At 44.5% G+C, this 457964-nt stretch overlaps 1 protein-coding gene across 1 annotated transcript; it reads right to left on the minus strand.

Moving 5' to 3' along the window:
* Nucleotides 1–87151: 87151 nt before the first annotated feature.
* Nucleotides 87152–356661, minus strand: NXPH1 (neurexophilin 1). The gene is made up of 3 exons (XM_084860459.1): nt 356031–356661; nt 355161–355322; nt 87152–89156 (listed from the first exon to the last, which is right to left on the minus strand). The coding sequence occupies exons 2-3, from the start codon at nt 355212–355214 to the stop codon at nt 88395–88397; spliced, it is 816 nt and encodes a 271-aa protein (XP_084716585.1). The 5' UTR covers nt 355215–355322; nt 356031–356661; the 3' UTR covers nt 87152–88394.
* Nucleotides 356662–457964: the final 101303 nt, after the last annotated feature.

Here is a 457964-nt window from a genome sequence, read left to right on the forward strand (position 1 = left end):
TGGCTCTCAGACACAAAGTGAATCGTACATGCTGCGGAACTCAAATCGAGCCAAAAAAGAAATGGATTTCCCAGCAATGGACATCCCTATTCTATGGAGATGAGATATTGCCCTGCTGGCATCAAATGGGGGGCTAACACTAGCTTTACACTGAACAAAACAAACCTGTGGGTTTTTCATCATTTGAAAAGGCCCCCAAGGGGCAGCAGTAGCAGCAGCTGTAAAACAGTATGATTGATAGCCAAAATAGAGTTGATTGGACAGTCAGGGAAATCACTGCCATGTAAGTATATTTAGCTGGCAAAGTCAATTGCTCGCCTAAGGAAGACAAAAACGATGCTAATATTCCAGAGTTCTCTTGTACACTTAAGTGAATGATCCTATTTGAAATGTAATGCATGGCATTTTCTAACAAATGATTTAATGAATGCCATGTCTGCTGCTGTCATATTGCATCAAAAACACTTCACTCCTTGTCAGTCAAATCAAAGCAGCTGTCAAAAGCTGACTGCACTAAAAAAGAAATAAAATCATCTATTCTTTTAGAATTTCTATATATTTCTATTAAAGTTGAACTAATAATTACAGAGATAACAGATATTTGGGTTAGAGAAAGCAAGACTTCCTAATCTCCCACCCCATGAAGCTTTTATTGTTAAGTATTGTAAGCTATAATTACAGAAGGAACACGTCAGAAAAAAATTACTAATATAACTAATGATACCATTTCCCTACTTTTAAGTGGGAGATAAATTCATATTCATATTTGTGTGGTTTTCTCATTGATGAATAATTCTAAACAACTGACTAGTCAGCTAAAACACCCTTGATACTCTTATTTGTGTGGGTGCTTTGAGGAGCTGCTGGTTTGGGAACAGTGAGACTTTGAGCAAGTATCTTTCTTTCCATTGGAAAGTCCAGGCTGGACACTTCTTTGGTCATGGAGCAGTTCTGAACTATCAGATTTTCATCATATTCAAGGGCTGGTTGCCATTATTTTCAATGCAGTGGGTTGGATCCAGGATCTGCCATGCATAGACAGAAGGACTCTGCTCAAAGAAGTTGCTTCAACTTGATTTTCAGAGCTCCCCACCCCTGCACCACAACTCCCCTTATTCAGTAGAGTCCCCTGACCCTCTGTGTGGCATTTCCAGGGGGCTGGATGGGCTGCCATGGGGAGGAAGGGATGGAGAACCCTTCTTCTGCCAGCCCAGTTGCACATGCCTAAATCTGGATCCAACCTGATTAACCTGATCCAGCAAAGAGGGAAGAGCATGTGCAGAAGTTGATGGATCAGGCACCTCATGAGTGTGAAACAGACGCTTATGTTCACAGGAAGCTGACTTTCACCACTGGCCCATCTAGCTCAGTATTGTGCACATTGGGCCAGTTCACATGATCACCACAACCCACCATGTCTTATTTAATCCATGGGGGTTGCCAGTGGCCACCTTGAATATTCAACTCCCCAGCAGGGGGTGACCATGATTTGTCATGCCATCCAAACCTGGGAGGCAGGGGTTGTTTGAGGGAGAAACCACCCTCAAATAACAGGCCATGGGTTATTTGAGGGTTGATTCCGCTCAAACAACCCCTGCCAGCCAGGTTCAGATGACATGACAAACCATGGCAACCCCCAACCAGGTGCTGAATATTCAAAATGGTTGCTGGCATGCAGCACAACCCACCGTGGCTTAAATAAACCATGGCGGGCTGAGGTGATTATGTGAACCCAGTCACCGACTGGCAGCAACTTCCCAGGGTTTCAGATAGGGATGTACAAAAGTCACTTAACTTTTCAAAGGGTGACATTCGCAGTGGGGGGGGGGCGCTCCGTCCCTCCCCTCAAAATTCTCTCAGGCCGGCTCCACTCTGCAGCGATTCCCTGGAGCTGCCAGCCAGGGCCTCTCGCAGCCGGACATCCGGCCGCTGGGCAGCCTACACAGGGACGCAAATGGCGGCTGCTGTAGCTGCCGCCATTTGCATCCCTGTATTTTGCCATGATAGGCTACATAAATATTTATGTAGTCTCCCATGGCAAAAAACAAAACAAAACAGCGAACGCAAATGGCGGCAGCTACGGGGGCCGACATTTGCATTCCCCTTTTTTGGGAGGCTGTGATAGGCTACATAAATATTTACATAGCCTACCAATGCAAAAGAGATGGGCACAAATGGTGGTCACTACGCCATTTGCGCCCCTCTCTTTTGCCGTAATAGGCTACGTAAATATTTACATAGGCTATCACAGCAAAAAAAAAAAAGGGGGAACGCAAATGGCGGCTGCCGTAGCCTCTTTTTTTGGCCATGATAGCCGTAGCCGCTGCCATTTGCGTTCCCTTTTTTTTTTTGGCCATGGCAAAAAAAGTGCATTCGGCCTCACCGAGATCTGTGGTGGAATTCTCTAACATGGTAACATCCCTAGTTTCAGACAGTCGTCTTTCCTGGCCCTACCTGAAGATACCAGGGACTGAACCTTGGACCTTCTGCATGATCCACCACTCAGCTACAGCTAGGGATGTACAAAAGTCACTTACCTTTCTATCACGGCAAAAAAATTAAACAGCAGCAGCCATTTGCATTCCCTTTTTTTTTTTTTTTTGCCATTTTAGCCTACATAAATATTTACGTAGGCTATGACAGCAAAAAAAAAGGGGGGGGAACGCAAATGGCGTAGTGGCCGCCATTTGCATTCCCTTTTTTTTTTTTTGCCATAATAGCCTATGTAAATATTTACGTAGGCTATGACACCAAAAAAAATAGGGGGGAACGCAAATGGCATAGCTGCTGCCATTTGCATTCCCTTAGTTAAGCCATGATAGGCTACATAAATACTTACGTAGCCTATCACGGCTTCCACAGGGATGCAAATGGCGTCCCTGCGTTAGCCGTGATAAGCTACGTAAGTATTTACCTAGCCTATGACGGCTACATGGAGGAAGCGAATGGCGGCCGCAGTTGCGGCTGCCATTCGCAAGTCAGCACAGACGGCAGCAGGTAGGTGCTCCATTCTGGGTCCATTTCGTGGGGGGGCAGGGGGGCTTTGTTCCGCCATGGATTTCAGAGGGATTTCATGAACCAAGATTCATGGCGGAATTCTCTGACATCCCTAGCTAGAGCCTTCCCTAATTTTTTGCAGAGATTAATCTATGAGGAACTAGAGATGAGCGGATTCCCTACCTGTCATTCCACAGGGAAATCTGCCCATGGGGGAAGGCGATCCGTCCCTCCCCCTGTAATCCATCTAGGCTGGCATCGATCCTGTGGAGCTGGCCAGCAGCTCCACTTTGCTGGCGAATTTCATTGATACAGGCGGGCAGCAGCCATTGCCAAGCCGTATCTCTGTATAAGTAAGTCTCTGGACACAAATGGCATATTGGACGCCATTTACATCCCCGTTCACATGATAGGCTATGCAAATATTTGTGTAGTCTATCACATAAAAAAACAGGGACGCAAATGGCGTAGTAGATGCCATTTGTGGCCGTAAAGCTGGTAGATTAACCTAAATGCAGCCGTAAATGGCTGCATTTAGGCTAATCAACCAGCTTTATGGATGCAAATGGCTCCCACTACGTCATTTGCATCCAGAGACTTATTTATACAGAGATACGGCACGGCAACAGTTGCTGGCTGTATCGACTTTCGCCAGTGATGCGGAGCAAGTGGCCGGCTCCACAGGATCTCCGTTGAGGGGAATCTGGCCCGGATGGATTCTGCGGGAGGCGGAGGTGAGTGGTCTGTTCCGCCATGGACTCTGCGGGGCTGGATTCTTTAGAATCCGGCCTCATTGGAGTCTGTGGTGGAATTCTCCACCATCCCCATGAGGAGCTAATCTCAGAGGGTTAGGAAATCAAGGACTTTAAGCAACAGCAACATGTTTTCTCAAAGTGTTCATATTTCTGGTGTTTTAAGTGTGCTATTTTTCTTGTGCAATGCATTTCTTTTCATGAAGTCTCTGGACTGAGCACCCAATCCCTCCTCAACTTTTACACACTTACAGTAAGTGCAGCATTCTTGTGTTTATTTTGTAACAATGCACTTTAACTGGAAACGTGATTTTAAACCTAATTACTTTTGTGGACTGTTTTTTCTATTCTGTGTTTTTGAAGGAAATTGGGACCTTGTGTTGAAGCATGTGCTGATATCAGATTCACTTCTTTGCTTGGTGCAAGCAAGCACCTATTCTTCCTTTTCTAACAAATGAATCTTTCATATATTTAAGTGATAACATGGGCCAGCCAGTTCCTTATTCTGGAGAGTTTACTAGTACTTAAATTTTCCCTTTAATGTACAGTGATCATATTTCAAAAGAGGAAAAAGGCATTCCACAGGTAAAGATGGATGAATCCATCAGTAGGGATGTACAGATTGTATAAAATCCATTCCATCTGTGCTTTGCTGATTCTCAGGTACCTTTCATTCTGTCATCCACCCACTGCCAGAATCAGATTTTTTTTTGTTCCTGAATTTGCATGAATACAAACTTGCACAAATGTGCAATTGTGCAAATTTGCATGTGCGAAAATGCGCAAATCCCCCCATGCACATTTTCATGTTTTAGTCATGTTTTAGTCTGTGAGAGGAAATGCACATTTTTGCCCCCCCCTTTGCATATTTTTCTATGGCAAAATTTGCACAAAATTCAGGGAAGTTTGAAAACCGGCCTGCAAGTCCACGGAATCTGACTGAAAGCTGGTCTGCTGCAGAGTCCATGGGTCAGCGTCATGAAAATCTGAACTAATTTGGTTCCATTGTGGATTTCTCCAACCTCTCTGTCAGTTTCTCTTTCTCACACATTCAAATCCCATTTTTTTTTTAAAAAAAAAATATTGCAAGTTCTTTCTTTCCCAAATATGAAGAACTTTGAAAATTTTGGTAAATCCTTATCAAAACTGAACTGAAACAAAATTCTCACCCATCTGAACCAGCCAAATTCAATAGGTGCAGCAATTCCCAGCACAGAGAGGACCATCATGTACCTGCCTGCCATATAACAAAGATTAAGTGCCTATCAGAAAACAGAGGTAGCCACCCTAAGTAAGCACTAACAGGGTTAAATACACCAGGATCCAGACCCAGACTTTAAGAGCTAAGCATTCAAAGCACTTGGCCTGGATGGGTAATTCTGTCAATTTCTGTTTCTGCAAATTCAGTTGTTTTTTATCTCAACTTTTTGTCCAGAATAATATAGAGAACTTCATGAATTTTGGTAAATTCTTACCAAAGCTGAACTGAAATAAAATTCTCACCCATCTGTATACACAAGTGCAATGCCTTGTCCTTACAGGGAATATTCTTAATTTCATATTTACTATGCCAAACATGTGTCCTTCACTGATTGAAAGTACAGCATACTTTCAAAATGTTATCACACGCATAGAGGGGCTTGTTTTGTTCATATCACCACACACTGGCAGTCCTATACTTCCCACACCTTAAGACTCTTGCTGGATTATAAACTGGAAAAATCGACATCCTATCTCTGTTAACCTTTGGCAAAGCTTGAGGAACTATTCCTTCCTCATGAAAAAGCCATCTAATTGCTAATCTATAATCCTTTTAATATGCTTCACGTTTTTGGATTGATCTATTGCCAGCTGACCTAGCAGTGCTGGTAGCTATATTAATCCTATTATTCACGTGTTCCAATGGAACTCAGTTTAATGAAGGCTGAAAGGCTTGCATGCACTCTGCAAGTATTAAAGATGGTTACACTTCAATTCTGCCACACCTAATTACATAGCATTCTTTTGTTTGTCTAATGGTGGAAATGTAGTTGTTCTGCCACAACCTGATTTATCTTGCTTAAAAACAACAACACCAAACATTCTTATCCAGTGCATTGTTATTTTTAAGGAACTACCTTTAGCTTATTCTTTCTGGGTTGAGCTTTCAAACCCTGCTAATAAAGATGCACCTAAGCTAAAATATATTCTATGAAGACAAAAAAGATGCGTTCCAGTATATGCTGTCCTTCATTTCTGTTTTTACCCATGGAACCCAAAATACAAACTTTAATACAGGAGGTGGATAACTTGTGTAGGAATGTACGAAAGTCACTTACCATTCCGTGGTTTCTGTTCATGGTGGGGGGGGAGGCGATCCGGTCCTCCCCCCCAGAATCCTCGACAGCTGGCTGTGCTCTGCGGTGACTCTGCAGAGCAGCCGGCCAGGCCAGGGCCGTCCGCAGCCGGATTTCCGGCCGCGGTGGCTGCTGAGTAAAAAAAAAAAAAAATGGTGTACACAAATGGTGGCAGCTATGGCCGCCACCATTTGAGTTCCTTATTTTTCGCCGTCTTAGTCTACATAAATATTTACGTAGACTATTACGGCGAAAATAAAGGGGAACACAAATAGCGTAGTGGGCACTATTTGTGTCCCTTTTTGTTTCACCATTTTAGCCTACGTAAATATTTACGTAGGCTAAAACGGCGAATCAAAAAGGGATGCAAATAGCACCTACTACGCTATTTGCATTTCCCTTTATTTTCGCCATAATAGTCTATGTAAATATTTACGTAGACTAAGATGGCGAAAAATAAGGAACGCAAATGGCGGCAGCCGTAGCTGCCGCCATTTGCGTACACTTTTTTTTTTTAACCGGGATGTGATAGGCTACATAAGTCTTTACGTAGCCTATCACGACTCTGTAAAAAGAAAACCAACCAAACGCCAGACTGCAAATGATGGCGGCGGAGGCAGCCAGTCGGAAGACCAGCCGCTGAAGCCGCCGCTGCTGGAGCCGCCACCGCCTGGAACATCCGCCCCAGGTAAGTCTCGCGGGGGGATTCACAGGGGGGCAGGGGGGGCAGGCCATTCTGCCACAGATTTTGGGGGGCCGAATGCCAGTGCATTCAGCCTCACCAAGATCCGTGGCGGAATTCTCTGACATCCCTAAAGTTGTGGCCCTTCAGATGTTGGACTGCAACTCCCAAGAGCCCTACCCAGTATAGACAAAAGATGAGGGATGATGGGAGTTGTAGGCCAAAAATCTGGATGACCACAAGTTGTCCACTCCAGAAACATATTTAATTAGAAATTAGGAAATTACAAAAAATGAGCTTAGATACATCTCATTCTCTTACCCATGGGCCACAAATGGACAAGTGAGGTACATATTCCATTAAAGGGCCTCAAGTACTATTACACTGAGAAGTAGTTCTGCTTTTCAGTAATGTGCTAATTTAGTGGGGAAATCTTTCCAGGCACGTCTGCAACAGCCATATGCAGAGTGATACCCATAGAGCTCAGTAGAACCCTATTTCTCCCCGTTGCCTTTGCTTGCACAAAATCCAGCCCCAATTCTCCACAAGTTACTCATGGTAGGGACATGAATAGCTGCAGGTAGCTGGTCTAATACTTGCTCGTGTCAGAAAGGCACTGTCCGGTTCCTACATCAAGGGAACCAGGGCTATTCCTCTATGTCAGAGGTATCAGACTTCTTTCAGCCTGTGTGGGCTGAATTCAATTTTGGAGAAGCTCTGAACATCAGGAAAAACTTCCTGACTGTCAGAGAAATATGACAATGGAACCAATAACCTAGGGTGGTGGTGGGCTCTCCCACACTGGAGGCATTCAAGATGAAGCTGGACAGCCATCTGTCAGGGATGCTTTGACTTGAATTCCTGCATTGAGCGGGGAATGGAATTGGACTCAATGGTCTTATAGGCCCCTTCCAACCCTACTATTCTATGATTCTCAGGGGCCGCATTCCAATAGTGGATGGGGCTGAAGGCGGAAGGGACAACACAAGTGTATTATGGCTTAAAGCTCTTATTACCAGTAACTAAGCCTTAGGAGAGGCATTTCAGACTTTTAGCACAGAATGCATAAGCTGGGAAAGGGCCATGGCTCTGTGGGGAACCCTAGAGGGCCAAATTGGGACCCCAGGTGGGCCAGATTTGGCCCATGGGCCTGAGGTTCAACACCTCTGATCTATGTAGCACCTGTGTGGAAAGGACATTGTGGGAGGAGGGCTCTCCCAGGTGAAAGATTTCACATCCCCTAAACACAGCCTAAAGCTATATCACCACCCCAACCCTCTCCGTTTTCAGACAGTACCTATCCCAGATGTTACAGCAAAGCAATTTCTCAGAGAAGGTGGGCAACCAGAGAGACAGATTTAAACATGTGTGGACATGATTAAGAATCTAAGAAGAGCCTGGCTGGATCAGCTGAAAGGCCTTTCTCAGCATTCTGTTCTGACAGTGGCCAGCCAGATGCCTATGGAAAGCCCACAATAGGACATGAGTGCAAAAGCACCCTCCCACTCAAGTTCCCCAGAAACTGGTATTGAAAGGCATACTGCCTGGCTCTATCACCATTTAGCTTCACTGGATGTCTTCAGGCTCTAGCATTATGAATTTTTCTCCCTAACCACTTCCCCCACACCATACATAATGTTATATCTCCAACATATCTGCCCTTTTCTAAGCTACCCCCACCCCAAGATTGTAACCTTTCCTCATAGGGGAATTGCTCCAGCCATATTGATCATTTTGGGTGTCTTTTTCTGTACCTTCTCCAGATCTACAATATTCTTTTTGACCAGAACTGTACACAATATATCAAGCTTGTTTGTTTTACACACATTTGGACCTTGTAGGAATCTATTTGCAACCACTCTAGTCCTTTTCATTCTACTGTTTAAGTGCCCTATCCATCCACATGCTCCCAGTTTACAAACAGGAGGAGTGCTTTATAATCCATTGTACAGGCACACACCAGATTTAGTTATTCTTAGAGCAGAATGACTAAAAACACTGAAATCATCAGTAGGACTTAAGTTAGTAATGATTAACTTGACCCATTGATTACAATGAATACATTGATTACAATACTCTAAGCTTGGTTAAGTCTGGATCTAACCTATGGTTTGGAAATATTTGGATTTGAATAAAATGGTTGCAATTTTCTAATAGCTAACCAAGGCTGCAATTGTTTACGCACTTACCTTGATGTACGTTCCATTGAACTCAGTGAGGCTTACTTCAGAGGAAATATTTATAGGCTTGCACTGTAAGTTGCCTTCAAGCACCACATCATTAAGTCCAACTCCAAACTTCAGACCAACTTAATCATTTTCAGATCATCATTTATTTTCTTATTAATGTGGGTAAATCCAGTTCAAACAGAGAAGTGGCTCATCTGAGGAATTAACAGTCATGTTCTCTACATAATCTGAAGGCATGAATAATACCAGCCTATCAAAATAGAAATGCATATATACAGCTTATGCTAGCACCAGTTCCAGATCCAAATTAATGGAGTTAGACTTAGGAAAGGAATGAGGCTCATATCACAATGGCGCTAACTCACAGGCACAAAGATTAACAAAGGACTCATTCATACATGAGAAGAAAATACAGTTTTGAATATAGTGTTTTATACTGGGTGGGATGATGGATTGTATTGCCAATCATATTTTAGCCCATAAAAATCAAGGTTATACATATATAACTGAGGACATCTATGGAAAGCAAATAGGCCATTGTAATTTATCTGTGGAAAATATGCTGATACAGCCATCTTAGAATTCCAGTTGTGTTAGCAACATGATTAGCAGGATTGGCTAAAACTTGTGCCTAAGCAGAAGAGAAGCGAAAGTGAATAAATTAATCTGCTTTGTCTCTGTCATTTGCTTCCTAAAAACAGTGCTCTACCATCTTTGGGACCACCTTTTATCCTAATGAGCAGCATGAGACCCAGTTTTAAATCTGTTATCTCTCTCTCCTTCCTTTCTTCCATTTTTCTCTCATGGAGAATCCCTGGCAGCTGTAGTTTGGGAGATGAGCTTTTGTTGGTTCCCTCCGCATGACTTCATTCCATTTTCCACTAATTGGCCTAACTCAGTCTGCAGCGAGTTGGGCCAGTTATCAGATTTTCTGTATTTTTCAAGTTGTGCCCATTACCTAATTTGTACAAATGTTGGCTGCAATTTGCACAAATTATGCAAATTTGCATGCATTTCGGCCACAAATCTCTATTTGTGCAAACTGTGGCATGACTACCACCACCACCCCAAAAAGTCTTCAGAGTCTGGGGGAAAATGCAAGCCAAATCAGGCAGGCAACAGAAATTTCCAAACGATGGACATCCCTAATTTATTTACAACGTGTATATATCAGCCCACATCTAAACAGATTCTGGAGCAGTGAACAATGAAAAATACAAAGATACAAAAAATAAGTTACGAAGAATAAGATGTTAAAAGTTTTGTTCTGGTTGTTCAAAACAGAATACCAACAAAAACCATGGCTGGTCAATCAAAGAAGGCTTTTTGAAATAAAGTTGAGCGGGTGCTGAAAACAGCATGATGTTGGTGCCTGCCTAACCTCCAGAGGCAGGGAATTCCATAGAGAGGGAGCCACTGCTGAAGGCTCTTCTCTGGGAAGACTCCAATCAGGGCATAGGTCCATGTGAAACCACCAGGAGCATTATAGTCATTATTTCTAAATTTGCATGTATGTATAACAATTGCCATAAGTACGCTAGGCAAATGTGTGTTTTCTTTTGTCCTCTTTTATTGTGATGTTTCGGGTGATGTACTATTGCACATCACCCAAAGAGATACTGTTGTACTTCTTGTGTTCACCACTCCAGAATCTGTGTGGATGGGGAGTGATATACAAATGTTCTAAATAAATAAATAAAGTATAAATGGCCATCCTAGGCCATCCAGATGTTGTTGAACTACAACTCCAGCATCCCTCACCATTGGCCATGCTGGCTAGGGCTGATGTCAGTTGCAGTCCAACAACAACTGGAGAGCCACTCGTTCCCCACCACTGGCCTAATGTAACTTCTAAAGGCTGTCTACATTCCCAGCTTCAAAGGTGTGTGTGTGTGTGTGTGTGTGTGTGTGTGTAGGGGGGGAATGAGGTTGAGATCGATCACGTAAGACTAGCTCAGGCAATTCAGTTTCTAATTGACTTCCAAAAGTGCATTCCCTAAAGGCAATAATAATAATAATAATAATAATAATAATACTGTAAAAACTGAGCAAAACCTGAATGCCCTGAATACCAAGAGTGATATCTGGTAAGGTACCTGGTCAAAGACCTGCCTTGTGCTCCTATTGTTGTAATCCATCCTTCTTGATACATGTCATTAAGACAGTCCTTAGCACTGAAGGTCATATTTTGTTAACTGGATAGGGATAGCGGTTGTCCCATAGCATGTAGCACTATTTCCAGTGACCTTAGTGTCTGCATCATCACAGTTGTGATGTCACAGCCTTTCCCTTAACTGTATAAAACCCCTCTGTTTGGGGTAGTTCAGGGTCTCTCCTCCAAGGGGCATAGGGCCATGCTGCTGAAATCACTCAGAGTCTTCTCCATACTGAAATCACTGAGGGACTAGCCTCCTTCCCCCTGAAATCATTGGGTACCTTGCCTCCCATAGGCAAGGCTTCCTGCTGCTGAAATCACTAGGGTGGCCATTTGGTTGCCATTGTTCTGTGGAGAACTGGTGTCCAACCACAGCTGATAGGAACCCTTGGGAACCCTCACTATAGGACTTTACCTAGTTTGGAGGAGCCTGCCTGCTCCCTACCCTGATGAGCTGTGGGGCCATTCTCTTGGGGGACCAGCAAACTCAGCATCCCTCCACTCTCGGACAAGCCCAGCTCATGAGCCCAAGCCAGGTAGTGGATGCTGCAGCTCTGCCTTGCTCTGCCCCAACCCCGTTTAGGCCACCTTGCTAGCTAGTCACCTGGCTGGAGAGGTCTTTTTTGCTTTGCTGCTCTCATGTAAACACAAGCTTAATTTTAAAGGGAACAGTTTGTCTTTCCTCTTTACCTGAAACCAGGAGTTGCAACGCTCACTAGTAGTACCCATCTGCAGGAAAGGGATTCAACTCAGGGAAAGGTACATTGTTCTTGGAGGTTCTTAGTACAAATTGTAGCCTCCCCCTTCTCCTCCCCCACCCACTCTCTTTTTGTATGCCTTCAAGCCTCTGGGAGACTCCTTCCTGTGATCTCAAAAGCTACAGTGAGCGGATGCCAGAATAGCCAGAGCATGATCCCTTTTCACATTAGATAGATTCCCTTCCACCCCACTCCAGATATCCCTCTCTCCAGCCCTATGCTCCCTTCCCCTCTGGCTCCCATGAATGCTTGGTACGCCTATTTACCCCAATCCCTCTTTGATCTATTACCCCAACATACTCCTCCCCTAGTAACACAAGCAGCTTATGCATGTCAGCAGCCTCTGTTTTAGTCCCGAAGCCCAGCTTCACTGAGAATACAGCTGATTTCCCCATCAAGGCCTAACTCTTGATGAAGGCTGGAGCATCCCCAATTGGAGAGATGGTTAACAAACCCATTTGCTCAGCTGATTCCCCCAAAATGAGCTTGTGCATTTGAATCTCTGTAAACCTCAATAGATGTGCCATTGTGGCATTATCCTCTTCAACAGTGTCTGAGTGTTCTCTCTTTGAGCGGCAATTTCCTTCTTAGCCATATACATTCTATCTGCCAATTTCTAAAGATTCCTTATAAGCGTGAGTGCAGGTCTCATTGGAACATGTTACATGTGTGAGTTTGTACACGGGTGTAATGAGAGCACATCATGTAACAACAGACTATCACATTTTAACTTTTATTTGTATCATGTTACATGAGCATCACTGGGAATCCCCCAACACTCTTCTTTAATGACAGCAAAATCCACATTTGTTCTGGCTGATATTTAACCCAATATTAATTTTGCAGTATAGTTTAACTTCTCTTTATTCTGTGGAGGTATAATAAACCTTGGATTCTTCAATGTGATCCCATTATAAAAGTTGAAGTGGGATTTGTAAAATTGGGCTCCCTTTTAAGTTCACCAAAGGAGATGCAGATATGTTTGCAAACTGCATTAATGAAAATTCTCAGAATTATGGATTTCAAGACTAGGACACTCTGGGGCATGACAGAAAATAAGTTAATGAAACTTACTGAGTTTCATTATCTGCATGCCTCCATAAGGTAAATATTTTGTACAAAATGTAGGATTTGGTTGTAGTAGCACTTCCTCTTCTGTTATTTTCTAGATTCCACCCCAAAATAATGTGACACTAAATGGATTCAATACCATACTTCTGACACTTAATAAATATTAAATACCTATAGTGTAAGCAAGGTATGAGTTATCACCATTCCCCAAGGAATTTTAATTATTCCAGTGTATGTTCTCATCCATATGGCTGTCCATATTCTATAGACCCAGAAGTACCAGAGCCCAGCTGAGGCTGGGACATTGACATTCACTTCTCCATCTCATTAACTACACATTGCCTCAGATACTTTAGACATTGTCCTTGGCATGCATAGGTGATGATGATAGATGATAGATAGATGACAGACAGACAGACCCCTAAGGTGTGTTATTTGCTCACAGCAGGGCTGGCCCAAGACATTTTACTGCCTGAGGTGAAGGACCAGATGGCACCAGTAACCACTATTCCATGTACTGAAGTTGACCAGAGTGGCATCTGAATCTTACTTCAAGACTAGTGATAGGACAGTGTCCTCTCTTGCTAGGGTGGCCATGTGTCCTCTCTTTTTTTTAACAGACGATAGTCTTCTGTTTGAAGGTGTCCTCTATCTGAGAGGCTGTGCAGTCCAAGTCAGGTTTAAAGAAAAACAACCATCAGAAGGAAGAGCTGGGCCTTGAAGTTATCCATCAACAGCACCTGGACAGCAGACTGACCAGGCACGCAGGTCACCAGGTCATATAGTTTTCCACACTATGGTGAGATATACTGTATTTCTATTTAATTAGAATAAATATCTTTAAATTTGCATCTATACATATAAATTAGCATATACAAATGTTATGCAAAACAGTGTCCTCTTTTGTCCTCTTTTTTGTTGATTCACAAGTGACTGCCCTGTTAGCAAAAAGTAGATATTACTGCCACCATGCTACTGGCTCAGGAGAATGAGAACAGCCAGAAGGGACTTAGGGGAGAATGGCTGAGGCTGGGGGCGGTCAGAGAGAACTGCGAGTGGGACAGCTGCTGCCCTCCCTCCCACAGCATCTGCCATGTGAAGCAGCCACCTGCATTTGCCACTCTAGCCCCGCCTCTCAGTGGCATCAACACATAGTCACACCTGACTGGCAACATAGCAACATCACCTCATTCATGGCTTAATCCCTGATGGAGTAGGATGATTTGTCACTAAGTCAGGAAGCATTGCTCTCACGCTCAGCTTGCCCTCAGTGACTTAGGGTGCAATCCTATGCATGTTTAGACAGAGAAAAGTCCTACAACTCCCAGCATGCCAGCATGGCTGCCTGGAAAATGCTGGGAGGTGTTGGACTTTTTTCTGCCTAAACATGCATAGGATTGTGCCCTTAATCACCAAATTTGGCAGTGTAGCACTGGGGTTCCATCCCATTTTACAGCACCTGTCACACCAGCATCACACATACAGTGAAAAAGTGGAAGGGGGGGACACTGGGAAGCAAAAAAAGAGGGAGGAAGAGGAACAGCATCAAAATGAGGCAAGCCCTGATACACAAACAAAAAAATTAAAAATACTATATATGTAATATCGGACATATCATGCATTGTTTCCTCCTCAGGGGCAATAGTATATTCTAGTATCATCATTATCATCAGCTTATTTATACACTGCTTTACCAAGGAAAAATTCAGCTCAAAGTGGCTTACTGCAACACTTCTTTTTTTTTACATAGTAAAGTACAACAAAATTTTCACAAAAATAACTAACAATTACAAATATACAACAAGGTTAAACCATCATAATAAGGCCTTAAATGAGAAATACAAAAAGTAATGTAAATATCAGCAAAAATAACACATCTTATCAAAGCTGAATCTAACTCCAGCCACAAACACTAACCAAGACCCCATTCTGATGATATTTAGGCAGCTTCAGGAGCAGCAGGGACCTTTGTAGCTGGACTCAGTCAGGGCCCTGCCCTCCCAGGCCAAGTGGAAATGTGTCAGGTAGAGCAACAGGGCCCAGCCTTGCAGGACTCACAGCTAGACAGTCTGTTCACAATAGAAGGTTCCTCCATCCTCAAAGCAAGCCCTGGAATTCACTCAGTGAACTCTACAGGAGGTATCCAAGGTGCTGAACTGTATCCCCAAAATAGGTTCAGCATCTTGGATAGCTTCTTTAGAGTTCTGGCTGGTTCTGACTGAAACTCAGAATGGATTCATAGCCCCACTGAAATCAGAGCCACCAGCCTCCACTGAATTTGCTAGATTGGCTGCATGATTTAGACTGGCTGTGTACAAATTCGACATGAACAAGTGTTGTACCTGCAGTCTGTGAACCTGTAAAAACAGCCCAGGACCATGCATATACGTATCGGGGCCATTCAGTCTAGTGAATATGTGCACATCAGGGAGTGGATCTTGCCTTTGTGACCCTGTGTCCAGTGTACATCCCATGACCATGTGAATGGTGGCTATGTGATTCCTGATTGGTTGGGTTCACCTAAGTGACTAATCCAGAAATGAGAAAGGAGCAGCTCCCAGTGGAAATAATGGCACCAAATATGAGTCAAAAACAGAAACCCAAGAATATTAGACATGTAATGTAATGACAATATGAACCAGCTGCTAATGCAGGCCTAGAATTTGCCCCAAATTGCCTTCATGCCTCACTGCAGCCTCCTGCAAATTCCTTAAATTGATGCATTCCCACATTGCAGAATGCAGAGAGTGATGAAAAGTGAAATGCATATAACCATCAATTTCTAATAGTTATAGTATGTGGAGTTCTGGAAAAGAGTGACATATTTCTTTTAACATCGGACCTACTAGCTGTCACACAAACATCTCTTAATATGCTATCATGCTACATCTCATTCTCAAAGGAAATCATATTAAGGCAACAAAATCCCCAATTACTGAGCAATATTGTGAAAGTAACATTATTTCCAGATTTACGCACCTTCTAGAGTGATGCATCAACTCATGTTTCCTAAAAGGCCCACCGCTTAGTAACATTTTATAACTGTTTTGGAGGAGTGGATCGATTGAATGTACTTAAGCAGCATTATGTTTAATAAAATAGTTACAACCTTGAGGCAAAGCATCAGACAGAAATAGCAACATTAATCAAAGAAAGAGTCACCAAAATAAACGAGCATTTAATAAGGATGAATGTACTCAAGCAAAACATCAAGTTAACCCTAAATGTATTGCTGAATAAGCAACTCCGTTCTTTTAAGTCTGCCTTAAAAAAAAAGAAAAAACCAGTTGTTTCAAAGAAAGAAAAAAAATGTAAGGTTGGATCCAAAAGCTGCAGGAACAAAAGGCCCGCAAAAGCTCCACCCTTGCAAGCTTCCCCCAGTTGTGGGCAATTCTCCAGAGCCAGCATCAAGGCTAGGCATGGTCAGGCACCTGCCAAGAGTCCATGCCTTAGCAGGGGCCCACTGACAAGTTCTCCCTGTACTTGCTCCTCCACTTCACCAATGGAACCTGCTTATTCACCTGCCTCTCAGTTTGGCCCTGTATTGGCCCCAGGAGTGTAACCAAGTCACCTGTAGTGCTAGAGGGGCCTAGAGATCCATAATGCTTGCTTAAGTTCATTATTAGTGCAATTCCCTTGCCAGTGAGCCTCTGAGCATGTGAGATGAGTCAAAAGGCCGATAGCGGCCTCGGCACATTCCATGCTAATGAGTGAGAGTGTTATCAAGATGTGCCTGGTGAAGCTATGTTTATGCTAAGCACTGCTAGTCTGTGCTGGGAATGAAGGCTAGGGGGCGCTTGCTGCTGTCATGCTGCCTCACTGCTGACATGTATGGTATAAGACCCATGTACCCCATGGCTCTGGGTTCAGAGAAGCTGTCTGATCCAACCATTGGGTACGCCTGTGTGCTGATTTTACACAATAAAGTATCTCCTTGTAAGTAAACCTGGATCTGATTTATCACTATCTTGGCACCTCTAAATTAAGAGTTCGAAGCCTACAGCTGGGGCAGGCCCAGACAACAGTGGGGGTGGGAGCAGGAGATGCCACTGCCTATGGGCCCACTGGCTCTCTGCCTGTCAAGCAAGCAAGTGCTAGCAATGATGAGACAAAGAGAAAGTGAAGAGTGATAGCAGCTGCTGGCAACGGCAGTGAGAAGGCTGATTCACTAAGGGAGGGGGCCTATCGAGGGTGTCTTGCCCAAGGGCCCTCCAGAAACTGGAGTCAGCATGGCGATTCCCTCATACATTGTGTTCCCCCACGATACAGCCCACCCCCTTTCAGGAGAGTGTCCTGATACACGGGCCCAGAGGAGAGATCTTTATGCAAGTAGAAGGCCACTCTGTGCAACCTTTGGATCCAATCCATAATCTCCTCAATAAATCATGCTCTTTTATTCTCCCTTGATAGCCAAATAATACATCAAAGTTGTTCTCTTACTAGCTTTTTCCATTCCATCATCTTTAATATGAGCATCATGCTGTAAAGAACAGGTGGGCAACTTGAGGCCATCCAGATGTTTTGGCCTAAAACTCCTATCATCCCTAGCTAGCACAGCCAATGACAAAGTATGATGGGAGTTGTGGGGCGAAACCTCTGGAGGGCCGCGAGTTGCCCACCCACCCACTCTGTAAAGATTTAAGATTGGACTGTAAAGGCTTAGACTTTGGTGAAACATTAGAGATCCAAATAAAAGGGTTTGGCTTGTGCTCACAGAGATTCTTGTTCGAACAAAGATAGATGAACTATACGAAAGGGCCCTGCTGAAGTGGGTGTTCTTGGATCCAGCACTGATCCTAGAGGGTCAGGTGGAAGTGGTGGCTAGGAGTGCCTTTGCCTAGCTTTGGTGGATAGCTTCACTTCCTAAGGAAGGAAGATCTGGCCACAGTAGTCCATGCTTTAATCACATCTTGTTTAAATTAGTGTAATGTGCTCTATGTGGGGCTGCCAGGGATGTGCAAATCAGCAAAACTTGAGCTCACTGAAATTCTTTCTATGAAATTCTTTCTCTGAATTCCATCTCGAAGCTCATTCCGACTCGAGCCTGTATCAGATTGCAAGCCTTGTTTTTGTCTTTTTGCATGAAAATGTGTGTGTATTTTTGTGGGGGGGGGGGGTTGTTGCAAATTTACACATCAACTGTGCACATCTTTGAAATGTATGCATTCTTCTTCCATTGATTAAAGTGTATTTGTGCACATTTCTCAAAGAAGTACATATTTTTCATGTATATCTTTCAAATGTAACACTTTTGGGGAGGAGGGGTCCCTGAATCACACTGCAAGCTTGGAAATGTATGGACTTTGACTGCAGATTACATCTGAGTCTGTTTGATCCAGAAGGTGCAAACTTGGTAAATCCTGATCAGAAATGGATGGAAAGGAATTTCTCATATATCCCTAGGGCTGCCCTTGAAAATTGTTCAGAAACTACAGCAAACAGACCATTGTCTGGTGTACATTTTATAGAGCATATAATTAGGGATGGCATGGGTGTCTGACTGGGTCTGGGAGTTTGTCAGACTCCCCCCTCCTGCCGAGCCACTCAAGTGGCCAGGACTTACTGCACCCATCCACTCACACCCGGCAGCCACCCGTCCTCCTTTCAAGCCACCACCTGTTATGCAAGATGGGACTCTGTACTTTTATATATTGCATACAACGGCAACCATGAAGGGCCATTTCCACAACATTAGAGGCCTCTAATGTTGCAGAAATGGTCCTTTATGGCCACCGTTGTGCGCAACCATAAATATACGAAAATATAGAGCTCCATCATGTGAAAAAGATGGCGGCTCACATGGAGGAACAGGCAGCTACTGCACACTCCCAGACAGCTCTCCAAGCTCTCCAGGGGCTCATGCAGTCTGGCTTGCGCAGGCAAGCAGCAGCATTGGCTGTTTGAGTGCCCGCTGAGCATGGACTCCAGCGAGTCCATCCATCCCTACATCGAATACCAGTCTTGAAACAGCTTCACTGAATACCCATTTCTTTTGAGTACAATTTACGTCACTGCTTCTTACCTGTGAAGCCCTACATGGCTCGGAGGCAGGGTCTCTGAGATAATGCATCCTCCCGCATCCTTCTATTTTATTTATTTATTTATTTATTTATTTTATTTCATTTCTATACCGCCCAATAGCCGAAGCTCTCTGAGCGGTTCACAAAAACTAAAACCAAACAACACACAATAAAACAATTTAAAATATATAGAACATTAAAACCACAATATAACAATACAACCACAATAAAACCTAGCAGCAGTACAGGAGTTTAAAATACAGATTTAAAACAGCAAAGATAAAAATTTAGAAAGCTAAAATGCCTGGGAAAATAAAAAGGTCTTCACCTGACGCCGAAAGGAGTACAATGTAGGCACCAGGCGAACCTCACTAGGGAGCTCATTCCAGAGCCGGGGTGCCACAACAGAAAAAGCCCTCCTCCTAGTAGCCACCCGCCTCACTTCCTTTGGCAGGGGCTCACGGAGAAGGGCCTCTGATGATGACCTTAAGGTCCGGGCAGGCACATATGGGAGGAAGCGATCCTTCAAGTAACCTGGCCCCAAGCCGTTAAGGGCTTTGAATGTTAACACCAGCACTTTGAATCGGGCCCGGAAATGGACTGGCAGCCAGTGCAGCTGGAAAAGTACTGGCGTAATATGAGCTCGCAGGCCAGTCCCTGTTAACAATCTTGCTGCCCTATTTTGGACCAGCTGAAGTTTCCGGACGGTTTTCAAAGGCAGCCCCACGTATAACGCATTGCAGTAATCCAGACGAGAAGTTATCAGAGCATGAATAACTGTAGCTAGGCTATCTCTGTCCAGATAAGGGCGTAGTTGGTATACCAGCCTAAGCTGATAAAAGGTGCTCCGTGCCACTGAGTTCACCTGTGCCTCAAGTGACAGTTCTGGATCCAAGAGCACCCCCAAACTACAAACCTGATCCTTTAGGGGGAGTGCAACCCCCTCCAGAACAGGTTGAATATCACCTAGCCGGGCAGACGAACCACCCACTAACAGTACCTCCGTCTTGTCTGGATTGAGTTTCAGTTTATTAGCCCTCATCCAGTCCATTACCGTGCCCAGGCAGTGGTTCAGAACAGCCACTGCCTCACCTGGTTTTGATGAAAAAGAGAGGCAGAGCTGGGTGTCATCCGCATATTGATGGCACCTCAGCCCACACCTCCAGATAACCTCCCCCAGCGGTTTCATGTAGATGTTAAACAGAATGGGGGATAAAATAGAGCCCTGTGGAACCCCATGGCACAATTGCCATGGCACAGAGCAATAATCGCCCAGCACCACCTTCTGGAATTGGCCATCCAAGTAGGAGCGGAACCACTGTAGTGCAGTGCCTCCAACTCCCAACCCAGACAACCTATCCAGAAGGATAACATGGTCGATGGTATCGAAAGCCGCTGAGAGGTCCAGGAGAATCAACAGGGTCGCACTCCCCCTGTCCCTCTCCCGGCAGAGGTCATCCCACAGGGCGACCAAGGCAGTTTCTGTTCCAAAACCAGGCCTGAAGCCCGATTGAAATGGATCTAGATAATCCGTTTCATTCAACAGTGCCTGGAGCTGTCCTACCACCACCCACTCAAGCACCTTGCCCAGGAAGGGGATGTTGGTCACTGGCCTATAATTGTTAACATCCTCTGGGTCCAGGTTAGGCTTTTTCAGGAGTGGTCTAATTACTGCCTCTTTTAAAGCAGCAGGCACCACTCCCTCTCTCAAGGAGGAATTTACAACCTCCTGGACCCAGCCGGACAACCCCTCCTTGTTTGATTTAATAAGCCATGAAGGGCAAGGGTCAAGCACACAAGTGGTCAATCGAACTTGGCCAAGCACCTTGTCCGCATCCTCAGGCCTCAGTAACTGAAACTCATCCAATAAAACTGGACCAGACGGTGCTCTGAACGCCTCTACCAATGGAACTGCATTAATGGTGGTGTCCAATTCATGACGAATCTGAGCGACTTTATCCTCAAAGTGCCGCGCAAACTTGTCACAGCATGCTACCGAGGGTTCCACCGTCTCTCTCCCTGGCCCAGAATGTAACAGGCTGCGAACCACTCAGAAAAGCTCCGCTGGACGACACTGAGAAGATGCAATGCTGGTGGAAAAGAACTGCCTCTTTGCCACCCTCACCGCCACAGAGTAGGCTCGATAGTGGGCTCTTACCTGTGTTTGGTCAGACTCAGCACGAGTTTTCCTCCACCTGTGTTCTAGCCATCTCCCCTCTTGCTTCATTGCCCTCAGCTCAGGTGTATACCAAGGAGCTGACCGGGCTCTGCTCAGAGGGAGAGGGCGCTTGGGCACGATCATGTCAACCGCCCGAGTCATCTCTGCATTCCGCAAAGCGACCTGGGCTTCGACAGGAGCACCAGCCATACCAGCAGGAAAATCCCCCAGAGCCCTCTGGAATCCATCGGAATCCATTAATCTCCGGGAGCGGACCATTTTAATAGGTCCCCCACCCTTGCAGAGGGGAAAGGCTGCCAGAAGTCTCAACCTCAGCAGGAAGTGATCTGACCATGACAAAGGGACAGATGTTAATTCCTCCACTTTCAGACCACCTGCCCAGTAGAGAAAACCAGATCAAGCGTGTGTCCTTTTATATGCGTTGGGCCGATGACATGTTGGGACAGCCCCATGGTTGTCATGGTGGCCATGAAGTCCTGAGCCGCCCCGGATACAGCGGCCTCGGCATGGAAGTTGAGATCCCCCAGGACCATCATCCTGGGGGTCCTCAACACCAAGTCCGAGACCACCTCCATCAGCTCAGGCAGGGAGTCTGATGGGCAGCGGGGTGGGCGGTACACCAACAGAATCCCTAATCTGTCCCGGGTACCCAACACAAGGTACAAACACTCAAGATCTGCACTCGAATGAGCAGGAAGCCTGGAGAGGGAGATTGAATTCCTATAGACCACGGCAACCCCCCCTCCCCAACCCTCAAGTCGGTGTTGGTGCTGCACCGAGTACCCAGGAGGGCACAGCTGGGAGAGAGTGACCCCTCCCAGTTCCCCCACCCAGGTCTCAGTAATACATGCCAGGTCATCCCCCTCATCCACAATCAAATCATGGATGAGGGAGGTCTTATTTTGGGCCGACCTGGCATTCAGCAGCAGCACCACCAGACCCAAGGGCAGACTGGTAAGGCTGCCAGGAACCATCAGGTTGGGGGAAGAACCAGAAGAGGGGACAGCTGTAAGGTGTCTAGCCCCTCTTCTCCTCAGCTGGCCTGTTAATCCCCCAACGCCATACCTCCCCCTGCCCGTGACCACAGTTATGGTGGCACCTCCCCCACCCCCTGAGTTGCCCAATAGTCCTCCCAGGCACATATTAAAATATTATGTGCCTGGGAAATAAAGATATAAAATACACAACAGTTTAAAAGAATATAAAAGAGATAAAAGAGAACAGCAGCTAAGAAGGAGAAGATAGTCCACGTTTGCCCCTTCCCCTTGTCTTTAAAGCTGCTGCCCTCTGCTGCTGCTGCTATTTGCTGCTGGTATTGTGGCTGCTGGTGTCTCTGGAGAGGCAGGTGGGTAGATCTTCAGGTCCTACGCGACTCCAAGTGCGACGCTAAGTGCCTCTGGCAGCCCTGCCTTAAGTACCTGTGGGCGGGGGCAGAAGCAGGCTCAGGCTCAGGATCACCCGGTGCAGCTGCTGGCTGGTCCTCCTTCCCCAGGCTCCTTCCCGAGCAGCCTCTGGCAGCCCCGCCTTAAGTACCTGTGGGCGGGGGCAGAAGCAGGCTCAGGATCAGGATCACCTGGTGCAGCTGCTGGCTGGTCCTCCTTCCCCAGGCTCCTTCTAGAGCCCACATTCTTCATCTGAAGCCCTGTTACATATCCCACCTCCTGGAGAGGTGAGAACAGGTTGGTGGGGACCCAAGACAGGGCCTTCTGCATAGCAGCAGCCCAGTTACTGTGGCCACTTATGCATCATTAAAAAAAAGAGGAAATGGATCACCTGAAAAAGAAGGCACCAATGTGGATAAAAAATACAGGCACAAAGTTATATGTATAAGATGCAATTTTAGAAATCATAACTATAATTTAAATAGAAATACAGTACATCTCACCTAGGGATGAATGGACCTACCCCCGTCTGGTTTCAGCAGGTGCCTGCTGAAGCATTGCCCCAGCTAGAGCCCTCCCCCAGACCTGCACTCAAGCCCCCACAAGCTCGCCAAGCTGCCTGCACTCACCCTGGATCCTGTCCACAAGCACCCACCATTTTCCTGAGCTTATTTTTATGAAAAGGAGGTCTTTCAAATGTGCACATTTAAATATGCGCAAATTAGGGCTGGGAAAGGTTGATGTACGCAACATTAGAGACATAAATTGAACATTTATGCCTCTAATATTGCATAGGTCAGCCTTTCCCTGTCCTAATCTGCGCATATTTAAATACATGCATTTTAAAGACCTCCTCTTTTTTTGTAAAACAAGCTCGGGAAAATGGTGGGGGCTCATGAACGGGTCCGGGTGAATGCAGGGAATGTGTGGGAGAGCACGAGAGGGGCAAGCAAGACCAGAGGCTCGGTGGGCATGGTCCAGGAATGCAGGCAAGGGCAAGCCCGATGGACTCCCAAACCCAGTCAGGTGCCCACACCATCCCTAATCTCACCATAATGGAGAAGATTGTGACCAGGTGACCTGTGTACCTGCCTGCTCACTCTGCTATCCAGGTGCCAACAACTGCTGAAGGGCACTTTCAAGGCACCTGCTCTCTCTTCTTAGGGTTCTTTGACTTTAAACCAGACTTGGACTGGGCGGCTCATCAAGCAGAGGACACTTTCAAATAGAGGACTGTCCTCTGTAGAATAGGTCACCTGGCCACCTTAACCCTGTTTATGGAACTCTCTTTTCATGCAGGTTAGGTTGATCCTTCCTTATTGGCCTTTAGACCAATTCAGAAATATATATTTTAGATAGATAATAAAAAGGTAGCATTGCTTCATACTAAATGGTCTTTTGAAGTTGAAGTTTTGAAGTTGGAAATGCATTTTCTTGCCATCCCCTGTAATATGAGGCTTGGCTTGAGCCATCTTGATTTTTTTTTTAATTGCCTACAAATAACTCTTGCATAGTGTTCCTTGGTCATGCCCGCTCTTTGCTTCTGGCATAACTTGAAATGCATGCGTTAGTGGGTTGTTCTTGTTGCTTTTTCCTGGTGGGTCTTGTTGGCAGTTTTCTAGTATTCTATAGCCCTCAGGATTTTATTAGGAAAAAACAGGTCCTGCATTCAGTATTTTTATATATGAAAGAATTGAATATAATAAAAGCTGCTGATATATGATGAACATAACAACGAACCTAACAAGACAAGCAAAAACACTTTTTTGTTTCTAAAGACTTCTAATTTTCCTTTTTGTACATTTCTATCTTATAATTCAGAAATCAATTTGCAGCAAAAGAGAATAAAACATCAACACCAGTAATGGATTTTAATATGAAATGGATTTTTTAATAAATAAAAAAAGAAGTATGATGTAAAATATGTTAATGGGAAGAGTTTGTATAATATCTTAATATGTTTTTAATGTGCTTAGGCAAACTGGAAACAACTAACATTAACAGAAGATAATAAATGCCATTACGTAGACGTCCAGATATAATTTACATGTTGTGATCATTGTTGCTTCTTGTCATGCATATATAATGGAAAATGGCTTTGAGACAAATTAATCCATTTCTTTGCAGTTGGTACCCTGGTCTAATTTATCAACACTCCCAGATAAAATCAGACCACATGCATAGAAAACAATGGGAAAGAATATAAATTTGAATGTACTAATAATGCCAAGCAAGTCTTTTAAATGGATGGAGAAGGAACTGTCAATATACGTGGGGGGGGGGGTGCATTAAACATGTCAATAACCAAGTCTATCAGTTTAATGAAACAGATGTTCAGGGTTCCAAGCAGATTGTCTGACATTGACAACTTCATTCACAAGTAACAGTCAATATCGAAATATGATTTTCTTAATGGAATACTGCACACTATGGATAACTGAATATACTTTTCGTAATGAAGCTATCACACAGCAAGAAGTACTATGAATCATTCATAGTTACATGCTCAATGCAAAGAATGAGAATCCCACCACTGTCATTTGAGAGTGGACTAGAAGGAACTCTGTTAGGTGGCAAGGAAAGCCCCTCGAGGCCTTTGGTGTTAGATTCAAATCCAGTTGGGTTCTAAGAAGCAGTTTAAAATGCTAATAAAAATAGAGAACTTAGAGGGCTGTTTGTTTCATGAACCAGCCAAATCAAGTGGGATTGCCTGACTCCAAGCAGCTTCTTATGTTCTTCCTAGTCCTAGTATGTTTTGCCGTGTCCACCATGGTCCAAAATTGTGATGAAAGAACCAAGAAAGCAATTAGCCAATAGCCAAATTCAACCAATAAACACATCACAAAGCAGGAGAAGGAACACCACTGGAAAGATGAAAAAAAATATTCCAACCTAGTGACTAATCAGGGCTAACACAGAATGTTCCTTCCCAGACCCATAAAGTGTAGCCAGCCAGAGCCCAGTATGCTCCTATGTGGGACAGTGGGATGTGCTACTTGGGGCATATCAAAGGTATGGATGGGCAAACCTGGCAGTTTCAGTTTCAGTTTCTCAATATATATTATATATCAGGAGAAACTGAAACTTTTTCCCCAAAAAATATGGAGAACTCTGTGAATTTCAGTAAATTCTTTTCAAAACTGAACTGAAACAAGATTTTAATTAAATGATCCATTCCTCATTCTTGCCTGAACTTTTGAGTTTGGGCCAAGCCTCCAATTTCATGAGACTGTGTGGGCAACACATGCTCAAAGCTTCACCATGGTGAGGCAAAGAGTCCACCTCCCTCCCACAGGGTTAGCTATGGGGGATGAGAGGCCCAGCCAGTGTGCCACACTCCTGTACATATTGGGTAGACTAACCTGGAGGGATGAGTGGATGGTTCTGATTGGAGGCCAAGATTGAACTAGATCACCTTCCACATTTTTCAGCTTCAACAACGTTTTGATTCTATTTTCATTTATATCACTAAAAGGGCAATCCTATGGGACGTCCATAGGATGGAGGACTCTAATCTCAGAGCCCTCCATCCATCATAAGCCCTGGCAGAGATCTGGGTTCTAGTCCCCACTCGGCCATGGAAGCTCACTGGGTGACTTTGGGCCAGTCATAGACTCTCAGCCCAACCTACCTCACAGGGTTGTTGTTGTGAGGATAAAATGGAGGAGAAGGAGGACTATGTATGCCGCCTTGGGTTCCTTAAGGAGGAAAAAAGGCGGGATATAAATGCAATAAATAAATAAATAAACAGCAGTGAGTTTTTAAGTCTCTCCATCCTCCGAAAATACATTTTAAGTTAGATCGGCCTCTGAGCCTATCTAACTCACTCACTTTGCTGAGAGCAAAGATAGGAGCTGACAGGACTTTGGATCCAATAGATCCATGCCTTCTCCCCTCCCCACCCACAGGTCTGCTCTGCCCCAAAATACATGTGATGCCAACCATGGAACTGTGGAACTTTCCATGGCAGGTGGGGAGGGGCTGAGAGGGGGTGAAGGAAGATCCACAGTCGGATCCCCTCCTCCAAGAGCTTTGTCTCTGGCCTCATAGGAGGAGATCTGCAGAATCCTATGCCCCCTCAGATGCTGTCTAGGTGTAATTAATTTTCCCAGGACCCAAATGAAGTGAGGACTACCCAAATGTAGGAAATGCCAAGCGTGAGTTGTGCCTTTGCTCATGTATCAGTGACGCCACCCAGGAAGTCAAAGCATTGTCATTGTTTCTGAGAGACAGGACTGTGTTGCTGTCAACAATGGGCAATCCATTTGATAAACAAATACTTAAATAAAATAAATATACTGACACACAACCCAGTAATAAAGTAGCAGCCTATGGAATGCTTCTTGTTCTGTTATTGCATGCACATTGGTCATTTTATCTTTCTTTTTAATTATCCTAAAGTTGGTCCATCTGAATAATGAAATCAATTTTATAGCAGATTCTTTAAAAAGAAAAGAAAGAAATGTGAAGAGAAACATAATAACAAAAGGGCACCAGTTATTACTTGAAGCTAAGAAATTATGTAAATGTAATTTTCACAATTTTTCCCCAACCATTTTCCCACAGTAATTTTTCAGTAAATAATATTTCACCCCAGGTAATTCTTCGAAATGTTCTATCCTACCCATATGACCTTCCTGATCAATTGGGATTTCCCTAATATAATATGCAAGCCTCGTATTATTTGTTCAGTTCAAGAATAATAATTTTAAATCCACTGAAGTGTCATGGTTGGGAAGGATAAAAAATAAATATGGGGAAGGTAGGGATCAATTTCTTGAATGCATATTATGAACTGAAACTACTTCATACCGACTTAAAACTCTGAAAACAGAAATTCAACAGAATTAAAAAGATCTTACCATGCATGTAAAAGTAATATGACCAACATTTGTATAAGCTCCTAGTTCAGTGTATGAATTTGTCCAGCTTTTGAATTTGTCAAGCACCATTTCGCAAGAAGACCTTTTCTGGCTTGAATGTTAAATGAGATTCTGAACATGTGTGATCACTAATCAGCAGACAATGCATTCAAAGCCAATTGCCTTAGACAGGGATGGGCAACTTGTGGCTTTCCTGATGGTTTTTGGCCTACAGTAACCCCCGTTATCCCACACCCTTGGCTATGCTGGCTTGGGCTGATGGGCTTTGTAGCCCCATAGGGAAATCCACCCACACTGGTTTCTTGTTACATGCAAACCAGGCCGTTGTCTGCTGTGAACAATGTGAACAGATTGCCTAACCAAGCTGCCTTTTGTTTGGTAAGCATATTCTCTATTTGGATCAATCCATTCTCTTGAACATTTCTTGCAAATATTGTATGTTACACCCCCCCCGCACGCCCCCCCCCCTTCAAGACCTAAAATCCTTTCTTTTTTTCTTGGATGTTCTTTGGTCAATTTCCAGGCAACTCTCTACTATGGTTGGGCACAGGACAGGTGAAACAAAACTGCAGTTCTCATGGGCATTGTGCATGGTACAATCAGCGCACATGCACCAATATAATTGGCTGGGAGAGAACTCTTAGAAAACAGAGAAGGGTATGTGTGTTTTCCAAATGCTTGCTGGGAAAACTATTAAGGGCCCTTTCAAAAATTATCTTCAGTTGTGTAAGAGTCATTGCAGCTTTGGAGGTGTCATGGACCAGCAATGCCCAGTTTTGTCAGTGGAAGGGAAAACAGGTAAAGTAGTATTCCTATAACAGGAATGTTAGAGGAATCTGGGTGGGAGGTATTGCTTGGAGAGTTTTCACCAGCTTGGCCCCCTGGACTCCAGCCAGTGGATCCCCAGTCTTGCCCGACTCAATGCATGCTGAGTCAGGCAAGTTCACGGGTTTCTACTTTTAAAAAAATTGAGCAAATTGTGATTTGTGCAAAATTGCAAGTATAAATATTTACAGAAATCATGATTTCCACAAAATGGCAGCTATAAATAGTGTAATTTGTGCAAAATTGCAGGTATCAATGGTCATTTATGCCTGCAATTTTGCCCAAATTGCGCTATTTATGTCTGCCATTTTAATCAAATTGTGATTTCCATAAATACTCATGATTTTGCACAGATTGCACCTTGTGGATTTTTTAAAAAGACAGAAAAGTTCTGAGATTCAGGAACTGACCTGCCGCTCAGCCCACAAATGTTTGCCGAGTCGGGGACACTGCAGGGATCCATCAAGTGAAAAGTGAAAAGAATTTCTCTGTGATGGCCATCCCTAGCTCATGATCCTTTTTGCTCTCCCCTTGCCCAGGCCAGCTATTGGCTCCTTCTGACCTGGAAGGAGCATAAAGGCTTCTAGGTCAGGCTGGGACTTTGGGCAACAACAGCATCTACCACGTCTAATTCCCAGCTTATGATGCCTGTCTTCCAATTCCCAGCTCGTGATGCCTGGTTTCTGATTCCCAGCTTGTGATGCCTGGGTTCTGGCTCCTGATTCCCAGATCCTGGCCCATACTAAGTAGTTGCTTAAGGCCCAGCACTGACAGAGTCTGACATTTCAGATACACTCTTCATAATACTAATACTCTAAAACAACCTCCCATATGCATGAATAATTTCCACAGGCTGGTACGATTTGTCTGGGACATCAATCCACATAGTAGAGAAATGACAGGACACAATAGTAATGCATGAGATACATCTGGACTACAGCATAACTGTACAGCAAGAGTGTCCCATAGCAGCAATATATTTTAACAGGGCTCATTTAAAAAATGTAGCCTCTCCTCCTACCTAATCACTGAGAACACTCATGCATGTAACACTACAAAGCTAAGCCAGTGTTTTCTGGGGAAACAGAGAAACAAAACAAATAGAACTATGATATTTCTGAAGGTTGAACAGATTCTATTGCCTAAAGAAATGAAAGTTCAGAAGGAACTAGTAAAAATGGCCATAAAGTCTCCCTGCATTCAAGTGTCTTTTAAGAGAGCAAAGAATTTGTCATTTGCAGACAATTATTCCTTTCGCCACATAGCAGCAGCAGCCCATGTTGTCCTCAAGGTAATGGCAAAGCAAATGCAGCTCTTCTCACTGCAGAGGGCATTCTCCAAAGGTGGAATTTATTTCTGCTTCTGCTCAATTACAGAGCATCTCCAGGAAATGGCCCTAAGAGGACAGCCAGGTAGCACTTCTGATGATGGGAGAATGCCAAGGACAGAGATTTTGACTTCAAAAAGCAAACTGTTTTTTTTAAGTACCTTTTGAAAATCTGGAGAAATTCCAAGAACAAATCCTTTCCTGGTGGCCAAATGAACATGGTGTGAACTCCCTACATCGTGAACACAACAGCAGTAATTTAAAGAAGAGGTGTTCATTTAAAAGGTGGCCATAAACATGGGTTGTCTCACCCACAGGGATTATGCAACATGTCCCTGATCAGCTGGGCAAGAAGTAAATAGGGCTGAACCAAAGGGGGATGGGTATCTGTGGGTGTCAGCAGCTCCCACACTCAGTCATCATGGTCCTAGAAAAAAAGGCTGGGCAGAGCAAAAGGGGCAGTGGCAGACTAGGGCTAAGGCTAAGCAGGTGGGTCATTAGGATGTGGTGGACCTCCACACACATTGTTAAGGCTGCATTCCTACACACAGCTACCTGGGAGTACTTCTAAGCACACATGCACAGGATTGCAATGTCTATGTACCACTGAACTGAGGCTGTTGTTTAGACACTTTTTCATTAATTCTCAGTGTCCAGGCAGGTGTCAAGGGTAGGCATGGTCAGGCACCGGCCAAGGGCCCACACACCAGCAGGGGCCCACTGACAAAAGCCCCTCGGAGTTGCTTCTTCTTGTTACCATTGCAACCTGCTTGTTCACTTGTCTCTTGCTCTAGCCCAGACAACGATGGTGGTGAGAAGGAGGAGCAGGAGATGCCACTGCCTCCTTGCTCACTGGCTCTCTGGCTGTCAAGCAAGCAAGTGGCAGCAATGAAGAGCAACAGCAGCTGCTGACAATGCTGGTGAGGAGGCAGACTCACTGAAGGAGGGGGCCCATTGACAGTGTCTTGCTCACGGGCCCTAAAAAAACTGCAGCTAGCATTGCTCAGTATGCTATAAAATGTATACACCTTGGGGCGGGCAAGGAAAACATTGAGTTCCCCGCTCTGTTTTTTCTCTTTTTTGACACTTCCTTAAGTCTTTGGAAATGATAGGTCTCTTCACACACTTATATTTTGTTCTTTAGTTTCCATATCCAGTTGTTTGATTCCTCATAGAATATGCACTGTACACTTTTTATGCTCTTTGCAGTTCTCCCTTCTGAGCCAGAGTAGACATAATACAGGAGACCTATTGGCAGGGTCTCTCTCTCATATAGATATAGATATAGATATGTAAATAGCAGGTGTGGGGGGACATGGATTGAGATCAGAGCCATTGTGCCTTATTGTTCCTATGCCCTGACGAGAGAGCAGATAACAGCTGTGTTTGGCCATCATGACAAACCACAATTTATTGTGACAAGAACAAACCTAACCTTCCTGTAATTTCCCATGCTCCTGACTCCCCTCTCCTCTTCCAGCATAGCCGCAAGGAAGTGTTTGGAAACTTTTACTTCCAGTGTCAATCAACCACATTTTAGCATTACAACTAGGGATGGCAGAGGAATCTGTCCAGGAGGTCAAGTCTGATGAGCTTATGGCAGCTCAGTCCCCCAAACTCTGGCTCGCGTATCCATGACCTGGCCTGACTCATCCTGTGTGAGTTGGGCATGCTGGCAGACTTCTGCTGCCAGTACTACCATGCTCAAACCCCTCACACTCTTTGCCAGTGCTGACATCAACAAGGAGAGTGCAAGGGGTTGGCACGCATGGAGTTGGTGCCGGCAGTGGTTGGCAACAGCAGGAGTCCCCACCTCCGTTATCCGCTGGTGACCACCACGGGCACCACCAGCACCATGCACAAACTCTCCTTGCTGGTGTCAGCAGGGAGAAGGCCAAGGGTTTGCGCACGGTGGAGGGTGGTGGCTAGGGATGGATGGGTGCCCCCCTGGTCCAGGTTCTCTGGGTGCCCACCCAGCCCCTGCCCCCACTTCCTGCCCCCCCAGGCTGCACTCGAGCCCTCCTCCCATGCTCAGTAAGCAGCCCGCAACTTACCCGGGCCCATCCACCTCTGTCCCAATCACCATGTTTTTGAAAATATGGCCATCAGCAGTCCGTGCCCATAGACTTCTACACAAAATATCACCATGAATCTAGAGTATATGGGTGATTCACAGCACTTTTTGAGAATAAGTCTATGTGCCCACAAGTTATCGCAGCATAACTTGTGGAACACAATAGATGTGCACAGCTTGTCATAGGAGCATCAACTGCGTAGTCTTTTGTTGATTGTTTATACAGTTGAGCCTACTCAATCTTTTGGCATCTTTAGGTATCATTGCTCACAAAGTCTTCATGTACAGACTGTGATATGTGAAATGACTCTTGTTGTTTGTTGTTTGCTGCATCAGAATGATGGGATTCCTTTCCCATCAAGATTCCCCACAGTCCAATCAGGTCAGCCACCTTCTGGGTATGATACTACTGGTTTTAGCACACAGAATTAAGGAGTGTGGAATGGAAATTTTTGAAATATTTAGGATGCAATCCTATTGGGATAGGTGGCCACCTCCAAACTCAGAGGCGACCACCTATCCAATGCAGGGCAGGAGAAGCACAGAGGGGATCGTCCCGCCTGCCCTTCAGCTGCCCTGCATTTGCAGCTAGAGAGCTGATTTTGGCTGTCCAGCCGTGGGACCTTGGAGCATGGGAAGCGGCAGCTGGATGACATGTTGGATGTGTTGTACCCGCGTTTCTGACTTCCCCGCCCCCGCACACCCCCAGGAACGCCCCGTTTGCACTGCTCTGCCCTCTTCTCCTTAGCGCAGAGTGTGGGGCTCTTATGCGCCACCTATGAGGCAGGCAGGAGGGGGTGGAGGTCAGTTCTCTGTTCTCAGGGAACCGACCCTGGAGCACGGGCTCTGAGGTCAGTTGCTGGGAACCAGTCTATCCTATAGCCATCTGGGTACTGACTAGCGGCCGTAGGATTGCTCCCTTAGTTTCTGATTTTAAAAAAAAATTAACAGAGGGGGAAAAAATGAGAAATCAAGCTGAAAAAAACCCAGTAGTTTTTGTGGGCCAAAATAAATTATTTCGTGGGGGAAAGGGGGTGTCCCACAAAGGGTGCTTAATGGCTTAAGTTGCATGCACACACACCTGTGTGTGTGTGCATGCGCGTGCATGTGCTTTCTATAACAAATCGGTCCACTGCTGCTGGCAGGAATGAAATTCCAAATCAGCTTCCCTGCTGGCTTCCATTATCTCCTAACAATGCCTCAGAACTGACATTCCATCCTAGGGCTGTATGGATGGTGTAAAATCCATTCTGTCTGAGTTTCACAGATTCTCAGTTGCTTCTTGTCCCATCATCCGCTCAATGACGGAATTTGATTTTTTTTTTAGTTTCTAAATTTGTGCAAATTTACATTTACATACAATTTGCACTTGCGAAAATGTATGAATCCTTTCCAAACCCATCCCTACACTCAGAGTTATCCATTCCTACACATTCCTACATGTGGAAGATGCTTGAAGTGGAAATATCTTAGCAAATTTTAAACTAACCTAAAACCATTCACTGATGTCAAATGTCACTCAAGCTAAACATGGAATGACGATGTAAACCTTCTGTGTGAAAGACCACAGAGCTGTACCTCTCTGATTGACTTAAATGTTGATGGTCTTATGTTGAAAAGACTTTGATTGAGGAGTAAGTCATTGGTGTGTGTTTTAAAAGTCAGTTGCTGTCTGAACTATTGCACTGCTTATCCCCTTATTAAATATGCTCAAGTCGCACTGGGGATTAATTTGATCCAATTACCTTTTGAAACATTACTTGTTATCTCCAACCCATCTTTAGTCAATGCAGTATTACAAAAGCTTCCTACAATTTGATGCTGTAATCTCATTCTTAGTATAAATCTATCTAATCAATATAAACTGCAAATTAATCATGTTATCTGCATACAAAACCCCATCACTCTTCCCACATCAGAAATAATTAAGTCATAGCTCCTAACACCTACTTAATGGCAAGTTGTTGTTTTTCCTCCTAATCCAGAAGGAGGTGTGTGTGTGTGTGTGTGTGTGTGTGTGTTTGCTTTGTAACCATTACACAAAAGCAATAGGAATGGAGGCTTTATCAAAACTGTGTGCATTCAGCAGGAGTAGGGAATGTACAACTTCTGTCATCCTTCACCATTAGCTATGCTGGTGAGGGAGGGCTGATGGGAGATGCAGTTCCCCAACCCAGGCATACAGCATACATACATACAGCAGAGACAAGTTTTCATCAGACAGTAATCTACTGCAAATATAGAATGCTCTCACACCTAGCCTTGCCACAAGCAGAAAAACCTGTGCCTGTGACTCTTGAGTACATCCACACCATCTGAGTGTTCACAAGACCCCCATCTGTACATATTGCCAATGTGTGGAGGAGGCAGTAGAATCACACTTCCTGACTTTTTCCCCTGACATCCATTTGTTGTGTGGAAACCATTTTTTGACACTTGGTTGGATCCAGATTGATGATGGATCACATGTGCTGATGGAAGCAGACTTCCCCACCCCTGTCTTCCCATGGCAACACCTTTATTGGGTTGAAGAGATACACATCATGAAGAATAAAACAGTTATTATTGGAGAAATAAAATTTGTGTGCACTTGTATACCGTAAAAACAGGCAAATGAACTGATGTGATTCCATGATGTTATTATGTTATTTAGTATACCTAAGCGTGTGTGTGTGTGCGCGCGCGCATGTGTGTGTGGCACAGAGAGAGTCAGGACACCATGCTGAATGTCGTGAGCTTGGTGTGTGTGGGGGGGAACCCCAAAATCAGATGGAGGGGCCTTTCTGTGAGTTCAGCCCATCCTTTCAAAGGAGGCCCCTTCCTCTCATGGAAGGCAGATCCTGGATCCAAGCCGCTATCTGCGTGTTAGTACTGGTTTTGAAAATGCCTTTCAGAATGGAATTAAGTGCATGAAAGAGGAAACCAAACATAACTGCATAGTTTTTCCCCCACGCACTGCTAACATTTCTCTCAATGCATGGACAGGAGGTGTGGAAATGAGAGTACTCTACCCTTAATGGTGTCTGAAAATAATTTAAATAATTTGATTTAATGCATTCACCACTGCCAACCATCACTCCCACTCAGTTCCCTCCTTCCTACCCAAGCAAAATTATCCTTGCGAAAGTGGAAGGGACCTGCTGGGAGGGCTATGGAGAAATAGGAGCCTTGTAGGTACCATCCTAAAATGGCTCACATGCTCCTGGGCATTGTTAGTAGTGTCATTACCTGCCAGGTTTCATAGGACATTATTTTCTCTACCTCCCAGTTCACTGAATTGAATCAGGAGGCATAGGAAACCATAACTCCCATGCACCCTGGCAGGAAATGAGCAAGAGTTCAGGGGCTTGCAGGGAGATGGGGGCAATTACAAGGACGGGTCGAGGAGGCACTCAGGCCCTGTTTTATTCCCAATTATGTCACTGGGAATTCAGTGGGTTCTAAATTTCAGGGACTTGGACAAAATGTAGCAATTTTGCAGTGGTAGGAGAAGAGCCATCCAAACAAAGCTAAATTGAGTTCACCTTTCAATAAAAGTGTATTCCTCTTAGGGATGTCAGAGAATTCCGCCATGGATCTCGGTGAGGCCAAATGCCAGTGCATTCGGCCCCCCGAAATCCGTGGAGGAACAAAGCCCCCCCACCCCCCACCCCACGAAAGGCGCATGAAACGGGACACTTACCCGGTGCTGTTTGCGCTGCTCTTCATAACTATAGCCATGATAGGCTACATAAATCCTTACGCAGCCTATCACAGCTAACGCAGGGATGCCATTTGCATCCCTGCAGAAGCCGTGATAGGCTGCGTAAGTATTTAAGTAGCCTATCACGGCAAAAAAAAAAAAGGAACGCAAATGGCGGCGGCTACGGTGGCCGCCATTTGCATTCCCTTTTTTTTTTGCCATGAAAGCCTACGTAAATATTTACGTAGGCTATTACGGCAAAAAAAAAAAAAAAGGAACGCAAATGGCATAGTGGACGCCATTTGTGTTCCCTTTTTTTTTTGTGGCCATCATAGGCTACATAAATATTTACATAACCTATCATGGCAAAAAAAAAAGGGGGACACAAATGGCGGCCGCCGTAGCCGCCGCCATTTGTGTTCGCTGTTTTGTTTTGTTTTTTTGCCGTGGTAGGCTATGTAAATATTAATTTACGTAGCCTATCACAGCAAAATACAGGGATGCAAATGGCGGCAGCTATGGCAGCCACCATCTGCATCCCTGCAGGCTACCCAGTGGCCGGATGTCCGGTTGCAGGCGGCCCCAGCTGGCAGGTCTGCGGAATCTCCGTGGAGCAGAGCTGGCTGGAGAGAATTTCAGGGGGAGGGATGGAGCGCCTCCCCCCACCGCAAATGTCACCCTTCGAAAAGGTAAGTGACTTTCGTACATCCCTAATTCCTCTGTATGTCTGCTCAGAAGTACTCAGAAGTAAGCCCCATGGAGTTCAATGGGACTTTTGTCTGGGTAAGTGTGTATAGGAATGTAGCCTAAGATAAACAAATGAAAGGTGATTTTAGCCAATAACTGTAGGCTTTGTTTTTGTTTGTTTTTTAAAAAATAATTTTAAATTCCTTCCCTTTTGAAGAATACCATTTCTGTGGTCTTTTTAATATAAATTTATATTTTTATATAAATTTGCCTCTGCGTTAGTCAAATTAGCCATTTTAAAATTTAAAACAGGTTGAAAAGTTTTTGTATTGATTTCACAGACACCTCAAACAGAACTTTAAAAATGGAATGCTATTAGGAAACTTAGTCATTTGTAATAAAATTATGCTACTTGATGAGATTACTTTAGAACTAAGGCTTTGAAGCCTGTCACAGGTCTTAAAAATAAAATTGCTTGAGTAGTTGAGGAGAACTGTATTAAAATGCAAATTTCCAGCTGTTAATATTTCTTCAAAAACCAATAATCCCTCAAGGCCACCAATATGTCAAAATACTTAATGGAAAAATATCCCTTAGGCAGAATGGCCTTTCTAAGTTGACTTTTGATTAAACTTAAAATACTATATAGCAAAAAAACTTAAATTCAGATGGGGGTATAAATATAGTGCTAGACTAAAATGTCATCCAGAATGCAATTGATGGTGCACTTTTAAGGCCACTAATTTTTAAGTAATTTTCCACCCTCTTTGAGGATTAGCCAAGGATATAATTACTAATGGGTGGTATGGGCATCCTATAACCCATGTGTATAAATGGAGCTTGGAAAAACCAACTTCTTTGGTACTCAAAATGCTTTTAAAATGTAAGAGATATATCAGTGTAATAATGCTAAGATTTGACTGGAGGTTAATAGACAAGATGTGTAAATTCCCCTACATAGTACATATCATGCAATCTATAAGGTAGGCAAAGGAAATCAGATGACCTATTCATAAACAGCATTTATAGCTTAGATAAACTTTTCTTGAGATTCAAATGTTGTGCTCAAGCATAACATAAACATAAAAAATATAATGATTCAGCTTAGGGTATTTGTGTGACAACTCAGATTCAAATGTTCAAGTCAGTAATGACAACTCTGTCATTACATTTTAATAACACATTAAAATGTATTGAAAAAGAGTAAATTAAGCAATATTCTATGGCAAAAGTTAGGTCAGAGAATATTATGAGGTGGATCCAGATCATGTTAGTTGTGTTTAGTTTCCATTAAAATAAATGAGACTTCACTTAGTCACAACGAACTTTTCACTCCCATGGCAGAAGGCATGCATGCGGCAGCTAATCTCAGGCAGAAACAACTAACAGAAGCATAGTGCCCAGGTCATAGGGAAATAATAGTTCCACTCTATTCTACATTAGGCAGGCCACATTTGGAGTATTATGTCCAGTTCTGGGTGCCCCATTTTAAGAAGGACATTGAGAGGCTGAACCCCATCCAAAGCAGGGCAGCCAAGAGGGTGAAGGGTCTGGAAACCAAGTCTTATAAGAAACGGTTGAAAGAGCTGGGTGTGTTTAGCCTGGAAGGAGAAGATTAAGGGGAAACATGACAGCAGTCTTCAAATATCTGAAAGGCTGCCATACAGAAGATGGACAGACTTGTTCTGTGTGGCTCCCAAGGGCAGGACTAGAACCAACAAGTGGAAATTGCATAGAAGCAGATTTCAGCTAAACATTAGGAGAAATGTCCTGACAGTGAGAGCTGTTCAGCAGTGGAACAGATTGCCTCTAGAGGTGGTGGATTCTCCTTTGCTGGAGATATTTATCAAGAGGCCCTCTGTCAAGGATGCTGCAGTTGCACCCTGCAGTGCAGAGCCTGCATTGAGCAGGAGGTTGGACTAGATGATCTCCAAGATCCACAGTTCTATGTAGACTCTCCTCAACAGTACAGTAACATCTAGCATGTCTTGTAGTGTGAAGCCTCCTTATCAAATGGATGGTTTCCAAGCCAGCACTAAACCAGTACCAAGCCAGCCATTCCATGTTGGAATGGAAAATCTCCATGAAGGTCCATGTGGTGAACCATGCTAGACTTCCTTCCACATGGTTATGATATCATTCATTGAAAATGTGTCATGTGTCTTACCTTCAGTGGCCCTCAGACTGCCCAGCTTACACCCACAGCATTCCATCCTCATGAAAGAGCACACAAGAAAATAGACTGAGGTTTTAGATAGTACATAACAAATATGGTTAGTTTATTCAGAGGTCTCCATCTCTGAGAATGAAGATGAGATAAAGCCAGTGTTGTGATGGACCCAGGGCTCACAGGGTCAAAGTCCCAGTACTTTTTGATTAGCAGGGACAGTTACATCATCTGTGGTGTAGTGCCACAGAGCCAGTGTGGTGTAGTGGCTAGAGTGTTGGACTGGAAGTTGGGAGATCCAGTTTCTAGTCCCCACTCAGTCATCGAAGCTCACTGGGTGACTTTGGGCTGGTCACAGACTCTCAGCCCAACCTACCTCACAGGGTTGTTGTTGTGAGGATAACATGGAGAGAAGGAGGATTATGTGTGCTGCCTTGGGTAACTTAAAGAGGAAAAAAGCCAGGATATAAATGTAATCAATCAATCAATCTGCTACCCCCCTCAGGTTTCCCTGTTCCCTCTGGGCTTAGCTGCAATCCTCACAGTAGCTGGGGGCAAATGGAATGTCCAAACAATATTATATTGGTGTGAGCTCTCCCTAATGCAAAGTATTTTGGTGTGTGGCTTGGAGCTGAATGGGTACTTAGGACTTATTAGCTATACAAAAACTGTACAAAAGACATATATAATATACACAAGCACATGCACCTTGGTGGCATGGCTATAGGGACTGTGATAATGCGCACTTAAAAATGCACTGTTATACTGGGTAAAACTTAGCCATTTCTTACAGGTGACTATGTCTACAATATAATAAAGTTGTCACAGACCAACTTTCCAAGTTACAGAATCTTTTGTTCCATAGGTCATAAAACGTGAAACACCTGTCTTTTAAATCCATAGGTAATAGAATGTGTTAAAACACTTGTTCACCTGAAGCAGCATTGCAACTTTCCCTGACCCAGTGGGTTGGATCCAGATTTATGCTGATGGAAGTAGACTATCCCCTCCTTCCCACAGAAGCTTTTCCAGTTCCCTGAAAGATACCCCTCTGAGTGGGATGCTCTGTGTTTTGATGGGGAGGGAGATCCCCAAAATTGGAGGGAGGGATCTTCTGTGAGTGGAACCTTTCCTCTCACAGAAGGCAGATGCTAGATCCAACAGAGTGACACCAACCAAATTCCTAGATTCTGGATTCCTAGATACCTATGAAGTAGAATTAAAACAAAATAAAACCTGACCTCAAGTCAGTGGTAGCTTATGTCAGTCTAAGGTCATGTCAGCAGTAAATCAACTTACACTATTAAATATAAAGTGACAGGCTGATATTAAACACAGATCTATATACAACAATGTATCGGCTCACCCTTACTCATCTTACATATCTAAATCAATACCATTGATTTTAGCGAAGAAAGTGACCCAGATTCTTTCTCATATGGCTATCAAAAGGAATTCACATTCCAATTACACCCTCATTATGCGAGTGTTCACGCATGCATGAATCCCCCATGTAAAAAGTAATCCCATTTAATTTACTGAGGCATCACCCCATGCAGAAACTTTGTGAGGAGCAGGACCAAATTAGCTAAAGAAGTTCCAAGAAATTAAAAGGTTTAATAGAAAAATCAAAACACTTCCATGGAATATTTTTAGAAGTATGGCATCCCATTAACGTAACTAATCCTTCATTTAATTAACTAAATGGAAGATAAGCAATCTTCTCAGCTAATAGCTAATGATAGGCAACATGCATGCTTCAGTTCTATTTATAGCCTATATTTTGTATTTATAATGATCCTTCATTTAGCACAATGAGACTACAATCTAGTCTTATAAAGTGTTTTACTATGTCATTGAACTGGCCCAATCTCTAGAAGTATTTTAGTAAGCCCAAATTTCTTCCTTGATATAATGGGATCATCTTGGTCATAGCGCCCAACCACATTACTTCAGATTTTTACAACTAAAGCTTCCCTCCATGTGTGATTAACATACATTGGGATAACACACAGCTGTGTACTGGATATATATGGCACCTATTTTTGAATGTGAGATCAATATAAAAGCAAGTTATGTGGGGTGGAGAGCCATGGGTTGGATGGTAGGGATTATTTGCTTATCTTTACTTGGTCCTTACTAGTAAAAAATGAGAATCCTCAAATACTATGTCTCTTCACTTGGGAAATGTCTGGAGTTACCATTTGTTGCTAGGGCAAACATTCAGAGTACCCACATAAAAGAGTGGAATATGAATCACACCTTCTAATACTGAGCACAGGTGGTGTGTGCCAAAACACGGCCACTAAGAAACAATAGGGAGCCATCAGCATGCTCAGTGGACCCCTAATGTTTGCAGTAGGGTGAAAAATATTTTTTAAAAGACCTAATGGGGCACCCCCTCCCCCCCAAAAAAAATATAGACCAAGGAGAATTGACCATGCTCAGGACCATTGAATGCTGAGTGTCAATTGGTAAAGAAAAAATGGAAAATTGGAGGATGGGCAGAGGAATGCTCTACTTCAATTTTTAACAGCTTGTATTATCCTGGAGGAAGTCATGGCTAGCTAGCAGGAATCCTGAACAGGAGCATACCTACTAAAAGGTGAGGGTAGACTGCAACAATTTGTTGAAAGCCCCACTTGTTATTATTTATTTTTAATTGTATTTACTTAGTAGAGGACAGGCCTCTGACAACCATTCAAATAGAGGATTGTCCTGTGGCCATGTCCTCTTCCCCTGGCTATGCCCCTTTTCTCCAGTGCTGATTGTTTGGTGGTTTCCTGGCTTTTGCATATTTTTCCCCCATTAAAATATGTTGACATGCCTCTCTTAAGACCTAGTTCCTGGCAGTAAGAGCTTTAAGCTAGCAATGTATGTGAAGTTTGTCTTTGCTTGAAAAACATGCGAGTATGCCCTGTTCGAAGGTCCAAATGCAAGTGTGAGCAGAAGCACGTGTCTACCAAAAATATTTGCAAATTGCTGGACACGTGCTTGTGTTTGTCTCGTCCCGATTCCCAGTTTGATTTGTGGAAATTTTCTAATTTGTGCAAATTTCTTGAGTAGATTGAATCAGCCCTGCTTTAGTCTATGGAGGAAATTTGAACAAATTAGGAAATTTGTGCAAATCTGGAGAGATTTGTGCAAATCTCCAATTCAGTCACGGCTCATTGTGTGCAAGTTTCCCATCTGTGCAGACGGAGCAGTGATCCCAAATGCGAATGGGAATTAGGCACGAGACGAGCACTGAGATGATGTCTGGAGAATCCTGGCAATCTCAAATGCTGCTCGTTTGCCCATCCCTACTTTAAGCTAAAACATGCTGGTATTTTGACCCCACGACTTAGCCTTTGGCCCCACCCCCTTTTATTTTAGCCCTGCCCAGCACTGCATTGTAACCCCTGAGGAGGGATGTACGGATTGTGTAAAATCCGTTCCATCTGTGTTTCACAGGTTGTCAGGCCTGTCATCTGCCCATAGACAGAATTGGATGTTTAAATTATATTCATTATATAAATTGGCATGCACAAAATGTGCAAATCCCCCCAAATGCACTTTCTCATGCTTTAGCCTAAGGGTGAAATGCACATTTTCAGCCACTTTTTTTATTTTTCCATATTTTTCTATGATGAAATTTGCACAAAGTTCCTGAAGGTTAGAAAAACAGTCCACAAGTATGCAAAATCCACCTGACAGGGGGAAAGTTGGTCCGCTGTGGAATACGTGGGTTGGATTAATAAAAATCCAAACTTATTTGGTTCTATTGTGGATTTCTCTGACATCCCTACTGCAGCGAGTTTCTCGGAAATTGAATTCAGCCCTTGGGCTGAAAAAGGATCAAGACCCTGCAGCACCCAAGACATTTTGCTGCCTGAGACAGAGCAGCATATGGTGCCCTCCCCCAAGTCAAGGTGCATAGTACCCCAAATTAGCTGAATTATTTTGGTATGTGGCAGAAAATGCCATAAGCACCTCTCCCCCTCCATGGCAGTAGAAATACAGTAACAACGAGGTAAATAATTAATAATTTGCTGCCCTTTTATGACACCCAAAATTTGCTGCCTGAGGTGACTGCCTCACTCTGCCTGATGGTAGGGCTGGCCCTGCCCTGCAGTAAACATTTAAACGATAGCCTAACTGTAAGATCCCCACTAAGCATAATTATGAACAATTCTATACATAACAAACATATTACTGAGAGGGATAAGATATATTCTGATCATGGGAGGGTAGCATAACATTGATGGCTTTGCCCAGCATCTACTCCCTCACAACGGAGTGAGAAAGTCTTTCGTGCATATTTCTGTGAAGAACTTACATTCAGAAAAACTTCCCTTTCAGTGTTATGTTTGTTTGCAGTGAGACAGCAGAGTCCATTCTGACATAAAGGTTGGGAGAATTGGGTGGAGGGGGAGAGATGGGGCCACTGATGCGCTAAGGTGCCTCAAATATTGTCAGCCATTCAAAGTCTTGCTCAACCGCAGTTCTCACTTAGTTGAGCACAGCAGCCATTAGGGGTAGCGAAGATCTTGCCAACGGTTTGAAGTGGCCTCCTGCTGTCAAGCTGTCAATTTAAAAAATAAGGAGCCAGCGATGGCCGACAATTTAAACACAATGGATGGCCCCCTGACTGGCATCTAAACAACAATGGGTTGGTGATAGGACAGCAGCATCAGCCCCGAGAGGTCATAAATGCTCTTAATGGGCTAGAAATTGTTTAATTGGTAGCTTTCATTGGAAAATGCAAAAGTACCCGGGAGGTTCATGAGAAGCAGCTTCCTTTCATAGTGCACACACAGGCATATCGTTGGAGACAAAAAGGCAAACAGAGTGAGCATCCCTCATGGTATTTATAGGCCATTTTGCATACAGTAAACCAATACGCATCAGGTTTTCCGATATTGCAGGTATAGACTACTGTAAGACATTATACATGGGGCTGCCTCATAAGAGAGTTTGGAAGTGTCAGGGAGTACAGAATAGGGAAGTATAAGAAATTCCTTTCAGTTCGTTTTTGACCAGGATATACCCAGTTTGCACTTTCTGGATCAAACAGGGACTCAGATGCAGTCTGCAGGTGAAGTCCGTATATTTCCAAGCTTGCAGTCTCATTCACAGACCAAAAAACGTGTGTATATTTGAAAAATACACATGAAAAAATGCATACTTTTGAAAACTGTGCACAAACACAATGGGAGAAGAATGTGTAGATTTCAAAGATGTGCACAGTTGATGCATACATATGGAAACATATGCATGAAAATAAGCACAGAATTCCACGTGAAAAGAAAAAAAACAAAACTCAGAATCTGATAAGGACTTGAATTGGAATGAACTTCAAGGAATTCAGAGATCTTCTATGAGCTTGAGTTTTGCTGATTCACACATCTCCAGTTCAGAATTAGGGATGTACAAAAAGTACCTTTCCGCGGATTATGTTTATTGGGGGGGAGGCGCTCCGTTCCTCCCCCCCGGAATCCTCGATGTCCAGCTGTGCTCTGTGGCAGCTCCACGGAGCAGCCGGCCAGGCCCAGGCCAGAGCCATCCGCAGCTGGATTTCCGGCCGCGGAGGGCTCTGGGTTAAAAAAAAAAAATCGCGTACACAAATGGCGGCGGCTACGGCCGCCACCATTTGTGTTCCTTATTTTTGGCCATCTTAGTCTACGTAAATATTTACGTAGCCTATGATGGTGAAAATAAAGGGGAACGCAAATAGCGTAGTGGGCGCTATTTGTGCCCTTCTTGATTTGCTGTTTTAGCCTACGTAAATATGTATGTAGGCTAAAACGGTGAATCAAAAAGGGACGCAAATAGCACCCGCTACGCTATTTGCATTCCCCTTATTTTCACCATCTTAGTCTACGTAAATATTTACGTTGACTAAGACACCAAAAATAAGGAATGCAAATGGCGGCAGCCATAGCCACCACCATTTGCCTACGCGGTTTTGTTTTGTTTTTTACCCAGCCATGATAGGCTACTTAAATCTTTACATAGCCTATCACTTGAAAAAAAAAAAAAACACATGTCTGCAAATGGCGGCGGCAGCAGCCGGTCGGAAGACCAGCCGCCACAGCCGCTGCCGCCGGAACCGCCGCCAGAGCCGCCACCTCCCGGAAGATCCACCCCAGGTAAGCCTCGTCCCGGGGGGATCCGGGGGGGAGGGGGGTGGCAGGCCGTTCTGCCACAGATTTCGGGGGGCCGAATGCACTGGCATTCTGCCTCACTGAGATCCGTGGCGGAATTCTCTGCCATCCCTATTCAGAATACAACTGCTTAGTCTGCGATCATGCATTATGAGCATATTACATGGGTGCTTTGCTAACTACACCAGTTCCCAGTCTGCTTCTAGGCCCTGTTCAGAAGTTCTGTTCTTGATGTTTACAGCCCTTGGTGGCTTGCAGCCAGGATACCTGGAAAGATTGTCTGCCAATACATTGAGATCCTCCTCATCAGAAGCCCTTGTCAGGGTTCCTCCACCCAGGCCTGTAGCCAGCCTAAAAGTTCAGGGGGGGGGGAATTAGTGGGGATAGTTTATCTGGTCTGCAGACTTTTATATTTAACCCTTATTTTTGCAATTTATGTACATTCAACAATGAACAACTTCAACATTTGTTATGGTTCTTGCCACCAATTAACAAAAAAAAAGTTTAAAAAAATCAAGAATAACCCATTCGTAGAAAATCAAGAATAACCCATTCGTAGAAAATCAAGAATAACCCATTAGTAGAAAATCAAGAATAAGCTACAACAAGAATATTCTTATCATAGAATCATTGTGTTGGAAGGAGCCATTTAGGCCATCAAATTCAACCCCCTGCCTGGTCCAGGAATCCAGTTTAAAGTATCCCTGGCAGATGGCTGTCCAGTCTTCACCTCCAGCAAGGTGAGCCCACCACCTCCCTAGGCAGTTGGTTCCATTGTCTGACTGCACTGTACCTTTAAGAAGGAAAACAAAGCATCTGTACCTTTAAGAAGGAAAACAAAGGCTTTCTTGTTGGTTTTCTAAAATGTCCATAATACATATAATTATTTGTTTGTAAAAAGATTTAGGAGGGCAGATAAAATTTAGGGGCCAGGCCCCCCAAGACTCCCTGCCTGCAGGCCCACCCCACTATAGCCCAAAGGAGAAGGTTTCCAAATGCAGTCCATACAAAAGATAAAGAAAGGATCCAAATAGATATAAAGTGGGTGTGATTATAATTAAACAATATAAATATAGTGCAGGTAACTGTAATTGGCCCCCTCCCCCACCATCTGAGGCGTGGCAGGCGGCTCCCAGGGAGAGAGCCTTTTCAGTGGTAGTGTTCCAACTTCGTAATGCTCACCCCAAGAGGCTTGCTGGCACCCACTCTGGGGTTTGGGGGTACTGGGTGAAGACCATTCTCCCCAGCTTTGACATTTTTCTGATCTTTTTTTTTTTTTTTTTTGGATGCTAATTATGTAGAGTTGCTGTTGTTAGGTTATTTTAATGTATTTGTTGCTTTCTGGTGCTTTAGTTTTGTTTTTGTTTTTGTAAGGTCACCTGATAGCCTGTACCTGCAGGGTGGTTATAACTAAATAATAATACATAAATAGGCTAGGAATGGGTGAGCAATTCTATGCTCAACTCACAGGTTTTGTGAGCATACCTTGGGAATACTTGACAGAGCCAAGGCCAGACTTCTCATGATGATATTGATGGCCACCTGCCCAGCGCTACCCCCCCCCATACACACACACACACAAACCCACAAACCCACAAAAAAACAATGACAATAATGATCATTATTATGATAAGAATAAAACAATGATAAAATCAAAAGTAACACTTAAAACCAAGTAGTAATAAAACTAACAAGTAGTAGAATGTCTTAGGAACATAAGAAGCTGCCTTATACCAGTTCAGACTATTTGTCCATCTAGCTCAGTACTGTCTACTCTGGCTGGCAGTGACTTTCTGCGTTCCCAGCCAGATGCCTTTTACAACACCTGCTGTACGATCCTTTTAACTTGAGTTATTTTGTTAACTTTACTTTGAAATAAATAAAATTTCATGATGAAAACAACCTTGAGGCATAAGGGATTGAACCCAGACTACCTGCATGCAAAGCTCTTTTAGGGTGGTCATGTGTCAGGTGTCCTTTTTTACATAGGAAGTCCTATCTTTGAATGGCTGTCAGAGGACTGCCATCTGCTTCAAGGCATCCTCCATTTGAAGGGCTGTCCAGTCCAAGTCCAATATAAAGATAAGGAACCATTAGAAGGAAGAGCTGGGCCTCAACAACCCCTGGAAAGGACACTGAGCAAGACACACAGCAGGTCACCTGGTCACTATGGTGAGATGTACTGTATTCTGATTTACAGTATAATTATTTCTAAATTTGCATCTATACATATAAATTAGCATATGCAAATTTTATGCAAATAGGTGTCCTCTTTTTTGTGGTGATTTACAAGTGGCTCTTGTAGTGCTCTATCACTGAGTTAAGCCCCACCCCCTTACATCAGCCTTCACGGCTTACTAAATATATTGTCATTAAAAAAGAACGCCTATATATTGCCACCCATTAAAAAAAAAGAAAAAAGATGAGTTGTTTTAGCCCCTCAGAACCATAGCAGTCTTTTTGTTCTCCAAGAGAACTTGAAACTGACAGAATAAGAACCTAATCCTTGAATAGCCTTATGGGAGCCATTACAATTTATCATATCAGTGCTGGTAAGAGAATTTTTGGTTCACAGATCACTAACCTGGTAGTAAATGCATCTTAAACTCCTATCTACTTTTCCTTAATGGTTTTCTAATTAAAACAAATGGCTAAACAGATTTCTTCCAAATTAAAATTTAGCGCTGAAATAGTCCCTGGTGCAGAGTTGCCAACCCTAAATTGTTCAAGAATGATCAAGTCAGACAACTCTAATCATGAGATTGGCTTACAGATGATGTGATTTTAAAAATAATTAATGCTTTCATCTTTAAATTCGCTTTCTTGTTTCCAAGCTTCCAGTGTATGTAGAAATCATGCTTCATGGGTTCTCCCCCTAGTCAAAAAACTGAAATTCTTAAGCACTTACCAGAAATCTATTAGATAGCATTGTCTTGCCACTAGCCAAAACAGCTAATAGGGTTATGTGGCAGGCAGAAGACACAAATGGTCTGCAAAATAGATGGAGTGTACAATCTGATGAGCTAGTGTGACAATAAAATGGGCAACCGGGTTTACCATTCCATTGGATTTAGAGAGCAATCCTATCGTTCCTGGACAAGCATCCCAGAGATCACAAGATTGTTGGGATTACCTCCTCTGGGGTCAGAGACAATGTTCTGACCTCAGAAGGGGGAGTTGGAGATCCAACTCTCCTGCCCCCCCCCCCTCACAGTCAGCACAGAAAGAACCGCACCAGCTGCCCTCTGAGGCCAGAAAAGCAACCTCAGAGGAGGAGGAAATGGGGTGTTCCAGTGGGTGGGGAGGGGAGGAGACAAGAGAGGCCAAGATAGAATTAACATGAGCCTCTTCCAGACTCCTTCCTTCCCCCTCCGAAGTGCCCTCACTAGACAGGCTAAAATATCTGCAGGGTGGGAGGATGGGGAGTCAAAGATTTCCTCTGCTGCATCTCCCACCCAGCATTGGATGATTGGACACTTCCAAGTTTGGGTGGTTCCAATCACTGAGCATTCAGTCACTAAGATTGCACCCTTAGAGGGTTTATCTGTGCAAATGCATACAAATGACATCCCTGAGTTCTAACTAGAATCAATGGATGGAAATTGCAGGACAGTAGATTATGGCTAAACATTAGGAGAGACATCCTAATGGTAAGAGCTGTTCGACAGTGGAACAGTCTGCCTCAGGAGGTGGTGGGCTCTTCTTTTCTGGAGGTATTTACACAGAGGCTACACAGCCATCTTTAGGGATGCTGCAGTTGCATCCTGCATTGCAGATCCTGCAATGAGCAGGGTTTTACTAGATGACCACCATGGAGCCTTCCAACTCTATGTTTCTTGGCACGCTGTAATGTAGAGACTTGTCCCAAAGGGGGCACAGATCATGGTCATAATGATGGTGCAACTGGAACACCCATAAATGTCTAAGACATGTCAACACAAACTTTCATGTACCCATTATCATTTTTCCATTATCATGCTTCATGCATGATGGGGGACCTGGGGGACAGGTTGTTGTGGTTGTTGTTGTTATTTTGCCCACCCCTGACTTAGATACTCTGGTGTTAAAGAGTGCCTGGGGCATTTTGGGCTGAAGAACTACATGATAAGGGAGATGTGGAAGATCTTAACATTTAAAATCTGAAGTCCATGCACAACTTTTGTTAACTAGAATCACAAAAGCATTTCCTAAATGCCACAGGCAATCAAATAATATATTGGAGGTTCAAATCAATTGAATGGGTTTTCTTTTGATTCTTTTAATGGAAATAGACAGACACACTTGTTGCTTATGACATGTGATATATTTTAAGCATATAGTAATCTGTAGATAGATTTAAGGCTTTAGAGTGTGTCGTTTTTTAAAAAAAAAATCTATGCAGTAAGGAAATGTCCCCAATCTTGTTTTATTTCTATTATATATACTTCCTTGTCTTGAATTGTATGTAAGGCAGAATGTTGCAGTGTAGCTGCATAAATTATGCAAAGCTATTCCAAGTTTCTAGTGATCAAGAGGTTGAAGACTTGAGGTGTGATTGAAGAGTAATGATGTACTTTTGTCAGGGAGTTAGCTTGGAACTGAAAAACAGCCTAGCTGATTGAAGGACTTGACCTAATGATCTCATTCTTTTATATCCACTCTGGCTTTATTTCCAGTCCACTCTACACCTCAGTTCTCCATTTTCAGTGTCTTTCATGCAAATTTATTTCCCTTCGCCGGAAGATTTTGGTGACTGTGGATTATATGATGGAACCAACAGTGTCAACAGCTAATTCCACAGAGTAGTACATTTGTTTTTGGACTGAGGATAGGACATATGAACACAAGATGCTACCTTACACTGTCAGACCACCTAGCCCAGTATTGTCAAGACTGGCAGTAGCATTCTAGAGTTTCAGGCAGGAATTTTTCCTACCTGGAGGTGCTGGAGATTGAACCTGGGACCTTATTCATGCAAAGCAGGTACTGTTCATCATCATTCTGGGGAAAAACCTGCTTTGAATTTAAGCTTATTTTTGGTGTGTTGGACAGATGAATTCATAATTCCAAAAATTAATCAGCATTTTGAGAAACACTGAGGACATATCTGTCACTCATTTGCAAAATATAGCTCTCTGAAATGCATATAAGAGAAAAGAAGCCATTGCATTTTTAAAAAATTATACCTCTTTCTTTAGGAGCTCTGTTGGTATAAAAGCACACACAGCAACACTTTGAAGGTGCGACTAGATGTATGCAATTTTCAGAATTAAGACCACAGAGGTCTAGTTTACAACTCAGACATGAAGGTTATATGTGTGATGGGGGATGGGCAGGACTTAGGGTGGCACGTGTCCTCTTTTACAGAGGACAGTCCCCTATTTTGAAGGTAGGGCTTAGGATGGCCATGTGTTCACTTTTACAGAGGACAGTCCTCTATTTTGAAGGCTTCCTCTATTTGAAGGGCTGTTTAGGCCAAGTCCAATGTATAGATAAAGAACCATGAGAAGTTGCCCATCTATACATATAAATAAGCAAATCTGATGCAACTTGGTCTCCTCATTTTGTCCTTTGTTTTGGTGATTTGCAAGTGGCCACCCTAGGCAGGATTGAACCATGGGCTTGCAAAAGCCACCACTACTACACAAGAAACCTTGAACATAGACTGGAGCTAACATGGACATCAAAGAAAGCCACATTCACACCATCTGCCCATGACCAAAAAGCCAGGGAGGGAGATGAATCATATGAAAGGTGTCTCCTTGCCCATTATGGAGTCACAGTTTTCATTCAAGGTATGATGTGGTGGGAGAGCAGGTGTGCAAATCCAAGGCATGCTCCCAAAACCTGCTGGGTGTTCAATAGGGATGTCAGAGAATTCCGCCACGGATCTCGGTGAGGCCAAATGCCAGTACGTTCGGCCCCCTGAAATCCGTGACAGAACGAAGCCCCCCCGCCCCGCCCCCCACGAAAGGCATGCAAAATGGGACACCTACCTGCTGCCATTCACGCTGCTTTGCGAATGGTGGCCGCGTCCGCGGCTGCCATTCGCTTCTTCATTATAGCCGCGATAAGCTACATAAATACTTACGTAGCCTATCATGGCTAACGCAGGGATGCCATTTGTGTCCCTGTGGAAGCCATGATAGGCTGTGTAAGTATTTATGTAGCCTATCACGGCAAAAAAAAGGGAACGCAAATGGCAGCGGCTATGGCGGCCGCCATTTGTGTTCCCTTTTTTTTGGCCGTGATAGCTACGTAAATATTTATGTAGCCTATTACGGCAAAAGAGAGGGGCACAAATGGCATAGTGGCTGCCATTTGCGCCCACCTCTTTTGCTGTAATAGGCTACGTAAATATTTACATAGTCTATCACGGCCAAAGAAAAAGGGAACGCAAATGGCGGCCGCCGTAGCCACCGCCATTTGCGCTCACTGTTTTTTCTTTTTTTTGCTGTGAGAGGCTACGTAAATATTTACATAGCCTATTGTGGCAAAATGCAGGGACGCAAATGGTGGCAGCTACGGCAGCCGCCATTTGCGTCCTTGTGCAGGCTGCCCAGCGGCCGGATGTCTGGCTGTGGGCAGCCCTGGCTGGCGGCTCCACGGAATATCCATGGAGTGGAGCCAGCTGGAGAGAATTTCGGGGGGAGGGACGGAGCGCCTCCCCCACCACCGCGAATGTCACCCTTCGAAAAGGTAAGTGACTTTCGTACATCCCTAGTGTACTGTTCAACCTATACATCATGTGTGAACCAGCCCCACCAAGTGGCAGAAATTGGGAGGACAGATGAAAGCAGAAATTAAGGGGGTGGATCCAGATTTTGTCACATGTAACAGAGCTGGTGGAAGCAGACTGACAAACCACAACAGCCTTTCTAGCCCCCTGAAAATAGTGGTGCTGCTAGGGCTGAACCTCAGGGCCAAAGTCCAGGTGCTGCAGCCCAGGGTGGGCCCAAATGACTACAAAGAGAATAGCAGCTGATAGGGACAGGGCAAACAGGCCTGGTGTTAGCACTTGGCCACCATAGGGATGACAGTGCTTACCAGAGCTGACACTGGTCACTACAACATCCTTCAGTTGTTTTGTTATTCTTAAAAACAAAAAACAAAACATTTTATAGTCAGGGGTGGCCAACCGGCCATGTACATGGTTACAGATGCCCATGTTATTATTTTTACTTTAATTATACATTAATTTAAAAAGTGAATCTGCACATGCTCGGAGTATTTGTTTTTTTAATCAGAGTTGGCAAACAGTTTGTGTTTGTTTGCTTGTTTGTTTTGCTCCAACAGGTCAGGAATGTAGAAGCAGTTATAAAAAATGGAATGGCAAGCAGGTGGAGAGAAGAAAAGAGAAATGTTAGTTGTGTGCTTCACAACTGAAGTAATACCCATGGCCATCTAAAGTGGGGCTCCATAAATTGATGAAATCCAGGGTCTAAAATTACCTAGCTGCACCACTGCCTGAAAATGCTACACAGATGGTCAGGGGACCCTGCTGAATGAGGTGAGCTGCAGCATGGAGGGAGGGGGATCTCAACTCTAGATGAACTATCCAAGGTGCTGAACCCTATCCCCAAAATAGGTTCAGCACCTTAGATAGCTCCTTCAAATTTCTGTCTGGTTCGGAGTGAACCCCAGTGATTCACAGCCCTGCCAAAATCGGAGCCACCAACCTCCACTGGCACAGGCAACTTCAGTGAGAAGAGCCCTTCCATCACTGGAAGGCAGATCTTGGATCCAACTCAATGTCTGAATGACGGAGCACCACTTTTTAAATTGTTGGCCTTAACATGGTGATGTGCTATTTGGCGCTTCACTTCAGGCAGCGAAATTCCTTGGGCCAGCACTGGAACCAGCCATAAGACCAGTCTTTCCTGCCAGCTTTCAGCTTTTATCATTATAACTCATAACTTCAGACTGTTACCTCCGTTCAACCAACTTGCACGATGGGGAAAATGCTCAGCTCTTGAGAGATCCATCTCCATCATTTTGCCCTACAAGAGGCCCAGATCTTGCAGGGAGGCTGGGATGGTCATATGTACATCCCCCAAAATGGGAGGACATGTATTTGCATATGCCGATTGATCGAGATATAGATATAGACATATATTCTGTGCTGAAAGCTGACGTGTCCTTTCACACCCTCATTGTTTCCCTGCAAAATAGGCAGTCATTTCTCTGCCTTCTTCACAGGGATATTGAGAATTTCAGATAAATTTTTCAGGGTACAGGGGTGTAGATAGATAGATAGATAGATAGATAGATAGATAGATAGATAGATAGATAGATAGATGATAGACAGACAGACAGACAGACAGACAGACAGACAGACATGCTGTGCCAAAACTACACCTGTCCTTTCACAGCCTCTTTGTTTCCCTGCAAAACAGGCAGTCATTTATTTGCCTCCTTCACAGGGCTGTTGAGAATTTCAGAGAAATTTCTGAGGGTGCAGGGCATCAGTGCTTACCTTCGTGTAAGGGGGTGGCTGAGGGGTTTGTGTGTGTGCTCTTCATTTTACCCATTTTATCCCACCCTGTCCACGCAGTCTCTCCGGGTGCTTGTGCTTTCTGAGAAGCCCCCTGGAAGACTTAACCAGGGCTAGATCTATACTGGTGCTTTTTATCAGTACTGAAGTGCATTGATAACGGTTGGGTCACACAAAACCTTCTGGATACCACTGTTCTAGCATTCTTTCCTGCTTTTTATTCAGTACTATCCAAAATACCACAACCACAACAGATGTCTTTGGGTGTGTTATGAGTAGGGATGTACAGACTGTGTAAAATCCGCTCCATTTGTGTTTTGCAGAGTGTCAGGCACCTTTTGTTCTGTCTTCCACCTGCCGATGGATGCTCACTCCCCTCCCCCATGGAAAAATACACAAATAATTCCGGAAGAGGTTTCGTAAGAATTTCCATAATTTGCCTCCATATGTAACATTTAGCGTATTGTCCCCCATTCCATTCAACTTTTCCTCAGCAAAAATTTGCATATTTTCCTGTGAATAAATATGTGTAAATTTGGGGAAAGCAAAAAAAAAAAAACATGCGGAAGTCCACAGACTCCACGCGGCCTGACGGAGTCGCTCTGCTGAGGATTCCTCAGGTCAGATTCTTAGAAATCTGAGCTCATTTTAGTCCATCTTGAATTTCTCCAGCATCCCTAGTTACGAGGTATAAATGTACAAGAGGGATATAGCGTCATCATGAGGGAATCGTATTGATATGACATGAGGTGTAGATCTGGCCCTGGACTTCCTTCTTTGGGGCTTTGCAGTGCTGCTGCCTGTTAAGTGCCTGGAAGCTGAGTGAGGAGTTATTGTTGTCATCTTCTTCTTCTTCTTCAGAATTTTAATAACAACAAAACAAAACAAAAAATGCCTCGCTCAGCATTCAGGCACTTGGCAGGCAGCTGCACTGCGAAGCCCCAAGGGAGAAAGTCCTGGTTAAGGGCCCTAGGGTGCTCTTCACAAAGCTCAAGAAGCCAGAGAGGCTGCAAGGGTACAATGGGTTAAAAATGGTAAATAGTGCACACACCACCACCACCACCACCCTCAACCACCTCCTTAGAGTAAGGTAAGCACTGATGCCCTGCACACTGAGAAATTTCTCCAAAATTCTCACCCTTTCCCACAATGTTGGGGTGCAATTTTTTTTACCCCTCCCCCCAATGAATGCTCAAAAATAAATAGTTCAGGAAAATTGGCATAATGCTAAAATAGATGACTGATAGATAGATAGATAGATAGATAGATAGATAGATAGATAGATTTGGAAATAATGACTCTAATTGAACTAGATATACAATAGGTCTCACCATAATGGAGAAGATTGTGACCAGGTGACCTGTGTACCTGCCTGCTCAGTCTGCTATCCAGGTGCTAACAACTGTTGAAGGGCACTTTCAAGGTACCTGCTCTTCTTTTTTAGGATTCTTTATATTCAAACCAGGCTTGAACCAGACAGCCCTTCAAATGAACAACACCTTTAAAATAGCAGGTTGTCCTCCAACAGCCCTTCAAATATAGGACTGTCCTCTGCAATGTAGGACATGTGGCCACTCTAAAGAGATCCAGGACTCCTTCAGCACATGACCCCCACCTAGTTGCAATAGAGGCAACATCTTTTGGTGTATCTATTTCAAAGGTCAATAAACAACCCATATTTTAAAATAAGAATTCATATACTTGAGCACTGCTGTAATTTGTTTAATGACACCCCCACCACACCCACTAGCAGCACCACCATTTAATATAGTAACTGTGTGATAAGATCCCATAAAAATAACACTAGGAATATAAGCAAATGTCAGGTTTTTTGAAAAAAAAATCATAGATGATTTACTGCTTCAAAAGCTTTAATCAAACGTGCCCCACAGCAACTTAATTTTAAAAACCAAATCCCTTCTTACTAGTTATTCTATAATAGAATTAATCAGTAGAGGAGGATTTTTTAATTTATTCCAACATTTACATCTGGCTTTTCTGTGCTAAGTAAGTTTGAAGATATGTATAAGCTTACTTTAGGACAAACAACAGATAAGTTCAAGTGCTCTTTCCCAATCCTAAAATGGTCTTTACAGAGCAAAAATGGGACATCACCATAATTTCAGTACAGGTAAATCAAGGATGTTAGGTCCTACGGCCTAAAGGAGAAATCCTGCACTCTTATTTCGGAGTAAGACCCATGAAACTCATTGGGCTGGACCTCAAGGCAGGACTTTCTCCTTTTTATAGCTTTTTCATAGGAAGGACTAGGAATGTACGCATTGTGTACCTTCCGTGCTGCTTGACTTCCGCAGTTTGCGGCCAGTGCTCCATACCGTCATTCGCAAGCCCCCGGAATTCTCCTCTCTTTTTTCCGCTCTGAAAATTAAGAAGATAAATCCATACCGACAGCCGTAATTCTGCATAACTTCAGTAAGAAAGGCTATTTTTCGTAGATATTTATGTATTTTCTCCCCTGCCCTGAGACATGCAGTAATTACTTTCAGCCAAAACACTTCCTCCTCCTCGGGGCTTCCCAAAACAAGGCTGCCCTATGTGTGCCTGAGCAATGCACTCTTTGTTTAAAGCAACGCTGTCTGAAAGAAAGAAAGAAAGAAAGAAAGAAAGAAAGAAAGAAAGAAAGAAAGAAAGAGAACGAACCTTTTAAAATGACCATGCCGGTCTGGAGCCCTGCATGAGTATTATTCCCCCTGCTAGGCTTTCTATTTCCACATCCAGCCTTGTTGATGACATGATGAGGCTAAAATCGAGAGGAGAACCAACTCTGTGCATGTCTACTCAGAACTTCTCAGAAGTAAGTCTTACTGAATTCAATACAACTTACTACTACACATGTCAGCACCACACTTGCCCCCAGCTCAGCTTTGTATTTCCACATCCAGCTCATTAGCAAACCCCCTGTTAGTTATCTCACTGAGTTCTCCTCTCTGCTCAGCTTTGTATTTCCACATCCAGCTCATTATCAGACTTCCTGTTAGTTATCTCAGAAGACCCTTGGGTGAAGGGGGGGGGGGTTCCAGGGAACAGCTGGATTGAGGGAGATTCCCCCCACACACACACACATAATGGAAGAATATAGTTCTTCATATTCCCTGGTTGTTATTGTTTATTACATTTCTATACTGCCCCATAGCTGAAGCTCTCTGGGGGGGGGGGGGTTACAAAAGCTAAAATATTAAATACAACATACAAAGTTTAAAAACCATTTACATAAAAGCATAGGACCGTACAAACAACACATAACTAAAAACAACTTTGAACTAAAAACAATTTTTAAAAAGCCAACAATAAAACAACAGTTTAAAAACAGTATACAAAAGTCAGCAAAAAGACCAAGACCTCTAAAAAGGCAAGGCCTACTGGGATAATAGAGTCTTTAATGCCTGCTTAAAGACCTTCAAAGAGGTCAGCAGGCGCATTTCAACTAGCACGTCATTCCATAGCTGATGGGCAGCAAAGGAAAAGGTCCTCTCACATGTGGTTGCCAATCTCACATTAGGCAGCCACAGCAGATGGCCCTCAGAAAGGGATGTTAGAGAATTCCGCCACAGACTCCAATGAGGCTGGATCCGTGGCAGAACGGACTACCCCCCCCCGCCACCCTGCGGAATCCCCCCGGGGCAGACCCTACCTGGTCGTCAGCAGGTCCGGTCCGCCCAGCTGCCCTCCGCCGTCTGCTGCTGCTTCTCTTCGGATGCAAATGGCGTCCAGCGTAGCAGACGCCATTTGCATCCCTGCCTTTTGCCGTGATAGGCTACGTAAATCTTTATGTAGCCTATCATGGCAAAAGGCAGGGACGCAAATGGCATCTGCTACACTATTTGCGTCCCTGCCTTTTGCCATGATAGGCTATGTAAATCTTTACGTAAATCTTTTTGCCGCTATGCCGGACGCCATTTGCGTCCGAAGACTGGCCACGGCCAGAAGTCAGGCAGCAACCAGCTCTGGATGGAAGCTCCACGGACTCACCGCGGAGAGGAGCTGGCCGGGGAGGATTCCAGGGGGAGGGACGGATCACCTCCCCCCCACCGTGGATGCCCCCACCCGGAACAAGGTAAGGAATTCATACATCCCTACCCTCAGAGGACCTTAGGTGGCAGACTGGGATGCAGGGGAGAAGGCGCTCCCTAAAGTTTCCCTTGTCGGCACCTTCTCCAGCTCTACCATATCCTTTCTGAGGTGTGGAGAAGCAATCTGTACACAGTATTCCAAATGTGGTCACAATATAGAACTGTTTAAAGCAGGGGCGCAGAACTTGAGACCACAGGGCTGAATCTGTCTCTCTTGAGGCCCCAGTCTGGCCATCTGGAGTTCCCCAGCTGTCCATGCCCCTTTCCCCTGGCCTCACTCACTTTTCCCCAACCACTGATTATTAGGTTTCCTGGCTCTTGTGCACTTCCCCCACCCCACTCATTCTACAAGGTTGAAATGCCTCTCCTAAGGCTCAGTGGCTAGAAGTAAGAGCTTTAAGCTGAAATATGCTGAAGTTTTCAGGAGGGGGTTGGTATTTTGGCCACACCCCTTTTGGCTTTGGCCCCACCCACCACTGGAATGTGGCCCCCAAGAGCTTCTCTGAAATGGACTTTGGCCCTCAGGCTGAAAGAGGTTCCCCACTTCTGTTTTAAAGACATTAGATCATTGGCAGTTTCCCCACCTGCTTGTCTTGTACTTTGTCTACCCAGAATACTTTGGGTTAAAAAAAATGCACCATAAAAAATCCTGGGTCTCTGCTTAACATTCAGTTTGATCCTTAGCCACCTATTTGCCCTCATGCAAGGTTTCAGATACTTTGCCACCCACAAAGCAGCTTCAGAGTCAGATCGGGGGGTCCCTTCTTCTTTTCAGTTCTCAGGCTGAAGTTTCTGTTCTGACAGTTAATTGCATTTTTTTCCCCAGAAATAGTGTTGAAGAAAACTTGGGGTAGGGGTAGAGGGAGGGACTCCTCTGATTGACATTTCCAAACAAACCAACAATTTTAGCTTCTTTTGACTTAAATGGCTGTTCATTCCACCCTTTCAATAATAAAATAAAAGTGAAATGACATCTGGCATTGATATGACAACTCAAAATGACAATTTCCATGTCGTTGCATCTCAAAATAGTCCATAAATCCCTAGAATGAACAATGGGAAAGTGCTAAATTAGCACAAAGAAGATGAGTAGTGCCATTTAAAAGCAAAAACGATGATGAACTTCATAGTCAGATGTGGTGATAATGGCAATGGCAAGAGACAAATTACGGTAGAATCACATTAATCGAAATGATAATTGGACACACAATATTTTGATTATCAGTGGTTTGTATTAATGAAAATTTGCCTCCATTGCTGTGTGATGTAAGTTTAAATAATGTGATTTAATGCATGAGATTTTAATATACTCTGTAGAAAAGGAAACCAGAATAACATGTGGCAGAATCCCAAATGATACTTTTAAGTAGGGATGTACGAAAGTTCTGCCACGGATCTCGGGGAGGCCGAATGCCAGCGCATTCGGCCCCCTGAAATTGGTGGCGGAACGGCCCGCCACCCCCCACCACCCCCACCGGGATGAGACTTACCTTGGGCAGATCTTCCTGGTGGCAGCAGTTCGGCAGTTGCGGCTGTGGCAGCCAATCTTCCGACTGGCTGCCGCCGCCACCATTTCCAGGTTGGAAAACAAAAAAAACAAAAAAAACGTGAAAAATCTTTACATAGCCTATCACGGCTAGATTTTTTTAAAAAAAACACCGTGATAGGCTACATAAATGTTTACGTAGCCTATCACGGCTGACTTAAAAAAAAAAATGCACGTATGCAAATGGCGGCGGCCATGGCCGCCGCCATTTGCGTTCCTTATTTTGGCACATCTTAGTCTACGTAAATATTTACGTAGACTAAGACGGCGAAAATAAGGGGAACGCAAAGTAGACACTACGCTATTTGCATTCCCCTTATTTTCGCCATCTTAGTCTATGTAAATGTTTACGTAGACTAAGACAAGCCAAAATAAGGAACGCAAATGGCGGCGGCCATGGCCACCGCCATTTGCATACGTGCGTGTTTTGCTTTGTTTTTAAATCAGCCGTGATAGGCTACGTAAACATTTACGTAGCCTATCACAGCTGACTGCAGGGACGCAAATGGCGGCAGCTACGGCCGCCGCCATTTGCGTCCCTGCTAGCCAGCGGCCGGATGTCCGGCTGCTGGCGGAGCCGGCTGGTGGCTCCACAGAATCGCTGCGGAGCACAGCCGGCCGGCCAGGATTCCGGGGGGGAGGAACAGAGCGCCTCCCCCCCCAGCCAGGATTCCGGGGGGAGGGATGGAATGCCTCCCCCCACCATCAACATAATCCGCAGAAAGGTAAGTCACTTTCGTACATCCCTACTTTTAAGTAGAGCTGTGCACTGCTTTGGCCCGAGGACCAAACCCCGAGTCGAAGAGGGCTGCTTCGGGTCACTTTGTGCCCCTTCCAAAGTGAAGCGGAGGGGGTGCGAAGTGACCTGGAGCAGGTCGGGGGCTCTCCGAAGCACTCGGTGTGCTTCGGAGCTTCGCCCCCCTGTCCCGGCCCCCCCAGCTAGCTGCTGCCGCCGCCATTGCTGTCCTTGCTGCCTCCATGTCTGCTGCTGCCCTCACTGTGCTGCCATCCTCACCGCCACCAACTGCTGAGGCCTGGACATGCGTGGCAACTCTTACTGCAGGGAGTCACCATTTTTAAAATGGCAGCCTCCAGGAAGTTCCAGGAGGTAAGGAAGGCGACTCCCTGCAGTAAGAGTTGCCATGTGTGTCCAGGCCTCAGTTGGTGGTGGTGGCAAGGTCGGCGAGGGCAGCGGAGGAGGAGGCGAGGTGGAGGAGGAGGCAGTGGTGGTGGTGGAAAGGTAAGGGGGTTTGCACGGGGTTGTCAGGGGGCCCTGAAGCAGGGTTTGACATCCAAACCCTGCTTCAGGTTCAGGGCCAAGGCTCATTGGGGAGGCCCCGAATCTGCCTGAGCCGGATCAGGCCCTCCTCAGAAGCCACCCGCAAAGCAGCTTCAGAGTCGGATTGGGGGGTCCCTGCACAGCCCTACTTTTAAGCACTGTTTTCATCATTTCCATAAGATATAAGCTGATGCAGTGAGTGCAGGGGTATGACACTTAACGCAGTATGTGCAAGGAGAAGAGCTATGCACACCAAATGGCAGACTGTTATGGGTGCACATCATAGCCTATGGCAGGGGTAGGCTAGCTGTGACTTCCAGACGTTTTGGACTACAACACCCATAAGCTCCAACCAGTGTGGCTGATAGTGAGAGGTTTGGGGAGTTGTAGTCCAAAACAACTGAAAGACATCAGGTTGCCTGCCCCATGAACTATGGCATTAGTTCTGAAAGGCATTTGGCCTAGAAGTCAGAGCAATATCAGTGACATCACCAGAACTGTCTTTATACTTGAACGATGTGGAAATGTTAGTCCACGCAGTGATTCATGAACTCCTTACAGGCTAAGGGTGAAGCCTCTTACTTCGAGGGATGCCTTCCAGCCAGGAAGCCCTGCCACAAACTGAGTGGTGTGTTAGAGCAATTAGCTGGTTTCTCAAAAGTCTCAAACCTGGACACTCAGATGGAAAATCTGAGCCCACTCAAGTTTCTATACAAAAAGGAGCACTGTGTCAAAGACTGCTCAAAAATGCATTTAATCACCCAGAGGTTAATTTTTTTGCATGCTGAAATCTCTCCCTTTTTATTAGCATCGTTGCTGAATTTCATAGTTCACTGGCTTGGAATACAAATTTGTCCAGCTCAAAATGCTACTGACAGGCCAGTCGAGGGGTGGGGAGAAACCTACATTTCCCAGCACTCCTTTGTCTGGCATGAAACCATAGCAACATGCCAGACAACAGAGAGGAAGAGAAGACAGATACCCCTCCATTTCCTTTCTGCCACCAGAGCAGCTAAAACAGCCTTCCCTAAACTTGTGTCCTCCAGATGTGTTGGACTACAACTTCCATCATTCCCAGCAAGGATGGCCAAGATGGAAATGATGAAAGTTGAAGTCCAACACATATGGAGGGCACCAGGTTAGGGAAGGCTGAGCTAGACAAATAATGAGGATAGAAGGGAGTTGAAGGTGGGTAGATGGGTAAGGGGCAGGGCTGAAGTTCCTCTCTGGCTCAGATTAAAATCCAAGCTGGAGAAGAAGCTAAGATCATCTCTCATTGAGCTGAGATTATGAACCACCTGGATTTGATTTCCAAGCTGTGTTTGGATAAAGTTCAGTTGTATAACTCCCCCCACCCCTAAAAGAACAGAAGTCGCACAATCAAAGAAATGCCATAACATCAGGACCTGTAGCTTTTCTGAGCCCTCTCCAAACGGGGTCCCAACTGGTGGGCATACAAGTAACCACACCTGGATTTACCCATATGTATTAGGAACACAAGTGATAACTGTTGATGGTCAATGGTTCTTTGTTTTTAAATTGGACTTGGACTGGACAGCCCTATCTAATAGATAATGCCTTCAAAATAGAGGACAGTCCTCTGGCAACACTTCATTTATTTATTTATTTATTTATTAAATTTATTAATCGCCCATCTGACTGGTCACCCAGCCACTCTGGGCGATGTACAACCCACCATAAACAATTTAAAACAATAAAATTTTACCATAAATTTTTTTTAAAAAAAATACCCTAACCCACCCCAAATGCTTGCCTGAACAACCACGTTTTTAATGCACGACGGAAGCTCATTAAAGAGGGGGCATGACGGAGTTCCCTAGGGAGGGAGTTCCACAGAGTGGGGGCCACCACAGAGAAGGCCCTCTCCCTCGTCCCCACCAGTCTAGCTGTCCTGGCTGATGGGACAGAGAGAAGGCCATCCGAGGCTGATCTTGTTAAGCGGCCTGTCTGGTGTTGCTGGAGGCGCTCCTTAAGATAGGCTGGGCCAGAACCATATAGGGTTTTAAAGGTCAAAACCAACACCTTGAATTTGGCCCGGAAAACAACTGGTAACCAGTGCAACTCCTTCAGCACTGGAGTGATGTGATCTCGCCGGCGGCTGCCTTTAATCAGGCGAGCCGCCGCGTTCTGTACCAGCTGCAGTTTCCGAACCGTCTTCAAGGGTAACCCCACGTAGAGCGCATTACAGTAGTCTAAACGAGAGGAGACCAGGGCATGTACTACCGATGGGAGCAGATGGTCGGGAAGGTAGGGGCGCAGCCGCCGTATCAGATGGAGTTGATACAGCGCTGTCCGGCTCACAGCTGACACCTGAGCCTCCATGGACAGCTGGGAGTCCAAAATGACCCCCAGGCTGCGGACCTGGTCTTTCAAGGGTAGCTGTACCCCATTCAACACCAGGTCAACATCCCCCAGCTTCCTCTTGTCTCCCACCAAAAGTACCTCGGTCTTGTCAGGGTTGAGCTTCAGCTTATTCCTCCCCATCCAGCCACTCACCGTCTCCAGACATTTGGACAGGGATTCTACGGCCAACCTTGGTGAAGATTTGAATGAGAGGTAGAGCTGAGTGTCATCCGCATATTGATGACACTGCACCCCAAACCTCCTGATGATAGCCCCCAGTGGCTTCACATAGATGTTAAATAGCATCGGGGAGAGGATGGAACCCTGTGGCACCCCACAAGTAAGTGGCCACGGGTCCGAAACCTCCTCTCCCAGTGCTACCCTCTGGTACCTGCCAGAGAGGAAGGACTGGAACCACCGCAATACAGTGTTTCCAATGCCCAACCCCTCCAGGCGGTCCAGGAGGATACCGTGGTCAACGGTATCAAAAGCCGCTGAGAGGTCGAGGAGAACAAGGAAGGAGCATTCACCCCTATCCAGAGCATTCACTTCAAACAGAGGACTGTCTTTGGTAAAAGAAGACACCTGGCCACCCTATGAGGTTGCCCTCCTCTGGCCTGGAGCAATGATGAGCTCTCTATTCCCGGAGGTCTTCAAGCTGGGCAGCCATCTGTTGGAGATGCTTTTGGCTCTGGATTTCCTTCCCTGAGCAAGAGGTTGGACTAGAAAGCCTACAATCCCCCTCCATCTTCATGATTTTATGATTACTTTCTGACCCTGCTCTCAGCACCCATTCTTTGGCTGTTTTGCCACAGAGCATAAGGATTGGGCTGGTAGGTAATCTTCTCTTAAACCAGCATAGATTGCTTGGAGATGTATTGTTTCAGTTTGGCATTCAATAATAACAGACAGTCTATTTTCTCCAGGTGAGCCAACTTATAATACTTGGGTCTGAGATAGGCACAAATGTCATTTTGTTTTACTGCTTCATTTTACATTATTCCTTTGATTTGGAATGTACTGCCATGCCACCTGCATTTGTTCTATCCTTCCATAGCAGATCAATTAAAGATAGCTGGACAAATCCTTGATTATATTCAGAGTCAATTTTAATATTAACTTACATGAGGGGCTTCTAATCTTATCAAAACATGTAATCTCTTCCATTTTGCTTGCACTTGCTGTGAGGTTTAAATATTGTAATTCAACTCAAGGTAATAAAGACTATGAGCAGGGTCCAATTTATCAGCATTCCATCATATAAGCTAAATAAATAACAATGTCATAAGGGGGGGGGAAATCATAAATACAAAAAAAATTCTATTAAGCAGTGAAATGATATTTTTCTAGCATTCTCTCTGAAGTAATGAATCCTGAGTCCAATGCAGAAAATGAGATTCAAATTCCATAATAATACCATTTTTAGATAGAATGAAAAAGTATCCTTTCATGGATTAAGCACAGCCTTTGCATTGTCTTTTATATTCACTTGATGACATAATACCCTCACAACTACTGATCATCTAATTCTGTGTAGAACACTAACTGAACTGAAGGTGACCCCACAGTGGGGGCCTTCACTGCACCAACTGCTTAAAGCATATATTATCACTATGCCTGTATGGGGAAGGAGGCTCTTCCTGAACATGACAAACTCAACTTTTAAGCCTCACATAGAAGAGGATTGAATTCCATCACCAACTGGGGCTAGGTCCACTCATCTGCACACACAGCTAAGAAGCCCTCATCTCATCCCTGTCCTCCTGGCCTAGGGGTAAGAGCTTTCTGCAGTACAGCTAACCCAGAATCTTCTCCATTCTTCCTTCAGCCATCAAGACTGCCCCTTTTCTTGGACATGCTGTACAGACATGGTGCCACTCTTTAAGGTTTTTAAGGTAGCACCAGTTCACCTTTAAGAGGAGACACCAAGGATAAGCAACCTTGTTCCCTCCAGAGGTTTTGGACTACAATTTACATAATCCCTGACCATTGACCATGCTGGCTTAGGTTTATGGAGGTTGTTGTCCAAACCATCTGGAGGGCACCAGGTTGCCTGCTGCTCTAAACAATCTGGGACTTGGTTATCTCAAGACCACTTTTCACCCATATATTAACCCAAAGGTTAAGATCATTGCTTCTCAGCACAATCCTGCATGTCTACTTTAATCCAGATTTGTTTGGGAAGTTCCCAAGACAGGACAGTAAGATTATGGGAATATCTCCCTGGGAAAATCTATCAAGCTCTTGTGCCCTCTCATTCTCCCTGCTTGTAAATGCATCTTGAAAGTGTTTTGGTTTTTAGAAAAAATCTAGAAGGCTTTTTATGATTAATGTTCTATTTGTGACAACTTATTTATTTTTGTTTTATGCTGTGCCATTTTTTACCATCTGGATTTTATTGATTGTATTTTCTTGTTTTCATTGTTAGCCATCTTGTGATTTTTTTCAATATTATTTGTAAAAGTTGGGATGGATGGATGGATGGATGGATAGATAGATGATAGATAGATGATAGATAGATAGATAGATAGATAGATAGATAGATGATAGATAGATGATAGATAGATAGATAGATAGATAGATAGATAGATAGATAGATACTGATGTAAATGAATAAACACGCACACCAGAAACACACAACTTTTCTCCTCAGCATTTCCCCTGAGATTCAGGGAGTAGGTGCATCTGGATCACTAGAATCTACCCCACACTTCGCTTTCGTTTGGCTTCATGTCAATCTTGACCTAAGGCCACCTGCTTTCCCATCTGGTTCTGCAACTAATACTTACTCCCCAGGTCACAATTTCCTCTTGGCTGCCTCACATATTGTATTATCATTTAAGATACTATCTAGCACCAACCATCTTAGATTTGTTACAAAATGCAGCTAAGAGCAGTTTCAGATTTTATAACAAATGGCGCGAGTGTGTGGAAATGGAAAAGTGAGTTAATTTTGTTTCTGTTATTACATCTGAAGAGGGATCTCATGTAACTCTAAAACTGGGAAATTTCAGAAGAGTGAAGTTCTTCGGGGTTCTTCAGGGTGGTTCTTCAGGATTTTTCAGGGTTCTTCAGACTGTTCTTTCAGGGTTCCAGACAGAAGGTCTTTCCCATCACCTGTTAGTACTGCCTGACCCTTTCTAAAAATTGGAGATCAGGCAGCAGGTGATGGGAAAGCCCTCTGTCTGAAACCCTGGAGAACTGCAGACAGTACTGGGCTAGCCTGTCAAACAGGCTGACCTAGTATAAGGCAACTTCTAATTTTCCTGTGAGGTTCAAGACTGAACTTGGCACCTATGCTATCACTGAAGTGGTCCATAAGACATAAAACGAACCATGCTGGAACAAACCAAGGGCCTATCTATTTTATTTTTATTTATCTATTTATTAAATTTCTTAATTGCCCATCTGGCCGGTCACCCGGCCACTCTAGGCGATGTACAACAGTACAGTTTAAAACAAGAAAATTCCACATTAAAACATCGTATTTCTAAAAATACCCTAACCCACCCCAAATGCCTGACTGAACAACCACATTTTCAATGTGTGACGGAAGCTCATTAAAGAACTGTCTAGTCCAGCTTTTCATTCCCACAGTGTCCAACCAGCTATCTATGGGAAGCCCACAGCAGGACATGAGCACAATAGCATCTTCCTATTCATTTACCCTAGCAACTGCTATTGAGTGGCATACTGCCTCTGATTCTGGAGGTCATATACAGCCATCATGACTTGTAGGTAGAGCTGTGTGCAAATGGTCTCTTGAAATTCTCCTTCCTATCTGAGAACAGAGAAATCCAGGGGGAGGAGAAATTCTCAACAGTTTCTCACAGGTAGGTCTCACCATAAGCAGGGGTTGTAACACAGATTTTTTTTTCTTTTTTCCCTAAGAGCTTTTGGGGGCTGGGTGGAGGGGTTGTGCTGACACTGCAAGTGTTGGCAGGCTGGCCCCCATTTTGCATCCAGCACAAGGCAGGTGTGTGGGGGGGGGGGGCAGTGTTTAGCTCTAGGGAAAAAGTGGAGCTGGTGCTGTGCCAAAATCAGTCCTCCAATTTCCTGAAAATTTTCTTCCCCCATGAAAGAGACTTCCATTGTTCTGCCTCATTTTTAGGGTGTCTTATACATTATTTTTATGGTGTTTTTGAGCTTACTAATCACTGCGAGGCAGCTGAGGTGTTGTGTGTGTTCTTTCTATTACACACCTCTCTGTTGCTCTGCAGCCTCCCAGGCTGGCTGCACTTCCTGATCTGAAAAAGCCCTATGGGAGGAATGACCTCATGATGTCTTCCCAGGGCTTTAATGTGTGGGAAGCTGAAGAGCCTATAGACTGTTAGAGAGATGAGTGTACAGCGAAAGACAGGGCACTCATGCACACTCCTCAGCCACTTCTTAAGTAAGGTAAGCACAAGAAGAAACCCAAATCCAACCCATGAGAATGAATTTCTCTGAAATTGCTTCACCATTGAATTGCTTTTCAAAAGCAATGTTTTTTTCTATCATATTGAATGAAAATAATAAAAAAAAGTCTGGGAGAATATTGGACACTGCGCTAGTTTTAACTGAGGTAGCCACCACAAGATTATAGAAATGCAAGTCTTCATCTCACAAAATGTGTGTAAAGCAAACAAACCAGACAAGATAAAAGAAAAGAAAAGAAAAGAAAAACACCCCTTCTCCACCAAAGCAAGTATTGTTTTGGAGGGGAAGGGAGGGGACAATGTCTGTTAGACACTAAATCAGTCTTGGGAGACTGTATGATTCTTCAGGAGCCCAGAAAAATGCAGAGAAGAGATCTCCCCCTGGGCTTTAACTGAAGTGTGGGAAGCTGAGGAGGCTACAGGCTGTTGGAGAGATAATTGCACAGTGAAAGACAGGGCACTCATGCACATTCCTCAGCCACCTCTTAAGTAAGGTAAGGACAAGAAACCTGAACCCAACCCATGAGAATTTCTCCGAACATTTCTTCTCCTTTGAATTTCTTTTTGGAAGCAATTTCTTTTCTCTCAGATTGAATGGCAATGGTGGGGGGGGGGGAGGTTGTCACTGCACTACTTGCAGCCATTGATAGCCTTATTTTCCATAACTTTTTCTAAACCTCTTTGAAAGCCATCCAAACTGATGGCCGTCATTCCACCTTGTGGTAGTGCATTCCATAACTGAGCTATGCACTATGTGAAAGAGCATTCTCCCTGCCCCTTGTCTCACAGTGCATGGCTGCTCTGATGTCACAGTGGCTTTGCTGATAAAGGCATCACAACTTTTCTGGTTGCTGAAGGTTTTATTTAGCAGCTCAGGTATCACAGGGACATGGGTGATCTTACATGCAGAATCATAAAATCAATGAGTCAAATTAAGCCTTCTACAGAAATATTTTGATTCAGGAAACTTTCAAACATGCCACCCCTATCTGCATTCTGAGGTGGACTAGTCTTGGATCATTATACTATAGGCTTCTGAATGTTCAAACTGGTTCTAAGTCTTGTCTTTGCTTTGCTTTGGAAACATTTATACAGTTAGTTGAAATGTGCAGCTGCTGTTCCCATTTATTTTATATTTTGAGTGTTCAGCTCCTTAAAAAAAACTTGCCATGAAAGAAATGTGTTTCAACCAACAGGCATCATTAGCCACATGTTCATTCCAGGATCAAACGGATCTCATAATTCCTTGTTAAATTCATCATTTTCCATTAGAGAAGCAATTGTGGCTGGTAGAAGGTAATAGTTACAGTGTGTTACACAATTAACACAGTGTGAAATGAACTGCAATGTGTTTTCTAAAGATGATTTTCAATGCAAAGAGGAAAGCTGGGAATCGAAAAAAGGACTGCCGTCATAAGTAATCTACTGGAAAAGCAGTAACACTTTCATCAGTGGGCAATATATTTATAGACTTATAGACTCATAGGGTTAGAAGGGGCCTACAAGACCATCAGGTCCAACCCCCTGCTCAATGCAGGAAACCAGGCGGTTTCCCATCCAAGTGAGATCAGATGAGATCAGGCACATCCAGCCTTTTGCAGACAGTCTGCTCAGATCCTATTAAAAACAGAGATGTTGTCAAAGCCATGATGGGAAACTTTCAGTCTTGAACAGGCTCACTTCTAGTTGTCTAGACAAACCCAGGCAATGGGAGAACTTTGTAGCTTTTATGATGATTTCATCTCCATGTACATCTAGAACAGCCTTCCCCAACCTGATGCCCTCCAGATGCTTTGGACTACAATTCCCTGCATTCCTGACCATTGGCCATGCTGACTGGGGCTGATGGGAGTTGAAGTCCAAAACACCTGGAGGGCACCAGGTCAGGGAAGGCTGATTTAGAAATACAGGGGTGATGGTGGTGGAGGGGAGGGAGAATGGAATACATGAGATGATTTACATCAGCCAAGTGATGGCAGAAAGTGAAAATGACAGTGTTCTGCAAAAGTCTCAGAAAAACTCATGACTGAGCAGTTTGCTGTGTTTTCTACATGGTATGTGCCAAATTGCCCAAGTATAACTCAAATACTCAGTGAACCAGAACCAGCCAGCAGTTCATAGACAGAGGAGTTGCTTATCCATTCATGCAGCTTCTGCCTGTCATCATAAATAAAGATAGCAGGTATGTGATCTTTAGAAGAAATGAGCTCAGTCTTTTCATGTAATACAGCATATTTTAGAACTTGTGGGCTAGATGGAAGATGCTAGTGTGAAGAAGGGGAGAGCATACACCTTCTCTGTCTCTGGGCATAGAAGGTGTGTTTGATGTCACCAGGTGGCGCTATTCAAGACAGAGCCAGCTATTCTGTTGCACTCAGTGACTAAAGAAGCTGTTGAAATGAATGTGTATTGTGAGCAGCAGGGCTGCTGTTATTAATTGCTAAGCACATCACCAATAAAATCTGTTCTGTCTTAATCTTCTACAAGAAATATTCAGCCTGTATTAACAGCTCCATTCATACAGAAGGTCCAGAGCTGAGGTCAAATCCTAAGAATGGTTTTGAAATCAGATGTGTATGAATTTGTTGTTGTTGTTGTTCAGTCGTTCAGTCGTTCAGTCGTGTCCGACTCTTCGTGACCCATGGACCATAGCACGCCAGGCCTTCCTGTCCTGCGCTCTCTCCCGGAGCACGCTCAAGTTCATATTCATTGCATCGGTGATGCTATCTAGCCATCTCATCCTCTGCCGTCCCCTTTTCCTTTTGCCTTCAGTCTTTCCCAGCATCAGGGTCTTTTCCAGAGAGTTTTCTCTTCGCATTAGGTGGCCAAAATATTTCAGCTTCAGCTTCAGGATCTGTCCTTCCAATGAGCACTCAGGGTTGATTTCCTTTAGGATGGACTGATTGGACCTCCTTGCAGTCCAGGGGACTCGTAAGAGTCTTCTCCAGCACCACAGTTCGAAAGCATCAATTCTTCGGTGCTCAGCCTTCCTTATAGTCCAGCTCTCACAGCCATACATTACTACTGGGAAAACCATAGCTTTGATTAGATGGGCCATTGTTGGCAAGGTGATGTCTCTGCTTCTTACTATGCTGTCTAGGTGTGCCATAGCTTTCCTCCCAAGGAGCAAGTGTCTTTTAATTTCATGGCTACAGTCATCGTCTGCGGTGATCTTGGAGCCCAAGAAAATAAAATCCGTCACAGCTTCCATTTCTTCCCCTTCTATATGCCAGGAAGTGATGGGGCCAGATGCCATGATCTTCATTTTTTTAAGGTTGAGATTCAAACCAGCTTTTGCACTCTCCACTTTCACCCTCAACAAGAGGCTCTTTAGATCCTCTTCGCTTTCTGCCATTAGGGTGGTATCGTCTGCATTTCGGAGGTTGTTGATAATTCTCCCGGCAATCTTAATTCCGACCTGTGATTCATCCAACCCGGCGTTTCTCATGATGTACTCTGCATATAAGTTAAATAAGCAGGGCGACAATATGCAGCCTTGTCGTACTCCTTTCCCAAGTTTGAACCAATCGGTTGTTCCATGTCCAGTTCTTACTGTTGCTTCTTGACCCTCGTACAAGTTTCTCAGGAGACAGGTAAGGTGGTCTGGTACTCCCATCACTTTAAGAATTTGCCACAGTTTGTTGTGATCCACACAATCAAAGGCTTTAGAATAGTCAGTGAAGCAGAAATAGACATTTTTCTGGAATTCTCTTGCTTTCTCCATGATGCAGCGAATGTTGGCGATTTGATCTCTAGTTCCTCTGCCTCTTCGAAACCCAGCTTGTACTTCCAGTAGTTCTTGGTTCGCATACTGCTGAAGCCTAGCTTGTAGGATTTTGAGCATCACCTTGCTGGCATGTGAAATGAGTGCAATTGTGTGGTAGTTTGAACACTCTTTGGCATTGCCCTTCTTTGGAATTGGAATGTAAACTGACCTTTTCCAGTCTTGTGGCCACTGTTGAGTGTTCCAAATGTGTTGGCATATTGAGTGCAGCACTTTAATAGCATCATCTTTTAGGATTTTAAATAGCTCACCTGGAATACTGTCCCCTCCGCTAGCTTTGTTGTTAGTAATGCTTCTTAAGGCCCACTTGACTTCACTCTCGAGGATGTCCGGCTCAAGGTCAGTGACCGCACTATCATGGCTATCAGGGACATTCAGATCTTTCCTGTATAGTTCTTCTGTGTATTCTTTCCATCTCTTCTTAATCTCATCTGCTTCTGTTAAGTCCCTGCCTTCTTCGTCCTTTATCATGCCCGTCTTTGCACAAAACGTTCCCTTGAGATCTCCCATTTTCTTGAAGAGATCTCTAGTCTTTCCCATTCTGTTGTTTTCCTCTATTTCTTTGCCTTGTTCATTTAAGAAGGCCTTCTTTTCTCTCCTTGCTATTCTCTGGAACTCTGCATTCAGTTGGATATATCTTCCCCTTTCTCCCTTGCTTTTCGCTTCCCTTCTTTCCTCAGCTACTTGTAAAGCCTCATCAGACAGCCACTTTGCTTTCTTGCATTTCTTTTTCTTTGGGATGGATTTCGTTGCTGCCTCCTGAACAATGTTACGGAACTCCATCCATAGTTCCTCAGGCACTCTGTCTATCAGGTCTAATCCCTTAAATCTATTCCTCACCTCCACTGTATATTCATAAGGAAATATGATTTAGGTCATACCTGAATGGTTTAGTGGTTTTCCCTACATTCTTCAATTTAAGCCGAAATTTTGCAACAAGAAGCTCATGATCTGAGCCACAGTCAGTTCCAGGTCTTGTTTTGACTGACTGTATAGAGCTTCTCCATCTTTGGCTGCAAAGGACATAATGAATCTGATTTCAATATTGACCATCTGGTGATGTCCATGTGTAGAGTCGTCTCTTGTGCTGTTGGAAAAGAGTGTTTGCTATGATCAGCGTGTTCTCTTGGCAAAACTCTATTAGCTTTTGTCCTGCTTCATTTTGTACACCAAGGCCATGCCTGCCTGTTATCCCGGTGACTTCTTGACTTCCTACTTTAGCATTCCAATCCCCTATGATGAAGAGGACATCTTTTTTTGGTGTTAGTTCTAGAAGGTGTTGTAGGTCTTCATAGAACCGATCCACCTCAGCTTCTTCGGCCTCAGTGGTTGGGGCATAGACTTGAATTACTGTGATGTTGAATGGTTTGCCTCGGATTTGTACTGAGATCATTCTATCATTTTTGAGATTGTACCCCAGTACTGCTTTTCCCACTCTTTTGTTGACTATGAGTGCTACTCCATTTCTTCTAAGGGATTCTTGCCCACAGTAGGAGATATGATGGTCACCTGAATTAAATTCGCCCATGCCTGTCCATTTTAGTTCGCTGATTCCCAAGATGTCGATGTTCAGTCTTGCCATCTCATGTTTGACCACCTCCAGCTTACCTTGATTCATTGATCTTACACTCCAGGTTCCTAAACAATATTGTTCTTTACAGCATCGGATTTTCTTTTCACCACCAGACACATCCACAGCTGAGTGTCCTTTCGGCTTTGGCCCAGCCGCTTCACTCTTTCTGGCGCTACTTGGAAATACCCTCTGCTCTTCCCAGTAGTATATTGGACACCTTCCGACCTGAGGGGCTCATCTTCTGGCGTCATATCTTTTAGCCTTGTGATACGTTCCATGGGGTTTTCTTGGCAACAATACTGGAGTGGGTTGCCATTTCCTTCTCCAGTGGACCACATTTTGTCAGAACTCTCTGCCATGACCTGTCTGTCTTGGGTGGCACTGCACGGCATAGCTTATGGCTTCACTGAGTTACACAAGCCCCTTCGCCACAACAAGGCAGTGATCCATGAAGGGGCGTGTATGAATAACTACAAGTAAATCTTTAGTTCACTTAAAAAGGACAAAAATATCACCTAACTTAGCCTGTTATGCAAAAACTGGACCACCATCCATCCACCAGCTCAATAAATCAGGCTGTGCAATTCATACCAGAGTGTGGCATCACCTGAGAGCAAATACCTGGTTCACATGATCACTGCAGCCCATTGTGACTTACTTAAAACACAGTGGGTTGGGGAACCTGTGGACTCTAAGTTGCTGATCCATACCCACTTCCACGGCTTCTCATGTCACCCAAACCTGGGGAGGGTGGCTTGTCGGGGTGGTTAACAAACCACCCCACAACCCTACAACAGGCCATGGTTTCTGGGTGGATTGTTAACCACAGGAAATGGATAACAATCCACTGGGTGGATTGTTAACCACAGTAAGCTCAATGTCACACAGGAAATCCCTTCCCGAGCCCACATGGTGTTGATGCTGCTTGTCTTCATGGACTTGGATCTCTTTCTTTGTATAGTAAAAATACTTAGACTGTTTGAAAACTTTTTCCCAAGGCTCACTTCCTGAGTTGACCATTGGCCCAAAGCTACTGACACCTCATGAGCCCTTTGCTGAGCTGACTCGTGAATTTAGCCAAAACACATTACCACACTGGTTTGCTCCAGTCTAGCTTCTGATGCACTAATTTGTCCCTTTTGATCATTCAGGCCCACATCACATCTTACACCATAAAGAAAGACCCTCTGTCATTTGTCCTGGTCTTATTCCAGACCAAAGTGATGATTCTTCACATCTTATGCGAAGGCATTCAGTAGCAACTGGAGCAAACAGGGTAATATTTATTGCAATCCACCTCAAGAGGACCATTTTTATAAGCCGCTATAGGCAGTTGTTTAGGAGCACTGTAGAAGAAGAGCTGCAGTGGAAGATGGGAGAGACTTTCCCTTATCAGTTTCTATCTTGGCATATGAATTTCCACTGTTCAGGAAGAATAAAGTGATAGGGGGAAGACAGAAAAAGTGATGTTATGGAGGCAGTACCATACTACCTTGTCCTCTTTGCCCATTTATGGGCATTTGCATCACTCTGCAGGGTGGAACAGGAGATTCTGGGACTCCTCTAGTCTTAATGCTCAGTGGTGAAAATGACATGCTATAGAAGCAGGGGGGGGATTATCAAATATTTAACTCACACTGTGGCTGAAATATAGCAAAATTTTGACAGTTCTAAAGTTGCTTTGATTGATTCTGACACCAATGAGGTATAAAGGTGTTTACATTTGCATAGATTCAATGGAACTAGAGGTAAGACTCATATCTTCTGCCTTTGGAATACAAATCTCAGTGGCCCCTGATGATCACCTCAAACACAAAGCAAGCATTGAGACCCAAACATTTTTCTCAAGCTTAGATATCAAGCCAAGCTGGAGAAGAGGACAAGTATTCCTGACCCACTTCCTTCCTTGCTGCTCACACCTAGAGCAGCATCTCAGGCACCAAAGTGGAGAAGGGGAGGAGGAGGGAGTGGGGGAGAGAGAGTTCCTTCCAACTGTCCTGTCCTGGCTCAGTTCAAGGTTCCCAGGGGAGGGCATGTCAAAGCAGTGGCACTTACTAGAAGGGCAGGGGCACATCCAATGGACAAAAGTCAAGCCATGCTATCACATCCTTGGACAGATCTGTGCTGGGTTGAACATCATCTGAGCAACAAGCCAGGTAAGAAAAGAAGGTGGGAGAGGACGAGGGGATGGAGAAAAGCAGGAGACATGTAAGGAGGTTGGAGTGAGGGAGATGGCTCACTAAGAGGTGGGGATGGACTCCATCATATTCCCAATGATATCATGGGCACAACGGGATTGGATTTTGCTTGGGATAAAGATCTTATTTAAAGTTTGGAGGGAAATAGTTTGGTTTTCCAAGCAAGATTCTGAGCCTGACCAAGGGAGTTTGCCCCATCACTGGATGTAATTAGACTCCTCCAAGTATGTTGCATCAAGATTATTAACTCTTTAGATCACCATAGTCTTCTCCATTAAGCAAAGCCTCCATTCATTGTTCTACTCCATATTTTCTTACTCTTTTTTGCCAGCTGTCCATCAGAGTTCTGTTCCCTAGACCAGGTGTAGGCAACCTGGTGCCTTCTAGATGCTTTGGGCTACAACTCCGACAATCCCTAACCATGGGCCATGTTGTCTGGGGTGTATGGTAGTTGTAGTCCAAAACATCTTGAGGGCACTAGGTTGCCTAACTTTGCCCTAGGCTTTCAAAAATAATGCTTTAGCTCACCAGCTGATTTCCTAGAAAAGTCAGAATTAATGTCCCTCGCAAGAAAATTTACTCCAACATATACAGGTTTAAGCCACCCCTTGTCTCAGAAAACAGAGATTGACTCAGCAGGGAGATATCCATTCAACTTCCAACTTGAAAGGGGACATTCTGCTGCTGAGCACCCATTTTGTCCAGCTATTAACTAAATGCTGCAGAAGCTGATTTGTATTATATGCCTTGGATGCCATCTGGACAAATGTTTCTAGGAGCTGTTTTCCCCTGAAATCTTTTCCTGAAGTGATAGTTTGAACTCCCCTCTTGCAGTGATGTCTGTGGTTGCTGTGTTTGTTATTATGGGCTTGTTATTCATATAGGTAAAATGCTTTGGAATGATATAATTGCAACAGCAGTAACCAGCATTTGGTGCTCTTTTCTTGTCTCACTGGGTATTTATCTTGCCTGTGCATGTCACACTGTATATGTTGAGGATTGGGAAGAGCATGGTATAGCGATGACAATTACAATTCACAGTGCTTCCAAGCAGATGGAGCATATGGATAATATGATTCTGATTTGCTATGGACATTTTATGATGCATAATATATCCTTAGAGACTCACTCAGCTGCTTCAAAGTTGTCCGGGCTGGACTGAGGGCAGCAGTCTGCAGTGAGCTGGGAGCCAGGAGCCAGGAGTGTGGGTTGCTGGGTAGTCAAGATTGGAGGACGGACCAGGCACCAGGACTTAAGAGTTAGCCAAGAATTAGGACTGAAGAGTGACTGGAAACACAGAGGCATGTGAGAGATCATGTAGGCCTTGTTGCTCAAGCAAGGAACCAATGAGGCAGAAAGTCTCTTATACTCCTTCCTCCTGAGAAGGAGTCAATGGCCAGACCAGAGCCAGAATACTCTTTTCAGAGAGGTTGTAGTTGCACAGCCCTCTACACCATGCAGAGGTCAGCTGTTCTTGAGAGGCTGCAGTTATACAGCCTACCACAGGGGGCAGAAGTCAGCAGATCTTGACAACAGAACACCACCAAGTGGTATGTGGTATCTTTCTGTATTAATTTCTGTGATTTTCCCAGATTTGTCCTGGTCCACTCCATACAGGTTTTTGTCCTAAACTTGCCAGTAAGGTAAGCTCTATGATTTTAAAAGTCTGAGTCATGTGGCTAGTTAGATTGGACTGTAGGACAATATCCTGATTAATTTTTATTACACTTAGTTTCTTCTTTAAAAAGAAGAAGAAGCAACCCCATGCATCTGAATGTACATTCATATTTGATTTAACCTATCTGCTTAATTCCTGTTTAACTTGTCTATTGTACACAGAGCACTGCCATATATCATAACAGTGAAGTGCATATTATTATTTCATGAATGCGGTGTTAAATTACATGACAGAAAACACAGATTTAAAGACAAAGAGTAGTTTGGCAAAGTTGCTATACACACACACACAAACACACACATGGGGTCTTCATATTAACCTCTCCACACATTCAATGAATATGCAAAGGGATATGCATGGGACTCCATGGGCTAGGCCTACCCACTGCCAGAACCATATTCCACCTCCCCCTTCTCCTGATGAATGTCCATCGGACATTTGTGAGAAGAAGTCCCATACCTCAGCCAGATGTGGCAATTTACAGAAAGCAACAATCTACTCCATCAACTCACTTAGGGCCAAACTGTACTTTATACAGAAGATCCATGTCACAGATTTTCAATTTTTTAAAATCAAAAACTCAAAACCATAATAAAAACAAATAATTAAAATACAATTAAAACAAAGTATTAACATAATAAAAACAGCATCAAACCCAAGAGACTCCCTTACATACTAAAGGCCTGCTTGAACAAAGAGGTCTTTACCTGCTGGTAGAAGGGTAGAAGAGAGGGAGTGAACCTAGCCTCCCTCAGGAAGGACTTCTACAGCCTGGGAGAGGCCACTGAGAAGGCCCTCTCTTGTGTCGTGTCACCATTGAACATGCCTCTGAAGGGAGTGTATTGAAAGAAGGGCCTCTCCCAAAGATCTTAATACCTGGCTGGGCAGGCTCATATGGCACAAGGCAGCTTTTCAGGTTGCCTCGTCCCAAGCTGTGTAGGGTTTTATAGGTAATAATCAGCACTTTGGAATGTTCCCAGAAACAGATCAGTAGCCAGTGAAGCTGCTTTAACTAGGGAGAGTCACATGCTCCCTGTAACCAGCCCCCGTCAACAGTCTGGCTGCACCATTCTGGACCAGATGATGCTTATGAACAGTTTTCAAAGGCAGCCCCACACAGAGTGTGTTACAATAGCTGGGTTCTGTAATGGGAGCAGGGAATTGGGGAAAATCAGATAGAGGCAACTTGCCTGAGCAGGACCTCCAATGGTAACACTTGGGCAAGGCTCTTGAATTTATATTCCATTTGGATGAGCAGTGTTCACTTTTCCTTTTGGATCTTTGAAAAATACTTTTTTAATGATCATCACACAGAGAGATGGATTTCAGCAATACATTTTATGTTGGTATTTCTAGCTCTGATCTCTATATTTCATAAATATGAACAAAAGATGCTCTTTGGGATGTCAAGACAAGTATGTTTATAATAAACAGCCATAGATTTGAAGAAAGTTATTGGGAGAAAAGAGTTTCATAGCAGAGGAAAAAAATATATGTATACATCTTCCATTCTTAGAACTAGCTGTAAAACGAGCATATTAGTTAAAGCCTTAAGGGAGCAACCTATGGCCGCTAGACAGCACCTAGACAGCCATAAGAGTATTTGACTTCTGGTAACCAAGCTTGGTTCCCAGAAATCAGCCTCCCCACCCACTCTTCCACTGCCTTGTAGGAGGTGTGGTTCATCCCTGGCTCCATGCTTGGAAGAGCAGTGCAGAGTGGCCAAAAAGGGGGGCGTTCCTCAGGGAGGGGACCGCAGAAGTGCCATTACGATGCTTCCTATGTGCCATCTGGCCACCCCACCTGCTCCGAGGTGCCCCAATTAGACAGCCAAAATCAGCTGTCTAGCTGCAAATGCAGGGCAGCCAGAGTGCAGAGGAGGAGATCCCCTCCACGCTCCACCCACCCTGCATTGGATAGTTGGTCACCTCTGAGTTCGGAGGTGGCCCAGTATCTCCATAGGATTGCACCCTAAATCACCACGATCTCCAGATTCCCACCATCCCATACATGGATTTCCTGTACCAGTTATATTAAAAGTACATTGCATGGGGGAGAACAAAGTGAACAAATAATATTCAGAAATTATAAAATAAGAAGGGCTTGTTTGAAAACTGTTGAAATGATTTCAGTCCTAATGTTTGAATATATTTGTTGTAGTTCTTGAATACTTAGGTGTACTGAAGTACTGATCTACTTTACAGAGCATGCTCCTGGGCTACAAACAATAATTTTTGTCGATGTTCAATACCTGAAAAACAGACTCCCTTGGCCATATTTCTGCATGTTTCTTAAATTCTGTTGAAGTCATTCTGATTCAAAGGTGTCTGATGCAATTGTGAAAACATTATTGGAAACAGTAACGATATTAAAATATTAAAATAGAATGCTATGAAATAATGAAGAAGGAGAAGGAGAAGCAGCAGCAGCAGCAGCAGCAACATCTGTTTTAGGAACAGAGGAAGCTGCCTTATACTGAGTCAGACCATTGGTCCATCTAGCCCAGTGTTGTTGACACTGACTTGCAGCGGCTCTCCGGGGTTCCAGGCAGGATTCTTTCCAGCCCTACCTGGGGATGCTGGAGATTGAACCTGGGACCTTCCACATATTGAGTCAGACCACTGACCCTTCTAGCCCAGTTTGGTGGCTCACTCTGACTGGCAGGCAGCTGTTCAGCATCTTAGGGTACAGTCCAATGCAGGTAGTGGAAGCTGGTGGCTCCAGTGTCAGTGGGTCGGTGAATCTGCTCCGGGTTTCAGTCAGAACCAGCCAGAACTCTAAAGAAGCTACCCAAGGTGCTGAGATCTAGCCCCAAAATAGGTTCAGCACCTTGGATAGCTCCATTAGGTAGCTTTGAAATTACACCACCAATAATTCTGAGTTTGAAAAGGTGGTTCAGGGCCTGTTTATGTCCATGGTCAACATCTCATAGCTTTAGAGAAAGAACCAGAATCTGAAGATGAAGAGGGTGATGAAGAACAATGCAATATGTCCTGCAGCTGTGACATTCACTAAATAGAAATGCAATATATCTCACCATGGTGGGGAAGACAGTGACCAGGCGACCTGTATGCCTGTTCAGTTTGCTGTCCAAGTGTTAGTTATTGATGGGTGATTTCAGGGCCCCTGCTGTTCTCCCCTCTTATGATTCCTTATCTTTAAACTGGACTTTATTTATTTATTTTCACTTATACCATGCCTTTCTACTGAAAAATGGTACTCAAGGTGGCTTAGACTGGACAATCTTTCAAACAGAGGCTGCCTTCAAATAGGGGATGGTCCTCTAGAAGGCCTTAAATGGCAGACTGTCCTATGTAAAGTAGGCTGCCTTTGTAAAGCTTTTCTGTTTCCTCCTCTCCCCTTCCCTCCACCCTTTCCCTGCCATAAGGATCACCATCTTGTTTTACTCCATAAAGCAGCCTCTTCCAATCTGGCACCTTCCAGGTATGTTGGACTACAACTACCATCATTCCCAGCCAGCACAGTCACCTAGCCCACTCCAAATGAACACATTCACCTTTGGAATGACTTCCCAACACCAGGCCTGGTGGTCTCACGTGGCATCCTTGGGCACTTGCCAGGGCTCAGAGAGGCCCAACACCGATGCCTTCCTTCTGCTCAACTACCTTTAAAAAATGTCTGCATCTGCGACCTGCCATTTCAATTTCTCACAATGCCCCTGAGTGATGTTATAGGAAATTGAAATGGTTGCTCCTCGACCCAGTTGTCTGACACTGCTGTCACATAAGCCAGAGGAAACCCACTGACATAAAAGGGCCCACCAGACAGCACTTTGCCCATGCCCTTCAGACCTGGAGTCTTCTCTGCCTGACATATTATCTTGTGTTTGGCTACTTTCCTTCCTTTCTGTTGTCCTTATATTTTTTTTTCCTACCTCATTTTTTTCCCCACAGCAACACACTTGCATGAATTTATAACCAGGCACAGCTTAATAGCAAAAGGGTGCCCATGGAGCAGCTGATCTCATCACACAACTCATCTGAAATCCAGAGAGGAAAACAGTGAAAAGTAGGTGAAATGACCCCAGTGTCCTTAGCAGCCAATCTAGGAATCAAGAAAGAAAATAAATTGGAGCCAATTTATCCCTGAATATCTGGTGTTGGAAGAAAACAGGGGAAACACCACGACCTTCTTCAGGGATAGTTTCATCACCCAGCACCCTTAGGGAGCTGCCAGAGGGCCTTGTGTCCTGGTAGGGCTCACCACAGAGAAGTCATAAGAACATAGAAGAGCCCTGCTGGATCAGACCAAGGGTCCATCTAGTCTAGCGTTCTGTTCACACAGTGGCCAACCAGCTGTCAACCAGGAAACCTTAAGCAGGACACAAGTGCAGCAGCACCCTCCTGCCCATTTTCCCCAGCAACTAGTGTACATAGGCAGATGCCCGATGTAGCACATAGCCCTCAAGCCTAGTAGCCGTTGTTAGTCTTCTCCTCCAGGAATTTTTCTAAAAAGGTAAAGGTGTCCCCAACCAGTTGTGTCCGACTCTAGGGTGTGGTGCTCATCTCCATTTCTAAGCCGAAGAGCCAGCGCTGTCCGAAGACGCTTCCGTGGTCATGTGGCTGGCATGACTGAACACCGAGGTGCACGGAACGCTGTTACCTTTCCCGCCGAGGCGGTACCTATTTATCTACTTGCAATTTCTTGCTTTCAACTGCTAGGTTGGCAGAAGCTGGGACTGAAGACGGGAGCTCACTCCGTCACACAGCACTCGGGTCTCGAACTGCTGTCCCGCCGACCTTCCGGTCTGCAGTTCAGTGTCTTAACCACTAAGCCACCATGGCCCCTAACCCCCTTTTAAAGCCATCCAAGTTGGTAGCCATCATGTGGTAGTGAATTCCATAGCTTAACTATGCTCTGTGTGGAGAAGTACTTCCTTTTATCTGTCCTGAATCTTCCACCAGTCAGTTTCATGGGATGACCTCAGGTTCTAGTATTATGTAAGAGGGAGAAAAAAGTCTCCCCATCCACATTCTCCACACCATGCATAATATTGTACACCCCTATCATGTCTGCTCTTACCCTCCTTTTTTTCCAAACAAAACAAACCCAACTGTTGTAACCTTCCCTCATAGGGTAGATGCTCCAGGCCCTCCCTTGGAGGCTTGAGGGACCACCATTTTATTTTCCTACAATGCTGCAGAGTGACATTATGTCAGAGGTACTTTGGGACATTGTAGGAAAATGAAATAGACAGCCAGTGCTGACCACCACTGCAGCGGCGGGGTGGGTGGGGGGGGAATGGCAGAGTTCACAAAGGCCCACCAACATAGGATGAGGGCATTGTGTCAAAAGCCACCTCAGCCCTGAAGCTAGCTCTGCCATTCTTGCCCAAAGGCATCTGGCTGGTTGCTGTTAATGGAATGCTGGTGGGATATATGGACCTTGGTCTATGCAGCAAGGCCATTCTGATGTTCCTAAAACCTACATGGCCTCAATGAAGATGCACAGCTCACTTCCTTCTACTGCCACTGTATTAAAGGTGTGAGTGCACATAGGTTGCTAGTGCTACAGATTTCATTGAACAAACGGCATGAGGGGATTGTATAATCTCTCACTCTCTCCACTTGCATGAGCTACCTATGAATACTGTTGCTTTTTTCACCCCCTCTGCATTAAGCAGGGGCAAAACCCCTCCAGCCCTAACCAGGGAAGGAGGCATTTTAAGTAGGGAGATCTATTTTTCACAGTAATACTCCTTGCTTCTTGGTGGTCATGTTTGATGGCTACTACTTTCATGCAACATTTTAGTTACACAACATGGTGATTAATATGGCAAACAACTGAAGCAAGAAATCTGCAATAGTCTCTGAGGGAACCAGCAGTTAAACAGGTATACTAGTACCTCTGCACAGTTAGTTCTATTGTCGAACAATGTGGCTTGAGAAGAATGACTTAATTAATGTTCAAATGAGGTTGAATGCCAGGACATGAAATGTGATGTTATGTGAGTGCAGCAAATTCAATAACTCCATTGATAAATGTGTCATGAGAGCTAGATACTTTAGGTAAATGCATCTAAATAAAAATGGAACAGAAGTAGCGAGCCTTCTGTAAAACATAATTGCTTTATTTATTCTGGAAAGACAAGCAATGTTCAGAAATCAATTGCCTTCACACTATACAATGAATGAAGAGTGTGAGTTGAGGAGATTTATGTCTATGGTCTGCTCCGATATTGGTTTTCCCTTCAAAGTTTCTTCAAACTCCTGTCTCTTCGGCACTGTAATTCTGCTGGTAGACAGACTATCTGGATAAAGCTCACAGTACTTTTTGTTAACTATAATGAGTATTAGGCTACAGAGGGCCTCTGGTTATAACACAAGTCTAAATGTCCACAACAGATGCAGAGGTCCATATCATAAATCAGATATTCAAGAATTTAACACATAACACATGGCAATATTGTGAACCCAATGGACAACTTTAATTTTGTCACTGGGAGAGATAATACAAATAACATTATGGGAAAGAAAGAACATACCCAAGAGATGAAGATGACAATACGTTGCATCAGTCCTCTACTTCTATCTATTTGCTTTTAATAAACACAACATTTTGCACAAGCGTGTCTATCCCAAACCATGGATTCCTAATCATGGCTGTAAAGTAGTACAAAATCATAAACTTTTTAAAGGCTATGCTGAAAGACAAGCATGCTAGATTCACCTACATGAAATACGCAGTATAGGTTCCTGCTAATGATCAGTGATCTACAGTCTGAAAGAGACTGAAGTTGCAATCTCAAGAATATTTACTAGGAAGTAAGTTCAACTGAACTCAATAGGACTTACTTTTGAGGAAACATGATTAGGAGCAGGCTGTAAGAATTTTTAAAACTAGCAAACCAAGCAAAGGTTAGAGCCTTGATGATCAATTCAATACAGGCACCCATTCTATCCTCCTCTTGCAGATACATGAAAAGTTGGAAGAAAATGAAAGAAATCTGACAGATGTGAACAGATATTCATGTCACAAGTTAGAAAAGAGTAAGGATACATGATTTTGACAGTACCAGAGCTTGGCAGATCAAGATTGTCTTTTGGTCCTTCTAACTCTTATGATCTTACGATTCCACAAATGATATAATTATACAGAGCCTTTATTTCTGTATAATGAATTCAAAAAGCATCCAGACTCAGTGTTCACAAGACTGAGTAGTTTTATATGGAAACAAGAATGCATACTCTATCTCAATCACTTTTTACACAGCTCTCGAAAAATATCTTGCCCAGCTCAGTCTTGCTGGGGATAATAGGCTAATGGTTCTAATGAACGAAGAAAATAGCAGTGGGTTGTATCCAAAGGTGGTCTAACTACTTAAATCCCATTCATTTCCATGGGAATTGTCTAAGTAGGACTAACACTGGATACACGTCTATACAAATAAAGTCCAAGTGAAGATAATTATTAAAACAAATCAAACCGCTGCACATGAACAGTATTTTTTAAACCTCAAAATAAGAAAACTGATTATTATACCACTTTTGCTATTCAACTCCCAACACAAGACAATTGCTACAAAAATAACAGCAGCACATAGACCATTATTCCCTCACAAACGTTTGTTGATTATGTGAATGCATTTGGAAGGTTAAACAATGAGCTCATTTGATACACGGAGAACAAATTCCCTGTCTGAATCATTGCCCTCTAAGATCCTATCCTTAGACAACTCATTTTTTCCTAATTCTTCAAACCATGTCTGGAAATGACTTGGGTATGGGTAGAGTCTATAATGCTTGCTGTGGAATCCACCAATCTCAGAAAAAAAAAATGAGGATAAAATGGTGGGACAGGGGGAAATACCCTATTAAAAATGGTACTAAAATCAGTCTCCATGATGCCTAGAATGACCTTAGTTACAAAAATCATTTTATTGACCTCACTTTATAATGAATAACACATCAGTATTATGGAAGTGTTTCAAGCTAAATGAAGAAATGTTGAAAACAAGATATCCAACAAATGTCTAAATAGCTAGAATTTGCATTTATTAGAGCACTGTTTTCCAACCTTTCAATATATTCTGGGAACAATTTTGTTTCTGGATTAAAATGAGGGGCACACATCCCACTTACTCTCTCTCTCTTTCTCTCTCTCCCACACATACACACACACAGAGAGAGAGAGAGAAAGAGAGAGAGAGAGAGAGAGAGAGAATTTTCTCAAAGAGCTGTTAGAACAAACAATGGGCAGAGTTCCTGTTTGCAACTGCAAGATAGCCTAGTTAGTCATATTTCCTGGGGTCTTGCCCTTTACTCTGCCCAGTTAATCAAGGCCAGGGATGGGGCTGCCTTTCAGAACAATGGAGATGTTCTGGTATTCCTAGGGATAGATGAGAATTTTGTTTCAGTTGGGTTTTTATAAGAATTTACCAAAATTCACAAAGCTCTCCATATTGGGGAGAAAAATAACTTGAGGTTAAAACAATCAGATTTTGGAGAAACTGAAACTGATAGGTTCGTCCAACCAGGCCCAGGGCTTTGAGTGCCTTGTTCTTAAAAGTCTGTGTTTGAATCCCTGTGTATTCAACCATGTTCACGCTGAAGCAAGGTTGCCACCTCTTTTTTTCTGGCAGGCTCATCTTTTTTTTCAGGCACCTCATCTTTTTTCTAACAGCTATGTGGCAGCATTACTACCTCTTTTTTCTGGCAGGCTCACCATTTTTTCTCATGCTGAATCAGGGTTTCCACCCCAATTTTTTCTGGCATGCTCATCTTTAACAGCTATGTGGCAGGTACATACATCATGGCCCTCTCCATGTTGTGAATAGCTCTACCTATTGAATTTGGCTGGTGGAGATGGGTGAGAATTGTTTTTCAACTCATTTTTTTTATAGGAAATCACCAAAAATTTGCAAAGTTCTTCATATTTGGGAGACAAAATACTTGAGACTTCAAAAATTTGAATGCAAGAAAAGGTGAAACAGAAAGATTCTCTCATAAGAAACATCAACTGGTGGATTCATCAGGAAAGCCCAGTTGTCCATATGAAGTCCCCCATCCACTGACATCAGCAGGGGAGAGCCGAACATAATTGAATGAGAGCATCAATTATGTTGGACTTTTTTCTACTGTAGCTTCATGCTGTAGCTACAGTAGCTTTGTCTTTAAGGCATTTCTTCCCAGAAAAAAAAGCAGGGTTGCAGAACCTTTTTCAGCCCAAGAACTGAATTTAATTTCAGAGAAGCTATTAGGGGCCATATTCCAGTGGTGGATGGAGCCAAGAGCAAAGGGGCAGGGCCAAAGGCAATTAGGGTGGGTCCAAAAATACAAAACAAACAAGCATATTGTAGCTTGAAGTTCTTACTGCCAATAACTAACCCTTAGGAGAAGCATGCATGTCACCCTTTTAGAATGGGGAAAAACTTCACAAAAGCCAGGAAACCACCAAACAAGTGGTGGTTGGGGGAAAGAGGATGATGCCAGGGGAAGGGGGCATGGCCAACTGGGGAACCCCAGAAGACCAGATTGGGACCTCAGGAGGGCTGGATTTGGCCCTCAGGCTTAAGGTTCCCCACCCCTGACATAAAACTACAAGTTTGGGGGATGAGTAATGATACTGTTATTGCTGTTGTTTACTTAAACAGGGGCCTTATTGGCTGTTTTCATGGAATGTAAATCAGGATGTAAATTTGAAAATGAATGAATGAATGAATACACATAATATGTGTGATGTTTTCACACTCAGTTTCATGCTACCAGCCACAGGCCATGCTATGCACAATAAAGCCCTCCTTCTGGTTGCTTTTAGTCACTCTGCATGCAGAAGGACCCAGATTCAGGCCCTAGCATCATCTCAAGTTCAATGGAGCTCAAGGAGAAGGGCTGGGGAAAAAACGTGGCCATTGAAACCTACCATTCAGAGAGTACTGCCAGACGGACCAGTCCTCTGCTCAGTAGGAAGGCAGTTAACATAGGTGGATAAATGTCTTTATCTTGAGAAAGAGAGACAGTGGATACTCAAAGAACATGGAGCCAGTGTGATGTAATGGCTACAATTATCAGCTTGGACTGCAGTTGCCTGGATTCAGTTCCTGTGATGCTCACTGGGAGACTTTGGGTAATTTACCATCATAAGAACATAGGAAGAGCCCTGCTGGATCAGACCAAGGGTCCATCTAGTCCAGCATTCTGTTCACACAGCCAACCAGCTGTCGACCAGGAATCCACAAGCAGGGCATGAGTGCAACAGCATCCCCCACACACACACCCATGTTCCCCAGCAACTGGTGTACACAGGCTCACTGCCTCTGGTACTGGAGGTAGCACATAGCCATCAAGACTAGTGGCCACTGATAGCCTTTTCCCCCAGGAATTTGTCCAGCCCCCTTTTAAAGCCATCCAAATTGGTGGCCATCACTACATCCTGTGGTAGTGAATTCCATAGTTCAACTATGCACTGTGTGAAGAACTACTTCCTTTCATCTGTCCTGAGATTGCTGTCCATCATCTTGCCCTAGTCTACCTCACAGGGTTATTGTGAGGGCAAAAGGGGAAAACATGTTCTTTGGAAATAGCATAGCATACAAATCTGACAAATAGGCAGGACTTAATGCATGTGTGACTGAAACTATTCACCACCAGTGCTCTCGTTTTGCAGTGTGGTGTGGTTGAATGCCCAGAGACACCAGAGTGTGCAGAGAGCCACTAGCGTTAACCACTTACAACATGGAGTAGCCTCTATGTGTTAGCATTATTGCATGGCTACCGTGCCACTGACTGTGTGGTAAGGTTAGGTTAGATCTTTCAGCAGCATGGGCCCTGTGTCACAAATTATAGGTTGTGCTGGGAGTCAATTCAAAAAATGGCATGGGAAGGTGGGACAGCATGCTAATCCCTTCCCTGCTGACTTTGTAAACCTGGAATTTAGTCTCCCCAGACATTTTTTCTCCTAGCAGGACTTACCTCCAATCTTGGAGGCTCATCAAGAGAAAGAAAACCAACCAGGTAGATGCAGTTGCAGACGGCAGCGGGCAGTGGGCTGAGACACACATGCGCACATACATATGTGTGCATGCACATACACACGCACATGCACGCGCACACACACACACACACCTGCTCAGGCTGCATTTTAAATTCCCCACCTTTTCTGTTTTCTATGAAAATGGTAGCAATCTTACTCTTACACACAGGTCTGCTGCTATGACATTGCCCCTTGAGCTGCCATCCAACTTACCCATGGGGTTGTTGTGAAGACAAGCAAGCATTGTAAATGTCATTGTGCACTGAAAAGGGCTATAAAGTCACATATAACGATAAAGAACCTGGTCTATATGGCATATAGGGGGGGAGTGGATCTCAAAGGCTTCAGCATACATATTGAGATGGAAGATGCCATCACCATTGTAGAATCAATCTTCCATTAGTGCTATTTAAACCATCATCTACAGAGTGCATATTGAAACTCGAATTTAAGTATTTTATTTTTATGTACATTTCAATCTTTGTCACCTGGAAAGAAAAGATCTAAATACAGACAGACTGTAAATGTTGTAAGTGTATAGCTTTCAACGATACTTTAGCTGAATAAATGCTTTGTACAGAATTCAGTCTTCTTAAATGGAATTCACAGCTACATTGATAAAATGGATTCCTTTCCTTGTTTTGTTTTTAACCAATAACAAGCAGAGAGACAATTACAAGTTAATATTAATAAGCAGCTCAAATAACACGGGTTAAACTATGTACAATACAAACCATTCATACAAATGAAGACTAGGATATTGAATTTGTTACAATATTGTGTAATAAAGATAAGACAGACACTTACAACTTACAGGTCGCCTATCAGAATTGTTCTTCCTACATAGTGATTGAAGAGTATCTCAGTTGGCCTCAGTTGATTCTACCTGTTTGAAGTGACGGCTAGCAAAATACAAACTCATATGGTCTATTGACATGTAAATTCCAAATGTGTGCTCATCTTTATTAGTTCAACAGGCTCCCTCTGCAGAAAAAGGAACACCTGACACTACCTTGAATGTGCCCACTCTGTGCTGGAGAAAAGTCACTATACTTTGTTGTGTTCATAGAATGAGAAATACTGAACTCTAGACACACACACATCCCCCCCACCCCATTTTAACAAGCATTTATTCCTACACAGTATTATTTACCAGTACAGCTACTCCAGGTGATAGAATGCATGAGTGGGGATTATTGATTATCATGTATTCAAGACTTAAAAGGAGATTTCCATAACAGTCTGTGTAAGAAACCATTCTCTGTCTAGTTAATCCTTTTTGCTTGATGATGGGTTATCCTGAAACATTATATATCAGACAATGAAAGCCCTCTTAACAGGAATCTCAATAGATGCACGTTGCAAAGAGGGAGAAGGAGAGAGAGAGAGAGAGAGAGAGAGAGAGAGAGAAATTGTGTGCAGCATTATTTAAAATCCATAGTGATTTACAACTGGACTGATATACATGGAGCTGACTGGGCAGAAAATGACATTAGATTGGTTTCCACTAACATAGTTGCAGCCAGTTGACATCAGCAGCAGAGTGTAGACACATTCCAGGCAATAGCTGTGGCCTTCTCCTTTGAGGTAACAGCCCTGTCCTATGACCTCTTTTATTTTATTTTTTATTATTTTATTATTTGTTTGTTTACTCCTCAGGGTCCAGTCTCAGACACGTGGTCTGCTTCAACCTGAAGGGAAATAAGGCGTGTCGCTGTGATAGTTGTAATCAGGACACACCTTCTGTACTAGTTTATAATCTGTACTATAAAAGGAAATGTAAATACAGATCACTTTAAAGGGCTTGGAGCAGAGCCATGAGACGTGACTTTGGGTCTGTTCCTGATAACATGTTTTTGAAGGGTCGTAGTTGCAGAGCGTGTTCTTGGTGGCCTTGTCCACCTTCTCATATTCAATGCGGCAGTTGAAGGACTTGGAATCTTTGGCATCAATCACCGTTTGCTGTGCCAAGTCAAACTCCACTATTTTGGTAGGGGGTACCAAGCTCACAGATACATTCCCTTGGCCAGTTGAATTATGCCTGAAGTAAACACTGAACGTCCCATTGCCATGATCAACTATTTTCCCGGTTATCAACAGGTTTAACTTCACTGTCTTGATGTTGGAATGAAAATCGCCCCAGCCAAACATTTTCTTAAACTTCCCTGTCTTGACAATGGGCCGTCTCTTTGCTCTGGGTCGAGGCTCTTGAAGGTCCGTGGAGTTCCTCAGCCAGTCCCAGAGATCTTGCTCAGAATATGTTTCTGGGGCATCATACCGCAGGCTCAAATCCGTATCATTCTCCTTGCCACGAAAAGTCTGTGATAGCAGCCGGCTGATGGATAAGTCTTTGCTGCTTTCTGTCCATATGTGCTTTAACGTGGATTTGGAACCGCCTGTTTTTAGAAGTTCTGATTTTCCACCACTCGTTAAATTTGCACATGTGACCTGAAAGAAATATGAAGGAAAAGCTGTGTTTAGATATAGGTACACCTACTCCATTTTTTGCAAAACAAAGATTGGGTTGCAGGCCTAAATGTAACTCAGATGCATTTCTAAAACATACCATCAATATTCAAAACACCATGCTGTATATAATTGATATGTAAGTAGAAAAAAGTAAGCAATATAGATCTTTTTTGAAAGGGTTTTTATCCATTTGTCTTCTTTCACATAGGACATATTCCCAGTATGCATGCCGTTAGTCTTTGAAGGCATCTCCAAGTTGAACTTTATACTGATTTGGGCAATACCTGAGAAAAAGCTTGCTCCTGTCTCTTCGTCAGACCTGGCCCTCTTTCTCCTCCTTTAGGTGTTTAACCAGCCCTTATTTCTTTATTTCTTTCCAGGAAAACCTTAGCTTCAGCTTACCTGATTCTCCACCACCATCTGACTTTCTCCAACTCATTGGTCCAGTTCAGACAATCATCTAAACCAGTTTGCCCCGATTTGGCACCATCCAGATGTGTTGGACTGCAACTCCCATCATTCCCAGCCAGCATGGACAGTGGTTTTGGGAAGACTTCTCTAAACCACAGTTTAGATGATCAGGAATGCATTCCCTCCTCTCTCATCCTTTGCATATGAAAGGAGAATGAAAATATTTGCTTTCATTTTAGAACCAACTGCAGTTCCTCCTTTTTTACCAACTTGGGGCACTGTGGTTTGTTATAAGGAAAATTTATGATACATCTATATTTATATCTATATCTGTCTATCTATTCATCATCAGTCCACAGCATGGGTCTCTCTCTGAATCATGTACAAGTTTTAAAAGACATAGCATACAAATAATACAATAAAATCTGCTAACAGCCACAACCAAAATTCACCTAGTTATATGGAGAACTAAAACCATCTCATAAGGGCTAAAAATATAAGAGCCAATTATTAATATTGGTCTCATGTGATGCTAATTTAGAAGGAGAAACTGTTTAATGAATGTTAGAAGACCCGTCTGAACAGAAAAGTCTTTGCCTGGCATGGAAAATACATCAACATAGGCACCAAATGAGCCTCGTTAGGGAGAACATGTCATAAGAAGGTGGGGGCCACCAATGAGAGTCCTCTCCCTCCTAGCCACTCCCCACACTTCAGATTGAGGTGGTACTCAGATAAGAGCCTCCGTTGATGATCTAAAGACAAATGTAGGTATGGGCAGATTTCAACTCCTGATTTGTTAACTAACTTCAGCTAGAATACAAACCACAGTTCTGTGAGCTTGTATGTAATGCAGAACTATAGCTTGTTCTAAAGTGAAGCAGAAGCATTCACTCTCCACCTCTTGCATGTGAAGGAGGAGAGGAGAAGAGGAACGTGTGAGCCCAAGGCTCATTCACAATAATCTAAACCATAGTTTAGAAACTTTACAGAGCAATACTATGGCCACTAGACACTGTCTAGAGGGCCATAGGATATGCTCATTTCCAGGAACCGACCTTGGACCCACACTCCAAGGTCGTTTCCCAGAAAACCAACCTCCCCCCTTGTCCATGCTGCCTCTGAGGCAGCATGGAGAAGCCCCATTCTCTGTGCTCATAAGAGGAGCCAGGAGTGGAGAGCAACTGAAAAGGGGCTGGACTTGTTCCGGGGCAGGGAGAGCGGAGCTGCGCGTACAACACATCCAATGAGTCGTATGGCAACTTCCTCTCCCGGGCAGCCCCCCCGCTGCTAGACAGCCAAAAACGGCTGTCTAGCAAAAAATAACAAGGCAGGAGAGGTGCAGAGGGAATGATCCTCCCCTGCCTCTTCTGCCTTGCTTTGGATAGGTGGTCGCCTCCAAGTTCGGAGGCAGCCACTTATCTAGTTAGGATTGTGCCCTAAGATGATCATCTGAACTGGGTCATTGTCAGTCCCTGACACACCTTGTCTATGTAATGTAGATTGAAAGCCTTTTGGGTGGAGAAAGCAATGTTCTATGTTCTGTATAGAGTCTGGCACAACATTCATGGATTCGTGCCATCCAATCTATTCTAGCAGTATTTATAAAATCGTTGCCTGTGTCTGTTTGTAAAGGTATTTTCCCCTTCTTGCTTAAAACTAGAATAAAATATGAAACTAGAATAAAATAACCTGGCCATTGTAATATCTGAAAGGACAGCAAACTGGCACCTCAACACACAAGAGGAATAATAGGATTTTACTCAACTTATGAGAGGTGCAGATCAGTACAATCTTCATACCAAAGTTACCCACAGCACCCAGACTCAGCGCTTACTTCCCAATTTTCACAATGGCTCAGTGTAAGATTAATAATTGCCTTTCAAGCTGCAATCCTATAGCCTCTTACCTGGATATGAGCCCGCTTAACTTAATAGGACTTACATCTGGGTAGACATGTATTGGCTTGCACTGTTAGAATAAAAAAAATGGATGGTGTGGGTTTTGAGCCCTTATTTCCAAGAATCTGGGGAATCAAGATCATCACTGGATTTGCCATTCCCTGCCTCACCATTTATTTCTCTTGCTGTCGGGGCCACCTCCTCTTTTCAACAACAATAATTTCAAGGCTGCCTGCCTTATGGAAAAGCCAAGGCATTTGTGTAGCACACGGGGAGATCTTTTCTTTTACTGGCAAACACTTAGCTTATTTGCTGGCTGCTTCACTGAGAACTAATGGTGTGCTGAAAATTTATCCCACCCTTTTTTCCAACCCCATTCTCATTCAATCTGATAGAAAAGAAATTGCTTTCAAATAGAAATTCAAAGGTGAAGAAATCTGGGGGGAGAATTTGGGTTTCTTGTGCTTACCTTACTTAGGTTGCTGAGGAGTGTGCACAAGTGACCTATCTTTCATTGTACAACCATCTCTCCAGTAGCCTCCTTGGCTTCCCACACTTCAGTTAAAGCCCAAGGGAAAACATCATCATGAGGTAAGTCCTCTCATAGGGCTTTATCAGGAAGTATGAGTAGCCAGGGAGGCTGCCGAGCAATGGAAAGAGATCTAATAGAAAGAAAAAACACAGAATACCCTTGGCTGTCTTGCAGTGACTAGGCAAGCTCAAAAATACCACCAAAATAAATGTAAAAGAAATTATGAAACATCCTGAAAATGAGGCAGAACAATGGAAGCCTCTTTCAGGAAATTGGAGGAGAGACTTTGGCACAGCACTGGCTCTATCTTTTCCCTGGAGACAGACACTACACAAACCCCCACACACCTGCACTGTGGTGGATGCAAAATGGGGCCAGCCTGCCAACACAGTTGATGCTGTCGTCGCCACTTGCAGTGGCAGCAGAAAATTCACTGAAATTTGTCTTCCCAGAAATAGGGTGAAAAATTATGTGAGGCCATTTGCGCAAAGCTTCAGATTAGGCATATATGAGAACTCCATTTCTGTTTGTTTTTTACCTGAATTTACCCAATTTACACCTCTCAGACACGAATATGGATTCAAACTCAATCTCTGTTCACAGTCCGTTCATTTCCAAGCTTACGATGTGATTTGAGGACCCCCCAAAATAGATAAATGCACAATCGAAGCATGCAATTAAAAATGTGCACCAAAATCCATACAAATTTTTGTGCAAACAGAAAAAAATAAAGTTCATAATCTGATACAGAAACAAGTCAGGCTTCAAGGTGGAATTCGGATTTTCTGTCCATAACCTCAACCAGCTTACATTTTGCTGATTCCCTCATTCCTACTTCAGATCTGATCCCTCTTTCCCAAAGGAATGCTATAAGGACAGGACTTATCTCAAAATCTGGAATCTTTTCAAGGTGATTTCAAAACAGCAACTACCTAACAACTGTTCCTAAATAAATATCTTTCCAGCTGCTGGAGGGCGCAAGAAAATGAAGGAAGACAAATATGGGTATGTTTGCTCCTGGGAAGATTTAGCCAATTTTCCCTTCTTTTGAACTGCAAGGAAGATAAATACTGCATAGCATTTGATAGCAGGGTTATATCTGTGTCTGAGATCAGCACAGTGAGTGAGGAGAGAGGCTGTAATGAAATGCACTGATGGTGCACCAGTTAATGAAGCAGCAATGAAGATGTCACGGGGAGAGGGGGAAAGACTTGGAACATAATTCTTAAGCAGCATATAGGGAGCAAGAGCAAATTAGGAGGAGGAAGGTAGCTTAAAAAGTAGAATGGGCTGGTCTAGCATGAATCTGTCAGCAGAATATGGACCTAGGTAGTTAACTAGCCAGTCTCTTCACCCCTGCAACCACAAGCAGAATAGGGATGCTCGGGAGCCCAGCCCAGTGCATTCTGCTGCCCTCAAAAACACACCTCTGTCTCTGTCTTCTATCTCATTTCTAAACCATCTGTTTGAATGTTTTGTGCACCACAGGATCAAGGAACAGATTCTCTCAGTTATAGGATGGCCCACCAGAAAGCTAATTTTAAATTGAAACACTGGCTCATTTTAGGATTTATGAAAGTAAACTGCCTGTTACAGAATGAAGAGTTTTGAAAAGATTCTGGCTGGAACCTTCTCTTATAATGCTGAACAATGTCAATTGTGCACTACATTGGCATTGCATTGCAAGTTTCTCTGCCCCCCCCCCTCCATTTCAACACTGGCTGCTTCTTGACAGGCAGGAAAACTCACAATTTGTATTGATTTCATGCTATGCGTTTTGCTAAAAATACCCTCCAGCAGTTCACAGATATAAGGACTAACTTGGGACACCTTTTTCCCCATAACAAGGACTATTGCCCCAGCCCACCTCCATGCCCCCCACTGCCCATATTGCCAAAGTCTCCACTGCATCTTGAATTCATTTACTTTGCAATAGCTGCTCTTGCAGTGTTTTAAAAGCCAAGAATGTGGTTGATCTTTAGGTTAAAGTCTAAACTAGCAAACTAGCAAAATGCAATTAATTGGCCTGCAAAGCGTTATCAACAGGCACAAGTAAACAGTGCCTGCTTCAGGTTTCGGAGGGCCCTTGGGCAAGACCCCTGCCATAGGCCCCCTCCCTCTACTGCTCACCAGCATTGCCATCTACTGCTACTGGTGCTCCTCTCCCTCATTCATAGAACCATAGAATCATAGAATAGTAGGGTTGGAAGGGGCCTACAAGGCCATCGAGTCCAACCCCCTGCTCAATGCAGGAATCCAAGTCAGAGCATCCCCGACAGATGGCTGTCCAGCCTCATCTTGAACGCCTTCCAGTGTGGGAGAGCCCACCACCTCCCTAGGTAGTTGGTTCCATTGTTACACTGCTCTAACAGTCAGGACGTTTCTCTTGATGTTCAGCCTGAATTCCTGTAACTTCCTGTAACTTGAGCCCATTATTCCGTGTCCTGCATTCAGGGATAATGGAGAAGAGATCCTGGCCTTCCTCTCTGTGGCAACCTTTGAAGTCCTTGAAGAGCGCTATCATATTCTTGCCACCACCTGCTTACTTACCAGGCAGAGAGGCAATGAGCAAGTAGGCAGTGGCATCTACTGCTCCAGCTTCACATCACCACCGTTGTCTCGGAAAGCGCAAGAGGCATCTGAATGAGCAGGCTGCAGGGGCTGCCAGTGGGTCCCCTTCTGGAGTGTGGGCCCTCAGCAGGTGCTGGACTATACCAACCCTTGACACCGACCTGACAAATAAACTTCACCGACTGGGTCCTGTAAAATGGCAGTCTGTCCATTACACTGGCCCTTATTGTTCATGCATGCACACTTGCATGCACTAGAATCACAGATAAGATGCGTCTGTCTCTCCCTCCCTGCTACAGATGCACTGAAGAAAACTAGCTCAAGCAATTTGCACTCACAACTGGTCAATGAAGGAAAAAAGACCTGCCTAAAAGTAACATTTCCTAATGTCGAAGGTGCTCCCCCCTCCAATTCCATTTATTTATTTATTTATTTATTTATTTATGATGTTTATTTATTTAATTAATTAATTAATTAATTAATTAATTTCTATACCGCCCAATAGCCAAAGCTCTCTGGGCAGTTCACAAAAATTACAATGTTGAGATGGGCAGGTTGCCATTACAAAGAAGAACTCTCAAATGCTGTGACATGAAAAATGGAGTCATTCTTGCTCTCCTTAATCAACAAAAAATAAAAGCATTACTTTTAGCATTATACCCATCTTGTGAGCAGGCCTGGAATGTCACAGTGTCCAGAACACATTCTTTTCTGTTGAGATTTACCAGGCATGCAAGCATGAGACTTCACAATGGCATACCTACTGTTTCGGGGCATAGATGGGGTATGCTGGGATGGAAGGGCAGCAGGATGAGGGATACGACTCACTAAGCACCCTAGAGGCTGTGTAGATACCACACCATTAGTTTAAAAGAAAACCCTAAATATTTTATAGCAACTTATCACAATATGCATTGTAACTTGCTCACAATACAGAGGGCTGAAGATGCCTCCCCCCCCCCCCCGCCCAGAACCTGCCATTAATTGAACATAGATTCAGGATCAGGGTGCCAGATGGTTCTGAAAATGTTGCCAAAGATCATTACAGAAAGCAAGGTGATCTGGTAACTCTTTCACTTGGTGACCCGCATTCCGTCAATAATGAAAAATCACTGTTCGATAGTTGGTTATTTGGAGCAGCATTTTGACTGAGTATAATTTGTCCAAGGGCATATTAAGAAGATAGAGTATGTTTTCATGATTAGGGAATTGATCTGTCCATCTAGTTTCCTACAGCTTGAAGAGAACACCCCCATCTTGATGTTGCATCCATTTAAAGGCTAGAGACATTTTCACAGTGACGCTTGACTTCATTAAATGTGTATTTCATGAGTATTAGTCTCTCCTGGAAATTCCTGAAGGAAGAGTCAGTATTTACCTCAAAGCCAATGGGGCGGGGGGGGGGGAGTAAAGACATCCTTTATGTATATGCACCACAAAAACTAAAAATGCTGAAGATCAGATCAGCTTGGAGGAAATCCAGAATGGTATGGAATGCCTCTTGATTTCCTCACATTTTTCCATGTTACTATAAACAGCTTCCTCAACTAGGTGCCCTCCAGATTTTTGGACTTCAACTCCCATCAGCTCCAGCCACCATGGCCAATTGTAAGGAAACTTCGGAGTTTTCATCCAAAATTAGGGGAGACATGCTAAGATGCGGACCCCTCCAAAAATCCCAGCTGGGTAGCCACAGAATAATGAGTGTCTGTTGGGGGAAGAAATAGGGGACTGTGGGGAAAATGGGCATCCTAGAAGAGGAATAACTGGCTGGCTGAACAGGAGCATTCTGCACACCAGCATTTATTGCAGGTCCCACATATCAGTATCTATTAGCCATAACATGTTAAATGGAAACTCCACATTCAGATGTTGCATATATACAATATTTCTCTATCAACTGCTGCATTGTGTGAAGACTATCACCTTTATGTCTTGTTTCTGAGTTTCCAGAGACATCTGCCTGACCACTGTTAGAAACAGATTCCCAAAGTAGATTGGCTTTGATCTGATCCATCCAGTGAGGCAATTCTTGTATCCTTGTGAACCTAGGGCTTTTATCCCTTTTGTAAACTGGATTGTGGTTCTGGGTAGGGATGTATAAGAATGTTTCCTATTTGCAAGTCATATGAATATAACCCGTTTGCAACTCCAGACACAAACAGGAATGCAATTCTCAGGATATTTTTGTGATTTCCCAACCTTGCATTTGTGTTTGGAAGTGTGCAAATGTGCATTTCCATTTCCTATAGAGGAAAATCTGAATTTTTGGTTGGGAAAAATTCTATTATGTTAAATGCATATTTTTTCAACTGGAAAAATTGTGCACTTCTTAAAATGCACATTTTTTTGATCAGGGGAAAATACTCACGTTTGGGAATGCAAATGAGGTGAAATGAGATTTGAGGAAGAATGAGGAGCACCTCAATTAACTCAGACATTGCATGTTCACCCTCCCTAGTTCTGGGAAATGCTAGTTTTCATTTCTTCTTCTCTGCTAGTCTGTTTGTAATAGGGCTGTGCACAGACTCCCCGCTTCACTTTGGGTGCTGCTTTGGAACGTCTGAAGCAGTCCCACTTCACTTTGGACCAATTCAGACCCCATCTCCTTCACTTTGGATCCGAAGCGAGATTCAGATATCCAAATCATTCTGATATGACATTTTCCCATTGACTTGCATTGGAAAATAGGAACAGCCATAACTTTTCCATTTTCATCATATATACATGAAATTTGGGGATCTGTCAGCCCCCATGACTCCACCTGCCAAATTGCAGACAGTTTGGCCCAGAAGTTTTTGTGCTAGGTGGAGTTAAAATTTGATTTTTTTTCCCCAAGAAAAACTCTCAAAGCAAAGAGCTTTGCCTTTTTACTGTTTCCACAGAAGTGCATGAAATTTGAAGACCTCTCAGCCCCCATAGAGGGGATCCCACCTGCCAAATTTCAGACATTTTGGCCCAGTAGTTTTTGTGCTTGGCACAGATAAAACACTGTAGGTTTCTTTGAAGTGCAAATAACCCCTTTCTCCTAGTACTTTCCTATTCAGAATTACAGTCAATGACTTCAGGCTCTCAGTTTTCTTGTCTGACAGAGGCAGGAAGCAAACACAGCAACCCTGCCAGGCAGGCACATTGACTTGAACTAAGAACAATGACAGTTGTCTGATCTGACAGAGGCAGGAAGACACAGCAGTCCTGCCAGCCTGGCACATTGACTTGAACTGAGAGCAACGACAGGCTCCCCTCTTCCACTACAGAAAGAGTGCTGCTCCTTTTGTAAGACTGCTGCTGCCTGCACCAGCCTCCTCAAACAGTGTCCTTAGGGCACTGCGACTGGCCTCCGCAATCTGTTCCCCTACACCAGGATGCACTATCCAGACCAGGGGCGACCCAGCTTGGCTACCATTGCTGCTGGTCCCACCAGCACTTCACTCACCACCGCCCCTGCCAAGGCCCTGAAGATGCCTCGTATTGGGCTTGCTTTGCCACACAGTGTAGTATAAAATGTAAATAATATATGTTGTGTGGTGCTTTGCCCACTGTTTTTTTGAAATGTGGACTGCGTAGTGCTTCGCCACACACTGTTTGCTTGTCCACAACACAAGCATGCACACACATGCACACACACACACGAGCAAAAGAAAATCAAACACTGAACTACCTACAGGCAAAGAAGGGGGAGGCCTATCTATAATCCTAACAGAAGAGAAATGGGTATTTATTTATTTGGGGAATGAGATCAACAATGGGAAGGGAAGGAATACAGGAACTGAGAAGGGCGTGGTGGTGGTGGTGGTGGTGGTGGTGGTGGTGGTGAAGGGGAACAGAAAGTAAGGGGAAACTAATGGTTGAGAATTGAGAAGGGTGGGGGGAAGCTAAAGAACAAGGCAAGGAAAGGAAAACTAAAGTGTTTTTTAAAAAATGTTTTTTTAGAAATAAACAGTCAAGAAAAGAATGAAAGGTAAAATGCATTCACTAAAGTAGCACACTGTTTTAACTGTTTTATTGTTTTAGATTTTAACTGGTATTAGCTTGTTCAATGGTTTGATATGTTTTTAGCTGTTTAAATTATTTATTGTTTTATACCGTTTAAACTGATTTTATCTGTATGCCGCCCTGAGATCTTAATGATATAGAGTGGAATACACATACATACATACATACATACTATTAGAGAAGAGAGGGGGAGAGAGACAAAGAACCAACCAAGGAAAGGAGGAAACTCAAACTAAGTGCTTTTTAAATGTTTGGTATTTAAAATAAAGAATCTACAAAAGAAACAGAATAGTTGAACTGGGAAGGAAGAAGACAAAGCTGCAGTGTACACACACACACACACACCAGATCTAGCCAACTCGCTCTAACAAGTAAACCACCATCTCCGACTCTAGCCAGCATGCTCTCTCTCACAATGAAATGAAAGCAGGCAGATCTCTCCAATATATCCAGTATCACAACCACCACCACCACTGTCACTGATTGGAGACTGCTAGGTTAAGTTCAGCCCTAATTTGGCAACTAGAGTTGCCATTCGCCAAGGCTCACCATTTCCCTCTCCCCCTTTCCCCCCTTCATTCTCCTCCTTGACCCCTCCCTGCTCTTTCACAAGTCGATATATTGAGAGACATGGGAAGGTGCCTTACACTGAGTCAGACCATTGACCCGTCTAGCCCAGTATTGTCGACACTGACTGGCAGCAATGGCTCTCCAGGGTTTTTTAGGCAGGGTTCTTTCCTTGCCCTACCTGGAGAAGCCAGGGATCGAACCTGGGGCCTTCTGCATGCAAAGTGGGTGCTCTGTCACACTGAGCTATGGCCCCTCCCCTGGACAGGCTGTCTAGGAATGGCTTCAGCAGCTCTGAAGCTCTGAGGCAGACCAATTTGCCTCTGCAATGAGCCGCTTCACCTTGGGGCAGTTCTGATCTGCTTCGGATCACTCTGAGGAACCTCCGAAGCAACCCTCTTCGCTTCATTATTCGGGATTTGGACAAAAGCGGTGCACAGCCCTAGCTTGTAATACCTTGACAGTGAATATATGTATCTTGTCTGATAAGTCAAACATCTCACTTTCCTTTCAAATTTAGAACACATTATACAGTTAGGTGCCACATACGATGTGATCCAAATACTAAGTCAGCTGCATGACTTGAAGCAGATTCCCTGGTAGTGTTTCTTCCAACATTTAGGTTTAGAACTCTGGGAAGTGCTAAGTCGGAATGGGACTAATGGGAGAGATGCAAGTGAATTTATAAAGATTTGGAGGAGGATTGGAACGTTAACTGTATGAAATATCCTATTACCTCCTGCCGTCTGTTTTACATTTTTAGAATGAGTTTAAACTAAACTCCAGAAGCGCAGAGCCAATGTCATCATTACAGATTTTCCCTCCTCCTCCTCTTTGATAGATTATCATGACTTTTGAAAAATTCACAGCAGTTCCACTCTTCAGGGGATTAAAGTTTCCTTGAATAAATTAGGGTGGGTTAAAAATGTCTAACAGAGTTTTAAGGCCTCTGCATAATACAGGCGTCACAGAGTTTGAAATGAAACTCTAGCTAGGTAAATAACTTTTGTCAAGGAGCTGGTGCTCTGATTCTACACTCCTATAAGCCCTCTTTTATTAATATTGCCTTTGCCATTTCCCGTGTATGTGCAGAAAAGAATATCAAATAATGTGAGAATTTGCCTGAAAGGCCACTGAGCAACATTTTAATCAAAATCTGCATTGTGCTCCACTTTACATATGCCACTTGTTGAAGAAAATGCCCCTTTTCATCTAAGAGTCAAACTAAACACTAGGCAGAAACCTATGAAATAATATTGTCCCAGCCAAAAATAGCAATTCTGCTTTAAATAAATAGTAAATCTGCTTCCGTGCTTTTAAAATACAGCCTTATTAGTGATTACAGGATTGAGATGGATCTTATGTTAAGCTGCATTGAGGCAACAGCACGTATCATGTAGTCCAAGTATGCCCAGATGAGGCATAATGAAATGAGCTATCCTTCTGCTATGATGCTGGAGCCAAATGTCCCTTCTTTCCAAGATATGTATACTGCTTTTCTTCATAAAATAAACTCAAAAGTGGTTTACAAAAAAGTTCATTTAATACTTTGGGTTGGAATCGGACTTACATTGGAACATCTGTGCCAGTGGAAATGGACTTCCCTGGACCCTCCTTCCCACAGCAGCCCCCCTTCCAGCCCCCTGAAATGCTACACAAAGAGTCAGGAAACCCTGCTGAATGGGGTGGTGTTGGAGGGGAGGGGAGATGCTCAAAAATCAGGCAGAGGGACCTTCTGTGAGTAGAGCTCTTTGTCTCATGGAAGGTTCCTTCCTCTCGCAAAGGCAGATCCTGGATCCAACCCATCCCATCACCAATGTAGGGGAGCTGTTGCATTTCCTCCCCCACCCCCAGAAAGAAAGAAAGAAAGAAAGAAAGAAAGAAAGAAAGAAAGAAAGAAAGAAAGAAAGAGCAAAATGCTCACTATTTGGCTGCAAGCAAGACTTCTTGCCTATATAAGATGGCCAATCTATTCAGCACAACTCCATCTACGGAATGAAAACAAGACTCAGGGAAAGTCTAAGTCTTATTATCATTCCAGATACTATGCCTTGCAAACATAGGGTGGCCGCTTATGTGTCACCAAAAAAAGAGGAAATGCATCACCAAAAAAAAGCAGACAAAACAGGGCACCAGTTTGCATAATATTTGCATATGCTAATTTATATGTATAGATGCACATTTAGAAATGATGACTATAATTTAAATAGAAATGCAATATATCATCATTCTCACCATAGTGGGGAAAACCATGACCAGGTGAGCTGTGTGCCTGCTCAGTCTGCTGTCCAGGTGTGAACTGTTGATGGACAACTTCAAGGCCCCTGCTGCTCTTCCTTCTTAAGGTTCTTCATCTTTAAACTGGACTTGGACTGGATAGCCCTTCAAATGGAGGGCACCTTCGAATGGAGGCCTGTTCTCTGACAGCTCTTCAAATAGAGGACTACCCTCTGTAAAGTAGGACACCCGGCTACCCTACTTCTACAAATAATCACATATTAATTTGCTTTGTGGGCTGCCTGTGCACACCGTTCCATGAAACGGAGCTGCTGGACCCAAACCCAAATACCTGTACATAGCCCTCATAGAAGAGGCACTTCAGTATCCAAGGTACATTTGCCTACTGGGCATCAAGGCTGCAGCAGGGACCTCATAGTCCAGAAGGGAGAGAAGTACAATGACGAAACACTCCTTTGAAAGAGATAAGAGTTGCTGCAGGGACAGTAGTAGCTTTGTTCTTGCATAAGAACTTTGATCTTCATTCCTCCCCCTCTCATATGATAGCCAGGAGGATCCCATGGACCAGGGAAACCAAAGAGATGAAGAGGCGTATCTGGCATCAAACAGTGAGACACATTATGCAATCACACGGCAGGCCTTGGTGAGATAAGATGTACCTGTTTACAGTACGTTATCCTTGAATGTTTGGAAAAGCACCTTTAGGCAAGGAACAGCTTCCTCTCCCTTCCCCGTGTCCCCCTGGCAAACTGAAACCTAAGGATGTGCTTTGGGACTCTTAATGGCATAATGGAAGTCTGGCAATCCTGGTGTATATCATTCAGACAGAAAGAGAGAGCGCACTACATAATGAGCAGAGGCTTCTCTAGTCATTAGTCATTCCCTAGTCCCTAGTCAGGGACAGCTTTCTCCTGTGTAAACACAAGTCATTGAGACTGAAATGAATAGAGGCCCCCGGCTCACAGGAAGCTCTATGCACACAATGGACCTCTCATAAAGTTTTCAAATGGGATTTGCGGGCGTGTCCAAATTGTACATACTCTGCATTTTCATTTTCATTTTTGTAACATCCAAATTCTGAGGAAAGGCAAACTCAATTTGATACTTGGAATAAATCAGTAAATTTGCATATACTCATTTGCTGGTATAATCTTTGTTGCTTACAAGATTTATTATGTATTCATTTGTTACATTTGTGTGCTGCCCTTCTGTCAAAGCGCTCAAGGCAGTTTACAGGTTAAAGCAATAGTTTACAATCTAAGAGACAAGATACAGGAGGAAAAGGAATGGGGAGGGAAGAGGAAAATAAGCACATTCAGATATCTACTCTTTGATACTGTTATAATATGACAAGGTAGAATTTTCATTGCAGGACACCATTCTGCAAGGGGAGGAGCCAAATGGATATTGGTCCTAGCCGGGGCGATATCATGCCTCTTCCTCTGAAATAATTTAAGTTTTCAAAAGGAGGAAAAAGAAAGGAGCCTCGGCAGCAGGCTGTACTAAGGGACATGAGTGGGAAGCACCAGCCCTGCTGAAAGACTTCATTTTTTCCTCTTCCCTCCCCACTTCTTTTTCCTTATACATTGTGTCTTTTTAGATTGTAAGTCTTTAGGCCGCAGCTGTCTTCTTTTGCTGGGTATATTAAAGCAACTCTGGGAGGATTTTTGGCTGAAGAGCAGGGTAAAAAAAAATTAAATAAATAAATGAAGATAGGAAGGAATCAAATAGAGGACAATAATCACACTCAAATTTACTATCTCTTTGATTTACTCTTAGGGCGCAATCCTATCTAGATAGGGGGCCGCCTCTGAACTCGGAGGTGACTGCCTATCCAAAGCAAGGCAGGAGAAGCACGGGCGGCAGGGGGGGGAATCATTCTCTCTGGGCCTCTCCTGCCCTGCTTTTCCTGCTAGACAGCCGTTTTCAGCTGTCTAGCCGCAGGGGGGCCGAGCGGGAGAGGAGGCTGCTGTACGACACATAGGATGTGTTCTACACGCAGATCTGCTCTCCCTGCCCTGGAACACTCCCAGCCCTACCTCTTTTCAGCCGCTCTGCGCTCCTCTTCCAAGCGTGGAGGACGGGGCTTCTCCAGGCTGCCTTGGAGGCAGCACAGACATGGGGGGGTGGTTTTCCAGAAACTGACCTCTGAGCATGGGCTCTGAGCTTGGTTCCCAGAAAACAGCATATCCTATGGTCATCTAGCTGCTGTCTAGCGGCCACAGGATTGCTCCCTAAGTTTTGGAAATGCCCCATGTGTTTGGGTTTGGGTCCAGCAGTTCTTGGTAGTCACAGCAAATACCCCACCCCGCCCCGAAGTCAAGGTACATAGCATCCAAGGCTGGCTAAGTTACTTTGCCACCCAAGGCAGAAAATCTCCCTGGGAGTAAAAATGCAAATGAATAAACAAACAACCATTTGCTTCCCTCTCATGGCACACTGAGGCAGCTGCCTCATCCTACCAATGTTAGGGCCAGCCCGGTAGCCAGGGTTGAGTAACAAGGAAAAGTTCAAGATACTATTCTTAATGATAATATTGATCAGGTCCTACCTCCTAATGACCGAAATTCCTGAGAAGTCCTCCTTACTATACACCATGAGGTGCACACCCTTTTCAACTCTGAGGGCCACAGGAGGTATATGCTGGGGTAGTGGGGCCTCTCTGCAAAGAGCCCTGAAGTGCTGCAAGTGTACAGGACATTAATAATAATAATAATAATAATAATAATAATAATAATAATAATAATAGAAAGAAGACCTCTCAGCCACGTCCTACATTTAAAAAGATAAACAGAACCCTTGCCCCTCTCCCCAAGGAGAAAAGTATTTGAAATGCTCACCTCCCCAGCCCCTTTCACCATGGTTTTCATTTCACTACCACCCCCAATAATTGCCAAAAATGGAAGAATCAAAATATTAGCACAGCACCACCACTCACATAAGACACATCACAATGAAGACACCTCACTGCAAAAAGTCGAGGTCAGGGGAGATTACAAGTTGGGTCCAGCTACCTAAGCCAACTAAAATTTGTGGGCTCATGCTAGTAACAGCCCAAAAATGACATCTAATCCCCCGCTCCCATCTCAATAAATTATAACAATGTCTGAGAGATTTGAATGGCTTGTCTATATATCCAGAATAGTCATGTGGTACAGCACTGTTGGGAATACAGCACTTTCGGCTGCAGATGGGGATCTATGCATTCACATGCTTCCTCATGTTGAAAACACACAACACACACACAACTAGGATTTCCTGCATATAGAAAACTAGCCCATCAGGAGAGGACTAGACTAGAACTTTCTCACTAGTGTTCTATGTTTTGTTTTTAAGTGAAGGCAGTGGGGGGGTATACACAGTGCATGCTTTTCGATGTCGTGAAAGAAAGAAAGAAAGAAAGAAAGAAAGAAAGAAAGAAAGAAAGAAAGAGAGAGAGAGAGAGAGAGAGAGAGATTTCAGGATGCTGAATTCTGCATCAAGGTATTATCCTTCATGCTTGTGCACTAAACAGCAAGACATTCAGAGTGCACACAATCCTGCTTATATTCAGCGGAAGGGTGACATCACAGCTATGCACCAGTTGCTTTTACACAACATGCAATATTCCTTTTCCAGCAGTACCTTACCTAATTAACAGTGAGAATTAATAGTCATCAGAATTAATCAAATTCAGTATGAGAGTGCTTGGCTCAGGAGTGCTCTGGTTCAATTGCTACTGCCATCAGTGAGATCATTAATTTAAACTAGATGAATAGAAGGGCCTTGGGGCATTGACACAGGAATGGAGGGAGGCTATTAAAATATTCAGATCCATTTTGGGCTACACGTAGAGTTCTCAAGTTTTATCTACAAGAGTCCGTGGATGCAGATTGTAATGTTTATGTCTGGGAATCCCCACCTCCTTTGGAAAAGAAAAAATAAGCACCACAGATGCAAGCTCAGAAGTTCATGCTTGGGTGATTCCACCTGTCACCGCAGTACCAAAGGTAAAAACATCCTCCTACCTGTTTCCCACAGTTTTTCCTATACAGTCCAGAACATAACGGTGCAACAACAAGAAGAGAACCGTGCAGCACAGGAATAATGTTTCGTTCAGACTAGAACTCCCATCAGCCCCAGCCAGCATGCCCTTTGGGATGATGGGGGTTGTAGTCCAATAAATCTAGAGGGCAAAAGCTTGGAGAAGGCTGCTTTAGCACTCTGTTAAGCTTATTTAAGAAAGTGCTTGCAGAGCAAACGGCTCCCGAGGTAATCCATGGGAGCATGGGGGCACTAGCCAATCCGAGTCCAAATATGATGACTGGTCTGGTCCTGAGGGACAAACTACACAGTACATGCACATGTATGTAAGAAAGATCTGATTATGTTGTTTCTTTTTCAGTGAAAAGTAGCCTTGGGAGGCTGCAATGTTGCGTGCAGGAGCATCAGGGCAGGCACTGTGTTTTCCTGTTGGCCATTTCTTTTCATATCAAAATTGCATCCCCCGTTTTTCCTCCTGGAAGGGGCCAGAATGATGCAAGGTTGTAAGGCCCAGTGTGAACACATCCCCTTGAGTTATCCCCAAAGAAATTTTCTGCCTGGTAATCTGTTGAATTAACATCATGCCTCTACAACAGAAGCACCCCAAGACATGAGAAATGCTGCATCAAAACTTGACCTGTCTGGTTTGGTAAGAACTCAACGAATGTTCTCCGTTGAGAAGATGTGAGTGTAAGTACAAGTCCACCATTGCTGAGAGGGGGAAGAGGACACAAAGGCCTTATTGGAGGATGTCATATAGCAATGGACCCATGAGGGCTGGTAGGTTATGTCAGTCATGAGAGGGCAGGCTTAGGTTGATGGGATCTACTTTGTTTTTCTTTAGAACCCTGAGGTCCACCAATCACTAGAACCCTGAGGTTGAGGTACAAAATAGTGGCTCAACAAGGCAGACATAGAACTGCAAAACAAGGTACCTCTGAAAGTGTGGGCACATGCTCAGAAAGTGTGTGAAAGTATGGGCACATGCTCTGTTTTCAGTACCAGGATTGGAGCTCACACACAAATCTTTTCACACTCAAATTCATTCCTATTCCCCTACCCCACCCACATTCTGGATTCCAGCATTTTTTTATTGCTGTCATTAAACCTTCAGGAGTTAGAAGCCCTTGCTGATCTACTGCAAATCACCCAGGAACCTACTTCAAATCACGTGAAGACCTACCAGTAGATCCTAACCTATCTTCTGTCTGTCCTCAGTGTGAGTTCTTGCTCGCTGTCCAGCACAGGTACAGGCAGTCATGTAAACAGCCCATACTGATCACTGCTAGTTAGTCTGCAGCCACACGCCAGCCCTCTGCTGACGTAGCAGTTCCCCTTCCCCATGGTCTCCAGCACCCATTGGCAGCAACCACCTACTTTCCAGTGTATTTTCACATTGGACAACCATAAGCTCAGCCACACACAAAATATTTAGTTTCCTAGACAAGAACTGGCAAGATCTAAAGCCAGGATGGGGAGACTTGAAAGGTTCCCCACCCTGGCCTAGGAGCTTCTTCAGCTGGCCCCACTCCCTCAACCTCAACAGCTTCCTGGGCTGGCCCCTATGCCCTGCAGATGAACGCTCTGTCTCTGATCAGCAGCTGAGCTTTTTCCAGTGCTTAGCAGGGGGAAGCACTTGTTTCCAATCAGCTGCTGATCAGAGACAGAGCGTTCATCTGCAGGGCATAGGGGCCAGCCCAGGAAGCTGTCCAGTCGAGTGATTCAGTCCCGGTTCCTTTTTGGTCCTGTCCTGAGCAGATATGAAGAGGCTTGCCCTGCTTACTTGTGAGTTGACAGAATGCTCATGCTTCCTTCTAAGTAGGCATGCATGGGCTTGGTATCTGGGATGGTATTTGTAATTGCTGCTGAGTGGCTCAGTCCTACTTACTTCTGCATGGACAATCAGAGGCTTGTCCTGATTATTTGTGAGTAGACATGCTGCTCATGATTGCTTCTGAGTAGATATGCTACCTACTATAAATTGGTAATAATGCAATGGGGGGATTAGTCTTGCCCCTTTTGCCTTTGACCCTGCTCACCACTGGAATGTGATCCCTGAGAATGTCTCTGAAATGGAAGTTTGTCACCTAAAGAAAAGAAAACCTGTGCTTGAAGATGTCTGTATAAGTAAGAAAAAGCTGTCTTACTGCCATGTAATTTTAGTAAACTTACTTGCATAGACAAGTAATTTTAGAAAGCTGATGCTTTTTAAAAAAGTGATTACAAAGATCTGTACTTCTCTCAATCCACTCCTACCACCTGCATTTAAGCTACCACTCCTAAATGACTTGCAAATGATTCCATCTACAATGGAATCAAATTGTAATGCAGGCAGCAAGAAAAACCAAGATAAGGGTTCCTGCATCAATAACGTACATCCACATGCCTCAAACACCTGTGTTTTTTCTGTTTTGTTTTGTTTTTTCATTGCCTCAAAAGGTGAAAAATTCCCAAGGTCAAACAGCAATATGGTCTGAGGAAAGGCAAATCCCTATCTTATCCTCCATATGGCATTCAACAACCTTATGAACAATTGAGCAATATATACAGCCATCTTCCTAATGTTATTTATTCAGACACATTTTGTGTTATAAGTCCATATATCTGCAATGTTCCAAGATAGATTCTGGTTCAGTGGCTTCATGAAGCTAGCCCTCTTTTTCAGTGTGTGTGTGTGTGTGTGTGTATGTGTGTGTGTGTGTGTGTGTGTATATATATATATATATATATATATATATATATATATATAAAAATCCCATGAGCAAGGTAGGCTTTGCTCTGTAGTCATGCAACAACAACAATAATAAAAACAATTAAACCTTAGCCAAGAAGCTTAATTTGTTTGGCCTACTACATACTGATACAAAAGAAAGTATGAAAGGAAGTAATAAAAGCACATTATAATGCAATGGAGAATAGCGCTTCACAATAATGTTCCTGCTAAATAACATGCAATATGTTCATACATTTAACAACATTAAACTGTAAATGTTAAACAGTTTGCAGGAGGATAGCTGTTTTTCATAGCTCTTGGAAATACATTGTGCTTGTCTTGTTCAATTTTCATCAACCAAGGAAATGCACACACTCTCTGTGCGTGCACGTGTACACACACACACACACACCCCTTGGTTTTCATTTTTCTTATGAAGAAAGTAAGAAAAATGCAATTAACTATCAAACTTTACTATCCCCTTTGTAGTCTTTTTGGGCTTCAGTTACACTCAAAATAACCCAATTAACCTTTCATATTGCAAGTATAATATAATAGATAATTGCTGGAATTCAGAGCATAGTTTCACAGATCCAAGCTCCACTGAAATCAATGAGGCTTAAGTAGGGATAGGTGAGAAATTCACTCCAAGTTTTTTGTTTTTGTTTTTGTTTTGGGATTTACCTGATCCACATTTCCCAGAACTGAATGCGGAAACAGATGCAATTTGCAGTCAGAAATCCATACATTTCTAGGCTTGTGAAGCAGTCCGTGAAAGAATGAAAATACATTCAACAACATGGACACATCTGGAAAATGCAGAAAAAAATGACTGCATACATTTATAAAATGCATGCACGTCATTCAACGGGGGAATATATCAATTACTGCATCCATTAATGTGTCCATTTGAAAATGTGTTCAAAAATATGTATGATTTTTTTTTTTACTCACCGAGGGGGGAGGAAACTAAGATGGAGCAGGCTTAGAACAGACTTGGTGGTGGGAAGGGAGAAAGTCTGTGGAAATGGACTTGACAGACGTGCCCATCTCTAGGCTTAAGCTCATGCATGTGTGTTGGACGGAACATTTTCCAACCACCCCCAAAGCACAGGTCTCTACAAAACCTTCAGCAGTGAATAATTAGCCCATACTCCGAGTCGCCAACTGCATCCCTGTGCTTTCTCCCATAGAGCGGATCATTACCATTTAGTCGCATGGGAAAAATTAAGTGTAGCAACTGTAGATGCTGGTCCAGGGAAGGCAAAACATGCCCCTCCAACACTAGCGTTCAGTGTTCCCTGACCCAAATTCCACAGGGGGGTGCCATGTGTCTCTGTATATAGGGGTAGAGTGGGCCTTGGAGGACCTGTAATAAACAGGGCCTCTCAACACACAGCCTGTCTATGATGGCTCAACTAGATACATGGCCTGGGACTAGGGCACCTAAAAGACCACCTTTCCTTACATGAACCTGCCTGCCTGCCAGCTGAGACCATCATGTGAAACCCTTCTCCAGGTACCTTGCCTTCAGGAGTCAGGCATGGAACTACCAGAGACAGGGGGTTGGGGTTTTGTTTTTCTGTGATGGCACTCTCATTGTGAAACTCCCTACTGAGGCATATTTGTGCAACATCAACATTATTGTCCTTTTGCCTTCAGGCTAAGAATATCCAGGTCTTCTAAGCTTTCAAGGGTAAATAACATAGACCTGTTCATTTTTTAAAAAAACACTGCTGTTAATACTGCTATTCTGTAGTGGTTTTCAGATTTTATAGTTTTCAACTGATTTTTATGTGTGTTTTTGAATTGTTTAGCCTTCAAGGCTAATATTGGTGTAAAGTTGGGGCCATTTTTAAAAACTCTGCATGTGTTTGTGGTTGACTAGAAAGCACCCAGATAGATCACAACTGCCTTTTACATATGAATTTGCTGTCTGAGATTACATTTCTGCAATGTGCCAGACAAAAACTTTAGAGTGCAAATACTGCTCCAATTACAGCATTGGTCACCCGACCCGAGGGATGGCATTGCTATTTAAAGCACTGCTTCATTAGAAAAGATTTATAAATGTAGTTTGCTTGATTTCTGGGGAGTTACTTTAGCTATAGAATCCTAAAGCAAGACACAGAAATTCATGGGATCTCCTATCCAATACCCCGATAGTGAATATATTATTACCTCCCTAATTCCTACTAGCACTAGAATGGGTCATTCCATGATTCTTAACCCATGATAGGACATTAAAAAAAACCTATCTGAGAACAGTATTTCATTACTGTTGAAAAGGAAATACAAACACCCAACAGTCTGATCCTATGAGCTACAATACTAAGGCAGAGGTTTATAGGATCTGATATAAGTAATATAAGCACTTTTCCACTGTACAACTTGGAGAAGAGAAATTATGGTCCATGCTGGGATGCTGGAAAAATCCACTACAGACTCCAATGAGGCCAGATTCCCAAGAATCCAACCTGTGGAGTCCACAGAAGACCCACTCCACTCACCTCTGCATCCTATGGATTTCCTGCGGGGTGGGTCCCTGGCATTATAAAAGGTGCAGTAGGCTAATGGTGGCTGCCATTAGTCTACTGTAGTAAAATTATAGCAGTTGGTGTGTTTTATGTAGAAGACCAATTTATGTAGAAGTAAGTGCTTTTCGGACACAAATGGAGTAACATACGCCAATTATGGCCATAATTTCCCCACGATAGCCTAATGGCTGCTGCCACTAGCCTATTGCATCTTTTATAATGCCTGAGAGCCACCCCACAAAATCCAGTGGATGCGCCAGGACTCCAGGGAAAACTGCGGGGGCCCAAGAGGCCCAGATTTCTCTGCCATGGACCCCCCTGGACCAGACTATCCTTAGTCCATGGTAGGGTGGGTAGGAATTTGGCATTAGTTCCATTTTGATATGAATTTATTTCACAATGTTCTCCATATTCAAGAGGGAAAAAAGCCTTGGGATTAAAAACAGTCGACTCCGGGAGAAACTGAAACTACGAGATTCATCCACCCAGCCCAGGGCTTTGAATGCTTAGCTCTTAAGAGTCTGGGTTTGAATCCTTGTATATGCAACCATATTTTGTGGTGCTGAATTAGGGTTTCCACCTCTTTTTTTCTGACCACCTCCTCATCTAACACCTGTATGGCAGGCAGATGCAACATGATCTCTCCATGCTCAGAATACCTGTGCCTACTGAATCTGGCTGGTGCAAAATGGGTGAGAATTTCATTCCAGCTCAGTTTTTTTTATAAGAATTTACCAAAATTTGCAAAGTTCTTGATATCTGGGAGAGAAAGAACTTGAGATTAAAAAAAAAAAATTACTGTAGGAGGAAGTGAAACTGCTGGATTTGCCCCTCCCTAATCCACACTAAGATAAGGCAACACAAATCAAAGAGACACCAAGTATTGTGGCAGAGATACAAAAATGGGGTTTATCTAGTGGTGTAAATCCAAAAGTGCAAAGCTTCTACGGCTTGCAGAAATCCCATGTTCATCCTTGCACAAGTGTCCTTTGATTCTGCTTGTGCGAGTGATTGCGCAAGGTGTTGCACAACCTGCCGCACAAGGCACTGCTCAACTCATTCGGCTCCATGTTGCTTTCACCTAGTTGTTCTGCTAGCAGTTATGTAACTGCTAGCAGAATAATGCCAATCCTTGTAATTTACTGGTAACCAGTAACCAGCTGCACTGGTTACTGGTGCGTTTCTGAGCCCAATTCAAAGTGCTGGTTTTGACTTTTTTTTAAAGCCTTAAACGGTTTGGGACAAAGTTACTTGAAGGACTGCCTTCACCCATATCAGCCTGCCCACAGTTTAAGATCAGAAAGAGAGGCCCTTCTCATTTGCCCACCTGTGAGAGCACTCAGGTGGGTGATCACACATGAGAAGGCCTTCTCTGCAGTAGCCCCACACCTTTGGAACAAGCTGCCATTGGAGGTCCGCCACGCTCTGTCATTGCAAACTTTTAAGAAGGCCTTGAAAACATATTTTACTTTGGCCTTCTCTTGATATGACAACAGCTATTGTTGCTGTTACTGCTATTAACATTGTTGCTGGTTTTATTGTTGGCTTTTATTGTTTTTATGTTTTTATCACTTTTAGTATTTTAACTGTTTTTATGTATTTTATTGCTGTAAGCCACTTTGGGAGGGCTTCTGCCCTGAAAGGTGGCCAAGAAATATTATGAATGAATGAATGAATGAATGGTGGTACTTTGGTATTTTTGGTCCTGTGCCCTTGCCCCAACAGCTTCTTTGAAATTGAATTCAAAGAGGTTTCCTGCTGCTGCTTTTTTTTTAAAAAAAAAGGGGGGAAGAGGAAGGCGTGGTGTGACGTCTGCCCATTCTCCGTCCATACTGGCTTCCCAAGCGAAAGCAAACCAACAACCTTTCAGAAGGGAGAGGGCAGCCAACCAGCGATGGAGAGGGCAGCCAACCAGTGATGGAGAGGGCTTTCTAGAGAAAGACCAGTCCAGCCTTCCCCAACCTGGTGTGACCTCCCAATGTTTTGGGCTACAACTCCTATCTACCTGTACATACCACTGGTACATCATGATGCCCAGAGCTGCTGGGAGTTGTAGTCCAACACATCTGGAGGACACCAGGTTGGAGCAGGCTGAACTCAGCTTTGCTAACCTCACCTTAACTGGAAATGCCATGCCTGAGTATGCACAGAGGCATTGCTTTCTGCCGCATTGCATGGTGCCCACCGCTGACACAGAGCATCACAAAAATGCTCTGTGTACATGCAGCCCATATATCCCCATGAGGCACAGCAAGAGGAAAGTAGTAAGATGTTAGGGAAGCAAAGGTCTCCAAGAATGAAACAAACCACCCAAGTGCCAGTTTTTGTGTGGCTATCTCTAGAACTCCCCATCATAAGTACATTTGGTATTTTGACATTTGTATTCCTGTAGTTCATGATGGAGCTGATAATTAAAATAGTAAAAAAATTCCACTTTGATCAGTCATGCAGGGAACTGGTCCAGTATTAAAAATAGAAAGTATGAATAACAAAAGTTGAGCATTAAAATGGAGTGAACTGCAGATTCAAAAGCCAGCAAAGTCATTCATTCTCTCTCCTCACCCCCCTCCATAAATTAGGTGTGCTGAATTAGGTTTAATGAAAATGAAACACGACAGAAAAAGACTGTAAAGCTTCTCAGCACAAGTCTAACATTGGCAAAGTCATGTAGAAAAAGAAAGGTTTATAGTTTTTGTAGACCTGCATGACACCTTCTGGAAAATGTAGCTTTTTATTCAGTAAAGGAACAGATGTTTTGGCAGATAGCATAGAGAGAATCCCGTCAGAGATGATAAACTAAGCTTGAAGCGGGGGGGAGGGGGAGAACGTGGAGAAAAATGTGAAGTATAAAACAAAAGCACTAAAATGGTACAGATAAGGCTGAACTGGAGGAAAAGACAAGTGCATTGTTTTTGAAACTACAACAGAGAAGGAGGGAGAGAGGGAGGGAGGGAGGAAATTGTACATAAAAGGAGAAATATTTTCAGATTTACCTCATCACAGTTCATTGCCATATAGGGCTGGATGTTTTTTAGGTATGTACAAATTTGTCAACTTCAGTTTCCTTTCGTTTCTTAACTTTGGTTTGACCCAAACTATGATAGTTTTCCAATCTTCAGTTCATCCCAAAACATTGAGAATTTTTTTAAAGTTTGCATGAAATTAGTACACATTTTTATGTGCATTTCTCCTACTACATGCGTTTTCTATGCAATTTTGCCTAATATACACATTTTTACAAGTAATTTTTCTCATATAATATTTTGAACATTATTTTCCCTAATATACACATTTTTCTATGCAAACTGAAATGAAATGCAATTAAAATGCAAATTGAATGTATTTCTCCCCCTATCTCTACTACAGATACAGTCAAAAACTAGAAGAGAAAATACAATTTTAAGCATCATTTGGGAAGAATCATTACTATGTAGCCAATATTAAAGAACAATCATGCTTTCTTAGTCAACATTTTAGAACATTTGTTCTTTAAAAACAAAACAAAAACTGAAAAATATATAAATGGAAAGGGTATGCAGTTTCCAGCTGTACCTGCACCTGTACAACTGCCTCAGTTTCTTTGTTTTCCTCAATCACAAAGGATTTATTTCTTCCTGTCTTCCAATATTTACCAAGTCAAACAACTGGTGAGCAAAAATCACTGAAATCCTATTGAACTCATCACAATGGATGCAATAATGATGATGAATATACTTAAAGAGGGTATAGAGGCTTATTGCTGTCACATGCTGGTGGGTTCTTTTTATTTGTATTTTTCTCAAGATGGCTGGTTTATTGTGCTGAAGGCCTCTCCAACGAAAAATGTACACATCCCTTTGGGAATCTATTCCAGACATGAGATCTTGACTTTTTCCATCAAGACCAAGGACTGGATTGGATGATACGCCTCCTGCCCATATGGGTACAGGGAAGCTGATGCACACATATACCCCATGACTGATGTCTCTGGATGCCCATGGAGGGCATAATGTTTGAAGGCAGCTGACAGACACCAGTCAGTTCATGCAGATGATAGTGCAATCCTTTATTGATCATTCCTCCACAAACTATGGTAATCAACCATGCAATCTGGATCTACACACATTAGATTTTACACATGTTAGCTTTAAATGTTATACTCTCGCATGACCACCCAAGTGGATGGGTCAGGCAGGCATGTTTTTGCTCCCCTCCATATATATATATATATATATATATATATATATATATATGCTAAATCAAGGAGAGGTATTGTCCAATCCAGTCCAAAGTGGGATGGGTCTGCAATGTTGATCAGTGCCAATGGTCCAATACTATAGCAAAATTGGTTCATCCCTTCACCATATAAAAATTTTAACCAGATTCACACAAATAAGTTGATTGAATTTTGAAAGAAATAAAAGTTTCTATCCCAAAGTTCTTGTGAGGTCTTCAGCTTTGTTTGGTCTACACCACCAAGGTCTCTTGCTAACAGTCCCCTTTGGGTATGATTAACACATATATCAGAGATTGGATAGGGAGAAGGGAGAACTTGGACCCCAAGGCCCTAACCTTTCATAACCATCAGATTATATATGTTTTTAAAGAATATATCACTAAAGTAGGATAAAATTTCTTGAAAGAACATATCTTCGAAGACTTGCACACGTATACCCAAAATCAAATAAAGCCTTTCCCAATTTATTGTGGATTAAAATCAGATATTCTTGTTTCATGTTGTAGATTTGAAGTTTTGTTCCATATGAAATGACCAACAGGCAGGCATTTGGGGTGGGTTAGGGTTTTTTAGAGCAGCGTTTTTTATTTAGTTGATTATGTAAATTTGTTGTATTTTGTGTTATTTGTATTGTATGCCACCTAGGGTGGCTGGGTAGCTGGCCAGATGGGCGGCTAATAAATCTAATAAATACCCTGGCCTTGATAACTGGCAAAATAAACTTTGTCATCATACTTCTTGGGAAAAAATCAAGACTTGTTTCTGGAATATGCAAGGCACAGCTCCAGACTCATACCTCATAAGGCTTGATAGAAATAAAATATCTACTAGCTATATTCTGACATACATTATGTTCGCGGGAATGTTTGAAAATGCTGCCTTAGCTGTATATACATGCAGGAAGCAAAATGGTTGCAGAACACCAGTCACATTCAATACACACACTGAAGACCTGAATAACCTCCATACAGGAAAGTCCTAAGATGCCTGGATTTTCTTGGTGCTGAGCTGTAGTAGCATGGCTGATTGCCATCACATAGGAGCCCAATTTACATGTCAGCCACATGAATGGCTAACATGTGAAAAGGGGACAATTGGGCCACACCACTACCACCACCACCACCCCGGTTGTGCCTACCTGGCTCTGTGCTTCTAACATCATCATTCAGTGAAGGGGGAGCTGGCTTTACTCACATAGGCTCCTCCATGCTATTAGCCTATTAGAGCCCTGTGCAATTGGGAACCTGGAAGGGGGCAGAGTCGGGGGCAGAGCCACGCAGACACAGAGATGGAGGGACAGAGGGCATAACAATGTTAGGGGTGGGGCCAGGAGGCATAGTACCCCCACCCCTCCATGTGGTAAGCCTCCATGTGGAGAGCTAATTACTGAGAGTCTCATGTCAAGACCCTACAGTTGCAAGAGAAGGAATTCAACATACATTAGCCATTACAATTGGTAATTACCCCAGAGCTCTGCTGTAACGTAATCCCTTTAATCCAGATCATTTAGGGGGAAATACAATATTATCCTTTAACATTCATTAGGCACCCTTCTGTGCTCACAACCAGGGTGACTAAAGAGTGATAAAAGTATGGCATGTGGCCCCAATACAAATGCACAACAGTGGACTACTGTTTGAAACATACTACTGAGCCTATGCTAATAATGAGCCACTGTCTGGTACTACATTAGCATTTGATATTTGCCAACCGGTAAAGTTTGAACCTGCCCTAACATTTTGGAAAATTTACATAACAATCCAACATATATTGTTCTACAGACATTCTTGGGTGGAAGAAATATACATCAGCACAACTTCCCTCCACCCCACAGTCACATTCATTCTCAAACATGTAAACAATTCAGGACTCTTATCCCTATATAATAGATCATGTAAATTAGCAATTTGGGGTTGATTATGTAAGCTACATTTCTAGACAATGCTTCCTTTCTGCTTTTTCTCCTTGATTTATCATTTAAACACCAGCTGAAAGTAGTATTGAATGTAATAAAATAAGGACTTGTGAAAAATCTAATTAAGTGATCACCTAATAATATGTATGCTGTTATGAACTGCGGCCCTCAATTAGATCTCTCTCATTGGGTTCACAATACACTGTAAATCTATATGAAATTAAGAAGTAGAATAGAAAACTGTCAGAAACAGCTTCTTGCTATCGGTAGATAAATGCTCGAGTTTCTTTGCCAATATCACATCATTTAGAAAGGGTCATTTTTCACTTGGATGCAGTAACAGGAAAGCTGAAAAACACATTTAAAAAGAAGACTTAAGAGAAAGAATTACATTTAGAAGAGGGTAGAGGGAAACACATCCCTCCAAATAAACAGAGGAATACCAGTACACTTGATAAGGAAAGAACAAGGATGTTCTGGTAAGTAAATTGACTGTACAAGTAGTAAGTATTCTGGCATTCCACATTTCTCATCAATGCCTTTATGTGAGCTTTTCTCAGTTCACTAATCAAAACAAGATCTTCCCACCTGCTAGGCTGTGCAAATTGAGATCTGCAAAAATTAAATGGTATTCTTTCTTTCTGTACATCAGCCAACACTTACAATATTATTTCTGGCATAAAAGCATTACTGGTTAGGCTGATGATGGAACAACAGGCAAAGCAGAATGTATCTTGTCACACTACATACATTATTAACTCCTCAGTGTTGAATGGTGAATATTTTTTTGGTCAACAAATTAAGGAGTCTCAAGACCGATGACATGCAAGTTCTAGATGAAAAATTTCAAATGTGGAACTGCTTTTGAGCCCTTCCAGATGGCCAATCCTGGTGGTGTAACTTTTTTGTCTCTATTATTATGATGACAAGTAGTAAGGGGGATTTTACATGTGGATGTGCAGGAAAATGTGCAGTATAAAATGTATGATAATTGGGTCCTTTCGATGGCCTCTCTGACAGCACTCAATCTGACACAAAAATATCCAAAAGGATATACTTAAAGGTATACAGAAGCGTATGTATTTATTTATGACATTTTTAAATGGCCCAATAACCAAGTTCTCTAGGTGGTGTACAAATTAAAAATATAAAATGCAAAGTAATAATAAAACAATAGCAATAACACGAATCAGATAAAAACAGGATGAAACCACCAGCAGCACATAAATCCATAAGTAAATGCAGCAGCAGGTAGAGAACAGTGCAAAGATCTAAAAGCACTAAAACAACTTCTAAAATCCCAGGAAAATAAGCGGGTCTTCATCTTGTACTGAAAATACTTTAAAGTAGGGACCAAGCAAGCCACTCTGGAGAGGACTTTCTACCACTGAAAAGATCCTCTCTCTTCTCTTGTAGCCACTTGCCTCACTAGGGAGGGACAAATCTGTCAGTTTTGTCTTCTCATTTTTCAAATCTTAAGCTCACTTCACCCCAAACTTTGAGGAGAAAAGTTGGCATGAAAAAAAATATGTACACATTTTTTGTGTGGATTTCTCTGAATGCATGCAATTTTTGTATACAATTTTTGCCAAAATGTACACATTTTTGGCAAGCAGTTTTCCTAATATAATGCATTTTAACATTGTTTTCTCTAATAGACACATTTTTATACACATGTTTTGATTGGAGAACTCCGCTGCAAAATTCAGAGACATTGAAGTGTGAATATTGAAGGATGACAGAATTTCAGCTTGTGTGTTGTTTAGAAATTGAGAAATTAGGTGAGTTTGCATTAAAATGAGAACTTTTGGTTTTGCCCCCATACCTAGCCTCACTTCATTTCATGGTGACTCATGGAGAAGGTTCCAGACAGGTGACTATGGGAAGAGATGCACTTTCATAACTACAATAAGCACTAATTTCCCTCTACTCAGCATTGGTTAGGCCTCATCTTGAGTACTGTGTCCAGTTCTGGGCACCACACTTTAAGAAGGAGGCAAACAAACTGGAGAGGGTTCAGAGGAGGGCAGTGAAGATGATCAGGGGACTGGAAACAAAGCCCTACGAGGAGAGACTGAAAGAACTGGGCATGTTTAGCCTTGAGAAGAGAAGACTGAGGGGAGATCTGATAGTGCTCTTCAAGGACTTGAAAGGTTGTCACAGAGAGGAAGGCCAGGATCTCTTCTCCATCATCCCAGAATGCAGGACACAGAATAATGGCCTCAAGTTACAGGAAATGGGCTCAAGTTACAGATTCTGGCTGAACATCAGGAAAAGCTTCCTGACTATTAGAGCAATATGACAATGGAACCAATTACCTAGGGAGGTAGTGTGCTCTCCCACACTGACTAGAGGTATTCAAGATGAGGCTGGACAGCCATCTGTCAGGGATGCTCTGACTTGGATTCCTGCATTCAGCAGTGGGTTGGACTCGATGGTCTTACAGGCCCCTTCCAACCCTACTGTTCTATGATTCTATGACTTACCACCTGCTAAAGTGGATTAGCGTGGTGAAATTTGAAAGAACTTCAAATTATAAAAAGAAGAGAAGTGTTATTCATTAAGGCAGCTTTTCTCCAACCTGGTGCCCTCCAGATGTTTTGGTGCAGTACTCCCAGCATTCCTGACCATTGGCTATGCTGGCAATGCCTGATGGGAGTTGAAGTCCAAAACATCTGGAGGGCATCAGGCTGTGAAGAAAGCTGCATTGAGGAGTCAACTACACATTATACATGAACAAATGTAACATATTCTTGACACTCAATATGTTAAAAAAAAAAAAAGTAAGCCCTGTTTGGGAGATAGGCAGAATTTGGGATGGGGAAGCATCTGGGGTGGGGAGGGAAGTTTAGCCCTTTTGTTACCTGTTGTTTCTCTGCTCCAAATCCCTTGGTTTCCAAAGACATGTTCATCCTTGGAAATATGCATTTGGAACCCATGGAGGGAAAGTAGCTGGAAGGAAGGGATTTGGGAAAGGGAAGTGGCAGGTGGGGAAGGATTTAACAATCCATCACTGCTTCTCCATGCTAAATCACTCCCTCTCAGTACAGCTCTTCTTTAAGAACCCAGTGCTAGGACTCCATTACATGTGTTTCTGTGTAACATATATTTAGCTAGTAAGTGATAGCAGCTTAATGATGGACTTCCCTCCATACTTCCCTTCCCACTTGTCTCTATTGGACAATTGCCACTGGACCATTCAAATACTCATCTGACACAAATATATCACTCCCGTGGATCTTTCTTTCTTTCCTTCCTCCCTTCCTTCCATTCAAATAGAGAAATGAACTCTCACTAGCTAGGGTAGATATTGAGACTTGTAATGCCATGGGTTCAATATAATAAACTTCAATGTAATTAATGGGTTCAGCTCTCCACTCAGCCATGAAACTGACAGCTTCGACCTGTCCCTTTCAGTCACACCTACCTTACAGTGTTGTTGTTGTTTTCTAAGCTACTGCAAATAGTGCCAGACGCCGTAACCTTTCCTCATAAGGTAGGTGCTCCAGCCCTTCATAAGGTTGTTGCTCCAGCTTATTTTAGTTGCCCTTTTCTGCCCTGTTTCCAACTCTTCAATATCCCTTTTTAGTTGTGGTGATCAGAACTGTATATCACACAATAGATTTGTACAAGGGCATAAAATTGACAGTTATGCCTAACATGGAATGAGCTTTTTTCACAGCAGCTGCCCATTGGGTCAACATTTTCATTAAGCTGTCCACCACAACCCCAGGAGCTCTTTCTTGGTCAGTCACAGCTAGCTCAGATCCCATTAACATATATGTGAGTAGGGATGTTTTGCCCCAGTTCATTGAACTGCATTTGCCATTTTGATGCCCATTCTCCCAGTCTGGAGAAATCCTTTTGGAGTTCTTTGCAATCCCTTTTTGTTGCAACCTCCCTAAATAATTTGGTGTCATCAGCAAACTTGTCCTGCTCACTCCTAATTCCAGATCATTTATGAACAAGTTTAAAAGCATTGGTCCCAATATAAATCCATGTGGGACCCCACTGTTTACATCCCTCCATTGGAAGGTTACCATTTATTTCTACTTTCATCCTGTTCTTTAACCAGTTACCAATCCATAAGAGGACCTCCCCTCTTATTCCATAACTGCTAGGTTTGCTTAGGAGTCTTTGCTGAGGGACTTTGTCAAAAGCCCTTTGGAAGTCCAGGTAAACAATTTCTACCCTATCACCCCTGTCCATGTGTTAATTCTTACTCTCAATAGACATTAAGCCAACTGGGTTGTAACTTAAAGAAGATCCACTGAAATCATGGGACTTAAATTAGTCTTGACTTATTTATTCCACTGATTTCAATGGGTCTACTTGAAGCATCACCAAGTCCAGGTTCAATCCATTATTTTTGGTGTTTCCAGACAGTCCCACCAAATCTCAGTGCATACTATTGTTGTTTAATGACAACATGTGAGAATCTTCATGTTACATCTGGGTATCAGTTTTATGCCTCCAGTATATAGTATTTTGCTTTATAGAATTATTGGGCTATTGTACATTTTAAACGGTTGCTCTTCTCCATAATAAAATTTAATCAAATATAAATTTAAAAGTGACACAAACAATGCCTAGCTTTCCAGGTTGGATTTATTGGCTGTTCATATAACCCTTGAATAATGTCCTCTGGCTGGTATTCAATATTTGTGTTTAAGTCTTCCCCAAATTGTGTTTTCCCTTTGTTGCTCTTCAGCATTATGAAAAGAGATGAGCCTTATCCCAAGCTCTAGTTTCTTCTCAAAATCCTAATTAGTGTTTGGACGCAGCTGGTCATTGAGGCGTTATCCAGATTTAATAAAATAATTTTAAAAAACACTTTTATTTCAATCCTCCTATGTTTGTTGCAAATTTACCTGAATAAGCAATTTGCAGTTCTGAGTTTCTGAAGTTGTAGAAAGCACATTGCTCTCGCTCTCAATCCCCACTGTTTGATTTATTACCATTTGTCTGCAGCTTGGAATATGTGTTCCTTCTTCCCATTTTACCAGAGCAAATGCACTAATGCAGACAATCACTATGCTGATCCTTGCACAATTGCCAGAGTCTGTTTTCTGGGTGTAGAACCATATGATGACACAGAACAGTCTCTTGCAAAGATTCTTCTTTTTTTGCAAGTTACTTGCTCCATCCTCTGCCTAAAACTGCATCCACCTTCTTAAGAAGTGCTATAATCAGGTGGGGGGATCCCCCCCCGCATTTTCCTGCTCACAGAAATCCCCTTTCCATGGTTTTCTAATATGGAATAGCTGCAGACTTAGGAGGAGAAGTAGGAAGCCACATTTTGTTCTGTTAGAAATTGTTATTAACAGCCAGTAATGTGCATCTTTAAGACTGCTTCTGTTCATGGAAAGCCTTCTAGCCTCATGGAAAGAGGCTAGAAAGTGTCCATCAAGAAGATTTGCTTGAAGTATCACATTTCTTGAGACTCAGAACTAAAGCACAAATTACATTTTTAAACACAGGGCCTCCAATTTGGATAGGGACCCTAGCATGGGGGGTAGGGGGAGGATTTAGTCTACACACGCACATACACACACACACACACACTGTGGTCCTGATCCACATCAGGGGGCCCACACCCTCACTATATATAGTAAAATGGTGATCTGTTTGCTTTAATTCTTCAGAAGGCTGCACACTGGCAAACATGTGATCTAAAACCGTAAGAACATAAGACGAGCCCTGCTGGATCAGACCAAGGGTCCATCTAGTTCAGCATCCTGTTCACACAGTGGCCAAACATGTGTCGACCAGGAACCCACAAGCAGGGCTTGAGCACAACAGCACCCTCCCACCCATGTTCCCCAGCAACTGGTATACATAGGCTCACTGCCTCTGGTTCTGGAGGTAGCATGCAGCCATCAGAACTAGTTGCCATTAATAGCCTTTTCCTCCAGGAATTTGTCTAACCCCTTTTTAAACCCATCTACATATTTCTCTAGTGCAGATATGTTTCTATTCACAGTATTTGATTTTATTTCAAAATGCATGTAGATTCTGCATGAAAATGTGGCCCTTGTTGCACTAAGACCTCTTGCACCCGTGTCCTTAAATTTCTTGAAAGAATATTCTCTGAAGCCCTCTGCAGAAATGCACCCTCCATCCATTCACTGAACTGAAGGCTTAGAGGGGTACCCGGCTCCATACCTTCAGTCCAATGTCAGTGTGCCCCTGGCTCCACCCACAATCTCAGCATCAGGGATGGCGCTGTGGAGATACTGACAATGGAGCAGGGTCAGTGCGCATGGCCCCATCCTCCCCCCCTCCCCGCATTCACTGAACACATGGAGGATAATGTCTGAAGAGGGCTAGTGTTGTTTTAGCTGCTATACACAAAGACCTCTGTCCCTGAGGAAGATCATCGCCAACATTGCAATCTAATTCAAGCTTCCTCAACCTGGGGCCCACTGGACATTTTGGACTCCAACTCCCAACATGCCTGACCATTGACCATGTTGGTGGAAGGTGATGGCAGTTGAAATCCAAAACATCTGGAAGGAACCAGGTGGGGGAAGGCGAATTTAGGGCACAATCCTATGGATTCCACCCTCGCTGCACAGCAGCCTCCAAACTTGGAGGCTTCCAAGATTACTATGCCCTGCCAGCCTGAAGCCAGCAGAGCAGGAGGGATGGCAGAGGTGATCTTCACCTTCCTGCCCTCTGTTCTTTGCTTTATCATTAGGCAGGCTTTCAGCCCATCTAAAGAGGGTATTTTGGAGGGGGAGGGAAAGAAGCTGGAGGAAGCTCAAATCATATCCTGGTCTCTCTGGTCTCCTCCCCTACCTGACCATCAGAATGCCCCCTTTTCCCCCTCTCTGAGATCGAGATTTCAACCTCGGAGAGGCAGCTGACGTGGTTCTTCCACACTGGCTGTGAGGGGGTGGGGGAGAGGGGTGGATCTCCTCCTTCTGAGGTTGGAACCCAAACTATCCTATGGTCCCTAACCCAGAAACCATAGGATTGCTCTCTTAATTATTTATAAAAGTGCCCAAGGCTGCAGTTCCACGCACTTTAGTATAAGCCCCGTGAAACATATTGGGACATTTCCCAGTAAGCATGCATGGTATTGCATATTATACAATGCGCACAGTACAAATTTTAAATGAATAGGCCCCTCTTCACTAGTTCACACACTAGAACATAAGAAAAGGAGAGGGTACTAGGAGAAACATGGGGAAAACTTTGCACTAGCTAGGACAGAATAAAAGTGAAAGAAGTTAAAGTAAAAGATATGTGATAATCAAGAGATGATTAGAAAATGAATACGTCAAACAGATCATCAGCGCTGACATGCAAGAGAGAAAATACGAGTTTTTCATCATTTCTTAAAGTGAGACAAAGAGGAGAACAGCTGACTACTTAAAGGCAAAGAGTGCCAAATCATTTTCAAAATGTTGGGAAATCTTCACATGATAATAAGTAATAAATCAATTCCTTCAAGTTTGAAACTTTGCTTCACCCTGTATTTTTTTTCAATATTCTCATGAATCCATCATTTTAAGCCATGCAAGGAGGGCCTTTTTTTGTGAATCACGGCTGCCTATTACTGTATTGTATTGGATGAATCACAGGTCAGAATTAAGATTGCCGGGAGAATTATCAACAACCTCAGATACGCAGACGATACCACCCTAATGGCAGAAAGCGAAGAGGATCTAAAGAGCCTCTTGTTGAGGGTGAAAGTGGAGAGTGCAAAAGCTGGTTTGAAACTCAACATTAACAAAACGAAGATCATGGCATCTGGCCCCATCACTTCCTGGCATATAGAAAGGGAAGAAATGGAAGCAGTGACAGATTTTACTTTCTTGGACTCCAAGATCACCACAGACGATGACTGTAGCCATGAAATTAAAAGACGCTTGCTCCTTGGGAGGAAAGCTATGGCACACCTAGAAAGCATAGTAAGAAGCAGAGACATCGCCTTGCCGACAAAGGTTTGTATAATCAAAGCTATGGTTTTCCCAGTAGTAATGTATGGCTGTGAGAGCTGGACTATAAGGAAGGCTGAGCACCGAAGAATTGATGCTTTCGAACTGTGGTGCTGGAGAAGACTCTTACGAGTCCCCTGGACTGCAAGGAGGTCAAATCAGTCAATCCTGAAGGAAATCAACCCTGAGTGCTCATTGGAAGGACAGATACTGAAGCTGAAGCTGAAATATTTTGGCCACCTAATGCGAAGAGAAAAGTCACTGGAAAAGACCCTGATGCTGGGAAAGATTGAAGGCAAAAGGAGAAGGGGATGGCAGAGGATGAGATGGCTAGATAGCATCACTGATGCAATGAATATGAACTTGAGCACACTCGGGGAGAGAGCGGAGGACAGGAAGGCCTGGCGTGCTATGGTCCATGGGGTCACGAAGAGTCGGACACGACTGAACGACTGAACAACAACAACAAAGCCTGGGTTTGTCTCACTGTGTGTTCCTGAATTTTCTTCTACAGAGTGGTACCTCTTAAAAACAGATTCTAAATAAAGTGTGTGTGTGGCGGGGGCAGGGGGAGGATCCACATTTTCTATGTCGAAAGATTTACCCTTTATAGACAGTATTTTCACAGTCTATGTTAATTACGTTTGTGTCTTCCACATGATCAGCTTTTAATTTGCTTTCTTCAACCCATTATAATATTAAAGGAATCTTCTGTTCATGAATCTGTACTGACCTTAATTAAATTATGGCTTTTTGCAAGAGCCTGATTAGCACTTACTGTCCCCTACTTATTGCAGAAATGAGGCATAGAAACCTAATTCCCAGGCCTTCTCTTATTTCCTTAAATACTTCATATACATTTTTAAAATATCACCTCACATTGCTATCCCACCACTATTTCCTCATGCCAGTTTGGATGGTTCTGCACATCTCCCATCTCTTTTCCTCCTTCAGAATTCCGGGATGGATTCCATCTAGCCCTGGAGCTCTCTTAATCTTCAGACAATCTAATATCCTGATCATCTGTTCTGGCATGATCCTGATTTCCCTCAGTATTTCTTCTTCCTCTCAAGGGAAATTTCTGTCTGTTTCTAGCATCTGTCCCGCATCTTCTTTTGTGAACAATGAGGTAAATCATTAAATTAATGTCTGGAGTGCCTGTCAATAAATTACTGTAGTCTCCTCCTTTATGGACTACTCGTCGCTATGGTGCTTAGAATTTTTTTCTTGGCATGGCTTTATTTCAGCCTGATCCAAAATTCTGTGAAACTGTAACACTTGAGTTTAAGCCCATTAGGTCCCTTCCACATCAATTGATCTAAATGGAATGAAATGCCAGTATTTTGATGTGAATGGATTGTGAATCAGACTTCCTGACCTCTAAGAAAATGCCATAGTTTATATCCTATATATCAGAGGTGGGCAACTTGTGGACCTCCAGATGTTTTGGCCTACAACTCCCATGGGCCCTAGCCATCATAGCCAATGGTGAGGGCTGAAGGGAGTTGTAGGCCAAAACATCTGGAGGGTCACAGGTTGCCCAACCCTGTTATACACTGATAGCAAATTCATTCTCTGAGTGTGGATCTTTATGTAACCAGAACACTTCCGTCCACACACAAGCAGGAGGTATCAGCAGGCCAGGGTGTGTGTGAGATGATGGAGGGGGAGTTTGCAGAAATACAAAAAAAGCTTTAGAAAAAAGCCCTAAGGGGGTTACACCAAAGCAGCTCAGTGACCATAGAATACTGGTTAACTGGGGGGGGGGGGCAGAAAATCAGGGAAGATGAGGGGGAATGGAATGGAGCATTCCAGAAGAAAGCATAGCTGGTTGGCTGGCTGAACCCTGAATAGGAGTATGCCACACAGAAACATTTTGTTGCAAGTCCCAGTCATTATTTATGTATTGCTATGGCATAGTATATGACTACACACTATTAGTAATAAACTATATAGTAAAAGGGTATGTAGTAATACACATGCTATTATACCATATTATGGTGTTATACATGCTATTATATAGTATACTGTATGATTATAGTATATACCAGAGAAAAATATGTTCTGAAGGCTAATAGCCACATACCATTCAATAGTTCTCACTGCTATACCTTTTCCTCCTTCTCCAGCCAGCCACCTACCCAGCTCAGGCCTTTTTCAAAAGCAATAATCCTCCCTAGAGGCTGCCTCTCACAACAACAAGCGCATCCTCAAAGTCTACTTCTGTTCTTGGTTTCTGCCACACAAGGCCAACCCAAGACATTTTGCTGCATGAGGCAGAACAGCACACGAAAATCTGCTGCCTGAAGCAACTGCCTTACTCTCCTTCGTGGTAGGGCCAGCCCTGCTGCCAGATCAGTGTCACTGGTTTTGTCATTTCTGCAACTTTTTCTGCTATTTCTGAGGTATGCTCGGGTGGGACACCAGCCTGCGGGCTGGGTTCTACTCATCAGGCCTCTCCATCCAGCCCACCCAGGCTCCAGTTGAAACACTTCCCCCTCCCTGAAGCTCTGCCTCACAGAGAAGAGCAAGGAAAGCTGGCTCAGTTGGAAGCACGCCACCTCAAGGTACCTAGAGCACCTTGAAGTAGTGGATCCTGAAACTGCAGCATCCTCTCCACCACTGTTTAGCTGAGCAGTGACAATGACAGAGCTTTTCACAGTCCACAGAGAGGAAATGGAGTAAACAGATGATGCAGCAAGAGAGCAATCATTTCCTGGATCACCAACTCATTTGGATTCCTCTCCTTGCCACCTCCACTGCCTGTGTGTGTGTGTGTGTGTGTGTGTGTGTGTCTGTCTGTCTGTGAGGTAAGAGAGGGGTGTGAATGGAGAGAGAGAGCGGTGTGACTGGTTAATGTGTGTCAGGGGGGAGTTAGCCCTGCCCACTTTTGCATCTGGTCCTGCCCACTGCTATCATAACAACATAAGAAGAGCCATGCTGGATCAGGCCAAGGTCCATCTAGTCTAGTATTCAGTTCACACAGTGGCCAACCAGCTACCCACGGAAAATCCACAGGCAGGACATGAGTGCAACAGCACCCTCCCACCCATGTTCCCCAGCAACTGGTGTAGCACCGGACAGGTTTCCCTGGGGGCAATGCAGCACTTGGGCCAAAATAGCTTTCCCACCCTTGACTTAGAGAGTTCCGCAATTTGGAACTGACTAGGAAGAAGACTTGTTTTTTTCTCAAAATCTGTGCATTGCTCAGGATCTAACAAATGTTCACAAATGCACAATGTGGGCAGAATCACGAGATGCATTGTATCAAACTGCATGTTGTTCAGTCGTTAAGTCGTGTCCGATTCTTCGTGACCCCATGGACCATAGCACGCCAGGCCTTCCTGTCCTCCACTCTCTCCCCAAGTGTGCTCAAGTTCATATTCACTGCATTGGTGATGCTATCTAGCCATCTCATCCTCTGCCATCCCCTTCTCCTTTTGCATTCAGTCTTTCCCAGCATCAGGGTCTTTTCCAGTGACTTTTCTCTTCGCATTAGGTGGCCAAAATATTTCAGCTTCAGCTTCAGTATCTGTCCTTCCAATGAGCACTCAGGGTTGATTTCCTTCAGGATTGACTGATTTGACCTCCTTGCAGTCCAGGGGACTCGTAAGAGTCTTCTCCAGCACCACAGTTCGAAAGCATCAATTCTTCGGTGCTCAGCCTTCCTTATAGTCCAGCTCTCACAGCCATACGTTACTACTGGCGTGAAACCATAGCTTTGATTATATGGACCTTTATCAAACTGCATAAGTTACTACTACTAAATAGATTCTTGAGAATTACGTTTTTTGCAATTGCTTATGCACCTATGTTAGATAGGTCTGATGTCATTTTTGTAAATTCTTTTTTTAAGTATGAAGGACACTGTCACTTCTATTTTGAAGGAAAAAAAGCCAGGTGGGGCACCACTCACCTGAGACTCTCCTAATCAGGAGTAGGACCCCACTCTGGTTTCCTGTCAAATATCTTCCTTAGCTGCAATTGCCTCTGCAAGTGTTGTTTAGTGCAAACACCACCTTTGGGAGCAAATAGCAGCATTTCAGAGGGCATCTTGTTCAAGAAACCAGTTCAGGGCCTTGATCCAGATGATGAGTGGAGGCCAAGAAACTACTCCCCCCCACCACCACACACACACACACAAAATAAATGTGACAGTATTAAGCATGCTCTTAAAAAAGTGTGATTATCATAATGTGTGGTTTGGCTTTTACACCACTGACTTCAAAACTTTTTAAAAAATGTATATCTGAACTCCATTTTAAGCCCCCACAGCCTTTCTGTTCATTAGGTAGTTTTTCTTTCTAACATTCTGCCACTTTCCTTTTTAAAGATGTCAACCGGAATGGACAGATTAGTCGATTTCAGGTTCATATTTTTGCATGTGTTCATAAATCCATTCTGTTTCTGCATCAATCTGTATTTTAAAAAATACTGCACAAAAAATCACATTCTTTTAAATATATTTTTTCACAAAACCCATGTTTGTATGCATTTGTATGCACATTACCCTAAAATATGCATTTTTGTTCACATTCTAATCTTTAAAAATGCACATTTATACACGTTATGTTATGTCTTTTGACCTGAGCACTGTATTGTAACATTCAGAGAAGTGCAAAAACTGGAATATAAACTGAACTGCATTCCAATCCATGTATTGGTCCTGGAAGCATGAATCAGGGCAGTTTGCTTAAAAAATGCAGTCCAAAATCCCCAGGCATCCCTAAGATCAACAGTTCTACACCACACAACCTCATATGATGTTAGGAAGAAAGTATCATATTTGCAAGAGATAATCTGAATCTTACAGGGTACTGCCCCCCCCCCTTTCATTTTTCTTTTTTGTGGTATTTTCTTATTTTCTTTAATCACTTTTCTACTATCAATTTCAATGTGTTTCATATCAGTATCAATTTCAATCTCTCCCCTGACACAGTCTTGCTCTCTCAGCTGTAGCAGTGTTCCAACTTAGCAGGAAATGACCTCCCAAACCAGCATGAGGGATAATTTACACCAGCATGGAAAATTGAGGCCACAACAACTGATATTAAGATATTATGAAGATGAATTCTAATATGTATTCATGTGTTTTGAGTGGGGGGGGAGGAAAAATACAAAGGAAGCTGTATTGAGGCATCTGAATAAATGGAGTTAAGTAGCTGATCCATATTCTCAGGACCAAACTTCACGTTCTGCTCCATTTACATGGGACTTTTGAATTCCTTGCTCATGAAGCGGGGGTAGGGGAGTTCAGAATGTGCTGTCCTATAAAGCCCAATGTTTCATGGTTCATTTCAGCCATGTTTCTATATGCTCAAGTGACCGTATCTCTGCGATGCAGCCAAGGGTGCACAATCACAAAACAAGGTGGAGTGTGACAGAAAGGGACACGACCTGTTCCAGTACACAACATACATGCATCAGTGGCCTTCATTTTAGGAGAGGGAGACGTAAAAGAGAAGCTGTAAAATGTCAAGCTGCTCGAAGATAGCTTTAACTCCCAATAAAAGCCCATAAGCTGTATGAGTTTTATTCAGAGTTTTATCGTGACTTTTAAAATGTAAGCAAGAAGAAAATTCAGCCAACTATACTAATGGCCATAAGACACAATACCAGTGCAAATTTAAATATCCAATAAATAACAGGGAGTGCTTCTTAATAAAGACACCAGTCCCACTCCTCCCTACTAATCTGAGTTTAATTTTGACTCTACTTTTTATATTAAGGGAACTACAATATACTAAATGAACTCTGGAACAAGTTTAAAGGAATCCCATACTTTCTTAAAAAATAGGATCTACTATACTACCTATTTTCCTATGTATCTGGGTATCCCTTTACTATGGTATCATTTTCCTTTTTGCTACGCTGTCTTTGGTGTAGACATTACTGATACAGAAAATACTTATTGTTCTGTTTACTGATGGTGTAGAGAGGCAAAGAGTTTGTCATCACATAGTCACAGGTTTTACATAGCGCCATCTTAATTCAGTGATTTCTTACAAGTGTGAGAGCTTCGATGTGCACATGGAAATGGTTGAAACCGTGGAGCTTTTCCTCCATAGTAGTGAATGGGTACACTTGCTTGGAGCTCCGGTTGAGAACCAGACCGCTCATGGAGCTCTGGATTAGGGATGTTGTATGCAGGTATTTCCAAAGAGTATGTGCCCTCTGTTGGCGATATACTATATCCCTACGTAGTTAACTAACAATCTCCATCAAGCTTTTGGGTGACTGATATTATACAGGAATAGGAATTGCAGTACTTAAAATTTTACTTCAATTACTTAATATATTTGGAGAATTTCTTTCATTTGCCATGAGAGGAAAAAAAAAACTTATTTATATGCCACCCTATAACAAAAGGTTCTCATGGCAGCTCACACAATAACTAGGGAAAGTCATAGTTTTTATAAGAACATAGGAAGAGCTCTTCTGAATCAGAACAAAGGCCTACCTACTCCAGCAACCTGCTTCCCACAGTGGCCAACCAGATGCCCATGAGAATCCCACAAGGAGGATATGACAGCAATAGCCATCTCCCACAGTTGTTTCCCAGCAACTCATACTGAGAGGCATACTGCCTCTCATTCTGAAGGTAGCATATAGCCATCATGACCAGTAGCCACAGATAGCCTAATTCTCCATAAATGTGTCTAATCCCCTGTTAGAGCCATCTAAGTTGGTAGCCACCATCTCAATTAATGGCAGCAAATTCTATATTTTAACTATGCACCATGTGAAGTAGTACTTCCTTTTGTCTGTCCTAAATCTCCCACCATTCAGCTTCAAGAAATGACCCCAGGTTCCACTATTATGAGAGAGGGAGAAAGATCTGTGTCTGTCTCTGTCTGTCTCTCTCAGACATGGTTACTTCTTCTATGTCAAAAAGAGAATCATAGAATAGTAGGGTTGGAAAGGGCCTATAAGACCATCGGGTCCAACCCCCTGCTGAATGCAGGAATCCAAGTCAGAGCATCCCTGACAGATGGCTGTCCAGCCTCATCTTGAATGCCTCTAGTCAGTGTGGGAGAGCCCACTACCTTCCTAGGAAATTGGTTCCATTGTCATACTGCTCTAACAGTCAGGAAGTTTTTCCTGATGTTCAGACAGAATCTGGCTTCCTGTAACTTGAGCCCATTATTCCATGTCCTGCATTCTGGGATGATGGAGAAGAGATCCTGGCCTTCCTCTCTGTGACAACCTTTCATGTCCTTGAAGAGCGCTATCATATTTCCCCTCAGTCTTCTCTTCTCAAGGCTAAACATGCCCAGTTCTTTCAGTCTCTCCTCGTAGGGCTTTGTTTCTCTCTCCTTGTGAAAGAATATATGACTCCTGGTGATGCAATGATGACATGAATTGCATGACCAAGTCCAGGGGTAGAGAACCTTTTAGGCCCATGGGCACATTTGGAAATTTGAGAAACTGTCATGGGCACAACCATAAAATGGTTGCCATGGGTGGACATGGCTTGTCACAAAGGAGAAGTTAACCTGCCCAGAGGCCTTGATGGGAAATTAAGATGGCAGCAGTTAGAGGCTCCCACTTTGCTTTGAAGCAATCCTAGCTACCAGTAAGAAAATATAAAAATATTTTTAAAATAAAAATTGGGAGGAGTAGGGTGTCTTCTTGGAAAGAAAAGTTTCAATCAAGGAAAGTTTCTTGGGGCACACTGGTCCCATGGGCAGCACATTGTCTTCCCTTAGCCTAGTCCATTGGAGATAGCAGATGGGTAAGCCTTGCTTCTGGAGAAGGAAATGGCAACCCACTTCAGTATTCTTGCCAAGAAAATCCCATGGAACGTATCACAAGGCTAAAAGATATGACACCGGAGATGAGCCCCTCAGGTTGGAAGGTGTCCAATATACTACTGGGGAAGAGCAGAGGGTATTTCCAAGTAGCGCCAGAAAGAGTGAAGTGGCTGGGCCAAAGCCAAAAGGACACTCAGCTGTGGATGTGTCTGGTGGTGAAAAGAAAATCCGATGCTGTAAAGAACAATATTGTTTAGGAACCTGGAATGTAAGATCAATGAATCAAGGTAAGCTGGAGGTGGTCAAACATGAGATAGCAAGATTGAACATCGACATCTTGGGAATCAGCAAACTAAAATGGACAAGCATGGGTGAATTTAATTCAGGTGACCATTATATCTACTACTGTGGGCAAGAATCCCTTAGAAGAAATGGAGTAGCACTCATAGAATAGTAGGGTCGGAAGGGGCCTACAAGGCCATCGAGTCCAACCCCCTGCTCAATGCAGGAATCCAAGTCAGAGCATCCCTTACAAATGGCTGTCCAGCCTCGTCTTGAAGGCCTCCAGTGTGGGAGAGCCCACTGCCTCCCCAGGCAATTGGTTCCATTGTCGTATTGCTCTTACAGTCAGGAGGTTTTTCCTGATGTTCAGCCGGAATCTGGCTTCCTGTAACTTGAGCCCATTATTCCGTGTCCTGCACTCTGGGATAATCAAGAAGAGATCCTGGCCTTCTTCTCTGTGACAACCTTTCAAGTACTTGAAGAGTGTTATCATATCTCCCCTCAGTCTTCTCTTCTCAAGCCTAAACATGCCCAGTTCTTTCAGTCTCTCTTCATAGGGCTTTGTTTCCAGTCCCCTGATCATCTTTGTTGCCCTCCTCTGAACCCTCTGCAGTTTGTCTGCATCCTTCTTAAAGTGTGGTGCCCAGAACTGGACACAGTACTCCAGATGAGGCCTAACCAGTGCTGAGTAGAGGGGAACTAGTACTTCCCGGGATTTGGAAGCGATGCTTCTATGAATGCAGCCCAAAAGAGCATTTGCCTTTTTTGCAGCCACATGACATTGTTGGCTCATATTCAGCTTGTGATCGACAACAATTCCAGGATCCTTCTTGCTTGTAGTGTGGTTGAGCCATGTATCCCCCATCTTGTAACTGTGCATTTGGTTTCTTTTTCCTAGGTGCAGAACTTGGCATTTATCCCTATTAAATGTCATTCTGTTGTTTTCTGCCCAGTGCTCCAGTCTATCCAGATCACTTTGAATTTTGTTTCTGTCTTCCAAGGTATTAGCTATCCCGCCCAATTTTGTGTCATCTGCAAATTTGATCAGCATTCCCTGCACCTCCTCCTCCAAGTCATTAATAAAAATGTTGAAGAGCACTGGGCCCAGGACTGAGCCCTGCGGTACCCCACTCGTTACCTCTCCCCAGTTTAAGAAGGTCCCATTGATAAGCACCCTTTGAGTCTGATTCTGTAGCCAACTGTGGATCCACTGGATCGTTGTTTCATCTAGTCCACTTTGAGCTAGTTTGCTCATCAGGAGATCATGGGGCACTTTGTCGAAAGCTTTGCTGAAGTCGAGGTATATGATGTCTACAGCATTCTCCCGGTCTACAAGGGAGGTTACTTGATCAAAAAAAGAGAACAGATTTGTCTGGCAGGACTTGTTTTTGACAAATCTATGTTGGCTTCGAGTAATCACGGCATTGTTGTCAAGGTGCTTCCAGATGGATTCCTTTATCATCTGCTCCAGAATTTTCCCAGGGATTGATGTCAGACTGACTGGTCTGTAGTTCCCAGGTTCCTCCTTTTTACCCTTTTTGAAGATAGCGACAACGTTAGCCCTCCTCCAGTCATCTGGCACTTCCCCCATCCTCCATGATTTCTCAAAGAGAATAGACAGCAGTTCTGAGAGTTCTTCTGCCAGTTCCTTTATTACTCTAGGATGCAGTTCATCTGGCCCTGGAGATTTGAACTCATTCAAAGTCATTAGGTGTTCCTTGACCATATGCCTATCGATCTCAAGCTGCAATCCTGCCCCTTCAGCCTGTACTTCGCCTTTGCCAGGGGGGTCATAGACCCTCTTTTGGGAGAAGACTGAGCCAAAGTAGGAATTGAGCACCTCTGCCTTTTCTTTGTCATCTGTTATCGTTTTGCCATCCTTATTTAATAGCTGAACAACCATTTCTTTCCTCTGCCTTTTACTATGCATGTAGCTGAAGAAAGCCTTTTTGTTGTTTTTAGCATCCCTTGCTAACTTCAGCTCATTCTCAGCTTTAGCCTTCTTGATGCCATCCCTGCAATTCTGTGCTATCTGCCTGTACTCTCCTTTGTTACTTGGCCTTCTTTCCACTTCCTATATGTGTCCTTTTTTGTTTTCAGGTCATCCCTAAGCTTTTTGTGAAGCCACATTGGCTTCTTCTGTTGTCTTCCACCTTTTCTTCTTGTTGGAATTGTTTGTGATTGTGCCTTGAGAATTTCCTTTTTTAAAAACCATTCAACATCACAATAATTCAAGTCTATGCCCCAACCACTGAGGCTGAAGAAGCTGAGGTGGATCGGTTCTATGAAGACCTACAAAACCTTCTAGAACTAACACCAAAAAAAATGTCCTTTTCATCATAGGGGATTGGAATGCCAAAGTAGGAAGTCAAGAAATCACTGGGATAACAGGCAAGCATGGCCTTGGTGTACAAAATGAAGCAGGACAAAGGCTAATAGAGTTTTGCCAAGAGAACACACTGATCATAGCTAGGGATGTACGAAAGTCACTTACCTTTTCGCAGCTTGGCTTCGCGGTGGGGGGGAGGCGCTTCGGTTCTCCCCCCGAAGTTCAGGTGAGGGGGGGGAGGTGTCCCGCCTCGCCTGGCCGAAATTCAGGCCGGGGGGGGAGGCGCCCCGCCCCGCCTCGCCCGGCCGAAATTCGGGCCTGGGAGAAGCGCCCCGTCTCCCCGGCCGCGAAGCAAACAAACAAAAAAACCCATGATAGGCTACGTAATGATTAACCTAGCCTATCATGGCTAGATTTCCAAAGTCAGCCATGATAGGCTACGTTAATCGTCATGTAGCCTATCACGGGTGACTTTGGGGGGAAGCGCATACGCAAATGGCGGCGGCCCATGGGCGCCGCCATTTGCGTTCCTTATTTTGGCACGTCTAGTCTACGTAAAGATTTACGTAGACTACGGCAAAAATAAGGGCAATGCAAATAGCGTTGCCCTTATTTTCGCCGTAGTCTACGTAAATCTTTATGTAGACTAGACGTGCCAAAATAAGGAATGCAAATGGCAGCGCCCATGGACCGCCGCCATTTGCGTACGCGCTTTTTTTCCCCAAAAGTCACATGTGATAGGCTACGTGATGATTAACGTAGCCTATCACGGCTGACTTTGGAGATCTAGCTGTGATAGGTTACGTTAATCGTTACATAGCCTATCACGGGTTTGTTTGATTTTTTACTTTATTTTGTAATGGTGGCGGCGGCAGCCGGTCGGAAGACCGGCCGCTGCCCCCGCCCCCGCCGAACCGCCACCAAACCGCCGCCGGGACCCACCGCCGAGAGGGACATTCGCAGGAGGTAAGCCCCATCCCGGGGGGGGCGGGGGGGCGGAGAATTTCACCGCCAACTTCGGGGGGCCGAATGCATTGGCATTCAGCCTCACCGAGATTCGTGGAGAAATTCTCAGAAATTCTCCACCATCCCTAAAACACTCTTTTCCAACAGCACAAGAGGCAACTCTACACGTGGACATCACCAGATGGTCAATATTGAAATCAGACTGATTATGTACTTCGCAGCCAAAGATGGAGAAGCTCTATACAGTCAGTAAAAACAAGACCTGGAGCTGGCTGTGGCTCAGATCATGAGCTTCTTGTTGCAAAATTTCAGCTTAAATTGAAGAATGTAGGGAAAACCACTAAACCATTCAGGTATGACCTAAATCATATCCCTGATGAATATACAGTGGAGGTGAGGAATAGATTTCAGGGATTAGACCTGACAGACAGAGTGCCTGAGGAACTATAGACAGAGGTCTGTAACATTGTTCAGGAGGCAGCATCTCAATCCATCCCGAAGAAAAAGAAATGCAAGAAAGCCAAGTGGCTGTCTGATGAGGCTTTACAAGTAGCTGAGGAAAGAAGGGAAGCGAAAAGCAAGGGAGAAAGGGGAAGATATATCCAACTGAATGCAGAGTTCCAGAGAATAGCAAGGAGAGACAAGAAGGCCTTCTTAAATGAACAAGGCAAAGAAATCAAGGAAAACAATAGAATGGGAAAGACTATAGAACTTTTCAAGAAAATCGGAGATCTCAAGGGAACGTTTTGTGCGAAGACGGCCATGATAAAGGACAAAGAAGGCAGGGACCTAACAGAAGCAGATGAGATTAAGAAGAGGTGGAAAGAATACACAGAAGAACTATACAGGAAAGATCTTAATGTCCCTGATAGCCATGATAGTGCGGTCACTGAACTCGAGCCGGACATCCTAGAGTGAAGTCAAGTGGGCCTTAGGAAGCTAGGGATGTACGAAAGTGACTTACCTTTAAGGAAATTTGATTGGAGGTGGGGGGGAGGCGCTTCATCCCTCCCCCTGAAATTCTGGCCGGGGGGGAGTCGCTCCGTCCCTCCCCCCCCGAAATTCTGGCGGGCCGTAGCCGCCGCCGTTTGCGTCCCTGCAGTCAGCCGTGATAGGCTACGTAAACGTTTACGTAGCCTATCACGGCTGATTTAAAAGAAAAAAATTTGCGTTCCTTATTTTGGCACGTCTTAGTCTACGTAAACATTTACGTAGACTACAGCGAAAATAAGGGGAACGCAAATAGTGTAGCGTCTACGCTATTTGCGTTCCCCTTATTTTCACCATCTTAGTCTATGTAAATGTTTACGTAGACTAAGATGTGCCAAAATAAGGAACGCAAATGGCGGCGCCCATGGGCACCGCCATTTGCGTATGTGCATTGTTTTTTTTTCCTTTAAATCAGCCGTGATAGGCTACGCAAACATTTACGTAGCCTATCACGGTATTTTTTAAAAATCTAGCCATGATAGGCTACGTAAATCTTTACGTAGCCTATCACATTTTTGTTTTTGTTTTTTTTACTGGAAATGGCGGCGGTGGCAGCCGGTCAGATGACCGCCTGCCGCAGCCGCCGCCGAACCACTGCCAAACTGCCGCCGGAGCCACCGCCGCCAGGAGGATTTACCCAAGGTAAGTCCTGTCCTGGGGGGGGGATGGGGGTGGCAGACCGTTTCACCACCAATTTCGCGGGGCCGAATGCGCTGGCATTCAGCCTCCCCGAGATTTGTGGTGAAATTCTCTGACATCCCTATAGGAAGCATTACTAACAACAAGGCTAGCAGAGAGGACAGTATTCCAGCTGAGCTATTTAAAATCCTAAAATATGATGCTGTTAAAGTGCTGCACTCAATATGCCAACAAATTTGGAACACTCAGCAGTGGCCACAAGACTGGAAAAGGTCAGTTTACATTCCAATTCCAAAGGCGGGCAATGCCAAAGAGTGTTCAAACTACCGTACAATTGCGCTCATTTCACATGCCAGCAAGGTGATGCTCAAAATCCTACAAGCTAGGCTTAAGCAGTATGCGAACCGAGAACTACCGGAAGTACAAGCTGGGTTCCGAAGAGGCAGAGGAACTAGAGATCAAATCGCCAACATTCACTGGATCATGGAGAAAGCAAGAGAATTCCAGAAAAACGTCTATTTCTGCTTCATTGACTACGCTAAAGCCTTTGATTGTGTGGATCACAACAAACTGTGGCAAATTCTGAAAGAGATGGGAGTACCAGACCACCTTACCTGTCTCCTTAGAAACCTGTATGAGGGTCAAGAAGCAACAGTAAGAACCAGACATGGAACAACCGAGTGGCTCAAAATTGGGAAAGGAGTACGACAAGGCTGCATATTGTCACCCTGCTTATTTAACTTATATGCAGAGTACATCATGAGAAACGCCAGGTTGGATCAATCACAGCCTGGAATTAAGATTGCCGGGAGAATTATCAACAACCTCAGATATGCAGTTGATACCACCCTAATGGCAGAAAGCGAAGAGGATCTCAAGAGCCTCTTGTTGAGGGTGAAAGAGGAGAGTGCAAAAGCTGGTTTGAAACTCAACATTAAAAAAACTAAGATCATGGCATCTGGCCCCATCACGTCCTGGTATATAGAAGGGGAAGAAATGGAAGCAGTGACAGATTTTACTTTCTTGGGCTCCAAGATCACCGCAGACGATGACTGTAGCCATGAAATTAAAAGACGCTTGCTCCTTGGGAGGAAAGTTATGGCAAACCTAGACAGCATAGTAAGAAGCAGTAGAGACATCACCTTGCTGACAAAGGTCCGTATAATCAAACCAGATTACCTGGCGTGCTATGGTCCATTGGGTCACGAAGAGTTGGACACGACTTAATGACTGAACAACAAGCCTTGCTTCATTGAAGCAGCAGCCTTTGGTTCCTTCCACTCAGTATGATTCCACAAATGTCTATTCAGAGTATGCAGTCCAACAGGAAGAGGGCAAGGCTTTGACCAAATTCCTGAATAATAAATGCAGTGCCTTAGGCAAGTTGTCCTCATCTGTCCTAAACTGAGGATATGAATAATGTACCTAACAGGGCAGTTGTGGAAAATACTGATTTATGGATAATAAAGCATTTTGAGTAACAAATACTTCCAAAAGAGTAAACTATTACTAAAATCAGTGGCAGTGCCATAGACAGATGCTTCTATGCGGCACTTAATTAGACTTTTTATATTTATCATGATATTCTTTCTTTTCTTACGCTTGTGTATGTTACTTCCCCAGGGCATACCTTCTTTGAAGTACTTCTCTGAATTATTGTCTGACTTGATTTCCTATTGTACTTTATTACAATAGCTGTATTACTATCACTGATGGGAGAGTTGAATATTCATGTGCGTGGTGTTAATTGTCATTTGTCTGTATGCATTTTTATTTAATTAAAGTTACCTATTTGGATCAGTGTTAAATCTTTCCTTCAGCTTTCAATGGGCATTTCATGTCCTTCTCTTTATCTAATAATTATAACCCAAGGCAGTTGTTAGATCAAATTAGACCAACCCCTTTTGTTATTCCCAGTTTTAGTTTAGTGAATCATATCATTATTTTAGAATTGGCAGATGAAGCAGCTGATGCTAATAGTATACATTTGTATGTCTTCTTAGACATCTTCTCATTCCCTTTGCTGTACATGCAGTTTTTAACATGAAACAAAGCTGCAAATTACTGTCCTGAATCCAGTGCACACACAAACATACACATACACACAAAATTAATTCTATGTTCCGTTCTGGATAAATCCGTTCATGGAAGATGCTGACAAAGATGCAGTAGGGAGTGGTGAGATCATATGTATCATAAGACCTTGAGTCACACAGAGAACTTGCCATTGGAACAGTTCAGATTATGTCTTTATCCAGATCTGCACATGACTGAATGTACACCTTCCCCTGCCATCCAATTGGTGCGTCTTCCCTTCCCACCTCTGATGCCACCAGATGCCTGAGCATGGAGAATAACATCCTCAGAAGCATGCAGTTATTTGTCCATGCATAGGCCCAGATTGTGCAGTTAGTTCTGAAACATTGTCTGCAGAGGCCTCACTGTGTAGCCCCATTTGAACATTCTGCCTGGGCGTGGATGTCTGGTGCACCAGGTGGACACGGAGGAAGCCATGCTCCCATTGCCTGTCACACATAAGGGCTGGATGTGGGTAAAGTTATCCTGGAGAACAGGCAGAAAGAGCCACTTAAGCCATACAGCACAAATTTTTAGAACAGGAGTCCTCAACTAGTAAGCCACAGGCTGCACCCAGATCATGACATGTTTTCATCTGACCTTCATGAACATACCTGCAATGTTTGCTCTCCACATAAGCATAATGGTTTCTAGGCCCAGGTAATTGTAGAGGGGAAGACAACATAAGCATGAGACCAGCTCCTGGCCTCTTTCACTGAGATGTCTTGTCTTGCCTTGTGCTCAGAGAACACTCCTCTACTTCAGATATGGCAATATCACAGCTAGGGATGTGACCCCCTGCCAAACGCTTAGGAAGCTGAGTCCATTCCTGACTTAAAAGGAATGAAAAGGATATCATCATCCAATCATTATTCCTGACTTAAAAGGATATATCATCTGAGTGATTAATTGATTGATTGTCGATAAAAAGGTAAATGCAAATTATAGGTAAAGCAAAATGTTATGAAATAGATTTAGGCCAAACAGAAGCATTCTAATGCCCTACCTCTAACTTTTAACTCTAGGCAAATTTTCTTGTAATAAAAGAATTCAGATCTATAGACCTCTTGTAGATCAAAAGGAAGTTGAGGATATTTCCAGTATTATTATTATCATCATCACTATCATCATCACCATCACCATCACTATCATTATCATAATCAAAACTGCAGATATTTAGATTGCAGGGTGTAAAACCAGTTATAAAATGAAAGTATTCATAGTTTAATTTTCAAAGTCCAGAAAATGATGATTATGAAAGGTTCTTAACTACACCACATTTTTGTGAACCCTGTGTGGTGAAACTACCAGGCTTTATTTGGTTAAAGAGTGCTGGTAAGGTCTTAAATGGATAAAAGGGATAAAAGGCACTCTTAACACTGGCTGCCATTTAGAAAGTCAATATCTACCAACAGTTACCACACAATGGTATCAGAGAACACAGCTGTTTCTTATTTATTCCAAGAAGAAAAATCTTCTGTATCTTGGAAACTGCTGTGTGACAAGCACCAATGCAAATCATTATCACAATCACCAGACGTAACTATCCCACAATCGTATACAATCTTTTCCCAGCCTCTTCTGGCCCCACACACACAACAGTTTTTAAAATAATTTATATTATCAGCAGTATAACTCCAATGCTATTAAACTCCTGTCATGAATACTTACATGATGATGTCACTCAGTGTGCATAATGACAGTATTTACATGACCAAAGATGCTCAAATGCCTCCAACAAGAAAACACACTCTCGGGCAGTGGAGGCTGGTGGCTCCAATGTCAATGGGGTGTGAATCCACTCCAGGTTTTAGTCAGAACACTAAAAGAGCTATCCAAGGTGGGAAGCACATTGGATAGCTCCTTTAGAGTTCTAACTGGTTCTGACTGAAACCTGGACTGGATTCACCACCCCACTGCTCTTGGGCTAGATCTACACTAGCGCTTTTTATCAGCATTGAAGACGTGCAACAGTATTGATAACTGTTGGGGGCACATTACACATTCTGTACACTGCTTTTGTAGCATTATTTCCTGCTTTTCATTCCATATTATCGAAAATAGCACAACAGATGTCATTGTGTGCACTATGAGGTATAAATGCACAAGAGGAATATAGTGTCACCATGACGGGATCATATTGATATGGCACGAGGTATAGATCTGGCCTAGGTGTTTTTACCAATATAAGTACCAGCAGTGTTATATGCTTAGTGCTTTTTATTCCAGAAAATCTGGGCTTGTGGCATGTAATCCCAAACTCAAATAAATAAACACAATGCAGTATTACTTGGTCTTAAACATGTATTTGTCTCTTGTTTTCATAAGAACACTGTGTATGTGGACATTTCAGAATGGGAGAGGCAGTCTATATGGCTCATGCACACTTCCATCCTACTGTTTTGTGCCAGAAAGGAGATTTCAATACTGCAAGCTATAATTCAGAGTTAAGAATGTATCATGTTTAGTTTTAGAAATTATAGGAATAACCGAATTTCTAAGGGGCAGGATTTCATGGTGCAACCTTTGGTTTTACCTGACACTGAATGTCCATTGGCTAGGATATACTGGAATTATTTCTATATCAGATTGTGTCTTCGTGTCAGTTCCACAGTCAGTTTTCCAAGAAATATGTAGACAAGTATTTTGTTACAGGTCTTCAGTCTAGAATTAGCAAAAGCTATGCTCCCTTGATTCTATACTGCATCTTTTGCCAGGGAGCAGAGAGGATGTTTGAATTCTGACTCAAAAACTGCCTTTCCCCATGGACCTTCTGTAGTCACATAAGATACAAGTGACCTATTATATCAACTAGGGCAAACCTATGAAGCTCATTTTGCTCTTTTTTATTTTCTGGCTATGAATCTACAGTCTTTATGTTTGTTAATACACCTAATGTCTTGATTATGTAAATCTGGGGTTGGGGGGTTCTACCAATTTAATCCCATTCCCACATGAATGCCTTGGTCTTCTCAGCCAGGTTATTGAGAAAGTGTACTGTACTCCTGAAGGGGAGTTGAGCTGTTACAGATTGGAAGCAGCTAGAGTTCCATTAAGTACCCAGGTTAGAGCTCTAAGCTAAAATAACAACCCATAACATATAACAGGGGTACAGAACCTCTTTCAGCCCAAGGGCCAAATCCCATTTCAAAGATGCTCTCAGGGGCCTCATTCCAGTGGTGAGTGGAACCAAAGCTAAAAAGGGGTGGGGCCAAAAATACCAGCATATTGTCACTTAAAGCACTTGCTGCCTGTATCCACACTGTAGGAGGAGGCATCTCAAAATTTTAGAATGGGGCTGGGGAACTGCACAAAAACTGGAAAGCCACCAAATGACTGGTGGTCGGTGGAAAGGGGGTGTGGCCCAATAGGGAACCCCAGAGAGCTGGGTTTGGTCTCTAGGCCTGAGGTTCCCCAGCCCTGACATCTAAGATCTCAGGTGCTCTTTAACAGATCTAGCACAAGCTCTCTCACTGCCTGAGACAGGAGAGAAGAAGTGCTGCTGTCACTGTGCCCCTCCCCATCTCTTACCTTTCCCACATTGTGCTTCCCTTCCTTTACAGGGTTGCGTGTCCCCCACCCCTTGCCTTTACCACCACCATGTCGGCTCTCCACAGAAGAAGCAGCTGGCGTGGCTCTCACAAGAGCCCGGCTCTTGCACATCTGCTGTCCGCCTATCACTGACAGAATTCTTGGCATGAACTGGATGGTGGCTGGCTGGCTGAGGGAAGCTGCCTGTCCTCTGTTTCACTTGGAGGATCCCCTCAAACCAAAACAGAGGGTGGGCGGTTACTTCAGGGTGCCCTGCTGGCTGATCTTTCACTGGCGGCATTTACCAGAGCTGGAGAGTGGGACTGGTGGGGCTCTCCAGAGTGCCCGCTAGAATCGCTGAGGGAGTGGCTGCTCTGGAGAGCCCCGCTGGCACTGCTGTCCTGCTGCGGCTAATGCCATGGTGGAAGAGCAGCTGGAGAGGCTCTCCAGCTGGAGGTGGAGGCAGTGAGCTCTCCTGGCAGGGGCGAGGGGCAGCAGGGCAATTTGCTGCTCCTCCTACTCCACCAACTTCACCACCCTCGTACTCCTCCAGTGGGCTTCACCCTGCCTTATGGGAGGGCCAGCTCTGCTGTTTAACCCAGTAGGTGGTAGCAGCTACTACTGTTTTCTGTATGTTTAGCATGGATTTAGTCTCAGCAGTAGAGTTGGAGTAACTAGTAGACACCAATAAAACCTGGTTTACCAAATTCCCCACCCCATTCCCAGGTAAGAAGGGGTAAGGACCCTATGAAGGGATGTCACACCAGTCAACTGGGTACTTCTATTTCCGCAGGATACTTGGCATTAGGTCTGGAAACTGTTGCTTGTTTCCATAATTTTCAGGTACCCTTGTACTGCCCATTTGCTTTCCCCAATCTCTGTGGATAAGAAAATTGCCTCAGATATTCATTCTTTGCCAGCTTCTGAATTTATTTTTCCAGGTAAGATGCATTTTCTCAATTCCCAGATGCTGCACCACTGTAAATCAATTGTATATAGGCTCCTGTCACTTTTCTGGGTGGAGGACAGCCACATCTGCTGTGTGTAGCTCCTGAAGTAAACACAGGGTCAGTCTCTTAATGCTGAGGAGTCACACAGTGTTTACAAAAACACCAACGATCTGGGCATGCCTCTGCGAAAGCACCTCGACTGAGAGCCCAATAAACTTGCTCTCCAGATGAATGAGAGATCAAACCTGAGAACAGCACACGTTTGTGGTTAAAGGTGAACCAGAGCTGAAATGACAAGCCTGGGAATATATACAAAATGCTTTCAAAAGGCGAGCCATAAAATGCATGCAGCACAGAATTGTCTTTCACAGGGAGTGGTGGTGGGGACATTAGCAATTCCTACTTTTCCAGTAGACATAATGCTTCTCTGAGTGACATACTTGACCCTACCGGGCCGTTCGCTTAATTCCCTGGTCCTGTTAGTTGTTTTAGTCTGCCTTTTCAAAAAATACATATGTTAGAAATATCATGGATTAGATCCAGGTTCTGCCTTCCATCAACATGGAAGGTGTTTCTGTCTGATTGGGGGGGAGGACTCCCCCCCACACAGTTTACCCCTACACAGGAGGATCCCCTGAAACTCTGTGTGGCACTTTCAAGGGGGCTGGAGGGGGCAAGGAAGTCTGCTTCCAAGCCCTTATGTTTTATGTGTGTGGCCATCTGAGGAACATCAGAGGGCCAGATTGTGATCCCAGGATGGCCAGAGTTGGTTCCCAGGCCTGAGGTCCCCCACCCCTGGTCTACACTCTCCAGGGATTTGACAAAAGTTTTACTTTTGTCCATTTCCTACCTGGAAATGTTTGGACCTGGCGTTTCCTGAATGCAAAGCATTTGCTCCGCAGCTGAGCTACGGACCTTTTTTCTGCTGGGTGTGGGTTAATATAAGAAACAAAATTATAATGTCTTACAATGAAGAAGTAAGCTATTTTGGAAAAAGCCTGGCCAGCTCATACAGCTAATAATGGCAACAACAACAAAAAACCTTTTCACATCTTGTCAACATCAGAAACAAAACACACATTGTTTTTTTTAATATTCATGGGGAAGCAGCTTCAATCAGGAAGTATCACACTGTGCTGTACAACAAAACAGCTGTGCTTTCTTCTCGTTAACTTGACTTCTGTTCTTGCCTATCTGTTGATAGTAGCATTGAAGGACTAGCTGACCAACGGGAAAGAAGACATATATGCGCCCCTGCCAATCACCAGCAGTGTTGCAAAGGATGTCACATGTCACCGTACACATAGCTCAGGAATAAGGAAAATAGCAGGGCTAAATTTATTTCATTAATTTCAATAGGGCTATCCATGCTTTTAACTACTCCAGCCAATACCTTTCAAACTCCAGGGAATCTCTTTATATATCCATGCTCTGGCTTGCTTATGGAGCTAGGATCTTTACTGCCATTTCCTGGTTCTAGTAATTCTTCCTCCTGATGCATGACTGTGCACACACAAACTGCAAATAACTTTTTAAAACTGGGGAAAGAGGATTTTTAACAGGATTTTTGTTGGGGATTGGATCCAGAATTACGTGGAATCACCTGCACTGTCAGAAGCGGGTGTCCCTGCCCCCTCCTTCTCACCGCAGTCCCTCCAGCCCCCCCCCCCAAGCTACAAAGAGAGTCAGATGACCCTGCTGAAGAGGATGAGTTGTGTGGGAGGGGGATGCTCAAAAATCAGGCAGAGGGACCTTCCACAGGTTATGGAACTCCTTGTGGAACTCCTTCTAGGGAAGGAGTTCCACAACCTGTCCCCTGGGTGCTGCAATAGAAGAAGCCCTATCTCGTTTTCCAACCAGTCATAGAATCATCATGTTGGAAGGGATCTCAACGGACAACTAGTCCAACCCCTGCTGATGCAGGAAGTCCACTGCTGCTAAGATATCCCTCACAGATACCCATACAGCCTCTGCTTAAAAACCTCTAATGAAGGAGAGTTCACCACCTTTCAAGACAGTCTGTTCCATGGTTGGACAAGCTCATACTATCAAGAACCTCTTCTTAATGTTTAGTCAAAATTCCCTTTCTTGTAATTGATTCAGGTCATACCCTTCAGAGCAATAGAAAACAATTTTGCTCTGTCATCTATGTGACACCCCTTCAAATATTTGAAGATGGCTCTTCCTTAGCCCAATCATACCCAACTCCTTTAACTTTTCCTCAGAGGACTTGGTCTCCAGTTAGGGATGGCGGAGAATTTCTCCCCGAAACTTCGGGGGGCCGAGCGCCAACGTGTTCGGCCCCCCGAACAAGTTTCGGGGAGAAATCCTCCGAACCCCACCCCACCCCCCGCACCCACCCCCGGGACGGGACTTACCTTCACCAAATGTCCCTCCCGGTGGCTGGTCCGGCCGGCGGTTCAGCGGGTGTTCGAGCGGGGCGGGAGCGGCAGCCGGTCTTTCAACCGGCTGCCGCCGCCGCCATTGCAATCAAAGAAAAAAAAACGCCCCCTGATAGGCTACGTGACGATTCACGTAGCCTATCACGGCTAGATCTGCAAAGTCAGCCGTGATAGGCTACGTCAATCGTCACGTAGCCTATCACGGGTGACTTTAAAAAAAAAAAAAGTGCGTACAGATAATGGCGGCCCCCATAGGGAGCCGCCATTCGCGTTCCTTATTTAGTCGCTGTAGTCTACGTAAACATTTACGTAGACTACAGCGACTAAATAAGGAACGCGAATGGCGGCTCCCTATGGGGGCCGCCATTATCTGTACGCACTTTTTTTTTTTTTAAAGTCACCCGTGATAGGCTACGTGACGATTGACGTAGCCTATCACGGCTGACTTTGCAGATCTAGCCGTGATAGGCTACGTGAATCGTCACGTAGCCTATCAGGGGGCGTTTAAAAAAAAAAAAAAAACTTTCGCGTTCATGGCCGGGGCGAGGCGGGAAGCCTCCCCCCCCCGGCCTGAACTTCGCAGGGGGACCAGCAAAGCGCCTCCCCCCCACCGCGAACGTCCTTCGACGACAGGTAAGGGACTTTCGTCCACCCCTATCTCCAGTCCAGGCTTTTCACTATCTTGATCACCCTCTTCTGGGCAGTTTCCAGTTTGTCAACATCCTTCTTAACTGAGGTGCCCAGGACTGGACACACTATTTCAGGTGATTTCTGGCTAGCACAGAACATAGGGGTACCATTCTGGATCCTGAAAATTTGGGTGAAGGGGTCTTCCGCAAGCAGAGCCCTTTCTCTCATGAAAGGTCCTTTCCTCTTCTGGAGGGCAGATTCTGGATCCAACCCAGGATCTGTGGATTGCTCACCATCTGACCATTTTCAGTATGTGTGCATCCCTATTCTTACACCCAGCATCACTGCCTGAGAGCCCACTACACTCACACCCATACCCATTGCACATTAGTGAAGGTTCATCTTTGCCAGTTGATTGCTGCATTCAACTGACCAATTATAAGAAAGAGATAAACATCAATGGGGTTTCCAGCAGAGTCCCAAGCTAGCTATAGAGGGGTACCATCAGAATGTACGAAAGTCACTTACCTTTTCACAGATGTGATTCACGGTGGGGGGGGAGGTGCTCCGTCCCTCCCCCTGGAATCCTCGATGGGGAGGAGGCGTTCTGGTCCTCCCCCCCCCCCGGAATTCTGCCCGGCAGGCTCCGCTCCACGGCAGCTCCGTGGCGCAGCCAGCCAGGGCTGTCTGCAGCCGGAGTTCCGGCCGCGGACTGGCTGCTGCAGACGCAAATGGTTCATCACCAATTTCTCCATTCATTTCCAGACCTTTCTCTGCACAGGTGAGATTTACTAGTCATAAAGCTTTATTTTTAAAAAAGCATTCTTCTTTCCTTGTAAATTCTTCTAAATAAAAGTTATGATTATATACAGTTACATAGTCTTTGCAAATGCATATTCCATTTGTGATTTCCAATGAGGCTGCAGAGAAGAAGAAAATGTGATTGGTGCTCATGAATCAGAATACTAAAAAAAAATACAGTGTGAGACGCTCTCCTCATAACGTTCGCTTCTGGTGCCAAATGCTTTAGTTCTTCCACAGAAGATTAGCATGCGTTCAAAGAACTGAAGCAAATGTACATCCCCGCCAGGATCAGATGTCACAATGCTGGTGTTTAAAGGAAAAAAGGCCAAGGAAAGCCATCATTATTAGGAATAGTTGAGGACAAGGGAGGAATTATACTACATTTTACAGAGGGAAGAGACAGAGAGGTTGGGATCTTAGCAGCCAAGCAATACTAAGGAGACCTATTTGGTGAAATATCTAGGCATCATGCCAGCTATGGAAGATTAGGTGTTGCCAGTCTTTGTGTGGAGTATTGTAAGTTCAACAGTTTGGAGGGAAGGAGGTTCTAAAGGCTTAATTATTCGTGATCATTTTATTTCATGACTAGCAAATGGAACCAGCTTCGCACAGGATGAAATAGCCCTTAGTTTTATACAATGAAGCCTCCAAGCTAACTTGCACAGCCATCAGAGTCAGACACATTGTGCCCACCCTGTCAAAGTGAAGCCCTGGTCAATGGCACCCCTATGCATGGCCCTTCCCATGGTTACCCCTTTAGTCGCCTGAGGGAGAGTCTGTCCACTCCATTGCCCTGAGGGGGCTGCCCCACAGCAGGAGGGAGGAGGGGTTGTGTGATTCTGTCCCTCAGACTACTGGCTTTAAATTCTATCAACTGCAAAGTTATGCCCTGATTAGGGAAGTCTGCCACCTAGAGACCAAAGATGGTACTACAGGCTTCAAACACACAGACACATTTAAATTAATTAGAATTAATTAATGCACTGTAACAACAAAAGAACCCTAAGGTGTACATCCCAAGGTTCCCCTAGTACATATGGCAAGTTTCAGGTGTCTGGGTTTCACCATCTTGGTGCTATGGTGCTGACAAACAGACAGACAGACATCCTCTTTTATTGTTATAGAGGAAAAAACTGGAGAGCCATCAATTTCCTTTGCTTTTAACAGAGTTTCTAGTCCTCACTGTTCTTGAATAAAATTACAAATACAATTCTATTATATACCCAAGATGTTCAAAACCTGAAGTGCATCCTTCATCCTAAATAGTTGAAGATAACTGATGGGACAAGATGTTTTGGAATTATACCAGAAAGTTGTCACCTAAAGAGTATGCTCTTATATCTCAGTCTCTCTCTCTCTCTCTCTCTTACACACACACACACACACACACACCCGCGCGCACAGTATAGAATCAAAGGATAGAGTGAGCTTTGAAAAATGGCTTCTGGTTTTGTCTCTGACCTCACCTAGGGCATACCACTTTTCTTTTCTTTTCTGTGCCTCATTTTTTCCCACTAAATGTTCTCATTTATTATTTAGTTAAAGTAACTAAACAACAGAGGCTCACAAAGGAAAAAAAACTGGTATTATATTAAGCTGATACAGCACCTAGCACATCTGGAACCCACAATTCAAGCTTGATGGCAGAAACATGGGATAGATAATAGCCATCATAATAGCCTAGATATTATTATGATATTGACTAAGATATATCTGCCGGAGCTGAGTGACTACTTTTATTTTGTGTTATAAACCTTACCCACAAAACTGCTGACAATAGTAGAGATTTGTAAGCAATTTCCTTAATTCTCTGCCTGCAATATTCTGAGTTTTATGCAGATGTTTTGTTACCTCTTGGGATCTGCTTTGGAGGTTTTATAGCAGAATGCATTAACAGATAATGTTTGAATTCCTTAGAGAGTAACAGAGAATGGGTGTTTCAAAGTGATTTTGTGTATAGAATGGCTTTTATTTATGTTTTGTTACATTGGTACATTTTATTTCCTCTGGAGATGGTGAGATGCCAGAGCATCACACAGGTGGTTTCTGACCCAGATATTGGCTTGACTTAGGTTTTAGGCTGTAGCTCTCAAACCATCGGCTTGCCAGCTTGGTGCTGGGGGGGAGGGTAATACAGCCCCCAGATCAAAAGTAGTTGCCATGCCCTGATTTAAATTATAATCATTATTTCAAAATTTGCATCTACAGATATAAGTTAGCAATTTTGGGTACCCCAGGACAGATTAGGGATTCTGCTGGTGTACCACCCACCCCACTACCCTTCAGACTCCCTGCCTGAGCTGACAGAGGTGGTCTCAGATTTGGTGTTGGATCCCTAGAATGATGGCTCTGGGGGATCTCAATTTCCATGCCAAGGCTGCTGTATCTGGGGCAGCTCAGGATTTCATGGCCACCATGACAACCATGGAGCTGTCTCAACATGTCATCAGCCCAACACATGTAAGAGGACACACACTTGATTTGGTTTTCTTGATTGGGCAGGAGGAAGGTGATCTGAAAGTGGGGGAATTAACACCTACCCCATTGTCATGGTCAGGTCGCTTCCTATAGAGGTTTAGACCAATGGTCCAGTCACACCTGTAATCTTGTGTAAATGGCCACCTTTTACATAAAACAATGAGCTGCCATTTTTTCACAAAACGGTGGCTCACTGAGAGGCAGACGGCCACACACTGCTTACTAGGTGCCCGCAGCCCATACAGCATCTCATTCAGGGAGACCAACAGGCGTGGGTAGGGTAAGTGATGGCAGTCTAGTAAGCAGCATAGGCATGGGGTGGCTCATCCATCCCTATATGTAACGTGTTCTCTTATGGCACCTGGCCCTTCTAAGGCCTGGTCTACACATGAAGCAGAATGAAGTGGTGGAATCCTGAGATGGCAGAGTGGACCATACCACTTCAGACTGCAGGTTGGGAGTACCATTTTCAATCACTCCCCTATGTACCAACTGTCAAGCTTTTTTTTTAAAGCCCATCAGGGAGAAAGGTTCATTCCCAGCCCACTCCCCAGCTGTGTTAATTTTCTGACTACTGTGTGTGTGCTTATGTAATTTAGCATTAAAATTTTGATTCTTCCAGCCCTCAGTTTGAACTGGTACAGCCCATTCCACCACTTCACCATCACTCAGTTCCGCTGCATATGTAGACCAGGTGTAATTCACCCTGCAGCATCATGGCAGGATCCAGATTCTGCATTGGCAGAAGTAGACTTCTCTGCCACCTCCTTTCCACAGCAGCCCCTCTAGTAGGGATATCAGAGAATTTCTCCACGAATCTCGGGGAGGCCGAATGCCAGCGCATTCGGCCCCCCGAAATTGGTGGAGAAACGGTCTGCCACACCCCCCCGCCGGGATGGGACTTACCTTTGGCGAATGTCCCTCATGGCGGCGGCTCATGGCAGTGGTTCGGTGGCAGTTTAGCGGCGGCCGGTCTTCCGACCGGCTGCTGCCGCTGCCATTTCCAAGTGTAAAAAAAAAAAAACCCCACAAACGTGATAGGCTACGTAAAGATTTACGTAGCCTATCACGGCTAGATTTTCAAAAAACACCTTGCAGTCAGCCATGATAGGCTACGTAAATCCTTATGTAGCCTATCACGGCTGACTTCAAAAAAAAAAAAGCATGTACGTAGGGTAGTCTACGTAAATATTTACGTAGACTACGGCGAAAATAAGGGCAACGCTATTTGCATTGCCCTTATTTTCGCCGTAGTCTACGTAAATATTTATGTAGACTACCTGTGCCAAAATAAGGAACGCAAATGGCGGCGCCCATGGGCGCCGCCATTTGCATACGCACTTTTTTTTCCCAAGTCAGCCGTGATAGGCTACATAAGGATTTACGTAGCCTATCACGGCTGACTGCAAGCCAGGGACTCAAACGGCGGTTGTCCCATTTGGGTCCCAGCAGGACAACAATTTGGGTCCCAGCAGGACAACAGGATTCGCAGCTGGAGAGACGGGACGCTCCCCCCCAGCCAGAATTTCAGCGGGGGGGGGGGATGGGGCACCTCCTCCCCAGCCAGAATTTCGGCGGGGAGGGACGGGGCGCCTCCCATCCACCATGAAGTAAGCTTCGGGATCAGTAAGTGACTTTTGTCCATCCCTACCCTCTAGTCCCCTGAAGATGCTACACAGAGAGCCAGGAGACCCTGCGGAATGGGGTGAGCTGTGGTGTGGGAGGGAGAGGGATCCCCAAATTTTGGGTGGAGGGACCTTTCATGAGTGGAGCCCTTTCTCTCCAGGAAGGCAGACCCTGGTTCCAACCCTCAGAATCTCCATCCCTTCATTACACTCTGATGTTCTGAAGCAGCTGCCTGCAACAAAGGGGCGGCAAGAAGGGTACTCCATAGGTTTTACTGGTATTGCATATCACAATCCAGGGCTCTTCATCCTTTTTGAATGGATGGGCACATTTGGGAATTTGAGAAACTGCTGTGGGCACTACCACAAAATGGTTCCTGTGGAGGACGTGGCTAGTTTCATAATGGCTGCCATGGGTCCCTGGCTAGCCAAAAATGAGTTAAAGAGGTGGCAGGGGGAGAGAAATAGTGAGGCTAGAGGCTCGGAGGAAGGGGGAGATAGCAAGGCAAAGGGATAGAGGGGAAAGAAAGAGCAAAACTAGAGGCTGGGAGCGGGGAGACATAGCAAGGTAAAGAGGTGGGCAGAAAAAGAGCCAATACTGTATTTTAAATCTTTGTATTGCTGCTATTTTGGCTGTTACTTCTATTTTATACTGTAGTTTTAAACTGTTATAGTGCATCTTATGTTGCATTTTATGGCTTGATTGTGAACTGCCCAGGGAGCTTCAGCTATTGGGTGGTATAGAAATGAAATGAATGAATGAGTGAATGAATGAATGAATGAATGAATGATTAAATAAATGAGGCTGGGGAAGAGCAAGGCAAAGGGGTAGAGGGGAGAGAAAGAGCAAGGGTAGAGACTAAGAGCAGGAGAAACAGCAAGGCAAAGGAACGGGGAGAGAAACAGCAAAGCTTGAGACTAGGTAGGAGGTGAAAACAGTAGGCCAAGGGGTAGAGAAAGAGCAAGGCTGGAGGCTAAGAAGGGGAGCTAAATAGTTTGGGGGAAAATAGTGAAGCTAGAAGGGAGGGAGAAATAGCAAAGCAAAGGGGTAGAGGGGAGAGAAAGAGCAAGGGTATAGACTAGGAGGGGAGAAACAGCAAAGCCTGAAGCTGCGTGGGAGGGGAAAACAGCAAGGCAAAGGGGGAGAGAAAGAGCAGGTCTAGATTCTAAGAGAGGGAGAAGCTAAATAGTTTGGGGGGAAATGGCAAAACTAGAAGGGAGGGAGAAATAGCAAGGCAAAGAGGTAGAGGGGAGAGAAAAAAGCAATGCAAGAGGCTAGAAAGAGAGAGAAAAAGATTTCCTGAACATTTTCAAGGTTTCTATTTTAAAAAAAAATATGAAAGGAGAAGGAAGCAGAGAGGTTCATAGGTGTCGTTGGTGGTCCCTGCAATGCCATGGCACCCACACAAGTTGTGTTTAGAGACATAATCAATTACTTTGATTCTGGGCATAGAACTCAATCCTATAAATCAGTTATCACGAAGCCTGCAATTTTATCTGCATAATGCATTGAATATGTTTGACAGTATTAGTTTGGGATGTGTGTTACACACTAATTGTATAATTCAGCCCCACGTATTCCTAAAGAACCTGACCCAGGGCCTGCTGACAGCACTGGGAAGCTGCCCACTAAGCTTTACGTAGGGATGTACGAATCCCTTACCTTGTTCTGTTGTGGGGCTTCCGCGGTGGGGGGGAGGCACTCCATCCCTCCCTCCGTCCACAGCCAGACTTCCAGCCACTGGGCAGCCTTCCAGAAAGAAAAAAAAAACCGTGTACGCAAATGGCGGCGGCTACGGCCGCCGCCATTTGCGTTCCCTTTTTTTCGCTGTTTTAGCCTACGTAAATATTTACATAAGCTATTATGGCGAAAAAAGGGGAACGCAAATAGCATAGTGGGCGCCATTTGCATTCCTTTTTTTTTTTCACCGTTTTAGCCTATGTAAATATTTATGTAAGCTATTACGGCGGGGGGGGGGGGGGAAAGGAACGCAAATAGTGCCCACTATGCTATTTGCATTCCCCTTTTTCCGCTGTAATAGTTTATGTAAATATTTACATAGGCCAAAACAGGGGGAAAAAGGGAACGCAAATGGCAGCCACCATAGCTGCCGCCATTTGCGTACGTGGTTTTTTTTTCTGCTTGCTGTGATAGGCTACGTAAGTATTTACATAGCCTATCACGGCAAAAGCAGCTATGCAAATGGTGTGGTGGCCGCCATTTGAGTCCGCAGCAGCTGGCCGAGAGATCTGCTGCCGCTGCTGCCGCCACCACCGGAGCCGCCACCGGAGCCGCCACCGCCGGAACATCCACCCCAGGTAAGCTTTCGTCCCAGGGGGGAGTCTGCGTGGGAGGCCGTTCCGCCATGGGTTTCGGGGGGCTGAATGCATTCGGCCAGTGCATTCGGCCTCACTAAAATCTGTGGTGGAATTCTCCGCCATCCCTAGCTTTAGGGTGTTTTTTGGCCCATTTCCAGATTAACTAAAAACTGAAACCCCAGCGTCACTCTCAAAAGGACAAAGAAGGCTAATAAGAAGAAAATCTTTATAATTTAAAGAGTGCTAGCACATGGAAAATGCAGTAAGGTTGAACTATCAGTGCAATGGTAATTTTGAAATTAAGATCCAGAGTTGCTCCTTATAGCTTAAAACAAAACAAAACACAAATCCACACTGCTTATTCTGACACCAAAGAAACTGCTCTAAATAAACAGCTCCTATGCCAATTTGTTTCAAGGAGTTTTGAGTTTCTGCTCCCTCTGTATGCAGCAGCGTGGAGTTGATGAGAATTTTGACATTAAGCTGTTTGTACACCTGCTGTAGCTGAAATGAAAACATTAATTGACTTTCATAATTAAAAACTGCTTCCAGGGTTGTTGGCCAAATACTAACATGAAGCAGAGAAAGCTACTTAAGAAGGAAAGGAAGAAGAAGAAAAAAAGTGGTCTGTAACTATATCTGTTGGCAGTTCTATGTAATGTGATGAATGTGAGCAATGCTTTACTGATTATTTTTTTTTATTACATCCTATCCCACCCTGTCCTACAGGCTCAGGGTGGCTTACAACAATTTCATCAATATCCACCTCAAACGATTAGCAAATCTAAGGATTAAGTCTGGGTGGCTTGAGGAAACAAAGAAGGGCAAACTAAAAATAATCATTGCTTCACCTCACTGATAACTCCACAGAGGATGCACGAAGAGCCACAGAAGTAGAAAGAAAATATGGAGAACTTTCATTCTAACTACTGAGAGTGTAGGGTGGCCAGTTATGCATCATCAAAAAGGGTGAAATACATCACCAAAAAATGAGGACAAAAAGGGACACCAGTTAAGTTTGCAGAAAATTTTAATGTGCTAATTTATATGTATAGATGCATATTTTAAAATGATTATTATACTTTAAATAGAAATAAAACCCACCTCAGGGAAGACTGTGACCAGGTGACCTGTGTACCTGCTCTGTCTGCTGTCCAGGTGTGAACTACTGATGGGCAAATTCAAGGCCCCTGATCTCCCTTCACATGGTTCTTTATCTTTAAACAGGACTTGGACTGGAGAGCCCTTCAAACAGAGGACTGTCCTCTCTAAATTATGACACATGGCCTCTCAGAGGTTATTCCCATGGCTGCAGTAACATAGACTCCATCATTTCACAGATGAAAGCAGGGGCATGCTTGTAAGACCCCAATTGTCATTGTCAGGATCCCTGCTCTAGCTGCCTCTCCAAATATTGGACATTACTCAAGGCTCCGTTCTGCTAGCTCTGTGCTGTATTCCTTTCCATGCTACAACAGGTTCTCCTCTGCCTATTTCAGAGCAAAGATGATATGTCGTTCTCTTGGTTAAAGATATATATCTGAAACACACAACTTTTGGATGAATATGTTATCAACAGTTCAAGATATACCACAGTTACTGCATGCATCAAATGGCAGGCTGGGCCCTGCTTGTTCAGTTAGTGGCCATGCGCATGCATTGAGATGCACGTACTAAAGACAAGATGCATCCATGTCCCCAACCACCAGCAGTCAGAGATTTACTTTCTAGAGACCTTGGGTAGAGGGTACGACCCTGAAGAATGGCAACTGTAGGAACTCACATTGCCAAAGTTTAACAAGGCAAAACAAGGGACAAAATGGGGGCAGTGATTAACCAGTGAGAGGAATCTGAAAACAGAATGGTAAACAGGTACAGTTGGAGTATATGAACTGAGGCTTCATGAGTGTCCAACCTTATAAGCCAGCACCAGAGTTCAGCCTTAGAACATGTGAAGGAATATAGCAACTTTCCCCGATCTGGTGCTTTCCAGATGTGCTGGACTGGAATTTCCCAGCTATCGTGCATCATGCTGGCTGGCGATTATGGGAGTTGCAGTCTAACACCTCTGGAGGGCACCAGGTCAGGGAAGGCTGGAATATAGGGTGCCTGTGTGTGTGAAGAGTGTTTTTCCCCCTTCATCTTAGTTAATATGGACAAATGTATCTGAGATCAAGGGGAAACATCTGCAATTACAGAGTATGTGATTTTTCAAGCAGCATTAAAACCTCCACCGTATCTCTTTTTCAAATATTATTAAGTACTGGGAACGTGCTTAATGCTCCAGGAAAAGTGCCATGGTTGGTCAGAATGTGCCACCTAACCTCGAATTCTTAAAAAGAAATGTTTTGTTTTTATATACAGTTGATTTCAGACTTAGCCATACTTGAGTAGACCCACTGATATCACTGGGACTTAAGGTAGTCATGGCTAACTTAATTCTTGACTAATGTATGTCCCATTGATTTTCATGGGCTACTCTAAGTATGACTAAGTTTGAAACCAGTGTGATTTCCCCTACCACTTTAGACTTAAATATCATGAATATTGTTGGATTTGCAAATGAAGTTTCTCTCTGTATCAACTGACTGAACAGATGGATTTAATGAACCATCTTCAACAAGTCACCTCAGTCTGTCTGAAGCCATTGCGAAATACATGATCAGAAGGATGATTTAACGTAATATTTCTTGCACAGACTTTTATCAGTGCTATGTTTTGAGCTGTGTTTCTTCCTATATTTTGAGCTCTTGTTAGCCCAGCAAAGAAAAGAGAGAATTTGAAATATGTCACAGTAGAAGCTGGCTTAATATTAAGATGGCTTAATATTATGTCTCTGATTACATAAATGAAATATTCTAGCTCTTTTGTGGAGATTGTGAATCTAGTATAGAATTGTTGGAGTGAACATGGGAGTTTTAAAGGTGTGAGTGTGTGTGTGTGTGTGTGTGAGAGAGAGAGAGAGAGAGAGAGAGAGGGAGAGAATATATCGAAGGATATAGGCATAAATCTCTAAAAATGTCTCATTGTATTGCCCTTCTGTCACATACAGAATTAAAAACTTGTGAGTATCTAATTTTAATAATAGTAAATTACATAATGAATATGTGAAAGGGTAAAAGGATTGTTTTGTTGTGTATATTTTTCTTTTAAATTGAGCTATGTTGGGTCATCCCTAACTCCCCAGGCAATCAATGGGAACTATTTTTATCCATTAGATGCAAGAGAGTGATATGAATATTCAAATATGATCTAATTAATTTTCTGGAAAGCTAATGTCTTTCTGCCAGCCTGTGCATTACCACAAATTTATCCTTCAGAAATAGGGAACATAACAGAAATCATGCTGTACAGTTCAGAAACAAAGGCTAAATAAATAAACATGATATCAAATAGTTCACAGTCTTTTTCAACAATAAAGTAAAATATATTTAATCTTATAAATTACTGATACACTTTCATAAACTGGTTTTAAAAATTCATATAGCTATTTAGAGAGCCCTATAGTCTATTCTTTAAAGGTATTTACTGTAGGTTCACAAAAAGGTTCTTTTCTCCTTTTTATTCCATTTTTTCTTTACAAGTATGTGCATTTTGGTTGCTGAACATCTGCAAATATATTCATCCATGGAAAATTATATACAGACCTATAAACTATCAGACAAATATTCTGTCTCTGTTGCAGCAGATTCCATTTTTGTTATGTTTGATTTATATTTAGATTATGTTAACCATATAATAGCCAATTAAACATGTAGCACACAGGGCCAATTCACACAATCACAGCTTAAGCCACAGTGGGTTGTGGCACAGGCAGGTGGCCATTTTGAATATTCAACCCACCCACCCCCCGTGGGGGAGTTGCCATGGTTTATTGTGTAGTCCAAAGCCAGGCGGCAGGGGTTGTTTGAGGATTAAACAAATAACCTCAAATAACTCTACAACAGACCATGGGTTACTTGATGGTTGTTTAACCCTCAAACAACCCCTACCATCTGGGTTTGGACAACACGACAAGCCATGGCCAGGGCTTAATCAGGTAACCTAGTGCCCATGGGTGCAATGGCTTGTTGTGGCTTAAATAAACCATGGTGGGCTGCGGTGATCATGCAAACCAGGTCAATCGCTTTATTTACAAGAAGAGGCAATCTATAGATTCTTGCCACATGGTAAGCCAAATAGACCATATTCATGCAACTACTTAGCAAACCAAAATGGGTTGTAGCCATGTGGTAAAGCCAACAGTAGAAGTGATGACCCTGTGGAGATACCATGTGGCAAGCATTTAAGCAGCTACTGCATAGTTAAGAACATAAGCCCCATGCTGGATCAGACCAAAAGCATACTCAGTTCAGCATTTTGTATCCACAATGGCCAACCACCATTGGCCAGCCACCATAAGCACCCTCTTACTCATGTTGTAAAGCTGTCCACATCAGTACATCTTGTGGTAGCAAATTCCATAGTTTCACTATGTGCTCTGTGAAGATGTACTTCCTTTTATCTGTCCTGAATCTCCTACCATTTCACTTCATGGAATGACCCTAGTATGATGAGGGAGAATAACATCTCCCTATCCACTTTCTTCTCATCCATCCATAATTTTATACACCTCTATCATGCAATGCCTTATTCTCCTTTTTTTCCAAGATGAAGAGTCATAAACACTAAGGAGTCAGACCTGAATTCTGGTTGGAGTGCAATTTGAGAGCATCCCTATACATATAAAGGACCCTTGGCTTTTACTATAGACAGCTGAACAACACCCTCAGACATCTCTCCATCATATAGTAAGGCTGCAATCCTATCCCCACTTACTAGGGAGTGAGCCCCATTGATTTTCAGTGGGGCTTACTTCTGAGTAGACATGTGCAGGATTGCAACTAAAAGTTGAGGGAAAGAAGAGGAAAACCACTGAAGAGTGAACTCCAGGAAAGAGGGCTTTCAGGTTGAATGAATTAAATACTAGGGGTGACAAAGTTTCTAAAGTCATCGGTGACAAAAATTGTTTGGTGATGACTTCGAGGGCCACTTTGGTGCTGCTGCAACCATGCCAAATTTCTGCCCAAGATGTATCATCCAGATTGTGTTTACTTTTGGAGGTTATTGTTGGTAAAATGTTGCAACAATGCACTCTCATCTCTGCAAAGGCAATTTGGAAAGAGGACAATCATTCAATATACTGTCCTCATCCAAGGAAGCGATCTTAAGCAAAGGAGTTAGAGGTGAATTTGATTGAAGAATGAACACAGCCAGGTGTGAAGGAGGTTCTTATGATATTTATAACCTCAAGAACTATTATTCCTATATACTCCAGAAAAATCTGGTGGGTTGTAAATAAGCAGCAAGCAAGTAACCAGCTCAACATACAGGCAAAAGTAACAAAAGAGAATGTAAACACAACACTTAAAAACACCAATGAGGCAGGAGAGTACACTTCAGCACTCAACCACTTAAACATTTAAAATGTATTAATCAGGGTTGTTATCACTGATTTAAAAGGAAAAATTGATAGCACAGTTTTCATAATTCTATCAGTCGCATGAAAGATACACAGCTTATTTAAACTAGATTAAAATGAATACCTATTCTATTGAAGATTGCTTGATTACACTATTAAATTAACCTTGTTTTATTATTGATGTATGTATTGGTTTCATGCTTAATTTCTTCCTATTGAATTTCAGTGTTTAGGCATAATGTCTACATCAATAAAAATAAACCACGTTAAAACAAAATTGTATTATGGTACTACTGAATTCATTACGGGCTACATTCAACATCACATGAGTGGACTTTCACTCAAATAGCAGGACTTCCCTTTCCTCTGTTCTCCCTTGTACCCCCACTGCATGCCCCCAAATCTGCTTTGGATTTGGAGAGGTGGGGGATGCAGCAGGGAGGAGGAATCCATTCCACCAGCAGTGTATGTTCCATTGGTGGATGGACATCCTTATTTCTGAACTACAGCGTAGCTGGTTTGCTTTCAGTCATTGTAGGAGACACTTCACCCATTTCAACCTACAGGCTACAGCCAGGTCTTCATGAGCACAAGCAGTGTGCAGCATTTAATCCTCAGTGAATACTTCAAGATTTCAGTAGTATGTATTGCTAATCTCTTTGCACTTAAAAATCAACTCTGTTTTTGAAGTCAGAGAAATAAAGTGAAACCCATCAAATATGACCATTACCAATATTACTGTACCCATAAGTGATATAAAGCTAAACAACAATTCTGTCTGGACTTCACACACAAAAAATCCATATAATTAAAAGTGGTTTTCAAAATGTTAGTGATCTTTCAGTGGCTGCCTTGTTGTGGTGAAGGGGCTTGTGTAACTCAGTGAAGCCATAAGTTATGCCATGCAGGGCCACCCAAGATGGACAGGTCATGGCAGAGAGTTCTGACAAAATGTGGTCCACTGGAGAAGGAAATGGCAACCCGCTCCAGTATTCTTGCCAAGAAAACCCCATGGAACATATCACAACGCTAAAAGATATGACGCCAGAAGATGAGCCCCTCAGGTCAGAAGGCGTCCAATATACTACTGGGGAAGAGCAGAGGGAATTTCTAAGTTGCGCCAGAAAGAGTGAAGCGGCTGGGCCAAAGCCGAAAGGACACTCAGCTGTGGATGTATCTGGTGGTGAAAAGAAAGTCTGATGCTGTAAAGAACAATATTGTTTAGGAACCTGGAATGTAAGATCAATGAACCAAGGTATGCTGGAGGTGGTCAAACATGAGATGGCAAGTTTGAACATTGACATCTTGGGAATCAGTGAAATAAAATGGACAAGCATGGGTGAATTTAATTCAGGTGACCATCATATCTCCTACTGTGGGCAAGAATCCCTTAGAAGAAATAGAATAGCACTCATAGTCAACAAAAGGGTGGGAAAAGCAGTACTGGGGTACAATCTCAAAAAGGATAGAATGATCTCAATACAAATCCAAGGCAAACCATTCAACATCACAGTAATTCAAGTCTATGCCCCAACCACTGAGGCCAAAGAAGCTGAAGTTGATAGGTTCTATGAAGACCTACAACACCTTCTAGAAGTAACACCAAAAAAAGATGTCCTTTTCATCATAGGGGATTGGAATGCTAATATAGGAAGTCAAGAAATCACCGGGATAACAGGCAAGCATGGCCTTGGTGTACAAAATGAAGCAGGACAAAGGCTAATAGAGTTTTTCCAAGAGAACACGCTGATCAGAGAAAACACTCTTTTCCAACAGCACAAGAGGCGACTCTACACATGGACATCACCAGATGGTCAATATCGAAATCAGATGGATTATGTCCTTTGCAGCCAAAGATGGAGAAGTTCTATACAGTCAGTAAAAACAAGACCTGGAGCTGACTGTGGCTCAGATCATGGGCTTCTTATCACAAATTTTCAGCTTAAATTGAAGAACGTAGGGAAAACCACTAAGGTATGACCTAAACCATATTCCTTATGAATATACAGTGGAGGTGATGAATAGATTTAAGGGATTAGATGTGATAGACAGAGTGCCTGAGGAACTATGGACGGAGGTCCGTAACATTGTCCAGGAGGCAGCAACTCAATCCATCCCAAAGAAAAAGAAATGCAAGAAAGCAAAGTGGCTGTCTGATGAGGCTTTACAAGTAGCTGAGGAAAGAAGGGAAATGAAAATCAAAGGAGAAAGGGGAAGATATACCCAACTGAATGCAGAGTTCCAGAGAATAGCAAGAAGAGACAAGAAGGCCTTCTTCAATGAAGAAGAAATCGAGGAAAACAATAGAATGGGAAAGACTAGAGATCTTTTCAAGAAAATCGGAGATATCAAGGGAACATTTTGTGCAAAGATGGGCATGACAAAGGACAAAGAAGGCAGGGACCTAACAGAAGCAGATGAGATTAAGAGGTGGAAAGAATACACAGAAGAACTATACAGGAAAGATCTGAATGTCCCTGATAGCCATGATAGTGCAGTCACTGAACTTGAGCTGGACATCCTCGAGAGTGAAGTCAAGTGGGCCTTAGGAAGCATTAGTAACAACAAAGCTAGCCGAGATGACAGTATTCCAGCTGAGCTATCCTAAAAGATGATGCTGTTAAAGTGCTGCACTCAATATGCCAACACATTTGGAACACTCAACAGTGGCCACAAGACTGGAAAAGGTCAGTTTACATTCCAATTCCAAAGAAGGGCAATGCCAAAGAGTGTTCAAACTACCGTACAATTGCACTCATTTCACATGCCAGCAAGGTGATGCTCAAAATCCTACAAGCTAGGCTTCAGCAGTATGTGAACCGAGAACTACCAAAAGTACAAGCTGGGTTTCGAGGAGGCAGAGGAACAAGAGATCAAATGGCCAACTTTTGCTGGATCATGGAGAAAGCAAGAGAATTCCAGAAGAAGTCTATTTCTCCTTCATCGACTACGCTAAAGCCTTTGATTGTGTGGATCACAAAAAAATGTGGCAAATTCTGAAAGAGATGGGAGTACCAGACCACCTTACCTGTCTCCTGAGAAACCTGTACGAGGGTCAAGAAGCAATAGTAAGAACCGGACATGGAACAACCGATTGGTTCAAAATTGGGAAAGGAGTACGACAAGGCTGTATATTGTCGCTCTGCTTATTTAACTTATATGCAGAGTACATCATGAGAAACGCCGGGTTGGATGAATCACAGGTCGGAATTAAGATTGCTGAGAGAATTATCAACAACCTCAGATACACAGACAATACCACCCTAATGGCAGAAAGCAAAGAGGATCTAAAGAGCCTCTTGTTGAGGGTGAAAGTAGAGAGTGCAAAAGCTGGTTTGAAACTCAACATTAAAAAAACTAAGATCATGGCATCTGGCCCCATCACGTCCTGGCATATAGAAGGGGAAGAAATGGAAGCAGTGACAGATTTTGTTTTCTTGGGCTACAAGATCACCACAGACGGTGACTGTAGCCATGAAATTAAAAGATGCTTGCTCCTTGGGAGGAAAGCTATGGCAAACCTAGACAGCATAGTAAGAAGCAGAGACATCATCTTGCTGACAAAGGTCTGTATAATCAAAGCTATGATTTTCCCAGTAGCAACGCATGGCTGTGAGAGCTGGACTATAAGGAAGGCTGAGCGCCGAAGAATTGATGCTTTCAAACTGTGGTGCTGGAGAAGACTCTTATGAGTCCCCTGGACTGCAAGGAGGTCCAATCAGTCAGTCCTAAAGGAAATCAACCCTGACTGCTCATTGGAAGGACAGATACTGAAGCTGAAGCTGAAATATTTTGGCCACCTAATGCGAAGAGAAAAGTCACTGGAAAAGACCCTGATGCTGGGAAAGATTGAAGGCAAAAGGAGAAGGGGATGGCAGAGGATGAGATGGCTAGATAGCATCACCGATGCAATGAGCATGAACTTGAGCCCACTCTGGCAGAAAGTGGAGGACAGGAAGGCCTGGCGTGCTATGGTCCATGGGGCATGAAGAGTCGGACATGACTTAACGACTGAACAACAACATATATATATATATATATATGGTGATAGCAAGACATAGCTCTGTTCTTATTCTGTATTACCCCAAAGTCTAAATATATTACTAATTTGGTACTGAACTAAGAATATATCAACATAAAGTCAAACAGAAAGAATCAAAATATATGGGATACTTTTTACTTCACACTCTCCATGAAAGAACTTCCATGTTCCTTATGCCTAGATAAAGTCCCTTATTTAGATAGATAGATAGATAGATAGATAGATAGATAGATAGATAGATAGACAGACACACACACACACACAATCTCTTACATAATCTGTAAGAGATTATAGATTGGTGGTTGGCATATACCAGGTTACTATGTGCTATCTCTAGAGTTTGTGTCATCCTGTGAAGGGTACAGTTGACAGTGGCTACTAAGGAATCTTATTCTTACTCTCACAAAAGCCATGCATAGGAATTGTTCTTAAAATATATTTTATACTATCAGCAAAAGCAGAATGCAATTCCATATGAACAGCTAGCAGATACTTAAGGATCCAGTTTTAACAGTAACAGTTCAATGTAATGCATGTTTAGTCAGAAGTAAGTAACACTGTGTCCAATAAGGGCTTACTTCCAGGTAAGTGTGCACAGGATTGCATCCTCAAGATCTTTCATCCCAAAAAAATGTTTTCAGTCTATCTTTGAATACAAGAGAGTAATACAGGAGAGTGCAGTTTACTGATCGCAGCCCAATCATCCGTTTGATGGACTGTCCATCATGAGAAAATATCAAGAACCCTCTGAAACAACCGACATCCCATGTGCTGCCTGATAATCTTCAGTACAATGGTGGTGATAAACTTAGAAACAACCCCCTCCCCCAAGTGGAGACAAAAACACATACACAAATGGCACGCACTTCACCACAGCTGCACATGGAAGAGATTAAAGCGGCAATCAGGCTAAATGCTGCAAAAGGCACCTGCAATTATTGCTCTATACAAGATTAAGCCTACATTTATTTTAGGCCCAACTCTACATACAGGCATTTAGATTTCAATTCAAATTAGTAACACATTGGAGTGGTATGTGTGTGTGTGTGCGCGCGCGTGCGCACACATGCGCGCGCACACACGTTTATAAAGAACAAAGTTAAAATAAGTAAGAGATTTCTCCAAAATTCAAAATAATAACAGGCAGTGCCACCAAATCAGAAAACACTTCATGCTATGTTCACTTAGCAGCAACCTGACGGGAATTAGCACCTTCTTTTGCAGGCCTGACGTTAGGCTCTGAAAGAAGGTGGTGTTTGGGCCTGAATATTCATGGGTAGACTTAAATAGGGTGTATGCATTTTATTTAGATGTACTGCTGTAAGGCCCCAGGTCTGTAAGCAAGCTAATAGTTTAGAGAGGCTTAGGGATCCATAATGCTCTCTGCTTTGGTTCATTATTAGTTGCATTTCCTCTTGCCGGTGGGCCCCTCGGCTTGTAAGAGATGAATCAGCCGTCGATATGGCCGCCTCAGCACATTCCATGCTAACGAGCCCAGTACCATCTATCTTATCACAGCTAGGATGTGCCTGGGAAGTGAAGCTCTGTTTATCTTAAACAGAACCAGGTATATGTGCTGGGAAAGTTAGGACAGTCTTGCTTCTGCTAAGTACGATATTAAGTGTTACCAAGCACTGCTAAGCTATGCTGGGAAAGTTGGAGATGAACCCTAATTAACTCTTGCTCCTGTCATACTGCCTCACTGCTATGCCTGGATATCATGTATGATATAAAACCCATCATGCATTACAGCTCTTTGTTCAGAGAAGCTGTCTGATCCAACCATTGGGTACGCCTTTGCGTTGTAAATACTCAACAAAGTCTCCTTGTAAATAAACCTGGATCTGGCTTATCACTTTCTCAGCACCTAAATCTTGGCAGCCCATAGCTGAGGCATACAACTGCCTCACTGAAGGCAGAGGAGCAAATACCACAACAGCGCTCAGATCTCCCATCCATGAGTTGGATCCAGATAGGGATGGCGGAGAATTTCTTCACGAATCTCTGGGAGGCCAAATGCCAACGCATTCAGCCCCCCCGAAAATGGTGGTGAAATTCTCCGACCCCCCCCGCCCCCCCCCCGGAATATGACTTACCTCCTTTGAATGTCCCTCTCGGCGGTGGGTCCCAGAGGCGTTTCAGCGGCATTTCGGCAGGGGCAGGGGCGGCGGCTGGTCTTCCGACCGGCTGCCGCCGCCACCATTTCCCCGTAAAGTAAAAAAAAAAAGACATGTGATAGGCTACGTAACGATTTACGTAGCCTATCACGGCTAGATTTTCAAAGTCAGCCGTGATAGGCTACGTAAAGATTTACGTAGCCTATCACGTCTGACTTTGAAAATCTAGTCATGATAGGCTACGTAAATCATTACATAGCCTATCACGTGTTTTTGTTTTTTTAAAAAAATTACTTCTTTATTTCGTGGCCGGGGAGATGGGGCGCTCCCCCCCCCCGGCCTGAATTTCGGCGGCGAGGGATGGGGCGCCCCCCTGGCCTGAATTTCGGCCGGGAGGCGTGGGGTGCCTCCCCCCGGCCTGAATTTTGGGGGGAGAAATGGAGCGCCTCCCCCCCCCACCAAACACAGCTGCGGGACCAGGTAAGGGACTTTCGTCCATCCTTAGATCCAGATTCAGGTGTGTGCAACTGAGCCAATGGAAGCAGACTTGCCTGCCCCCTCCTCCCCATGGCAGACCTTCCAGCCCCCTAAAATTCTACACAGAGGGTCAGGGGACCTGCTGAATGGGGTAAGATAAGGTTCAGCAGAGAAGATGGGGCTCCTACAGCAGACTATAGTTCATGGAAGCATTTGCCAAAATAATTGTGTCAGTCTTTAAGGTGCCACAAGAGTCTTTGTTGCTTTGGCTGCAATAGACTCACAAGGCTCCCCTCTGGAAACCTTCCATGAATGGAGCCTTCATGTCAATGGAGGGCAGATCTTGGATCCAACCCCATATACCTCCAGCAACATTACAACTCCAGCCCTATTCACACTTTCAAAGTAACCCACACAGCGCTACTGTCTTCATGAAAGCCAAATCTCATTTTTATTGCAACAGATTCCACAGACACTCTCCGCATCTGCTTTTTCATGTCAGGGAAGGTTTGACACAATCAAAACTTCCCCGGATGTGGTCAATACATCCTCTCACCAGGTGCATTCCAATTATACATTTTCCTTTAGTTGTAGCAGGGGCAGTATAGTAAGTCACATCAAGCCCCACTTTATGCTATCTATCTGTCTGTCTGTCTATCTATCATCTATCTATCTGTCTGTCTGTCTGTCTGTCTATCTATCTATTACATTTCTATACCACCGAAGCTCTCTGTCCTCTACAACTGTCCTTCCTGTTTCTTTGTTTGTTTATGATTGTATTTATATCCTGCCTGCCTTCGAAGCAGCTTCCAAGGTGACACACATGATTCTCTCTCCCCTACCATCACATAGTTTACATACAACAACCCTGTGTGGTAGGTTAGGCTGACAGATAGTGACTGGCCTAAGGTCACTGAGTGAGCTTCATGGCTGAGTGAGGAGTTGAACCCGAGTCTCCGCAGCGCTAGGCCAACACCCTATGTTCAGCAACCTGGGAAGGTTGCTTTAACCACTATACCATACTGGCTCTCATCCTCTACTTACAGTAAAAAAAAATAAAAAAATACCTGAAGTGGCCAATGTACTTTCTTCTAAGGCCAGGGGGAGAGATTAATAAGACTTCTCAGGAAAAAAAAACCCAAGAGCCATGGTCATCCTCATGACAATAATTCTAGGAGATAGGAAAGGCCAAGAGATAGTGACTGTCGGGAGGTCGCCGCTGCTGCCTTCTGAAATCCTCAAGTAGCCAGAATCAACATGCAGACAATAGGGTTCTTTTCCAAGGCTTTATTCCCATTCAACCTAATGATGCTTACAGATGCTAATTGCTTGATCCTACGAGTGAGACTTAAGACAGCTGCCTACTCGGGGGTTCTAACCTTAGGAATCAGTTGGTCTCCATTTGGAGGGGAAGGCAGGAAACCTCTGTACTTATAGGCTAGGAGGAGAGAGTCCACCCTTTTCCCATGGGGCATCGGGCACCGCTGTTGCCTTCACGCCAAGCGGGCTGAGTGCCTCCTCTCAGCACCCGCCATCTCCCGCTTGATGCTGTGCCAGCATCTAGCATCCAGAAACTGCTGTTGCGCCTCCCTCTCCCTGCCAGGGTCACTATCACTCTCAGGAATGTGTACCGGGAGGGGTTCTGCCCCTGGCTGAACCTCTGAACAGCATGCGGGTTCCTCTCCCACTGTTTTTATCTCTTCCTCAGAATCAGAACTACTTTGGGGCTCTCTGGGCTCCGATCCAACCCTGACATCAACTGACCCATGGTCATCCTTTGGTAAGCTTTGTGGCTGAGCAGGGGTTTGAGCCCAGGCCTCAGCAGTTTAAGTCTAGTGCCCTCCCCACAATACTACACCAACTCTACATATGACATAAAAGGGATGTGCTGCATTAATAAAGTAAGTTATTTTACTGTGCACATAGAAATGTGAAATACAAATAGTAAAGTGTTATCTATAGGCCTAAAATGCTAAAGCCATTGGCGGTGCAGTCTCTCTCTCTCTCTCTCTCTCTCTCTCTCTCTGTGTGTGTGTGTGTATGTGTGTTTGTCTCAGCTGCTCATGTCAAATTCATGAAAGAAATCCTAGATGTGCATTCATCCTTTTTCTGGCAAAAGATAACGGCACTGACTTACGTCATCTTCAACAAACAGGCTAATGAAGGAAAGAAAAGCTACACAGGCACCATGTTTCTGAACACTGCAGGTGACTGTAAGTCCAAGGAATCTTGGCAAGATAAATGGTGCATCTGGGTAATCACTAGGAGCCTATGGAATATGTTATTCATTCACTGAGCAGTCTTGCCTTCTGTAAAGCCAAATTAAAAGGGACACAGCAAGGTACAGCACAGAGCTCAAGTGGCTACAATACACATGTGCAGTGCTGTTTCATAGCTATGCCCTGCTGGGCTGATTTCTTTGAAATATAAAGCTTTGGATGCTTAGAAACAAAATAACTGAACTGTTGGATCTTTAGTTTACTACTCACACACTCATGATTATGCTCATGTTTCTAGTAATGTCAGTCATGGCAAGAAAAGTTGAGAAGTTACTTTTTGGTGATACAACATTTCATTTGCTCTTTTACAGTGCAATCCTATACATGTCTAGTCAGAAATAAGCCCCACTGAGTTTTATGGGACCATGTACGTGTGTATGGGATTGCAGCCTTAATCAGGGATATTGTTTTTAATTGTCAATGAGATGGTGGATTTTTTAAAAATAAATGTTATTTATTTTTAATTCATATTAAACACACACACACACACACACACACCTGTAGATGGAAAGCACCATCTTCAAAGAGGGATTCTTTCGCAAGTGCCGTCTTCAAAGAGGGATTCTTTCGCAAGTGCCGTCTTCAAAGAGGGATTCTTTCGCAAGTGCCGTCTTCAAAGAGGGATTCTTTCGCAAGTGCCGTCTTCAAAGAGGGATTCTTTCGCAAGTGCCGTCTTCAAAGAGGGATTCTTTCGCAAGTGCCGTCTTCAAAGAGGGATTCTTTCGCAAGTGCCGTCTTCAAAGAGGGATTCTTTCGCAAGTGCCGTCTTCAAAAAGGGATTCTTTCGCAAGTGCCGTCTTCAAAGAGGGATTCTTTCGTAAGTGCCGTCTTCAAAGAGGCATCCTGTCCTGAGCAAGCAAGAACAGGGAAGTTCCTCTTTTAAGATTATGCCTCCTACTACACACATGTGCATAATCTATAAACAAAGTATGTGTTTTGCTTCAGAGGAGCGAGACCAGGCTGGTGAAGGGTCTGGAAACCAAGTCCGATGACTTCAAAGAGCTGGGTATGCTTAGTCTGGAAAAGAGAAGATTAAGAGGCGGCAGGATGCAGGCTTCAAATATCTGAAGGGCTGGACCTGGAGCAGACTTGTTCTCTGTTGCTGCAAGGGCAGAACTAGAACATTGCAAGGAAGCAGATTTTGGCTCAACATTAGGCAAAAACTCCTGACAGTACAAGCTGTACAGCAGTGGAACAGACTGCCTTGGGAGGTGGTGCACGCTCCTTTGCTTGAGGTGTTTAAGCAATGGCTGGACAGCCAATCTGCTTGGGATAATGTCCTTTCATTCTAATTTGCAACTCCTGCATAGAACAGAGAGCCTGGACTAGATGGCCTCCAAAGTTCCCTCCAACTTTATGATTCCATGATACTATTCAAATTTATATTAACATGGATACAAATCAACTAATTGATTAAAACTCATATCGTCAACTGAGATTCCTTTATTCAATAGGCCTCAAAGGGTTTAATCCTTTCTGCTCCTGGTAGTACAAATAAATTACAAACTCGCTGCGTTTTTTCCAGACCCAAGACTTGCCCATAGGTTTGCTAGCTTTGTTTTACATTCTAGAAGCACTCTTGCAACTTTAATAGCTGCATGGCAGATGGACTTTCAGTAGGTGAACCACGTGCTTGCAATGATAGGGAAAACTTCATCTGCTCTTCTTTTTTTTTTACCTGTTGATCTGATGTTAACCACTCAGGCACTCTGCCGGAGAAAATCTGGAAACCCTACTAACATTCTGGCAGTGTCTTAAGAATGGTCCATGCTGAATATTTGTCCCAGGTACTAGCCCTGCAGAGGACTCTGAACCACAAGTTGTTTGTAGGAAGGGAGGTGCTTACTGGTTCTTTCAGAAACACTACTATTTTGAAGAGCATCAGAGAAGAAAGATTACATGTGGCTATGGCTGCAACCTACTGAACTCACTGGGATATACTTCTGAGTAGACATGTACAGGATTGCACTATGTGCAATCCATGCCATTTCCAGGTCAACCACCATTTGGTGTTCAGCAGCAGTAATCCAGTGGACAGAGGTATGTTCAAAACACATGGGGTTATATCCAATGTCATGTTAGTGGAAAAATTAAACCGCTGGTGTTGTTTTGTTAGTGGTTGCACAACCAACTAGCAGAACAACTAGTGCAAAAACCTAGCCAAATGAAATTGTAATGAATGTGAAATACCTTGCAATACCTATGACGAGACAGAGGTACTTTTGGTGGGAGTCAAGAGGAGGTTGAAGGATGTTGACCTGGTGCTGAATGGGGTACAGCTACCCTTGAAAGACCAGGTTCACAGCCTGGGGGTCAGTTTGGACTCCCAGCTGTCCATGGAGGATCAGGTGTCAGCTGTGAGCCGGACAGTGCTGTATCAACTCCATCTGATACGGCGGCTGCACCCCTACCTTCCTGACCATCTGCTCCCATCGGTAGTACATGCTGTAATGTGCTCTATGTGGGGTTACCCTTGAAGACAGTTTGGAAGCTGCAGCTGGTACAGAATGTGGCAGCTCGCCTGATTAAAGGCAGCCATCGGCGAGATCACATCATTCCAGTGCTGAAGGAGTTGCACTGGTTACTAGTTGTTTTCCGAGCCAAATTCAAGGTGTTGGTTTTGACCTTTAAAACCCTATATAGTTCCGGCCCAGCCTATCTTAAGGAGCGCCTCCAGCAACACCAGACAGGCCACTTAACAAGATCAGCCTCGGATGGCCTTCTCTATGTCCCATCAGCCAGGACAGCTAGACTGGTGGGGACGAGGGAGAGAGCCTTCTCTGTGGTGGCCCCCACTCTGTGGAACTCCCTCCCTAGGGAACTCCGCCATGCCCCCTCTTTAATGAGCTTCCTCCACGCATTAAAAATGTGGTTGTACAGGCAGGCATTTGGGATGGGTTAGGGTATTTTAGAAACTGTTTTTACTGTATAATCTTATTGTTTTAAACTGTTTTATTATATACTTTGTACATCGCCCAGAGTGGCTGGGTGACCATCCAGATGGGAGATTAATAAATTTAATTAATTAATTAATTAATACAATAGTTTATGGAACAGCTTGTGTAGTGGCATGCACAAGATGAATCAAAGTATTGGATTTGACACTTGCACAAGGTAGACACTTCCAGAAGTGGTAGAAGCTTTGCACTACCAGAATAGCACCACTGGATGCAATCTATAGTATTTATAGCTTTCAATTCATCTAAATAAAATGTCCTATGATGGAGAATAGGGCAGCAGCTTAATGGCTCAATTCCCAGGCACATTTATTGTCATTTCTGGAAAGTGTTCATCTCACTTTTCTCCTCTTCTGACACTGGAGGCTGCTCACTGTCAAAAGTGATTTAAATGGTCTTGATGGACAAAAGTAGCCATTTTAATGTCCATAATCACCTCAACTTTATACTCTGCTAATCCTCTAATGCCTTAATTCCATCCCATCAATTCACACAGGAACTCTATACACCTGTAGGGCTCTCTAAAACAAAATCTGAATTGGATTCTTAGATATCCATGAATGTATGTTATATACATTATATGCTCATTATTTTGAAAGCAAAGCACACACGTCTAAATGTGGCCTTTAAACTTTTGAATAAATCCAAATTTGGGATAAGACATTTCCTAAATACAGCATGACAAAGCTGACTATGTTGGTCATAACTGGTCTCAGCTTTGGAGAACTGGACATCACTGGCTTCCATTTTAAAGTGACAACATTTCACTTTGGGAGAAAGCCAACAAAGCAGACGGTGTTAATTGTCATCTGCATTTATGTTGCCTAGGCAACAAAATCTGGCCCTCCCCCCCCCTTTCCATCCATTGCCCAATCATCTTTAAGTACCTAAATGTTCTAAGGGAATTTCCAGATTCCTGGCCAATCTAGTCTAGGGAAATGAAAATTAGATGTCCTTCCCAAAATCATTAATTTGAATTAGCATGTACAATGGGAAAGCTCTCCTAAATTAGTCTTCCCTAATTTGCTATTCAAAAGCCCTGTCTCTTCCAGTCTCTTACAGTAAGATATTGATTGGTCTGTAGTTTAAAAGGTATTGATTGTCCTTTGGCCATGCTGGCTGGGGGTGATGGGAGTTATAGGATATGGATTAGAAATCAACATATATTAAACACATTTTAAAATATACAACTTTTCTTATGTTCAAAGCAGTTTATAGCCAGCAATACCAAATACAGATAAAACTTAACAACAGCAACCAAATACAGCAGTCAAAACTAAATGCCACAGAACTTCAACCAAAAGTTAACAATAATAATAATAACAACAAAAATTAATAAATTGATTTGTAAATTTACTTTATACTGTAGCTTCAGCTATTGGGCAGTATAGAAATGTAACAAATAATCTTACAGTCCTTATGAAAATACAGTAAAATGGCAGCTGTCCTAAACTCTGCTGGTGGCAGGTACTGCAAGTTTTGAATGACCTCTAAAACCCCTTCCAGTGGAGATTTATTTCTTTTTTTAATCCCCATTGCAGTGGGGCAAATTTGGGCAGGGGAAGGTTTAAACCTCCCCTGCCTGTGCACAATGGTCCCAATCTGGATTGGGCCCCCAAGCACATACACGAAGGTAAACAAAATGGTCAGGATCAACTGAATACTCCATATTTAACAGTGTGTAGTTTACCCTTAAGGCTGCAATCCAAAGTCCACTTACATGGGATTTACTTTTGAGGGGATATGCATAGGATTGTCCTTTTGAGGAGATATGCATAGGACTGAATCTGAGAACTTGTGCATGCAAAGCATGTGCTCTACCACTGAGCTATGGCCCTCCCGACAATAGGCCCAAGAAGGAACGTGCATACGCCACCAACATCAGAAGTGACATCCAACTAATCCAATAGGACATATGTGATGTTCATGGGAATGCCCATTCAGATGGACACACGAATCAACATCACCTAAGGGCCAGACTACACTTTATTTTTTGAAAGACATTAAAGCCACATCTTTCTTTTTTAACAGTTGCTCTGAATTTTATTGGGATCCCTCCCTGCACACAGATGTGTTATCCTTCCCTGATTTTAACAATAATCATCTACCCTCTGCAGAATTTTAGGTTTTAGGAAAAAGATTTTCATTGGACCCAATGTGGATTTTCTTTCTGAGCCTCATATCCATGGGGCAGGGAGATTATTAGTAAAATTAGGTCTGGGAAGGAAGAATGAAAACTCCCCTCCCTGTGCAGAGAGAGATTCCAATAAAATTCAGACCCTGAACAATGAAAGAAAGAAAGAAAGAAAGAAAGAAAGAAAGAAAGAGTAATGTGTGTAGTTTGACCATATATGTTTGGAATCCTGTTCCCTCATAAGGATATCTTTTGTTGTTTTTGCACCTGGCCATGCAATCCTATGCATGTCTACTCAGAAGTAAGCCCCAGTGAGTTCAGCAGGACTTAGGGTGTGATCTGATGCTTGTTTAGACAGAAAAAAGTCCTACAGCCATAGTTGACTGAGGAATGCTGGGCCTTGCAGGACTTTTTTCTGTCTAAATATGTGTAGGATTGCACACTTACTCAAGTTATGTGTCTACAGCATTGCAGCCTAGGACTAGGGGCTTGAAAAACTCACCTCTCATTTGAGGTGGGCTTTTTTGAGCCCCCAGACTTGAACACAGTGGGATGTTTTTCTGAATGCACACACATAGGATCACACTGGAAACCTTTAAAAAGGAACCTACTTCAGTTCTTTATAATGTATGAAGCAACCCTTAATCCTTGCTGAATGTTCTCCCTCATTTTTCAAATATAAGGAACAATCCAGCCATGCCCCTATGTGTTCAGTATTTATCACCAGGCTGTTTTGGTCCTTAATGATTTGAAACCTCATACATATTTAAGTTTATGTATTTATTTTCAAAGCATGTCAGTTTGCCTCTAATTGACTCCACAGGCCATTTTTAAATGAAAAATTTCTCAGTTATTACTTTATTTGCTACATGCACACACAAACAAACTCACACACACACAAATGGTTTTACATATAAAATTTCCCCAGTACAACTATTAACATGATACCTCTTTCATACAGGCGACATGGCAGGGCCATGCTGAATAAAACCAACTGAAGTTTGAGAGATGCTGCTTAACCATAAATGTTAACTAGCTGTACCTGTTGCAAAAAATGTCGCAACCACGTGCGTGTAATGTATGATTTAGTAACGTCATTAATCAGCTGTTTTATCTGATCTTGAGATTTCACAACTTTGTATTAAATTTGTATTAAAAGTGTTCGAGATAGACTAGAACAGTAAGTGAGAAAGTTATTCAGTTTTGAAAGCTTTTTCAAAATTAAACAAAAAAAATGGAAATCGCTGTGACCCAGTTTTGGAGTTATACATAATAGAAAAACATATTTTCCCAATTATTTTGATGAAATTAGCCCCAAAAGTGATTTTTGGTATTTTTCACCAAGTCTATGTGGTAAATGCTTTAGGGAACAATCCTATGGGGATAGGTGGCCACATCCGAACTCAGAGGCGACCGCCTATCCAATGCAGGGCAGGAGAAGCATGGAGGGGATCGTTCTCTCCGTGCTTCTCCTGACCCAGATTTGCGGCTAGACAGTTGATTTCAGCCATCTAGCCATGGGAAGGCGGAGCAAGGGAGGAGGCTGCCAGACGACACATAGGATGTGTCGTACCGGCACTTCCGCCTTCCCCGCCCTGGAACTCCCCCCACAATGCCCCATTTTGGCTGCTCTGTGCTCCTCTTCCAAGTGTGGAGCATGGGGCTGTTCCACTCCACCTGCAAGGCAGCGCGGAAGCGGGGAAGGTTGGTTCCTGGAGAACCACATCTCCTATGGCCATCTAACCGCTGACTAGTGACCATATGATTCCCTCCATTATGCACACACATACGCACACACACATGTAAATCGGCCAAGTGGAGCTCAAGGTATTGATTGCTAAAAATTGCTTCACATTTCAATATATATCACATGGTGAAGGATTTCATAACGGAAGTGCATGTAAAGAATTCAAAGTGCTAATTCTAGGGATGGTGGAGAATTCCACCACAGATTTCAGTGAGGCCAAATGCACTGGCATTCGGCCCCCCGAAACCCATGGTGGAATGGCCTCCCACCCCCCCGCTCCCCTGCGGAATCCCCCCCCCCAGGACGAAGCTTACCTGGGGCGGATGTTCCGGCAGCGGCGGCTCCGGCAGCGGCTCCAGTGGCGGCGGCAGCAGCTGGTCTCTCGGCCGGCTGCTGCGGACTCAAATGGCGGCTGCCATAGCGGCCGCAATTTGCATCTGGCCAGGCTACCATGATCTGGCCAGGCCACCGCCATTTGCGTACGGTGTTTTTTTTTTTAGCTTGCTGTGATAGGCTACGTAAGTATTTACGTAGCCTATCACGGCAAAGGCAGCTACGCAAATGGCACGGTGGCCGCCATTTGCGTGGCTGCCTTTGCCGTGATAGGCTACGTAAATACTTACGTAGCCTATCACGGCAAGCTAAAAAAAAAAAAAAACACCGTACACAAATGGCGGTGGCTACGGTGGCCGCCATTTGCGTTCTCTTTTTTTCTGTTTTAGCCTATGTAAATATTTATGTAAGCTATTACGGCGAAAAAAGGGGGAACGCAAATAGCGTAGTGGGCGCTATTTGCGTTCCCCCTTTTTTTCGCCGTAATAGCTTATGTAAATATTTACGTAGGCTAAAACGGTGGGGGGGGGAAAGGAACGCAAATGGCGGCCACCGTAGCCACCGCCATTTGTGTATGCTGTGTTTTTTTCCCCGGAAGGCTGCCCAGCGGCCGGATGTCCGGCTGCGGGAGGCCCTGGCCAGCAGCTCTGTGGAATCTCCGCAGAGTGGAGCCAGCCGGATTAGGATTTTGGGGGGAGGTGTGGAGCGCCTCCCCCCCACTGCGAATCACCCCATTGAAAAGGTAAATGACTTTCGTACATCCCTAGCTAATTCAAGTACTAAATGTCGATTTTACCATAATTTATTTAACTGTAAACACCTTTGCCATTCCACATCTTCAGTTAATTAATTACGTGCTTCAGTTCCTTCTTCAAAAGTATCACACAGAACTTAATATATTCTTATAGCTTCATATAACTGGTGGCACCAACAACATGTAGTAATAGTAATCTAAGAAAATGTCATTCTGTATCTAAAGGAGACACACCATACATTCTCCCTAGACAGGAACAGCCCAAGGCACTGGGGACTGCATACATCCGGGATGCAGAATCTCAGACCCGAGGGCCTAATCCTGCCCACCTGGGGTCCCAAACCAGCCCTTCAGGGTTCAGCAGATGGCCACATACCCTTTCCCCTGACCACCAATTGTTTGCTGGTTTCCCAGCTTTTGTGCAATTTTCTCCCCACTCTAAAAGGTCAAAATGCTTCTCCTAAAGTGGCTGGAAGTTAAGAGCTTTAAGCTACAATAGGCTGGTATGTTTGGTCTTTTGGGCCCTCCCCTTTGCCTTTGGCTCTGCCCACTGCTGGAATGCGGCCTCTGAGAGATTTTCCAAAACGGAATTTGGCCCTTGGGCTGAAAGAGGTTCAAGACCCCTGGCATACATCCTATAGCATGCAGTAAAGTTAAGGATGCAGAACCTCTGGTCTGTGGGCCAAATGCAGATCACCAGGCCTCCTAATCCAGACTTTCAGGCTCTTCCAAGGCCATGCCCCTTCAGTGGCCCCTCTTGAGGTTACCAATATCATTTACTCCAACTACAATTAATTATTCCTTCCAACTACAAAGGAGGGCTCATGCATGTTGGGGAAGGGAACACCTGAATGCAAATGTCTTCTTTTGTCTCTGCTGTACATTGTACAAAATTAAGAGTCACTTCGGTAGCTCCACCCATTTTTGCTCTGGCCCCACCCACTTTTGGCTTTGGCCACACCCAGTGCTGGAATGGGGGGGGCAGACAGTTTTGATTGAGATAAGGTGGACCTCAACAGGAAAAAGGTCTCCAACCCCACCCATACAGTAAGGGCTCCGTGATACAAATTATTATAAACTTTCACAATTAATTGTGAAGCTGTCAGTTTATTGCAGGGGGTGATTATTTTTCGGCAAATCTAGACACTGGAAGCTTTAATTTGAGACTGTTCTGAATTCAATCGGATAATATTTAGGGGTTGAAACTGAGTGAACAAAAATTCATGCTCTGCATTAATATATGCTTAGTCTCAAATTACATACCATTTTATGTAAGTGAACCAAGCATTTGAAATAGCATGGCTTGTGATTAGATGGATGATAGATCAATTGATAGACAGATAGATAGATAGATAGATAGATAGATAGATAGATATTTTAAATTCTGGCCTGGGCATCATTTTGTTCCTCTGTTCCTCATTGTGCCCTGTCCTGCACTCACAGCAACACCACCAGGTCCAGTGACTTTGCCAGTGGAGGACACATGCCTTCCAACAACAGATATCATTGTTTAATTTGACTTTTATTGACCCTGTACCTAGTGCACCATGAAAACATAATCTCCAGCTTTGTTAATCTAAGGACTACCACATTTTCCATTACTTCTGCTCAATGCCTGGGGCAGGGGGGGGCCTCATATTCTGATTCCTGCTAGAAACCAATCAAAATATCAGGTGACTTTTCCATTTTCAGTGGCAGAGCAGCTGCTTCTCTGTTCCGTTGGCCTTCGGTGCATTTTTTTCTTCTTTTTGCATCGAGCATGGTCCAACCCAGGGGTATGCAACATGGTGCCTGCAGGCACCAGTGCACCCCCAGGCACTATTTTTGGTGCCCGTCAAGGTTCCATACTCCTCCCACTTTTAAAAAAATCAATATATTTTCTTACCAGCAGCTGGGATCACCTGAAAGCAAAGTGAGAGCTTCCAGCAGCTGCTGTCATTGTTTCCCATGAATGCCTCTGGGGTACAAATGGCTTTCCTTTGTGACTACCCACACTTCCCATGGTGGCCATTTTGTGGTGGGGCCCAGGACAGTTTCTCAAATTGCCAAATGTGCCCAAAGGCACAAAAAGGTTGCCTACCCTTGGTGTAAACTATTTCATAGAGATGAGCAATTGTCCCAATTAACTCAGAAATTATATGAGTGCTTCCCCCGTCCCCCCAACATCAGAATTATTTTCTAAACCAATCCAAGGCTCAGGAAAGGTCCCACTCCCACCCCAACAGCCCTTCCCTTCCCCCAAACAATCCTCTGTCAGCCCCTACCCCCAAATATACTCCCCCTTCCCTTTATGTAGTGGTCCACCAGCAGTGGGAGTAGCACAGCAAAGGAAGAGGGGGGAGCAGGGAAGTTTGTCCTTTTCCCCTTTCCTTTCTATTTCCCTGGCGTTCTACGGAACATGATGCCAGGTGCCCCTCTGGGCTTGCCCTCTTTCCCATGGTCCCCAGGGCAGCAAAAAGGGAGAAGAGATGGGACAGACATCCTTCCTCCCCTCTCCCAGTGTACCATTCCTACTGCCACCAGTGGGAAGGTAAGTAAAGCTAAGATCATCTTCAGGGGTTCTTTTCTGGGAGCCCCTGCCAAAGGAAGTGAGGTGGGTGGCTACCAGGAAGAGGGCCTTTTCTGCTGTGGCACCCCAGCTGTGGAATGAGCTTCCCAGAGAGGCTCACTTGGCGCCTATGTTACGCTCTTTCCAAGACCTTTTTATTTTCCCAGGCATTTTAGCATTCTAGCCTTTTAGCTCTGCTGTTTTAAATCTGTTATTGCATTTTAAATCTTTGCAGTGCTGCTAGGTTTTATTTTGTTTTTTACTTTTATACTGTAGTTTAAACTTTTAAATTTTATATTGTATTTTATGCTGTATTTTGTGGTTTTAATTACTGTGAACCACCCAGAAAGCTTCAGCTATTGGGTAGTATAGAAACGTAATAAATAAATAAATGGGGAGGGGCGTTTTTAGTACCTGGCTGGGCAGCAATGAGAGAAGATGGCAATTCTTCTCTGATTCAGATTCTGTTCTGACCCAGGAAAGAATCTGGGAACCCCCCAGAGCTGTCAGCCAAGACAACGTTTGGAGATGTTCTCTGGCACCTCCACTAATTATGTCTTCATAAATGCTCCCACTCTGTCTATAGGTCAGACTGTGACAAGTTGTCACATGTGAGGTTTTCCATCATGCCTAGCTTTTTCTCTATCACTTTCTTGCTTTTTATTTGTTCTGATTAATTCTATATCTTGCCCACTACAGTGTGAGATGTTACTGAAGGTAAACAAAGGTACCTTCAATAGACAAAGAATCATAGGGTTGGAAAGGGTCTACAAGACCATCGAGTCCAACCCCCTGCTCAATGCAGGAAGCCTGATTCCCACACAGTCTCCCATCCAAGTACTAACCAGGGCTGACCCTGCTTAGCTTCGGAGATCAGACGAGATCAGGCACATCCAGCCCTTTGTTAAGCTAGACATTTTAAGAACTTCTGAAAACTCACAGGCCTTTTTATGGCTGCATGTCATTGACTATTTCAAGGTTTCCTGTTTTATTCTTATCTATGTTTTCTAAAACGGTGTCATGCATTCAAAACGATAATGCAGCATTATGCCCATGAATGTACATGCCCCAAAGGCAGGACATTAAAAGTTATAGCTGCAGCTGTACTCCAAATAGTCTGCCTGCTTATAGACATAAAAGTAATCAACAAAAGCATAGGAGATTCACTGCATGTGAAAGAAGAAAGTGAATTTGCATGTAAAATCTCCTGACACTCTTTTGGAATTCCTTCTGTATTTAATATTGTGTTTTCATTACGTTTGGATCAAGGCAGTGTCATTTCAGCAAATATCTAATCCCATATTCATTCTTATGGAAAATGACTATCACAAGAGCAGAAACTACACTAGTATTCATTCATCCATTGCCATGATAAAGAGAGCAATAGAGGAAAGAAATGATAGCAACACTCTCAGTTTTCATTGCAACTTAGCACTAGCAATCTCGTGGGTCCCTTTAGTTGTCATTGTCATGCTCAAATTTGGATCAATTTACTAAGGGTGGAAAAACAAGTCTGATTTTAAAATGCAATACTGCCAGAACCTGGCATATTAGAAAATCTCTAAAGATTGTCAAGCCTGGCATTTTGTCTGCATTGCCTAGAGCTCTGGAGGAGTGATGTACACTAAAAATAGTTGGAAATGTGTTTAGAATTTATTGTCTTCTGTGTGTGTGTGTGTGTGTGTGTGTGTGTTTCTGAAAATACTACTTGCCTGTCAAACAAGAAAGGCTTCATCCTATAAGGTTATAATAATTCCTTGAAAGGTGCAAAGTCTACATATACGTAATTGGGGGCTGACGATTCAGATTCTGAAAATGTAATGGGCTAAATCCAGACCTACTCATGCTTAGAGTAGACCCACTGAGATCAATGAGATTTAAATTAATTGTGACTAACTTAAGCCCATTCATTCAAATGGGTTTATTCTAAGTATGACTAAGTCTGGATTCAACACAATATATCCCTTTGAAAGACATCAACTATAAGAGGCAGCATTAGGATATAGTGAAACACGAAGCCACATTTTTCTCCTTACGGAGAAACAAAGAAAAGCCCCAGACCCACAAGTATTCCAAAATATCATACCTGTCCATTGGGGATAATTATTAAAAATGCTGGCCAATATGCTTAGATGTTAATATGCCTCAACACATCAGGAATGGAGGCAGCAGGCAAACGCTTTATTAGCCACAACACACAAAAGGGATCCTGGGGAGAAAAGACAGCTCCATTCCTAAAAGAGTATCAGCAAGAGTTACTGTTTTACTGTGCAACTTGAAATGTGAGAAACTTACAGGAAGGATTCTATATGTAATCAGTTTTGCTGGTCAAAGATAACATCAGTTTGTCTTTTCAGATTTTTGCCAATTTCATTTGCACTGCTATACCTTTATTATTGCCATTGCTCGCTTTAGTTACAAGCCTCAATGGGTTTTCCCAGGTGTGTATTTATCTTATGTTGCTCATGGACACACTGCATCACAGTTTGGGTAGTTTTAAAGCAGCACAAAATAGGTGGCAGTTCTGAAGCCCAGTTGGGTTCCAGACATTCTGTGATTCAATAGACTTTTGCTCTTCTGACTCTGAATGGAACAGAAATCAATTGCAGACTAAAGTTTGAGAATTGTTAAACTACTTTGGGGAGCAGTCCTAGAGCCCCTAGACAATGTCTGAGGGGCCATGGGATATTTTGGATTCCCCAATCCGAGAATGGAAAGAGTGCTCCAACGTTGGAGGGGGGAATCAGAGCTCTCTCTCTCTCTCTCTCTCTCTCTCACACACACACACACACACACACACCTCCCCCTTGCAGCTGACATGGAAAGAACCTTGCCAGCTGATCCCTGAGGTTGGGAACTCGATCTTGGAGGATGAGGACAGGGAGCATTTTGATGGGCAGGGAAAGGAGGAGACTGGAGAGGCCAGGATATGAGTTATCTTGAGGTCTCTCCAGCCTGCCTCCCTCCCCCTCTGAAACACTCCAGCTAGATGAGCAAAAAAAGCCCATCTAGCGACAAATGCAGGGCGGGAGGATGGAGTACAGAAGGTCATGCCTGCCACTACTCCTGCCATGCACAGGATGATCATAACCCTCCAGTTTCAGGGGCTTACAATCATCAAGGGCGCAACCCATAGAACTGCATCCTTTGGCATAAAAATGTAATATCACAGGATCATTCAAGAATAGGAATGCCCCTTCCCATTCATTACACTGCAGCTGGGCAAGAGGGGGGGAGCATTTTTGTGGCCAAAAAGGGCAAGGCAGAACCAACTTCTAACAGCCAGTTACAAGGTTTCCCCTTAGGTTAAGCCCATCTGGCAGGAACCCAAGAGGAGATCCTTCCCAATTCACACTTCCCTTTCCCTATGAATGCCCAAACTACAAGCACCCCATACTGTCTTTTGACTGGATATGTGTCCCTTCACTTGTCAATCACCATCTCTCCCAGAATACACCATAAAATGGGGTACCCCATAAATGGTTTTTGTCTCCATTTGCCCTAAAGATCGTTGCTTGCTTCCTTGCTTCAGCCTCCAGAGGAGTCCCATGTAACTATGCTCATCAGGGATGCTGTTCTTTATGGAAGTGCTGAAGTTGAACTCACTTAGAAATTGTAGCCATGTAAGGTTATGTCAGAAATTACTGTTTTCTTGTTATGTGATCTCTGATTTCTCCTACTCCTTTAACTTGGATCCTTTAATAATAAATAAATAAATGGAATCAAGAACCTGGAATTGAGATTTGCTTGAAAATGGTCTTACCAACAAGTCCTTCAGCCTAAAGCTACCTGCTTACTTGAGTCCCCTCAAAAATATCTCCATCTGAATTCTACAAGATTTAGAATCATTCATGTGGTGGTGCAAGCTGTCAATTAGCAAAGAGGGAAACATCTCTCCTACTGCTCTACCCCACAAGAAAGGTGGGCATGGGTGCTCCTTCATTGCAAAGCCCAAGCACTGGTGGTGAATCTTAACTATGATGTGTTAAACGAACTCCAAACCATAGTTTATGAAGTTAGCTTGTGTCAATAAACAGTTGTTGAGATCAGCTGAAATGTAGGGCTTGGATGGAATGCTACACCATGGTTCATTGAAATCAGAAGCAAGCACTTCTGATCTCCAGCTCGTGACTAGGGATGGGTGAGAATTTCATTTCAGTTTGGCTTGGTTTTGATAAGAATTTGCCAAAATTTGCAAAGTTCTCAATAGACAGTTCAAAAAGAATGTGAGATAAAGGCCCTGTTCAGATGCACTTGGGGAGAAGGTGGTAACATTTCAAACTGGCTTCAGAGCAGGATATGGAGTTGAGACTGCCATGGTCACCTTGGTGGATGATCTTTGCCTGGGAATCGATAGGGAGAGTGCATCCCTATTGGTTCTTTTGGACCTCTCAGCAGCATTTGATACCATCGACCATGGTATCTTTCTGAATTGCCTGAGGGAGTGGAGGGTTGGGGGCACTGCTCTGTTGTGGTTCTCTCCTTTCTCTCAGGGCAGTTCCAGATAGTTTTGCTTGGGGATAGTTGCTCCTTGAAAAGGAGCTGTTATGTGGAGTCTCTCGGGGCTCCATCCTATCCTTGATGCTGTTTAATATCTACATGAAACCACTGGGAGAGATCATCAGGAGGTTTGGGGCTGGGTATTATCAGTATGCTGATGACACCCAAATCTATTTCTCCTTAACGTCTTTATCCAAGGAAGGTATGACTCCTCTGAATGACTGCCTGAAGTCAGTAATGGGCTGGATGAGGGAGAACAAGCTGAATCTAGATAGGACAGAGGTGTTCATTGTGAAGGGTCCTAATTCAGGTATTGAGGTATGTCAACCAGTTCAGGATGGGGTTGAACTCCCCTTGAAGGAGCAAGTTCATAGCTTGGGGGTGCTTCTCAACCTGACCATGATCCTGGCACCCCAGGTGGAGGCAACAGTGAGAAGTGCCTGTTATCAGCTTCAGCTGATACGCCAGCTATGCCCACCCCTGGAATATGTGGACCTGGTAATGGTGGTGCACATGGTGGTAACCTCTAGGCTTGATTTCTGTAATGTGCTGTACTTGGGGCTGCCAATATATCTAGTTCAGAAACGTCAGTTGGTACAAATGTTTGGTCTTCGGGACATCCCGTGGAGACCACCAGTTTTAAAATCTTTACACTGGCGGCCAATTTGATTCTGAGCAAAATAGAAAGTGCTGGTTCTTACCCTTAAGGGTTTAAATGGTGTATGTCCAAGGTACCTTAGGAAGCACCTCCTCCCCTCTGCCCCCTGCATTCCAGTCCACCACCTAAGGTCCTCTGAGGGCCATCTGCTGTGCCTGCTTAATGTGAGATTAGCAGCCGCACACAAGAGGACCTTTTCCTTTGCTGCCCCTCAGTTGTGGAATGACCTGCCAGGCCAGCTGAAATGCATCTGCTGACCTCTTTGAAGGTTTTAAAACAGGAATTAAAGACTCTATTATTCCGGCAGGGCTGGCCTTTTTAGAGCGCTCATTCCTCTTTGTTGACTTTTATATACTGTTTCTATACTGTGTTGTTTTTATTATTGGATTTTTTGTTAATTGTTTTTAACTTTGTATGCCACCTAGAGTATTTCTATATAGGCAGGTTATAAATTGAATTAATAACAACAACAACAACAATTATGGAGGGGAAGTTAATGAAACCACGATGCGTGGGCCTGCCTGACAATCACAGAACCACACAGCAGTGCATGGTTCTGCTAACCAGTCCCCTCTGTAGTTACCTGGTGATCATCCTGGCATGATTAGTGCACAGCCCATTGTCCTCAGTGATGCAAATGGGCCCCTGGTGGCAGCCGAAATGGCCACATGACCATAGAGATGGTCTGTGACAGCTAGAGCATTGCCAGCAGTGGCAGACACTTTCACTGGCAGACTCTATAGTCACAGCCTGGAAGACCTCCAGAGTCTGTTTTAAACACTGGGGGAGACTGCCAGATGACACAATAAGACACCCCAGTCACCTTACCCCTGCTGCAGGGGGGTGGTTAGCCAGGGCGGCTTACTAACCATGAGGAACATGGTTTTCTTCCCACAAACAATGCTTAACCATCATGGCTAACCATGACGTAGAATCATAGAATAGTAGAGTTGGAAGGGGCCTACAAGGCCATCAAGTCCAACCCTCTGCTCAATGCAGGAACGTCTGAATAGGGCCAATGAAAATCAAATGTGGGAGAAAACCAAAACTGACAGATTTGTCCATCCACGCCCAGGGCTTTGAGTGCTTTGCTGTGGTTTTGAAGTCCTGCGGATTCAGCTATGTTACTGCTGAAGTAGGGTTGTTGTTGTTTTTTCTGACAGTCTCCTCATCTTTAACAGCCATATGGCAGGTAGGCATAACATGGTCCTCTCCATGCTGTACTTGGCCAGCACAAGCAGGTGATAATTTCATTTCAGTTTCGTTTTGATCAGAATTTGCCAAAGTTCTTGGTATTTGGGAGACAAAGAACTTGAGGTTTAAAATGTTTGAATGCAGGAGCAAGTGAAACAGACAGATCCAACCATCCCTACTTGTGACCACATCAGAGGAGGATAGGACCGTGCAAGCCAGGGATGGGGGAGGCTAGGCTCTTTCCCATCACGTGATGCCTGAACACAGCCTTTGTGTGCACTCACAGGCCTCTCTCAACCTCTAACTGTGTTTTTAGATATTTTTTAAGCTGCTTTTGTCAACTTTGGTTCATTTAGATCAGATTGGCTGCCTTGGTCTAACTGGATTTGGGATACAAACTGTCCATCACAGTATTTACCATTGCACTTGTCAACACATGTAATTATATCTTTCCTATGCTCTGGATTCAGCTAGTGGTGGCTCTCACTTCTCGCCTCAAGGGCTGCTCCATAATATGGCCAGGAAGCTGGTGCTCCTCATTATTTTGGAGGTTGTAGGCTGTTCTCGCTCTCTCACTCTCGCTCTCTCACTCTCTCGCTCTCACACACACACACACACACACACTCTTTCCTTCCTGGCAGTTCTAATTGTGTAAGACTATTATTGGGCAATTTCTCCTGGGACTGGTAGGGTGTGTGATCATCACAGCTTGGCTTCCAGAAGCTTAGCAATTTTGGAGAACCATATATGAAAAATATTTGTAACTACTGGAAGAGAGGTTGCAAGTGTAGAAATGTTACACAATTCCTTGACTCAGAAATCTGTGAGCTGCAAATTGCTTATTTTTCAACTGCATGGCTAGGAAGATAAGTTGAGTCATTTCAGTCTCTGAGGTGAGGTTCTCCTTTTATGAGGCCATACCACTCCTTTGTGGAGAGCTGGTTGTTTAAAAAACACACCCCTACCTCAGACTGAGTTTTCAAGCTTTCCCTCTGAGATAAAAAGCCGTGAGCTAGGGTACCCTTTCATAAGGGTTTTCTTTTTCAAGTAAGTACAGGTGCAGCTAGGTAATTTTAGACCCTAGAGTGAATGACCTTACCGGGAGGTGCTGGGATGGCTTTAGATGGCCATGTATATTTATTTATTTATTTATTGCATTTATACCCCGCCTTTCTCCCTCTCGCAAGGAACTCAAGGCGGCTTACATTATCCTCCTCCTCACCGTTGTATCCTCACAACAACAACCCTGTGAGGTAGGTTGGGCTGAGAGTCTGTGACTGGCCCAAAGTCACCCAGTGAGCTTCCATGGCCAAGTGGGGACTAGAACCCGGATCTCCCGGCTCCCAGTCCGTCACTCTCACCACTACACTACACTGGCTCTCCAGTGTAGTGTATATTACTTCAGTGTAGTGTATATTACTTCAGTTGTGAAGCACACCGTTAACACTTCTCTTCTCTCCCCCACCCCTTGCACCATTCCATGCTTTACAATTCCTTCTACATTCCTGATATGTGGGAAGAACAACAAAAAACCTGTTTGTTGGTCCTGATTTACAAAATATTTTTTTAAAAACACTGTGAGGTTGTGCAGTTTCACCTTTTAAACTCACTTAAATCATAGCACCATCATAGCTACAGGAATAAAATAGAGTTTGCTTCTGCTGCCTTGGTTGGGAATAGGCACCATTTTGTTGTAGAAAAGGATCACATACATACATATAACTATACAGGAGGAGGAGGAGGAGGAGGAGGAGGAGGAGGAGGAGGAGGAGGAGGAGGAGGAGGAGGAGGAGGAGAAGAAGAAGAAGAAGAAGAAGAAGAAGAAGAAGAAGAAGAAGAAGAAGAAGAAGAAGAAGAAGACAGAAAGGATGCTGTGGTGACCAGGGACCCCAACATGCCCATGCTATCCCAGGTGCTGATGCAGGGCCTATTAGCCATGGCCGCATTCACTTGCCATTCTCTGGGTGGTCATTTTGGGAGGGAGAGCTTGCCTGTAGGACTCTGAACCTTGGCACCAAGGTCCAGCTCTAGCTGCACCACTGAATAAGCATTTCCTAACATGAAACATCTAGTGCAGTGGCTTCCAGTGCAGTGTGCTCCCTCTCCTCTAGAAGGTGTGTGCATCTCTTCATGAACAGTAGACAGTTGTGGCCCAGAGTCACCTCCAGGTTTGAGGGCACAAAGTACCCTCTGATGAGCCCCCTGGAGGGTTTACCTGGATGCAGCAGCAACAGCACTCTTATTAGCACCAGCTGGCAGGGTTTGGGAGCCATTAGCACTTTAAGTTCCTACAACGTCTCTGACATTGTGTTGTTGCAGGGCTTTGGGGGAAATTTAACTGGCAGTAATACCCAGAACTTCAATAAAATAAAAGAACCTGATTTTTTAATGTATTTTTTCTCCCTAGGAACTGAGCAGTCAAATGATGGGTTTCATCAGTCCTCTTCTGCCACATTCTTTGTCATTTCATTCTTTGCTCAGAGTCTTTGCAACTCTGTTGTGGGTAAATGCAAGACTCAATGTTTGCTCTTCATCCCCCCACAAAAACCTATCTTGCATTCTCACACAGTTTCCCCAGCCAGCCTGCCTTTCCATTTTCTTTGCCTTGGCCCTTTGTTCTATGCTAGCTTCCTTGCAATACTCACTATTCTTCCCTTCTGGATCTTTGTTGTTGTTTACCTGGTTTTGCTTCCTAACTACAGATGCTTTTGCTGCTTTTAGTGTGGAGACAAACAAGGTTTGACAAAAGGTTTGACAAACAATGACAATTGCTAAAGTACTCTTTCCATTCAAGTATATAGGAGTTTCTGCTCATCTTCTTTAAAGAGAGTATGGGGGCGGGGGGGGACCATGCACATATTCTATTGTGATTTGCCCTATAAAGTTAAATATGGCAGGAACTCAGTGATCACTTCACTGTAATTACTGAAGCCCAGTTTGGGATGATCTTTCAAAGTTTAGCATATTTTCCTTTTAAGTGTGAGACCCCCAAACTCAACCTCAGGCTGAAACATCCTTTTGAGTCCATTTAGTAAATAATGAGAATGGACTAAACTGGATTCAATTTCCCCAAAAGTAGTCTCCAGGGGTGGACAGCAATACCACTTTCTTCTGAGCCACTGAGGAAATTCTGACAACCCTGCTCTCCTCACAAATTCAATTAAAGTATCACCAACAAATTCCCCTGCTACTAGGGATGTTGGAGAAATCTGCAACACATTCAAATGAGTTTGGATTTCTATGAATCCAACCTGTAGATTCCATAATGGACCATTTTTGCTTTTTTTCCTAAGCCACGTGGACTTACAGACCAGTCTTTTTACTTTGGGGGGAGTTTTGTACAAATTTGCACTTGTGCTAATGCACATTCGTGCTGATGCACATTTGTGCAAGTGGAATGAAGAAAATCTCGTATATTCTGATAAAAAAATCTGATTCCGTCAATGACAACAGAACAAACAACACTTGACCATCCAAGTAACACCGACGGAACGGTTTTAATGAAATCTGTACATCCTTATCCACTACACTGCCAAATGGAGGAGATATACATACATACATGAGGCCTAGTCTCACTCCCAATGTGTGGATGGCAGGCACAGCAACAGCAGGGGTGCAGACAGCAGACACATGGTGGCAGGAGACAGGGCTGATGGCCACCACTCTGCCCTGCCTCTCAATGCAGGGTGGGGTTCGTTTGTGCACTCTTAAAGATACCACCACTCATCAGCCTTATCCACCATTGCTTTATGCACATTCAAACACATTTTCTTTTTCTTAATATCCCTAATATCTTCCTCTTTACAACAGCTCTCTCGTGTACTTTCCCCTCTATCAGAGCTGGGCTGTAGGCAGCCAATGATGAGCACCACAGTCATAATCCAGGGATCAGAGTCAGAGGCCAAACCAGTGAATACAGCTGTTTCACCCAGCTGTTTGCCTGTTTCACCCACCCATTCTAGCTGTAAAGGAAACCTGTATGGTGCTCCTGAGTCAGCAGTAGCCAATGGCCGGCCTGGGTGGGTGGAGTCACTCCAGAGACCAGGAACGCTTGGCTGCCGAAGAAACACTCTGACTCGCAGCCCTGGTGGCTCATCACAGAGGGCAGCGGCAGACAGAGAGGTGAGTTCCTGTTTCTAGCCCAACAGCTCCTCCTGACAGCCTCATGCCATCTCAGATCAGAGAAACAAGCACAGGCAGTCAGCCCGAGGCATCCTGCCGCCTCAAGCAAAGCGGCCGTGCCATCCCTGCAGCTGGCAGTGCCATCCTGCATCTTCCGGGGGGGGGGGCAGTGGCTCTGCCTCCTCTCCCTCCCTGCTCACCAGCCGTGGGGCGTCTTGAGGGAGTTGGCTGAAAGATCGACAGGCATCCCAGCCATGGGAGCGCCCAGACCTCTTGTGGTATTTCAGCTGACTCTGCCAGGAGGCCTCCGCTGCTGGGGAAGAAGGTGAAGGCGGCTGGCCAGGAGGCCAACAGGCTGGCAGGCAAGTGGATAAGTGGGCGATGGAGGAGGAGGCTCCTCCTCTTCTCCCTACCTGCTTGCCAGCTGCAGGGGCCTCCTGGAAGAGTCGGCTGAAATACTGTGAGGGGTCCCAGCCATGGGAGCAGTTAGTGAGCAGGGAGGCAGGCGCAGGAAGAGGTGCTGGTGTCAAGAAGATTCCTTTTGCCCCCACTGAACATCAAACGCCAAATCAAACACAGACAAGAGGCTTCAATCTACGGCTTTTAATCCATTTCTTCAAAGGGTCATACAGATGCAAAATCTCAGTGACTCCCAGTCTACAAGGAAATGCCTTTAGGGGGTTCAAAAGATAGCTACGAAAGTTGCCCGCCGTTTGAAAGGAATACAGTCTCACTAGCCTAACTTAAGGGGTGGGGGGAGGTCTCTCTTTCTCTCTCATGAGGTCTCTAGGCGCAGCTGTTCACGCAAGGCCAGTTGGGTAGACCGCCTAAGTTCTGCCCCGGCCTTCTCCCTCTTTGCTCTGCGTCTGCATCTGGCATCTATTAATTCAGACTCCCCAAACCCCGCCTCTCCCTGTTCGCTGACTCTCACAGGGAGCGGTGAAGCGGGACCCTCCTCTTGCAGCTGGACCTTTGAAACCTGAGGAGCCTGCCTAGCCATGTCTGGACTAGCCTGGGAACATACCTCCCCCATCTCTGGTGGTTCTTCTTCAGAATCTGAACTACTGTCCCACTCCCTGCACTCAGAAATACTTCTGAAAGGCGGTGGCAGTGGCACAGCACAGCAGGAGGGAGAAAGAGTGGCTGGCCGGCTAGGCTGATGGCAGCAGGCCCTTTGGAGAGCAGCGCAGTTCACTGCTCTTCCCATTCCATGTGGCCTGATGCTCCCACATCAGGCCGCATCATTGTAGGGCCAGTCCTGTGCACAGGGATGCCATAATAGCAACCTCTGAGTGGCGAATCCTAGGAATTATGAAACCCTCGCTCACTAAAGCTGCTGCTTCTTTTGTGAATATCTTTCACCAATATCACAATGCCTAGCTGAGCAGATCACTCATGTAAGCAGTCACTGCTGATTCATTCTCCAAGAGGTGAGAAGATCAAGTGGCTCAGTGCTTACCCAGGGTTGGTTTCACTTGGAAGGTGATCACCAGAGGTTCATTGCCATTTCGTAATACTTGCATTTATTTACATACTAGCAAACAGACCCGGCTTTGCACAGGTTGGAATAGTCCTTCATCTGATACAGCGAAGACTTCAAGCACCGTTACTCAGCTATCAGAGTTGGACACATAGTGCCTGCCCTGTCACACCAGGGCAGCCACACCAACTGGTACCGCTAGGCACAGCCGCTGCCATGGTGCACGCCTATAGCCCCCTGAGGGACAGGTCTGCCCACTCCATTCCCCTTAAGAGAGGTCTGCCCCACAGTAGAGGGGCGTGGGCAGCCATAGAACTCGGTCTCATGGACTACTCCCCCTGGCTTCAAACTGTATCAGCTGCAAAGCTATGTGCTTGTTAGGGAAATCTGTCACCCAGTGACTGAAGATGGTACTGCAGGCTTCAAACACATGGAGACATTTAAATTAATTTCAATTAATTCATGTGTTTTAAATAAAAAAAACAAATAATCACAGGCCTAGGATCCCCTTAGTATGCATTCTAAGTTTCAGGTATCTATGTTTTACTGTCCAGGCCCTATGGTGCTAACAGACAGACATCCGCTTTTATTATTATAGATATCCCAGTTGAACATATGTGGAGGCACAGCTTAAACTCTCCAACAGTTAGCCAAAGTCCAATGCTTCCTCATCAGATCTCCAGGCAGCATCCTAAGTTGCTTGCACAGCCCAAACTCAGCTTTCCAGATGTGTTTTTCAGTTTCTGTCAAACCACAATCTCCCTTCACACAGACACACATTGATCCTTAACAAGGAGGCTTTTCACCCTTCTAGATATGTGCTAGCCATTCATGCGACATGAAACTGCAGACCTATACCCAGGGAAGTTGATCCTATGGAAATCAATAAACCTACTTTGCAGCATTGAACTTCTAAACACATGATTCTGAGGACTGTTACATAATCAAAATGTCTAAAAGAACACTGCACTAACAAAGTGTATTTCAGAACCAAGGCACATGTGAAACAATGTCTTAGACAGCATTAAATGTTATCTTTTAAGAGCGCAGCTTTCTTGTGACTACACTTTAGTCACTTTAGGCTTTTGTAAACAATGCAGAGGGTGGATGCCTTGTTTAACTGTTCCCTCATTGTTGATCATCTGTTATGAACAGGATGCAAATATGCTTCAAGCTGGCCCATACCTCTGAAGTGGATTAAACAGTAGTACCGTAACAAAGGACCTATAGAATTGTTTGGCTTAGTAGGGATTCATCAGAACAATGATGTCCCTTTATACAGCATTAACCTTAGCAAAGAAGAGCAAATGGCTGTACTGACAGTTTGCATGCCTTACGTTATGTATTAGATAATGCATGAAGTGACCAATCCAGCATGAAATTTCCATGGCTTTCTGGACCAAGCAAGCCTTGGGATGCTGGTTCCACAGCAGGCTGGCTGGTGATTTCATAGGAAAGGTCACACTGCTTCAGAAAACAAATGGCAAAAATACCTCAAGCGAGACTCTTTTCGTTTGGCTCTCTGCCTCCATTTCCTGCTCCCTCTGGTTTTGAGACACTCATCCCATCCCTGCCCCCATCCCCACATTAGCTCCATGTGAATTATAACTGGCCTAAGGCATCCTATTATCTCTGTCCTTCCAATCACTGCCTCTTTTCTTCTTTTCCTCTTTCCACTGGATTTTGTTCTACTCGTTGACAACTCTACCCTTCCCACTATCTTTTATCTGTATGAACCCAGTTGAAATCCTATTATTCAGAAATTTGGGGAGGCCATGACACTTATTTGCCATAAAACAGCTATGAGAGCACAAAGCCTGTCTAAATTAAGAAAGCATCTGTCCATGTGAAGATACAATCCCATTCTCACTCCCCTGAGAGTGAGCCCTATTGATTTCAAAGTAGGACTGACTTCCAAGTAACCATGAATAGCATCTGGTTGCACATGCATTTAGGTTTTTTAAATCAGAAATTCCTGGATCCAATTTGTTATCACATTATACCAAGCCACTAGTAAACTGCTTATTTTCAAAGTTCAGGAACCAGAAACTGACAAAACAAACGAAGCCATGTGCAAACTGTAGGAACTTTTGGAATATTGTGGCCATATAATACCATGAAAATGGAAAGCAAGATGGGTTTAGATAACCATGGTATGTCATTATCTTTCTGTGGTTAGTTATCTGAGGTTCAAAACAGATATATCTGGGGTGGGCAGCTGAACCATGCCCCATGCACATCACTGGCTATGCCCCCCAATATCTGTGTGTTCAGTGCGACATTTGAAACAGGAACCTATGTGCATGCAGCTGTATGCACTTAGGCTGTCTGTGAGATCAGGAGCTCTGAGCAACAGCAATTTCCATGATGGCATTCCTGAGGGCCCTTGGGCAAGTCACCCTCAGTGGGCCCCCTCTCCTCAGGGTTTACTTTCTCACCACCATTGTCATAAATTGCCTATTGCTCCTCATTCTCTTTCTCATCGTTGTTACCCCTTGTTTGCTTGACAGGCAGAGATCCGGTAAGAATGTAGGCAGTGGCATCTAGTGCTCATCCTTCTCACCACCCTCATTGTTTGGGCCAGAGTGAGAGGCAAGTAAACAAAGCAGGTTGCAATGGTGCAGAAGAGGAGCAAGCCCAGAGGTTCTTGTCAGTGGGTTCCTGCAGGTGCCCAACCATGCCTACCTTTGATGTTGACCCTGACAAATGGCATGCAGAACCTACCTCTAGGGTGAGAAGAAAGTAGAGCGGGGTTTGCTGGTCAATCTCTGGATGATTTGCAGTATATCTACAAGGATTTCTAATACCAAATGTTTAACAATGCTGACAACCAATCCTGTCAGGATTCCTTTAGGATTCCAACCTAAAGGAATCCTGACAGCCCCCACTTTATTTCCCCGAAAACAAACACAGACAAGAGGCTTCAGTCTACAGCTTTTAATCCATTACTTCACAGGGTCATACAGATGCAAATTCTCAGTGACTCTCAGTCTACAAAGGAATGCCTTCAGGGGATTCAAAAGGAAGTTACGAGAGTTGCCCACTGTATGAAGAGGAAGGCGGTCTCACTAACCTAACTTAAGGGGGGGGAGATCTTGTGAGGCCTCTAAGCGCAGCTTTTCATGCAAGGCCAATCAGGTAGACCATCTAAGTTCCACCACTGCCTTCTCTCTCTGTGCCCTGTGCCTGCATCTGGTGTCTATTAGGTCAGACTCCCCAAACCCTGCCTTCTCCTGTTCGCTGCCTCTCACGGGGGTGGGGGGGGGAGAGACCCTCATCCTCAGCGAGCTGGTCATTTGTAACCTCAGAAACCAGCCTAGTCATGTCTGGACTAGCCTGGGAAAACACTTCCCACATGTCTGGTGGTTCTACTTAACAATCTGAACTGCTATCCCACTCCCTGTGCTCAGAAACACCCCTGACACTCCTCTCCCTCCCACCTCCTTCTCGGTGAAAGGTAAATAAAGATAAGCATGGTGATAAGTAAAAGATAATGAGTTCCATGTTGTTCTGGAGCTGGTTCTTGCAACGGAATCATGAGTTGGCAGCACAGTATTAACTGTGATATAATTATTCTTTCAATCATAATATTTAAAGATCTGACAACAGGTACATGTCGCAAGTGCACACATCATTAAGGATTGTGCATAGTTATAGTAGAACTATTAATCGAGTAATTAATTGTAGTATATTCAGCTTTCAGCAATATATTAGCTATATTTAGATACATTTGCATATTGCCAAATCCTCAATATAGTTGTCTTTACAAGACACTGAAGGAAGTGAGAGATAATTAGGGATGTCAGAGAATTCCGCCACGGATCTCGGTGAGACCGAATGCCAGTGCATTCGGCCCCCCGAAATCCGTGGTTGAACGAAGCCCCTGCCCCCCCAACCCACGAAAGGCACGCAAAACGAAGCACTTACCTGCTGCTGTCTGCGCTGATTTGTGAATGGCGGCCGCCCTGCGGCCGCCATTCGCTTCTTCATCATAGCCGTGATAGGCTAGGTAAATACTTACGTAGCCTATCACGGCTAACACAGGGACGCCTTTTGCGTCCCTGCGGAGGCCGTGATAGGCTACATAAGTATTTACGTAGCCTATCACAGCAAGCCAAAAAAAAAAAAAAGCGTAGGCAAATGGCGGCGGCTACGGCAGCTGCCATTTGCGTTCCCTATTTTGAGCTGTTTTAGCCTATGTAAATATTTACATAGGCTATTATGGCGAAAAAAAGGGGAACACAAATAGCGTAGTGGGCACTATATGCGTTCCTTTTTTTTTTCGCCATAATAGCCTACATAAATATTTACGTAGGCTAAAACGGCTAAACATAGGGAATGCAAATGGCCGCTGTAGCCGCTGCCATTTGCGTACACTGTTGTTGGGTTTTTTGGCTTGCCGTGATAGGCTACATAAATACTTACATAGCCTATCATGGCAGCTTCGCAGGACGCAAATGGCAGCCGCTATGGCGGCCGCCATTTGCGTCCGCAGCAGCCCGTCCATGGCCGGAACTCCAGCTGCGGACAGCCCTGGTCCGTGCTCCACAGAGCCGCCGCAGAGTGGAGCCACCCCAGGGTGGATTCCGGGGTGAGGGATGGAATGCCTCCCCCCCACCGCGAATCCAAGCTGCGAAAAGGCAAGTGACTTTCGTACATCCCTAGAGATAATTTACTCTCTAAAAAACTGGCAGTGGGGAATTCATGTTGTTGGATTCAAACTCCCATCAGCCCCAGACAACATGGCCACTGGTCAGGGGTGATGGGTGTTGTGCTCCAACAACATCTGGAGGGCCACATGTTTCCCACCCCTGTAATGAACAAAAGCTGCTACTCACTGGCTCAGTTCAAGCATGTTGGTTAAGGATGCTTAACCATGGCTCTGCATGATGCCCAAAATGGACAAAACATGGTTTGTGATCCACTGGCACAACAGAGATCAAGGTATGTGCTTCACACCCTCCTTTAGTGGGACCTTCCTTCTGGCTTACACAAGCTGGTTGGCAAAAGAAAAAGAAAAAAACTCAGGAGGAGGGGGAAATGATTATCAGGGACCTATTTTTCTGTTCCTCCTTGTATCCTGGTGCAATGTAGTGGCTTAGGAACTGAGCGACGAGTCAGTAAGTCCCCAATTCAAATCATATCCTCTGCCATGCCTTAAGAAAGCCACTCTCAGTCTCTCTCTCTCTCTGCAATCTGGGGATAATAATCCTGACTTACATTACAAGGTGGCTGTATAGCTGCTTCCGGCTGAAAGAGTGCTTCCGGGCCTGGTGCCTGTAGCTTCATGCTCTCTCCCCCCCGCCCCTTCATCAGCTGCCAGAAAACCACAGCAACCTTCACATCCATAGCTGGACTGCTTTTCCCCAACTCAGTCCTCTAGCTTTGACCCAGTTCCTGTGCCTCCTACACTTGGTGCAGTAAGGAGTACTTCCTGACCCTTCACACACACACCCAGGGCTGCAAACCATGATTTGTGCAAACTATGATTTGGCATGATTTCTGAAGTAACAAACCATGGACAGAATGTTTCCCTACCTCTGGAGTCCCTGCATCTAGAGACAGGAGTGCTGTGCAGACAGGAAATGGAAGCAGGAAAATATCTATAAACTATGGTTTCCCCATATGTCTGGGTGCCCATGGCATGATTTGTGTTCTAAACTATGGTTAGTGCAAACCATGGTTTATATGGTGATATCTGAATTGAGCCATAGTTAGAAGGGATGGGTTTTTTCCCATTCCCAAGTATGGTTACACATAAAAATGAAAATAGCTTCATAAAATTAAACCAATGTCCCTTTAACTTCCAGCCCCACTAATTAAAATTTGCCCCTATCAGTTAAAATTACTCCAGTCTGATTAGTTAACTAATGCTTTAGTTGACCAGTGTAACAATTCACTGGTTAAGGATTGCAGGCCTCATACATAGTCACTAATGAAGATGTAGGTTTTAAAGTTTAACAGTTATTTTGGTAAGTATATATCAGACATGAGGAACCTTTCTACTGTCGGGGGCTACTGTTTCCTAGGAGGGAATCTGTCACCGGCTGTGTGCCAGCAGTAGGCAGGGCTGAAGCCCATGGTGAGCAGGTCCAGAGCCAAAACTGATGGGGCCATGTCCTCTTCTCTCCTTCTACCACCCCTATTCTTTCTCTCTTTCTGACACCTCTCTCTCTCTCTCTCTCTCTCTCTCTCTCTTTCTGACACTCTTTTTCTCTCCTTCTTCCTCCCTGCCCACTGGGCTACCAAAGGAGGGACAGATCACTCTTTCCAGACTAACTACAGAGGACTTTTGAAATTAGACCAAAATAAGTTGAGGGCCACAAGTTCCCCACTCCCTGGTCCATATGTTTTCAATCCAGACAACAATTATCTCCCTCTATAAAAATCCAGATGGACCACTTCTGTCATATTTGGGTGCAATGACAAATCTTGATAAAATAGTGAAGAGCAGAGACATCACACTGACAACAAAGGTCCGCATAGTGAAACCAATGCTATTCCCCATAGTAACCTATGGCTGCGAGAGCTGGACCATAAGGAAGGCTGAGCGAAGGAAGATGGATGCTTTTGAACTGTGGTGCTGGAGGAAAATTCTGAGAGTGCCTTGGACTGCAAGAAGATCAAACCAGTCCATACTCCAGGAAATAAAGCCAGACTGCTCACTTGAGGGAATGATATTAAAGGTAAAACTGAAGTACTTTGGCCACATCATGAGAAGATAGGATACCCTGGAGAAGATGCTGATGCTAGGGAAAGTGGAAGGCAAAAGGAGGAGGGGCCGACCAAGGGCAAGATGGATGGATGATATTCTGGAGGTGACGGACTTGACCTTGGGGGAGCTGGGGGTGGCGACGGCCAAAAGGAAGCTCTGGCGTGGGCTGGTCCATGAAGTCACGAAGAGTCAGAAGCGACTGAACGAATAAACAACAACAACTCACACTTACAGGACCAAGCAAGTGACAGGGATGAGAGAGGCAAAGTGTCAAAGGCACATTGTATCTCCTCACTTTCACCAGAACCCAGAATTGGGTTGAGACCCTGAGGCCTTTCGCCCTCCTTCCCAGTCTCCTATCATTGCCGTCCACTGATGGGGAAGAAGAACATTCAAGATATATCCAGAACCCTTTACTATGGGCTGTTCCCAATACTACTGCCATTGACTCTTCTCTCCTTCTCCCAGACTTCCTCAGTTCCACTGGGCTATGGAGTGGAGGAGGAAGAAAAAAATCTTTATCAGCTCTCTAGCACTGATATAAAGGGTAAAGTAATTTAGGGAGTTACCGTCAAATCACATGATCATACATTGGCGGGACACTTCGAGTCACATCTGTGATATATGCTTCCACACTTTCCTTCAGTGCTGTTTGCAACAAGAACACATTCATTTTATGTGAAGGTTCTCTTCCAAAACAAGGTATCTGATCTAATTTATGCTTTTATACATGTGTGGTTTGTTTGATAACTTACAGCATAATTACAGCCCATCTGTCCTCTAAATATAGTCTTCAGTTTTACATCATGGTGGTAAAATATATGTTTTGCAGAGTCTAAGGCCATACAAAAATTAACCACAAGCATTTGGATGAAACAACAATGCAAAAAGGGAACCCTCCTATTGAAACTCCTCCAGTTATGTCTTTCCTTACAGTGGCATAACTCATTCATATTTCAGCATACCCACATCTTCAAAGCAGACCAGCTTTGGGCATTCAATGTAGACTTGCCAATAATATGCACAGGAAGTGGACATTCATCAGGTGGTACACACAGCATGTGCATGCTTCTCTTCCCAGTCCCATGAGTGTGGGTCCCCTTTCTGACATTAGGCTGCAAACTAAGAATGGACAAATCTGTCATTTTCCGTTTCTGTCAGTTTCTCATTTTCCCAGTCTTAAATTCAGTTTATCCCAAACTTCGAGAATGTTTTCTTTCAAGAATTAGTATGCATTTTTGTGCACATTTCTCCTAAAGCATTCTTTTTTGTACTCAATGTTGCCTAATATTCACATTTTTTGCAAGCAATTTCCTGCATATAATGGAAAGGACCCCAATATAATTTTCAAAACAACTTAAACTCTGCTAGCCAATTAATCACAGGCCACCTTTAAGCTAATTACAATTAAAAAAAAAAAAACAGTCCAACCGATTAGTCAATTAAGAGTTGGTGCCCTAGGGGGTAGAATTCAATGCTGCCTATCCATTCTCAGAATGGCTTCTGATCCATCACTAGCAGAAGAGGAAGGGAGGCAATTTTCTCCAATTCCCCCTTACTCCTGCAGCCCCCTGTGCCACATGCAATGCTGTTCTCAAGGGTTCCCCAACCTTCTGGAATAGGAATTGCCAGGGTCCAGAGCGAAGGGTGAATTGGACACAGTTGACCCTTTTATTCTTCCATTAGTGGTCGTGTCTGCTGTATTAAAAGTCATTCCCTGGGTGTGGAAAGGCAGGATTAGATTCCATCCCAGTCAGCTGATGACGATGATCATGAGGCCAGGAATAGAAAAAAATCAAAGAAGCAAATAAAGAGCCGGAGGGAATAATGGAATTCAACGCATGGGTTGTAAATGAGAGCAGTCAGAAAGCTGGATTATTGGGGTGAATAATCAGTTACAGGATGCGGAACTCAAAGGGAAACAGTGTCTTTGGAGATATATTCACACATTACCATCATAATGAGGGAACGCATATTTCTGAGGACCAAACTAGACATGACATTATCCTTGTCTGTAGCTCTAGCATATAAGATTTAAAAAAGAAATAGCCAGTGGGCTGACCACTGTATGGAGAAGAGGAGATTTAACCCTTTGCCCCCACCATGGTCCCAATCTGAAGGGGGGCGGGACTGCATTGGCTATTTGCAATAGGAGGAAAACACCCATTGGTGCTAATATAAAGGTGCCAATGGGACCTTTTCTTCCATCGCAAATAGTTGGTGTGGTGGGCCCAAGGGAGCCTGGGACCATGGTGGGAGCAGCAGGTTAAAGCCCCTTCTCCCATGGTGCTTGCCCCCTCCCTTTATTTTTTTAAAATCAGGCATGTCAGGGCTAAAATGTAAACATCATCTCTCTCTTGGCCCTCTCTTCTGCTTCTTTTAGAAATCTGAAGATAAAAACACTTCCTTCCAACATCAGCCAAATATGTGTATGTATGTACATATGAATCACAAATCCAAAGTTTACCAAAGTGCCTGTCTGGCTGTGACTCTTTGGACAGTTTCCAAATATTGACTGTAGCTGAAAGAACTACCGGGCAGGGAAGAGATATCAAAAGAACTGATAAAAGCTATTTTTCACCCTTGTCTTAAGTAAAACATTGGGGGAGAAATGCTTTCAACCTGACTTTGTGGAATTCAATATTTCTTGATTTCCATTGATGTCTCTATCAATTATGTTCAATATAAAAGTCAAAATATATTCTCTCTCTCCACCTTCAATACTTGTAGTTTAAGGTCCAAAAACAAAGCTGTGTCCCCACTCATCCTTCCCACTCCTGACAGGCATGCGTGCGTGTGTTCTGTCTAAGATTGCATAGGATTGTGCCCTTAAGCATTCCTTCTATTGTATTGGTTCTTTCTTAGCCCTATCTGGACATTGCATGACAAGGAGAGAACATAAGAACGTAAGAAGAGCCATGCTGGATCCAACCAAGGGTCCATCTAGTCCAGCATTCTGTTCACACAGTGGCAGACCAGCTGCCCATGGGAAACCCACAAGCAGGACATGAGTGCAACAGCACCCTCCTACCCATGTTCTGCAGCAACTAGGTTTAAACCACCCTATATCTATAAAGTTTCTTGAGTGGTGAACTAAGTTTAGTTCATCCTCAACTTTGAGAATTTTTTTTGTTTAAGTTTGCATGAAAAATTGAATGCATTGCTGTGTGCATTTCTCCTAATACATGCATTTGTGTATGCAACATTTCCTAAGAAACACATTTTTGTAAGTATTTTTTCTAATGAATGTTATTTTCATGAATATATGCATTTTTGTGTGCATTTTCCCCTAATATATGAATTTGCATGCATTTTTAATTGAATAACTCTATTGCAAAATTCAGAGAAGTTTGACTTTCGAAGGGTCCATGCAATGGTTCAAAAGTGCAAAATTAAGTAAGTTTGCATTAAAATGTGCATCAAATTAATTTCTCCCCCATCTCTATGTGGGAGCTACATTCCCATGCTAAGATCCCATACTACTCCAGTAATAATTAGTATCTCCAAATTGTGTCAGATGGAGCAAGTCTCGTAGGAACTCCCCTAAGCAAATACTCATCCCTCTACTTGGCTACTGACACTGGAAAGCCTGACAATATTTGATATATTGTAAGGCAACTGTTTTGCTGTGCAAGAAAGAAATAATGATTGATCAATTGATCGATCAATCGATCGAACTGTAGTGCCCAATGAATTGCCCACACACACTTTATTTGGACATTCTAATGTTACTGGAGAAAGGGGGATCTCTCCATGAGGAAACAGCTCTCATGCCACAAAGGTAAAATTCGAGTAACCAGCCATTACCTTTCTAGACATAACTTTGAAGGAAGATGGGCAGAGGAGAGGGGAGGTGCTCCAAAAGCTCCTGTTGCAATGAACAATCCAAGTCTCTTCACAACCTTCTGGTTACATTTTAGTCTTTTCACCGTAACATCTCTCGTCTAACAAATCTCAGTGGTTCATGTTCAAATGATATCTCTTGTCATCTCAATACAGACTCTTTACCCTACAAGTCTATTGAATGTATATTCTCTAAAATGTCAGGTTAAAAACAATATGACAGCAACCTTCAAAGAGTTTTCTGTAGTGGATGAAAACAAAATCATTCCAATCTACTGAGTATCTTTCCCCTCATTGACAGCAAAAGCAGCTGTCTCCTTTATCTTTAATTCTAATATTTATTGTTTTCACCTGGTTGGCTGTATAATTCTTCACTATTTATCTACAGAATAAGATAACTTCGGCACGGTGGTATGCTGCACTGCCTTTTCATAACCAACATAGAGAGAAAAGCTTCAGTCCTGAGCTGAGTTTTTCCATCATCAAGAGACCTATAAATAAAGTACTTCCCCATTGTCCTCCAACAATATGACTTTTTTTTTTCCTGTTATTTGAACAAAGCAAATTGTGCCTTCCAACTTATTCTGAGTGCAGGAAGTAGAAGAAAGCAACTGGATGCGTATCTCCAAGCAATCTATAATTCTCCAGGAACCCTATAGACCTTTTTAAGTGTATAACAACTGCTTCTCACAACATCCTCACCTCTCTGTTTGCAATTCTCTCTTTGTGCTTTTAGACATTTTCATTTGAATGTTTTATTGATTTCTTCCTTACTTCTGTTTTTCTTTTTTTAAACACATTTCAAACCATGAAAGCATACAGGGGAAGAGACTATAGCAGGAAGTGATCAAAAATTTAAGCATAGAACAAAGGATGGCGCTAAATCTGCAGAATCAGATAACTTCAGTACATTGGTGTGCCATCTTGTTGGAAAGAATTGGGGATGAGCACCAATTCCCTCTGTAGTATTTTGAATTAGTGTTCAGTTCATATACTGGCTATAAACACACCCCTGTGCCATTGAGGAGAGGTTCCTTTCAGGGGGTCTTGAATGTGGAGAGAGAGAGAGAGAGAGAGAGAATCAGTCAAATAGGACTACTTTTACTTGGGACATGAATTAAAATAGGGATGCTTAAGGAATTTAGTCTTCGCAAATTCCTATATGAAATTACCTGATTGGCACCTCTCAGTCTAATGTGCAAATCAGATCTTAGCTATCCACCAGATTTTATACAAACATTAATATCCTGCCCTTCTGGTGTTCATGCACCACTCAGAGTGGATAACAGCAATTAAAACCAACCATGGTGTTATTGTTCAGGGGTTGGTCTAAAGGACCTTTCAGGGACCCCTTACAGCCCAGCACCTCTGACTGCAACAAAAAAAAAAGTCAGGATCCCCCTCCAACTCATAATTCTTGACTCTACAATCTCTGCAAGTAGCTATCAGTGTGGGTGCCCTGAGGCAATGTCTCTTAAGACGTGACATAAAACAGCTGATAGCTGGTAACATTCTGGTGATGTGCTTCAAAGGGAGCTAGGTTGGCCCAGGAAGGCATGAGTGATGGAGAGTGATTCCTCATCTTTTTCTTCCCTGACCCCAGACAAAGGGATGAGGCAAGTGAAGTCAATGTGTGTGGCAGGAAGTTGGTCTGTGCTGGAACTGAGTCTGAAAAGGAGGCAGAGAGCTGATGTTGCTCTCGGCAAGAAATCTTATGACACTACGAGTTCCCCTGGACATTTGATGGGGAATAGGACCCTGTTGGAGTGCTAATGCTGTGAACCCTTATCTTATGCTCATCCTGTATCATATACAGATACAAACAGACAGACAGACAGATATTCAAAGTCAGGAGTTAGTTGGTCATCCCTTTTTGACTGCCTTTCTGTTGACCGATCCTCATGAAACACACTTCATTGGAAAGCTCTTGACACACAGATTCCACAAATAACAATGGTTTTCACTATAATTCAAAGTCGGGAGTTTATTTATGTCCATAAAGCTTTTTTATTTTAAGAATTAGGCTATCTTCTATAACAATGCACTATAAAAAATATTTTTAATATCAAAAAGTCAAGTATAATTAAAAAAACATAATTAATTGTAAATTGGAGCAAAATGAAATATGAACACAAAGAAGTGGACACCTTTATAAACACAGGTGCAGGCCAAAATACACTGATATGCCAGTAACATATGGCCTGTAAACAAATCATGAAGGGATTAAGAGACACCTACAGTTAAAAGTAACCCAAAGTTTAGTTATTGCTCAGAAAGGAAGTCTCTAGTTGTTAAATTTAACATAATAATATTTAAAAGTCTTATAGAGACTTTTAGAAACAAAGGTGCAGGCCAAAGTACAATAATATGCAAGTAACATACAGCCTATAAACAAATACAGTGGCCGCCCTGGAGTTTACACCAAGAACATTGTATTTAAGGAAGTTTTGTAAAAATAAAAGATGTAACACTGTGAATGTTTCAATAAACACAGTTAGTTAAGTTAAACCTTTTGTTAGATTTGATTTTTCTCCATGAAGTCTGTTTGTGGGTAACCAACTGGTGTATGTGTAAATAGAGCATCACAGACATGCTCTAAGTCTCCAGCCATCTCCTTCTAAAGGGAAGGGGATAAGCGCGGGAACCCCTGGAACCTCTCACTGCTTGGAAGTGGGGTGCACACATGCAACAATAAAATACAACATCCCAAACAGAAAAGGCAGATAAAATGGAGACATCCAATAAAAATGTGTTTATCTGAAAAAAACAGAAGCCTGTGTGAACACACTTTCACATTATTGCACATGTTGCAATAGAGTTCTCAGTTTAAACGTACCAAAATACTCATTTAAAAACTGCTTTGAGAGAAAATTCATTCAAAATAAACATTTTGAGAGGATTTAAAATATATAATAACATTGCTGAAACAGGATGGAATGGAATTATGAGTGAAAATGTGTGAAACTGACACCGACCGGAAACTGACAGATTCATCCATCCCTATATTAAAGTAATGTATGGACAGTATAAAGATGTGAGAGAGAACATACCCTTTTCTGAAATTGAAATGTCCCCAAAGAGGCCCTGTAGTGCAGGGGGAAAAACGTTTCCAGAAAAACGTCTATTTCTGCTTCATTGACTATGCTAAAGCCTTTGATTGTGTGGATCACAACAAACTGTGGCAAATTCTTAAAGTGATGGGAGTACCAGACCACCTTACCTGTCTCCTGAGAAACCTGTACAAGGGTCGAGAAGCAACAGTAAGAACCAGACATGGAACAACCGAGTGGTTCAAAATTGGGAAAGGAGTACGACAGGGCTGCATATTGTCACCCTGCTTATTTAACTTATATGCAGAGTACATCATGAGAAATGCCGGGTTGGATGAATCAGAGGTCGGAATTAAGATTGCTGGGAGAATTATCAACAACCTCTGATATGCAGACGATACCACCCTAATGGCAGAAAGCGAAGAGGATCTAAAGAGCCTCTTGTTGAGCGTGAAAGAGGAGAGTGCAAAAGCTGGTTTGAAACTCAACATTAACAAAACGAAGATCATGGCATCTGGCCCTATCACTTCCTGGCATATAGAAGGGGAAGAAATGGAAGCTGTGACAGATTTTACTTTCTTGGGCTCCAAGATCACTGCAGACGGTGACTGTAGCCATGAAATTAAAAGACGCTTGCTCCTTGGGAGGAAAGCTATGGCCAACCTAGACAGCATAGTAAGAAGCAGAGACATCACCTTGCCGACAAAGGTCCGTCTAATCAAAGCTATGGTTTTCCCAGTAGTAATGTATGGCTGTGAGAGCTGGCCTATAAGGAAGGCTGAGCGCCGAAGAATTGATGCTTTCGAACTGTGGTGCTGGAGAAGACTCTTACGAGTCCCCTGGACTGCAAGGAGGTCAAATCAGTCCATCCTAAAGGAAATCAACCCTGACTGCTCATTGGAAGGACAGATACTGAAGCTGAAGCTCAAATATTTTGGCCACCTAATGCGAAAAGAAAACTCTCTGGAAAAGACCCTGATGCTGGGAAAGACTGAAGGCAAAAGGAGAAGGGGACGGCAGAGGATGAGATGGCTAGATAGCATCACCGATGCAATAAATATGAACTTGAGCACGCTGCGGGAGAGAGCGCAGGACAGGAAGGCCTGGCGTGCTATGGTCCATGGGGTCACGAAGAGTCGGACACGACTGAACGACTGAACAACAAGTGCAGGGGGGGGGGATGGACTGGAGCAATGTTCTATTGGCACCATTGGAAGTTTTTTCCTCTTTTTTTAGGCCCCGCGAGTGGGGGGACATGGCTGGGTGAGAAGGTTTAAACCTCCCCTACCCATGCATTGTGGTCCTGATCAAGGTAAACAAAATGGCAACGATCACTGCATGCTTTGTATTTTATGTAGCATGTGGCTTATCCCTGAGATGTAAGGTGGGAATGTACCAGCACTAATCAGTGAGAAGGAGAGCACCAGATTGCCTACACTATTCCACCCAACCTTAGCATAGTATGAGCCTTGCTGGACTTCAGGGAATGAGTAAGATTCTGTTTTCCCTTCATAGCCTTGATTGGGCATGCATGCCTTTTGGAGTTGGGCAGATTGCTTGCTTCATGCTACCCTTGTGGGTCAGGGTCCTGTTCAGGCTGCATCATTTCCGTTAAAATAGTGATAGCTGGCAGGTGCAAAAGGGATGTGAAAGAGGGATGTGAAAGAGGAAGGAAGGTTAGCTCCCTGAGGTATCACCAGTAGGTGAAGAGGGCCTTCCTAACCCACTAATAGCCATGCCTCTCATCTAGTTGCAAATCTCATAAGGGTTATTTAGTTAATAATATTTTGACCACATTAATCACTGAAAATCAGGTGTCCTGTCTCTTTATTCAAAGGTCTGGGCACAAAGGCAATGTCTGAAGTGGCCCTGGGATCACTTCCTGCATTCATCCAATTCATGCTAGGGATGTACAAAAGTCACTTACCTTGAACGAAATTTGATTCGCGGTGGGGGGGAGGCGCTCCGTCCCTCCCCCAAAATTCTGGTGGCAGGCAGGCGCTCTGTCCCTCCCCCCCCAAATCCTGGCCAGCCGGGCCACAAATGGCAGTGGCCATAGCCGCCGCTGCTTGCATCCCTGCAGTCAGCCGTGATAGGCTACGTAAATGTTTACGTAGCCTATAACGGCTGAGTAAAAAAAAAAAAAGCGCGTACGCAAATGGCGGCGCCCATGGGCGCCGCCATTTGCGTTCCTTATTTTGGCACGTCTAGTCTACGTAAACATTTACGTATACTATGGCGAAAATAAGGGGAATGCAAATAGCATAGACGCTACGCTATTTGCGTTCCCCTTATTTTCGCCGTAGTCTACGTAAATGTTTACGTAGACTAGATGTGCCAAAATAAGGAATGCAAATGGCGGCGCCCATGGGCACCACCATTTGTGTACGCGCGGTTTTGTTTTTTTTACTCAGCCGTGATAGGCTACGTAAACATTTACGTAGCCTATCACGGTATGTTTTAAAAATCTAGCCGTGATAGGCTACGTAAATCTTTACGTAGTCTATCATGTTTTTTTGTTGTTGTTGTTGTTGTTTACTGGAAATGGCAGCAGCAGCAGCCGGTCGGAAGACCAGCTACTGCAGCCGCCGCAGCCGCCGCAGCCGCCGCAGCCGAACCACCGCCGCAGCCGCCGCCACCAGGAGGATTCACCCAAGGTAAGTCCCATCCAGGGGGGGCAGGGGGGCAGACCATTTCACCACCAATTTCAGGGGGCCGAATGCGCTGGCATTCGGCCTCCCCGAGATTCGTGGCGAAATTCTCTGACATCCCTAATTCATGCTCTATTTCATCTGAAGCAATCCTGGTTACTCATTCTCAATAGGGCTGCTTGGGAATGCATCAGTATATGCCACTGCTAAGCACAGTCTTCATTCAAAAACCACTTTGAATAGGGATGTATGAGAATTTTGTTTCAGTTTACAAATCACTCAAAAATGCCCCATTCGTAATCCCGAATGCAAACACGAATCGGAGTGCATTTTCTCCGAAAATGTTCGCAAATTCCCAAGCATGCCTTGTGTACTTGAAAACTGAACAGCGAGCACAAATGCAAGAGCAAATCAAGCAGCGAGCTGATATTCAGAGAATCTGGGCAAGCTCAAACATCACTTATTCACCCAGCCCTAACTTTGAAAGGAATCCATCTAATTTTTCTCTGGTTCATTGGCATTGACGCACCCACATGTGAATTAAACACTAATCCAAACACTACAGATCAAGTCTGGCATCAGCAGATGACACCCTCAGGCCACTACAGAGGGCCCATGACTGCTAACGCCACTGTTTTGGACCTCGTTTTCCAGTACTCCAATGAATGCCACCACCTTAATCCTCCTTTGGCAGTAATTCCATCCACCTCTGTGTCCAGGTGAAAATAAACAAGAGAGAGGGGAGGGGCTGCCTGCCAACTAGGGATGGGGGAGAATTTCTCCCCGAAACTTCGGGGGGCCGAGTGCCAACGTGTTCGGCCCCCCCCAAGTAGTTTCGGGGAGAAATTCTCCGCACCCCCCCTGCCCCCCCACCCACCCCCCGGGATGGGACTTACCTTTCCCGAATGTCCCTCCCGGCGGCGGGTCCCGGCGGCGGTTCGGCAGGTCTTGGACAGGGACAGAGGCGGCAGCCGGTCTTTTGACCGGCTGCCGCCGCCGCCATTCCAATAAAAGTAAAAAAAAAAAAACACCCCCGTGATAGGCTACGTGACGATTAACGTAGCCTATCACGGCTAGATTTGCAAAGTCAGCCATGATAGGCTATGTAAATCGTCACGTAGCCTATCACGGGTGACTTTAAAAAAAAAAAAGCGCGTACGGCTAATGGCGGCCCCCATAGGGAGCCGCCATTCACGTTCCTTATTTGGTTGCTGTAGTCTACGTAAAGATTACGTAGACTATGGCGAAAATAAGGGCAACGCTATTTTTTTTTTTTTAAGTCACCCGTGATAGGCTACGTGACGATTAAAGTAGCCTATCACGGCTGACTTTGCAGATCTAGCCGTGATAGGCTACGTTAATTGTCGCGTAACCTATTACGGGGGCGTTTTTTTTTTAACTTTTTATTTCGCGGCCGGGCGAGGCGCCTCCTCCCCGGCCTGAATTTCGGCCGGGCGAGGCAGGAAGCCTCCCCCCCGGCCTGAATTTCGGCCAGGCGAGGAGGGAAGCCTCCCCCCCCAGCCTGAACTTCGGGGGGAGCAGCGAAGCGCCTCCCCCCCCACCGCCAATCAAGCTGCGAGACCAGGTAAGTGGCTTTCATGCACCCCTACTGCCAACAGAGGGCACTAGACAGCCCCATGTCAAGGACCTCCTCCTCATACCTAAAGCCAGCCCTGCTACAGATGGATTTTTTGAATTCATCCATCATTATTTCCAGGGCCAACACTTTAGACTGGATTCAGACTTAGTTAGTAGTAGAGTAGATTCATTCTAATCAATGGGACTTAAGTTAATCATGACTAATTTAACACTTATTTCAATGGATCTACTTTAAGTATGACTAAACGTGAATCCATGTCTATGTATAGATACCTAATTCCATATTTTTGTTTGTTTAGGTATATACGTATATTTTAGGATTTATTTTCAAGGTGTTCCTTTTTTCCCCTTTCAGTTTAACTGCACATGTGCTTGTCAGTAAGAGTAACAGCTGCTTCTACCGATATACTGGATCCAGTGGAATCATTTTAAAAATATACCTGTAACAAAGCTGTGACAACCATCTCAAAAATGGACAACAGACATGGAGAGCACATTGTTGTACTGGGACCAATACTATAATATGGCACAGCAGTTTTTCCTGCTCCATCAAATTTAAATTTATTCTGTTAATGCACTGTTCAAATAAACTGAGGAACGCTGGACATAAAATCCAGCTCTGCTAAGTCTGCGGCTTCTTGTATGTATTTAATGGACAGATCTGTCTCAAGCAGAGATGGCACTGAGTGCCAGCCATTATTAAATGGCAGCAGCTGTCTACCCTTGTGTGGAACCAGTGGTGCCATCAGGGCAAGATTTGGGCATAGAAGTCTGGAGCCCCACTTAGAAGAATGAGCAGGAGAGCCCCCAAATGTAGCAGGGCTGACTTGCTGCATTTTGAAGTAAGTGAAGTAGTACACATCACTGTCTCAAGCAGGGTTGAGCAACTTGTAGATCAAAACATCCGGAGAGCTACAACTGCCATTGGCTATGCTAACTAGGACTGATGGGAGTTTTAGGCCAAAACATTTGGAGGGCCTCAAGTTGCTCATCCCTAAGGACGTACAAAACACTTCCCTGGTTTCGTCCAGGGACATCCACGGTGGGGGGAGAGGTGCTCCGTCCCTCCCTCCGAAATCCTCGACGGGGGGGAGGCGATCCGTTCCTCCCCCCCGGAATCCTGCCCGGCCAGCTCTGCTCCGCAGCCAGGCTGTGGAGCCGCCAGCCAGGCCAGCCCGCAGTGGGGCCTCCAGCCTATGGAGGTCATTTGCATCCCTATGGTAGCCCGTGATAGGCTACGTAAATATTTATGTAGCCTATCACGGCTAAAGCGGGGACACAAATGGCATCCCCTATGCCATTTGCATTCCCGCTTTAGCTGTCATTGGCTACGTAAATATTTACGTAGCCTATCATGGAGAAAACGGGAATGCAAATGGCATAGGGGATGCCATTTGCGTCCCCGCTTTAGCAGTGATAGGCAACGTAAATATTTACATAGCCTATGACGAGCTACCATAGGGACGCAAATGGCGTCCCCTACTCAGGATGCCATTTGCGTCCGCAGCAGCCCGGCAGTGGCTGGAGCCGCCGCCGCCGCTGGAGCCACCTCCAGAGCCAAAGCCAGAGCCGCCAAGTAGGCTCCATTCCGGAGGGCTTTCACAGGGTGGTGGGGCAGGTTGCTCCGTTCCGCCATGGATTCCGGGGGGCCGAATTCACTGGAATTCGCCCCCCCTGGGATCCATGGCGGAATTCTCTAACATCCCTACCCATCCCTGATCTAAAGACATAGGCTGATGTAAAACTACCAAGACCAGCACCCCAGTTGTGGAACGAGCTTCCCAAAGAGGCTTTTCTAGTGCCTACATTGTGCTTTTCTCAGCACCAGGTAAAGACCTTATTTTCCTAGGCATTTGAGTCTTTTGGTTTCTGTTGTTTTAAAATCCATATTTTAAATATTTGCATCGTTGCTAGGTTTTATTTTGGTTTTTACTTTTATTTTAAACATTTATATTGTTTGTATTAAAACTTCTCATTTTAAACTTTTATATTGTATCATGTTGTATTTTATGGTTTTGTTATGAACCTCCCAGAGAGCTTCAGCTATTGGGTGGTATAGAAATGCAATTAATTAATTAATTAAATGTAAAGTAAGTCCAGAGTCTAAAACTAATTTTACCACTGTGTGGAACAGGACCAAACAGGGACTCACAGGAATCGCATAAGAGCCAGCCACAATGATATTGGTTATGTCACACATACCCATAAACCACATGTGCAGAGAAGGCATGATGTTTGGCTGGCAGCTTGCACACTGAGAAGAACCACTCATATAGAATGGTTTAAAAATTTAACTTTAAATGGTTATGGGTGGGTGGCCAATGGCCAGGAGTTACCTGACTTCAAGGCTATACTTAGAATTGCTGGCATATCTGCTTTAATTGTTTAAGACTGCAATTCTATAAATACTTAGCTAGGAGGACTTAACAGGACTTCCTTTTGAATACACCTGCATTAGAGATTACACTGCATACATGAGATACTTGTTCTTATGATTTTAAAGCTTCGGCTATTGGGCAGTATAGAAATGAAATAAAGAAAATGACTAAATAAATAAATAAACACATGGAAATATTGACGGTTATGCCAAGACTCCGAAAAGGGAGACAAATAAAAGACAGCCTGAACAAGTTTATTTCTAATCAACTGAAGTTAATATCATAAAGTGTTTTTAATATTATTTTAGGAGATCTATCATTTTTTGTATTATAATTTTCCTGCTTTTAGGACTGGAAAGGTATATGCCATTGACCATCCCAATTACGGTATAAGGTAACTAAAGGGGATATTTCACATACCCCAGGTTGTGCTCTATCCATTTCAACCATTATAAATTTATCCATTTATTTGGGGCCATCAATTGTGCATAAACACTTTACAAAGTAAGAGATGATAGGTCCCTGCCCTGAGACCCTTACAATCTAAAATTCAACACAAAGGAAAGAATAAAGGACAATGATAAAAAAAATAGAGTCAGCAGTGAAAAATACGCATTTGTTACACTTACATGTTCTCAGATTTGGTCGATATCCAATATATCAATAGCAAACTCCTTCTCTGATTGCAGATCCTTATGTAGCCAAAATGACACCATCCATGCACAAAAAGGATGGTATCAGCAGGCTTGGGGGAACCCCAATGTCTGCAAAAGTACAAAAACCCTTTAGAGAAAAGGAGGGGAAACCAAACTCAGCCCAATGAGGACTGAGCATATTCAGCAGGCATGGAATGTTGATTGATGAGAGGGAGGTAGATGGAAAACTGGCAGGGGGGGAATGGAATAGCATATCCTTGAAAAGGGCACAGCTTGAACCTTGAACAGGAGCATGCCACACTGCAACATTTTGTTGCAGGTCCCATTTGTGTAAGAGAAGTTTGAACCAAGATGTGGTCAGCACCAGAAAGCTACACGTTCCCCAGGGCTCACAGAGTCGAAGCACCAGGACTTTTGGATTAGCAGGGACAATGACATCATCTGTTACTCCCCTCAGGCTTCCCTGTTCCCTCTAAGCTTAGCTGCAGTCCTCACAGCAGCTGGGGGGAACTGAAATTTCCCAGCAGCAACATATTGTTGTGAGTTATCCCTGTTGTAATGCAAAGTATTTTGGAAAGGCTGGCACAAGACCACCTACCACCTGAGATGGGAGGTTGTGCTGCTGCTTTCTCTTCTCTCTCTCTCCCCCACCCCCTGACATGACAATTAAGGCAACAGAATTTTCCATTTCCCCTCATCACTGTATATAATATACACTCTTAGATCAACACAGCTGCCTGCATTTTTTGGTTCACTTTGGGGGTGTGGCAATGAGGATGGTCAAGATGATTGCCTGCCCCTCAGAATGTACCATAACACCACTGCTTATTCGTGTTCAGAGGGCACACCAAAATACGCCGGGTCCAGCACAATTTCTAAACTGTCCTCTCTCTTCCACTCTCCTTTTACTTTAGCAGAAGGGAGGGGAATCAGCTGCATAGTTCAGTGATGAAAATGAGCAATGCCTTTTCACTCAAAGGGGCAGATCTTTTGCATGCAGGGGTGAGGTGGAGGTCACCGTGACTCTGTTGCCCAGGGTCCTACCAAAACCTCAAGCCAGCCTGATCCTAGAATTCACAATTATTGTTTTCCACCACGTACAGAGTCTCCTCTCCTGGTCTAATCCACTTCCAAGTGAAACAAAAATTGGGAATCACAAGCTCATTTCAGCTTCTGCAACCAGCCTTAATGAAAAGGAAACTTGTTCTCTCTTTCACAGAACTAAACTGATGACATCTAAAAACACACCACTCTGTACCAGAAGGACACAGCAGCACACTGTTTTGGTGAGATCAGCCATCTTATTCAGATCTCTGTGGCTTCTTTCTATGCTAGGCATCTTTCTTCCACTCACACATCTGTGGAAGCTCCTCATTTCTCCCTGACTGCCCTACACACAAGCAGGCTCTTTGCTACTGCTGAGAGTTGGATCACTGCCTTTATTTGGTTCCTTTTTTCCTTCCTACGCATTGAAAATGACTGCATGGGGTTGTCTTTGCCACACTGTGATTGCTGCCTTTTTATAATTGCAAGACCCTTGTTCTTCTGCCCTAATTCTAAATGCACGTCATAGCCTTAGATTTCCTCTTCTTCCTATATTGGGTTTCTTTACTTCAAAATGTTAGATATTTAAAACAAATCTTGAGATCAAAGCCATACAAGATTGGTCAATGTATCATTATGGGATTACTATAGCCAAGTGAGGTGATGCAACTGAAATATTAATTGACAAGTTGATCCAATTCTGCATCCTGCAAGCAGCTACGAAGTTTTCTGAAGAAAACATTTTGGGGGGCAGGGGTTAATGATGAGTTAAGAGTATCATTGACTGACACAGCTATGCAAAAGTTAGCTGTGTTCAATGGGATCTGCTCGGATGTATAAGTCATTTTCCAAAGGAAATTGTTTGAAAAAAATGTAGTTTATAAGCAAAATGCTAATTTTCTACTTCTGTTTGATATTATGCAAATTTTCAGACCCAGATCTCAAGGTGTTTATCTTTTACCTCAATATCTGATTGTCCTGCTAATGCCATTGGAATCCAGATGGGAGAAAATTATATTCTGACCAAGGTTTTGACTGATCCCTTTTACTTGGTAATAGTTCTGCTTAGAAACCACTATGTGTGAACTATATTGGACCTCTATAATTTGTTACCAGCTATTGGCTATTGCTGAGATAAATGCATAGGAACACTACTTATGAAATTGTGAGCAGTGTTCCATTTGGACTTGGGATTAAGCCCTCCTGTAGAGCTCTGCAGATCATTATTCCTTGTCCAGTTTGGCAAGTTTCCATTCTTCTGCAAATCATTGGATTTAAGCAAAATGGTTGAAGTATTCTGAGGTAATGGCTCTTCCAATTTAAATTATTATATTTTTAAGAGAGGAAAGAGGATAAATCTTGACACTTCATCCACTTTGTGAACAACATTTAAACTACTATTTGGGGAGCATAAAAATGTTGATTTAGTCAATCTACATTTCTATTATCCGATAATGTGTTTAGTTCTTCCTGCACATTATTGGAAGCTTGACTGTCTTTTGCCATTCAATCCCCAATAAGAAATAATTTTGCAATAAAGCAGCTTTTTAAAAAAATATTTTCATACAGTGAAATTGTTTATTTCATAATTATTTCAATTCAAACATCACACCAAACCATGGCTTGTGCTACTGCTAACCATAGTTTAGGACCTGCATCATGGTTTGAGCTTGCATAGAGCAAGCTTGTTTGCTTTCATTTTCCAGCTTCTCAGCAGTCAGCTTCATCTGATGTTGTTGATCACAAGCTGAATATGAGCCAACAATGTGATGTGGCTGCAAAAAAGGCCAATGCTCTTTTGGGCTGCATTAATAGAAGCTTAGCTTCCAAATCCCGGGAAGTACTAGTTCCCCTCTACTCAGCACTGGTTAGGCCTCATCTGGAGTATTGTGTCCAGTTCTGGGCACCACACTTTAAGAAGGATGCAGACAAACTGCAGAGGGTTCAGAGGAGGGCAACAAAGATGATCAGGGGACTGGAAACAAAGCCCTATGAAGAGAGACTGAAAGAACTGGGCATGTTTAGGCTTGAGAAGAGAAGACTGAGGGGAGATATGATAGCACTCTTCAAGTACTTGAAAGGTTGTCATAGAGAAGAAGGCCAGGATCTCTTCTTGATCATCCCAGAGTGCAGGACACGGAATAATGGGCTCAAGTTACAGGAAGCCAGATTCCGGCTGAACATCAGGAAAAACTTCCTGACTGTAAGAGCAATACGACAATGGAACCAATTCCCTAGGGAGGTGGTAGACTCTACCACACTGGAGGCCTTCAAGATGAGGCTGGACAGCCATTTGTCAGGGATGCTCTGACTTGGATTCCTGCACTGAGCAGGGGGTTGGACTCAATGGCCTTGTAGGCCCCTTCCAACCCTACTATTCTATGATTCTATGATCTATAATACAAGAGAATGCCTGCCTGTCTGTCTGTCTGCACCATAACAAAAAGACTGAAAGCTAGACACCTGAAACGTAGCATGCACACTAAAGGGACCCTAGGGGTGTGCACCTCTGGATTATTTGGCTTTTAAAAAACATTAATTTTAATTGGCTTAAATGTGTCTGTACGTTTCAAGATGTCAGAAGTACCATCTTCAGTCACTAGGTGGCGGACTTCCCTAACCAGTGCATAGCTTTGAAGCCAGGGGGAGCAGTCCAAGGGACAGAGTTATATGGCTGCCCCTCATCCCAGCTGTGTGTCCCTCCCACTGTTGAAGTCCAAAACATCAGGAGGACACCAGGTTGGGACAGGCTGACATAGGGCCATAAATAAGACAATCAAATGTTAAAAGGTCAACGGGAGCATTCTGATTAAATCACTTTTTGTACTATGGCACAAGTATGCATGAACACCATGCCTTGGATTTGTATGGGAAGTGGAGCCTGTGATTATAGGACTATTAACCTAGTCTCCGTGCAACCAGATTGGGTTCAGCACAGCTAAATATACACACGTGTATGAAACACAGCTATTTGCAGACATCCTCCAAGAGCCAGTTCAGATGTTATTTTGATTGGCTGATGCATAAATTCAGCTGCTGACATGAGCAATTTACTCACCTTTGAGCACTTGACTAACATGAGCAATTTACTCCAAACTTCAGAGAATGAGAGTTGTGGGACTCAGAAGATCGTATCTCATGATCAGCGGTTTATTTATTCAAACCTCCCATGGAACCTAACCCACTGAAATCCTTAGAGTCCCAGCCTCTGAAGCCACTTGGGGGGAAACACATTAGCCACAAAAAATAATGTCCGATCCAATTCAGTATTCCATACACACTTTGTACATGTAAAGATACAAACTCCTGGTCAATCTCTCTCAGCTGCAGTGTAAATTTACCCCTGTAGATGTGGGATGTTCAAATAATTATATTTCATTTCCTCTAACTTAGTTCAACACATTTTAAATGGTATAAAGAGTGCCACTTGAACTTAATGAGACCACATTTTGATAAGAGACTCTAGTGGGATAAGGAATCATAACAGTAATGCAATCCAGGGTTTTGATTCTTGGTTCATTAGGCAACACGGATAGCTCTTCAGAAGGCTTGTTCCCAAAACAGTACAGATGCCAAGACTTTTATGTTCCCCTGGGGAGTTTTATCTGTGAACTGTAGCTGCTCAAGAAATCTGCCTTTGAAGCAATGGGATAATTCTGAGTCTGCTTCCTTTGCTGTTGGATACTTTCCCCTCCCTATCTGCCCCTTAGAGGCACAGTATCCCTTGACACTCAGATCCATCACCCACTTGGCAGCCAATAGGTTGATACAAAGCCAAAAGGTCCTGCTGCGTATCTTCTGTTCAGCACATGTTCTTCCTACAAATGGTAGGAAAAGAACAAAAAAGCAATTGTTCCCTGTTCCACCCACCAGATCATATCCCACCAAACATCCTGTTGAGACAACTTTCACACCAAGTATCATTGGAAGCAACCTTATACTGAGTTAGACCACTGGTCCAGCTAGTTCAGTACTGTCTACACTGAATTACACTGGCTTTCCACAGTTTCACACACAAGTCTTTCCTAGCACTACCTGGAGATGTCAGAGACTGAACCCAGGACCTTTTGCATGCAAAGAATGTGCTCTACCACTGAGTTGCTTCTCTGTTCTATCCCCGAAGTGTGGTAGTAAGTTATTACAGAAATCAAAAGTTGGACAGATGCCTTCAAGTTCTGGCTCCCTCATTTTGCCCATCCTTTCAAAGGTGAGGGAAGGCAGATCCATTTGGAGAAATTCGGCAGCACTGTCCAATATTTATTTATTTATTGGTGGCAATTTTACAAGTGAGAAGGTTTTCTCAGCCGCAGAAAAAAATGTATAGCTGCTGACATTTCCCAGTCTCATATTTCAAGATGGGCACATTCTGATACTAGACAAATGCCAGCAATTTAAGAACAGAAACATGTTGCTGAAATAAAGACAAACCTTTGCTGTTTCTCTATTTAATCTCTGCAGCAAAGGAAAGCCAAACTTTAATTCCCAAGACAGGAAATTGAAGTTAGGATTGGTAATCACATAATTCACATTTTTAGCACCAATACAGCAAAGCAGAACCTTCCACTTTGATTTCCCTCATTTTCTTTTTTTTATAACTATATATTTTATTTAAATTTGTGTATAATCAATAAATAAAGACAAACTAAAAATGCCCTTCTGGCTGAATATACACCAGAAATAAAACACCATAAACAGTGTATATAACATGGTATCATGGATATACATGTTTTCATCGACAAGATTTACAAAAATCTTAAACCAAAACGGTCAACATTTAGTGGGACACTGAACTCTGGGAGCCTTGTTCAACTTATTTCATGAATATGAACCGCATTTGAGAAAATAACTCTGGCTTTGCTAATAAGATGATTTAATGCAATGAATCAATTCCTCCATGTTCATTTCAACCCAGACCTAAGAATATCACGTCCTAAGCGCTGGATTTTTCCAGTGCTTAACTAAGTCCATACAGCTACTTTTGGAGTTGAAGTTGAACCCAGATTTATCCTGGATCAATTGAACTGAGGGAAATAGTCTTTCCTGCCCCCTCCTTCCCACAGCAGCTTCTCCAGCCCCCTGGAAATGCTACACAGAGTCAGGAGACCCTGTTAAATGAGCTATGGTGGGAGGACTGGAAACCCGCCCCCCAAATAGGATGGTCTTCCTCGAGTGCAATCCTTCCCCCTTCCTCTTATGGAAGGCAGAACCAGGATGCAACCACTGGTTACTAAAAGAAGTCGTAATCAAGTATGTATGTTTGTGTGATTTCCTTCATTTTCTAATGATATTTTAAAAGAAAAATGGATAACACTATAAGCTGGTTAATAATTGCCTCTGTACAAGGGGTGGGCAATTTCTGGAGGTCCGGGGGCCATTTTGCACCCCAGGCCCCTGGTATAGGCTGTGGGGTACCATGGGGGACTCAGAAAAAAGCCAAAAACACCACTTTGCCACCAAAATTCAGAGGCAAACAGCTACAGAGTGCTACAGTGGTAATATTTAAGTTGTTTCCAAGCTAACTTGAACCCTTTAGGCACTGCATGGGGGCTAAATGTGCGAATTTGGATGTTCTGTAGCTGCTCCAGATGCCTTAAAAAAAAAACAATTTCAAATAAATTTCCGGGGGCTATGGGGGGTGGCGAGGGCTGCATGCAGGCTGCAAGCTCCATGTTGCCCACCCCTGTTCTATACAGTGAAGCCTCAGGTATTCTCAATGCCCAAAATCACATGAAGGACATTCACAGACATTGCAGCAGCTTTTCAGCTATCACCAGGAAGCTGCAGCTGTATAGAAAGACACAGAAGTTACGCATTACATGCTGGATCCCAAGATGTCTTTCTTCTAGTAGAAGCCATCTTTTGTTGACGGAAGAGTGATTGGAAGAACCAGCAAGTGCACATTTGTGATTCCATTATACAGAGAGATGTAGATGTACCCATAATACTTGATCAAAGTATCGGGCAGTGAGGCACACATTGTTAACATTATTGTAATTAAGTTGCATCAAAGATTTCTGACCTTTCTTCGCTATCTATTGGGGCAAACTCAGGCTGCGTGTGTAAAGCAAAGCTTTTATCCATGGGAAGCATTTATCATGCACGAAAAAAGGTAACTTTTTCTCCATCAACATAATTAGTCCTGGCGTATTGACTCTTCACGTCAACTCCCTTGGCTGGAAGCTAACTTGTGTGAGAAGTTGACATAATCATGTTAAGTGCTGCCAGTTTGCTTTGCTGCCTGGGATTAAGCAAGAGAAAAAATGGTACCTAAAAGGCAGCTGTATGTTTTCTGCTGCATATGAAAGAAGACATTGGATCTGAAGTTGTTGACTGGTTGTGTTTGAATTATGAAAATAATATAGAACTCTATATTTTGTAAAACACACCCTTAATTAACCTACCGATCAGGATAGAAAGCGAGAGAAAGATATTCCATTTTATCACCCATTCACTTGTACAATGACTCATCCATAAATTCTCTGTGACGCCCCCCCCACACACACACACACACCACCACCACCACCTATGTCATTTACTTAAGTTCCTGAACAAGTTACTTTTCTTTTAGTCTCACCAAATTGCCTTACGGGAAAGGCATGCTTTGTGACTGGCCAGACCTACCATGGCAGCCATTTTATGAATGGGCAAGCCTCCTCCATTATGGCAGCCATTTTGTGAGAGTACCCATGGCACTCTCAAAATTCCAGAAATTCCAGTGCCCAAAAAGGTTGGGGACTCCTGCCATACACCATATATTGCTCCATCATGATGATAGTTTTAACTAAGATTTCCAATCCACTGTCAGCTAATGATGTAAATCTATTTTGACAATATCCCTGGCATGCAGTACATTTTTTTTTCTTTTTCCAGTTGGAAACAGCTACACAGTTTTTTAGAAAGAAGAGTTGGAGTCTCCCTTGCTTGCAGTTCTACTCCTGAGCCAGAAATTCTGGGTTTTGCCTAGGGGGCTCTTTTGAAATTAGGAATGATGGAAAGGGGAGGAATCGGTCAATTAAATGTAAAGGAAGAAGGAGCTGGATGTATTTCTGGTGCCATTCAGATTTATCCTCTCTTACTAATACTGTTCCTTCCAGTGGCATAACAGAAAGGAATACACTATCTAACATATTTAAAAGTCATGTTATGCATTCCTGTCCCTACACAGAGACTACAAGCTGTGTTCCATGAGGGAGGCTACAACATTTGTAAGCACCTTACTGTGTACACTGGACTGACTGTATGGAGAGTCTCCACAGGATCAGGAGCACTAGGCACTGATGTGGAGAGACTCTCCACACCATCAGTAATCAGCCTACAAATGCAATGGCCCCTATCGGGAAGCAATTTTCAGCAACCTCTGAGGCTATAGCATATAAAGTAGCCCCTCAAGGAAGGCACTGTTTTTTCAAGTTTGTATTTTCTAAAATGTGAAGCACTATCATGTTGTGATTTTTACAAGCCGGTGTAGTTGTTAGAGTGTTGGACTGGGATTCAGGAGATCCAGGTTCTAGTCCCCTCTTGCCCATGAAACCCACTGGGTGTCTCTCAGCCAGTCACTGACTCTGCCTAATCTACTTCACAGGGTTGTTATGAGGTTAAAATGGAGAGGAGAAGGGCTATGCAAGCTGCCTTGGGTTCCTTGCAAGTGGGAAAATGGTGGAATATAAATCTAGTAATAAAATAAATAAATAAATATAAATAAATACATAAATAAATAAATAAAATACAAAGGAATCAGTCCAGTTGACCCCCTATACACATACACCATGAGGAACTCACCACATTTCCAGAAGTAAGGATGGGGCAGAAGTTTGTTCAGTTCACACTTCTGAACCACTGTTCAAACCAAAACTGTTATTCTTCAAAATTTGCACTTTTCCAAATTTTGCAGTGAAGTTCTCCAACGGAAAAATGCATAGAAAATGCATATATTAGGGGAAATAACATTAAAATGTATATTAGGCCAATACGTGTATACTGGGGAAAAAGGCATATAAAATCCATGCACTACCAGAAATGTGCACAAAAATACTTAAGAATGGTAATGTAAACTTTTTTAAAAAAAATCTCCAACTTTGGGATGAACTGCACTTAAGACAAGAGAAATTCTTCAGGTTGGAGATGAACTGCACCTATGATTGGAAAAATGAGAAAGAGAGAGAAACCAAAACTGAGAGCTTTGTCCACTGCTATCCAAAAGCCAAGGTCTCTGTACATGGCTGTCCACAAGAAGGGGAGAATCACCAACAAGAAACTCTTGTGCACAGGGCAACGTGAGTGGGAGAGGTGAAGAGAATACAGCAAGTGACTGGATCATGCCCAAACAATGTAACATTGCTTGACCATAAGACACTGAGTGCCAGAGAGCAGTTTCCATGGTTCTACAAATGCTTTACCCCACGTCCAGCTTGGCTGGCCGTGGGTAGGCTGTAGCAATGGGTAGGGAGAGGAAGAGACATAGGTGATCACCATCGGTGTTTGCTGTATGGTGCCATTGGTTGGGGGAGGGCTCACTAGGTGTTTTAGCCTGCGAGGCCCTTCCCTTCAGCCTCTTTGAAGCACCGCTCCCTCCCTGAATGCAGTGTGGGTTCTGCTGGTTACCCTTTTGGAGGCCAAGTAGGAATTTTTGGCTCATAGCTGAATTGGCCAGGGCCATGAGTCTTTTTGCCTACTTCATGCTGTAAGTGGGGTGGGAGGGTCTAAACAGGCAAATCTGGTTATGTTTTAATTGTCAGGTTAATTTGGTCACATTTCATTTCAGGTAGGCTGGTAGGGGCAGACAATGTTAGTGTGAAAACGGATGGTGAGCATTCTGAGGCACCGTTTCAGTGACAGGTTATGCCTGAGGCCTCCTGCTCAGGGTTTTGTAGCTCCAGTGGGGGGATAAGGATTACCTGTGAGGCCAACTCACCTCACCCACCTGGTGTTTTGCGGCCTGGGGCTGTGTGACAGAGGAAGGCCTCCCTTCCCCAAATGGGGTGGTCCTGAAGAGTAGCAATCTTACAGACACCACTCAGCCAGCATAGAATGTTGTGCCTGATATATTGCCTGGCCAGTTACCGACATAGCTTAGTCACCCGCCCAAGTATTTCCCCTTTGGAGATTTTCAATAAATGTGGCCCGAGTTTTTACACCATATCCATGTGTCTCATCTCTTCCTCCCACCCCTATCCTTTGACCTGCAACAGGGGTTATGCAAAGTGTCCCTAAAGAAGATTCACACCTTTTCAGCTGAAAGTAAGGGGGGTCCTCTCCACAAACATTCAAACATGTAAGCATCTTTAATTCCAGGGCTGGCCCAAGAAAGTTTGCTGCCTGAGGCAGAGCAGCAAATCCCCCCCCCGCCCCCCCAGTGCCTAATATCCAAAGTATTTTGGTATATAAGGCAGAGAATCCCATAAGAACATTTCCCCATCCCTGGCATTAGAAATACAATAATATTTGTATCATTTTGTACTACTGAGTAAAAATCTGCAACAACAACAACAAAAGGTAATGTTTTAAGAACTGTAGAGGTTTACATCAACTTCAAAAATGTGAAACATCCTTGTGAAGAGAGAAGCAAGATTACTAATTTTACTCATAAATTACTCATAGATTACTCATTGCTCATAAAACCTTGTGAGGTCTTGCCCTAAAAGTCAAGGTAGTAGAAATAACTGACATACATAAATAAATGTAAAAATTATATATACACATGTTAAAAAACTTGTAATTAGTCTTTCATGTAGCAGTATTATTTAATGGAACAGGTTCCTTTACATTCAGCTTCGGAGACCACATGAATTGAGCTGGACAATAAATATAACGTATATGTTATATTTACTGGCCTAGTCAAATTTATACATACCTCCATATGTATATAGTTTCCCTAAACGTACAAGATTCAGGATATAATGCTGTTTCTAATCCTGATACAGCAACAATTGCTTAGATTTCTTCTTTTCAACAGTATGTGTGGAATCCTTCCCGTAGATGCAGCAAACTCCAAAGTGCCACAAAATTCCATCCATGCTTCAGGTCCATTTCAATTTATTCTAATCAGCCATATTAGCATTTTGTAAGCCCCCACTGAACTCAATGGGACTTACTCTCAGAGTAAGTGAATATGAAGTTCCCACCCTTGTCCCAAATCTGAACTTTATGCATAGTGCTTTGCATGATTCATTCCTTAAAGATACATCCATGAAGCTGTGGTCAGCTTTAAATGCCACTCCGTCCCTTCCCCCCACCCCCTCCAAGCTACTCTGAGTTGATTTATTTTCTCAGAGGGCACACAACTCCACAGTGGGAGAAAAGATTTACATTACCTTTTCTGACGAATTGACTTAGGGTGTAAGTAGGAATGCATGTTTAGACAGAAAAAAGTCCTACAACTCCCAGTATTCCCACCCATTCCCCATGATGGCTAGGGAATGCTGGGAGTTGTAGGACTTCTTTCTGTCTAAACATACATAGATTTGTGCCCTTACTTACTCTTTAACCCTTACCCCATGAATTAAACAGGGCCGGCCTTGCCATGAGGCAGAGTGAGGCAGGCACCACAGGCAACAGATTTGGCTGTCGTAAAAGAGCAGCAAATCTTAGTTATTTACTTTTATTATTGTATTTCCAATGTCAGGGATGGGGAAAGGTGCTTATGGAACAGGTTCCATAATTATGGAATTCTCTGCCTCGTATACCAAAATAATTTGGATATTATGCACTGTGGGAGGGGGTGATGTGCACAGTTTTGCTGCTCTGCCTCAGGCAGCAAACAGTCTTGGGCCACCCCTGGAATTAAAGATGCTTACATTTGCTTTGACTTGGGTGTGTATGTGTGTAGTGGGGGTGGGGGGTGACTCAGAGGACTACATATCCTTTCTAACTATATGACATCAGGAGTTACTTGTTAAAATAGCTTGGGACCACACTTTCTAGTTGAAGATCCTAACCAATGAAATTATAAGAGGCATTTGTGTAGAATTAAAACTTACTCTAAATGGTTTTAAAAATTGAATTACTGATTATGACTTCCTTCATGAAATCTGTTCCCACAATACAGTTAATATTGATTTCCCTGTTAATTTCAGTGCTGCTACATCAAATAACTGGCAATTCATCTGATCCATTTTAATAAATGCTTTCACTTCATAAGTAGAGCTGTGTGCAAATGGCCTCTCCAAATTCTGCACCCTATTTGTGGACAGAGAAATTGGGGGAAGTATTTCTCCAGGGGGAGGAAAAATTCTCCAACAGTTTCTCACAGGTAGGGCTCACTATTGGCCGTGGTTGCAGCACAGCTTCTTCCTTTTCTCCTAATATTATTATTTTTTTGGTGCTGCCACTGCAAGTGCCAACAGCAGCAACTGTGTTGGCAGCCTAGCCCCCATTTTGCATCCTCCCCAATGTCTCCTACCTAGCATCATCCTGGGGCATTGTGGAGGAAGCGGGAAGGTGGCACCACTCCAAAAAAATGGTGAAGAATTTTAATTGTCAAAAATAGACGTGCCCTTTTATTTCTAGGGGTAAGGAAAGAAAAGTCTCAGAACCTTTCTGAGAAAAAATGTCTTCTGGGAAACTTTGGTTTAGTTCTAATTATCATCTGTCAGGATTCAGCACCTTCCCCGGGGTCTTCCAAATGTTCAGTTTCTCTGAGGGGTGATTGCAAATATCTTTTGCCTCTAATGAAGATGCTTATAATACTGCTACTTCCCTGTAAGCCCTGTACTGATGTGTGTGTGGGGGGGGGAAGTGTTGTGTTCATCTCTGGGAAAGAGGTGGAGTGAGTGCTGTGCCAAAATCTGTCCTCCAATTCCCTGAACATTTTCTTTCCCCATGAAAAAGGCGTAAATTTTTCTGCCTTGTTCTCAGGGCACTTTATAATTTCTTCTGAATATATTTTTGCAGTGTTTTTGAGCTCACCTAATCACTGAAAGGTGGCCAGGGGTGCTATGTGTTCTTTATTTCTATCTAATACCTCTCCATTGCTCTGCAGCCATCCAGGCCCTATGGGAGGAATTACCTCATGATGTCTTCCCCTGGGTTTTAATTGAAGCATGGGAAGCAGAGGGGGTTACAGGCTGCTGAACAGATGATTGTACAGTGAAAGACAGGACACTTGCACATACTCCTTGGCCACCTCTTAAGAAAGGTAAGCACAAGAACCCCAAACCCAAACCCTTGAGAATTTCTCTGAATTCTCTTCTCCTTTGAATTTCTTTTTGAAAGTTCTTTTCTATCAAACTGAATGATAATGGTCCAAAAAATGTGGAAGAAATCCTCAACACAGCACTATTCAGAAATTACACTGAGTTACTCATTGAGTTACTCTACAGAATGGGACCTTGTCTCCACTACCACAGGAGGGGAAGGGAATGGTGGCTTATCCAAATTTTTCTTGGAATCAGCTTTGATCCGGGCAGGGCTCCACAAATGGGTGTACAGTAAATCACTTCACAGAACATACTTGCAGGGTGGGGGTGGGGGTGAGTGAATGTGATCTGACTGGCAGGGGCTGCTCAACCAGTAAGAGAGGCTTCCCCCCTCCCACTTTCTCCTTGATAAATCACTCTCCTCTCTCTCCCTACCCCCAGGATTATCTACTCTGTTAAAGAAAAATCACTAAAGGAACACAGTGTTCTCCTTCCCCTGAAACTGACAATGCTGGAAACAATCTTCTTCTCATATGTTCAAATAATATGTTTGTGCTGGGAAAGACAGAGGGGAAACGAAGGGATGGGAAACCAGCCCCCTTTCTAACCCAATGCTGCACAGGATCCAGTGATCAAAGTAGTTACTTTTGAATTCAGAAGTAGTTACTTCTGAATGGCAATAAACCAAACAACAGAGAATCACAGCTTCAGGAAGGGGCTTTACAACCTTTAGGGAATTAGTGCTTTAAAATCTGCTATTTCAGTTGAGCGACATCTCTGTAAATGCTGGTGCGCACATTCGGGGGATAAACCTCATTGACCACAATGGGAGTTACTTCTGAGTAGACACTAATTGGTTTGTGCTGGGAAACACAGGGATGGGAAACACCCCTTGACTAGGGTCGCAACGAAAGACACACCCCTGGGCAGGACTAGCATACAGGGGTTGGGGCACACAACAACTATATCACAGAGAACCCGACTTAAGGGAAAGAACTGGACTTTAAACAGTATCAGGAAATCTGGTTTTTCCATCATAAGTTCTGGGGTGGCTGCTGGATGGCCATGACGTCATGTATCCCTAACAAACTCCAAACACAGCCAGCTCAGAGTAAATTGCTGGTGAAGACTCCCCCCTGATCTCTGTACAATCTACATATCAATAGATTGTAATTCCCTCTATACAAATAAAGAATGAGGTATATTGCTGCTGAAGCAACTTCAGGTTTGCATGATCTACTTTGTTTTTTTACTAGAATGTTCGGGGGTCATGTATCCTCTTCTACAGAGGGCTGTCCTCCATTTGAAGCCCTCCTCTCATTGAAAGACTGCCTGGTTCAATTCCACTTGAAAGATAAAGAACCACAAGAACTGTTGCCTATCAACAGTTAGCACCAGCCAGAACAGGCAGGCACACAGGTCACCTGGTCTCAGTCTTCCACACTATGGTGAGAGATGTACTGTATTTCTATTTGAATCATTATTTATACATTTGTGCAGCATATGCAAGTTTTATGCAAATTGGTGTCCACTTTTGTCCTCTTTTTTTGGTGATTCGTAAGCTGCTACCCTACTAGAACTCAGGTCCACCAGCCAGAGCCAAATGCAAAATAGTGGTGGGTTTGAGCACAGAAATACATTGAATTAAAAAACAGGGTGCCTCTCAGCACTTACAAAATCAATTCATAGGCTGAGTATCTGATCTTACAATCCTTTCTGCATAGTGTTTCACTCCTGGTTCTCTGTTGCCCATCTTTCTTCATTTCAGCAGCCTAATTTAGGGGTGGGGGGGTCTTTTGATTTTTACTATTGTTAAACACAGAAACCCTTGCCACTCTAATGCAAACCACCCCAAGATTTACCAGTAGATAGATTCCAATCTATCTTCTCTGTGCCCCTGTTGTACATCATACCAAAACACATAATGAACCTTTTCCCTTGCAAAGAAATTCCTAAAGTGGATCCCATCGATCCAGTCATACCCCTGTTTATCCATTTATGAAACACACCATTGCTACAGCCTAGAATCATGGCACTATAAAGCTGACAGCGATTAGAAGACCATTTAATCTGATCTGATCCCCCACCATAATACAGAAACAGCTCTCAAACACGCTTCAAACAGGTCAGGCTGCATGCACAATCCAGTTCACAATGTGTCACAGACTGTCAAGGGCTCCTTGGAGGCCTCTCTCAGTCTAATCCAGTAGCCAAGTCCAGACACAGACAAAGGGATTCCTTTCAAAGCTTTATTCTTCTTTTACAACTTAACAACTCTATCGTTTGCAACTAGATCTGAGCAGCACAGTACCTATGCCCTAAGTTGGAACAGTTGGTCCCCATTTGAAAGGGAATTACTGGCAGACCCCTGAACTTAAGGACTAGGGAGAGTCCCTCCCCTTTTCCCTTGGATCCTCTGGGCGAAGCCGTTGTTTGCATGCCAACCGGGCACTACGCCTCCTTTCTGCGCCCTCCATTTGGCGCTGCTCTCTGCGTCAGCGTCGCGCGTCCACCAAGTCTGCTATCCGCACTCTGTCACTCCCTGGACTGCTATCTAAGCTAGGAATGCTGGTGGGAGGAATCTCCGTCAGCTGTTGGCCCTGGGAAAGAGGAGCGCGCTCCTCTCCCAGGAGCGACTGCTCTTCCTCAGAATCAGAACTACTCTGGGATTCTATGGGCCCAGTGTCCACCCTGACACAGACACATCAACACAGAGAGGGAGCCAATGCATTGAGAGGGGGCATGGGGGGGAGTGCTGAACAAGTAACTCCAGATAACTAAAGTAGGTCTTGGCTGTCTTACTTGAAAGAAGAAGGGATGCATGTAGAAGCTCATACAGAGTAACGAATAACTCTGACCTGGAGGAAAACCCCTTCCCCCTATCTCTTCCCATCAAATCTGACAATCATGTTTGATCTATCAAGTGTTATTTATGTTTTTTGTTTTGAAATACCACCTTTCCACACCAAAAATAGCACTCAAGTTGGCTAACCATTTTAAAAATGCAGATAAGATACCAAATTATAATTAAAATATAAAACACATACATTAAAATACACCAACGAATAAGAAATAAGCAGCACCCACCAGATCAAAACCTTCTTCAGCAAACATCAGCTTAAAAGCCAAAGGCCTGTCTGAACCAAAATGCATTTGCTTGCTGGCTGAAGGATAACAGAGAGAATGCTAGCCTGGCCATGTTTGGCAGGGAGCTCCAGAGCCTGGGAGCAGCCACCATGAAGGCCCTCTCTCCCACACCCACCCAGCATGCCTCCAGCGACAGTGGAACACAGAGAGTCCTCTCCCAAGGATTTTAAAATCTGGGGGAGGTTCATGTGGATGAATGTGTTTTCTCAAATAGCTGGGTCTCAAGTCTTCTCAAGGAAATGCTATCAGGGCCTACTTTATACTACCTGTATCTTGGCTCAAATTGAGGAAGTTCTTGATGCTCCAGCAGGTGTGGAGGGTAACGAGATCAAAAATACAGGAACTCAAGATCACCTTTGATTGCACAAATCCCATTATTCTAGATTTTATTGTCGCCTTTCCTGCATTTTCTGTTGAGAATAATTTGTGAGCAGAGAGGGATAATAAAGAGACGGATGCAAGTGCTTGGATTGAAATTGGACCACATTTATTGAAATATCTGCAAAGAGGAAAACCTAGGATGGGCACTGTACTGTGCCTGCTGCTAGCTGGCACTATAATGGGCAAAAACATACACAGCCTGAGGGGTGGCATGTCAGCCTCGCCGCCCCTCCGGACTGCCCCTATGGGGGAGGTAGACCTTCCCCTGTCACCCCCTCCCAGGCCACAAAGTTCCTGGGTGAGTGAGGTGAGTCAGTCTCCCAGACAACCCTTATCCCCCCGCCGAGCTGCAAAACCTGTTTGGGAGGCCTCAGGCGTCACCTGTCATAATAACAGTGCCTCTGAATGTTCACCATCCCTAAGCCCATTCCCACTTGCCCATCCTAGCCGCCATCTGAAATGTGACCTGAACTTAACAAGAATTAGACCAAATTTACCTAAGGGACTCACCCAACCCCATTAACAGTGTGAAGTAGGTGAAAAGACGCACAGCCCAGGCCAATTGGACTGTGAGCCAAAAATTTCTACATGGCCCCCAAAAGGGCAACCGGTTAGAACCCACACTGCTTAAGGAAGGGTGGGAGGGAGCCGCACGAGCAAGAGGCTGTTGGGAGGGGCTCAGAGAGTAAAAATGCCTCTCTGACCCCTCCCCTCCCCAGTGGCGCCATGGGGTTCCACCAATGGTGGCCTGCCACGTCTGTTCACCCCATATCTAGAAGAACTCCTCAGCTTGGAAATTCAGCAGCCAAATGGTGGTAGCAGAAGGAGAGCTGTCAGAACCATAACTTTGAGGACGCATGTTTTTATTTTATGATCCAAACAAAACAATAAGAAAACAGAAAGGGTAGAGAACAGGCTTCACTTTTGGAAGCACCACATTTTTTGTGGGTACCCAAATGTACGTTGGGTAGACAATGTATTGGAAATCGCAACTAAGTGGGTAAGCATGGCTGTGACTTTTTCTTTTATGTGAAAATGTATTGCTACACGGGTATATTTATCATGCATTCAATTAAATTTATGTTTACACTTCACAAACATTGTCTATCGGCACAGATGTCCTGTGTTGGAAAACATGACACTTTGGAAATGCAATAACCATGCGTATAAAATGTCAACATATGCTGAGGAAATATGTCCCAGGTCCAAATATAGCAGGCTTCCATCACAGCTTTCCAAACAGTGTCAGAGGCAATAGGCATCTCAGGGGGTAATTATTATGATTTTGCATGATTTCCCCATCAGCCAGAGGGAGACAAGAAGGGAGAGAGACAACCACTTTTCTGTATGAAGATCTACAAATTATGTGGCAATAACATGGCATCAGGAAATTCCCTTTGGCAATGTGAAATGCCCTCTCAGAACTAGTTCTCCAGGTCACCATCTCCTCTATCATCAGTTGTCACAGTATCTACAAGAAATGACTCAAGCAAATAGGGATGGCGGAGAATTTCTCCATGAATCTTCGGGAGGCCGAGCGCCAAGGCATTCGGCCCCCCGAAAGTGTTGGGGAAATTCTCCGCTAGCCCCCTGTCCACCTCCCGGGATGGGACTTACCTTCAGCGAATGTCCCTCTCGGCGGCGGGTCCCGGAGGCAGTTCGGCGGCGGTTCGTTGAGGGTGGCGGCCGGTCTCCCAACCAGCTGCCGCCGCCATTACAAAATAAAAAAGTAAGTAAAAAAAACACACACACACACCCGTGATAGGCTACGTGACGATTTACGTAACCTATCATGGCTAGATTTCCAAAGTCAGCCGTGATAGGCTGCGTAAATCGTCACGTAGCTTATCATGGGTGACTTTGGAAAAAAAAAAGGGCGTATGCAAATGGCGGAGGCCCATGGGCACCACCATTTGCGTTGCTTATTTTGGCATGTCTAGTCTACGTAAAAATTTATGTAGACTACGGCGAAAATAAGGGAACACTATTTGCGTTGCCCTTATTTTCGCCGTAGTCTACGTAAATCTTTACGTAGACTTTGTTGTTCAGTCGTTCAGTTGTGTCCGACTCTTCGTGACCCCATGGACCATAGCACGCCAGGCCTTCCTGTCCTGCGCACTCTCCCGGAGTGTGCTCAGGTTCATATTCATTGCATCGGTGATGCTATCTAGCCATCTCATCCTCTGCCGTCCCCTTCTCCTTTTGCCTTCAGTCTTTCCCAGCATCAGGGTCTTTTCCAGAGAGTTTTCTCTTCGCATTAGGTGGCCAAAATATTTGAGCTTCAGCTTCAGTATCTGTCCTTCCAATGAGCACTCAGGGTTGATTTCCTTTAGGATTGACTGATTTGACCTCCTTGCAGTCCAGGGGACTCGTAACAGTCTTCTCCAGCACCACAGTTTGAAAGCATCAATTCTTCGGCGCTCAGCCTTCCTTATAGTCCAGCTCTCACAGCCATACATTACTACTGGGAAAACCATAGCTTTGATTAGATGGACCTTTGTTGGCAAGGTGAAAGTAAAATCTGTCACTGCTTCCAATTCTTCCCCTTCTATATGCCAGGAAGTGATAGGGCCAGATGCCATGATCTTAGTTTTTTTAATGTTGAGTTTCAAACCAGCTTTTGTGTCTAATAAGGAACGCAAATGGCGGCGCCCATGGGCCGCCGCCATTTGTGTACGCACTTTTTTTTTCCCCCCAAAGTCACCCGTGATAGGCTACGTGACGATTAACGTAGCCTATCACGGCTGACTTTGGAAATCTAGCTGTGATAGGCTACGTTAATCGTTACATAGCCTATCATAGGTTTTTTGTTTGTTTGTTTGTTTGTTTTTTACTTTTTCTTTTGCGGCCGGGGAGACGGGGCGCTTCTCCCCGGCCTGAATTTCAGCCGGGCGAGGCAGGACGCCTCCCCCCCCTTGTCTGAACTTCGGGGGGAGAAGCGAAGCGCCTCCCCCCCACCGCGAATCACCCCTGCGAAAAGGTAAGTGACTTTCGTACATCCCTACAAGCAAATAGGTTTTGTTATTCACTAAACTATCTCAATCTGCTTATACCTATAGACTAGGCATGAAAAAAAAATATAGTGTATGAATAACACATGGAAGCAGACATGTTCTATTCATCCCATCTAAGTTAGAATATAGTGGCTATGCTAATTATTGACATGGATTTGAGAGAAATGCAAGGCCAGACTTAAGGAATGACAAATGTTCACCCATTTCAGTTTCACAGTGAGTGTAGTATTTATTTTTTAATGACTTGACAGATGAAATCAAAATTCATCTAAGTTTAAAGCAAGGAATGGAGACCCTAAATATCCAGATGAGTCATTTCCTTACCTATCATCATGGAAGGCTTAGAGGAATTACGCAAGAACTCTTGTCCCTCTTATAGAAGAACAGAACAGACACATCAAACCCTTGACTGCCCCTCAGATACAATTACCTCCACTGTTACCTAGTGACTAAACTCTATAATAATGCCATTCATATACCCATGTGGTCATCCCTGGAAAAGTGTTAGCTATTTATAAATTTCATATATAAAGAAATACACAAACTGCATTCCAGGGCATAATTGCTACCCCCAAGGTGATGTACAGAATTCCTTAACAACATAATAATGTACAAACCCTTCAAATTAAAACCACTTTACGCCCCCTTAAAACTAGTGGACAGTAGTAATTAACTTACCACAACAATTAATTCAATGCAGATTGAAATAAACACGCTTCTAAGAATTTTCTTTAAAAATGGACAAAGAAAGAGCAAAACATATATTTCCTGGGAGCGTAAATTCTAGAGATACTGGGCCACCACCAAAAAGGCCTTGGCTCTGGTACTCATCAACCTAACATCTCTTATTGACAGGCCAAAAAACAGGGCTTCAGTAGCGGATCTTAAAGCCCAGGCATGCTCATATGGGTGCAAGCAGTCATAAAATCATAGAATAGTAGGGTTGGAAGGGGCCTACAAGACCATCGAGTCCAACCCCCTGCTCAATGCAGGAATCCAAGTCAGAGTATCCCTGACAGATGGCTGTCCAGCCTCGTTGTGAATGCCTCCAGTGTGGGTGAGCCCACAGTCCTTTGGATAACCTGGCCCCAAACAATTTAGGGCTTTCTAGGACAAAACCAGCATTTTGAATTGGGCCTTGGAACCCATAGGTAGCCAATGTAACCTGTAGAAAATTGTTGTAATATGTTCTGAATGCTTGGCCCCTAGAAGTGTTCTTGCTGTTACATTCTGAGCCAACTGGGGTTTCTGAACCATCTTCAAAGGCAACCCTCTAACCCTAACCAAGCCCATGTCCTGCTTTGGCTGAGTCTGACTGAGCATTAGGGCAAATTAAGGAGCAATCCAAAGGCAAATCAATAAATAGGTAGAGGTCAGGCACAGGAATACCAGTCCAGTACAGGATCAGTTTGAGGCCATAGCAGTCAGGACACAGGCAGTGGTCAAAACACAGTATTACCAGGCAAGTATATGTTTTATTTTATTTTTATTTATTTATTTATTTATTTATTTATTTATTTCTATACCGCCCAATAGCCGAAGCTCTCTGGGCGGTTCACAAAAACCCAGAGGTTTTAATTTTTGTGAGCCATCTTGTGTCCCAGTACTGGGGAAAAGGTGGGGGGGGAGAAGAAGAAGGAGGAGAAGGAGGAGAAGGTGGTTTCCAGAAGGAATGCCTGAGACACAGCTGACATCCAGACATGGGAGAGTCTGGACAAAATAGAACACTGAGGCACTCCAAAGGCCAATGATCCAAAAGTGGAACAGAAGCCCCCCCCCCCACCACCACCACCTACTTGACCCATTGCTCCAGAAAGGATCAGAGCCACAGTAACATCTTGACTCCAAGTCCCATACCAGAAATATAGTCTAGAAGGATACCATGGTTGACGATATCAAAAGCCATTGAGAAGTTCCGGAAATTTAACAGTTGCACTTTCTCCATCCATTCTCTGGTGTAAATCATCCACCAGGGTAAATAACACATTTCTGTCTTAAATCCAAATAAAATTGGAATAGATCTTATTTATTTATTTATTTATTTATTTATTTATTTTCTATACCTCCCAATTAGGGATGGACGGAACACTTACCTTCCGTTCCATTCTGTTTTCCGCTGGGAGGGAGGCAATCCATTCTTCCCCCACCCCCAGAAACCTCTTGAGTGACTCCACTCTGGGATGATTCTGCGGAGCCGCACACTGGCTCCGTACCGCTGGCGATACGGTAATGGCAGCCGCCATTACCATATTGCTGGGAGAAACACAGCCACAAATGGCATAGTGGATGCCACTGGTGGCCGTAAAGCCCTTAGTTTAACCTAATTACAGCCGTTTACTAAGGGCTTTACGGCCGCCAGTGGCATCCACTATGCCATTTGCGGCTGTGTGTCTCCCAGCGATACAGAGCTAGTGTGCTGTTCTGCCTGAAATCCTCCTGGAGCAGAGGTAAGTGATCTCTTCTGCCACGGATTCCCGAGGCTGGATTCCAAAGAATCCAGCCTCATTTGAGTCCGCGGCGGAATTCTTTAACATCCCTACTTCCAATAGCCAAAGCTCTCTGGGCGCTTCACAAAAAATTAAAACCAAAATGTACACAGTAAAACAATATAAAATATAAAAGCATTAAAACCACAATATAACAATACAACAAGAATAAAACCTACCAGCAATGCAGAGATTTAAAATACAGATTTAAAACAGCAAAGCTAAAAGACTAGAAAGATAAAATGCTAAAATGCCTGGAAAAATAAAAAGGTCTTCACCTGGCACTGGAAGGAATACAATGTAGGTGCCAGGTAAACCTCACTAGGGAGCTCATTCCACAGCCGGGGTGCCACAGCAGAAAAGGCCCTGCGCCTAGTAGCCACCCGCCTCATTTATTTTGGCAGGGGCTCACGGAGAAAGACCTCTGAGGATGATCTTAAGGTCTGGGCCTGCACATATGGGAGGATGCGATCCTTCAGATAACTTGGCCCCAGGCCATTAAGGGCTTTGAATGTTAATACCAGCACTTTGATTGGGCCCGGAAATGGACTGGCAGCCAGTGCAGATGGAAAAGTACTGGCATAGTGTGATCTTGTTGGCCAGTCCCTGTTAACAACCTTGCTGCCCTATTTTGGACCAGCTAAAGTTTCCGGACCATTTTCAAATGCAGCCCCATGTATAATGCATTGCAGTAATCCAGACGAGAAGTTATCAGAGCATGGATAACTGTAGCGAGGCTATCTCTGTCCCGATAAGGGCATAGTTGGTATACCAGCTTAAGCTGATAAAAAGTGCGCTGTGCCACTGAGATCTAAATGATCAGTGTCATCCAAGACTCTCTGTAGCTGGCAAGACACCACTGGCAAGACACCACTCACTACAGGACCTTGCTTAGGAATGGTAAGTTGGGAACTAGGTGGTAATTTCCCGAAGTTGATTGATCTAGACTTGGCTTCCTCACTAATGGTTACCACCACCTCCTTCTGGGTGTCAGGAATTACACCTTTGCTTAGTGACTCCCTCAGGGAAGGGGTACATATTACATTAAGCACATGATTGCTGCTGAAAACAGCAGTACATGGTTAATTCTAGCGATAGGCAATTTTTCCTTGGCTTACCTCAAAAATTCCTGGGCTTTCAAGCTTTCTTAGAAAATGCTTAAAAAAAATTTTTTTTTAAGGTTTTCAAGAAAGCTTTAAAAAAAATTAAGTGTATACCCCACATACACCATCTCCCCCCTCTAGTTCCCATCCGTCACCCTAAAAAAAACCTGTTACCTTTGAGAGGGGGAGAGGTTACCAGCAATGGAGAGGACTTGCTAGAAACAGGCCTCTTCTTCAATGAAAAATGATAATGTTTTCAATGGGTCTGCTCTTAAGTATGACAAATCTGGATACAGCCCAGTTGTCTTTTCCCGTTGGGAAGCATGAGATTAGTAGTTTTCTCTGACTACAAAGAGACAGAGAGAATATAAAGCCCATATTCCCAGCCTAGAAATGCTGAGCAATGTAACCCACATGTGTATCTTTCTTTAAGAATTATGGATTACAAGACATTTCCACACATGCTCAGTAGAGACCTGAAGTGTAGGACACCCATCATAATGAGCAAACAGTGAGGAGGAAACAGGAGAGTAGTTAGGGGTTTGGGGCTAAAGGAGAAGGTGTGCCTAGTTAATTCCTTCCTGCAAGACCCTTCTCAGCTTTAAAAGTTAATGTATTGAAGATATTAAATATTCTAAGAGTTTTTTCTGTCCATATTCCTTTCTGTATGAAAATGACTGACAGCCATTTTCTTAAGAAGATTGTTCTGGAAAGGCAATGAGTGAAGCAAAGAGCCAACCTGTCTTCATAAAGCAGCAGAGAAAGTTGCAAGAGAAACAGAAAGCTACAAGGAAAGAGGTGTGGGCAGTCCTTAAAATTTGGTTTTGGATTATTTGGATTTATCAAGTACTATATGTGATGGTCCGATTAGACAAGAGATTGTATTATGTAAGAGACTGGTAGAACTTTTTTGCCTTTACAGATATTATTTTTACTTTGAGTCATTCTAGAGACCCTGTGTTTAAAATCCTTGGTTTAGAATACATATAGAAGTAGATTGAAAAGGAGATAGTTGATTACACATGCTCAGGAGAATCATTTCCAGTCAAGGAGAGCATTCTATGTTGAGCAAGCCTTCCCCAATGACATCCATGCCTTCCCCTTATGTTTCCTTGGGAAGGGAGGGATCTGGCAGGTAGGAATGTCTAACAGTGGGGTTAAGGGCAAACCTTATTTTGAGCCAGGGCCCAAATTCAAAGAGGTCTGGGACCAGCTTGAAGGAGAGTGAGGCTTCTGAAGTGGCAGGAGTTCATATTTCAGACTTCCCAAACTGTGGGTTCACCTCCATCACTTTCTCATTCCCATTCTCCCATCTGTAACATTCAGGACAATAACCTGTATCCAGATGCCACAATGTGCATTTCCTCACACATCGCGTATTTCCTCACCCCTGCCAGCATCCGCCAATGATACACAGCAGAGCAGGGAAGCCCAGATAGGGAAGTTCTTCTAGACATTACAGACAGGCTGCTGGTTTTGATGGCAGCTGTGCATTTAATATGTGTGGTTCTGTTATTCTGTACTTAATGCCAGTAGAACAAAGAGATGAAGCACCTTGTTTGGCGGTAGCAGTCAAATGATGGGACCTCCTCTTCCTACGTGCCCATGTGCTCTTGTTCCCCTTAGGATTTGAGGTAAAGATTTTAGTTCCTATAAATCCATACCTGGGCATTGTTATTTTATTAGAAAAAGCCTGAATTTGCAAGTCCTGAATGGTGAACAATCCCATAGAAAACTGATTGTATGGAAAACAATTACTCACTGAGAAACAACAGAAGGTAAATAGAAGCAGGTGTGGGCAGGGGAAGAATATATGATTCTTCCAAATACATGTAATTTAGTTTACTTACAATAAGTTATAGGCTAATGTGGGTTAGGACTCAGTGAGGACAAGTAGCTTTAAGAAGCAAGAAAGGAAAAGACTGTGGATTGTAACTATGATGGCCACTTATGCATTGCCAAAACTGAGGAAATGCATCACCCCAAAAAAGGACAAAAGAGGACATAGATTTGCATAACACTTGCATATGCTAATGTTTATGTATAGAGGAAAATGTAGAAATAGTTATTATAATTTTAATAGAAATATAATACATATCACCACTGTGGAAAAGACTGTGGCCTGCTCAGTCTGCTGTCCAGGTGCTAACCATTGATGGGTAACTTCAAGTCCCCTGATCTCCTTTCTTATTGTTCTCTCTCTTTAAACCAAATGGTTGGGGCCTCACTAGTCAAAAGTGAACTAAAAGGGGTGTGGGGAGAGAAATAGTGAAACTAGAGGCTGGGAAGGAGGGGAAACAGCAAGGCAAAGGGGGAGAGAAAGAATAAGAGTAAGGGCTAGAGGCCAGGAGGAGGAGAAACAGTGAGCTAAGAAGCAAGGCCAGAAGCTGGGAGAGAAGGGGAAATAGCAAAGGTGTAGAGGGGAGAGAAAGAGCAAGGCTAGAGGCTAGAAAGGGAGCGAGAGAAGGTGGCTAGGGATGGGGAACGGCGAGAAATACTGAGGAAAGGGGATGGAGGGGGAAAAATAGCGAAACTAGAGACTGGGAATGGGGAGAAAGAGAACAAAGGGAGTAGGTCTGTGTGGGTAGAAGATGGGTCAGGGCCAGAAAGCAACTCTTTCCTTCTCTGCCTGTCCACTAACAGCTGATCTGTGGCAGGTGCAGGAACAGGAAGGACAACCTGGCATCCTAATAGTTTTCCAGCTTTTTACTAAAAAATAATTTTTTGAAGGGGGCAGGGAGCAGAGAGCTTCATGGGAGTTGTTGGAGGTCCCCACAGGCACCCCATTGGGGACCCCTGCTGTATACCTTCAAACAGAGGACACATGGCCACCCTAACTATGACTGCTATTTGGATGAGGGAGCAGCATTTCCAGAGAGACCAGAGGAAGGGACATGTGTGTGGGGAAGGGGAGAATGAAAATGAATGACATTCAGTGTGAGAGGGCCGGTGTATGCTATAATGTCAGACATTATGAGGAGTTCAAGCATTCAAGGCACATAGAGCCTCTTCGGGGGACTCTTGCAGCTGCTGTATTTCTCAAGGTAATTTATATAAAATATTTACTCATTGATATTATAGATTAGCCACATAGGGCATAATTAGGGCATAATTTACAGACATTTTCACAGAGCTCATAGTAACTGAGGTCAGTGCCAAAAAGCACCCAGAGTTCTCAGTGATCTATTCAGCTACATGTTTTTTTTTCATATTGAGGCATCTTGAGGAACTCTCTCAGCCCATTTCACTCCCCCGCCCCTTTCTTTCCTTTTCAGGACATTGGCAGATGGCATGTTTCCACAGGATATCAGAAAATGCATCTCCTTTTTGCACCCCACTGAAAGGATAGCCTAGCCCAGATACAAAGTAGCCATTTTCTGTTGTATTGATCTCAGCCCTTGCTTTGCAATTTGCAATAGCAAAACTCTTTTTCTCTTTTCAAGTCAGACATTTGCATAGTCAGTGCAGCATGCTGGCACTTCTCTAAAGCAGCTGTCTTGTTTCCCAGAGTCTCAGCTTTTGTTTATTTTTATTATTTTAAGCAAATATGTAGCTCTCATGGCTGCAGAGAGAACTCAAAAAATATGAACCGAGAGTGATTGATACAGAGAGGTCTCTCAGATGCTGCATCCATTCATCTCCACAAGGTGTTCTCAAATGCCCAGTAATTTAGATGTCAGCTAGTTAATGATATCATTCCCCCATTCAAAAAAGAAGTGGACCAGTCATAAATCCAGAGAGCTGGCAGAAATGATATCTCCCTTTGATACTATTCAGGACTGGCCCTACCATTAGGCAAAATAAGGCAAGCAAACTGCCTCAGGCAGCAGATGCTGGGGTGTGGGGGGCAGTGGTGGCAGCCCTCCACCAGGCCATTCCTCCTGAGCCCTCCAAGCATTCCCCTCCACTGAGTCCCATTCACTGCTTACCTGAGGCTCACAGGGGGAGCTAATGTCAGGGTCAGATCTGAAGAAGGAGATCCAGTCTATGTCAAACAGTAAAGTCAAGGCAGGTAAGGTTGAGACAGATGGCTATAATCCAGTCAAGGTGTGTGTATCAGCTACAGCCAGATAGGTAAAGGCAGAAGCCCTCTTGTACAAGAGCAAGCTGCAACAGAACCACAGATAGCTCAGAGTGAGCTTAGCTGGCTGGAGCTCACTCTCACTCAAAATATAGAAGGATGTTGCCTAAGCAGCCAACTGAAACCGTATGTAGGCAGCCATGATCTGTAATATGGTTAGATCCACCAACTATGGAGGAGCTGACTGGACTGTTAAAGGGCCCTCACCTGATTCTATAGTCTCAGACTTTTGTGAGGCTGGGGAGACCGAGGTTCTGCTGAGACTCAGAGGATAATGCCAATGCCATTTCTTCTGGCAGGCAGGGTGGTATATGAAACTGACTGCCCTTCCCCTAGAAGAGCACCATGATTATTGTCTTCATCAGAGTTTTCTCTTGTGCTGTGAAAAGACCAAGGGTTGGGAGGCATAACATACTAGAGGGCAGAGGTGTGTGTGCCACAGATCCTGTCCTGTATCCCTTAAGGTAGCCTGCTACCCTTATGTATGGTAGAGGATGCTGTCCCATCACCAGTGTAAGATTCAACTGCCAGTCCAGTTGGCTCCTCTATGTGAAATGGTGGCAATGCACCATCTTGTACCTCACCTCAGGCATCAAAATGTCTTGGGCTGGCCATGGTATTATTGGCCCATAAGATTAGGAAGGTATCACCATCACTGTACTCACACGTGCGCGCGCACGCACACACACACACACACATACACACGAAAGGACCAACCCAAAGTGCATATTACCTAAGGTCGTATTTCAGCTGATCCATACATAGATCAAGGATAGGCAACCTGGTGTCCTCCAGAACTTGGACTACAACTCCCATAAGCTCCAGCCAACATGGCCAATGGTTAAGGATTGTGGGAGTTGTAGTCCAAAATATCCAAATGGTACTAAGGTGGAGATAGAGAATAAAAGGATTAGGGGTTTTTTTTCTTATTTGGAATTCTTCTACAAGCAGGATCATAACATCGTTAAGCAGTCCCACTGCTAACACCAGTGTTACACACCTCCCACTGCCACGAGCAGTGAGAAGTCCCAGGGCAGCCCATCTAGCTGAGTTACCTTGCTGTGGGTGGGACAGGCAATGGAGAGACTTGTGGATCCAGTGCGGGGCTGGGCAGAAAATAAATCTCCAGGTGTTTGGGACTTCAGGTGCCAGCATTCCTGGCCAGTGGCCACTGGCCATGCTGACAAGGGATTCTGTGAGCTGAAGTCCAAAACATCTGTAGATCTACCTTCTGTCCACCCCTGATCTAGTGGATCTACATCTCTCCTCTCCATCCACCATCATGCCCCCTTTCCTTCTTCCCTGACATTCTTCCAAGGGTGCAACAGCTGCTGGGAAAGGAGAGGGAGAATCCACACTTGGATTCTCCCTTGGGTCTTAGCTCTGTCTGTGGCCTTGGGGGGATGTGGGGACTGCAGCATCCTAGATTTTTCTATAACCATGTAAACACCAGAGAGAGATAGAAGAACCCCAAACCCCAAATCACATTCTGCTCATCTTGCAGGTTTTTGAAACTGTCCTCTTTACCATCAGTCTGTTCTTGTTACTCCTGCTCTGTGGTTGACACTGAGGAAATGAGCAGCATGGACACTCTTCTAGACTTTTCTCCCTTGTGTACAGTGGTACCCATGCAACTGAGGCTGCTAGTGTGGGTAACAGCATCCTAGACAATGTGGGCCCTGCTTCACAGAAATGTCTTTATTATACAGAGCAGCCCCAGTGCACTTTGCCTCCTCAGCAGCAACTGCTCCACACTGGTGATGTACCAAGCCTATCACCCTGATCCATTTAATGTTAACTGTGACTAAATCCAAAGCAGTGAAGCTTGGGCCAAACAACACATTCCTTTTGCTGCATAGGTCTGGCCTTGAGCACAAGAGGCTGGGCTTTTTAACAAATTGCCAGCATGGCATGATCTGGATTGGGGCCCAAGAATGGGGACTATGACCCTTTGCCCACCCCCCACTATGGTCCCATTCTGGATTGGAGGGCCAGCACCTGCAATTTTTTGTTTAAAAAATCCCAGCACTCAAGGAAAGGACTATGCAGCTAAGGGCACATGTTGTTCCTTTGGTTTCCATGGGACTGAAGTGCAAATCCCATACATGTCTGTCTACTCAGAAATAAGCTTCATTGAGTTCAATGGGGTTTAATCCCAGGTAAGTGTGTATAGGATTGAAGCCTTAGCCATCACTTACTTTAGCTGGACTGGGACCTATGTGAACAGAAATCACCACACACACTAGTAGGTTGTACTGGGATCTTAGAAAACTCACAGCTAAATTCCATGTTCCTTCCCAGAAATAAAATGAGACCCCTGGAAAGTCTTTCCATGCAACCACAAACCCATATTGAGCAATACAATTTATTTCATAAGGCTATACTATCTTATAGTGTTTCCCTTCTGCATTTTACCTTACTGCAGCATAAAACCAATATCCACATGATCTTAATCAGGAGGATGGTGATAGGAAACTAGACTATAGAGATGCCTGAATATTCCTAGCCAGGGCTTTTCTACACAAGGCATTATGCACTCATGATTCCCTACCCATGGTTGTTTACAGGTTCTTAATGTTGTGACCCTCTAGTTTCGCTTCTGAGTCCAGCCAGCACTCCCAGGAAGTATTTTAGAGCAGGGAAAATGCACCATTTAACTATGAAAGCAAAAGAAAGCATGATTTCCACTTGTGTATTTTCATTATTCTACTTTACCACAGTGCCACCTAGAGGTTATATAGTGGAAAAGCAGGAGAGGAAACACTCCTCATGTAGTGCTCAGATCTCAATTCTGTGATGACACTGAAAGTAGATACAGCAGTTTGACAGCCAGTTAACAGCCTTGTGTGAAAAAGCTCACAAGCTTAAGCACTCTCATTTTTAATCTTCAAGGCACAAGTCTGCCCAGCTCCTTCTTGCCTCCATTACAGTTTTCTACTCAGACACTACAAATGGGATCCGCACCAAGTCATTGCAGGGTGTAATGCTTCTTTTCAGGACTCCAGCCAGCCAGCTTGCCATGCCCTTTTTCAGGATACTTCATTCCATTCCCTCTTCCCACCCACCCTGCCCCAATTTTCCATTTCCTCCTACAAAAGTCAGCCAGCATTCCATGGCCACTGAGCATGCTCAGTCCTCCTTGGGCTGGTTAGGGGGAGGGTTCTAAATATTTCTTGTAGTTCCACAAAATGTGGGGTATCCGTTCTGTTGCTACTTCTCCCTCTGGTGTATGGATGGTGCTGTTTTGGGTACCCAAGGAACAGCACTCAGAGAACTAAGTTTGTTATTAGTATAAGATGGTTTGACATGATGTTTGCTATGCCACTCTGTTTCATAAATCTCTACTATAACCAATTTCAGTGCAAGGAGTTCCTAGTAAACCCGCTTTTATGCTTTTCAGCTTATTATATACCATACATAGATTACATTTTGGCTCCTGTTACCTAAGCCCTTTGCTTATGATTTAGCATCATATTTCTCACAGATCTCTGGCCCTCTCCCTTCTCTAGCTGAACAGCAATTTCTGCTTTGTCCTTTATTGGTTGCAGGCTGACTATTGTGGTATTGACATCAACAGCAGATGTCTTTGTTTGGCTTGAGTACTCTTCACCAACTGTCAATGCATCCCCAATAATACCATCAAGTACTGAAGTTCTGGGTTATAAAACAGTCCTGTGCACTGACAGTTTTGCAAGCCAGAAGCTTGGAATCAGAAGAGTTTAATCTCCTTTCTACAGATAGTTCTCCCTATCCGAAAATTCTTTCAGTGTTTTGCCATGTTAAAGCCTTCCTAGTTTACCTGTGTCTTAAGTCCTCTCTGTCAGGTGCCCATGCCCGAGTGGGGAGGGGCAGGTACCAGGGAATGGATGAGCAACCAGTGCAAAAAAGAAGAATGTGGTGCACACCCTCAGCCCAGAGTGAGGGAAGTCAGATGCAGATACAGATATAGATGATATAGAGATGGGTATAGATACAGATATATGCTGTATTACATGCCTCCCCACAACAGAGTACTCAGGGTGGCTCACAACCAGAAATAGATTTAAAATTCATTAACTTCTGTGAACTGTCCCAAGAGCTTCAGCTATGGGACGGTATAGAAATGTAATAAATAATTATTATTATTTATTTGCTCTATTTGTGTTCCACTTTTTCTCCAAGGAGCTCGAGGTAGTATATGTGTTTCTTTCCTACGCATTTTATCCTCACAACAACCGTGCAAGGTATGTTAGGCTGAGATCATGGTTAGCTAGGGATGGGCAAACGAGCGATGTTCTAGATGCTCTCCAAACGTCGTCCTCTGCTCGTCTCATGCCTGATTCCCGTCCATGTTTGCAATCACTGCTCGCTCTGCGTGAATGGGAAACTTGCACAAATCGAGCAGTGATCGAACGGGAGATTTGCACAAATCTCCCCAAGTCTGCGCAGATTTCCTCCAAAGACTAAAGTGGAGCTGATTCAGTCTACTGAGGAAATTTGCCCAAATTACGAAATTTGCACAAATCAAACTGGGAATCAGGAACGAGATGAATGTGAGCTCACATCCGGAAATTTGTAAATATTTTCAGAGGGCACATGCTGACACTCAGGGCTTTGAACAGAGCATGCTTGCATATTTTGCTAGCAAAAATGAAATTCTCATACATCCCTATGACTAGCCTGAATTCACCCAATGAGCATGTGGCTGTGTGTGGATTTCAACCCAGATCTCCCGAGACCTAGTCTGACATTCTAACCATTACACTGCACATGCCAATGGTACAGGCTCTGTGGTGTTACTTGCCCCCCTGGGGCCCACTGTGTGAATGTCACAATTAGGGCTCCCTGTGGTTCCCTCCTCTACCCAGCAGCCCTGGCAATGCAGGAAACCAGTGACTGGGTTTGCACAACACGATAACTGACGCTCAGTGATTGGGTGTGGTTGCCATTGAACCATGGGTAGGGATGTTAGAGAATTCCACCACAGACTCCAATGAGGCTGGATTCTTTAGAATTCTCGGATTCTTGGAGTCCGTGGCGGAACAGATCACCCACCTCTGCCACCCCGCAAAGCTGCCCCGGAACGGATCCTACCTGCCACCGGCTGGGTCCAGTCCGTCCGCTGCCATCTGCTGCCGTTCTGTGGAAGAAAATGGCATCCGGCGTAGCTGACGCCATTTGCGTCCCTGCTCTTTGCCGTAATAGGCTACATAAATCTTTACATAGCCAATCACAGCAAAGAGCAGGGATGCAAATAGTGTCCGCTACGCCAGACACCATTTGCATCTGCAGACCGGCAGCAGACAGAAGTCCGCCAGCAGCCAGAGTTGGCCGGCAGCTCTGCGGACTCGCAGCAGAGCGGAGCCAGCCCGCAAGGATTCCGGGGGGGAGGGATAAATCGCCTCCCCCCCCTCAGACCCCCCTTGGACTCCAGGTAAGGGGGTTTCGTACATCCCTAACTGTGGGTTGTTGCTGTGCCATGGGTTATCGTGTTGTCTGAACACAATGTGTTTTCTGCAGTGTGGTTTGTTAATTAATAAACTGTGGATTATTTTTCTTGAACAAGCCATCTTGAGAACACATGGTTTGTTATTGGGTTGTTCAGGGTGGTTAACAAGCCATACTACATGGTTAACAAGCCACACTATGGAAAATGCACTGCATTTAGGCAACATGATAACCCACAGTTCAACAACAACCAACAGTTCAACAACTCACACTCAACCACAGAATGCGGGCTAGCATGTTGTGTGAACCCAGCCAGTGTCTGATCCACAGGGTTCCCAGTTTGAGCACTGTGGCACCTGCCACTCTTGATGTGTATAATGCAGTATGAAAAGTGTGTGATCATTTTAGCGAACCCTGTGTGAAATAAGTTTCTTAAAATGCCCTTTGAACAGATGGCTATCTGAGCTAGGAAGATTGACATTTGTCCAAGGAATTTCAATCCACAACTTCCAAATCTAAGGCCAATAATACATTGGCTCGGATTACATTGACTCTCATCCTGGATATAATTCAGCCCACAGAAAGGATTGGCTTTAAAGCCAACACAAATAAAAATCACACCATCTTGAGAATTCAACTTTTTGAATTGGGAACATTTTGAAAGATTCATTTTTAAAATTCGGTTTCAGGTAAATCTCTTACAAGCATTCATTAAGCTTAAGACACCACTTGTTACACCACACTGAAAGAATGCAGAAGGTCTGGGACCTTAGCTCAGTGGCAGAGCACTTGCTTTGCATGCAGAAAGTCCCGGGTTCAATCCCCAGCATCTCCAGGTAGGGCTAGGAAAGAACCCTGCCTGAAACCCCAGAGAGCCACCGCCAGTCAATGTCAACAGTACTGGGCTAGATGGACCTGTGGTCTCAGAATAAGACAGCTTCCTCTATTCCTATGGGGGTCGTAGGGCTATCCCCCCACCCACTGCCATGCATTGCAGCCAGGCCACCCCCCAGGCTGGAATACTTCCTTATCCTCCATGTGTTTTGCTGATGTGGCTCTATGTGCATAGAGTTCCTCCAGGCAAGGGGGCACCTGGCCACCTTTGCATGGAGGAGCTCTATGCATGTACCAATGCAGTATGAACAGACAGCCCTTGCCCAAACTGGCTGAATGCGTGGATGGTGCGGAAACAGGTGTTGGCAGCATAGGGGGGACATCACCATGGTACGCATCGTGGCATACCCATCAATGACAGGGGTAGGGCTACCCGGCCTGTACAGTCCCACAAACCCGTTTCATATTTTTTCAACAAGGGAGGGGTTCTGTGAACCTCCCTATAAGTGTCAATCATCTGTTTTAGTCCCATCCGTCACACAGACCTCCATAGCAATGTCAAAAGAGATTTGGGTTTGCACCATACAGGGTGCCTATGAAAGAATGAGAAACATGGATAGACATCTTCCCATTTCCTATGAATTTTCATCTTCTGCTCCCATAAGATCCTATTAAAGGCCAAACTGTTATCCTGCCTTTACTCCAACAAACTCAAAGCAGCATACGTGATTCCCCTCTCCCTATTTTATCTTCACAACAACCCTGTGAGGTAGATTAAGTTTAGAGAAAGTGAGTGGTCCAAGGTCCTTGAGTAAGCTTCATGGCTGAGTAAGGATTTGACCTGGGTCCAAATCTAATTCTCTGAGGGTGCAATCCTATGCATGTTTAGACAGAGAAAAGGCCTACAACTCCCAGCGTTCCCCAGCCAGCAAAGCTTTGCTGGCCGGGGAACACTGGGAGTTGTAGGCCTTTTCTCTGTCTAAACATGCATTGGAGTGCGCCTTTAACCATCATACTGCTTCTGTGATGCCAAATGACATCAGCCTAAGTCTAAAAGAAAGCTAGCTGTGAGTAGCTCTTCGTGTGTGTGTGTGTGTGTGTGTGTGTGTGTGTAGAGGGGGGGTCTTCCTCTTCTTTCTGAATTTAATACCTTTGAACAAAAGCATCTAATTAACAAAAGCAGTTATTACAAAGAACCAATGAACATTTCCTCTGTGCTCACTGTTCCAGCAGTTCAGACTGGTGCTGAGCTTAAAAATGCAAATAGATTTTCCATTTGCCTGGGGTTTTATTACTAGTTGGAGTCAGGAGGAAACCACCTCCAGATTTCTGAGTGTTGTGAAAGCTCACCAGTGGAGTCCTGATGTTGCCTCTAGAGGGTACAGAAAAGGAGCTCTCAAGCAAGCCAAATGTGAGTTGCTACCTGCGTGCTAGGTTGTGTTACCTTGAAATATCAGCAGAATCATCTCAGAAATACACATTAAAAGGGGGAGAAACAAAAGGCCAAGATCATCAGATGCAGTAAATTTCATGGGCTGCTCTGGGACTGTACCGAGAATGTTCCATATATATGCAAATACATTCAGAAGAAAAGCCTGCTGGATCCGACTGGAGGCCCATCTAGTCCAGGATTCTGTTTTACACAGTGGCCAACCATGTGCTTCAGGTACACTGCCACTGAGCACGGAGGTGCCACTGAGCTCTCATGACCCATAGCTGTTGATAGACCTCCCCTCCATAAATTTGTCTATTGAAGTCATCAGTGACAGTAGCCATCATTAAAATTTGTGGCAGTGAACTGTGTACATTAATTAGGATTTGTACAGAGAAGTACTTTCTTTTGTCTGTCCTGAATTTACTGCCAATCAATTCCACTGAATGACCCCAAGTTCTAGCATTATGGGGGAGAAGGGAAATATTCTATCCACATTCTGTACACCACAGGTGGGGAACCGATGGCCCTCTTGGTTGGACTCCAACTCCCATAAGCACTAGCTAGCATGGCCACCAACAGTGGGTGTTGTAGCCCAACAATATCTGAAAGGCCACAGTCACACCATGCATAATTAGATAACTTCTATCACATTGCTACCCCCTACTCATCTTTTTTTCTCGATGAGAAAAGCCCCAGTGCTTAGCTTTTCCCCAATAGGAAAGATGCTCCAGTCCCTTGGTTATTTTTGTTGCCTTTTTCTGCATCCATATACAGACAAATCTAAAATCATCTCATCCCGCCTTCCCTTAACCTGGTGCCCTCCAGAAGTTTGGGACTACAGCTCCCACTATCTCTGACCACTGGTCATGCTGCCTGACTGATGGGAGTTGTAGTGCAAACCATCTGGAGGGCACCTGGTTGGGTAAGGCAGATGATGATGATAGATAGATAGATAGATAGATGATAGATAGATAGATAGATAGATAGATAGATAGATAGATAGATAGATTTGTTTGTTGTTTATTCAGTCAGTCGCTTCCGACTCTTCGTGACTTCATGGACCAGCCCACACCAGAGCTTCCTGTCGGCCGTTGCCACCCCCAGCTCCCCCAGGGTCGAATCCATCACTTCCAGAATATCATCCATCCATCTTGCCCTTGGTCGGCCCCTCCTCCTTTTGCCTTCCACTTTCCCTAGCATCAGCATCTTCTCCAGGGTATCCTGTCTTCTCATGATGTGGCCAAAGTACTTCAGTTTTGCCATAGATAGATAGATAGATAGATAGATAGATAGATAGACAGACAGACAGACAGACAGACAGACAGACAGACAGATAATGGCTTCCATATTCCATATCTATATCTTCCATATATGGCTTTATTTTCAGCACTGTAGTAGGTGAGACAAATGCATTCATGTGCATTAGGTTTTGTCCTATAGAAAACATGCTTTATCACCACTGCAATTGCAGGGCTTGTTCTAATAATGAGTTTGAGGGCCTTCAGCTGCCATTGAGGCTAATGAAGGCCAAAGGCTATCAGTGCTTTGTCTCTTCTAGATATAGGATTACCAGTTCAGAAACCCTCATTCATTTTGTTTGGGCTTGCTGATGGAGCTAGTTTTTCTAGGAATACAATAAAAAAGATTTATGCAGTTGTCCCTAGATCTAGAGGCACTTCCAGGATAGCTGCTTTGGTCTCCTGCAGGTAAAACTAGCCGCCAGCAATCGAGCAAGACATCTGGAGATTTTCAAACCATCTGACGATTTGGTATCAGGACGTGAGCATCAGGGGCAGTATCAAGGCTAGGCAAGTGCTGAGGGCCCACAGCCCAGAAGGACCCACTGACAAGAGGCCCCTGCAGTTGCTCCTCCTCTTCACCATAGCAACCTGCTTGTTCACCTGCCTCTCCCTCTGGCCCAGACAACGGTGGTGGTAAGGAGGAGGAGCAGGAGGTGCCACTGCCTGCTTGCTCACAGGCTCTCTGCTTGCCAAGCAAGCAAGTGGTAGCAACAATGAGAAAGAGGATGAGGGCCAATGGCAGCTGGTGACAATGGCAGTGAGAAGGTAGACTCATTGAAGGAAGGGGACCATTGGCCAAGGGCCCTCAGAAATCTAGGGGTGTACGAAACCCACTTACCGGTCCAGTCTGGGTGTCTGCAGGGGGGGAGGCGATCCTTCCCTCCCCTCGGAATCCTCCCCGGCTGGCTCCACTCCGCGGTGAGGCCGCGGAGCCGCCAGCCACGCCCATCCACAGCTGGACTTCCACCTGCTGCCAGGCTGTGGCTGCAAATGGTGTCTGGCATAGGGGATGCCATTTGCGTCCCTGGTCTTTTCGTGATAGACTACGTAAATATTTACGTAGCCTATCTTTATCCTATCACCAAAAAGACCAGGGACGCAAATGGCATCCACTACGCCATTTGCGTCTGCAGTCCGGGGCAGTGGACGGACGGCAGCAGCGGATGGACCCAGACCGGCTGGCAGCAGGTAGGATCCATCCAGGGAGGATTTGAGGGGGGAGTAGTCCGTTCCACCATGGGCTCCGGGGGGGGCAGATTCTAAAGAATCCAGCCTCATTGGAGTCCATGGCGGATTTCTCTGCCATCCCTACATAAGGATGTACGAAAGTCACTTACCGTTTCGTGGATCTGCTTCGCGGTGGGGGGGGAGGCGCTCCATCCCTCCCCCCAGAATCCTCAATGGGGGGAGGCGCTCCGTTCCTCCCCCCCCGGAATCCTCGACCAGCCGGCTGTGCTCCGCGGCAGCTCCGTGGAGCAGCCGGCCAGGCCCAGGCCAGAGCCGTCCGCAGCCAGATTTCCGGCCGTGGAGGGCTCTGGGTAAAAAAAAAACCACACACATACACAAATGGCAGTGGCTACGGCCGCCGCCATTTGCGTTACTTATTTTTGGCCGTCTTAGTCTACGTAAATATTTACGTAGACTATTACAGCGAAAATAAAGGGGAACGCAAATAGCACCCGCTACTTTGCATTCCAATTTATTTTGGCCGTAATAGTCTACGTAAATATTTACATAGACTAAGATGGCCAAAAATAAGGGACGCAAATGGCGGCGGCCGTAGCCACCGCCATTTGCGTACGCGTGTGGGTTTTTTTAGCCTGCCGTGATAGGCTACGTAAATACTTACGTAGCCTACCACGGCCTCCGCAGGGATGCAACAGGCATCCCTGCATTAGCCGTGATAGGCTACATATGTATTTAAGTAGGCTATCATGGCATGAAAGAGGAAGCGAATGGTGGCCGCAGGGCGGCCACCATTCGCAAGTCGGTGCCGACGGGAGCAGATAAGTGCTCCGTTTCATGCTATTTTCGTGGGGCGGGGGCTTCGTGCTGCCTGACTTTCGTGGGTTGGGGGAGGCAGGGGCTTTGTGCCGCGATGGATTTCGGGGGGCTGAATGCACTTGCATTCGGCCTCACCGAGATCCGTTGCAGAATTCTCTGACATCCCTAGTTGGGTACCTGGGACAGATCATGCCCAAGCACCCTCTCCCTCTGAGCAGAGCTGGGCCAGCTCCTTGGTATACACCCAAGCTGAGGGCAATGAAGCAAAAGGGGAGTCAGCTAGAACGCTGGTGGAGGAAAACTCGTGCTGAGGCTGACTGAACATAGGTTAAAGCTTATTATCGAACCTACTCTGTGGCAGTGAGGGTGGCAAAGAGACAGCTCTTTTCCACCAGCACTGCATCTTCTCAGTGTCATCCAATGGAGCTTATCTGAGTGGTTCTCAGTTGGTTGGGAGAGAGATTGTGGAACACTCAGAAGCACGCTGTGACAAGTTTGCATGGCACTTTGAAGATAAAGATAGTCACAGACTCTCAGCCCAACCTACCTCACAGGGTTGTTGTTGTGAGGATACAACGGTGAGGAGGAGGATAATGTAAGCCGCCTTGAGTTCCTTGCGAGAGGGAGAAAGGCGGGGTATAAATGCAATAAATAAATAAATAAATAAATAAAGTTGCTCAGATTCGTCCTGAATTGGACACCACGATTAATGTAGCTCCACTAGTAGAGGCATCCAGAGCACTGCCTGGTCCAGTTTTATAGCATGGGTTTCAGTTATTGAGGCCTGAGGATGTGGACAAGGTGCTTGGCCAAGTCCAATCAACCACTTGTGTGCCTTACCCTTGCCCTTCATGGCTTATTACATCAAATAAGGAGATGTCTGGCTGGGTCCAGGAAGTTGTAAATTCCTCCTTGAGAGATGGGGTAGTGCTGGCCTCTTTAAAAGAGGTGGCAATCAGGCCACTCCTGAAAAAGCCTAACCTGGATCCAGGGGATGTTAACAACTATAGGCCGGTAGCTAACATCCCATATCTGGGCAAGTTGCTTGAGCAGATGGTTGCAGCACAACTCCAGGCACTCTTCAATGAAATGGATTATCTAGATCCATTTCAGTTGGGCTTCAGGCCTGGTTTTGGAATGGAAACTGCCTTGGTCACCCTGTGCTCCCAGGTTTTCTGGGAGAGGGACAGGGGGAGTGTGACCCTCTTGATTCTCTTGCACCTCTCAGCATCTTTTGATACCATGGTATACTTCTGGATAGTTGTCTGGGTTGGGAGTTGGAGGTACTGTAGTGCAGTGGTTCCGCTCCTACTTGGATGGCTGATTCCAGAAGATGGTGCTAGGGAATGATCGCTTTGTACCTTGGCAACTATGCTATGAGGTTCCACAGGACTACATTTTATCCCCTGTGCTGTTCAACATCTACATGAAACCACTTGGGGAGGTTATCTGCAGGTGTGGGCTGAGGTTCCATCAATGATACCCAACTCTACCTCTCTTCTTCATCAAATCCAGGTGAGATAGTGGCTGTTCTGAATCAATGCCTGGAAACGGTAATGGACTGGATGAGGGCCAATAAACTGAGACTCCATCCAGACAAGACGGAGGTACTATTAGTAGGTGGTTTGTCTGCCTGGCTAGGTGATGTTCAACCTGTTCTGGAGGGGGATGCACTCCCCCTAAAGATCAGGCTCATAATTTGGTGGTGCTCTTGGACCCAGAACTGTCACTTGAGGCACAGGTGGACTCGGTGGCATGGAGTACCTTTTATCACCTTAGGCTGATATACCAACTATGCCCTTGTCTGGACAGAGATAGCCTAGCTACAGTTATTCATGCTCTGATAACTTCTCGTCCGGATCACTGCAATGCATTATACATGGAGCTGCCTTTGAAAATGTTCTGAAAACTTCAGTTGGTCCAAAACAGGGCAGCAAGATTGTTAATTGGGACTGGCCATTAAGACTATATTATGCCAGTACTTTTCCAGCTGCACTACATACCCGTCCATGTCTGGACCCAATTCAGAGCGCTCAGCACTGGTATTAACATTCAAAGTCCTAAATGGCTTGGAGCCAGGTTATCTGAAGGATCGTCTCCTCCCACATGTACCTGCCCAGGCCCTAAGATCATCTTTAGGGGTCCTTCTCTGTGAGCCCCTGCCAAACGAAGTGAGGTAGGTGGCTACCAGGAGGAAGGCCTTTTCTGCTGTTGCACCCTGGCTGTGGAATGAGCTCCCTAGAGAGGTTTGCCTGCCACCTACATTGTGCTCCTTTTGGCACCAGGTGAAGACCTTTTTATTTTCCCAGGCATTTTAGCATTCTAGTCTTTTAGCTCTTCTGTTTTAAATCTGTATTTTAAATCTCTGCATTGCTGCTAGGTTTTATTCTGGTTGTACTTTTATATTGTAGTTTTAAGCTTTTATATTTTATATTGTTTTATGTTGTACTTTGTGGTTTTATTTTTGTGAACTGCCCAGAGAGCTTCACCTATTGGGCCATATAGAAATGTAATAAACAAATAAATAAATATGTTGTACAGGAAACACATTTTTATATAAAATTCTTACACACATTATTTGCAGGCTAACTAAATAGGCTATTTATTGCTGGAATAACATTAGACAGAAATGGAAAGGAGCTGGAAAAGAAATGTTTAATGATGATGGAGTTCTGCTGCAGCCCACAGTAATAACAGGTTTTAAATTTAACCCTATAATGGTCATATTACTACAGCATGCATATCTGGTTTCCTAAATGTTCATTTACACATGAATGTTCTCCATTTATGGAACTCTGTTCCAAAGGGGGTTTGTTTGGCCCCATAACTGAAAACCTTCAAATGGACATTAAAGCTTATTTCTTACTAATTGCTTGTTCTTGATAATTATATTTTGTTCATGTTAATTGATCTGGTACTAACATTTTATTTTATTGTGCCAGGTCGGATATTGCTACTTCTTTGTATTGTTGTTGAGCTGCTATTTTCTTGTCAGTGGTTTTTATTGCAGTCTTTTATGCTCTATTTATATTGTTTTCTGATGGTTTTGTTCCGTTCTGTATTTGTATGGTGGAAGCCATCTTGGGAGAACTTGGCCCTAGAAGTCAGCCTAAAAATATTTTAGACAAAATACATGATGATGACTGTATAGCCATTAGAAATGAAGCCCCTTTTTTAGGTGAAGCAACTGGATTAATGGGTGGCAGGAGCACAGCCATGTACTTTGTTAATGGTGCATGCTGAAGAAGCAGCTTGAGGAGAAAGATTTCAGAACCAACATCTGCAAGAAATACTCTGAAGAGTCACTGGAAGTGTGGAAATCGTGCCTAGAAATGCATCCCAGGTTGCCTATCCAGTGCCTTATGACCTGGGCAGGCCCTACCATTAGGCAGAGTGAGGCACTCACCTCAGGCAGCAGATTCTGGGAGGTGGCAGCCAAGTGTTGGAGGAGAGAGCTGTTTGCTATGTGGCCTAATGGCAGAAAGCGAAGAGGATCTAAAGAGCCTCTTGTTGAGGGTGAAAGAGGAGAGTGCAAAAGCTGGTTTGAAACTCAACATTAAAAAAACGAAGATCATGGCATCTGGCCCCATCACTTCCTGGCATATAGAAGGGGAAGAAATGGAAGCAGTGACAGATTTTACTTTCTTGGGCTCCAAGATCACCGCAGACGGTGACTGTAGCCATGAAATTAAAAGACGCTTGCTCCTTGGGAGGAAAGCTATGGCCAACCTAGACAGCATAGTAAGAAGCAGAGACATCACCTTGCCGACAAAGGTCCGTCTAATCAAAGCTATGGTTTTCCCAGTAGTAATGTATGGCTGTGAGAGCTGGACTATAAGGAAGGCTGAGCACCGAAGAATTGATGCTTTCGAACTGTGGTGCTGGAGAAGACTCTTACGAGTCCCCTGGACTGCAAGGAGGTCAAATCAGTCCATCCTAAAGGAAATCAACCCTGAGTGCTCATTGGAAGGACAGATAATGAAGCTGAAGCTCCAATATTTTGGCCACCTAATGCGAAGAGAAAACTCCCTGGAAAAGACCCTGATGCTGGGAAAGACTGAAGGCAAAAGGAGAAGGGGACGGCAGAGGATGAGATGGCTAGATAGCATCACGGATGCAATGAATATGAACTTGAGCACGCTCCGGGAGAGAGCGCAGGACAGGAAGGCCTGGCGTGCTATGGTCCATGGGGTCACGAAGAGTCGGACACGACTGAACGACTGAACAACAACAACAACTGCCATGCACCCCCTAAGTTAGGCTGCTGCCTTCAGGTGCAGTGGAGGACGCTGTTTCACAGCCTTTCAGCAGTCAGTCAGTTGACTTTATTGCATATAACCATAGGTTCTCAAAAGTTTGCCACAACAACAAAAAAGAGACAGTCACAAAAAGAAAAAGGTTGAACAAGCCATGCAGATTAGTTCATCATGGGCATGATCTAAAGCAACTGTTGTTAGGGCCTTTGCTCTAATCATTCTAGCAGCCACTGCAAATAAGGCTACTTGATTAATTATATGAGGATCTTTATCTACCAGTCTGCCAGTCTAGTTGTCTTTTGTACATGGAATTGGCAGGGGGGGGGGGATCTTGTTGTTTGTTTCAGGCAGTAAAATGTCTTCGGCTGGCCCTGTTTATGATTATCATCATATGGGACAGTAGGTCAGCTGAATACCAAATCATGCTATTTAGGTTTTTTTCTCAATGGGTTGCTTCTGTTCATTTTTAATGCCTCTGGAGGAGAGATGGAGAACATGCTACGTCCATGTGGGTAGCATTAATATTAGTAGGAATAAATTGGGCTGTCTAATCCTTGAGTGCTAAATTAATACACCATATTTCATGGCGGCATTGGTATTACCATGTTGTTAAAATAAAGGCTACCCTTTTACAGTTTAGCCTCTCTTGTCCTGGACTTCGTTGAAATGGGAACTCAGAAGGGGAGCGGAAGTGCCTCAGAGACTATTCCTTTGTTCAACCCAAGCCATGTGAGATACACAGATAAAGCTGCTGTCAATGCACGGATTAGGCTTCTGCTGGCACAGCTTCCATTCCTGAAATACAGCCTCAATATCCATTTGATTTTATCATGGTGGTATAATTGGAAGGCTGCCACAATGGTTTCCCCAAGGCCATGTCTCTGTTGTCTCCTTCAAAAGAAGTCAACCTGTTTGGTCACTATGGGATCTAGTTCGGCAGCCGTCAAGCTATGGATATGACAGGCCAATCACACAGGATTTGATTTCCTGAGCAGAAGCATTAGTGCCTGACCCCTTGAACAGCCTCTGCTCTGGCTTAGGGCAAGACTTCCAAAACATGCTCCAGCCTGTTGCAGGGTCAAGTCCTAAATGAAATATTTGGACATCCCTACTAGCTCTTAAATCCGTTAAGTTAAAGAACAGCTTTCCTAGTTGTACATGTACCAATGGAACAGAGTAGATTGAGCCCCCCGAAATCCATGGCGGAACGAAGCCCCCCGCCCCCCCCACCCCACAAAAGGCGCACAAAATGGAGCACTTACCTGCTGCTGTTTGTGCTGCTTTGCGAATGGCAGTCGCATCTGCGGCCGCCATTCGCTTCTTCATTATAGCCGTGATTGGCTACGTAAATACTTACGTAGCCTATCATGGCTAACACAAGGACGCCATTTGCGGCCATGGCGGCCGCCATTTGCGTTCCCTTTTTTTTTGCCGTAAAAAATATTTACATAGCCTATCACGGCAAAATACAGGGCTGCCATTTGCGTCCCTGTGCAGGCTGCCCAGTGGGCAGAGTCGCCACGGAGCGGAGCTGGCCAGGGAGAATTTCGGGGGGAGGGACAGAGCGCCTCCCCCCCACTGCGAATGTCACCCTTCAAAAAGGTAAGTAACTTTCGTACATCCCTACCTCAGGCTCACCAGAACAAGTCCTTCTTCAGGCTCTTTGGGGCTTCTGGGAGATACTGATTTTTGCCATTAGCATATTTTCATCTTCAAAGACGAGTCAATTGTCTTTTCTTTATTCCTTTGATAATTTTAGGCCAATGTCCAAGTTATTTAAGACAATAAGTATAGGTATCAGGGATAGCTTTATTGCGTATGTAAATCTACCCCTAATTTATATATACCAGCAAATTTACATCTGACCCTAACCAAGTGCTAGCTCCATGTGGTGCAGAGTTTATAATACTCAGCTCTGAGCCTTTGCTCACAATTTTTATTATGCCACATCTTCCCCCACCCACTCCACTTTACAGGATGAAAAAAATATAAAGTGTACCACAGAGAGGTGTCATGTAGAGGCAGAAGGAAAAGAACAGATGGGATAGAATTTTCTTCACTTCTGGTTTTATAACGATGGAATGATGGAATTCACCATCCAGTTCCTTTGGGTTCATTCACACAGTCATTTGCTGCAGTTGTGTTTTGTTCCTCCATGTGAACTGTCCTCAGAGCTGTTTTTGTATGGGGGGTGGGGGGATTACCATGTGAACTATTGGTACACTGATATACTTGGCAGAGATCTGTCCCTTTGCAAGCAGGCTCCTGCTTGTCCCTGTTTCTATCTATCTATCTATTTATTTATTTACAATATTTATATACCACTCCACATCAGAAGATTTTGGAGTGGTGAACAACATGGTAAAAGAATAAACAGGTTAAAAGAGTTAAAACATTTTTTAAAAAGATAAACCCCAACAAAGTGGAATTTAACAAACCACGGCTGGTCATGCAAGGAAGGCCTCTTGAAATAACGTCTTCAGGAGGCGCCAGAAGGAATACGATGTTGGCGCCTGCCTGACCTGTAAAAGCAGGGAATTCCACAGGAAGGGGGCCACCATACTAAAGGCTCTTTTCCTGGTGGACTCCAGCCAGGCCATGGGTCTATGTGGAACCACCAGGAACATGCCATCTGATGACCTCAGTGACCGGTAAGGAAGGAGGCACTCTCTCAGGTATCCTGGTCCCAAGTTGTTTAGGGCTTTGTACACTAGTACTAATACCTTAAACCTGGCCCAGTAGCAAATAGGCAGCCAGTGCAGTTCCCTCAGCAGAGAAGTTGCATGCTGAAAAGGGGCAGTTCCCGACAATAGCTGAGCTGCTGCATTCTGCATTAGCTCCAGCTTCCAGACCAGCCTTAAAGGCAGCCCCACTTAGAGCGCATTGCAGTAATCCAGTCTTGAGGTTACTAATGCCTGTACCACCGTGGTCAAGCTATCCCTGTCCAGGAGAGGCTGTAGCTGGCAATCCAACCGAAGCTGGTTAAAGGCACTCCAAGCTGCCGCAACCACTTGGGCCTCCAGCGACAATGATGGATCTTGGAGTACCCCCAGACTATGGATCTGATCTTTCAGAGGGAGTGCAACCCCATCCAGAACAGGCAATGAGCCTATCTCCTGGACCTGGGAACCACTCACCCACAGGGTTTCCATCTTGCCAGGATTCAGCTTCAGTTTATTGGCCCTCATCCAGCCCACTACTGAGTCTAGGCACTGATTCAGGACTTGCACAGCCTCTCCTGATTCAGATGCCACAGGGAGATAGAGCTGTGTGTCATCAGCATACTGATGGCATTTAGCTCCAAATCCCCTAATGTCCGCTCCCAGCAGCTTCATATAGATGTTGGGGACAAGAAGATACCCTGCGGTGCCCCATAGCTCAATTGCCAAGGGGCCGAGGAATAGTCACCCAATGTTACTCTCTGAAATCAGCCCTGTAGGTAGGACCGGAACCACTGTAACACAGTGCCTCCAATACCCACCCCACGGAGGTGATCCAGGAGGATACCATGGTCGATGGTATCAAAAGCCGATGAGAGATTGAGCAGAATTAACAGGGTTGCACTCCCCCTGTCCCTCTCTCAGTAAAGGTCATCCATCAGGGTGACCAAGGCTGATTCAGTCCCATAACCAGGATGAAACCCAGATTGAAATGGGTCTAGATAATCAGTGTCCTCCAAGAGAGCCTGCAGTTGGTCTGCCACAACCCTCTCAAGTACCTTCCCTAGAAAAGGGGTATTTGCAACTAGCAGGAGATTTGTTTGTTTGTTTGTTATATTTATATCCCGTCTTTTTTCCTCTCGCAAGGAACCCGAGGCGGCTTACATTATCCTCCTCCTCTCCATTTTAGCCTCACAACAACAACCTTGTGAGGTAGGTTGGGCTGAGAGTCTGTGACTGACCCAAAGTCACCCAGTGAGCTTCCATGGCCAAGTGGGGACTAGAACCCGGATCTCCCAGCTCCCAGTCCAACCCTCTCACCACTACGTCACACTGGCTCTCTGGTAGTTGTCTAATACCGTTGGGTCCAGAGTGGGCTTCTTCAGGAGTGCTGTCCTTAAGGACAGCAGGGACCACCCCTTCCCATAGGGAAGATTTTATCACTCCCTGGACCCACCCAGTCATACCCCCTTGGCTAGCTTTTGTTAGCCAGGAGGGACAGGGATCAAGAGGGCACGTGGTCAGTCACATTATTGCAAGCATCTTGTCCACATCATCAGGCCATAACAACTGGAACTAATCCCACAAAATCGGGCAAATGGTGGCATCAAACACTTCGACTGGTACTGCGCTAATGACAGCATCAAGGTCACTGCGGAGACAAGCGATTTTGTCCTCAAGGTGCGATGCAAAAAGGTCACAGCGGGTCCTCAATGGGGCCAGGGCCCCATTTACTGGGGAAGATGTTAACAATTGCCGGACCACCTGGAAGGGCTCCGCTGGACGGCTACTTGAGGATGCAATGGAGGCAGCAAAATAAACCTTCTTTGCTGCCCACTCTGCCACGCAGTATGCATTATTATACACTCTAGACCATGCTCGGTCATCTTCACTTCAGGTCTTGCACCATTTGCACTCTAGCCGACGTCCAACCTGTTTCATTGACCTCAGCTCCCCCGTATACCAGGGCGCAGAACGGGCTCCACAGTGCCGGAGAGGGCACTCAGGTGCAATCAAGTCAATGGCCCTCTGCATCTCACTGTTCCACAGTGAGGCTAGGGCCTCGCCTAGATCACCAGCTCTCTCCACTGGAAAATCCCCAAGAGCATTCAGAAATCCATTGGATTCCATCCGAATAGGTCCCCCATCCCTGCAGGAGGAGAGTAACGCTGTAAGTTCAAATCTCACCAGGAAATGGTCTGACCATGACAATGGGGTTACTTGGGGCACTCCAATATTCAGACTACCCATCTCACAAGTTGGAGCAAAAACCAAATCAAGGGTGTGCCCTGCTTCATGTGTTGGGCTGATGATATACTGAGACAGCCCCATAGTTGTCATGGAGGCCATGAAGTCCTGAGCTGGAACTCCGGAAACAGCCTCAGCATGGAAGGTGAAGTCACCCAGAACCACCATCCTGGCTTCCTCCAACACCACACTTGCAACTGCCTCCACCAGCTCAGTCTGGGCAGATGCTGGGCAGCAGGGTGGGAGGTATACCAGCAGCATCCCCAATCTGTCTCTATGGCTCAACACCAAGTGCAACCCCTCAAGGCCCGCTCCAAGGTGGAGTGATCTCCTGGTGATAGAGATGGAAATTCTATGAACCGTGGCAACCTCCCCCCCCCCCCGGCCTTCCAATCTATGTTGGTGCTGTACTGAGTACCCAGGTGGGCAAAGCTGAGTCAGGTTGACTCCACCCAGCTGACCCACCCAAGTGTCAGTAATACACGCCAGGTCTGCCCTCTCATCCATGATTAAATCATGAATGAGTGTGGTCTTATTGCAGACTGATCTGGCATTAAATAGCAGCACCACAAGACAGGAGGGCACAGGGGAAGAGCTACCAGCTACATGAGAGCTAGAGGAGAGGGGTAGATGGGGAACAGTGTATAAACACCTGTGACCCATTCTACTTTGATGTCCCAACCCTCTCCTCCTGCCGTATCTCCTTCTGCCCCAAGTCACTGGAATAGTGGTGCCCCCTCCATGGGTCCCTGTATCAGAGTCTCCTAGGCACATCCTTACTGCCGTAAAAATACCCACACACTCTCAACAGCCACCCACCATTCAAATATACAATCAACCATTCAACACATACACTCCACTCATCCAACAATCACTCCCAACCAAACTAACACAGTCACAGTTTGTAATCTGTGGTCATAACCAGCCACTGCTCACAGTTAGGACATCAGGCTTGTTAATCAACCAAATAAAGCAGAGAACAAGTAAAATGCTTACTTCTTAGCCATGTAACCTACTTCCATTGGTTCATGTTCATTCTATCTCACCTGGAAGGTGGCAAAGCAGTTCGCTCTATCATCTATCTATCTATCTATCTATCTTTCTATCCATCTATCTATCTATCATCAATAGATTTAAAATATGAATATCCCACCTTTCCATACAAAAGGAACTGGTGACTCAACATCAACAAAAGAAAACTTATACAATCAAAATAAAGCCGCAATACAATTATAGCACAAGCAGCAATAAAGCAACCAAGGGTAAAGCAGAAATTTGTCAGTTCAAATTAAGGGCACAATCCTATGGCTGTTAGACAGCAGCTGGATGGCCATAGGATTATTTGGTTTTCCAGAACTGACTTCGGAGCCCACACTCTGAGGTCAGTTCTCAGAAAACTGCCTCCCCACCCCCCTCCCCCACCACATCTTAGGTGGCACAGATCATTCCCGGCTCCACACTTGGAAGAGCAGCGTGGAGCGGGAGGAAAGGAGGCATTTCTGGGGCTAGAAGGGAACCTCGGAAGAGCCGGTACAATATTACCTATGCATCATCCCACCCCCTGCTCCAAAGCACTGTAGACAGCCAAAATTGGCCACCTAGCTAGGGATGGCGGAGAATTTCTCCCCGAATCTTTGGGGGGGCCGAGCACCAATGCATTCGGCCCCCCGAAATCGGCGGTGAAATTCTCCGCCACCCCCCCCCCGGGATGGGACTTACCTTTGGCGAATGTCCCTCCCGGCGGTGGGTCCCGGCAGCAGTTCGTCGACCTTTTGTCGGGGGCAGGGGCCGCCGCCATTACAAAGTGTAAAAAAAAAAAAAACCATGATAGGCTACGTAACAATTAATGTAGCCTATCATGGCTAGATTTCCAAAGTCAGCCGTGATAGGCTACGTTAATCGTTACGTAGCCTATCACGGGTGACTTTGAAAAAAAAAGAGTGCGTACGCAAATGGCGGCGCCCTATGGGCACCGCCATTTGCTTTCCTTATTTGGTCCCGGTAGTCTACGTAAAGATTTACGTATTAAAACGTAGTCTACGTAAATCTAGTAGTCTACTAGAAACGTAGTCTACGTAAATCTACATACGGCGTAGTCTACGTAAATCTTTACGTAGACTACCAGGACCAAATAAGGAACGCAAATGGCGGCGCCCATAGGGCGCCGCCATTTGCGTACGCACTTTTTTTTTTTCAAAGTCACCCGTGATAGGCTACGTAACGATTTACGTAGCCTATCATGGCTGACTTTGGAAATCTAGCCGTGATAGGCTACGTTAATCGTTACGTAGCCTATCACGGGGTTTTTGTTTGTTTGTTTGTTTTTACACTTTGTTTCGCAGCTGGGGAGACGGGGCGCTTCTCCCCGGCCTGAATTTCGGCCGGGCAAGGCAGGACGCCTTCCCCCCCTCACCTGAACTTCAGGGAGAGAAGCGAAGCGCCTCTCCCCCACCGTGAAGCGCCCCTACAAAAAGGTAAGTGACTTTCGTACATCCCTACATCTAGCCACAAATGCAGGGTGGCAGGAGCACAGAGGATGAGGTCCCCTCTGCACTCTACCAGCCCTGCATTGGATAGGTGGTCAGAGGCGACTGCCTATCCCCATAGGATTGCTCCCTTTATTATCTAATTTGCGCTTCCCAAATCCCCTCCCACAACTGGGTTCACTGAACTAAGTTTCACAGTTCTTTGGAACCTGGCCTATAAACTGGGCCTTTGATTATCAAAGCAAAATGTTGAAATCACAGTCTGTCTTTCTTTTCATCCCTTGCCTTGCATTGTATTTCATGCCAATACAACTCATTCTTCCAAGCTAGCATTACTGCTTTGCAAAACCTTTAAAAGAAAGATATCATCATCATCATCATCACCATCATCCCAGAAAACAACAACTCCTTTTTATTGCTATCAAAAAGTTGCCTAAATTCTATTGCCAATTAATGTCATCCTAAAACTAGGCAGGCTGACCTTTTCATTCCAAATCCATGTTATTTTACTGCACTTTTTGACCATACTGTAACATTTATTAACTGTAATGTGATCACAATAGGCAATTAATTTCTAATCCCAAAAGAGCATTCCTTTCACAACAAGACTGGAGTATAAGCCATAATTGTACACGAGTGAGGCTTAACCAACTCTGTAAGCCCATGACCAAAGTGAATTGGCTTCCCCTGGACCCTCACTCTTTTTTTAATACACTGTGTTTTCCAACACAATACAGCAAATTACCACCAGTTGTCTAGATTCCCAAGGAACATGGACTCTGAAATGGAAACTGTCAGCTCAATGACTTTGCCCCACAGTCTTTCATTTGAAGAATTTACCTAAGACTAGGTAGTGAGAGATCAAGTAACAGAGGTTTGTTCTTTGCAAATAAAATGTTTCACTGCCCACGACTGGCATTTCAAAAGGCATCTAACTAAAGCATCCTCTCATTCCCTGTTTTGTACAATACAACCTCTGCATTGCATTCATCCTTCCAAAGGAGGCTGTAGATGTATTAACTTTTGATAACTGTAGATTTCCCCTAAAATCTCAAATATGTGTATTTCTGCTACCCTGGACTAGCTTATCCCAGAACATTCTTCTGTATCAAGTGATAGAGCGATTGCATCTTTTGTTATCCTTTCTGTGCAAACAAACCTTCTAAAATGTTTGCAACTCAGGATCTCCTACCAAACCCTCCAAATGTCTGCCAACAATGTACCCCAAAACCTTTCTTCAGTTCCCTATGCCCTTCCAAGCACTGTCCTCCATTGAATACTCTGACTGACAGAAGGCATTAAAGGCAACCCAAGATATTTTGGGATGGAACATGCAAGTCCTTCAGCTATAGCAGGGCTGTGGAATCTCAGGCTTGGGGACCAAATATGGCCCTCCAGGGTTCCCCAGAATGCCTCTCCTCAGAGTTAGTTATTGACCATAAGCTAAAATATGCTGATATTTGGGGTCAGGCCCTCCCCCATTTGCCTCTGGCCCTATTCCTTTTGCCACCATGGGAATGCAGCCCACAGATCTTCTCTGAAATGGAATTCAGCCCTCAGGCTGAAAGAGATGTACAGTTACAAGATGGGGAATACTTGGCTCAAAAATACTACAAGCGAGAAGGATCTTGGAATTGTTGTCGATCACAAGCTGAATATGAGCCAACAATGTGATGTGGCTGCAAAAAAGGCAAATGCCATTTGGGGCTGCATTAATAGAAGTATAGCTTCCAAATCTCATGAAGTATTAGTTCTCCTCTACTCAGCACTGGTTAGGCCTCATCTGGTATACTGTGTCCAGTTTTGGGCACTGCACTTTAAGAAGGATGCAGACAAGCTGGAGAGGGTACAGAGGAGAGCAACAAAGATGATCAGGGGACTGGAAACAAAGCCCTATGAAGAGAGACTGAAAGAACTCGGCATGTTTAGCCTTGAGAAGAGAAGACTGAGGGGAGATATGATAGCGCTCTTCAAGGACTTGAAAGGCTGTCACAGAGAGGAAGGCCAGGATCTCTTCTTAATCATCCCAGAGTGCAGGACACGGAATAATGGGCTCAAGTTACAGGAAGCCAGATTCTGGCTGAACATCAGGAAAAAATTCCAGACTATTAGAGCAATACGACAATGGAACCAATTACCTACAGAGGTGGTGTGCTTTCCCACACTGGAGGCATTCAAGACGAGGCTGGACAGCCATCTGTCAGGGATGCTTTGACTTAGATTCCTGCATTGAGGAGGGGGTTGGACTCCACGGTCTTATAGGCCCCTTCCAATCCTGCTATTCTATGATTTTATGACTCTTGACCTATAGTCAGGGCCAGCCCTATTATTAGGCAGAGTGAGGCAACTACCTCAGGTGGCAGGTGCTAAGAGACCGCAGTGGTAGTCCCCCAGACATTCTACTCTCTTAGGAGAACAAGGCCGTGTGTGCCTCACAGCCTGTCCTACATCCCCTAAACTAGTCTGCTTCTCTTAGGTGCGATGAAGGCCTCTATCCAGTGCCAGTCCAATTGGTTCCTGTACCTGGAATGGAAGGGGGAGCCATCTTGTCCTTTGCCTCACGCAGCAAAATACCAAAAATACCAGCATATTCTTGCTTTAAGCTCTTTCTGCCAGTAATGAAGCCTTATTAATGAAGCATTTCAACTTTTTAGAATGGGGGAAAAACTGCACAAAAGCCAGGAAACCACCAGTCAGGGAAAAGGGGTGGAGCCAGGGGAAGAGGCGGGGCCTTCTGGGAAACTCCAGAGGGCCAGATTGGGACTCCTAGAGGCTGAATTTGGTCCCCAAGCCTGAGGTTCTGTACCCCTGTTCTAAGGCAATGTATACATATTGGTAAATAAACAAGTAAGTGTGACATTTAGCCTGGTCACCACCACTGCCAACATCCGCTCCCCCCACTATTCTCATTGGTCACTTAGAAAAGCTGTTGTTGCTCTCTTAGGATTTCCAGGTCACAGTGCTGCAACTGGTAGAATTTCTCCTGTCAGAGTTTAGCCCAGCTGCCCTCAACCAAGTGCCCTCCCAGTTTTGGATTTCAACTCCCATCAGCCCCACCCAAAATAGCCAATGGTCAGGAGATTGTTGTCAAAAACATCTGGAGGCCACCCAAAAATGTATGGGGGCTGTAAAAAAACATCTGGAGAGCACAGGTTGGGGGAAGCTGGTCTTGTTGCTAGACCAGCTTTCCCCAACCTGGTCCTTTCCAGACCACAACTTCTATCATCCCCAGCCAGCACTGTGCTGGTTGGGGATGAAGGAATTGTAGTCCAGACATCTGAAAGACACCAGGTTGGGGAAGGATGCTTCCAGATATAACAACCTTATGGAACCTTGGCTTCTTCCCTTGCCAGCCTAGGGGTTTTTTTCCTCCCTATAGTCACAGTCCCTCCTATCTCATGTGTATTTTTCCTTTGATGTTGGCTCTCCTTTTCTTCAATTCCACCTCCACTATACATTTTTCCTCAGGCCCCCACTTTTTAGACCAGAACCTACTTTGTCCCACTACCTTTAACCATTCTGGCTCTTGCCTAGCCTCCTTAGAACTCCCTCCCTTCCTCACATAGCACACAGCTCTTCCTTAAGCGCTGTGAAGTTTCTCCAGAACTCTTTAGCACTTCCTTGCCTTAATTTCCTATCTTCTTGGCCCTCATTCTCCATCTACCCTCTCTTCAGGTTCTTCATTCTCAGTCTACTCTTCACCCTGCCCTCCTTGCTTCCCTAATTCTCAATATGACTTCACAGTCCTGAGCCATCTTGCCTATGGTTTTCATTCCAGCCCAATCAACAACTTTCTCTTTCCTCATAGGAGCTGGCTGACAGTTCCTATATTTGGGCTCTCCCTTCTGTTTGGAGAGTATAGCATCTACTACCCCACCCTGGCTTTGTCAAACTAGGAGCACATTAAAAGGTCCATGCTTTTGTTAACTATCACACACAAGCTACCTCATCCAAGGTGGCTACTGCAGCTTGCTCAGTCTCTGACTGTGGTGGGAAAGGGGATCTTTTCATGCCCTTGACTTTTTCTTCCATTAATGTCCCACTGATATCCACCAGTGAGAGCACAACAGTGACAAAGCAGTGAGAACAGATGTCCTACTATGTGATATCCATGTAGAAAAAACAAAATCTCTCTCTCTCACACACACACACACACACACAGAGAGAGAGAGAGAGAGAGAGAGAGAGAGAGCAGAGTTCAGGTGATAGCTCATTATTAATCAAATTATAGATCAATCCCAATAACCACATATTTCCTTGAGCTTACACTCAAGGGCCCTTTTGTGAGACATTCGGCCAAGAAGATCAATACCACTCCGGAGGTAAGTGGCATAAATTATGTCTCAACATATACACCACAGGAGTTTTTACTGTGTGTTGTATACAGTAATTGCATTTTATAGATGGCTGTTGAAAGCTTCAGTCCTCATTGATTTTGATCATAAACTAAAAGGCGACAAGAAGAAAAGAACAGCACTTTTATATGAAGAAGTCAGTCAGCTGAAGCTGCAAAAGAAAATGAAAAAATTTGGGCGCAGTGAATGTGATCAATTCATGTTCCCTGGAAAATGAATGCAGATATCGGAGTGCTTTCATTATATGAGCTGGTAGCAAAAAAAAAACCCGCACCAAAAATAAACTTGAAAGCCTCTATGAAAATCTCTGTTCATCTGAGAACCTGCGGTGGGGCTGAGCAGCAGGATTTTAAGACTATGGGAAGCCTTCCCAAATTACAGCACTTTTTAACACTTTTTTTTTTTTTTTGGTATTAAGGATGCCATCTGAATGGGTTATGAACTAAGGTACCAAGGGTGTTTGTGTTTTCATTATTATCCTTAATGCGCCCTCATTCAAATGTAAATTGAGATTTGTGATATAATCTACCCGTTGTCAATGTGCTGAACATTTGTAACTTTCAAAGGCACACTTTAAAAAGCATTCCTCTTTTGATTTCCTTGGTTTTTTCTCATGCCCTTCACAGCGAGCAATTCAGGAGGGATGTTAATGCAGCATAACAACTCTTTACCCTTTTTCAAGGCCAATTTTGCAATATGGGCAAAATGATTGGAAATGGAGTCCTGGAAAAAAAAGCTTAAACCATCTGTCAGGGACTCAGTTAAGAGATCCACACTGTTTCACAGCCAAAGATAGGGATAAATTATGCCTGGCTGAAAATGTCCAAAGCATGTGGGTTACCATTCATGCTTATTAGGATGAATTGCACTTTTTTTTAATTGTCCATTACCCTAGTAAGATAATCTTTTCATATTATAATAAGCAATAAGCGAGGCGGACTGGAAGGGAAGCTACTGACAAACAATGGTAATAATGCTTTTGACAGGGAGGAAAAGTCTCATAGCACTAAAATGTTTTTGTGCGTGCGCACATTTATGCACCTATCTCCTTGCATTTCTTCAAGGCATCTATGTAACTTATGGGCAAACTATAGTGGATAATTCCTAGGCATTCTGCAAATTATCAGCTCATAAATGTTTAATCATGAGCTGACTGATATTTATTCATGAGCTCTATTCATTTAAACATTAAAGAACTAGAAGGTGGAACGCCTGTGATGAAATTACATAGCTTCGGTTGTCAAGCACAGGAATGAGCGAAATGCTCCCACTCCTTAGACGCATAATCCTTTGCTGCCATTATAAAAACTATGATTTTGTTGTTGTTGTTGTTTGCAGGAAACTGTGATCCGCTCCCCATTTTTCAATCCAAGCTTCCTTAAACTGCACGGTAAACACTGCTGATAGCTACCCATGCCCTATACACACCCAAACATTTTAGATTTGTATTGCAAGCACAAACCAGGCTTGAAAGGAGAAGGGTGGGGGAAGAATGGTGCTATCAAAAAGCAATTGCTAGAATCAAAAGAATTGAAAACTCTTGTTGGGTCACGGGAGGGGAGGGATCAGCAATGTGGAAAATGGGGTTAAATCTTAAGAAGCATTTACCCCTTTGAACTATGTTATTACAACACACCCCATTTTTCAACCCAACTTCAGGAACTGCTACGAAAATGAAGGATTTCACTTCTGAGGGATGAGGACACTATTCAGCTGGAATCACGAACATGCGATGTAATCAGCCAAAAAGGTTGGAAGAAGGGCGTAAAGAAGTTACATGTGATCAGGGAAAGAAAAATATGGAACAATGCAGCAAGGTAAAGAGCTTCAGGAGGTGGCTAGCCTCTGGAATTATGCCCAACTGCCAAGCAAAGAGAATGATGAAGCAAAATGCTATCACACAGGGCAGCCTTGCCCAACCAGGTGCCCTCCAGATGTGTTGAAGTCCAAGTCTAATTTACTGCCATCTAGTGCTACTGCCACTGCTAATAGTGCGCTCCACCCCATGCCCAAAAATACAGTGGAGAATTTCAAAAGGCCATTTGTGCGCAGCTTTAGAGGGACCAGTGGTTTGACTCAATATAAAGCAAAGTCCTGTGTTTGTACTATGCAAGAAAACAGCCTGAGCAGAGGGAACATGAAATAAGAGAAGGAAGGAGATACTGGATCTGTTCATCCATTACCTGGAGTATTTTGGTTGCTCTGCCTGTGATAGCTCCCATGCATGTTACTCTGGGTAATGTCTACAAATTTCACCCCTGTGGGTGGAATGTGTGGCTCTGTTCCACTTTGACCACACACACACACACACACACACACACACACACTGGGTATTTGCTTCCATCATAGGAGGTAGCCACAAGATCTGCCCTAACCACATGAGTGGAAGATGTAAGCATTACCTGAAGTTGCATGGGATCACCTAGGACGTTGTTGTGGTGACCCCAACCAAAGCATTCCTGGCTACGTGCAAATCATCACTGGCAGCTGTGAGCATTGAATATTAAGGACTAGTGTGTTGAAAAATAAATGTTGAAAAATAACTCCCCTTGTAGTGGAAGAATATTATGGAAAGAAGACGTGTGAAAGTATTTGGGGGGGGGGAGGAAATGGTATGGTAGCAAGTGATGGCTGTTGTTTTTGTTTGCGGCACATGCTAGTATATAAATACAATCTATATTCATCTTTTTCCCACCAAAGCTATTTATGAAGCCACAAAGTCTAAAACGACATTCCTCGGAGCAATTTTGCACTGCAGGGAGCCCTCTTTTCCCAGTCCTTTCCCTCCTCCACTCCCACCTCCTGTAATGCTGCTGGAGAAATTAAAGTGATTAATGAGAGCAGGAAGAAGATGGATGTCTACCTAGGATTGGAAAAATACTGGTGCATCTAACATTCTTTGTGATGAAGGTATCTGAGCAGAAGGAAGTCAAAATTTAAACAGAGCCAGCACCCATTTACAAATTGCATTGGCGGATACCCCTCCTGGCACTCACATACAGCCAGCAGTATATATTCTTCCTTTAAAAACTAAACACACACCTCCCAAACACAGACATCATCCAGCCTGCTTATCTTCTACTCTGCCTACCATGCAACACCATTTCCCCATCTGCATATCCCAAGTGTTCTTCTTCTTCTTCTTTTTGTCCTTTCGCTAAGTAATGAGAGTGATGTGTAATCCATTAATACAGCAAGAAGAAACAAACAAAGAAGCAGCTGGCACATTAGGTGCTGTTCAAGTGCCAGCACCGAGGTATGCACCAAATGAGATTACGCTTTGTTTATTTGGCTGGTTAAATTCAGTGCGAAATGGAAGGCACACAGGAAGGAAACAATGACTCGGGGGAGCTTTCTGTTGATCCCATTGGATTAGCAGCAAAATGAAGCCCATCTCTTTCCTCATTTGCACTGGATCACATGCTTTGACTTAACCCTCATTTTTGTATCTGACAAGTGCAGACACAATTGCCTACCCATCCTTACTTGTGGTATATTAAATCCTGAGTACTTACTACAGCCACATATCATACACTTTCTATTTCCATGGGGAACAGGCTCTCATGAATTCATAAGAGTTTGAACCACTACCTACAGGGGGAAACTTCTAGGGATGTCAGAGAATTTCACCACGAATCTTGGGGAGGCCGAATGCCAGCGCATTCAACCCCCCAAAATCGGTGGCAAAACGGTCTGCCACCCCCCCCCGCCACCCCCCCGGCACGGGACTTACCTTGGGCGAATCTCCCTGGTGGCAGCGGCTCCGGCGGCGGTTCGGCGGTGGTTCAGCGGCGGTGCGGCGGCGGTGCAGCAGCGGTGCGGCGGCGGCGGCCAGTCTTCCGACCAGCTGCCACCGCCGCCATTTCCAAGTTTTAAAAAAAAAACGTGATAGGCTACGTAAAGATTTACGTAGCCTATCACGGCTAGATTTTTAAAAAATACCGTGATAGGCTACATAAATGTTTACGTAGTCTATCATGGCTGAGTTAAAAAAAAAAAAAACACCCGCGCGTACACAAACGGCGGTGCCCATGGGCGCCGCCATTTGCGTTCCTTATTTTGGCACGTCTAGTCTACATAAACATTTACGTAGACTATGGTGAAAATAAGGGGAACGCAAATAGCGTTCCCCTTATTTTCGCCATAGTCTACATAAATGTTTACGTAGACTAGACGTGCCAAAATAAGGAACACAAATGGCGGCGCCCATGGGCACCGCCATTTGCATACACGCGGTTTTTTGTGTGTTTTTTTACTCAGCCGTGATAGGCTATGTAAACATTTATGTAGCCTATCACGGCTGACTGCAGGGACGCAAACAGCGGCAGCTACGGCAACCGCCATTTGCAGACCCGGCCAGCAGGATTCGCGGCGGGAGGGACGGGGCGCCTTCCCCCCGGCCATAATTTCAGGGGGGAGGGACAGGGCGCCTCCCCCCGACCAGAATTTGGGGGGGGAGGGATGGGACGCCTCCCCCCCGGCCAGAATTTCGGGGGGAGGGACAGAGCGCCTCCCTCCACCGTGAATCAAATTTCGTAAAAGGTAAGTGATTTTCGTACATCCCTAGAAACTTCACAAAAAGAGCTCACCTGATGCTTTCCAGATCTTTCCCTCCGAAGCTCACACTTTCACATTCAGGAGACCAGTTTTGAGGGGGAGACAAGTTGCCACAATACTTTCCTCTTCCATTTTCATTTCGTTAAGTGGTGTTATGAAAGCACCCCCTCATGGGAAAGATTGCCAGTGACTGACCCTGAAAATTGCTATTTTTTTTCTAACCATTCTCAAGACATGGGTGAGAACTTGAGCAGGAGATGGGTTCTGACTCTGAAAACAAGAGGCTACACGGATCCATCAGACCAGCAACAGCAGGGGTGCTACCAACCCAGGCAGAGGTACTACCAACCCATGGGCATGCCTGAGCCGGAGCCTGTTGGATCAGTCCAGGACCCCTGAGTCAGGACCTCTCGAGTCCAAACCCTCAGAGCCTACATCCCCTGAGGAACTGACCCCCTTCATGCCAGGGGCCTACAACCCCATGTCAGCCCACTGATACAGGCACCACACCTGGAGGACACTGTGAGAAAGGAGTGTTAGGCTCCAAGTCAGAGGCCAACTCCTTTAAGGCCTTCCACTCCTCAAGGAAGGGGTGGAAACTGGGAGGGCTGATCTGGCCTTGAAAGCATAAAAGCCTTTAGCCCACCCTTAGGGTGACCAAGTGCCCTCTTGTACAGAGGACAGTCCTGTATCTGAAGGGCTATCCAGTCCAATTTTAGTTGAAAGATAAAGAAACATCAAAAGGAAGAGCTGGGCCTTGAAGTTGCTCATTACCAATACCTGAACAGCAGACTGAGCAGGGCACACAGGTTACCTAATCACAGTCTCCCACACTATGTATTTCTACTTAAATTATAGTAATTATTTCCAGATTTGCAGCCACACATATAAATTAACATACGCAACTTTTATGCAATTCACTGACCTCTTTTGTCCTCTTATTTGGTGATGCATGTCCTCTTTTTTGGCATTTCACAAGTAGACACCCTCCTTGGGGTGTTCATTGCCTTGTGGATTCCTTATCAAGTCCAAGACAGCACAACAGCCATATTTCTGGAAACAGGACAGCATGACATCTCCCCCTCAAAAATTGGGACAAGGAGGTCTGCCTCATAAATGCAGCCAGCGCAATGTGAGCAAAAGCAAAGATGGGATGGAATATGGGGTTCCCCAGACTGGGGAGGGTTGGTTTTCACTAGTACACCTGGCAGGAACAACAGTGGTCTTAAAAGCTGGATAGAACAAGTATGCATGATACCAGGGCAGGCCCAAGACATTTAGCTGTCTGAGGCAGAGCAGGAAATGGTGCCCCCCACACACAAGTCAAGGTGCATGACCGGACCAGCCAAGTTATTTGGGAACCTGAGGCAGAAAGTCCAACAAGTATCCCTTCCCCTCCCTGGCACTAAAAATACAATTAAAAAATTAAAAAATCTGCTCAAAATCACTCAAACTTTGCTGCCAAAGGCAGCTGCCTCACTCTGCCTAGAGGTAGGGCCAGGCCTGCATGGTACACACCCCTTCACACAAATTAATATCCATTTTCTTCAGACTGGGGGAGGGGCAACCAGGAATGTATCTTTGCTTGCAGAATGCAGGCTGTCTGTACTAGTTACATACACAAATGCAGATCACATCCTGGATGAGGACTTGCCAGTGATGTTAACAGGATGTGGAAGGGTTACACAGAATAATTAACCATGAAAAGCACACAGCAGGAGAACTCACACAGCGCCTTTATTTCTATCCCTCTGTTGCAGGAACCAAACCTTGTTTATATTGCACTGTGATACGTGCTGCGCCAGTGGAAAGAAAAATAGCTTTTTTGAGTAAGCTCAACTGGTTGACAAGCCAACCATCAATAGCTCTGCTTTAGGTCTAAAACCTCTTTCCCAGTTTCAGCGGGCTCTCTTAAAATACCATTTGCTCAGGCTCATTCAAGCTGCTAACAATAAAAACATCTGGTTAGATAAACAGGGACCCAGCCATCTCCAAACTTCTAGCAGATGCAAAGTGAAAAGCTGACCAAAACAGCAACGACATAGTTGAGCTGTCTGGAGATTAAGTGTTAGCTGATGAAAAAGGGGGCTCCTTTTGATTTACAGTCATTAATTCAGATTGCTACATTTAAATGGTGGATTTGCTCCTAGTTAATGTTGTAAAATTTAAAACAAATCCTGCATCTTATGTAAATGAACTCATTATCTCACCTCTGATCTTTATGTGCTTATTTTGCTGCTGACCTGTTTTATATCTTTCTCTCTCTCTCTCTCTCTCTCTCTCTCTCTCTCTTTCTGTTGTACTTTAAAGTCAGAAATTATGTCCGGTGGAAGATAAATATTTTCGTATTTGTTTTATGTGTCCTACCTGAGAGCTGAGACACATATATGCAACCCAGACTGAATAAATGATATGTACGTGAATCTTTAGCTTATGCAAGACAGATGTCTTTATATTTTCCTTGTAGGCAGCAATCTGGGTTAAAACAACAGCAACTACCATCTAAATTCTATGCCCAGTGAAAATAAAATACCTGTTGCTCTAATCTTTCCATATATATATACACAGACACACACACACACACACACACAGAGACACACACACACAAATACATGCACACAGACACAGACACACGCACACAAACACGCACACACACACACACAAACGCACACAGGCACACACACAAACACACAGAGACACACACACAGAAACACACACACACATATTGCGAATAACACTGCAGTCTTTTTAGACACAGCAAAGCTACTTAAGCTAGAAGTTCAGAAATCTCCATCAGTGTCAATGGACCACCCTACCATATCTCATTAAGCTTTGGTCACAGTAGCTGTGTTCGCTTCATCATTGTATGGTGATTTACAAATGGAACATTTCTGCTCAAAGCACTCATGTGCAGATCATTCTGTCAGTAATTGAAGGGCACAGCAGATAAAAGAAGCTGGCCATGGAGCATCAAAACTACTGGAGAGACGACCACACTACTAGCATCATAATGCGAAGAGCCTAACTGGGGGTGGGAGGGGGGAAATCCAGTGATTCGTCAGAAAAATATGGCCTTAATTGATTGAAAAACACTCGTTCTCCAAAGCGTACACAACCTACCAAATTGTTTGTCCAGCTGCGATACATGGGCTGCAAGTTCGCACAATAGATGAGTAAGGTAAATTAAATAAAGATCTACAATCATTGTTGTGAAGCTGTGGTTTGCGGCAATTGTTAGCTTCTGCTTTTTGCACCTAAAGTGCATCTGAGCTGCTGCAGTCTGCAATTTAGTCTGCTCAGATTCATTGCCCAGCTCCTTGAGATCAAGTACCAAAAAGAGGCGGGCCATTCTCAGTATTACTGGTGTACAACTGGAACCTGCAACAAAATGTTGCAGTACATCCTCAAACAGGTGTGTTCCTGCTCAGCGTTCCAGTCAGCCAACCATCCTCTGCTCTGGGGTACTATAAGCTGCTAGAAGCTCAAGCAAGCCAATTCATTTTCCCCTCCCAGCCTTCAGTTTTTCCTTTTTCAACTTACATTCAACATTCTGTAACGCCTGGCAATCCCAAGAGCATGCTCAGTGTGAGGCTTTGTTTTTTTGGTTTTGGGGAGGGTAGGGGAGCATCTTACTGTTTGTTTTTAGTGGGGTTGTTTTTCTACAAACCTTAGAGTTCCCCCAGGTATGCTGACCCTTTCCTCTTGTTTCTCAGTGGTACCAATTTGGCAACATTTCTGTCAGTGTAGGAGCATTGAGTTTGCCATTAGGGGGCATGATAGCCTTTCAACTGGGAATTTGTATATAACCTTTAAGTCAAATCCACAAAGCATAATCTACATGGGGAATCATGCTTCCATGTGTAGATCATGTTATGTGCCATGACCCATGTGTCCCAAAGGCTGGATTCCCATATAACGCATCTGGGGCTGAGCACATGACTCCTAATCACCGGTGTGGGAAGTGGGCCTCTTTTTCCTCTTCTAGCAGGTACTGTCAAAGTTGACAACACCACACATCTGTATGGGTGAGGCACATGCACAGCAACTTGTGTGCAGCCCATTGCAGAACTCAAGATCCCATTGGTCAAAGCTTGTGTGTGTGTGTGTGTGTGTGTGTGTGTGTTGTGACATTATATGTGGTTTTCAGATTTATAGGACATGTCAGGTCCAAGCTAAGGATAGATGAAACTTTCAGTTTTGCTCTTCTATGCATTCAGTGTTTTAAACAATCCCACATTCTTTCCATTCCATGGATAAAGAAATGTATGAATTTTTATCAATTCCTATCAAAAATGAACTGAAACAAAATTTCCACCCATCTTCACTAGCCAAATTCAATAGGTACAGCTTTTCCCAGCATGGAGAGGACCACATTGTACCTCCCTGCCATATAGCTATTAAGGATGAGAAGCTTGTCAGGGGGAAAAAAGAGATGGCAACCCAAATTCAGCATGACAAATGTGACTGAACACACAGGAATTCAAATCAAGAATATGGAAAGTTTTGAAAATTTAGGTAAATTCTTATCAAAAATGAAGTGAAACTAAATTTGCAGTCGTCCCTAATCCAAACCATCATCTCAAGGTTTCAGCACAAATTAACCCACATAATAATCATCCATAACTATGTGTCACATACAACAGGAGGAAACAATGCATACCATGCTCATGTTCTCACAAATAAGAGACCTCCTCAAGATTCAAGCCACCAAGATGGGCCACAAACACCAGTGGATGCTATAAAGACTCAGAATCATGAGCCAATATGTTCTGGATTAAACCGCCTTCCCAAACCCAAATATGACAGTCAGTAAGAACCTGAAATAAAGCCCATCTGCTTAGGTCCTATTCTTTGTAGCATCCCTCTAGAGTTTATCTGTCATACAGCTACTTACAGTTGCCACTGACATGCAGTAAGAGTCACTGGGCAGTATCCAACTGTGTCATTCTGCTAGTACAAAGAATGTTGTACTAGCTGAAACTAGGTTCCAAACTATGTCAAGAGGGGACTCCCACTGAAAGTACATTTGTGCAAGCATGGTTACACAAGCCACTGTACAACCAGCTGTGCAGTACACTTGTGCAACCCATTGAGCAACCAGTTGCACAACTGGTTGAGCAAGCATAATGCGCAAGGGCTTGTACAGCAGAAAGATTTGGCTCTGCTAGTGCTGTTTGAGATTGCAGAATGACACTGTTGGATACTGCCCATTATGAAAGCTTGACCCCTTAATAGTTATGGTACAGGGACCTCAGAAGACGTTTGCCATAAATTCAACTGATCCATCATATTTTTATGTTGTGAAGCAGTCGTGTGTATAAATGACCTACAGAAATATCATCTAACTCAACCAGACTCTCATCTGACCTAAGGGAGCTTCATGTGACCCAGCTCTAAGGGCAGCTGACCTAAGAAAGCTTTGGGTAAGCTTTTGTATGAAGCCAGGGGAGGCAGTCTGGATCAAGGATATTTTTTAAAAAGAAAAAGAAACATTTGCTGGGAAAGCTGTTTTGGGCTAGGGAGGATTTTCAGTCCTGTCATTCTTTGCTCAGGCTAGAAGGCAGATGTGATCAGGACAGAGATAGCCTGGCCATACTGATCATGCTCTGGTAACATCCCTTTTATACTACTGCAATATCTTATACATGTGACAGCCTTTGAAGACTGCTCAAGGACTTCAGTTCATTCAATTGCTGAGAAACATCCATCGAACAAGACTAGCCTGCCATGTCATTAGTGCTTTAGCAGCTGCAAGGGCTTCTGATCCATTTCTTAGCACAATTCAAAATACTAGTGTTACGCTTTAAACCCCTACATAACTTGGGACCCAGGTATCTGAAGGACCACCACTGGAACCTGCGTGCATGCTAAGATCTTCATCCCCTGAAGCCCTCCTTCAGGTTCTCCCCTCGCCTTTAGAAGTTTGGCAGGTGGTGACTAGAGAGGGGGCCTTCTCCGTTGTGGTTCCCTACCTGTGAAGTACCCTCTCCTGGGAGGTTTGCTTGGTTTCTAATCTGGATCCTTTCAGAGCCAGGCAAAGACCTTTTTATTTACCCAGGCTACTTAGTCATCTGAATTTGGTTTGAAGTTCTGCTGGAAATTGTAAACTGTCCTAAAAACATTGAAGGGCAGACTATAAATCATCTAAACAAACAAACAGTGTGGCAGTTGAGTTCCCATTCTGTAGTCTTTTTGCTCCACAGCAGACAAGTAAGGAGATGAGATCTCCTTACAACAAAGCTGCAGAATATCAGAACTGGGGGCCCAATCCACCCTGCCAATGGTCCCAATCCAGCCTTCTGGGGTTCTCCAGAGGGCCACGACCCTTCCCCTAGCCTGACGCCCTTTCCCCCAGACCATCAACTGTTTGGTGGTTTCCCAGCTTTTATACAGTTTTTCCCTCCATTCTAAAAGGTTGAAATACCACTTAGTGACTGGCAATAAGAGTGTTAAGCTAAAATATGCAGGTGTTTTTGCCTGCCCCATTTGCCTTTGCTGCTGTCCCTTTTGGTTTCAGCCCTGCCCATGTCTAGAATGCAGCCTCCGAGAACCTCTCCAAAAGAGAATTGGCTCTTGGGCTTAAAGAGGTTCAACCGCCCTCCCTTGCGTCATAGATATTTCCTAGGTAAGCCTCACATTAATACCAAATCATATGCATTCAAGGCTAATATATGACGGTACTAGTGTACAAATCCCTAAACAACTTGGGACCAGGATACCTGAGAGAGCACCGTCTCCCTTGCCAGCTTGCCCAGTCATTGAGGTCATCAGAGGGCATGCACCTGGTGGTTTCACATGGACCAATGGCCTGACTAGAGTCCACCCAGAGAAGAGCCTTCAGTGTGGTGACTCCCATTCTATGAAACTCCCTGCCTCTGGAGGTCAGACAGGTGCCAACGCTGGGTTGTTTTTGGCTCCTCCTGAAAACAAGTATTTTCCAGGAAACCTTCCTTGGTTAACCAGCCTCAGTTTTATTGGCATTCTGTTTTTTTGGAGAATAATGTTAATATCATGTTTCATTCTTTTTATCTTTTGTTCATTTTATCTGTTGTTGTTCACCACCACTTCAGAATCTGTTTAGATGTGGAGTGGTACTCAAATGTTGTAAATAAATAAATAAATAAGTAAATAAAATGTGTATAGATTAGCTACAATAAACAGAACAATAAACAACAGTAGTTTAATAAAAGATTTGTTTATGAATATAATTTGTGTTGATAATTCGTAATTTGCTCATTCACTAACCACATTTGCAATGGTGTAGTAAATGTATATAATAGGATATAGTGTGTTAAGCTGAAAGATCTCAGTGAAGTTTTCCATATGGAGATACTCCTTCCCCAAACCCCAGTACCACTGCTTAGCTTTTACAGTAAGACCTAGTCTGAAGCTGTAAACATGCTGAGAGATCAGAGTTATTCATTCAACTGGAGCTGAAAGCTAACCAAATGGTTCTACAAGTAGTTTTAGCCTCTAATCCTGCATCATTTACTTAGAAGAAAATTCCACTAAAATCAACAGGACTTCCTTCCAGATAAATGCATTGGGGAGCAGGCACTTTTTCCATATTCCTAAGTACTTAATTAAAACAAGAAAAGAGAAAAGAAACCAATGGGAAAAGAATAAAAATCCAAGCCATATAGTAACAATTTATGAGCATACATTTACTTTTTAATTGGATCTCAACTGTCAGTTGGAACTGTGGATATGTGATCCAAAATCGTCACAGCAGGCCTGCGTGAAGTGCTTAATGAGATGTCCACTAACTATTGACTTCTTTAATGCTGTGATGGAGGCTTGTGTCTGCTAAAATGTAGAAATCTGGACTGATCAGGCCTTTCCACTACAGACTAAACTCAGAAACCATGTTGAAGCAGCCTTCAAAACACAAAGAAAGATTTAGTAAGCAGTCCAAATATTTAGTTAATGTATTTTTGGATCAACCCTCCACTCAGTGTGTGTTCCAGGCAATTTACAATAAAATCATAAGAATATATATGTGTGTGTGTGTGTGTGTGTGTGTGTATGCATGCTAGATTAACAAAAATATACTGTTAAACTCCTGAAGCAATCCATTACGTTAGAGATAAAACGAATGCAGAGAAATTTGTCTGAATCCAAAGCCGACACTACTGAGTTTGTGAGTGCCCTAGATACGTACCAGGGTTCATCATAGTGCTACTTACAGACACTATACCAGCCTTCCCCAACCTGGTGTCCTCCAGATATGTTGGACTACAACTCCCAGCATGCTGTCTGGGGATGGTGGAAGCTGTAGTCCAACACATCTGGAGGGCTCCGGGTTGGGGAAGCTGCACTAGACCCACTCCTAAACCACAATCACCAGTGCTGTTCCTCCACCAGCCTTTGGCGCTATTGCGTTTGTAATACAGATGCTAAAATGATCACTGTACATCCTATACTTCAGCTGTTCCTATTCATCAGGAATCACAGCATGTTTTCTTCTGTCTGTCACTAGGGATGAAATCTGCAACGGATTCAAGTGAGTTTGGATTTCTCTGAATCTGGCCTGTGGATTCAATAGCAGATTGGGTCTTTACATGGGGGGGGAGGGGTGCACAAATTCACACTTGTGCTAATGTGCATCAGCACCAGTGGGCATTAACGCTAATGTGCACTCATGCACTTGTGTAAGTGGAATGAAATTCTTGTACATCCCTAAAAAAAAAAATTAGATTCCATCAATGAGTGGATGGTGGAACAAAAGATGACTGATAACCTGTAAAACAGGACAGAACAGATTTAACAAAATCCATATATCCCTAACTGCCACTAATAAATCACTATGTCCCTATATATTTTTTAATTTTTGCCTTTTGTGGATACCTTCTTAACATTATGAATTAATGTGAGCTCTAGCATTTATCATTTTTCCAGGTTCAGCTCCCTTTCCTGTAGCCCGAGAATGCTCCCTAGCAGGTAACAATTATACAGAACATAGGGCATGAGGACCCATCTTGAATCCATTTATCCAGGGTTTGGTTTCCCAGCTGGCTATTAACTAAAACATCATCACACGACTTAATGACTGAACAACAACAACAATCAGAAAAAGACATTGCTAAAGCTGCTCTTGGACAATTTTTTTCACGCACTCAGTGATGGCTTGAGGGAGGAGTGGGGTCATGTCAGCTAGTCACATCCCTACCGTTGCATCACACCTCTGGTCATGCCCTCACCCACAATGGCTGTATGGTCAGTTGAAAGGACTCCTTGGGGACTAGGGATGTTGGAGAAATCTGCAACAGAACCAAATGAGTTCTGTTTGTCAGCAGCAGGAGGGCAGCCCCCAATGGGTTCCAGGGGGGTGAAATTGGCCCATGGACCCCTTAATTTAGTCACTAGGGGCACTGGACTTAGCAGTATCTCGGCAGCATCACAAGTTTCCTATTGCTGCTCTGTTCTTGTTGGATAGAGACAATGAAGTTCTTGTCTAGCTTCCTGACTGGTGTGTCCTCTCAGTTTTCCATGACATCACCACTCCTATTCATTTGTGTCCTGTGTTTTACCTATTTCACAGGTCAGTCTGGACAAAGTGGGGCCATTGTGCAGGTTCCTTATGACCTATTCAAATAAGCCTTGTGTCAGCCATTTCTCCAGGACACTCATCCTTCCTGCCTTAAAGTCCTTAGATGTCCAGATGAACCTGAATACCAAAACATATTTTAGAAAATAGTCAATACACTCTATGCTTTTTTCACGTGGCAATGTAGTTTATAAGCTGTACTTTGAATTACTCTGCAACATCGTGATCAAGGTGGATTTATCCCTAGAGTATCTGGATCAGGGACCAGCTGTCCCAAAAACAGCGTCAAACCAAGACTATTGCAAGTGAAAGGCAGATACCTGGAGTATTTATTTTGCTTTGTAACAGGGTGATTATTGAATCGATACTTTCATTTGCTTTGGCTGTTAATCAGGTGGATGTGCTGTGTCTCAACTGATGTTTTAGACAGAAGGAAAGGGATTACACAGCCCACAACCCTTGGAGAAACACCCACGGGTCTCTAGAAGCTAAAATCTCTGAGAAGGTGGATGGAAGCATGTCTTTGCTCTCTCTACTGCACATATAGGTAAATGGCATGCATGCGCATGGTAGGCACCAGGCTGTGCAGTGCCTACCATTTCATCCACTGCAGCTACTGAGATATATTTATTACAATTATATCCTGCCTTTTCCTCCAAGGTAGTGCACATGATCCTCCTCCTCCTCTCTGTTTTATCCTCACAACAACCCTGTGAGGTAGGTTAGGGTGAGAGTTAGTGACTGGTCCAAAATCACCCACTGAGCTTCATGGCTGGGTGGAGAGCTGAACCCAGGTATCCCCAGTCCCAGTCAAATACTCTAACCACTACACCACATGGGCTGTCTTTCTCTGTCTATCTTATATGTTAAACGCTTGATATTGGGTTGGATCCAACCCTTGTGCAATGGCACTTCCCCACCCTACCCTACCCTGTAGCCCCCCATGTACCACAAATCTGCTTCCGAGTGTCCCTCAATCCTCTGGAGCAGATTGGGAGGGGGCATGGAGGGGGCTGCAGGTGAGAAGGGGAAATCCATTCCATCAGCGGTTCCCTTCCACTGGTGGAACACCATTGAGTGTAACGCAATATACTGCAGGACAATTGTGTTTTTCTATCATATCTTCATTATACATAAATAGTCATCTGAATTTTCCATTCCTTGTGTAGCCAAAATGGCACCATCCATGCACAAAAGGGAGGTATAAACAGGCTTGCGGAAACCCCAAGGTTTGCAGAAGTCTGAAAAATTTAGGGGGAAAAAATCTCTAAAGGGAAGGGACTTAAAACAGCCCAATGTTGACTGAGAATGCAACTGTGGGCATGGAATATTTTTTGGAGGGAAAAACAGTGGCCGGCCTAGAATCCAGGACAGGGAATGCTCCAAACTGCAAGATTTTGTGGCAGATTCTGCCTGCCTTTCCCAAAACTCCCTTCTTGGCAATATTGTGGGAACAGCATAAATGATCTGAGACAATCCAGGGCAAAAACCTAGGCTGGTGGAATCTGAAATAATCAACACTTTGGTTGTCCTTTGGTTGTCCTTAGGTTGATCCTAAGTGCCCTTTAGGATCAGTGAGTACACAATACTGAATGCTAACAGGGGCTGCCCCATTCTCTTCAATATTGTGAATTTTTCTCTACATACAGTTGCAATCAAAATTATTCAACCCTCATTGCAAATCAGGTTTATTGTCAAAATTTACAGACTTTCAGCTGTTTGCAATGAACAAATCAAACAAAAGCAATTGAAATAGCTCAACACACAATGAATGCTTCAAGTGGTTTCCCCAAATTCAACTGAAATGCAACTTATAATGACTTCTCCAGCCTCAAAATTATTCAACCCCTTCATGGCAAGCATCTTTAGCACTTAGTAGAGCACTCTTTTGCTGTTATGATCTGCTGCAAACGAGATGCATAGCCAGACACCAGCTTCTGGCGGTGTTCCTGAGGAATTTTAGCCCATTCCTCATGAGCAATGGCCTCCAGTTCAGTAATGTTCTTGGGTTTGCGTGCTGCAACCACCTTCTTCAAATCCCATCAGAGATTTTCTATGGGGTTCAAGTCAGGTGACTGTGATGGCCACTGTAGAATCTTCCAGGACTTCTTCTGCAACCAAGCCTTGGTGGAGTTCGAGGTATGCATTCCAAACAGGATCATTGTCCTGTTGGAAGATCCACTGACGCCTAAGCTTCAGCTTCCTCACAGACAGCATGACGTTTTCTCCTAGAATTTCCTGATAGGTCAATGAATCCATCTTGCCTTCCACATGCTGCAGGTTTCCAGTGCCAGAGGATGCAAAGCAGCCTCAGAGCATCACCGAGCCACCACCATGCTTAACTGTAGTCAGAGTGTTCTTTTCAGCGTATGCTTCATTCTTCTTCCTCCAGACATACCGCTGATCCATTGGGCCGAAAAGTTACAGCTTTGTTTCATCGCTCCACAGAACAGAATCCCAAAACTTCTGTGGCTTATTTATATGATTTTGAGCATATTAGAGCCGACATTTCTTGTGCTTTTGGGTCAGTAATGGTGTACGTCTTGGAGTTCTGGCATGGAAACCTTCTGCATTTAGTATGCGCCTTACTGTGCTCACTAAAACCTCAGTGCCTGTTGCCACCAAGTCTTGCTGCGGGTCTTTTGCAGTCACTCGAGGGTTTTTCTCAGCCTGCCTTCTCAGAAATCTGGTTGCGGCCGTTCATAGCTTCCTTTTTCTGCCCCGTCCAAGTAGCGTAACCACTGTTCCTTTAGCATTGAACTTGCGAATAGGGATGTCAGAGAATTCCGCCATGGATCTCGGACTCTGTGGCGGAATGGCCTGCCACCCCCCACGCCTCCCGTGGATCCCCCCAGGATGAGACTTACCTGGGGCGGATGTTCCGGACGGCGGCAGCTCCAGCGGCGGCTTCGGCAGAGGCGGCTGGTCTTCTGACCTGCTGCCGCCGCTGCCACCATTTGTAGTCTTCCCCCCCCCCCATTCGTGATAGGCTACGTAAAGACTTACGTAGCCTATCACGTCTGGGTAAAAAAAAAAAACGTGTACGCAAATGGCGGCAGCTACGGCCGCCACCATTTGCATTCCCTATTTTTAGTTGTCTTAGTCAACGTACATATTTACGTAGACTAAGACGGCGAAACTAAGGGGGAACGCAAATAGCATCCGCTACGCTATTTGCATTCCTCCTTAGTTTTGCCATCTTAGTCTATGTAAATATTTACGTAGACTAAGACAACCAAAAATAGGCAATGCAAATGGTGGCGGCTGTAGCGGCCGCCATTTGCGTACGCGTTTTTTTTTTTTAACCCAGACGTGATAGGCTATGTAAGTCTTTACGTAGCCTATCACGGCTGAATATAGGGACGCAAACGGCGGCAGCTATGGCCGCCGCCATTTGCGTCCCTGCTAGCCAGCGGCTGGATGTCCAGTTGCTGGCGGAACCGGCCGGTGGCTCCGCGGAATCCCCACGGAGCTGAGCCAGCCGGCCAGGATTCTGGAGAGAGGGACGGAGCACCTCCCCCCCCAGCGGAATCCGGCAAAGCCAGGTAAGGGGGGTTTCGTACATCCCTACTTGAGAACTATGCTTCCTACGGTGTCTCTAGGAACATTCAGTGCCTTTGCTATCTTTTTGTATCCTGTTCCTTGTTTGTGAAGGGCGATGATCTCTTCTCTTAACTTTTTGGACCATTCTTTTGATGTAGCCATATTTCTAACATGCAGTCACACATGACACTCAGCAAAGCCCTAGCTAATTCAGGTATGTCATGTGTTCCAGCTCAAGCACACCTGGTGCAACTAATGAAGCCCTTGATTCGTTGCATCAGGTGTGCTTGAGACAACACCTGCTTTGCATATTTGTGCTGTTGAGAGGGATTCTATTCTGGGGGTTGAATAATTCTGAGACTGGAGAAGTCATTAGAAGTTGAATTTGGGGAAACCACTTGAAGCATTTGTTGTGTTGAGCTATTTCAATTGCTTTTGTTTGATTTGTTCATTGCAAATAGCTGAATGTCTGTAAATTTTGACAATAAACCTGATTTGCTGTGGGGGTTGAATAATTTTGATTGCAACTGTACAAGCTCACTCTGCATTGTACAACACTGACATAATCAGAAGAGACCCTGTTTGTGCAGTTCTTCTGCACATGCACTGGAGCCCCTTCAGTACAGCAACAGCCTGCCCTATAAAGTAAGTGAACTGGACTGAATGAAAAAAGTGGGGAGGAGAGTCTTGCATTTTGAACCACAGAGAAGGGTGCCTACAGATATGACCACAAACTATCCTTTCCTGCACCTAGTTCAGAGCATGGATAACTTCCTTACATGACCCTGGATAGAACCTACATATGGCAGGTGTGCCCAGGCCTACCATTGAAAGTAACAGCTACAGGAGCATTGCCATGCACTAGTTCACACTATAAAGCAGGAGTACAGATCCTCAGGCTCGTGGGCCAAATCCGGCCCTCCAAGGTTCCCAAATGGTCACATCCTTTCCCCCACTACCAGTCATTTGGTAGTTCCCCAGTTTGGGCATAGTTTTCCCTCTATTCTAAAAGGCTGAAATGCCTCTCCTAAGGCTTAGTTTCTGGCAGCAAGAACATTAAGCTAACATATGCTGATATTTTGGGTATTTTGGCATTTGCCTCTGGCCCTGCCCCCTTTGCCATTGGCCCCAACCACCAGTGGAATGTGGCCTGCAAAAACTTCTCCAGAATTGAATTTTGTGCTGAAAGAGGTTCAACACCCCTGCTATACACCCTCAGCAAAAGTCCAGCTAGGGAGAGAAAGGGGCTCCATTGAGCCCGATGGAGATCTCCTTCTCCAGATGCAGTTGCATGTATAGACAGATGGATCGTGCCTTTTTTTCTTTTTCTTTTTTGCAAGAACCTACATTCTATTAATTAAAAGCATAGCCTGTAGCATGTCCCAGGAAGCTTCTGATGGGCAATGGGTTCCTGCGGCATGTACTTGTATTGTAAAAAAACACACACCTGTATTTGGCTGAATCATCATATGAGCAGCACTGAGAAGCCACAGAACTTTGGGTGTGCCCCTCTACCTGGGTTCCAGATCAGAACACAAACTATATCTATTTCACAAACATTTTTTTGGACTCATTAGGAAGACCTGGAGGGGAAAAGGTATCAATGATCCACAGGCCTCTTTTCAAAAATACACATTTCACCCTATGCTGCTTGGATATAATATAAATATATTATGTATTTATTTTATTTAAAATATTTCTTGGCCATCTTGCGGAGCAGAAGCCCTCCCAAGGCAGCTTACAGCAATATTTGAGATCTCTGCATCTAATCTGATCTCATTTGAACTGCGATGTTGTTTTCATGAAGGTTATCCTAAAATGTTTACATCACACGATGAGCATGGTGGTGCATACTTGCATGTTGTGTCTTCAACTTTGCAGAACAAACCGATACCTTAAAACTGAAGGCTTGAATCCTAAACACAAACAATGTCAAAGCTTGATTTTCAGGGTTCTTAAACAACTATCCAACAAGGACAGGAATGACAAGCTACTTGAGCTGACAAGCTTGCAATTCAAATTGGCATAAAAGGTAAAGGTGTCCCCAACCAGTCATGTCCAACTCTAGGGTGCGGTGCTCATCCCCGTTTCTAAGCCGAAGAGCCAGCGCTGTCCGAAGATGCTTCCGTGGTCATGTGGCCGGCATGACTGAACACCGAGGTGCACGGAACGCTGTTACCTTTCCCGCCGAGGTGGTACCTATTTATCTACTTGCAATTTCTTGCTTTCGAACTGCTAGGTTGGCAGGAGCTGGGACTGAAGATGGGAGCTCACTCCGTCACGCGGCACTAGGGTCTCGAACTGTTGTCCTGCTGACCTTCCGGTCTGCAGTTCAGCGTCTTAACCACTAAGCCACCGCGGCCCCATTGGCATAGTCCCATTGAAATAGTGAAAATGAATGGACTAAGCAGGTTTGACTGCTAGGATCTCAGTGGTTGGTGGATCGTATCATATGAATCTGAAACGTGACAGAAAGAAACTAAAGAGGAAAAGGGGTCGTGTTTTTATGATAAGGGGACAGTCATGAGAATAGAGTTTCTCTAAATATATAAAGGCACTTCTTTGTTGATATGTCATTTACAACATATAGAAGGCAAAATGTCATTATTCATGCTTACAAATGGTACATATACATAACTGCATTAATAATAATAATATACACCAACAGAGAGCACACCCTAACAATACTCTTACCAATAGTATATATGCAGCAGAACTCATCAAAAAGCAGAATTCAGGTCAGTTACTGTGATTTTGCACCAGAATTCTGCACCATAAATTCTGACAGCCACACCAAAATCTGCCATTCTTTTGAATCCATACATACACATCCCCCTGGACCAAGCATTTTCATTGTTGTCATGCACTATAAATTCTTACTGTATCTGCATCCTTGTGATATTTTGTCAAAGCATCTCCTGTAATCTCCCCAAATCCCTTAAAAACAGGCACAACCTAGAAGAAAGAACACATGTGACTATTGGATAGCCATGTAATATTTCTAGGAATGAACCTTTGAGGAGGACCCAACAGGTACTAGCTAGGATCCAGCACATTGGGTCATCTCTGGAAAAGTCGAATGGATAATCAGTTCAGATATACCTTTTCCACAGGCATATGCTAATGGAATCATTCTTTAAGCTTTTACTGAACATTACACTTGAACTGGCTTTGTAAAACATTTTGTCATGGTGTACCATCACCTTTTTAAGAACTCACTGCCATGGGATAGGATAGTAGTCAGCAGAATAACTGGCTTCCCACAACTATTGCTACTGTGCAACTACTACTGCTACTACCCAGCAACTACTGTTACTACTTCTATCCAGCAACTACTGTTACTACTACCCAGCAACTACTACTACTACTACCCAGAAACTACTGTTACTACTACCCAGCAACTACTACTACTACCCAGAAACTACTGTTACTACTACCCAGCAACCACTATTACTACTACTAGCAGCAACTACTACTACCCAGCAACTACTACTACTGTGCAGCAAATACTATTACTATTACTATTACTACCAGCTACTACTGCTGCTACTACTACTACTACTACTAATACTACTAATACTATGCAGCAACTACTACTACCCTGCAAGGTAGATTAGGCTGAGAGACTGGGATGAGCCCAAGGCCACCAAGTGAGGTTTGTAGCTGAGTGAAGATTTGTGAACCCAGGTCTTCCTATTCCTAGTCCAACACAAAAACTACCACACCATACCAGCTTTTAGGGTATGTATATTGAAGTTTAAGGCACAGAGGCAGCTAGGCCATGTTGTGCCACACACATGAGCCTCATTGCAAATACAGGAGAATTCTTTCACCAGCTCTTCAAGAGAAAGGCCTCCAGGACAGATGGTATGACTCTCAAAGAGGTCAGAATGCCATTACCACTCTATTTGGAAAACAGAACTGTAGGGAAACTGTGGCCCTCCAAGTATTGTTGGACTACAATTCCCATCACCCCTGACCACTGCTGCTGGCCAGGGCTGATGGAAGTTGGAGTCCAACAACATCTGGAAGACCACAGATTCCCCACCCCTGCCATAAAATATCAGACTGCCACCCCTTAGAGACAGGATGCTGGATTAGTGAGCTGGGCCATTTGTTTCTCCAAGTAAGACTGTTGTTGAGTAAGACAATTTCCCTCCCCATGCATTTCAAGCAGTATTTTGTACATTGGCTCATCTGAGCAGCTTTTCAGCCCTAACAACTAGAGTGCCCTGTGACAGCTGCTTTCAGTGGTCCAATTGCTATATGTTAATTCTCAGTAATACACGAAGGTAACCTCTTGGACACCGGTTGCATCTTAATTGCCTTAAAGGCTCTTTCCCATTTAGGATTAGTGGGACAGTTGCCATTGATACTGAGGCTGGATTAACTGTCATGCTAATCGCACTACAGCACAGATAGGGCCTGATGTATGTATAGCAGCCGCTGCTCCCACACTGCTATCTTCCAGTCGATTCACAATACCAGTAAATAATCATAACACATAGACCGCTGCCTACCATTTGGAAAACCCTTGGAACTACAGAGGAAAATACATGAACTGAAGAAGCGAGGAGTCTGGTTGCCTTGGGGCAGCAATATCTGCAGCTTGTTTTATGGGCACTCTTTGCTTTTCTCAGTCAGGTTGCCAAGATTTTGCTCCAGACAGTTGCCCAATTCATTCAGCATCTCCCTTTAATTCTGTGCCTTCCTTAGACAAATGAGATTCTGTTGTGACTAATGACCCTTGTTCTCACAGAATCTTGCCTTTATTCTCTCTCTCTGTCTCTCTCATCAGTAGGCAAGCAAGGATTAGTTGTGAGTCCTACAATCATGGTTTGGAAGGTACTCAAGAAAGGACAGTCACAGGAGAAGGCGCTGTTGTGCATTTTACACCATCTTAAGGAAAGGTTGACATGAGCAATGTTGCTCTTTCTGAAGGTCTTGATGCGCTCGCTTAATGCTGCAAAACACACCCACCCACCAGCTCTTTCCACTTTAGAATTAGTGGGACAGTTGCCATTGAAACTGGGGCTGGATTAACTGTCATGCTAATCACACTACAGTACAGAATGCTAGTCAAACTGGAGGCCTTTCCCATCGTTTCAGGAAGGAGAGCATGCCAACATTGCTCTTTCAGCTGGGCTAAAATCTAAAGAAGGTTTGTAGGATTTCCCTTTTTAAATGGTACAGAACATACGTTGCTCCTCTTAACTGTTGACCCCTTTTCCTTTGTATGGAGTTTTAATGGCACATTCCCTTCTTAACTATATGAATGGTTCAGGTGCCCTAAAAGGTGTCCTCAACCAGTCATGTCCGACTCTAGGGTGTGGTGCTCATCTCCATTTCTAAGCCGAAGAGCCAGCACTGTCCGAAGACGCTTCCGTGGTCATGTGGCCGGCATGACTGAACACCGAGGTGCACGGAACGCCGTTACCTTTCCCACCGAAGCGGTACCTATTTATCTACTTGCAATTTCTTGCTTTCAAACTGCTAGGTTGGCAGAAGCTGGGACTGAAGACGGGAGCTCACTCCGTCATACAACACTTGGGTCTCGAACTGCTGTCCTGCCGACCTTCCAGTCTGCAGTTCAGCGTCTTAACCACTAAGCCACCGCGGCCCCTCAGGTGCCCTACTCACCCATATAGCACAAAACCTTTCAACCACTACTATCAGGGCTTAATTTGGCTCAAGGCTCATTGGGTTTAAGCCCCAGAACCTATTTTAATGTCATGGATTGAAGCATTCAAATGTGAACCAATAGTAAAAATAGCAATGACAACAACAACGACAACAACAGTAAACTACTACCAGAGTGAAATCGGATCCAGAACTCTCCACATGCCAGATCTCAGTCCTTTATCATGTGAAATCTGTTCTTCATCATGTGAAACAGTAATGAAAAAGTGCCTTTGGGAATGCACAGGACCATGTCCTCCTCATGATGGCCCTCTGGATGACTGAACTTTAAATGAAGAGAAAAGCTGGGTTGCAAAAAGACAGTAACTGCAGTTTTAGAACACTAATCATGACTTCTGTCAGGGCCAGATTCCAAGACTAGCTGCCTTTCTACACAACAGGATAAATAAATAAAAGAGTTTTATTCTAATGCTCACCTCAATTGAGTGCCAATGATGCAATGTCCTGGTCCTGTGCAATGCATGATAGAAGAGGCACCACAAATCCTAAGGAGCCACGAGAAAACCGTGGAAAGAATAAAATCTGCAGTTAGTGCGAAGAGAAAAGTCACTGGAAAAGACCCTGATGCTGGGAAAGATTGAAGGCAAAAGGAGAAGGGGACGGAAGAGGATGAGATGGCTAGATAGCATCACCAATGCAATGAATATGAACTTGAGCACACTCCAGGAGAGAGAAGAGGACAGGAAGGCCTGGCGTGCTATGGTCCATGGGGTCACAAAGAGTCAGATACAACTTAACGACTGAACAACAACAACATATATTAAGAATAATTGTATTTCATCACATTTTTTGATTCACTACTGACAAATCCCCTGGCACGCTAGCAATTGTGACTGATAAATGGTATACCAAGGATACTATTTCTAATATTTTGTATCATTGTTTACAGAAATTGTCACATGGTATTCTTGATCTCAGGCCTCTGTTCAGTTATTTTCTACTCCTCCTGTGTTACCTTTCAATACGTTCAAAGGATAACCCCAGATACATATTTTCCCCTCAGTTCTCAGTGTTCTAGGTCAATGAAAAAATAGCTTAAGCTTTTCTGCAATCGCCTTGATTTTTGATTACCCTCGAGAGCTCAAATATTCTGGGAAACATAGTAAGATTCTCAAAGATGTCCTATTTCTGGTACAACTGTTAATTGGTTTAGAGCACAATCCTATGCATATTTAGACAGGAAAAAAGTCCTACAACTCCCAGCATCCCTCAGCCAGTATGAGGCATGCTGGGAGTTGTAGGACTTTTTTTCTGTCTAAGCATGCATAGGATCCTGCCCTTCACCTCTTTCATTACCTTTTCCCCCAGAGTCTCTCAGAGCCAAATTCTGAGGACACTTACACAGAAAATACATTTACCATGCCACAACATGTTCTATGGAGTTCACAAAATGCATCAACTTCAATGTATTGGATCCTTCTCTGTGGAACTCCCTGCCTATTGATGCCGATGTTGTTTTCAGTGCCTGCTGAAGACATTTTTATTTAAACACGTCTTCCCTGTCTGATCAGCCACAACTGTATTGGCACAATTTGATTTTAAATATTTGAATCCTGTATTTTGATCCCCCCCTTCTTTTTTAATTATTCACTGATCAGGAATCTTAGTAGATATAGAGCAGTATATACATTTTGTAAATAAATAAACAAATACATAAATACGTGTCAATGGGATTTCATCACCTATGAATTAATTGGAGGGCCTGGCATAGTTCCAGCCACTCCAATGCAGTCCAGAAATGGTAGAATGTCCACTCCCTACAACCACCTGAAAATCCCTGAACAGCCAATGATGCATATGAGCAAAGAAAATGATAATGATTTTACTAGAAGTGCCTCAGTCAGTAGAGGCTGGTGGCTCCAATATCAGTGGAGTTGTGAATCTGCTCTGGGATTCAGTCAGAACCAGTCAGAACTCTAAAGGTGTGGAGCAACTTGGACAGCTCCTTTAGCATTCTGATTGGTTCTGAATGAAACCCGGAGTGGATTTACCACCCCACTGACATCGGAGCCACCAGCCTCCACTGGCCTCAATTTACACATATAACCTGCAAGGTTATTTCCCAGATATGTGAGTAACTGAGGGCCAAACAGATATTTCGTGTTTTTGTGTTTGTTTTTTTAACTTAAAGTCAACTATGCAGGAGAGGGCTTTGATTTTGATCAGCGCAGCAGTGCTGAGGAGGGACGGTTTAAATATTTCTTCTTTTACTATTTTCCTAATCAAACCCAGTTGGGGTCATCCGTTTGGTGGGGAAAAGATAGTCACTATACAGCTACTTCTCTTTTTCTTTTTCTTTTTTCATCTAGCAACTAACGTTGCAATGTCAATTGGCAACCCTACCCCTGGCACAGCTCCTTTTAAAAGAAGAAGAGCAGCAGGAGGAGGAGGACGAGGAGGAGGAGATTTGCTGCACCATGCACCTTCAGACCATGCCCTGTTTTAGGCATAGACATGATTTGCTGGGATCTTTGCCAGAAGTTGCCAACAGCCCTTCTACCAGAAATCCCATTCTACCTCTCCCCCTCCCACACACCTTATTTTAATTTCCTCACATTCATTGGCACCACTGGGGTTGGACCTTGGGGTGGCGGCCAGGACCCACAGCTGGGGGGGGGGGCACATGACAGCATAGATAGTGGAGGTGATAAGGAAGCAGTAAACAGGCCTGCCTTCATTGCCTGGGCTGACATTGGCATGTTGGGACCTAATGAGGCATCACTGCAGCATCCTTCCTTACTCCTTATTTTTGAAAATGTTTTATAAGGGGATGACCAGGCAGGGATGTACATCATTACAGGTGCTCATTTTATTATTCATAGTTTTTAAATGTATGATCCTTTTCTACAACAAGATGGTGTTTATTCCCAAACACATGTGTTTAGCATCAGGGCAGCAGAAGCAAACTCCACTTTAGTCCTGTAGTCAAGATGGTGCCATGATTTCAGTGAATTTAAAATGTAAAATCTTTAAAATGTTTGTTTGTTTGTTTGTTTTAAACTGCACATGCTCAGAGTATTACTTCCTTTCTTTTAATCAGAGTTGGCAAACAGGTTTTTCTTTTCTTCTTTGTTCTAACGTATCAGAAATATCGAAGCAGTTGAAAAGCATGGAATGGGGTGGGGGTGGTGGCAGTGGTGTGGATCAGGAGTGGGGGAGATAAATGTTTGTTGTATGCTTCAGAACATAAGTAATGCACATGCTCATCTAAAGGGGGCCTCCCATAAAACCATTAAGTCCAGGGTCTGAAATGACCTAGCTGCACCAGTGCTGACATTGGCATCTACCACCACTGGCTTGATCATCTTTGAAGACAGATTTGTCTGTTGTTCTAGCTGCTTGAGAGAATCCCCTGCCACTCTTGTTTCTCTCCAGTATTGTTCCATATACTAGAGATGAGCACAGCTTTCTCTTTGGATGCACTAACAGAGAGAGAGAGTGAGGGCGGGGCCTAAAATCCTGCATTTCAAATGGGGCTTTCTGCTTCCATTATAAATGCACGATCACGACTCTCTCTTTCATGTGCTTCCTTTTCCCCCACCCCTTTCCCCCTCCTTCTCCCCATATCTGAGTCTTCCATTATCTTTCATTGATCTCGCTCCTCTTCTTGCAGCTTTTCCTCTTTTCATGGAGGGAACTCAAGCAGAACACAATGAGGTAATGTGATAGCTCATTATCTGCGATCTATTTAAAAATGGAACAAAGGGCATTTAGTGTAGGGAGCACCCTGGAGGGTCATGGCATCATCTAAAGAGCCTGCAAACTTCCGCGAAAGAGCCATCTGAACAGCAGGATAAAAGCTCTGTGTGAAGAAAGACAGAGAGCACTATTTTGCACATCCCAGTAACTGAGCTTTCACCTACCTCCACCAATGTAAGAAAAATAACAAGACTAATAATGTAGTTTTCACCTAGCCAGGACTGCTGTAAAATACACCAGAGGGCTGAAAATCAGCATATGTATATTTCATACCTTATTAAATGCCTTTCAACTATCACTCTTCCTTAAACTCTGAAATGTCTGCCTCTTGTGTTCTTTGATGTGCTTTATAAACCTAAACAAGTGGCTGGAGTTAATCATGTTTGTTAGACGATTTCGACTCACCACAATAACTACCTTCTCTGAAAATGATATAAATTATGAAACATTTTGGTCTCGTTTTATGATGGCAACATGTGAGATTGAATTGCTCTTCCTATCAATGCGATCGAATAAACTCCATTGTTTGCAATTGTTAACTGGTTTAGTCAGGCTCAAGGGTACAGTTATGTTTTGCATCCCCTTCCCCCCACCCCCCAAAAATTTCAAGTAAGAACAGGGGGTTGGATCCAGATTTACATTGGATCAACTGTGCTGATGGAAGTAGACTTTCCCACCACCTCCTTCCCACTGTAGCCTCTTCAACTGCCCTGAAAATGCTACACAGAGTCAGGAGACCATGCTAAATGGGGAGACCTGTGGTGTGGGGGAGGAGGGGCGATTCCTAAAAATTGGGCAGAGGGACCTTCCAGGAGTCGAGCCTTTCTTCTTGCAGAGGGTCTTTTCATTTCACAGAAGTCAGATCCTGGATCCAACCCAAGGTGTGTTTCCTAGTAGCTAAGTATTACCCTATAATCATTACTGGGAACAACAAAACTAATCATGCAAGAAAGACAAAACCTTGGGAATATGTGCAGGATCCACAGACTCAGTGGGGCTTACTTCTGAATACACACGTATAGGATTGTGCTGTTAATTTCATTGACTTCCACATCCCAGGTTAAGCTGAAGGCAAGGGAATATGGGCTGATTCACACCAGTGTTAAGTGTATGGCATCTACTGACTATCTAGGTTCAAGTGGCAAAGTGGTTGTCTGTATAGTCCATTGAAGCATAAACTGTCATTCAGCATGGCACCACTTGAACCACTTTAGGGTTGTTTGCCAAAAGCCTCTCAGGAGGGTTGAGAACTCCTCCTGAACAGCATGAGGTAGGGCACAGAGGAATGCAATGGGAGCGGGGAATCTCCAAAATTCAGATGGAAGCACCTTGCACAAGACAACAGTTTCAGGTTCCTTACAAGTCCCCCCTTTTTGCAGTCTGAATGCGGCATTAGGGTCACCAACATGATGGGAGTATATTGGAGGAGCTGCGTTGCTCATGACCAATAATGCCATAGGAATCCATGATCGTCATGCACATACCATCCAGATCCCATTCACAAAGGCCCATCTAGAACTGCATTTTCACAGCAATTACGTATTGCAGTTTGAGTGCTGGGATTATGCAATATCCTCAAAGAGAAGCAATTCCTCAAAGAAAGATGTCTAGATTCCATATATCAAATGCATGACAGTGACAACAATGGAATATTGTTCTAGAAAAGGGGTGTGTTGAACCTCTTTCAGCCCAGGGGCTGAATTCCATTTCAGAGAAGCTCTTGGGGGGGCACATTCCAGTGGTTGGTGGAGCTAAAGATGAAGTGGGCAGGGCCAATACCAAAAATACCAGCATATTTTAGCTTAAAGCTCTTACTGTCAGTAACTAAGCCTGAGGAGAGGTATTTCAACCTTTTAGAATGGGGAGGAAACTAGGGATGTATTGATTGTGTAAAATCCATTTTTTTGTAATCAATGTTTATTGTGAGTTTTAACAAAACAAATAAACAAAACAAAAAAAGTTAAAATACAAAAACATGTTCTAAAATACTCAGTTTCAAATATAACAATATTCTAGGGAGAGAAAAAAGAAAGAGAAATAATAGGTTACACGTAAACTTCAGTAAAGCAGACCAGATATCCAACTATAAGTCCATTTGCAAGTTATACCTAAATACCACTCTTTCAAATGTTGCTAGCATTATTAAATCTTCAATCCATTGCATTATAGGTGGTGAGCTTTTATTTTTCCAGTATCGTAGTATCAGTCTTTTAGCAACCAAAAGGGTGTGAAGGATCCATTTACGCTGTCCATGTGTTACATTCCAAAAAGCAGGTAAGTAATTTAAGAGAACATTTACATCAGTAAATATTAAAGAGCTTTCCAATACAAAATTTATCCATATAATAACTTCCTCCCAAAGGGAGGCAATTATTGGGCATTTCCAAAATGAATAAGAGGAGCATTAACTGCATTACATCCCCAACAATTAGCTGAGTTTGACAAATTTTTATTAAAGACATTGTGGTGTCCAATAGACCTGAAACAAAAGTTGTTGCTGAATAAGGCATAACCGGAGATCCATAGAGATATCCAATACAAATGCCAAATCGGCGGTCCGTTGATTAGACAAAATAAGACATTCCAATTCCCTGTTAAATTCCTGCTGTAGACCACATGTATCATATTTATTCATTGATAATAAATATTTGTAAACATGAATCGTGGGTTGATATATCTGGTCATCTTCAATGAGTGTTTCCAATAGTGAAGGAGACTCTGAAGCAGTCAAAGCAGCAGGACCGAATCTAGATACTAACAAATGTTTCAACTGCAAATACTGCCATTCCGCTGTAACAGGCAAATCAAATTTATCTCGTGAAGTTGAAAATAGCAAAAACACATCATCAACACCCAATAATTGATCCAGGGTAAAGATCATTTTATCTGTCCAGGTCCGCCACAAAAACATTTTCTTTCCAGTTCTTAAATTTGGATTTCCCAATGAAGTCAATTTGGCATGGGAAAATGGGTCAAACTGTAATTGGCGTAACATATGCCACACAACTTTAACTGCCAAGACTGTGGGAGATGCTCTATCTGCCTTAATATGCTGAGAACAAAATGCCATCCATTTAGAGAGAGCCTCCAGACAAGAAGATTCCAACACTGACCAAGGTGGAAAATCAAATCTGAGTGGAAAAGACCAAAATTTAGTGCAAGTCAGCAAATAAGCCTGATGATATGTAGAAAGACCCAGAAAACCAAACCCATCTTCATTAATTGGAAGTGGCATCCTTTTCAAAGATATTCTTGGTAGAAAGGAACCCCAAAAGAATTTATGAAACAATACATTAATTTTTTGAAAATATTTGCCAGGTATAGGTATGGGGATCCCATATATAACATACATAATTCCAGGTATAGTATTCATCTTACGTGTATTAACCTTACCCCATAAACTCAACTTTGAAGATGCCCATCTATCTATATCTCATGAAATATCATTGATCAACTTATTTAAATTTAACCTAATCATTTGAGATATATCTCTAGGGATAATTATTCCCAAATAAGTAATAGACTCTGGGCACCATTGAAATTGCCAGTTGGCTAATACACTAGAGGATATGCTATCTCCAATCAGCATTATTTCCGACTTTGACCAATTAATCGAATAGCCAGACAATTCACCAAAAGTATTAATCATAGAATCATAGAATCATAGGGTTGGAAGGGCCATCAAATCCAACACCCTGCTCAATGCAGGAAGCCTGATTCCCAAGCTGGAACCAACAATTGGAGTTTCAAGATAAATGAAAGAGCATCAGCATAAAGGCTAATTTTGAATTCTAAGCCAAAATGGACAAATCCATGAATACTACTGTTTTGTCTAATAGCACATGCCAGGGGTTCCAAACAGAAGTTGAATATCAATGGGGAAAGTGGACAACTTTGTCTGGTGCCCTGCCCAAGGGGGAAAAAAGCCAAAAATAAATTGTTAGTCATTACTCTCGCTCTTGGAGCTGAGTAAAAAATTTTAACCCATTTCAATAACTCTATAGGAAAACCAAAATTAGTCAATGTGGTAAACATAAATTTCCAGTGAATTTTGTCAAAGGCCTTTTCTGCATGCAAGGAAATGATGGGCACCTGGTCAGTTATTTCAGAGTTTAAATCGACTAGATAAACAACTAATCCTAGATTATCAGCTCCCTGTCTATTTTTAATCAATCCCACCTGGTCCGGTCTAACCAATGTGGCCATAACTTGTTGCAATCTGTCGGCCAAGGTTGCTGTTATGTAAAATCCATTCTGTCCACTTTTGTGGAATGTCAGACACCTTTTGTTTCATCATCTGCTCATTGGCAGAATCGGATTTTTTTTCCAGTTTCCCAAATTTACAAATTCTTATTTGCACAAATTCGCATTTGCAGCAATTTGCACTTGTGAAAATGTGCAAGTCCCCCCCAAAAAAATGTGCAAATCCCCCCATGCCCATTTTCATGCTTTAGCCTATGGGGGGAAGCACATTTTCAACTGGTATTTTTTATTTTAAGTATTTTTCTACAACAAAATGTGTGTAAAATTGTCAAAAGTAAAACAACAACAGCAACAATCCACAAGTCTGCAGAATCCATGTGACTCAGGAAAAGCTGATCTACTGCAGAATCCATGGGTCAGATTCATAGAACTCTGAACTCATTTGATTCTGTTGGGATTTTGCCGACACCCCTAGGGAAAACCGCACAAAAGCCAGGAAACCACCAAACAAGAGAGCCAGGGGAAGGGGGCATGGCCACGTGGAATACCCCAGAGGGCTAGATTGGGACCCCAAGAAGGCCTGGTATTCTGCACCCCAGTCAAGAAAGACTGAGTTCTGATTGTCTGAAAAGGCCTTAAATCTGATCTGCACTGAGATTAGGAGCACAGTATAGAAGCTGCCTTGTACTAAGTCAGCCTATTGGTCCAGCTAGCTGTGACTGGCAGGGCTCAGGCTCCAGAATCTTTCCTAGTCCTAGATGCCAGGGATTGCACCTGGGATCTTTTTGTGAAAAGCATCTGACCTTTCCCTTCAGGAATATTATTTTAAACTTTCAAGAGCCTGAGGTCTAGGTTCAGACTCCCAAATGTACAGCAAGATGTTCATTTAAAATTCTCAGAAAATATAAATGTTTAACTCAAGTAGAATGAATAACATCCATTTTCCTCTGTGTGTGTGTGTGTGTGTGCGCGCGCGCGCGCACGCACGCATCCTAATGTGTCACCAAATGTGCTGTGTGATTCAGTAATAAATCCTGATTACCAAGAATGACAGGCTGTAATTCATGTTTTCTACAAAATATCCTGTGTTTAGTCAATTCTATACACAAATGTTTAAGCTCAGAACACTCTTGGGAACATTTCTTTTTTTTTTTTTTTTTTTTACAAACTGGCAATTTGACAGTTTCTGTGTTTTATATTTGCAGCATGCATTGGAAATCAGAAGATATGAAATGTTATTCATAAATGTCTCACTCTTGGATCTGACTTTTCAGTAGTCAGTTTTCCAACTTGGAAGCCGCTTCACGGCTTCTGAGGAGGGTCCGATCCGGCTCGGGCAGATTCGGGGGGTCCCTGAGCTGCCTTGGCCCCGAGGCAGGGTTCAGATGGCAAACCCCTCTTTGGGTCCCCTCCCGATGCCCCTGTGCAACCCCCCAGCTCCTTACCTGGGCTGCCTCCTCCTCTGCTGCCACAACAACCATTGCCTTTTCTGTCGCCACACCACCACCACCTTCCCCATCGTGCCACTGGTGCTTCTGTCTTCATCGCCATCGCTGCCCGCTGCCACCTTCACTGCCGCGCCAGGCAACTTCCTGGAACTTCCAGGAGGTTGCCATTTTTAAAATGGCGACTCCCTGGAAGAAGACAAGTTGCCACGCATCCAGGCCTCAGGAGATGACAGCAGCAAAGGCGGGCAGCAGCAGAGACAGCAGCAGCAGTGGCAATGGGCAGAGGCAAAGATGGCAGCAGCAGCAAAGATGGTGGTGGCGTGGCCGCGGCAGCAGAAAAGGCGGTAGCATGGCGGTGGCAGCAAGGAGAAAGAGGCAGCGGCCGCGCCGGCTCAGGTAAGGACTTGGAGGCGCCAGGGGGGCTGGGCCAGGGGGGCTGAGCTGGGGGCCAAACCCTGAGGCTCAACGAGTGCTTCAGTGAGCCCCTGACCCACTCCAGGTCACTTCATGCCCCCTCCGTTTTGCCTTGGAAGGGGCACAAAGTGACCCGAAGCAGCCTGCTTTAACTTGGAGTTCAGCCCTCAGGCCAAAGTGGTGCACAGTCCTACTTTTCAGAGCTACTGTTTGTTCTGATATGTCTTGGGCTGCATCTTTAGGCTATTTATAAGAGAAACACACCAGTTTATGTAAAGGGATTGGAGAGGTGGCCTGAGTTTCTGCTTCTGAATCCACTCTCTCCTCAGTTGGAACTGTGCTCATCAGGAATAGACTTCAGCCTCAATCTTTCAAAGACAGCTCATGCCTTGGTCCATGAGACTCCCCATTAATAGACTTGGTAGTCTCATGGACTCCGGACTTAAAGGTCTTGAGGGGGTGGGACTTTAGATGGTAACTATATTACTTTATTGGGGGTGTACGAAACCCCACTTACCTGGCTCCGCCGGGTTCCGCAGGTGGGGGGAGGCAATCCGTTCCTCCCCCCGGAATCCTCGACGGGGTGGGGAGGTGATCTGTTCCTCCCACCCAAGATTCCTGCCCGGCCAGCTCCGCTCCACGGCCAGGCCACGGAGCTGCTGGCTGGGCCAACCTGCAGTGGGGTCTCCAGCCACTGCCGGGCTGCTGAAGACGCAAATGGCGTCCTGCGTAGGAGACTCCATTTGCATCCCTACGCAAACCCGTGATAGCCTACATAAATATTTGTGGCCACAGCAGCCCAGCAGCGGCCTGAGCCACCGCCGCCGCCACTGGAGCCATCGCTGGAGCCACAGACAGGTAGGCTCCGTCTCGTGGGGCTTTCGCGGGGTGGTGGGGCGGGGGCCTCCGTTCCGCCATGGATTCCGGGGGGCCGAATTCACTGGAATTTGGCCCCCCTGGGATCCATGGTGGAATTCTCTAACATCCCTATTCTTTATGGTGGCTATGTCTAGGGATGTCAGAGAAACCCATAACAGATTCAAATGAGTTTGAATTTCTATGAATCCAACCTGCAAATTCCACAGCAGACTGGCTTTTTTTTGAGTCATACAGATTCTGTGGACTTGCAGATCTCTTTTTCTTTCTTTTTTTTACTTTTGCATGGGATTTGCACAAATTTGCACTTGCACTAATACACATTAGTGCAAATGTGTATTAGTGCCAATGTGCATTGGTGCAAGTGCACACTTGTGCTACTGCTCATTAACGTTATTGTGCACTTATGCAAGTGGACTGAAATTCTCATACATCCCTTAAAAATGCAATTCCATCAATGAGTGGAAGATGGAATGAAAAGTGTCTGACAATCTGTGAAACACAGATGGAACAGATTTAACAAAATCCGTACGTCCCCAGCCATATCTTCCAGTTTACAGAGAGCTGTCAGAAGGAGAGTTCTTTATTTGAAGCTGTTCTCTCTTTGAAGGGTTGTCCAGTCTAAGTCTGATTTAAAGATCAAGAACTACAAGATGGGATGGCAATAGGGTCCTTGAAGTTGCCCAACAAGAGTTGAGATCTGGGTAGCAGATTGAGCAGGCACACAGGTCACCTGGTCACAGTCTTCCCCACTAGGGCGAGATGTACTGTATTTCTATTTCCATTATAGTAATGATTTCTGAATTTGTATCTAAATGACGTTGTACAAATTTTATGTAAATTTGTGTCCTCTCCTTTGTCCCCTCTTTTGTGATGTATTTCTTCTTTGGGGGGTGGTACCAGTGGAGTCTGGTGGCTCCTATTTCAATGGGGCAGTGAATCCGCTTTAGCTTTAAGTCAGAATGAGTCAGAACTCTGACCTTGGAGCAATCCAAGGTTCTGGACCCATTTGGGGGATAGGGCTCAGCACTTTGGATAGCTTCTTGAGAGTTCTGACAGGTTTTGACTGAAACCCAGAGCAGATGCACAGCCCTACTGAAATAGGGGCCACCAGCCTCCACTGGGTGGTACATAACAGGCAACCCTACTTCACTTAGCGAAAATATGGCAAGCCACCCCTGCTGTTTCGGGTAGTCCTCCTGCTCATTCCACTGCATGGGACCCTGAATGTCTGCTCAGAGTGCACCATTGAGACCGTCAGTTGTCTTTTCACACACTATGAAGACGTGCTACAGCTCATATTGCAATGGGGCCTGGTCCTAGACAAATTCAGTTTTTCCATTCCATTGACCTGTCAACAGCTACTGGTAGAATTTACAGGCCCAAAATATATGTGAGTAAATCCAGGAAAACATGGGCCTGGTTCAATTAGTAGGAGTAACAACATCAAAATCCCCAAAGTCTCCATAGGTCACGTAGCCATGTCTCTGCAGTGGCCATTAATAACCTTCAGTTGCAAATGATGGAAAGGATTATAACTATGAACACTGTAAAATTCTAGAATAATTTCCCTCGAATAGGTATAAGGGTAAAGAATATTGCTGAGTGGAAATGACAGAGATGGAGCATATGGAAACTGCTAGAAATTGTCTATATGTAAAGACTTCACCACCAGGCAATATCATTTAGCACTGGCCATCATGTCATTCTAGAGCCTGGCTTGGAGATTTCCCATGCCAGTGGCAGCTGAATCCTAAAAATGAAAAGGCTGCCATGGAAACTTTCCACATGAGGCCTTAGAACAGGGGAAGTCAACTTCTGCCTTGTGGGCCTAATCCAGCCCATGGCGATAACCCATCTAGCCAGTAGTGTAGTGGCAAATTCAGAAGTGCAGGGTCCCTTCGTAACAGTCACAGCCATGGTCCCTCACAGCCACACCCCCTTCTAAGATTATACAACCTTGTAAGATATACCGCCTTCAACTGGGATCCAAACCGTGCAGCTGACAGTAAGGCAGTGGCATTTCAGTTGGACGTCTAAGAAAAAATGCAGGGGTGTTGAAATCTTTTTCACTCACTCACTCACTCAAACACAAACATTTTAGGTTTTCCAAATATGATACCCCATGGAAGCTTCACCCTCTCAACTCAGCCCTCATGGACAGATCCCTTCTCATTTAAACAGCCCCCTTGCACATCCCCTTAGTGCCCCAACATTACTCATTAGCCTTTCCTAAGATCCTTCATTATATCTCCCCCATCCTGCAACAGAAACGTCCACACACCCAGCTGGACTGAACCACACACACACACACACACACACCTTCTTTCTCCTGTCTTCACAACTGATTTTTTTCTGTTTCCCTTCCCTCCACCGGGGTTTGTTTGCCCAGGTACATGCCAGCCTTGTACCAAAAAGTGTAGCTGACAGAGCAGGTTGCATTTGGCAATTCTGCTTACTGTAGAAATCAATGTTCAAGAATTAACTAGGGATGTACGAATCCCTTACCTGGCTCTGCGCAGGGGCATCCGTGGTGGGGGTGAGGCGCTCTGTCCCTCCCCCCAGAATCCTGCCTGGCCGGCTCCGGCCACCCGCAGCCAGACATCCAGCCGCTGGGCAGCCCTGCAGGGACACAAATGGCGGCTGTCATAGCCACCGCCATTTGCATCTCTGTATTGAGCCATGATAGGCTACATAAATATTTACGTAGCCTATCACGGCAGGGGGGAAAAACCCCAGCGTACGCAAATGGCGGTAGCCGCCGCCAGTTGCGTACACTGGGATTCCCCCCCCACCGCAGTGATAGGCTACGTAAATACTTACATAGCCTGTCACGGCCTCCACAGGGATGCAAATGGCATCCCTGCGTTAGCCGAGATAGGCTACGTAAGTATTTACGTAGCCTATCACGGCTAGGAAGAGGAGGAAGCGAATGGCGGCCAGCATGGCCGCCATTCGCAAAGCAGCGCAGACGGGAACAGGTAAGTGCTCCATTTCGTGCGCCTTTCGTGGGGTGGGGGCGGCAGGGACTTCATCCCGTGCGCCTTTCATGGGTTGGGGGGGCGGGGGCTTTGTTCCACAATGGATTTTGGGGGGCCAAATGCACTGGCATTCGGCCTCACCGAGATCCGTCGCGGAATTCTCTGACATCCCTAGAATTAACAGTGAAATCCAATGGATGTTTATTTCAAATTAAATTTTCAGAGATTTTGGGAAAGCAGCTAAGGCTGCAGCCCTACGCAGACTTACCTGGGAGAAAGTCCAGTTGGCAGTTGAACATAGTGGGACTAACTTCTGAGTAAACATGTATACCCCATAAGTAAATAACGGTGGCAGTGCCCCCCACCCCTCTCCTGCCGCTGTTGTGGCCAGCAGCAGCAGCAGCCCTGAACAGCTGGCCAGTATTGCAGGAGATGAGGGCAGCGCTGGGTGCTCAGGCACAGAGCAAGGATGGGCAGAGAAGCCAAGAGCTGAGGAGGAGAAAGGGCAGGGAGAGTAGGCTGCAGAGCTCCCTCAGGCTCCCTCTCTCGCTCGCTCCCTTTGTCTAGCCTGCTTTGTGTAGTAGACCTAGCAGACTGTGACCCGGCTGGGGGTGGCTTCAAAAAATGTGCCAGCAAAAAGCCCCTGCACGACCTGCCACCACTACACCGCTGCATCTAGCCCACAGAAACTTGGACTCCTCTGCTGGCCATGCTTTCTTGCCAAGCCCCACAGCTAGGCCTGGGGGCTACTGGGGACTTCATGAGGAGGTGGTGGTGGAAGAGGAATCCCCTTATGATTTCCAATCTATGATCAAAGTTATCAAGAGGATTGGGGGAGCAGTGGTTTCACTGCCCCATCCTCCTCCTTATGTGGCCACCAGGGATCAAATGATGTCGGGGGTGTGGCCCCACCCTTTTTACATCAGGAGGCGGGTTCATGCCCCTGATGTTATATGGCTCATGGAGGGCTTGATGAGGGTCATATGATCCCCTACAGGATTATGATTGCCTGCCCTGTTCTGGAATGATGTGAAAACATTTACATTTTAGTGAGGCTGGAATAAGACATACAATGGAGGCCATTTCCAACTGTGTCATCATCGTAATATGTTGTCTACACTGGGTCCATTTATTACTATATAATTATTACTATATAATAGTAAAAAACAAAAAGAAGCTCTATTAAAGCATAGGAGTAAGGCAATTTAAAAGCCCCAAAAGGACAGATAACCAAACTAAGTAACTCAGTAACCAGTGATCTTTTGTCACATCCTGTCATAGTGACTGACAGGGGGTGGTACACTTTACTAGGGCATGAAGATCCAGGGGGCTGGCCCAGGCTGCAACCCCATTACCATGAGCAGAGAAACTGTGACTAAATTGTAGATCATGCTTGAGGATATTTGTCGAGACGTATTTCCCTGTACCTATGTCCCTGTTGTCTAGATATTGACCTAGTTCTCACAATACGACAAACCACCATGGCTGATCAGCCATGGTGGGTTGTCATGTTGTACAAACCTGGCACCATTTCATAGGTCATCAGGAACAGCTGGAGAGCCACCCAGCAAGAGTAGCAAAAGCCTCTGCCACTCCTCATGATCTCCGTAGTGCCACCACCATCTTCCCTCATCCCTTCTCAGTGCCCTCTGCCCCATGCTCCTAGAAATCCAGAAGAAAGGACACCAGCCAGTGTCCCAAACACATGACAACTAGCAATGGAGACCAGTGGAGGGACTGACAAGCATGAAGTGTGGGGAGAGCTGAAAGTGGCTGGCGGCTGCAGGAGAGAAGGAGCTTTAGGGGTGGGTCTTACCTCAGCACAATAGGAAGGTGTTCCTTAGCAAGGGAAGTATGGAAGTGGAGGATGAAATTGACAAGAATGTTGACAAGAGGGGTATATCCCTATGCTTGGCTAAGCAGCAGACAAGTGGTCTCCCCCCCCCCCATTTTAAAAATGGTCTACAAATCCACAGAATCTACACAGCTTGGAAAAAACTGGTCCACTGCAGAATCCCAAGGTCAGATTCATAGAAATCCAAATTAATTTGAATCCATTGCAGATTTCTCCAACATCTCTAACTGTGCTACAGACTCAAAAGGAAAAAGTGGGCAGAGAATCCTGTAATGATACACCTAGGCATTTATCAGTGTCTAACTTAAAAAAGGTCCTTTGCCCCAGTGACTCCCTCCAGAGCAGCAGAGAGTAGACAAGGCACAAGTGAATGCAGTTCAGTAATCAGTAGTATCATTATGGCTTTCATCCTAATCAATGTGCAATGCACCATTCACTGCAAATCCCCTCTAGGGGGTTGTTTTTTATACAAAGCTCTTCATGTCCACCTAACAAAATGAAATTTCAACAGCTACAAAACCATCGTTTTTCAGAGATGTGGATTTAATATTGAATGGCCTCTCTGGAGCCATGCACACACACTTGGTTTTGTAAAGGGCTCTGAAAAGTCCTTGACCAACATCAAAAATATGATGAAACTCCCTCATTTACGATCAATTTGCTGTAAAATCACATATATACAAAGGCCAATCCCTGGAACTGATTATTCTTTCTTGTAGTGCACCCCTTGGCCACTAGTAGGCACATGCACACTGCCACTTTATTTTCCCCTATTGAAGTGTGTGACGAGATCAAGAAGAACCCTACTGGATTAGACCAAAGGTCCATCTAGTCCAGCACAGTGGCCAAGCAGATGCTTCTGGGAAGCTCACAAGCAGGGCAAGAATGCAGCAGCCTATTCTCCCATTGTTGGTCCCTAGAAAGAAGTATTCAGTGGCATATTTCCTCTGAACCTGAAGGATGCATATAGCCATCTTGACTAGAAGCCATTAATAGACTTATCCTCCATGAATTGGTCTAATCCAGGGATGGGGGACATGTGGCCCTCCAGACATGGTTGGGCTACAACTCCCATCAGCCCTAGCCAGCATAGCCAATGGCAAGGGGATATAATCCCTGATATAATCCCAATAAAGGGCGACACCATTGAGGTTGGGGTAAAAGCTGCCCTGACACAAGGGTCATCTGAACATGGGTCTTGGCTTCTGAACTCCAGTTTTGCTCCCATCCAATCTGTAGTCCACGGTGCAAAATTTTATTTCCTTCCATAGAGGTGAATGGCAGTTTTTCTCTTCTATGGGAAAAAGTACAGCCCACTGAGTCCCAGTTCAGTGGTCACACAGGCAAATCATTTTTATATTTTTTTTGCTAAAGGGCACCCATCTAACACCTCCACGTGGATAGTTTTAACACAAAAATACACACAAGAAAGTAGATATCTGATGACCAAACAACCAGACCAGAATGTCAGGATGCTAATTTAAAACAATATTTTGATAAGGAAATATTGTGATGTGTTCATGCAGTTAAGTCTGCCATAAGAAGATGCACAATATTGTGAAGCAAACTCAGGCTGTCATAATGGAAATCATGCAGCGTATCCTGCTGTAGCAAATGTTACCTATGGCCTCTGCTAAAGTGGAAAATTCTGAAGCTTAGGGACATTGTAGTATGAGACTGGAAATTAGACTCCATCTATCTATATGTCAACAGATCTGCAGGCTGCCGAAGTTCAAGCATTTCCACCCTGCTTTGCTGAAGGGCTCAACCGTGACCCAAGAGGAGACCTTCATGGATAAGAGACCTTCTTTATGGTAATTAATTCTCCAGGAGAGCTTGGTCACAGACAGAGGTGGCAGATGTGTGGAGAGAAGCAAATGCAGAAAAGCTGTAGATGAGGGGCAAACTCTTTTCTGCTATCAAGTCAGGGCAGAACCACCTATGCCGGGTTTAAAATGTTCACAGATTTAAAGGCTGGTGATTCCCATAGCTGACACACGCCAAGCCATTTAAACCTTCATTATTTATTTATTAGGGCTTTCGACATGGTAGGGGAGCCACACGGCTTTAAAAATAAATGAAAATCAGCATGACATTAATATGACCGGAGAGAACATCTCACTCTTGGCGGAATGTTGCAATCAAAGTCGACTTCCTCATTTGGCATGTTCAGCAAGATAATTGTTTGTCAGAGTTAGCACATGGTCCTGGGCTCCCAGGTCATTTCTTATCAGGTTTCCGGTACCCTGGGCTTTCTCAACTAAACAGAAACAACAGTGAATGAGGGCCCTTTTTGACTCCATGCACAGAGATGCTGAAGCTATGGCCCTCCAGGTGTTGTTGAACTGCAACTCCCATCATTCCTGACCTTTGGCCATGCTGGTTGGGGCTGATGGGAGTTGGAGTCCAACCACAGGACCACAGATTCCCCACCTCTGCCATTGTTGTTGTTCAGTTGTTCAGTCGTGTCCGGCTCTTCGTGACCCCATGGACCATAGCACGCCAGGCCTTCCTGTCCTGCGCTCTCTCCCGGAGTGTGCTCAAGTTCATATTCATTGCATCCGTGATGCTATCTAGCCATCTCATCCTCTGTCGTCCCCTTCTCCTTTTGCCTTCAGTCTTTCCCGGCATCAGGGTCTTTTCCAGAGAGTTTTCTCTTCGCATTAGGTGGCCAAAATATTTCAGCTTCAGCTTCAGTATCTGTCCTTCCAATGAGCACTCAGGGTTGATTTCCTTTAGGATGGACTGATTTGACCTCCTTGCAGTCCAGGGGACTCGTAAGAGTCTTCTCCAGCACCACAGTTCAAAAGCATCAATTCTTCGGCGCTCAGCCTTCCTTATAGTCCAACTCTCACAGCCATACATTACTACTGGGAAAACCATCGCTTTGATTATACGGACCTTTGTCGGCAAGGTGATGTCTCTGCTTCTTACTATGCTGACTAGGTTTGCCATAGCTTTCCTCCCAAGGAGCAAGCGTCTTTTAATTTCATGGCTACAGTCACCATCTGCGGTGATCTTGGAGCCCAAGAAAGTAAAATCTGTCACTGCTTCCATTTCTTCCCCTTCTAGATGCCAGGAAGTGATGGGGCCAGATGCCATGATCTTCGTTTTTTTAGTATTGAGTTTCAAACCAGGTTTTGCACTCTCCTCTTTCACCCTCAACAAGAGGCTCTTGAGATCCTCTTCGCTTTCTGCCATTAGGGTGGTATCGTCTGCATATCGGAGGTTGTTGATAATTCTCCCGGCAATCTTAATTCCGACCTGTGATTCATCCAATCCGGCGTTTCTCATGAGGTACTCTGCATATAAGTTAAATAAGCAGGGTGACAATATGCAGCCTTGTCGTACTCCTTTCCCAATTTTGAACCAATCGGTTGTTCCATGTCTGGTTCTTACTGTTGCTTCTTGACCCTCGTACAGGTTTCTCAGGAGACAGGTAAGGTGGTCTGGTACTCCCATCACTTTCAGAATTTGCCACATTTTGTTGTGATCCACACAATCAAAGGCTTTAGCGTAGTCAATAAAGCAAAAATAGACGTTTTTCTGGAATTCTCTTGCTTTCTCCATGATCCAGCGAACGTTGGCGATTTGATCTCTGGTTCCTCTTCCTTTTCGAAACCCAGCTTGTACTTCCGGTAGTTCTCGGTTCGCATACTGCTGAAGCCTAGCTTGTAGGATTTTGAGCATCACCTTGCTGGCATGTGAAATGAGCGCAATTGTGCGGTAGTTTGAACACTCTTTGGTGTTGCCTTTCTTTGGAATTGGAATGTAAACTGACCTTTTCCAGTCTTGCGGCCATTGTTGAGTGTTCCAAATTTGTTGGCATATTGGATGCAGCACTTTAACAGCATCATCTTTTAGGATTTTAAATAGCTCAGCTGGAATACTGTCATCTCCGCTAGCTTTGTTGTTACTAATGCTTCCTAAGGCCCACTTGACTTCATTCTCGAGGATGTCCGGCTCAAGTTCAGTGACCACACTATCATGGCTATCTGGGACATTCAGATCTTTCCTGTATAGTTCTTCTGTGTATTCTTTCCACCTCTTCTTAATCTCAGCTGCTTCTGTTAGGTCCCTGCCTTCTTTATCCTTTATCATGCCCGTCTTTGCACAAAACGTTCCCTTGAGATCTCCAATTTTCTTGAAGAGATCTCTAGTCTTTCCCATTTTGTTGTTTTCCTCGATTTCTTTGCATTGTTCATTTAAGAAGGCCTTCTTGTCTCTCCTTGCTATTCTCTGGAACTCTGCATTCAGTTGGATATATCTTCCCCTTTCTCCCTTGCTTTTCGCTTCCCTTCTTTCCTCAGCTACTTGTAAAGCCTCATCAGACAGCCACTTGGCTTTCTTGCATTTCTTTTTCTTTGGGATGGATTTCGTTGCTGCCTCCTGAACAATGTTACGGACCTCCGTCCATAGTTCCTCAGGCACTCTGTCTATCAGGTCTAATCCCTTAAATCTATTCCTCACCTCCACTGTATATTCATAAGGGATATGATTTAGGTCATACCTGAATGGTTTAGTGGTTTTCCCTATGTTCTTCAATTTAAGCCGAAATTTTGCAACAAGAAGCTCATGATCTGAACCACAGTCAGCTCCAGGTCTTGTTTTACTGACTGTATAGAGCTTCTCCATCTTTGACTGCAAAGGACATAATCAATCTGATTTCGATATTGACCATCTGGTGATGTCCATGTGTAGAGTCGCCTCTTGTGCTGTTGGAAAAGAGTGTTTGCTATGATCAGCATGTTCTCTTGGCAAAACTCTATTAACTTTTGTCCTGCTTCATTTTGTACACCAAGGCCATGCCTGCCTGTTATCCCAGTGATTTCTTGACTTCCTACTTTAGCATTCCAATCCCCTATGATGAAGAGGACATCTTTTTTTGGTGTTAGTTCTAGAAGGTGTTGTAGGTCTTCATAGAACCGATCAGCCTCAGCTTCTTCGGCCTCAGTGGTTGGGCCATAGACTTGAATTACTGTGATGTTGAATGGTTTGCCTTGGATTCATACTGAGATCATTCTATCATTTTTAAGATTGTACCCCAGTACTGCTTTTCCCACCCTTTTGTTGACTATGAGTGCTACTCCATTTCTTCTAAGGGATTCTTGCCCACAGTAGTAGATATGAAGGTCACCTGAATATGATGGTCACCTCTGCCATAATGTAACACAAATGGCTGCATCTATTATTTGGCAAGGATCCAGATAACAGTGCATCTCGTTCTAGTGCCCAAGGAAGCTTGAGGTTTGTGTTTTTCAAATATCAGCCTCCTCTGCCACATCCTGGCAAACAGAAGCATAGGAATCTGGTTTATATTAGTCAGTCCTTTGGTCCATCTAGCCCAATATTGTCTGCACTGACTGGCAACAACTCTCTATAGAGTGAGCAGGTAGGTAGAGCTCCAGGTGTTTTGGACCTCAACTCTCAGAAGCCCCTGCCAACATGGCCAATGATCAGGAAAGCTGGGAGTTGAAGACCAAAACTTCTGGACATCTACCTTCTGCCCACCCCTGCTCTAGTGCTTCAGACAGGAGTCTTTCCCAGTCCCACCTGGAGATGACAGGGGTTGCGCCAGAGTATGTGGTCCTTGCTGAGCTCTGGCCTGATCAATGGTCCCTCATCCAGTTCATTTAAAACTAAGGGGACTTTTAAAAATAGTCATAATATATCCCATTGCATTTGCAGTTCCAAGAGTGTGGAAGTAAGAAATCCTAAGGATGCCTAGTTATTTGGATCCTGGTCTGCATTGCATTATATTGGGAAATTGGACATAATGTTGCACCATGTCCCCAGTCCAGTTAACCACTCAAGCCAACTTAGAACAGAAACTGTTTAGCTCTGCTTGGAACTCACAGTGGAGGGGGAAGGATTAAGGATGTGAGGAGGAAAGAGGAATTATTTCTTTCCCACCCTCCAGAAACCATTCCTTAATGTGCTATATAGTGCTAAATGGCTCAGGTGTCAGGGTGGCTGCCAGTCCCAAGCCCAGGGGTTTTATTGCTATATATTGGGGTGGGGGGTTCTGGAGAGTAAGAAGGTGAAAAGGTTCTTTTTTCCTTTTCTTCCACTGGAAAAGTCCCCATATAGTGGTGGAAGGAGAGGGTTCTTTAACCTCATGGGACATTTTTCCGTCCATCCCTCATCCTACCTCCAGAATTGTTATGATTGTTAGGGCAAGGTTGGGCAACTTCCAAGATGTTGTTGGACTCCAACTCCCAACAAAACAAGGAGGGCAACCATTGCTGAACACCACACAAGAAAATGCTTAAAAGCACCCAACTGTTGTAATTAATGATATCAACTGTGCAATTTATTGTACAAAAGTTGAAAAATCAATTGTGCAAAATGCAGCACCATTGAGCCCATATATAAAAGAAGAGGGAACTAAAATAAAATAGGACTGAACTTTCAAAATGCACAATCAGAGATTCATTTAAAGATATACAAATCTAAGAGTGCACAGATGGGCATGCATTAGTGTCCTGTTTCAAAAGTCTTCATCAGAAGTAGTACCAGTTCTGCCTCCATTTACACAACAGTTTTGGATGTATCAAGGCCAGATATGGTCAGATGAGTTTTTTTCTCCTGTGCCAGCTTATCAGTAGTTTCCTTTTTTCATGCCAATCTTCGAACAATAAATAATAAATGTCACTGCAGCCTGCTGTATAGTCAAATCAATTTCCATCAGCACCAGCCAGCATGATCAATGGTCAGAGATTATGAGAGTCGTAATAATCTGGAGCACAACAGGTTCTTCAACCCTGTGCTAGAGGATTGAGCAGGCCAATTATGCCCTCCCCTCTGGCCTCCTTTTTTTTCCAGCTGACTCCCTCAACATTCCATGGCTGAACTACCCTCAACATTCTGTAGGTCCTAGATATTCACAGTTCCTTCTCTTTCCATTTTGGAGGGGTATTAAAATTTGTTTTCCTTTTAATTTACCAAATAATACACTTTTACATACCATGGGAGTCCTTTGTGTATGCAGGAGCAACTACCTTATTTTTGGTAGCCTTTTTTGCCTCCAAATCGATCAACACAGGGTAGGGATGTACAAATTTCGTCAAATCCATTCTGTCTGTGTTTCATGGATTGTCAGATGTCTTTTGCTCCATTGTCTGCTCATTGACGGAACTAGATTTTTTAAAGGGATGTATGAGAATTTTGTTCCACTTGTGCAGGTGTGCATTGGCACTAATGCACATTAGTGTTAGTGCACACTTACACTAATATGCATTAGAGCAAGTGCAAATTTGCACAAATCCCCCCGAAAGTTTTTTTTAAAAAAACCAGTCTGCAAGTCCACAGAATCCATGTGATTTGGAAAAAGCCAGTCCACTACAGAATCTGCAGGTCAGATTCATAGAAATCCAAACTCATTTCAATCTGTTGCCAATTTCTCCAATGTCCCTAACACAAGATCATACAAGTTTGGTGTTAGTAGGAATGATGGTGTGGCAGGGGCCGCACTGATCCTGTTTAGAACAGTGTGCCCCCTACTAAGGAAAGACCAGACTTATGTGTTGGTTTCGTAGTCACTGATACAGTTTATCTGAGCATAATATTTCTGGAACCAACACACTGAACCATGAAAGAGTTAACTGGAGGATAGCTGTTACTATCATCCCAGGGCACAGGGCCAGATGTGGCATAGAAATCTGACAGGAGCTTAACTAAATCCAGCTGCTCAAATGGCTTGTTGGACTTTGATTCCTCTAAATTAAGGCTGTGGGAACAGCATGGTATACTAGAATTCAAAGACAAAGGAATTATGAACATGTCAGAAATAGATGTTCATCGTTCTGAGTTAGCTAAATGTCCATCACTATGATGTGGAGGGGTGGAAAATAGACAACCACTAGTGTGAAAATGTGCATTTTAAGGGGCTTTGTGCATTTTTGCATGTGTGAATTTGTGCAAATTTGGAAACTAAAAAAAAACAAGTCCATCGACAGGTGGACAATGGAACAAAAGGCTCCTGACAACCTGTGAAACATAGACAGAGCAGATTTTACACAATCCGTACATCCCTACTCGAGGACCTCTATCAGTGGGGACAAGACTGCCCAGGGTCAGGGGGTGGGAAGTAGGGATGCCAGAGAATTTTGCCATGAATCTCCGGGAGGCCAAATGCCAGCACATTTGGCCCCCCAAAATCAGTGGCAAAACAGTCTGCCACCCCCCCCCCCGCCACCCCCCTGGGACGGGACTTACCTTGGGCGAATCTTCCTGGCGGCGGCGGGGCTGCCGCTGCCGCCAGTTCCAGTAAACAAAAAACAAAAAACAAAAAAACATGATAGGCTACATAAAGATTTACGTAGCCTATCACAGCTAGATTTTTAAAAAATACCGTGATAGGCTACGTAAATGTTTACGTAGCCTATCATGGCTGAGTAAAAAAAAAAACCCAGCTATTTGCATTCCCCTTATTTTCGCCATAGTCTACGTAAATGTTTACGTAGACTAGACGTGCCAAAATAAGGAATACAAATAGCAGCATATACACAGTCTCAACTGTGCCCTTTTATGCTTTCTGGGCCTGACTATCCCTCTCAGGCTCCGCCCCCTTGCTGAAAAGATGGAGACTTAAAGGGGCAGCCTTCAGGCCTAGACCGCAATGTTCCGTCGCCTCTCTAAGATCTCTTGGCAGATGCGTTGCCAAGTAACCTCAGTGGAGACCAAGGCCCTTGGGGGTGAGGATGCTGGTGCCCTTGAAAGGATTGGGCCAGTGCAAATGTGCTGAACCTTTTTCAGCTTGAAGGCCAAATTCCATTTCAGAGAACCTCTTGAGGGCTGCATTCAAATGGTGGGTGGGGCCAAAGGCAAAAGGGGTGGGGCAAAAACAACACCCACATATTTTAGCTTAAAGGTCTTACCGCCAGTATTTAAGCCTTGGGGGAGGCATTGCAACCTTTTAGAAGGGGGAAGAACTGTACCAAAGCTGGAAAACTACCTAAAATTCTGTGGTTGGGGAAAAGGAGGGGGAGGCCAAGTGGCATGGCTATCTGGCAAACCCTGGAGGGCCAGATCTGCACCCCTGGGCTAATGGGTAGCAGCCTCCAGGGTCACACCCTTGGGGCTCTGAGACTCAGAGGTTGGGGATGCGTGAACCCCCATATTTGTGGTCCGGGGTGCGGGGAGGTCCACCACAGGGAAATTTGAAGCCACCTGGAACCGAATAGATTTTCTCAGAAAATGGTGCATCCGCCGGATTTCACAGGTCTTCTTTCCAGCTAAAAAAGGCAAGATATAATAATGGCAACTGCCATTAGCCTATCGTGGGAAAATCAAAGCTGTAATTTGCGTATTTTACACCATTTGTGGCCACAAAGCACTTCCTTCAATGTAAATTCCAGCTGTAAAGCACTTACAGCCACAATTTACATAGAAGTAAGTGCTTTATGGCCACAAACGGCATAAAATATAGAAATTACAGCTATAATTTTTCCACAATAAACTAATGGCAGCTGCCATTCGTGTATCTTGCCTTTGTTAAAGCTGGAAAGACCCAGCAAGCCATAAAACACATCTGCTGGGAGGAGTACAGTTGCCTGCACAGCTCTTCTGTGGACCATACATACTTGCTATACACTCTCTGAATGTCACATCTTGACAGTTTGGTTTTTTATTTGATTTATTACATTTATATCCATGGTTTCTTCCAAGCAGCTTAAGGTGGTGTACATAGCCCCACCCCCAATTTCATCCTCACAACAACCCTGTAAGGTAGGTTAGGCCAAGAGATAATGACTGGCCCAAGATCACCTTCATAGCTCAGTGGGGATTTCGATCTGGGCCTCCCCAGTCCTTATCCAACACTATAACCACTACAAGTTATATTCCTATTATCTAGATTGTCATTGTATAAGAAACTATCAGCAGGTTCAGATGCATTTTCTAACTACTTATAACTCAAGGAGCATAATCTGATGTCTCTCTTGATAAAATGGCAATTACCTTATTGAATAATCCAATTATTTTTGTGTTTTGTTACTATGATTCATCCCTAGCAAAGTCACATTAATGGAATATAAATATCTCCAATCATTTCCACAAAAGGTATTTTGTTTTCATTTGTGAAACCACTGAAATTGTGCACAAGATAAATATCACTAATTCTCTTTCCTTCATCTTTTCATTAAGACAAAAAACATATTAAAGGCATTCTTATTGCACTTATCCTAGCCTTAGCAATAAAAATCCTCATATAAATAATACGACTATGATCTTGCAAGATGCTGAAAACACATATTTTACCTTTTATCTAAATAAGAGTTTTGTTTCACCAACATCTGAGAAAAATCCAATGTTTTGACTTATTTAGAAAACATAATTAAAAAGTGGTTACGTATTTCTGTTACAATGGTATATCCCTCGAAGCATGTCTGACATGTGGCATACAATGTTTTTAAGTTAAAAAAAAAATCCCATCCTTCCTCTAAGGCAGGGGTAGGAACATGTGGCCCTACAGATGTTTAATAACATCTGCAACTACTATCAGCCCTAGCCAGCATAGCCAAGTGTGAGGGATGATTGGAGTTAAAGTCCAACAATGTCATGCTCTTCATCCCTGCTCTAAAGAGATCAGACCGATAAGTTAGGGTGCAATCCTATGCATGTTTAGACAGGAAAAAATCATAGAACTCCCAGCATTCTCCAGCCAGCATAGGATTGCACCCTTAGCCTCACAATAGCCTTATGAGATAGGTTAGGCTGAGAGATAGTGACTTGCCCAAGGCTAGCTCCATATCTTTTTTATGTGTACACATACCAAAGTCACATAAGCAAGGCTATCCCTACCATGAAGCAGTCTGATGCATGCAACTAGCTTCACAGCTGACAGAGTTTTGAATCTGGGTCTCCCATGTCCATTCACTATTCTGTTGACTGCGCTAGAATTGAGGGACACTTCATATATTACTCCATTGTGGCTTCTTTCCTGGCCTCCGTAGTAATGCTTGGAAGCCCAAGAACCATACAGGTGAGGCCATCACATGGGTCTATCCCACACAATCATCAGGCCAGAGGGAGGGCAATGATCAAGTGGGAAGGAGCCATCCAATAGGCCCTACCCACATGTTTCCAAGCTTCCAGGCTGCCAGTGCAGTGTGGGATAGGGTGGCCACTTATGCATCATCAAAAAAGAAGAAAGTGTCCCCCAAAAAGGGGACAAAAGAGGGCATGGATTTGCATAATATTTGTATATGCTGATGTTTACATATACTGAAATGTCTAGAAATAATTATTATAATGTAAATAGAAATATAATACATCTCACCATTGTGAGAAAGACTGTGATCATCTCACCTGTCGCCTGCTCAGTCTGTTGCCTGGATGCCAGCTGTTGATGGACAAATTCAAGGTTCCTACTCTCCGTTCTTATGGTTCTCTCTCTTTAAACCAGACTTGGACCAGACAGACCTTCAAACAGAGGATGACTTGAAACAGAGGTCCTCTGTAAAAATACTGTCCTCTGTAAAATAGGACACCTATTTTACTGTCCTCTGTAAAATAGGACACCTGGCCACCCTAGGTGGGAAGAAGCCAGTGGAAATCAGCTCCCATGCCATTGCAGTCAAAGATGAATTCCAGCGAAAAGTGTGAGTGCTTAGCAAATATTTGATCCAGTGAAGAAAGGCAACAAACTACTGTGGAACTTGATCGATATGAACCTATCTTTTCATATACTAGAGGAGTACTCCAGAAGTTTATCTTCCAGCATGGTAAAATCATGATAGTTCAGACAGCTCTGCACCTAATTCTTCATTATTGTTTATATCCTTACAACTCACCCAGCCTCCCCCAGGTTTGTCAAAGGTAAAACATTTCCTGAAACTCCTGTATTCCACATTCATTGTGTCGGGGCTGCTCCATATTTTTTTCATGTGTACACATACCAAAGTCACGTAAGCAGGGACAGCCCTACCGTAAAGCAGTCTGGTGCGTGCGCATCAGGGGGCAGAATATGGGAAGAGCAGCGAATTGCACCACTCTCCCCCTCCAAAGGGTCCGCCCCTTCTTGGTCCTGCTGGCCAGCAAGGCAGGCGGCCAACAGGACCATGAAGTGGCCACTTGCGTGCCTCCCACACACTCTCTTTCCACCCACCCAACCTGCTTGGGAGGCCAGCTGGCCACACCCGCTCACCTGTTCATTTTTCTTGTCACACGTGCCCGCCTCGCCACCACTCCTGCCTGTCAGCTCTGTTTCCACCTTGTGCACCAGCCGCAGGGTGCCTGTGATAGGTCAGCCAAAGTATCACAAGAGTTCCCACAAGGTGGAAGAAGTTGCTGGGTGGGAGTGGCAGGAACGCAGGTGCGCATATGCACACACCCAAAAAGTAAGTAAGAGAGCAGGTGGGCGGGTGGGCATGGCCAGCTAAATCAGCTGGCCACCAAGCAGATCCAGTGCGTGCTTGGGTGGGTGAGTATGTGAGTGGGAGGGAGGGAGGGAGAGGGAGGGAGGGAGGCCCATCACCTCCAGAAGAAAAAGAACTGGGGCAGTGGCAGTGGGTGCTTGCCTCGGCGGCAACCTGTCTTGGGCCACGCCTGCATGTAAGCACTATATATTTTCCTGCTACGACTGCTAGGGAGCTGGGATTGGCCACAGCTTCATGCCATGTGTACACATACAGGAAAAAAATTCACTACACAGCGTATACGGCTTACAAGACCACTTCTCATGAAATATCATTTCGTTTGGATATAGATATCCAAGAACAAAATACACACACACTGTGTAAATTATAAATGGCACATGCATGGGACTCTTCCCTCTGCATTTGCATTTCCTCATGCCTTATACAAAGTAGTATGGTTGTTGTTTTTTACACAATGCATCATTATCCGAATTACCTGGGGCTACTACTATCTCAACCCAATCGACGATCTAAGGATAACAGCACTGGATAACACTACAAGCTTGCTGTATGCTACTGCCTCAGCTTCAGCCCATGCTGCAGTAGGGATCAAGGCTGCAATCATATGCATGTTTAGACAGAAAAAAAGGCCTATGACTTCCAGCATTCCCCCAGCCAGCAGCTGGCTGGGGGGATGCTGGAAGTCGTAGGCCTTTTTTTCTGTCTAAACATGCATAGGATTGAGCCTCTAATTCCTTTGGACAACACTTCAGGCTTGCTGTAAACCACTCAGAGCCTGACCTGCAGTATTCAATAAGAACTGCACTGCAGGCCTGTCATAAGCCACTCTTTCCAAGTGACCGTCCTTTCCAACATGCACTGCAGGGGCAACAAATTACATTTGCTTGGCAAATTGCATCAGCAGGGTGACTTTTTAAATGTTTCACACTAAAGGAAAACTAAGTTAGAAAGAGCAGGAACTCTTCTCTTTGAAGCCACCCTTGGCAATGTTTGCGGGAGGCTAGATATACTCTTGCCTAACCCCAGCTACATTAAAATCTTGTGTTTCTCCATTGTTTTTTTCTGGCTCAGTCTCACTTCAGTCCTGGGGATATTTAAAAATAGATTCTTAGTATGAATCAGGAAACAACCTATCCAGACACTGAGATGGTGCTCTCTTCCCTTTTTATATTTATGTGTCTCTTAATCCAGCCTCATTTTCTCATTTCTGTCAGAGTAAGAAAAATAATGAGATCAATGGAGCAAAGGACAATCAAGGAAGAGACACCAATATATAACTGCCCACCTTTCACTTCCTTTCCTATGCCTTGTTTTCACTCTCAGTTAGCCTCTCCTGCCAGCTAGTCAGAGGCAGTTCGAAGTCTCTTGGGCTGCCAGAGCCACACCCTCCTCTTCACCAGCCACTTCCAGTCCATTCCATTCCCTTCCCACTCCCCCCATCCCCACAACTGACTTTATGTTCTCTGGCTACTGAGCATGCTCAGTCCTCATTGGGCTGTTTGGGGAGGTGGGGAGTTTGCCTTCAGGGGATCTTCTAAAGGTTATTTGTACCTTTGCTAACCTTGGGGTTCCCCCAGACATGCTGACACCTCCTTCTTGTTTGGGGATGGTCCCATTTTGGCTACATAAGGATTCGGCGCTCACCCCTGAATTTTGGAAATAGAGGAAATGGTTGCTAAATGGAATCTCCATGTTCTAGGGCAAAATACCTCCAAATGCCAGATGATGAGGACATGGAACTGGAAGAGCAGTTGCCTTCACATCCTGCTCGTAAGAGCCACCTGACTGGCCACTGTCCGAAACAGAACGCCAAACTAAATGGTCCTTGGTTCAGTACAGTAAGGCACTTTTTGTTCATTTATATTTGCTTTTTCCAGTTAAGGACACTATAAATGGATCTCATCAAAAGAAAAATGAAGTAAAATAAGCATTTTTTTCCAACTGAAAAGTCATTATAGAAAAATGTCATGTCTTTTAAATGGGTTTGAAAATAACTAGCAGTGCAAATCCTATACATATCTACTCAGATGTAATCCCCATTGGATTCAATGGAGCTTACTCCCAGGTAACTGAGCATAGGCTTGCAGCCTAAAGCTTTTTCTTCTCCTCCTTCTTTTTTAATGGAATTATGTGGCTTCCAAAATCCCCACAGCACTCTCGGGAAATGGCAGTGAATATAAATACCAAGCTGAGATGTATAGCGTTCAAGGCTGGTAATTTGCCACAGAGCTTTTAACCTGTATGTCAGTGAATAAACACAGACTCTCTCTATTGCTGTCAAACAGTGGCATTAAATTTACTTTAAAGATTTTGTAAAGTTCAGACGGAAACAGAAAAGGAAAGGAATCACATAAATGAAGACAGAGATTTCCTAAAATAAGTTAACAGGAGGAAAGTTTCCCTTCCCCCTCCTCCCACTCCCCACAGCCATCTGCTCCCCTGAAAAGCCTCTCTGAAGGATTGGGGGTGCCCTCCTGAACAGTGTGGAATGGGGTTGGGGAGAAGGAATCAGCCATAGGTTTGGGTCCTAAGCCTATTTCACTCAAGGAGGTTTGTTGACAAGATTTCCATTCCCTGCTTCCCACCGCACCGCACCCCTGTCACCAGGGTCTAATCCAGGGGTGCAAAAATGAAATGATGTTGGGATAACAAATTGTCTGCCCCCCAGCAGGCCCAACATGGGACAGATTATGCAAATTAGCATAGCCACGCCTACTTACAACCATGGGCATGGACACACTTGCTTACATCATCACCCCGACCCCTCCCATTTTCACTTTCTCCATGCTGAGGACAGGCACAGAATTCTGTGCCTCTCCTTGACACAGGGAAAGGGACTTGGCCAGTGCTGGGGAAAGTCCTTGCCAAATAGCAGGGATGTGGACTGCAGGCCAAGTCCTCACCAGACCACATCCTAGCTGTTATCCTGGGTGTTATCTCTGATCTGATATTGGAGGTAACAGTGGGGATTCCCCTGTCCACTGCTGTCCCTCCCACATGGGCCTGTTATTTGCATTCTTAAAAACATGCACATTTTCTCATTTGTTCTCATATTTATTTTGGCCCTGTCACTATAGCCTTTGTGTTCTCCATCTACAAAGGCCACTGCTTTTTGGCAAAATTTAATAAACTGACCATGCTAGGGTTAAACTTAAGAAGAACTCCTATTATTATGGATGCCTGGAACCAACCCAGATCTTGAGTTACTTTTAGGTTCTGTTCAATAATGCTGAGTGGTTATTGTACAATGTTCTCGGATGAATGCATAGCACCTGCTCTAAATAATTATAAATTATAATAAAATGTGGCTGTTGTGTATTCTCCAACCCATTACACTAGCATATCAGAGACATGATTCAGGATCTAGAAAACCTCTGATATTTAAAAATAAATAAATGGGCTTCTAACCCTTATGGCTTGAAATGGCCAGTGCATTGACAACAAAAGTCAGAGGAGGACTAAACTAGACTTTCATTAGTTAGGGGGTGAAACCTCAGCCCCTCTAATGGCTCCCAGAAATTGAATCAATTATGAAAAATAAGCAAAGGTGTTGTGTTCATTTAGCTTGCAAGATGATGATAATAATAATATCATTATTGATATTATTGTTATTTGTTGTTTCTTGGGTGCTGAGTTTAGATTTTTATAACACAGACTTCAGCTTAACATAATATCAAACAAGCAATATTGGTCGCTTACAAAATGTTCAGCTTGCAGTGAGATTCCAAAATGAAAGAATCTCCCAGCTCCTTTGGTAAATGTCGATAAGACACTGGCAATTTCCTCCCTTTCACAGACACTGTGGATGTTGACATATGTAAGTTCTGCAAGCAACTGAAACCAAGGCTACTGCCTTGCAACAACTTCCTGGCTGCACAGAGTGGCTTACAAAGGCTTATACAATTGTAAAAACTGTTTGCATTAGAGGAAAAGCTTCTCTTGCTGCTGTGAACAGGCAGCCTGGTACTCAGGTAAAGCATTCCCTTGAGCCAGTGTGCTTTGTTGCTCTTTTTGGAGCTTTCCCAGTCACATCCACTTTTTACATTCAGGGATGGGGGGCAGGATTCTTGTTTCCCAACTGTGTCCCCAACCTAAGAAGCAGAAATTGCCAATAATGCTGAAATGAGAACTGTCCATACAGTGTGCCAAATGCCTTAAACCCTTTTTGAAACCAAAAGGCCTTTCAGCAGCAGAGATGAGAACCCTGCCGCCAGATCTTCACTGCAAAACAGCTGAAGGGGCTATGATTTGCAGAAGTGAAGCAGCAGGAGGGAGGCTGCTTAACCCTTCCCCTCTCCACCATTTTCCCCTGTAATTCTCTTCTCTCCCCAGCCATGTTGCTCCCATTTGAAGTGGCAAACATGTGTCTCAGAACCCCAACTTGGAGAAAAGTGGGTGGGAGGAGGGATTTGTAGGGGGAACATGTTAGGTAGGGGAAGGATGATGCACTCACTATTTCTCCTCTGGAAATCAGACTTTGCAGCTAGAAGTGGCAGCCAGGGTTCTGAAACCCACATTCATACCCCTCAACACAGCTGCAAATATCCCCTGCTTTCCTTGTCACAACTCATTGCTGAAATGCAAAACTCACTGTGTCTTCCCCCAAAAAACCCTGCAATATATAAATCCATTTCTATTACATGCAAGGAATGCCCATTTGCTGATAAATGCAGGACGTTCACTGAAAATGAATAACAAGCAAACATTCCCAAGCTACGGTTCAGTTTGCCATTTTTTAATTGCATCATCCTCTCAATATGTCCATGGAGATGAGTTTTCTATTTGGTTAGATAAGCCTTCCCCAACCTGATACCCCCTCCCCAGAAGTGTTAGACTAAAATGCCCATCATCCCCAGCCAATAAGGCCAATAGCTATGGTAGCTGGAGATGGTGGGTGTTGTAGTCCAACACATCTGGAGGACACCAGGTTAAGGAAGCCTTTGTTAGTGATGATACTTGAAATACAAATACTAGCATAATAGCAGTCACCAGGCCCATCTCATAAATTGTCACAACTTTGCTACTCACTCACTCTGCCTTGATCTACAACACACTTCACGAATGAGCCCCCGCCACATGCACACACACACCTTGTTGGCAACACTAATATATCCTTACAGTGACTCTGTGTCAGAATTGATTCCAAGGGCAGGGAGATAGTTAGCAGCTCAGATTCAAAAGAAGAACAGCCAAAACCAGGGGATGCATTTTCCCAAGCCAGTTCAGATATTGGTAGACATGCTTCTCAGGTTACTAACTACCAGATGGCTAGGCCTGAAGCCCTCCCCCTTGACCCCCTCTGTGAGAAGCTGGGAGGAGGAGGAAGAGAGTGGGGGCTGTGACCTAAGAGATGCTAGACTATGGTGCAGAGCTAAGAGGGAAACCAGGGGAGGAGGAGCTCAGACAATCAACCTGGTTAGCGCAGGAAAGCATCACTGGAAGGGCGGGACATCCCTCCCTAAGTTAGTCTAGCCAGCAAGCCTCACTTCAAACTGTAGGCAACTGGTGTTCCCATTTGAATCCCCTGGAGGCATTCCTTTGTAGCCTGAGAGCCTTCGAGGATTTGCATCTGTAATGAACCTGTTGACAATGAATTAAAGGCGTGAGACTGAAGCCTCCCCTTTTGTGTGTGTCAGTGCATAGGGAAAGAAGGGGCCCAAGGGAAACGTGACACTCTGCTCCAATCCTTGCACCCAGATCCTAAAAGAAAATTGGTTATCTACTCCCACCCTAAGGATCTGCCTTGAAGCCTATACAGAGGATTTGAACAACCCTTTAGAAGCACAACCAGGTGCTTATTTTTTGTCTTGATTTGGTGTTTTTCATCAGCCAGAATTCAAGGCCACTCTTGACAAATTTGGGCATCTCTGCACCAGCCTAAAATCCTACATTTAAAACGGGGCTTTCTGCTTCCATTTTAAACGCAGGATCACAACGACTCCCTTTTTCATGTGCTTCCTTTTCCCCCACCGGCCACCACCTTATCTGAGTCTTCCATTATCTTTCATGGATCTCGCTCTTCTTCTTGCCACTTTTCCTCTTTTCACGGAGGAAACTGAAGCGGAACTCAAGCGGGGTAATTTGATAGCTTATTATTTGTGATCTATTTAAAAACTGAAGAAAGGGCATTTAGTGCAGGAGACACCTTGAATGATCATGGTGTCATGTAAACACAAACTTCCATGAGGGAGCAATCACAGGACAAAAGGTCAGTGTGAAGGAGCCCAAGGAGGTAGTCTGAGTGTCCTCCCATGAGCTCAGACTGCAATTCAGCACACTGCCATCTTAAACCACTGAAGGGGCTTGCAGTGACACATTGGTCCTCCTGATGGGGTGCTCTGAAGCCTATTAATTAATTTACAAACACCCTTGACTCTCCACCTGCAAAAAACATCACTTGGGGCTAAATTACACACTACATTAAATAAATATGTCATGTGCAGATGATACTAACTTTCTTGTTTACCTTCAAGTAAGTGTGCAGGAGTCCAATCCAGATCTGGACCAGCCCACAAGGGTAGGGGAGGTTTAAACCTTTCCACCCAGCTGCTTTCTTCCCTAAATTCCACCCCACCCACCCCTTGAGCAGGGACTAAGAAGAGAGGAGAAAAAAACTCAATAGGCACCAATAGATTTTTTTCTCTTTTTTAGCCCCTGTGATGGGGATGAATTATGCCAGGGGGAGGGGGGCTGTGTGGGATGATTTCAACTTCCCCTACCTGCACAGGCTGATGCTGATCTGTATTGGGGACTTACACCGTTACTTGAAATTAAGAAAGTTAGGATCACCTGCATACTATTGGTGCTAACGGCATTTTTTTTTCTCTTTTTAGGGAGGGTGGGGGTTAAAGAAGAAAAGAGCTGGGTGGAAAGGTTTAAACCTCCCCAACTATTGTGTTCACATCCTGATTTGGATTGGGGCCCTTGAAGGTAAAACAGAAGACACTTACTTGAAGGTAAAAAAGAAAGTTAGGATCATCTGCACGCTACATATTTATTTAACATAACATGTAGTTCAGCCCTTGGATAGAAAATAAGTGTCTGGTCACGTGACTAAGGGGTCCAGTGAATCAGCCATCAATCACCATTCAGTCAGTTCCTCCCAGCCCAGTTCCCATCCTGTAGAATGCAAGTTTTCCAGACCTCACAATATCAGAACAAACTGGCTAAACCTTTGGTTAACATGCAGCTGTGCTGTGATTTTGTAACTGTGAAAGCATTGACTTCTTGGTAAAACCAGAGCAGGGAAGGTGCCCCTTAAAACATGGAGCACTCTGACCTAATCCAGTGTTGTTCTGTGATTATTAAAGGAGCCTGTGTGTTCAATATCACTCTGGCAGTATGAGGCTCCATTCAGACATCATACCAAACCATGGTTTAAAAAGCTTAACCATGGTTTGTCATTATGTCCAAATTGACAAATCATGGTTTGTCATCACTGACAAACCAAAATCAGAAACCATAGTTTGAAGTAGTTTTGCACATCATGGTAGTTTGTGCTAACTACAGTTTGGCATGATGTCTGAATTGAATAAAAAAACAGAAGGAAGTGAGCATTCAAAGTAAATCACAAAGAAGAGCAACAGGTTCGCAGGATGCATATATATATATATATATATATATATATATATGGAAGCCCAACACATTTCATCCTTTTTTTCTTATTTTTAGGCCTTCTTCAGGGGGTAGAGAAAAAAATCTGCAGAATTTTTTCAGCAAAATATTGTCTCCTGTGTCAATCTCCTGAGTTGCCAGTAAATTGACACAGGAGACAATCTTTTGCTGAAAAAAATTTGCACTTTTTTCTCCACCCCCTGAAGAAGGCCTAAAAATAAGAAAAAGACTGAAATGTGTTGGCTTCCTACAGTTGTTGTTTTTTTTAAAAAAAAAAAATTGCATCCTGAGAACCTGTCTCAATTGAATAACCATAGCAATGGTCATCATACCTGCTTTGAAATAAAGCTCATAGGTTCTTGTGCCAGTTACTATCTACCTCTCAGCCAAGCCTACTCCACAGGCTGCTATGAGGAAAATATGGACTTGAACTGCAGAGGTCTGGATCCCTGATCAGCCATGAGTTCACTGAGTAACCCTAGCCCAGCCTTCCCTGACCTGGTGCCCTCCAGATGTTTTTGAACTACAACTTCCATCATCCCTATCCATTGTCCATCTGGAGGGCGCTAGGTTGAGGAAGGCTAGGATTTAAAAAAAAAAAACATGAATGGTATGCTTAGCTCCTTGAAGAAAGTTTAGGGTATAAATGTGATAAGTAATAATAAGAATCAACCCTGTACAACAGGGATGGGAAACCTCAGGCCTGGGAAAAAATCCAGCCCTCCTGGGGCCCCAACCTGGTCCTCCGGTGTTCCCTCTATGGCCATGCCACCTTCCCTTTCCACCAACTACCAACAATTTGGTGGTTTCCCAGCTTTTGTGTAGTTTTCCCCCCATTCTTAAAGGTGGAAATCCCTCTCCTATGGAATAAAAATTAGGGCTGTTCAGGGACCCCCCTGACCCAATTCGGAAGCTGCCCTGTGGCTTTGGAGATGGGCCCAATTTGACTTGGGCTAGTTCAGGGGGGGGGTGATCTGACTCAGCCCCAAACCCAAAGCAGGATTCAGCTATCCAAATCCCACTTCAGTGCCCTCCGACGCCCCCGTGCAACCCCCCAGCTCCTTACCTGGGCTGCTGCCTCCACCGCTACGGCTGTCACCACCTCTGCCTCCACCACCACCACTATCGCTGCTGCCACCGCCATCATCACCACCACCCACCACTGCCAGCTTCTGAGCCCTGGACATGCACCAGCCCTTGCTGCAGGGAGTCACCATTTTAAAAATGGCGACTCCTGCCAAAAAGAGCCAGTGTGCATCCAGGGCTCAAGAGCTGGCAGCAGCAGGGGGCGGCAGAGGCAATGATGGTGGCTGAGGTGGAGGCGGCGACAGCAGGGTTGGAGGAGGTGGTGGCAGAAATGATAGAAGTGGCGACTCCTGTGAGTCACCTCAAGTAAGGAGCTGGAGGTGCTGGCATGGCTGGGCCAGGGTGCTGAAGCTCCAAAGCGCACCAAGCACTTTGGAGAGCCCTCAGCCCACTCCGGGTCACTTCGTGCCCCCTCCGCTTCACCTTGGAAGGGGCCTGAAATGACCCAAAGCAGCCCACTTTGACTCAAGGTTCAGGCCTCGTGCCAAAGCAGTGCACACAGCCCTAATAAAAACTCATCCTAAGGGTTTTAAGCTAGAATATGCTGGGTTTTCTTAAATACTTTGGCCACAGCCCTTTTGCCTTTGCTCCCACCCCTTGGCCCCTGGCCCACCCACCACTGGAATGCAGCCCCCAAGAGTTCTCTGGAATGGAATTCAGCCCTCAGACTGAAAGAAGTTCAACACCCCTGCTGAACAGTTTAATGTTCACTGAAAAGCTGATATGCACTGATTTTGTGAGGACTAAAAGAGCCTCAAATCCTTTCATGTAGGGCCTCCTACTTTGTAGCTACTGTGACCTGTGACGATGAATGTGGAAAATATCTCCAAAGGTAGCCACTTTTCTAGTGGCTTTTCATTTTTGCTTCATCAACTCGCAGTTTAAGCCTTGCTGAATAGGAATGAATCCTATGTCTTTCTGACCCCTTTTCAGAGTTCATTAATTAAGAGTAAGTCCCAGCCAGAATGTCTTTGCATCAGCACAATGCACCCTCCTAATTGCTGTGCTTCAGCATCTAAGCTGTAAGGAGAGTCAGAGGGGGCTGAGCCAAGTTTAAAGATTTCTGAAGACAATTCTGGGCCAGCTGTTCAAGAGAGGTGAGACAAAATATTGTCTAGGGACAACCTACAGTCTTGCCCAATTAAGGCTGAGAAGAATGAGGTGGTCTGCCGCTAATATCTGAAATCAGAAGTAATATTTCTAACCTGGTAATATTTTCCTATGTGCCAAAATCTTGTCACACTGGTCTACTCCCCTGAATGAAAATATAATTTGCTATTAGATGCTTGATTCTGGAGGACTTAGTTGCAAAATCACATAACAGTATGTAAAAACATCAATGTGAAATGAAATAAAGAGAAGGAAGTAAAATCTATATGTACTGTTTAAAAAAAATCATTAGTGGAGAATCAATGACCTTTTTCATAGTATTTCTGCCCCATGCTGTTCCGTCTCTTGTGGATCATTCCAGCTAAAAAATTCCATTTTTGAACTCTCCTACTGTTAATTGTTCTCGGTGGGTGGGATGTTCCTATTTGTATATGAACGCATCCTTTCTGCTGCCATTACAACAATTGTTTCATATCGACTGATCTTCACTTTGATATATAGTCTCTTCATTTACCAGAATGATCACCTAAACCTAAATAAGCGACTGATTCAAATGTCCTAATTGAGGTGGAACAGTATTCATGCAAGGACTGTACCATGTAAAGCTCTGCAAGGAGAAATGTTTGTTTGAAAGTGTATCCCATGTCAAAACTGTACCATATAGGAGAGAAATGACTAGATCAAAATACCTTCTTTCTGCTATGTACATTTTCATGACAGGCACAAAAACATCCCCATTAACTTCCCTGGACTTCCAATCACCCGCTGAATGTACAATAAAGATCTGGTTATTTTTCAGTTATATTGTCCTCTTGTTAATGATATACAGTTTGATTCAGCCAGCATGAAACACTTTTAAGCTACATTTATCCCCATGGGAAAGTATTTATTTATTTATTTATTTGTCTGTTTGTTTATTTATTACATTTCTATACTTCCCAATAGCTGAAGCTGTCTGGGTGGTTCACAACAATTTAAGTACATATTTAATTCTTCCCTTGAAATCAATGGCTGCCTGGCTGCCTATATGCTTCCGAGCCCAATTCAAAGTGCTGGTTTTGAACTATAAAGCCCTACACAGCTCAGGACCACAGTACCTGACAGAACGCCTCTCTCAGCATGAACCACCCTGCACACTACGCTCTGCATTTAGGCTCTCCTCCAGGAGCCTCCTCCAAGGGAGGCTTGGAGGGTGGCAATGAGGGAGAGGGCCTTCTCAGTGGTGGCTCCCCTTTTCCAGAATAATCTCCCTGATGAGGCCCACCTGATGCCAACATTGTCATCTTTTCAACACCAGGCTAAAACTGCCCTGTTCTCAGGCATTTGGCAGCATATAATGAGTCTCTTGATTGTCTCTGGGTGATAGTTTTTGTTTTAGATATATGTTGTTGGTGTGTGTGTTATTTGTTCTATGTTATTATGTGAATGGTTTTATATTTTGTATAATGTATTTAATGGTTTTGAATTTTTGTGAACTGCCCAGAGAGCTTTGTCTATGGGGCAGTATAGAAATACAATAAATGAAATGCAGCTTTTAACTTTGGCTGGATCATGCACACAATTTCTGATGTTTGCATAGATCAGGAGTGCAGAACCTCATTCCAGAACCTGGAATGTGTGGCCCCTGAGAGCTTCTCCAAATTGGAATTTGGCCCTTGGGCTGAAAGAGGCTCTGCACCCCTGATATAGATAAAGGTTTTATATATTCAGATTCTCTATTAATATACAAAAGCCAAAGAACTGACAGCTTCTTCTTTTTTTAAGTAACATTAAAAATTCCCCTCCCCATCCCCAAAAATTAGCCAAATCAAGGCTGACCACACTCAGTAGCCATGGAATATAGCCTAAAAATTGGAAAAGAGAAATGAAAACTTAAGGAGGGCTGAAAAGGAATACCTTGCAGGAAGGCACAGCTAGCTGGCTAGAATCCAGAAGAGGAGCTTTCCATGCTGCAACATTTTGTTGCAGGTACCATTTGAGTGTAGATAGATAGATAGATAGATAGATAGATAGATAGATAGATAGATAGATAGATAATCTGGTGCACTCTTCCCTGAGCTGGCGCCTTCTAGATGTGCTGGCTACAAATGCCATCATCCCCAGCCAGCATGGATTGCCATGGTGGCTGGAAATGATGGGAGTTGTAGTCTAACACATCTGGAGGGAGCCAGGTCAGGGAAGGCTGGTCTAGATAATCTGGTCATTCATTCACACACAATGCAAAAGGAAAAAATGGGGTCTTGCTCCAAACAATTGTGTTCAGGCCATCCTGGAGCATCCTTTCATTCAATCAGCTAATGTAAGAGATGAAGGGGCAATAGAATTTCCACTGAACTCCCATATGCAAGTTTGTTGCAAATTGTGGATCCAAAATATCATGGGCTCATTTGCTAAGCTACTGTGTGTTCCAGTTAAGAGAAATGGGAATGCTACCTCCAGAGAAAGAATTTGCACAGTAATAGGAGAGAATGGCACAGCTAGCCACGTCTCTAACCTGTTGCAGTGATGCTGCAAGAGAGAATAAAGGATGATAAGCACTCTGAAGCTTTTCTTCCTTTTAAAGTCAAGTAGAGAGTGCTCAGAATCTTTCAAAAGCTGCTCCTCCTATCTCTGCAAATATTCTGTATTGCCATTTTTGCAACTAAGAAAATGTAATCCAGGAAGGCCTGGCATTTGAAAAAGTTCACTGCTTGATACACCAGCAAGTCGGGCTATAAATACACCCACAATGAAGTTCTTAAAGGTTTATTTCAGATTTCTTATTTCCCAAACTGGGAGCTAGGCACATAAACATTGGCCCATAAAGTGCTTAAAAATAGATTACTAGAAACCAATAGACTGCCTTATTGTCTGCTAAACCACTGATGGATCAAATGGTATGTTTGAATCCTTTTATGGTGGATATGAGCGTGACCTTCATGTATACCATTTACCTCCAGCAATTTTATTTACATTTTTAAATCCACATAAAGGTGAAAGATGATACTGTTTCAGAAAGGAATGCTTACAATTCCGCCCCCACACACAACCACACATATATTGCGAGGCACAGCTAAGCTTTTTCAAGGTCATATGTAGTACAAGACACAAATAAATCAAAACCATCTGCATCCCTCTACCAATGTATTTTGAATTCAACTAACGACATTAAGGATTTTTTTTTTCTTCTGCAGTTGAAGAGAAATTCTTGTATATCTGACAGTCTGATGCTAGACCAGCCTTCCCCACCTGGGTCCAATGAAGATGTTTTGGACTACAACTCCTGTTGACCCCAGTCAAGATGGCCAATGGTCAGGGATGATGTGAGTGTCACATAACATCATATAATGGCCTCCTTTATTGAGCGAAAGGGTTCCTGACCTCTGAATGAAGGAAAGTTTGCAAGAGAAATGTGCAGTAAAGGCTGAAGAACTGAAGAGGAGAAGAAAAAGGTGTGTGTACATGAAAAGCTGATCCAGAAATATGAATAACTAGATGCATGTAATTAGCTGAGATACAGGACAGATAAAAGGAATGACTTCTTCACACAGTGCATAGTAAAACTATGGAATTCACTTCCACAAGGTGTAGTGATGGCCACTACTTTGGATGGCTTTAAAAGCAGATTGGACAAATTCATGGAGAATAAGGCCATCAATGGCTACTACTCCTGATGGCTATATGCTACCGCCAAGTATCAGGCAGTATGCTAATGTACACCAGTTGCTAGGAAACATGGGCAGGAGGGTGCTGTTGCATTCATTTCATGCTTTTGAGTTTCTCATGGGCCACTGTGTGAACAGAATGCTGGACTGGATGGTCTGTTGGTCTGATCCAGCAGGGCTCTTATGTTCTTATGGGTTTAAGAAAAACTGCTGAACAAAGAGACTTCCAAGAGAAGCCCAAAACCTGAAGCGAACATCATATCATTCTGGAATGTTTCCTGCAGGCGAAATGGTGGTTGAAGCTTCCAAGGAAAAGGCCCTTTAGCATCAAACAGCAGAGTTTCCATACAGGCCATTTAATGTACAACCAAAAGATGTAGTCAACATGTTTTTCCTCATTGTGCAATGGCTGAGGGGAAAAAAAGAGTATTTAAGATACCCCCAAATCAGCGAAACTCTGAGGAAGACCAGAATACCAAGAAGCAGCTGCATGCAGCATACCTCCTGCTTCTGAGTATATGACCTGACTGGCCAATAGGTTCTGTTGCTCCTACATTTGGTAACTATGATGAGTGTGGAAAGTGTGAGTGGATTGAATTCTATCTAAATTAAGATGTTCTAGAAATTGCATTTAGGTCTTGAGTCTCAGTATATGTCTCAGCGTGTAAACCCAGCTACCTATTCCTAACATGAGTTATAGTCTGAAACATCTGGAGGAACCCAGATGAGGGAATGCTGTGCTAGCCTTATCTACTTGGGGTTGGATCCATATTTACACTGAATCAACCATGCTGACGGAAGGGGACTTTCTCCCCCACCCTTCCTACAGCAGCCCCTCCAGCCTCCTGAAAACGCTGCCCTGAGAGCCAGGAGATGCTGCTGAATGGGGGAGCTGTGTTGTGGGTGGAGAGGGATCCCCAAAAATTGGGTGGAGGGACCTTCTGTGAGCCAAGCCCTTCCTCTCACAGAAGGTCCCTTCCTCTTGTGAAAGGCAGATCCTGGATCCAAGCCTTGGAATTTGGCAGGGCTTCTGGATAACAATTCCTTTCGATTACAATGGTACATTGATCACATGAGAAATATCCACATGATTGATCCCACCCATGCAGTTGCTTGATTCACAGAGCGGTGCCATCAGGACCAGCCTCTAGGGCAGACATCCTGGGCCCTGCTCAGCAGAATGAGCAGGAGGGCCTACAAGCACAGCAGGACTGGCTTGCCACATTTTGAAATAAGTGAAGTAATACACATGACCATCTCAAGTGAGGGCTCCTGAAGACTATTAAGTCCTAACTGCATCACTGCTTTCACATTACACTCCCCTGCAGTAGCTCCCATGTCACTTTGTGGGCATATAAAGGGGGTCTGGGCACACACAGCTAAAATTATACTCTTTTTAACAGTCTGCTTTAGTTTGAATGGATCCATAATTATATTTGCAGCTACTGTGAATCATTAACATTACTAACAGGCTGGTTGGTGTGGAGTCTGGAGGTGGAGTGGATAAAGCAATGGACTTGGAATGGGAAGGGATTGGTTTAATTTCCCACCTGCACAATTAAAAACATAACAATACGAGAAATAAACAGCACCCAACTAATTAAAAAAGAACCCTTCAACAACAGACCAGCTTACATGCCAAAGGTCTGCCTGGATAAAACTATCTTGGCCTGCCGGTGAAAGGACAATGGAGAGGGAATCAACTTGAGGGAGCACCAGAGCCTGGAAACAGCCACTGAGAAGGCTCTCTTACATGTCCCCACCAATGGTGCCTCTGTTGGAGCGGGACCAAGAGAAAGGCCTCCCCCAAAGATCTTAAACATGGGCAGACTCATATGGGAGAACACAGTATTTCAGGAGCCTGGTCCCAGGGACTTCATAGGACATAACCAGCCCTTTGAAATATGCTGAGAAACAAACCTTTGGCACGTGAAACTTCTGTAACAAGGGAGTCACATGCTCACCATAACCGGCCACAACGTGCTGGACCAGCTGAAGTTTCCAAAGACTTTTCAAAGGCAGCCCCACATACAGCATGCTACAGTAGTCCAAATGGGATGCAACTAAGGCATGAATAACTGTGGTCAGTTCAGACATCTCTAGCAATGGGTACAGTATGTGCACTAGCCTCAGTTGTGCAAATGCACTGCTGTCATTGAGTGAAGTGTAAACTATGCGCTGTGTAAAGAAGTGCTTCGTTGGACTTGGAAGGCCTGGATATCTGCTCAGCTGTGAGTAGAGCTCACTGGGTGACCCTAGCTCAGCTGTTCCCAACCTGGTGTTGTCCAGATGTTTTGGGTTATCATTGGCCATGCTGGCTGAGACTGATGGGAGTTGTATTCCAAAACATCCAGAGGGTAACAGCTTGGAGAAGCCTGCACTAGTCCAATCACCAGTATGTTCTGAGGTCTACTTGCCTGCTTTATTAGATCCTCTTTACCATAGCATCCATGTATCACTTGCAGACAACAAAGGTGCATAGGGAGTTCTTCTCATTAGGTCCACTGCAATTGCCACCCTGAAAAAAAACTCACTAAGGCCCAAGCTTTAGTATTCCCCACCCCAGAAAGCCCATAAACCCTTTTTATTTCAACCAGCTTTTGGAAGCTGGTAACGGGAAGGGTTTTTAATATTATTTTATTATTACATTTATTATTATCATCATAATCATCATCATTAAATATTATTATGAACATTATTATGAACAGTATTATTTAGTTGCATTTCAATAGCGTTGTAATGGTGTATTTATATATTTTAATCTACACTTAGCCCAAGCCTCCAAGATATGGTGGGGAATAAATTTAAGTATATACCATAATTTAGTGTATAAAGCCTACCTTTCCATGGCATATAGAAATGTATTGGTTCATCTTGTAGGCCACACTATTCTTGTTATTAAAAGAGCTATGCTTATTAGAGGACAGACATTATTTAATTCCTCTTTTTTTTTGCTTACATTTCAAGGGTAGTAGAAACAGGGCTGGCATCTAGGGTCAGCACAGTTGGGTGCCTGCCAATGTCTACACCCTGGCAAGGAGCCCACTGCTGACCACCAGAGCCCCTTGGCCCTGTAGCTACTCTTCTTGACATTGCCCCCTGTTCAGCCACTTGTCACTCCAGCTCAGGGGGAGAACAGATGTGAGCAATGAGAGTGAGTAGAACAAAGAGGAGCTGCTAAGGCCTGCTCACTCACCTTCCTATTTTTTCTCTGGGCAGTGGCGGGATTGAGCCCAGAGGGTGAGCCCATGACTGCAGGGAGGAAGAGAAGACCCAACTGAAAGTATCTTGCCAGCTCCCTCTCCCCCTGCCCACACACACAGCTGGCACTGAATACAGCCTTTTCCAACCTCAGCCCCCTGGATGTTCTTGAACTATAACTCCCATCATCCCCAGCTAGCATGACCAATGGTCAGGGGAGATGGGAGCCATAGTCCAATGACATCTTGGGGACTCAAGACTGGGAAAGGCTGCATTGAGTAGAACACAAATGCATATGCAAGGGGTCACTAGGGTGGTCCTATTCTTTTTGCCATCAAAAGCAGAGGCTGCACATGTGAATGTGCCACTCCAGATCAAGCACCACATATAGCACTTTCATATCACTTCCAGCACAATGCATATACCATTTAATTATTTCAGCCATATAGCGGTTTTGTCAATGGTGTGCTATTTTGTCCTTTTTAGGCCTGCTTTGTAACTATATGCTTTGCTTTAAATCAGGAGTGGGCAACTTTTGACCCTCTGGATGTTGTTGTACTACAACTCCCATCATGTCTCACCATTGGCACTGCTGGCTAGGGTGATGGGAATTGTAGCCCAAAGACATCTGGAGGGCTATATGTTGCACATCCCTGCTTTAAATCAATCTGTGTTAGTTAAATCCAAGATAGTAAATCTTAGTAGTAAATATATTAGATCTGAGTGATAAGCAAAGCAAAGGAAGAGTCCTGGGATGTTGAAATTATTGCCAACTGATTTGGCTTTTACAGATGTGAAATGTATTAGCTGAAATTTTCTTGTGGATTATGAATTTTACATTACCAATCACAGTTCACACACACACTCCAGCATGGCTTATTAGAGGATAAGGTCGCCTGGAAGAGAACAAGTCTGTTCCCATTTCCCACAGTGGCCAACCAGATGACTATGGGAAGCTCACAATCAGCAAATGAGCACAATAGCTCCCTCCACTTGTGTTCCCCAGCATACTACCACTGATACTGGAAGTAATATATAGCTATCATGACTAGTAGCCATTGATTTATCCTCCCATTAATTAGTCTAAGACCCTTTTAAAGCTGTCCAAGTTGGTGGCCATCACTACATCTTGTGGAAGCAAATTCCATAGTTTAACTATGTGCTGTGTGAGGAAATACTTCTTTTTTATCTATAGTGAATCTCCCACCACTCAGCTTCATGGGATGACCCTGGGTTCTAGTATTATCCACTTTCTCCACACCAAGCATAATTTTGTACACCTCTCTAATGTCTCCACATTACTCACCTTTTTCCTAACTAAAAAAACCCAGATGCTATAACCTTTCCTCATAGGGGAGTTTTTCCAGCCCCTTGATCATTTTGGTTGCCCTTTTCTGCATCTTTTCCAACTCTACAATATCCTTTTTGAGATGCAGTGTCCAGAACTGTACACAGTATTCCAAGTGTGATTGCACCATTGATTTGTATCAAGGTATTATAATATTGTCAGTTTTATTTTCAATTCCTTTCCTAATAATCCCCAACATGGAATTTTCCTCTCTATTTTTTTACAGCAGCTGCACGCTTGGTTGATGTTCATCAAACAATCCACCCCAATGCCACAATCCTTTTCCTGGTCCGTCATTGCCAGATGAGACCCCATCAGCGTATATGTGAAGTTAGGATTTCTGTTAAGTGTTTCTGTAACTAGAAATAGTTGGCATTCCTAGCCACTCCAAAACACACACTGAGGCTTTTTAATGTCGCGGGGTTATAGTAAAATACCTGGGGAAATCAAAGAATCCCAGTGCATTGCACAGGGCTGATACTCACTTAATGCTAGTCATATTGTCTGGCTTGCAGAACCAAACCCATATTGTAAAAAGCTGTTTTGACAGGCCTTTCGTTCCCTTTTTTGCTCTAAAATACATACAAGTCATTCTTGCTACATGCCAAACACAGCTCTCTGTTTTGATACTCCTTTCCCAGTGCTCCTATAAGATCCATTAATTCAAAAGTTGTATTCCTGATTTTTTTTAAAAAAAAATGCTGCAATATGTTAAAAAGAGTTATCACTGTAAGATACATATTTCATATGCTCAGGATCCCCTGCACAAAATGTATTTTTAAAGAAATGTTTTGCTAAGTTCCAGAGCAGCTATTAGTGACACTATAGATTACTCTTAACTGATTGTAAAATTTCACCCAATCTGCTTTTGAACACTTCATGACATTGTTTATGACTATGTGGCCAACCTGAATATGCAGGTTTTCTATTGTACCTGTTTTAAATACATATATTACTCTGAAAAGTCTTCTGGCACTCCAAGTGAGATTGTAAATATAGAAGGCAGTCCATTAACTTTACAAAAGCTGCCTTATATACCTGGAGGCCTATGACAGCATTTCTTGACAAGATAGCTTAACAGAAGAGTTGTTTCATGAACAGTCAAATCAAGAGTGGCTTTAAAAACAACATATGATGATAAACACAGCAACGGTGGCAGATTGCTTCCTATATAATAAAGGTAGTCCTACTTTCAAACAACAGCAACAACAGGAGGATAGAAATTGACTACAGTGTTCTTTTGCCTGAGATAAGATCTTGGCAATCAGAGGTAAAATAAACCTTTCCAAAGTCTAAAAATAGCCTTATTTGGACTTTCTTCCCCCTCACACAATTAATGATGGATGGTCGGTTATTGATGGCTGTTTAATAATAATTAACAATTAATTGTGAGAGGAGAGAGAATAGACCTGCACTTGCTTGTCCATTATGGGCCCTTGCCCTCCCACCCACCTCCACCATCCATGCTCATAGATGGGAAGCATACAGTGTGCATGTAGGGTTTCACATTACGGGAAGATTCTAGAGGCTTGTCCCCCCAAATGTATAGACAGTCGGGGGGGTCGTTACTGAGGCAATGCTGGGGCAGAGTCAGCAGGTACAGTTTCACTGTCCCTTCATGCAATTGTTAATTGTGTGCAGGAGAATTGCCCCCATAGAGCATTTATTTGGATTTGATCCCAGTGGACCTTGTCAATCTATTTCCACTGTGCAAAATTAGCTTGTAAACAACTTAATGTTTACCCTTTGGGCACTCCATAGCCACTATGGACACCTTTTTTTCTTACTTAAAAAGTGCATGGGGGGGCAGTGGGGGCCACAATGGGAGTGGCAGGGTCTGTCAGGAACCTAAGCACACCCAAGGAGGGGAATCTATGCAGTACAGCAAGAAGAACCTAAATACTGGTACCCTAATATGTTTAATAAATACATACAAAATAAATACATTTACAAAGTTTGACAACATGTGTGTGATGCTTACCATAATCCTGGTGCCTTTGTGTTCATGGGAAGATTTAGATTACTGGACTACTGGATCAGACCAATGGTCCACTCTCCTGTTTCCCAGGGGATTTGACTGGTTTATTTAAATGTATATGTCCACCCATCAACAAATATCCTCTGGACAGCTTACGCATCAAGACAAACAAAAGAAAAATGCTAAAAATGAAACAATGCTGTAATGGAAAACAACAATCAAAATGTAGCATAAAAAAACTTTCCTTCTAATAGAGACAGCAAAACAGTTCAAATTAAAAGCCATTCTAACACTGCAAGAGACAAAGGAATGTTTAAAATGCCTGGGTGAATAAAGTTATATTTATCTGGCACCACAAATAAAATACCAAAGGTGCCAAGTGAGCTTCTCTCGGGAGACTATTCCGTAACTAAGGGAGTACCACCAAGAAGGCCCTCTCCTTAATACAAGCCAATGCCCTTCACTTGGCAGCGGCAATGGAAGAAGGACTCTGATAGGTGCAGGCAGGAGCTAAACTGGTAAAACCAGTTTAACGCTTTTTTCCCCTAGTGATGTCTAGTGGCATTGCAAGAATGGCCACCTCATGGTCCCATCCTTGCCCCAACCCCCAAAGCACAATGACTGGGGAGCCCTGATAAAAACATGCCCTATGATTAGAAGATGCATCTGCCAGTCACTCAACCCCACTCCCCACACACACACCACCATTTAGAGAAACAGAAGCAAATGACTCTATTTTTGGAGACACACTGTCTGCCTTCCAAAGCCAAGTTGCAAACGAAGTCTTGCAGAGGGTCCAGCTTCAGTTCTGGTCACTTCCCTCAGGAAGCATCAGAAATTGTTCAAAGGGGCCCAATTTAGCTCAGGCTTTGGCCAAATCCGATGCACATCCCTAGTATATATAGTAAAAGGTGAAAGGCGATATATCAGGTAACCTGGTCCCAAGCAATTTACGTTAAAATCAGAACTTTACATTGGGCCCAGAAACAGACAGAGAGTCGGTGCAGCTAGTAAATCACAGGCATAATATGATCATAGAATCATAGAATAGTAGGGTTGGAAGGGGCCTACAAGACCATCAAGTCCAACCCCCTGCTCAGTGCAGGAATCCAAGTCACAGCATCCCCAACAGCTGGCTGTCCAGCCTCATCTTGAATGTCTCCAGTGTGGGAAAGCCCGCTACCTCCCTAGGTAATTGGTTCCATTGTCATATTGCTCTAACAGTCAGGAAGTTTTTCCTGATGTTCAGTCAGAATCTGGCTTCCTGTAACTTGAGCCCATTATTCCATGTCCTGCATTCTGGGATGATCAAGAAGAGATCCTGGCCTTCCTCTCTGTGACAGCCTTTCAAGTACTTGAAGAGCACTATCATATCTCCCCTCAGTCTTCTCTTCTCAAGCCTAAACATGCCCAGTTCTTTCAATCTCTCTTCATAGGGCTTTGTTTCCAGTCCCCTGATCATCTTTGTCGCCCTCCTCTGAACCCTCTCCAGCTTGTCTGCATCCTTCTTAAAGTGTGGTGCCCAGAACTGGACACAGTACTCCAGATGAGGCCTAACCAGTGCTGAGTAGAGGGGAACTAGTACTTCCCGGGATTTGGAAGCTATGCTTCTATTAATGCAGACCAAAATAGCATTTGCCTTTTTTGCCTAGTCCCAGTTGAGAATCTTGCAGCTCTATTATGAAGCAATTGCAATTTCCAGATTGTTTTTAAAGGCAGCCCCATGTGCAACCAAATTCCTGCAAGGATCATAGAATCCAAAAATGTTAAGAGTTGGAAGGGACCTTGGAGGCTTTCTTATCCAAGCTCCTGGTCAATGCAGGAATCTGTCAGCATCCTTGACAGATGGCAGTCCACAAGCAGTCATGGAGGCAATTTCCCTCTCTCTTCTTTTAATACTGCTTGTATGTTTCCCCTTATATCTACAGAAATTAATGACTCGATATTTGCCTTTTTTAAAACCTGGGGGCAGGGAATGGGGAAGATGCTAGAATATCCCTGAAGGGGAGCCCCCTCCCCTTCCTTCATCATTATGGCTCTGATGCCACCTTTTAAATAGATTTTCAAGGATGCTTACATTAAATGTAAAATCAATACAAAATTAATAAAACTATCAAACCAGAAGAAAGAAACCTAAAAGCAGGAATTTATAGAGATACCACATCATCAGAAGGAATCCAGAACCCCTGTAATTGTTTCACTTTGCTGCTGGAAACAAATTCAGTCAAATAATAGATTTTCTTTTAAAACCATGTAGTTGTAGAACTTATCTCAAAAAAACTTTTACTTCATATCTGAATTACAGATCCCCTGAAGAACAGCTATCCTCAAGAAATGTGTTTGCATCACCGTGCTCTGGATATCCTTTTCACAGTGGATGTGCTGCTAAGATGAATATACACAGAGTCCAAGATATATATATATTTCCCCCAGTGGGCTTTTAGGAAATAGGAAGTCAAAATAATGCAGAAATATTTGCATTAGAATGACTTTTAAAGTTCAGCAAGAAAAGGGGGGGAGACAAGTCATCCAAGCTTTTGTTCTTCAATACTCTTTGCATTCATTTAGCTTGGAACAGGAAAGCCAAATGGGTTCGCCATTTGATACAGAAAATTCCAATCAAAGCAATGCAGCAGCCTCATTCTTTTCAGCCCTTTACACATATGCAAATGAGGGTGTCTTACTGGGGATGGCGTTGCCAACCATCTAGGGACAGGGGAGACTGTAGCTAATAATAAGTGAAGTGGGAAACCAGCCTGTGCTAGAGCAATCGAAATAGCTCCCCCTGTTCAATGGAACAGGTCTCGTTGATGAGAAAGACAATCCCCAAGTGAATAGAGAATCAGCCAACAGATACCAGGATAACTGAAAGGCAGAGCTAACTGCCCTCTGGTAAGGTCCAATGAGTGGGAGGGATAGATGTCCGTCTCTTGCCAGATATTGGCAATGAGGGGGTAGCAATTGGAGTACTAAAAGGGCACACATCAAAACATAAGGGTTAATGCACTATCCCAGTCAAGGAAAACAAGTTAGGTTCAGTATAATAATGTGCTGGAATGTGGGGAAGACACAGGTTCGAATCCTGCCTGAGCCCCAGTTCATTATGAGCCTCTACTTTTCCCCACCTATAAAATAGGCTTAATTAGTGATCTGCCTCATAGGAGTATCAGCTTGTAAAACATGTTTGGACATCCAAAAGGTTGTACATGATTTATTACTAGGAAGGTTGTGATTCAAAGGCACCCTAGTGGGAGCCCTGGTGTAGTGGTCACAATATTGGCTTGGACCCAGGGAGATACACCCATTTTCAAAGTGCCTTTCAGCCATAAAGCTCACCAGATCACCTCAGGCCAGTTGCTATATCTCAGCCAAACCTACCTCATAGGGTTGTTGAAAGGATAAAACTAGAGGTGGGCCACCCTGAGATTCTTGGAGGAAAGGTATGATTTATTGCATTAAAAATAGCATCTCACTGAATCTGCAAAGTGTGTGTCAAGTTTTCAGGTGCTGAGCCTCACACCAACCATCTCTGCCCTGCTCTCTCCATTTCACAGATGGCAAACTATGGATGGATGGATGGATGGATGGAGGCACACCCAAAGTCGATGGCAAAGATGGGCTTGAATCTAGGATGTTCTAAGGTAGCTTCACCACTCTCTCCCTCAATCATATGAAAGAAGGATCCAAGGGTTGCTAAACTGTGTAGCATCCACGCCTTGCCTCCCTTCTCCCCACCCTTGTCCTAAGCCTCTAAATATTCCTCATGGGTGCTTGAATAACCCTGATTTAAAGTGCTGCCCAATCTATTCCCATCAATGTTCTTTATTGTAAGGCTTCCCATCACTCATCCAGTTACACCTTTTCTTGTCAACTTTCTTGTGTTTTATCGACAACCGCTTCTCTGAGAGCAAAACCCTGGGGGACAGCTCTGTCAATATTAAGTGGGGATTTATGCGATTGAGGGGCAAAGTCAATGATTATCTCTTACTTAACAGGGAAAGCAAGGCTCGTAGGAATGCCAAAAACTATCATTTATGTTTAAGTTAATTGGGCAAACACTTAAATGGGTTTGTTTGTGTGTGTGTGTTTTGTTATTTTTGACTCGAATCACTATGGTTGGCAGACTACAATTGCTTCCTTATGGCACAATTCCTAGGGCTTGGCTTGGAATCAAATTAGATTCATTGCATTCTTCCCTGATTTATATAAAGGCCTGGGTTAATTAATCAATTAATGAATGAATCACTGTTATTATTTGCTGGATAAAGAAAAGGGTTGGTTTTACCAAGGGTCATTCATTAATTTCCTTTGGTCCTGTTTATCAAATACTCTGTCTTTAGTCTTCTGTGGCTATTTCAGTGTCAATAACCTTTCAACTTAATCTATTAAAGTTGTGGGTTTGTGTGTGTGCATTCTTTAATCCAGTCAAAGGAAGATGTAAGGAAATTAGGCTAACAAGAGGTGATGGGACAGTTTGACGCTGTCCTCCAGACACTGATAAATATCAGATATCCCCAGAACTCTTCCACACCTGCCCAATCCTTTCAATGGATTTCTGCTTTCAATGGCCACTTTCTCTACAACAAATAATGGATCTGGTTTTCCATCTATCTACTTTTAAGGCTACCCCGTCCGTCAGTATAGATAGGAAATACACAGATCCTGTTGCTCAGTCGGTTTTCTCTTCTAATCCCTGTGAAGAACTTGCTTTCATCCTGGAAAGCAACATAACTTACACTAGAAAGTGTGTAACTATAAATAGGGAGGCTGAAGGCTGCCCGCACAAGGGCTCCATCCTCCTTGGCTGTCTCCCTTATTTGGAAATGAAATCCTGTCCTGATGCCTCAAAAGCGTTCAAAAGGGAAGGCATTTCTGCTGAATTGGGAGAGAGTGAGAGAGAAAGCGGTTTCCTTCAAAAGAAACGTTTTATTCAAGTCACATCTCATAAAATAGCATTGATAGTTAATGAGACATCAGTCTCAGTTATGTGCTTTCTTTGTTTCCGAGGCAAGAGATTGTGCGCTGGAGCGCTGCTTTGTAACTCATACTACACGATGGGCCAGAAAATGCCACCAACGCCGAAGCCTATTAATAAAGGTCGCTACCCCTACGGATAGAGGTTGAGCGGCTAACTATTGCGGCGGCTCAAGAACGCTAAAGTGCTGTCCAGGGTACTGAAGAAGGGCCTAGCTCCTCTCAGGACTTCACACAAGAAAAGGCTGAGTGAGGAGCTTTCCAGGGTCCTGAAAGCACCGGCTCTACATGCGTTGATGCTTGGATCTCTAAGAAAAGCAGAAGAGAAACGAGGTATGCTGGACCAATTATGTTGGTACGGCAGGAGTCTAGGCTTTCTGAAGGCTAGCCAATGGGCAACCTTGCTACCCTAGAACCCTAGGCTGTTGGGTTTTTTAAGGTCTCACCTTAACTTCTTGAGATCCTATCTTTAGAATAGCAAGAAAGAAGGAAACGGGTCTCCATCGTAGTGACACTAAAAACAAATATAGTGCAGATCAAATTCACAGAATGCAACCTCTCTCTTCTTCCACCCAGGGCTAATAGGAATCTCGATCATCTCCATCTTTGACTGAAATCGTGTCATGCCAATAAAGTATAATGGACTAGAACTGAGTGACTATGAGGATGCATAGAAAAGATGCATAGATGGCCTTTGAAATAGTGTTGGTAGTTAAAACTTGGATGAGGTTTTACTTTTTTTTTTTTAAGTGTAAAGCTTTCCGACCTTTCAAATTACTCCCAAGTATTTACAAGTCATGATGAAGAGTTCCATATAACTCGAAAGTTTGCCCACAAATGAGATAAATATTTTGTATCTCTCTGAGTAGAGGAAATCATATTTTCTTGGAAACCTATCCAGCAGGACTACCCAACTGGAACATTAAAAAGCAGACATTTCTCTGTGGGTAAGGTGTTAGCTCTGTATGGAAAGTCAAGAGGGAACACACACACTAATACATTTTGCTCCAGGGCAGTCAAATAACTTCAGCGTTTTAATGGAAAGCCTTCTCGAGACATGTCGTGCAGGCACAAACAAGGATCATATATTTTATAGCTGAGTCCACTATCTCAACAGTAGTCTCGAAAATGGGGTTGGTTCTGAATGTTAGTTTCTATGCTATTTTAAAAAATCCCATATAGAAATATAAATGCAAGTTTGTAGAAAGCTACTTCTCATTTCAAATCAAACATAGGAAAATAAGAGAAGAGAAAGACTGGAAAAGGGCAGTGGTGGTTGCTCAGCTGATCTCCTTAATAATATGGGTTAAAAAAAAAAGTGGTGTTCTGTTTAAGCATCATTCATTGGTTCCTGGGCTCTGTCGTCAGTTCCTAACAAAAAGCTATGATTACACAGCATCCTTGGCTACCCTTGCATTCGGCACTGACTCCACCACCTGGTTAAGAATAGATAGGCTTGAAAATCTTGTACTGCTGTTAAGTGGGTTGCAGATTAAGTCAGCCCCTTTGGAAAAGAGAACTGGGGGACAAAGAAGGCAGGCTTAAATACCGATAACTCTCAATATGGGAAGTCCAATAGTCTATGTGTGACTTTGGAGAATGGATACTGTGGTTTTTCCTGTCTCACTTTAGGTTTCGATGACCCAGGAAGGCTGAGACAGAGAAAGGAATAGTCTCTCTGTCATTCTGTGGATACTAAAGATATTGGTAACCTCATTCCCAACAACAGACTGCATGGTAAAGTGTCTTCTCATTAGGGCTTCTTCTTTTCTCTCTCTCGTTTTCTTACTTTGGTGGTGGAATTTGATGTAACAATCATTTGGAATGACATCCTACAAACACTTGCTTAAAGCTTCAATGAATTCTTTGTAAACTGCCCAGAGAGCTTCGGTTATTGGGTTGTACAGAAATGGAAGGAAGGAAGGAAGGAAGGAAGGAAGGAAGGAAGGAAGGAGTTTCAATGGGTCTTGCTTTCTAGTAACACATGAATATCCCAAACCCCCTGGTTTCAGTAGAACTTACTTGCAAGGTAAATTGCTTTAGTATTACTGTTACCGAGAAGCAAATCCATTGAACCTAACTCATCGGAATGCTATATATGGATACTTAAAGATTTCCCCCTAAGGGCGCAATCCTATGCATGTTTAGACTGAGAAAACGTCCTACAACTCCCAGCCTGCCCAAGCCAGTGGATCATATCACACCAGCAATAGCCTGATGGGAAGACATTTAAAGTCACAAATCTGTTAAGCAGGAGTACGCTGATGGGAAGACATTTTAAACACAACCCTGTTAAATAGGAGTACTGCAGTTTAAGTTCATTAAGCGTATCATGCATGTTTGAAAGGAGATTTCAATAGAACTTACTAGTAGGAAAGTGTGTAATTGACACTAGTAAGAAAGTGTGTAATTGACATCGAAGACTGCAATTCGATCCCCACATACTTGAAGTAAGAGCCATCAGACAAAGTGGATCTGATGTCCAAGGAAACATGCATATTACTGTGCTCTCTAAGACATGTGCAGTCTGATCTTATGCATGTTTACTTAGGAGATAAGTTTGACAGCCTTCAATGGGACTTGCACCTAAGTAAGTGTGCATATGATTGCAGACTTAATTTGGATGGATGAGCAAGCAAGTATCCCAAAACTTAGATGGAGTGGAATTCTAAACCTTCTTAGCTGAACGAAGTGGTAGTAAGCGGATGTTCCCAAAGTGAGTGGTTTGAGGGTTGCAAGATTGCTACTTTTGGAACCTCTCAGGGCTGACTATCTTAAAATCAAAGAGAGGTGTGTGTGCAAGTGTTGCACTGGCTGTCGTGTCTCTCAAAACACTTGTTTCAAACCAGCCTTCAGCCTGCACCACCATCTCCACTAAAACCTCTAAGGGTGCAATCCTATTCATGTTTAAATAGAGAAAAGGCCTACAAGTCCCAGCATTCCCCAGCCAGCAAGGCTGGCTGGAAAATGCTGGGAGTTGTAGGCCTTTTCTCTATCTAAACATGAATAGGATTGCACCCTAAAGTAATAATTGGGTCTTATTCACAACTCTGATAAGTGGAAGCATTCGGTTTTAAGCCTGTTTCAGAGGAAGACCTATTTTCAGGAAATGTATTTAAGACAGACATGTCAGGTCCCATATATAGAACTCAGTGAGACAGTCATCTCAATCTCCAATATGTTTTTACTTCCATGCATCTAAACACGTTGCATCCAGTCCAGATCTACTCAGATAAAAGTGGCATGGCTCTGTTAGGCCCATGGTAAAATCAACAGGATGTGCATCCCAAGCTTCATGTTTACTCAGAAACAAGTCCCACTGTATTCAGTGGCAGTGCTGCTACACACACTTACTTGGAAGTAAGCCCCACTGAACACAGTGGGAGTTTCTTCTAAATAAATTTGCATACTTAGACAGTGAATCCCATATGCCACCTATCCTAAAATGTATTTTGCAGTGCTTAAAGAGATACTCATGCTCATGTATGTATGGCAGCCTTACCTTCTGATCCACAAGCCCTCCCACCATTAATCTTTGAGATATTGGGGCTCCCTGAGGTTATTCGGTGGCAAGGGGAGCAACTCCAATCATACATAGAATTACTTTCCATCTTGAGCCCCATATTGCAAACAGAAACAAAATCTGCCATTGTAAAAATTGTTCAAAAGAACTTATCCGGTGGGCAGTGCCAAATCTGGGTTGATGGCTGCCTGTCTGCCTCTGACTCCAAGTGTTAACAGCACTCCAGAAGCAAAACAGTCCCTCAGAAGTTGCAATAACCACCAGCAATGAGCAGGATTGGAGCAAAAAGTGGACGAAATCTAACCTTGTGCCTAGTATTGGGGATCCATCCTAGTATCCATCCCATGAGTAATAACAGAGACAGCCAGTGTGGTGTACTGGTTAGAAAGTTGGACTGGGACTTGGGAGAGCCAGGTTTTAGTTCCCACTTGGCTATGAAGCTCACTGGGTTACTGACTCTCGACCTAACCTACCTCACAGGGTTGTTGTGAGAATAAAATGGAGAGTGGGATTCCTTGGAGGAGGAATCGCCTTGGATTCCTTGGAGAAGGAAAAAAGTTGGGATATAAATGTAATAAATAAATAGATAATGACAGCAGCTCTTGGAAAAGCTTGTGCAGTAATTGAGATTGGAGATCTTCTGGAGAGACTGGCTGGCATTTCTTTCTTCCTATTAATCTGACAGAGCCAACTCAGGAAATGGCTGGTAATATTCATCCGGGGAGCACTTTCATTAAATGTAATTCATTCGACTTTCACAATAAATTGAGTGACATCCTTACGGCAGAACCTTTTTATCCTTGATGAAGTGCTTGCCAAGCTTTTGCAAAAAGGCGCATGGGGGGGGGAGGGAGGTAGAAGCTCCCTTCAAGCAGAGTCGTCAACATGTCAATCTGCTGCATAAAAAATGGCTAAAGCCCTATTTACCAAACACTCAAGGGGGTGCTTTAAATGCTGACTTACAAGAGCCGGTTGTGAGTTAAACTAGCTGGCAAATCACGAGGCGAACTTCAACCCAACTACAATGGGCTGTGAAAGACAGAGGTGAGGGGAAGCGGTTCTGGGGAGGGAATGGGTTGGGCTTGCTTGATTCGCTCGAGAAATTGGCTGTTCCCAGCAAGGGGTTGGCTAACCCGTTTGGCTTCTGGACTGCCTCGCTAGTAGGAAAAGTGGCTTTGTATCTACTTTTTAATTAAAATGGCGGTTTAGAGGCAAGACAGGCTATTAAAAGGTTTAAATGGACCTCTTATTACTTCCTGGCTCGGAAGTGTTGGCTAATCAGCCAGATGTGGAGATGCTATCTGTGTGGATGGAGAGACCCACCTTCCAAAATTCAGACTAAGCCACTGGAAGGGGGGGGGATTCAACTCGTTAGCCCGAAACTACAAATAAAACCGGCCCCCCATCTCTCTTTCACACGCGAGCGCACGCACACACACACGTCACCTAAATACTCTCCCGTGTACTTGAGTTTGTCCTGATTTAGAGGAGAATGAGAACATGAACATAATTCCAAAACTATGATTTCCCCCTCATTTTAATAATGACAGAGAGAGAGAGAGTCAGATAAAGTTCGGCTGTAGTACCATGCAAACTAAACCTGCGAGTAAGCCCCGCTGGACGCTATGGGACTTACTTCCCAGTAGTCCTTCATGGCTGAGTTCCTAAGGAACTTTACTTATGAGGAAGCTGCATTGAAATCAATAGGCTGCACCTCAGTAACACCTGTGGAACGAAGGCAAGGGAACAGTTGACATACCAGGTTATATATATGAAGATCTCTATTCTCTCTGCCTATTATAAAGTGCTTTATTTAGAAAAGAAGTGGTAATATTCAGCAGAATAAGGCTAGGATCCTATAAACACTTTCCTGGGAGTCAGTCTCATTGAACTCAATGGCTCTTACCTCTGGGTAAACATGCATAGGATTGCGATGTAAGAAGATAGAGTGTGATCCTATGCCTGTCTACTCGAATGTAAGTCACACTGAGTTAAATGAGGCTTACACCCAGGAAACTGGGTCTAGAAGTGGAAACTAAAAACAAATAGAATAAAAGGAAATGCTACATTAGCTGGTTACATCACACAGAGATTGAGGGAGGGATGGCGGGGTGTATATAGATTGCCATCAGACTATCCATAAATGCATAATCATCTATTGCTGTTTTTGGTATAAGAACACTAGAAATGAGAGCATACAGAAAGACTGTATTGATCAGATTATATATAATGCAAGATATACACTACAGTGTGTGTATGTTTACCATAATAGCTGTATGTATTATGCACAACCGCTATATACACGTGTATATAATGCATATATACACGATAACTATGTATCCACACAGAGAAGGGCGTAATTTCCTGTCTGTGTGCATGCCGCCTGTTGCGACATGGTTCAGATTCTACACAGTATTAAGAATCTTCCGATGTGGAACTATTTTCTGTACGCAGAGAATTTAAGCTAGGGATTGACTGATCGATCGATTTTATTTTTTAATTTTTTTAACTTCCGAACAAAAAGAAATGAAAATGAATGGTTCCAACCGTGTGGTGTGAGTTGCCCAACACACAACCAGCGCGCCCAGTTGTTTTGATCTTTCTCCCTCCATCTACCAAACACAGTAAATAGCTTTAAAGAAAAACCCAAGGAGAATAATAGCCAAATGCTTTCAGCAGCAGTACCACCAAAAAAATGCCCTTTGAAAAATCTTGTAAAGCACGGTTAGGGAGGACAATACTGCCCAGCTGGTAATGGTTTCCCTGCAGCTTGCAGAAAGGCTTACCTTACTCGGAAGAAAGGGGGACCCTCATTCCGCCCTAACGGTGGCGATAACTGGAAAGAACGAAATTACCGCAATTGGGGCCAATTGAATAGAACTGCACAAACCTACACCAACTCTAGAATTTGTAACTGTGGAGCAGATAATAGGGCGAGTTCCATCTCTCAAGGCAATGCGAAACCACCCATCTTTACCACATCTTTCACGCTGGCCTTAAGCAACAGGCCTCAAAACTCCATGGACCATCAAGCATTCTTGTGCACACCTCGCACTCAAACACCGCAGTTAAAAAGACAATCCTGGGCATCTTCGATGTACTTCATATAGATATATAGGAGGTATAGAACATATGAAACGCGGACCCACACAGATCGAGACACGCTCACACGAATATGGCAAATTCAACCATCTAATACACTCGAGAGTCACGAAGGCAAATCCACGAGGTCTCATTTTTAAACCGGTTTATGATTCTGGATCAGAAAATCTCAGGACAGTACAACTCCACCCGCCACTGCCGAGTAACTTCAAGTTCTGGAATGCAAGTCACTTGAGTTACATTGAAGTCTTTGGGGCTAAATTTCATTATTATTATTAGCTTCCATCCTAAGCGCACTTACATGGAAGTAAGTTCTATAGAAGCCCATGGGATTTACTTCCGAGTAAACATGTGATGGAAGGTGCCAGTCCCACTGACGTCAGTGAAATTTACTACCACGTAATGGGGATGACAGTTTAGGATTTAAGGACTGAGCTGAAATAGGAGTAATTTTTGCTTGATTGAGCTGTGGCGTAATTCAGTTCTGGACGCTGGGCAGTAAACAGTATAAAGTTGTAACTAAACACAAACACACACACACCCCACTAAACACTTTAGTAAATGCCATTTACTTCTATAGGGCATATTGTTTCAAATACAAGATTCGAAGGAGGTAGATAAACCGCCTAAAGTGAACCTAGAAGAACAAGGAAGGACAACTCGAAGGCATTTTCTCGTCTCCAGCCGTCTCGCCTCCCTTTGAACAATATATCTCTAGAGAATAAATCTAGAGGTCAATTTAGATGCCTTGACATGATCAAAGTTAAAGTCCTGATGATCAGTTTGGGAGGTTCACACGATCGCACCCGTCGACCAGGACAAACACGCGGGACGAAGCAGGCGGTTCATCACCTAACCGTAAGAGCTCCCTCGTGTCTAATGTGTAATAATAATGGGAACGCACGCCGTCGTTACATCAACCTGGAAAAAACAGCCTAATTATTCCTCCCGGGGGGTGGGGAAGCGAAGGGAGATTTAAATATTTGCATCCAAATCTCCTAAAGCGTGGATCCTTCCGTGTTGTGTACATCGTCTGTCGATCGTGTGTCCCTCCCTTCAGAAAGCCAGGTATTCTTGTGCCATTTTCTTAGAAGAGAGAGCAGACAGGTGTTCCTAGCGGGAGCTAGAAACTCACTCCACGGTGGGAGGGCATCTCTGTAGCAACGAATCTGTGCCAAAATGGAAGGTAGGGCCGCCTTTGACCAGGTTTAGAAGCACTCTATCTTGGAGATAAATGTTTTCAGTCCCGAGGTCCGCTTTGCCTTGCCTCTTCCCTCACCCCTCCGGATAAAAATAGTGGAGGGGGGGTATTCTTATCCCTCTGAAGGGTATTAGTTGCTACAAACCAAAATGTCGTAAAACGGCCCAAATAATAATAATTAAAAAAAAAAACTGCGCAGGAGTTTAATCCAACGCCTGGATCGTAAACACAGATTTTGAGCGTGCGTGCGTGCGTGAGAGAGATTACAGCGTAATCCTATGCATGTCTACTCAGAAGTAAGGCCCATTAAGTTTAATGGGACTTACTCCCAAGTAAGGGTGTATAGGATTGTAGCTAAAAGTCGAATCCATTTCAAAGGAATTTGCATCTGTATAAGGAGCTTTAAATCAAGACTGTGCCCTAGTCTGCGATCCCATACACATTTACTTGACGGTAAGCACTGGTGAAGTCAACGGGACTCCTTTCCTAGTAAACAGCGCATTAGCGCCAGCCTTTAAATGGTTTGTAGATCTCTGCCACGCACTCAGATGTTAAACAGTTTTCATTACCTTATTTCAAGTAGTGTGTCTAGGACAGTGAAAATAACATTGTAGATGCATAAACAAGTGTCTACTTTATATAAAGACAAAATCCATATATATGTATACATATATAATTTATAGTGTGTGTGTATAGCATATGTATTACTTCTTTTATATGAAATATATAGGCACATGTATATAATAGGTTGTCACTCTTTCTATAAAAGTGTCTATATGTATTTTATTTTATGTTAAACTATTATTAGTATATAGAACCTACATTTCATTATCACACCTCAACGTGTGTTTGTCTGTTATTATATCACACATAAAAGTAAGTTCTATTCTAGAAGTCTACTGGAAAATGTCCAGAAATGACATCAGACTCAAGTTTCCATTTAGGAATTATTCCAACGCTCTAATAATCCATCTCTTTCCCCACTGGAAGTGTTAAGGCAAACCATAATAAGACTGTACTCATATTATTTCTTCTGCATTTTTTTAAAAATAGTATGTCCCAAATGCACTGATGAGTAAAAAAAGAAAAGGAAGGCCCCAACTGAAACACCTCACTTATTCTGTGTACATTTGGCATTCCTCCTAATACATTGCCCCGCTGTGGAAAGAAACCAGAAAGTCCCCGAATATCTGAAATAGCTCCCAGCAGATATTGAGAGATTCCGGAGTACTAGGCCAAAGGGCGACGGGAGCATCTAACGCTTGTCGAAATGAGCCACTTTCCAAATTCCCTTTAAAAACAGAGCAAAAGAGTGGAGTTCCACTAAAGGCATTCTTCGATTTAACTGAATGCGTAACCAGGAGTGCGTCCACCTGACCCTTCCTGGCCGTTTGAGATCCAACTGTCTGTTTCAGCAGTGACCTCTGTCAGTTTCCTGTAAGGAGGCAGAGAGGCGCACAGATTTTTCTGGCTAGACTAAAACGCGGTTGCACCTTCAGCACCTACGGGTGGCTTGCAGGTTTGCCTGTTGGAATTAGGGTTGACCGACGTGGGAAAGGACGGAATCCAAGACCGGGCTACCTTCGAACAGACTCGGCGCCTGAGCGGTCCTCACCTCGAACTGTCAACGACCAAACCCCGAGTCTTCCCATTGCCCGAACGCTGAGGAATTCTACTCCTTCTGCCTTTTTGTCTATACGTGCCAAGTGACTTGCTCTGGAAACTGAATGTTAAGTGAAAACGGATCTCTTTCCTCCCCCCATCCCTTTGTTGCGGTCCCTACGCGTTAAGATGGTTAGAATCTCCCATCCATAGATCCCTTTTAGATGAGACAGATAACAAAACGCTACACCTTGGTGGTTCGTGTCATTGCATTAAAGCTTTAATGGAGGGACCCTGGTCCACTGTTAATATCGGATTTATCACAGAATGGTCCCCGGGAAAACACAAGGAAAATTGACTTGTAAATAAATCATAGAGAAATCCTGTGGCGTTATACGTGAAGCCCTCTCATAGCTGACAACTGGCAAAAACCGTTGCTTATTTTCAGATTTTATTCCATCCTATTTTGAATTGTTCTTAAGATCTCTCTTTTCTGTCCCTCCCCTGCTTTCCCCACTTGCCAAATTCAGGGGTGGGGGCGAGGAGAAGGAGTGGGGAGGCATTCAGGTAATGAAGTCTGTAACTAAACGGTAATTGAATCAGCATAATTTGCACACTGAATGGTTTTCAAATGCTCCCGGTTTACAATTAAAGGAGAATTAATGCGCTTGTTTTCAGCCTGCCGCGCATTAGAATAAATCCCGCGCCGTCGTTGTTGCAATGACTGGGAAAGAGTTTTAAGTGCCAGCCAACAGAGGGACGGGCAAGAGGGAAAGAAATTCACGAAGCGTATTGATCTTGCGCCTCCTGCCTGGAAGAGATTATGTGTTCTGGAGTTCTCTTGCCAGCGCCACCACCTATAACAATCAGAGGGAAGTGTAATGGCTACACACACCAGCAAAAATAAGGAAAGGGGGAGGGCGAAAATGACCCTTTCAAGGATCCGTAGTCAGCCAAGCTTTCCTGGTTCGCTGCCCCCCCCCCCACACACACACGTCATCAGAGTGGTCTCTGCCATTGCTATGCGGACCCTCAATCCTCGGCCCCGCTCCCTTTCTATTTTTAGTCCGCACCTCATTCCCAAGGTCCGCCTGGCACAATAGGAATGGAACGGAAGCCAGAATAAATGCATTCTTGTCTTGTCTTTTTCTTTAAAAAAAAAATGTTCTCCAAGACTTTTTTTTTTAACTTCTAAACTGTGACCATGGTCCGTTTGTAGGTGAAGGTTGTACAAGCAGGTGATGGCATCCAAGAGCGCTTATTCCCATCTGGAGGGGTTGCCCCTGTGTTCACCTGCTTACCCCCAAGGTGTCCTCCTGTCTCCATTCTCCTCCTGGCTGGGCTGAGACTGGCGCGCAGCGCCCTCAAGCGGCCAAACCTTGCAATCCCCGGCCAACCGCGCAAAGAAACAACCCTTATATGGAAAAGAGAGGTTCGCATTGGGATCGGTTCGAGATTTGTACATGGATCACGGTTCTTATTCAAGCCACCGTTAGGCTCTGATCTCTCTCCGTCCGGCCAGGTCCTCCTAGCCCGCTTGCTTTTCCAGCATGAAAGCCGATCATTCTCGATGTCCCCGTACTCAGTAAGCAGATGGCGGTCTGCTCGCTTATTTTGATCCTGGTAACCCTGTAGGCGCGTCGGATCCGTGGGAAAGGAAAGATGATTCGGTTGTGTTGACTGGCGTCCCCTCTGGTAATCTTAACGGGGATTTGCCACGGGACTTATTCAACAGGACTTAATGGGGAAGAGGTTGGGGAAAGAAATGGAGTGCTAGGCGGTGTTTATACCAAAAATGTTTATACAAATATATCTTATTCTGCAGCACCACATTGATTCCCTGCTCTGGTGAAGGATCACCGGCACATGCTGGAACAACAACACATACATCCCCTGCTGTCCCAAGGAGCACTAAAGGCGCCCTGGCGACAGAGCAGCAGACCTCCAGTGGACACAAGGGGGAGGAGGAGAGCCAGAGGGAACAGAAATAGCCCATGCCGGAAGAGGCACATCCGGGGTGTAGTGAGAGCGTTCCCCAGCCTGGCACCCTCCGGATATGTTGGACTACAGCACCCATCATCCCAGGTTGAGGGTGGTGGGAAGTGCAGTCCAACACATCTGGAGGGCGCCATGTTGGGGAAAGGCTGGTTTGGGGAGCTGAGGACCGTCCGTGATGCTGGGACGGATTGAGAACTGCCTCGGACTCAGTTCTTGGGCGCGCCCCTGGGAGCTCACGATTTGGGCCACTCCCGTTCCACGCTCGCTCTTGCTAGATGCGGGGGGGGGGGGGAGTGCCCTGTTTGGGACCATTCTCCCGGCGTGAACGAGGGACGCTGCCCATCGGTAGCAGCCTTTCCCCGACCCTGGCGCCCTCCAGGCGGGCTGGGACTACAGCTCCCATCATGCCCAGCCGGCGCTGGCCAGGGATGGTGGGAACTGTAGTCCCAACACACCGCTCGGGGAAGGCTGCTGGCGTGGAACGCGGAAGAAAAGTTTTGCCGAGCACGCTTTCCTCAGCCACCACCGCCGCGCCCCCCAAAGCTTGGAAACTCGCTGTGGAAGGTGCACCTCCTCTCCTTGAATGTCTCAGAATCTCTTTCATAGACGCAAAGCAGAGTCACGAAGGCTGCGAGACCCCTGTCCAGCACACGGCCAAGTAGCATTCTTTGCGACTCCCCGCCCCTCCACACATCAGAACACATCCCACTGGGGAAAGGAGACAAGGGGCTGAAGTAGAAGCGGCTTGTGGATTTGGCAAAGCCCGTCCGCTCCTTCCAGCCCCAAAGCACTTGACTTTGCATGAGCGCAGCTCTCCTAGGGCCAATTCAGTTACTCCGGAGTAAGTGACTGGAGGCTCGAGGCCTTTGGCTTGGGGCTCTCCTGCCCTTAGCCCAAGTTGGACGAGGTGGTGGTGGAGCGGATGGAGAGAGGGAGGTTGGAAGGAGGGGGGAGCATCGGAAACTTACCAGGTAGAGAGCAGGCTGCAGCAGAAGCATCGCGTACCAGTAGACCGGCTGCATCCTCCCGCTCAAACTTCCACCGCTTTGCCGTCGCTTGCTCTTTGTTCCTCCAGGAACATAGATCCACCTGACATCTACTTTTATAGAACCAGGAGAGCTGGCAGCAGCCTGGGCAAAAAGCAAATTATAGACTCCATGACCACAAGACAAGGTTAGACTTCTTCGAGGCAAGTGGAAAGGAAGCGGTGCGGGCGGAGGGGGGGGGTGTTGGGAGGGAGACACGGACGGGGAGGGGGCAGCGAATTACGACTCTAATCGAGTTAATCCATCTAAAGAGCAGAGGGCGGGGAGAAGGGTTTCCCTTGGGCCAAAGCCGTCTCTAGCTGCGGAGTGACTCCGGAGCAAGGGAGGTGCTTGATGTGGATGGATTAGGGAAGTGTGTGGGGGTGGGGGTTGTTGGTGTCCAGCGCTGATTATTATTTGCTGTCAGGAGGACGAGGACGAGAGGCGGCGATCTGATCGCTGCTGCCAAACTCAGACTCTCCGCGTAGGACAGAGTCAAGAGAGAGACTCACATAGGCGTGCGAAAGGGGGGGGGGGGCGGGAGAGGAGAGAGATTAGCCTCGGATGACGGATTAAGCCCGAGATCAAGGATCACGCTCCAGGCAACGGTCAGAAACAGCTGTTTGCGCCTTAGAGGCGCAAAGAGGTGCTCGCGTCGTCGTGCCCCCCCCACACACACACACACAAACACACGCGGATCTCTCACACAGATCTATTGCCCACTCGCGCGCCTCGCCTCCTCCCGCAGCCCCCAAAAGACAGAAATCCCATCCAATCCCTTCCTCCCCCGAAGAGAGAACCGGGGCTACCTACTGCATAGAGGGTCCGAAAGCAGGCGTGGGTCTCCGGCAATAGTCCATAGGAAGCAAACCAGCCGCCCCCCTCTTCGCCTCACACACAACAGGAGGGTGAAGGGTGAAAAAAGCAGCTACATCGGCTCGGGAGCTCCGAGGGCGAAGCGAGGATCCCCTCGGCGCGGCTGCTCCATGGTCTGGCCGGAGGTGTCCCGCGGAAACAGGTGCCGCCGCCGCCGCCGCGGAGCCAGCATGCGGAAGGGAGGCGCCCGGGGGACGGTCACGCTGGCAGGAAACTTGCAAGAGGAGGGAGCGCCGAGGCTGCCCGAACCGCCCGCCCGCCCGCGTGTGTCTCTCCGCCGCCGCCGCCGCCCGGGCGTTCCGAGCGATTTGTCTCTATTAAAAATGACTTATTGGCTCGCCAGCGCCTGGCGATGGGCTGCTCTTTAACTTTCGATAAAAATCTATCTGCAAAGACCTTGGCCGATCATCTCTTCAGAGGGGAAGGGAGCGAAGAGGGGGGGGGAGGCGAGGCGAGGCGAGGCGAGCGCCGGGCGGGCAGACGAGCCTAGAGCGCCGTCCGAGAGTCATTTCGGCTGGGAGGAGAAGAGGCGGCTGCGAGACTCGCGCGGGCGCCCCAGCCTCTCTCTGTCTCTCGGCCCGACCGGGCGGCGAATCAGAGCCCGCCCAAGGCGCGCTGCAACGCGCTGCCCTGCCGCCAGGGGGCTCCCTCCTCGCCCGGCCGGGATCGACGGGCCGGGGAAGGAAGGGGGCGCCGTGTCGAAGCGTCCACGCGACGTCTGCGCCGGGAGAGAGCGGGAGCGTTGGCTCCGCTTCCCTCCCACGCTCCCCGCCCCGCTCCGCTTTCCTCCCTTCCTCTTCTTCTCCAGTGGCAATTAATAACCCATGAATATGAATAACGATGTCGCCCGTGGCTCCGGCACAAATAACAGAGCAGTTGAAAGGGAAGCTTGATGCTTTCCTGATGGTTTCCTGGAGATGACTGCAGGGGCTGTGAGATGGCTGGAGAAATGGGGCGTGAAGTCTGGCACCCGAGCTAAGAGACGTTGGGTTACGGGGCTTAGGCGGAGCTGCCTGGCGCGCTCTTCTTAGATGGAGGAACTGCCTTTTGCGGGGCGGGAGAGAGGACCCGGGAACTTGGAGTTCTTAAAACCACCATCGCCCCTGCCGGCACCGTTTTTTCCTCCCCCACCGCCAGGTAGAGCGTTCCGCGTGTTTTTTACTCCGGATTAGTTAATTCGGACTCGTACCCCTCCTAGTTCCGTGCTCCACGCAGTCACGAAGATTGCAAACCCTCGCTTCAGCCATACATGTGCGCGGAAAGAATGGAAGGGGAAGAGGAAGAAGAAATAAAACCTGCTCCTTCCCTAGGCTTTTCATATGCACGCCTCTCTTCCCCCGTGTGTCAATGGAAAAAAAGTTATTTAAAGGGGACATGTATACTCACAGGTCAGTTGCCCACATTAACAATTCTGGAGTACTAAAGAGTAATCCCCCCGCGCGCGCGCCCCAATACACACACACACACACACACATTTCTATTGTGTGTTTATATACCCAGTGGGAAAAATGGTTAGTGATTGTGAACTGGGAATTACGGGGTCCAGGGCTAATTAATCAAGGGGGGGAGGGGGAGAGAGAGAGGCAGCGAGACTCAGTAAGGAGTGATTAATGTATGATAAATAATCTTCAGTAAGCATTCCACATCTCCATTCTGAAGGGACACTTTCTCTCTTTGCTCTCCAGGCTAGTCATCGTAGAAAATGGTATTTAGGCTGGAATCCAATACACGCTTCCCCGGAAACAAGTCCCACTGAACTCAACGGGGCTTACTCCTGAGGAGATGCTTACAAGGTTGCACTGTAGGTGTGCTGTAGTAGGGTGCCTATTGGACATCAGCTGAGCAGCCAGTGATCCCTAGTAAATTATGCACCTGCAGTTCCAGGGGAAGGTAGGGAGAGGCTATGCCCAGTCCACTCCCTGCTCCTACAACACCCAGGCCTGATTTTTAGAGTGCTTGCTGGAGACCTCTCATTTTGGCAGATCAGGTGCACTTTTCCAGATGTGTGTGTTGGAAATCATAATCTAGCTTGGAAGGGGAAGGATAGGCTGAGCTTGTCTTCATCCGCACCAGTTTGCATGGTGGTGGGACAAGTATGGCTTGTGCAGTCTGTATAATTGGCTGCTCCTGCTCACTGTGGGAGCATCCTGGGAGAAGAAAAGTGACCCAGCCCATGCTTGCTTGGCATGTATGAAATCCTAGCTTCAATCCTGGGCATCTCTGGTTATAATTGGGCTGGCAATTATCTCCATCTGAGACCTTGGAGAGTTGCTTCCCCTCCGGGTAGGTAGTACTGGGCTAGTATTGTAAATACGCACCAAAACAGAATTTCAGTATGTGACTATAAGCATCACTGACAGGCATAGGCAACCTGAGGCCCTCCAGATGTTTTGGGCTACAACTCCCATCAGCCACAGCCAGCAAGGCCAATGGTAAGGGATTATGACAGTTGTCCAACACATCTGGGGGACACCAGGTTGCCTACCCCTGATCTATTATGCCCATGATGATAGGCATCTATTTTTCTTATCACAGTCTTTGCTATCCTGTGCTGTGTGACTTTATAACAGGGGCAGTGTCAAGGGTAGGCATGCTCAGGCACCTGCCAAGGGCCCACAAGCCAGCAGGGGCCCACTGACAAGAGCCCCCTGGACTTATGCCTCCTCTTCACCAATTCAACCTGCTTGTTCACCTGCCTCTCACTCTGGCCCAGACAACAGTGGTGGTAAGGAGGAGGAGCAGGAGATGCCCCTGCCCTTTGCTCACTGTCTCTCCGCAAGTCAAGCAAGCAAGTGGTAGCAATGATGGGAAAGAGGTCCAGCAGCAATAGCAGCTGGTGACAATGGTGGGGAGAAGGTGGACTCAGTGAGGGAGGGGGCCCGTTGAGGTTGTCTTGCCCAAGGACGCTCCAAAATCTGGCATTGGCAGTGCTTTATAACACAATTTCTTCAGAGTGAGAGAGGGTGGGGAAGGGAAATGGAAGATCCCCAGCCTCAAAAAGCAAACCAAACCTGAGTCCCAGCCTTTGAAGCGGTGGCAGCCTGGCATTTGCTCGGGCAAAGTCTAACAAGCCGAGCTCTGCGGCAGCTCTCATTACTTGTTGATGACGGCTGTGATTTATCATCTTCCAAAGGAGGAAACCGAGAGACAGTCATCCCGTGAATGCTCTAGTGTAGCAGAAAAGAAAAGGACTTCATTTGTCCTGCCAAGTACCTGCTCCCTTGGAACACGTCGGGGTGATTAATACTGCTGCCTGACATTTTGATACTAATCTCTAAAATATTGTTACAGCTCAGAGGCCTTGCTTGAGAACATTGTAATAAAAAAGCGGATGGGTGATTAAATGCCGTTAGATAAACTGCACGGGAGTCTGGATGTGACCATGATGGAGGCCACAATGGACGCTTCTATTCCAGCCCCCCAACTCTGGTGGCCCACCACCAGAATCACTTAAAAGACAGCCAGGAGTCACTTAAAAGACAGCCAGACCCCAGCCTTGTTCCTTCCGTGCTCTAAGTAAGTGCCCTGATCTATGGGGTAATGGCCAAGCTATATCTGGCATTCATAAATGTGGGTGAACCTCCTTCTCCTTGGGAAAGGATAAGTGTCACTGATTAACAAAAGCAAATCAGATTGATAAAGTATGCCATATTACTCTGATTTCTGTTTATCATTTATACAGTATTTTTAAAGTATGCCCACCTTTATCATGTTTACCCCCCAAAGGGGGATGGGCGGAAGGTAGAACAGGATCTACTAGTAGATTTCTAGGTGATTTGAAATAGATCAGCAATGGTTTCTGATGTCCAGTAATTAACCATATCAAGGGGAATTGCCTGTGTGTATTAGGTTGGTGAACAGAAGAGGAAGGTCCTTCTCAGTGGTAGCCCCATAGCTGTGGAACTCCCTTCCATTGTATATTCACTTGGCCCCTTCAGCATAGGATTTTAAAAAGGGCCTTAGGGTGCAATTCTATGGCTGCTAGTCAGCGACTAGATGGCCATAGCATAGGTTGGTTTCCAGGAAATGACTTCCACCCCCTCCCGCGCTGCCTCCTAGGTAGCACGGAACGGCCCTGCACTCCGCACTTGGAAGAGGAACGTGGAGCAGCAACAATCGGGTGTTCCAGCGGGCATGCTGGGGCGTGGAAATCGGAAATGCCGGTACAATGCATCCTATGTGTCATCCGGCTGCTGCTTCCCGGACTCCAAGGTCTCACAGCCAGACAGCCTAAATCGGCTGTCTAGCCACAAAAGCCAGGTGGGGGGAGCAAGGAAGAGATCTGCTCCTCACCACTCCTCCCACCCTACACTGGATAGGCAGTCGCCCTTGGGGTCGAAGGCGACCATTGATCCAGATAGGATTGCTCCCTCCATAACTCATCTTTTTACTGCTTTCTCTTCTAAAAAGAACTGATGGCTGTGTGTTCCACATGGTCCGCCTGATGTACGTGTCATTCTTTTTGTGTACATTGGTTTCTGAGGGCTTTCAGAGACAGGTGCGACCTGTCTCTGAAAATAATTTAACAGTTAACTATTTGCTGTCTGCTCATGACATCCCAAATCAGCTGCCTGAGGCAGCCACCTTACCCTGCCTCATGGCAGGGCTGGCCCTTATGGGTCTGAATTGATCACACTTCGAAGGCTTTTGAAATTAGGCCGAGGGCCCAATAAATCTAAGCTGAGGGCCACCTCCAAAGGTTGCCCTCTGTCCTATCTGAAGGGTTGTCCAGCCCAGGTCTGGTTTAAAGACAAAGAGCAGAGGCCTTAAAGTTGCTCATCAAAAGCTGGCACCTGGGCAGCAGCCTGAAAAGGCAAAACATATGTCACCTGGTCAGAGTCTTCTGCACTATGGTGAGATGCAACGTATTTCTATTTAAATTATAGTAACTGTTTCCTAATTTGCATCTGGGCATATACATTAGCCAGTGCAAATTTCTGCAAATCTGCATCCCATTTTGTCCTCTCCTTTTGGCATTGTGCATGTGCCACCCTCCTTGTGAATTGTTTTAGACTGCTATTTTTTTTTTAATTGGTTGTTTTCTCAAAATATGTTTTCATATTTTACAGTTGTTTTACAGAAGCTGCCTTGTGAGGGATTTGCCCTAAAAGGCAGCCTAGAATTTTATACATGAATAAAAATAAGGATTTGAAAGGGAGTTCATCATTGTACACCTTCCCTGAAAAAGGAGCAGATATCTTGCCTGGATCTCAGAAGCCCTGGAGTTGCAGCAGAACATGCATTGCACTGCATGGAATTGATAAGAATTTGTTGTATTTTGTAGACGTGACTAGTTCCATGTGTGTGTGTTGTGCGATAACTATAAATAATGGAATGTATTCTTGGAATTGAAGGAAAGCTGCCACAAGTGGGTCAGTTAGGAAGCAGCCCACTGCTTAATTTAGAGGGATACCTTTGTCTAGGGCATTGCTGGTATCAATGGCAGGTCTGGTTACATCGGGAACAATGGGAATGGTGGTATGATCAGGTCTGAAACTAAGGATGAGGTCATCGACATCGTGGGGGATATAAAAGACCAGGGTTTAATTTGTTTGGGAGAGAGATCCTGGGAGAACAAGACATCCGCCATGCCTGCTAGGCATGGCCCACCATGCCTTCCATTTAGGCAAAAATGAAACTTTGATATTATTTATTTATTAGTTACATTTCTATTAGGGCTATGCACTGCTTTGGCCTGAGGCCCGAACCCCAAGTCGAAGCAGGCTGCTTCAGGTCACTTTGAGCCCCCTCTGAGGCGAAGCAGAGGGGGCACGAAGCAACCTGGAGCGGGTCAGGGGCTCTCCAAAGCATTCAGTGCACTTTAGAGCTTCGCCCCCCCCCCGGCCCAGCCAGTTCCTTACCTGAGCCGCCTTCTCCACCGCTGCCACCGCCACTGCCTTCTCCTCGCCGCCACTGCCACTGCCTTCTCCTCGCCGCCACTGCCTTCTCCTCCGACTTCTTTGCTGCCGCCCCGCCTCCACTGCTGCCCACCACTGCCACCCACCACCATGCCACCACCGCCTCTGCTGCCTTCTGCATCGCTGCTGCTGCCTTCTCTGCCACCACCACCACCGCTGCCTTCTCCGTCGCCGCTGCTGCCATCTCCTGAGGCCTGAACATCCAGTGACTCTTCTTGCAAGGAGTTGCCATTTTAAAAATGGCGACTTCCTGGAACTTCCAGGAGGTTGCCATTTTAAAAATGGTGACTCCCTGCAAGAAGATGAGTCACTGTGTGTCCAGGCCTCAGGAGATGGTGGCGGCGGCAGGCGGCAGGCAGCGGCAGCAGGCAGCAGTGGCGGAGAAGGCAGCAGCAGCAGTAGGGATGGCGGAGAATTTCTCCCCGAAACTTCGGGGGGCCGAGCGCCAATGTGTTTGGCCCCCCGAAAAAGTTTCAGGGAGAAATTCTCCGCACCCCCCCTGCCCCCCGCACGCCCCCCCCCGGGACGGGACTTACCTTTGGCGAATGTCCCTCCCGGCGGCGGGTCCGGCCGGCTGTTCGGTGGGTGTTCGTCCGGGGCGGGAGCGGCAGCCGGTCTTTCGACCGGCTGCCGTTGCCGCCATTCCAATCAAAGAAAAAAAAAAACGCCCCCGTGATAGGCTACGTGACGTTTTAACGTAGCCTATCACGGCTAGATTTGCAAAGTCAGCCGTGATAGGCTACGAAAATCGTCACGTAGCCTATCACGGGTGACTTTAAAAAAAAACCAAAAAAAGCGCGTATGGATAATGGCGGCCCCCATAGGGAGCTGCCATTCCCGTTCCTTATTTGGTCGCTGTAGTCTACGTAAAGATTTACGTAGACTACGGCGACCAAATAAGGAACGCGAATGGCAGCTCCCTATGGGGGCCGCCATTTCATACGTGCTTTTTTTTAAAGTCACCCGTTAAAGTCACCCATTAATCATCACGTAGCCTATCACGGGGGCATTAAAAAAAAAAAAAAAACTTTTGAGTTTGCGGCCAGGCGAGGCGAGGTGCCTCCTCCCCTGCCTGAATTTCGGCCGGGCGAGGCGGGAAGCCTCCCCCCCGGCCTGAATTTCGGCCGGGCGAGGCGGGAAGCCTCCCCCCCCGGCCTGAACTTCGCGGGGGGAGCAGCAAAGCACCTCCCCCCCACCGCGAACAAGCTTCAAGGACAGGTAAGTGACTTTCGTCCACCCCTAAGCAGAAGTGAATAAGGCAGCGGAGAAGGTGGCAGCGGCGGCAGCGGAGAAGGCGGCGGCGGCACAGTCTAGCAGCGGGAAGGTGTAGCAGGGAAGGAGGCTGCCAGATGACACATAGGATGTGTCATACAGGCATTTCCGCTTTCCCCACCCCAGAAAGCCTCCCAGAATGCCCCTTTTTGGCCGCTCTGCACTCCTCTTCCAAGCATGGAACTCAGGGCAGTTCCGTGCTGCCTGCAAGGCAGCATGGAAGGTGGGAAAAGTTGGTTCTCCGGAAACCGACCTCAGAGCATGGGCTTCGAGGTTGGTTCCCGGAGAACCACATATCCTATGGCCATCTAGCCACTGGCTAGTGGCCATAGGATTGCTCCCTTAGACTGAGCAATATATATTCTTTAATACCGTATTTGTGTTGTCCAGCTTGAAAGAGATTTCAGGGACCAATATACATACTTTAATTCTTGAAGCCCTAAACACTTGGTAAAGATTTGCAAATCTATCACTGAGTGGGGTCTGTCCTCCTTAAAGCCATTGTATTCTCCCTTGATCTGATGCATCTCAGACATACCCGTTTGAGTTTGGGAAACAAGCTAGTCGGATGGATCGAGAAGAAGTGACTCATCTCAGAGTCAGCCCTGGGTTAGCGTAGACATATCTTCTGCTTCCCCTGAATGAAATTGGTTAAGCAATTGCCATGCATTGCTTGCTCTTGCTATTTCCATTAACCTCTCATAGAGACAATGAACTGAACCAATGTGACCAGCACAAGCAGGTTCCATTTTATTGCCAATGGGTAAAAATGTAAAAACAAAAGAAGGACCCTGACATACAAGTGTCTGCTCCATAAAATAGTAAAGCCATACTTCTTACATTTAAAGTTACTTAGGGTGCAATCCTATACATGTTTAGATATTTAAAAAGTCCTACAACTCCCAGTAGGCTTTAGGCTGGCTGAAAAATGTTGGGAGCTGTAGGCCTTTTTAATATCAAAACATGCATAGGATTGCACCCTTAAGCTATGACCCTAAGCCAGGAGTGTTGGACCAAGGGCCAGAGGGCCAAATCTGGCCCTCCTAGGGCCAGTAGAAGCTGGTGGCTCCAATGTGAGTGGGGCGGTAAATCCACTCCAGATTTCAGTCAGAATCAGCCAGAGCTCTAAAGGAGCTGTCCAAGGTGCTGAACCCTATCCCCCAAATGGGTTCAGCAACTTGAATAGCTCCTTTGGAGTTCTGGCTGGTTCTGACTGAAACCTGGAACAGATTCATCACCCCACTGACATTGGAGCCATCAGTCTCCACTGCCAGGGGCCCAAATCCAGCCTTCTGGGGCTTCTTTCCCCACATCACCAGGTGGTTCCCACTCCTCCCCCTTCCCCCAGTCATTTGGTGGTTTCCCAGCTTTTGCCTGTTTTCCCCATTCTAAAAGGTTGGAACACTTCTCCTAAGGCTTAATTATCCACGGTAAGAGCTTAAAACTAAAATATGCCAGTATTTGGAGAGAGGCAAGCCTTTTGCCTCTGGTTCATCACCTTTTGCATTTGGCCCCACCTACCCCTGGAATCCAGCCCTTGAGACCTTCTCCAAAATGGAATTTAGCTCTCAGGCGGAAAGAGGTTCAACACCCCCTGATTTAAAAGGAGAGGGAAATGCCACATGTGTGCCAATTTCTCTATGGTACCTTCACCTCCAGTGAAGTAAACGGGGATGCCTTTCTACACTGGGCTTGCCTCAGAGTGTTATTGGTGCTGGAACGCAGGGATATTTACTTGGAAGTCAGCTCCACTGATTTCAACGGAACGTATTGCTGAAGTGTGCCCATATCATTCCAGGCACTCTGACTTAAATTGGTCTCTGAAGTGAGCTCAAAAAGAGGGAAAGATGAGATAAGCGATATAATTCAGAACTACAGACTGGATTTAAATCAGTTTAGCACCATTGACTTCAAGGGGGAACGGCAACAGTGAAGCACCTGGGAAGTTAAGTTGTGTGAAAATCTAGAGTAACTTTTCATTCTGCCTTCTTGGGGGAAAAAACAATCTTGGGAAGAGAGCCAAGCATTTGGGATTCTGCCCTCATTACTGAAGACACATTGATTTTAATGGAAGGTGTTTTATACTAACAAAGAAGGGCAGGCCAGTCTGATTGTATCTAGGGATTCTTTTCTGTGTTTATTCCAGCCAAAACCCTCTGTCATCTGAAAGGATGGTGAAACATTTCACCCTCCTCCAAATGTAGACAATCATGGTCTCGATCCGGATTTAGTCTTACTTAAGTGTAAACCCATTGACCTCAATCAGATTTAAGTTAGTCACAATTAACTTAAGTCCCACTGATTTCATGGGGTCTACTCTAACTATGACTAAATCTGGATCCAACCTATTGTTTGAGCAAAGCAGTGTATTTTCAGAGGGTTGGACAGACATGGGGTTCCCAAAGAACAAATGTGAATGTGGTTAAAAGACATTCTGGATACTATAGTGCAGATGGGGGGGGGGGTTGTAAAGAGGCTTGCCTGGTGCCTACATCATAAGGCGAAAAGGACAGACAAAGTCCCAGATGTACAAAAAAGAAAATGTTTTATTCCTCAGAGTATGTCTCCAAGACCAGTTGCAGGATTTAATCTTGGAGACATACATTTTTCAGAGATCTCTGCAGGCTATATTTAAACATTTTAATCCCAGAAGTCCCAGAAATATATGGTACAGGGCTGAAACATTTCGGGCTGCTCGAATAAATAATAAGGAATAAAACATTATTAGTTTTTATATTCTGGAACTTTGTCTCCCCTTTTCACCATGTGATTTTGGGTGTTTTCCAGTTTTTTCTGATTTTGCCTACATTATAAGAACATAAGAAGAGCCCTGCTGGATCAGACCAAGGTCCATCTAGTCCAGCATTCTGTTCACACAGTGGCCACCCAGCTGCCCAGGGGAAACTCACAAGCAGGGCATGAGCACAACAGCACCCTCCCATCCATGTTCCCCGGCAACTGATGTACATAGGCTCACTGCTTCTGGTACTGAAGGAAGCATATAGCCATCAGGACTAGGAGCCACTGATGCCCTTATCCTCCATGAATTTGTCCAATCCCCTTTCGAAGCCATCCAAGTTGGTGGCCATCACTACATCCTGTGGTAGTGAATTCCATAGTTCAGCTATGCACTGTGTGAAGAAGTCTTTACTTTTAGCTGTCCTGAATTTCCCACCAGTCAGCTTCATGGGACGAACCCAGGTTATAGTATTAGGAGAGAGGGAGAAAAAATTTCTCCCTATTCACTTTCTTCACCAGGTAAAGACCTTTTTGTTTTCCCAGGCATTTAAAATTTTAATTTTAAGATCTTTTAATTCAGGGAGTGGGCAACCCTCTATGGCTGGTTTTTTTTGGAGGGGGGGCTGTTCCTGCTGTTGAATTTGCTGCCACAGCAGTGGCAAAAGTCACAGCAAATTTTCAAGGAAACAAAGAGCATAGGAAACCTCCCAGGAGTGTGATTCTGCTTGGGTTACGGCCCACGTGCCTTCTTTCCTTGCAAAATCACAGCCATGATGAACTTGTCATTAGCAATTTTGGTGGTGGAGGGCATGGCAGTGGCTCCCAGAGGGTTCCAGGTAGGCAATATGGCCCCCTTGCCACCCAGCACTTGCCTGCTCCTATTTTAGAGCTTTCAACTCTGCCTGTTTTGCTCTTGCTGGTTTTATTTATTTCAAGCTTTTATTGTGTTGGTTTTATTTTGTCTGACTGAGCAGTTGTAGCTGTTTGATTGTTTTTCATGTTTTGACATTTTTATTCTGAACCTCCCAGAGGATGTTGTTAATGGGCAGTTTACAAATACTGTAAAAAAAAAAAAAAAGAACTTTAATATCCTGTTCTAATGGGGTTTGGCATGGGTGGAATTCTTTGGGTACAACCCCAGCCCCTCACCCAGATGATTTGCTCAGGAGTGTATAAATAAGAGTATGCTCACAGACAGTCACAGGTCTGATTCACATGAAATCACAACCAAGAGTAGGGGTAGAGTACAGGTTGAGTATGGGTTGTTGTTGAATCATGAGCTGTTGATGAGCCATGGCTTGTTGCTGGGTTGTGAACTCTGAATTCCTCATGGTTAACAACCCGTAGTTATACCATAGTGCAGAGTTCACATGTAATGACAACCCACAATTCATCAACAACCCACAATTCAGACCATGCTCAACCCATACTCTGGGTTGTCTTTACGTGCGAACCAGGTCACAGTGCAGCAGCCATGTCAAGCTGCCTCACATGTGTATCTCAAGGATCTGCACTAAATGTCTGAAGCAGAGCTGAAGCAGATCCACTTGGATCATAGGAAGCTGCACTATACCAAGTCAGACTATTTCTCCGTCTAGTCCACCATTTTCTGCTCTGGCTGATGCTGGTTCTCCAACTCCCACCATCCCAAGCTGGCATGACTGAGGGTCAATGATTATGGGAGTTGTGGCCCTCTAGATGTTGTAGGACCCCTCTCCCTGCTGCACTCTCTAATCCTTTGAAACTGGATTGAACCCAGGATCTTTGGCGTGCCATACATGTGCTCGACGCTTGAGCTATGGTCCCTCCCCATCACCAAAGATGATTTCCAGGTGTATGCCTGTTGAACATGGCACTTCCAACTAGATGGCCACATTGGCTGGGGATGACAGGAGTTGTAGTCTGACACATCGGGAGGGCACCAGGTTGGGGAAAGGCTGAGGTTCAGTGGGGAAACCTGCACATGAAAAATAAAGACTTTGCAGGGCTGTTAATGAGTGCAAGATTGTTATGCAAACGGTGCCCTCTTGCCTTTGCTTTAATCCCTGCAATCGACATTTACCACCCAAGACGAGAAAGAATATGCTATTTTATTTTGTAACAACAGGCAGCCTGATCCGCAACCCAATTAAGTGACATGGTGTGGCTGGCAGCTCCATCCCACCATGCTTACTGAGAAGTAAACCCAACCGAGTTCAATGGGCCATGCTTCCTACTGCGTATGTTTGGAATTGTAACTTTATATTGATTTCGCTTCATTGGCTTAAATGACAATAGAAGCAACAAGGATCCAGTGTGTTGCCATAAGCTGCTGCGATAGTGACTCTTCATCTGCAATAGAAGCACATTCCCTTGCCAAGGAGGCCTCTCTGTCATCTCCTTTCCTTTCTATTATAGCTAGCAGTATTTTGCCTGCCTCCATGACTATGATGAGATGAGGAGGGGCCCTGGCTCAGTGGTAGAGCACCCCCTTTGCATGCAGAAGGCCCCAGGTTCAATCCCCGAGATCTGCCGGTAGGGCTGGGAAGGAATCCTGCCTGAAACCCTGGTGAGCCAGTCAGTGTCAATACTGGGCTATATGGACCAGTACTTCCTATGTTCCTGTCTTTCAAAACAGGGGGAATGGGCAGGGGTGTATGAAACCCCGCTTACCTGGCTCCGCCGGGTTCTGCTGGAGGGGGGGAGGCGCTCCATCCCACCCCCCGGAATCCTCGCTGGGGGGGAGGCAATCCAGTCCTCCCCCCTGGAATCCTCGAAAGCCGGCTGCGCTCCGCGGCGGCTCCGCGGAGCAGCCGCCCAGGCCAGGGCTGTCTGCAGCTGGATTTCCGGCCGTGGAGGACTCTGGGTAAGGGGGGGGACACACACACAAATGGCGGCGGCGACAGCCGCCGCCATTTGCATTCCTTATTTTTCTTCGTCTTAGTCTATGTAAATATTTACGTAGACTAAGATGAAGAAAAATAACTTACATAGCCTATCACGTCTGGGTAAAAAAACAAAACGCGTACGCAAATGGTGGCGGCTACGGCCGCCGCCATTTGCGTTCCTTATTTTTCTTCGTCTTTTTTTTTTTTTACAGAGACATGATAGGCTACGTAAAAACTTACATAGCCTATCACGTCTCTGTAAAAAATAAAAAAAGACAAGACTGCAAATGGCGGCGGCGCCGAAGCCGCCGCTGCCGCCATTTGCGTTCCTTATTTTTCTTCGTCTTTTTAAAAAAAAATTTTACAGAGACATGATAGGCTACATAAAAACTTACGTAGCCTATCACGTCTTTGTAAAAAAAAAATTAAAAAAGACAAGACTGCAAATGGCAGCGGCGGCAAAGCCGCCGCCGAAGCCACCGCCAGAGCCGCCACCACCCGGAACATCTGTCCCAGGTAAGTCTCGTCCCGGGGCAGATCCGCAGGGGGGCGGGAGGGCAGGCCGTTCTGCCACAGAGTTTGGGGGATCCCATTGCATTCGGCCTCACCGAGATCCGTGGCGGAATTCTCTGACATCCCTAGGAATGGGCAAAGGCTCTCTCCATGTCAGAATGATGTGGTGACCCTAGCATGATGCCAAGGTAAGGGTACCACTAGAACAGCTGTTGTGGAAGCCCACCACGAGGGTGAGAGAACAAACTGCCTTGGCATCAGTGGTGTGGTGGTCAATTCTGAAGTGCAGGCACCCATCAGGACACCCCCAAGGAGAGTCCAAAACTGCAGACTACTGGGTTGATCCATATTAACAAACCAGTTCTAGCAGTTTTCAAGTCTTTCTACATGAGGCTTTTATTGTGTGCTCATGATTGCTCAGTCATGGTAGTTTGTGGATCATTTACATGGCATCCTCCTCCTCCAGGGCCTCTCCCGCTCTTTGCAACCATTTCCCTGGCTTTTTATAGTTCGAGGAAAGTAGGGTATTATTTAGAAAGGCAGAATGAGACTCTTATATATTTGTGCAATTCTGCTATGCCATAGTGCCATCTAGTGGTTGAGTAATGAAACATATAGAAAGCCAGAGAAAGAAAAACCCCAGGAAAAAAACATGCATAAAGGAGCCGATCTTAATCCTGCAAAGAATCCAGAAGCAGAAGCCTTGGTAAAGGTGCAGGTTAAAAGCCTCATGTAGAAAAGCCCTTCATCTCCTCCAGGAGCAGGTCCTTCTTAAAGCTAGGGGTCTTAATTGCCCATTTAAGACCAAGCTGCCCCCATATACTTTGTGTTACAACAGGGAACAATATATTGTTACTGGGGAAATTTCTCTGCAGCAGCTGTGAGGATTGCAGCTAAGCTCAGGAGGAACAGGGGAAGTGGCAAATGACGTCAGCATCCCTAAAGCGCCAGTGCTGCATCCTTGAGAACCCTGGTTCATCTACACCACTGCTTGGCATAGCAGCCCATAGAATCAGGATGGAAACAGCTGAAGCTGCAATTTCTGTACACACTTACATGCTAGTAATTCTCATGGAACACAATGGAACTTACTTCATAAGTTCCTGCATAGGATTGAGCAGTTAGACCAGCCTTCCCCAACCTGGTGCCCTCCTGATGCTTTGGATTGCAACTCCCATTAGCCCCAGCAAGCATGGTCAATGGTTAAGAATGCAGGGAGTTGCAGTCCAAATCATCAGTTTGAGGAAGGCTGTGTAAGCGTGTATTTGGGATGCTATTTGACAGTGCTGCTGCGTGATTCATTCCAATTACGTCTGAGTAGACATGCAGAAGCCATGGCCTGCTTACTTCTGAGTAGGCTTAAAATAATAAGAATCACATTTGGCCATGCCCACTCTGCCTTTGGCTCCACCCACAGATGGAATGTAGCGCCTGAGACATTTCCCATGCTGTAATTTGGCCCTCGGGTTGGGCTGATAAAGGTCCCCCCACCCCTGTGTTACAGCCCCAATTGCATTAGCTTACTGCAACCTTGCAAAACCCGTGGCCCACCAAACCGCATACAACCCACCAGCCAGACATTTTGGTTTGTCAGGTGCTTAATTTTTGCAACTGTGGGCAGTCAGCAAAACCAGCAGGATGAATGAGGGCCTGGTAAGCCACAATCCTTGCCTGGCAGGCTTGGTGGGTCACACACATTGTGTAAATCGGATTTAGGGGTTATAGCTCAGGCTTTATTTTTCTTTGCTCTTTTTTTATTACACTTCTTGTAGCTTTGCCAGTTCTATTGACAAATGAGCTCAGAAACATACTACAGAAATAACATGTTCATTTTTCCTGTTCAAGTCAAGCACTTCCATCCATAAAATAGAGAATGTGCCCAGCTACATTGTTAAAAGGGGTTCCCTCTGATCAGGTCTCAATTCACCTCTTTGGGGAAGTCAAAGGGGACCCAGCCTCACGTCCTAGCTCAGCCTTCCCCAACTTGGTGCCCTCCAGATGTTTTGGACTACAAGTACCAGCATTTCTGACCATTGGCCATGCTGGCTGGGGCTGACTGGAATTTACATCCAAAATGTCAGTGTGTGCTCTCTGTTTATATGTTTGTATGTAAGTGGTTTTTATCATGTATTTTTAAGGTTTTAATCTTTGTAAACAGCCCATAGAGCCTCAGCTATTGGGCGGTATAGAAATATAATAAATGAAAATGAATGAACAATCTGGAGGGCACCAGGTTGGGGAAGGCTGATCTGGCTGAAAGCCTGGCATGTGATGCCACCTAATCCCCAATTACCGGATTCTCATCATCTTAGCAATAATTTTCTAGATCTTTCTCAGCAGGTGGCTCTGGCCCCTGAAGGAGGAATAGAATGGCTGGAGCCGGTGAAGGGACAACAGACGCTTTTCTTGGGCAGCAGCAGGGGAAGACGTCAGATAGAGGTTGCTCTCAGTCAGAAGATGGATCTTCATCTGTGAACCGGATAAGGAAGAAGACAAGCCCTTCAACATTTCACAGCTGAACATGAGGAGGCTCTTGTAACTAAGGCAGAGCCAAAGGTTCTTTCAGCAGGAAAGTTAGAGGGCAGTTAGACAGAGCAGGGCAAAAGTCCTTCCACCATAACCTCTTACTTACTTACTTATTTATTTATTTATTTATTTATTTATTTATTTATTTATACTTTTTGTTTTGTGGCAGCACTTATCCCAACACCCAGTGTGGTGTAGTGGCTAAAGTGTTGGACTGGGAGTCAGGAGATCTTGGTTCTAGTCCCGACTTGGTCATGGAAGCTCACTGGGTGACTTTGGCCAGACACAGACTCTCAGCCCAACCTACCTCACAGGGCTGTTGTTGTGAGGATAAAACGGAGAGGAGGTGGATTATGTACGCCGCCTTGGGTTCCTTAAAGAGGAAAAAAGGCGGGATATAAATGCAATAAATAAACAAAAAACAAACAAACTAGCAGCTATCTTCTTCCTTTTTTCAGTGGAGGCTGGTGGCTCCGATTTCAGTGGAGTTGTGAATCCAGTCCAGGTTTCAGTCAGAACCAGCCAGAACTCTAAAAAAAAACGCAATCCAAGGTGCTGGACCATATTCCCCAATCCCAGATCAGAGATAACATGGTGATGAAAGTGGAGGAGACTCTACCGGAAGAGTAGCTTCATGTGGTATCGATGGGAGCACCAGGTGCCACACAAACCAGGGACACTGGCAGCATTGAGAAGAGTGACCACTCTTCCGGACACTGGCAGAGTAGTTCTGTGTGGGGCACAGTGTCCACAGGGGCACTGCACAAAGCCTGGGGCTGGGAAAAGAAGTCCCTCTCTCCATGCAGGGGGCAGAGTGATAATGTCAGTGAGCATGGCCACTCCTGCTGATGTCATCTGGCCCAAGGAGGTCCTGATGGGGGGCGATTCAGCCCCTCACCTTAAAAAGTCTCTGCACTCCTGGTTTATCATGATGTCCAAATGCAGCCTAAGTGACTCACTGGTAGGAAAAAATATGATGTCTACCAGTCACTGGGAGGATCAATGCCGCTGTTACACTAGTGGTAAGTTTTGCTCCCTTTTTTGCCACCACCAAAAGGCCAAAATGACCCCCCACCACCACGCCCTATGAATGGGGTGTTTACCGAGCACTCACTCACCTGCATGGAATTCCTGTTCATTTATGGTGACCAGACAAGTTGTTACATATAAGGATGGACTATACACATTCTCTTCAGAACAACAACATCTGCATACTGATGCTACTTAGAAAAAACAGTCAGAAAAACTTCAGCTCAGCCTTTCCTAACCTGGTGGCTTCCAGATGTGTTGCTGGCTGGAGATGTAGTCCAACACATCTGGAGGGTTCCTGGTCAGGGAAAGCAGCACCCTCCAGATGAATCTCAAGCTTCAGGTCTGTGTCTTTTCTTCACTGTAAAGCCTTTGTAAAAAGTTCACAACTTCAAATATACAATAAATCTTTGCTTTTGCATCTCATATATTTAATCTATTGAAAATGAGAGGTCTTTTCTATAAGTACTCAGGGGGATGCCATTGTTTTAATTACTCATATATACTTGTACAAGAAAATACCTCACAGCAAAGTGACAAGGGGAGGCCTGTGGTGAGCAAGCAAATAATACTGTGCAGAAAAGCAATGAATTGGGTGGTCCTCCTGAAGAGATAATTAGATTTCAAAAATTGCTGTGTGACTAAACTGAAGTTTGTCATTAAAATCCAATTAGTGGGATTCTTTATGTTGGTCACCCTAGGGATTATTAATTGACAGGTTCCCAATGGCAACATAGTTGAAGAGAAAAAAGTTGAAAACAAAAATGTTATTCACAGCCTAGTTAAGCCACAGTATTTGTATGGAATCTTGTTTAGTGTCACATGTCTGTAGGGTCGCCAACTTCTTTTTTCCTGGGAGGACCTTTGTGCCATAATAGCTCTGCTGTCTAAGAGGCAGGAATTCAGCTGGATTCAGAGCTGGACTGTGGGTAGCAGTCTAGAGTGAGTCAGGTTCAGGGAATCAGGACTGAAGCGTGATCAGGATCAGAGGGCAAATGAGGAGTCAGGTCTGAAGAGCAAGACCAGAAGCACAAGACATACTACAGGTCATGTTGCTCAACCAAAGTTCCACTGAGGACCAAAACAGGCATTACTTCAAATCTGTGTCTAACAGCTATGTCTTTTTATTATTATTATTTTACTCAAGAGTAGGCACAGGGGGGCTGATCTGGATTGGGACCAAAATGTGGGTGGATAGAGAGGCTTTTAAGCTATGGATTGGGCCCTTGCACTTATTCTATAGTTAAAATGGGAGGAGGGATCCCCTTACTGGAGCCGCAAAGCTCCGCATGCTGCTGAACTATCCCAGTTTTCAGACACTATCGGAGGAGGGGGAATGACAGTCTATTTCAGTGCTTCCTTGCAGATTCAAGGGTCCCCAGGGGAAAAAGTAATCTCTGCCAGAATAGATCTACAGTGGGACAGGCAGGAATGAAATCAGAAACATGCCAAAGGTCTTAACCAGATCAACCTGGGAAAGGTCATTCAAGGCCTGGCCACACTTACAGTCCAATAAACAGACAGAGACCTATTGCAGGTATGGATGTTGGAGAAATCCACAACAGAACCAAATGAGTTTGGATTTTCATGAATCCGACCTGTGGATTCCACTGCAGAACAGCTTTTCCCCTGTCAGGCGGATTCCGTAGACTTACAGACCAGTTTTCTAACTTTCCTGAATTTTGTGTGAATTTCACACAAATTTCATCATAGAAAATGCACAAACTTTTTTTAAAACAGCCCAAAATACACATTTCCACCATAGACTAAAGTGTGAAAATGCCCATTTTGAGGGAATTTGTACATGTGCAAATTTGCACGTGTGGATTTGTGCAAATTCGGAAGCAAAAAAAATCTGATTCTGGCGATGGGCGGATGACGGAACGAAAGGTACCTGACAATCCATAAAACAGGCGGAACAGATTTTATACAATCTGTACATCTCTAATTGCAGGTATTCAACCCTAAATTATAAGTCAAAGGTAGGCAAAAGAGCAGAAGCAGTGGCAAGAAGTGGAGCAGAAAATCAGTAATGGAGGGTCACTTCATTATAGGGATGGGCAAATCCATCAGTTTTGCTTTCTCCTGTACTCAAATGTTTAAAATGTCAAGTTCTTTCTCTTTCAAATATGAAGAACTCTGAGAATACTGGTAAATTCTGATCAACAGGGCCGGCCCTACCATTAGGCAGAGTGAGACAGCCACCTTAGGTGGCAGATACTGGAGGGTGGGGAGAGGTGGCAAAGTATTGGAGGACAGAACTGTGTGTGTCTCATTGCCCACCCCGCATCCTCCAAGCTAGCTCGCTGCCCTCAGGTGTGGTGGGGGATGCCTTCTCTTTGCCAGTGATTCAACTATCAGTTCAGTCAGCTTCTGTATGTGAATTTGGAGGGGGCACAATCTTGTCCTTTGCCTCAGGAAACAAATTGTCTTAGGTTGGCCCTGCTGACCAAAAATGAACTGAAACTAAATTTTCACCCAATAGGTACAGCTATTGGGAGGATGGAGAGGATCATAATGGACCAGCCTGCCATATAGCACTTAAAGATGAAGAGCCAGTCAGAAAAAAGAGGTAGCAACCCTAATTCAGCACCATAAACATGGTGGAATACACAAGGGTTCAACACCACATTTTTAGAACTTTGCGCTCAAAGCCCTGGACCTGGATGGACAGATCTGTCAGTTTTGTTTTCTCCCACATTCAATTAAAAAAACGCACACACTCAAGTTCTTTTTGTCCTGGATACAGAGAACTTTGTAAACTTGGGTAAGTCCTTATCAAAACCATAACAAATTTCTCACCTGTCCCCATTTCAAAATGGAGTCCATAAACAGAATGCTGAATATGCCATGTTGCAGAGACAAATGCTGCATGTAAGAAGAGGAAGTAATTCAGGGGCTGGTCCTACTGTTAAGCAAGATAACTGCATAGCCCACCAAAGGTATCAGATATGGAGGTGACATGAAAGAACAGCAAAGTGTTAGTAGTTAGCTTGTTATTACATCTTTACCACTGTGGGAAGCAGAGGAGGATGGTGGCTCCAATGTTAGTGGGGCAGTAAATCCGCTCCAGGTTTTAGTCAGAACACTAAAGGAGCTATCTAAGGTGCAAAGCTTTGCACCTCGGATAGCTCCTTTAAAGTTCTGGCTGAAACCCTGCGTGGATTCAGTGTCACCCCATTAACATCAGAGCCACCAGCCTCCACTGGTGAGAAGGGAGCACTTTTTGAACTTTCTGTCCCAGGCACCAAAACGCCTTCAGCTGCCACTGGGTGACAGCACACTGTGACCAACCAGACAGAAGGAATGGATAAGGAAAAGGGTTAGTAAGGCAATGTGGGTATATCACTGCAAGGAAGGCTTTCCTGAATGGGGTTCAGACAACCCTACCCCCTGCCACAGGTTCATTTGCACATGTAGCAGATATGAAAAATGGCTCTACAGGCGCACCAATGTACATGCATAGAGCTCCTCTGTGTCAGGATGGATGCTGAATGAACCACTGCTGGATCCAGGTTTTTGAGAGCCCTTGGGCAAGACACCCTCAATGGCAGCCTTCCTCAGTGAGTCTCCCTGCCATTGGCACCAGCTGCTCTTGCCCACCAATGTCTTTCTCATCATTGCTTCCACTTGCTTGCTTGTCAGGCAGAGGGCCAGTGAGAAAGTAGGAAGTGGCATCTACTGCTCCTTCTCCCCACCACCACCACTGTTGCCTGGGCCAAAGCAAAAGGCTGGTGAACAAGCAGGTTGCAATGGTGAAGAGGAGGAGCGAGTCCAGGAGGCTCTTGCCAGTGGGTCCCTGCTGGGGTGTGGGCCCTCAGCAGGTGCCCAACCATGCCTACCCTTGATGCCAGCCCTAGACCACTGGTAACTCCTAAAGCAATGCTGCTTCATCTTTCGGAACCTGATAGTCCTAGATTCCTGCATAAAGACGTTCTTAAGAAATTGTATACAGCTGCAAAGTTATGTATAGCATGTAATTGGAAGTCTCCAAAGCAACCACCTAAACACCAGTGGATTAATAGAATTTGGGAGACTATGAGTATGTATAAACCTACTCAGCAAGTGCAGCAAGCAAGGAATCCTAACTCAAAGAATGATGTTATGGCACCATGGTTTCCATCCATCTCTGTGTTAAAGCACTTCAAACTTTTGATAACATTCCAACCAAGCACAGTTGCCTATATTTTTTCTGATTAACACACAGAGACACACAAAATTACATACACATGCTCCTTTTATATGTTGTATAACTTGTATTTTTACTTTCATTAGGTATTGCACTCTGACTTAGGCCACTTTATTGTAGATGTTCCAGAAACATATCAGGTATTGACTAAGATTTATAATTAGTGAATTCCTTTGGTTCTTTATGATTTTGATTTATTATTATGTATATTCTTTTTGCCTTTATTTTGTTAACCTTATTTTGAAATACAATATAATTTCATGATAAAAAAGAATCCCTTGCCACATGCTCCAAATGTGTGGACAGCAGGGATGGGGTCACCAGGCATGGCAGGGAACTCAGGAGTGGGGTCTTCCTTCTGGTTGCTAAGGGAGCCAGGTTCCTGCCAAATTCCAGCCCTAGGTTCCAGGCTCCCTGGGGTTGGATTTAGATTTATGCTAGATCATCTGTGTTGATGGAAGTGGACTTTCCTGACTCCTCCTTCCCACAGAAGCCCTCCAGCCCCCCAAAATGCTACAAAGAGAGTCAAGAGACCATGCTGAATGAGGTGAGCTGTGCTGTGGCAGGAAAAATCAGAGGGACCTTCTATAAATTGAGCCCTTCCTCTCACAGAAGATCCCTTCCTCTCTCAGAAGGCAGGTCCTGGATCCAACCCCTGGTGTTCATTTAGCTCCATTGATTCAGTGGATTGTATTTAAAGCCATGAAGAATATAATGTTTGTGTGAGTTCAGCTGCAAAAGGGGGATTTGTAGCTTGAATAATAGTCATTGCTTGGAAAATGCAGGAAAGCTTTAGAGCCACATAATACATGGCATATTTTACCTGTATACGTAAAAGCATGAACTGTGAATGTGACAAATCTGGGCACACAGGTACATTCATTAGGGAGCTATGATTTGGCCACAGTTTCCTATTGAACTGTGACACTCAACAGGAGCAAACCGAGGTTTGCCTCTGCATAATGTGTGAAATGGGTTTTAAACTGCTATAATATCCCCCAAAAGGGATAGGAAAGCCCAAATAGAGTCCTCCGCATCTGTGTTTTATGCAAGCATACAAGAAGTTAATGATATACAGAGAACATCTCCTGATAGTCCTCTGAAAGTGCTCCCGAAAATCACAGTCTCTAATCTTGGTGTTGGACCAAGGTCAACTCTGGGTTTGGGTGGGCCCGTGGTGTGGGTGCGAGGGCCCATGCCCTGCCAGTACCCGACCACCACCATGCTCATGGTCCTCCCCAATGAAATGGGCAATAGGCAGCCCCAGCTCCTCTCTCCCATCTTCCCAACCCTCTGCCCTATGATGGTGCCAGTGGAGGGCCCAGAAGTGGTGTCTTGATGGGAGGGAAGAAGAGAACCAGTGGCTAGGAGGCAAGTGCTGAGCCACCAGCAACTGCCCAACCGTGCTTCCTGTTGGTGCCAGGCTGCTTCCTCAACAACCCTGCACATGCAGGGACTTCCCATATATTTTTCTTTATGATGAAAAATGATCTGTGTGCACACAAAGGTTCCACAAAGGGCCTTTTGACAGCACTCCTCCACTTACCCCAAAGAATTCAGGTCATGGGACTGCAGTGGGGAGGCACGGCAGAGGGGTCCACCAAACTGGAGCAGGTCCTGGGTGGAAGCCCTTCAGTGCTAGGCTCCGTCAATATACTTCACCTAATAGGGAAGTTAGATGGATTGATATTAGATACATTTATATCTTTCTTCATCCAGTTGGCTTGAGGCAGCTCACAATTAGCAGAAAATCATCAGTAAAAGCAATAATAAAAATCAGGGAATGACGGTCCCCTTAAAATCTGCCATAGACACAAAAGTGAGACAGCACAGCCAACCATGTGGTTCAAATACTTTTTGGATGAAGCAAGCCTTGTCCTTTTCCCTAAAAAGAACCAAAGTGTCAGAAGTATATATGCTGGCGGAAAGTTAATTTCAGGGCCTTGGGACAGTAATCGGGAAGACCCGGCTTCTTTCTGTAACTAGACTGGGGAACCTCAGCTGCCACCACCCTACTTCCTTCTCCTCCCCCCACCCCTCGCCTCACCTGGAATTTCCTTTTTGTTTTTTTTAAAAATGCTACTATGTTAGTGGTGGCAATGCAGACAGTCAGGGCCATTTTGCCCCTCGATGTAATTCAAGTGAAATTTAAGTTAGTCTTTGAGCAGTACTTGCCACTGGCATGGCAAAGCAGCAGTGGGGGCATGGGTGTTCTCCAGGGTAACTGCACCCCACAGTGCCTTGCTCTGAAGGAGGACCCCTTCCTCGGAGCGAGAGGGGTGGGTCAAGCCCCCTGGGGAGCCCTGCAGGAGCAATGCTGGCTGCTTTCCTACAGCAGAACATACTGTTTAAAATCAAAGTTCTTGCACAGTAGCAAGAGCAGTAGCAGCGGCACACTGCAGCTGGCGGGTGGGCATCCCCTGGGGAGACATAGATGAGGTGGACATGGTGTGGTGGTGGGTGGCCCTGCGGGCAATGGATGGGGGGTGCAGTTGGCCACCCCTCCCAATCTGCCACCTGAGCTCATCATGGCTCATAGTAGGGCTGTCCCTGACCAGAACCAAGTGAGCCAGTGTGCGGTAGTGGCTAGAATGTTAGCCTAGGAGTCTGGAGATCCGGGTTCTAGTCCCCACTCAGCCATGGAAGCTCACTGGGTGACTTTGGGCCAGTCACTGACTCTCAGTCCAACCCACCTCACAGGGCTGTTGTTGTGAGAATAAAATGGAGGAGGGGGAGGACTATGTACACTGCCTTGGGTTCCTTAAGGAGGAAAAAAGGCAGGACATAAATGTAATAAAATAAATTAAATAAGAGCCCTTCTAGATCATCCAGTTGAAGGTGCATCTAGCCCAGCATCCTTCCTTCCCAGAGTAGCCAGTCAGATGCCTTCAGGAAGGCCACAAGAAGGGCATGGAGGCAATAGCCCTCTGTTACCATGAACAAGAACATAAGAACCATGCTGTATCAGACCAAGGGTCCATCTAGTCCATCTTACTCCCCAGCAACTGGCATTCAGAAGCATATTGACATTGACAGACTTATCTTCTTTGAATTTGTCTAATATCCTCCTAAAACCATTTAATCTGGTGGCCTCCACCACATCCTGTGGCAGCAAATTCAATTAATTAATTAAGTGACCACTCCCTTAGATCTTGAAGGACAGGGCAACTATGGCAGGTCAGCCCTGTTCAGGTATTCAGCCTGAGCATGCGTAGTGGGCCAGGTATGTGCACCCTGGCCCACTCCCAACTTTCCCCCAGGTGATTCCCTCACCCCCGCAACTCCCAACCTTGGTGCATTTGGTGCAAAGGAGTGAAGAAGAGAGTCTAAGCATTTTAAGCTGAGCATGCTTGGAGATCTCCACTCCTGGAGTGGAAGAGATGGGATGATGTGCACGGAGACATTGGGGATGGGGATGGCATGTGTGCCTCTGGTCCCCTCCACACTTTGTATCCTCACACATTCAGGCTGAACACTTGAATGGGGCTTGCATCTAAGAACTTTTCTACATAAAGCATTTATTGTGCCCTCGTTATTCCCTACTCATGGTTGCTTACAATAATGTTGTGTCCCTCCAGGTTTGCTTCTGTGTCTAACAAGCACTTTCAGTGAGTTGTTTTTAGAGCAGGGAAAATGAGGCATTTAATTGTGAAAGTGAAAGAAAACACTGTTTTTACTTGTGTATTTGCAGTATTCTGCTATACTACAGGGCCACCTAGAGGTTATGTAGCAGAAATGCAGGAAAGGAAACAGTCCTTGTGTTGTGCTCAGATCTCAATTCTGCAATGAAACCGAAAATAGATGCAGCAGATTAACAGCTTCATGTAGAAAAGACATAAACGTGCATTGGCACATGGATTTAAACCAGCTATTTATGAAAGAGAACAGGATGATGCAAGAATCAATTCCTTAAAGACAGCTATTACTCCAGTTAAAAGAATTCCCAATAGGGCAATATGCTACTGTTGTTAATAAATTGATTTGTATTCCATTTACCATATTTTAAAAAATATCTCTAAGTGGTTAAAAATGTCGTCCTCAGTTGTGCAAAAGGATGCTCCCGAGGAGGAAAGTTTTAAAATATATAATTTCAAAGACTGAGTAGAAGAGCATGATGCTTGAAAATCATTTTTATAAATGCAATTAAAAGAAACTAGCTGATGCCAACAAAGTTGCAGCATATATTCTTCTCTTGTTTAGTGAGACATCCTATCATTTCGACCACCAAGGAAGACTTAAGTATGGATCTGGAAGCAGCTTGGTAGTCATACCCGTTTCTTTCTCAAAAAATATTAGTGTGTGTATAACCCTCCCTTTTTAGTGCTATGAGAGTTGGACTTGGGAGTGACTTTCAGAAGGGTTTGATTGAATCGATCTTGTATTGCAACTGTAGAACACAGGAATGACTCGGTAAAGCCAAAGTACCTGTTGTAGTTCAGCTACAGAAGTATATGAGAGATAGGGTCAAACTAAATGGCCCTTTAAGCATGCACAGTGGAGCTAAGTATGCCACTTTTATTTACTCTTCTGCAAGCTTGCGTGGCCCCTATTTGGATCAGGACCATGGCACTTCAGGAGAGGAAGGTTTAAACTTTGCCCCACCTGTTTTCATCCTAAAACTACACCCACACCAGGGGGGAGGGGTTTTAAAAAAAGTAAAAAAGCTTCCATTGGTTCCAAAGCCTCGTCCCCCCACAGGGAGTGGAATTTCAGGACAAAAAGTGGTGATGGGAAAGCTTAGACTGTCCTTTCCTGAAGCACCATGGTCCCAATTCAAATAGGATTGAAACACTTGCAGGAGGGTAGGGAAAATAATCATAAGAGCAGTGGTGTAGTGGAGGCAGGGCTCGCAGGGATGCAGCCCCAGCACTGTTCATTAGCAGGGACTCTGATGTCATCTGCCACCCCCCTCAGAATTCCCTGTTCCCTCTGAGCCTAGCTGCGATCCTCACTGTAGTTGTGGAGGGAATGAGTTTTCCAAGCAACACTATATTGTTCCATGTTGGAATGCAAAGTATTTGGGATGACTTGGCCTGGAATGGGCAATTAAGCCCTATTCGCTTTACCAAAGACATGCTCCTGGTGGAGATGAAAACTCCTAGAACTGGTTTGTTGATATGGATCGACACAGCTGCCTGAAGTTTTTGGACTGCCCTTGGAGACTGTCACAATGAGCTCCTGCATTTCCAAATTTGCCACTACACCACTGTGTGTGTGTGTGCAGTTCAATCCAGCTGGGTGTGTGGACGTTGGGAGATATAATGAAGGAGCTTAGGGAAGGCTAATGGGTAATGTTGGAGCGCTGAGGAAGTGTGCAAGGGGGCTGTTTAAATGAGAAGGGATCTGTCCATGAGGGCTGAGTTGAGAGGGTGATGCTTCCACGGAGTATCATATTTTGAAAACCTAACATGTTTGTGTTTGAGTGAGTGAGTGAGTGAGTGAGTGAAAAAGATTTCAACACCCCTGCATTTTTTTCTCAGACGTCCAATTGAAATACCACTGCCTTAGTCTCAGCTGCACTGTTTTTGGATCCCAGCTGAAGGCGCTATATCTTACAAGGTTGTACAATCTTAGAAGGGGGTGTGGCTGTGAGGGGGCGTGGCTGTCACAAAGGGACCCTGCACTTCTGAATTCGCCACTACACTACTGCATAAGAGTGATCCTTGTCTCCCCCACGGGGCAGGATCGAGTTTCTCCTAAGTCCCTCTGTGTTAGCATAGCGCCGTTACACTGGCGGGATGCTACCAGTGGCAAGGTCCGGAAAGTGGTAGGGACTGGGTGAAGGAGCACCAGATTATAGGAGAAATACTATGCTCCTCACTCACTAATCATTCGTGATCCTTATGACCGTGTAACGTTAGGCATGCAAAAAAGGTGGTGTAAGTTAAAATACTCCTACTGGAGTTAATGGAGAGTCCCATATGGCTCTCTCCCACCTCCTCCTGTTCTTCCAGCACAGCCACAGTGGAGGATAGGAGTCTGACTAACTCTGCAGCCAAATGGAGCACATCATCAGGGGTATATAAGACCCAGCCAGGGAGCACAGTTCCCGCATAACAAGCTGCGTTATTATCATTCTGTCACATCGATAGAACCTACAGGTAAAATCCAACCTAAGTCCTGCTTAGAGTAGACCCATTGAAATGAATGGTGTTTAAGTTACCCATGATTAACTTAAGTCCCATTCATTTCACTGGGCCTACTCTAAGTAGGACTGAGGTTGGATTTTTCCCAATGAGCACACGAATGGGAACATGGGGATGGGTACACTGGCGAAAAGGGCACGTTGCACAAACAAGTGCCAGCCAAGGCTTTCACAACAAGGAGCCTTTTGTCTTCTCAGATTATTTCCAATAGCCCTGGGCAGAAAGCAGATCTGGATCTCCTGGTAGATCTCTGGGAGATTTGCAGTAGATGGGCAATGATCTCTGACTCCCAGATATTTAACAACAGCAGCAATAAAATGACGCTCTCACCCCGCTCTGCATTATACTTCTGAAATGAAGAACGCTTGGGCTGAAAACCAGGAGTGAATTTTTGTGTGGAGGACTGAGATCAGTCCAGTACTGGTACTGAAAACAAATTCCTGGGCCCAGGATTCTTTAAATGTATGTGTACATCTTTTACCCTTGGTGCTGAATGGTGAATCTTCAGGTTCTAGTAAACAAACCAATTAGATCCTGAAAGCCTGAAGTCTGCTAGCCCTTGCCTTTCATGTACTTTATCTCAAGGCTCCAGCTACAAAAATCCACCAGGAATCTGAACTAGAGACAAGAGGCATCCCACGACTCATCTTGGGAACACAAGAAGCTGCCTTATGCTGAGTCAGACCATTGGTCTATCTAGCTCAGTACTGTCGACACTGACTGGCAGCAGCTCTCCAGGGTTTCAGACAGGAGTTTTTCCTACCCTGCCTGGAGAAGCCAGGGATTGAACCTGGGGCCATCTGCATGCAAAGCAGGTGCTCTACCACTGAGTCACAGCCCCTCCACTTGTGATATTATCTTCAGCTAACTACATTTTCCCAAGCTCCCCCATTCCATCCACTGCCGCTAGCTTGATTTTTCCAAACTTTCTCAGAGAACTCTCAGAAAAATTAGGATTTTTAAAAGGAGCTCTCCAAGAGTGCTTGGAATCTCAGCACACCTGGAGGATCTCCCTGCTGGCCCTTCCTGCCAGTCCCTGCTTTGCCAAGCAAACTTTTCCTTGTGGTGGGAAGAACCAGCTCCATGGCAAAGGATTCATAAGAGGCTAACGGTCCCCTTTCATAAGCCTTGGTCAGCCGCTACAAGCAGCAGTGCTGTCAAGACGTAGTGGTGTGAAAGGTGAGACTGCTAGCAATGCCTGATGGAAAGCAAGTCATGTGGCTGGATAGGATGAAGGAGCTGGGCAAAATGAAGAGAATCCTGGGACAGACAGAATTGGAGGGGGCACGTAACTCGATATGAGTTGCCTGCTCAGTGTCCCGCTGGGGCTGGGGCAGCTCAGCCTTGGGACCAACTATGAGGCAAATCCAGTTAGCAAAGTCAGCAGCCAGGCAAAAGCATAGTTTTATAAGGCCAGTGAAAGGGTACTCCAAAAGCAGGGTCTTATCAGGGGTTCAGTGGTCAGCAGCACAAGAGATCAGTCCAAGAAGTAGCAAGGTCAAGGAAGCAGTTTCAAGGTACTAGGAACTAAAACAAGGATGTTCTTTCACCAGCTAGCAGGTCTCAACCAAAAGCCTATAAAGCTAGGTCTCCCAGCCCGCATGCAGGTGTAGCTGAAAGCCATTGGTCTAAGCTTCAGAGCCCAGTGTAGCTTCCCTACAGATGCAGGAGGGGCCTGGGGTAGCACTGACATCAGGAGGTTCCACACGGTCTTCAGGCTCTGCAGTGTTGGGCTCTTTGTCTGAAGAGTCATCCTGGCCTGGGTCTGGGTCAGGCATGACACTCAGTTATTGAGACCAGCAGAAGAGAAGAGGCCCTTTGGAAGACACTGTTGCTTGCAGAAGCCTGCTCATTGGCCACACAGGAAAGGGCTTTCTCCTGTGTTGCTCCCAATGTCTAGAATGCCCCACTTGTGGAGCTGTGACTGGTTCCTACTCTCCCTGCATTCAGGAAGGGGGCTCAAGACACATCTTTTTAACTTGGCTTTTAAAGCTGTTGTTATGATTCTTATGGATTTTTTAAAGGTTTTACTAATACTTTTATTTGAACATGATTTTTATGTTCTGACATTTTTATAAACCGCCTCGGCTGGTTTCAGAAAGACAGTATAGAAATACAATAAATAAATAGCTACCTGAATGTGACCATTGGTCCTTGCACCAGTCGTTCTTATTGAAGGTCCGCTTTGCCCTGGGGAGAGCATCTAAATATCTCCCTGTAGCAGATAAACCCCCATTTCCTGTCTCCAATTGAGCTTCCATGCAGCTCCTGGTGCTGCTCAAGGCCGGCCCTACCATTAGGCTGAGTGAAGCAACTGCCTCAGCCAGCTGATGTTGGGTGTCATGAAAGGGCAGCAAATTGTTATTTATTTACTTTATCATTTTTGTAAGTTTAACTCCCTAGAAGTGGTGCTTGTGGGGGTTTCTGCTCAGGTGCCAAAATAAGGTGGCTGGCTTTGGGTACCATACACCTTGACTTGCGGGGGAGAGGGATGCCATTTACTGTCCACCTCAGGCAGCAAAATATTTTGTGCTAGCCCTGCTTCTGGTGAGCGTCCTGTTGTGATTTCTCACTCTTCCTTGTCACCTTCCCTTGCACGAGCTTGTTTTCCTCATAAACACAGGCACTGATATTAGTGAATTGCTTGGAAGTGTGTGGGGGGGTCTATTGTTCCCAAGGTGGAACTCAAATAGTATTTCTGAGGATCCTGTAGATACCCCATGCATGTTAGCCTCCTGCCCACGAGGCCAGGGATCTCCAGTGCAGCACCTGCGGGCACATCCCATGGTTCCTGCAGAGCTCTTTACTCCTTATGCTTTCAACTAATTTTTTTTTTTTTAATGAAAAACATTAGCACACCAGGTTCCCCTTCCTGTTCCTGAACCTACGCTGATCAGCTGTTCAGTGGGCAGGAAGAGAAAGCAACGAAAAGGGGGTAGAAGGGAGAGAAAGAGCAAGGCTAGCAGTTAGGAGGGGGAGAAACAGTGAGGTAAAGAGGTGGTGGAGGAGAGAAATAGCGAGGCTAAAGGCTGGGAGTGGAGGGAAACAGCAATATAAAGGGGTGCATGGGAGAGATAGAGCAAGGCTAGAGGCTAGGAGGGGAGAGAAAGAAGAAGGCAAGGGATGGGGAAGGGAGAGCAATAGCGAGGAAAGGGGTTGGGGGGGAGAAATAGCAAGGCTAGAGGTTGGGAGAAGAGAGAAAGAGAGAGCACACGCAAAGGGGAAAGGTCTGTGTGGACCGAATACGATTGGGCAGGTCAGGAAGCAACCCTTTCCATTTTTTCCTCCAGTCTCTACAATCACTATTTCTCTCCCCCACCACCTCTTGAGTAGCCAGGGCCCCACAGCAGCCATTATGTGATTGGCCACAACCTCCATGGGAGCCATTTCATGGAGGTGCCCATAGCAGTTTCTCAAATTCCCAAATGTGCACACAGTTCCAAAAAGGCTGAGGACCCCTTACTAGGCTATGGAACTGGCTGGGCATTGTGATAGGAATGCGCACTTTCCTTCTTTATCTGGTTCAGGCTAGCAGAGGGGTGATTATTTTTAGGCTGCCTGTGTCTGTGCTGCTGTGGAGGGCTGCTGTCAACCCTCTGCTGGAGGAGCCTGGGCCACAGGCAGTATCCAGAGCTGCCGTTCTGCTTCCACAATGGACGTAGTAGTGCTAGCAGAAGTGACCTCTATACTGCATGCTGGTGCAATGGGTTTTCTGGGGGAACTCATCGTGCCAGCAAATACTATTGGCATAACACTAGAAGTCACTTATGCTAGCACAATGTCAATAGCATAAGCAGAGCATCAGCATTGGATACTGCCCCATTGGTCCTCTGTTTCAGAGGACAATCCTCTAGTTCAGTGGAGGGCAACTTCAGGAGGTCATGGGGGCATTTTTGCCCCCCAGACCTCCCCACCCACCACGGGCCACACTTCCTCACTGTGGTGCTGGAAAATCATTTATATATATATATACACACACACATACATACATACATACATACACATACATATGTATACACACACACACACACACACATTTTAATTTAAAAAATGGCATCCAGAGCAGCTACAGAGCACCCGAAGAGTCACAATTAGCTTGTTTTCAAGATAATTTTGACCCTTTTGGTGCTCCATAGTAGGTATGGAGCACCAAAAGGGTCAAAAAGACTTCAAAATGGCAGCTCTAGTATGCCCTGGAAAGCTCCACTAATGTAGATGTTCTGCCAACAGGATCCCAGCAGTCCAGGGCAAATTTGGGTAGGTTGGGTGCAGACTTGGATCTCACAGATCCAGAGCTCCCTCATTCCCCCAACACGTTCCCCACAAAAGCTCAGCAGTAGGCCAGTCCTGGGGCTGGTGTAGGGAATTCCCCCCGTTGCAGTCAATGGGAGGGGAAAAGAAAAAAGCAGGGGCCCCCCAGCAAAACAGCTAGGCACAGAATGTGGGGTTGCTCCAGTGCAAAATCTTCCCAGTACTCCCCTAGTTATTTTTTACCCTAGTTCTTCGGTTTAACAAGGTTGCGGATCAGGAAGAATGTTGGACATCCGTCCACCAGTTCCATTCCTACCTCTGTTATTGATGGAGCCAATTCCACGGCTTGCAGTAAACTGATTGCTGTGCACAATCTGTGTGATACGTTTCACAACAACTTTCATTCTTACTCTTCCGCTGTAATTCAGCGAGTGACCGATGGCCTGCCCCACTTCAGTTCCCTCTCCGGGTCAATGGATGCCATTCACATCAATCCATTGACATGCTTACAGCGTCTTACTGAACTATCACACATCTGGTTAAATAGGAACAAAAAATAAAGCAATGAGTTTTTGCTCCCCGCTTGCTTTTAATTTAATTTATGAAAACTCTTTTAACTATTTGGGGTGGGGGAGGAGACATTCTCACAGTTAGAATCTTGCTCATCTGTGCTCTTTGAAATTACATTTTTAATTTTTATACTGTATAGCATCCCCTTTCATGGTTGAATGCCATGCATTAAAAATATCATTATACTGGCTATTTTAATATAAATGCAAGTTGTGCACATTCAGAGATGCAATGAACCAAGTCCTTTGCTGATCATCAGCTTGTTTAAACTGCCCTAGCATCACTCAGTGACATTTCTACATGGGAGCAACCCACTAGGCACTGCTGCTGCAGAGCCACGAGTTGTATCAGTAAAACCTGTGCCTTAAGCCCCACACAAGCCACCTTGGCTTTGTGGGGCTGTAGCATAGCTGGTCTGAAAAGGTTCCTCCAGCTTTTATGAGTTATACAAACTGAACGTCTTAAATCACCATTAAACTCCACTACTTGATATTCGGTAGTCACAAGTAGGACTGTAACAAAATGTTGCAGTGTGTCCTTACCTCCTAGCAGGAGTGCTCTTGTTGCCAGGGAAGGGCTGTAGGTCAGTGGTAGAGCACCTGCTTTGCATGCAGAAGGTCCCAGGTTCAATCCCCGGCATCTCCAGGTAGGGCTGGGAAAATTCCTGCCATCAGGAGAGCCACTGCCAGTCAGTGTTGACAATACTGGGGTAGATGGACCAATGGTCTGACTTGGTATAAGACGGCTTCCTATGTTCATAGGGTTCTTGGCAGCCTGCCATGCCCTCCTCCAGGCCAGGATACTAAAACCTAATTGTAAGGCACTCACGCAGAGAATTCCATTCCCCTCTCAGTTCTCTATTTTTCTCTCCCAGCTGACACTCAACTTTCCATAGCAACTGGAAAACCCATTGGGCTGTGTTATTGGAGGGGGAGGGGGATGAGATTTGTTATATTTCTGCAAACCTTGGGATTTTCCTGAGCATGCTCCATTTCCGTCAGCACTCATCATCTGAGTTCACTATTAGCGGGAATGTTGATACGATCATTTGTTTCCTGTCCCATCCATCCCCAAAGGAGAGCTCATTTTAGTTTCACAACAACCCTGTGAGGTACATTATGTTGTAAGAGAATGACTTGCCCCAAACCATCCATGAGCTTCCTAGCCAAGCCGAGGATGAACCTGCTCTTCCCACATCCAAGCTTAACATCCGAACACTACACTGCTTTCTGATACTAGGCAGATATGCTACATCAGGGAGGCAGCAACCAATCTAATACTGTCTTTCTTGGATAAGAAGCAATAAAAAATTACACCCCTCCCACCCCCCAGGCCCAGCCACCAGTCTATTTTTCAGGGTCCAGGGTCTATTTGCCAGCACGCTACGTGTCAATTGGTGCCGAAGGAATGTGTGTGTTTTTCCTCAGCTTAATTCTCAACACTCCCCACCCCATATGCTGTAACACGCCCCACCACCACCACCACCACATTCTCCCTGCATGGAAATGAAACTTTTTTTAAAAAATCCTTTATTTATTTATTTATTTATTTCATTTATATCCCGCCTTTTTCCTCTTGCAAGGAACCCAAGGCAGCTTACATTATCCTCCTCCTCTCCATTTTATCCTCATAACAACAACCCTGCGAGGTAGTTTGGGCTGAGAGTCTGTGACTGGCCCAAAGTCTCCCAGTGAGCTTCCACGGCTGAGTGGAGAATAGAACCTGGATGTCCTGGCTCCCAGTCCAACACTCTCACTACTACACCACACTGGCTCTCCTTACTGTCAATTGAAGTTTTTTCTAAGTGTAATTTCCATGCCGGGGGTGCGGAGTGATTTCTAGGGGGATAGCATTTGAGGAGGGAAGGGTTAAACATCCTCTCCCTGTGTGTTGTAGCCCCTCTCCAAACTGCAGTGAAGCTGGGGGGAGGGACTTTCATTGATGCCAATGGAAGCTTTTTTTCCCCCAAGCTTGATTCCATGGGGTGGGAGCAATTTTCCTCCAGCAGGGGGAGAGAGAGAGGAGAAGAGGGACAGAAGTATGTGTGTAGGGGATGGGGGAGATGAGTGGGCAAGAAACAGAGAAAGATACATGTTTTTTGCCTTCCTAAAAGGTGAAATCATCCGGGCAGGAGGTCTTCTCTAGGTTCCCCAAGTGAGTTTGAGACCCTGCTCTTGGGGGCAGGGAGCTCTTCCTGATCTTTGTGTGCCTTGGACTGTGGTGTACAGAGAGGTGTAGATACTGTTGGGCTTCCTGGCCTACTCTGCTGGTGTGTGTGTGTGCGCGTGTGTGTGTGCATGCATGTGCATGTGCGCGCACGCACGCTAGGATTTGGAGGAAAAGTCACAAGTCCCCACTACATGGAGAGACAACCCCAGAAACTGCAGAGAAGAGAGAGAGAGTGCCATCATTCCACCCCATTCCTGCCTCTGCCGCCTCTTCCCCTTTCCAGGCTCCCTCTCTCCTCCTCTGCCTCCTTCCATCCTTCCTCTCCATCTGATTCTCAAACCTGCCTGTTCCTTCCTTCCCGACTTCCCCTCTACTCTCCTTCCTAATCTTCTTCCTTGCCCTGTTTCCTCTACTACTTCTGCCCCACTCTCCAGCCCTCACTTCTCTTCTTACCACCCTGCCAGCATTTTGAACCCCCTCCCCTCCCAATGGAATTCTGCACCACTTTATTTTATTTTGAATTTAATTTATGGAGGTAATGATAATTGATGAATGGGGTAATTAATTGAAGGGGAATTCATTACATTTTGGAGCAGGGTCTGGTGGGAATTGGGAAATCAATCAGGGGTGGCCCCCTAATTTGTCTTTGGCTTGCTTTTAGATAAGCACTCTTGTCAAATAGTTGAAACTCCTTTTTGGTACAGAAGTTGCCATGTTTAAGTGTGTGAATGTGTGTGAGAGAAAGGGGAAGTGGGAGAGAGAGAGATGGACCAGCCACCGTCTTTTTGCATTGTGTTCACACTATTGCAAATTAATTTTAATTGAAGGGAAACTACTGATTTGGGATGATCTGGGGCAGGGTGCAAATTAATGAAAGAATTCATTTTATTTGAAGCTATTTCCATAAGAAATTAATCGGCTGGCTTTGCCCTCTGTGAAATGTAAATATATCCTGGTAATTATTCCTGAATTGGCATATATAGATATATATTAGCATATGCAAATTTTTTGCAGATTTGAATCTTATGGGCTCGGACCTAAATCATTTAGGGGGTTAGCAACACCCCTGCCCTCCCCCACCCCCCAAGAAGGAAAGACGTGGAAGTGTTCTGTACTGTACATTGGTTCATCTCTGTCTCACTCTTGACAGCATATGGAAAAAAATTCTGAGCCAGTGAAGCCACATCTGAAGGAAGAGACATGGCCAATTTGCATGGTTTCCATCATTTAATGCAAAAGCCCTTTTTAAATTTTGGCTTTGACAATGTGTGATTTACAAAGCCAGTCTTAATTGCAAAGCCCTATTATAAATCCTCTACTGCCATCTTGTGTCAATGTGCAATACTGCAAAGCACATTGCACAGTACGATCCATCGACCAAGTTGATGGTCACATGGAGACATAAAGGTCTGGAAGTAACAAGTGTGGGATATGTCAACTTTCATCAGCTCTTATAGAAGTTATTTATTCTGCTTTAACTGTTTGTCTTTTTATATCAAACTGTTGTAACCGGCTGAAGCCTTAGGGGCTGAATAGAAATCATTCCTTCTATTTCCAATGTTCAGGCCTGAGTGTCATTCCTTATGTGGCCAAAATGGCACAAGACAGAGGTATCAGAGGTATCAGAGGTATCAGAGGTATCAGAGGAACTTCAAGGTTTGCAGGAACCAAAATGGAATGTTGTGAAAATCACACCCTGATATCTGATAAACCATCTCAGTGTTATGAAAGCTACCAATGCTGCAATCTTGTGCATGTTTAGGCAGGAAAAAGTCCTACAGTTCCCAGCTCGCCCCAGCCAGCCAGCTGGGGCATGCTGGAAATTGTATGACTTTTTTCTGTGCAAGTATGCATAGGATTGCACCTTTATCCACTCGTACGTAATATCTGACTAATGGAACTATGACTCTTCTGCGGTTTGAACAAATGTCCACTGCAGTCTAGGAGGGATAGGAAAATATCCCATACAGTGTATATGAGGTGGGGTCCTTGAAAGTCTGCTGAATTATCTATTTCAATGTCCATTCTATCAAGACCTAAAATATCAGGTCTTGATAGAACACTTTCCAAGTGGATTGTTGAAAAGGACTATTGGAAAGGGCTACTGGTCAAAGTTGCCAAACCTTGAAATTCTGCTTGCCAATAATGAGAGCAGTATCATGGGAAAGGTGGCCTCTTTTGCAATCATGACTGCAAATGTATGGGGGAAATTCACTACACACATGGTGGATTGTTTTTCTGATACTGGAATGAAATGTCCTGCATGTCTATTGTAAATTTTATTGGTATGACCGATGGTCAGAACAAATAAATCTAAACCTCGCTTTAATTCTGAACTACCCAACCAAAACAAATTAATTTACTGAGATTTAGATCATGTTTACATGTTGATTTATGTTACAAGCATACATTGTATCGCTGGTGGGCATGGAGAGGCAATGGTTGCACTCAGTATGATCCAATAGGCCTTTGGCCTCAGTGGAACCCTGTGCTGGCCAGTCTCAGATAATAGTAAGAGAAAGAGTTAAAATAGCTTGGCAAGAAGCCCTCAGCCAGTTTGGTCTGGCCTGCAAGCAGCAAGACATCAGATCTAGCTGGCACAAACCACCATTTTGCGTTGCGGTGGCCAAAAGCCTAACTCCAAGTACTTCACCTCATCAGATATTATTGAATCAGTGCTACTCCCATTCTTTACATAGTAGTGTGAATGGAGCTGACGTTGCAATCAAGAGGACTTCTCTGGGTGACATGAAGGATTACAATGGGATATAGAAAAAGGAGAGTCTCTTATGGATGATGCAAGATAAATATGCTTTCTCCTGTAAATCTCAAGATCCACCTACAACTGCAGAAACAGTAAAAGTATAAGACAGAATGACAGCTTCCCAGGTTGATGAATATCCAGTCCCGATCTGAAATGCTATATCGGCATGAGTCATGTTCAAATCTGGTGGCCCTGTGTCATCTTTTACAGAGGACAGTCCTCCATTCAAAGGACTGCCAGAGGGCTGTCCACTATTTGAAGGTGTCCTGCATTTGAAGGGCTGCCCAATCCAATTCAGGTTTAAAGATAAAGAACCATAAACATTCTTGCCCATGATCCTGGACTACACAGCAGGAAGTCTGGAGGACATCCAGCATAAATAAAATAAAATCCAGGTCGACTGAACCTTAACCAGTGGTGCAGCTAGGGGAGGCCCTTGGGGCCAAATCCCAGGGCCCTGGATCCAAGAGGTCCCCAAATGACATCCAGAGAGTGGCAGGTGAGGAGGGCAGCAGAAGCAAACTCCATTTTATTCCTGTAGTCAAGATGGTCCTATGAGTTAGGGCATAATCCTATGCATGTAGGACTTTTTTTTCTGTCTAAACAACTCCCAGCGTTCCCCAGCTAGCCATGCTGGCTGGGGAATGCTGGGAGTTGTAGGACTTTTTTCTGTCTAAGCATGCATAGGATTGTGCCTTGGAGAGAGCAATGCTATGGCCGCTAGTCAGTGGCTAGATGGCCATAGGATACCTGGTTTGCTGGGAACCGACCTGGGAACACATGCTCCGAGGTCGGTTCCTGGAGAACTGACCTTCCCCCACTTCCCTGCTGCCTCGGAGGCAGCGTGGAACAGCCCTGTGCTGCACGCTCACAAGAGGAGCACGGAGCGGCTGAAATGGGCATTCCGGGGGCATTCCAGGATGGGGAGGGCAGAAATGCCTGTATGACACATCCTATGTATTACACATGTACAACACATCCAGCAGCCTCCTCCCTTGCTCTGCCCTCCCACAGCTAGACAGCTGCAATCTGCTGTCTAGCTGAAAATGCAGGGCAGGAGGAGTGAGGAGGGAACAATCACTTCTGTGCTTCTCCTGCCCTGCGTTGGATGGGCGGTTGCCTCCGAGTTCAGAGGTGGACGACTATCTGCATAGGATTGCGCCCTAAGTGAGTTTAAAATGTGAAAGTGCATATGCTCAAAGAAAACCTTTTTATCGGGGTTGGCAAACTGTCTTTTGTTTATTTATTGCTCTTAGATATCAGGAATGTAGATGCAGCTGTAAAGAATGGAATGGCGGGCAAGAGGGGGTGAAGAGAAACGTTAGTTGTGGCTTCACAACTGAACTAATGCACACGGCTGTCTAAAAGGGACCCCCATAAGACCATGAAGCCCAGGGTCTAACATTACCTAGCTGCACCACCAATGTCCACCAGAGCCTTCTATGTGTTCTGCTCATCTCTAGCGCTAGTCTCCTTTGCAAGCACAAGGCCCGACTTCAGCTGGGGAAGGCAAGCCTCAGTGTGAACAAAACATGCTTTCTAAGCTGCTGCACTTGGTCGGTATTTGTGTGCTCGCTATATATAGCTCACTGGAACTGAAAATATATCTCTTTTCATAGTGCAGGTGCTTCAGCAATTAGGACCCTGATACAGAATCAATCCATGGTGCGGAGGAGATAGGGACAGAAATAAAAGCAGCCAAGCTACTCTTGCTAAAATGGCTGATGCTGCTCTTTCCCCCAGATTTCTTTGCTGTTCAGCTCTCAGCGCATCTGAAGCCTGAGTGACAGGGGACAGAGGCGTTCGCAAAGCAACAGAGATGCCAATTCCCTTGTCAAAGGGAAATTGAAGTGCTGTTACTCCACTGTGCTGTGTGCGAGATCGCTAAATCTTCAAGCTTGTTTTATAGCAGAGGAGCAGTCAAGCGAGAAATTGCTAATGCAAAGGACAGCGGAGAAGCTCCACTCCAGAGGGGATCCTGGAGGAGGGCAGGAAGCCACAGACTTCTCACGAGGGATTTCATCTCTAAAGCCACTTTCCCCACATGCAATGAAGAAGTCACTGCATGTGAAGGATGAGTGGAGCACTGCCAAAAAGCAGCGTCCTTTTGCAAAATAAAGTTTCATGGCACTGTCCTGATACACTCAACTGTGTGTTGGAGAGGTTTAATAATCTAATGAGGTTTACATAAGGTGGTCACATGTCCTACTTTACAGAGGACAGTCCTGGAAGAAAAGGCCATCAATGGCTACTAGTCTTGATGGCTCTGTGCTTCCTCCAGTACCAGAGGCAGTGAGCCTATGTACCCCGGTTGCTGGGGAACATGGGTGGGAGGGTGCTGTTGCGCTCATGCCCTGCTTGTGGGTTCCTGGTCGACAGCTGGTTGGCCACTGTGTGAACAGAATGCTGGGCTAGATGGACCCTTGGTCTGATCCAGCAGGGCTCTTCCTATGTTTTTAGTCTCTGCTTGCAGGGTATCCTGTCCTCTATTTAAAGGGCTGTTGTATCCAAGTCCAGTTTAAAGATAAAGCATCAGAAGAAGGGAGCCCAGCGGGGGCCTTGAAGTTGCCCATCCACAGTTCGCACTTCCACAGGAGACTAGGCAGGCAAACAGCTCACCTGGTCACTATCTTCCCCACTATGGTGAGATGCATTGTATTTCTAATTAAGTTATAGTAATAGTTTTTTAAAAAAAAATGTGTATCCATACATATAAATTGGCATATACACCTTTTATGCACATCTGCACCCTCTCCTATCCTCTTGTTCTGGTGATGCATTTCCTCTTTTGGGGTGAAGTGTAAGTGGCCTCATAGATTTGCAGTGCAGCCCTACACGTGTCTCCTCAGACATAAGTCGCATTAATTTCAGTGGTGCTTATTCCCAGGAATGTGGGCCTGGGATTCAGGGCCGGCCCAAAACATTTTGCTTCCTGAGGCAAAGTACCAGATGGTGCCCCCCTCACACACACACACACACACACACACACACACGCTATTCCACATGCAGAAGCAACCTGGCAATTGAATTTTAATTCAACACTGGTGATGGGACAGTGTCCTATACTGCACCTAAGGGGCAGCAGGCTTGTTTTAGTGAGTGCAGGACAGGCTGTGCAGCAGACGTTTCTGTCCCCCCCAGAAGAGGGGAATGGTTAGGTGGCTCAGGAGAAATGGCCAAAGGACTGCCAATGCTGCCTCCCCAGCATCTGCTGCTTGAGGCAGTTGCCTTACTCTGCCAAATGGTAGGGTTAGCTCTGATAGGATTGCAGCCTTCATCACGTCTTTGCATAACTATTACTATGTTTTATAGAGCTGTCCAGGTGCTAACTGTTGATGGGCAACTTCAAGGCCCCTGCTGCTCTCCCTTCTTCTGGTTCTTTATCCTTAAACCAGTCTTGGAGAGCATGCCTTAAAATAGAGAACTAAGCTCTGTAAATTAGGACACTTGGCCACCTTACTGCCACTCTGGCTTGTTGGGGCATGCTGGGAATTGTAGGACTTCTTTCTGTCTAAACATGCATAGGATTGCACCCTTATTTATTTTTGACATTTCCATCCTGCCCAATAGCCAAAGCTCTCTGGCCAGGAGATGGAAAAGAGTGCTGCACCTTGTCAGATGCACCGGTAATTCTGGGTTGCTTCATCTTCCCTTGTTATATGGAACATAGCTCAATTGCTTGAGCAATCTGGGTATATTTTACTAAACTTATTACTTTCTGGAGGCATACACCTGTCTTGGGGCACCTTATTTCTCTTCATAGTTGTGACTGTACATTGGGCATGGTAAGTAATTTCTCAGAGGAGGGAGCTGGATAAAATGACATTAACAAGGTTATCTTGTGCATATTTACTCAGAAGTAATGAGTAAATTATGCCCCCATCCTCAGTGGGACTCAGTGGGATGGTTCCCATGATCACCAGATGGTTCTGGGTGGTGTGTTAAGCAAGGCAGCAACCCACCCTCGCCAGGTTCAGACAACTTGGTAAGCCGTGCCAGCAAGGGTAATTCAGCAATTCAGGCCAGCACATGACTTGGCTTGTTAACCACACTGGCAATAGTGCAAACTGGGTCTGTGTTTAGCATTGCAGCCTATGTTCCATCTGTATCCTACGATTTTCTGGCACTGTGACAGAAATCTGCCCATACCATATATTAATCTTGTAACACTATGTGCCTTGTAGATAAGGCTACCCTTTGTTAGATGCCCACCTATTGTAAGCCTTCCCTTGGTGCTCAGTCTGAGCTTTTCTGTCAACACATCTGAGTCAATAACTATGAAAGCCTTCCTCAACCAGCCATGGGGGTGATGGGAGTTGTAGTCCAAACACATCTGGAGGGTGTCAGCTTGGGGAAGGCTGATCTATGACATTAATTAATAGACTGTGTTCATGAGATTCCCAATTGGTCAGTCAGATAACCCTCCATGTCCTCTCCCAATGTTCAAGACACTGATGATGATGACGATGATGATACAATTCATGAGTTGTTCTATAGCCGAAGTTGTCAGGGCAACATACACAATAAAAGCAAAAACCATGCAACCAATGATTAAAAAAACAATAATAAAATACATTGAAAAGTATTACTTTAAAAGCAGCAACAAAAATTCAGCATTTAAAAAAGATAAACATGTTGATGAGTTGCTGCATGATGTTCAAAGGGCTGCTATGTCACTCTGTTCCTAAGGCAGGCAGGCACGACTTGTGATGTAAAGGACTGTGGTGTGCCAGAGGCTTAATAAATATCCTCTTCTTGCTGCATGCTTGGGACTAGGGCCACGATTGGGGTTGACATGGGCAGACACCCACTGAGTTTTTTGCCCTGGTAGGAGGCCCGCTGCAGAGTATCCACCCAGATCTCCAGTTGGAAGAACTGGCTAATGGTGCAAACTCTGTAACCACGGTTTGGTCAGGTTACAACACTACTGCCTGGGACTGCCAAAAACAGGGCCGCGGGGCGGCAGGGCGCAATAAATGGTCATTATGTTGCATTTGACGTAGTGAGTTGTACAGGCCTCTACAGAAGTGTGTGCATTGCTGTTGTTTTCCATAGATAAAGAAGGCACTGTATCTAACTTTCAGGCTTCCTTCCAATATTTGAATCAATCCAGTAAAAGGTATCATCTTCCCAGCTGTCCTCCTCTTCTGTGCAACCAACCCCAATGCTGAATATGGAAACACCTGGTGCACCACCATGTACTGGCTGATAGGAATTGAGATTATAGCAAAGGTGGAAGTAGAAGTGACATAATGTGGGGAATGTTAGGTAGGAGAGGAGATTTTAAAAGAAATGTGTCTTGAAGGTATGGAACTGCTTAAAAAGATAGCGAGTGCCTGGGGTGGGGAATATCCAGTGTTTTGGATGTCATCAGCAACTCCTGGGAGGTGAAAACAGCCTTCCCCACACTGAGATGAAATGAAATCCATGCTGGGAGAGGGAGGGAGCATGACAATAAGTTATAAGTTTATACAAATTTGCATGTATGCCATGACTCCAGGGGAGCCCAGAAAAAGCATTTCAGCTTCCTAAGAATCTCAGCTTTCTCTAGAAAAATCAAGTTTCCAGACTGCATGGATCTGAAAATATGCTTAAATAGATTTAGCCAGAAGGGTGGCTAAAGAAGAGTTCTAGGGGGAGGGGGGAGAGCTTCTGTGCCCTACACAGATCCTTTGCCCTCTTCGCAATTAGCCAAACAAGAATAAATTATGCACAGAGAATTTATGAAAAAATGCCTATTTTGCCAAATGTATACAGGTCAGCATTTCTGGGCACAGGATCTGGATTACATTGGTGCAGTTGAAGGAGGGGTTGCCAAATATGCAAAGCTCCTTGTGCTGAAGCTGAGCAAATCTTGATCTGGTAGGGCCTGGATGGGAGATCACCTGACATCCTTACATACATCATCTTGAGTTCCATCATGGAAGAAAGACAGAATATAAAATTAATAAATGAGAGCCAAGAATCTGCTTGGATCTGGATGAGGTTTACTACAGAGCAGTCAACATTTTTGTTATTAGCTAGACTTCATGTTATTAGCTAGAAAAGCAACTTCTGAAGAAACTTGGGTGCAGCAGAAAATATACATTGGGCATTTGCGGGGGGAATGTTTTGGGGAATTTCAGGATCCAACATTATTCAGCTACAAATACAGAAGGAATTAGAAACAGAGTAAAGGGGGAACTGAAAGCAATAGAACTAATATATTCTGAACACTTCCATAGCTGGTTGTTTCTGGCACCTGATTTTTACCCAGTAAAATCATGGAAAATATTACGCTAATTCATTAGAATGGTGGGCGTAATATGGCGGCTGCCTGTCAAGACATCCAAAATATACAACCCATAGCTACCTTCTCCAGTAGAACATTCCCAAGAATATGTTCCCATATGCTTTTTCTGAATGCCAGTTTTCTTAAGATTCTTATTAGCTTTTCTTTAAGCTGTCTTAGGTCCCACAGATTTCTTCAGGCTGTCTTAGGTCCCAACACATTTCTTCAGGCTGTCTTAGGTCCCCAATACATACTTAGTGGCATGGCTCAGATGTACATATCTCAACTTATGGCTTATTTGGCCAAGATATTCACAAGCCTTGTGGCCAAGTGCACTGTCCTTGTGTTGGCCCTTCCCTTCTCAGTGTGCCATGATTAAAGACTTCCTGGGTTGGTTATGCATAATTTCCCATTACTTCACAGCATGCAACAATGATTACCAAGATCAGAATGAACCAGAATCTGAAACTATGGTTTGAAGTTGGTCTAAGATCCTAGTTTGTTCTTAGACCCCCTAAAGTTGATACTTATTGGTTTGGTGGAGATGTACATATTTTGGTTTATTAAGTTGAGATTCACACAAGCCTTGTGCTTGAGCATTCATACTGCATCTTTTTTACTCCAGTCTTGGTATGCCATGACTGAAGACTTCCAGGGTTAATTAACCATAGCTTCCCATTATGTCACACCATGAAATTGTGGTTACCATGTTCAGTACAAACCAGGATCTGAAATCATAGTTTGAAGTTGGTTTAAGGTCCTCATTTGTTTTGATTCTGGTAGTTCCATAGTTCCTCAGTTTGGATGTAACAGGAAACAATGGTTAATTAACCAAGGAAGCCTTCAATCATAGTGAACTGGGAAGGAGAAAAGGGATAGGCAGAAGACTCATTCACATCTTAGCTTAATATGCTGTGATATGTTTGTCCAAACTGGGCCAAAATCTTGCCCATTGGGCTGGAAAACTGGGAAGCATTGCTACAGAAAGGAATGCCAGTATTAGTTTGTGGGAAAGGATATTAGCCAATGCTGGGTTTACTTAGCAATATTGTGACCTGGGGCTCCTTGCTATACTATGTCTTGTGCAAAACATGGTGCAAATGAAGTCAAACACAAACTAACACCTACTGTAAATAACAACCTAGATGTTATCCATTTAAAGGAAAGGTCACAATCAAGTGCACAATTTAAAGAATAGGTTAGATAAAGCAGGCAATGAAACTCTTTAAAATACTTATGGTGAGCTCTGACTAATCACCGACATGGTAGTTTTGCTCTTTCAACTTCATTTTCTTAATACAGAGTCTTTCCTAAGTTCTGTTCAGCATCCTTTGTATGTTAAAAGTCCATCCTTAAATGCATATTAAAGGATTATGTGAGTCAAAGGTAAATTTGCTGGAACCACAGCATGATCCTTCAGCATCAGAAAATTATATACTACACCAAAATGTTGAACTTCAGCATCCTAAGAAGAGACACCCTGCTTTCCACCTCCAACAGCCTATGCGATAATGTATACCCTGACAAATATACTTTGGTTTGTGATTGTAATTTGCTTCTCTGCCCATCAGCACTGAGCAATTGCTTTGCTGCACCTCACTTTCACACTGTATAGACATTCTTCCTGATTCATGCAAAAAAGAAAAATGCCAACCTTAAAAGATGCCAGGCCCAAATGCAAGCTCTAAGATAAATCTTGTCTGGAAACAAAAGAATGTAAGGATGAAAAAGGTGAGTTAGTTTTGGCAGCCATTCAAGTTTCTCTCCAGAGAAAAAGCCAAAATATAACTAGAAGACAGCAAGTATTTACTCTTTGCCCTCATCTACCCTCTTGTTGGCCAGGTCTCTTCAAACAAACTTGATCTGGCCACATTTCTTAGTTTTATTACCATATCTCTTCAGTGCCTATAGAGTGTCGCTGCTGGTTTGGTTACCATGCCTCACTCTTCATCTGCAAACCTGAATGTAGTATACAATTATGAATAGTAATAGTGATAGAAGAATAAAACACTACATGTTTTCTTGAACTCTTGACTAGGGATGTACAGATTTTGTTTAAATCTGTTCTGTCTGTGTTTCGCAGATGGTCAGTTGTCTTTCATTCCATTGTCCACTCACTGACAGAATCAGATTTTTTGTAGAAGGATTTCATTTGTTTGCAAATGCACATTAGTGCTAATGTGCACTTGCGCAAGTGTGCATTAGCACAAGTGCACATTAGTTCTAATGCACATTTGCACAAATCCCCCCTACCAGTTTTTTTTTTTAAAAAAAACTGATCCACAAGTCCACAGAATCCACACAACTTGGAAAAAGCCAGTCCACTGCAGAATCTGCAGGTTGGATTCACAGAAATCCAGTCTCATTTTAATTCATTGTGGATTTCTCGAACATCCTACTTTTGACTGATGAACTGTCTGGTCCTTTACCTCTATGGCACATCAACTGGCAACCTATCATTGCCCCTTCTAACAGCAAACTCAGATGTTTGGGTGCTTATCAGTTTGGAAGCAAAAATAATGCAGTGGGTTCTACATATGCAGTGGACCCCAAAACAGCCTTACGAGGACCTGTGAGCCTCTAGAATGTGCAAAATGTTGAGGTGACAATGGGGAGGGGGTGATTACAGGTGGGGTAGAGGAAGAGGTAAATGGCCTGCTCAAGCCTCTAACAACTTATAATAAGTATCCTGGAGAGGGAGAGTAAGGGTGGGGGGTGGGGGATGCATACCCTCAGGTTTTCTCCTGCAGGGTCATTTTAGGAGGAAGAGAAGGACATGTTTTATTTGTTCTACTCTGAAGAGCCCCCCCCCATTCCCCCTCCCCCAATACAGTGAATTGTGCTGCAGTCATTCATGCCCTGGATACATTCAGACTAGACTACTGTAATGCCCTCTACATGAGACTGCCTTTAAAGATGGTTTAAAGATGCTTCAGCCTGTACAGAATGCAACTGTCTGGTTAAGTGATCACAACGTTTAATACCAATTCTGTACAGCTGCACTGGTTGCCAATGCATTTTCAGGCCCAATTTAAAGTGCTGTTGATTACTTTTAAAGCCCTACATGGCTCAGGATCAGGTATTTTGAAGGACCACATGCACCTGTTTGAACCTGTCCAGGGGGCCCACTGCTATGGTCCATCAGGTTGGCAGGCAGAAGAGACAGAGCCTCTTCTGTGGTGTCCCCCACCCTTCTTATCAAATGCCCTTCTACAGGAGATGCATTTCACTCCCTCTCAGTCTTCTTTTAAACCAGCCTTAAAGACCTGGATGCTCCAGTCCACTTTTAATTGAATAATGATACTAGTCTACATTTTATAAGCCATAGTTTTTAACTTATAGGAGTTAAATATTAATATATTAACTTTTTAATATCAAGGAGATCATTACCTTGTCATGGTGCTGGAGCTTGAGCACCTCAGTGACATCATGAGCTAAACCGTGAAGGGACACCCAAGATGGGAAGGTCATGGCAGAGAAGTCAGACTAAATACGATCCCTGAGGAAGGAAACAGCAACCCACCCCAGTATTCTTGCCATGAAAACGAAATGGAGCAGTACAACCAGAGATATGTCGGTATACCATCGGAAGATGGGACTCCCAGGTCGGAAGATGGTCAAAATGCTACTGGGGAGGAACAGCGGATAAGTTCAACTAGCCCCAGATGTGATGACACAGCTAGCTCAAAGCTGAAAGGACAGCTAGCAGCCGATGGTGCTGGTGGTGAACGACGCATCCGATGTTCTAAAGATCAACACACCATAGGAACCTGGAATGTAAGATCTATGAGCCAGGGCAAATTGGATGTGGTTATTGGGGAGATGTCAAGATTCAATATAGACATTTTGGGTGTCAGTGAACTGAAATGGACTGGAATGGGCCATTTCACATCAAATGACCACCAGATCTACTCCTGTGGACAAGAGGACCACAGAAGAAATGGAGTAGCTGTCATAATTAATAATAAAGTGGCTAAAGCAGTGCTTGGGTACAATCCAAAAAATGACAGAATGATCGCAATTCGAATTCAGGGTAAGCCATTTAACATCACAGTGATCCAGATATACGCCCCAACCACAGATGCTGAAAAAGCAGAAATAGATCAGTTCTATGAGGGTCTGCAGCACCTACTGGATAGTACACCAAACAAAGATGTTATTTTCATTACAGGAGACTGGAATGCTAAGGTGGGTAGTCAAACAACACCTGGAATTACAGGCAAGCATGGTCTGGGAGAACAAAATGAAGCAGGACATAGGCTGATAGAATTTTGCCAAGACAACTCACTGTGCATAACAAACACTCTCTTCCAACAACCTAAGAGATGACTTTATACATGGACTTCACCAGACAGTCGACACTGAAATCAGATTGACTACATCCTTTGTAGCCAAAGGTGGCGGACATCTATGCAGTTGATAAAAACAAGACCTGGAGCTGATTGTAACTCAGATCACGAACTTCTTATTGCACAATTTAAAATCAGACTAAAGAGAATAGGGAAGACCCACAGATCAGTCAGATATGAGTTCACTAATATTCCTCATGAATATGCAGTGGAGGTGAAGAATAGATTTAAGGGACTAGATTTAGTAGAAAGGGTCCCGGAAGAACTATGGACAGAAGTTCGCAACATTGTTCAGGGGGCAGCAACAAAAAATGTCCCAAAGAAAAAGAAAACCAAGAAGGCAAGATGGCTGTCTGCTGAGACACTGGAAGTAGCCCAAGAAAGAAGGAAAGCAAAAGGCAACAGTGATAGGGGAAGATATGCCCAATTAAATGCAAAATTCCAGAGGTTAGCCAGAAGAGATAAGGAATTATTTTTAAACAAGCAATGCGTGGAAGCGGAAGAAGGTAATAGAATAGGAAGGACAAGAGACTTCTTCCAGAAAATCAGAAATATCGGAGGTGAATTCCAGGCAAAAATGGGTATGATCAAAAACAAAGATGGCAAGGACCTAACAGAAGCAGAAGAGATCAAGAAAAGGTGGCAAGGATATATGGAAGATCTGTATAGGAAAGATAATAATATCGGGGATAGATTTGATGGTGTGGTCAGTGAGCTAGAGCCAGACATCCTGAAGGGTGAGGTTGAATGGGCCTTAAGAAGCATTGCTAATAACAAGGCAGCAGGAGATGACGGTATCCCAGCTGAGCTGTTTAAAATCTTGCAAGATGATGCTGTCAAGGTGATGCATGCCATATGCCAGCAAATTTGGAAAACACAGGAATGGCCAACAGATTGGAAAAGATCAACTTATATCCCCATACCAAAAAAGGGAAGCACCAAAGTATGTTCAAACTATCGAACAGTGGCACTTATTTCACATGCCAATAAGGTAATGCTCAAGATCTTGCAAGGTAGACTCCAGCAATTCATGGAACAAGAAATGCCAGATGTACAAGCTGGGTTTCGAAAAGGCAGAGGAACTAGAGACCAAATTGCCAATATCCGCTGGATAATGGAGAAAGCCAGGGAGTTTCAGAAAAACATCTCTTTCTGTTTTATTGACTATTCTAAAGCCGTTGACTGTGTGGATCATAACAAATTGTGGCAAGTTCTTGGTGGTATGGGGATACCAAGTCATCCTGTCTGCCTCCTGAGGAATCTGTATAATGACCAAGTAGCAACGGTAAGAACAGACCACGGAACAACGGATAGATTTAAGACTGGGAAAGGAGTACGGCAGGGTTGTATATTCTCACCCTACCTATTCAACCTGTACGCAGAACACATCATGCAATGTGCTGGGCTTGATGAAGCCAAGGCTGGAGTTAAAATTGCTGGAAGAAACATTAACAATCTCCGATATGCAGATGATACCACGTTGATGGCTGAAAGTGAGGAGGAGCTGAGGAACCTCATGATGAAGGTGAAAGAAGAAAGTGCAAAAGCTGGGTTGCAGTTAAACCTCAAAAAAACCAAGATTATGGCAACCAGCTTGATTGACAACTGGCAAATAGAGGGAGAAAACGTGGAGGCAGTGACAGACTTTGTCTTTCTAGGCACAAAGTTTACTGCAAATGCTGACTGCAGCCAGGAAATTAGAAGACGTTTACTTCTTGGGAGGACAGCAATGACAAATCTTGATAAAATAGTGAAGAGCAGAGACATCATACTGACTACAAAGGTACGCATAGTGAAAGCAATGGTATTCCCCATAACCTATGGCTGTGAGAGCTGGACCATAAGGAAGGCTGAGTGAAGGAAGAGAGATACTTTTGAACTGTGGTGCTGGAGGAAAATTCTGAGAGTGCCTTGGACTGTAAGAAGATCAAACCAGTCCATACTCCAGGAAATAAAGCCAGACTGCTCACTTGAGGGAAGGATATTAAAGGCAAAACTGAAGTACTTTGGCCACATAATGAGATGACAGGACACCCTGGAGAAGATGCTGACGCTAGGGAAAGTGGAAGGCAAAAGGAAGAGGGGCCGACCAAGGGCAAGGTGGATGGATGATATTCTGGAGGTGACGGACTCGACCTTGGGGGAGCTGGGGGTGGCGACGGCCGACAGGAAGCTCTGGCGTGGGCTGGTCCATGAAGTCACGAAGAGTCGGAAGCGACTGAACGAATAAACAACAACAAGTTTTTAACTTATCACTGGTATCTTTTTATTTATTTATTTTCATTTATAGTGACATGGAATGTTTCAAGCTCCTCTTCCAGGCAACCGTATTTTATACTGTTATTGTTTTTATTTGTAAACCACCTTGAGAGAGATCCTGCTTTGAAAGGTGGTATAAAAACATTTTAAATAAATAAATAAGAACATAAGAAGAGCCATCTTGTGTTAGTGAATTCCATAGTTTACCTATGTGCTCAGTAATATGCTGCCATTTGCAACCAGCTTCCAGCTCCAGATCAGAGTCCTCAGCTACATAGATCAACAGAGGATGACCTCAGCAAGGATGCAAAATAAATAAATGAATAAATAAAAACAACATTTTTCCCCTTTTCCACTGCTGAAACTCAGCACACATGCACACACACTAGGTCTGAGCAGGACTTTAATGGCTGCTGTTTAGGATGGCTATGTGTCCTACTTTACAGAGGATAGACCTTTATTAGAAGGACTGTCAGAGGAAAGACCTCTATTTGAAGGGCTCTGAGGTCCAAGTCTGGCTTAAGACAAGAAGCCATAAGAAGGGAGATAATTTGCCCATCAGCAGCAAGCCTGAGCAAAGCACATAGGTCACCTGGTCACAGTCTTCCCCATTAAGGTGAGATGTATTGTGTTTCTATTTAAATTATTGTAATTATTTCTAAATGTGCAACTCTGCAGATAAGTTAGCATATGCAAATTTAATGCAAGTCATTGTCTTCTTTTGTCCCCTTTTTTTGGCAATGCATAAATGGCTAGTCTACTCCTATTCCAGGCTATCTTGAGCCCTAAACAGGAGAATTCCTCTTAGGGAGTGGAGATTCACTGCAATGTTTTGTTGCAGCTCCCCCTTGTCAATATATACAAGCCAGTTCTCAGTATCTAGTCCTTCTGTAGCATCACACTGAGAAATGGAACCTGAGGGAAGGGTATGCAAATTAAGGGGTGGAGCTATGTGGGTAAATTAAGCAGTAGATCAGTTCTCAAAGGTTCTCTTTATAGCAGCTCTCTTTATACACAGCAGGGGAGGCAAAATAGGTATCACTTCGATTTCTACAGTAGGTGCAAGAGGCCTGATCCAGATCAGGACCTTTGTGTGGGGGGCAGGGGGCTGTAATTCTTTCCCTACCACTATGGACCAAATCCAGTTGGAGGGGGGACCTGCAATTCCGGTTACAAAATAGTGGTTCACAAAGCAAATGAAGCATTTTTAGAATAAATAGATGCCCATTGCCAGGTCTGTTCTGAACAAAGATATTGAGCAATCATACACACGGCCAATGTCTGTGAGGGACATCTGCTTCCATCATTATTATTCAAAGGAAATGGGCTATTATCCTCATTGAGATTCTCCTGCACATCACAGGACATGGGATTTTCAAACAAAATTGTGCAATGAGTCCAGAATGTCTTTTAGATTAAATAATATGTATTATTATTGTTGTTGTTGACAACTAACAATACATAAATAAAAATAATCAAGGTACAATAAAACAACAATATTAATTTGGGGGCAGGGGGCACACTAGAGGCAAAGCATCAGCCAGCTAAAACATCAGAGCCAGCATAAAATGACATAGGCCAATGAAACTGCTAGCCTTGGAAGGGGCAGGTGCCCAATGGGAAAGCAAACCGATTGTCAGTGCAGGCTCCAGATTCCTGAGGGCCCTTGGGCAAGACACCCTCAATGGGCCCCCTCACTCAGTGAGCCTACTTTCTCACCACCATTATCACCAGCTGCTGTTGCTCTTTCTCATCATTGCCAAACCTCACTTGCTTGACAGGCAGAGAGTCAGTGAGCGGACAGGCAGTGGCATCTGCTGCTCTTCCTTCTCACCACCACCCCTGGCTGAGCCAGCACAAGAGGCAGGTGAACAACCAGGTTGCCATGGTGAAGAGGAGGAGCAAGTCCAAGGAGCTCTTGTCAGTAGCGCCCTACTGGGTGAGGGCCCTCGGTAGGTGCCCGACCATACCTCCCACGAAGCTGACCCTGCCAATAGTTACCCTGCCTTTCTTCTGTCAACCTATGGTTGCTGGTTTAACTGGAGAACAAAAGGGTTGAGCTATGAAAGATTTAAGGTAGAGATGATTGGGCTGGTAGCCTTTTAAGGCTAAGAGAGTGCCGCTTATGAGGAAGAATTATGACTACGAGGCTAGAATGGACCCTCACACTGCTCCCTGTCAATTCTGAAGGCCACTTCACATGGTCAGTTTTTACATAATGAAATCACCACACATCATCATTTAGTCACGCTTTCATCCCATTGAAATTAGTGGGATTTAAGTTAGTCATGACTCCCTTGTCCCACTGATTTCAGTGGGACAAAAGCATGACTCACTTAGTCTGAGTCCAACCAACTGAGATTTTTGGTGATTTTTTCCAGTGTGCAACAAATATTATAATAGCTTTTAACACATGTCCGGCGGGGGGGGGGGGGGATCTTCATGACAAAGAAATGAGAAGTATATTGGAATATTATCTGAATTTTCATGGAATCAGTTTTAGTCCATCAGGGACACATGAAGCAAGAAAAGCTGAGTGTAACATACCTTTAAAATCCAGTTTGCACAGGTCACACAGTGCTTCAAAGGAACATACTTCTGGTTTTGGTGGGGTGAGTAGGATGGAACGTCATCAACCTGGCAGGAGCTGCTCAACCAATGAGGCTTGTTTCCCTGCCCTGTCCAGGCTCCCTCTCTTTTGCATGAAGAAGCCCAAATCCCCAATTCTCCAGTACAGCATCTGAAGGCTCCCTATGAGAGCAGCCCACCACCTCAATTTCACCATGTTCCAGCAAACTGTCACGAAGTTATTGCTCCCCTCCCTTTCCCCAATGTGCTCCCTTTTGCCTGAAGAAGCCAAAATCCCCAATTCTCCAGTGCAGCATCTGAAGGCTCCTCCGGAAAGCACCCCCACCCTCAATTTTGCCCCATTTCAGCAAATGGTTGTGGAGTCATTGCTTCTACCACCACCCTTTCTCCTTCTCTGGGCACTTTCTCCCTGCTTAAAATGACAGGCTCCTGAGACCTCACCAGATCAGAGAAGCAACTTTTCATAACGTCAAAGAACTGACTTCACACAGTAAGTTAAACTATGAAACTCACTACCTCAGGATGTAGTGGTGATGGCCACCAGTTTGGATGGCTTTAAAAGGGGGTTGGACACATTCCTGGAGGAAAGGGCTATCAGTGGCTACTAATCTTGATGGCTATGTGCTACCTCCAGTACCAGAGGCAGTGAGCCTATGTACACCAGTTGCTGGGGAACATGGGCAGGAGGGTGCTGTTGCGATCATGCCCTGCTTGTGGGTTTCCCCTGGGCAGCTGGTTGGCCACTGTGTGAACAGAATGCTGGACTAGATGGACCCTTGGTCTGATCCAGCATGGCTCTTAATATGACCTTATGTTCTTAATATCGGAGACACTATTTAATACAACAATGGAGAAGAAAAGTAATGCAAACAACAGTGAAGTGCCTCATCACAGAGGCTAATTACTGGCAAAATGGGAGTGCAGGGTGATTCTGAAGGCTGGAAACGCTCAGTGATGTCACGGCCAGGTGAAAGACACACTCCTGGGCAGGGCTATCATGCCAAAGTAAATGCATAGGATAGGGGTACACAGCACCAGAAGTGTGGAGAACCCAAATTAAAGGAATAAAAATAGAGTAAAATTTGTCTTAGAAAATCTGGCTTTTCCACCGGAAAACTTCGGGATGGCTGTGGATTGGCCATAATGTCATGTGCCATGAATGACCTCAAAATGCTCCCAATTTTCAGCAAATACTCCATGAGGACAGACACCAGATTGCAACCAACCATGTCCTGAAAAATCTCAAGTGAGTTGAATTGGGCCATAGTGAATTGCCACCTGGACACACTTCAAAACACTCTTGTGAATGCTTTGAAGATCTCTTGAAAATGTTGATTTGGGTTGATTTTAATATGTAACAAATGGTTATATGGTTTTGCCCTCAGCTTCTTTATACAAATTAGGAATAGGCAATTAATAAAACAAGACAAAGGCCACCTGTATCTACGCAACTTTCTCTGTGACACTGATGGATTTCCACATCATACAGCTAAATCCAGTGCTCTTTATAATGACAAATTCCAGAGTGGTATCCATATTTGTTTTTGCCACAACAGACTAAGAAAGCTATGTTCCAGAATTTGTCACTATGGAAGGTAGTGGATTTAGCTGCAAGAGCTGGAAATACATCTGCCTTATGTGGATACAGATGGGCATCTTCTTTGTCGGGGGGGAGGGGAGTACACGTCTCTACTAAGGAGGGCACTCCATGCATCTGCCACAATACATTTGTTAGTCTTTCATTGCAACATGACTCTGTTCTTTTTTTGCTGAAGCAGATGAATATGGCTATGTCCATAGAATATGTAAAGCAAGAGATGCAAGTTAATAGAAACAACTTTATCTATTGTTTCTAAGACTGATCATCTACACATTTTGCTCGGTGACAAATCTGACAGCTCAAGTATATAAGATGCTACCACTGAAATCTCACACACTTGCTCATAGATACATAGATAGATATGTAGGACAATCCTGATATGGAATATTTTATTTGTTAGGATTCTCAGCTCCACGTCGCATAGAAATCAAGTACAGAGAAAATGCTTCTGGACTGCGTATGTATTTTCATAATCAATAGAGCACCATGTCTCCAGCTTCTATTGAATTGGGTTTACAAAGCTCTTTTGTTCTCACCTGCCTCAGAGAGAAATCACTCATGGCATCCTGGATCTCAGCTAGCACAGACTGCATGAATCAAAAAGGTAAAGCATTCCGTCTCTGGGGAGGGTGCCAGCTGTCTCATTGATTCAGCACAGCTCTCGGCCAATTCTGAAGGAGCACTGGCATAATTTCCAGTGAGAGATATATAATAAGGATCCATTAGGCTAGCTGTTGCCAAGGAGAAATAGAGTGTCTGGTCTGGAACAAAGAAGAAGTCCATAGAAGAAGCTTGGCTGTCAGCAGCACCCGTCTATAAAATGTGTTGGACATGAGGACTATGTGGTGCCAAAACCCGTTGGTCCAAGAAGAAAAGATCTGGAGAGAAAGTGAGATTTTCCATGTAAACTGGAGTGGGTTTTGAGAAATAAAACATTTTCATACCCTGATCCACTGGTCTTTGTTCAGAGTTAGTAGCTGATGACTTACATTTTTTAAAAGGATGCACTATCAATTTAGTTTTTAAAAACTATTCAGCACAACAACGAGAAGGAAATGGACATTACCGAGTGTACCAGCATAGCCAATCTCTGTATGTTTTGCTTCACTCTGATCAATGTTTCCATTTTTTGTATCACAAACTGCCTCCCAGTCCAATCTGCAATTGACCACCAGCTGTGCACTGACTGAGGCCATTTTGGTCCCCTAAAATTGAAGCAAAACATGCTTCGATTCAAGCACTTTGACTTAGGTGCAATCCTATGGGTTGCACCCTGGCTACTCATAAGTTCCCGAACCTGGATGCTTAAAGGTATCTGATGCAGAGTGGGGAGTGCCTCGTGCCTCCTGCTCTCCATTTAAGCTAGACAGGCAATTTCGCCCATCTAGCGGAGGCTTCGGGGAGGGAGAGGGAAGGCAGCGATAGGAAAAGTTGTAAGCCAGCTGCACCGGTCTCCTCTCATCCCCACTCCCAGGAATGCCCCCCTTTCCCCATCTTTGCACTCCATTTACCAAGTGTGGAAAGGTAGTTAGCATGGTTCTGTCTGTTAGCATGGGGAGGGGGCAAAAAACACAGTTTCCTGGCTACAAGGTTGGATCCCTGTCTCTGACCTTGTATCCAGGAAACTGGAGAATCCTATGTCCCCCAGACACCCCCCAGGGGCCACTGGATTGCTCTCCCCAGTGTCTTAAGGATAAGGGGTTCCTTCATGCAAAGCTTTTATCCTGCTACTGAGATTGCTCACTTCCGGAAGTTTGCAGGTCCTTTTCATGACATCGTTAACCTCCAGGGCACATCTAGAGGTATTTCTTGGCTTTTCTGTCTCAAATAGATCTGGAACTAATGAACCATATTTTAAATTCAGAATGTAACACGATTAAAACAGCCCCTAGATGGCGCTGTTTCATTGAAGTTTATGGAACATTGAAAATTAAAAGCTTCCCCTCTCAGTAATCACGTGGTCACTGTTTGGGAGCCTGCGATAAATGCACAAAGGCTCCAGAACAGGAGGAGTACGGGGGGGTTCTTTAGTTTAAAGGCATCCAAGGCTACAACTGAGGTCCTCTCTGTGGTGCTTATAAAGTCTTTGCACAGTCTTTTTGACCCCTGCCTGAAACAATAAGAAAAACAATTACAATTTATTTACAAAGAAGAAACATGATAATATCTACAGTACAAGGAATAAACTAGGCACTTGCTTTTCCATCTGAAATAGATCCTTAAAGATATATCCAAAAGAGATTTTTTTCCCATAGCCCAACAATACAGACAACCTAATGAAAATACAGAACAATAATATATGTCATGAAGAAGCCTACTGTGCATCTTCATTCCTTTCCCCATCTCCTTCTCATCTGAAGCTGGGATGGCTGAGAATTGCTCTGAATCCCTGTGCATTCAATCATGTTAGTGCTTAATTAGTGTTGCCACCTCTTTTTTCTGACAGGCTCCTTATCTTTAATAGGTACACGACAGAGAGGTACAACATGATCTTGTCCATGCTGGGAACAGTTGTACTGAACTGAATTTTGCTGATGCAGATGGGTGAGAGAGTCATTTCAATTTGTTTTTTCTAAGAATTTAGCAGAATTCGCAAAGTTCTCCATATTTGGGACAAAGAGAATTTGAAATTAAAAAAAAAAAACCTGAATGGGGGAGAAGGTGAAATTGACAGAGTTGCCCATCCCCAATCTGGAAAGGAGTAAGGACTGTGTGAACCTGAGGCTCCTGCAGGTTTATTCTTGTAATGAAAAGCAATATGGGGGCAATCTACATTACAACTTTAAACTGGTTTCAAACTGGTTTATCTAAAGGGATCCTGCAGTTTCATGAGGGTACTGAGAATTCTTTGCTAGAGACCCGAGACCCCTGTCCCCTGCCCAAGCGGCCCCTCTTCCTAGAGCTACAATTCCCAGAATTCCTGTATTTGGTAGCCATAATCGCTAAAAACAGGTTTGAAACCAGTTTAAAGTTGTAATGTAGATTGCCCCCATGGTTTCCCATTTTCATCTGAACCAGGCTTATGAAAAGACCAGTATGGGTCATGTTTATCCATAAATCATATATACTCACAAAACTGAGCAGATTACAATGTATTGTTTTCTGAAGTTATTGGATTGGATCTAAACTTAGTCATACTTAGACTAATAATACGTGCCATTGATTTCAAGTGAGTCAAAGTTTGAATAAGTCTGGTTCCAACTCATTATTTTCCAGTACAGACAACTTGGGGGGGGGGGGGACACACTTGATCATGTTTAGTTAAAGATAAATAAGTAATTGTGTGTGGGGAGGTGTTTTGGTGTTTTGTTTTGTTTGAATATTAAAATGTAGGTAGGCAAGTTGCAGAAATTTTGAGTATCTTAGGAAGAAAACCATATGCAGAGTTTTTATACTGCACTGAATTTTTTCTATCAAGAGAGCAACAAATCTGGCTATTAAAAGAATTTTAAGAAAAATCTTAAGGCTCATTTTAGTTGCCCTTATGTCAGATGTTAGATTTCCAAGGTGGTGGTGGTGTGTGCATGCACACAGACTCACTTTCTTCCTACCAAATTGGGCACTGTGGTTTTACAAAACCCCTCATCTGATAAATTATTTGGCTTTTTTGTTAATTATTTCCATGTGATGGTGTTTCTGGCCACTGAACTGAAGTTTAAACAACACATGAGGGATATTTTTGTGCAAAGGGATTCATCTCTATTGGCACATATTAAAATAGCAACCTAATATGCAATTATAAAATTTCATCATTGTACAGTGTTGTTGTTGTTTTACTTGATCTGCCTAAATTTGCTTTAAGGGGAGACCAAACTTTTACTGAGATTTCTACAAATGCCCTCGGCAGTTTTAGTCAGGTGATATCAAAATGACCCCTTCAGTTCTACGGGGAGGAGACAGCTGAAAACATTCCTGAGGACGTGGACAGGACCCTTGGAGAACTGAGGCCTACCACTTGTGCTCTGGAGCCTTACCCTTCCTGGCTTATAAAAGCAGCTGAGCAAGGGAGACTGGCTCAGTGGGTAAGGGCAGTGGGGAACACCTCTTTATGGCAAGGTGTGATTCTGTCTTGCCTAAAGGGCAGCAGCGGTAAAACCTTTGCTTAAAAAAAAAACCTCCCTGAACCCCACTATGTTGAAAAATTTCTGGCCGGTCTCCAATATTCCATTTTGGGGCAAGGTGCTGGAGCGTGTGGTGGCTTACCTGGTCAGTAGTCACTGACTACTGGTCTGTTTCTAGGCAGAATTCAAAGTGCTGGTTATGACTTCTAAAGCCCTATAAGGCTTAAGAACAGGCTACCAGAAGGACCGCCTTCTCCCATACAAGACTGCCTGGTTCTTAAGATCTTCAGGAGACACCCTTCTTTCGAGACCACCACCAACAGATGCACATTTGGTGGTGACACAAGAGAGGGCCTTTCCTGTGGCTGCACCCAGGCTGTGGAATTCCTTCCCAAGGGAGGCTAGGTTCGCTCCCTCTCTGCTATCCTTCCATTGGCAGACAAATAGGCATTTTATTCCAGAAGGCCTTTGGCCTGTAAGCGGGGCTGTGCATTGGGTGCTGTTTTTATTCTGTAATTGTTATACTTTTATTGTATTTGAATGTGTTTTATTGTTTTAATCTATTTTAAATTGTTTTTGTAAGCCACCTTGAGTGCCATTTTTTGGGTGGAAAGATGAGGTATAAAACAAACAAACAAATAAATAAATGGAATAGCATGCGGTGACTATATTTTTAACAAGGGTGCTTCAATCATTCTTTCTTTGGAGGGCTAATTAACACTGTAACTTAAAAAAAAAAAAAGAGCAGCTGGAGGAGTGACCCATCTCTGAAAGATGCTGAAAAAGTGTGTGTTTTTCAGTACATATTCAATTACTGTCAACTATAATGCTGACCTTCAGTAAGTGGCAAGGGAGGCAGCCATTTTTATGGTGGATGCCATTTTGAATTTCCCCAAATTTCTCAAAAATCAGAATAGGGCTTTCTGGAAACAAAATGGCTCTGGTTTGCTTCACCGCCCCCCCCACAAAGAAATTAGCCTCCCCACCCTCAAAATATTAACCAATCAAAACACCCCATTTCAAGGTAAATGAAATTACAAACTGGTTCTTGTCAATTCTGTATAGCCCTAGCTAGTTCTTTGTTCTTCTGCCCATGGCTTTCTGAACACTGCTAAGCTGAGGCATTTACTGCAACATCCAGCACTAAATATGGATCCGTGGGTTTTCAAAATCAATGTATATGTTGACTTTTTGCCTCTCCCATCTGGCCTTATGTCACAAGAGTTTGATGTGATATATTTGAACTGCAACATCAAACAGAGCTGTAAAGGAAGGAATAAGATAGGGAATAAGATAGCTGTGACCCTTCTCAACCAAATGCAGATTTTCCCATAGCCTTCCTTATCACAATGTTAAGAGTATCAAATGCACAGATGGTTCTTTTTTAAAAGCACACATTCTCCTATTCTCTTTAAGTATTCTCCTTTCCTTTAACCACTTCCTACTCAACACTCCCTACCCCACCAACCTCCTGATCCTCATGCTCTAGTTGTAAACATAATCCCAAAACCGTGGTGCAAGTAGCAAGGACTGGATAAGCAGAGAAATACCGGCCAAACTTTGTGGAGTTCTATTCTTTTATGTATTTATTTGAAATATTTTAATACCACTTAACATAAAAAAATACCTAAGCAGTTCAAACTAAAATGCATGTGTGACACAATATTAAACAGCATTTAAAAAATTAATATTAAAAAAATGCAAAGACAACAATAAAACAGACCAGTATCATAGTCCATTACAGGTTAGGGAAAGGCTGTGCAAACGAATATGTTTTCGAGCGGCCTTTGAAGTTTGCCGGAGTTTCTGCCTCTCAAACCACCCATGCTTCACTGAGCATCCTAGCTGCCCCTTCTGACTAGCACTGTTTGTTGGAGTGGTGTGTTCAACATGTATACTTGTACACATATGTGACAAAAAGACCCATACGCCTCCTGTACTCTCCCGTCACAATGGGAAAACAGATCATGTAGTGGCTGTCCTTGGAACTTCCCACCACTTGGTGAAGTGGGGAGCAGCTAGGGATGTACGAAAGTCAATTACCTTTCTGCGGATTATGTTCATGGGGGGGGAGGCGTTCCGTCCCTCCCCCCGGAATCCTCGACTGGGGGGAGGAGATCCGGTCCTCCCCCCCAGAATCCTCGACGGCCGGCTGTGCTCTGCGGTGGCTCCACGGAGCAGCCAGCCAGGCCCAGGCCAGGGCTGTCCGCAGCCGGATTTCCGGCCGCGGAGGGCTCTGGGTAAAAAAAAAAAAAAATGCATACGCAAATGGCGGCAGCTACAGCTGCCACCATTTGCGTTCCTTATTTTTCGCTGTCTTAGTCTACATAAATATTTACGTAGACTATTATGGCGAAAATAAAGGGGAACGCAAATAGCGTAGTGGGCGCTATTTGCATCCCTTTTTGATTCACCATTTTAGCCTACGTAAATATTTACGTAGACTAAGACGGCGAAAAATAAGGAACACAAATGGTGGCGGCCATAACCACCGCCATTTGTGTATGCGTTTTTGTTTTTTTTTAACCAGGATGTGATAGGCTACGTAAGTCTTTACGCAGCCTATCACGTCTCTGTAAAAAAAAAAAACACCAAAACGACAAGATTGCAAATGGCGGTGGCAGCAGCTGGTTGGAAGACCAGCCACTGCCGCCGAAGCCGCCGCCGGAGCTGCCGCCGCCCAGAAGATCCGCCCCACGTACGTCTTGTCCCAGGGGGGATCCGCGGGGGGGTGGCAGACCGTTCCACCATGGATTTCGGGGGGCCGAATGCACTGGCATTCGGCCTCACCGAGATCCATGGCGGAATTCTCTGACATCCCTAGGAGCAGTACATAAAACAAACATGACATTTGCTCCCTTGCTTTCAGTGGTTCATGCAAAACTTGTGCCCTTACATCCTGCTCAGTCCACAGATTCCCAAGTAGCTCTTTGTCTATCCATTGATCTTGGCAAGCCATTCTCTGACGACATGTACCAGTGGAGGCTGGTGGCTCCAATGTCAGTGGGTCGGTGAATCCGCTCTGGGTTTCAGTCAGAACTCTAAAGGAGCTACCCAAGGTGCCAAGTCTCCACTGACAAGCTAAATACATCTTATTATGCTAGTTAGTCTAATAATTACCTTTATCTCTTCCCTGTAGTACAGCACCTGCTTTGCATGTAGAAGGTCCCAGGTTCGATCCCTGGGATCTCCAGGTAGGGCTGGAAAAACTCCTGCCAGAAACCCTGGAGAGCAGCTTTCAGTCACTGTCAAAAATACTGGGTTTGATGGACCAATGGTCTGACTTTGTATAAGGCACCTGCCTGCATTCCTGTCCAATGTATAAACCCATTTAGAACTGCTGAGTTGCATGCATCATGGAAATGAATGGAAACATCCTGCAAACAAAAGTTTGATTTCTTCCAGAAGGAGTCTTTCCCAAGCGAATATAACCCTCTCCTTTAAAAAAAGGTGGTGGGGGGGAGAGATCGCCTTCAAAGGGAAAGTGTTTGAGTGTGTTTTCCAGACCCAGCTGTGTGAGTCTAACTCATTAATAATCTCATCACTCTTCCTATATTGTTCCTGAAATCATTTCTTGAACATTTCCATGAAAACAAGCTCTTCAGTCTTTCTATTTTGGCACATGGGACACTTGATTAAAGGAGGCACTTACTGAAACTCCGACTTCAGCATCTATTTTTAATCCATTGAAAAGGAGTCAGAATAAGCACATGTGTTTCTTCCATCGCAACCCATGATAGGACCTGAGGGAGATGGAGGAACAGTAGGGAAAGATATGGGGGTTGGCTGGCAGGCAGGGGCTTGGGGACAGACTATATCTTAGTTGCAGAGGAAAGTCTTTGCATGCAGAAGGGCCCAGATTCAATGCCCAACGTCTCTGTTTAAAGGGATCTTACACAGCAGCTGGTAATAATGGTCCTTGGAAAGTCACTGCCTGTTAGAGTGGATTGTACTGGGCTACCTGGACCAGTATATGTAAGCTTCACATCATCATATGGGCTAGTAATGATAAGCAAAGGGAACCAAGATGTGTTGGGCACTAGAACGCTACTCACCCAGTCCAAGGAGTCCTACTCTGAAAAAGAAAAAGTAATAAATGAGATATAAATCGTAACATATTTGGTGTATTAAAGGGGGCTACAGAAATCAAATCAGTAGACCATTGCTGTGATCCAGAAGTCCACATGCCCACAAGCCTCTTATTCTGATCCATGAACGGAAAATATAATGCCTGAATGGCAAATGTCCATGAATACGTGGAGCATTTCCTCCCGAATTGGAATAGTGTGCATACATGATTCCTGGCTGGGTCTTGCTCAGTTATGCTTTAACCTTTGAACTAAACAGTTACATAGCACTGATGAGATCTGTACGTAGCCCCAATGGGAGGTTTTCTCCCAATGCAACTAGCAGCGGCAAGAGGAGGGTGATTTCTACTGAGATCACGACAGTGGGAAAGGGTTAAGCTTCCCCTCCATACCCGCAACGGTCCTGATCCTGCTCCTCCCCCCCGCATCACTATTTACATTTTTGGGATAGTTGTGACACTATCAACACTTGACATGTTTCTGTTCCAAAAAAAATAATTCCTACACTGAAAAATAAAACCTGTTTGTGGTTTATTGAGATGGGAGATGCTGTAGGAGAGCTTTTCTACACAAGGCTGGTAATCAGCTGGTAATCTGCAGAATCTACTTTCAGTTTCATCGCAGAATTGAAACCCAAGCACTACATGAGGAGTATTTCCTTTCCTTCTTTTCCTCTATGTAACCTCTAGGTAGCACTGTGGAACAGCGGAATAGTGCAAATACACAAGTAAAAAAAGTTTTTTCTTTCGGTTTTACAATTAAATACTACACTTTCCTTGGTCTAAAAAAACTTACCAGACATGCGCTTTAGACACAGAAGTGAAACTGTATTGTCACAACATTGTCTAAACAACCCATAAACAATAGTGAGCGGGGAATGACAAGTGCACGATAAATGCCTCGTGTAGAAAAGCTCTAGCAGGGATAGGGAACCTCTGGCCCATGGGCCAACCCATCCAGCCCCTGAAGCCCCACCCCCTCAGAAGGGAGAGGGGGTGGGAGAGTGACTGAGCCACAGTTTTGTCCACTTCACTGCTCCATCACTTTCTCTCTGCCATCTTATGCCTAGTCTAAAATAAATGCACACTTTTGGGCTGACTTCCCAATGATATGGCCTCCATCCTGTATGCACATCTCTTTTAAAACTCAATTGCATAATAGAAATGAACACCCAAAATCCTTCTGTTACTATTTTTATGCTGTTAAAGAAACAATGCTTGCAGCTTAATACATGTCTCAGCACCAAAAATGAATGTTTATTCTAGTTCTGTTACACTATAATCTGTTATTGTACTCAGTTGGGAGACAGAGAGAGACGGTAACTGGCAGTTATTTAATTTATTGCATCAGTAAAGATATTAATTTAATTTATCTCACTTGATTATTATTGCCATCGAGAAAAGTGCATGTTTTAAAGAATGAGTTAAATAAAAAACTTCCAGCACAATCTTATGCATGTCTACTCAGAAGTAAGTCCAGCTAAATTCAATTGGATTTGCTTGCAGGTAAATGGGTTTAGGATTGCAGCCACCCGAATTACAACTCAATTTCAGGGGAAATAAAGGATAGGAAATGATAAAATGGTGCTTCACTGGGAAACTCTGGTGGGGGGAAGTAATCTTTTTCGTAACACGCTCATTGATTTCTTTCTCATTTTCTAACCCCTTTAATAAGAATTTTAGAAACTCCTACTTAACAATAAAGATAAGTAATGTGTACAATTTCAGTTCATCAGACTTCAGCAGCCTGACTTGATATTAGGAAAGTTATTATTTGATATTTCAGATGAAGATCAAGAGAATATTTTAAAAGATAATATGAAGAAATGGTGACTGCAACGAGAACGCTGAACGGTTGTTTCCTCAAGAAATAATATGCTCTAATTAATTTTAGAAGTTACATTAAAGTTACTCTGGGGATGATGTGAACTTAGAAAATGATGATACTAATTAAATTATCCACACATACATTTGGATGAAAAAGGTAGGGTTTTTAAAATGTCACTTTTAATTTCACCACTCTCCTTTTTTCAGATCTACAATGTGACATTAAAGTTCTGGTGGCTATCGTAGTTGTTCATCTGATTTGCAATTTGACAGCAAGTTTTAACAAATTTGCACAGTACGCCAAGTCTTCAACGACATCAGCAGCCCAAGGGTTGATTTGGATTTTACATTGCAACAAGCATTGCGGATGTGCAAATTGTTCTTCTCAGTATACCCGCTAATAATGCTGTAGCACCCAGGCTGCTGACTCACTAATCCCAACAGGCTCAGCTCAGTGTCCTGAAGTGACCTCTGAAGCACATGGGTCCAACTGTGGGAGGGATTCATGTGCCAGCCATTTGGATGTAACTTAATTAGCAGTTTTTCAAAAGCACGAGTCTGAACTCTGCAGTACCCAATACAATGAAACATCTGATCTAGCCCTGATGCTCAAGTGAATCAGAGATGCGTAGGATAGGGATGAACCCAAAAGCCAAGTAGGACATTAATCCCTCCATGATCAACACATACAATCCAGACTATAGTATGATTTCATTCAATCACATGACAGACCTTAAATATGGTATCCCGTATGCAGGGCTGGCCCTAGGATAAATAGCACCCTGGGCAGGGAGTGCCTTTTGTGCCCCCCGTCAGTTTTGCAAGGCCACACAGAGGATTTATGGGGCCTGGTGCAGGTGTAACATCGATCGAGAACATTGCTCAAAACCTTGATCTCTCAGCCACCGTGCTACAGTTTGCACAAGCCAAAGTTCAAGTTCTTAATCTTTGTAAACCGCACAGAGAGCTCTGGCTATTGGGCGGTATAGAAATGTAAGTAGTAGTAGTAGTAATGCCACATTCTGAGCAGTGGCAGTGCACTATGCAACATACCAGAACTATCACGGGTTGGGTTGGGTCTTATAGCAATTCCTGTCTTTTGGTAAGCATTCTTTATTTTAGAATATCCATTTTTATCTTTACAAATAATAAAGAAAAGTTATAAATAAAAAAGTATCCAGCTGACCTCTTACAGCTTATGGCTTTATTTTATTATTATTTATATAGTGCTTACAGTGTTTACAGTATTGAAGTACAAAGTGATCAGTAAATTGCCTCAAAGTAAAGCTGTGTTCCACTGATTTTTACCTAGTGCAAATGACATCAAAGTGGAAACTGAAAAAGAAACATGTTGTTGTTTATTCAGTCAGTTGCTTCCAACTCTTCGTGACTTCACGCACCAGCCCACGCCAGAGCTTCCTGTCAGCCGTCGCCACCCCCAGCTCCCCCAAGGTCGAGTCCGTCACCTCCCGAATATCATCCATCCATCTTGCCCTTGGTCGGCCCCTCTTCCTTTGGCCTTCCACTTTCCCTAGCATCAGCATCTTCTCCAGGGTATCCTGTCTTCTCATTATGTGGCCAAAGTACTTCAGTTTTGCCTTTAATATCCTTCCCTCAAGTGAGCAGTCTGGCTTGATTTCCTGGAGTATGGACTGGTTTGATCTTCTTGCAGTCCAAGGCACTCTCAGAATTTTCCCCCAGCACCGCAGTTCAAAAGCATCTATCTTCCTTCGCTCAGCCTTCCTTATGGTCCAGCTCTCGCAGCCATTGAAGGAAGATCATTTTTGTAGTTAGCACCCAAACAACCTCTAGAACCTCGAAAGAAAGGCTACAGACACTTGCTTTTTGCCACCCTCACTCACTGCAGACAGTGCATTCAAAATATACAGTCACTGAGCTCAGCTTAACTCCCCCCTCAGCTCAGCACCACTGTCTAGCTTGCCCACCCCTAAGGCTGGCCCTGCCCATCTATGGCAAGAATAAGGAACGTCCAGCCCATGGGCCAAATACAACACACAAAGGGTCTCCCTCCGGCCAGCCAGCTTCTCCTCCAGGCCCCCCCCCTCCCCAAGCCCTACACCCTCTTCTCCCCCCCCCCCGATTAAAATCTCTTACCTCCAATCAGCAGCTGATCGGAGATAAGAGGTTTTCCTCTGCTTTCCCCACCCCCACCACCACACTACATTTAGGCTTTTAAAAAGCCTCTGTTGGTGTCATTCGAGGCTTTTTAAAATCCTAAGCCTCCCCAATGCTTCGATACCCTCCCCCTCAAAAAAAACTCCAATGGAGACATTTTAAAAGCCTAATTGCAATGGGGGGGATTTGGGGGAGGGGGAAGTATGTGTTGCGTGAATGTGGTATGTGTGTGTGTTGTATGCATGTTTGTGTGTGTGAGGGAGTGTGTGAGCATATATGCATGGGTATGCAATTGGGGTTTGGGAATTTCTTCAGGGGCTGTGTGTCAGCAATGGGATGGCCCTGCCCACTTTGGGGGATGGCCCTGCCCACTGCTGGCATGCAGCCCCATTGTACTAGCCCAAAGCCAATTTGTCCCTCGGGCCAAAAAAAGGTTCCCCGTGCCTCATTTATGGGATTCAACTATAAGACATACAAGGAAGGCAATGTCTGAAGTCCTTCTCCTTCAAGGCTTTTTTTCTACTGCGCTTGGAACTATGGTATATGACAGATATAGCTTTGCCACCAAAACCAGCCACCACTTGAACTGTTTTTCTCCCTCTTTCAGGTAACATAGAATGCTAACAATTGTTAACCCATAAGAGGGACCCCATAGGTGGAGCTTTCTCCAGGAGTTCTTCTCATTTGCAGACCCATCTTTCCTGCCAACCTGACAAAGCGATGTTCATTTGGCTAGTCAGTAAAGAAAATCATGATTTTAAATAGTGCCTTTTTAACTGGAGTTGCCAGGAATTCAACGTTGGACCTTTGGCATGCAAAGCAGATACTCTGCCACTAAGCTAGTCTCTCTTCCAGATGCAATTAGAGATACAAACATGCAGGCTAGGGGTGGGGAACCTGGGCCCTCCAGATGTTGTTGGACGATCACTCCCATCACCCCTGACCATTGCCCATGCTGGCTGGGGCTGATGGCAGTTGGAGTCCAACACATCTGGAGGGCACCAAGTGGGGGGGCTGAGATAGACAAACTGTATCAGTCAGAATACACTGACATCAAGTCACATGAAACTCATTATCAGTACAGCGGCATATGCCAAGACAGCTCCCTATTTACGAATTTTCTAAATTTTAGATTGTTATTACTGTGAAGCCTTATTGCTATCCCCTCTTCTGGTTCTTCCCCCAACCTGATGGTTCCTGGTGGCCTTAACAGCTTGCCCTTGGGTCTGGTGGTGCTGCTGCTGAATGCCAGGTCGGTCTAAAACAAAATCTCCCTCATCCATGATTTGATTGTGGATGAGGGGGCTGACCTGGTAGGTATTACTGAGACCTGGATGGGGGAACTGGGAGGGGTTACTCTCTCCCAGCTGTGCCCTCCTGGGTACTCAGTGCAGCACCAACACCAACTCGAGGGGAGGGGAGGGGAGGGGAGGGGGGGTTGCTGTGGTCTATAGGAATTCGATCCCTCTAGGCTCCCGGTTCATACAAGTGCAGATCTTGAGTGCTTGTACCTTGTGTTGGGTACCTGGGTCAGATTAGGGATTCTGTTGGTGTACCGCCCACCCCGCTGCCCATCAGACTCCCTGCTTGAGCTGACGGATGTGGTCTCGGACCTGGTGTTAAGGACCCCTAGGATGATGGTCCTGAGGGATCTCAACTTCCATGCTAAGGCTGCTGTACCCGGGGTGGCTCAGGACTTCATGGCCACCATGACAACCATGAGGCTGTCTCAACATGTCATCAGCCAAACACATGTAAAAGGACACACGCTTGATCTGGTTTTCTCGACTGGGCAGGAGGATGGTGATCTGAAAGTGGAGGAGTTAACATCTGTCCCTTTGTCATGGTCAGATCACTTCCTGTTGAGGTTTAGACTGTTGGCAGCCTTCCCCCTCTGCAAGAGTGGGGGACCTATTAAAATGGACCACCCCCAGAGGCTAATGGATTCCAATGGATTCCAGAGGGCTCTGGGGGATTTTCCTGCTGATATGGCTGGTGCTCCTGTCAAAGCCCAGGTCACTCTGTGGAATGCAGAGATGACTTGGACGGTTGACATGATCGCATCCAAGTGCCCTCTCCCTCTGAGCAGAGCCTGGCCAGCTCCTTGGTATACACCTGAGCTGAGGGCAATGAAGCAAGAGGGGAGACGGCTAGAACACAGGTGGAGGAAAACTCGTGCTGGCTGAGTCTGACCGAACACAGGTAAGAGCCCACTATCAAGCTTACTCTGTGGCAATGAGGGTGGCAAAGAGACAGTTCTTTTCCACCAGCATCGCATCTTCTCAGTGTCATCCATTGGAGTTTTTCCGAGTGGTTCACGGCCTGTTATATTTTGGGCCAGGGAGAGAGACTGTGGAATCCTCGATTGCATGCTGTGACGAGTTTGAACAGCACTTTGAAGAAAAAGTTGTTCAGATTCGTCATGAATTGGACACCACGATTAATGCAGTTCTATTGGTAGAGGCGTTCAGAGCACCGTCTGGTCCAGTTTTATTGGATGAGTTTCAGTTACTGAGGCCTGAGGATGTGGACAAGATGCTTGGCCAAGTCCGATCAACCACTTGTGTGCTTGACCCTTGCCATTCATGGCTTATTAAATCAAACAAGGAGGCGATGTCCAGCTGGGTCCAGAAGGTTGTAAATTCCTCCTTGAGAGAGGGAGTGGTGCCAGCCGCTTTAAAAGCGGCGGTAATCAGACCATTCCTGAAAAAGCCTAACCTGGACCTGGAGAACGTTAACAATTATAGGCCAGTGGCCAACATCACCTTCCTGGGCAAGGTGCTTGAGCGGGTGGTTGCAGGACAGCTCCAGGCACTCTTGAATGAAACGGATTATCTAGATCCACTTCAGTCGGGCTTCAGGCCTGGTTTTGGAATGGAAACTGCCTTGGTTGCCCTGTGGGATAACCTCTGCCAGGAGAGGGACAGGGGTAGGGCGACCCTGTTGATTCTCCTGGACCTCTCAGCGGCTTTCAATACCATCGACCATGGTATCCTTCTGGATAGGTTGTCTGGGTTGGGAGTTGGAGGCACTGCACTGCAATGGTTCTGCTCCTACTTGGATGGCCAATTCCAGAAGGTAGTGCTGGGGGAGTATTGCTCTGTGCCATGGCAATTGTGCCATGGGGTTCCACAGGGCTCTATTTTATCTCCCATGCTGTTTAACATCTACATGAAACCACTGGGGGAGGTTATCCAGAGGTGTGGGCTGAGGTGCCATCAATATGCGGATGACACCCAGCTCTACCTCTCTTTCTCATCAAACCCAGGTGAGGCAGTGGCTGTTCTGAACCAGTGCCTGGGCACGGTAATGGACTGGATGAGGGCCAATAAACTGAAATTCAATCCAGACAAGACGGCGGTACTGTTAGTGGGTGGTTTGTCTGCCCAGCTAGGTGATATTCAACCTGTTCTGGAGGGGGTTGCACTCCCCCTAAAGGATCAGGTTCGTAGTTTGGGGGTGCTCTTGGATCCAGAACTGTCACTTGAGGCACAGGTGAACTCAGTGGCACGGAGCACTTTTATCAGCTTAGGCTGATATACCAACTACACCCTTATTGGGACAGAGATAGCCTAGCTACAGTTATCCATGCTCTGATAACTTCTCGTCTGGATTACTGCAATGTGTTATATGTGGGGCTGTCTTTGAAAATGGTCCAGAAACTTCAGCTAGTCCAAAATAGGGCAGCAAGATTGTTAACAAGGACCGGCCAGTGAGCTCATATTACACCAGTACTTTTCCAGCTGCACTGGCTGCCAGTCCATTTCCAGGCCCGATTCAAAGTGCTGGTATTAACATTCAACGCTTTTAACGGCTTGGGGCCAGGTTATCTGAAAGATCACCTCCTCCCATATGTGCCTGCCCGGACCTTAAGGTCATCCTCAGCGGCCCTTCTCCGTGAGCCCCTGCCAAAGGAAGTGAGGCGGGTGGCTACTAGGAGGAGGGCTTTTTTTGCTGTGGCACCCCAGCTATGGAATGAGCTCCCTAGTGTGGTTCGCCTGGCACCTGCACTGTATTCTTTCCAGCGCCAGGTGAGGACCTTTTTTATTTCCCCAGGCATTTTAGCATTTCAGCTTTCTAGACTTTTAGCTTTGCTGTTTTAAATCTGTATTTTAAATCCCTGCATTGCTGCTAGGTTTTATTCTGGTTGTATTGTTATACTGTCCCCTTCATGGATCACTGCCTTGTTGTGGCGAAGCGGCTTGCGTAACTCAATGAAGCCATAAGCTATGCCGTGCAGGGCCACCCAAGACGGACAGGTCATGGCAGAGAGTTCTGACAAAATGTGGTCCACTGGAGAAGGAAATGGCAACCCACTCCAGTATTCTTGCCAAGAAAACCCCATGGAACGTATCACAAGGCTAAAAGAGATGACGCCGGAAGATGAGCCCCTCAGGTCGGAAGGTGTCCAATATGCTACTGGGGAAGAGCAGAGGGTATTTCCAAGTAGCGCCAGAAAGAGTGAAGCGGCTGGGCCAAACCCGAAAGGACACTCAGCTGTGGATGTGTCTGGTGGTGAAAAGAAAATCCGATGCTGTAAAGAACAATATTGTTTAGGAACCTGGAATGTCAGATCAATGAATCAAGGTAAGCTGGAGGTGGTCAAACATGAGATGGCAAGATTGAACATCGACATCTTGGGAATCAGCGAACTAAAATGGACAGGCATGGGCGAATTTAATTCAGGTGACTATCATATCTACTATTGTGGGCAAGAATCCCTTAGAAGAAATGGAGTAGCACTCATAGTCAACAAAAGGGTGGGAAAAGCAGTACTGGGGTACAATCTTAAAAATGATAGAATGATCTCAGTACGAATCCAAGGCAAACCATTCAACATCACAGTAATTCAAGTCTATGCCCCAACCACTGAGGCCGAAGAAGCTGAGGTTGATGGGTTCTATGAAGACCTACAACACCTTCTAGAACTAACACCAAAAAAAGATGTCCTCTTCATCATAGGGGATTGGAATGCTAAAGCAGGAAGTCAAGAAATCACCGGGATAACAGGCAGGCATGGCCTTGGTGTACAAAATGAAGCAGGACAAAAGCTAATAGAGTTTTGCCAAGAGAACATGCTGATCATAGCAAACACTCTTTTCCAACAGCACAAGAGGCGACTCTACACATGGACATCACCAGATGGTCAATATCGAAATCAGATTGATTATGTCCTTTGCAGCCAAAGATGGAGAAGCTCCATACAGTCCGTAAAAACAAGACCTGGAGCTGACTGTGGCTCAGATCATGAGCTGCTTCTTGCAAAATTTCGGCTTAAATTGAAGAACGTCGGGAAAACCACTAAACCGTTCAGGTATGACCTAAATCATATCCCTGATGAATATACAGTGGAGGTGAGGAATAGATTTCAGGGATTAGACCTGATAGACAGAGTGGCTGAGGAACTATGGACGGAGGTCCGTAACATTGTTCAGGAGGCAGCAACGAAATCCATCCCAAAGAAAAGGAAATGCAAGAAAGCCAAGTGGCTGTCTGATGAGGCTTTACAAGTAGGTGAGGAAAGAAGGGAAGCGAAAAGCAAGGGAGAAAGGGGAAGATATACCCAACTGAATGCAGAGTTCCAGAGAATAGCAAGGAGAGACAAGAAGGCCTTCTTCAATGAACAATGCAAAGAAATCGAGGAAAACAACAGAATGGGAAAGACTAGAGATCTCTTCAAGAAAATTGGAGATCTCAAGGGAACGTTTTGTGCAAAGACGGGCATGATAAAGGACAAAGAAGGCAGGGACCTAACAGAAGCAGATGAGATTAAGAAGAGGTGGCAAGAATACACAGAAGAACTATACAGGAAAGATCTGAATGTCCCTGATAGCCATGATAGCGCGGTCACTGAACTTGAGCCGGACATCCTAGAGAGTGAAGTCAAGTGGGCCTTAGGAAGCATTAGTAACAACAAAGCTAGCGGAGATGACAGTATTCCAGCCGAGCTATTTAAAATCCTAAAAGATGATGCTGTTAAAGTGCTGCATTCAATATGCCAACAAATCTGGAACACTCAACAGTGGCCACAAGACTGGAAAAGGTCAGTTTACATTCCAATTCCAAAGAAGGGCAACGCCAAAGAGTGTTCAAACTACCGCACAATTGCGCTCATTTCACATGCCAGCAAGGTGATGCTCAAAATCCTACAAGCTAGGCTTCAGCAGTATGCGAACCGAGAACTACCGGAAGTACAAGCTGGGTTTCGAAGAGGCAGAGGAAGTAGAGATCAAATCGCCAACATTCGCTGCATCATGGAGAAAGCAAGAGAATTCCAGAAAAACGTCTATTTCTGCTTCATTGACTACGCTAAAGCCTTTGATTGTGTGGATCACAACAAACTGTGGCAAATTCTTAAAGTGATGGGAGTACCAGACCACCTTACCTGTCTCCTGAGAAACCTGTACGAGGGTCAAGAAGCAACAGTAAGAACCAGAGATGGAACAACGGATTGGTTCAAAATTGGGAAAGGAGTACGACAAGGCTGCATATTGTCACCCTGCTTATTTAACTTATATGCAGAGTACATCATGAGAAATGCCGGGTTGGATGAATCAGAGGTCGGAATTAAGTTTGCTGGGAGAATTATCAACAACCTCTGATATGCAGACGATACCACCCTAATGGCAGAAAGCGAAGAGGATCTCAAGAGCCTCTTGTTGAGGGTGAAAGAGGAGAGTGCAAAAGCTGGTTTGAAACTCAACATTAAAAAAACGAAGATCATGGCATCTGGCCCCATCACTTCCTGGCATATAGAAGGGGAAGAAATGGAAGCAGTGACAGATTTTACTTTCTTGGGCTCCAAGATCACCGCAGACGGTGACTGTAGCCATGAAATTAAAAGACGCTTGCTCCTTGGGAGGAAAGCTATGGCCAACCTAGACAGCATAGTAAGAAGCAGAGACATCACCTTGCCGACAAAGGTCCGTCTAATCAAAGCTATGGTTTTCCCAGTAGTAATGTATGGCTGTGAGAGCTGGACTATAAGGAAGGCTGAGCGCCGAAGAATTGATGCTTTCGAACTGTGGTGCTGGAGAAGACTCTTACGAGTCCCCTGGACTGCAAGGAGGTCAAATCAGTCCATCCTAAAGGAAATCAACCCTGAGTGCTCATTGGAAGGACAGATAATGAAGCTGAAGCTCCAATATTTTGGCCACCTAATGCGAAGAGAAAACTCCCTGGAAAAGACCCTGATGCTGGGAAAGACTGAAGGCAAAAGGAGAAGGGGACGGCAGAGGATGAGATGGCTAGATAGCATCACGGATGCAATGAATATGAACTTGAGCACGCTCCGGGAGAGAGCGCAGGACAGGAAGGCCTGGCGTGCTATGGTCCATGGGGTCACGAAGAGTCGGACACGACTGAACGACAACAACAAATTGTTATACTGTGGTTTTATTTTTTATATATTTTATATTGCTTTATTGTGTGTTCTTTGGTTTTAATTTTTGTGAACCGCCCAGAGAGCTTTGGCTATTGGGCGGTATAGAAATGAAATCAATAAAATATAAAGAAAGCCTTTTAAATATTTATTGTATTATTTATCGCCGGTGTTTCTAACCTGCTTTTTTAATTAGCTTTATTGTATGAGCTGCACTGAGAACCATTTTGTTATGGGATGGCATATAAACATCATAAATAAATAAATTATGCAAAGAAAGGTGGGAGCAGATAAAAAGAAAATGATATGGTGATTGTGCCTTTATTTCTGTGTACCTTTTGCACAAATGTCCGTGCTTTGGTAGGACAGTAACCTTTGCGGAAATTACAGGGCCTACATCTGCAAGCGTATTTACCATGCAAGATCGCCAGCATGAGCACATTCATGGAGATGATGATCTTAGACAACCCAGAACCTTTTATCTTCACTTCTTTCATTTACTGCTCCAAGTTCTATCATATTCTGTTCCAAGTTTAGTGTCATGAATCATTTCAAGTCATTCGAGCATGTTTACAATAGTGCTATGAAAAAATATGGGGGAGGGGACTTTTTGGCATGAAGAAGGGGGTCTTTGGGAGGCAAAATCTTCCCCATAAGGCCCCCTCCAAGCCACTCTGATCAACACTGTTTTGTGTTTCTGTCACCACTGACATAGTTCCATAGCCAGTCTGATTTTATTACATGACAGCATCACTGAAAGCAAATGAATTCAAAGCGAGGGCATCGCCATAGCAGCAGCTGATTGGGGTTGTGAAGAGGCTCACTCTAGAGTAGGGGTGAGCAGAAAATAGATCTCCAGATGTTTGGGACTTCAGCTCCCAGCCTTCCTGACCACTGGCCAGAGGCTTCTGGGAGTTGGTCCAAAACATCTGGAAACCTACCTTCTTCCCACCCCTGCTCTAGAGTAAACCTGCAAAACCAGGAACTGGGATGTAGCTGAACAAACATTGTGACCACATTCAGATGATTGTTATCTTGACTTAATAAGCCGTGATATGAACAAGCCATTTGCCTGCGAACACAGCTCTTTTACTCTTCCCTCCACATGAGCAATGATTAAAGAAGGGAGTCTCTAATTAACCATAGTTTGTCCAAACTGAGAAACTAGGGTTACCATCTTTGGAACAAGCTAAGATATGAAACCATGGGTTGAAGTTCGTTTAACATCCTGGTGGTTTGAATAAAATGGAGAACTATAGCTAACAGATTTTCTGGTTTGTTTGATGTATGTTGTGATTGGTGTGGATAATTTTTATAATTTTTAGGTTGACAACTGTATCTGTTCTGTTGTGTTTTATGTATGATTAATTGCAATGGCATGTGTCTGATACAAATAACTTTCCATTCCATTCTATTCTTGGTTTGTTTACTGGCTCACTTGAAGGGAGGAACAAAGGGGATCTGTGCACTGGCAAAACTCTCAGTCATATCTCATCTTATTAACCTGAGATATGATTGTCTGAACACTAACGGTCACACCTGGAAAACCATCAAAAACGGGTAGGGGACCTTTCATTGGGCAAGAAAATACTCATAAAATGCCATCCTACCTCCCATCCAGTAGTGTAGTGGCAAATTCAGAAGTGCAGAGTCACTTCTGGATAGTCACAGCCATGCCCCCTTCTAAAATATACAACCTTGTAAATTTATACAATACAAATGAGCTTTCAGTCACTTACTCTGTTTGGAGTATCTGGTCACCCTACTTCAGAATTATTAAAAGGTCCATTTGAAAAGATGGATCCTACTATCAACCAGAGGGGTTGGATCCAACCCCAGGCCCCCTCCTGCATCTTGAAGGACAAACCTGACATGCAAACAAACAGCAGGTGAAAACTTTTCTCACACACACACACACACACACACACAAAGTCATGTACAGCAACTTGCTAGAAAATATTAGTTGGTTAGTCCTTTTTAAGAAATATGTAATCATCATCATCATCTTCATAGTATATTTATTATTAATTATTATTATGAAGAGCCATTGCAACCAAGTGTGAAGCAATGCCCCATTAAAATAAATGGAATTTAGTCTGCAGTGACACACACCTCCTTTAAGGCTGCAATCCTATACACACTTATTTGGGATTAAATCCCATTGAACATAATGGTACTTACTTCTGAATAGACAAATAGGGTTGCCCTACAAGGCTACAAGCATAACTACACTCACTAGGGGAGTAAACTGAAGTCCGAATCAGCCCCCCGCCACGGATGTAGCCAAAACGCACTCGAGTGGTTGGTTAGGAACGGATTTTTACTGGAGATATAACAAACTTACATCTCAAGGTTAGCCCCATCCTCAGCATCACTTGCAGGAAGAAGAAGGAAGAAGATAGGAAAGCAGAGGGAGGACACAAGGAAAAGCCAGAACAACCTCTCAGAGCTCCCTTCCCACCTTACTCAGGTACATATTAACCCTTCAAGTTCAGGTTAAGTGACTCATGGCCCTAGTCCCTTCACCATAAACTCCACTGAGCACATTGGGACTTGCTTCCGAGTAAGCAAGCCTAGGATCCTACTATCAACCAGAGGGGTTGGATCCAACCCCAGGGCCCCTCCTGCATCTTGAAGGGCAAACTTGACATGCAAACGAACAGCCGGTGAAGCCTTTTCAAAGCGGGTGCTAAAACATGATCCGCTGCTGACGTCTGCACATCAAGCCCACCAGAATCCCTCTCCCACGCACGGCAAACCCCACGCATAAGCACAAGCGGCAGGCAATGGTGGTGGTGGCGGCGGCGGCGGCGCCCCCCGCCCGCCCGCCCGCTCGCTCCTGCCGCGGCCAGCAACAGCAGCCCTAAAGAGGTGGCCGGTGCTGCGGGACGGCGAGGGCAGCCAAGGGGAAGAGAATGGCGGCGAACCTCACGCAGCCGGCCAGGCGCTCGGGCACGGAGCGGGGACGGGCAGCAGGGTGGGGAAAGGGGCAGGAAGCTGAGGGGCTGGCTGGGGACGGGCTGAGTTGCGAGGCGTGGCGTGGCGCGGCGCGGCGGCTTCTCAGGGGGTGGAAGGCGGAGAAGCCGAGCGCTGAGGAGGAGAACAGGGGGCGCCGAGGAGAGGGAAGGTGGCTTTGGTCCCGCGTGCCTCTTTCCTCCTCCTTCCTCCCCTCCTGAGAGGGGAGCAGCTGACCTTGGGGCTGCAGAGCTCCTCAGGCCCCCTCTCTCGCCCCCTTGTCTGGCCGGCTCCGCGTGGTAGGCGAGAGGCAGCCGCCCGCCACCCACGCTCCCTTGCTCTGCTCTGCTCTCCCCTCCCCCTGCCGCGTCTGCCCCTGCGGCAGCAGCGGCAGCAGCAGACAGGGGCCGGCTGGGGGCCGGCTCCAATGAGAGTACAGGAAGGAAGCCCCGGTGCAACCCAACAGCGCCGCCCCGGTGCTCCCGCCCCATTTTGGCTCAGCACCAGTTTGTAAAAAGATACTTAAAAAAAAAAAAAAGTAACCAAATCCCTGAAGGTAAAACATTCTTTTAAATAAGTAAGTAAGTACTTTCCGCATATTGCTTTCCACAATTTGAGTGCCTAGCCCCTGAACGAGCATGGATGAAAAATGGGCGCAGAAAAATACCTGAACAATTAAGCCTGCCTGCTTGCCAGGAATCCTTCCAGCTCGCCTTTCCTTTTTATTCTGTCCTTGCTGTTAAATGGGCTCTATGCACACCTCCATATGCATGTACATCAGTTGCTATTTGCAATTTAGATTGCCTTGGAACCTAACCCCAGAACAATAATTTCAATTTCAGGAAGACCGAACAAATCCCTGCATGTTAAGCTGGTGCAAAGAGTGACAATGACTTGTTCCAAGAAGCTTGGCTCAAAGTGACCACATCTACAAAGCATCCATCGTTCCAGATAGCGGAAAACTTGCAAGCCCACAGAACTAGATGATTCTGTAGCACTGCCAGCATTTGTGTGTATATGGGGAGGGGGATGAAGAGGATCACAGATGTTACTCTCTGTATGCTCACAAAAAACAAACCCTAGTTTGCAGCCTTTGTATAGTTGTAAATTTGGGAGTTTAAAGTACTGAGTTGAATGTTGAGCTCTGAAGGCTAACAGCATCTGGGGGTGCATACCTACTTCTGGGGGTCTAAAATGGAAGTCAGTGGATAGTGCTACTATTTATTTATTGGTTACATTTATATGCCACCTTTTCCTCCAAAGGAGCCCATGGCGATGTACATGATCCCCCTCCTCTCCATGTTATCCTCACAACGGCCCTGTGAAGTAAACTAGGCTGATAGTCAGTGACTGGCCCAAAGTCACCCAGTGAGCTTCATAGCCAAGTGGGGACTAGAACCTGCGTCTCCCAAGTCCCAGTCCAACAGTCTAACCACCACACTACACTGGCTCTCACTGGCTCCAACACTACTGTTGGAGCATTAAAGTGCTCCGCTCCACCTGTGGCCACTTTGTCTATTTGTAATTAAACTCAAATATCATAGAAACGTCTCCCGTGAACTCTCCTTCCTCCAAAATAACCAAAGCCAGGTCAGCGCTGCCCCTGGAACTTCCACACTGATCAGGGAAGGGAGCATGTGTACCGGTATGAATGCTAAGCTTCATCACCAGAGAGTCAGTTGGGAGCCTTGGAAGTCTTTCCATTCATTTCCACCGACTTCAGAGCTGGTCTTTATCAAATCTGTTAATGTCATTTGCCTTGGCGAGACTCGTGCCAAATTCACTCCGGCTCTCCTCTCGCTCTTGTTATCATCTTTGTTGCGGAGATAATAGCAATCCTGATACTTTGGCCTTTTCATTGTTCAGCAATTTGATGGCAATTCTCATTCTCAGCATTAATAACCTGTGGGGAAGAAGTGAAACAGAGAGGTTGCTCAAAATATAAAGAATACAGAAATGGCTTAAATAACTGAGTCATTAAGATTCTGATAGCCTCTTTTCCACGACAAAGATGGTAATGAGAAAAGGAAATAGCATACTATGCATGTATTCATTGGGAAAATGACTATAATGAGACCTGAGGACAGGAAATAATACGAATGCAGCCCATTTTCATTATAGTCCAGAGACTGACATTTAGTGTTCATTCTATCCATCTTGATATTTTCCTTGCATGACAATCAAAGTCACTCCTTTTTTTTTATCCTTGAAGGGCTTGTTTCAATGAGTACAGTACACAATACTATTTTTTTCTGCCTTTAAATTGATAGTTGTAAATAGGGCAAAAGAATTGATGCATTTATTTATTTAATTTCTATCCCGCCTTTCTCTCCTGCCCCCAATGGTGCTCAAGGCGGCTGACAATAAAATCCACATTAAAAACAAAACCTTAATTCAAACATAAGATTAAAACAAATACATTAAAAACAGAATTAAAAACTCAACAATATTATAAACAGTATCAAGCCATTAAAACCTCTTTCAGTGACAGATCAACTTATATGCCCAAGGTCTGCTTGAATAAAAATGTCTTCGCCTGCTAGTAGAAGGACAGCAAAGGGAGGGCCAAGCTAGCCTCCCTTGGCAGAGAGTTCCAGAGCCTGGGAAAGCCCTCTCTCATTTCACCATCAAACCTGCCTCTGATGGCGATGGTACTGAGAGAAGGACCTCTCCCTAAGAGCTTAAAAACCAGGCAGGCTGTTATGGTGAACGTGGTCTGTCAGGTAGCCTGGTCCCAAGCGTTAAAGGTCATAACCAGCACTTTGAATTGTGCCCAGAAACAGACGGGTAGCCAGTGGAGCAGTTGTGGCAAGAGTCATGTGCTCCCTATAACTAGCCCGGGTCAACAGTCCGGCGGCAGCATTCTGGACCAGGTGAAGTTCCCGAATAATTTTCAAAGGTAGCCCTACATAGAGTATGTTACAGTAGTCCAAACGGGATGTAACTAAGGCATCTGTGACTGTGGCCAGATCAGAGATTTCTAGGAATAGGTGCAGTTGGTAGCGTTGTCATCTGGCGATCTTAACTCAACCCACCCCCCCAAAAGCATCTGTTGGTCAAAGTCGCACAAAATATTTTCTGGCAGACTGGCCACATGGATGATAGAACTTTATGTTCGTTACATATTACCCCTCAGGTTCATTACAAGGTGGGGGGATTCTGGTTTGGGGGGGCAGGGAGGCAGAGCGAGATCCGGCTTTGGGGCCTTCAGCAAAATGTCCTCTAGAGGGGCTCCTTCCTGCTTCACTGCGTCTCTGTGGGCTTACCTGACAAAAGCAGGCAGTAGCAATGTTCCAATCAGCACTAACCCCCAGCCGCCATTTTAATGTGCCACAATGCCACCAACATAACGTCAGCCCAAGGCACTGTGGGAAATTAAAATGGTGCCTCCCAGACCTAGCTGCCTGACAATGGGGGAGCAGGAAGAGGGCAGGGAAGGCTTCAGCACTAGTTCAGCCTTGCTGGAACCATGGGGCCTCAGCAGCTGCATGGGAGTGCCACATGCTGACACCAGGCCTAGGCGGAATCCTCGTGTTTTCAAAGCACCAGGTTCCTGGTTTAACCCAATAGACTCCTGAGAATTCGATTGCTGGGTTCACTGTGATGCTGCGCTGTTCTAGCTAAGAGAGAGAAAGTTGCCAGAGTGAGTCTTGTGTAGTAGAAACTCATGTCTCTGAAAAAGGAATGGCCTTCACCATAGAGATTATAGTCAGAAATGGAGTAGTGGGGTGAATCTGCAGTACCTCTGGAAATCTCAGAAGTCAGAGAGGTCTTCGAGGAAACTGATGGTAGAGGCTTGGGGGGTGTCTCCACGGTCGATTTCATGTGAGCTACCTATGTTTCAAGGTCATTGAGGGCACATAACATCATGGCCATCCCACAGCCACCCTTGAGCTTTCACAGAAAAACTGGATTTCCTAAGACTACTTAAAGTCTGATTCTTTTCCTTAAGTCAGGTTCTCCATGGTATAGTTGTTGTGTGCCCCAACCACCGCATTTACCTCGGTAAATGGTAATTTACCTTTCACCATGACCCCAGTCAAGGGGTGTTTCCTGCCCCTGTGTTTCCTGTCCCTGTGTATCCCAGCAAAACCAATTAGTGTCTACTCAGAAGTAACTCCCATTGTTGTCAATGAGTCTTGTCCCCTGAATGTGCACTTCAGAATTTACAGAGATCCCCCTCAATCGAAATAGCACATTATAAAGCACTGATTTCCTAAAGGCTGTAAAGAGCTAGCTCAAGCTGCAATTCTCTGTTGTTTGGTTTATTGCCGTTCAGAAGTAACTAATTTGCACCTTCAACCCTGCACTGCATCGGGTTAGAAAGGCGGCTGGTTTCTAAGATGCTATTTGCCCTGCAGGGCAAAACAGAATGGAATCATGTCAGTACCTTATGTTTTGTTCCATAATTTTTAATTAGCAAGATGGCATTGGGGGGTGGTTAATTCCCCCTCCTCCAGTCCAGTAGTCCTAATCAGAACCATGGGAAACTGTGGCTTCTATTTTTTAAAAAATGGTGGTTATCCAATCTGCTGATCACCTGTATCACATCACATTTGGCCCAACAGCAGACCGTCTTTGCTGAAATTTGTCCTCCTGTACCTATAGACCTGGTTCACATGTAATGACCAACTATGGATTAAACAACCAATAGTTAGCCAGAGCCATGCCAGAGCTAGGAAGTGTGCTGGCTCCAATGTGCACCCCACTTCCAGTTTCCTTTCTGCATACAAAACAACCCAGGAATGCCCATCCCTGGGTTTTCATTGCAATGTCTGATCCCAACACTTTGGGTTGTCGAGGAACAAACAACAAAGAGTTTCAACCCAACACAAGCCATGAGTTAAACCTCTACATTGTTTCTCCTTCAAAAACCTACTGGGTTGTTAGTCCAAATCCAGTCCAAAGTGCTGGGTTTGGACATTGCCTCAAACAACCCAGGAACAGGGTGTTCCTGGGTTGTTTTGTAAATAAGAAGCAAACCAGAAGTGGCGAGCAGTCATGAGACAGTGTGCTCACTTGCTCCCGACTAACCCTGGGTGAATTAACCCATGAATCAGTGTAACATGCAAACGGGGTCATACATACGTAAACCTGAAATGGTGCCTGTTGTATTGGTAGTAGGAATGACTGCAGAAACCAGCGGGCCTCAAACACAACTGCTCCTTATTCAGCACACACAGAAGTGAGGGCTTAGCAGACGCTCCATCCACTGTTACTATTCCCAATTCTACAGGAGCTGCCAAGGTTCAAAAACAATAACTAACCCACAGTACCCCCTAGGATACATAACGGTTCCCCAGTGGAATCTTGGGATAGGAAAACAATCCCAGTTTGGGCGGAATCTGTCCCAACCAGACAGTTTTTAATGGGTTCAAGATGTGCCATCATCTGACTATGCATGTGATAGAAATCTTTCAATTAAGCTTTTTGTGAAAGATGACATCTATAGAAAGGCCATGTGTTTTTCAGCGACAGCTGCTGTGAAGAAACAGCATCATGATACAGCTGCACAACTTCGTCCTTTTGTCAGCTATGAATCAGAAGAACCCAGACACTCATCCCAGCTCTCCTAAGGTTGCAATTGCCACTTGGCAAAGGGAAATCAAAGACCCTCTTCTCCGCCCCTTCCCCCGCATTGCCCGAAGAAAGAAAAGGCTCCTTCCTGAAGGGATAGCAGGCAGGATGCGCTATCTCAATCTTCCTTCTTATTTCATGTTATTTAATTATACACTTGAGGTTAACTATCAGTCAATGGGCAATCTGGTCTATGCAGAAACATAATAATCTGAGTATAAAAAGCCACTGGAAGTCCTTTCCCGGAACAAGTATTCTAATCATATTAATCTCTTCATGAGCTGCCTTGGAGTGAAAGCCTTGAGAAAGTCTTTGGCCCCAATAGAAGTCCATGATCCCTCTATTCTAATCACATTAATCTCTTCATAGCTGCCTTGGAGAGAAACCCTCAAGAAAGTCTTTGGCCCCAATATAAATCCATAATCCCTCTATAATCTCATGGTCATAGGGGATGATGGGAGTTGCAGTCTAACACATCTAGAGGGCGTCCAGTTGGGGAAGACTGATCTTAACTAAGCATATTCTCATGAAGGGTAAAATTGGGGCCAGGGGAAGCACCTCAGCAGCTATGGTTTTAGAAAGGGATTGTTTCTGCCGGGCCTGTGGCAGGGAGAAAAAGAGTGAAACTCCCTCTCCCCACCCACCAGGGCAGGCCCAAGACATCTTGCTGCCTGAGATGAAGCAGCAAATGGTCATCCCCACCCCCAGACTGCCTGCAGAGCAGGAGTCACCCCAGCTACCCCACCTAAGCCCCCACAACAAGGATCATTCAGGCCACATGGGGCGGGGGGAGAGCAAGCATGCAGAAAACCCATCGGTTATATTGTTCTTTTTAGCAGATGTTTATCTCTGGCCCCATCTCAGTTCTCAAGGATATGGGAGGCTCATATAATCAGCCCTATGGGAAGAGGAGGCAGGCGGCATAGTAGGGTGGATTCAGTTTGCTCTATCTGCTGATCTAAAATAAAATGCGCCTGTAAAGCCATGTGCAGGGGTACTGTGTAAACATTTGTGTGTTTGTGTGCACATCTGGAGAGATGCCATTTGCTGCTCTGCCTCAGGCAGCAAAATGGATTTGGCTGGCCCACTGCCTCACTCTGTCTAAAGATAGGGCCTGGCCTGCCACCCACACAGTCTGCGGGCTGCTCAGGCTTCACCTAGGCCACTGCCGACATAACAGTGTGGTGTCGTGTGTTTTTTTTTTACAGAAGTGTGTTAATTGTATTCATGCAATTAACACTATGCCTAGTTTGGCCCTCAGTTGGTGAAAGAACCTGGTAACTGAATCCTTGAGGAGGCAGAGTGGCAGAAGTCTAAGAGCGCTGAACATTGACTGGGGAAAGTGGTGCAGTTAGGGTTGGACCTTGGGGCCAAAATTCAGGGCCTTGCAGCAGAGGGTGTCCCCAGACGAGCACCCAGAGAACAGCAGATGATGAGAAGCAGACTTTGTTTTATTCCTGTAGTCATGATAGCGCTACGATTTACGTGAGTTCAAAACGTGAAACTGGACATGCTCAGAGTATTTCTTTCTTTCTTTTTAAATCAGGGTTCGCAAATTGTCTTTTGTTTGTTTATTGCTCTAACGAATCAGGAATGTAGACACAGCTGCAGAACATGGAATGGTGGTTGCGGGTGAAGAGAAACAGTACCTGTGTATTTCACAACTGAAATAATACAAAATGGCCATCTAAAGGGGGACTCCATAAGACTGTGAAATCCAGGTTCTCAGGTTACCTAGTTGCACCACTGACTAGGCAGGACAGATTCTAATCCCCGCTGAGCTATGAAGCTCACTTGGGGTGAACTTGTGAGAATCGTTCTCTGTCTGCAGGATCAGACAGTGAAGCAACTTGCTTTCAGGTGGTACGGGGTGCGGGGCAATCGATGCAGGCAGAAACTGGTGTCTGAACTGCACTATCAGAGAGAGAGGAAGCAGCAGTTGGGCCCCCTCCATCGTGTTCCAGCTACCAACTGCCACCATTAAGGTCACCGTTATGCATGGTGCGGAAAATGTGGATAGGGAGACATTTTTCTCCCCTTCCCATAATACTAGAACCCGGAGTCATCCCTTGAAGCTGATCAGTGGGAGATTCAGGACAGATAAAAGGAAGTACTTCTTCACACAGCGCATGGTTAAACAATGAAATTCGCTGCCACATGTCACAGTTTGGACAGCTTTAAAAGGGAGTTAGACAAATTCCTGGAGAAGGATATCAATGGCTTCTAGTCCTAATGGCTGTATGCTACCTCCAGAATCAGAGGCAGTACACCTATGTACACCAGTTGCTGGGAAACATGGGCAGGAGGGTGGTGTTGCACTCATGTTCTGCTTGTGGGTTTCCTGTGGGCAGCTGGGTGGCTACTATGTGAACAGAATGCCAGACTCTTGGTCTGATCCAGCATGGTTCTTATGTTCTAGATGGAGAAGAAGCAGCGGCCCTTCCATTGTGCTTAGATCCAGCTCTGTGACCTGCTGAATTACTACCCGCTAAACTTTGTAATTAAGAATCCAGTGCCCCAGTTTGCTTTTTCCCTCCACCCTTCCAATCCCTTTTCCTTTTGTGACATGCCTTTTTAGACTGTAAGCCTGTAGGCAGGAGCAGTCTCATTTCTGATCATTGTAAAACCACTCTGGGAGCCTTATTCAGCGTGGGCTTTAAAAATGTTTTAAATAATGGTGCAGCAATATTTTTTTAAAGCATTAGCTGTAATGGAGGGTGGGATGACACCATTTGGGTTCTGCTTCAGGAAATAAAACATCTTTGGCTGGCGTAGTGTGCAAGCCTAACCTACCTCACAGGGCTCTTGTGAGGATGAAGTGGGGGGAAATCGTGAATTCCTCAGAAGATGGACGGGATAAAAACAAAAATAAAACAACTAATAAAATACTTCAAGACAAATTTTCAGTTGTTACTTGAAGAAATACTCTCAGACGAGGCAAGGATTTAAAAAATGTTTCTTGGTTCAGGGACCTTAGTTTTCACGTCACTTTTAATGTCTCATTTATATTTTAATAAGGAGCCTGCTTCAATTCAGATCCATTACAGGCATTTTATATCCCAGAGTTAATTTTGTCTTCATTTTCCAAAATGGCTATTCACATCATTTGAAAGCAACTTTTAATTAAATGTACCAGTAGCAGTATCATTATTTCACCTGAAAGATCCGAAAGCAGATGAGAGCGAAACAGCCACAATAGAACCCAGTGAATTCTGCTCACATGCCTTTTGAAGGCTGATCACCTTTAAACTAATGAGAATGAACAGTGGGACAATATGGGACAGATCTAATTAAGATAATGAACTGGAGATTATGAACATTGCTACTGTGTGTCTGAAGAATTTTAATAGAGTGGGTTAACAGAAGGTTAAGCAGCCATCAAATATATTATTTAGAGAGACAGACAGACAGACAGACAGATGGACGGACAAGAATAAAACATGAATTCTGAGAGCACTTGATTTTTCATGAGGAAATAGGTAATATGGAATAGCAAAAGCTCATTTTCTGGTTGGAAAAAATATCCATGACAACACACACGCCAATCCAGCTACAGAGTGTGAAATGAAAGGAACTGATGCAGGAAAACATTACAACAAGCTGAAAGACATTTATATGATTGTATTATGGAGAGTTTTAGCCCAGCAGTCATCTAATATGGCTCTTGCAGTTCTTGACAAATATTTATTGAGGCACAGCCTAACTGGGTAGCATTCAGCAGAAGCAGAGAAAAGAGAAGGGAATGTAAAATAACCTGGGTAAAGGAACTTTGGCTTTTGTAAAATGCTCACAAAATCCTTGGATGTATATGGCAATTTTAAAATATCTTAAATAAACATAAAAAGCAAAGGTAGCCAGGCTGGCCATAAGAAAAAATTCCAAAATCCATGTTAGGACAATGCCTTTATTAGGCCAACTCAATAGTCACAAAACAGCATGCAAGGTTTCAGATTCTCCAGAACTCTTCTTCAGGCTAGGTGGAAAACAAAGCAAAAGGTGGGGAGAAGGAGAAAAGGGGCTGCTGATGTTGAAGCCGTGAAGTCTGCATTGAGTCCCAGTCTTAAGATGGAGGAGAGGTTGCAGATATTCAAATTAGCACAGCACCTGGTAAAGCCTCATTTGTATATCATCTATAATTCACCAAGCACAACCTTTATACCAGGGGCAGGGAACTCCCAGTCTTGGGGTCAGATGCAGTCCGCAGGGCTCTCCACCTAGCCCATAGCATCTGCTCTTTAGCATTACCCCCATGCAGCAATTAAGCTTTCATCTTTTAAAAAAACAAGGATAAATGCCACAGCAGTCACATGGGAGGGACATTTTCAGGGGGCCACCACTGCTGGGGGAAGGCCCTACTAAATTCCTTTTATGGGTTAGTAGCTAACACTGAGGCAGATTAAAGAACTGAAAACTAGGCACACACTTTATCTAGACCAGGGATGCAAAACATGTGGCCCATGGGCCGCAGGCAGCCCTCAAGCCTTATCTGGAGGCCCCCACCATCTGCCACGGCTGAAAAAGGGGGAAAGAAAAAACACTCTAGAAACAGGCTCTATGGTTCCTGCCATAGAAGTCTCATTCTTAGAGCAACCTAGGAAGCAGGGTCTGTCTCAGCAGTAGCCACAGCTGAGTCTTCCTTCTCATGAGTAGACCCTGGCTCCTGAGGAGATCCTTCCTTATGAGTACACCCTGGGTGAAAGAGTCATATGGCATCCAACCAGGCACTTTGGCAATGACCCTCAGCCTCCCACCTGTGCTCTGATGTTCCATGGGTGGAGGGAGGAATGTCTGGGGCCATGGGTGGCCTTGTTGTTGTTGTTCAGTCCTTAAGTCGTGTCTGACTCTTCGTGACCCCATGGACCATAGCACGCCAGGCCTTCCTGTCCTCTGCTGTCTCCCGGAGTGTGCTCAAGTTCATATTCATTGCATCCGTGATGCTATCTAGCCATCTCATCCTCTGTCGTCCCCTTCTCCTTTTGCCTTCAGTCTTTCCCAGCATCAGGGTCTTTTCCAGAGAGTTTTCTCTTCGCATTAGGTGGCCAAAATATTTGAGCTTCAGCTTCAGTATCTGTCCTTCCAATGAGCACTCAGGGTTGATTTCCTTTAGGATGGACTGATTTGACCTCCTTGCAGTCCAGGGGACTCGTAAGAGTCTTCTCCAGCACCACAGTTCGAAAGCATCAATTCTTGGGCGCTCAGCCTTCCTTATAGTCTAGCTCTCACAGCCATACGTTACTACTGGGAAAACCATAGCTTTGATTAGACGGACCTTTGTCGGCAAGGTGATGTCTCTGCTTCTTACTATGCTGTCGAGGTTTGCCATAGCTTTCATCCCAAGGAGCAAGCGTCTTTTAATTTCATGGCTACAGTCACCGTCTGCAGTGATCTTGGAGCCCAAGAAAGTAAAATCTGTCACTGCTTCCATTTCTTCCCCTTCTATATGCCAGGAAGTGATGGGGCCAGATGCCATGATCTTAGTTTTTTTAATGTTGAGTTTCAAACCAGCTTTTGCACTCTCCACTTTCACCCTCAACAAGAGGCTCTTTAGATCCTCTTCGCTTTCTGCCATTAGGGTGGTATCGTCTGTGTATCGGAGGTTGTTGATAATTCTCCCGGCAATCTTTATTCCAACCTGTGATTCATCCAACCCGGCGTTTCTCATGATGTAGTGTGCATATAAGTTAAATAAGCAGGGTGACAATATGCAGCCTTGTCGTACTCCTTTCCCAATTTTGAACCAATCGGTTGTTCCGTGTCTGGTTCTTACTGTTGCTTCTTGACCCTCGTACAGGTTTCTCAGGAGACAGGTAAGGTGGTCTGGTACTCCCATCTGTTTAAGAATTTGCCACAGTTTGTTGTGATCCACACCATCAAAGGCTTTAGCGTAGTCAATGAAGCAGAAATAGACGTTTTTCTGGAATTCTCTTGCTTTCTCCATGATGCAGCGACTGTTGGCGATTTGATCTCTAGTTCCTCTGCCTCTTCGAAACCCAGCTTGTACTTCTGGTAGTTCTCGGTTCACATACTGCTGAAGCCTAGCTTGTAGGATTTTGAGCATCACCTTGCTGGCATGTGAAATGAGCGCAATGGTGCGGTAGTTTGAACACTCTTTGGCGTTGCCCTTCTTTGGAATTGGAATGTAAACTGACCTTTTCCAGTCCATCGATGGGTGGCCTTAGAACAAGGTTAAAGGGGTTCTGGGGGACCTCAGTTCAGACATCCCTGCCACAGGGCCCCTCAGGTTGCCCCAGGTCTACCATAGGTGAGGGTGGTGTTGGGGAGTCAGACTCCACCTCCTCCAAAGTAGTCTCACCTGGGCTTGGAACAGCGGGGAACCTGACAGTAGGTATATGTATGTGTGTGTGGGGGGGGAGAAGCGAGGGGATATGGATGTGAGAGGGGGCAGTTTGTGTGTGTGAGGGGGGCATGGGGGGCTGACAGATTGCCCTCAAAGGAATGCAACACAAGTTGTCCACTCCTGTCTTAAATGGAACATTTTTAAATTTTAGCATTCCTGAGTAACAACTGCCTCATATGACAGAAAACACATTGCGCACACTCAGACTGTCTAAACCTATTCCATACTATATCTGTATTCACCAAGCACTTATTTACAGGAGAGATAAGTAAGCTAAATCTTTATTCTGCCCAAGAGGTGATAAACTGAGCTGGAATATCCAAAAGATCTCCCTCTGAAGCCAAAACCGGTCACTGGGCATGTTCAGCTTTTTGCCCCAAAGGCAAAATCTTTAGCTGTGTGTGCATGTTCCTGAAAGTGACCCACTAGAGATGCACCTATTCTGTTATTTTGAATATTACTCATGCATGAACTTACATGCTTTTAAAGAGGCCTTTTAGTTTTGCCATCATAAAGTTGTTTGTTTGTTTGTTTGTTTGTTTGTTTACAAGAGCATTCTGTAGCATACACAGCATTGGAGCTGCTACAGGTTGAAAACTGCTGAAGAAAATGCACACTATTGTCTACAGGGTTGGTGAAAGACTGACACATATGAGTGCACTTACAGAGCACACAGCGCCCACAAGAGGCATGTTGCATTCATTGTTATGTCATTGTTAGAAGAGACATTGCCAAGACTCTTGTTCCTGGCTCAGAAATACAACGCTCAAGAGAAAGATCTCTTTCCCCTCCCATTCCCCCTCCGACACCCAGCAGGATGCTATGAAGTGCACCAGGTGCAAGTAGATCTGGGAAATGTAATTTTCCCAGTTGGAGGCACGGCAGGGCCAGAATCAGTTAGGGTTGGCTTGGATTAAGCCACACGGTTTCCTGGTTTGGGGAGGAACTAGCTCAGTTTATCCAGAGCCAATCCAATTTGAACCTGCCGGAGTTTGTCCATCACTAATTGTTTGTGCTAAAGATAGTGCCAAAGCAGCACTAACCTGATGAAGCCAGGGCACCCTGGCATAGGAATTAACCATGTTCCCAACCCCGCTTATTCTAAAATTACAGAATTGACATTGGTTAGAGCCATGAGGAAATATCAACCAGCCTATGCTGTAGTACAGGAATGGCCAGGAGTCTGCAGTTAGATCTGGCTTTGGCTTCAGATGCAATTTTATTTATTTCTCCCCTGCCCTACCAAATTTTAATCAAGATGTGATGATTTCCTCTCTGTCATCAGTTTGATTCAGAGGGAAAAGAAAACTGCCATCAAACGAGATTGAGATATTTTAATGCTACATCTCTCCTCAGGTTTTATAGGCAATGCCTCAGTTATGCCCAAATGCACTACTCCATTATTGTGACGCCCTCCTGATAAGAATATGCCTGATAAAATTTTGTGTGTCAGAAATAATTTCTGGCCCCAGGGCCACTTTCTGAAGAATAAAATGACATCAAAGAATATAGAAGCTGCTTTTCCAAGCTGTATGTATAAGAACCAGCTTTTAATTTGTGATCACCCTTACACTTAACAAAATGATCCAGTGGTTTTAACGAAAATCTCATGGAAAAAAAAAACCAGGGACATCCCTTCAACTGTGGGTATAGAGTGGAGAATTTCCTCTGCCCTGAAGATCCATTCTTGACAGAATTAGAGAGCAATCCTATATCCCTTAGACAGTGTCCGGGGGACATAGGATTTTTTGTTTTCTGGGCCCTGAGGTCAGAACCAGGGCTCTGACCTCAGAGCCCAGAAACCATGCTCCTTTGCCTGCCCCCTTGTAGCCAGCGCAGTTCTCCCTGCTGGCTATGTCTCTGAGCTCAGAAACAGAGTGTAGAGAAAGGGAAAAGGGGCGGTCCCGAGAGCAGGGAGGGGGGGAGACCAGGGAAGCTGCATTACACAGCTTCCTATGTGCCGCACGGCCTCCCCCACTCCCACTCCAAAGCTCCCCCGATAGACTGGTGAAATCACCTGTCTAGCCAAAAATGCAAGGCAGCCGGAGCACAGAGACGAGAATCACCTCTGTGCCCCAGCCACCCTGCACTGAATAGTCATCAGTTGATGACTGTCTCCATAGGATTGTCCCCTTAATATCTCAAAGAAGCTTCCCTAACTCAGCATCAGAGTTAAATTAATCCCAGCTGTACAATAGTCATTGCATTTCCCTCCACCTAGAATCTTGACCAATGTTTCCAGAATGGCCCAGAATATTAGCAAAATGTTGCCCAGGTGGCCTCTGTGGCCAGGAGTGCCTTTCATAAGCTTAGGTTGACATACCAGTTATCCATGCTCTGGTAACCTCCCAACTGGATTACTGCAGTGCATCATACATGGAGCTACCTTTGAAGATGGTTCAGAAACTTCAGTTAGTTCAGAACAGAGCAGTTAGGCTACTAACTATGTTCATGATGAAGCCAGTGCTTTGTCAGAGTGGGAGCCAGTGCAGCTATTTCTGAGCCCAATTCAAAGTGCTGGTGTTGACTTTTAAAGCCCTAAACAACTTGGGACCAGAGTATCGAAAGGAATATCTCCTCTCGTATGTACGTGCTTGGACCCTTAGGTCATCTTCAGAGGCCCTCCTCCGAGATCCCCCACCAAATGAAGCTACGCAAGTGGCTACAAGAGAGGAGGCCTTCTCAGTGGTGGCACCATGCTTATTATCCCCAAAGAGGTTTGCCTGGCACCTACATTGTTATCTTTTTGGCACCCGGCAAAGACCTTTCTTTTTTCCCGGTCATTTTAGAGACCTCATTCTGGATTTTGATGGCTGTTTTGTCTATTCCTGTGCTGTTTGTATTGTATTGTTTTACATATTTGAATTTCATTTTATACTTTTAACTGTGGCATTTTAGTATTTTACCTTTTGTAATCTTCCCAGAGAACATTGGTTATTGGGCAGATTAAAAATAAAGGTCAAGTTTAGTATCTCTCAGTGGCACACCTTCAGCTATGCTGTGAGCCAAAACTGGAACCTACGCTAATCCATACAATGTCTGCTCAGAAGTTCAACAGGCCTTACCTCCAGGTATATGCATTTCAGATTGCATCCTAAATGTCCAATATACTATGCAGTGCTTTCATATTGGCTCAAACTGTCTTGCCAGAGACAAGAGGAGGCTCAGATGAACCTCCTCACTCATTCAATGCATGTGTGAGGGAGTCACGGCACTGCACATGGTAATTCTCCAATGCATGCCGCCGGGCATACCCACCCCACCCCAGCCATGAATTTGGCAGCCATGAGAAGGGGTCCTACAGGCTTACTGACATACACAAAGAGAGCCTGATAGAAGAAAAGGTTTCCCACCCAGGAACTTTAGGAACTGAGAATATGAAGCATCCACTGAATGAAGCTTGCGGGGGCTTTTGTGATAAAACACAAGAACAGAGACACAGACAGTTCTGAGATTCTTGAAGTAGCTTGAAACTATTTATCATAAACGAGTAACAAAGAATGCAGCAGTGAACTAGTTTCATCAAAGCTTGCAATTCTAATTGCTTGAGCTTGAGTCTCGGGGGTGGGGGGTGGGGAGCAATTGGAATGAGTTTTGATGAACGCAAGAACCAGAAGGGTCCCATGGGCTTTCACCCCCTCCCCTTGTATAGCAGAAATAAAACAAAGTCAACGAATGATCTTTTAGCTACTATATTTAGCTAAACGTGCGCTTTCCTTTCAGAAACACGAAGAGGTTATTCTTTTTGTGAGGAGGCAATAAGAGCGTTTAAAATAAAATTAAAAAGCCTCCCTCAGCAATTCGGAGGGCTGGATTCTATTAACCATAGATGGCACCTGAGCACCCACATAATTCCTTCGGTGGTTGTGAAACTTTGCAAAACATCCACATCCTATATTTATTTTCTTTTAATGCATCAAGATTCTAGTGCAGGTGTTGCCAACATGCAACCTGTGGACCACATGTCCCCCCCCTGTCTCTGGTCCACCTACCACCACCACTGACCCCATAGCCAAAAAAACCCAACAAAAGTTGTCCCTTTTAAGCCTCAGTAGTGGTTTGCTGTGGAAATTCATCAGCAAACCACCAATTTTTTGCTGCCACAGCACCAGTGAATTTCAGCGGTGCGGCAACAGCAGGAGTGAGGCCCATTGGGCAGGGGGAGTGGCCCCCGAGTCCCCCACAGCTGTCAATCCCTGTTCGAGTGCAACATCTTTACACTTGCAGTCATAAATTCAGTGGGATTTACTTCTGCATAATCACGTTTAGGATTCCATTGCCCAAAATGTCAATAATAATCTGAGGACTAATACGACAATGGAGCCAATTACCTAGATAGGTAGTGCGATCTCCTACACTGGAGGCATTCAAGACAAAGCTGGACAGCCATCTGTCGAGGATGCTGTGACTTGCATTCCTTTATTGAGCAGGGGGTTGGACTCGATGGTCTTGTAGGCCCCTTCCAACCCTACTGTTCTACGATTCTATGACTACCAAATATGGCCTCAACTAGCAGGTTTAGCCTTTGAGAACAAGATTATTATTCCTTTCCAAAGCACTCTGTAATGTCCAAAGAGCTTCACAATCTTGTTGTCACAACAATCAAAATGAATTTGGTTGTGATTATCCCCATTTGACAGACTGAAGTGATTTAGGGGCAAACGAGATGAGGTTTAATGCCTGAACAGGATATGTTAATGTGTGCATAGGGGCCACGCACACTGGTCCCGGGCTCTGTGTCAAGTGCATGCCAGGCCTGGGCCCTCTCCTGGCTGGCAAGGTCTGAAGAAGAGTTCTACTGCTGTTCACTTGAACATGAGGAGAACTCTCTGTGTGATCAGGGACCCTGCTTGAATGGAAGTGGAATTGCTCTTCACAATCAACCAATATGCAGGCAATGCACATGGTACAGCACTCCAAAACAAAACAAATGACCACCAGTAGCACATCCAGTTTTTAAATTTATAGATTTGATTTCTAAAAAATAAAACAGCTTCAGTCATAAGTAAGACTATGCTACAATACCACTTATAAGTCTTAGGACTTCTGTTGCTCAATGCAGCAAGGTCGAGAACTTGGGGTGGTACATACCAGACATATGGGGCAGGGCCAGCATACATGGCCCTGAGGCCCTACTCATGCATTAACACCTAAACAGAGCTTTTGGTGATCCAGGTTCAGATCTTCTGTCTGCTTTAATTTCTTTAAAAAGCAGCCAAGAGGGGGTGGAGAACTAGGAACAGGACTGCAGCCCCCAGTCTAAATACCCCCTCCCTAGCTGTCATTTGACCCACTGGGAAAACATATGCATAGTTACACATACACTTTTACTGTGGTGGCAATAGAAACTGTGGCAGGAGGGAGCTAGTTAGATCAGGAAAACTGCACATAGGGAAAGGTTAAAATATCCCTCCCCCAGAACCACAGTCCCAATCTAATTTGGGGCTCCCCTGGGGTGCTTTTAAAAAACATTAAAGAGATGGAGATCCCATCACATATAAGAACATAAGAAGAGCCATGCTGGGTTAGACCGAAGGCCTATCTTGTCCAACATTCTATTCTCGCAGTGGCCAACCAGACAATCCAATGGGAAGTACACAAGGAGGACACGAGTGCAACAGCATGCTTCTGCTCATGTTCCTCAGCATACTGCTTCTGATACTGGAGGTAATATACAGCCAGCATGATAGCCTTATCCTCCATGAGTTTGTGTAATTCCCTTTTAAAGCTTTCCAAGTTGGGGGGCCACCACTACACCTTGTGGTAATGAATTCCGTAGTTTAACTATGCACTGCATGAAGAAGGATATCCTTTTGTCTCTCTTGACTCTCCCACCAGTCAGCTTCATGGGATGACCCCAGGTTCTAGTATTATGAGAGAGGGAGAGAAAATTCCCATTATCCTCTTTCTTCACACCATGCATAATTTTGTATGCTGACATCTCATCTAATTTGGTCCTAAGAGACAATGAACTGCCCTTCCACCTTGCTGCAGCAGGGGGAAAGATGGGAAACAGGTCCTAGTCCATTAGCTCTGCTGAGACACCAACTCCATTTGGCTCCTCCTGTCCCTAAACTGTTTCCATTCAAGCAGGTCACTGCAAGAACTTCAGAACTTCAAGAGCTGGTGCCTGAGCTTATTTTCCTTCTCCGTACCCATCCCCCACCCCACCCCCATTTTGTGCCATGTCACTTCAATTGTAAGCCTCTTGTTTGTTGTTGAACTTATGTAAGCTGGTCCAGGAGTTTTTTCTGATGAACAGCAGGATAAAAATGCCTCAAACAAACAAACAAACAAAACCACTGATTTGCTAACCAGTGAACCCACTGCTGAACTGAACCAGAAATTGGCTTGCAAATGAACATACGGCTGCTTCCCAAACAATAACCAGGTGTAGAGCTTTCCCGTTTCCTTTCATAATGCTTTCCCTCCCTAAAGGGTTGGTGCTCTTTAGACAGAGGGTTCCAAGATTGGATCCCTCTGCCCATCCAAAGCCCTCCAGCAAGAGCCAGGCAGGATGGGTGGAATGACAGAGGCATTTTCAGCTCTTGTTCCACCTTAAAACATTTTCAGCTTGGCAGGCCTAGGTGACTTACTTTGCAGCAGGTGGGGATGGGTGATGAAGAGGCTTGTGGATCCAGCAGATCCACATCTCTCCCCTCATCTCCCCTCCCCCCTTTCTTCCCTCCCTGTCCCTCTTCCAAGGTCACAAGAACAACCTTGGAAGAGGAACCGCTATAGAGGTTTCTGCAGTGCCTGGAAGGTGGGGGATTCCTGCTTGGATTCCCCCCAAAGATTGTAGCTGTGTCTATGGCCTGGGGTGGAGGGAGAAATCTGCACCATCCTATGGTCTCTAGGATGCCCTCCCAGTGACCATAAGATTGTACCCTTAATGTATGTTCTGGCATCATTTCAGTGAGCAGTAAACATTTCCTGGCTCCCACTGTACATTAACTGATGACTACACTCCAGACACTGGCCACAAACCTGCAAGGAGATAGAACTTCACCTGTTCTACTGTGCATGATTCTTTTGATGTTATGAACTAAATCAGCATACATTATTCCATGCCTGTGGTTGTTTCATACCCCATATCAAGTCATGGCATGTGTGGCAGGCGTCCTTGAGAAGAACACAGGGACCAGGAGGGATGGAGGTGGGCGGAGAGCAGAGGTTCCGTGGGCAAGGGTCAGACCCAAACAAAGTGTGGCAGGGCCAGAGGCAAGAGCAGAGTCCAAACAGACAGAGGTCAAGAACCAGCAAGGCATAGCAAAGCTCAGACATGAGCAACTGGAACACAATGCTGCTACTACAATGATTCATGTTGCTGTGGCAAGATTTGAAAAGGAGAGGAAGCTCTTTATAGGGCTTCCTGAGGCTGCCAGCTGGTCTGCATTAGAGGACCTGGGAGCACCTGCAAGACCAGGGCCTAATCCTGTGAATACTGCGAGCCAGGCTGCCTTCTATGTCTGGCCCCCAGGTGGAGTTGCAGAGCTTCCCAGACTGAGTAGATCCTGGCACCCCAGATAATGCAAAAAATTAAAAGAATGCCGCACAGTGATAACATACAAATGAATGTCAGCCTCATCACCAGCCATGTAGTCCAATACCTGGGCTAAGGCCAGTTTTAGTATGAAACAACAAGAAGAGGTTGATCTGAGTAGCAAATTTCATGAGTGGTGCCATTGACCTGTTTTCAACTCCCAACTTTCTGCATATTGTAGCTGTTGTTTTTTAAAAAGCAATATTTCTAGCCCAAAGTGGGGGCAGGATATCATTTTGATTTTTAGATTTTCCTTCAAAATGTGGTAAGCATTTGGGCCCCTCCTTCTCAGTCTGCTGAGTGGGGGCCTGGACCTCTGCCCCAAAGGCCTATGCTGCTGACAGCACCTCCACCTGCTTCCCCAAGAAAAAAATCCTTACCTTGGAGAAGTGAAAGGCTTTTCTACATGAGGCTTTTATTATCCCGCATCTTTACGAAGGCTTCTGTTTCCAGATTCTTTGCGGGATTCAGGTTGGCTCCTTTACATGTGCTTTTGGGGGGGTTCGTTCTCTGCCTTTCTAAATATTCTATCATGCAACCACTAGGTGGCACTGTGGTGTAGTGGAATTACAGAGTTACAGGAGACTCTCATTCTACAATTTCTAAACAATACCAGACTTTCCTCATTAGAACCCCCCTTCCCCCCATAAAGTTGCAAAGCACAGCAGAGGCCCTGGAAGATGACAACATTGTGTAAAGGACCCACAAATTACCATGAGTGAACAATCACAAGCGCACAATAAAAGCCTCATGTAGCAAAGCTCAAACAGTAACAGAGGAATTCACACACACACACGCGATCCCTACCAGGAAATGATGTGTTCCATGCATTACTTGTAGCCAGGAATCATGGGGATTGTAGTCCATCCCCATGTTCTGGTAAGAAATATTTATTTATTTTATTTCTTTGTAGCAGCCATATCGGGGGTCAGACTAAGTAGTCTCATGCTTCATGTTCTTGCTGAGCTCTTTCTCCCTTAAATATATTGTTGTAAGCTGATGAGACACAGGAATTCCTTATCTTGTCAAAGGTCATACAATTGTATATCTTGTTCTCTGCTGTTCTCTTCTGTTCTCTCCTTATCATGGCTACCCTATAACCCAGTTCTTGTATTATAAACAATAGTGCTAAGAGAAGAAATGTTGAGGATTGCAACCCCATGCGGGAGGGGGAGGAGGAGCCATTTCATATGTGTCACAATGTCTATAAAACCAATGTGCTAATGTAAATCGGGGCTTCTGGCTCTTTGGAAATGATTCCAGCCTTAAGCCCGCGCGTTAAATAAATAATCTCTTTTTCCTTCACTCCGTGGTCTCTCTGACTCTGGGTTCTGCAATATAAATGGTGCCGTGACTCGGATGTGGCAGGCTCTGAGCCAGACAGGTGGCAGTTGCCTGCTCTTGATCGCCGCACCGGGAGGACGAGCTCGGCGCATGCCTCCCTTTTTTGGCGCCACCGACCTTTTTGTCGAGTGAATGGGAGAAAGCCTGCACCAGGATCGCCCAAACGGTAGCGAGCGGCAAGAGAACCTTGGGAAGCAGAGGAAGGAACTTGAGCCCTGCCTGTATCGCAGCTGCAGTTGAGTTGAAACCCACATTGGAAGCCTTCAGGAGAAAGGCAAGTATATGGGAAAAAGAGGGCCCCACCTTTAGGGAGAAAGGCCACTGGGCAGAAAAAAAGAGGGCCCCGCCTTATGAAGAAGGTCAGTGTTGGTGGTATACGTATACAAAAGAACCTACTCCTTGCGGGTAGAAGGGGGGCCTGATCACACCCCCGAGTGGGCGCCAGTACCCAGCACGCCAGTACTCAGTAGGAAGCTGAGGAAGCTGGGGAAGCCGTTTTCCGCTCTGGTAAAAAGTGGGAAAAGTGGGTGGCAGGGACATATGGATGTAGTGGAGAGATTGATGATTGTGTGAGTGGCTACTGCGGTTTCTGAAGCATACCGTTGACCGTCCGGGTGCCCAGGCCAGTAGCAAAGTACGTGGTGTGAAAAATTCTCTTGTGTCGGCCAGTGAGACCCCGTACTCACTGACCAATTCCCATTCCCTAATTGTGTCTGTCTTCAATTTAGGAGGGAGGCTATGGGTGGTGGGGGAAGCAAACCTTGCACCCCCTTGAGATGTATGTCAAACAAAGAAAGAAAAAGGTTTTTTTTTAAAGATTCAGAATAAAAAGAGAAAACAGCAAAAAGCTCAAGGTCGAGCTGAGAGGAAAAAAAGAACAAGATCTGAGGCTGTTAATTAGAAAAATGTTGCAGGACAGTCTGGCTTTTAACAAAGCGTGGGAGCGTGAGACTGTAAGGCCGAAGAAGTAGCTGTTAGCCTAGCGTGCCGAGAGGGGGGGGGGCAGGAAAATTGCCCACAACGTTCTGAGTTGTGCAACATCATCACCTCGCCTAATTGAGATAAAATCCCTAAGAAATGGAAACTAAAAATGAAGACCCAGAAGATGAAGGCAAAATAGAAAATAAAGGTGAAGAATCAGCCCCCAGAGCACAGGCTAGACCCCTCTTCGAGTGAAAAGTGTGCCATAAAACTGTCCCAAAGCAGAATGAAGCGGAAAGACCATGTTGAAGATCTCTGTCAAGGTAACCGTGTTTAGCTTTGAACTGTGTTAGAATTGCATAGAGCCTGTAGCTACTGACCATCAGCTATATGATTTCTGAAGAGCTTAACCATTAAGCTTTTGCCGTGGGATTCCCTGCAATAAAGAAATCTCACTGATTTGAGTGTCCAGTGTTACACTGCCTAAGTGTGTGTGCTGAAGAAACCAAGAAACCAGACAGCATGTTCCTGGCCAAGCCAAAATCAAGCTACTACCATGCTCCTGAAAGCTGCAATAAACTGTGTAAGCTGAGAGACCCAACCTGATTGAGAAGAAAAGAAGATATTGGAGCAACTGTCTTAAAAAACAATGAGATCTGTGTAGCTGGCTGGCTGACGCTGTCAGTGATGTTACAACTTTAAATTAAGACTGTTTTCCTGTTTGAGACCCCAGCGAAGAAAGCTGACCCGAGTTATTTGTTGCCCGTGCCAAAGCAAGAATATGGCTGCCCTGTACCTCATCATGTCCTGTTTTAAGCTTGGGATTTACAAATACAGACAAACTGAGAAGCTTGCCTTTGAAGTCCTGCAAATCACCCCACCGCCTCCCCGAAGATTAATGGCTGCCTGAAAAATGCAAGTATAAGGCGATGCCCGCCACCCCCCAGCGTCCTGAGTTTCAGCACTCAGTGTTTCAGTGCTTTCGTGTACCAGGTTAGAAGAGAAAAAAAAAGAGTAAGTTTTTAAAATGTCTGTAAGAGAACCTGACAGAAGTAAAATAAAATTTACAAAGGAGTTGCCCAGGTTAAAGCGTCACGGCTAGAGAGCTGAGCTGTGCCGCTCTGTTTAGACAGAGGCCTTGCTAAAAAGTTAAAGGCCCTTGTCTGTCAGAAGGGGTGTAGGGCCACACTTTCCCTTTTTAAACTGATGCAAAAGTGGAGAGCCTTTGCTGGAAACATCTCATCTTCATTGCCCAGAGCCTTCTCTGTTTGCCTCCATCATTGTCTGGGCTTTTTAGAGACACTCTGCACATGAACTAAAATTTTAAATTGTCAAAGACTTGCCATGGACAGTGCTGTGAAGCTTTTGATGAACTCTCATCGCTGTGGACCGTGTGTCTGTGTTTGTAGTCAGCTCAGTGTACAGCAGGCTGAGTTTGATCTGTGACTTTTAGATTTCCTTCTGCTAAAACTCATGCAGCATAGAGTTGCCAATGCAAAAATGGTGACCTAGAACTCTTTGCGTGTGTGGGTATGCCCATTCCTTGATTTTAATGGGCCCTGAGCTTTCAGCCAGAAGAGCAGTATGATTGCTGGATCTGCTCCATCATGCCTTACCATGCAAAAAGTGTTTTCCATTCATTGTGTTAAATTGCAGAAAAAGTTTGTTGTGTATATTTTATGATTTCTTAAATATCATAAAATATATGTGGTATTTGCAGATTAGTGTTAGTTGCAACTCCAAATGATACTAAGTGTGGTTCCCAATGGATGACAAGGAAAAAAGACAAAGTCAAGTAGAGAAAGTAGAAGACAGATAGAGAGGGAGGAAAAAAGAAAGAAAAGGCAAGAGGCAAAGAAAAAACATTTGTAGAAAAGAAGCGTGGCCATAGTTGCCCCCAGGATAAATTAAAAGCAGCTGATTGTGCCTAGAGCTTATTACCTGGGATAAAGTAGCCACAATAATGTAATAGTTCTTTAAGATGAAAAAATTGTAACTAGAAGGAAAAAAGACCCTATCCCAAATGTGTGTCATTGGGACTAGTGTAAGGCAGAAAGGTTTAAGTAAGTGAGTTTAACTTGAAAAAGACAAAGAAACAAGGCTGGTGCATGGATCAGAAAGTTTTATATAAAAAGTTTGAAACATGATCTGCAATACAGGCAGATCAGCAAAGAAAAAGAAAGCAAAAGAAAGAGAAAAAAATTGTCTTCCCATACTAACAAATAAAAGTGTTATCAAGCACTTTGAGAAGCAAAGTTGTTTACAGGAAGCTGTGCCTGAGAACCAAACACTTCTAGCCTATGCTGAAAATGCTTGCTAGTGTTGTGCTGCCTCATGGGTAACATGTATGGTATAAAACCCATTTAGCCCAATAGTTCGTGGTTCAGCGAATGATCCAACCATTAAGTACGCCTGTGTGCTGTAAGTTACCCAATAATGTCTCCTTGTAAGTAACCCCCCCCCCCCCGCTGAAATCCCAAAACACAAGTGGGGCTAGAGCGCCTCACCCAGTATCAAACCCTGCTGTTAGAAGCCATGAAAGCAGGTATGAAGAAGTCAATTAATATGACCAAAGTGTTTAAAGTGCTGCAAGGTGCCACCGAGGCCCCAGAGCGTACTTGGATCGTCTTTCAAATGCCTATCGCCAGTATACCTCCCTCAACCCAGAGGCCCAAGAAGACGTGGACGAAAGAAAAAAGAAGACCCGGCAGAGGCAGAAGATTCTTAAAAAAGAACCAGTGTGCCCAGTGTGGACAAGATGGACATTAGTGGCATGAATGCTCAAATAAAATAAATCAAATACACAAAGGAGAAAACCAAAGGGGCCAGAATGGGCGAAGAGGGAGACAGCTTGAGAGGGGCCATGACATTGACTTCATAATTGACACTGGAGCAGCATCAAAAGCAAGCAAACGTTAGCCTTAAACAAGAAGTTCAAACACTGAGCAAAGTTCTTCAAGCCCAGCATCGCTTTGTCTTAAAAAAATAAGCCATTCCCATCACAGAAGCTCATCCTTTCCAACCAAGAGTTAAAGTATGAGTTAAAGAGGGAAAAATAACCCTTTGACTCCCAGATGGAGAGGACTGAAAACTGTCATACTTTCCACCCCCACAGCTATGAAAGCAGCTGGAGTTAAACCCTGGATACATTGGACACGAGTCAAGAGAGCGAGAGGGGGGAGTAGACTGTAAACAGAAATCCTGAAAATCCTTTAAAAATCATTCTGAAAAAGCAGTAAGAAGACTCAGGCTAGACCTTACTGTGGACACACCGGGAGACTGTCCCCCTGCGTACGGTCAGACCTGCAACTGGAGAATTGAAGAAGGGGACTAGACCCTACTGCAGCTTGCCAGGTAAATAGCTGCCCAGCGTACGGTCAGATCCCAAAGAAGATCAAACATGCGTGTTGTAGTGTTAGTAGTGTTGCATTGTGTCTCCTTAATAAGGTGCAAAAAGGGGGGCCAGCCCCTGAAAGGAAAAGTTTGTCCCAGTGATTTGCTGATAATTACTGGCTTCACCTAGCTAACATCACGAGAGTAAAACATTTTTGTTTGCCAAGAGGTATACCTGCAAACAGGCTTATTAGCTCTTGCCTAATACCTGTCTGTAGACATCCTGGAAAAATTCAAAAAGATACCATGTTAAGAGTTTATGGTGTA

The sequence above is a fragment of the Heloderma suspectum genome, chromosome 5 (assembly GCF_057233095.1).
Source record: "Heloderma suspectum isolate Gila_16-S chromosome 5, 16-S_ref, whole genome shotgun sequence".
In the NCBI taxonomy this organism is placed as follows: Eukaryota; Metazoa; Chordata; class Lepidosauria; order Squamata; family Helodermatidae; genus Heloderma; species Heloderma suspectum.

Coding starts and splice junctions, on each gene's coding strand:
- NXPH1 (XM_084860459.1), bottom strand. CDS start 355,214: ATGCAGCCGGTCTACTGGTACGCGATGCTTCTGCTGCAGCCTGCTCTC. Junction 89,157..355,160: donor TGCAGCCTGCTCTCTACCTG/GTAAGTTTCCGA, acceptor TATTTCTTTCAG/GTCACATGTGCAAATTTAAC.